Source organism: Bos mutus, chromosome 1, assembly GCF_027580195.1.
Source record: "Bos mutus isolate GX-2022 chromosome 1, NWIPB_WYAK_1.1, whole genome shotgun sequence".
Lineage (NCBI taxonomy): Eukaryota > Metazoa > Chordata > Mammalia > Artiodactyla > Bovidae > Bos > Bos mutus.
Window position 1 is genome coordinate 51,180,271 of NC_091617.1, and position 555,832 is coordinate 51,736,102.

At 39.8% G+C, this 555,832-nt stretch overlaps 1 protein-coding gene and 1 non-coding gene across 8 annotated transcripts; both read left to right on the forward strand.

The window, feature by feature from the left end:
* Nucleotides 1–35,697: 35,697 nt before the first annotated feature.
* LOC138989509 (small nucleolar RNA SNORA48) lies at nucleotides 35,698–35,840 on the forward strand. The gene has a single exon (XR_011465804.1). It is a non-coding gene; the product is annotated as a small nucleolar RNA SNORA48 (small nucleolar RNA).
* Nucleotides 35,841–55,979: 20,139 nt separating this feature from the next.
* BBX (BBX high mobility group box domain containing) lies at nucleotides 55,980–353,508 on the forward strand. 7 transcript variants are annotated; one of them, XM_070368807.1, is made up of 19 exons: nucleotides 55,980–56,114; nucleotides 59,298–59,369; nucleotides 188,222–188,295; nucleotides 206,038–206,155; nucleotides 255,875–256,045; nucleotides 261,431–261,673; nucleotides 271,398–271,596; nucleotides 275,246–275,313; nucleotides 290,369–290,449; nucleotides 293,504–293,578; nucleotides 302,523–302,603; nucleotides 316,884–317,892; nucleotides 318,890–319,028; nucleotides 322,432–322,580; nucleotides 331,313–331,402; nucleotides 332,756–332,815; nucleotides 340,877–341,074; nucleotides 343,056–343,242; nucleotides 347,693–353,508. In XM_070368807.1, the coding sequence occupies exons 5-19, from the start codon at nucleotides 255,884–255,886 to the stop codon at nucleotides 347,778–347,780; spliced, it is 2,829 nt and encodes a 942-aa protein (XP_070224908.1). In that variant the 5' UTR covers nucleotides 55,980–56,114; nucleotides 59,298–59,369; nucleotides 188,222–188,295; nucleotides 206,038–206,155; nucleotides 255,875–255,883; the 3' UTR covers nucleotides 347,781–353,508. The 7 variants fall into 7 exon arrangements, with proteins under 7 accessions (XP_070224908.1, XP_005910243.1, XP_070224919.1 ...); XM_005910181.3 differs by lacking the exon at nucleotides 206,038–206,155; XM_070368806.1 differs by lacking the exons at nucleotides 55,980–56,114; nucleotides 206,038–206,155 and adding an exon at nucleotides 56,590–56,639.
* The last annotated feature ends 202,324 nt before the right edge of the window (nucleotides 353,509–555,832 follow it).

Here is a 555,832-nt window from a genome sequence, read left to right on the forward strand (position 1 = left end):
GAATGGACTGGTTGGATCTCCTTGCAGTCCAAGAGGCTCTCAAGAGTCTTCTCCAACACCACACTTCAAAAGCATCAATTCTTTGGTGCTCAGCTTTCTTCACAGTCCAACTCTCACATCCATACATGACCACGGGAAAAACCATAGCCTTGAGTAGACGGACCTTTGTTGGCAAAGTATGTCTCTGCTTTTGAATATGCTATCTAGGTTGGTCATAACTGTCCTTCCAAGGAGTAAGTGTCTTTTAATTTCATGGCTGCAGTCACCATCTGCAGTGATTTTGGAGCCCCCCAAAAATAAAGTGAGACAATTCCAAGTAGATCTCCCTCCAAATACTCAGGATTAGTGATATTTTCCCATATATATAATTTGGAACAATCATTTCAGGATACTCACTAATTAGGATACAGAATTTCCCTTTCCAGTTTGTCTTTTAAATATGAGAGTAAAATGCTTATGAGCTATAAAATATAAAACAATTTCTTCTCTTGTGCTTAGTTGCTTAGTTGTGTCCAACTCTTTGCAACCCCATGGACTGTAGCCCACCAGGCTTCTCTGTTCATGGGGATTCTCCAGGCAAGAATACTGGAGTGGGTTGCCATGCCCTCCTCCAGGGGATCTTCCCAACCCAGGGGTTGAATCCAGGTCTCCTGCATTGCAGGCAGATTCTTTACTGTCTGAGCCACAAGGGAAGTCCTTCCTTCTCTTACCGAATATAATTTATTTCTATGAAACAGAATATAGGAATTAAAAGTGTAAATTGAGGATAAACTACAAATGCATTGTTCATATCTTTGGGTAATGGCTAAAAGTACCTGAACCACTTGTATCCTGACAATAGTGATTGACTGACTCAGAAATACTTCCATTCTGTTCTGGGAGAGGAGCCACTAATGTTAAAGTATAAAAGAGAGCAGTCACTCAATTCACATTTGCTAAGCTCCTCTAATATTCTAAACTGGCCACTTGAGTTCCTTTTCCAAAGTCTGTGTACCTGGTAATCTTCACCTCCAAAGGCTTTGCAAAATATTTCTTGAGCAACTTCAGGCCATCTGTCTGCTGTTTTCTTTACTAAATCTCATCAGATAATTAGTGATAAGGACATGGGTTGAAACTTGTAAAGGTCTGATAAATAGCACTGTTTTTCTAGTTTGAGGGTTTTTTTTTTTAAGGTGGGCCATTTTAAAGTATTTATTGAATTTGTCACAACAGTGCTTCTGTCTCATATCTAGTTTTTTGGCCCCGAGGCATGTGGGATCTCGCCTCCCTGACCAGAGATCAAACCTGCATCCCCAGCACTGGAAGACAACGTCTCAACCACTGGACCACCAGAGAAGTCCCCTCCTTTGAGTTTTGAATCAAAAGATTTCAGGTCAATGAAGAACAACATATCACCTGTATTATTATTACAATCATCATCATTACCACCACAATCGTCATACCTGGTAAAGACTAGGTGAGGAACAATGGACATCCTAATGCTGAACCCCTGAAATAGACAGATTTATCCATCAAGTCAAATGCAAAAGTGGAGAACTACAGGCCTCCCTATGTGGGAAACTACCTTGTGAAACAAATTTCAGACATTGAAAAGCCAACCGGAAATGATGCTTCCAGCATCAAAAGTAAAAGAGGAGAAAAGGGATAGAGCCAAGCATGCCCAGTTCCTTATCCCATATCACCAACAAGTCAAGTCATTTATTCTTCAGTCACTTATTTATTTGGATGACCCATATCCTGAAAACACTAAGGCATCTGAAAAAGACTTTCTTGTTCCCTCCCTTGCTTCTCCACCACTCACAAACTCATAGTTCAAGGACTTAAGAAAAATTGGAAAACAGAATCTAGAGTTGGAAAAGTCCTCTGAGATCACATAGCCTGACCTGTCAGTACAGGGAAGTGAAGTGACTTTCCCAATGTCACACAGCTCCTTAGTGGAAGATCTCAAGCTAGTATCTTAAATTTGAAGAAGAAATCTTAAAAACAAAAAAAAACAGTTACTTGATTCCACAATTTTGTGCATCACTTAAAGGTCCCTTTGAGCAGAAACATCAGCCAGATGCTATAATATTTTTTAAAATTCTTAACCCAGAGAGGGAACTTAATGAAGCAGCAGACTATCGCATGGCTTTGGTTTGTCCTGATCTGAGCAATATCTTTTGAGGCCACCAGCAGTGTTTCTTCCTCTAGTCTGGAAAGAGTCAGTCTTTTCTATTCAGTAAATTGCAAAAGACTTATCCTGTCCATTTGTTTCTGTGGAATCACTTTTCAGCTAGCACAGAACATACCAGATAGTAAGGACTCCATAAATGGAAAATGATGAATGAATGTATGAAGACATAAATGAATAAAGTTTCTCTCATCCAAAAAGAGTAAAAGATGGGGAATTCCCTGATGGTCCAGTGGCTAAGACTCTGTGTTCCCAATGCAGGGGGACTGGGTTTGACCTTGGTCAGGGAACTAGATTCCATATGCCAAAACGAAGAGTTTGCATGCTAGAAAATTCTGCATGCCACAGTGAAGATCAAAGATCCCCTGTGCTGCAATCAAGATTTAGTGCAGCCAAATAAATAAATCACACCTCACTTATTAAAAAAAAAAAGTGCAAGATTAAAAAAAAATCGATGCTGTTCCAGCTAAGGCAATAAAAAACTCTATAATAGAGAAATGCATCAACTTAGTTCTAAAAGCTTTTGTGTGAAATATTAACAATTATTAACAAATATTAACAATTACCATTCAAATTGACAAGTGGAGAGAATGGAAAGGAAGACTGAGAATAAAGAAGCAGCAGGAGAAAGATCCAACTGAGAAAAAAAAGCAGTTAGGAGAGCCTCAGTATTTATAAGGGACAGCCCTGACAACCCCAGTGAATCCCCAGATTGACAAAAAACATAAGCACTAAACCAACTTCACTTCTGAGCACAACATTTCCCTTCTGAATACCAGCCCTTGAGCATTTGAAGTCTGTAGGTATGCCAAGAACTTTACATATGCTATTTACCTATTTCAACCTTTACTACCACTGCATGAAGTAGATATTATAGACTCTGCCATAAACCATATACATTATGGACCTTCACAAATGTTAAATTGAAATATCAAGTTTATGTTGTATAAATATATCTTTAAGCTTACATCGTTCTCTTAGGCTAAAAATTTTCCTTTTGCTCATTCACATGTCAATCCATTAATTTAAAAAGTATTTATTAGGCAGTAGGTGGGATAATACATTTCCACATGTGGAAATGAACAACTAAGTAATAAAATTAATACAATCCTATTCAAAATAGCATCACAAGAAAAAAATACTTAGGAATAAATTTAACAAGAGAAATATAAGACTTGTACACCGAAATTTTTTTAAACTTTGCTGAAGAAAATAAAAATAAATGGAGAGATAGTCCAGGTCCATGGAAAGAAAGGTTCAGTATTGCTAAAGTGATTTTTCTCTCTAAATTGATCCATAGATTCACTGTAATTCTTAAAGTTTCAGCAGTTTTTTTTTTTTTTTTTTTTGCAGAAATTGACATTTGGTTGCAGAAATTTATATGAAAATACAAAACATCTAGAATAACCAAAATGATTTTGAAAAAGAATAATTTGTAGGACTTTGACTTCCCAATTTAAAAACTTACCATAAAACTAGTTATTAAGACAGTATGGTACTGGCATAAATGCAGACGTAGATCAGTGGAACAGAACTGATAGTCTAGAAATAAATCATTGTATTTACTGTCAACTGAGTTTTGACAAAAGCTCCAAGGCAATTCACTGGGGAAAAGATTCTGTTCAACAAGTGGTGTTTGGACAACTGAATGCAAAATTTAACTTAGGGCCTCATATCACATCATATACAAAAAGTAACTCAAAATGTGTCAAAGATTTAAATGCAAAAGTGAAAACAGTAACTAGATGAAAATTTAGGAGAAAATCTTTAAGATTTTGGGTTAGGCAAAGATTTCTTAGCTATGACAGCAAAAGCATAGTACACAATACAAGAAAAAATAACAAACTAGACCTCATAAAAATCAAAAACTTGTGGTACTTCAAAACACATCATTACAAAAATGAAAAGATAAGCAACAGACTAGGAGAAACATTTGCAAACTTCATATCAGATTAAGGACTTGAGCTATATAGAGAGCTCGTATAGCTCAATAAGACAAAAAAACTCAATCAACAAATGGGCAAAGACATGAACAGAGAGTTCACCAAAGAAGATATATAAATAGATAGTAGGTACATGAAGAGATGGTCAACATCATTATTCCTCAGAGAAATGCAAATTAAAACCACAGTGAGATACCATTTTATACCCACTAGAATGGTTAGAAGACAGACAATAACAAATGTTGGCCAGGATGTGAAGAAATGAGAACCCTCATCCAGGGTAGATAAGAATGTAAATGATATAGCCACTTTGGAAAACAATTTGTCAGTTTCTTAAAAAGTTAAATATAAAATTCCCACACAACCCAACAATTCTACTGTTAGGTATCTATCCAAGAGAAATGAGCACCTGTCCACACAAAGACCTGCACCAGAATGTTCATACCAACACATACTGGAAGCAACCCAAATGTCTATCAACTACTGAATGGGTACACAAAAGTGCTCTATCCATGCAGTGGAATGACATTCAGCAATAAATAGGAACCAGGTAATTGATGAGCTTCAAAAACATCACACAAAATTAAATAAGCCAGATGGGGACCACATATTGTGAAACTCCATTTTTATAAAATTTCCCCAAAAAGGGCAAATTTATAGAGAAAGAAAGTAGAATTTGGCTGGAGGTACTAGCTAGGATTGGGCTTCCCTGGTGGCTCAGCAGTAAAGACTCTCCCTACAATGCAGGAGAGCTGGGTTCCATCCCTGGGTTGGGAAGATCCCCTAGAGGAGGGCATGGCAACCCACTCTAGTACTCTTGCCTACAGAATCCCATGGACAGAGGAGCCTGGCGGGCTATAGTCCATAGGATAGGAAAGAGTTGGACACCACTAAAGCGATTAAGCAGGAGCAGCAGCAGCAGCACAAGCTAGGATTAACTATAAATGAGAATGAGGGATCTTACTAGGGGGATGAAAATGTTCTAAAACTGATTTATTGTGATGTTTGCACCACTTGGTGAATTTATTAAAAAATCACTGGATTCAAAAATCACTTGAAATAGGTAAATTTTATATGTAAAATATACCTCAATGAAGTTGCTAATAAAAAAATTTAAATAACTTAGTAAAAGTCAGTGTATCATTTGATTCTAGATGGAATATACATCATTTACTCAAATTCAAATCTTAAAAGTCATTTTTGAAACATTCCTCTTCTTCATTGCCGTACAGATCAGGTATCAAGGCCTTCCTTGTTCTTCAGTGAACTTTACTCTATGAACTATTTCTTTAGTTTTCTTTCCGAAAGCCATTTTACTAATCCAGATCTTTCTTACTTCCTTACTTAATTTTATTATAATTGTAAGTGCTTTCCCTAACTGTATTTACTCCCTGTAGGTTAAACTGCACTAATTACTAAATTAATTCTCTAATAACATTGTTTTTTATCAGGTTGCACTTTCTTACCCCAGACCTCTAATTGTTCTCATTGCAGGCAGTATACTGTGCAAACAATGGCTTTCCTGTTTGGAACCACCCTATATTTCCAATTTTATTTTCCACTCTTACTACAATTCCTTTACTCTATCAGATTGGTTTCCTCATTGTCCCCTGTATTAGCTTCCTAGGGCTGCCGTGACAAATTGCTACAAACCAGGTGTCTGAAAACAACAAAAATATGTTCTTTTTCATTTCTGGAGGCAAGAAGTTTCAAATCAAGGTTTCAGCAGAGCTGTGTTTCCTACTAAGAGTTTACTGGAGAATCCTTCATTGTTTCTTCCAGCTTTCAATGTTGCCGGCAAAATCCCTCATGTTCCTTGGCTTGTAAACATGTTCCTTTCCAACTTCTTCCTGTGTCTTTTCATGGCCTTGTCTGAGTGCACTTCTCTTCTGCTGCTGCTGCTAAGTCGCTTCAGTCGTATCCGGCTCTGTGTGACCCCATAGACGGCAGCCCACCAGCTTCCCCCGTCCCTGGGATTCTCCAGGCAAGAACACTAGAGTGGGTTGCCATTTCCTTCTCCAATGCATGAAAGTGAAAGTGAAGTCACTCAGTCGTGTCTGACTCTTAGCGACCCCATGGACTGCAGCCTACCAGGCTCCTCTGTCCATGGGATTTTTCAGGAAAGAGTACTGAAGTGGGGTGCCATTGCCTTCTCCGGCTTCTCTTCTAAGTCCACTCTAATCCTGCATCATCTCATCTCGAGATTCTAAACTCAGTTATATTTATAAACACACTTTATGCAAATAAAATCACATTCAAAAGTTCCAGGAGAATATATCTTTTGGGATGCCACCATTAAATCCACGATATCACCTGAACACCCTATGTCCTTTTTATACCTTTGACCACGTTTTCTCCACATTTGAAATTTCCCTTCCATTGCTTTTTCCAGATCCTGATCTCATTCTAAGTATAGGTCACCCAGCTTCTCCTATTCAGAACACCCTGTATTAGCTTCTCCTTTTCTGAACTTCTGAGCACTCACTGGTCCCTTCATGGCTGCATTGCTTATGTTCATGTTAGTAGGTCCTTTTTGCCAACCAGGGGCTTCCCTGGTGACTCAGCTGGCAAAGAATTCTCCTATAATGCGGGAGACCTGGGTTCAATCCCTGGGTTGGGAAGATCCCTTGGAGAAGGAAATGGCTACCCACTCCAGTATTCTGGCCTAGAGAACTCCATGGACTGTACAGTCCATGGGGTTGCAAAGAGTCAGACACAACTGAGTGACTTTCACTTTGCCAACCAGATTTTAATCTCCTGTAAGGAGATCTCAAACTCTAAAGCAGTGGGTCTCAGTCCTGGCTGCATATTGGAATTACCCAGGGATCTTTAAAAAGACAAACTTATTCGTGTCCCATCCCCAAAGGTTCTAATTTAACTTGAGGTGTGTCATAGGCATGGATATTTTTTAAAACCTTCTTTACTTCATTCTAACATCCAGCCAAGATTGAGAAGTCACAATTTTAAAGCACATGTTCTCAATCAGGAGGGCTAAAATTGGTCCTTAGGGTAAGGTTGGGGTAGAAAAATCTTAGATATTACAATGGTTTGTCATTTTCAAAAGGCCCAATATATAAACAGATAAATAGTATACATCTATGGTACTAAAATTTCATGGGGAGGGAGCAGTTAGGGGGAAAATGTCTAAAATGGTTTTTTATGGGACAATAATGAAAAATATGGAGAAGGCAATGGCACCCCACTTCAGTACTCTTGCCTGGAAAATCCTATGGACGGAAGGGCTTGGTGGGCTACAGTCCATGGGGTCGCTAGGAGTCAGACACGACTGAGCGACTTCACCTTATTTTTTCACTTTCATGCATTGGAGAAGGAAATGGCAACCCACTCCAGTGTTCTTGCCTGGAGAATCCCAGGGACGGGGGAAGCTGGTGGGCTGCCGTCTATGGGGTCACACAGAGCCGGATACGACTGAAGCGACTCAGCAGCAGCAGCAGCAATGAAAAATATGTTGAGAAATACTGCTCTAAGGTATATCAAAATCACCCATGGACCCTGGTAAACTGAATGTGGCCAAGACTCCAGAGATTCTAATTCAGGAGTTTGGACTGTGACCCCAAGTTCAGTATTTTGGATAACAACTACAAAATTTGCATGCTTACAATATACGAAGTACTCTCCTGAATGCACCCAACCATTATCTTCATTTGACAGATGAAGAAACAGAAGCACACAGAACCATTTTCCCAAAGTCACTCAGCAAGTAAAAGAAAAGATTTGAACCCAGGTATTCGTGCTCACATACTTAACCCCTAATTACATAGTCTCAAGTACCAGAGCTTGTGCTAGGGGCAGGAAACGTGCCTCGTAATTCTCTTCTATTCCTTCCACAAGGAATAGAATGCATCATATATGGACGAGGCCAAAGAACACTTGTTGAATTAATGTGTTTGTCTCTCAATCATGTCCAACTCTTTGTGACCCCGTGGATTATAGCCAATCAGGCTCCTCTGTCCATGGGATTTTCCAGGCAAGAATACTGGAGTGGGTTGCCATTCCTTTCTCCAGGGATATTCCTGACCCAGGGATTGAATCCAGGTCTCCTGCAATGCACAGAATCTTTACCATCTGAGCCATCAGGGAAGCCCATGATATAAATAAAGAACCAAAGAACAGCCAGTCAGACAACAGTAGGACTACAGGGCACCCCTGTATCAAGATCATCATTCAGGGCCACAAGGGTTAGATTCCATTGGTTAACTGGGTTAGTTATGAACCTGGTTAAATGGACAAGGATAAGACTTTGTGCTTAGGGGATCACCCTGGTGATTCAGCGGCTAAGACTCCACACTCCCAGTGCAGGGGGCTTGGGTTCCATCCCTGGTCTGAGAATTAGATCCCACATGCCACAATTAAAAAGATCCCACGTGCAACTAAGACCCAGTGCAGCCAAATAAGTAAATAATTAAAAAAAGAAAAAAAAGACTTTGTGCTTAGTCTGAAAGGTATAGGTAGTACTTGGGAAATCTCCAGTATATTACAACTATTAACACAAAGTAAAACCAACAAAAACCTCAAAATGTTCATTCTCACTGTTTCAAAGCCTCTTGATGGTTTTGGGTTCCTTGAGACCAGGGGTTCGTAACTTTACTTAAATTCCAAGGACTCCTTTGGCAATCGTATGTGAAGTCATATGTCATGTGTTCAGAAAATTACTCTGGAAAGGTTGAAGCCTATAGACCACTTCTCAGGATAATGTTTCTAAAGTGTAAAGGTATGAGATGACAAAGGCAACCAACCATATTGAACTACATTTCTCAAAATACTTTTTTAATGTGTGATATTTGTGTTTCCTTATTAATATCTTTAAAAAGGTCTATGACAAGTCTGAAAACAACTGTAATTTGAAGTTGTGATGAGTGTAAATAATATTTCAAGCTATCCATAACAACTAAAATGTGATACAGGAACATCTGTGCTTTCTGTTGGTGACAAAGAATCATGGATACTTCGAACACTAATGTGGTTTGTTGCCAAATTCACAGTAGAAAGAAACGCTCATTCTCAGTTAAAAGTTAGTGAAAATAAAAATGTAAATGTTTTGGGCTTCCCTGATAGCTCAGTTGGTAAAGAATCTGCCTGCAATGCAGGAGACCTGGGTTCGATCCCTAGGTTGGGAAGATCCCCTGGAGAAGGGAAAGGCTACCCACTCCAGCATCCTGGCCTAGAGAATTCCACGGATTGTATAGTCCATGGGGTCGCAAAGAGTAGGACACAACTGAGCAACTTTCACTTTCACTTTCCCATCCATGGACCCTTTGGGTGGAGCTGTGGATCCCAAGTTAAAATATTTGCTATTTAGGGACTTCCGTAGGGCTTCCCTGGTGGCTCAGAGGTTAAAGCGTCTGCCTGCAATGTGGGAGATCTGGATTCAATGCCTGGGTTGGGAAGATCCCCTGCAGAAGGAAATGGCAACCCACTCCAGTATTCTTGCCTGGAGAATCCCATGGATGGAGGAGCCTGGTGGGCTACAGTCCATGGGGTCGCAAAGAGTTGGACACGACTGAGTGACTTCACTCACTCACCTGGCATTCCAGTAGTTAAGACTCCATGTTTCCAATGCAGTGGGGTGTGGGTTCAATCTCTGGTTGGAGAAATAAGATCCCACATGATGTGTGTGCAGCCAAAAAATTAAAAACAAACAAACAACCCTGCTTTTTAACTCCAATAGCCTAGCCCTATCTCCTTTATCCTGCCCAGCGTGGCCTGTCTTGATTTAGAGAAATTCCACAGAACAGCTCCATCATTGTCAAAACTTCTGGCCAGGAAAGTTTCTCCAGAAGTACAAGACACAGTCTCTGAACACATCAGCAACTTTGGACAGAGTGACCCTTATACTGACAGGAACTGAGAAGTGTTGTGGGGAGGATTAGTTAGAAAAGAATTTGGAGGAAATTTCCCGGTGGTCCACCGCTTAGGACTCCATGCCTTTACTGCCAAGGGCCCAGGGTTCAATCCCTGGTCAGGGAACTAAGATCTTACAAGCCACACTGTGTGGCCAAAATAAAAGAAAAAAGAAAAGCATTCCTGAAGCTTTTTTCTTCACTTTGCTTAACAACTAACTGTGGAATCTAGAGAAAAAATGCAGAATCCTAGTCACTCTCACAAATCCCCCAACCCCCAACACACCTTTCTCTACACACACGCACACATACATACACACATGCTCACACCTCAGAGTTCCTAATTCAGTGAGTCGGGTGGGGCCTTGGAATCTGCATTTAAATGATCCTACCAGGTAATTAAGCTGCTGCTGACCAGATGCATTAGCCCAGCTTACCAGAAACCTCTTTTGAGAGCAATTTATGTTTCCAAATGGAAGAGAAAGAAGCAAGCATCAAAGCCTTTCAGAGCATTTCCCAATAGCTGCCTGGCCGGCCCCTTAGGTGACTGATTTAGAGCAGACAGCAGCCTAACTCAAAAGGTTCGCTATCAGGGCAGAGCAGTTTACATTCCCATCAGAAATGAAATCTCTGACTAAATTTTCCTCTTTTGCGAAATGGAAATATTCTCCCTTTTTTCTCTCTCATCTCCCCTGTTTTCCCCTCAGGATTCTGCAGAGACTAAAAGGAATACATGATTCACTGAGACGCTTGAACTCTTAACAAAGGTGCCAAATAAATACACTGATGTTTCAAGAACCCCATAACTTGGGAGCACAAAGTGTAAGGATTTCTTGGATTCTGGAGGCTTGTTGTTCCACAGTGCCTGGGATAACTCCTTTATCTTATCTGCAATAACTTCATCTGTAATCTGGAAGATAACTTCAGTCTGTGCTAAGAGAACAATGATATAAGCCTCTCTTTCATTTGACCCTTGACCTTTATCTGCAAGAAACACAGGAGGGAGGCTTGTGGCTTCCTGATCCTTTTATATCTTTAGTCTCACCAGTCAAGACTTTATTAGAAACTTAACTAAAGCCATCTAGACTCTATCTAGCACACAAGTGGTAAGATTCTTTATTCTGAACAGAATCAATCTAAATTGACAGGTTGGAATTGTATTTTTTTAACAAAGAAGCAATATACATTTTACTAACATATTAAAAACATTTTTTATATAAAACATGATACTAAATGGTATTTATTAGCAGTTAGAATATGATTTTTTCCCCTCCTCTTGTTATAGGGCTATTTATAGCTCCTGGAAGTTAATTTATCAGTGTTTTAAATTTTTAAAAGTTTCTTACTTAATGGATGATTGGTCAGTGAAATGTATAGAGTTTATGAACTTCTCTCCAGTGTTCCATCCACTTCCTATAATGATGCCATTTATTACTACTTTTTCTCCCCTGATATCTCTCCAGTGCTTAAACAAAGTCTGACACAGACAATATTTGTTGAATAAATTTTGAACAAGGCACTGTATTTACTACTTTATTATAGTTAATCTCATTTGATCTGATTAATTAAATGTTACTCATTAAATTCTATGAGGTCAATTAGTATTATTATCACAATCTCATTTTATAAACTAAAAAACATGAGTCTGAAAAACACTGAATGAATTTATAAGACTTCAGAGAATCACTGGAAAACCTAACACTAAGACTTGAAGTTGGTTAGGCATATGGGTTTATAATTGTTTAATCCAGGGGTCAGCAAATTATGACCAGAGGTCAAATCTGGCCCACTGCCTGTTTTATTAAACACAACTCACTGATTTATGACTCTGAAAAGTGAAAGTTGCTCACTCGTGTTTGATTCTTTGCGACCCTATGGACTATACAGTCCATGGAATTTTCCAGACCAGAATACTGGAGAGGGTATCCTTTCCCTTCTCCAGGGGATCTTCCCAATCCAGGGATCAAACCCAGGTGTCCCACATTGCAGGTGGATTCATTACCAGCTGAGCCACAAGGGAAACCCATGACTCTGAAAGATGAGCTGAAATTAGGAATATTACAAACTTCAAATCCTTCTTTTCTAAGCCTCAATAAAGAATAAATATGCTGAAAATGTTTGGCAATCTTCTTATGTTGACAGTATTTTGATAGATAAATTGTGTTTATAGTTGTCATATCAATCAGATCTTAACACATTAAAATATATCGACACTTACTAATATATTTTTTAATCCTCTGTCCTGATATATAAGAAACAGGCACAATGGAGAAAGCGTAAGTGAAGACAGAATCCAAGGAGGATGCAGAATCCAAGAAGGATGCAGAATCCAAGGGCAAGAGAAATCACTGAGTTTCATAGCTGGGATGGACTAAAAACTAGCAAGCTCTCAGAGCCCACGGCCACTTATTTCTCTAGTCCTCCGTCTTTCCAAAGCCACACGATCTCTCTCTCAGTGCTCCCTGCTGTTTATCAAACACACGTGGCCTAAAATGAATACCCCAAAGTAGTGGCATCTACGGCTATACAACTTTATTCATCTAGCTCCTGCGGCCATTCACAGTCTCTGGGTCAATTCCTTGTTCATGCATCTAATGCACAGTTTCTGCAGGAACATGTGATATAAAGGTCTGTCTCTTCCCATGTTATGGAGGGTCAAATCTCCAGGAAGCGTGCATGGAGGAGAACAAATGATTGTCATCACAAAAATGCCCGATTAAAATGATTCTTAGTGTGATGGGGGATGGGTACTTATTCCTCAGATTGCACGGTAACACTGTAATGAACCACTATTACTCATAGGAGTAGATCATGTCCTTTGGTTTTGCTTGTCTGGATAAAATGTAGAAAACTATGCTTTAGTGTGATTCATAATAATGTACTATATTTAGGGGAAAAGGTTTTGTTGTTTGCAGAAATTTGTGTTTGGAACTAATGCAAAGCTTCCCTGGTGGCTCAGTGGTAAAGAATATGCTTGCCAATGCAGGAGGCCCAGGAGATGTGGGTTTGATCCTTGGGTCAGGAAGATCCCCTGGAGAAGGAAATGGCAACCACTTCAGTATTCTTGCCTGGAAAATTCCATGGACAGAGATGCCTGGTGGGCTACAGTCCATGGGGTCACAAAGAGTTGGACAAGACTTAGTGACTGAGGGCAATGCAAACACATGCAGTTCCTTGATAAATGCAGTTTATGCAGATAAATGCAGTTCCTTGAAATATCTAACTTGATCTATGTCCTTAAATGACTGATAATTAAATGGAGTCATTGAGATGATGATTTCATTATTTTGACGTAATGTAAACATCAATTTTCTTTTGGTTTCTTAATCTCGCCTACATATTTGCTTCCCTTCTGTGTGTTTCTTATAATATTTATGCTTAGCAAAATGGGAATACCAATAACCACTACAATTTTATAGGCCTATCAAACAGCAGAATGACTAGTCTATTGGTAGACCTTAATGATTACCATGTCTCTGTCCCAGTACACCTTGTAGCAATTTTCCAACACATTCACAGAGTTACATTTATAGTGCAGTATTAATCCATTTGCAAACTCACATCTGAGGTCATAACGTTGACCTGCAGAATTAACAGTATACTCGTGCTGTTCATTCAGCAGCTAAGTATAACCTCCAATTATTTTATAATTGTTTTGATGAGTGTAGTTTCTTTTGTACATGAAAATGATAATCCTTTCCCAGCTGAACTTACACTTGGATTTTTTTCCCTTGTGAAAAAAAGACTTATATTTGTAAATTAGTTGATCCAGACTGGTGGTGTTTTCCCAGACTAAAGTACAGTGTTTTCCTCTGTAAAATTCTACTTTATTCTTTGAATGAGACTAATTTTGAACTATGGAATTATCATGTGTCTTTGCATCAGGTAACATTTGCTGAGCGCCTACAATACTCAAAGCATTGCTAGAAATTTGGAGTAAGAAAGTGAATAAGATAATCACTGTCCTCAAAGAGCTTCTATTTGTTAGGGAGCAGCCACTAAGCCATGTAAACCTGATTAATTGTGACACATGTTATAACAGACTAGAGGGATGGACAAATGCCATGGAAGAACTGAAAAAAAGACTATAAATTATTCTGGGAGTGAGACAAGAAAAAAATGCATATGACATGACCTTTGAGTTTGGCTTTGAAGGAAGAAAGAAAAATTCAGGTCAAAGAGAACAACATGAGTATGGTGACCTGAGGCAAAATAAATTAGTGAAAGGAATGTGTCTAGGATCAGTTCAGTTCAGTCACTCAGTCATGTCCGACTCTTTGAGACCCATGGACTGCAGCACGCCAGGCTTCCCTGTCCATCACCAATTCCTGGAGCTTGCTCAAATTCATGTCCATCGAGTTGTTGATGCCATCCAACCATCTCATCCTCTGTCGTCCCCTTTTCCTGCCTTTAATTTTTCCCAGCATCAGGGTCAGTTCTTCACATCAGGTGGCCAAAGTATTGGAGCTTCAGCTTCAGCATCAGTCCTTCCTTCCAATGAATATTCAGGACTGATTTCTTTTAGGATTGACTGGTTTGATCTCTTTGCTGTCCAAGGGACTCTCAGGAGTCTTCTCCAACACCACAGTTCAAAAGCATCATTCTTCAGCATTCAACTTTCTTCACAGTGCAACTCTCACATCCATACATGACTACTGGAAAAACCACAGCTTTAACTATACGGACCTTTGTTGGTAAAGTAATGTCTTTGCTTTTTAATATGCTATCTAGGATAGATGAAACATATCAGAGAAAGAGGTAAGAAGTAAGGCTGAATAAATGTGACCATGGTAAAAGAAGCTTTATATGCCACTGTATATCATTCAAATAGATCATTAAGACAATGGAAAACTGCTGCAAGTTTTTAATTTAGGAATTTACAAAAGCATATCTGTATTTTAGAAAAATAATACATGTGGCAATGTGGAAGACTGATCAAATTGCAGTGAATTCCATGAATATTCATCTAGTATTAATCTAGTTTTCCTCATTCTGTAATAAAGATGTTTATCTACTTATTAATTCAACAACTACCATGGGCCAAGAATCCTGTACTGAGTTATCATGACCAAGTATTTATCACTACTGTTGATTAATGTTTAATTCCTTTCATCCTCAAGAAACCCTAATATTCTTATAATTTCCTTGGTACTAAATCTACAAGTGTGACTTTCCATAGTAGTTAAGCCTTATTACATCAAGTTTGCTTCTTAGCATTTATAATTATGCAGTATGGAGGTGAATATCATTATTCAAATTATTTTAAAATTTTCAAAAAGAGAGAAAACAGAAATTACCGTATCAAAAATGAAAGAGAAAATATTATTACAGATCTTATGGATATTAGGAAGACATAAGGAAAAATTATTAATGACTTAATGCTAACAATTCCAACAACTTATATAAAATGAACAAATTTCTTGAGAGGTACAAAACAGACTAAAACTAACAAAAGAAGAAACAGAAAACCTGAATCATCCTATAGCCATACAACTAGAATTCCATAGGTTAAAAATATTCTCAGGACTCCCCTTGTGGCCCAGTGGCTAAGACTCTGTGCTCCCAATGCAGAGGGCCTGGATTTGATCCCTGGTGGGGAAACCAGTTCCCACAAGCCACAACTAAGAGTTTGTATGCCACAACTAAAGAACTCTGATGCTGCAGCGAAGACTGAAGATCCCCCATGCCACGACTAAGACCTAGTGCAGCCAAATATATATACATATATTTAATTAATAGACAGTACTTTAAAAATTTAAAAAGTAAAAGTATTCTCACGGGGACTTCCCTAGCAGTCCAGTGGTTAAGTAAGACTGTGTACTTCCACTGCAGAGACACGGGTTCCATTTGTGATCAGGGAACTAAGATCCCACAAGGTACACATGGCATGAACAAAAAAAAATTAGTATTTTCATAAAGACAACTCCAGGTCCAGATGGCTTCACTGAATTCTACCGAATACTTTAAAAAAAAAAAAAAGCAAATTCATACAAACTCTTTAAGAAAATAAAGGAAGAGGAAGGGATACTTAATCAATTCATCTCACAACAACAGCATTACTATGATACCAAAACCAGCCAGAAGCATGACAAGAAAACTATAAATAAACTTGCCAACAGATTCAAAAGCTCTCAACAAAATATTACCAAGCCGGATCCAGCCATGAACAAAAAGAATACTACATCAATACTACATCAAGACAAAGTGGGATTTATCCCAGAAACATGAGTTAGGTTTAATGTTAAAATTACTTTTAAAGTTTAAAGCTTGAGCTTTAGAATTAACATAGAGCTTCAATAAGCATACATGGGGTAAATAATTGATAGAAGAATACTAATCCTGAAAACTATTGTCTTATTTTCTTTTGGCTTAATGGGCTGGTACCTAGTCAGATGCATGTTGAGGACTGTGCAACTCAGGTCTAGAAAGTCTGTGCATGACATACCCCCCACCCCCATCACAATGATTGGTTCCTGTGTGGGTCCTGTCATAGCAAAGTTGAGCAAAGGAAATTTTTCCCTTACTTTGGTGTCTGACTCATACATATGTTATCTCTTGAATTGCTGCAACTGTTTTGCTGTGAGTGAAGCTTACATATTAAAAAGGCCAGTGAGAGGATCATAAAAAGAAAATATAGAGATGAAGTCCATATCAAACCTTCACAAAGGCCTTTATGCATCTGAACTTGTTGATAGAATTAATTTCAATCTTGGACAGATTATTTTTTATTAACTAAGTATTAAATAACCAAAGAAGAAAAAATCTGAAAGCACAGATAAGCCCACTTTATTTCCATTGCTGTTATATTTACCACAGAAATTTGTTCATAATATTTAACTTACAAAATCTGAAATTAATATCTGCATCATCCTCCTGAACAATATAGTCTCTGCTGCTGCTGCTAAGTCACTTCAGTTGTGTCCGACTCTGTGTGACCCCATAGACAGCAGCCCACCAGGCTCCTCCGTTCCTGGGATTCTCCAGGCAAGAACACTGGAGTGGGTTGCCATTTCCTTCTCCAATGCATGAAAGTGAAAAGTGAAAGTGAAGTCGCTCAGTCTTAGCGATTGTTAGCGACCCCATGGACTGCAGCCTACCAGGCTCCTCCGCCCATGGGATTTTCCAGGCAAGAGTACTGGAGTGGGGTGCCATTGCCTTCTAGAACACTTTAATTCTGATAATCCCTGATAATTTATAGCTGCATATTTTAGGTGTATCTTTTTTTAAGCCCCTCAAAATTTTTTTTACAATGCTTACTTAGATTTATCCATATTTTACATTTTGTTTTTTCACCTCTTCCTGAATCACAGACCATCAATTTGGGATCATGTTCTTCCATCTGAAGCACATATTTTAGAGCTTAGGTTCAGTTCAGTTCAGTTCAGTTCAGTCGCTCAGTCACGTCCGACTCTGCAACTTCATGAATTACAGCACACCAGGCCTCCTTGTCCATCACCAACTCTCGGAGTCCACTCAAACTCATGTCCATCGAGTCGGTGATGCCATCCAGCCATCTCATCCTCTGTCGTCCCCTTCTCCTCCTGCCCCCAATCCCTCCCAGCATCAGGGTCTTTTCCAATGAGTCAACTCTTTGCATGAGGTGGCCAAAATATTGGAGTTTCAGCTTCAGCATCAGTCCTTCCAATGAACACCCAGGACTGATCTCCTTTAGGATGGACTGGTTGGATCTCCTTGCAGTCCAAGGGACTCTCAAGAGTCTTCTCCAACACCATAGTTTAAAAGCATCAATTCTTCGGCACTCAGCTTTCTTCACAGTCCAACTTTCACATCCATATGTGACCACTGGAAAAACCATAGCCTTGACTAGACAGACCTTTGTTGGTAAAGTAATGTCTCTGCTTTTGAATATGCTGTTTAGGTTGGTCATAACTTTCCTTCCAAGGAGTAAGCGTCTTTTCATTTCATGGCTGCAATCACCATCTGCAGTGATTTTGGAGCCCCAAAAAATAAAGTCTGTCACCGTTTCCACTCTTTCCCCATCTATCTGCCATGAAGTGATGGGACAAGATGCCATGATCTTCGTTTTCTGAATGTTGAGCTTTAAGCCAACTTTTTCACTTTCCTCTTTCACTTTCATCAAGAGGCTTTTTAGTTCCTCTTCAGTTTCTGCCATAAGGGTGGTGTCATCTGCATATCTGAGGTTATTGATATTTCTCCCAGCAATCCTGATTGCAGCTTGTTGCTTCTTCCAGCCCAGCATTTCTCATGATGTACTCTGCATATAAGTTAAATAAGCAGGGTGACAATATATAGCCTTGACGTATTCCTTTTCCTATTTGGAACCAGTCTGTTGTTCCATGTCCAGTTCTAACTGTTGCTTCCTGACCTGCATATAGGTTTCTCAAGAGGCAGGTCAGGTGGTCTGGTATTCCCATCTCTTTCAGAATTTTCCACATTTATTGTGGTCCACACAGTCAAAGGCTTTGGCATAGTCAATAAGGCAGAAATAGATGTTTTTCTGAAACTCTTATTGCTTTTTTGATGATCCAGAGGATGTTGGCAATTTGATCTCTGGTTCCTCTGTCTTTTCTAAAAGCAGCTTGAACATCTGGAAGTTCATGGTTCACGTATTGCTGAAGCCTGGCTTGCAGAATTTTGAGCATTACTTTACTAGCGTGTAGAATGGGTGCAATTGTGCAGTAGTTTGAGCATTCTTTGGCATTGCCTTTCTTTGGGATTGGAATGAAAACTGACTTTTTCCAGTCCTGTGGCCACTGCTGAGTTTTCCAAATTTGCTGGCATATGGAGTGCAGCACTTTCACAGCATCATGTTTCAGGATTATTAATTGCAAACTTGCAGTTTTTATTTGCCTGAAATGTCTTAATTTTGCCTTGGTTTTGAAATATATTTTTGATACGCATACAATTCCAGTGTGAGAGTTATTTTCTTTTTAGCACTTAAGATTATTCTTCCTATTGCTTTCCATGGTTGTTCTCAGTCTGTCTTTTCTTAGTAATCTTTTAAGTTTCCTTGTCACTGATGTTCTACATTTATCTACAATGTGGCTGGTTATGTGTTTTCTCTTAATTTATCCTATTTGAGAATTAATGCACATTTTGAATATCTGGATATATGTTCATTAGTTCTGGAAAGTTCACTACTATTAACTCTTTTAATGTTTCCTCTGCCCGATTCTCTCTCATTTCTTCTTGGAATTCCAGTTTGATGTATGTGAAATCTTTTCACTCTCATTTTGCCTCAGTGTCTCTTTATATTTTCTGTCTCTTTATATTTCTGTACTACATCCTGCCTAATTTTCAGTACTATCTTCCAGTTCACTAATTCTGACTTCAACAGTGTCTAATCTGCTTCTAAACCAACCTATTGATTTTTTTTCAAGTATTACATTTTTTTTTATCTCCAGAGGTTATATGTGATTGATTTTCAAATTAGCTTGGTCATCTTTTAGTCTATTATTTTTTTAAACATAGCAAACATTGAATAATTATTGAATATTCAAATTCAATAATTTGAATCATTAACTATTTGCTAATAATTCAAATAGTTAAAGCTTTTGTGGGTCACTGATTCTGCCATTTCTTTCTCATCGTGGCTATGCTTCCTTGGGTATTTTGTGATTTTTGATGGTGAGTCTAGGAATTCTAGGAATTTATCTGTAGGACTTTTTTGATGCCTGAATTGAAAGTACCATCCTTCTGTGAGGATTTGTGTTTAGTTTCTCCAAACCCTAGGATGCTACTAATTTGGCATCATTTTATTTTTTTAATTTATTTATTTTAATTGGAGGTTAATTACTTTACAATATTGTATTGGTTTTGCCATACATCAACATAAATCCGCCACAGGTGTACACGTGCTCCCCATCCTGAACCCCCCTCCCTCCTCCCTTCCTGTACCATCCCTCTGGGTCATCCCAGTGCACCAGCCCCAAGCATCCTGTATCCTGCATTGAACCTGGACTGGTGATTCATTTCTTATATGATATTATACATGTTTCAATGCCATTCTCCCAAATCATCCCACCCTCTCCTTCTCTCACAGAGTCCAAAAGACTGTTCTATTCATCTGTGTTGGCATCATTTTAAACTTAATAATTGCCTTAAAGTTTTTCAGACCATGTTGCTGCTGCTGCTGCTAAGTCGCTTCAGTCGAATCCGACTCTGTGCGACCCCAGAGACGGCAGCCCACCAGGCTCCCCCGTCCCTGGGATTCTCCAAGGCAAGAACACTGGAGTGGGTTGCCATTTCCTTCTCCAATGCATGAAAGGGAAAAGTGAAAGTGAAGTCACTCCGTCGTGTCTGACTCCCAGAGACCCCACAGACTGCAGCCTACCAGGCTCCTCCGTCCATGGGATTTTCCAGGCAAGAGTACTGGAGTGGGGTGCCACTGCCTTCTCCGTCAGACCATGTAGGTAGCAAATATTCAGGCTGTAATCCTTAGGAGTTGACATGTGGCTATGAAATCAGAGGAAAGAATTTTTCTCCTTAAACCAGTGCTAAAGTTTAAACAGTACAATTTTCCTTGAGGTTCCCTTACAAAATGGAGAGGAAGGAGGGTTTATTTCACTGTCACACTGATGAAGTGTACAGATTCACTATCAGTTTTTATTTTTACGTTGAGTGTTCTGCATCCTAGTGAAACATAACAGTCTCATAATTAGACCCCCCAGTTTGAGAGGACCTTGGAGTTAATCATTTGTCTCTTGTACTCCTCAAGATCTGAAAAGTAAAATTCAAATTCAAAAGATTTGGCAATTGCCCCCAGAGTCAAAGAGATTTTCAGTGTCCAGGTTCATGCCTTCTCTTAGTTTTAACATCTTTGTATTTCATACTTTCTTGCCATCTCACCTGATGTATTAAAACACAAACTTCTTATTTTTAAATCCAGCATATTAGGGTTGTTTTTTTTTTTTTTGGTTTGTTTTATAATGGGAGTGTCACTCTGGGTATCTAGTTTATCATGCTGTCAGATATGGAAGTCCTTTTTACAAGTCTTCTATGGTATTCTATTAGCTGGAAGACTCTCTTTCCATAACATGCCAGTTACAAATATCTCACCTTGGTTCCAAATTCACTTTTCATTGCCTGCTGTGCAAAAATGCAGATGGGCCTTTAAAATAGCTTTTATTTGCCAGCTGACATAATGCTAAACTTTATCAATAGAGACTCTATCAATAGAGGCTCCATTGCAGGATGGAGGCCTTTTTCTTCCAGGTCCAAACTGCTCCTCTGGCAGGCACATGCAGCTTCTTCAGTTCAGGCTTTGGAAGTGCTCACAATTTCCCCAATGTCTGGCTCCTGTGCTGCACACCATTTCCAAGGCACCCACCTCCTTAAGGGTTGGTGACTTAGGCTTTGCCAACACCAGGTTCCTCCAGTTCAGGCAGCATCTTCAGTGAAGGCCTTCAGCAGCAAGGAGCAGCCAGCAGCTGTCCCCAGGACCCAGTCAGGCTGTTTCCTAGCAGGATCCCTTCAGTGAGACACTTCCTTGGGAACAATTTCCTCCTGCATCCCAGAGACTTCTGTCACAGCAACTTCTCTGCCATTTCTGGCTCAGACCTGGAGTACAAGCGCAAAGGAGACCTTCCTTGGGTATATTGTGGGGTTGGGTAGTGATTGGTCCTTACATTGGCTATATTCTTCAGAGTTCTCTTTACTTCTTTCAAGCCAATCCCTCCTTAATCATAAGCCCTGCTTCTTTATATAACACTTTCCCTGTTTACTTCACTGGTTTTTATCTCCTGGTTCAATCCTGGTTGATGAATATACCTTCATCCAGTAATTTCCTCTCTCCTCCTCAAGATTCAGTTCAGGCATCATCATTATACTCGTTCAGGTATATTGCAATGAATCATACAAAATTTCTATTTTTTGTAGGTCAAAAATAGTTGAATATTGGCAGTTTCAGTGGTTCAAACTAATATTTTCTCTGTAGTTCTCATCACATACCTGTCAGCACTTACCCCACTAATTGAAAATAACAGTTTTTTAAAATATGTCACCTACTATAAGACACACTCTTGGGAATAATTTTTAGTCTTTTATTCCTAATGCCTAAATGCCTAATCCAATTCACAGTAATTACTATATGTTCAGAAAAAATACTGTTGAACTAACTGAATACTCGCAAATCATTTAGCCTCTCAAATCTTCAATTTCTTCCTCTTCTAACTGGTATCATTAACACCTGCTCCATTTAACTCAAAAGTTCTTAAGACAGACTAAATGAGTATTTCTTTCTACTTCCTTAACACAACTAAAAGCAGATCATGCTACTAAATGAGTTATTTCATGTGGGAAAAAAATGGAAGAATTACTCTTTTAGTATGATTTTATTTTTCAAATATTATAATTAATTGTAGAATTAAAGAACACAAAAAGCATTAAAAAATATTCAAAATATTACTAACCAGAGATAGAACTGTTAATATTTTCATGTAGTTATTTCTAGTACTTTTCCATGAATATTTTAAAAACAAAAATTATGAAAAAACTATATGTATATAGCTTTTTACCCTGTTTTTTCCATTCAATGTAATGTAAGAATATTTCTAGATCATTAAACACCCTTTTAAAAACATGTTTTTATTGGCTATTATTCCATCACATGAATAAACCAGTAAACATTTATCAAGTTATTTGGACACATTATGTTTAATTTTTTGCAATTAAAATTATTAAGATAAACATTCTTACAAATACTTATGTACATCTCCATTGTTTTCTTAAAAGAAGTTAGTGGGAGGATATACTGAATCAAAGCATACAAATATTTCTATGGGTTTCTGAAACTATTGCCAATTTCCTTCTAAAAACTATGCATTAATTTGCACTCCAGCATGAGAATAGCCTTTCAAAGCATATTCAATGAACAAAATGGTTTGAAAAAAAGTTGCCAATTTAGTTGTTGAAAATACTTTTTACTTTCACTTGTATTTCTTTTAGTAATGTGCATGTTTTCATGTTTATTTCTTTTGATGTTAAATATCTATATATACCCTATTTTCTAAAAATTGTGTTCAACATATTTTTACTTTTTATTTTTAAAAGTTCTTTATATATTATGGCTACTAACCAATTTTTCATATATTTTGAAATTTCTCCCATATGATTTTCATTTTTATTATGATAGGTGTGTGAAATTAAAAATTTTTATAGTCAGTATCTTGTTTATATATTGAATAATCAATCTTTTTCCTGCATTGATTTATATTAAGAAGGTTCCTCCCCATCCTGACATCAGAGTCACCTCTATTCTACCCTCTCCTATTTTATTATTTCAGTTTTTAGTATCACATGAGGCAGAGTATGACATTTTTTTTCTAAAAATATAATAACATATACTTATTACTTGATAATTTGAAAGTCAAGGCTAATATATTTGCAAAATCTGTAAATATTACCAGGCATTTGGTAAGCAGAGTGGCTGGGATTTGGAGCGACTGAGCTGCCATGTGCTTTAAAAAAAACCCTAATACTGTAATAAATATGGATTTGCTTTGTTTTATGATTGTCTGATAAAGTGTACAGTCTCCATAATGGTCAAGTCCTTTATTATTCACAAGTCTTTTATTATTTATTATTTTCATTAAAGAGATCACTGTTTTCAACATGTGAGTGAATCCTATCTGCTAATGTGAATATTCTTAGCTTATAGACGGTAGGCATGTTAAGAGTCAGTTGTCTTTTGAATTTGAAATACATTTGACCCTAAAAGGAAGGTTTAGGGCACCAACCATCTGCACAGTCAAAAATCTGCATATAACTTACAGTTGGCTCTCTGTATCTACAGTTCCTCTGGATGTGTGGTTCTCCATTTGCAGATTCAAACAACAGGGGATTATGCAGTACTGTAGTATTTACTATCAAAAAAAGCAGCATACAAGTGGACTCACATAGATCAAACCCATACTGTCCAAGGGTCACCTGTATTGTCTTTGCTCAAAGCATTATGTTTGTGAAATGTTATTGTTGCTTAGTTACTATAATGTGTCCGACTCTTTTGCGACCCCATGGACTATAGCCTGTCAGGTTCCTCTGTCCATGAGATTTCCCAGGCAAGAACACTGGAGTGGGTTGCCATTTCCTTCTCCAGGGTATCTTTTCGATTCAGGGATTGAACCCACGTCTCCTGGACTGGCAGGTGGATTCTTTACCACTGAGCCACCAGGGAAGCCCATCTGTTTGTGAAATATCTGGCAACAATTTCAGTGGTGCAGATGGAAGTAAATTGTAGCTTTATAAGATATTCTCCTTACCTCATTCTTCTAGTTTTTAATTCATTCTACTTTTCTTGCTTGCCACAATTTGGGTTGGCTTATATGAGGACTAAGGATGTTTCTGGGGTGTTCTACTTAGGTATGACATATATTTTTGTGGAATGTATTAAAATTACCCAGGAGATTTTGGAAACTCCCCTACACTGGAGTTGGATATTCATTTCCCACCAGCAACCCAAAATATCCTCAAGGCTTCATGGAAACACAGAATGGATCAAAGGTCTTATTGAAAACCACAAACTGCCATGTTGGGTGATTTACTCAGAAAAAAGAACTTTAAAAATATTCAATAGTGCATGGACTCTCTTAGAGGCCTGGGGACCAGTATTAGAGGCTCTCCCCACCCCAAGGCAAAGTGCCCCAAAACATGCTGAAGAACCAGCTTCATGATGTGGCTGCCACTGCAACTGCCACTACCCCATTACCAGGATGCATTCTGAGTGGCTCCTGCTTCTTCACATGCTGACTTTGACTCAAGAGTCCAGAGTAGATGAATCTGATTGGTTGGAATTTATGATTTAGCAGCAAGGGAGGCTTAGAAAGTGATTTGCTATTATTTTCAGTGCCTAAGGTGAGAGCTTCCCATCTTCTGAGGAAGGGATATGGATACTCACTAGACACAAAGAATGTAAAATGTCCATCCTCTAGACTGATGCAGATGAACAGCTAGTGTTTGTACAAGAATTTGGACATTGGGTGACCAGAAGTTCTCAAAGGGATTGATAATACGCTATATACCCATTTTAAACTACTTATAGAAACCTATCGTGTACAAGGCATGATACAATGTGTAACAAACTCTTGCTGTCCTTAGGATACTACACTATAGTTGTGGAAGCAAGACTTACATCAATAAGATCTTTAAAGGTTGAAGTATTCAAAACACAATAGCAATGCATACTGCATAACTGCTATTCCAAGCAGAACCTGAAGGGAGGACTTGGGTCAGGAAGTCTATTTTGGAAGTGATCGCAGGAAGCAAAAGTGACAGGGTCAGAAAAATGCATGGGAAAAAGAGGAAAAGTCAATATAATAGTACCATTTATAAGTCACTGCTATGGACAAAGGGGGCTAATTTCTGCCAGGATTTCTAAGAAATACGTTGTCGTTGTTCAGTTGTTAAGTCATATCTGACTCTTTGCGACCCCATGGACTGCAGCACACCAGGTTTCCCTGTCCTCCACTATCTCCCAGAGTTTGCTCAGATTCATGTCCATTGAGTCCGTGATGCTATCTAACCATCTCATCCTCTGCTGCCCTCTTCTTTTGCCTTCAATCTTGCCCAGCATCAGGGTCTTTTCCAATGAGTTGGCTCTTTACATCAGGTGGCCAAAGTATTGGAGCTTCAGCCTCAGCATCAGTCCTTTCAATAAATATTCAGGGTTGATTTTCTTTAGGACTGACTGGTTTGATCACCTTTAAATCCAAGGCACTCTCAAGAGTCTTCTCCAGCACCACAATTTGAAGGCATCAATTTTTCAGCACTCAGCTTTCTTTATTGTACAACTCTCACATCCATACATGACTACTGGAAAAACCATAGCTTTGACTATACGGACCTTTGTTGGTAAAATGATGTCTTTGCTTTTTAATACACTGTCTAGGTTTGTCTAAGAAGTATACAGAATAGAAATGTCCATAGCAGGTAAAAATATTTATCCACTAGCTCCCACATCCTATTGATGAAAGCTTTCCCCCAAGAACGATAACTCTCTCACACTTTCAGGCTGGGCTTGTTCACAGCACAAGTTCCCTTGTATCAGAGAAAGCTTCGTGAGGAAGGGAACTTGAAGCAGATGAGTTGCAATGAGGTAAGTCTGAGCTTGAACGAGCCCTTCTACAACAACTGCAGCTGAAATCAGAGGTGAGACAATGGAAGGTGATAAGGGCACTAGAGGTGCTTGTTAACAACTGTCAACCTACAGAAATACTTGATAGAGGTGATGCATTCAAATGAGCACAAGGTTGCCCCAGGCCTGAGTGTTTGTGGAGGCTTCCTTAGGAGGTTGGACTCCAACTGAGCCTGGAAAGAATTGATGGAATTTCTTATGCCAGAAATTTTGCAACACAGTAATATTGGAGTTTTCCGAAGTCTGGCTGTGCTAAAGGCAGCTATTATATATTCCTGTGCATTTTACCCCCATGATTCAGTCTATATACTGTTTCTAGGAGTAACATGACACTGAGGTGATGGCATTTAGGCATCTTTCAAATATCTGCCTGGGCTATGACACCAAAAAATATTCCCTCCATTCAAGTGATTTTAGAGTACTAGAAACTACAATAAAGTTAACAGTGCTTATTTAGTCCCTGTGAACAAAAAGCACAGCCGATGATAATTTAACTTAAAGATAATTTTGACAAACTAAGATACTGCCACTGAGTAAAACAGGTCACACATTTCCCTTTGAATTTTCATAGCCTACCTTATATGGAATCCATAAAACAAAAATAAATTTCTCATATTTAGCCATCATGTCAAAGTGTTTACAATCTTAATGTAAAATGCAAATCTTTCAATAAATAATTTTTTCATTTACCTCATCTTTGTTATTGTTGTCAGTGTAGTCAACTCATAACGGAATAAATAAAACTCCATTTCTCTTAAAATGTACATGATATTGACTTGATCTAAACCCATCTTGCATACTCCCTAATGTATTTTCAGACATACAAATAACAGATTTACAAATACATAAGGTTATTTGTTCATCTCCTTCCTCCTTTGACACGTACTCACTGCCACTGAAGTGGGATTCCTTACTCCTTACTCCTCTTTTCCCGCTGTGAATAATTTCTTTATAAACAACTGCTAACCTAAGTTGATAACACTATATAGAAAGGCATAGAAATATATACAAGAATCCCATGGCTGCAAATCCTATCCATTCCGCTTTTCCCTCGGGTCAGTGATGGCCCCATGTGAGTGTTCTGTGCTCTGTCCACCCCTAACCTCTTCCTCTTTCATCATCTCAGATGAAGGGAATTCCCACCAGAGACAACTGCGTACACTTTGAAGTCCTTTAAAAATGTCCTTCTTCTTTCCTTCCCTTCTCCAACTTTTGACAGTTTCCTCAGTGAAATGCCTAACTCTTTGCTCAGTAAAATGAGATAATATTCCTGAATACAATCTGTGAATTATAAAGCAAAAAACAGTTTATTGTTATCACTTACGATCTCCCCAAATAACCCAAGTTAGGACTGAGTAGAGCCCATGATATGTGTTTCAAAAAAAGAGAAAACTCAGAAGTTTCATAAACAAAGTTTCCTTTATCATTCCAAAAGTATACATAGTAGTTGAGAAATGTACTAATCTATAGAAATAGAAAATAAAATCTGTGACCTAAATCTGAGCACCCAAAATTAGCCCATTTTTTGGCTCTGTCTTTTTATCTATGCATATTTTCTTATAGGTATGGCCTTGTCTGGGCTTCCCTGACAGGTCAGCTGGTAAATAATCCTCCTGCAATGCAGGAGACCCCAATTTGATTTCTGGTTTGGGAAGTTAACTTGGAGAAGGAATAGGCTACCCACTCCAGTATTCTTGGGCTTCCCTGGTGGCTCAGCTGGTAAAGAATCCCCCTGCAATGCCGGAGATGTGGGTTTGATCCCTGGGTTGGGAAGATCCCCTGGAGGAGGGCATGGCAACCCATTCCAGTATTCTTGTCTACAGAATCCCCATGGACAGAGGAGCCTTGTGGGCTACAGTCTACGGAGTCCACAGAGTCAGACAAGACTGACTGACTAAGCACACAACACATAGTCATGTCTATAATTTTGCAGCCTGCCTTTCAGTTAACATCACAGTATAAAAACTCTTAATATTATTATATACTCCCATTACTTCCTACAGAAATAATATTGCATTGAAATTTTACACAATAAAAACACCAGCACAATTAATCTCTTAAATCTTTGAAGGTATTCAGACATCCATAATTTAAAACATCCATAAATTTTTCCAACTATCCCTTCTAATTAAACATACCCTCACTCAAACTATTAAAAATAAATACATGCATATTACATAGTTTAATTTTATGGTATATAATTATATCTCAGTAAGTCCCTTGGACTGCAAGGAGATCAAACCTAAAGGAAATCAGTCCTGAATATTCATTGGAAGGACTGATGCTGAAGCTGAAGCTCCAATACTTTGGCCACCTGATGTGAAGAACTGACTCACTGGAAAAAACCCTGATGCTGGGAAAGATTGAAGGCAGGAGAAAAAGAGGATGAGATGGCTGGATGCATCACTGATTTGATAGACATGAGTTTGAGCAAGCTCTGGGAGTTGGTAATGAACAGGGAAGCCTGGTGTGCTGCAGTCCATGGGGTCACAAAGAGTTGGACAGGACTGAGTGACTGAACTAAACTGAAAGCAGATACTAAAAAATAACAGCAAATACAAACCATGTCCCCCAAATGTGATTATATTTTAATTAATTGATTGTATGACAGGATAATTTATTGAAATATTAATTTGTGTTTTGGCCTGTGCATTTTTCTTTACCTTCAATCCAGATGTTAGTCTCAAGATTTTGAATTTTCTTTCTTCAGAGGTATTTGCATGACCAAGTAAAAGCTGCATGAACAAACTTTGACTTCCAACTTGCATAAAAATCTAAACTCACTGAAAAGCTTATGCAAGGTTTCTTAGAGATGGACAGGAGAGAGGGAGTATCCTTTGAAAGTAACTAGAGGGGAAAAGGAGGGCTGTTCTCAAGTCTGGGAAAAGTTAACAGAACTCTGAGGCAAGTGGCATTGGATTGGGTATGTGGCAGGGCCAGATTCCCAGCACTAGCATAATCTGTCTCACCCAAACTTGCCATGCCTCACCAGTGTCATCAAATTATCCAACTGAACCCATAAGACAAAAGGCCCTCATGGGCTGGCACAGGTTCCAGTGGAAACTAGGGTTGACTGTGGGGTCAACAGAACGCTTCCCAGGAACTTTGTGATCTTAAGAGAACCAGGCAATTTTGCATGAACCCTTGCAGTAAGCACAGATTAAAGCTATCAACAGCCTGGAAGCCCATGATGTGGATTCAGGTTCAAACTGGCTTATAAGACAAAAAGAAATGCAATTGTTTTTATGAAGAGCATTTATGTTCACTATGAGAAGGCAATGGCACCCCACTCCAGTACTCTTGCCTGGAAAATCCCATGGATGGAGGAGCCTGGTAGGCTGCAGTCCATGGGATCGTGAAGAGTCAGACACGACTGGGCGACTTCACTTTCACTTTTCACTTTCATGCTTTGGAGAAGGAAATGGCAACCCACTCCAATGTTCTTGCCTGGAGAATCCAGGGAACAGGGGAGCCTGGTGGGCTGCCATCTATGGGGTCGCACAGAGTGGGACACGACTGAAGCGACTTAGCAGCAGCAGCAGCAGCAGCATGTTCACTATGGGCTTCCTTGGTGGCTCAGATGGTACAGAATCTGCTTGCAACACAGGAGACACAGGTTCAATCCCTGGGTCAGGAAGATCCCCTGAAGAAGGGAATGGCTACCCACTCCAGTATTTTTGCCTGGAGAATTCCACGGACTGAGAAACCTGGTGGGCATGAGTCCATGGGGTCACAAAGAGTCAGACACAACTGAGGTACTAACAAAACGTGTTCACTGTACTAGTACTGCAACCATATAGACTGCAGTTGTTTTCTAAGTATCACCTCATATATGATATTACTACCCAATTTTTTAAAGTCTTTTTTCTCCCACAGTGGAGTCAGTTCAGTTCAGTCGCTCAGTCGTGTGTGACTCTTTGCAACCCCGTGGACCGCAGCACGCCAGGCCTCCCTGTCTATCACCAACTCCCAGAGTTTACCCAATCTCATGTCCATCAAGTTGGTGATGCCATCCAATCATCTCATCCTCTGTTGTCCCCTTCTCCTTCTTCCCTCAATCCTTCTCAACATCAGGGTCTTTTCCAATGAGTCAGCTCTTCGCATCAGGTGACCAAAGTATTGGAGTTTCAGCTTCAGATGGACTGGTTGGATCTCCTTGCAGTCCAAGGGACTCTCAAGAGTCTTCTCCAACACTACAGTTCAAAAGCATCAATTTTTTGGTGCTCAGCTTTCTTTATATTCCAACTCTCACATCCATACATGACTACTGGAAAAACCATAGCTGTATTACTCTATTTTAAACCTTGAAGGGATCTTGTAGAACTAGGACATCTCATCATTTTACAGACTAAAAACTTGAACCTGAAGGTTAAGTGAATCCTTCAGAGTCACAGTTTGAACCTGAGGTAGAATCGAGTATCCTCACTCTTAGCCAGGGCTGTCTCAAAGCAGGATCTGTAGTCATGACATTAGAGTGCTAGTAGATTGATGAGTTTAAGAATTTTCTATAGTTTGTTGTGATCCACACAGTCAAAGGCTTTGGTGTATTCAATAAAGTAGAAGTAGATGTTCTTCTGGAACTCTCTTGCTTTTTTGATGATCCAACGGATGCTGGCAATTTGATCTCTGGTTCCTCTGCCTTTTCTAAATCCAGCTTGAACATCTGGAAGTTCTCAGTTCACGTACTGTTGAAACCTCACTTGAGAATTTTGAGCATTAATTTGCTAGCATAAGAGATGAATGCAACTGTGCAGTAGTGTGAACATTCATTGGCGTTGCCTTTCTTTGAGATTGGGATGAAAACTGACCTTTTCCAGTCCTGTGGCCACTGCTGAGTTTTCCAAATTTGCTGGCATATTCAGTGCCGCACTTTAACAGCATCATCTTTTAGGATTTGAAATAGCTCAGCTGGAATTCCATCACCTCCAATAGCTTTGTTTGCAGTGATGCTTACTGCTAAGTCACTTCAGTCGTGTCTGACTCTGTGTGACTCCATAGATGGCAGCCCACCAGGCTCCCCCATTCCCTGGATTCTCCAGCCAAGAACACTGGAGTGGGTTGCCATTTCCTTCTCCAATGCATGAAAGTGAAAAGTGAAAGTGAAGTCGCTCAGTCATCTCCAACTCTTAGTGACCCCATGGACTGCAGCCTACCAGGCTCCTCCGACCATGGGATTTTCCAGGCAAGAGTACTGGAGTGGGGTGCCATTGCCTTCTCCAGTGATGCTTAAGGCCCACCTAATTTCGCACTCCAGGATGTCTGGCTCTAGGTGAGTGATCACACCATCAAAGTTATCTGGTTAAGTTATCTATTAAGATCTTTTTTGTACAGTTCTTCTCTGCATTCTTGCCACCTCTTCTTAATATCTTCTGCTTCTGTTAGATCCGTACCATTTCTGCCCTTTATTGTGCCTATCTTTGCATGAAATGTTCCCCTTGTATCTCTAATTTTCTTGAACCGAACTCTAGCCTATCTCATTCTATTGTTTTCCTCTATTTGTTTGCATTGATCACTTAGGAAGGTTTTGTTATCTTTCCTTGCAATTCTTTGGAACTCTGCATTCAGATGAATATTCAAGAAGCAACAGTTAGAACCGGACATGGAACAACGGACTGGTTCCAAACTGGGAAAGGAGTATGTCAAGGCTATATACTGTCACCCTGCTTATTTCACTCATATGCAGAGGACCTCATGCAAAATGCTGGGCTGGATGAAGTACAAGCTGGAGTCACAATCGCCAGGAGAAATATCAATAACCTCAGATATGCAGATGATATGCCACTCTTATGGCAGCAAGTGAAGAGGAGCTAAAAAGCCTCTTAATGACAGTGAAAAAGAAGAGTGAAAAGCTGGCTTAAAACTCAACATTCGAAAAACTAAGATTATGGCATCCGGTCCCATCATTTCATGGCAAATAGATGGGGAAACAATGGAAACAATGACAGACTTTATTTTCTTGGGCTCCAATATCACTGCAAATGATGACTGCAGCCATGAAATTAAAAGATGCTTGCTGCTTGGAAGAAAAACTACGACCAACCTAGATGGCATATTAAAAAGCAGAGACATTACTTTGCCGATAAAGGTCTATCTAGTCAAAGCTATGCTTTTTCCAGTAGTCATGTATGGCTGTTAGAGTTGGACTATATAGAAAGCTGAGTGCCAAAGAATTGATGTATTTGAACTGTAGTGTTGGAGAAGATTCTTGAAAGTCCCTTGGTCAGCAAGGAGATCAAACCAGTCAATCCGAAAGGAAAACAGTCCTGAATATTCATTGGAAGGACTGATGCTGAAGCTGAAGCTCCAATACTCTGGCCACCTGATGCAAAGAACTGACGCCTTAGAAGACTCTGATGCTGAGAAAGACTGAAGGCAGGAGAAGAAGGGGATGAAGAGGTTGAGATGGGGATGTCATCATTGACTCGATGGACATGAATTTGAGCAAATTTCAGGAGTTTGTGATGGTCAAGGAAACCTGGTATGCTGCAGTCCATGGGGTTGCAAAGAGCTGGACAAGACTCAGTGACTGAACTGAGATTGATGAGTTATCAAATCCCACAAGGCAGCCTTGTAGCTGTCTTCTCTTTAGACAGAGATGTTGAGCTGGATCATCACCACAGGTTTAGCTGTGGTAAAGCCTGGCTTTAATGCAACTCACTTGAGGAAAGTGGGCTTTAAAATTTGTACAAATCACCAAAAATGTAATTGCAACCCAAGTCACACATTTAGCGTGGCCATTCTCCCAAGAACAACTGTAAGCAACTGTCATCATTAACGGATATTGTATAAGAAAACCACATTCTTCCCTCATTTGTTTCTTTTTTCCTATAATGATCTTAGAAAGATATATTTGACCTACATTTCTACTACTTCTATAACATAAGGATAATGTAATTCAGAAGTGAAGGACCAATGGAAACAACAACAAAAGATGCGAAAGTCAGAAATATCGTGAAATAAAAGACATATGTGCAAGGGTTAGTGGTACATAAGGGCTTCCCTTGTAGCTCAGTTGGTAAAGAATCTGCCTGCAATGCAGGAGACCCCAGGTTCAACTGCTGGGTTGGGAAGATCCCCTGGAGAAGGAAATGGCAACCCACTCCAGTATTATTGCCTGGAGAATCCCATCGATTGAGCCTGGGCTACATTCCATAGGGTTGCAAGAGTCGCACACAATTCAGTGACTAAACCACCACCAATGGTACATAAAGATATGCATGTGATAATGCATCTGATTATAATGAAGTAGATGCTTTTCACTAGTTGTATGTGGGTTAGAAAAATCAGTATGGAGTCACATAACTGTTCATGGTTTATCTTGACACGTGCAGAACTGTTCTTTTCATTGTCATCTTTTGCATGCTGGTTAAACACTTGTTATGCATTTTGTCACCATTGAAGCGCTTTTCCTACTCACTAACTTAGAAGCAATTTAAGCAATTTTAAATTCCTACTCTGGGAAAATAAAAATGCCATTAGGAGAAAACACATTTACTTTGATTTATTCCTACCAATACATTGTAATTCAAAATATATTTTTCTGATTACATCTTTGTGCAATAATTGCAACTACACAGTAAACTTTTAGTTGAAGGAATCAAATGTAATGTTTATCTTGTAACTTCAGTAAATTTGGCATCTTTTTGGGCTTTATTTATGAGAATATTTTTTCTCATTATAAAAATATAAATATGTTAACAGTTCTCTCTGACAGATTATTTTGTGATATTACCAGGTCACAAATGTTGAAGTTAAAAGTTCAGAAATAGGGATTTCAGGGACAAATTAGAGGTATGATCATAATAGATTAAAAATACTATATGTAAAATAGATAAGCAGCAAGAAATGACTGTATAGCACAAGGAATTATACCCATTAAAAGTGAAGTTGCTCAGTTGTGTCCGGCTCTTTGCTACCCCTTGTACTGTAGCCCACCAGGCTCCTCTGTCCATGGGATTTTGCAGGCAAGAATACTGGAGTGGGTTGCCATTTCCTTCTCCAGGGGATCTTCCCAACCCAGGGATGGAACCCAGGTCTCCTGCATTGCAGGCAGATACTTTGACCTCTGAGACACCAGGGAAGTCCACATCTTATAATAGCTTATAATGGAATATAATCTGCAAAAGTAGTAAATCACTATGCTGTACACCTAAAAAATCAAAGTGTTAGTCACTTAGTTGTATCCTACTCCTTGAGACCCCACCAGGACTGTACCCCACTGGGCCAGGGTCTTTTGTCCATGGAATTCCAGGCAAGAATACTGAAGTGGGTTGCCATTCCATTCTCCAAGGGATCTTCCTAACACAGGGATCAAACCTAGGTCTGCTGCACAGCAGGCAGATTCTTTATCATTATAAGTCAACTATATTTCATTTAAAATAAATGACTTTTTACCTTTAAAAAAGTAAGAGAGGTCAATGCTCAACCAGCAGCCCTGGCAAGACCTCATAGGGTTGAGGACCTCTGAGGAGTTTTCTCATCTCAGTATCAGGTCCTGAGTATTGTGGGATCAAAAACCTGATTTTGTCAAAGTACCCAGACTTGATCAATTCAACTAATCTATTTAATAAATTCTCAAGGGATTGATCTATAAACCCAGGTGCAGATTTATTTCTTTATAATAGTAGTAAGAACTTGGGCTATGAAGTCATCAGTAGTGGTTTCTGATCCAGGCTCACCACTAGTAAATCTGAGGGCAAACTGCCCTCTAAATTTCTCTGAGACTCAGTATTTGTATCTATCAAATGCAACTGTCATGAGAATTAGAAGAAATGTATAAAGTACCTAACACAATGCCCAGTTCTCAGTGAGTGCTGGTTATTATCATGAGCATGACTGTGGAGACGACAACAAAAGAGGAGAAGGAAGAAGATGAGGGAGAGGAGGAGACAAGGATGCAGGAACCATAAGGATTAGACTTATATTAGTCAATCAAAGACAGTCTAGAGATAATTAGAAGGCATTTGCTTGGTAGAGAATCAGATTTAAGTGAATTGAGTAGAATATTATAAAAGCTTGGGCCTTGAAGCCATGAGGATGTAGTAGATCCACCACTACTCTAGGGATATGGCTATTTGGCAGACAGGATAAGTCGTTTCTATTCCGGTACCTAGAACAGTGCCTAGCAGATAGTACTTAATAAAGAGTTCATGGATAAACAGGTCGAGTATCCCAACCCCGAGGACAGCAATAATTTCTTTGTCTTCGGTTCACCTATTTCGGGACTCAATACAGGCATTACTCTCTCCCATTTCTCTTCAGTTCCCACACTATATGACCACAGAATTTCTTCAGTAATGTAATCAAATGTTTCACAGATTTCCCCATTACATCAATCACATTTAGACATTGTCTAATTAAACTCAAATCACTTTGTCATTCACTGTAATCATATTTCAAAATTCTGTGAGTTCCTCATTATAACCGAACAAGTGCTTAAGGTAGAAACTAGCTAAACATTCCTGAAAGTCATGTTTTCCTTTTCCTGGGCACACAGCTAGATTGTGTCTCATGCCCATGATTGAGTTTTAACCATTGGTAAGTGTGCACAAGTGATGTACATTTCTTCTTTTCCTGGTCCATAAAATCTTCCTATTTAAAATCCAGCTCCCTTGTCCCTGGCCTGGGTAGAGTGGCACCTGGTTGGTTGGTTGATGGTGCCTGTCTCATATCAGTGAGGGACAAAACAACTCCTTGTTTATCCCAGCTTGGCTTTTGCTCTGTGCCCATGCCTGGTTCACGCCCTGGACACGTGGGAAAAAAAAAGTCAGCTCCCTATCTCCCTTTGTCCAGATGAATGTAGAGAATCCTGTGGCCCCAGGAGATGGTAGAATCAATGAAAGGAAAAATCTGGGTCTCTAAATAATCACACGGGCCAAAGTCTGCCTCTCTCCTCACCATCACATGCACACATATCAACCTTCATTGGGTTGTGATGTGAATGAGAAACATACCTTTATTGTATCAAGTTACTGGTACTTGGGGGTTATGCTTATAGCAGTTATCATATTCTGACTAATTTAGAACAGTAATCATGTCACTTTACTGATTTTTCTTTTAAATATGTATAAATGTTTCTTGAGAATATTATAAAGTATATCTTGAGAACTTGGAACAATTCATTTTTTTCTCCTGTGTTTCATATTTACACAGTTACCCAAGCATGTTCTCTTTCTTTTGTCCTCTTAGTCACCCATATCACACCAAATCAATCAATCAGCAATCAATTCTGCTGCTAAATATTCATTACTCTTCATCCCCACTATCTTTACCTTGTTTATTAGACCCCTGAGTTTCCCACCTGGATCACTGAAATAACCTTCTATATCTTCTACTTGTCTTCAGTCTTTTATTCCTTCATCAGCCAGACTTTGCCAGACTGGTCTTTCTGACATGAAAATCTGATTCCATCATTTCTTTGCTTAAAATTCAGTAATTCCCCATCACCTTCCAATTAATATCTAAAGAAACTAGCCTTCTTTTAGATCCTCTTTGCTTACATCTTCCTTATCACACACCCTAAGCTATTAAAGCTCAATGATTTCCAAATGTGAGCTTAAAATATCTGGTTTCCCAGGCATTACTGAAGAGTTTTGGAATTTAGAAGTGGTCCAGGCATCATCTGCTGACTAAACAAATTATATAGCTTAAACACATATGCATTGCCACTGAATTAACATGCATGCAGTATATGTGAGCTACTTTTATCACCATCATTGTCCAAATGTATTTATTTGCTATTATGATTAATAAAATAAAATTCCTTTTGAATGAAAGTATTTGTAATATATTTCTCAGTTAGAGGATATTAAATAAAACTACTGTCATGTGCATTGGAGGCCCAATATTTTCGTGTTAAAAAGGGATCCGCTCGACTATTTGGAAACTACTGCTGTAGGCAATCCAAACTATTTGCAATTCTTTGAATGGGCAGTCACATTGATTCTGTACATGTGGTGGATTCTGTGGTTTGGCTTGATCAACCTCCATCCCACCTTACTTAGAAGTAAGCAAGCATGCCTTCCTGTGTTGCAGAAACTAGAAAGCTAATGGCTTTCTTTCTTAAAATTTTTTGCAGCAAGAGCTCTGAATGCACAAAATAGATGTGCTCCTGTGAGATTCAGAAATTTAAAACAGAGCTGAGGCCATGTTCCTGCTCTCCTGGCTGTCTTTCTATTGGCAAGCAATTTTGCAGAGATCCTTTGCTCTTAACAGTCCAGTGGCAGCAGCATCAGGACTGCCTTCCTGATCCTTATCAGAGAATGACAATGTATTCTTGGTCTGAAGCAGTCCAGTGATGGCCTCAGTGGGACAGTACTACAGTTTTTGGGAATCACTCTTGGTAGGCCAGCCTACAGCCTATTCTGGTCCTTCCATGATTTTGTCCTAATTCCCCGTGAATCTTTACTCTCTTAAAATGACCATATTGCTTTCTGTTTCCTGTCCTGAACCCTGATGAACACAAGTCTTGGAAAATATTGCTGTAACATGGAATCGTGTCCCCTCTCAACCCCTCATACTCTTGCTCTCAGTTCAAGTGCGTTCTTTTCTAAGAAGCATTTACCAACTCCTGTAGCTGAGTCAAACACCTTCTTTTCTGTCCCAGTCATAATCCTAGGATGGTGCTTCTCACTACTGTACAACAATGGTCTACATTTGTCCATTGTTGTTATTGTCTAGTTGCTGAGTTGTGTCTGACTCTTTTGGGACCCCATGGACTATAGTCCACCAGGCTCCTTCTGGCTATGGGATTTCCCAGGCAAGAACACTGGAGTGGGTTGCCATTTCCTTCTCCAGGGGATCTTCCTGACCCAGGGATCGAACTCACGTCTCCTGTATTGGCAGACGGATTCTTTACTGCTGAGCCACCAGGGAAGCCCTCACATTTGTCCATTACTTTTCTATAGAAGTTAACTAATAAAGCTTCTTTGTGTTACTCATTTGTTCCCAGGCTAGTACACTATAAGGGCTCATGAAGTGAATGAATGAAGAAATAGGAATGTCCATGAATAACAACTAACAACCCATAAACAAGGAAACACAGTAGTATGTGAAAGGACGTGTAGTTTTTCTTGCAAAATGGTACCATGTGTAAGTATATTTAAAATAAAGATGGCCTTAAATGTCATAAATTTATATATATTCTCCTTAGACCCTTAACAAAGGGTCTTAGACCCTAAACAAAAAAAAACCATATGGGCTAGACCAAAGATTGGCGATTTTTCTCTGTAAAGCTCCAGACAGTAAATATTTTAGGCTTTGTGGGCTATATGATCTTTGTCACAACTACTCAACACAGCCATTTTCAAAAGAAAGCAGCCATGTTGCTAGTTTGGAGACACAGGAGGCACAGAGACTGAAGACAGACACAGGCCGCTCCAGACGGAGAGCTGACAGGTTTAATAAGCCACGGTGAGGTGTGGTGAGGAAAGTCACGTGAGGTGTGGTGAGGAAAGTCACGTGAGGTGAGGTGAGGAAAGTCACGTGAGGTGAGGTGAGGTGAGGTGAGGTGAGGCGAGGCAAGGCGGTGGCCATAGGTCTCCACACCCCCCGTCAGAATCTTGAAAGTTTATACAGAGACCTTACCTGGTTCAGTCAGTCATATATTCAGTCCTTACAGTCTCAACATCTTAGTCTCCCAAGGCTTAGACTTAGAACACCTCTCACTGACGGAACGGTGGGCGGAAGGACATTCCAAGACAGGGGAGTGTGTGCGGCACCTCCAAATGTGCCGGACCCACGTACCGGTCAACCCGCGGTCACGCCGTTTCTGTGACCTTCCTCAGCACATGCACACACTCACATAAAACACGTAATTTATAAGTAGTGGGAATGGTTGTGTGTGGTCCTGTAAATCTTTTTCTTTTTTTTTTTGGTCCTGTAAATCTTTATCTGCTGCTGCTGCTAAGTCGCTTCAGTCATGTCCTTCAATGCATGAAAGTGAAAAGTGAAAGTGAAGTCGCTCAGTCGTGTCCGACTCTTAGCGACCCCATGGACTACAGCCCACCAGGCCCTCCGTCCATGGGATTTTCCAGGCAAGAGTACTGGAGTGGGGTGCCATTGCCTTCTCCGAAATCTTTATCTATGAACACTAAAATGTGAATTTCATATAATGTTCATGTCAAAAAACATTCTTTGGGGATTTTTTTTCAAGCATCACAAAAATGTAAAAAATATATAAAAATAGGTCAGGGTGGGAGTGAGTAATAAGAGTAAGCATATTTGGCCTGCAGGCAGTGGTTTGCAAGTCACTGGTTTAGGAGATTAAGGAAAGGTCTTGGTTTATAGTTTGGAGTGACTTTATTATTATTGTTTTTTGGTATATCTTTGTATGTCTTTCAATTTCTTCTCATGTAAAATGAAGATTATATTATATAATAACATATTACTAATATAATTAATTCTGATATTATAATAGAACTGGACATGGAACAACAGACTGGTTCCAAATAGGAAAAGAAGTATGTCAAGGCTGTATATTGTCACCCTACTTATTTAACTTATATGCAGAGTACATCATGAGAAACGCTGGGCTGGAGGAAGCACAAGCTGGAATCAAGATTGCCGGGAGAAATATCAGTAACCTCAGTTATGCAGATGACACCACCCTTATGGCAGAAAGTGAAGCAGAACTAAAGAGCCTCTTGATGAAAGTGAAAGAGGAGAGTGAAAAAATTGGCTTAAAGCTCAACATTCAGAAAACTAAGATCATGGCATCCAGTCCCATCACTTCATGGGAAATAGATGGGGTAACAGTGGAAACAGTGGCTGACTTTATTTTTGGGGGCTCCAAGATCACTGCAGATGGTGATTGCAGCCATGAAATTAAAAGACGCTTACTCCTTGGAAGGAAAGTTATGACCAACCTAGACTCTGGTAGTTGGTGATGGACAGGGAGGCCCGGCGTGCTGCAGTTCAGGGGGTCGCAAAGAGTTGGACATGACTGAGCGACTGAACTGAAAATGTTTTGAGACCTTGAGGACAGGGCTTGTCACTTGTAGATCTCTTGAAGTTTCTAAGTACTGGATTAATTTAAGTGTTTGACAGATAACATCTAATAGTAAGGCCTTGAAGTTCTATGTGTTTGGCAAAACTGTCAGTGAGCAGTATGTGTTTGGCAAAACTGTCGGTGAGCAGGTAAGAGTATTCTCCCCTTCATTTATTGCATGAAAGGGAAGGAGGCAAAAATAATATGTAGAAGATTACCACCCCACTTTTGTTCCCATCCCAAAATGGACAAATCACCTTAATTGCAGTTTTCAATAAAGGAGATGTCAAGAGATTATAAGCCCACACATTATACCTGTTTTAGTTTCTAGGAGAAATTTTTTCTTGGAGTTTTTGAAAGACTCAAATTAGAGAGGTGGAAGGGACACCTCCCTCTACTCCCAGTTCACAGGTGAGAATGTCCTGGACGGAGACTGTTAAAGGGTAGTTAGTGGCAGGACACCACAGTGCTCTTTTTACTTTATCAGGCTTTAAAAATAAATTATGCTGCTTTTTTTTAATAAAAATTTTCTACGGTTAGGTCTAATCATGGGTTTATAACTAAATCATGTTTTTTCCTGAGTTGCAAAGGATTTGTGTTATATAAAACACAGAGATATAGTATAAGAAACCCAATTTCTTATTTTTTATTGATGACACTAACCATCACCCAAGACCATAAACCAAGGATTGTGAGGGATGAAGATTCTATGACCTTAGAGACTGAGTCCAAAAGAGATAAGCAGAAAAACCGTTCTTGCCACCTAATGGGCAAGCATTACTAAGCTGCTTTCTACTGCTCTCCTGTTGTATTTGAGAAATTAAGGAATAACATCCTACTTCTTTTAGGCACTCTAGCCTCTCATTTTTGCCTAAAACTGCTCAAGTATAGTGAGCTCTGCACAACTTCACAAAAACAGGGAGTTCCCACCCACTCTGTGTTTGAACAACTCAGAGAGACCTATCTTGATCATCTTATTTAAAACTCGAACAACTCTATTCTACCTCCAATCTCCATTCCTTGGTTCTTTTTCCATAACACTGACCCCACTTGGCATACAACATGATTAACTCATTTACTAGGTTTATTGGCTATTACATTTGTCCCCTCAACTAGAATGTAAGCTCCCTGATGGAAAGGATTTCTGTTTAGTTCTCTTGATTGTTTACCTCAAATTGTGCCTTGCACATAACAGGCACTCAGGAAATATTTGCTGAATTAATAAACAAAATTGAGAAAGTGAAGACTAGGGAATCAAGGCACATCTTGATATATCACATGGTTACACTTGAAAAAGATTTGGACAGGATGTAAAGAAATGATGGGGACAGCAGAATCATAAGAGGGCAAAGGAAAAGAACATTCACTGAGTGTTATGACATGCACGGGACAATAAGATATGCCCATTATCTTCTTATCACAGCTGCTATTATCCTCATCCTTACAGTTGATGAAATGAGGCTAGATAACTTGTTCAGGTTCATACAGCTGGTGAAGGGTAGAGCCAGGACTCAATACTCACACCTGACTGCAAAGTCCATGGGTGTCACCACTGCTCTGTAACAGACTATGTGATGCCACCCCTATGAACCACAGTGCTGGTGCAGCCAGCTCAGCACACAGACCTGATTTTATTAAAGTGGTAAATAGACAGGTTTCTGGTGTAAGATACTAGCAGATTCATGCTGAAGAGGTTTTGCTTTTCAAATTTACCACATAAAGGATGTCTATTTCCAGTAAGGACTTCCCCCATGGCACAGTGGTAAAGAATCCACTTGCAATGCAAGAAGGATGCAGGAGATGCAGTTTTGATCCCAGGGTTGGGGAAGATCCCCTGGAGAAGGAAATGGCAACCCACTCCAGGATTCTTGTCTGGAAAACCCCATGGACAGAGGAGCCTTGTGGGCTACAGTCCATAGGGTTGCAAAGAGTCAAACATGACTGAGCGACTGCACACACTGAACACACACACACACACACATTTCCAATAAAGCCAGAAGCATCTCCTGGCAGTCCACTGGTTAAGACTACACTGCCAATGCAGGAGGCATAGGTTCAGTCCCTGGTCAGGGAGCTAAGATTCCACATGCTGATGGCACGCCCCTCCCTCCAAAAGTAAACTGGAATTGTTTCATCCATGAATTAATCCCCTAAACCAGGGAACTAAAATATCAAAACTTGTCGTGTTGCCTGGGCAATAGACAATGGCTTAGTGAGTTAACTATTCGCAGGTTCAACATATTGGGGCAGCCAGCATCAGAACCTCTGGGGCTTACCTGCCTCTTTACGGGCAATCACTTAGGCAATATAAAAGTAGAGATTTCCTCCTCTTCTTCATAGGCATCTTTCCTTTCCTATTCCTCACACCAGAACTTGAGTTGACACTTTCGTACATATATATTTTTTCAGTTTACAAATTGGAACATAGAAATATAAATTTTACTGACTTCATGGCTAATAAATTTCTAGAAGCAGAATGAGACAGTAATCACAGGTATCTGGCTGATGTGATCAAATGGGTCTGGAGTAGTGATCAAAACGGAAGTGTTAGGGCTAGATAGGTTAGAGATGTCATGGGGATATATGCCAAGGATACCTGAGACTTTAAGGACAGAGGGAAGTGGGGGAGAGAAAGGTCAGCTTTAACCAGTTCGATCATGAAAAGGTTTGCATAAACCAGGAGATCTCTATGGATCCTAATCACACACTTATTCACATTTGGTCCGTCCTCAGCTCTTCAGTAACAGGGATAAAGTAAAAGTTTAGCTGTAACCACAGCAAGCAGAGGAAGACAATTGTTTCTGAAGACTAGAAGAGACAGTAAATCATTTTTAATTAAGTGATTTGGAAAGGTTGTTAAGGCATAAAGAACAAATAGTTTTGTGTCCTGTGAGTATTAGGGTGTGTCCCATAAATGTTTCATATAAGGTACTATTTAAATAATAGGCACATCCTGATGGAGTCTGTGGAGCAGAGCTGATTTGTGAAGCACCATCATTTATGTGGTCATGTCATTCTTCAGCTTAGATGCTGATAAAAATAAGCTGGGTTGGGATATTTATTTAAAATTTGGAGACTTCCTCACATGTCAGGGCCAGGAATCTGAATTTGTAACAAGTCACTTGGGTGATTCTGATGAACCACACTTTGAAAGATGTCATCAAGACTGCAAAGTGCTAAGGATGCAAGGGTGCTGCTGCTGCTAAGTTGCTTCAGTCGTGTCTGACTCTGTGCGACCCCATAGACGGCAGCCCACCAGGCTCCCCCGTCCCTGGGATTCTCCAGGCAAGAAGACTGGAGTGGGTTGCCATTTCCTTCTCCAATGCATGAAAGTGAAAAGTGAAAGTGAAGTCACTCAGTTGTGTCCAACTCTTCGCGACCCCATAGACTGCAGCCTACCAGGCTCCTCTGTCTATGGGATTTTCCAGGCAAGAGTACCGGAGTGGGTCACCATTGCCTTCTCCTAAGGATGCAAGGGTGACTTGGAGCTAAAAGTGAGTTCTTGTTCGACTATAGACATATTAAGAAAGCTAAATGAGTCAAGTCAGAAGAGCATAAATACTTTGAAATTCTCCAAGGTCATCTAAATAACTGTGAACATCACTAGCTTTTGTAAAGAAAACAGAGGGAAATATTCAGTCCATTCTATCCATTGTAATTACTGTGCTACTGTATTAAATTTTAGCAATCTTCCAAGAATGGTCCTCTCAAATCTCTCAAGTATTTTAACTATCATCCTCAGAATATAAAACTTCTATTTATCTTCCAGGGCTCTATATCACTGGACACAAAACATTATATGACAAGCCACACTTAAAATAAGAGCCACTATTATTTAAAAAAAAGAGACTGTTTTAATATGCAACATCTTGTTTGATTCTCACAATAAGCCTAACAGGTAGGAACCATTATAAACCTCATCTTACAGTTTATGAAATGGAGGACTAAGGCTTAGTAGGTTTAAAAAGTTTGCCCAATGGATGGAAACAAAATTTTTGGTGGTGAGTGTGCTGTAGTAGCTACAGAAGTATAAATACAATGTTGTACACATAAAATTTATGTAACATTACAAACCAAAGTTTCCTCAAAAAAGAAAAAAATTTTTTTTAAGTTTATCCAAAGTCACATAACTAGTAAATAGCAGAACCAATGTTTGAATTCAGATCTTTCTGACTCCAGAAGCAGCAGCTCTTAAGCTCTAAGCAACTCTGTCTCCACTGGAAATCTGTGTCCATGAACATGCACAGATAAAGCAAATATCAATACAAATTGCATAGCTTACCAAAGATACACCACCCCTGTAGAGTAACAGGTCTATTTCATAAGAAATGACATAAAATCAAGCTTTAATTACACCTCTCCAACATATAGACACAAACTAAAATCTACATCAATATCCAGTGACTGCCATTCTTACCAGACATGCTTTAATTATGGAAATGGTCATTCTTGTTGCCAGCATGTAAACTTTTTTGTTCAGTATAGCCACCACCTGAAACTTCCATTGTGTCATATTTTCTGAAATATCTTTTTATAGCCACTAATACTTAAACTTCTTTTTTTCTGAATACTAGTAGTACATTTAGCCTCTTATTGAAATTTTTGAAACAAACAAAATAATCTCTCCCTATCACTCACTACTACACACAAACTCTAGAGTTTTAAAAGAATAATAGTGACCACAAAAATCATAAAAGGACATGTCCCAAAGTGGTAGTCTTTTCTACATAGAACACAAAGCCAATCTAAGAATCTAAAGATCCCATAATCCAGCCTTTTTCCTTAGCTAAGGAAAGCCTCTTTACTCTTTAAAACAGTTAAACCTTCAGTACCTTCAGACCCTGCATTGCTCCTCTACTTTTAGATTCCTCCATCACTGGAAACTGGCTTGCTCTGCCTCCGTCCCTAATTCCAAGGAACATTTTGTATTATGTTGTATTTCACTTCCATCTCTGCTGCTGGACCATAAGCTCCATTGGTGCATGTGTGTTGGCTCAGTTTCTCAGTTGTGCTCAACTCCTTAAAACATAATAGGTTCCTCAGTCCATGGAGTTTTCCAGGCAAGAATATAGAGCAGGTTGCCATTGTCTACTCCAGGGGATCTTCCCAACCCAGGGATCAAACCCATGTCTCTTGTGTCTCCTGCATTGCCAGGCAGAATCTTTACCACTGTGCCACTTTAGCGCATTTTAATGGGAAGCCCCCATTAGCACGGACCACATCTACTGGGTATCTCTTACAATAACCACAGTACCTGGCACAGAGAAAGCACTTAATAAATGTTGTTGAATGAATTAATGAATGCGTGACCCATGATACTTAGTGGTTCCTAGAGCTTGTTTCTTTCTTCCAACCTCACTAGGAGAATAGTGTGAACTTTAGTAGATGTCTCATTCTTCTTTACTTCACTTAGGATTGAAAAGCCACTAGTCTTGCAGATGATCACCAAGAATCTGGACCAGCTCCTCTCTACTCATCACTTTGTGACACCTGTTAAATTGCTGGCTCTTCCTCTTTTGGAGTGCCAGAGACAATTCCAGTTGTTGAAGGCAGATACAGCCTTTAAGTTGGGAAGCGAAGACTGGACAGAGTGATGGGGGGATGAAAAAGTGAGTGCTTTCTGGTGCCTGCTTTTCTCTTGTGAACAGAACAAGTAAGACTGGGGAGGAGAAACAGGATTCTACTGAGAAGTTACGGTGTAGAGAGTCGGACACGACTGAAGTGACTTAGCAGCAGCAGCAGCAGCAGGAAGATACAGATCATCAAAGGCGTACAGCAAAGGAGGCCTTGTCTTGCTACAGCCACTGACTTTGTTACCTCTGGAGCAGCTGAGGACTTAGAGGGCAGAGAGACCCTTATCCCTCAGTCTGATACTGGGGACCCAGATGTTGCTGAAATCTACTTAAGGAAAGATTTCTTTTATGTTTATTTCTTCCCCCGTTCCAGCTCCTACTCAGATCACATCTAAATGCAGAGTCAGAGTCAAGGCTGGGTAACTTTTGAAGTAATCCCAGCAAAACTTCTCTTAGAATATATTTTTCTTCCTTCCCTTCCTATTTCCTTCCATCTTTCTTTCTTTAACTATGTCTCTCCTTCTACACTCTGACAAGCAAAGTTACTCATTTCATTTCCCCTTCTCTCAAATAGCACTGGCCAAAGGTCAGTACTTTAAGACTTGTAACAGTCAATCTGATATTCGGAAAGAGCACTTTAGCAATCCAACAGGTTAGAAAGTTTTGTTTTTGAGTGAAGAAGATGGTATTGTAAGAGAAAGTGTCAAATGATGGTAAAGGAAAACATTCCTTTCCAAATAGCTAAATCCTAGTCCTAAAACCTGGAGTTGACTCCTCCACTGTAAAGACTTCAGCTGGATTTCAGGTAACAACATATTTAATGTACTTTCCTGGGCATTGTCACATTGTTCTTTTAAAACCATTCTTTCTGGTCAGCCATCCTCAATAGATTTGTTTTTTTATCAATAACTCCATATGGTGAGGGTGAGCCCCAAAATAAATTCACATGAAAGCCATCATTGAATGCAAGCTCCCCCTCCTCCTTAGGTTTTATCTCCATTACTTCAAAACGTCATTGTTTTAGTTAGCTCCTCAATTGTGTGCCTCTCTTGTCTGTCCCATCCCACTTCAAGGAAAAGCAACCTTTCTCACAAGCTGTACTTCCCACGTTGTAACTGTAATTTCAGAAAATGTCCTTGGCCTATTGCCTATCTTTGAGCCGTGATAATCTCACTTAGTTTGGGGTTTAGGGTTGTTGTTCTGTTCTGTTGGTTGTTCTTTGCCGTAACTTTACATGTGTAGTGATTCTAATAAATCTTCCCTTTCTTTAGCTGGGCTTCCTTGGTGGCTCAGATGGTAAAGCATCTGCCTGCAATGCAGGAGACCTGGGTTTGATCCCTGGGTCAGGAAGATCCCCTGGAGAAGGGAGTGGCAACCCACTTCAGTATTCTTGCCTGGAGAATTCCATGGATAGAGGAGCCTGGTGGGGTACAGTTCATGGAATTGCAAAGTGTTGGACATGACCGAGCGACTGAGACTTTATTTAGCTAGTTTGAGTAGATTGATGTAGAATCTAGGAAGTAAAAAATAAGTTTAACAAAATTTGAGAGATCACCTAGGCACTCTAAATGTGTTCATATTTCCAAGCTCTATTGAATAATACTTGAGAGTCTTGAGAAAATGTGCAGCTAAGTTTGCACTGTTGTGGGACTAACAGAAATCTTTCTGGAATGAGTCAAGGGATAAAACAAATAAATAAACAAAATTGAAAGAAATACTTTATTTCTAAATATATGTGGGTATAAAATCAGCCCATAAACGCCCTCTAGTTAAATTTCTTGGGATTAGTGGGAAAAAGATGGATTCTGCAAATTACAGGGTAGTAAATGAGACATTGAGCCTAGATAATATTCTAGAAAGTGCTATGTAGTAGAATGCCCCTTATATCCTCCCATCCCTGTCCTCCCTTTAGAGAATGATTTCTGCCTACAAACACCGAAAGAACAGCCCTCCATTCTAGGCAGGTCCTCGCCCCTCTCCCGGTGGCACAGACAGCAATGGAGGCCACATGCTTTTGTTTCCACCGGATTATACTCACTGCAGGAGAAGGAAATGGCAACCCACTCCAGTGTTCTTGCCTGGAGAATCCCAGGGACGGCAGAGTCTGGTGGGCTGCCGTCTATGGGGTCGCACAGAGTCGGACACGACTGAAGTGACTCAGCAGCAGCATACTTACTGCCCTTGAGTTCTGTGACAGACCCCAATATTTGCACAATTAAGTTCCATTTTTATAAAGCTTATCTCAGTGGCTTTATGGTCCTTGGAACAAAATGAAATCTAAGATAGGCAAAAAGAAGGAAAGATCTGTGTATACTCAAAAAAAAAAAAAAAAGGACCAAGTAATCCCTAGAAGCCAGCATGGAGTCCCTAAGACTAGCCTAAGCCTATTTTTCTTTTGTAACAAAAGAAATATATCAGTTAATAAACTGATAGCTCAGTTGCACTGTGGCAGTTGGAGATGTTATAAATCTCTTATTTTCATCTGACTAGTATCTATTTGCCTTCTTTTCTCAGTAGTACTCCAGTTTTACTTTGGAGAAGGCTAATAGCCTTTTTTGTATGAATCTTTTTTTTTTCCTATCATTGTTTTTAAAGTTTTCTTTTCAAAATATATTTGATACAAAATAAAGAATAATGTAACATCTATGTAAGTTATAAATGAGCACCCCTGAGTCCACCAAGAAGCAGAATGTTACCAACACATTTGTTGTTGTTCAGTCACTCAGTCTTGTCTGACTCTTTGCGACCCCATGGACTGCAGCACGCTAGGCCAGGCTTCCCTGTCCTTCACTATCTCCCAGAGTTTGCTCAAACTCATGTCCATTGAGTAGGTGATGCCATTCAACACACTGCTTAGTCACGTCAGTCGTGTCCGACTCTGTGTGACCCCATAGATGGCAGCCCACCAGGCTCCCCCATCCCTGGGATTCTCCAGGCAAGAACACTGGAGTGGGTTGCCATTTCCTTCTCCAATGATTAAAGTGAAAAGTGAAAGTGAAGTCGCTCAGTCGGACATGACTCTTTGCGACTCCATGGACTGCAGCCTACCAGGCTCCTCTGTCCGTGGGATTCTCCAGGCAAGAGTACTGGAGTGGGTTGCCATCACCTATTCAACACACTGCATCCATCTAAATAATTCTGTTCTAACTTAGCCCCCTGCTGCCTCCTCCACTGCCCCCTCCTCCATGCAATCTTGATGAGAGGGTTAAGCAAAGCATCCACTTCTACTCTGAACAAAGAATAAGCATATAATTTGGGTATAGACAAGTGGATCCTTCCATTTCACTCTCTTTTGTGGCATAAAGAAAAGAGGATGGAAAAAAGTTTGAGCAAATTTATCATAATGACAATATTGTCACTAAAAGTGATCTCAGTCCCTGGAGTTGACAGTGCCCCTGGCTTCTGAGATCTGGTTCTGCAGCTTTTTTTTTACTTTCACAGTACAGTTAAAAAGAAAACTTTACCGTTTACTGAATAGTTATATGAAAGCACTGTTTTAAGTATTTAAGATACATTATTTCTAAGAGCCTTCTCATATCATTCCATAATTTTCTCTTTTTGTTTTGATTAACCAGAATTAGGAAATGGCAACCCACTCCAGTATTCTTGCCTGGAGAATCCCATGGACTATAGCCTGCCAGTCTCCTCTGTCCTTGGGGTCGCAAGAATGGGACACGATTCAGCAACTAAACCACCACCACCACAGTATATTCTACCCATCAAAGAACTCCTCTCTGATAACATTAGTGAATGAAAATTTTATAAAGCCTTTTGACAAAGCCACATTAGATATTTTCATGAGTGGGATGCAAAAAATATGGATAGGATGAGAGTGAAATTACAAAATAATGGTCACCTCTGGGAGAGCTGGAGAGTCACTGGACCAGGGAAGGGGGCTTCAGTGTTTTATTGTTTAAAAAGAAATCTGAGGCAATATAATAATATGTTAAGTTGTAATAAAGCTCCTACATGATTGCTATTTTATATTATTCTTTATAAATTTCTTTAGGTTTAAATTTTCTGAAGAGGCTGAGAAGGATCTCAGTTCCCCAGCCAGGGACTGAACCCAGGCCATGGCAATGAAAGTGCCAAATCCTAACCACTAGACCACCAGAGAATCCGCGGGTTTAAATTTTTAAAATTTAGGTGAAATTAGGTGACTCTACATCACAGGTTCAACAGCCATGGCCATAGCAGTGCTAATTAAGATCAATGTTTACCTGCAGAAGGAAATGGCAACCCACTCCAGTATTCTTGCCTAGAAAATCCCATGGACAGAGGAGCCTGGTAGGCTACAGTCCATGGGGTCACAGAGAGTCAGACACAACTGAGCGACTTCACTTTCCTTTACCTAGGTAGGTAAAGTGCTCTGGTATCTGTCTTAGAAAATACTTTTAAAAACGACTTGGAACATGTAAAGAAGGCATGAAATTTGTGAAAGAACAAAGGATGGTGAGACAATAGCAAATATGTTGAATAAAACAATCAGCATACAAAAAGATATTGGCAAAATGGAATTCTGGGCTGAATGTCATCAGCTAGAGAAAAAAAGAAAACTTTAGCATTTATTGAATAGTTATAAGAAACGCTGTTTTAAGGATTTTACATACATTATTTTTATCATATCCTTTCAATAACTTTATGAGTAACATATTACCTTTCCCTATACACATAAAGAACTGAAGACAAATTATAAAATTTGTCCACATGAATTAGTAACTGCTGGAGCCAAGCCCTGAACTCACGTTGTTTCAACTTCAAAGCCTTGAATCTTAACCACTATATAACAATGGGGTTATAAAGGCTTATGCCTCAGTTTCCCCCAAATACATTATATAATAGAATGGAGGAGACATGGCTTATCAGCCCACATTTCAACAAAAGTTTGTTTTTTGAGAAGAAGCACAGTAACAGTCAGCAGAGAGATGTGACTGCCAAAGAAGAGAGTTCCCTGTTAGGCTGCAGTAATAGAAATTTTGTTTCAAAGAGAAGGGAGCCATGGTCATGCTGTACTGCACACTGCCTCAGCCCCTACCTGCTCTGGATAGCCCACTTGAAGGAGTAAACTGACAAAGACAATAGGCAGGGTTTGAGAGAAGACCAGGAATCAGGAACAGGAAGAATGATTTAAAGAACTGAGACTGCCTGGAAAAGGCACGACTCAAGGCAGGAAGCGGTCATGAGTGCTGTTTCACATAATTCAAATGGTACATGAAAAAGGGGTTAGATTGTTCTATGTAGTAACAAGGGAACTGAAAAAGGAACAGTGGATAACACTTAGAGGAGAAAAGGTACGTTAAAGATCCAGAAGAATTCTGTAGTGCTCAAAACCAACAGAAGATGAAATCGATTGTCTTGGGAAGAAAGGAGTTCCAAAGAGTTGGATGTATCATAGAATACCTTCCCTGTTGGGGATGTTGCTGAAGCTTCTGATGAGATGGTGGCTAGAAGGGCTGGCTGATGCTAATGCTAGTGCTTACTGACTTTATTATCAAAACCATTAGTGTAAAATCATTGTCTACTTAGAGATCTATTTTTATGGTATGGTCCTTAAGTGACTCCTTGGTGACTCCCCTTTCCCCTCTCTCCTACCTAGGGCAGAAAGCTTGCAGAACTAGGTATCTAGAACCTTAGTACTACCCCAGTGCTACTACTAGCTATATAATATTGAAAGCATCATTTAACCTTTCCCTGCTTCATTTTTTTCATCTTTAAAAGAAATTCCCTCTATTTGTCTCACCTACCTCACATGGATTTTAGTGAGTATGACAAGCTAGTTCAAATATAAAGGTGCTTTAGAAAATTTAAACACTACGCAGGAATAACCATGATGACTATAACATACATTCTGGTCACCATATGCCTGGGACACCCAACATTCTCTAGCACCCGTCTCATCCCTATTCTCTCTGATCCTTTTTAAAATTCACAGTCCTTTTATTTGTTTGTTCATTTGTTTTACAAATCTTTGTTGAGTTACTGTTACATTTTAGACAATGTACAGGGTATTGTGCTAACCACCTGGAAAACAAAATGATGAATGAGACATCATTATTTTCTTCAAGGTGTTTGTCATCAAACTAAGATCTCTATTGATATACAAATAACATAATACAAGGTAAGGTATTTGAACGCCTTAATAGTAATATAGATGAAATGATACAGAACATCACAGGAGAGAGGGAATTTCAGGATACTTTGGCTAGCACTGCTCTAGGAAAGCAGGGTGTTTTCCTCTCTTTCTATCTCCAACTCTGCTGGGATCCAGTAGAAGCTGGTTCTCTTCAAGATTATGAGCATTTGCATCAGTGCTCCCAACTATCCGAGTTCTAGTTTTTAGTCCCCTTGCATTGGCCTTGGGGAAAGATATGCGATTTTCTCTATTTTTCTCTTATAAGAGGAAAAAAAAGTGAAGCTCAGCAAGGTCAAGAACAAGTCAAAAATTGTTATGTAAGGCAGACCCTCACTTCTGCAACTAGCTAGAGTTTCAGTGTACAAAACAAGGCTTGTTTCAAAGAGTGATTTATTACAAATTTGCCTTTTTAGGTGCTTAATAATGGCTACCCAATAGGATGTTTTGCTTTATCCTGGTATCAGGCTGACATCCCTTTTATGTGCAGAGATGCTGGAATTAGTAGAACGCAGGCTAAAAGGAAACTGCAAACCCTGGGCAAGTAAGTTGTAATAGGTTCTATAAACTCCGTTTGATGTCAGGGTTAAGTCTTAGCAAAGTTTCTGTAAAGCAGCTGTAATTGGCTTATATGTGTGAAAGACAAAGAAAAACAATAGTTATTAAATATTTAGTATCTTTCAGGTTTAAGCATTTTATATGGATTGTTTCACTTATGGTTACTCTTATTATCCCTAATTTACAAACAAGGAAACTGAGTCTTGGAGTGACCAAGGAATTTTTCCAAGATTTTGAATAGGGATTGAATAAAGAAATAATGTAAAGTAAGGAAAGAAAAGGTTGTTTATAGATGTATCACATGTACACATAAACACTTGTATGTGTACATTTACACACACATTTAAATTTACTCCCCCCAAATTATTTTATGTGGCTTACAACAAAGGATTCATACTAAATAAAATTAAGAATATGGATAGTAAAGGCCATGAGAAGGATGAATATACTAACCATGAGCTCAACCTAGGATTGCTCATCAAAATGTGAAAGCAAGAAAGGAAAAACCCTTTCTTACAGACCCTTTTTAATGCCATTTTACTCGGGAAATCAACAGTTGTTTTTATATTTGCAATTTTATATTATAAAAATTAAAGTCCCTGAAAGTTATGGTTTTCCATATTTTTAAGTTTGGGGCACTACTGACATTTAAAATTTCTTGATATTTATTTTTAAACAAAATAATTAAAGTTCTAAAAAGTGTTTCCTAAATGGTAAAATACTATATAACATTTAGTTTAAGCCTTCTTGGCAAGGCTTTACCTATCTTACAGAAGACTGGAATTCTATTTCGTCATTTCTAGGAACAGGCAATTTTCCTTTTCCAAAATTCTGGTGTGCTTGGGACCTACCTAGTACATGAATCCTTCTCAATAAATGATCTGCAAGAGAATACTGAATGATGACTTTTACTTACACATAACGCCTAAATACACCACCAATACATCAGATGTTAAAAAATGTACCAATATCTGAACCTAAAGGTTCTGTGGACCCGTTAGTTTTCCAGTAGTCATTTCCAATAATGACTTGCAACCAGTCATTTCTATCTACTTCTTTCGCATCCGTCCTGATCAGTTAGCACGTTGTACTGTCAGAGGTCTCCAAACTTGAATACAAAAACCCTGGGGCATGTTGCTAAGACTATATGATAGGAGTGTGGAGAGAAAATGTTAAAACTCTTGTTTATTTTTCGCCATGCCATGCGGCTTGCGGGATCTTAGTTCCCCGACCAGAGACTGAACAGGCTGGGCAGTAAAAGCACCAAGTCCTAAACACGGGACTGCCAGAGAATTCCCTTAACTTTCATTTTTATCTCATGCTTTTTCATTCAGTTTTTATGAATGTATGCTTCATAAAAATAAATAATATATCCATGCAGTGGTACATTTTTAAAATGTATACAGAAATATACATATATCGAGGGTACTCACTCATTTTACTGTTAACATGTGAGCTAAAAGTTTGAAAATGTAGCTTTAAATAATTCTGCTAAGCTAATTATACTTCAACCAAAAAAAAAAAAAAAAACACCAACTTTGCAACCATAAAGAAATGAAGAATGTTTTCCTATACTTGGGGTTGAGGGTAGGGGTGGGGAGTGGGCTGGTCTTTCATATTTTTCATAACTTAAATATACTAGCAAGTAATTCACAACACTTCACTCAGCAATTAAATATAGCAACTTGTGTTGATTTTTTTTTTTTTTCTCTCTTTTTCTCTTCAAAAAACAGGACAGTGAAATCCTGAGAAAGTTTTTCTGGGTTTTCCTCTATCACTTCTATCTGCCTCTTGTCCCTGAAGCTTGTCATTTGGAAGGAAGGACTATCAAGTTATTCAAAATCGGTGTTGGGTATTAAGAGTCCTGGGTTTAAGTTCCTTTGTCACTGGTATTCTGTGCTATCTTGAACAGTCCCATTTCTCTTATGATAAAATAGAGATAATCATACTTAGCACCCATCTCAAAGCAGTGTGCAGTGTGGATAAAGCACAATTTGTTCCTTCCATCAACCAAATGCAGAGCATCATTAATATAATCTTTAACATCATTGGTTTAAATTGCTATTTTATATACTTTCCCCTTTTAAAAATTATTTTCCTTTAAAAAAGAAGCAAAACAACACATTTCCAAATACCACTGCTTGTTTTCTAAACTTTACAAATTTAAATTTTCTCTGTATCTATTTCTGGTTCCCATTCTTTCACACACGCGTACACACACACTCATTCGTACACACACACTCATTCGATAACTTTATGGATGTGAGAGAAAAATCTCAAGATAACATAAAGAAATAAAGAGGGATTTGAAATAAGTTCTTTTATCCAGCTTTCCTTTAAGTTTTAAAGCTACACATCTAGGCCATAAAATCGTGGTGTTTATTTAATCTTCAAAATGTTTGTGTTAAGAATAATTCACAGACTCTTAAATCAGAAAGAACCTTAAGGAAACATCTAGAGCTATGATAATGCCTGGTACACAGTAAATGCTGAATAAACATTTAGTGAAGGAACATTTAGGGAGAAGGTTCTTACTGTAACTTAAAAAAGAAAAAAAATGAAAACAAAATCCCAAACTAAATCTGAGCATTAGAGGAGCTAAATTAATTGCTCAAGATTGTTTAGTGAGTTTAAGAGTTGGGTCTAGAATTTATTTCTCATAGTTTCCAGCTATGGTGTTTTCCCAGCAACCTGTTGACTTGCTTATATAGGACTGTCAAATATATATTTGTCAAAGACACATCATAGGAAAAAATAAAAATCAGAAGGCAAAGTCCTTGGGTTCACCATCTCCCAAAGTCATCCAAAATGCTCATATATGATGTGAAACATGTAGTGTAAATATCATATGTCTATAATATGCAAAATATAAATCTTGCATATATTGACTCAAAAGGTCTATTTTTAAGGGAAAGGGTCAATAGTCAACCTTCCATGACTTACTCTACTTTACAGCACTGTTTGTAGGTACACACAGGTGATCTGCAGTCCTCTGACCAGCTAGAATTAGAGTGGCTGTTTCAGCAAAATGATTATCTTTGTTTCTGTGTATTGTTGTGTTGATTTTTCTCAATTTACCTACGAATGAAGCTTTAACAACCTCAATCCATTACCGTCCTAATAAACTTATCTTGGACTATTTTGGCCTATGTGATAGCCAACCCATTGACAAAAGAAATCCAAGCTGATAAAGGTTTTCCTGGCCACTTGTTAGCCAGGTCATGCTGTAAAATCATAACACAATGCACGCCTCTTCCATGGGGCACCACAAGGCAACGATTAAAAAAAAAAAAAAAAAACCCTCACTTCCATATCCAGTGGAGTTGTAGTTTATTACTATAACCCTCCCAAGTCAAAAGGACACCAATTTCAAGCCTTGCAACTTGGTGCAGACAGGGTTTTTCCCTCTCAACCCACTCTGCTGGGCCTCTCTACCTGTCCTCTCCTACTGTCTACAGGTCCCGAACATTAGAAAATAGAAAATGTGATGATCTTTGTGTGTCTCTGTAAAATGTGTGTATGTGTGCGTGTGTTTGGGTGTAACGGGCCTTCTGTTTGGTCGCGTGGCCTGTCCGTCACGGAGCGGGCCAATGGCAGGCTGCCTTATATAAAATGAGTGTTTTCAGTCTCTCCGGGTTGCATGTACTGTATGTGGAGCAGTGTACAGTGAAGCGGAGGCAGAGCGGCTCCGCGAGCTCCTCTCCACTTTCCCATAGAGAACCCCTGACTGGCCACTGAGGGCGAGCCACACACACGCCCTCGCGCCCGGCGAGCCCGCGAGGTAAGAGCCCCCCATCTCCAGCCCTTCTCGGGCGCTCTCCCCGCACTTTCTGTTTTCCTACTCACTTGAGAGCCGCCGGGCTGCAGCCCCAAGGACTCCTCGGCAGGAGCAGCGGCGGCGGCGGCGGCAGCCGGTAGGCTGGACTTGAGGAAGACGGAGGGAACCCCGCGCGTCCGGAGCCGCCGCCAGCCGGCCCGCTCCCTGGGCACTTTCCCCCTCCGCCAAAACTTTGGGTCGGGAGAGGTCGGGGGCGAGGGTCGCGGCGGCCGCGCCGGCGGCGGGTGGGGGGCGCGGAGGCAGTGCCCTGCGGGCGGGAGGCTGGGGGCCGGGCTGGGGAGTAGTAGGCCAGCCGGTGCCAGGCTGCGTTTGCAACCAGCACCTCTCGGCACACAGGCAGCGCCGCCCGAGAGGGGCACGGGAGCCGGGGCGCGGGCAGGAGCAGCCCGAGGAAAACAACAACAGAGCCCTCACGCCGGCGGGCGGCTCGTGGCCGCCCGGGGAGCCCCAAACTTCATCTCGGCTAAAGTACGTGGAGCCCAGCTTGGGCTCGGCTGCCGGGGAGGTGGGGCCTGGGGAGTCGGGGCAAGGGAGGAAGGTACGAGCAGCCAGCCCTCAGTGGATTGATTGAACGTTTCGAGTGCGTCGGTGACCGGGAACAGTTCATCTGGAGAGTTGGGATCTGGGTGTTCCGGCCCCGGAGATCGGTGCCCTCTCACCCCCCCACCCCTAACCAAATGCGCGGCGAGTAGAGAAAGTGCTGTTTTAGTGCCAGAGTGGCTAGGAGGAAGAATAGGGGGAGAGGGGGAAGAGGGTGAGGGAGTAGGGGAGAGAGAAGAGGGAGGGAAAGCCGGCGAGGGGGAGGGAGGGCAAGAGAGAGAGAGAGAGAGAGAGAGAGAGAGAACCGGAGAGAACGGGAGAGAGAGAGAACGAGAGAACGCGAGGGAAGAGAGGAGGGGGAAGAGGAGGAGGGAGGCTGTGTCAGGATTTTGCTTGAATGTGGGATTATGTTGTGTCAATAAGTTTAAGGTGGAGGGAGCGAAGCTGGGGGTGGTGGTGGAGGGGAGGAGGAAGGCCTTGGCTGTTAAAAGTCTTATTTCTGAAGGTAAGTTATGGCATTGCATGGTCGCGATGACAGAAAACTTGCAGATCCTTTATCCGGGGATGGGGTCGATGGCTCTAGAAAGAGCTCCCGAGCCCCTTAAGCCACACTCGTGTTACACTGTTATTTGCTGCGATCCGGGTCGCTAGTAAATTACCGAAATCAGACTCGAGGTTTCTTTTCCTCCTCCACCTCGTCTCGCTCGCTCACCCTCAGAGATGTATTATTATTATTATTTTTTATTTTTTGGTATTGTATGAAACTTAACGTGAGTCCTGTAATTTACAAGGACCCTGAATCCAAGAATCTGGAACACGTTTATGTGTGAAATATCCACGATCATTTCAGCTAAATGAGGAAGGTAAAACGAAACGATGCAAAAAGCTAAGACACAACATGTACGACAGAGGAGGGGGGGGGGAGAGGGAGAGACGGAGAGAGAAGCTATTTTTTGCTTTCCTTTCTGTAGAAAGGAAAATAAAACGTGCATTCCCCTTCTCTCCCGGTGTGTAGGGTCTAGTCAGTATTTTAACTGTCTGAGGACAAATTAGTCCAGGTGGATCTCGTTGAAAAGTTTCGTGAGGTGGGGTGGAGGTGGGGGGGGGGTACGAAGGGGAAGGTGGGTGGAGGTGGTGGGGGATGGGGACGGAGCGAGCTCTGCCTCTGCTAATGGTCATTGGCCTGGGGCTTTGAAACCATTGCCTGTCCTGCTAATGACACGTCCAGTTCTAGTCTCCCGGCCGCGGACGCCGGGCTGCCGGGGACTGGGGTACTTTCCCCGCGCGGGGAGGGGCGTTCTTCGCCATCCCTTGGGGTTGCCCACTCGCGGCGTGGGAGGCCCCCCCACGCGCGCCCCCTCTTATGCGCGCCGCCGCCACCTCTGCTCGCATGACTTTTGTAGCCAGCCCGCGGCGAGGGGGCGCAGGGGGTCCCCGGTGCGGATGTCCCCGCGCGGCCACCCAGCTCCCGCCCCACGCGCGCCGCGCGGTCCAAGCCCGGGAATGGCAGCGCCGGGCCGGGCGGCCGTGCCTCCCCGGGGGGCAGCGGAGGCAGCAGCGGAGGCAGCAGCGGTGGCGGCGGGATCTTCGCCGGGGCCCGCGGGAGGAGGAGGAGAGGGAGGAGGAGGAGGGGAAGGAGGAGGAAGACGAGGAGAGGGAGGTGTTTTCTGCCCAGACCGCCGCCAGTTCGAGCGGGCACGGCGACGGGGCCACCCCACTCGTTGCTTCTCCGTTATGGAAAGGTGTTTAGCAGACTTTTACGCCCGGAGTGTGGGATTTACACTTCATTTTTTTTTCTCCCCCCTCTTCCCCAAAGCAAGATGGACTCTATTCCCTTTCTCTTTCTCCCTCTGCCTCTGTCTTGTCAGCCTTTAAGATCGACATTTTGTACTAAGATGCAAACTTGATGGTGACCAGCAACAAAGCCGGGGTGGGATCCCTCGCTCCCTTCCTCCCTCTCCGTTTCCCATCTCCCCCCACCCCGACCTGGTGGCCCTGCACTAGACACCGGGGGCTCTGGCGAATGTGTTCCCCGCTCGGTTCCGATCTCTAATCTCGGGATTGTGACCGGGGCCGGGCGTTTGGGCGACATATGTGGCCGCCCAGGTCTGCAGGGCTGAGGGCTGCGCTACCTGGACCCGCTGCCGTCGCCTTGCCACCTCCGGCCGGCTTCTGAGCACTGGGAGATTCGGACTGCCTGTCGATTGCCATGATTTGGTTCCTGGTGCATTTCTCCTGGGGACGGCGATCACTTGTGCAAGTTGATAAATGAGCACGGCGTGGGTTTGGGGTGTGCCGAATTGATCAACTTTCTGCCTTGTACATTACCGGGAGTAGGGTGAAAGTGTGCTGGAGACACCCTAGAATGCCAACTGGGCTACCCTCAGCCTCTGCCCTTGGAAAACTGGGAGCTCTTTCCCTTAATTGCCCCACAGCACGTAGGGGTGGGGATGGCGAGAAGGAGTGGTTGGTGGGGAGCGGGCCTCCTGGGTTTCGGGGTCCTTCCTTCGTAGATGTTGCAGGAGTTCGCCCTCAACTGTAAAGCTATATCATACTGATGATGTACCTTTATTTGATACTTTATAGGTCACTATCATATGACAGAGGTTTTGCCGCAGTTCATCTTCCTCTCTGTGTACTTTCCACTTGCCTTCCTGAGTAAGTATGCAAACTCTTCATATAGGGAAGCTAGCTGATATTAGTAATGACCTAAGGGTCCTTACTGTACACGTCAGAAGATGCCTTTTTGGGCTTGTAGCACCCCAGAAATCTTGTCCCATTGAGTTTCCCATAGCAGATTTTTAGTATTTAGAATTCGGCTATGGGTATTATTATTTTAACATAGTTTAAATGTCCGTTTAATATTTTTCTGCAAGTGTCATTTGAATACTTATTTTCTCTTTTTATTTCATAATGAAATTTTGCATAGAGTTGAAGGCCTAGGGAATTTGATGCTAGATAATATTGTAGAAAGATTGTAGCTTGTGAGTGGAGAGAATTATTAAAAAACCCAAGGAAGCATTGCCCAGAAGACCTCTCTAAATTACAGTATCTGACATTTGTTTACTTTTTTCTGGGCACTCTTTTCTTGGGAACTTGTGCTGTTTATGACAGTTACCCTTGTAGTAGGGAAGGTGGACTGGGCAGTGTGGTAAATCTAGCATTTAGTGTATCAGCTTGATTCAGAAGCAAGTAACTGTCCTAATGCATTGAGTTTGCTTCAGAACTTCTAAATTTGGAGAAATTGGGTATATTTTGACAGTCTGTGTATGTGAAAAATAGCAACTTTGAAATCTGTTGCTAAGTACTCTTTTCAGATCTGTGCCCCTAATTGGAAAAGTTGGTGAAATAATGTGGGACAGTAAGTGCCTAAAAAGTTTGTTTTTGAGAAGTAGCCCTCTAGGTGAAAACTGAGGGTTTAACATTTGAAAGCAGCGTGGTAAGCCCAAACTTCAGAAAACCAACGTGTAATTTTGCTCCTCCACTGCAAGAAACACCTCAGGTATTCTTAAATTGCTGATAATTTAAGAAAACTGGTCATACAAATTATGTAAATCAGTTTTGGTGCTTTGTAATAGTATCATAATGAAGACAGACTGTATTTTGTGAATGAAAATGAACTTGAATTCAGTTTTCCATAAAAGAAAAAGAAAAGGGACCTTCTTTTGTTTTGTTCCATGACTTGCTGTAATACTGTGTGTCACCAAAAGATTGTCTTAATATTGAGAGAAATTGAATTTGAAGACCAAGCTTTTCTGGTAGTTTTTCTGTTTTCTGTATGGTAGCAAAGTATACTTTGACATTGCTGAGAACTTTAGATGATATATAACAGAAGCTCTGTATCCAGCTTTCTTTAATGGAATGTAAAATATCTTGTTATTTCAGATAGTTAGGAGAGCCTCCTAATACGTCACATGCATAACAGTCAGAATGAGATGGGTCTGTAAGATGAATTTAGTGCACACTGAAATATGGGATTTCAGCTTCTTTGATTTTTTTTTTTTAAGCTTGTTTGCAAGAGAAGTTTTTCATTTTTGAACATATGGCAAGAGTATTCAAAATGCATTCCTGATTACTAAAGAACACCACATTTATACATGTGAGGCACATTATTTTGTTCACTGTCGCAAACTTTTAATGTTAGTTCTTTCCCCATGGAAATGTGTTTTACCAATTCAGAATTTAAAATGGGAATCAGCAATTTCCAGAATAAAAGCGATCTGATGAGTTCTTGCATTTGTTTGAGATATCAAATAACTGCTTCATTAAAACAATATTTTCAAGCAAAGTCTTGGTCTTTGAAGTCAGAGTAGTTTTTATAGTGTAAAACTTGAAGTAGTGATTTGAAAAAGTCACACTGACAATGAAATACAAGTTATTTGGCTTGGTTTATAAGGCTTAATTTTTCAAGATAAGATTTTAGATACGAGTTTTGCTTCTATATGGCCAAGAGTTTTCAAACCTCCTATTTTATTATTCTGCATACCTCTATTAAATTCTGAAACGGAAATCTTAATTTGCATTTCACATTTATTGAAAGAGGGGTTCATCTATGTTATTTCTTAGTGGTACATCTTTGTATGTATTATGGCAGTTTTAGGAAGAATCTTCCCCTAGGGTCTTAGATACTAATAGAACTTTGCAATTTTGATACTTTCTTTTTTTTAATATCCATCTTGATTTTTATATCCAAATTTAAAAAAAAGTTCCAGGTTTATGAGTTTGTGAAGTAGCTCTGCTTTTAATGTATATCTAGCTCTGCTGTACAACTTGAAAAGTATGTAGGACCTTTGACCTTATAGATTTGTTCTTTATACTTCATCCATTGAGACAGATTTGTTTAGACATTGAATTTAAAACATAGCTCTGAGTGAAAGTGAGGATGAATATATAATTATGGCTGGCTTGTGCTGTAAGTAACTATGTAATTGATAATGTTTTTTGTGTATAGTTAAAGGACCAACGACCTTAAAATAATGTGGCACAGCTCATGAAAGTCTAATTCATCAGCTAAAGTTTTTTAAAGCCATATTTTTCAGTAAAATTACAGATGTAATTTCTAATTATTAATCATCAGTCAATATACTTACGGTTTATGTTTTCCAACATTTCATAAAGAATGTGGTTAAAGCAAGGGCCATATTTTTACTGGGATCCTACCATGAATATCAATTACTTTAATATTAGAAGTCTTTAATAGAAGTGGTAAAGACTTCACAGTTCAACCCTATTAAAAGAAGTTTTTGAAAATAGCCTCACTATAGATATGGCTGTTTTTGCTATACTAAAAGAAATCCCTGGAATTACTAGTCCATTGCAAGAGTGCAGAAGTGTTTAAAATTGTATTTTTAAATGTTCTGAATTACTAAATATAGGCAATTAATTTGGCATGTTGCATCACCACCAGTGTGGAATATATTTTAAAATTTAAGCTTAAGCAGGTATTTAGCTTAAGAAGAAGACACTTTTCTTGAACTTGTAGTTTGAGGTCCACCTTGTTTTTAACATTTCCTTACCAAAGGCACCTTTTAAAATAGGTCTGACTGATATCTTCTGTATTTTTAATCAGCCTTCCTCTCAATATGAAATGAAAACAGACCCAAATTATAAAAACATTGTAGTTTCACCCCTTCATTTTTATTACATGCCCCAAGTAAATTGGATGCAAGCGGTCCTCAGGCCATACTTTGAGAAACACTGCTCTGAAGGTAGTAAAAACTAAGGCTAAATATTGAATGGATGTTCTTCCATCTTGAAGATTCTGTGACTATAATTCCATCCATGAGCTTGTACTACCTCAAGGGCAGTCGCAACACACTGTGTCGAACTGTAGAGATTTCTATGTTTTAAGTCATACCTGAGGAGAGCATCTTTTGCATTTAGCCTCTCAACATTCGTATGTGTTCATATTATCCCTTAGAAGGCAATTACAGTTTCTTGAAATGCCAGGACATCATTGTAAAACTGTAAAGATATATCCAGAAAATCCTCATGTGTTAATAGGGATTGTTTTTTTTTTTTTCTTTCAAAGGAAAAGATAAGGTGAGAATTGAAATAAGTACCAATTACACAACAGAAATGCAAGAGAAGACAAGCCAATAAAGAATTCTGTCTAAAAAGTGTATATAAACAGAGAATGAAAGAGTAAGGGAATGAAAGATTTAAAGGATTAAGTATAGACCATGAAACACTGACACACCTTCCAAATATAAGTTTAATAAGTTAAAAATATATCAGTTCAAGGATCTAGATAGAGTAAAATAACTTCAGATCGTGAGGAGGCTGTATAAAATTTAAAGTAAAATTAAGAATGAATTGGAGTTTAGGAAATCTTAGAAAAGTGAAAAGTATTGTAAAATATTGATTAAATAATTAAACCAGTAGTTAAATATAGCCCTTGGGTGAAAAGATCAGGGAATAAAACAGAAACTCCTGGATTGAAATAACTGAGATCCTGAAAAAGACACAAGTTTGGATATTTTGTAAAGGGAATAATTAAATAAATGATCAATAACTTATTTGAAAGAACAAATAAGAATGGGGATAAAAGTTGCTTAAAACAACTGAATTTCTCAAATGTTTTTGAGATTTGTGGTAAGAAATACTTTTTCTATTCCAATACACATATAAAACCTGGAACAAAAGTTTCCTGAAATAGTACTAAGAGCAGTGCTCTGATAATTTCCTATTCCTGTCTAACCTTTATAAACCTAATCTGTTTCAAACTATTTTATTAAAAGACAGAGTGTCATTCATGAAATTTATTTTATGACTTAAATTAAAAAAACACCGGTATGCTTGCAAAATATAGAAATCCCCAGCCCTCATCTTCATATTCTGATTCAGTGTATCTAGGGTAGGGCCTTGGAATCTGCATTTTAACTAATACTGCTGGTGATTCTGAAGCAGCTGTGAGGTCCCCTGATACTCTTGGAGGAATTCTCATTTAAGGGACTTATGGATAAAGATTGAATGGGCGTTACGTACTTGAATGTGGAGTTAGAGTTTATTGACTACAGAGGTCTCTCTTCCGGAGCTTCAAGATTGTATGGCTGTATTTCAGTCAGCATGTTTACAATACTCAGAGGACCCTTATCCCCCTCCATAGATGTTCCACTGTAGCAGGTATAGAATAGGAAGCAGAGGCTTTGCAGCTGAAGAGCCCTGGGTTTCACTCTTGATGGCTCTCTAGTTTATAAGCTGAGGGACTTTGGGCTTATATGGACACAGAATAAACTTCCATTATCATATGTGCAAAAGGGCATCTTAATATTTACCATACAGCAGAATGAGAATTACATAAGACAGTAAGGTCTATAATGACCCTTATCCACAGACAGTACTCAATAGGATATGTTTTTATAGTTATATCTCATCTCACTCCAACTCCCACCAAGTTTGAAGTTTTTCAAGGCCGTGCATTTCAGTTTTTTGTTTCAACTCTAGTATCATGAAGCAGTGGTGCATTTTTAACTGAATGTGGGGTGCTGGACAAGCAAGTTATTACTGAAGGAAATAAGAATAACCAGAAGGGAAGAAAAGAAAAAAACAGCTGAAGCATGCCACATATAAGTACAGTGCTTCTTGAAGTTTGGGGAATGATTCTTGTACCTCTTTAAAAAAAAGATATCTCGCAGGACAGGACACCATTCAGAATGGTTAGGTGACAGCATTAGACTTTCTCTCAAGTGACTTTGATGCATCCTGGAATGTCTTAGAGCATCATTCCTCAAACTTTCTACCCACACGCATGCGACTGATGTTTTCATATGGGACTCTATGATTCTTTGGTGATAGACATAGATAAATTATGCAGTTGACTATATAGGTAGTTCACAGTGTGATAAAGCCATTTCTTTCCCTTTCAGTAAAGTCTGTCAGAAAATAAGCAAGAGTGATGTTATTATGATGAAAATCTTGAATACACCCATATATATACTTGTAAAATCCTTTAAACTGTGGTACATTAATTTTTCATAACTAATTACTTGGGGGGACTCTTCACAACCAGTTACAACATGTTTGTGTCAAGGCATGAAGATTGAGGAGCATTATATCCAAAGTTCATAACAAATTATATCATACAAAATGGCACTTCAATCGAAAAGAGGGACAAACTAGAGAGAGGATGCATGGGAAATACCCTAAATCCCTGAAATCTTGAACAGTATGAAAATCAAAAGCCTGGGGATATGCACCCTGTGGTTAAATGCAAGGGAAGTACCAAAGACTATTAGTACTATGGTTCTCAAACTTGAATACTCATTGCCTCTAACACAGACATTTATTTTTAAGTAGTCTCAATGTTCATTTAATTTATTTGAATAAATTAAAATGAAATAACCTTTGTATTTCCTAACTTTCTAGGGTTTTTTTTTTTCTTTTGGGCTGCACCCTGCAGCTTCTGGGATCTTACTTTCCTGACCAGCGATTGAACTCGGGTCTTCAGTAGTGAGAAGGCAGAGTCCTGACAACTGAACCACCCAGCTGTTCCCTGGCTTTTAAGGATGTATTTGCCAGGAACATCTTACTTTGCTGAATTTTAATTTGCCATACTTTTTCATCTCTAGTAAATTAGTGAACTGTATCTTGATCTGGAGTGGTATTGGGTATATATTTGCAATCTTGTATCTAAAAATACCTCTGAAAAAGTAATGTTTTTGTTTTTCCAAAAGTTTGACATTGAAACTCACTTGATGTCAAAACCTGACCCAGATTGTCATGGGCCTTTTTAAAATAGTTTTTAAAGCCCACTTAGAATATTCACATATTTTGCTATAAGTAGTAGTATGGTACGTTATGAAGTACTAACCTAAATTGAGCTACGAATGTTACATAAAGCATGCAGTATGCTCAATCTGATCTTTTTAAAGCCCACAAAAAATCTGATGTGTACTTGGACCTAAGGGTTTCATATAAGGGATTGTGATCTTATTGTATTAACTTTCTTAGTTCACAAAGTGAAAATATAGGGTATTCCTACTCGTTTAGCTCAATGAAAATCCTTTTGCTAATTTTGATCATAGATCATCTGAACATTTTGAGTTCATTGCAAGGGGATAGATCATGGAAGCCGTGTTAACATCATATATTAACTCAGACTATCTGTCTGTTGAAACCCTTGGCTTCAAATATAAATGTGGAAGGCATCAGAGGTTATCAAGACAAGGAAACAAAATGGCAGTGCATAAAATCATTTGTGCCTCCTGCACTGAGCAGAGTGAAAGGCTTGTGGGTAAGGAAAGCTTAGACACACACACACGCACAATCACATGCACACTAGCTGAACCTCATCCATCCATTTTGACATTGTTGATTCTTTTTTGGTTGTTGTAGTTTTTATTTTATTAAACAAACACACACTTATAGCTGTAACTTTTGAAACTTGTGCCTTGTTGAACATTGCTTATAACAGTGAACAAAACTTAGGTTACTTTCATTACGGTTTACTCTTAGGAGAAGTTTCATGAAGGAATTATATTTCCTTTATTACTCTGCTACTTGAATGTTTCTTTCCTTCAGTCAGAAAGGTAAAAGTGAAAGTGTTTTCTGCAAATTTGGTTTCCTCTCAGGTGAGAATGTTCCTGGGTTGTATTTTATAGAGGTCCTAGGTATCTTTATTTTTAATAATTAACTGTGAAATGCTGAATCTTTTATCTGTACTTCTAATTTCCTATAAAAAAGCACTATAAAATTGAAAAGTATGAAGTGAGAGTCTATATGGCTCTCTAGGAATAAAGTAGTAGCTGTGTCTGAACTACTGTTAGGCCAAGACTTAATCTTCATTTGTTAGATTAAAACTATTAATGGCTAAAGAAAGTCTTCTTATTTGTTGATTCGACTACATCCTTTGATGTGGGAAAGCTACAGATTGAGTCATTCAGAGGGAGTCTTATTAGCAGTCCTGAATCTTTTAATATTAAAAATTGCTGAGTTATTTTTCAGCTTTTGGTGAGCCTCTCAAAACTCACCCAAGTGTAGAGTTCTCATTGACTGCAAAGAGAATGTTGTGGAGCATGGAACAAAATGAGAAAATAATTCTCTACATCCAACTGTCAAACTTGGATTATATTTTGTGTTACTGAAGTTATTATTTTTTTCTCTCTCTCCCTTCTGTTCTTCCTTTTCTCTCCTCCTTCTCTCCCCCTTTATCTCTGTCCTGTTTCTCTCAGCCAATTATATTCACTAATGTGCATCTGTGATACTGCCTAGAAACATCTGAGGATGGGAATGTGGGATTGAACGTTTTTTTTTTTTTTACCATTATTTGATTTTAAAGATTTATTTGTAGCTTTTGAGTCCTTTTAGTATTCATCACTACATATAATGAAGTTGTCAATTATGAATTTGATACTTACACAGTCCCTTATAAAGTCTTTTAGGAACAGTTATTAGACGCCGTTAGGACGGCTACGTGAAATAAAGGCACCTGTTGTTTTTATGAAGTAAATTCCTTATCCAGTCATTTTTGTTTTTTAGAGTGGTAGCATGATTACATGGTTTCACGTATATTTAAGGGAAAATTAAATGCAGTTTTTAGGAGGGTAGCCCAAATAGTATTTCACTTTGGGAGGAAGGGAGGAAGATAATTTGCAGTCAAACTCTACCACTGAGCTGGACCCTTTGGGAGAAAGATATTTGGACTGAGAGCCTCCTTATGAAGTGTAAGTTTTATTTTTATTTTATTTTATTTTTTTATTTTTTTATTTTTACTACTTTATTTTTCATAACAGCTTTCTGATGAGAGGTAACCCTGTTTTAATGACGAGGAAACCAAGTCTCAGGTTAAGTCATTTGTTGGAAGTCACACAGCTAGCAAGTGACTGTGCCAGGCTTAGAATGCCTGTCTGCAGTGCCACCGTCTCCTGGGCTTGTTCTCTGCATACCTGCTTTTAGGACCACATTCCAAAAGGTTACAAATGAACGGTTTGAGGCTACTTATAGCTAAGAATTACCTCTAATTTTTCTTTCTCCTGAAAGAGAAATCATCTTCTTTTTGAAGTGATGGGGCTTGGAACACTGTCCTCTATCAATCTTAGGAAAGGTGGATGAGAAAGTCTCTGAGCTGGGGCTGGTTGTCAGTTTTCGTCTGTGAGGTCACAATCAAAGACAAAACTGGCCTCAAACTTAGTTTAGAAATTAATAGTTAGAGAACTTCCTTTCTGTTTGGTGTATCCAGGATAGAAATGTCTAATAACAACAGTTACTGATTTCACTATTTGTTAATTCCTTTGGTACAGCAGTAGTAGCAATCATCATTCATTCTTCATAAGAAGTTGTTTTTCTTGCTGAACAGTCTATATGTTTTTAGTCTGGTACTCTTAAATACTTAATCAGTGAATATATTTTACAAAAGGAATTTAACATAGTGTTATAAAATAGTTTTCTGGAATTTGGTTTGAAAAGAAATCAGTATTCATGGAAAAAAATTATTAAGCAGATTTCATAGACACATTGCAGTGTTGTTCTAATGAGCAAACATGAATTAGAAGGTCAGTCAAAAGTTAATCAGTTTTCAAAGTGATTTCTGGGTACTTTTGATTTATTTTATGTAAGAAATTTGTTTCTGCTATGATAAGTAGAGATTTTATAAATTACACATTTACATACATGTAGCAAATGATTTAAAAAAGACAAAGTAACATGTTGCTTTTTTGGTACTGAGAGCCCTATTCACCTGAAATTAAATTCTTTTATCTTTGCAAATTCAGCAAAGTTAGAGCCGAATTCAGATATAGGAAAATAAAAAGTTTGTTGTTCTTTTTAAGTGACTTCTCTTTTCCCCTGAACCCTGAAACATAGAAATAGGATATTTTTCTGTTTTGGCAAAGTAGTTTCTGTGGATGATAATCTTATGAAGCGTGCTCTTGCTGGGTTCTGCTCAGTGATGCGTTAGGGTGTGTCAGGCTTCCATTTCTTGTCTTTCATCCCCCCTACAATAAAGTACTTCCATATTTCTCATTCAGGTAGGCTGGTAAACTGAGTAAGTTTTGTGGCATCTGATACCTTTTTTTTGACTTGTTTTCTTGAGTCATGTTCAAAGATCACTTTGCATGTTATATAATTTGGTCAAGTATAGGTGAGATTCAGGTAGCAAAAGCTTACTGATTTAATTCACTGGTCATATATTGGGTGCCTACAGTGTATTGATGCTGATTTAAACTTTGAGGATTTAAAGATGAATGTGGAACAGCCCTTATCCTCAAAGCAAGCATCTTCTACTGACTGGAAAAGTCCAGTAGATATGAATGTATATGTTATTCTGTGCTAATTGTTCTGACAGATATGGCATAAAATAGTACTAAGTAAAAACCACTTAAAAATTGGCCAGTTCCAACATAGGAGCTGACATTGAAATATGAAAAGGATTTCTTCCTGTCCCACTATATATGTCCTAACTACCATCAGGGTTATAAACTCATTTGGTCCAAGCACCAGAGTGGATTTTAAAAATTAGACTTTTGACCGTAATTTGGCTGGCATTTCTTTATTATTTTGGCATTTAGTCTAGTTATTTTTGCATTTAGTACATTATTTTGGCTTTTAGTCTATTTTAAAAACCAGTGACTTTTTGATAAAGTTTTCAACCTATATTAAGTTACATTACAGTCAAGTGTTTTGGGGCTTCCCTGGTGGCTCAGATGTAAAGAATCTGCCTGCAGTGCGGGAGACCTGGGTTCGATCCCTGGGTGGGAAAGATTCCCTGGAGAAGGGAATGGCTACCCACTCCAGTATTCTTGCCTGGAGAATTCTGTGGACAGAGGAGCGTGGCAGGCTACAGTCCATGGGGTCGCAAAGAGTAGGACCCGACTGAGCAACTAAAACACACACAAGTGTTTTGGACTTTCTTTATTTTTACTTTTTTATTTATTACTATTAATGTCACAGTCTGAAAGGACAACACTTTTGAAGTAAAGGAACGGTTCGAGGACTCCACGCACTTATACCAAATCATGTTAAAAGTATAGTGAATAGAAAAAGTTTGAGCTGTGTGTTCAAACACATTCTAATAAAAATGGTGTAAACTACTATTTCTAACACTGCTTCTTACTTACATAAATATACTAGTTAAAGTATATTTATTAATAAGATTTCAAGCCCAGACTCTAACCAGGTAAAAATGTACTTTTCTATGAGAAATTATAGATTAAAATTATATTATTTAATATAAAATTTATTAAAATTAAAATAGATTAAAAATTATGCTTAGTGCTTCCCTCAACCTTTGTTACAACTGTGGTGTCTCTCATGTTTTAGTAAGCCATGACCTGTAAGGGACACATGAGTTTCTCTTTTATGCTTAGTAATCTAGGTTCTGGTCTTTGGATTTCCCTTTGACTTGATCAGATCTTCAACATCACATTTTAAAATCATAACTTTTGTATTTATTACACCTCAGGGTGTATTCATTTTTACCCAGTTTTATTTGTGGCCCCCTTTTGACTGGTCATTTCTGGACATCATCAGAGTTTAGATTAAAACTTTGTTTCGAAAATACTGTGTGCTCAGTGTTCCAGATGCCAACCCTGGGTGCTTTAATAAAAAATACATTCATAAGCAAAATCATAAGGAAGAAACTGATCTGGGAAAATATTTCTTGGTAAGCTCACACCGTTGATAATGACCCTAATGTTTACATTAAAGAAGCAAAGAGGAATGGAGAAACACAGAAAAATATCTTGTGAGTCTTCTTTCCGTTCTATCATGGGGCTCTTTGGCATCATGGAAGTACAGTTACTCAGATCTCATTTAACTGTCCTCATGGTAATAATGAATTTCTCTTTTAAGTTTTGTGTATGGATATGCATTCTTGTCTCATTTGGTGCTATACATTCTTAGTTGTCCCAGACAACATGTTCAGATTTGTTGTAAGGTCCAGGGTTTTAAAAAGTTTTAATAATTTTCTACCTATAGCCTGTGCATAAATTTAAATCCATACAGAAGTCTTCTGTAGCTTGAAAGGTCTTGGGAATGGGTCTTGAGGAATGGACACAGAGTTATAGATCTGAGGATCTGGTCTCACTCACATAGTGATGAGTTTACTGTATCATAAATCAGTGGTGGATTTTATTTCTTGAATTCTTTTTAGGTAACCATATGTATCATTCCTGACTTACTTCAGGTATAGCTATCTCATCATAAAGTCTGATATATAGATCTCAATAGTTAGGGTGATTGGCGCTTTTCTTCATTAAAGATGTTTTCTTGGAAAGTTTTGACTTCCTTAGTTTTTCAGAACTAACTATATATCCTTATTGACAGATTATAATTTCAGAGCGTTTCATATGTGTTTCTAATTGATCTTTAGTTAGCAGTGGGTACTTGAAGTTTTACCATTCCCAGGTCCTAGTCGTAATCAGTGGTCTGTGAAGTACACAGAGGGGTGCTGCATAAAGGAATCCAGTGCTGATCATTATAAAGAAGAGCAATCTTTGGTAAAGCAAATACTTGGTGCCTCTATCATATCTGTTTGGTAATTCTGGGTTCCGTATATTGATTTGTCTTTATTTTATACAGCATGTATTTATTGAGTACTCAGTATATATAATGCCAGACTAGGAATTCTGGGGCTTGCAGAATAAAATGGTAGCGGCTCTGGCTTCAGGATGTTTCTGGTATAGTAATGACACACATATACCAGATGTGGAATAGAAAGTAGCAATGCTGTGATATCCGTGGGACACGGGGATGGTGAATATATGGTTGTTAGGAGACAGTTAGGGAGGAAGATTGAGATGGATGTGAACTTCGGTTGTTTAGTTTAATGTTTAGGCATCCTTGCCAAAACGCTTCCCAGGCTAGTGGGAAGTCCAGGCTAACCCCATCGTGGCAGACAGTTCCTTCTAGTTGTGTCATCATTCAAGCCAGTGGTCTCTGGAAGTTTTAGGTGCTATCCCCTTCAGTAAATGAATTTGAGCATGTATCCTCAGTGTCTATACGTTTATTTATAACATACATATATTGAGCTATTAATATATAATGTGATAAACTATAAATGCTTAGAAATAAAAAATAAACTTAATATAAAAATATTTTCTTTTGAATATAAAGGAAAATTATACTATTTCCTTCTTACCTACTCCAGTGGGCTAAGTCTTATTCATGTTTTGGGTCTCAAGGACCCAATTTTGGACACCACTGGTCAAAATTGGGCAGTGTCACACCAAGTTTTGCCAAGTTCCATGAGCCCAAGGACTGTGTTTTGCTTCCTACTGTATCATCAGCACCTAGAACTTGTTAGGAGTGCAATGGATACTGTGAAACAAATCAGTGGAATTAGTCTAGTTAGTAGGGACGAGGACTGAGTCTAGCTCATCGTGAAGGATCTGATAAGAATAGAGTCAATTGTTGTCTGTTGCTGTATCTCCTGTACCTATAAAAGTGTAGGAACTCAAAAAATACTAGTTCACTGAGCTAAGGGTGTGGACAGTGTGTAGCTCATAATGAGGGATCTGCCAGAGTCTGTAGAAGGACACGAAAAGGTAAATTTCAGGAGGTCCCCTAGAGCAGAACAGTCTATGGAGATCAGTAGGCAAAAAAATACAGCCAGTGTGGCGAAGGGGTTACAGTGTTAGTAAGAACATTATGGAGGAATGGCTTCAGTAACCTCACATCTTAAAAACTGTGACCCTCATAAGCAATAAGATCTGGGTTTTACTTATCTTTGTACCCACACTGCATAGAACAGTATAGTAGGTGTCTGATTCACTTTTGTTGAATTGCTCTGTTTTATACTATGTCCTGAATATAGGAGGTTCTGCATGTTCAGAAATGGCTCAGTGGAAAGATCAGAGGCCTGTAAATGAATCCTGCCCTGATTGAAGCAAAGCCAGCGGTTCTGGGATTACCTCATCTGCAGACATGGTTTTAAGCCTTCACAGTGTTGCCTGCACAGAGGTGCTCTGGTGACCACAACTGCCAAATCATATTTAGCTGTTTGTTATTAACAGTGTCGTTATTAACATACTGCCATCGACACGTTATCAATGAAGAAAATGGAGTTTGTGACAGAATTATTTCTTATATGCTGTCATCCTATACTGTCTTCCATCATCAGTAACGCTGGCATAATGTCATGGAGCACCCTCCTGTGTACTATTTCAGTTAGGACTGAATGTATTTACAGATAAATAAAGCAAGGTAGTTTGTATTTCCCCTCTTATTTTTGGAATTTTCTTATTCAATAGACTTCCTCTTTAAAAGGTAGTAAAAATTCTAGTTTTGTGGTCATAAAATAAACCTGTCATGCATTTTATTGAGCGCTGTTAGGGTTGGGGAGAACAGATTTCCCCTGAGAAACAACTCTGGCATTAGCTCTCTCCTTTAGAGGCTGGCCAGACGAAGGCATCCTTCTTCAGCTGTGACACAGTCAAGACAGGTACCCCCTTACTCCCTCTGCAGTTCAGTCTCATTTAGGGCATGTTTATTTAAAGCAGTTTCACATCTGCACAATTAATAAATTACTGTGCTCTAATTTGCATTTCTGATGTCTCGTAGTAAGCACAGCAAGTTCCCCTTTGCCCTTACAAAAACAGTTTAGTCTGCCCAGGCTTCCTAGAGCTGAATAAAAATTTTCTCTGAGGGACTTCCCTGGTGGTCCAGTGGTTAAGATTTCACCTTCCAGGGCAGGGGGTGTGGGTTCGATTCCTGGTTGGGAAGCTAAGATCCCACATGCTTTGTGGTCAGTAAGCCAAAGCATTAAAAAAAACAAGCGGTGTTGTAACAAATTCAATAAAGACTTCAAAAAATGGTCCACATTAAAAAAAAATCTTAAAATTTCCTCTGCATCTGTATCATAGTCTCCATATAAAGACTTAAACTAGTAAAATTTCTTTGCTTTCATCCTTTTGGTCATTAAGTCGTCAAATCTTTCTTCACTGTAAGTTTGTCACTCTTAAAGGCACAGTAGTAATAAATGTCAAACTTGTTATTGCAATCTAGAGTTTACACTGTGATTTCACAGACGTCTTGCTTGCTCTTCAGGCTGTGAAGTAGGGTATCATTATTCCCATTTTTGCAGATGAGGAAACAGGTTCAAAGTTGTCAAGTGGCTGAACCTGAGTCAGAGTTTGCAGTGGCTCCCCTGAGGCAAAAACCCTGTCTTTTGTTCATTCCTCTAGAAAACTGCCCACTGTGAAGAGCAGAAGTTATCTTACTTAAACTGAGGTTTCGTTTTCTTACTTTCAACCTGATAAGTGATTGTAAATACCTGGAATGGCAGTGCCCTAGACATTATGGTTGTTTTGATTTTGAATGCCTTGTGGGCTATAAAATATCAGTGGAATGGACCTTAAATTTCTGGTGTATTTAAATTTATTTGTATATTTAAGTAAGTGTTTTAGATCATGTGGAACAACTGTCCATTTGACTTAACTTTTTACAATTTGTAAAAAAGTTTGTAAGGGTTTACAGTTAGTGAAAAAGATGGAAAATTGAATGCATAGGAACCACACACTGACAAAGAATGTGCTTTCAAGTGTATATTGCGATTCTTAAGTGAGATTTGGATTATGTATTGGGGCCATTTTTTCCCCTGTGAGACATATTTCTGAAATTATCATGAAAAATCATTGGAAAGTATCAATTGATATCTAAATACCTAAGCTACACCCATTTCTAGAACACATCTGTATTATAATGTGATATCAACTGGTGTTTTCAGAGAAGTGGTGGCAAGTGTTTTTAAGTTTAAAAGGCATTTTAACTTGGCACAATTATTCAATTAATATTTTACATAGTAGGAGAGTTTTATTTGTTAGAATCTTATCTCAAAGTTCCCAAAGAGTAGAGAGGCCTACTTATTATTGAACTGTGGGAAAATAATGAAAGATTGATTGCATTAGGTCTCCCAGACCTTTTTTTATTTAAAGATTTAAGGCCTGACACGAAATTTATCAATTTAATTTTCATAATTTGATTTTGAAGATTTATACTAACTGCGGGATATGGTATAGTATTTGTGGATAAGGAAGTTTGTTGAAGAAGCGTAATTTGAAGAAAAACTAGAGTATGTATTTATTGAAGAAGACTTCTAAAGATGGAAAGAGGTAGAAACTGTGAACTTTTCTTAACTATAGCTTTTTATTTAAAATAAAGTATGAAAATAAAAGTCATGAGGATAATTAGGTAAAGTTCCTCCCCATCCTCAGTTTTTAAGCAGTTGAATCCTGTGGTCCCTCTCTTTCCACTTTGAAACAGCCTGGGAGAGAGGAATTATCATCTCCATTTTAGATGAGGGAATTGAGTCTTAGAGGCTCGGCAAGTTGCCCAAGGTCATTCTTCCGGTAAGCGGTGGAGCTGGCATTCCATTCCAGCTCATTCTGAGGAGGCCACGCTCCTACTCACTCTCCCCTGCAAGGCCCCTCGCTGCTGGTGCAGCCTTTGTACCGCTACTCGACGTGACTTCCAGCCCAGGATAAAAGTACCTCTGCTGTCTTTGTGGAGCACATAACTGTATTCACATTTGCTTGTTTCTTATTTCTTAAGTCATTCTAAGTATATGGTAAACTTCTAAAGTTAAAAAGGTAGTATTAATATAGTATTCTGAGGTGAAATATCTGATTTTTAAAAAAAAATAGCATTGTGGTGCAAATATAAAAAAGAAAATAGTTTTGAAATTAAGATAATTTTTAAAAAATATTATACGTATGTATTTTTTCTTGGCTGGGCCGCACAACCTGTGGCGTCTTAGTTCCCTGACCAGGGATTGAACCTGTGCCCCCTGCAGTGGAAGCTCAGATTGTTAACCACTATACTGCCAGGAAGTCCCTGAATTCAGGTAATTTGCATTCAAAGTGAATAACAGAATTTGGGCTCTAGAAGGGACATTGCAGATGATCTTGGAGTCTTATATATGTCATCATTTTAAATTTGAAGAAAGAAAGACCCAGATTAAGGACTGGGACCCAGGCCATGTGAGTGGCAGAGCTGGAACTAAGATGTAAGACTTCTGATTTGGTGTTTTGCTAGAAAAATCTGCTTAGCTCCAAAATGATGTAGAAAATATTTTTAGTCCATTGATGGCACCATTTTCACAGCCGGAATATGTGGCTTTTTTTTTTATATGTTGTTTATAAATGGTTAAAAATATTAAAGAATGAAAATATTATGTGTTATTAGAGCTCTATGTAATACATTATACATACTAACTTTGAAAGCATTTTTTATCTTACTAGTTGATTTCTAATTTATTTAGTAGTATAACAAAATTTTGGTAGCTAACAGATACATGGCTTTGGTGTAGTTCTGTGTCCTGTGAAAACAGAGGAAGAATTTCCAAAACAATAACACATTGTTAAATGGCATGCCAGTTTATCAAATACCATAAGTTTATTATAGTCTGGTCTTAGGAAAAACCATCCTAGCCTTATAGCAGCTCATCCTAATCTTAAGCAAAAGAGCCATTGAAGTTATTCAAGGACTGTTAGATTTTGTTCTGTCCAAGAAAGTGTAAAGTTGTTGATCAGGAGAAAGAAGTTTTTTAAACCCTAACAGTGTTCATTGTGGAAGAGTGATTTAACTGATTTGTGTACTGTGACGGCTCATGGTGGCCTTATTAAGAAACTACCGTAGTGACCACATACCTTGTAACTCGGACTGCTGCTGCTGCTGCTAAGTCGCTTCAGTCATGTCCAACTCTGTGACCCCATAGACGGCAGCCCACCAGGCTCCCCCATCCCTGGGATTCTCCAGGCAAGAACACTGGACTGAGTCCTCTCAAATGTAAATGTACTAAACATTGGTGAGTTAAGACCCTCCATCATGTTTTCAAGGTTTGTATGTCTGTGTTTCCTTTGGGAGAAATTAACCCCTGGTTGCTCAGACGGTAAAGAAGCTGCCTATAATGCAGGAGACCTACGTTCAATCCTTGGGTCGGAAAGATCCCTGGAAAAGGAAATGGCAATCCACTCCAGTTTTCTTGCCTGGAGAATTCCATGGATGGAGGAACCTGGTGGACTACAGTCCATAGGATTGCAAACAGTTGGACACGACTGAAGCAACTTAGCACCCACTGCAGTTCAGGGAGGGAGCCTGGTATGTCTTGTGAGGGCATTGCTTCTGCGAGTTCACCTGCCATCCTCCAGATGGGAATTTTCAGAGAATAAGAGCCACGTAGTCCCAAAAGCTGCTGGAAAACACCCCTTTCTTGATATATTCTAGTTTCAATTGTTGGAAGATTGTCATAATAGATTGATTTTGTTAGAACAAGACACTTGATTGCCTTTAGGCCGGGAATTGTCATAATAACTATATAGAGCTCTGCTCTCTGACGTGAATGGCGCCCCCTAGGATTGTGCACAGCACAACTTGAGCAGCCATACGTGAACCCTGCAGGCAGTTGTATCCAAGGAGATTGTCTTTAGACGTCAGATATTAAAACATCACGTCTAGAAAACTATAAATACAGTTCTCAGATACAAAATGCTAGTTATTTATGAAATCATTATTTTTTTAAGTTATAAACATAATAGAAATTGTTTCTTTTGGAATGGAGTGGAGGCATTGCTTTGCTTCTGCAGTATACTGACAAAAGGCTATATATTCTGTTACGCAGCTCTTGGCCCAACCAATTTAATATATTTTCAAAGTTAGTCTGTCTTTTAGAGTTCTGACTAAAGAAGGAAATTTTTGACCTTTATGAAGGACCTTTCCTTTATTAGATGGGTGCAGTAATAGAATGCAGAGTGACTTTAAGCATCCACCTCTTTTATCCATCATTAAAAGTTAATTGTCACCTCATACAAGTGCAACTTGATGGGATTTTTAACGTACCAAAAACTGGCAACCTGTGATGAGGAAAAGTATGTTCTGTGAGGACTTGAGTTAAAAGAAGGAAACGAAAAATGAACTTTTATAAATATTAAATAGCAGCTTAATGGAAATAAAAGCTTTTAATTTTTGTGGGAGGATGGTGATAGCAGATCAGTACCTTATGTTTAGTTGGAAGCAGAAGGTTTCAGAATGCAGGTTTACTGACGTAAGAGTAAACGTTTGGGTGACTTGGGATTGTCGAGGTTTCATCCCCTACACATTTGGAAAGATAATATTGCATTCACTGTCTTTGTGCTGGTCTGTGGAATTATTTTCTTAACAGGAGCAATAATTACTTTTCTCATTCTTATTTAAGGAACAGCAATCGGTGGGATGTTCAGCAGGAAATCCATTACCCTGTTTGTAGTCTTTGGTGCTTCCCTGGTTGAATTTGAGTCTTGCCCAGGAGGTAGTGATGATGCATTAAGTAGCTGAAACCATCTTTGTGCTGGGTCTTTCATTCAGCTTGGTGATGTGACTGTAAATTACTACACTCTAAACAGATTTTGAACTGTGCTCAAGTGCCAGTCCTCTTTAGAATTTGGGAGAAAGGACAGTAAAGTGTTGCTTGTTTGCATGAAACCTCCAGGTAATCCTTAACCTTTTACTTTTATTTTAGGTCCCACTCACCCATCCAGAGCCTCCCTGCCGGCTTCCTAGTTTACAGTAGATTGATTTGATAACGTGAAGTTTATTTAAATTAGCACCCCTTTCTCTGCCATCTGAAGATTGGCTCTAAGACCTGGGAGCCACTAACCACCCATATTTTGACTCCTCAACTCTTTTAGACTTGCCTGAGATGACATTCATTCTCTAATCATTCCTGGCCATAAATTGCTGGTTTCTAAATTTCATTTTTTGTTGTTGCTATAATTTTGGGAAATGTTAGTGTGCATAGCTTAAGGACCATGTTTTTTAAAGCCCTTTGTCAGAACACTCGTCATTTGCTTATTGTTTACTGACTAAATAAAACCCAGATTTTTTAAGATTTCATGATACACAGGACTACATGATTAAGTAAATCATTATCAAGTGGTTTAGTGACAAATCATTTTAGGAAATATGATAAACTCATTTTATCTCACATGAGACAGATAATTTTTGCAAGAAACTCATATCCTCTTTTAGATTTCTTTTTAGGTTATGATTATGAGAAAGATTTGGACTTTTGAGCTAAATAACAAAAATTTACCTTCATAAAACTTGTAGTAATAATAATGCAAGATTTCTTTTGTTAAATATGTCTTATTAATTTAAAATGTATGAATTGTTGATCAGATTTGGAAAACTGGTTGTCTTGCTGGGCCTTTCATTAAGTATACCTGTAAAACTATCCTATTTCATTATAAAACGTGATACAGTTATTATACTTGAAAATAATGTATGGTTCCTTAATCTCCCCAACCCCTGCTGTATATTCAGAAGGAAAAGTGGTTATATTGATTTGTTTGTTGAATAATTTTACCCAACCAGTTTATGTTATGGTCTATTAACATAACTGCACTGCTGGTTTATTTGTTCTGACTTGTGAATAAAGAGTGTTTTAAGTAAACTTCATAATGTTCAAGATAGTTTGAAAGATTAATCAATTCTTACTTCCTTGCTATAAAGTGTATAAGTGCTATTCAAGTAACAATTGCCTGAACAAGCTGTTTTGTATTATAATGAGATAGTGCTAGAAAAGTATTTGGCAACATGAAATAAAACTCAAACATTCTCAACATTTTTAGATGTATACTACAGATATACTATACATAAATAATATATAAATTTCCTTAGCTAAATTTAGGATGAAGGCATGAATTATAGTTTCCTGTGGAAACTTAAGATAAGTTTAAAATAATTTACGACAGTTTTAAAACTTAGTAAATTAATGGTATTGGTGACTGTTCACTAAATACCAGTTCAATGAATGAAATTACTGAACTTTGTCTTATTTTTTGGTGATGATTGTACCTTACATGACCCAACAGTACCTACTTCAATATTTATCAAGTAAAGAGGCATTTGGCAGTTAGTGGATGAATGACATATAAGGCTAAATGCAGAGTCTTGTGGCTAAGATCTGACATGAAAACTATCCCAGTTGGTTTTTGTTTTATATTTGTCCTGCCCTTCATGAAATGAGGGAAATCTGACATAAATGTTACATATATTTACTACCTACTTATATCAGGCACTCTAATGTGCGCTTTCAGATATCTCGTCTCATAATGGGTTTTTGCAGGTAGATATAGTTTATCTAACCACCCACTTCTCCCCTCCTCCACTTCCTTCACAAGTTTTGCAGCTGAGCCTCCAAGAGGAGGAGTAACTTGCTGGGATGACGCAGGAGGGACCAGCATCTAAGTCCAGAGCCAGTTCCTTTTCCAGTGTCCGGCCTGGACTCTCTACTTTCTGATTCTTGGAAAGATTGCCTGATTTCTTTGTCATGATTTAAATGATATTCTGGATCCAGCCACACTCTCAGAAACCTAGTTAAGTTGGTCTTTTAATATCTACCTGGGAGGCAGCATGGTTTAAAAGTATCATTGTGTGAAGACAAGCCTTGTTTAATATCATCTCTGCCACCTCTTATTTGTGTGAGTTTGGGCTATGCACTTAACCCCTTGATACTTTGATTTTCTCACCTTTAAAAAAGGAAACTAATAGTTACTTTTTAAAGTTATTTTGAACATTAAAAGGTAATAACCTATGTAGAGCAGTCAGGTACTTTGCGTATAGATGCTTAGCAGCTATAAATTATATCCCTTTTTAAAAAGGACACTCTTGGCTCTGTTAGATGTATTCAGTACATTGTGTTTAGTGTGTGTTCATTTTTCTGTTAATGTGTATAACATGATCTTATATTTACATACATTTCTGTATGAAAACAAAAAGTGGAAGACAGATAGCTTTCTCAGGGGTGGGGGGAACCATATAATGGGCAGTATTATATATTTAAAGATAAATGATAAAAGAACTAGCACTTATTCAACAAACGTTTGTTAAGCTGCTGCTGTGGGCTAGGATCTCTTCTAGTCTCTGGGACTATGGTAATAATAATAAGATAGCTAAAAAATTGTTGCCTGAATGGAAGGTACCTTCTCATGAGGGAAAACAGACAATAAAACAAGGAAGCTGTATATGTTAGATGGTAAAATGTTACAGGAAAAAGAAAGCGCAGGAAGGAGGAGTGTGGCGTTGCAGTTTAATCAGGTGGTTTGTGATAGAGAGAGGTCAGGAATTGTGCAGGTCCAGGAGGAGCTCGTACAGAGATGGAGAGCAGAGCGCGGTGCTGACCTCAGGAATGCCCGGCTTCTTCCAAGAGCTGAGTGTCTTTTTCTGCACCATTTGTAGAGTGCCTCTGGCAGTCTTGGAGACATTCCTGCTCAACATGAAAGGTGGTACAGAAGTTTGTACCTGGTGGCAGGCTTTGGGGAATCTACTATTATGCTTGGAAGAGGAGGCCTGGTACTCTGGATGGCTTTCTCTGTAGTTGGCAGAATTAGGGGCAAATCATGTGCATTCCTTGCAGCTAAAGTGCTCACTCATTCTTCTCAAGATTTTCTTTGAAATTCCCTGATGGCAGTCGAGTGAGCTAGTAAGACAACCTTTCAGACTGAGAAGAGTGTCCTGAACAAGTGTGCTGTTCTTTTTTTTTTTTTTTAGTATTTATATATTTATTTATTCATATGGCTGTACCGGGTCTTAGTTGTGGCATGCGGAATCTTTAGTTTTGGCATGCGAACTGTTTAGTTGTGGCATGTGGTATCTAGTTCCCTGACTAGGGATTGAACCTGGATCCCCTGCATTAAAAGTGTGTAGTCTTAGCCACGGGACCACCAGGGTAGTCCAAGTATGCAGTTCTTAACTGCCTTCTTTTCCCACAAATACTGAAAGTGAAGAAGGGTGCGTTTAAATTTTAAGGTAATCGTAATCTATGAATCAAGATTGGGGAAGGCAATGGCACCCCACTCCAGTACTCTTGCCTGGAAAATCCCACGGACAGAGGAGCCTGGTAGGCTGCAGTCCATGGGGTTGCTGGGAGTCGGACACAACTGAGCGACTTCACTTTCACTTTTCACTTTCTTGCGTTGGAGAAGGAAATGGCAACCCACTCCAGTGTTCTTGCCTGGAGAATCCCAGGGACGGGGCAGCCTGGTGGGCTGCCGTCTGTGGGGTCGCACAGAGTCGCATACGACTGAAGCGACTTAGCAGCAGCAGCAGCATGAAGAAGCTGACAGCAGCATGAGAAGTTGACACTCAGTTCAGTTCAGTTCAATCGCTCATTTGTGTCCGACTCTTTGCAACCCCATGAATCGCAGCACGCAAGGCCTCCCTGTCCATCACCAACTCCCGGAGTTCACTCAGACTCATGTCCATCGAGTCAGTGATGCCATCCAGCCATCTCATCCTCTGTCGTCCCCTTCTCCTCCTGCCCCCAATCCCTCCCAGTATCAGAGTCTTTTCCAATGAGTCTTTTCCACCTTCGCATGAGGTGGCCAAAGTACTGGAGTTTCAGCTTTAGCATCATTCCTTCCAAAGAAATCCCAGGGCTGATCTCCTTCAGAATGGACTGGTTGGATCTCCTTGCAGTCCAAGGGACTCTCAAGAGTCTTCTCCAACACCACAGTTGAAAATATACCCCCCCCCCGCCCCCGCCACCACATTCATTTATAGACCTTTTAATTCTTTCCTCATGTGTTAATTGAGCAATTGCTACGTTCTGTGAATGTTACCAAGAAGACAAGGATGAGTTGTGTGTGTACAATAGGAAGGGAGAGGAAGTATAGAAATAACCTCCTCATGAGCTATTAATGCAGTCACACAAGTTGAATAGAGTACAGTGGATACTCAACACCTGTGTATTGACCTTTGGTTAAAGTGATTAGTAAGTTGAGACATAAAGACAATAGTATGCTGGGTCCCTGGTGGTCTAGAGGTTAGAACTCTGTGCTTTCACCACCATGGGCCCAGGTTCTATCCCTGGTCAGGAAGCTAAGAACTTGCAAGCTGTGTGGTGTGGCCAAAAAAAAAAAAAAAAATGATGAAGTCAGATGAGGGAGCCAAAGCCTCTGACTCCATTATTGGTCCTTGGACACTGGGATTTGGACATAGCCCCTGGGTGGTGGGGACATAATTTGTTTTTGTATTTTTAGCAAGTGGTAGAGAATAGGCTGTCAATAAATATTTGTCATATGAATAAATTAAGAGGAAAGGACTATCCTGCTGAAGGGAAAACCTAGAGTAAGGGCATGGTAGAGATTGCAGAGCGCAATTTCCCTTTAAGAAAGGGAGATACACTGCAGGGTAATCAGGGTCAGATTTTAGGAGTGCATAATTGCCAGGCCAGGCTCAGTGGTGGGTCGTTGAAGCAGGTTGTTAGAGTGCACCCTGCACTGGTAGCATTCCAGGGGAAGGGATGGGTGGCAGGAGCATCAGGTGAGGAAATTATCACAGCATCAGAGGCTGGAAGTTAACTGGGAGCTCATCTTGGTTGGCCACAGGGAGGGAAGAGGCACAGATGGAGACAAGTAATATGTTAAAGGCTGAATTGACAGCACACTAAAGTATTCTGTACAGAAAAACTGAAACAAACTTTTTAGCCAATCCAGTACTTAATTTTTAGCTCAGTAGAGTAAGTTTGAATGCCTCCTTTTGCTGTAGGAGCTCTTTTTGAGAAAATGAAAGCATCAAATCAAATTTACTGGGACAAGAGTTGAGCACTATCTAAAGTCATGCTCTCAGGAACCTTATGAAAGCAAAAAAAAATGTTAAAAGTTATTATATCAACCTTTAGGTAATTTACAGCAGAGTTCAATTTTTATATACTATATATATAGTTTGTAGCTCTTTTGAGCCCTTTGTATATTCTGTTCTAAATACATGCACACACCAGGGAAGAAGAGGGAAAATACAGAAATATCCACGTAATAGTTACTTATTTGATGCTGCATCTTGAATCAGTAATGTAGTCTAATGATAACACAGTTGATTTTTTTGTGTGTAAAAATTCTTTATGATCATCAGTTTTATAAAGTGGTTTCCAAGAAAGCATTTCAGGAGGTCTTGTGTTTTCCATTTAAAGAAAAAAGATTTTTGAATAGTAACTTTTTGAATAGTAATGCTATTTGGGTTTTATTTAGTATAATACATTTTTGTTAGGAAAAGCATTGTCAGAAGAATCATAGCAGCTTTTGCCTTCACATCTAGCATAAGTATATAAGACTGCAATGAGAGACAATATAAAAATGGAATAAGTATGATCCTTTCCCTCTAGTCACTGACCTCATTAATATACTTGTATGTTAGGGTATAAGTCCTGAAAATTGAGAAAACCTAGATTCCAGCCCTGGTTTTTGTGGCGCTGTGTGTAACCTATACCAGACACTTATTTCAATAGGCCTCCGTTTTGTTTTTCATTAAGGGTTTGGCCTGGCCTGGAATGATCAGGAAGATCCTTTCCTGGGTAACTCCTAGTGACTCTATGACCTGTTAGAGCCACGAGGGGAAGAATTTCCCAGAAACATTGACAGATTGTAATATTTCAAAATTCACATTATTTAGCATTCTTCCTGAGTCCCCGACTTGTATCTTTTTTCATGTAGATGGCTAAAAGGCCCATGTTTACTTTCATTGCAGAACATTGCCCTTTTCTGAGCAGAGTGCAAGGCACAGGGAAGATGCCCCCGATACATAATTGCTGGGTTTGTTTCAGCTGTGAGAGACATTAGTGTGTTAAGGGATTACTCTGGGACTTGGTCTGATCCTCTGCTGATGTCAGAGAAACAGTTGAAATAACTCTTACTGTATCAGAAGTAAACTCTTGAATGGATGATCATAGAAACTGTTATATTCACTCAGGGAACATTTATTGAGGTCCTGACATTTGCTTGGCAGGCATAGTATTAAGCCTGGGAATATAAAGTAAGTAAAAACAGGAATCCCCCAATACCAGCTTCCACAGTAGTAGAAAAAATGGGCATAACGACTTAGTAAGATAGGTGTTACACCAATATTAGATGGAAAAGTGTGGAACCAGATGACTGTTCTCTCAATCTTTGTTAAAAGTAAAATTGTGTTTAAAAAAAATGTCCAAATCCGTAAAACCTGAAAAAACTGACAGATAATAGGACTTCCCCCAACTTCCCCTCCTCCAATTTAAAGTTCTTTTTTTTTTTTAAGGAAGGTGACAGATTGTCTTCTAGTTTCTTCATACTTCTCTTGTTCAGGTCTGAAGAACAGGGACATTTCAGGTAGTCTCAGCAACCATGACAGGAGGCAGGGACATATACAGTCTCTAAGGACACTGCAACTCCAATTATTTAGGGATTTATAGATCAAAGCCATTTTTAGTCATTTTTGCTGAGGTAGCAACGATCTCATTTCACCCCATCTTTTTAATGCCATATTGGCTTCATGAGGATAAAACTTCATTTCAGGAGTTTTATTTTGGAGTAACAGAGTGAGCTCTGGTTAGTATGGATCGGCTCAATCTGAGTTGGAACCAATGGTGGGTAGTGAAGAGTTTGATTTATTTGGTATTTAGATGTTGCATTAAAATGAATAATGGGGCTTCCCTGGTGGTCCAGTGGTTAAGAATCCGCCTGCCAGTGCAGGGGACACGGCTCAGTCTCTGGTCTGGGAAGATCCCCATGCAGAACAACTAAGCCCATGATGCCCTAGGGCCTGTGCACCGCAACAAGAGAAGCCACTGCAGTGAGAAGCCCTCACACTGCAAAGTAGAGTAGTCCCTGCTCATTGCAACTGTAGAAACCCACACGCGGCAGCGAAGACCCAGTACAGCCATTAAAAAATAAATCTTTTTAAAATAAAATAATAATAATGAATAATAATTCTCACTGCATTCTGCTGATGGGTTTAACCACTGTTCCCAGTTCTTCTCTGTAATAATAATTGTTCCTGTTTATTGAGGCTAACATTCCAGACAGTGCCATAGGTATTTAAAATCATCTTATTTAACCTTTGCAATAATACCATGAGAGATATATTATTATTTCCCATTTTACCTATGAAGAACCTAAGACTGCAGATGGTTAAATATCATACCCATATTTGCTTTCTGTGTTTCAGGATTTGAATTCTGGTCATTCTGACTCTAGAGCTTAAGTCCGATTTGCCATTTCTCCCCCTGCTCTCATGCACTTAGAGCCGATGTCTAGTCCTGTGCTTTTTAATGCATGGGCTACAGGGCAGATGCAGTGGATGAGGGTTGTGCCTGTGAGGGCACATGAGAGAGGAGAAACTTTGGAGCTTAAACAGGAGGGAGGTGTGTGTTAGAAGTTACAGTGAAGAGACTTCTCTGGTGGCCCAGTGGCTAAGGCTCCTCGCTCCCAATGAGGGGAGTCTGGGTTCGATCCCTGGTCAGGGAGCTAGATCCCCTACATGGCAACTAAGACACAGGCAAATATATAAATAAATAAGTATTTTAAAAAAAGTTAAGATGAAGACAAGGAAATAGTAGCCATCAGGAGAACCCGAGATAGTAACTGAAAGATACTGAATCAGATAGTGTGAAGTGACAGGCCAGGGAAGGGGTAAATAAATCAGGCCTTAAGATGTAGCTGCTACTACCACAACTCTTGCCTGCCTGGTCTCCTCCTGAACAAATCAGAATCTTCGGAGTAGGATCTAAGGATTTGTATTGTTCACAAATCCTGCAGATGATTCCGATAGGCTCAAATGCTGGTAGGACGCCTGTATGTACATGGAGAGAGTAAAGTGGATGAAACCAGGAGTGCTGAGTTTGCAGAGGGCTATTCCTTTTCTGAAGCACAGAGCTGAACATCACTGAACAGAACACACTGGTGAGGGACTAGTGATTACAGATTCGGAGTGTTATTCATTCTTAATTTTTAAACCCTTTCTGGCTATTTGTGGAAAATAAATTGATCTTTTTCTCTCACATTTTCTCTGGATAAAGTGGATCTAGCTTAAAGGGCCTGGTACCCAGAGGTTTTGCTGTAAATAGACTGATATTATTTCACTTAAAAGAAAAAAAAAAGATTTATTTATGTTTGGCTCTGCTGGGTCTTCCTTTTTTGTGCTCATCTTTGCGTGTAATCTTCCCTTGGTACCTCTTAATTTTCTTGAAAAGATCTCTAGTCTTTCCCATTCTATTGTTTTCCTCTGTTTCTTTGCATTGATCACTGAGGAAGGCTTTCTTATCTCTCCTGGCTATTCTTTGGAACTCTGCATTCAAATGGGTATATCTTTCCTTTTCTCCTTTGACTTTAGCTTCTCTTCTTTGTTCAGCCATTTGTAAGACCTCTTCAGACAACCATTTTGCCTTTTTACATTTCTTTGTCTTGGGGATGGTCTTGATCCCTGCCTCCTGTACAATGTCACAAACTCCCGTCCATAGTTCTTCAGGCACTCTGCCTATCAGATCTAATCCCTTGAATCTATTTGTCACTTCCACTGTATAATCGTAAGGGATTTGATTTAGGTCATACCTGAATGGTCTAGTGGTTTTCCCTACTGTCTTCAATTTAAGTCTGAATTTGGCAATAAGCAGTTCATAATCTGAGCCACAGTCAGCTCGCAGGCTTGTTTTTGCTGACTATATAGAGCTTCTTCATCTTTGGCTGCAAAGAATATAATCAATCTGATTTTGGTGTTGGCCATCTGGTGATGTCCATGTGTAGAGTCTTCTCTTGTGTTGTTGGAAGAGGGTGTTTGCTATGACCAGTGCATTCTCTTGGCAAAACTCTGTTAGCCTTCGCCCTGCTTCATGCTGTACTCCAAGGCCAAATGTGCCTGTTAGTCCAGTATTTCTTGACTTCCTACTTTTGCATTCCAGTCCCCTATAGTGAAGAGGACTTCTTTTTTGGGTGTTAGTTCTAGAAGATCTTGTAGGTCTTCATAGAATCATTCAACTTCAGCTTCTTCAGCATTACTCATTGGGGCCTAGAGTTGGATTACTGTGGTATTAAATGGTTTGCCTTGAAAATGAACAGAGATTGTTCATTGTTGTTTTTGAGATTGCATCCAAGTACTGCATTTCAGACTCTTGTTGACCATGATGGCTCCTTCATTTCTTCTAAGGGATTTCTGCCCACAGTAGTAGATATAATGGTCATCTGAGTTAAATTCACCCATTCCAGTCCGTAATAGTTCACTGATTCCTAAAATGTCGATGTTCACTTTTGCCATCTCCTGTTTGACCACTTCCAATTTGCCTGGATTCATGGACCTAACATTCCAGGTTCCTATTGCAATATTTTTCTTACAGCATCTGACTTTACTTCCATAACCAGTCACATCCACAACTGGGTGTTGTTTTTGCTTTGGTTCCGTCTCTTTATTCTTTCTGGAGTTATTTCTCCACTGATCTCCAGTAGCATATTGGGCATCTACTGACCTGGGGAGTTTATCTTTCAGTGTCATACCTTTTTGCCTTTTCATACTGTTCATGGGGTTCTCAAGGCAAGAATACTGAAATGGTTTGCCATTCCCTTCTCCAGTGGACCACGTTTTGTCAGAACTCTCTGCCATGACCCATCTGTCTTGGGTGACCCTAAACGGCATGGCTCATAGTTTCTTTGAGCTAGACAAGGCATGTGATCAGTTTGGTTAGTTTGCTGTGATTGTGGTTTTCATTCTGTCTGCCCTCTGATGGATAAGGATAAGAGGCTTTTGGAAGCTTCTTGATGGGAGAGACTGACTGAAGGGGAAACTGGGTGGTGTTTTGATGGATGGGGCATGTTCAGTAAATCTTTAATCCAGTTTTCTGTTGATGGGCGGGGCCATGTTCCTTCCCTGTTGCTTGACCTGAGGCCAGGCTATGATGAAGGTAATTAAAGAAGAGTTCATGCAAAGTTGAGCACAATAAAGGACAAAAATGATATCGACCTAACAGAAACAGAAGATGTTAAGAAGAGGTGGCAAGAATACACAGAAGAACTGTACAAAAAAAGATCTTCACAAACCAGATAATCACGATGGTATGATCAGTCACCTAGAGCCAGACATCCTGGAATGTGAAATCAAGTGGGCCTTAGGAAGCATCACTATGAACAAAGCTAGTGGAGGTGATAGAATTCCAAATCTTATTTCAAATCCTAAAAGATGATGCTGTGAAAGTGCTGCACTCAATATGCCACCAAATTTGGAAAATTCAGCAGTGGCCACAGGACTGGGAAAGGTCAGTTTTCATTCCAATCCCAAAGAAAGGCAATGCCAAAGAATGCTCAAGCTACCACACAGTTGTACTCATCTCACACGTTAGCAAAATAATGCTCAAAGTTCTCCAAGCCAGGCTTCAACAGTACATGAATCATGAACTTCCAGATGTTCCAGTTGGATTTAGAAAAGGCAGAGGAACCAGAGATCAAATTGCCAACATCCGCTGGATCATCGAAAAAGCCAGAGAGTTCCAGAAAAACATTGCTTTATTGATTATGCCAAAGCCTTTGACTGTTTGGATCACAACAAACTGTGGAAAATTCTGAAGGAGATGGGAATACTGGACCATCTGACCTGCCTCCTGAGAAATCTGTGTGCAGGTCAAGAAGCCACAGTTAGTATTAGACATGGAACAACAGACTGGTTCCAAATCGGGAAAGGAGTACGTCAAAGCTGTATATCGTCACCCTGCTTATTTAACTTATATGCAGAATACATCATGAAAAGTGCTGGGCTTGATGAAGCACAAACTGGAATCAAGATTGCTGGGAGAAATATCAATAATCTCAGATACAGATATGATAGCACCCTTATGGCATAAAGGAAAAAAGAACTAAAGAGCCTCTTGATGAAAGTAAAAGAGGAGAGCAAAAAAGTTGGCTTAAAACTCACCATTCAGAAAACTAAAATTATGACATCTTGTCCCATCACTTCATGGCAAATAGATGGGGAAACAATGTAAACAGTGAGAAACTTTATTTTGGGGGGCTCCAAAATCACTGCAGGTGGTGACTGCAGCCATGAAATTAAAAAGACACTTGCTTCTTGGAAGAAAAGCTATGACCCACCTAGAGACCGCATATTAAAAAGCAGAGACATTACTTTACCAACAAAGGTCCGTCTAGTCAAAGCTATGGTTTTTCCAGTTAGTCATGTATGGATGTGAGAGTTGGACTATAAAGAAAGATGAGCGCTGAAGAATTGATGCTTTTGAACCGTGGTGTTGGAGAAGACTCTTGAGAGTCCCTTGGACTGCAAGGAGATCCAACCAGTCAGTCCTACAGGAGATCAGTCCTAAATATTTACTGGAAGGACTGGTGTTGAAGCTGAAACTCGTAATACTTTGGCCACCTGATGTGAAGAAGTGACTCACTGGAAAAGACCTTGATGCTGGGAAAGATTGAAGGCAGGAGGAGAAGGGGTTGACAGAGGATGAGATGGTTGGATGACATCACTGATGCAATGAACATGAGTTTGAGTAGGCTCCGGGAGTTGGTGATGGACAGGGAATCCTGGCATGCTGCAGTCCAAAGAGTCACAAAGAGTCGGACATGACTTAGCAACTGAACTGAACTGAGGGTCTTCCTTACTGCATGTGAGCTTTTCTCTAGCTGCGGTAAGTGGAAGCTTCTTTTCATTGTAGTGTGTGGCCTTCTCATTGCAGTGGCTTGTCTTGTAGACCATGGGCTCTCGGGACATGGGCTTCAGTAGCTGTGGTGCACGGGCTTAATTGCTCCATGACATGTGGAATCTTCCCAGACTAGAGTTGGAACCCAAGTCTCTTTGGTCTCCTGCATTGGTAGGTGGATTCTTAACCCCTAGTGCCACCTGGGAAGCCAAAGATGTGATTATTCACTCAGCTTAATATATAAAAAATATATTTATTTATTCTTTTAATTATTTATTCTGTTGTTTCATTAAATCTTTAATTCCACAACAGCTATTTTTTAGATTTCTAACAATTGTGGAATATGTTATTTGCTTTGTGTATGTGTGTTTAATGCTGTAGATTAGCAGTGATCATGAGTGACTCTGGAGTTGTGGTTGTATCTTATGATTTGTAAATGCTTTAAACTTGCTAGCAGTAATTTTTTTTCTCTCTAAAAACTTAAGTGATAAGAAAAGAGATATGGAGGTGGATCTGTGGGAAAACAATCCAGAAGTAATACTGAGTCTGATGATGGGGTTTTCTTGAGGTGTTTTTATCTACAGCAATTCTTATAGGGTCATTTTTTGCCTTTCCATATTGTCTGATCTCTGCTACATAAAAAATATTTTTTGGCAGGACGTAAATCCATGCAGATGATTGAGAATGGTTTTATCTTACCAAAGCAATTCATCCTTTAAAAAAAAAAAAAATTGTTTGTTTCTACTTTTTCCCCAGAGTATTTGTTTCTGCTTGACCAACACCTCCTGTTTGAGGATTACATACTCAATTCCCACCCTTTCTTATCCTCTCTATTTACCTGTAGGCTCACAGTTTGAGTAGGAGGGGATGATATTGGTTAAATCACAGGATGATTTAACTAAACAAAACAGCACATTTGGGGTAACTTTTCTTGTGCTGGCCTCTTGGTTTAAGGTTTTTGATATACCTTGTTTCCAAAGGAATTTGTAGATTTCCAAGAGCAGTCTAGAAAGGAAAAGTGATGTGCAAATGTCAGAATAATTCATGCAAGTTAGGTTTTTCCTTAAAGACCCTGGAAAAAACGTGATTGCTTGTTAACTTTTCCAAGAAGAGATTGGCTAAGATCACATCACCCATATGAACATGAAAGTCCAACAAAAAATTATTTATCAAAAAGCAGAAACAGAACCAAAAATAATGTGCCACTCATGTTTGAGACACAGCACTCATCTTCCAGAAATACTGTATGCATCTCTAGGTGGGAAAGATGTGAATTAAGGAAGCTGCCAGAAAGGGCATCTGAAATACCGCTGGGATGGAGTGCTATCATTGGAGGGGACTCTCTTTTTAAATGCTGAAGAATCTCTAGTTTAAGCTCGTGGATTCTTGGATAAAGCCAGCGAAGCATTATTCACCCAGATTCTTGTGAATTTGAATGACTGATAATGCCTTATAGTCCCACAAATTTCTGGACAAATACTGCCTTTCGCCCCCACCCTCCATCCCTCATTATAGCAAGTAGTAAGTTTTGGAGTTTATCCATCATCTTGTGAGGCTGATGTCTGGGGAGAAAGCATTATCCTTCCACTGCAAGCTCTTGTCTCTACCGGCAGACAGAGTAAGGGCCCGGGTGGCTCAGGGCCTGCTCAGCTCTGTTGTTCGGTGCTCTGATATTGTATCCCTCTTTCTTGCTATCCTGCCAAGTTCTTCTAAGATGTAGGACTTTACTTTCCATTTTAGAAAATTATTGCTTAACAGAATCTACTCTGTGATTCAGCAGACATTTATTGAACAGGTTTATATGCTTTACTGTTATATATGAGAGCTCACATTAGAATCATGATTTTTAAGTGTTGTGTATATTTTGTTTATTTTATTTTTTGGATTAGATTCTGTTTTAGATGTTGGCCTTGTGCCAGATCATTTTGCTGAGCAAACTTTAAGGGCCCTTCTGCCTGTAGGGGAATGTTACATGTAAGTTCTCTGTGTTGAACAGCTTTACAGGTATCTGGTAACTTTCTGTAGTTATTCCTTTAATGAACAGGGCCAGTGGGCTGCCTGTCCCACTGGGGCTACTGTGGTTGTGGTGACTTTTCTGGTACTTCTTTTGAAGAAGTTGCTTTAGGAATGTGTTTTAAGGCACAGACCTGTCTTAGGTGGTAATCCTACCAGGTCACCCATATTTCCAGAAAAGGCTCAATTTATATAAAATAACCAATGAAAAACCAATAATTTGTTTTCCTAGCTTTCTGTTTCTCAAATTTTCTACTAAAGTACCTGAAGAGCAGAAGAAAGTAGACTCGTTTTCCTGCAAAGTCATGGGTCATAACATAGGCCAAATTGTGCTTCCAGAAAGCTCAAATTCGTTGAAGTTTCCAGAATGCTTGATCTTAAAAATCTATTTGAGTATTATATATCCTGTTCTATAATATAGGCCTCTTTTTTAAAAAATCGAGATAAAAAAATGACACACAGTGGAATGTGTAGACCTTAAATATAGAGTTTGGTGAGTTTTGACATAAGCAGACAGTAGTATAATCTACATGCCTGTCATATCAAGAATATATGTACATGTTCTAACATAGAAGTACTGTTTGAAGTTATTTGCCATCAAGAAATTCATGCCCACCCCCACCCCCTCCCCTGCACCGCGAAAAAGAAAAAGGTTTCATTCCCTACGACTATCTGCCTTTCAATTTTTAATTTCTACTTGTTATACTACTCTATATTTTTGGAATGATGGCAGTAGACATGGCATGATTATTTGGTTTTGAGAAGTATAGCCTTCATCAAGATGGCTCTGCAAAATGGATAAGTGTCTTAATGGATTTTCTTCAGTTAACATGTAGCTAGAGAAGTTGTTTGATGTCCATTGTTTGCCTAAACACCAAAAAATTTTAACTGCTCTAATTGCATATAGTTTACTAAGTCAAGCAATAGGTCTGTGATCAGGAAATTAAAGATTGGTTCACTTTCATTGTTTTTTCTGGTAATCTGTTTTATAATAAGGCCTTATTCACGTGCACAGTATGTTAGTTCCTTTAACATTCTTTCCAGATAACATTTGACACTCTGTGCTTTGTAGTAGTCACCTTGTAGGAATCCCACTGATGATCCACTCCCAGCCTTTTATTCTCATTTCTTGAATTCTTTCTTGAACATAGCCTGCAACTATAACTGAGTGCTTGTACTTTGTTTTTCCTCCAGATTCTTTCAAAAAAGCAGATGTTAAGGCTCCCTTTCAGTAGAGACTAAGTTCTAATTATTGTAGCTAATGCAGTGGACAATACATTAAGCCCACTAGATTGATTTCAATTGTAGGTATTGGTGTTAGGTAATATAGGAAATGCAATGTTGGGTAAGGGATAGATCCTATGCTCAGTAATGTTTAGTAATAATAGGGGAGCTGATGATGGTAACTAATACTTATAAAGACTTTTTTATGTGCTTGGTACTATTCTAAGCATAGTGGATATATTTCCTGATTTTATCTGCACAGTCATCATTTAGGCTAATTAATAATGTACCTATTTGCTACATTAAGAAATTGCATGTCAGGTTTCTTAGAAGCAGAGCCTGAGGTGCAGAGTCTTGTGTGGGTGATTTATTGAGGGAGCACTCAGGAGGAACCTGAACATGAGCAACGGAGGGAAGCCGGATTGGGTATGTGGTCAGTGGCCTCAGCGATACTTGGAAATATACATTCTCAGGTTGTGTATTCTCAGGAGCCCTGAACCGGGAACTTGGGGAGCTGGGGAGCCAACCTGTGGTTTAACTAGTCTTCCAAGTGAACCTGATTGATCCTAAAGTTTGAGAACTACTTGGGTAGAGGATGCTGAAGCTGAAACTCCAATACTTTGGCCACCCGATGCGAAGACCTGACTCATTTGAAAGCACCCTGATGCTGGGAAAGATTGAAGGCAGGAGGAGAAGGGGACAACAGAGGATGAGATGGTTGGATGGCATCACTGACTCAACGGACATAAGTTTGAGTGAACTCTGGGAGCTGGCGATGGACAGGGAGGCCTGGCGTGCTGCAGTCCATGGGGTTGCAAAGAGTCAGGTACAACTGAGCAACTGAACTGAACTGGGTAGGGGAAAAAGCCAGGTAAAGATGTGGATTTTGCTAAAAATGTAGCTTCCTTGAAATCCTTTGCGAAGTTTGGAGTGGGAATGGCACATAGATTTGCCATTGGGAAGAGGACCACTCAGTCAGGCATTGGCTGAGGGGGACTGTCTGGGGAACAGACCCTGAGGGAGGGGCATAATCCCCCAGAATTGGTGGGAAAGGTAGCTCTTATGCAGCTCTGAGCCCTTAGCATTCGACACTCTCAGCAGCTGGGCAGTGGGTCTGCTGGCCTAGAGGGGATCTAGGTAGGGCATCCCAGTGTCCACTACACTGAGGTATAGGGAAGTAACTAGCTTAAATTCCCACAGCTAGTAATGGGAGTTGAACTCAGGCTGTCTGTATCCAGAGTCCATCTTCCTAACCATCAGTTATACTGCCCTCTGTGATCAGAACAATAATAGAAATAACAACAATATGAACAAAAGACAATTTAGAGGAGGGTAGTACTTCTGGCTGAGGACAATGGAAGCCCTTATAAAAGGAGTGTTATTTGATTTCACCTTGAAGTACAAAAGATCTGGACACAAGAGGCTTTCTAGATAGAAGGAATAGCCTGAGAAAAGGCATGCATGCCTGCGTGCTAAGTCCCTTCAGTTGTGTCTGATTCTTTGACCCTATGGACTATAGACCACCAAGCTCCTCTGTTCATGGGATTCTCCAGGCAAGCATACTGGAGTGGGTTGCCATGCCCTCCTCCAGGGGATCTTCCTGACCCAAGGATCGAACCCACCTCTCTTACATCTCCTGCATTGGCAGGTGGATTCTTTATCACTAGCACCATCTGGGAAGCTCTGAGAAAAGGCATGCTACTGCTACTGCTGCTGAGTCGCTTCAGTTGTGTCCGACTCTGTGCGACCCCATAGACAGAAGCCCACCAGGCTCCCCTGCCCCTGGGATTCTCCAGGCAAGAACACTGGAGTGGGTTGCCATTTCCTTCTCCAATGCATGAAAGTGAAAAGTGAAAGGGAAGTTGCTCAGTTGTGTCCAACTCTTAGCAACCCCTTGGACTGCAGCCCACCAGGCTCCTCCATCCATGGGATTTTCCAGGCAAGAGTACTGGAGTAGGGTGCCATTGCCTTCTCCAGAGATAGCACTACTCACCTACAAAAATGGCTAAAATTAAAAAGACTGATTATATCCAGTATAGAGAAACTAGAACTCACATAAACCACAGGTGGGAATGTAAAATGGTATAACCACTCTGAAAATAGTTTGGCAGTTTCTTAAAAAGTTAAACCTACATTTACCATTGATCTAGTCATTTTCCTTTTACAGTATTTATCCAAGTTAGAGAAAGATAAGTCCATACAAGGATGTGTACCTGAATGTTCATAGTAGATTTATCTGTAATACCCAAAATATCCACCAACAAGTGAATGGTTAAACAAATGATGGTCTGTGCATACAAAGAACTATTATTCAGCAATAAAAAGGAAAGCACCATTGATTTACCCATCAGCATTGGTGAATCTCAAAATAATTATGCTTATTGAAAAACCTAGACCAAAAAGAGTACATACTCTGTGATTCTGCTTACATGAAATTCTAAAAAATACAAACTAATCTAGAGTCATAAAAGAGATAAGTGGTTCCTTCACAAGGGAGAGAGAAGGAGAGAGAGGGTTTACAAAGGCACAAGAAAAAATTGGTGGTGGATCATGGATGTGTTCATTATCTTGCAAGTGATGGTATCATAGGCGTACCAAATGTATCACATTGTCCAGTTCAAATATGTGCAATTGATTGTGTGTCGATCACACCCAAATAAAAAAGGACATACAAAAGAAAAGAGAGAAAGATTATATGACCACATATATGTAGGGTGAATTTCAGGAGGAGAAGCTGGAAATAAGCAGCAGTGAGTCAAGTCTGGAAGCAGTGAGTATACACAATGAAGTGGGACCTGCTCTTGGCTATGGCAGTTAAACTGGAAGAGAAATGGTAGACAAGATGCTATAGAAGAAGCAGTCCAGGAGTTAGAGGAGTAAGAGAGAGGAAGCCATGGAAGAAGCTGGCCAAGAGAATGCTGTCCCCACCCCCCCCCCGCCCCCCCACCCATCAAATGAATGGAGCTTCCGTGATGGAAGGTGTTGATGGAGGGCGTGCAGCGAGATCACAGTTCAGGTTCAGGAACATGGAATATGGTAAGGGACAACCATTGTGGAGATGTCAGGTAGGTAGCTGGAAATGTTGAACTAAAATGCATGAATAGAGGTATAGAGTTAGACTTCATTGTAGAGGCAGTTATTGAGAGTCTGATAATAAAATCGCCAGTGATGATCACATTGGTAAGAGAGGGCCAAAGTCAGTTAGGATTAAAGTTCTTGGTCTCTTAGCTTCTTGTTCAGTTTTTTAAATCCATTGACTTACATGGCCTCCAAGTGAATAATGAAGTTACATTTTGCATATTAAATTGAGAGAAAGTTAAACGTTTTGCTACTTTCTAACTTAGACTGCTGCTGCTGCTAAGTTGCTTTGTGTCCGACTCTGCGACCCCATAGACGGCAGCCCACTAGGCTCCCCCGTCCCTGGGATTCTCCAGGCAAGAACACTGGAGTGGGTTGCCATTTCCTTCTCCAATGCATGAAAGTGAAAAGTGAAAGTGAAGTCGCTCAGTCGTGCCCGACTCTTAGCGACCCCATGGACTGCAGCCCACCAAGCTCCTCCATCTATGGGATTTTCCAGGCAAGAGTACTGGAGTGGGGTGCCATTGCCTTCTCCACTAACTTAGACTAGGGAATATAAAAGGGAAAATGGAGGAAAAAACCCCTCTCAGGTTGGCAAAAGCAAACATACAACTTTTCAGCTCTTCCTAAGTAGTATTTTCACCTTGTATCATCTGTCTTCTTTTTTTTTCCAAAATAGGCATTTAAATAGTTTAGCTTAAAAATCTTTTTTTCTTATTTCTGCTATGACTTAGATATGGAAATAAATGGCAAAAATGTCAGCCAAGATACTATTAATAAATAAAGTCACCTAGGAAGTAAGATTAAGATTTTATTCTTATAAACCATGAGACACAGATTTAGTTGCATTTCCATTGTTTAATTTAGATATGTGTGTGGTCAGTTACTTCAGAGGTTGAAGTGAAGTCACTCAGTCCTGTCCGACTCTTTTCGACCCCATGGCCTGTAGCCTACCAGGCTCCTCCGTCCATGGGATTTTCCAGGCAAGAATACTGGAGTGGGTTGCCATTTCCTTCTCCAGGAGATCTTCCTGACCCAGGAATTGAACCTGGGTCTCCTGCATTGTAGGCAGACGCTTTACCATCTGAGCCACCAGAGAATACAATTACTTCAGAGAGATGTTGTAAAAAGTCTGATTAGTGGGGCTGTAGAATGGCGTTATATGCTGTAGCTTGTTTGGACTCCTTATTCTGAGTCCAACCGTTTGTGATGTCAGAAAGCATTTCAACTTAAGGTCACTGCTTACTGTTATTTAAAGGATGATTTCATAAGGCCAAAGTTCCTGGAACTTATTCTTGACCTAGGAGGGAAGAAGAATTTATACCAGAACAAGCCAATTGGACATTCTGTTTTTCCAAAGGTAAAACTGGGCAGTGAGGTATCCCCCATCTCCAGCCACTGGATGCTAGTAGTGCCATTCTCCTAAAGTGAAGTCGCTCAGTCGTGTCCGACTCTTAGCGGCCCCATGGACTGCAGCCTACCACGCTCCTCCATCCATGGGATTTTCCAGGCAAGAGTACTGGAGTGGGGTGACATTGCCTTCTCCAGAGGATATTCCTGACTCAGGGATCGAACCCAGTTGTCCCACATTGTAGGCAGACGCTTTACCATCTGAGCCACCAGAGAATACAATTACTTCAGAGAGATGTTGTAAAAATTCTGAGCCACCAGGGAAGTCCTGGTCACGACCATAATTGTCTCCTGCGGTCAGTCACCTCTGGCTGAGAAACACTGTACTGATAACCTAAGCAGATCAAGCAAGAACATGAAAGTCTGCACATCCATTTAAGAGACCAGTTTCTTGAACACTCTGCTTGGAACAGATCCTAATTATATAGAATCCATTCCAAATCAGTGTACACTTTGATACAACTACTTAGGGAAACAGTTTGTCAATGTCTAGCAAAATTTGAGAAACAGCAGTTATGTATCTAGTTACATCCTAGAGAAAGTCTCAGACATCTGCACTGGGATGTGTACAAGGATGTTCATGGCAGAGTTGTTTTGTAATGGTGACAATTGGAAGTAACATCGTTGGATCAATCTCAGAAACAAAGTTGATAGACAAAAAACAAAACATAGAATAATTTTTACTTTATATCTTATGTGTCTATTTTACAAAACACCCAAAACAATACTATATACATTGTTTAGCTCAGATTCGTGACAGTGTTCACTTCTGACGAGGAAGGGATGAAGAGTAACGGGACCAAGGAGAGAAAAATGGAGAATGTCAATTTTATTTTTTTTAAAAAGGGTCAAGTATATACTACACAATGTTTTCAGTCGGTAGATTCATGCATATTTATTATCATTCTTTGCATTTTTCTTTTTTTTTTTCAAATGAAACCTTTATAAAAGAAATGTTTTATACTTGACCCTGTAAATTTATATTTTTGTTCATTATGAGATATATTGAATTGTACCTTTTCCTGAAATACCTTTTAGCTGTAGATTTAATTTTCAGTGTTATATTTGAAGAAAGTGATTGTGCTTTGTGCTATTTCCTAGTCACATTTTCATGCATTAAGCCATGGTTTCATGATTCACTCTTGCACAAACATGTGTAGATCTCGATTCTCACACGTTGAAATAAACGCAGCTGTGTTTATTTCAATAAGATTACATTCAAATAAACACACATGTGATCCCTCATGAGTGTGAACCCATAAAACACTTGTTGATTTGGTTCTGAAATTTTGTGTTCAAATAAACACACTTGTTTTAAGGGAAGTTTCGCTTTACTAAAATGTTCATGCTTCGAACATGTGTTTTTAGTAGGCAGATGTGGACATGAGTGTCTAAAAAGAATAATAGTTCTTTGGAGTTTATCATTGCTTTAGACAAATGCAGGGCTTATTTAATAGGCTACTTTTTAATATGCTGGTAGTTGTCCTAGGTAAGTAATTAATTAAAAATAATCTTTGAATATCACATTTTGAGTAATCTATTCATTTTATTTTTAATTATTTATTTTTGGTCATGCTGCATGGCTCTCACGATCCTAGTTCCCAGATCAGGGATTGAACCAGGCCCTCAGCAGTAAACTCTGAGTCCTCATCACTGGACCACCAGGGAACTTCTGTTATTCATGTATTCTTGACAGGTTAACTGAATGTAATAGAATTTTAAGTAAAGTATATCTCATGTTAAAAATATTTGTGAGTATATGTTTTAAAATGTAAATGATAAATTAAAAAGGGAAAGAGCTGTTTATATTTTGGAAACTGCTTATTGACTAGTTAAGGCCGTTTGTGACTGTAGGGGCCCATCCCTGACTTCTTCTCAACACCCAGGGAACTTGCTCACGACCTTTGTGAAGCACAGTGTATCTTTTAGCTCCTTCTCAGGATCAGACAGTCAGACAGGACTGAGTGACTTCACTTTCACTTTTCACTTTCATGCATTGGAGAAGGAAATTGCAACCCACTCCAGTGTTCTTGTCTGGAGAATCCCAAGGACGGGGGAGCCTAGTGGGCTGCCGTCTATGGGGTCGCACAGAGTCGGACACGACTGAAGCGACTTAGCAGCAGCAGCAGGATCAGACACAAGGTGCTCTCCTCCATTTGGTGCCACAATGGATAACTATCTCAAAGCCTGCAATTCTTTCATTAAACCCTCATTTTCTGGTCAGTCATTGCTGGATTTGGTCTTTTAGGTATTTCTATCCAGGTATTTCAGAAGGGTAAATAATCATTATGTGCATAAATTCCTTAAATATAAATTATTATAGAGAAAATAAAATTTTATAAAGTTTCAAAGGTTAATGTTTCTATTTCAGAGGTAATGTATGAGTACATTTTTTCTTTTCATTTTCTTTTTCCTACTGTTTACTAACTTCTGAAGTTATTTTTAATTTAAAATGAGAGGTGTTTTATTAGTAGTTACTTGCTGGCATACATGTTTAGAGCCTAGTCTCTTTCTTTCCAGAAAGGAAGCTTCATGAGAACAGATGTCTTTATTTTGTTTGCTCCATATACCTCATGCTTGAAACAGGATTTATTAAACACTCAATAAATGTTTGTGAGTGAATGACTGCTGAATGAATAAAAGATAAGAACAGATTTCCTTTGGACTTTCATTCTTAGTTTTAATATTTTGTCATCCACCCCACCAAGTTCCCAAGCTAGGTACTTTATCAATTTGGTGTATTTTCTTTCAACTTTGCTTATAATGTAATTTCCCAGGGGACACTGAGTTTTTATCTATGTATTAACTTTGTCCATCTTTTCCCTCTTGTCTTTTCTTTCCTTCTTTAAGAGGGTCTTTCCTACCCCCGTGTCATTGATATACTCCCTTGTATATTCTCTTATCCTTGTATCTGTTTGATTCTATTGTTTAAGCCTTTGAAAAAAATCTGTCTGCAATTTATTGTTAATGTTGTGAGGTAGTGATGGATCTTTTTACTCCTCTTCTCCCGGCCCAAACACACACACACACATATCTACACAGAGGTAATCTGTGGAATACTGTGTGCTTTAATTCATTTGGCTTTAATCGTGTACAAATATTTTAGAACTTAAATTTTGTGTTCTATTTCTATGGCTTTATATATATATATATATATATATATATATATAGCTTTATAATACCTCTCTTACTAGTTGATTAGTTTGTCAGTTTATTCTCTTGGATATTTTGACTAATGAATGATAGTTGTGTCACTTTGTCCAGTGTTTTCTTTTTGCCCATTTTTCTTTCTTTCGTTTTTGCTTTTGGTTAATACATGGGCTAGTACCTCTGATAATGCTGATTACACATGGTGATAGTGTACATCCTTTTTAAAAAAAAAAAAAATTATTATTTGGCTGTGCCGGGTCTTAGTTGCAGCCTGTGGGATCTAGCTTCCTGACCCGGGATTGAACTGGGCCCCTTGCATTGAGAGCTTGGAGTCTTAGCCACTGGACCACCAGGAAAGTCCCTGTACATCCTTTTTTGATATATATTTACATATTTTAATGCATCTAATATTGACTACCGTGAATACTATTTTCTGTGTCCTTCTTCCTTGATCTCTGATTCTGCTGGCTTCTCTTCTTAGCTTTTTTTTTAAATCAGATTAAGGAAATTCTCTCCTATTTTTGGCTGAGAAATTATATCATGAGTGTATGGTAAAGTAACTTGTTGACCTGCTCATCTCATTTTCTTCTTTTACTCTCTTAATGTAATGAATTGCATTAATATATTTTCTGAGGCCAGTCATCCTTACATTTCTGGGCTAACCTCTATTTGATGTTATTTTTTCATACCCTGTTTTATTCTATTTTTAAATTTTACTAAAGAATTTTACATCTACTTTGAAGTATGATGGAACACTAATTTTTCTTTTCTTTGCTTTTCTTACCTGGTTCTTGAATGGGGTTAAGTTAGCCTCAGCTCCTATAAAACCACCTTGGGCTAGTGCCTTTCTTGAGGATGCAGACCTTTAGCCAATTGCTTTAATTTTTTTACTTTGGTTACTGTGTTGGTTTTTCTGCTTGTTCTTTGGTAAATTTTGATAGTTTATATTTTGTAATAAAGCCATCTTTTCATATAAAATTTTCTGTTATTTGCTTATAATGTTTAATTTTTTGTTATTTTTTATAATGTTTAATGTTTTTCATGTGTGTTTATTAACTTTTGTTCAAATTAAAATTTTTTTGTTCTGTTTTCTAGTGCTTGTTTTGAAATAATTCATTTATTTTCAAATTTAATGGTTCTGTAAAATATTGTTTGTTGCCCTGTTTTCAATGATTACCATTTTGATGGCATCTCACAGGTTATCTTACATAGGGTGGTCATTGTCCATTTGAAATATGAAAAAAATGCATTTTAATTTGCTGTTTAACTAATACACTACTTTTAGAAACAGAGTTTAAAATTCTTGATTAAATTTTTTTGGCTGTCATTTTATTACCAATTTCTTTTTCTGCATATTCTTTTTTTAGTCTTCTTAAAATTGATCTGTAGTTAATTTACAATGTTGTGTTAGTTTCAGATGTATAAGAAAGTGATTCAATTATATACACACACAAATACTCTTTTTTAGATTTTTTTCCATTATAGGTTATTACAAGATACTGAGTATAGTTACCTGTGCTAGAGTAGGTCCTTGTTTATTTTGTATATGCTGCTGCTCAGTCGCTTCAGTCGTGTCCAACTCTGTGCGACCCCATAGACAGCACCCCACTAGGCTCCTCTGTCCCTGGGATTCTCCAGGCAAGAATACTGGAGTGGGTTGCCATTTCCTTCTCCAATGCATGAAAGTGAAAAGTGAAAGTGAAGTCACTCAGTTGTACTCTTAGCGACCGCACGGTCTGCAGCCTACCAGGCTCCTCCGTCCATGGGATTTTCCAAGCAAGAGTACTGGAGTGGGTTGCCATTGCCTTCTCCTATTTTTGTATATAGTAGTGTATATATGTTTATCTTAAACTCCTGATTTATCTATTTATTTTATTGATTGATTGATTTCACATCTTAACTGTATTTAGGTTAGTGAATGTGGCCTGCAGGATAACACTGTTTAAGAATTGTTAATTTACCTTTTGATGTCCACTACATGATCAGTCTCTGACTATTTCACATCTTCAGAAAGAATGTGATTTCTTTTTATGTGGAGTCCATAATGTTACCCATAAAATACCTGTTTAAGTTAATATTATATCTGTTAGGTTAATTTGAATGTATCGTTCCTATCCTTTATAGCATTATTTATTTTTCTTTTACTTTATCAGTTATTTTCTGAGAGGAGTATTTTAAAGACTCTGAGTGTGATTGTGATTTGCTAATTTCTGCTATTTAAAAATTTTTTCTTTTTATATTTCAAACACTATGTTGTTAAATGTATAAGAACTAGTGACTATTATTCTCTTGGAAGGTTATTCTTTGTAGCAATGTAGATATTTTCTTTTCCCCTTTTAATGATTTTTCTTTAATTTCTTTTGTCTAGTGTCACTGTTTCTATACGTGCTTTCTCTTTTCCTTTGCCTGCTATGTGGTTTCATATCCCTGACTTTTAACACTTCATGTGTCATTGTGTCTTAGGTGTGTCTGTTATGGACGTGTACATAGTTTTTTATTTTCTAATTTAGTCTGAACATATCTCTGATGGTGTGTTTATATTTATTGTAACTTGTAACTGGTAATTTCTTTATATTACCCTCTCTTTGTTTCCGTTTTCTAGACTCATTGGAATGATCACATTTGTTTTATTCTTTATTTGCTCTGCTGGTTTGAATAGCATACATTTCTTTCCTACGTTGTGATCATTTTTGTTTATTTCCTTTCAGTTTTATTTATATATATTTGGTATGTAGCTCTGTGTAAGTTTAAGGTGTACAGCATTAATGATTTGATTTATATGTACTGTGAAATGTTTACTACAGTAAGTTTGCATGCTAAGTCACTTTAGTCATGTCCAACTCTTTGTGACCCCATAAACTGTAGCCTGCCAAGATCCTCTGTCCATGGGATTTCCCAGGCAAGAATACTAGAGTGGGTTGCCATTTCCTCTCTAGGGCATCTTTCTGACCCAGGGGTTAAACCCGCATCTCTTATGTATACCTGCATTGGCAGGTGGGTTCTTTAACACTAGCACTACCTGTAAGTTTAGTTAACTGCATGTCAGTCATCTCATGTAGGTTCCCCCCACATCACCCCTCCCCTTGCCCAAAGGGAAAACAAACGTTATTTCCTTGTGATGAGAACTTTAGGATTTACTCTCTTAGCATCTTTCAAATATACCATATAGCAGTGTTAACTAGACATCATGCTGTACTTTATATCACCAGTACTTATAACTGGAAGTCTATCTTTTGATTCTCTTCATTCAGTTCCCCCACTTTCGAGGTAAATGTTTTAACACGTGTATTTAAGCATGTTTTTCTTAGAGTGTCTGAAATTAAAAGTATCTGTTTAATACCTTTTCTCTGAACAAAAGAAGAATTTAAGCTTGCTCTTATTTCCCCCCAATTCTCTGTTTTCAGCCTTTTAGGTTGATAAAGACAAGTTTCCTCCTAAATTATTATTAAAAGAGGAAGGTTGGTGTCTCTTCTGTGGATAAGTCTTTTCTCTTTTTTCTGTTAATTTTAGAGATTTTTGCTTTATCCTTGTTAGTAAGAATTTCTCTTTCATGTGTTTCATAAGTTTTTGTTTTTAATTTATCCAGATTGGCACTCAGTGAGTGACTCTATTCAATGTGAAACTATGCGTTTGGACTCAATGTTCATAATCTTCAATTATGTAAAATTCTCTAATACTCTGTTTTCAGATATTGCCTCTCCTTCACTCTTTAGTCTCTCCTCTTGGAATTGCTAATAGGTAGTGAAAATCAGGTCTGTCCTCTGTCTGAAAACTTTTTCTTTTTTTAACCTTTTATTTCTTTATCCTTTTGCATTCTGAAGAAATCTTTGGCCCAGGTTTGAGCTTACTAACTCATTTTTCAGTGGTATTCTTCTAGTGATGTCCTGCTTTTCATATTCAGCCTTCTATTTCGCTAAATACATTTTTCATTTCCAAGTTTTCCAGAGTTTCACTTCCAGGATTCAAAGTTTTTTTTGTATACATCCAGATGATTTTGAAGTACCAGTAAAGTATATGTCTGATACCAGCATATGGCTTCCAGCAAATACACAGACCTGTTTTCAGATCTTGTTTTTCTACCAGTTAACTATGTCATGGCTGGTTACTTGATGCCTCTATTTAAGCTTCGATTTTCTGGCAAAATTGTGATTAAAGTATCACTGTGTTATCTTGATGTGGAGATGAAACATAATTGTAATTTATAATTTATAAATTTATACAAATTTATAATTGTATTTATAACTTGTGTAGACGCTACATGCCAGGAACTATACTAGGTTATTTTACTCCCAACTGTTATTTTCAACAAACCTAAGAAAATATCCTAAATATGATAGTTTCATATATCTTATTCCCCTGAAAGCAGCTGATGATGTTGTTCTACTTGTTGAAATCCATTGCCCTAAGCAAATCTTTGATGTCTGGTTCTGCTAGCTTCTCAAACTTAACCAAGTAAACAGTATTTTTAAGAAAGGAATGTTTGGCCTACCTTTGATTGTTTTTTTGTTCAGAGTAATTTCTTTTTCATCTCCCATTCAGTGTTTCATCCAACCCTGTTCAGTGTTTCGTCCCTGTGTGTGTGCGCGCATGCATCATTTAATCCCATTGCTAGGATTTGTTAGTTGAGCTACCTACCACTGGTGCAGTTTCTTTCTTGTTTGCCATTGACTCTGCCGGGCGTTTGCTCTTTCTGAAAGGATAAGGTATTTATTTTGTGAAGAAATCATTTAGCAACATAATATGAAAGGGTAAATAAAGGTTATGGGAAATTACATCATGCTAGACTGAGAGACTGAAAGCACACTGCCCTCTGTAAGGTATTTAGAATGGTACAGTTATTGCTGAACCAGAACCGCTGTATGCAGGTGATGGCCTCTGAAACTTACTGTTGCCTGAACTTTATGAAATTGCAATATTCAGCTGGTCCTTTCTTCTCAGCCATTCCTACTGAAAGGATTTTTGACACTTGTTTATTTTTTTTAAATAAGAGCAAATAAATTAAAACTCACTTAATACATTGTCTTGAGACAATTGGTACCCATCAACGGGCTAGTTTACTGAGATTGTTACTCTTCAGAAAAGCCAAACATGCCTGAAATGGATTGGAGATTTTCATATGTTGACAAGTAAACTCTCAATGTCTTAACATCCTTTCTTTGTAATCTTCTGATCATTAATATGTTTACAAATACTTTTTTAAAAGAAAGTTAAAATTACCATCAATATGTATAATCATTTCAGTGTTTTAATGACTGAGCTCTGAATGAATAAATGAACAAATGTGTAAACAGCGATTTTTCAAAGTAACATTTAAATGATCAACCATTGAGATAAACGATTATATTTACTGAAGTGTGACTAGGAAAGCTAAATTTGGGGGGAAATATAATGATTTATATTAAGAGGCCCATTGTATAGAATATAAAACAACAAAAATTTCTTAAGTGAGGTTATTAAATGAGTCACACTGTTAATTCTGAATTAGAAAGAAGTCAGTGCCTTTAATTTACTCTCAACATACCAATTCATATGGTTTTTTTTGGTTTATTTTAAAATTTTGAGGAAATATGCAGCTCATATGTATGCGCCGTCTCTCTGTAGTGTTTGACTCTTTGTAACCCTATGGACAGGTTGTAGCCCTCCAAGCTCTATCCGTGGGATTTCCTAGGGAAGAATACTTGAGTGGGTTGCCATTTCCTCCTCCAGGGAATCTTTCCAAGCCAGGGATTGAACCCACATTTCCTGCATTGTAGGCAGATTCTTTACCCCTGAGCCACTGGGAAAGCCTATACAACTCCTATTCTAATTTTTAATATTATCCCAATTTAGTTATTGAAAGATTGATCAAATAAAAACAATTAAAAGATTCTATTCAATCTTATACCCTTATTATAGGAATAAGGTCATATTCACAATAACTAGCTACGTTTACAGCTGTTTTCAGTGTTTCACAATTTTGTTTCTTTAATAGTGTTCAGTTCAGTTCAGTTCAGTCGCTCAGTCATGTCTGACTCCTTGCGACCCCATGAACCACAGCATGCCAGGCCTCCCTGTCCATCACCAACTCCCGAAGTCCACCCAAACCCATGTCCATTGAGTCGATGATGCCATCCAGCCATCTCATCCTCTGTCGTCCCCTTTTCCTCCTGCCCTCAATCTTTCTCAGCATCAGGGTCTTTTCAGATGAGTCAGCTCTTTGCATCAGGTGGCCCAAAGTATTGGAGTTTCAGCTTCAACATCAGTCCTTCCAATGAACACCTAGGACTGATGTTCTTTAGGATGGACTGGTTGGATCTCCTTGCAGTCCAAGGGACTCTCAAGAGTCTTCTCCAACACCACAGTTCAAAAGCATCAATTCTTTAGCGCTCAGCCTTCTTCACAGTCCAACTCTCACATCCATACATGACCACTGGAAAAACCATAACCTTGACTAGACGGACCTTTGTTGGCAAAGTAATGTCTCTGCTTTTTAATATGCTGTCTAGGTTGGTCATAACTTTCCTTCCAAGGGGTAAGTGTCTTTTAATTTCATTGCCACAGTCACCATCTGCAGTGAATTTGGAGCCCAGAAAAATAAAGACAGCCACTGTTTCTACTGTTTCCCATCTATCTGCCATGAAGTGATGGGACTGGATGCCATGATCTTAGTTTTCTGAATATTGAGCTTTAAGCCAACGTTTTCACTCTCCTTTTTCACTTTCATCAAGAGGCTCTTTAGTTCTTCTTCACTTTCTGCCATAAGGGTGGTGTCATCTGCATATCTGAGGTTATTGATATTTCTCCCGGCAATCTTGATTCCAGTTTGTGCTTCCTCCAGCCCAGCGTTTCTCATGATGTGCTCTGCATGTAAGTTAAATAAGCAGGGTGACAATATACAGCCTTGACATACTTAATAGTGTACATAGATCAAATCTAAACAACAACAGAAAAGACTCAGATATGTTATTTCTTATAGAGATTAAGAAGCATTCTTCTTGAAGATTTATTAGATCATGTGATATCTTTGTATAAACTCAAAATTTCTTGAGCTACAAATAATAAATATATTCATGAAATATTATATAGGCTTTAAAAATGAAGTTATAGATTTAACATAGTTACAGTGTTATTAACTTTTCAGTAGATTAAAGAGGAAATACACAGTTTTGGTTTTCTGGGACAGTCCTAATTTAAAATCTTTCATTTTCTTCATAAATACACTAGCAGTTTTTCAGCTTATCTGTCCCCACTTTTGGTTTGGAAAATACATGTGGGTAATAAAAAGAACTTAATAGGTATCATTGATTGAACACTCATTATGATAAGGCAGTATGGTTTCAAGGATATGTCACTTAATCTTGCCAAAAACTGGTGGTAGGAATTACAAACATCTCTGTTTTATAAATGAGAAAATTGAGATCTGGAGAGTTAAGTAACTTATCCATGATCACATAGTCCTAATAGAGGACTCCAGATTCAAACCCACCATTCTTTTACTCCCAAGATAACATTATATTAAATTGTAATTGAGTATAGGTTATTTCACTCTTCTTTGTAATATAGCATCTTTAGATTGATCTTTTAAGAAATGTCATTTCAAATACATATGTATCTTTAATAATCATCTGTTAAAACTTAGGCTGCTCTTTGGAAATTTTGAAGAATAAAGGATCACACCATAAATATTTTGGTTATTCTAACACTTAGCACAATATCATACATGATAATAAGCCCGCAGTAATTATTTGTTGAAATAAAGACAATTCCTCATTGGGAGCTTAATGAGTAAAAATGGGTAAAAAGATGGTTGACAGTGTTTAAAAATTCAGTTCTCAAGTCAACATTATTAATGTGATTCAGAGATGAAAACTGAGTGCTTAAGAATATCTCTTCAGAACATTGTAAAGCAACTATACCCTAATTTAAAAAAAAAAAAAAGAATATCTCTTGGCCCCTTGTTCTGTTGTCCTTCTGTATTTCAAAAATACAGTTATTTTTCAGAAAGAATGACTCAAGGCTGTAGAGGGCAGTGTAAACCAACTCAAGTGGACTTCTGGTTAGAGAGGTGCTGTAATAGTTGCTGTGGTTCATATATCCAAATAGGTTTTAACATCCCAAGTATCTGACCACTATTAGAATTATCTCAGACGTAAAAATAGAGAAGGATAAATGAAAAGTGTATTATAACCAAAGATTTACATAAATCCACAGAGATGCTGGCAGTTAGACATACAGTTTCTATCCTTGTAAACTCTAGTGGAAAAACCAGGACCATTAGCTGTATAATCTAGGCCTAAAAACATTTTTGTCTCAGTGAATTTGATAAAAGTTTCTTGTAAAGAATTTTCTCTCCTCTTATAGTTGTCTAAATAAACAACGAATAAAAAATATTAACACCCTCAGTTGCCCTCCCTCTTCCTCCCCCCACCACTTTATAAAGACATAGACTATTTAGTTGTGTACCAAATTATGCACTATACTAAATTTTAAAAATATTTAATATCAATTCAGATTTATTTGGCATTCTCTCATTCTGTTGCCAGTATTCCTGAACAGTTTGGTTTTCCAGGGTTTCCTTGATTTTATCACTCTCCTGGTGAATAAGATGTTTGGGATTATATTTTGTAATGAGTGACACAGGGTTTCATTTAGGAAAAGAAACACCCCAAACCTATTGACTCACAAGTATTTCAGTTTTTGGCAAAGTTGCTGCCAGTGTTGCCTACAATTGACCATCTGATGGATATAGATATCTGTGTTCTGAACAAATACCATACCGGTTTATGTTAGTTATAATGCTCATTTTTATAGAAATTCTGTATCATTTGCCCATTTTTCTTAACTTTCTGGTTTTGTCTTTAGGTAAATACAATTTCCATGGATGAAAATTTCATAAGTAACAATCATATCTTTAATAACTGCAGACACAGTACTTGGTCATTGTACTGATCTCACTGGGTAATTCTGTCTAATTTAAGTAATTTTAATAGGCATGTAGTCCTTGAGTAACATAGTATCTCCAAAGTTAATATAAATGAAAAAGCAAGTTTTCTAAATGTAGAATAATGAAGCTTGTACACCAGAAATTAGAGAAGTTCTGACTTCAAATTTGTCTATTGTACGTTTGACCGTTTAAAATGTGATGAAAGCTATAGATGTATAGTTCAGAAAAACTAACTTTATATTTTTAGATCTCATTCATATTTTCATTTGATTTTCAGAACAGCCTATAGTAGACTCAGGGTTGCCATTGTTATCTTTGTAGATGTGGGGAAACTGAGCCTCAGACAATTTGAGGGATGTGCTGAAGTTGAGGTAGCTGGCAAATCATAATGCTTCAGTTGGAATCCAGTCCTGCCTGTGGTGTTTGCTTAGAATTAAACGGCTATTTTATGGTTTTGTTGGCTTATACTTATGTGATTTCTTCAGTACATTTAAGAATCAAGTAGTAGTATTAGTCTGTTAGTCACTCAGCTGTGTCTGACTCTCTGTGACCCCATGAACTGGAGCCCACCAGGCTCCTCTGTCCATGGGATTCTCCAGGCAGGAATACTGGAGTGGGTTGCCATTTCCTCCTCCAGGGGATCTTCCTGACCCAGGGATCGAACCCAGGTCTCCTGCATTGCAGGCAGATTCTTTACCATCTGAGCTTCAGGGAAGCCCCAAAGTTATGAATCAAACACTAGCCATATTTTGTTGAACTGACTTTTAAAAAAAAAATCAAAGGGTATGTTATGTGGAAATTCTCAATAGCAGTTTATAATTTCAACTTTATTGGCCTCATTAATTCACTAACTTAAGAGGCAGTTTCTAGTTTTCGGTTTTGCTTTAGTTACAGGTCAACATTCTGAGGTTTGATGTACCTACTTACCTATTTATGCATCTAGTTCTTTTTACCCTCTGAATTTTGTTTTATTATTAGGGTATTACCTTATGACTTATTTATTCTCTTAAAGCTCTTTATGGGCTTCCCTTGTGGCTCAGCTGGTAAAGAATTTGCCCACAATGCGGGAGATCTGGGTTCGATCCCTGGGTTGGGAAGATCCCCTGGCAAAGGGAAAGGCTACCCACTCCAGTATTCTGGCCTGGAGAATTCCATGGATTCTATAGTCCTTGGGATCCCAAAGAGTTGGACAAGACTGAGGGACTTTCACTTTTCAAGGCTCTTTATGAACATTAAATCATAAGAAGATATTGATTATTTTACTTGAGCTCTGAAAGGCACGTAAAATTTGTTGACATAAATCCCATTAATTAAAATACTAAAAAGGATCTCTCTCACACCTGTAGGGAGGAAGTAAAGCATTGTGTGGTACTGTTGGTGTGTGTGAAGCACAACGTGATTTCACCTAGCAAAAAAGTAAATGAACGTTTTAAGTTTTTAAAACTTATCAAAACAATATTTTCCAACAAAAACTAGTAGAACAGAGGAAGGGTTGGTAGATAAAGACGTCCTACTTCTGTCTTCCTAGGAGAGGAATTTGAGGCTTACTTTAAGAGTGTATGACTCTAGACAAGTTACTTAAACTCTGTAAATCTCAGTTTCCTCATCTTTAAAGTGGGATAATAATAGTACATGTCGCATTGACTTTTGAGAGAAATAGTGAGGTAAAACGTATTTTCTTGGCATATGGTATTCTCTAAGTAATTGATAGTAATAGCAGTAGCACTTATTGGCTGCAATAATCTTCAGTGAAAATCAGTTCTTGGTGAAAGTTCAGTGGTAGCAAAAGGAGTGGAAAGGAAAGATCAAATGAGTGAAGAATAGATAAGGAAACTCCCTGAGGGCTTAGCCTCTGGTATGATGTGGGTGTTGAAGTTTTGGGGGTGCCAGGGTGACTGATCGGTCAAGCATAGGGGCTGTTAAAAGAGATGGTGTTGTCCCTTACCCCAGGAACATAGGATTTCAAAGAAACATCATTAAGACAAAGTGGTAGGTAAAAAAAAGCTCAGGGTAACTTTTGTTTTTATTGAACAAGACTTTTAAATAAATTTGTATTTAATATTCACCATTTTAAAATGCTACTAAATGAAGTGACTTTTGTTATTCTCCTGTCTGAGTAATTCAAGTGTTCAGTACTTATTTGTTGGGCTAGTGAATGGCAAGATTTCTGTCATTGCCTCAGTTTGAAAGACTCGGCTCTTCTTTAAGATAAACAGTATCTAGAAGCATGGCCAGGTACGTTCACTGCACTGTGAGAGGAGGGGGAGAGGAGTCAGGAAGCATGTAGGTGGGAAGGTTTCCTGTTTCCAGGCAACAGCGAGGAGCTCCAGAGGGAAAGCAACTTGAATATAAATTCATTCAGGAGAGGACATTTTACCACACTGCTTTCTAGCCGGTGGGAACTCAGACTTGATTCTGGAAGAGACGGTGGGGTTTAAACTTCATTTGTCAACGGGTAAACTTACTGGAAACCGATTTCTCTTCAGGTTTTGTGTGTACCAAAAATATCACGTACAGGTTAGAATTTTAGAGTATTTTGAAAACAGTGGCCAGCCCCTGCGTGTTCGCCTCCTTTCTCCTTCTCCAGGAGCACAGGGACGTTGGGCGGCTTCATCGCCCCGTCCGTGGGCTGTTGAGAGCAGAGAGGCTCTTGGCCTTAGAGCGGCGCTTTCCCCGCCTGCCTCCATCTGCAGGAAGGAGGGAGAAGCACAGCACCCTCGCTCGCGGGGAGGTGCTTCCTCCTCGGGGCTCCTCCAGAGCAGACGGCGAGAGCCCCTCCTGCGCCTCGGGCTTCGGGCCTCGGGCCTCAGGGAGTGCTGGCTGGTCGCGGCTCCTGGCGTCGTCCCGGCCCCTGAAATGCAGGAGAGGGGAGTGGCTTTGCAAGAGTGGAAGACGCGCCTGCAGGAGGAAGCTACCTGATGGGGTGGGTTAATCTCTAGGCTTTTGAGATACTAAAAAGGGGGGTTTAAATACTGCCGCCCCCCCCCTCCCCCCCCGCCAAAGCTCTCCAGTCTGATGCGGTAACTCTCTGGGCCCTGAAGGACCTTCTTCTAGAGTGTGTGGGTGCGCGTCGGTGTAGGAACCCGTGAGAAACCCGGGGAGGGTTACACACGCGGAAAGAGTTGCCTGTGCAGAATGCATTCTTTTCTCACTTTCACATTGGGTTCCCTCTAGAGCTCTGAGGCGGGCCACTTTCCTTTTAAAATCTGCTTTTCGTTGTTTCGTTAGACTACTGAATGTTTAAGAGTTATATTCAAAACTCTCAGGCAGACGATAGGTGTGATGAAGGGGGCAAGCACCCTGCAGATCTTGCGCTGGCAATTGCCCTCCGCTCCGGCAAGAGGAAGAGAGAGTAGATGCGGTTGGTCGGGGGGCCTGGAAGAGCCCGGCATTTTACCCCTCAGTCTAATCCGGAGTCTCCCCGAGTACCTCCAGGGACTGTTAGGTGCCTTAGTACACCCTAGTTTAATTTCGGGGCCATAGACAGAGCTGCCCAGATGCTTAAGCAAACATGCAGGATCCAAGCTTTATATTGGCTCCCCTCTCACCATGTGTCCGAGGATGAATCACCCCTTGAAGGGGCTAATCTGTCTCCTTATTGTCCTGTCTAGAAGGGTCACATTATTTAAGTGTAACTCCTGAGAGCCTGGCAGGTCTTTTCAAACAAATGTTGATGGATGCCTTGCAGTCCCTCCCACCCCAACAGATTTCTTTACGCTTCTTTTTACATAGACACTTAACCTATGTTGAGGGTGCCTCTTTTATGACCAGAGAGAAGAAATTAAAGGAGTTTGGTCCTCGTGGTTTATAGTTTGTTCTTGCCCAGCTTGTGCAGCGTCTTTTAGTCAGAAGTCAAGCTGTATTCCCTTTTTTCTGTACTTGTGTTCTCAGTATCCTGTGGGGACATTCAGAAAGGGCTTACAGTAAATGATCATTTTACTATCATTTTCTGTAGAATTTTTTTTTAAGTCTCGTTTTAAGAACATGATTTGACATGTTCTGGGGTATTTTTGTTAATTATGTAATTATATATTTATAACAATGGATTTTTCTTAACCCTAAGTAACTTTGGATTTGTATGGGAGAAGCTCATTGTAAATCAAAGCTGGAGATTTTAAAAAGCCAATAATCTTTATGTAAAGTTTGAGTTACATATGGCATCATATAGGTATTTAATTAGGTCTAGTTCATTTTAATCACTTGATATTAAAGAGTTTAATTTCAGATAGAGGGAATTATGAAAGATTAATAAAAATAGGTGCTACACATCATACTTTTTAAAAAATAGTTTGGCTTACCAGGCATTTATGTTAGCTGTTTATCTGATTTTTAAAGACATAGCTTCTGTTGTGCTAGCCTTTTAGACAGAAGATAAGTCTTAAATCCAAAAGTTTTTTTCCTGTTAATTTTTTCTTTATTATTCTCACTGTTTCCTCCAACGTTATCATCCTTGCTATTTCTTTGAATGTTCAGTATTGTTATCTTGTATCATCATGTTCATAGGGTAATGTGTATTAACAATCTCTTTTATTTTACTGAAGCGTCAAAAGTAAGATTTCCATGTGGGATTCAGTTAATAAAGGAACATTATCTTTTGACATCAGTCTCTCTAAATGTTAATTGAATAGTTAAGCATTTACCAAGAATATGACTGATATATAGATATCCTATCAGGAAAAAAATATTCTATGGTCTAAAAATATTAAAGTGGAGAAAGAAATGGCAACCCACTCCAGTATTCTTGCCTGGAATGGACAGAGGACTTTGACTGGCTATAGTCCATGGGGTCGAAAAAGAGTTGAACAGGACTTAGTAACTTAACAACAACAACAACAAAATACTAAACAGTATTTTTAATAAGAGATGCTAAATTTCATGATTTTAGTCTTCTGTAATTATGCCAATAAATGTTTGAATATGGAAAACCTAAAGTCTACCTGATACCTCCTCTGTTCCTAACCTTTTAAATTGTTATTCATAAGTGAATTCTTGAATGAATTTTGCTTAAAGAACAATCTATATTTAACAAGGAGCAAATTTAAACGAAGCTAATTTTTTATAGAAGCTGCTAGTTTTGCCTTAAAATACCTTTAATCATATTTTCACTTATTGAACATTTAGAGAGTGATCACACTTATGTTCTGAAGTGTTGGATGGATAAAAGAGAAACTTGGACCTTTCCCCCACATTTAGGAAAGGAATAGTTGTTGCAGCATTTATGCTGAATCTTTTTTGAAGGTATAGGCCAGTCTCCGGATTCCTAAATTTGGAAATTCCCCTTCTGTAATCCTGTATTTGTGTCCTGCTCCTACCAAGTGTAAAGGGACCATATTTTTTTCACTATTCTATCTTGTATGGCCTATTAGTTCTTTGTACATACTAGACAGGTAATAATTGTGGAATTAAGCAGAGATTTTTAAAAAGTAGAGTTGAGGATGGAATGATAGGCCAAATTATAATTCAGTTCAGTTCAGTTCAGTTGCTCAGTCATGTCCAACTCTTTGCAACTCCATGATTCGCAGCATGCCAGGCCTCCCTGTCCATCACCAACTCCCGGAGTTCACTCAGACTCACGTCCAACGAGTCAGTGATGCCATCCAGCCATCTCACCCTCTGTCGTCCCCTTCTCTTCCTGCCCCCAATCCCTCCCAGCATCAGAGTCTTTTCCAATGAGTCAACTCTTCCCATGAGGTGGCCAAAGTACTGGAGTTTCTTGGTTTGCTAATGAGTCTTCTCTGTTGTGGTCATGGGCTGATGTTGTTCAGTTTTTATACATTGTATGCTTCCTCGGGAACTAATATCCTTGATTTGGCTGTTTCTTTTACTTTGCAAACAGGGATTTAAGATAAGAAAACTTGAATTTGAGTTTTACATAAAGAATACAATGGATCAGCCACAGAGCCAAAGTTACAAAATTTATGAATTCTAGTTCTTAATTGGGGCTTCCCTGATGCCTCAGACGATAAAGATTTTGTACTATGGCCTCTTAACCAGTAGTCTGATATTTTTAGAAAAGAATGATGGTTTATAGTTGTCATCACTATCATTAAAATAATTTTAAACAGTTTAGTTTTTTTTAATTTGTATACAGTGTTACCACATCTATAGTCACATTTATAAAACATATTTATTTTATAATGTTAATTTTAGTATAATATATGCATATATATGAGCATTTTATCAGTTCAGTTCAGTCGCTCAGTCGTGTCTGACTTTTTGTGACCCCACGGACTTTAGCACGCCAGGCTTCCCTATCCATCACCAACTCCCTAAGCTTACTCACACTCATGTCCATCTAGTCAGTGATGCCATCCAACCATCTCATCCTCTGTCAACCCCTTCTCCTCCTGCCTTCAATCATTTCTAGCATCAGGGTCTTTTCCAAAGTGTCAGTTCTTCATATCAGGTAATCAAAGTATTGAAGTTTCAGCTTCAGCATCAGTCATTCCAATGAATATTCAAGACTGATTTCCTTTAGGATTGACTGGTTGGATCACCTTGCAGTCCACTGGATTCTCAAGAGTCTTCTCTAACACCACAGTTCAAAAACATCAGTTCTTTGACCCTCTGCTTGCTTTATGGTCCAACTCTCACATCCATATATGATTACTGGAAAAACCATGGCTTTGACTAGATGGACCTTTGTTGGCAAAGTAATGTCTCTGCTTTTTAATGCTGTCTAGGTTAGTCATAACTTTTCTTCCAAGGAGCAAGCGTCTTTTAATTTCATGGCTGCAGTACCATATACAGTGATTTTGGAGCCCCCCAAAATAAAGTCTCTCACTGTTTCCATTGTTTCCCCATCTATTTCCCATGAAGTGATGGGACGGGATGCCATGATCTTAGTTTTCTGAATGGTGAGTTTTAAGCCAGCTTTTCAGTCTCCTCTTTCACTTTCATCAAGAGGCTCTTTAGTTCTCTGCTTTCTGCCATAAGGGTGGTGTCATCTATATATCTGAGGTTATCAATATTTCTCCCAGCAATCTTGATTCCAGCTTGTGCTTCATCCAGCCCAGCATTTTTCATGATGTACTCTGCATATAAGTTAAATAAGCAGGGTGACAATATACAGCCTTGACATACTCATTTTCCTATTTGGAACCAGTCTGTTGTTCCATGTCCGGTTCTAACTGTGGCTTCTTGACCTGCATACAGATTTCTCAGAGGGCAGGTCAGATGGTCTGGTATTCCCATCTCTTGAAGAATTTTCCACAGTTTGTGGTGATCCAACAAACAAAGTCAAAAGCTTTGGCATAGTCAATAAAGCAGAAGTAGTTGTTTTTCTGGCACTCTCTTGCTTTTTCTATGATCCAGCAGATGTTGGCAATTTGATATCTGGTTTCTCTGCTTTTCCTAAATCCAACTTGAACATCTGGAAGTTCACGGTTCATGTACTTGTTGAAGCCTGGCTTGGAGAATTTTGAGCATTACTTTGCTAGTGTATGCTGCTAAGTCGCTTCAGTCATGTCCGACTCTGTGCGACCCCAGAGACGGCAGCCCACCAGGCTCCCCTGTCCCTGGGATACTCCAGGCAAGAACACTGGAGTGGGTTGCCGTATGAGATGAGTGCAAATGTTGTGGTAGTTTGAGCATTCTTTGGCATTGTCTTTCTTAGGGATTGGAATGAAAACTGACCCTTTCCAGTCCTGTGGCCACTGCTGAGTTTTCCAGATTTGCTGGTGTATTGAGTGCAGCACTTTCACAGCATCATCTTTTAGGATTTGAAATATTTGAAATGAACATTCTATAAGTTAATGAAGGTGTATTCTGCTCTTTGCTTCATTAAAAGCACTGTATGTATGTACATTGCTGATCTTTAGAGGATAATCTGTGCTTTAATATTTTTTTTCTGTACCATTTTTTGTATCTCATTCCCTTTCTGACTCTTCTCAAGTCTGTTAGTAGCCTTGTTATATGGTTTGCTGGTAGATAATGAAGCATATTGCAACAATGATCAAAATAAAAATCAAGGTGTTGTGAAGTTCTAAAGGCCTGCCTTAAATATATGTGACTTGTTGGCTAATAATAAAAACAAATCTTGCTATTCAGAGGGGTTTTAATTTTTTTTTTTAAGACTTTTAATCTTTTGTATTTTGAATAGTTAAAAGAGACTCTGAAGCAGACTTTCAGATTAACCATGATGTTGCTCTGGGGGCAAATGGATGTCATGAAGCAGTATAGAGGCTGAGGAAACCCGGAGAATGTCAAGTCCGTACCTCAGTTACAGGAAACAATAATGTGTGGAGTAAGCCACTCCTGCATTTAGCAGGTTCAGGCTATTGCTGATCTTAAGGAGAGTCAGTTTTGAGAATTTGAGAGGTCAATAGCCATATAGCAGTGGATTGAAAAACAAGTAGGAAGGGAGAAAAAGGTGATAGTTGCTGTTGACAAGTGTTTTGATAAGTGTTACTTGGAAAGGAGGAAGAGAGAGTAGTAATACCTAGAGATGGAATTGGAAACTGATTGGTTCTTTATGCTAAAAGGAGATACCTTTATTTCCAAGTAGGAAAAAATAGCTTCTTGAAAGACTGATAGTATATAAATGAAAGCAAGTACAATTTAAATATTATTTAGTTTTTCATAATTATGATGTTTATAAGAAGCCTTTCTTTTTCAACTGGGTGGCTTTTAGCTAACTCACTACCACAAAAATACAATCCTATTTATTTTTCTATAGTTCTTTTAATTCCTTTGGATAATATTTTATCAAGGTTTATAATTTTTAGTGAAGCTAAATTGGCATGAGGCACTGGAAATAATAAGAGAAATAATTCCTGAATAGGAAACCTGTGTTTTATATATTTAAGCCTCTCTGGATAACTAAAAAGTAGATCTATTTTAATTGTTACTAAAACATAATAGGGAGATGCAAGAAAAAAGATATTTATGGTTATATTATGTTTTTGTCACTGAAGAGGTCAGTAACCCCTAAACTAAGAGGTTCCAGAATCTTCAGATTTCAGTCCACATTAACTCTTGTTGGTTAGGGTTACACTTTATTAATAATTTTTGGACATTGTTATTAATTAACAATAAAAATCAACTTTCAGATATATTTTCGGATGGTCTTTCATATAGCTTTAATTAAGTGTTCTCATTTTAAGAAACCACAATGCAAAATCAAAGTTAATATCAAATAAATAGAGGATAATTATTTGGCCAAGATAATTTATAATTTGGATAAATTAAATATCTAAGTAAACTTCTGTTTTAAAGAGTTTATTTATGTATATTAACTCTTTGTTCATCAGAGAACTATGGCTGATGGGCAGAGAAATATAAAATTTTAATGTTTTAAAAATCACTAGCATTTGAATATTAATCAGAAATGAACTTCAATTAAAGTATTCAGTTTGTTGTGCTTATATATGCCCATACCATAAATAAACGTGAATTCATTTTTGAAGAGATACCCTTGTGTCTTTTTTAGATCACTTAAGTCAAGTAATGGACATATCATTAGAGGTTAGCTATTTCTTAATGGGGAAAAAAAATTTTTAATGTTTCATTTAGCTGATAAATACAAAAGAAATAATACATTTCGGGTGCCCTGATTAGATAACTTATTTATAACTGAGCTTTACTGTTGGATTTTTGTCTTTAGTCACAATGTTTGACAAAAATGTTCACCTAGAGTGAATGTTGAACCATTAAGACCATGTTCTTTAAACAGGGGTCCACAGAGTTGTCTGTAGATTTATTTTTTTTTTGGTCAAGACTAAGTAAGTTTGAGAAACAGTATCCTTGATTGTGATCTGTGCTTATTGTGTCCAGTGATGTAATAAGCAAGTGATTCCACACTGTTGAGGGCTTTGCCGTTTTATCTTGCTTTATTCCACCACTTCAGAATATTTTGAAAACTTAACATTTTTAAAGAGAAAAGAGGGACTTTTGTGCTAAAATTCTGTGCCCCCATTGCAGGGGGCTTTGGCTTGATTTCCCATGTTGGGAAACTAAATTCCACATGCCACAACTGAGGAGTTTGCATGCCGCAGCTAAAAAAAGAGTTCTTGGGCCACAATTAAGAGCCAGGGCAGCAAAATAAGTAAGTATTTTTTTTAAGAAGAGGAATGAAATTAGTTTTGGTAAGCTTTTGAGGATTTAATCCCATATTAAAGTGATAGACAGAACTTCTTGCAGTTCTAGATAATCTAAGCTAGAAATTTCTGTTTTCACAATTCCTAAAGAATTGGTTAAGATTATGTTATGGAGTTTTTCAGTCTTTAATCTACTGTTATTTATTAAAGCCTGCATGGGGACAGTTGCTTGCTTGAGTCAAGGAGGGAGCATGACTGCAGGAAATGGGCATTGGATAAGAGGATAGAACTAGTGGGGATCAAGCCTTAACTGGTGGTGCCTGCCCTGTTTTGATTCCTTTTCACCTTCACTGGGCAGGCCAGACAGGTACAGATTTGCAGACTCTAGACTCTTGTCTCTCAGTCTGGTTGGGGGAAGCAAAACCTAGAGACTAAGTGGTTTGGTCACAGTTTGAGGCAGTTGCTGTTTCATCTCTCTGTCCATTCATCTATCATTCCATCTAGTCATCCATGCTCTTCATTTGCACGTGGTAAGTCACTGATCACTCAAGTACCTTTTGTATTCCAGGCTTTAGGCGAAAGATGGAGTCCATTCCTTCAATAACTCACAATTTTATAGCAAGTTGGCAGAAAGCCAAGCAGAAATAGTACAGAAATTGCCTTGTTTTCATAATGTATTATCACTGACAAATTAGTTTTTCATTTTTTAATTTGTTTATCTTCTGTTCTTCCTCTGAGAGTAGAAGCCTTGTCTGTTTCATTCCCCTTTCTATCGCAGTGCTCAAGGCAGTACCTGATGCACCCTAGGTGTTAAGTAATTATTGAATAAATTGAATGAATGAATGAATGTTTTAGTCCAGTGAATTGTCCAGTAAGACTGTATGGAGGGGAGGAGACAGGAGCTAGATATTAAAAGGTGGTCAGGCTTTGAGGAGGTGTAAAAGGAGGAAGCAACTGACAGAAGGAACAACATGGTCACAAAATAAGAAAAAGGACCTGGAGCAAGGAGATGGGAATGGAAAGGTAGAGGACAGGAAGATCATCAGTAAAGAAGCTAGCCTGGATTGACTAGCCCTTTCGTGTAGAAGAGAAGCCAGGTAACTTTGTTCAGGTTGCTTAACTCCTCCGTTCCTTAGTTTTCCAATTCCCAAAAATAAAAAATTTCAGCCATTAAGAAGATTATGTTCACTTATATTTTTAATAACATGAAGGAATACTTAATGTTATTTTTCCTGGAATATAAGTGAGTAAAAAAGATCAATTAATTTTGGTATACTCACTCAACATATGACCGTATACTCTTGAGTTAAACACAAGCACCCAGATGAATATCAGACGTAAGATCCTGAGAGAAGGGAGCAAGCCATAGAAGAATATTCCACTTACATAAAATTCAGAAGCTGGCAAATTTAAACTGTATTGTTTAGCAATACATGTGTAAGTGCAACCTGTATAAAGTAATGCGTTTGTTTACAATTATTAAAACGTGTCATAAAAAAATACTCCTCAGGAAGGATTTATGGTAAAACCCCCCCCTTTCCCCGTCTTCCCATTTGCTACCTTCATATCAAGTTTAGTTGATTTCACTTACCATTGCATCTCTGAAATCAGTCCACAGCTCCTATTTTTACTAGCTCCATCCTAATTCAGACCACCACAGTACCTGCCTGCATAATTTAACCAGTTTCCCTGCCTTTAGTTTTGCCTCTTTTCTGTCCACTCCTCACTCCATTGCTGCCAGAGTTGATGTTGTTCAGTTGCTAAGTAGTGTCTGACTCTGTGACCCCATGGACTGCAGAATGCAGGCTCCTCTGTCCTTCACTATCTCCTGGAGTTTGCTCAGATCCATGTCTGTTAAGTCAGTGATACTATCTAACCATCTCATCCTCTGCCACCCCCCTTCTCCTGTTGCCTTCTATATCTTTGCCACCAGGAACTTTTCCAATGAATTGGCTCTTTGCATCAGGTGGCCAAAATATTAGAGCTTCAACTTCAGCATCAGTCCTTTAAATAAATATTCAGGGTTGATTTCCTTTAGGATTGACTGGTTTGATCTCCTTGCTGTTCAAGGGACTCTCAAGAATCTTCTCCAGCACTACAGTTTGAAAGCATCAGTTCTTTGACTTTTTGCCTTTTTTATGGTCCAACTCTCACATCCATCCATGACTGCTGGAAAAACCATAGTTTTGACTATATCAACCTTTGTCAGCAAAGTGATGTCTTTGCTTTTTAATACACTATCTAGGTTTAATACACTAGCTAGGTTTGTCATAGCTTTTCCAAGGAGCAAGTGTCTTTTAATTTTATGGCTGCAGTCACTGTCTGCAGTGATTTGGAGCCCAAGAAAATAAAATCTGTCACTGTATCCACATTTTTTTCCTTTCTACTTGCCATGACGTGATGGGACCAGATGCCATGATCTTCGTTTTTTTGAATATTCAGTTTTAAGCCAGACTTTTCAGTCTTTCACCCTCATCAAGATTCTCTTCAGTTCCTCTTCACTTTCTGCCATTAGAGTGATATCATCTGCTTATATCTGAGGTTGTTATTTCTCCCAGCAGTCTTGGTTCCAGCTTGTGACTCAATTAGCCCTGCATTTCAGATAATGCAGTCTGCGTATAAGTTAAATAAGCAGGGTGACAATATATAGCCTTGTTGTATTCCTTTCCCAATTTTGAACCAGTCAGTTGTTCCATGTCCAGTTTTCTAACTGTTGCTTCTGTCCTGCATACAAGTTTCTCAGGAGGCAGGTAAGGTGGTCTGGTATTCTCATCTCTAAGAATTTTCCATAGTTTGCTGTGATCCACATAGTCAGAGGCTTTATCGTAGTCAGTGAAGCAGAAGTTCCAAAATGCAGATCTCTTATTACTCCTACACTGAATTCTTACCATACTTAGAATAAATACACACTCCTTACCATGGCTAAGAAATTCCTGAATGATTTGGCTATTTATCTTTTGTTCTTTTTTCTCCATACCCACTTTCTTTTCCTCTCAACACTTGCTTTTCTCATGTCTTAGGCTCTGATTGAAATGTAAGAATGGGGTAAAAATTGAACATATAGCATGATATAAAGGCAAAGTCCTTGTTCATATGACAGGCTTTGGGATTATAAAGAAAAACGTCTGGGATCAAAAATCAACACTGAGTGATGTGATTATAGGAAATATTTATTTCCTTGAAATCATACATAGTATACTAGTGAACACTAATGAATGTGAGAATTAAATTAGGTAAAAAATAAGAAATGATGTTTACAAAGAATGTGTGTGACGTCAGAGTTAGGACTAATGTGTTACACATACTTATTTCCACTTCTGCCAATTACTTTACCCCATGAAACTTCTCTTTAGCCTTTTTGACACATTGCATTTGAATTTCTAGAAATCATTTTATGCTCTTTCTATGATTTCTAGTGCAAACCTGATTATGTGGGAGAAAAAAGTAAACATTTTACTATTTGAGTTTATAATTACACTCAATGAATAAATATATTTCAAACAACTGCTATTTGAGCATTCTCCTGTTATGTTCTTAGGGAGATAGACAAAAAGTGTGCTTGGTTCCTTACTCTCCAAAATCTCTTAAGAGGACTGAGAAAACAAAGCTATTAGAAGAAGCTAGAGAACAATTGAAGTTAAAACAGTTTAATCCTAATTCAGAACTCTGGGTTTTCTGCCTCCTAATTTTATTTCCAGAATGCCTTTTTGATCAAGTTACTTGGTTCTCTAGGTAGTTATCTGTTTAAAAAAAAAGTAACAGAGAAATGACCACTGATTCATATACTCCAGCTGCTTCTAACTCATCAGCTCTGGTTTAAGTGATCAAACGATTCTTGGCACTGTTTCAGGAAGTTCCACCAGAGGAAGCATGAAAGCCTAAGAGGCTTGGTTTTCGAGCTGTGCCACATAGCAGCTCTTTTTTAAAGTTTCAGAAGTGAAATTGTGCTCTTCATTTTCTCTGGGAAGGTTATCAAAGAAGACAGTTAAGCTGACTGTTGTTCAAGTACAGAAATATGCCTGTTTTGAGAATTTTGGCTTTTTTAATCACACACACAAAAGGTATACAGATGAATTGAGAGAAAGGGCAAGATCTAGCAAAGCAAAATTTGTTCAAAAGTGTGATTTTTGCAGTTGTCTTGAAATTTTGCATCGTGCTCTGTGGATTTTGATTTGTTCCTTTAGTGCTTTCCAGCATTTCAGGGTGTAATCTGGTCCCTTCATCTTTTCTACAGGTCTTAATCCTTCCTCCCCACCACCCCAGGAATATGACTTAACAGGTACAATATGATGTACAAATACTTCGAATAGGAAGTATTTCCTTAAAGTGCATCTTTGTAAAACACCTCTGAAAATATTTTCATAAATAACCATTCCATGGGACTGGAAAGGTTGTATCAGCTTTAAACTTGAAAATTTTATAATTTGAATAATAAGATATAGGTTCTATATTACAGTTAAACAGGAAGTTATTTATGTATGTTCATATACGTGAATCTGTTTTATTTCAGTTTTCTCAATCTTCATGTCTCTTATTTTACCAGTTCCCCACGTATTTCTTTAAATCATTTTAGAGTTTAATCTTCATCCAGAGCACTTCCTATCTACACTGATGAATCCCTATTGCAGGGAACGCGTTGGGCTTTCTTTCCTATCTGAGAGCTTACTTATCTATTACTTAGTCTATTAGCAAAAGCCAAGCCAGTGGGCATATGACCAGCACTTGGGGTATGGGACAGATAGTAGGAATTAAGCTATTTCAGAGTGCGAGCTCAGGAATCTCATTCATCAGTAACAGCACAGGTTGTGTGTGGTCCACAGCTTTGCACGCCCCAGTATTGCCTGAAACTTATTGACCTTTTATGACTTTGCCTCCTTAACACAACCCTCAATACCTTCAGCTTCCAGGCATTATCCACTCTTGGGAATCTGCCAATTTCCTAAAGGTTAATGCCATTCCGGATGGTTTTTTTTTTTCCCGATAGTCATAGGAGAGAATCATAGATTGAGTATAGAATCACATCATTAGCTTTCAAGGTATATTTCCCTTCTCCTTGGTGCTTGTAAGTTCTAAAAGAAGTTTTTTTAAAAACTATAATGCCTATCTAAAAAGAAAGGGAAAAAAGCACCAAACTTAGATAACATTCTTCATTTTTCATAGGACAGTGAAAAAAGTTATAAAAAGAATGAAAGAGATCAAAATCTGGGTGGTAGTGCAAGTCCAATAAAAGAGGCTTATTAGAAAAACTTGCGTTACGAGGCAGAAACAGCAGCTTAAACGTGAGTGGGGCGAGCAGGAGGCCTTTGAGAAGCATTTGGAATTCCCTGCTCCTCCAAATTTTATTCTGCATTGATGAACAAATGTATTTGCAAACTTTCCACTATATGCTAAAACCACCTGATTTCAAGAAAGAAAACCCAATTCAAATCTTTCCTTTTTAAGCTTACTTAGCAGACAAGATGCTTGGCCTCTATGGAGCTTAGTGCCTTTATATAATGTTTACCTCAGTGGTTTTTCTCTTAAATAGAAATATATTGTAAAATATGCGTGCTAAATTTCCATCAGTAGAATTGTGTATATTATAGACCCATCGTGGGTGTCTGTGTAATTCTAAGGGACCTGCTAAATCTTTGACAAATTTTGACTTTCAGATCTCAGAGCTCTTAGAGCTAGAGAGTTGGTACAGGATAATAGAAATATACCTATTCTCTGGGAAAGTTATCAGACTAAGAAGAACATGAAAGTAAATGATATATGTAATCTGATTTGAGAGGATATATTTCTACAAAATAGAACCCTTCAGCTTCAGCTTCTTCAGTGTTACGGTCAGGGCATAGATTTGGATTACCATGATATTGAATGGTTTGCCTTGGAAACGAACAGAGATCATTCTGTCGTTTTTGAGATCACATCCAAGTACTGCATTTCGGAATCATATGTTGACTATGATGGCTACTCCATTTCTTCTAAGGGATTCCTGCCCACAGTAGTAGATATAATGGTCATCTGAGTGAAATTCACCCATTCCAGTCCATTTTAGTTCACTGATTGCTAAAATGTGGATGTTCACTCTTGCCATCTCCTGTTTGACCACTTCAATTTGCTTTGATTTATGGACCTAACACTTCAGGTTCCTATGCAATATTGCTCTTTACAGCATCGGGCCATGCTTCCATCACCAGTCACATCGACAGCTGGGCACTGTTTTTGCTTTGGCTCCATCTCTTCGTTATTTCTGAAGTTATTTCTCCACTGATCTCCAGTAGCATATTGGGCACCTACCAGCCTGGGGAGTTCCTCTTTCAGTGTCCTATCTTTTTGCCTTTTCATACTGTTCATGGGGATCTCAAGGCAAGAATACTGAAGTGGTTTGCCATTCCCTTCTCCAGTGGATCACATTTTGTCAGAACTCTGCACCATGACCTGTTTGTGCTGGGTGGCCCCACACGGCATGGCTTAGTTTTGTTGAGTTAGACAAGGCTGTGGTCCGTATGATCAGATTGGCTAGTTGTCCGTGATTGTGGTTTCAGTCTGTCTGCCCTCTCAGTGCCTACCATCTTTCTGGGGTTTCTCTTACCTTGGACGTGGGGTATCTCCTCATGGCCACTGCTCCTGACCTTGGATGTGGGGTATCTCCTCTCGGCCACTCGCCACTCCAGCACTGCATAGTTAAAAGATGATGCTGTGAAAGTGCTGCAATCAATATGCCAGCAAATCTGGAAAACCCAGCAGTGGCCACAGGACTGGAAAAGGTCAGTTTTCACTCCAGTACCAAAGAAAGGCAATGCCAAAGAATGCTCAAACTACCTCACAATTGCAATTATCTCACATGCTAGTAAAGTAATGCTCAAAATCCTCCAAGCCAGGCTTCAGTAATACGTGAACCGTGAACTTCCAGATGTTCAAGCTGGTTTTAGAAAAGTCAGAGGAACCAGAGATCAAATTGCCAACATCCACTGGATCATCAAAAAAGCAAGAGAGTTCCAGAAAAACATCTATTTCTGCTTTATTGACTGTGCCAAAGCCTTTGACTGTGTGGATCACAATAAACTGTGGAAAATTCTGAAAGAGATGGGAATACCACACCACCTGACCTGCCTCTTGAGAAATCTGTATGCAGGTCAGGAAGCAACAGTTAGAACTGGACATGGAGCAACAGACTGGTTCCAAATAGGAAAAGGAGTACGTCAAGGCTGTATATTGTCGCCCTGCTTATTTAACTTATATGCAGAGTACATCATGAGAAACGCTGGGCTGGAAGAAGCACAAGCTGGAATCAAGATTACCAGGAGAAATATCAATAACCTCAGATATGCAGATGACACCACCCTTATGGCAGCAAGTGAAGAGGAACTAAAAAGCCTCTTGATGAAAGTGAAAGAGGATAGTGAAAAAGTTGGCTTAAAGTTCAACATTCAGAAAACTAAGATCATGGCATCCGGTCCATCACTTCATGGCAAATATATGGAGAAACAGTGGAAACAGCGGCTGACTTTATTTTTTTGAGCTCCAAAGTCACTGCAGTTGGTGATTGCAGCCATGAAATTAAAAGACACTTAGTACTTGAAAGGAAAGTTATGACCAACCTAGACAGCATATTAAAAAGCAGAGACACTACTTTGCCAACAAAGTTCCATCTAGTCAAGGCTATGGTTTCCCCAGTAGTCATGTATGGACGTGACAGTTGGACTACAAAGCAAGCTGAGAGCCAAGGAATTGATGCTTTTGAACTGTGGTGTTGGAGAAGACTCTTGAGAGTCCCTTGGAATGTAGGAACATCCAACCAGTCCATCCTAAAGGAGATTGGTTCTGAGTGTTCATTGGAAGGACTGATATTGAAGCTGAAACTCTAATACTTTGGCCACCTGATATGAAAAGCTGACTCATTTGAAAAGACCCTGATGCTGGGGAAGAATGGAGGCAGGAGGAGAAGGGGACGACAGAGGATGAGATGATTGGATGGCATCACCAACTCAATTGACATGAATTTGCGTAATGATGGACAGGGAGGCCTGACATACTGAGGTCCATTGGGTCACAAAGAGTTGGACATGATTGGGCGACTGAACTGAATTGATTTCTACAAAATATGATTTACTTACTTTATAAGGAACTAAAAATCAGTCAATGTTTTACTTGTTAGTAATTGTTCACAGTTAAAAGTAGGACACAAATCCCATAGGTTAATAACATTCTATTTATTTTAAAGGGTGTTAATACTAATCGAATATTTCCTTGAGGCCAGAGTACTTTACTATAGGTAATTGAAATATTGTAATAAGATTTCAAGTAGATAAAAGGAGAATATTTGAATGTATGTGGTGAGGAGAATCTTTGGCCTTAATAATCATTATGTTACAGAAAAATGTTTCTTCGAATTTTTTTGTCATTGTATATATAATTTAGTTTTGATTATATGGTAGCTATGACTGTGGCTTTATATTAAAGAGATTAACTCCATCACAAAGTTAATACTCAGCTCAGTATGACTTTGATATTTGGGAAGACTTAAAAACCCATGGACCTGCAAAATGTAATCTACTTACTGTACTTTTTTTTTTCTTAGTGTTGTGCATTTAAAAACTGTTAAGATCACCAGGTGTTTTCTGAGAGAGTACTGATATTTTAAAATATCTTAAAATGATTTTTAGTGTAATAGCTGCCTTAGCGTTGAATAGAATGTTCAGTTTTATTGTTTCTTGAAGTCTAATAATGCTAGGAAACCTTAGGGGAGTTTGACACATTTAAAGGTACATTTTTGCATACAACCTAAAGTTTTACTTTAAAGTTTATTTACTTTGCTGTATTACCAGTATGCACAATCTCAGGTTTTATTGACAAGAGGGGCATATGGAATTTTCAGGAGGCCTCCCTCCCCCAAGTAACTTCTCCAAATAGATATGTTTAGATTTATTAAAATAATAATCTGATTTAGGGAATTGTAGGAGTATTATTTGATCATTGATCCTGAGTTCCTTCCTATGCAAGTACCTTAAAGGACTAACAATTTCTGTTAATCTGTGCCATACAGTTATGAGAGTGTTCGTGTTTTTTTTCAGATTAATGTTAGAAAGTTCTCTCAGCATTGTACTTTTCAAAGGCCTCTATATGGAAAAAATAGAAGCATGATATTTGGGGGAATATTTATTATGGGACTATGTTTAATCATAGTTTCACATTTCTTAAAAGCTAATTATTTGAAATTAGAGACTTTGGTATTTTGCTAAATCTTTTAACACCCTTTTGGTAGTTCAAGGCATTTGGTCTGTGGCAGTTTTAATAGTTGTTGTCAATTAATCAACCAATATTTTATCTGACACTGACCTTGTGCTAGGCACTTAGCTGGATATTATGAGATTAACAAAGCCCCTTGAGCTCGTCAATAAATTTTAAGTGATGATGACCCTAAGGCATGCATATCTTTTGTCTTAAAAACTGAATATTGGGCATATTCAGGAAAGTGGATACTGAAGCATCAACCCCTGGGTGTTTGCTTTTTATTTCTCCAGCCAGTTGTCAGGGAAGTAATCAATACTCCACTAAATCCAAATCACTTTTGGTGACTCACGATTATCATTATCTAAAGAGAGAGGTTTTTAGAGTAAGCTTAGTGGCAAAGAAAACCTTGAAGGAGGAGACCAAAAAACTTGTTTGAAAACTTTCAGCTAATCTTTCAACATTTATTGAGTGCAACACAATGTAACTACGAGATGGTTGGGCTGTAAGGATGAGCAAAACGTGGAATTTCTTGTGTGGAATCTTATAGGGTAATGAGGTCCGTGTCACAGCTGAGAGTCATCAGCACACAGTATTCTAACAGTGGCACGTGCAGGAAACACACTCATTGCAGCTTGACTCTGCTTGAGGCAAATAGGTAAACTGAGATGTCCAGCAATCCCTTTGGGTGAAAAAAAGAGGTTTTTAGATTTAGACGGATGGTATAGAGAAAATAATCTAGATGAAAAGCTCAAAATGTTTACCCAAAGGAACTCAGAAATAATATGGCATGAGCATGAAAGCATGATTTGCCACAGGAACAGGATTGTAGTTAGTAGTTGAAAGCAACATTTTGTTGGGCTCTGATACTTTCAGAGGTAAATGGTTTTCATTGTGCCTGTTTCAGGTCACCAATGAGAGCTGATTAAATTGATCACATTCCCCCACCCCCGCACCCCCTGGATCAGTTCGCTTCAGTCACTCAGTCGTGTCCAACTCTTTGCGACCCTATGGATCTCACAGCATGCCAAGCCTCCCTGTCCACGACCAACTCCCGGAGTACACCCAAATCCATGTCCATTGAGTTGGTGATGCCATCCAACCATCTCATCCTCTGTCGTCCCCTTCTCCTGCCCTCAATCTTTCCCAGCATCAGGGTCTTTTCCAATGAGTCAGCTCTTCACATCAGGTGACCAAAGTATTGGAGTTTTAGCTTCAACATTAGTCCTTCCAGTGAACACTCAGGACTGATCTCCTTTAGGATGGACTGGTTGGCTCTCCTTGCAGTCCAAGGGACTCTCAAGAGTCTTCTCCAACACCACAGTTCAAAAGCATCAATTCTTTGGCACTCAGCTTTCTGTATAGTCCAACTCTCACATCCATATCTGGCTACTGGAAAAACCATAGCCTTGACAAGATGGAACTTTGTTGGTAAAGTAATGTCTCTGCTTTTTAATATGCTGTCTAGGTTGGTCATAACTTTCCTTCCAGATAATAAGCATCTTTTGATTTCATGGCTGCAGTCACAATATGCAGTGATTTTGGAGCCCCCCAAAATAAAGTCAGCCACTGTTTCCACTTTTTCCCCATCTATTTGCCATGAAGTGATGGGACTGGATGCCATGATCTTAGTTTTTTGAATGTTGAGCCAAGAAAAAGAAATGCAAAAAATCAAAATGGCTGTCTGAGGAGGCCTTGCAGATAGCTGTGAAAAGAGAAGCAAAAAGCAAAGGAGAAAAGGAAAGATATAAGCATTTGAATGCAGAGTTCCAAAGAATAGCAAGGAGAAATAAGAAAGCCTTTCTCAGTGATCAGTACAAAAAATAGAGGAAAACAATAGAATGGGAAAGACTAGAGATCTCTTCAAGAAAATTAGAGATACCAACAGAACATTTCATGCGAAGATGGGCTCAATAAAGGACAGAAATGGTATGGACTTAACAGAAGCAGAAGATATTAAGAAGAGGTGGCAAGAATACACAGAAGAACTGTACAAAAAAGATCTTCACGACCCAGATAATCACGATGGTGTGATCACTCAACTAGAGCCAGACATCCTGAAATGTGAAGTCAAAGTGGGCCTTAGGAAGCATTATTACGAACAAAGCTAGTGGAGGTGATGGAATTCCAGTTGAGCTATTTCAAATCCTGAAAGATGACGCTGTGAAAGTGCTGCACTCAATATGCCAGCAAATTTGGAAAACTCAACATTGGCCACAGGATGGGAAAAGATGAGTTTTCATTCCAATCCCAAAGAAAGGCAATGCCAAAGAATGCTCAAACTACCACACAGTTGCACTCATCTCACATGCTAGTAAAGTAATGCTTAAAATCCTCCAAGCCAGGCTTCAGTAATACGTGAACCGTGAACTTCCAGAAACTCAAGCTGGTTTTAGAAAAGGCAGAGGAACCAGACATCAAATTGCCAACATCTGCTGGATCAGCAAAAAAGCAAGAGAGTTCCAGAAAAACATCTGTTTCTGCTTTATTGACTATGCCAAAGCCTTTGACTGTGTGGATCACAATAAACTGTGGAAAATTCTGAAAGAGATGGGAATACCAGACCACCTGACCTGCCTCTTGAGAAACTTGCATGCAGGTCAGGAAGCAACAGTTGGAACTGAACATGGAACAACAGACTGGTTCCAAATAGGAAAAGGAGTACGTCAAGGTTGTATATTGTCACCCTGCTTATTTAATTTATATGCAGAGTACATCATGAGAAACGCTGGGCTGGATGAAGCACAAGCTGGAATCAAGACTGTCGGGAGAAAGACCAATAACCTCAGATATGCAGATTACACCACCCTTATGGCAGAAAGTGAAGAAGAGCTAAAGAGCCTCTTGATGAAAGTGAAAGAGGAGAGTAAAAAAGTTGGCTTAAAGCTCAACATTCAGAAAACTAAAATCATGGCATCCCTGGATGGATCAGATAGCAATTATTAAATAGATACAGAGTGGACCCCAAATTATATTACAGGCCAGGTTTTTGCAGTTCTTCTTGGTATTCCTTTAGGCACCTGATTAAATTTTAAAATGTTTGTTTTTCTTGGGCTAAATCCACTGCCCCCCATCTCCATCCCTCATCTAGTAGCTGAAGATTTTTCATATTATTTCAGACCTTCATTTTGCTTCTTTGTTCTATTGCACGGTATTCTCTTCCAGCAACCAGCTTCTGTCTTCTTCCCTGAAGGCGCTGACTTCTGTCAGTCTCACTATGTCAAATTCTCAGCTCTTTACGTCTCATCATTGGGGTGCTTCATAGACCTGAGGCCCTGCAGGCTAACTAAAGAGAATGTGGGTGATGCGGGTGTTGATGACTATGGTGAGGCTAGAGATGGTTCTAATGTTACACTCATTTGTAGAGAGGCAGCGAACAGTTAACAGTATAGTTCACAGTGTGAGCCCCCAGTCAGGCTCCTGAGCCTCATTGCAAGCTGTTTCACTTCCTAGATCTGTGACTCTAGGCAGATTGTCTTACCTCCCTAGGATGGTCTTTCCTGATTGATAAAACAGGAGTGATAATAACAGTATCCACTGTGCCATAGAATCGTTAGGAAAATTAAATGAATTAAGATGCATCACGTAATGGACTCAAAATATGTTAGTTGTTATTATTTAGTAAACTCAAGTTTGTTACTGGTGGGGTGCTAAAGATTGCTAAGGTGCTGTCCCTCTTAATCCCCGCAACAGCCTTATTGGTGCTTGTTAATACCTTTTACAGATGAGGAAATTGAGCTTTAGAAAAGTTAAATAACTTGCCCAGGGTCTGGATTCAACCTCTAATCTGTGCTATTCCAGGACACCTGCTCTTCGGATTAGAACCATGATGTCCATGGGAAACACAGAACAGAGCAGGACTGCCTGCCACTACAGCTTCTCACTGCAGTTTTTATCGATTTTACCAGCAGTTTCAGAGGGGCAAGTACACGTACCAGGGAACTTTGTGGGACTGTCCGTCTGCAGAATTGAAGTCTGGCTTTCATTTGTGATCTTGAGCAAATCACTTAAATACCTTTGAAGGTCAGTTTTTATAATCTGTAGGAAATAATAGTAAAATTGCTTAAAGGGTCAAGTGAAACTATGATAATACTAACCACATAATAACTCATGCAACAGAATAAGTTTATCCTATGGATGTTTTAAATAGAGCAGGTACTATCAGTTAACTTTTTAAAACCTTATCTCCCCTTTGATGCTGTTTGAATTTTATTTGCTACTTTTCAAAGTGTAAGGTTTATTTTGTTCTTCTGGGACTGAACCTATGGTTCTAGGGCACTCAATGGACCAGTAGCTTAGGAACTGAAGTTCTGGTCTACCAAGCACCATAATAATAAAAACATTTAGGGAGCATATAATTAATAAAAGCAACATATTTCTGTGTAGTGGTAGTTGGGAGGGTGATGGGTTTGGTAATAAAATGAATGAGGATCATATCTGAAAGATATGTTAGAAAGGAGACTGAGGTTTGTTATAATAGCAGATTGAGGTTTTGGATGGAACACATAGAGTTATGTCTTTCTATGTATTACTCAGCCATCCAGCAGTATCGGTGATCCAGAACTCACATGGCCCCTGGAAATAAATGTCAGAGACATTACTTTGCCAACAAAGGTCCGTCTAGTCAAGGCTATGGTTTTTCCTGTGGTCATGTATGGATGTGAGGGTTGGACTGTGAAGAAGGCTGAGCACCGAAGAATTGATGCTTTTGATCTGTGGTGTTGGAGAAGACTCTTGAGAGTCCCTTGGACTGCAAGGAGATTCAACCAGTCCATTCTGAAGGAGATCAGCCCTGGAATTTCTTTGGAAGGAATGATACTAAAGCTGAAACTCCAATACTTTGGCCACCTCATGCGAAGAGTTGACTCATTGGAAAAGACTCTGATGCTGGGAGGGATTGGGGGCAGGAGGAGAAGGGGACGACAGAGGATGAGATGGCTGGATGGCATCACTGACTCGATGGACATGAGTCTGAGTGAACTCCGAAAGTGGTGATGGACAAGGAGGCCTGGTGTGCTGCGATTCATGGGGTCGCAAAGAGTTGGACACGACTGAGCAACTGAACTGAACTGAACTGAACTTAATGTATGAATTTTATAGAAGACATCTATCTCTTACTTAAACCGTTTTTATCAGAATTAAAAAAAAAAAAAAAACAGATCTAGTTAGCTTCTTTGGCTGATTTCCACAATTAGAATGAAGAGAGGAGCTTCATGCAAGCACTCATAATGAGAACATATGTTTTCTTGGTGTGAAATTTTCAAATAAAGCATGTTCACTTCTGTGAACTCATCTCTGTTTTGTGAGATAGTTTAAGAAAGTGAGATTAACTTATTTTTATAGGGGAGAAAGTTGGAGCTCACCGTGTTTTAGAACCTTGACTTAGGGACTGGCAGCTTATGATTCCTGGACCAGGAATTGAATCCACATCCTCCACTTGCTGGCAGAAATGCAAAATGCCAAACGGGAAGAGCAGAAAAAGCCTAGGTTAAGGGCATTATATGAATTCTCTGCAGAATTTGTGTTAATAATTATCTGGGAAACACTAATAAGTGGTTAAATCATGATGGTGTAGTCTAAGAAGAGGTCCCCTATTTTGAGAAGATTTTCATTTATAGTAGCTTTAAATTAGGAGACAGAACTGTTGTGGTACTCAACGAACATAACCACAGATAACTGGAAAATTAAGTTGTTCCAGGTGGCTTGTTTCCTGAGGTTCTAGATTGCTGTTCTTTCTGTTTTATTTATTTTTAAACTCTGTAGTAATAATTGGAAGGTGCTATGAGATGGAAGAAAGGTGCATAATTGTCATTGGTTGTAAATATTAACATTCCTTCATAAAATTCATAAAAAATCTATGCACTTGAATCAAATACTGTAGCTGTTTAGGGCTTCCCTAGTAGCTCAGACAGTAAAGAATCTGCCTGCAATTCAGGAGACCCAGGTTCAATCCCTGAGTTGGGAAGATCCCCTGGAGAAGAGAATGGCTATGCACTACAGTATTCTTGCCTGGGAAATCCCATGGACAGAGGAACCTGGTGGACTATAGTCCATGAGGTCACAAAGAGCTGGATATGACTGAGTGTCTAACACTTAAAACCTACCACTATCCATCCATTTGAAACTGCTCTTTAACAGTCAGATTTTAAAGTGTTTTTTGTTTTTTTTTTTATCCTTGAGGTCTTTATTACTATACTTCCCCACTAAATTTTCTCCTTATGTATTATTACATTAAAAAAAATATTTTTGATCACCCTGTCGTACTTCTGGTGACAGAATTTAACTTACTGTGATAATAAGACTTTAGGTAATTTTTAAACTTACTAGTTGTTATTAGTACATAGTTAATCGAAATAACTTGTGAATTACAAATTTTGATAAATAATATTAGAGATAAACGTTATTTACTGGAAATTTATCACTACACTGTTGGTGCTTTTCTTCTGGTTAGTTCATTTATCAGCATATGAATATTACTAATTGCAGAAAGAGTTCAGCATACTATCCATTCTATTTAGTATATACACTGTGAAATGTTGTTTACATAGATATGTTGATGAGGATGAGAGTATTAATATAGCAGTGTCAGTCAGTTCTTTGAACTCTTCCTCAGTTATATTCAAAACCACTGTGCTCTATCATTTGAAATTGTCTAATGATTTACCAGCTGACAACCAAATTAGGCCCTCCTCCAATTTTCTTTCAAGCAAAAAATTGGCACAACCCACCTGAGTTGCAAGAGAAGAGTGATTAGGGCTACACACTTTTTCACTACCAGTATTTCTAATTGTCTCCTTAGGTCCTGCTCAGAGGTTTTTTCTTACCACAAGCAGGGCCACATCGTGACACTGGCGATGAGCAACCGTGTGCCTTGATTTTGTGAAGTGGGAGAAGTGGGATAGGAAAGGAGTGGGAGGGACAGGTGACCCTACTTTCCAGGGGCATTCTCAGGCAGATCAAGGGCACTTACTTAGAAGGGTTGATCTGGAAATTGATTTATCATCTATGTGTCTGCATACCTTTCATACCCTTTAGAACGATGGGCACTTCTAGGAGTTGCCTATCCTAATTTGAAGACTGTTGTCCTAGTAACCAGTTATATTATGAGCTCTTAATTAAAGAAAAATCTCCCCCTTGGTGTTTGTGTGTGTGTGCAAGCACCCATTGCATGAGCATCCTTTCAACTTAGAACACTGCTGACCGAGGTAAATAGTTTATGCTGTCTAAGATAATGTTAAAAGTCTTAATTGCTTCGAAGCATCTGTTTATGAATGAAGTTTATAAATTGTCCTTTACCGAACATGAATTTTCACAGTCCTCATTCTCTACAAATTCTCCAGGTCGGAATTAACAGTCAAATTTCCTGTAACTTTTCCCCCTATACATCTTTTTGCTAATCCTATTCATATTTACTCACATGTTGGCAAAGCATATTTTAAGTAGCTCAGTATAAGAAATTATGTGCAGTTTTGAGTAAACAAGAAACAATTGGCGACAGATTACTTTTTACCCCCATTTGTTTCTTTTGCTTCTCAATTCATAAAATTACTACATGAGACTTCAGATGTAATTTATATTAGCTCTTTCCCTTTACAGAAAATGAAACCAGAGAGATTAAACCAATTGTTCAAGGTCATTGAGGTGGTATTAGAAGAGGAGAATCTGTGTCTCCTACTTCCCATTACTATACCCTTTGCTACATCATACCTTCTGCTGCCTTTTGCAAAATTGCATTCCTTACCACCATCCTATTTAATATTATTTCTCCTGGGGACTGATTAACTTTTATCGACCCAGAATTATTATTATTTTTTTTTAGACAGAGAGGCATTTACTTTTTCATTGAAGACTTTTCTCAAAACTAAAATACCCCTTATCCCCTGGCAAATACTTTCTGCTGCACAGTAGGACACAACTTCCGAGCCTGGGGCCCCACTGGCCCAGGGCAGGGTCACGGGGCTGTGGGGGGAGGGAGGGGATGCTAACAGGTCAGAGTAGAGGTGGATTGGCAGAGCAGGGCTGGTGGGAGGTGGGAAGCTTACATCATTTCCCTGCAACTGGGCTCTGGCGAGGTTGTAAGGCCTCACTTTCCCCTGTGTAATAGTTTACCAGATTGCCAGAGATTCGTAGAGGAAAGAAAAGGTATGGCAGGGCCGATGCTCACCCTGTTCATAAATCTGTGCTATGAGATGAGAAACTGTCAATAAGTAACTAGAAGCAGCCAGGACTGTCTGTGCTTTGCTCTCCCCCAGCTCAGTTCCTTTCTGCTCCGCCCCATCCCTGCTCTCTGCTGCTCAGATCAGCTTCCTGCTTCTCATGAAGGCTGTTCTCCTGTAAAACTGGTCAGCTTTCACTGAAAGCATTATATTCATAAGTCTGAGTCAGGTTTTGTGGAAGTATTGTGGGTTTGGTTTTCTTTGGGGGATGGAAGGGGAGGGAAGAATTTTTTTAAAAAAAAGGAAGGGGCAGGCTGAAAAAGCAAAATCATCATGAATTTTGTTGTCACATCGTGCCGGTGTTATAACCAGCTCTGTAGACTGCTGCACTGAAAACATTTCTGTGAGAGGTATGTGCTTGAAAAATGGAAAGGTGACTCTTGGCTGTGGAGCAGACTGTCTGCCCAGCAGCTGCTCAGATGGCTGTAAGGTTGTAATTCTTTCTAGTGTTTTGATGCAGAAAGGGCAATCGTTACTTGAAACGTGGTACAGTTAGCCAGCTATTGGTAAAATGTTAACTGTATGCTTGGTCCCCACACCAAGACTCCTGAAATTGTCCTTTAGCTTGAATCCGTCTAGCCAAATCCACAGCATTATTCCAGGCTCTTTTGGTGGTGGTTGTAAACAAAGTGATGATCTTTAATATTCTCTCATTATTTAGAAATCTCATGATAAAGATTAATGAAAGAGACTTGGAGTAGCCTAGACGAAGCTTCAGATTCACTTGGAGCTTTTTGCATTGACAGATGGCAAAAGTAAAAGGAAACGGTTGGTGATTTACTGTCGTAATCTAAAGTGAAAGTTTTAAAGTTTAGAGGGTATGGTATATCTAAGTGGAAAAGCCTGGAGGGGTCACTAAAATTTAGACACGTAATCCCACCCACTACAAGTGATTGCCTGACCAGTATTCAGACCAGATGGCTCTGGATGTATCTTTTTCAAAGGAGATTAGGAAATGTGTATAAATGCCTCTATTCAGTGGTCAAAAGAATAGGATTAAGAATAAAAATATAACCAACACTGAAGGAAATGTGGAGGACTGTATATTGGTTACCAAAAATCCAGGCTATTATGTTATAAAATATTTTAGAAAAATATTTAAGGTAGGAAAATAGAATATTTTATCATGTACATCGGATAAGCTACTAGTGACAGAATCCATTCAAACTACAAAGGAGATCCTGCTTGATTTTAAGAATTATTTTGTCATGGAAGAAACTTGAAAACTCTTGAATGTTAGCTAATTTTAAATTTATTTTACAAAGTTTTGGAATTAAATTGCTTGAATTTATCAACATATAAACGTGCCAGTACTATTGTTCTTCTCCACAAAGATGGTAATGCTTAAATTACTGAAGGCAGTTATTCATGAATAGAAAAGACCAGCTATTATAATGCAACCTAAATTCTTCTCTTTAAGAGACTGTGCCATTTAAACTTGATTTCTTCTCAAATATTTGCAAAGAGAGCTAATCTTCATGATCATATGGGATGATGTTAATAAGTTAAACCTAATACAGGCTTCTGAGAAGGAATTCCCTCTGCACTATACCACACACAGACAGGTGGCCACCCTGACTGTATTTACCTTGGTCATTCTCAAGTGTAGCTTCACGTTAGAAACCCCTGGAGAGCTTTCAATAGCTCCCATTGCCCAGGCCCAACCCCGGGGACTCTGCTTTAATTGGTTGGGGGTGGGGCCTGGGCATTGATAGATTTGAAACTGGTCCCAGGTGTTTTCTAATGTGTAGCCAGAGTTGACAACCGTTGTATTACCTGACTGTCCCCAATGCTAGAGCAGCCCATTCTGTTTTGGGTACTGTTTGTATGACACTAGGTCTGCTTTGCTGTGTGTTCTGTTAGGTCTGAACTTTGTCTGTAGCAGCTCATCAGATATTTAATATCTCTCCCCCAAGGCTTAGCTTTTCCAAGAGAAATAGTCTTAGTTTTTTCAGTCTCTGGGGCTTTTTTTTCTAGGCCCTTTCCCATTCTGGCTACTCCCTGTCATGGAATTGTGTTTGTTTTGTATCACTCCTGAATAGGGTGTCCTGGGGACAGAGCCCACCATTCTAGAAGTGTGGTGCCCAGCTCAGGATGCAGAGAACATAGTAAAGCTGTAGCTCTCTTGTTCTGGACATTACACTTCTGTTGTTGGTGGCTAAGCTTATGTTAGTGTTTTTGGCAGTCACAAAGCACTGTTGACTCATGTTGAGCTTGAAGTCAGCTCAAGCTTCTTTTTCATGTGAACTCTACTTAAGTCATGCCTCTTCTCCTCCATGTGTAATACATTTTTTTTTTCCACTGTAGTACCAGGGTTTACATTTATACTTTGGAAACATAAGAAGAAAACCCAATGAATCAGTTCTTCCATACAAGGAAAGGGATATATTTGAACTTGATGCCAGAAGTATATTATATGCATATAGCAGCAATTTTAAAGAGTGATTTAGACCATTCATTTGAATCCACAGTTAAATTTAATCTTCTTAATTCAGTCCATCTTTCCATCATTTCTTCTGATTCACTACTCAGTGTTTGCTGTTCAAAGTTAGGATCCCGTTTGACTGTGCAGCCTGTCTTAATGTTTGTATTCAACACTTGGTCAAATGCGTTTCCCAAATCAAAATACATGGGGGCATTCTCCTGAACTGTTTGTGTATATCTTTATTTTAAAAGGAAATGTGTTGAATTTGTCATGGTTTTCTTGTTTAATGACAGAAATGGAAGAAAATATTTTGCAGATGAGCAGGTGACTTGTCCCAGATCCCCGTTTGCCACATTCAAGGCTAGAACCCAGATCCGGCTCTCGTGGTGTTTCCTCCAGTGCTCTGTGGATCACACCACAAGTGCTGATGCCACTTGTCATTTAGAATAAGAATTCAAAGAAAATGGAAAGGAAATAAAGCCTCCATGGACACTTCACTGTCTCTTTTGGGATATTTAATATTTAATCCCATAACCTATAGCCCAGTCAACTCTTGCGTTGTTATTCATTTAGTGTTCTGCCCAAAGCAATAAAAGAGGAATAAAATGACTAGCCAGCATTCTAAATGAACTGCAGAGAATAGGATTCTCAGGAGTTTGGGCACCCTAACTCCCCTTGGAAAGTTTTTTCAACACCCATATTTATACACAGTGGATCGTGGTGGAATAGTGTCACTTTGTTCATACTGAATCACAGTGTGGGGAATATTAAATGAAAGGCGTATGTAGCTTGACTTTTAATTTTGCAGATGAAGAAACTGAGACCCAGACACCAAACACTGTAGCCAGAGTGCTTAGCAGCGTACTTAGTACATAGTGTGTACTTAGTAAATACCCGGATGTGGCTCAGCTTTCTTCAGTGTTGTTTTCTTCACCACATAGGAATTGGATTTTTCCCTTTCGTCTCCCCAGCTTTGCCCTCGGCATTTATTTCCTTAAAACTGTTGAAATGGAACAGATTTTTCAAGAATACCTATTACTTTAGAAAAGCTCCAGTGATAGAGTAAAAGCTCGGATAACCAGGTTTATTTTTCCTGGTTTTTGACTTTTAGGAAAATAAGCTCCTTTCCTCCCCTTGAAAAATTGATTTTAAAAATTTGAGTTTTTTAAAAAAAGAGGAGCTCTCAAGGAATGAATAGCCTAGGACCAGTCTGTATACATTTAGCCCGAATTGCACATCTTTATTAGGATCCAGTAAAAACTGATGCTCACAACAAGGCTGACCCTACTGTATGATAAGACCTGCAGTCACCGGTGATTTAATTATGTTCACTATATTGTACTTCCTAAAGCAAGAAAGTATTCCTTAATACATTTTAGGAAGGTTTGCGATAGCAGTAGTTGAAACAAAAAGGCCTTATAAATAAATTTAGTCAATCAGACCAAGCTACTCCTCTAGCCTTTTGATTATTATAGATTTGATTGTATGTCCTCCTATGCAGTTTGGAAACACCCAGCTTTATTCACGTGAGGCTGGCAAAAGATGAGAAGTAAAAACCTTGATGGAGAAGGAAATGGCAACCCACTCCAATATTCTTGCCTGGAGAATCCCACGGACAGAGGAGCCTGCAGGCTGCAGTCCATAGGGTCGCAAGAGTCGGACACGACTTAGCAACTAAACCACCACCACTGAAACCCTTGGGAAGCTGCACTTTTAGAGTACCCCTGGCTTCTTTTGCAAACCCACTCAGTAGTCCCAAGTTCCTATTTTGTAAGTATATTTTACATCAATTAATACTGGTTGTATTTTTACATGGCTATTCTTATCTCATAGTCTGAAATCCATTCTTATGACCCATACTTTATTTTTATGCTTCATAATGCTGCTTGTAACTAGGTGTTTTAAGAGGAAATGAGGATGTAAATGTGTAAAGAACTATGAACCAGTCAGTATATATGAACTATACAGAAGCACAGTTGAAAGCTGTAATATGACAAATAGATGAAGGTATGATTACTAGTGGAATTAGTTAATTCTTGAGTAGTGCTCAGTGCAAAGTGTCCATGTGTAGTTTTATATTAACACGGGATATTGGAGGGAAAAAAAAACAACATGAAATTGGGAAATACAGATTCAATACTTCATATTGTAGAATTTTAAAATGTAAAGATCTAAACCCTAACCTTTCTAAATTACTATTCAGAAAATGTTTATAGACATAATTTCTAAAGCTTCATACAAATTTCTTTTTACATGGCATATCCCAATGGTTATGGTTTACATGGTTTTGCTATGTTTTTTCCTTTGTTGTTGATTTTATCATTATTAAGAGACCAAAGTCAAGCTTAGCAAATTTTAGAAAGAAATTTAAACTTTAGGTTCAAATTGTAGGTATTTATTTACAAAGCATATGTGGCTTTTTACACAGCAAACTTAACTGCTAAGTGTGTGTGTGTGTGAAGTCCTTAAAGCCCATAAAAAGGCAAAGAAGAATTGCAAGAAAATAGTGCATTGGTTGCTGAATTATTCATAATGATTAAGTCTGTCTTAGTCTATTCAGGTTGTTGTAACAAAATACCACAGACCAGGTGGCTTATAAATGAAAAGCATTTATTTCTCATAGTCCTGGAGTTTGGAAGTCCAAAATCAGGGTGCCAGCATGGCCAGATGAAGGCCCTGTTCTGGATTGCAGACTTCTTGTATCCTCACATGACAGCATGGCCAATTGTGCATGCATGCATGCTCAGTTGCTTCAGTCGTATCTGACTCTTTGCAACCCTATGGACTGTAGCCTGCCAGGCTCCTCTGTCCATGGGATTCTCCAGGCAAGAATACTGGAGTGTGTTGCCATGCCCTCTTCCAGGGGACCTTCCTGACCCAGGGATTGAACCTGCATCTATGTCTCCTGCACTGCGGGTAGATTCTTACCCACTGAGCCACCTAGGAAGCCCCAAATGGCCAATGAAAGGGCACTAATTCCATTCATGAGGACTCAACCCTCATGACTTGTTACCTTCCAAAGGCCCCACCTCCTAATACTATCACTCTGGGTACTAGGATTTCAGCACATCTATTTGGGGTGGGGGAAAACACAAACATTTAGATCACAGCATTCAACTGCTGCATCCCCAAAATTCATCAACTTCTTAGGTGCAGAATGCATTCATACCATCCCAGTAGTCCCAGCATCTTCACCAGTCCCAGCATTGACTAAACAGTCTAAATTCCAAAGTCTCATCTAAATATGATCTCCATCAAGTATGAGTAAGATTCAAGGAGTGAGTCTTCTGGGGCAAATTCACCTTTAGTTGTGAGCCTGTGAAATCAAACAAATTATGTGCTTCACCAGCAATGGTGGGATGGGCATAGGGTTAAACACTCCCATTCTAAGAAGGAGCAATAGGAAAGAAAACCGTAAGCAAGAAAGAAAACCATCAGAACCCAACAGGGCAAACAGCCTCAAATCTTAAGTCTCAAGAATAATCTTCTTAAACTTGATGCTCTGCTTGCCAGGCCCACTTACTATGGGCCCTCTTACTGGACACACAAAAGAATGTCCCTGCCTCCATGGCTTTGCTGAGCGCATCCCCGCAGCATCTCTCTCAGGCAGGAATAGTACACCTGTGGCTCTGCTGATTGAGAGTTGAGGGAACTTGCAGCCCTTCCCCCACCGCTTTGCTGAGTGTTGCTCCAGTGGAGGTCTCTGTGTTGGCCTTGTCTTTGCCGTGCCCTTTGCTTGGGTCTTGTGCCTGTAGCACCAAATGGCTCCGTTCTTGGAAATCTTGATGAAGATAGCTGCTTCCCAACAGCTCCGCTGGAGAGGGGTCTGGCTCCCATGGCTTTGGCTGGGAGTCTTCTGGCTTGCTGAAACCTAGGTAATGCCTTTCCCACTTTTGAAACTGATGATCTGTGAATCACCTTGTCTGTTTAAAAAAAAATTAATTTCTTTTTGGCGGGCTGGGTCTTTGTTCCTGCACACAAGCTTTCTCTAGTTTCAGAGAGTTGGGGGCTCCTGTCTAGTTGTGGTGCATGGGCTTCTCAGTGTGGTGAGGGAGCAGAGGCTCTAGCTGCACGGGCTTCAGTAGTTGCGGCCCAGGGTAATTAGTTTTAGTTCAGGGGTCCTAGAGCCTGGAAGGCTGCAGTCCTTGGGGTCGCTGAGGGTCGGACATGACTGAGCGACTTCGCTTTCACTTTTCACTTTCATGCATTGGAGAAGGAAATGGCAACCCACTCCAGTGTTCTTGCCTGGAGAATCCCAGGGACGGGGGAGCCTGGTGGGCTGCCGTCTATGGGGTCACACAGAGTCAGACACGACTGAAGCGACTTAGCAGCAGCAGCAGCAGCAGCAGCAGCAGCAACACTCAGACTCAGTAGTTGTGGCATACGGGCTTAATTGCTCTCCATTATGTAGAATCTTCCTGGACCAGGGATTGAACCTGTGTCTCCTGCATTGGCAGTTGGAGACACTGCCGATGTCTGCACCCACTGCTCCACTAGGGAAGTCCTTATCTTGTCTTGACTATCACACGTTTGAAGCAGAATGGTGCTATGGTTCCCTCCTATGAATTTCAAGAAGTCTGACAACCAGTCTTTATTTGTTCCTATCTCTTTCCCCTTGGATTCAAATAGCAGTTGCTGAGTGGCTGATTAAATCTCTGGTTCATATACATACTCATCTTCTTATCAGAAAGTTTCTTGGCCCCACCCTTAGTGGTCTCTCAAACATGCTTAGTCATGTTTTATAAAATGAATAAGCTGCGAGTTTTCCAAATTTTAAATTTCTGCTTCTTTTTTGATTACAAATTCTGTCTTTGTCATTCTTTCTTCTTCATGTTTTACTGTAATATTCCAGGGAGCCAATGGTACCTTCAGTATTTTGCTTAGAAAGAAATTTCAGCCAAATAGCCAGCTTTGTTGGATATGTCTGTCTTCCACAGGATAGAACCATGAGTTCTATCTCCATAAAATACTCAGACATGAACACAATTTAGCCACGTTCTTTCCTACTTTTTAACAAGGATTGCCTTGCCTTCAGTTTCCAATAACAGGTTCCTCATTTCCGTTCTCATCAGAGTGGCCTTTACTGTCCATCTTTCCACCAGCATTCTGTTCAAGACCACTTCGGAGTTCTCTAGGAAGATTGAGGCTTTCTCTGCGGCTCTTCTCTTCTCCTTATGAGCCCTCACCTGAATAGCTTTTAGTGGTCTGTTCACTGTCATGTAGGCTTTTTCTAGCCTGCACTTCAAAACTCTTCCAGCCTCTACCTATTACTCTCCGTTCCAAAGCCACTTCACATTTTTAGGTATTTGTTATAGCAGTACCACACTGTCAGTACCAATTTTCCATCTTAGTCAAGGTACTGTGACAGAATATCACAGACTGAGTGGCCTATAAACAACAAACATTTATTTCTCACAGTTCCGCAGACCAGAAACCTGAGATCACAGTCATAGTTTGACTATGAATGACAAAGCTTCTTACTAAGAGCATTATTACTACTGTATTTCATATTTAGAAAGTTCCAAAGAAAATGAATGTAAAAGTGTTTCTGTGTCTAGGTCTAAATTAAATAATCCACCAAAGCAAATATATATGACTTGTGTATTGAACTATGTTATTTATACCTTAGATATTATCTTTGCATGAATCTTAGAATTATTTGATTTTTTGATATTAGAACACTTTAATTAGATTTATTTCAAGTTGTATAGGTATCTCTTTAATTATTCAATAAGGGACCTATCCTTATCTGAAGATTCAGGAAAACCCGTCTTGTAAGAAGTAATGGATAAGACCCGATGGGCTGAGGTGAGAAAGAGCAGGATGTCTAGGAGAAACTAGAAGAACATTATAACTGGATTTTAGAAAAGAGCAAAAAAGGTAGAATCATTTGGATAGAAATTAGAATATGTGAGATTTTTGTGTGCTTTGAGATTATATCCCAAGCCCAGTGGGTAAAATTGAAAGGTTTTAAGCTAGAGAGTGAGCTGTTCATTCATACTTACTTTTTGTCCAGATCAGTGTGGTTGCTGCAGAAGGGGTGCTTTTGAGAGGGGCACAAACAGAGATTCAAAAGTCAGTCAAGGGATCAGTGGCTTAGTAGTTTAGATCAGGTGGAGCAGTGAAGATGAGAAGTGGACTGATTTTGCGTTGTGTTTGGGAACTTGAATTAACAGTGTTTTATGATTGACTAGATGTGTGAGAGTGAGACAGAGGAAACCACACATTAACAGTAGCATCCGGTACATTCATTGCATGATACAGTGACAACTACTGAGACAGGGACAGCCCCAAGGGAAGCAGATCTCTTGGCTGGACTTCAGAAGAGACGAATTGGCTTGAAATACACATTTGGTAGTCATTGGCATAAGGTAATTGCCTCCAGAATGAATGATGTTGGCCGAGGAGGAGTGTAGTGTGAGAGTAGAAGTTGGCTTGGTAACCCTAGTCCAAGGCCTTGCAAGGAGACTCATCACCCAAGGACTGAGAACACGAGGAAGTTCATACTGCTCACCTGCTTTGTGTTTGTTATTGCTATACAGTTTTTTAGGTAAACTTTTTATTTCAAGATAATTGTCAATTCATGTGCAGTTACTGGAAATTATATGAGGAGATCCCATGTACCTTTTATTCATGTTCCCCTAGTGATAACATTTTGCAAAACTGATAAAATATCACAGCCAGAGTATCAAGATATATACAGCCAACATTTAGAACATTTCCATCTCCTCAAGGATCTCTATGTTGCTTTTTGTATTGTCACATCTACTTTCCTGTTGCTCTCTCCACCTTTATAATTGATTGCAATTGCTAATCTGCTCCCCATTTGTGTAACTTTGTTACTTTAGCATGTTCATAGAAATAAGGTCATATAGTAAGTAGTTTTTTTCATGCAGCGTAATTCTCTGGAGATAAATGCAAGTTGTGAGTGCATCAGTATAGTTAACAATATGGGTTTGAACTGCACAGGTCCACTGAAACATGGATTTTTTTTCCAGTAAACATTTTTTGCAGTACTACATAATAATCTATGGTTGGTTGAAACCACGAAGGGTTGACTGTAAAGTTACACACAATTTTTAATTGTTCTGGGGGGAAGAGGGGTGAGCACCCCCTAACACCTGCATTGTTTAAGGGTAAACTGTATATACACTTTGGTAAACATGTCTTTTCATGAATTTCATCCGTTTTCTAATTGGATTTTTTGCCTTTTTCCTGCTGTGTTCTGGGAGTTCTTTATATATTCCAGTTAATAGTTGTCAAATATGTGGTTGGCGTGTATTTCGTCCCAGTCTGTACCTTATATTTTCATCTTCTTTATAGGGTTTTTGGCAAAGCAAAAGTTTTGAAGTTTGTTGGAGTTCAGTTTATCAGTTTTTCCTTTTATGGACTGTGTTTTTGTTGCCAAGTCCAAGAACTGTTTACCTAGTCCCTATATTCTGAAGCCTTTCTAATTTTCTTCTCTAAGAGCTTTATGGTTTTGTGTTTTACATTTAAGTTCATGATTCATTGTGAGTTAATTTTTGTATAAAGTATGTTTCTTAGGTTGAGGTCCTTTCTTTGCTATGGATGTCCAGTTGCTCCAGCAACATTGGTTTAGAAAGGCTAACCTTCATCTGTTGAATTGCTTTTTTTGTGCCTTGGTCAAAAAAAGATAGGTGTATTTAAGTGGATCTGTTTCTGGTTCTCCATTCTGTTTCACTGATCTATTGTGTCTGCTTCTCCAGCAATATCATACGTTCTTGATAATTACTGTAGCTACACATAAAGTCTTAAAATCAGGTAGACTGATTTTTCACACTTCATTCTTCTTTTTCGAAATTATTTTAACTAATCTAAAACAATTTATTCTGAGTCTGAAAGAACTAGAATAGACTTTATACAGAAAGTTCTAGACTTTCTGTATAAAGTCTAGACTAATTTTGTCTCTACTGCATTTTCAAAAGTCTTGCTGAGAATTTATTTTTAAGGGATTGTGTTAAATCTGCATATCAGTTTGGGTAGAATTTACATTTTGTATTATGTTTAATATTCTGTTTCTTGAACACAGTGTATCTCTTCATTTATTTAGATCTTTTTTTTTTTTTATCAGCATTTTGTACTTTTCAGCATACCTGCATTGGATATGGTTTTATTAGGTTTATAATTAATTACTTCATTTTAAAAACGATTTGGTGGCTCAGGTGGTAAGAAATCTGCCTGCGATACAGGAGACCTGGGTTCGATCCCTGGTCAGGAAGACCTGGGTCAGGAAGATCCCCTGGAGAAGGGCTCAGCAACCCACTCCAGTATTCTTACCTGGAGAATTCTGTGGGCAGAGCCTGTTGGGCAGAGCCATGGGGTCTCAAAGAGTCATGCGTGACTGAGTGACTAACACTTTCACTTGTCTCATTTTAAAAACTATTGTAAATGGTATAATATTTTTAATTATGTTGTCTGTATATTTATTTCTAGTATCTAAAAATGTTAATTTTGATGTCCATATGTTCATTGTTCATAAATAAAAATATAATTGATTTTTGTACGTTGAACTTGTATCTTTTGACCTTATAAATTCATGTATTCACTTTAGGAATTGTTTTTGTAGATTCCTTGGGATTTTCCATATAGACAATTATATCGTCTGCAGATAGGGATAGTTTTATTTCTTTTTTCAGAACTATATTATTTTTAAGAGCTTCCTGGGTAGCTCATCTGGTAAAGAATCGACCTGCAATGCAGGAGACCTGAGTCCTATCCCTGGGTTGAAAAGCTCCCTTGGAGGAGGGCAGAGTGACGCATTCCAGTATTCTTGCTGGGAGAATCCCTATGGACAGAGGAGCCTGGTGGGCTATAGCCCATGGGGTCACAAAGAGTCAGGCATGACTGAGTGACTAAACACAGCATATACCTTTTATTTCCTTTCCTTGATTTACTGTGCTGGCAGAACTTAGAGCTCTATATAATAAGAGTAATGGTGAAAGTGGATATTTTTGCCTTGTTGCTGATCTTAGGGAAAAAGGGATTTAATACATTGGTGTTGTAATGTTAGCTGTAGGTTCTTTTTAGATTCTCTTCATCAAACGAAGAAATTCTCCTTGATTCTTTTTACTGAAGGTTTATTTTTTTTAATCATGAATGGATGTTGAATTTTGTTGAATATTTTTTCTGAATCAATGGATATGATGATATGATTTTTCTTTTTTTACTTGTTAATATAGTGGATTGTATTAATTGATTTTTGAATATTGAACTATCCTTGCATTCCTTAAATAACTCTCTGGTTATGTTATAGAATTCTTTTTATATATTGTTGAATTCTGTTTGCTAGTATTTTGTTGAGGATTCTTGCATCTGTGCTAATGAGGGATATTGATGTGTAGTTTTAGTTTTTGGTACTATCTTTGTCTGATGCACCCCACTCCAGTACTCTTGCCTGGAAAATCCCATGGATAGAGGAGCCTGGAAGGCTGCAGTCCATGGGGTTTCGAAGAGGCAGACACGACTGAAGCGACTTCACTTTCACTTTTCACTTTCATGCATTGGAGAAGGAAATGGCAACCCACTCCAGTGTTCTTGCCTGGAGAATCCCGGGGACGGGGGAGCCTGATTGGCTGCCGTCTATAGGGTCGCACAGAGTCGGACACGACTGAAGCGACTTAGCAGCAGCAGCAGCAGTATCAAGGTAATACCAAAATCATTTTTCTATTTTTAATTTCACTGATTTCTTCTCTTTATTGTTTCCTTAATTTCTGCTTATGTGGATTTATTTGGATCTTTCTCAAGATTCTTGAGGTAGGAGCTTAAATTACTGATTTGAAAGATTTCCTTTTCCAAAAATAAAAGCATTTAGTTCTACTGATTCCCCTCTCAGCACTGCTTTTGCTAGTTCCCACAAATCTTGATAGATTATACTTTCATCTTCATTCAGTTCAGTGTGTTTTTCAAGAAATTTTCCTTGAGACTTTTGATTCATGGATTATTTATATTGTTAGTTTTCAAGTGTTAAGGAGTATTCCTGTTAATCTTTCTGCTAATGATTTCTAATTTGATTCTGTTGTGATCAGAGAACATACCCTTAAGATTTTAATCTCTTTTTAAAAAAATTTTATTTATGTATGTATGTATATATGTATTTTTGCCTGTGTTGGATCTTCGTTGCTACGTGGGCTTTCTCTAGTTTCAGAGAGTGGGGACTACTCTCTGGTTGCAGTGTGCGGACTTCTCATGGCAGTGGCTTCTCTTATTGTGGAATACGGGCTCTAGGTCCGCGGACTTGAGTAGTTGTGGCACATGAGCTCAAGAGCTGGGGTTCCTGGGCTCTAGAGCACAGGCTCAGTAGTTGTGGTGAACTGGCTTAGTTGCTCCACGGCATGTGGGATTTTCCTGGACCAGGGATCAAACCTGTGTCTTCTGCATTGGCAGGTGGATTCTTTACCACTGAGCCACCAGGGAAGCCGAAGATTTTACTTTAAGTTTGTTGATGAGCTGTTTTATAGTCTAGCATATCATCTTTCTTGGTATGTATTCCCTGGGCACTTGAAAAAGAATGTCATTTACTGTTGTTGGGTTGGGTGTTCTATAAATGTTGGTTAGATCCTGTTGTTTGATGTTGTTGAGATCTTGTATATTCTTATTTTTTCTCCAGTCATTCTGAGAGAGGTTTGTCGATGTCTCACACTCTGAATTTATCTGTGTCTCATATCAGTTCTATAGGTTTTGATTTTTACATATTCTATAGATCCATGGACTTCCCTGGTGGCTCAGACAGTAAAGTGTCTGTCTACAATGCAGGAGACCCAGGTTCTATCCCTGGGTTGGGAAGATCCCCTGGAGAAGGAAATGGCAATCCACTCCAGGACTATTGCCTGGAAAATCCCATGGACAGAGGAGCCTGGTAGGCTACAGTCCTTGGGGTCGCAAAGAGTCAGACATGACTGAGCGACTTCACTTTCACTTTCACTTTTCATAGATCCATTATTAGTATATACACATTTAGGATTGCTCTATTATCTTGGTGGTATGGCCCTTTTATCATGAGGCACTCAATGTCCCTGTCTGTGTCTGGTGATTTTGCTCTGAAGTCTTCTTTTCTGATTAATATAGCACTCTTTCTTCATTTTGATTAATGTTTGCAGGATATACCATTTCCATTCTTTTACTTTCAACCTACCTATGCTATTGTATTTGAAGTGAGTTTTTTGTAGTATATAGTTAGATCGTGTTTTTTAACTGACTGCTAATCTGGTTTTTAGTTAGTGCATTTACTTCTACTTTTCTTTATGTCCCTTTACTTCCTGCATTTAGAATACAGTTTTCTTAAATACTTGACGTACATTTAGAACTGTATTAGATACTGTTAGGATTTGTTAAAACCATCAAAATTAATTTAGAAAAGTCAAGAAGGAAAGCATATTGTATTTACCCATATTTTTGCTTAGCATGTTCTTTTTTCTTCCTTATATTTTGAGGTTCCTTCTTTTATTTTTTTCCTTTATGCTCATTAGCATTCTCTAGCTGCTCTTTTTGGTAAGGTCTGTTGGTGAAAGTTCTCTCATTTTTTCTTCCTCTGATCATGTCTTTATTTTCATTTCCTTCTTGAAGGATATTTTCACAGGGTATAGGATCCTAGGCTGACAGTTCTTTTATTTTTTAGCTCTTGAAAAATTGCCTCTGCCTTCTCATCTCCATGGTTTCTAATTTGACTACCATGTGTCTTGGTATATGTTGCTTGCCAGATTTGACAAGTTTTTAGCCATTATTTGTTTGAGTACCTTCCCAAACTTGCCCTTTTTTTCTCCTTCCTCCCTGGATTATAGTCACATGGATTTTAAACATTTATCCTGAGGCTCTGTTGAGAATTTTCAGACTTTTTTCTTTCTTTTGTTCCACTTGCATAATATCTATTACTTTCTTTTCTAATTCACTGATTTCTTTCCTCTGTCCCATCCACTCTGCCTTTGACCCCATTCATTTTTATTTTGGTTATTGTTTCTCTCAGTTCCAAAGTTTCCAGTTGGTTCTTTTTGATATTTTTCTATTTATTTTCTGAGACATTTTATGTTTTCTTCTGTTTCAAGTATGTTTGCAGCTGTTCATTGAAACTTTTTTTAAAAATAATAATTGCTTTAAAATGTTTGTTGCATAATTTTAACATCTCATCTTTAATTTGTCATGTGTTTATTTTTATTCAAGTTGAGGCAGTCTTAGTTTTGGTATGTGAAATGACTTTCAGTTGAAACCTGGATATTTTGGGCATTAAGTTGTGAATCTTTGGATCTTACATAAATTTCCTGGTTTAGCTAACTTCCTCTGACACTGTTCTATCAGAGGTGAGGGATGATACCTTCTTATTACTGCCAGAAAGGAAGAGAAATCTAGTGTTCCCCACTCGGCTGCCATTGACATCCAAGGTAGAGAAGGAATCTTAATACTTCCCAGGCTGAGCTGGGGGGTCCCATCCCTCACTCAGCTCTGAAGGTGCCACTGCCACTAGAAGGGTTAGGAGAGTTTCATTACTGCTTTACACATGGCCTCCTCCGGACCAAGGAGCAGGGTTGGGATGGGCTCTTTGCTACTGGGTGGTAGTCAAAGTCCTGATGTGTCTTCACTGGGCCTCTTCTGAAACCACCCAAGTGGGGAGAAAGAGATAAACCCTGTTACCACTAGGGGGATAATGGAAGTTATCTGTCTGCACATGATCGTCATTGACTCTGTATTTGTAGGAGGAGAGGGAGGACTTGAACTTGTTACTGTCTGACTGAGTGAAAATCCCAGCACCCTCCTTGCACTCCTCTGACACCGCTCCATTGTGGTGGTCAGGGGCCATAGTTTTTTCTGTCATGTTTATCTCATGCAGTGCAGTTACTTTGTAAAAATTTGCTCTCTGTAGGCTTTCCTGGTCCTTTAGACCTGGCTTTTGTTGGGACTTTTTTGTCTGCACCTCATTGGCATTTCTTTGTTGCTGGCTTCATCAGTTTCAAGTCTAGGATGTATAGGGTGAAAAGAAGATCCAGGGAACTCAACACTGTGCTGTTCCTTAGGTCTTGAAGTCCCAAACTAGCTTGCCTTTATTTCTTCCTTTCAGAATTTTCTTATATAATGTCCAGTGTTTTTAGTTGGGCTTCCCCAGTAGCTCAGCAGTAAAGAATCTTTCTGCAATGAAGGAGACATGGGTTCCATCCCTGGGTAGGGAAGATCCCCTGGAGGGGAGGGAATGGCAACCCTCTTCAGTGTTCTTGCTGGGAAAATACCATAGATAGAGGAGCCTGACGAGCTACAGTCCATGGAGTAGCAAAGACAGGACTGAAGCAACTGAGCACACAGTGAGAGCAGTAGGGATAAGTATGTTTGTACCACCTTTCTGGAAATAAAATTCCCTCACCTTTTTTTTAATGGTGACAGAGAAGATGAAAACACTGCATAGATAGTATTACAGAGAGCATAGCTTGAAATTTCCAGATGGAATTATTAACATTGGAATGGGACTTTCAGAGACAGATTGTTAGCTGAGGTAATTTAGATAATCCTTCAGCTTCCTATGTATCCTCAGAAGACCTGAGTTGCTGGCTGGTGACTGACAGTGACACAGTGTTTGAATTTTCTTTTCATATGCTATTTTGGTCTTGATTTTGTATGTATAGTAGAACAAGAAGCATTTTGGGTAAGATTATACCTTTGTAAGTCATTTTCAGCTCTTATGCTGTTTAGTTGATTCCCCTGGATTTTAGTATAATGGGCCAAATGTCCTTTCAGTCAGTAAATTGATACTACCATCTCTTCACTTCAGTTCAGTCACTCAGTCATGTCCGACTCTTTGCGACCCCATGAATTGCAGCACGCTAGGCCTCCCTGTCCATCACCATCTCCCGGAGTTCACCCAAACTCATGTGCATCGAGTCAGTGATGCCATCCAGCCGTCTCATCCTCTGTCGTCCCCTTTTCCTCCTGCCCCTAATCCCTCCCAGCATCAGAGTCTTTTCCAATGAGTCAACTCTTCACATGAGGTGGCCAAAGTACTGGAGTTTTAGCTTCAGCATCATTCCCTCCAAAGAAATCCCAGGGCTGATCTCCTTTAGAATGGACTGGTTGGATCTCCTTGCAGTCCAAGGGACTATCAAGAGTCTTCTCCAACACTGCAGTTCAAAAGCGTCAATTCTTTGGCGCTCAGCTTTCTTCACAGTCCAACTCTCACATCCATACATGACCACTGGAAAAACCGTAGCCTTGACTAGACGGACTTTGTTGGCAAAGTAATGTCTCTGCTTTTCAATATGCTATCTAGGTTGATCAAAACTTTTCTTCCAAGGAGTAAGTGTCTTTTAATTTGATGGCTGCAGTCACCATCTACAGTGATTTTGGATCCCCAAAAAATAAAGTCTGACACTGTTTTCACTGTTTCCCCATCTACTTCCCATCAAGTGATGGGACCAGGTGCCATGATCTTCGTTTTCTGAATGTTGAACTTTAAGCCAACTTTTTCACTATCCTCTTTCACTTTCATCAAGAGGCTTTTTAGTTCCTCTTCACTTTCTGCCATAAAGGTGGTGTCATCTGCATATCTGAAGTTATTGATATTTCTTCCAGCAGTCTTGATTCTAGTTTGTGCTTCTTCCACCATCTCTTACAGATGTTCTAATAAATATTCCAACAATTTATTTTTTTGCTTTTTAAAATTTTGGTCTTAAACTTTTTTTTTTTTAAGTTTTTAGATTAACTGACAATAAAATTGGCTTTTGATGTATATAGTTCTGTTTATTTTAAAACACAAATAGATTTTATATAGTGCTCAGTGTTCACATTTATAAAGTTATATTCCCTGCCCTGCCTCGCCATTCCAACTTTTCTTATGTTGCATGTAGTCTTAACTTTCTCCCAACCCCAACTCCTGGCAACACTGTTTTTATCTACATTACAATAGTTTTGTCTTTTGGAGCATGCAGTATAAATTGAATCATATAGTATATAATCTTTTGAGATTGGCTTTTTTCACTTGCTGTAATGCCTGAGGTTCACCCAAGTTGTTGCATCAGGAGCCTGTTATCATTTTCTGCTGTTATTCCTTCAGTTATCAGGTTGTTTTCAGTGTATGGCAATTACGAATAAAGCTACTGTAAATGTTGATGTAGAGATTTTTGTGTGAACATAAGCATTGATTTCTCCTGGGTTAATACCTAGGAATAAGACTGCACATATTTATATGAGGAATATCCAAACTTTTCCAGAGTATTGAACCACTTTTTTTTTTTTTTTTTTTTTGCATAATCTTCAGGAGTAGCAGCCTTTACTTGCTGGAGCATTTAAAAATCACTGTCAAATAATTTTGACCCCTGCATTGTTTCATAATTGTGGGCTGTTGATTATCATTTCCTATGCAAGCTGAGATTTTTCTTATTTCTTCATATGCTGACTAATTTGGAGTTTTGTCCTGGACATTCTGATTATTATGAGACTCTGAGGCTTTTACAAAGTCTGTGGGAAATAGTGATATTTTAGTTTTAGTAGGACATTGATTCAGATAAGTTCAGGATTCAGGTTCCAACCAGACATCTGTAAATTTTTTCTGTTTTAATTTTATTTATTTTTCATTGGAGGATAATTGCTTTACAGTGTGTTAATTTCTGCTGTACAACAACATGGAACAGCTGTAAGTGGCAAGTATGAATTGCTTCCTAGGTCAGTTCTGTTTAAAGCCTTTTCAGTGTTATTTAGATTTGTCCTCTTATTTGCCACCCAGTGGCCAATCTGAGAATGAGCAGTGCTCTATCAAACAATTGTCACTGTCCATGTGTACTGCTGAGGATCAGTTCCCTGCATGTGTAGCTTGGGATGAGACCAGGAGTTCATAAAGAGTTCCTCTTTACCATTTCGACTTTGATTTTGATTCTGTGATTGGAAAGCTGGGGCTTTAGTTACTATGCTCTACTGTGCACGCCCCATGATTGTACCTGTGTCTGGGAATAAGCCATGAAAGGATAAAGAGATGGGTTTGCCCTACCTTCTTGGAACCTGTGTTTCTCTAATTAGAGATGAAGGTTCCCCTTACTCAGATTTTTGGTTCCTGTGGATTCCTGTTTTTGCTGCCTGCTTTTGCTACCACAGAAATCCCTGAAGTCCAAGCACATGAGAGAAAGAAGAAAATGGTACTTCAAAATTTGTTGTTCTTCATTTTCCTGCTACCTTAATAGCTGTGACATATATTATTTCCAGGTTTTGTAGCTACATTTGGTGGAACAGAAAAGGTGGAGTATATTTACTCCCTCTTATCCAGACTGGAGCCCACTGGGCTTGCTTTAATGTTGAAATAATTAATGAAAAGGCAGAAGGATTCCGGTTTTGTGAAGTCCGAAGGTTGTACAATTCGGAGGCCATCTAAGCAAAGGAAGACAAGTTATGAATATGACACATAGGCACATTGTTCTTGAGTAGGGCTGTGAAAGTGGAGAATGCAGGAGCTTAGGCTTCATTGGCTTTAGTAAAAACCTACCTGTAGGGAAAAGACAAAACATGAATAAATATTGATTATGGGTCAGACATTATACAGGGTGTTTCTTATTCATGTTTTTATCTAATATTCATAAAAATAAAAAACACAACCTATTTTATGCCCATCAGACACATGAAAAAAACAGATTTAGAGTGGTTAAATCATACAGATATAAGAGGCTTAATAACTCTATTCCAAAGCACATGGTCTTTCTCCTACCCATAATACTTTGTGAAATAAGTAAGAGATTAAGAGAACTAGTATAGGCTCATGGTTAAGAGCATAGGATCAGAAGCCAGACTGCTGCCAGGATTCAGCTGTGGCTCTGACATTGTCCTTACCTCTATATGTCTGTAAAATGGGGATAATAGTACCTACCTCATAGATTGATGTGAGAATTAAATGGTAAATATTTAGTAGCATTCAGAATAGCTTCTGGCCAATAATAAGTGCATTTTTATCTACCATATACAACTGTACATTTAGATAAATTTATTCAAATTATATGTGCTGTGTTAGCAGCCTTACTTCTTGACCTACAAAGGCAAATTATAAGAAAAGGGAATTTTTTTATTTATACATAGGTTGTATTACAGATTTAGAATAAAAGCTGAGATATAATAATTAGTGAATTAGGCTACATATTATATAGTCAATAATATCTTTATTTTCTGTACAGAATTTAAAATTTCTTTTTTTAAATTTTGGATGTCAACCTATTTAACAAACAAAGCTAGAAGAAAAGTTCAATATGAGTGATTTGAAAATCCAGGCAATTACCAGTTAAATGTCTTGGGGAAATGGCAAATAATAACACAGAGGTAGACAAGTTCAACAGAAAGAAAAATATTTATTTTCTTAGATATATTTAAAGTTTTAAACACTCCCAGGCTCCTCTGTAAAATGGGGACAGTAGAAGCATCAGTCTGTATTAGTTAACTATTAAAGTGTAACTGGAATGCAAAAATAGGAAGTCAAGAAATACCTGGAGTAACAGGCAAATTTGGCCTTGGAGTACAGAATGAAGCGGGGCAAAGGCTTATAGAATTTTGCCAAGAGAATGCACTGGTCATAGCAAACACCCTCTCCCTACAACACAAGAAAAGACTCTACCCGTGGACATCACCAGATGGTCAATACTGAAATCAGATTGATTATATTCTTTGCAGCTAAAGATGGAAAAGCTCTATACAGTCAGCAGTAACAAGACCAGGAGCTGACTGTGGCTCAGATCATGAACTCCTTATTGCCAAATTCAGACTTAAATTCAAGAAAGTAGGGAAAACCACTAGACCATTCAGGTATGACCTAAATCAAATCCCTTACGATTTTACAGTGGAAGTGACAAATAGATTCAGGGAATTAGATCTGATAGACAGAGTGACTGAAGAACTGTGGACGGAGTTTGTGACATTGTACGGGAGGCATGGATCAAGACCATCCCCAAGAAAAAGAAATGCAAAAAGGCAAAATGGTTGTCTGAGGAAATCTTACAAATGGCTGAGAAAAGAAGAGAAGCTAAAGGCAAAGGAGAAAAGGAAAGATATACCCATTTGAATGCAGAGTTCCAAAGAATAGCAAGGAGAGATAAGAAATCGTTCCTCAGTGATCAGTGCAAAGAAAGAGAGGAAAAACAACTCAATGGGAAGGACTAGAGATCTCTTCAAGAAAATTAGAGATACCAAGGGAACATTTCATTCAAAGATGGGCAAAATAAAGGACAGAAATAGTATGGATCACTTTAAGGTGGTTTCATTCACATGCCTGGCTAGCTTGTGACTGACTGGTGGAAGAGTTCATGAGCTTCCCAGCCACATGGACCTTTCCTTAGGCCTTCTTGAGTGTTCTCATGATTTTGCATTCCCTAGAGCAAGGAGTTATAGAGCAATCAAGGCAGAAGTCATAATGTCTTCTGTGTGAGCTAGCCTCAAAATTCTCTTTGATTTCTGCAGTAACCCTGTTGGTTACAAGGTTAAGGTTAAGTCGCTTCAGTCGTGTCCAACTCTGTGCGACCCCATAGATGGCAGCCCACCAGGCTCCCCCGTCCCTGGGATTCTCCAGGCAAGAACATTGAAGTGGGTTGCCGTTTCCTCCTTCAATGCATAAAACTGAAAAGTGAAAGTGAAGTTGCTCAGTCGTGTCCGACTCCTAGTGACTCCATAGACTGCAGCCCACCAGGCTCCTCCATCCATGGGATTTTCCAGGCAAGAGTACTGGAGTGGGGTGCCATTGAAGGTGGTCCCTATTCAGTGTGAAAAGGAACTCTGGTCGGGGTGGTGGGCAGCATCTCAGAGACTGTTTAACACTTAACCTTACAGAAAAGAAAGTGAAACTGTTCACTCAGTTGTGTCTGACTCTTTGTGACCCCATTGTACTGTAGCCTTCCATTAGGCTCCTCTGTCCATGGGATTTCCCAGGCAAGAATACTGGAGTGGGTAGCCATCCCCTTCTCCAGGGGATCTTCCCAACCCAAAGATCCGATCCCAGGTCTCTTGCATTACAGGCAGATTCTTTACCATCTGCGCCACCAGGGAAGCTTATCTTACAGGGTTATTTTAACTATTAAATGAGGTTACTCTAGTGAAGCTTCTGAAAGCTACTAGAAGCCCTGTACAATACCTGTTTGATTGGTGTTTTTCATTGATGATCTTGATCAATAGAAGTCAGTTTCTAGTTGTTTCCCAAAAGTAAAGGAAGCTTAAAGTGACTTTATGGAAGAGCTGAATACTGATGAGGAAAGTCTTCAAATTGTTCTTTCAGTTGTTAATTTGTTTAGAAGCTAGGTTGGTTAGAGTTTAAAGCAAGAACATTGATAAATACTTAAATAAGAATTTTGACACACAATGAAATAAGAATTTTGACACACAATGAACTCATTTAATTTTCTTATCACCTAGTACATGATCACTGAGGAAGAATTGTATATTTTAATATTGATAAATATTTAAATAAGAATTTTGACACACAATGAACTCATTTAATTTTCTTATCACCTAGTACATGATCACTGAGGAAGAATAGTATATTTTAAATCTAAGGTATGCATTTTTGTATGTGATTGAATATTACTGAAATTCTTCTACTTTCTCTAAGGTTTAAACAGATTAAAAATGTTTTTCTTTTTTAGTATACTATATCATACTCTTGATAATGATATAAGTAATACTTATTTTGAAGAGGACAGTTATTAAATTATTTAGAAAATTATAGAATTTACAATAGTTACTTCTGTTTGTTGCAAAAAAGAAAGCATGAAGAGAACTCTTATTTAATGGTTTTCTTTCAGTGGTAACATAAATGTTGCAATATTTGGCCACTGGAGGGCTCCATATTTTAAGAAATTATATTAAAGATAAAACTGCTCACTGCAACAAGTTTAAGCAGTACAGTACAGTACATTTAAAGGGCTCCTTATTTTTTAGTAAAGATACTGAATTAAACACTTTCTGGTTATAAATGAAAATTGTGCATGTGCAAATAAAGTATATTTAAAAGATGTTTGTTTCTTATATTGGAATGAAAATAAATCATATTACACAATTTCTTTATAAATAACATATCTCTCAACTCTCATATCAAAATATAAAACTAGTCACTTGAGAGCCCCTCAGTAGTAAAGAGATTGAAATACATTAAATAATTTTTTTCTCCTCTGTCTTTCCTGTGTGTACTATTTTTATATGAGGAAGCATCTTATTTTAGGGTTCATTGAGGTTATTTCTTTTTGGTTTAATGAACTTGCAATTACCTCAGTGAATGGTGTGACATAATTAACGAAGTTCACAGAACATTAGGAGACATTGTGTAATTGAACCAAAAACAGAAGTAGATGTGGCATCAAATAATTGGCAATCAACGATTTTTAGTCTTTTTGTACGTGATATTAGCATTTCTTTGATCCAGATGTGTAATTTACTTTGTTATACACTGAAATCTGAGCTTCGGGGCTTACTTACCAGTATAAAAGTAAAAGGGGAACTTAAAAAAATTAAGAAATTAGAAATTCTTTTTTTTTTTTTGAGAAATTAGACATTCTTTTAACAGGTATCAGATTCTACGTGAAGAAAGAATCTTTTGGTCTAGAAAAATTCTAGATGGGAAACTACTGTGTTCCGCAAAAACAGCATTTTTGCTTCCTTAATCTTTCCAACTTGAAAGAAGTCTTTTGATTTCTTTATAATTGTGAAATATTTATTTTTTAAATGTTTGATCAGAACTTAGGGAAGTCTTCAAAATCTAGGGAGTTAAGCAATTTTTTCCCCCTAATAGGATGTGAGTCTCTTTGTACTGAGCTTGGAGAGCTGAGGTTGTATGTTTTGAGTGATCTAAGTAGCTAAGCTACCCAGTTATTCAGTAGCTTTGTCCCTTAGCACCTCCTCTTCATAAAGGAAGCTGTAATGCAGATTAATTGCTAATGAGGGTGAAACAAACCCAAACCAAAGTGAAACAAAGTAAAAAACAAACAACTTCTAAACCTGTTCATTTGAAGACTATCCAGGGTCTATGAATGGATAGTTCATTTCAGTTCAGTTCAGTTGCTCAGTCGTGTCTGACTTTGTGACCCCATGAACCACAGCACGCCAGGCCTCCCTGTCCATCACCAACTCCCGGAGTTTACCCAAACTCATGTCCATTGAGTCGGTGATGCCAGCCAACCATCTCATCCTCTGTCGTCCCCTTCTCCTCCTGCCTCCAATCTTTCCCAACATCAGGGTCTTTTCCAATGAGTCAACTCTTCTCATCACATGGACAGAGTATTGGAGTTTCAGCTTCAACATCAGTCCTTCCAATGAACACCCAGGACTGATTTCCTTTAGGATGGACTGACTGGATCTCCTTGCAGTCCAAGGGACTCTCAAGAGTCTTCTCCAACATCACAGTTCAAAAGCATCAATTCTTCGGCGCTCAGCTTTCTTTATAGTCGAACTCTCATATCCATACATGACTACTGGAAAAACCATAGCCTTGACTAGATGGACTTTGTTGACAAAGTACTGTCTCTGCTTTTTAATATGCTGTTTAGGTTGGTCATAACTTCCTTCCAAGGAGTAAGCATCTTTTAATTTCATTGCCGCAGTCACCATCTGCAGCGATTTTGGAGCCCAGAAAAATAAAGTCAGCCACTGTTTCTGTTGTTTCTCCATTCATTATAGGGGAATGGAATGCAAAAACAGGAAGTCAAGAAATACCTGGAGTAACAGGCAAATTTGGCCTTGGAATACGAATGAAGCAGGACAGGGGCTTACAGAGTTTTGTCAAGAGAACGCACTGGTCATAGTCAACACCCTCTTCCAACAACACAAGAGAAGACTCTGCACGTGGACATGACCAGATGGTCAACACTGAAATCAGATTGATTATATTCTTTGCAGCCAAAAATGGAGAAGCTCTATACAGTCAGCAAAAACAAGACCGGGAGCTGACTGTGGCTCAGATTATGAACTCTTTATTGTCAAATTCAGACTTAAATTGAAGAAAGTAGGGAAAACCACTAGACCATTCAGGTATGACCTAAATCAAATCCCTTACGATTATACAGTGGAAGTGAGAAATAGATTTAAGGGACTAGATCTGCTAGACAGAGTGCCTGATGAACTGTGGACAGAGGTTCGTGACATTGTACAGGAGACAGGGATCAAGATAATCCCCCAAGAAAAAGAAATGCAAGAAAGCAAAATGGCTGTCTGAGGTATCCTTACAAATAGCTGTGAAAAGAGCAGTGAAAAGCAAAGGAGAAAAGGAAAGATATACCCATTTAAATGCAGAGTTCCAAAGAGTAGCAAGGAGAGATAAGAAAGCCTTCCTCAGTGATCAATGCAAAGAAAGAGAAGAAAAACAACCCAATGGGAAGGACTAGAGATCTCTTCAAGAAAATTAGAGATACCAAGGGAGTATTTCATGCAAAGATGGGCTCAATAAAGGACAGAAATGGTATGGACCTAACAGAAGCAGAAGATATTAAGAAGAGGCGGCAAGAAGAACTATACAACTATACAGAAAAACTATACAAGAAAGATCTTCACAACCCAGATAAGCACGATGATGTGATCACTCACCTAGAGCCAGCATCCTGGAATGTGAGGTCAGGTGGGCCTTAGGAAGTATCACTACGAACAAAGCTAGTGGAGGTGATGGAATTCCAGTTGAGCTATTTCACATCCTAAAAGATGCTGTGAAACTGCTGCACTCAATATGTCAGCAAATTTGGAAAACTCAGCAGTGGCCACAGGACTGGAAAAGGTCAGTTTTCATTCCAATCCCAGAGAAAGGCAATGCCAAAGAATGCTCAAACTACCGCACAATTGCACTCATCTCATATGCTAGTAAAGTAATGCTCAAAATTTTCCAAGACAGGCTTCAGCAATACGTGAACCGTGAACTTCCAGGTGTTCCAGCTGGATTTAGAAAAGGCAGAGGAACCAGAGATCAAATTGCCAACATCCATTGGATCATGGAAAAAGCAAGAGAGTTCCAGAAAAACATCTATTTCTGCTTTTTTGACTATGCCAAAGCCTTTGACTGTGTGGATCACAATAAAGAGTAGAAAATTCTGAAAGAGATGGAAATACCTGACTACCTGACCTGCCTCTTGAGAAACCTGTATGCAGATCAGGAAGCAACAGTTAGAACTGGACATGGAACAACAGACTGGTTCCAAATAGGAAAAGGGATATGTCAAGGCTGTATATTGTCACCCTGCTTATTTAACTTGTATGCAGAGTACATCATGAGAAACCCTGGGCTTGATGAAGCACAAGCTGAAATCAGGATTGCCGGGAGAAATATCAATAACCTCAGATATGCAGATGGCACCACCCTTATGGCAGAAAGTGAAGAACTAAAGAGCCTCTTGATGAAAGTGAAAGAGAAGAGTGAAAACATAGGCTTAAAGCTCAACATTCAGAAAACTAAGATCATGGCATCTGGTCCTATTTCTTCATGAATGTATAAGTCCCTACTTATTTCAACATATAAGGACTAACTATTAATATAGGGATAAAGACACCAAAAAATCATGCAAGGTAGTATTCCTGAAGTAAGTACTAGTTTTGCACAAGTGATGTTGAGTCACTGTATAGAATGATTTTTTTTTTTAAACTCCCTCAGGCATCCTCACAGATCATTCTCATTTAAGTGGTTTTATTATCTTTTTAGTGGTTTCAGGGTAGGATGTGCCTTGGCCTCTGGATCTTTAAAAGCCAGTCATGTGATTGTGTTTGGTTGTCTGGGTTGAGAGTGGTAGACTCAAAAGGAAGCTGCATCTTTGAACCTTTTTGAGGGCCCTCTGAGTTCTGATTAGTTACACAATGTCTCAGTAAATACAGCTACTCTTTATATTTAAATATGTTCTCTCCTCACCCTCAACTTACTGCCAAAGAAAAAAAGGAAACTTAATATTATTTTGGTTGCCAGTATGGCCTCCATTAATTTGAATTGAACCACTGAAATTTCTGGGATGAGGACTGGGGAAAGTGATACTAGATTCCCAGATAGGATTTGCCCCATCATGATGAGTTTGCCATATCTGTTATGCATTAAAGCAGTTGGTTCATATTTTCACTTTTAAACCAGTTCTAACAGAAAGTGCAATATGGTCTGGCCAGTATATGTGTGTTAGTTGCTCAGTTGTGTCCAACTCTTTCCAAGTCCGTGAACTTTAGCCTTCCAGGCTCTTCCATGGAATTCTCCAGGTAAGAATACTGAATTGGGTTGCCATTCCCTTTTCCACGGGATTTTCCCAACCCAGGGATTGAACTCTGGTCTCCCACATTGCAGGCAGATTCTTTACTGTCTGAGCCACCAGAGAATCCTGGCCAGGAGAGCAGGTAATTCTGTGAGTGAAATGTGCTTCAGTGTGTAGGGGTTTTTTGCAATATTTAGAGATTGTACACATAAGGAAAGTGTGGAAGAACAATATATGCTACAGGCAGGCTGTAGGGTGCTATAAGGAGCGGGTACTTCAGGATCAGCAGATCCCATCAACAGGTCACACCAACTTTTGAAAATATTCAGTGATGTCAGTCATGGTAATGATCCCCTTTGCTTCTTTCCTAACTCTTCTCACAGTGAAGGAGCTGTCAAAAGGCGGGCTGTGAAGGTTCCCTGAAAATTCGGTCGTAAGGCCCTTGTTCTCCCTGTGCTTCCTACATGAGGACACTGGCTGACGTCGCTCAACCATAGGTTTATCCTGTGTGTGTTGGGATGACTCACACATCCTGTGGCCTGCTCAACATTTTTATGGTTCATGCCATGTAACACTCCATGTAAAAGCGATCACAGACTGTATCTCTATCAACTAGAGCAGACATTTTTGGTACTGCCTCAGTCTGAACCGCACAAACATCTGCTTTTCCAGGACAATAGGGTAGTATCACCTTGTCACTCTGCCAGGCCTCTAAGCCCTTGGGCTCTTCCCCCATTTCTCTCAGCACCTCTGGCTGTTGCCTGATCACATCTACCTCCTAATGTGCCCCCTGCAGGCAGTCATGATAATAAACTACTTGGATGAAAGGGTGAAAATGTAGTTTCACCTAAACTGCATTTAGGTGAAGAGGAAGAAGAAAATCACCATAAAATATCAGTGCAGTGGGAAAAAGTAAAATGTTAGGAGAAAGGTCAAAATCTCAATAAGTCTCTTGGTTTAGGATATCTAGAAGATTTTAATTAAGCATTGTGTTTGACGTATAGTTTAAGTTTTATCCTTGCTTGTTTGGGCTGGAACTTATCTTTTTGCTTAGAAGTAATTGGCTTAACAAAAGAAAAAGGAAAAACTAACCATTTAAGATAAGTTTGGAGGTTCTGGTTTGTTTTTAAAGACATTGTCTTTTTTAGTAGGAGGTCTCTTGCATATAAATATTCCCAGTGCATGTATTCTTCTTGCTATTTGTGGATTATCCATAGCAACCTGGTGACATTTCAGTCACATCAGTTTTCCTTAGCTACCAAAGATTGCTTAACTCCTAATTGCTCTTTCTGACCTGTATTTAAGAAACGTAAAATTGATTTTAATTTTAGCTGCCAAAAATAGCACTAGTACTTATTTAAAATTTTATATATTCGAAAAATTCAAATTACTTGTGTATATATTTTAATACTTAAAGAAAATTCATTTATGGGAAGACAGAGTATTCCAAAGTGAATTTAAAATGGTTTTCAGAATACTTAAATCTAGTTCCCTTCCACAAGCCTTGGCAATCAAGAGCTTCCTAGAGTGTCCCAATTACAGATCCTAGTGATAACCTTCTGTGGGTCTTAGAAATGCTTGTTTGTTAGTGCTTTTCACTTTTTGGAAGTGTTAATACATTTTTCTGGGCTTCCCTGGTGGCTCAGTGTTAAAGAATCTACCTGCCAATGCAGGAGGCTCTGGTTGGATCCCTGGGTTGGGTTGAATCCCTGATCAGGAAGGTCCCCTGGAGGAGGAAATCCTCCAGGGAAATCCCATGGGCAGAGGAGCAAGTTGGACACGACTAAGCAACTAAACAACAACAAACATGTGTATCTACTAGTAATTTAAAGTTCATTTTTATTGAGGAAATATGATTTCTAAAGTTGAGGTTGTGGAAGTTTGTTTTTGACTTTGATGTTTGGTATAACCTTCACAAAAGGGTTCCCACAATAAAAATGAATGATTACAAAAAAACTATCAAAGTAGTTATTTGTCCAGGAGAATTTTATGAAAGGGTTTGTCTTCTGTCAGGGAAACAATGGCACAGTCCCTTAGAAAGTCACTTATATTTAAAAATAAAATAAAATTAAAAAAAAAGAAAGTCACTTATAAGATATGGTAATCCTACCAAAATATTAACCTCATGATCTTCAATTCCAAGGTGCATTCCCTGCCCTGCAAGTTCAGCTAAAAGTATGCTGAAAGGCAAATTTCATAAGATAATGAAATAAAAATATGGACCTAAGTCTGTAAAATGCAAATTAAGAAATAAAACCCCTAGCAGAATATAAATGTCTGACAGATTCTTTACTCTCTTAAAATTAGTAGCCTGGTCTTTTGGTATATTTGTAAAATAATGATTTTTATAAAAGGCATTGAGAAGGTATATTGTTAAATGATGTACCCATCTGATAATTTTTAGTCTGAAAATTATTTTCATATTTGTGAAGTTGATGAGTATAACTGTACTGTTGGTGGCTGTGTCTTCTTAGTATATAAAATGAAAAAAAATCACTATAATTTTTTTATAGATTTTGAATGTCTAAAAAGTATTTTGGATTCCAAAGAACAGTTTTATGAAACTAATAACACTTCATATTTATTTTTAATTACTTTTATTAAACCAGTTTAAATTCAGTGTAACAATATGGACATAAACTTAGTAGGTGATAATTGTATTAATATTAAACCTTTTGATTATATGAAAAGATATGTATAGACTTTTAATTAGAAACTAGTATCTGATCAATTCCAGTTCCTTAAACAGTTTGACTCATAACTGACATTTGGTGTGATTTAAAGTGCATACAGCCTAAACTTTTCTTTGATATGTTACTGGACATTTGGCATTTAGATCAGGGGTGTAGAGCTGTGGTTGCTGGGTGCCATGACTGCTGGGTATGATGGATTTCAAGCCTCATGGCTTCCAGCTTTTATCTGCTTTGATTTCAGAAAGCTAAAGAATCCTGAAATGTTTGGACCTTAGACTCTATGGCTTAGTGATCAGCCCTCAGTGCCCATACAGTAACTCCTGAAGTTTCTGTTTGAACATCTCAATTGATAGATAAATATCCCAGAGAAACTCACTGATTTTGGATAGATCTCATGGTTAGAAGAATGTGCTCTTTCTGAATGTCTCAAACAGCCTCAAAGAAACATCTGTTAATTGATTCCAATTTTAAACTCTGAAACCACTATATAAAATTATGTCTTTGATGCCTCTTCTTTATAAGACACCCCCTACCCCGCCCCTCCCCGCCCCAAAGATATGAAAACAGCACTTCTTTTCCAGAGTAACATTTTCATTGCCTTCAACCATTTTGCCCCTAACACAGTTGCTTAGCTTCTGGCTATAATCTCTCAGTGATCTTGTCTAGAGGCACTTTAACTCTTCCTGTCCTCACATTATTTAGACAGACAGCACCAGATAGAGTGAGCTCTCATTCCCTCTTGCTGGACTGTATAGTTCTACTAAACTTGATTTCCTTTTGAGTGCTTCTGTTGACTCATACTGCAATATGTCATTTTACATGCTTTTCATGTAAGATAGGAATCCCCTGTTGAGTTCTTTCAGACTTTTATTATTTGTTCCATTGATGCTACTCAGCTCAGACTGTGTTCCATTTCAGTGATATAAAAGCAGATAAAGAGAAGATGATGATGGTTACTTATAAATCTGTGGGTGTGCTTTCATGTTACCTACTCTTATTACTCCACAGTTGGAGATTTTATTACTGGGACATAATCTGTGTACCTAGCACATCCCAGTGAGAAGGTTTAAAGACCCCTGGGGGGTTACTTGTCTGCCTTTGGGTCTTTTTAAAAAATTTTTGGAGGGCTTCCCCAATGACTTAAGGGGTAGAGAATTCACCAGCAATGCAAGAGACGTGGGTTTGATCCCTGGGTCAGGAAGATCCCCTGGAGGAGGAAATGGCACTCGGCTCCAGTATTCTTGCCTGGAGAATCCCATGGACAGAGAAGCCTGCGGGGCTACAGTCCATAGAGTCATAAAGAGTCAGACATATCGGAGTATGCACATGCATTGATGTTAACGTTGAATGCTTGTTACCCTGCAAATTTTACTACTTGGTACATATACTTAGTCACTGATGTAAAAGTAGGTTTTGATGTAGAGGATGATGGAGTGAAGCTTGTTGCTACCTGTGGTGGCATGAGAAGTCTTTGGGGGAGGTGGGAATATTTGTGAAGAAAGTTTGAGGGCAGCAAACCTCAGCTTTAATTTTCCTTAGGACCAGTTTTATAGTACTTTTCTTCTGTTAATCTTAAATCTTTATGTCACACATAAACAGACAATTCTGTGTGTTTGTTAGATTCTTTGCTGTGTAGTTGAATCTGCAGACAGAAACTGTGCTAGTTTTTGGAACCTTATACCTTGAGATTTAGATAGCTTGCAGCTGCTTTGTAGTCTCTGAAAAATATATCTTACGGTATGTTGGGAATTGCCAGGTTTACATTAGCCATATTAACCCTTTCTCTCTTCCTGCTCAACTTCTCACCATCCTCTTTACCAAATGTTGGGTGACCCAAGTTTAAGGTAGTGGTGAGGATGAAGTGAGCAGAGAGTTGGATCTTCAACTGTGTTTTGCTCTGAGAACAGCAAAACAAAAACATAGCTCAGGAAATAAATATATTATTTGACTTCTCATATTAGAAACTCAAAAGAGATTTTTTTGCATCTGTGCATTCCTGTACCTCTGTTTATCTGGTGTACCATTCTCAGTTCTGTGCAAAATTAACATGTATTCAAAATAGTAAGTGCATTAAAGTGATGGCTTTGGAGGAGTGGCATATGACAGACGAGGAAGACCATGAGCTTACCTTCTCCTATGGGCACACTAAGATTACAGCTATCTGCAGAGCAACTGTTGATGAGAAAGATTGGAAGACTAGAAGAGAAGATCTTCTACAACTAGAGATATAAAGAAGGAACCATAATGAGACAGGATGGGCTAAGATGCAATATTCAAGACCCATGTCCCTGGGGTAGGAGGTAGGGGTGACTTGCAAACAGAAAGATAATTCCGATTGCAGAGCTTCTTCCCGAGGAACCAGGGGTTCAAGCCCCACATCAGGATCCCCAGCCAGGAAGACAACACTCCCAGAACACTGGCTTTGAAGGCCAAGTAGGGCTTACTTTCGGCAGACCCAGTGGGCTGTAGAAACACAGATTCCACTCTTAAAGCGTGCACATAAAATCTCACATACTCCAAAATCCCAGGGCAGAAGTGGTAATTCAAAAGGAGTCTGGGTCATTCTCACTTGCTGATCACAGACTGCATCCCAGAGAGGCAGGAGGGAACTAGAACTTACCCTGGGACATAGACACTGGCAGCAGCCATTTTGGGGACCTCCTTGTACTACAAGGATATTGGATCTGGGAAGCACTATTTTGGAATTTTTTTCTCTGGTTTATTAGCACTGGCACCAGCCCTCTCACCAGCCTGCACCAGGCTCCAGTTCTCAGACATCTCAGGGCAAGGTACTAGTTAAACAGGAACATATTGCTCCTTGGAAGAAAAGCTATGACAAACCTAAATAACATATTGAACAGCAGAGGCATCACTTTGCCAATAAAGATCGGGATAGTCAAAGCTATGGTTTTTCCAGTAGCCATGTACAGATATGAGAGTTGAACCATAAAGAAGTTTGAGCACTGAAGAATTGATGCTTTTGAACTGTGATGCTGGAGAAGATTCTTGAGAGTCCCTTGGACAGCAAGGCGATCAAACCAGTCAATCCTAAAAGAAATCAATCTTGAATATTCATTGGAAGGACTGAGGCTGAAGCTCCAATATTTTGGTCACCTGATGGGAAGAGCCAACTCGTTGAAAAAGATCCTGACACTGGGAAAGATTCAGGGCAGGAGGAGAAGGAGGTGCCAGAGGTTGAGATGGTTGGACCGTATCATTGACTCAATGGACATGAGTTTGAGCAAACTCTGGGAGATAGTGAAGGACAGGGAAGCCTGGTGTGCTGCAGTCTGTGGAGTCTTAAGAGTCGAACATGACTGAGCAACTGAACACCAGCATAGCTACCTTAAAACCCTTGAGCCCATGGCAGGGCTAGCACTAATGCAGGGACCAACCTCACCCACCAATGGGCAGGCAGTAACCCCTGGGATCCCTGAATTTCAGCCCTACCTATCAGTGGGCCAGTACTAGCTCCGCAACCTCCAGGGCCTTGCAGCCAGAGACCCACAGGCCTGCCTCTTCCCACGAGTGGGCCAGCAGTAGCTCAGGACCAGTCTCCCCCACCAGTGGATGGGCACCAACCCCATGACCACCACAGCCCCAAAGACTGCCTTGTCAATAGGCAGCCCATCCGCCAGTAAGTTAGCACCAGCCATGGACCTCCCAGTCCCAGTCCTGTACACAAGCAAGCTATTAGCTCTGAGATACCCTGGACCCCTCAGTCAGCCTCACTGGGATCTAGCCTCGGTTACTGGTGGGCTTGCACCAGCTTTGGGAAACCCTGGACCCCATAGCCAAAAGTGTCAGGAACCAGCCTTGCCCACCAGCAAGCAACACTACATCTGTGTCTCCTGACCCTCCAGTCACCCACCCTGGAACCTGGCTCTGCCCACCAGTGGACCAGCAGTAACCCTGGGAACTCCCTGAGACCTGGCCCTGCCCACCAATGACTGGCATCCTCTAAATAAGGCAAATCTTGGCAGCCAAGTTAGCTGGGGCCAGCCACACCTACCAGACTGCCCACATAGTCACACAATCAGAAGGGAAGGACCCTGCAGCCCACTTAGGGGGTACCCCTAGAGCATATAGCTCTGGTGACCAGAGGGGAATGTGCTGCTGCAACACATAGGGTGTCTACTATAAAAAACTGCTTCTCCGAGATCAGGAAATATAAATCAGCTTACTAAATACATAGAAATGAAAATAGCATATTAGGCCAAAATGAGGTGACAGAGGAATATGTTCAAAACAAAGGAAAAAGCTAAAGCCCCAGAAGAAGGACCAGGTGAAGTACAGACAGGCAGTCTATTCAAGAAAGAGTTCAGGGTAGTGATCATAGGGATGATCAAAGAACTAGGGAGAAGAATGGCTGTGTAGAGAGAGAAGTTAGAGGTGTTTAACAAAGAGAATATATAAAGAACCACCAAACAGGAAGAATCTAGAAATGAAAAATAAACTAGATGGTATCAACAGTAGACTAAATGATAGAAACAGATGAGTGAGTTGGAAGATACAGTAGTGGAAATCACTGAAGCTGATCAGAAAAAGAATGAAAAGAAATGAGGATAGTTTAAAGAGACCACTGGGACAAGGAGCATACTAACATTCACGTTATAGGGGTCCCTGAAGGAGGAGAGAGAACGGGGTGTATTTGTAGATATAATAACTGAAAACTTCCGTAACCTGGGAAAGGAACAGGTATCCAGGTCCAGAAAGCACAGAGAGTCCCAAACAAGACCAGCCAAAGAGGATCACACCAAGATACACTGCAATTAAGATAGCAAAAATTAAAGAGAATATTAAAAGCTGCAAGAGAAAAGCAACAGGTTCATACAAAGGAGCTTCCATAAGACTGTCACCTGATTTTTCAGCAGAAACTCTGCCGGCCATAAGGGAGTGAAACAATATATTTAAGTAAAGTAATGAAAGGGAAAAACCTCCAACCAAGGATACTTTACCCGGCAAGGCTTTTATTTAGATTTGATCAAGAGATCAAGTTTTACAGATAAGCAAGAGCCAACGGAGTTCAGCACCACCAAACCAGCTATACAAGAAATGTTAAAGGGACTTCTGTTATCATAAAAGAAATGGCCGCAACCAGAAACATGCAGATTACAAGGAAAAATCTCATTGGTAAAGCAAATATAGGGTAAAGGTAGTAAATCAACCATGTACAAAGCTAGTTTAGAAGATTAAACAGCAAAAGGAGTAAACTCAGCTGTATCTACAGTACTTAGTTAAGGCATACAAAAACAGGAAATGTGAAGTGTGTAAGAAACAGTAAACATTGTGGGGGGGGGCAGTGAAAATGCAATGAAAACATATATGAACTTAAGAAATCAGCAACTTAATCACAAATATAGATAGAATGCTATACATAAATCTCATGGTAATCACAAACCAAAAATCCAGATACACATACCAAAAAAAAAAGTCCAAACATGATCCTAAAGTTAGTCACATCACAAGAGAAAAGAGCAAAAGAAGAAAGGAACAAAAACAACTACAAAAACAATCCCAAAACAGTTAATGAAATGACAGTAAGTACACTTATTAATAACTACATTAAACACAAATGGACTGTATACTCCAGTCTAAAAACATAAGAGTAGCTGAGTGGAGTATTAGTCATAAAAAGGAATGAAATCCTGACATTTGCAGTAACATGGATGGACCAAGAGGGTATTATGCTAAGTGAAATATGTCAGACAGAAAGACAAATATCATGTGATTTTACTTATATGTGGAATCTAAAAAATAAATAAATGAACATAACAAAACAGAAACAGAGTTACAGGTACAGAGAACAAGGAAGTGGTTGCCAGAGGGAAGGGGGTTGAGGAGAGGCATGAAATCGGTGAGGGAGATGAGGAGTACAAACTTTCAGTTGCAAAATAAATGAGTCATGCGTTATGAAATGTACAGAATGGGGAGTATAGTCAGTAACTAATATCCCTGCATGGGGATATTTAGTAACTTGACTTGGCATAGTGATTATTTTGAAATGAGTAGACATAACGTAGTATAGGTCAATTATGTACTTCAAAACGAAGAAACAAACTCATAGGAAACAAAATCAGATTTGTGGTTACCACAGGTGGGAGGAGGAGGGATTGGAGGAAAGTAGTCAAAAGGTACAAGTTCCCCACTGTAAAGTAAGTTAGTGCTAGGGATATAGTGTACAATATACTAAATATAATTAACACTGCTTTATGTTACATATGGAAGTTAACAGAACAAATATTAAGAATTCTCAAGAAAAAGTTTTTTTCTACTTCTTCTATTTCGTATCTGTGTGAGATGATGGATGTTCCTTAAACTGATTGTGGTAATCATTTCATGATGTATGTAAGGCAAACCATTGTGCTGTACACCTTAAACTTATACAGTGCCATATCTCGATTATATTTCAGTAAAACTGGAAGAAAAAAATGTCAGTAAAATGAAGGGAGAAAGGAGAATGGGAGTGGAGTATGGGACAGAGGGAAACTATTGATTATTTAAGACTATCTTGTTAGCTACAGTGTTGAATTGTATTGCAGATTTCATTATAGATAAATAGACTTCTATTCAAGTCTGTATCTTAGACTATATTTTGAGGATTCTCAGAAATTCCTTATATGAAGCCCTTGATGGTGACTAGATTCATTGAAGACTGTGAACCACATTCCAGAAGATGTAATTACTCTTCTTCCAGGCACTGTTACCCCAAGTAGAGTAATTGAAGTTCAGTTTTAATTGTGTTGTTGAAGCAGAGTTTGACATTTACAGAATACTATAAAAGCCTCCTTGGTATAGCATGTTTGGAAGTATATCCTAGATCTTAATTTACATTTAAATGATATTTCTTTCTTTGTTTCCATCTTACTCCAAAGTAGGAAACAAGTGCTTGTGTTATTGCTTTTAAATTATAGCAAGTACCTTCTGGAATGTGACTTGCAGTAGAATTCAGCACTTGGGAGTTGAGATTTGGTCATATGTATATATTTGCTCGTATGTGAACACATTGCATATATTTATGAATGGTATGAGTCAAGTAAAAATTATATGAAGGATTTACGAAGAAGATAATTTCTAATATACTGTGTGATACCCAACTCTCTGTTTTTTGTGACTATTTCTATCTATAAAGAAAGAAAGTGGAGTCGCTCAGTTGTGTCTGACTCTTTGCGATCCCACCGACTGTAGCCTACCAGGCTCCTCTATCCATGGGATTTTCCAGGCAATAGTACTGGAGTGGGCTGCCATTTCATAAAAGTAACTTATTTCGCAGAGAAGATTCTTTTTAAATTTTGTATTTAGGTTATTATCAAAAAAATAAGCAATAATAAGTGTTGGAGAGAATGTGAAGAAAAGGAACCCTTACATGCTGTTGGTAGGAATATAAATTGGTGCAACCACTTGGAAAACCATATAGGGATTTCCTTTAAAAATTAAGAACAGAACCGTCATATGATCCAGTTATTCTACTTCTAGATATTTATCTGGATACAAAAACACTAATTCAAAGAGATATATGCACCTCTGCATTCATTGCAGCATTGTGTATAGTAGCCAAGGTATGAAACAACTTATATGTCCATCAGTGGATGAATATATGAAGAAGAGATCTCAACACCCTCCCCCCACCACCATGCGTGCATACACTGGAATGCTACGTATCCCTAAAAACCAATGTGAAATTCATTCATTTAATTTGTCATTCATTACAACATGGATACCTATAGGGTATTATGCTAAGTGAAATAGGTCAGAGACAAATACTGTATGATTTTGCTTATATGTAGAATCTAAAAAATAAAATAATAAAGCAGAATCATAGAACAGATTTAAAAATTATATTCAGAATAGCTTTCGTGTCATTATATTTTACTTTTGTTCTTTAAAAATTGGTTATTTTTTCCAGAAAAAAGTATGGTAACTCACTAAAGCAAATCACTCTATTCCTAACTATTCCATGTTTTTTTTCTTTTTCCTAAATATGAGGATAAAAATAATTTCAGGTATGGAGAATGAATTGTGTGCCAATATCCACTTAAGTATAATGGCATACATAATCGAAATGCCCTTAGAATTGGTTTTAGAAGTCACATCATCTAGTTTTTCAGTGTTTTTGTTGAAACTTGAAACTTCTCTTTATAGGAAATATAAACTGAAGGAAAATTGGTGCTATAGAAGTACAGATTGAAAATTTAAACATCTTGACTTACTGAATGTTATGATGTGCCAGATTTTTAAAATAAATTGATTGAAATTAGGATTTCAAATAAAGTAAAGTATATCATTACTCCCTTTCATTTTCTTTTTCAGGAGGTTTATGTGTGGTCCACTACTTCTATGTTCTTTTCCTCTTATGAAAACAGAAGTGCAAGCCATCGTACTTTCTTTTCTCCTCTCATTTCAGACAGTAGTAATAATGTACCTGCACATACCTGTTATTTTGCGTGCTGTGCCCTGATCTAGGTTTCACACCCGTTTCTCATTCCAGAAAATGAAACAAGCTGATGGGCCAAGCCTGGGTTATACGTCTATCCCTGTAGCTTGAGAAGAATTAGGTCAGTCCCACTCCAGGCATGGACCTTGAGAAAGTGGAGTATTTTCCTAAAAGTCAATGTTCTGTTTCCAGAAAATGGGAGATACACTTATACCTTGCAGGCAAAAACATGTATGTCTGTAATTTCTGCTTAAGAAGAGCCAGTATAGAAAAACACACTTCTGTGGCTGATTATTCTCCCGTTTAAGTAAGGCGTCTACAGGGAATTTGCTTTTTAACTTGAAATGACAAAATCTGACTTTATTAATTATAAAAAAAAAAAAGTTAAAATTTCAAAATACTTACTAGTAGGGTTCAGAGCCATGACTAGTACAGATGTTTGCAAGGCATATATACATGTCACCATTCACCTTGAGACCTGTGTGATTAGTGGCCTCTGTGGTTGTATAACACTGAGTTCTGAGGGTCACTATTATGCTGGAATTAGCCACAAAGGATAAATCTTTTTTCTGTCAAATCAATGGGAGTACTAGGAGAATATTTCCTTTGAATTTTTTTTGATTTTTGAATTGGCTTAGTTTGAGCCCAAATATTGCACATTACTTGAAATGACTGCTGTAGGAGCAGAGACATTTAATGAGGATTAGTGATCAGTGAAGCACGTATACTGTACAGAGGTTGATGTTGTAGGGCATGGGGTTAGGTTTAATGGAGGACATAAATTTAATTGTTAGTAGGTGTTTCTGGTGGATGTGAGCATTTAAAGGGAGAATTACTGTTTATAAATTCTTAACTGCTATTGGCCTGTCGTTCACTGCTAAGCTGCTAAGTCACTTCAGTCGTGTCCAGGTCTGTGCCACCCCCTAGACGGCAGCCCACCAGGCTGCCCCGTCCCTGGGACTCTCCAGGCAAGATCACTGGAGTGGGTTGCCATTTCCTTCTCCAATACATGAAAGGGAAAAGGGAAAGTGAAGTCGCTCAGTCGTGTCCGACTCTTAGCGACCCCATGGACTGCAGCCTACCAGGCTCCTCCATCCATGGGAGTTTCCAGGCAAGAGTACTGGAGTGGGGTGCCAGGGCCTTCTGCTTGTCGTTCACTAGTGTGCATATAATTTTAAAATTGTTAGAATGAAGTAAATTGACAGCTTTAAAAAAATAATAAACTTTACTTTTTAGGGAAGTTTTGGGTTCACAGCAAAACTGCTTGGAGAGTACAGAGTTTCTATATGCTCCCCCTCCCCCCACATAAACAAACATTAACTTTTTACTCCAAGGTATATATTTTTTTAATTAAAAATTTGTTTTAAGATTTATTTATTTTTGTGCAGGGTCTGCGTTGCTGCGTGGACTTTTCTCTAATTGCTGGGAGCATGGGCTTCTTATCGTGGTGGCTTCTCTTGTTACAGAGCACAGGCTCTATGTACGCGGGCTTCAGTAGCTGTGACTCTGGGGCTCTAGAGCACAGGCTCAATAGTTGTGGAACACATGTGGCCTGTGGCACCTTCCCAGGGCAGAGATTGAACCTGTGTTGCTGCATTGGCGGTTGGATTCTTAACCACTTTACCACCAGGGAAGCCCACTCCTAGGTATTTATAAGAGTATTTAGAAACACAAATTTTTTGTGTGCTTACTTTTGCAACTAGAAGATGTGTTCAGACTAGAAAGGGGAAAGTGTTCTGGAGCCAAGAAGCCTTCTCTGACAGCCCTGAAATGTTGCTACAGTGGAAGAACAGAGGAAGAGTAGGGATCTAACATCATCTGACCTGGAGCCACCTGCCTTCAGGTCAAACTGACTGACGACAGCTCAGAAGGGAGCATTGTGCCCAGGGACAGTGCACGGACCAATAGTAGGAGCCTTGGTTCTGGCTAGCTCTGCGTCTAGCTTGCTGTGTGGTTGAACTGAGTGAAGACCGACTCCCTTCAGCTTTCTGGGATTCCACGATGGAATGGGGTCTCGAGTCAGGGCTAACATCATTTCCTACAGGGGCAGCAAGCAGTGTGGAATCACAGAGTCTTGTCCAGCTTGGCCACACACTAGTTGAATGCCTTCTGTCCAGTCACTTAACCTCTTGGTTTCAGCTGTGGAAAGGTTGTAATTGACTTCTCTGTTTTCCTCTAAGGGCAGTTTCTTGGCTCTTTCTGGTTTAACGTAGCTAATTATTATATAGTATTATTTGTTCATGGCACCCCACTCCAGTACTTTTGCCTGGAAAATCCCATGGACAGAGGAGCCTGGCAGGCTGAAGTCCATGGAGTTGCTAGAGTCGGACACGACTGAGCGACTTCACTTTCACTTTTCACTTTCATGCATTGGAGAAGGAACTGGCAACCCACTCCAGTGTTCTTGCCTGGAGAATCCCAGGGACGGGGAAGCCTGGTGGGCTGCTGTCTATGGGGTCGCACAGACTTGGACACGACTGAAGCGACTTAGCAGCAGTAGCAGCAGCAGTTCTAGGAGTAACTGCTTTGTGAATAAATAACTTCGAAAGGGAGTGTAGTAACACTTCACTGTTTTTGAACAGATTCCTTTGTGTCATCATATCAGGATGACCTAAATCAAATCCCTTATGATTATACAGTGGAAGTGACAAATAGATTCAAGGGATTAGATCTGTTAGAGTGCCTGAACAACTATGGACAGAGGTCCATGACGTTGGACAGGAGGCAGTGATCAAGACCATCCCCAAGAAAAAGAAAGGCAAAATGGTTATCTGAGGAACCTTACAAATAGCTCTGAAAAGAAGAGATGCAAAAGGCAAAGGAGAAAAGGAAAGATACACCCATTTGAATGCATAGTTCCAAAGAATAGCAAGAAGAGATGAGAAAGCCTTCCTCAGTGATCAATGCAAAGGAATAGAGGAATACAGTAGAATGGAAGAGAGTAGAGATCTCTTCAAGAAAATTAGAGATACCAAGGGAACATTTCATGCAAAGATGGGCACAATAAAGGACAGAAATGGCATGGACCTGACAGAAGTAGAAAATACTAAGCAGAGGTGGCAAGAATACACAGAAGAACTGTACAAAAAGGATCTTTACGACCCAGATAATCACGATGGTGTGATCACTCACCTAGAGCCAGACATCCTGGAATGTGAAGTCAGGTGGGTCTTAGGAACCATCATTATGAACAAAGCTAGTGGAGGTGATGGAATTCCAGTTGAGCTCTTTCAAATCCTGAAAGATGATGCTGTGAAAGTGCTGCACTCAGTATGCCAGCAAATTTGGAAGACTCAGCAGTGGCCACAGGACTGGAAAAGGTCCATTTTCATTCCAATCCCAAAGAAAGGCAATGCCAAAGAATGCTCAAACTGCCGCACAATTTGCATTCATCTCACATGCTAATAAAGTAATGCTCAAAATTCTCCAGGCCAGGCTTCAACAGAACATAAACTGTGAACTTCCGATGTTCCAGCTGGTTTTAGAAAAGGCAGAGGAACCAGAGATCAAATTGCCAACATCTGTTGGATCATGAAAAAGTGAGAGAGTTCCAGAAAAACATCTATTTCTGCCTTGTGACTACACCAAAGCCTTTGACTATGTGTATCACAATAAACTGTGGAAAATTCTGAAAGAGATGGGAATACCAGACCACCTGACCTGCCTCCTGAGAAATCTGTACTCAGGTCAAGAAGCAACAGTGAGAATTGCACATGGAACAACAGACTAGTTCCAAATTGGGAAAGGAGTATGTCAAGGCTGTATATTGTCACCCTGCTTATTTAACTTACATGCAGAGTACATCATGAGAAATGTTGGAATGGATGAAGCAAAAACTGGAATCAAGATTGCCAGGAGAAATATCAGTAACCTCAGATGTGCAGATGACACCACCCTTTTATGGCAGAAAGTGAAGAAGAACTAAAGAGCCTCTTGAAGGTGAAAGAGGAGAGTGAAAAAGTTGGCTTGAAACTCAACATTCAGAAAATGAAGATCATGGCATCTGGCCCCATCACTTCATGGCAAATCGATGGGGAAACAGTGGAAACAGTGACAGACTTTATGTTTTTGGGCTCCAAAATCACTACATTTGGTGACTGCAGCTATGAAATTAAAAGACACTTGCTCCTTGGAAGAAAAGTTATGACGAACATAGACAGCATATTAAAAAGCAGAGACATCACTTTGCCAATAGAGGTCCATCTAGTCAAAGCTATTGTTTTTCCAGTGGTCATGTATGGGTATGAGAGCTGGACTACAAAGAAAGCTGAAGGCCGAAGAATTGATGCTTTTGAAGTGTGGTGGTGTAAAGACTCTTGAGAGTCCCTTGGGCAGCAAGGAGATTCAACCAGTCCAACAGTAAGGAGATCCAACCAGTCCATCCTAAAGGAAATAAGTCCTGCATATATTCATTGAAAGGACTGATGCTGAAGCTGAAACTCCAATACTTTGTCCACCTGAGGCGAAGAACTGACTCATTGGAAAAGACGCTAATGCTGGGAAAAATGGAAGGTGGGAGGAGAAGGGGATGACAGAGGATGAGATGGTTGGATGGCATCACCGGCTCAATGGACGTGAGTGAGTAAACTCCGGGAGTTGATGGTGGACAGGGAGGCCTGGCATCCTGCAGTCCATGGGGTCACAGAGTCAAACATAACTGAGCCAACTGAACTGACTGACTGACTGATCAGAAATGTTCTTGGAATCAACATATCTGGAACTAGAGTCTTTCTGCTTCAAAACTACTTGCTAGATATCCTTTAGGCACACCTGAAAGGGACAAGAACTCTTTTTGGATAGTATGGTTTTTTAATAACATAATGTTATTAATAGAGATGTGATTTTTAGATGACAGAATTGTACGTTAGTTTTCTTTAAATTGTCTTTGTGCAATTTAAGTAATACAGGCAAAAAGGGAAAGATCAGGGTCCTTTACTTCTTGGAACAGAATGTTTTTTGATTGTTTCCATTTAAAATGATATAAATTGCTCACAACTCACTTCCTTTTTTTATCAACTGACTTTGGACTAAGTTAAGAGTATGATTTTCTGTCTATTGTGAATGCTGATTAAAGGAATCCTTTCTTACCTCAAAGGACAAGGTAGTCCTGAGATTCCTCCAGGGAGTTTAATTCACAGAACCCCTCCTTGAAGATACAGGCTACTTCCTCAGGTGTGTAGGCCAAGGTTTACTTGGACCAAGCCACAGTAATGTGGATATGCGATATCCCACAGGGCTGGGATTATCTTAACCTTTTATTTTCCAGCTTAGTGACTTGATAGAGCTAATGAATCTTCCCAAAGTACCTGGGGTTTCCCTGTCAGTGTGCCTCATATAGCTGCTGGCAAGCACGTTTTTATACTCTTCCTGGAAGTGAAACTCTTTCTGCCTTAAATGTGCAATTTCCCCTGCCTGAGAAGGTCAAAGGCACATTTACATAGTTCACAAGAGTATAAAAGAGGCATTCAGGGCCTCCTTGCCAAGCCATCTGACTAGACTAATACCAGCTCATTTTCCACCTCTACTTATGGAAACTGCAGAAATTCATAGGTGCACCATGGTCCCTGAAACAAGTCTTAATGGCAAAGGAACATTAAAATAAAATGTCCACATTATCAAATCAGTTAATGTAGCTTGAAATTGGTAGGAGTAAAAAGTGGTTGTTCAGACTGTCAAAATTAAACATGTTAAAACTACCTAAATAAAAACAAAATCTACCTTTTTGAAACACTGTTCTTGCCTAGAGAATCCCAGGGATGGTGTAGCCTGGTGGGCTGCCATCTATGGGGTCACACAGAGTCGGACACAATGAAGCGACTTAGTAGCAGCAGCAGCAGCAGCAGCAATTTACTTAGTATTCAAATACTGAGAATATTCAAAGCAAACTTCAGCATATTCACAATGTTACTTTTTTTATTGCTTTTCTCCCACCTAGTTTTTAACTCTAGTGTGCTCACTAACATTTATTGAGCACTTCCTATGTACCAAACCCTTTGTATTTATAACATCTTCTAATAATTTAAGGCAACCTGTTGAGGTGTAGGAATTGTTATCCTTCTGTCCTTGAGGAGTAGAGGCTCAGAATCTCAGGAATTGGCTCACAGTGGCAGGGGAGTAAGTGAATGAGGGATACAGGTTTGGCCCTAAGGTCAGTATGCTTTGCAGAACGGCATGCTGCTAACTGTGCTCTGCTGTTTATGAGACTATGGAGAGAGAAAAAAAGAAGAGCAAGTTGCATTACTCTCATTTGCCTACATTTCATGTTCCACTGTCTGATGTGAGCCCAGATCTGCCTCCTTCCCCTTCCTGCATAATGAACTTGGGCCCCGTCTGGGCCTGTGCCCATGACACCCTTCTCCATCCTCTTCATTTCCTATGTAAAGATTTCCTTTATAAAGATTTCCATGTGCAATCTAACTTTGGGGAAATTCTCTGCTTAACATTTTGACAGTACACATTTCTTTCTGTTACTGTGTAACTCTGTGTGTGTGTGTGTGTGTGTGTGTGTGTGTGTGTGAGTGAGTGTGATTACCTGTCTGGATCATTAGCTTCCAGAAAACAGCAATCTCATTGGCATCTTTGTACTCTTGGCATGTAGATAGGTGGAAGGCAGTTTTTAAAGCATAGTTTTATAACTGGTCAATAGTGACTACTGAAGGGGAGAGGATTTCCAGATCTTTCATCGTGTTATTTTAGGAGGTCTAACAATGAATGCTAGAGTTTTCTATCTCTGCCTGCTGGTGTTTTTCTACACTTTTTTGGGAATTTCAAGCAGATGGACAGATGATAATGACTTGTATTAATAGTTACTTTGCTTTACTGTTACTATCTAGTGAACTCTTAAGGCTTGTTTTGCTTTTTTTTTTTTTAACTATGTTTAAGATTTGTTAACTGTGAAAGACTCTGGGTCATGAGGAAATGCAAGAGTGGGGATGGGAAGGTGATAACAAAGATACTTCAGATTTGCATTTTCTTTTTAGAAATTTCCATTTTCAGTGTAGCTGACACTTGTAATTTCTGTTAAGGATTGGTGCCTGAGCAGGAATGCCTATGAAATAAGCTTCAGCTGTAAAGACAGGCAAGGTGGGTGATTTTAACAAAAGTGTTGTCTTTTTTCATACCTTAATGAAATAAAATAATAAAATGAAGACAGTGACAATAAGAATTGTGAAAAAAGACAACTCATTTTTAAAACAAGCATATGTATTATATATTTCCAAGCATTTATCTTTGTCTGCATAAAGGTAATTTATTTCAGCAAATGATTTAACCGGAGCTTATCATTTTTAGAAAAAAACATCCTTTGTCCTCTGCTATATCACAGTGACCTGAGGTGTGGAATTGATTGACCAAAATTGCATAACAGCCGGTATGCATTTCAGTACTATATTATTTTGCAGTGTGCCTGGTACTACTACTGAGGAGATGAAAAGAACATTAAATACTTTGGGGGTGAGTAGGGGGCTTATGTACACACAAGGCTGGGAAAGCTTTAGTTAATGAGTTTTTTTTGGACTACAAATATGATACATTTACATAGAAGTAAGAGCTTGGCATTTGTATTTAGCTTTTATTTATAAACAACATTTACATTTTACTTGTAAACATATAGTTTATAAAACGGTGAATTGAGGAAGTAGCTTCAAGATAGAAAAATCTTGCAGAGAACACCTACTTTGTAAAGTGGAGATTGGAGTACATATTATTGGGCAAATGGAGAAAGCCGGTAGAAGACTGAGTGAAAGAGCGGATGTTAAGACTGTTATTTGTGACCTGGACTAGTTCTGACTTTCAGAGGTCATACTGAGTCTTAGATTAGACATGCAGCCTCTTTCAGAACACAAACATAATTGAAAATAATAATTTAAAAATCTGCTTTCTTGGGTCTCCATTTTGCTTTTCTTCCAGTGTAAAAGCATGAATATTCTATTTTCAGGAAGATGAGGAAAAATATTATTTCCTTCTCTAACCGTTTGGCTAATTTTGTTGTTGTTTCTGGCTCCATAAATTGAGAGGCAGTCTGTACCATGCATTGTATCATGCCCAGCAAGTTTTTGTTTTGCTTTGTTTTTTTTTTCATTTGAAATTGTTCCTTAGCAAATAATTGCAGTTCAGAATGACTTTTATTGAGCTTGATTGAATTAAGGTTATGTATGAAAATGAGTTAGTTAAAGCTTAATCTATTACCCAGAGAATTGATGAAAACATCAGAAAAGCAGTCATTCATGGGGATTAAATATTCTTCCATGTAAGTGGGCAGCATGGTTGCCTGGATTCTCTTCTGCACTGACTAGGTTGTAGTGACATCAGGGTGCAAAACATACAATGTTGGCCTAGAACGGGATTTTGCCATGATATGCCTTGAATATTACATTGGACATTAACACTAATGAGGGAGCCTATCACATTGTAAAAAGTGGCATCTCATTTTTTTTAGTATAATAAGCTTTCAAAACATAGTACCCCAAGGGGCAATGTGTAAACCATCAAGAAGCCAGTTGCTTTGGGATATTTCAATGGTTGCTTAGGCCAGGTCTTTATGAAGGGTTTTGCAGATGCCAAGTTAGATGTCCTATTTGTGGCTAAGAGGTGAACAATAGATAATTTAAAGTTAGCACTCCCACCTGCCATGATAGTTTCTCAGGGAATTCTGAGCTGTGGCAGTTCAGGCCTGGCTTCGTGTTCATCCTGTGGGAGGCAGTTTCATGGGTGGGAAATGGGCCTTGGGAAAGGAGCAGGTTCTTAATGAGCTAGTGGGACTGAAGTCCTTGGGAGTTGGGAATCCAAGGCCCTGTTTGGGTGGAAGGGAGGGCTGAGAGGAAGCACCGTGTGACCCAGAGAACATAGACAGGCATGGGGTGGCTCAGTTGAAAACCTCCCCTGCCTTTGGTCTAAGGGCATACACACACAAGTCACCATTCTGCGGGATTGTATTCACCCCCTTAGACATTTCCCCTTCCTGCCCACCTGTCCTTCTGACACCTCACACAGCTGCCCATTTCCATCAAATCAGAACATTTTATGAAGTCGCCTTGTAACTTAAATGCAGACAGAACAGCTTGTGCTGAAACTGCTTTTCTGAAGTTACCGTGTGGGCATTTGTAATAGCCAGATAAAATCTGGAGTCTCTCAGTGTGGCTCAGAACTCAAAGAGAGTCTGTCTCAGGCAGGATCTTCAGCTTTGGAATTGACCTCTGTTCTGTGGCTTATTCCCTGGCTGATTCTTTGGCTGCCCTGTCCTAAGTTAGTTAAGTCCAGCATGATTTCTTTTTTATCCTGAGTTTTAAAATCCTTATTGGTTACAGCATAATCAACCTCCTTCCTCTCCCTGCCTACTTTATCCATAGATATTTACATCCCATGTGATAAATTATTGAACAATAATCAAAGCAAAGTATAGATTTGTTCTATTTGGGGGGTATATATTTGATTATAGAAACAAATCAGTAAATGTACCTTAAGATTAGTGATAGTTTGTTTTTGAGCTCCTAACAGAACATCTTTCTGTACATAGGATAGAACATACTTTATTTCTCAGATAGCCTGCACTCACTTCTTAAACTAAAAGGTAAGCAAATCTCCAAACTAAAATAAAAATTTGTTGTTGTTCAGTTGCTGAGTCGTGTCCCAGTCTTTGGGACCCCATGAACTGTAGCACGCCAAGAATTAAACCCACACTATCAAAGTTAATTTTGGACCCTTCTCTCCCAGTTGTGGCAGTATCAGTTCAGTTGCTCAGTCATGTCCGACTCTGCAACTCCAGGACTGCTGCACGCCAGGTTTCCCTGTCCATCACTAACTCCCGGAGCTCACTCAAACACATGTCCATTGAGTCGGTGATGCCATCCAACCATTCATCCTCTGTCGTCCCCTTCTTCTTTTAGCTTCAATCTTTCCCAGCATCAGGGTATTTTCTAAGGAGTCAGTTCTTCGCATCAGGTGGCTAAAGTATTGGAGCTTCAGCTTAAGCCTCAGTCCTTCCAATGAATATTCAGGATTGATTTTCCTTTAGGATTGACTGGTTTGATCTCTGTGCAGTCCAAGGGACTCACTCTCAAGAATCTTCTCCAATGCCACAGTTCAAAAGCATCAATTCTTCAGCGCTCAGCTTTCTTTATGGTCCAACTCTCACATCCGTTCATGACTACTAGAAAAACCATAGCTTTGACTATATGAACCTTTGTCAGCAAAGTGATGTCTCTGCTTTTTAATGTGCTGCCTAAGTCTGTCATAGGTTTTTTTCTAAGGAGCAAGCGTCTTTTAATTACCAACTGCAGTGATTTTGGAGCCCAAGAAAATAAAGTCTGTCACTGTTTCCATTGTTTGCCCATCTATTTGCCATGAAGTGATGGGGCTGGATGCCATGATCTTAGTTTTTTTGAATGTTGAGTTTTAAGTCAGCTTTTTCACTCTCCTCTTTCACTTTCATCAGGAGGCTCTTTAGTTCTTCGCTTTCTGCCATAAGAGTGGTGTCATCTCTCCCAACTGTGGCAGTATAAATTAAATTCATTTTTTAAAAGTTTATAGCAGTTTATTTACTTGATAGTTATTTATATTCATGATTTTTACCTATTTCATAATTTTTCTTTTAATGGTTCTTGATAGTTGCTTTTATAAATTTATATGAAGAAAAAGCATGGACATAAATATATGAGATAGTGTATGTCATTTTCTTAAAACAGCAGTTTTAATGTTAGCTGTCTCAGTTCAGTTCAGTCACTCAGTTGTGTCTGACTCTCTGTGACCCCATGAATCTCAGCACACCAGGCCTCCCTGTCCATCACCAACTCCCGGAGTTCACCCAGACTCACATCCATCGAGTCAGTGATGCCATCCAGCCATCTCATCCTCTGTCGTCCCCTTCTCCTCCTGCCCGCAATCCCTCCCACCATCAGAGTCTTTTCCAATGAGTCAACTCTTTGCATGAGGTAGCCAAAATACTGGAGTTTCAGCTTCAACATCATTCCTTCCAAAGAAATCCCAGGGCTGATCTCCTTCAGAATGGACTGGTTGGATCTCCTTGTAGTCCAAGGGACTCTCAAGAGTCTTCTTCAACACCACAGTTCAAAAGCATCAGTTCTTCAGTGCTCAGCCTTCACAGTCCAACTCTCACATCCATACATGACCACAGGAAAAACCATAGCCTTGACTAGACGAACCTTTGTTGGCAAAGTAATGTCTCTGCTTTTGAGTATGCTATCTAGGTTGGTCATAACTTCCCTTCCAAGGAGTAAGCGTCTTTTAATTTCATGGCTGCAGTCACTATCTGCAGTGATTTTGGAGCCCCAAAAAATAAAGTCGGACACTGTTTCCACTGTTTCCCCATCTATTTCCCATGAAGTGATGGAACCAGGTGCCATGATCTTTGTTTTCTGAATGTTGAGCTTTAAGCCAACTTTTTCACTCTCCACTTTCACTTTCATCAAGAGGCTTTTTTAGTTCCTCTTCACTTTCTGCCATAAGGGTGGTGTCATCTGCATATCTGAGGTTATTGATATTTCTCCCGGCAATCTTGATTCCAGCTTGTGTTTCTAAGGAGAGACTTTTATACCATTTATTTAATCAGTTTTTGGAATTGTATGCTTCTTTTGTAGCAACATAAGCATTTAATTTGAAAGTATTCACGTGTCCCATTAATTTTCTTCAGAGATCTTTCTTCTTTCATCCATACCCTTGTTCTAAAAAATGTGGATAAATGAGTAGTATCTTGTGAGAAGCCTTGTAAGACCATTTAATATTTTATTCTTTCTGGTTATTGTTTTCTTCTGTAGCATTGGGTGACAACTGAATTATCTACATCTAGTTAGGATTACTCAAATGAATCATTATACATTTTTGATATTTAATGTATAAGAGCGAGTTCTTCCATATTGTAGTAGCTGAAAAAACACTTTAGCTAACACATAAAATGACTAACAATATTGATCAAGCAGTAAGCTAGTAAGTGATACCCAGTTTCTGAAATATGTTGTAGCCTGCTGATTGTAAAGAAATATATTGTCATAATACACAAGAGAGTAGGAAATTATCTCTTAGTTGAGTGTGATTTAGTATTACCATATGAAGCACTTGAGAAACTAAATGAATGTGTCTCACATAGAAACTGAAATAGCTTAATTTAAAAAAATTATAATTTAGATATATGTCTGTATTAATGATGACCCTATATGCGAGACAGCAAAAGAGACACAGGCTTTTGGACTCTGTGGGAGAAGGTGAGGGTGGGAGGATTTGAGAGAATAGCACTGAAACATTGCTATTGTATAGTACTATATGTGAAATAGATCGCCAGCCCAAGTTTGATGGATGAGACAGGGCACTCAGGGCCATAGCACTGGGATGACCCTGAGAGATGGGATGGGGAGAGAGGTGGGAGGGGGTTTCAGGATGGGGAACACATGTATTCCCATGGCTGATTCATGTCAATGTATGGCAGAAACCACTACAATATTGTAAAGTAATTAGCCTCCAATTAAAATAAATAAACTAATTAAAAAATAAATAAATTGGAAACATTAAAAATAAAAAAAATTCACAAGCAATTATAATTTAGGTATATGTCTATATTTGCAGTCTTAATATAAAGTTTTGTTTAATTTGTACACTTGATTTCAATCCTCTTTTATTTCATCATGTGTAGCTAGAAAGTAATTTATAACAGCTTTTCTCTATTTGTATGTGTTCCCCCACCCTTTAATAGAAGAACTATCTGGGCTTCACTCATCTTTAAAAGATAAAATATAAGCATCTGAACCATAGCTTAATTGTGGTTAAGCTTTAACTGGTTTGGTTGAACCAGTCATTTCAAATAACTTGACTTTAGTCAGGATGTCATTTTAATTCCATGTTTTTCCAGAGGATTTACCTGTAACTCTATACCTGAATTTAGTCAGCAAACTAAGAAGTAATGGCCTGTAATTCTTTGTCTCTGTAACTTTGGCCTCAGAATTCCCATTGAGTAATTTTAGTAATCATCTTTTTGTTAAATTAAAGTTGACAGTAAATACTTTCGGTCTTTTTTTCCTCAGTAGTGTTAGTCCAGGGATGTTTAATCATTTTCCTGATTTTGATTGGTTGGCTGTTAATACATCTTATTTAGGGATGATTTTGCTAAAGGAGACTTAAGTGTCAATATAGTTGGAAAGGGCTTCCTGACTCACCATTTTAATCACTTTGCTATGGGTCCTCCACAGAATCCTGCTGCATCACAGAAGTTGGAAGTTCTGATGTTCCATTGACATCACAATGGAAAGTCTTGACTTGACCGGTAAGAGCAGCCCCATGGTGCATCTTACTTACTTACCTGGAAGCAATGAAGCAGTCAAGAGCTATGTGGTATCAGAGCTGGTCTCAACTTTTTCGCATCTGATAGATTCACCTTCCGTATTGATCAGGGAAGTGTGATAATTGTGTATTTTACTTGTCAATTTTATTAGTATTTTAAAAGTGACATGTAGTCTCTATTATCAAGAATGTTAAATTTTCCTTTAAAGTAATTAATTTTTAAAAATTAACTATTTCAGAATCCCTGGCTTGTTTCTCCAATGTAATGGGCTACTGGTAAAAAGTCAATTTATTGAAGTCCCCAGTTATCTAGAGAATACATGTCTTAGTAAATATTACATTGGTTTGTTCCCTCAAAGCTTTTTGTATTTCCTTTGGCATTAAATGAAAAGTGAATCAGTATCAAAAAGCATTATGGGAGCTTAAAAAAGACTATTAAAAATAATAGAAGCAGGTGTAGCAATACCATAAAACTATTTTGAATATGAAAAACCACACAGTGAAGAAAAAGTTGAGATTTTAAAATATGTACATGTGGCAAATTATATCAAACTTTGAAACTCACATACTATAATTCTGTCCTTTTGTTCATAAGTTGTATTCAAAACTGCTTCCTTTGGAATATTTTAGGATTAATTTTAATAATGATTACTTAAATGCATAGAGTTTTCTCAGTCTGGGAATAAAAACGTGTGATTGATTTACTGGTGTTTGAATACTTTATGGTGAACTGATGATTTATAAGACCAAGGAATGTGACATAAAATGAACAAAAATAGTAAATATTGCTTAGTTGCAATTTTCAGGACATGCACTTATTCTTCAAATTTTCGATTCATGGTAAACTTAAATCTTTTTTCTCTTAAGTATTTTTGATAGCCTGTTAGATCTGTCTAGAAAATTTGTGTGTGTGTTTTTGTTTTAGTAAATATATGACTGAATGTTGCTTTTATGATTTTATGATGTGATAAGGCCTCTGAACCATTCTTCTGAGTGTTACAGTCTAGGATTGTTTGCATTGTAAAAATAAATGCCATTAACTTGTAAGTGTGTTTACTTGGATATTGAAACACCAACAAAATCTTATTGCCAGTGAGAAGACTGAGATTTAGTTATTTCTCCTCCTTTCTGTATTATCCTTTACTGCATAATAAGTCAGAAATACAAATTCTGGATTTATGAATGGCAGGATACCATTGACTGTGGTTTTACTGGGTCAGCAGAATAGACTACAGAAAATTTGAATATCTATACTGTAATTTCAAATATGTTCTCAATTACTAATTCTAATAGTGAGATTTAAAGAAAATTAAATTTGTGGCAATATTCTGAGTTTTCTAAATATGAATATATATATAGAAAATAAAGCAGGACCTTTTATATTACCTATTCAGAGAACTAAATCATTAATATGCCATTGTATGGCAGTCTTGACTTAAGTAGCCATCTGATCTTTGATCACTGAATGTTAATTAGATTACATCAGTAAAGCATTTTTATTGACTGTAAACAGATACTGACAGAAAATGCTGATAAAATTTAAGAAAACTGACACTTTATACTTCTAGTATACATTTATGTTCATCATAAGTACAGTATTAACTAGTAGAAAATATGCCATTCAAAATCAAGAGTAATTTAGGAAATAAATCTTGGAAAATGTTACCTAGCAAAATGGTTCCCAGGGTTCAGTAAATCTGGGAAATAATGCTGTTTTAGTCAGCTTAGGCAAAGCTTTGTTTAATTAAACAGAGTCCCTAAATCTTAGTGTTTTATACCAATAAGAGTTTCTTTATCACTCATGTTCGTATTCCTGATGAATCTGTTGCCACTCTGCTCCATGTCCTCTTCATTCCTGGCCCAGAGCTGAAGGACAGCCTCTCTGGGATGCACAAGTCTTGTGGCAGAAGGAGTCAGGCATTCTGGGTTCTTTAAGAGGCCATGTATGTCACTACCTCTTAACATTTCATTGGCTAAAGCATGTCACATGGCCAGCTCATGTCATGGGATAGGAGTGGCTTCTTAAGAGGAGTGGTGTAGGGGCTGATAGGGAAGCACAATGCCTATTTTAAGGGTAATATTTGGATAATCCTATCTCGGGCTTTTCTAGACAGACAGAATGCACCTTGTATGTTAAGCTTCCAGAAGTCCTGTAAAAATTAATCTGTTTAACGTGGAAAATTATTTGTGAAACTTCTGTGTGATACATGGAACATATTGAACTTTGAAACCTATCTGTGAACAAGTTTTAGGGAATGAGGAGTTCATTCATTCCAAGAGTTTCCCTAAGTTTTGAACATTATCACTTTTACACTATGCAATAAGTGGAAATACACCCTATATTAAGCTTACATTCTTGTTTTATAAGTTGGCTTTAAAATGAAAGAAAATTACTTCAGACTGGACCCTCGGTGGTTTGAATACAGAGTTTGAGAAGGGAAATAATGATCCTCATAATAAATTCTTCCCTATATTTACTGGATTTCAGGAATTTTGACAGATATCCAATTGGGTATAGAGGAAGAGCATAAGAGAATGGGTAGGTTTTTTTTTTTTTTACCCGTAGTAGCATAATTATTTTACCATGTAATGGTAATCAAGTGCTTCTACTTAAAGTCAATTTCAGGAATGATTCTGGAGAGAAAGAATACACATACTATAAGGTTTTCTAATGTACACGAGTTTTCTAATGTACCCCGAGGTCGTATTCACTATACAGTGATTGCATTATTCTGTCCTATACTTTGTAGAAAATTGATAGTCATAATGAACTCCTCAGCTAGTGTTATGATTAATCCCACAAGTTTTATAAAATGTTGTGACCACATGTGTGTGGATTAAGATGATTTAAATATTGAGGATTATACTATAAGCAGTGCTTTGTTTGTAAGTTTCTAGTTCCTTAAGATTGGGGAAAAGGAACATTTAGAAATCTGTGAATTCAGAGAAACTTAGGCATAAATCCTAGTTCTGGAACTTTTAAGTTGAAAGAATTTGGGTGATTATTTAACCTCTGTCAAATTTTGTTTTCTCATCTTAATATTGGATAATGATCTCTACCTCATGGAGTGCTGATAATGAAATGAGGGAATTAAGTTGAGTGCCTGGCACATGGGATGCTCTCAAGAAATGGTAGTTAAGAAATGTGATCACAGTTCAATAATCTTGGATGCACTGTAATATACTGTTATTACAGTATATGTATGTATAAACTATGTTTGCATATTTATATTTAAACACACACTTCCAAGAGTTTTAAAAAATTGTCCTTAAGGTATAAGTATCCTACAGATTTACTGAAAAATAAAAGTGGCTTTATCCTCATCTGAAAAGGTGAATCCTATGGAAGTACCAGTCACCCTGTGAACTAATAAATCAGTTCTTGCCACTGAGAACATAGAAGTCCTAACAGAGTGATTGCCAATTGTGGATGTATGGCCTCGCCTCTGAATTTTAAGGTTGGCATCAAAGAAAAACAATTTTTTATAATCTCACAGGGTACAAGAACAAAAGAGAGTGCCACAGAAATTTTCTTCAGCATGTAGAGCAAATGCTGTTTGGTTTCAAAAGAGTCAGCATTTCTACTTCAAGATTTCTATGCTGCTGTTTCCCAGTGAAGCTGAGATTATTTAAATTCCTTCAATGACTTCTCTGTTGGCATTGTCCCCTCACACTCAGAATCAGGACAGCAGAGGATATCTCTTAGGGTTCAAAGCTTTATGTTATTTCTAAATGATAATTTAATTTGGAATAACACAGAGATACATATAAGTAATTTGGGGTAAATTATTTTTCAAATTGTCCCAAGTCTTTCTCTTTATAAATGAATCATCATTGTAACAACTACCAGCTGGATCATTGATAGAGTGAAACTATTTCAAAAATAGAATATTTTCATTTTTAGAGATTATATAGTCTGGGCAGCCATAACAAAATACCACAGACTGGGCAACTTAAACAATAGATTTCTTTTTACAGTTCCGAAGGCTTATGGTCCATGGTCAAGGTGTTGACAAATTCTGTTTCTGGTGTGGTTTCTCTTCCTGGCTTTTGGACAGTTGCCTTCTTGCTGTGCTCTCACGTGACCTTTTCTCTGTGTCTGTGGAGAAAGTGTGCTCTGGCCTCTTCCCCCTTCTTATAAGGACACCAGTTCTATCAGATAATGGCCCCACCCTAGTGACCTTACTTAATTTTTACCTTCTTCTAGGGTCTGTCTCCAAGTACAATTGCACTGGGTTTTGAGGTTTCATTATACAAATTTGAGGGCAGCCAATTCAGTTCATACCAGAGGTATTTGTTTTTTCTGTGCCAAAGAGAGAAGAGAATGTTAAAAAAAAAAAAAATTCTATGTTATTTAATCTATAAACAAGAAGATCCGGTTTACTGTATCATCTAAGATTCTAAAAATTATCTTTGAATCTTTGGAATGGGAGACATTTGAAATTACTGAATTCATATTTCTTCCACTTTGAAGTCACAGTGCATTAAAAAAGAATGTCTTTCAAGGGAAGGAATCAAATCAAAGAACTTGAAAATCAGAGTGTTTTGTATGATGGAGGAATAGCATCATTGTAAAAATTGATTTCCATGTGTATTCATTGTTGACTTGATATGGAATGTATTTGAAAATTAGGTCAAAGAAGAAGACATTTAACTTTTTGAGATACATGTTTCTGCTGACTATAATCAAGCCAATTCATATTTTTCATGGCTATATTCTTTTACTTTATTTAGCAGGAAAATAGCATAGTCTTAAAGGTTCTGGAAAACAGAAAGAAAATATTATGCATTTGAAATAAAGCCAGCAAAAGCCACAACAGAGTCCTAAATCTCCTATTCTCCCTGTTAATTATCCTGCCTCCCTCTCTTTCTTTTTTTTAATCTCCTTTTTTCATCCTCTTCCTTTTCCTCCTTTCCTCTGATATTACTCTTAGGTTAGGTAATCATTGAATTTCTCAAGTAATAGTCTAAATGCAATTCTTTGAACATCTCTGTAGTACCTTTTTCTAGTACATAGGAGGAACTTTCAGTTGATGAGTGTTTGGGATTAGTAATCGTATTGATGAAGGCTCAATTTAACTCTTAGTTCTACTTTTGAACTTAAAAAAAAAAAGAGTGCTCTATGTCACTAGAATAATTTGAGTGTCTTATGATTTGATGCCTATCTGAAAAGAGAAAATATACCATAAGGAAACAAACCTTTGAGACTCTCTTTGTATAATAACAACTTTAAATTGATTCACCTTGTGTGTTTACAGACTAGAAGATAAGCTCTTCAGGACTGATCTACTTTTGTGGATTGCAGTTAATTGGTTGAAAGTTATTATTTTACCTTTTATTTACTTTTGATTTTGATTTCCCTCTAAAGCTATTTACAGATGACTCAAACTTAAGCCTTATATGTAATAAATTTTAGCACTGTATTTCTTTTGCATAGGCTCAGTCTACTGATTATTAAATTTACTAGTTAAGGACAATACAAATAAATTGAGACATGACCACTTCATCCATTTTACTACTCTGAAAGGTAGATAAATTATTTTTATACTGAAGTCTATATTGCCTTTGATCTCTATTACAGAGAATTGTGTTTCTCCAGGAAAATAAATGAATCTTGTTGTTGTTGTTCAGTTGCTCAGTCACGTCCTACTCATTGCATCCTCTGTGGTCCCCTTCTCCTGCCTTCAGTCTTTCCCAGCATCAGGGTCTTTTCCTGGGAGTTGGCGCTTCACATCAGATGGCCAAAGTATTGGAGCTTCAGCTTCAGCAACACTCCTTCTAATAAATATTCAGGGTTGATTTCCTTTAGGATTGACTGGTTTGATCTCCTTGCTGTCCAAGGGACTCTCACGAGTCTTCTCCAGCACTTCAGTTCAAAAGCATCATCTCTTTGGCGCTCAGCCTTCTTAATGGTCCAGCTCTTACATCCTGTGTGACTACTGGAAAAACCATAGCTTTGACTAGACAGACCTTTGTTGGCAAAGTAATGTCTCTACTTTTTAATACACTGTCTAGTTTATCATAGCTTTTCTTCCAAGGAGAAAGCATCTTTTAATTTCATGGCTGCAGTCACCATCTGCAGTGATTTTGGAGCCCAAGAAAATAAAGTCTATCACTGTTTCCACTTTTTCCCCATCTATTTGCCATGAAGTGATGGGGCCAGATGCCATGATCTTAGTTTTTTGAATGTTGAGTTTTAAGCCAGCTTTTTCACTCTCTGTCACCTTCATCAAGAGACTCTTTCGTTCTCTTGGCTTTCTGCCATTAGAATGATGTCATCTGCATGTCTAAGGTTATTGATATTTCTCCTGGCAATCTTGATTCCAGCTTGTGATTCATCCAGACTAGAATTTTGCATGATGTACTCTGCATATAAGTTAAGTAAGCAGGGTGACAATATGTAGCCTGATGAACTCCTTTCTGAATTTTGAACCAGTCTGTTGGTCCAGGTCCAGTTCTAACTGTTGCTTCTTGACCTGCATACAGGTTTCTCAGACAGCAAGTCAGGTAGTCTGGTATTCCTGTCTCTTTTAAGAATTTTCCACAGTTTGTTGTAATGCATACTGTCTAAAGGTTTTAGTGTAGTCATGTTTTTCTGGATCTAAATGGATCTAATGGGGTGAAATTTCTCATAACATTGCTCTCAGAATTTCCATGCATATTAATGTAGAATACATACTATATTTACTGAGTATTCTGCACGTACACAGATAAGTGTAAATATACATGAGTGAATACATGTAATTTTTTCAGGCAACTTCTTCAGGAAACCTAAAGCCTTAAGTTTACATTAGAGGGTCTGTTTTGTTTGGGCTGTATCCCCCAAACCTACGAATGGTTTCCAGCACATGGAACTTGCTTAGGGAATATTTGGTGAATTAGTAATACAAGAGTTCACATTTTATTAATTGTATATTCCATTGATATTGATATTAATAAGCATCCCCAGGTCTACTTGGAGATAGTTATTCTTCCAAGTGTTAGTTCAGGGGGAGGAGTGTTCCTCATAAATAAGTCTTTAAGTTGCAGTTAGTCCTATAATCAATAAATGTTAGTGAGCTTAAGAACTTAAAATGAGCAGCAAAATAATTTCTGGGTACCTGTTGTATTGTTCATAGGGTACATTGAGTCAGCAAGAGTTTATTAAGACTTGTAAGCCTTCTGCCAAGTACTTTCCTAACACTTTACCAGTGACCTTCTGAGTGGAGTGCATGTGAAGGTTCTGAGATACAAGAAAGGCAAATTGGTTCAGGTGGGGTCACGAGAGATGCTGTATGGTACTTGTGTTTAGTTAATACGTAATAGAAAGGTTGACTTAAGTCCACATTTAGATGTTTTATTCTTGGGGGGGTACTATTTTTAGGATATTCCTATATTCAAATTTATAAAGATGTTAGAGAAGAACATTGTGTTTTGGTTTGTGTGTGTATGTGTTTTGATTTTATAAACTTTTGTAATCTGCTTGATTTTCAGTTCTGCCTCTGACATTGTTATATTGCTGTTCTTAAAAAGCAGATGAGTTATGTAGTTATTTTAATGTTTCCTTAACATTTATTGTAAGGCCATTTATTATCAAGTGTCTCTTTGAGGCAAAAGTATTCCACTTCAGGAATGTAATGTTTTAAGCTGTTGAGTTACCACAGGCATAAACAGTGTACAGGTTTCTGGAAAGGTCAATTAGATGGGGAGGAACTGGCTTCTGAACAAGGCTTAAATAATAAGATACCATTTAACTGGTGAACACAGTCCCAAGCATTTTCAGTTATGCCATACTGCTACTGCTGCTAAGTCGCTTCAGTCGTGTCCGACTCTGTGCGACCCCATAGACAACAGCCCACCAGGCTCTCCTGTCCCTGGGATTCTCCAGGCAAGAACACTGGAGCGGGTTGCCATTTCCTTCTCCAATGCATGAAAGTGAAAAGTGAAAGTGAAGTTGCTCAGTCGTGTCAGACTCTTAGCAACCCCATGGACTGCAGCCTACCAGGTTTCTCCGTTCATGGGATTTTCCAGGCAAGAATACTGGAGTGGGATGCCATTGCTTTCTCCAGTTATGCCATACTAATTACTAAATTAGAGAGAATGAAACCCACAAAACGTGAGATGTATCCATGTGCAGAGAAGGGTAAGCCCTCAGGCACCACCCAGATGGCCCGAACTGATTCTCTGAATCATGCGCTTAATATAGTTTGTGAATACCTGCTGTGCTTTCAGTATTGTTAGAGATGCCTGTTCATCAAATAGGTGTATTATATAAAGAGACAATAGAGGAAAGTGTGAGATTAGCAGCCAGTGTCCATCCCCTGTTTAAATACAAACTTCTTCCTCTGTCAGTCATTTTGTTCTGCCATTTGCTGACACTTACAGCTCATCTCTTGGGCTTCCCTGGTGTCTCCGCAGTACAGAATCAGCCTGCAGTGCGGCTTCTATCCCTGGGCTGGGAAGATCCCCTGGAGGAGGGAATGGCAACCCAGTACCCACTCCAGTATTCTTGCCTGGAGAATCCCGTGGACAGAGGAGCCTGGCCTACTACAGTCCATGGGGTTGCAAAGAGCCAGACATAACTAAAGCGACTTAGCACTCATACACGCACAGCTCATCTTTCAGTCCATTTAGTAACATAAATACTTAAAGGGATGATAGTTTTCAGGTTTGAAAGTTTTTCCTGTTAAGATAATGGGTATTGGTTTTCTTTATTGCTGACATAACAAATCTATCTTGTTGATGGTAAAGGTGTGCCAGTTATGTTTCTCTTTATTAATTTTGAACTAATCATCAGTTATAGAATTTTTTAACCCATTATTCCTTTTATAATAAAATATTTCATGCATTAGAATTTATAATGTGCCTGTGGAAAAAAAATATTTTAGAACTTTTACTTCCCAATTTACTTCCCATTCTTGCTACTAGGTTGTCAACTGCCTAATACTCATCCTTGCTTCGGTAGATAGGTAGAAACTTAAAGATTTCCTTATAGAAGACAAATTTCAATGGATCACTTTTTTCAGCTGTAATTTGATCTCAGAAGCATGGGCTCTGGATCTGGAGTCAGATGGACTGTACACAAGACTAAATTCAACTCAGTTGATTACTGATTGTACTGTGGGAAAGTTACTTTTCTTCATCTGTGAAACGGGGTGAATATGGTCCGTGTAAGGTTCTTACGAAGATTAAAAGTGCTGGAGGTTACACTGCCAACCCCAGAACAGGGCAGGGCTGCTAAGAAAATGTGTTTGTTCTCACAATGGACAGTAGGTCAAAGTGGTATTTAACTTTTTTTTACTGCTCTAACTGTTCTTTGAAATGGAATTTCAAGCATGTTATTATCTCTATTCACAGCGAGAGAAATGTCTTCACTGTGTTGCACTTTATTATATGAAGTCTTTATTGAGTACAGGATTGGTTTTAAGTCATTAAAGAGTAACATTTACTCTTTATATTGTTAAATACCTTAAAATATTTCCTATACCATCATAATAGATGTTTATTTATACTTTGCCCAATTTAATTTTGCAGTTTTATTAAAGTGTAATCAAAGCTCAAATATATGAAAGTATTAGGAGATAAGTCATCTATCATTCAGTGAGGTATAGTTATTTTAAGAATATTATCGCCTCATGCAGTGTTGATTTTAACAAAATTATCACCTTAAACAAAAAGTAAATTATTTAAGTGTAAAAGTACATTTTTATAATCTACACAATTTTCTTCAAAGATTATAATTATTTTAATAAAACAAAGAGCTGTATTATGAATTCTTAATGAAATTTAAAGTATGAGAGCTATTTTTGTAAATTGATTATTGCAACCTAGCTAAAAAATTAAAAAAATTCTAAACAGCTGTGACCTTATTATGACCTTATTCTACTAGTTTATCCATAAACTAGAGAAGCAAGATTCTCCTTCATTTTAGGTCATTGGCTTAGCATTTCACAATTAATTGATCCAAGACAAGAAAGTATTTTTATTTCTAGTAATTTTCATGAGCGTGAAGCATTACAGTTTTGTTCTTTGTCCCTAGTAACTTTTATTTATTTATTTTTATTATCTCTATAATTAGTATATCTCAACTGATTTTGAAGATAATTTAGGACTATCTATGAAAATACCTTGGTTCCTTCAAAAAGCTTCTCTGTAAGTTAACATGTTTGTATTAGGATATTTGTGGGGTCTTTTTTTATAGCAATTTTACCCTTTCCTAGTCAAATAGGTGCATTTTCTAAACATAACTATGGATTTTATAGACTTGAATTATGTACTTTTTCAACTATTAGTATACTATATATCATTCTAAACTTTTCTGGCTCCCATATGAGTGAAGAGTGTTTGCACTCTTTTTCTAGCTCTTGTATTCCTTTTTTAGAACCTGAACTGCCTATAGTAATCTCACTGGAAAAATTGTTTTACTTAAAAGGTAAAAGTAGCATACTTTCTGTTCCTCTTATTTATCTGATAAATACTTACTGGAACTACTGTGTTCCAAGTGTTAGACATTGTCAAGGTCACATTATGATAATAGAAGGCAAACTAATTAGGTACAATATAGATAGATAAATAAACCTCACTGAGAGTTCTGAGTGGAGAAGGCAATGGCACCCCACTCCAGTACTCTTGCCTGGAAAATCCCATGGACAGAGGAGCTTGGTGGGCTGCAGTCCATGGGGTCACTAAGAGTCGGACACGACTGAGTGACTTCCTTTCACTTTTCACTTTCATGCATTGGAGAAGGAAATGGCAACCCGCTCCAGTGTTCTTGCCTGGAGAATCCCAGGGACGGTGGAGCCTGGTGGGCTGTTTATGGGGTCGCACAGAGTCAGACACGACTGAAGCGACTTAGCAGCAGCAGCAAGAGTTCTGAGGAAGATCTTAAATTCCAGGTAGGATATCAGGGAAGACTACTCAGAGGAATAAATATAGAATCTGGAGAAGGGGAATGCAGGCATACCTCAGTTTATTGTAGTTTTCAGATACTGCATTTTTTGCAAATTGAAGGTGAGACAGCCTTGTGGTGAGTAACGTTATCACCATCTTTTTTTTTCCAACAGCTGTCACTTTATGTCTGTCTGTCACATTTTGGTAATTCTTGCAATGTTTTAAACTTTTCCATTATTATTGTATTCATAATGATCAGTGATCTTTAATGTTACTATTACAGAAAATTATGTCTTGCTGAAGGCTCAGAGATTGGTTAGCATTTTTAAGCAATAAAGTATTTTTTAATTACGGCATGTACCTTTTTTAGGGATAATGCTGTTGCACACTTACTAGACTATACTATAGTGTAAATGTACTTTTATATGCACTGGGAAACCAAATAATTTGTGCAACTTGCTTTATTATGACATTTTCTGTATTCAGGTAGACTGGATCCAAATCCACAGTATCTTCAAGGTATGCCTAGATACCTTTTGCTATTTGAATGGAATGTTTGTAAGGGTAAAATGGGAAATTTTCATCCAGAGCTAGATGTAAGAGGGTCTTGAATGTCAGGGTGAATTTACTTTTTTTCTTTTCTTTTTCTTAAGGCAGATAAACCACTGAAAAATTTTGAGCAGACAATATAAATGAGATGGATTGAAAGGGAAAAGAAATAGGCATTGGAAAGTTTGGTTTGAGGGGCTTTAGCATATCCCAGGCAAAAAGAAATTTGTTTTTCTAATAGAGTTTGAGAGTTGTAAATAGCATCATTGTAGGAGACATGAAGGTTTATACCCTGTCTTGATGTGTCTTAAAATATTTTGGATTGAGGTATCCAACTCACCAAATCAAATAAGTCTTTTCCCATTTTGCAAGCAAAAATTAATAGATACTCACTTTTAATGATTGCTTTAATGAAGATTTTCTCAAATGTCTGATGCCTGCCACTACTGATGTGTGTGTGTGTTTCTGTCTGTTTTTAGTGACTGTAAATTTAGTTTTCACTCTAACAATTTCTCAAAGAATACAAACCCTGTCTTGTCACTTGAACCAAACTACTAATGTGCAGAATTTAGCACCAGATGGAACTTGGGGTGTAGAGGAGTCATAAGAGGGAAGGAAAGCAGTGGGGCTTGTTGAAAAGGAAGTCAGAGATAGGGAGGGGCTGGGATGGAATGGATTTGAAACACAAAGAGAATATCTGTGATTATGTATAGGATGTGTTTATGAGTTTGTTATGAGTTTGGAAGAGATTCCAGCTGAAGATAGGTATAACTTAAGAGAAAGGTCGTAAAGCTGAAACTTTGAAAACTGGTGAAAGTAGAAAATAAGGCTAAGACAGATCCTTTGAAAACACCTACTTACTTGTTAAGAAAAGTATAAAGGAAAGAAAAACAATCAGGCCTGTGGTGGGAAAAGCAATAGAGTGTAGTGCTAAAGAAGATGGGAGTTTTCAAGAAAGAAATGCTGCTGCTGCTGCTGCTGCTAAGTCGCTTCAGTCGTGTCCGACTTTGTGCGACCCCATAGACGGCAGCCCACCAGGCTCCCCCGTCCCTGGGATTCTCCAGGCAAGAACACTGGAGCGGGTTGCCGTTTCCTTCTCCAATGCATGAAAGTGAAAAATGAAAGTAAAGTTGCTCAGTCGTGTCCGACTCCTAGCGACCCCATGGGCTGCAGCCCATCAGGCTCATTTTTGATGCATTTATTGCCTTCTCCACAATAAATGCTATTTCCTGTCAAAAAAAAAAAAAGGTGTTTGGGTTAGGTGTTCCATGGGTCCTTTGGGGAAAGTTTTAAAATTAATTTTATTATTAAAGTATAGTTGATTCACAGCGTTTATTATACAGTGAATGATTTAATATTTTTTTACATTGGGCTTCCCCAGTGGTTCAGCTGGTAAAGAACCCACTTGCCAGTCCAGGAGACTCAAGAGACTTGAGTTTGATCCCTGTGTCTGGGTAGATCCACTAAAGAAGGAAGTGGCAACCTTATCCAGTATTCTTGCCTGGAAAATTCCATGGACAGAAGAGCCTGGCAGTCCATGGGATTGCGAAGAGGCAGACACGACTGAGAGCACATGCACACATTTTATAGATTATGCTCCATTTGAATTTTTCTTAAAATATTGGCTATGTCCTCGGTGCTTTTAAATATTGGCTATGTCCTCGGTGCTGTACAATATATTACTGTAGCTTATTTATTTTATGCATGATATTTGTACCTACCTTTCTCGCCATTTCCCGTTTCCCTCTCCCTGTTGGTAACCGCTGCTGCTGGTAAGTCGCTTCAGTCGTGTCCGACTCTGTGCTACTCCGTAGACAGCAGCCCACCAGGCTCCCCCGTCCCTGGGATTCTCCAGGCAAGAACACTAGAGCGGGTTGCCATTTCCTTCTCCAATGCATGAAAGTGAAAAGGTAAAGTGAAGTTGCTTAGTCGTGTCCGACTCTTAGCGACCCCATGGACTGCAGCCCACCAGGCTCCTCGGTCCATGGGATTTTCCAGGCAAGAGTACTGGAGTAGGGTGCCATTGCCTTCTCCGTGGTAACCGCTAGTTTTCTACATCTATGTTTCTGTTTTATTACATTCATTCGTTTGCTTTATTTTTTAGATTCCACATAAATGATAATAATATTTATCTTTCTCTGATTTATTTCACTAAGCATTCTACTGTCTAGGTCCATCTATATTATTATTATTGGCAGAATTTCATTCTTTTTTTTATGGCTGAATAATATTCCGTGTGTGTGTATCTGTGTTTGCACACATACTATATATACCTCATCTTCATTCATTTCATCTGTTCATGGATACTTGGGTTGCTTTGTTATCTTAGCTCTTGTAAATAATGCTGCTATGAATATTGGGTGCAAGTATCTTTTCAAAGTAGTGTTTTTATTTGGGGGAGATGTATACTCAGAAGAGGAATTGCTGGGGCATACAGTCATTCTATTTTTAGTTTTTTGAGGAACCTTCATGCTGTTCCCTGTAGTGGCTGCACCAATTTACACTCCCACTAACAGTGTACCAGGGTTCCCTTTTCTCTATATCCTCGCCAACATTTGTTATTTGTGGACTTTTTTGGTGATAGCCATTCTCACATGGTTTTGATTTAAATTTGGGGAAGCAGTTTTTGCAGAGTAGTCAAGGCAGAAAGTATTTATATATGTTTCAAATATTCCCCCTCTTATTTCCACTTTCTTGCTTTGATTTTTAGATGAAACTCTATGTTGAGCCAGTCTTCATGGAAGGATCTAAACTGACTTACAGAGCCACTCCCTGGGAACATAGAGCTCATCTTCTATAAATATAGTTTTAATATTCTTTTCTTTAAATGTGTTACCTAAAATACTTCAGATCAGATGCTAATATCATTTCTCAGATACACTAAGTGTTACTTTCTTTATCATCATCAAACATACTTCCTAAATGCCTCACCGTTAGGGGCTTACATTTATTATGTAATTGGAATTATAGAAGGATGATAAATGAATTCCTTGTTATTGCCAGTTCTTCTTTTACAAGAAGTACACTTTTACTTTTAAAAAAGCTTTCTGTTTTTATAAAGATCTCATAGAAAGCTTTTTGGATTAGTAGGGCCACCTGCATATGGGATTTCTAGGTGAGAATCAAATACATAGTTAACTTTTGTTTCCATCTGCAGAGAATAGTTGTAAGGATATAAAAGACTCAACCTAAGAGCAGTAACAATGATTATAATTTTAAAGAACTGTAGTAGTTATTCTTTGCATTTTATGCACTAATTTCTCTTTTTATGTAGAAGTGTGTGTGTTTAATCATCACAGTGGCCCCATAGATGCAGATATCTTTACTCTCTTACCATTTATGAGAGAACTGATGCTCAGAACATTTAAATAAATTGTGTGAGCTTTTTGACCAATTGAAAATAGAGCCAGGATTCAGGTCAGCTCTTTCTGACTTTCAAAGACCATGTTCTCTACATGGCCCGTGCAGTTTACAAATGTATTTGAAATTTGAGTTTTAACACCCTTGGTGGCAACAACTCACTCCAATTTGGGTGCCCAGTGCCTCATTACTTTCTTCCTTTTTTCTTCCAACTTGGGATGACTAGATAATTTTCATTTGCTTAAACGTATTATCATTCTATACTGCTGATTGTCAGGCAATCTTCTGCATATTTAATTCCCTTATTTATTCTTCACATCAGTTATATTTCTCCTTCAACATTTTATTTTGAAACTTGAGACAAATAGCATATGTTTGTATTCACCACCTAGATTCTGCCATTAACATTTTACTTATTACTTATTTTATTACATTAGCTATAATCTGTGTATCTATAAGTTCATTTTTGATGCATTTAAAAAGTAAAGACATCACTGCAAATATCCTAAATACTTCAGTATGTATATTATTGACTATAGTTCAGCATTTATGTACAACTTTTTTCTTTTGATGTAAAATTTACATTCACTGAAATGCATAAATCTTAAATATACATTTTCTGGATTTGATAAACTCATATACTTAACTGTGTAACTCATATACCTTTGAAGACATAAAATATTACTACTGATAGGTGTCTCTCTTTATTCCCATTTTGTGCCTGAGGAAACTGAAACACAGTGAAATTAAATAATCTGCCTGAGGTCACACTGCTAATTGAAATAGAGCTGGAATTCAGGCTCTGGGAATCTGCTTTTAGGGTTTGCGCTCCTGACAGCACCCTCAGTCTGCACATGTCCAGGTATCCTTTTACATTCCCATGTACAAATGTCGTATTAATTTATAACATAAGAGTGTAAACACAGAAGTAGTATGTTTGGGATTAGTGAGAGTAGAAATGCTGTTCTGGAAATGCCTTACATCCTTGCAAGAGTATATATGGCAAGAGAAACTAAGAAGGAAAGAAGAACCTTCGTCAAAATACCATGGTGAATCTCTGTGTAATGATTGTGTCTCAGCCGGCATCCTTGACTGATGTTTCCAGGTATAAAGTGACAGTCTGTTAATGACGACACTGAGGTTCAGGAAAATCCTAAACTGCCACTTGGACAGTTAAAGGTAAATAATGTTCAGTGCATTTTTGTATTAAGCATATTTTTGCTCTACTATGATAATTAGAAAATTGTTCATCCGTGTATGGTGTATGTAGTGCCACTTGCCTTGATGTCTCAGGCTCAAATAATAGAATTAACCAATTTGGGATTTATAGTTATGAAATTTGTAAAGCCTTTAGCAAAGAAACTGAATGGAATTCTTTGGCCTTTCCAAATTTCATAAAAATATGCATAAATTTTGAAATAAATGATACTTATTTTTTGTAGTTCTTAGGTGTACTATTCCTATGAGAAGAAATTATATTTTTCCTGAATTGTGTTCATATCAGAAGCCATATATTAAAATTGACCAGTTTCTTTTGTTCCTTTATTCAATTATGAAAAAGTACTGTCATATATATTTTTAAAAATCCTAAGTATTGTTCATAAAGCAAAGTCAAAAAACCAGAAAACATGTAGTTAACAAAACCTAGCCTGTCACTAGAGGGCAGAACAGTACTATACTTGATTTGACAATTTAAAAAATTGCTGAACATGGGAAAATGTTGATGTACGATTGAATAGAAGTCTCTTTTATTTTTATGTCTTGCTGTGAAATCCATTAACATACTTATTTCACTTGTATCAAAGGAGCTTTGCTGATAATTACAGAAAATTGATTACAATTGATTGCTTGCAAAAAGGCATCATTATTTAGGAGAGCGTCAGTATATCTCAAGAGAAAATGCAATGCTTACCAAGAGGTGCATTAAATTATTTCTATTATATGTAGTACTCTGAAGTAGAGTTGCCATATAGACTTTTAGGTGTGGCATCATGAGAGAACATGTTTGAGACATTTACTAGTATTTAGGTTTAAGAACTCATTGAAATATAGGACTTTTGATCTTTCAGCTGAAATGTGTTGAATAATTAAGATTTTGAAATTATAGTTGTAAAAGCAATGAACTAATTCTAGCCCCTTTTTTAAAATGTTAAAATTTTGTCAGTGCCTGTTCACATAGTTTTATTTCTGTTTGACAATTTCTGTTGTTCTGATATAGTTGCATTTTGCTTTATTTTTTCTGATAGACTTTTTAAATAATTCAAGCTCTAAAATTATTCTAGTGAGCAACCTCAGCGGTTCATTGTCTGAACGCATAGTTTTATCTTAAAAGTGTGTAGTTTGAATTTTATTCTGTAAAAGCAGTTTGGATTTATAAATGATTCATTTGTAGTAGAGAATATAGGATGTCAGTAAAAGTCCTAGCGTTTGGCATTAGAAGATTTGTGGCCCCAGTTATCATGTTCTTGCCTTTGGCCTTGGGCAAGTCACATTACCTCTCTGAAGTAACCATTGTCTAAGTTGAAGAATTGGAAAAATATTTCCATATTTACTGCTAGGTTAATTTGAGAATTGTGTTTTTATCTGTGTAGATGTGTCTCCAAAGATGCTTCTGTGTAAGGATGAATTTTAATAAATAAAGATAAATAAGCTCAGAAAAAGCTTAGAAATAACTTTGAAGTGGTCAGTTATATCACAAATTTAGTAACATAAAGGCGCTTACTACAGGAGTAAATGAAACAAAAAATGTGGTTTCCAACTTGAAACCCAAGTTCAAATTACTGACCTCCGCCCTGTCTCTGAGTATGTCTGACTGCTTAATCTTTCCATAACTGCTGACTATGTGGCTCCTCTCACTCTGTTCTATCCTCTTGTTTATTTCCATGTTCCCTCTCTCTGTGTTTCTCCTGACTGTCTTTGGTCTCTCTCTGTGTTTTTCTTATCCCAGGCACCCTCAGGAAGACCCCAAGCCTCTAACAGTACCTGGTATCATCTCCAGCATGTTTGTAGATGTGGAGGATTCACTGGCTTTTTGAGACATACCAGAGGCGAATTGTTCCACTGTAGTAAGTCAATCAGCATTTATTAAGTGACTACTGTTTACAGAGCACAGTTGATGGTGCTTTGGGCAAAGAAGAATGAGTTAGGGCATAGCTCTGAGGACATAATCTTGTAAACACTTCTCAGTGGCTCTTACAAGCTAGATACATGCAAATAAAAACAACAATGAAGTAAAAAGCTGACAAATAATTATATAAGTGAGTTGTGTTGTTAGAAAACCAGGTGGTATCAATCAGGTTTCCTGCATGAGTTTAAAATTAGGTTTTGAAATATTATTGTAAAAAAGATTGAGGAAAAAGAGGGTAGAAGTGAGTAATTTCTGTGGGACTTGGCAAGCCTATTTCCTTGCCTGTTGAGTGAGTCCCAAGGGTAGTGAAAGGAGTTTCAGCCTACTGACAGCTAACTTTCCTTAAACTTCCAGTCTTAGAGAAGTCAGGGTATGAAAAGAAGTACAGCTAAATTGGGACTTTCCATAAACATATGTGGTATCTGTTACCAGCTTTAGAATTTAGAGAGTTTAATGGTAAATTGTGATTATGAAGTAATAATGAGGTACTATGACATAAAGTTAATACAAACTATTAGAATATGGTCTAGGGATGCATTATAAATGCTAAATTGTATAAAAATAGTAAACTACAGTGTAACAAGACAGTTTCGTGTTTGTGTTCGAAATTTATTTGTGCTGTTGTATTTTAGATAGTCCTACGTGCAGACACCCTGGCTTTCACAGTTTACGGTTTGAATCTCGCCTCTGCTCGCTGTTTAATGTTGGGCAATCTATGAAACAGAAATCTCAGTTTCCTTCTATGTTAACTAAGGGTAAAATATTTACCTGAGAGTTGTTGTGTGAGTTAAAAGAGGTCATTTTTTAAAGTCCTGAATATGTGCTAGGTACTTGCAGCTTCTTAAAAAGTACCTTTTAAGATAGTTTGTTAAATATAGTATTAATTTTCTGAGCGCTTTTTAAAAATAGGACTAACTCCATAGTATTTAGAAAGTGCTATACATGCAAGGGTTATTTATTACATGTGAATAAGATACAAATAACATTACCTTGAATAACTGAGTACTTACCACTAACTTAGGAAACAGAGCTATGCCTGGCGCAGATTCCGTCAACTCTCTTTAACCACCACCACAGTGCTGAGTGTTGAGTTTCTTACTTCCTTATTTTTCTGTATAGTTTTTTTCATAATTTATATATCCCCTATATTGTTTTGCTTCTTTTTTTGAATTTATATTAAATAATATATGTTTTCTTTTGCAATACCTATCTTGCCACTCAACATGTTTGAGAGAATCACCCTTCTTATACTTGTAATTCATTTATGATCACAGTTGTATTTTGTTGTATGAAAGTTCCACATTTTTATTACTTATCTAGTATTTATTCCATAATAATAATTCCATTATTTATCCACTTTCTTTTGATGGCTACTTAGATTGTTTCCAGTTTATGTTATGAGAGAAAAAATTGCAAATGAAAAAGTCTTGAGAGTCTTGTTTTTGCTTCTTAACACATATATTTCTCTAGGATATATGTTCATAGCTATAAATGCAGAATCAACCTACCCTGAAACTCTATAGGATTGTGGCAAATGGATTTCTACAGAACTTATTACATTTTATCCTCCCTGTAGCTGAGTTTAAGTGTTTTCATTGTGTATTTCCTATATTGCTGTTGTTTAGTCACTGAGTCCTATCTGACTTTGCAACCCATGGACTGTAGCCTATCAGGCTCCTCTGTCCATGGAATTTCCCAGGCAAGAGTACTGGAGTGGATTGCCGTTTCCTTCTACAGGGTATTGTCCCAGCCCAAAGATCCATCTCACGGCCCAAAGATCGATTTCACTTCTGCATTGCAGGCAGATTCTTTACCACTGAGCCACCAGGGAAGTCCGTATCTCCTATATAGTTCTTTAAAATCACTAAATTTTTGTTTAAAGAATTTTGTAACTTGTCCAGAACACCATTTTAACAGTAATCCTGATGACATTTTAAAAAATTAGTTTTATCCTCTGCATCAGCTGCTTTTATTTCTCTTAGTTTTCCAATTGTCACTTACACCTTTTCTCAAACCCAGTTAAGTCCTGACATCCTGAAATAGCTGGATGTGTTTACCAGCTAAGTTCTTTCTCCCAGGAAAGCTATGTCAAAATAATGTAATGTTCTTTTATATTAGATGAAAATTACCAGCTATTCCTGACCAAAATTTTTAAAAATAGCTTCGGCAGGGAAATGTACACATCTTTTACTGATTATTTTTTCCTTAATTTGAGTTGAGATAGAAAAAGAATGACCCATGGAGGACTGTTCACAACCTGTGATTTGTTCTGTGTTGCAAAAGTCCCAAAAGCTTGAGTAAGTGACAACTTGCATTTGCTAATCTTTCCCTCTTTCTCTCCTTTACCTACTTCTGTAGTTCTCAGCCATTGGATCTTTTGGTATCTGATTATACTTGCACAGTCCATTCCAATTTTCATATCATAGTTCCTCCTAGTTTTGTGCTTGGTGGTCCATGATTTTAGTTTGACTGACTTCACTGTTTTGCCTATTGTCAAGCTTGGTACTGTGATCTGCTACATTTATTTCCCAAGGTTTTCCAGGGGACATTCCCAGGTTCCAGTCTAGTGCCTAGTTCTTGTTATTCAACAGATGTTTATTGAATGAAGAAAGGAGAAATGTAAATGGAGTAAGGACTGAAATGCCTTTTCTCTGCTCAGCAGTAATAATTACCCTAAAAGCAATGGGCAAAAATCATGCATACAGTTAGCAGATCTGCATATGGATAGCTTTGTAAACCATAGGTAGTCATTTCTTCTTGAGCTTCACTCTGTTTTTCTGTTTTTGCAAAATGAGAGTGGTAGAACAGTGATCTGTAAGAATCCTTTTGACTCTAAACTTTTTGTATTCTGTCTCCAACTGAAATGAAATACATTGATAGTTTCTCTTGGGATTTCTGGACACCACTACCAAAGCCTGAATCTACCTACCTTACCAGGCATTAGACTCACCTGTGTATAGCAACCTGCCAGTTACTGTCTCTGGTAACCATAGCAAGTGGGGCATACATCAAACTTCCCTTCTTGTTTGGTTTGATTTGTCCCAGAGAAAGATTACATTTATCTTTCTTTGAGAAAGTGTAATGAATGCCTTTGGCTTCCCACTTTCTTTTACCAGACAGCCCAGGTGTTCAGTGCAAAGTTTTGAGTCCTGGCCTCTTGCTTCTCCTCCTCTTCCCCTAGCCCCATAGCTGTGACTGAGCAGAGTGTCCTCTCGTATCTTCTGTTACTTGATATTACAATTTAACCTCACGTGTTTTCTCATAACGCCAGCTGCCATCTTTGAGTCAGTGTTGGTTTTAACTGTCGGATCCTTCCTTGATGTCGATGGACCTGTATTCACCTGATGTTGGCGGCTAGTTGCCTGTTCCTTTCTCCCGTGATTTCTTTGCTAGGAACTTCTCAACCCAAAGTTAATGGGAGTGAGACCTGGAGTCCCTCCCTCGTTGCCTTTGGTCCATCTTCCCATAGTTGTTGAAGGGACTCTCACTCTAAGATGCATTTGTGCTCAGACCCCTTTTAAGGAATTATCTGACTCTTCAGATTTTCACATGATTGCTGTTTCCTGCATCTGTTAGTTGTCCAGAGTTCCGTTTTGTGAGTACCACTGAACTGTGTGGATCAGAGGCAGAGAGCAGACTACATGGGGCAACGGGCACAAACTGTCTTAACTTTCTGTGAATTGTAAATGCTGCCCAGTCACTCCAGAGGATCTTGGCCAGAGAGCTATTTGACTATTAGTCAAGGTTAAGGAGACTTTAATCTTGTAAAAAATCTAATTTTGTCATGGTTTTACAGATCTGCTTTGTGAAAAATCTCATGTGAATCAGGCAGATTTTAGGATAAAAAGAGAGTTAGGCAAGAGAAAAGTTTTCTAACTAAAAAAATGAAGAGGGAAAAGATTTTTAAATGAGGATTTATTTTTAATAACTAACTTAATTCTAAATCGAATAAATAAATAGTCTTTTTTTTTTATGTTAAAAACTCATTGAAAGACATTGATCGAAGTTGTTAACTTTCAGTCTTACTTCCAGCCTCAACACATATACAACACTTTAGATTTCCCAGGTAGCACTAGTGGTAAAGAACCTGTCTGCCAATGCAGAAGACCTAAAAGACATGGATTCAATCCCTAGGTTGGGAAGATCCCCTGGAGGAGGAAATGGCAACCCACTCCAGTATTCTTGCCTGGAGAATCCCGTGGACAGAGGAGCCTGGGGGGCTACAGCCCATAGGGTCGCAAAGAGTTGGGCATGACTTTGCATGGGCATACATCCCTGCCATGAGGAACCAGAAACCATGCTACCTGTGATAAGTCACCCCTCCTAACTGCTTACTTAACAAAACTCTACAAAAACATATTATGCCAAATACTGTATTCTGGAAGGAAGGGTGACTACCATCCTATCTCTGGAAGAACAGATTATTTTTGTTCCTCAGAAATACAAGGAGAGAAACATCCTTTTGTGCTTTTATAAGAGGAAAATGAGAGAAAATACCTGACATGAAAACTTCACTGATAGGAGAATGCTTACTCTAACCACTCTTATATTGTCTCAGATTAATGTAAAAGGCTTGACCTAATAAGTATTCACATTAATATTTTAACTTAGTGGTAAGTTTCTTTTGTAATACTAATTCACTTAGGATATCTTATTAATATAGACGGGCTTGAAAGTGCTTCTGAAAACCTACAGCACTCATTTAGTATTTTAATGTCTTTTGAGAAAGAACTATACATTCTATAATGATTACATTGCAGCAAATATTAAAAATATATACTGTTGTGTTAATAAGTTGGAAAGGTGGATCATATTTAAATACTGTAGAAAATTTATAAATGTATATAAACAAATGATACAGAATTTTCCTTTGGTGGAAACTAGGAAATGTATTTAGTACAGATTTCAGACTGAATGGTCTTGGAAGAAGAATTTTTAAATGCTTAATTAAATAAATTTTAAACTGTATTTTTACTCATTTTATATCTATCATACAGCAAATTTAGTAATACATATCAAAGTAAGCTCAACTTAGAGCTTTATGTAATTACTCATATAATTATACAAAATACAGATTTATCTATATTACTAAAAAGCATCTTATTAAAATAGTTTTAAATTCAATGACTACATTTAAATTTAGGTGTTGCTGGAATAGCAATATTTTGTGTGGGAGTTTATATCCAGGTAAAAAAACAGTGAAATGTTCAATGGGTCTGTAATTTGGGGGGACAAAGTGAGAAATGAATCTGTTTTCCTGAAGTTAATTTCCATTCATTATCTTAGTTGCAGAATCCACATTTCTAGAACACTGGGTGTTACTAAATTCGAAAAATAAATCACTGAGTCTTTTTTTGTTTAATCAATAGAACATAAAGTAGAGCAGCAGCACCTTAATATTGATAATTGTTTTGAGGGCTCGGGACTCCCAGGAAGCTCCCCTAGGCATCATCATATTGTTAAAGATCACTAAGTATAATATTCTTCTGTCTTGGTGCCAAACTGTTTCTCCCACAAAAATCTTTCTTAGATTCTGTACATCGCTATTGTGATTCCCCAGTGGGCCCACTCCAGTATTCTTGCCTGGAGAATCCCAGGGATGGAGGAGCCTGGTGGGCTGCCATCTATGGGGTTGCACAGACGTGACTTAGCAGCTTAGCAGTGGATACCTTACTCCCTTTCCCTGTGCTAGCCAAGCACCGTGTCTCATTTGAATGATGGCATCATTGCCCTTAGGTTATAAGGTTTATTGTGTGTGTGTGATTTTTTGTTTTTTGGAGTATATTAGCTTTAAAGTGTTGTTTATAGTTTCTGCTGTACAGCAAAATGTAAGGTCTGTTTTGAGCTTAGAGGAATCTTGGCTGCTGTTTTCATCCATTTATAGTTATTTGCTGTTACTTAGCCCATACCCTGGGTGGTGTTTAGTTTCTTAACTTGTGTCTGACTCTTTTGCAGTCCTATGGACTGTAGCCTGCCAGGCTCCTCTGTCCATGGGATTCACCAGTTAGTAATACTAGAGTGAATTGCCCTTTCCGTCTCCAGAAGATCTTCCCAACCCAGGGATCGAACCTGCATCTCCTGAATTGCAGGCAGATTCTTTACCATTGAGCCACCAGGGAAGCCCTACACTGGGTAGATGGCAGTATTACTTTCTGTGAGTTTCAAGCTGCCCTGTAAACACAGGATTTGTATATTCATCAGTTAATATCTTTCAACTGTGCAGAACCACTCTGGACCTTGGGAAATGGGTGCTCTGGAACACGTGAGTCAGAGAACATCTAGATCTCAGTGCCAGCTCAAGAGTGAGCCAGTGTGATTTTCACTGAATGGAATCATCCAGTCAGCTGTTCTGTCGGGATTAAAGCTCATCAACACAGCTTTTCTTCAGCTCTTACTGGAATTTATTCAAGGATTGTTTCTTTTTCCTTCAAACTTTAAAAAACATACCAGAGATTTTTCTTTTTTTTGGTCATCTGTTTAAAATTATTTGCATTTAAATAATTTCCAAGACAGTTTTCATTGAGAGGTTCTGGCTCTTTTACTCTTTGTACTTATTATAGTAAGGATGAGTGAAATTGTGATGGGACTGTGTTCTCCTGTTTATTCCTTTGCATTTTTCTGGTGACTTAACAGTTATGGAGAGGATGAACCTGAGGAAGTTTAACTTACAGGATTTAAGCCTATCATTTTCAGCGAGGGACTTTCTGTGTAAGACTCACCATCGGTGGTTAACAGGCTGATGATGGTGTCGTGGATGTCTGTAGTGAAGGTAAAAACAGTAAGAGGCTGAGTGGCAGATTTAAATAATCATTCAAGACAGTAACAGAAGGTCACAAGGAAATTGGCTCATGTTGTAGGGAATTAAGAAATTTGGAGGAAGAGAATGTTATTTTCACCTGCATAGAGAGGAAGAGAAAAGGAGCAGTTTAAAATAAGGGATCCCTGAGCAAATGAAAGAAGGAAAGGAAGTACTCAAATGCAGGAAGCTGGGGCTTGAGTGTATCTTCTGGGATATTGGATATAGAGAAAGTCAGTGGAAGTTTAGGGCCAGGTTTTATGTGTTTTGTGGGAAGAATTAGGGAGCATTAGGAATGAGGCAGGGAGGGCACACAAAAGGTGTGGAATGCCTGTCTGAGGAATTCAATTCTGAAATGAGACTGAAAAGTGCCACTGAGGAGTTTGAATTCACAGAATGAAAGGCTTCAAGTTCCACTCTGAATAAATCACTGATAGAGATTAGTTTGGAAATGGAGATATCATTTAGAAGTTACTGTAAGCATCTCTTGGGATGAGGTGGTGCCAAAGAACTTGTAGAAAAAATACATTCATTCATGCTTTTTTTTTTTAAATATATAAGTCAACATATGTGAGACATTCTAGAAGGGATTTTACATATCATCTGTTTCCATTCTTACCATCCTATGAAGAAAAACCAGCCTACTTTTATAGATGAGTGAACAGAGAAGACCTTGAATTTGATAACTAATAGTGGTAAAGTTTCATAGCCTATGAAATTGGCTTGGCGTATCTGAATGCCAAGTCCAGCCTTTCCTACTTTGCTCTGACTCATGAAGCATGAAATTGAGAACAGATGAACTTTTTATTCCTGATTTGATTTGTCATAGACTCTTTTCTTAGGAATTATTAAATGGATCCAAATTAGGATGATATTCGTGCATATTCTTATTAATCATATGTATGTCAGTACACCTGAGTTTGAGTTTGATAAAGATGTTATATGTTAGATTTAGCTATTTCTCAATCACAGCATTTGGGAAAATGGCTCCTTTCTGATAATTTAGAGGATAATAATAATTGACAGAATTTGGGTCAATGATATTTTATATTACTTTAGAATAAATATGAAGAGATATTTCCTATCAAGTAGTAATTTTGGTATATAGCAAATGAAATGAGTGTCCCAGTTTCCTAGAATACAATTATAGCATAAACCGGAACAGTTGTTTAGGAAAGAATGTTTTGGTTAATTTTTCTTACTGATTGAAAGTAGCTAGAAAAGTTTGTAAATCAGTCTAGAAATGTTAGTATACAACTGAATTTCTTAGCAATAATTAGTGAAACTTTTTTTTTTTTTTTAAGGAAAATGATCTTGGAGTCATCACTCTAATGATTAACACTTATTTTACTGTTTAAAAAACACAGTATATAGAAGAGGTGGGAAATTTGAAGAAGATACAGACATCCAATGAATTGCCCACAAATGGTACCCCACTCCAGTACTGTTGCCTGGAAAATCCCATAGACGGAGGAGCCTGGTGGGCTGCAGTCCATGGGGTCACTAGGAGTCGGACACGACTGAGCGACTTCACTTTCACTTTTCACTTTCATGCATTGGAGAAGGAAATGGCAACCCACTCCAGTGTTCTTGCCTGGAGAATCCCAGGGACAGAGGAGCCTGGTAGGAGGCCGTCTATGGGGTTGCACAGAGTCAGACACGACTGAAGCAATTTAGCAGCAGCAGCAGTAGCAGCAACACTAACAAACTCTTCACCTCCTGCCTAAAATGTTCTGGAAAGTTGTTGTGGGTTTTTTTGTTTTTGTTTTTTGAAGTCATTTAAACAAAGTAGCTTGTTTTTATAATTTGTGATTTTTTCTAAAACAAGTTCCTCCTGACACCCCCTCTCCCCCCAACACACACACACATGGTTAATGGAGGAATTTTGGTTAGTTGCTTCCTGGTTAAATGAGATTTACATATGTATTTACATATGTATAAATGAGATTTTTCTGTTTCATCCTCCAACTGTGCCAAGTGGAGGCCTTTCTTTTTAATCTTAATTTTTATTTCTCTTTGTATAACCTGCATTTCCTTCAGCAAAAACATTTTCAATTTCACAAACAAGAAGCAGCTGTCTGAAATATGTTCATTGACTCAGCTGACTGTCTGCAGTTGCCCAACAAAAGTTATTTGATTTGAGTAGTGTAAGGAAATAAAAATAAGCTTTCAGATTAGGTTTTGGCTGCTGTAGTAAGAACTTCTGTCTGTAACTTGAAGTCTTGAGTTCATATATAGTGCAATCTTATGTTGAAATTTAGACAGATTTGAGCCTAAACACCAATGCGGCTGTTAATAACTAATCTTAAGTGATAATTTGCTTCCTGTTTTTCTCCTGAATCCTCAAAGGAAAACACTGAATCATCACCTCAAGATTGACGTGACAAGGGATGTATCTCAATACTCTTCACAAGATGGAAAAAAAAAATTGTAATTTTATGTGTGTGCTATTTGGTAAGAAGTGATGAATGCTTTAGTTCACTAAAGAAAATCAGTCCAGAGAATGAAATGGACAAAGCCAGAAGCATGTTGAGAATGATGTCCCAAAAGACTTTTAGGAACTGTAAAGTTGAGTACAGTGATATAAAACTATTCACACATTTTATTAGATCCATGTAGGACTGCAAACTGATTGTCTCCTTGAGAGACTGTTGCTGTAAATATTTAGGAAGAAAGAAAGTGTTGATAAGTCTCTGGCATGACTAAATATATTCACCGTGGACAAGTATATTAAAAGAATAAATTGTATCTCAGTTAGAAATCCAGGTTACTTTTAGTATTCTGTTTTGTTGTTTTTGTTGTTGTTGTTTTTGAGACTGTTTTCATGAAAATCATATACCTTCAGAAGTTTTCACATGTGACTCTTTATCCCTGATGGGTACTGAAAAATTAATAATGGTTGAGAAAAGTCCTAAACACCAAATTATGACCGTTGACAAAACTCATAATTAAAACTTGGCAAATTGGAAATACAGCCTCCTGCCTGATTACTTTTAGATGAAATTAATTTTATGTCTGGAATGTTGAATTGAGAAGTAGAGCAGATATTTTAGAGTCACTTACGTGAAACCTTAAGGATCTCTTCACCTTAGCTCCCCAAGTGTAGAATAAGTGCACTAAGTATTTTATGTTTTCTTACATAATTCTTCGCTCAGGTTCTTTGAGAAAGATTGTTCTTATTCTGGGGCTACAATTTGAAAAGTAAGTATTGGGAAGATTTGACCTATTCAGTTCAGTTCAGTTCAGTCACTCAGTCATGTCCGACTCTTTGTGACCCCATGAATTGCAGCACGCCAGGCCTCCCTGTCCGTCACCAACTCCCAGACTTCACCCAAACCCATGTCCATCGAGTCGGTGATATCAGCCTGCCATCTCATCCTCTGTCATCCCCTTCTCTTCCTGCCGCCAATCCCTCCCAGCATCAGAGTTTTCTAATGAGTCAACTCTTCACATGAGGTGGCCAAAGTATTAAGTTTCAGCTTTAGCATCAGTCCTTCCAATGAACACCAGGACTGATCTCCTTCAGAATGGACTGGTTGGATCTCCTTGCAAGGTACTCTCAAGAGTCTTCTCCAATATCACAGTTCAAAAGCATCAATTCTTTGGCGCTCAGCCTTCTTCACAGTCCAACTTTCACATCCATACATGATTACTGGGAAAACCATATCCTTGACTAGACGGACCTTTGTTGGCAAAGTAATGTCTCTGCTTTTGAATATGCTATCTAGGTTGGTCATAACTTTCCTTCCAAGGAGTAAGCGTCTTTTAATTTCATGGATGCAATCACCATCTGCAGTGATCTTGGAGCCCAAAAAAATAAAGTCTGACACTGTTTCCACTGTTTTCCCATCTATTTCCCATGAAGTGATGGGACCAGATGCCGTGATCTTTGTTTTCTGAATGTTGAGCTTTAAGCCAACTTTTTCACTCTCCACTTTCACTTTCATCAAGAGGCTTTTTAGTTCCTCTTCACTTTCTGCCATAAGGGTGGTGTCATCTGCATATCTGAGGTTATTGATATTTCTCCCGGCAACCTTGATTCCAGCTTGTGTTTCTTCCAGTCCAGCGTTTCTCATGATGTACTCTGCATAGAAGTTAAATAAGCCGGGTGACAGTATACAGCCTTGACGTACTCCTTTTCCTATTTGGAACCAGTCTGTTGTTCCATGTCCAGTTCTAACTGTTGCTTCCTGACCTGCATATAGGTTTCTCAAGAGGCAGGTCAGGTGGTCTGATATTCCTATCTCTTTCAGAATTTTCCACAGTTTATTGTGATCCACACAGTCAAAGGCTTTGGCATAGTCAATAAAGCAGAAATAGATGTTTTTCTGGAACTCTCTTGCTTTTTCCATGATCCAGCGGATGTTGGCAATTTGATCTCTGGTTCCTCTGCCTTTTCTAAAACCAGCTTGAACATCTGGAAGTTCACGGTTCACGTATTGCTGAAGCCTGGCTTGGAGAATTTTGAGCATTACTTTACCAGTGTATGAGATGAGTGCAATTTTGCGGTAGTTTGAGCATTCTTCGGCATTGCCTTTCTCTGGGATTGGAATGAAAACTGACCTTTTCCAGTCCTGTGGCCACTGCTGAGTTTTCCAAATTTGCTGGCATATTGAGTGTAGCACTTTCACAGCATCATCTTTCAGGATTTGAAAGAGCTCAACTGGAATTCCGTCACCTTCACTAGCTTTGTTCATAGTGATGCTTTCTAAGGCCCACTTGACTTCACATTCCAGGAAGTCTGGCTCTAGTTGAGTGATCACACCATCGTGATTATCTGGGTTCTGAAGATCTTTTTTGTACAGTTCTTCTGTGTATTCTTGCCACCTCTTCTTAGTATCTTCTGCTTCTTTTAGGTCCATACCATTTCTGTCCTTTATCGAGCCCATCTTTGCATGAAATGTTCCCTTGGTATCTCTAAGTTTCTTGAAGAGATCTCTAGTCTTTCCCATTCTGTTGTTTTCCTCTATTTCTTTGCATTGTTCTCTGAGGAAGGCTTTCTTATCTCTCCTTGCTATTCTTTGGAACTCTGCTTTCAGATGCTTATATCTTTCCTTTTCTCCTTTGCTTTTCGCTTCTCTTCTTTTCACAGCTATTTGTAAGGCCTCCCCAGATAGCCATTTTGACCTATTAGTTAGTAGACAAGTGCTAGCTACTTTATAGAGACATGTGATGCAAAATGATATTTTAAGTTAAAGAAGATCTAGGATTACATGACTGAAGTTTTCAAGCTTTGTTGAATGTGGCATTTTGTAGAAAGAACCTAGGTTGAAAATGTTTTGTAGTTCAGGTAGAAACTTTATGGAACGCTTGCTGTGTTTTTGTATTTGTGATATGCTGTACTGTTACTAGTTTCTTGAGATACAGGATATACCCTCAGTGTAAGGTGTAAATTATTTAGAAGTTGAAGTAGGAGCCAGTATAAAAAAGTACCTGCAACAGATGAGGAATATAGACTATTGTTTTCTTTTTTTTAAACTTGTTTCTGTAGTCTATTGGAATATGATATGTTGAGTTGATTAAACCTTTCTAGGATAGTATAATGATCTTATAATGAATTTTCTCATAGGTCTGAATTCCTTCTTAGTTCTTACATATTGATTTGTCTTTTTCACCAAGGTGCTTGGCAAAGCAATGTATGCTCAGTATATTTGTTTTGAATGTTGAGTGACTACTGGTCTTTTTGATGAAGCAAATTTAATGACATGAATTTTAATGAAACTTTTACACTTTGAAAGTGTCAGTGATTTGCTTTCTTGTTTTAAAAAATATTAAATGAATAAACTTTAGTTATTATTAAATGTTAACTTTTAGACTTTCTCAATCTAGAATGAAAAATTAACCCCAGGAATGACTTTGTTACACCTTGTGCAAGTTCCTGAGCAGATTTCTTCATTTGGACCTGAATTTCCTATTCTTTCAATGAGACGTTTAAACTGGATCTTTAAAGTTTGTTCTAACTCTGTAAATCTGTGATTTTGAATGAGAATAAAGTGGAAGTTCAAAATAAATATGAGTATTACTAAATCAAGTTATTGAGGTTAATAAGAGGAGGACTTCCACATTTATGATGTTTTAGCAGAATTTTGATGAGAAAGAAAAGAGAATAAGTTGGTAGAGAAAACATTCTCTCTAGAAGTGATGCAAGGAGTTGCATAGTAACACAGCTTTGTGTGGGATGCAGTGACAGTGAGATTTGTTTGATTCCAACAAATAAGTAAGCTAGATAATTTTTATGTTCTGTGTCAAAAAGTTCAATTTCTGATAAAATGGTCATTTAAAATCTGTTTATACTAAACTTTTATTCTATATTTCTTTTCAATCCCTGGGGTATTAGCTTCGTTAACCACCCACACCACACCCCACCCCTCCAAAGCATAAGAGGTGTATTATTCATTTACTCTTTGACTGGGTAATATAATCTCCACACAAAGCTACAAGCATAGCCAAAAGTTTAAAAATTGTCAGGCTGTTGGAGAATAAAAATAATGCCATTTTAGATCAAAATGTGTCTTCACAATAAAATTTTCCTTTTTACAAATTGCTCTTGATAAGAGAATAAATTATTAGTAAGACCTAAAAAAAAAAATTCAAATTTTTTTCTTAGAAATACTGAAATGTTAGTCTGCTATGAACTGTTTCAAAAATTAGTGTTACATATTATATGCAGAATTATTTTCAAAATCAAGAAGCCTATGTGATAAAATACATTTCCTGATACCCAAATATGTACCTTTTTTTAATCTGATAGTTTCTTTTCATCTAAAAGAGTAACAGAACAGTGTCTGTGAAGGAGCACCTGTCTTCAGTGACAGTTCTCAAGTATTTCATTTATGCTAGAGGCAGAAATAAACTGCTTTTTACAGAGGGGTGTGACCACAAAAGTAAATTCTTCTCCTTTTTGAAAAATAAAATGCATTCAAGCTTACATGTGATGTATTTTGAACAAAACCATTAATAATACTTATGAAGATACATTTTTCAAGGGAAAAAAGCCTGTAAGTAAATCATATGTAATTGCCTTAAAAGTTGGAAACAAGTGTTACAGGAGCCCGAAAATGAGGCATTCAGATGTAAATATCTTTGCGAATTCTCAGACTGTGTAAGTGGCCTTAAAAATAGTTCCTGTTGATTCTATTTGATTCTTTTAATAAGTACCAGTAATGCCTTTGATCCAGAAAAGGTGCATGTGAATGTTTTTCTAAACAGTTACATTGTGTAATTCCCGAGTCATGGTCTCATTACCCTTTTAATTTTTCACAAATTAGTCCACATTTACAATGTTAACATAAAAAGATCTCCTTTGTAATGATTTGAAAGTTATATCATTTTGAAAGTTTCAGACTGGAACCGGTTGCACCAGTAATGACTTTGGGACACTTGACATTTAGCTGGATGACTGATCCCAGTGTATAGCTGCCAAGTAAAGGGAAGACCTTGAGGCCTGCACTGTGTAGAATTGCTTTGACTCACTCCGGTCCCCTGGCAGCCGTGGCAGCCTGGCGGCAGCAACACCAAATCTATGCACTTGCACATTTGAAAGCTGCTTTTCTTAGGCTCCCACAGCAGTTTGTATAGAGGAGGAGCCAAAGTAAGATGTCCACAGAGACTTTCTCAAAAGCAATTCACTTGTAAACTACAAAGAACCTCTTTTAAAAAGATCTGGTCCTATCACTACACTCCACAGACTTCTGTTGAACGCCTTTGCTGAAGATGCAATGTGAAAGACAGGCCGGATAGGTTTTGTTGTGTTGAAGTCTATTGTAGAATGTTTTCAAGAAATAGAGCCTTAGAAAAATTTTAGAGCTAGACAGGCCTCTTCGGAACCAGATGGAGACGATGGAGATTCAGAGGTTAGGTGACTTAGCCGAGGCATGCTCCAGCTTAGACTCAGTATTTGTGTCCACGATTTCAGACTTTAACTTACTGTGTGTTTACTGCGTCAGAAATATGGCCCTATGCATAGTAAGGTAAATAGCAAAGTAGTAAAAAAAAAAAAAAAGGACATTCTTAACCGTAGATTAAAAGTCAGAAGCATCAATTGCTCCAAATATGACAGAAAGACCGCAGATAAAAGTTTCATTCAGATTCTGGAAATTGCAACTGATTCAGAGCTGAAAGATTGTGTGGTGTGTATATGCTTACTCTTTGAGATATGAGAGGTAAAAATAACAGTTTTGAGAGGAATTGGAACTTTATTCTTAAGTAAGTTAGTCCCTGTACTTCTGTTTATCCCGGGAACTCCCGGATCTCACTTTGGAGCACCTGTTGAAGAGATGGTGTCTCCCTAGCTATCAAAAGCTTAGGGACCATGCTGGTAGGAGCAAGAAACAGCTCCTCTACCTTCTCAATAAACAGTAATGGCTCCCACTTCAGTAATTGCTGGGTCTGTTCCCTCTTCTCTTGATCCCCTTCTCGAAATTGCTGATGTAAATCTCTCCATAGAAACTGCATTGCACCGACCCCACTGTATTTTCTTTGATGATACTGAAGAAACTCACAGTTTCAACACTCCTCTTTGCCCTACATGCACATCTCAGCAGCAGTTACCGTGTGGACCTTTTAGACTGAAAATGAAACTGTAGTACTTAAGAATTTAATGGAAACACTCCATTTCTGTTTGAAGAAAAATAAAAAGGCAGTGTAATATAGTGGAAGAAGCAGTGAAGAAGTATTAGTCGCTCAGTCGTGTCCAACTCTTTATGACCTCATGGACTGTAGCCCGCCAGGCTCCTCTGTCCATGGAATTTCCTAGGCAAGAATACTGGAGTAACTTGCCGTTTCTTCTCCAGGGGATCTTCTCCACCCTGGGATCAAACCAGGGTCTCCTGCATTGTAGGCAGATGCTTTACCGTCTGAGCGTTATAGTGGAAAGGGTTCTAATTTTCTGATTAAGAGGGCTGGATCCTCACTCTACCATTAATTCATTTAGTGAACTTGAGCTAGCCTTTGACCTTTGTGGATCTTGGTTTTCCTCATCTGTAGATTGGAGGATGCAGTGATCTCCCAGGTTTGATTCTGAATTTGAAGTCCCTATCATTGTATAAAATAAAGCATCTAATTTTTAGAAGAGTAACTCCTTAGACAGAAATTATCCTGTAAATTATCCCATAAATATGATACCCAGGAACAATAGTAAAACATGCAAAATTTTCCTGAAGATGTTAGTTATAACTGGTTGTGAATAACTCTTTTTTGAGTCAGAGCTTTCCATTTCATCAGTGAGTATAATGGTCTCCAAATAAATTGATCATTTCTGTTTTACAGTATGGGAATCTGAAAATATTTAGACAATTAGAAGCTTTTAAAAATATTTATAGACTGCTTCCGAAGGCAAAATATTGAGTCTATAGGAAAATTTAGATAGATTATTTTCATGGATATTTTAAATAAGTGGATTTCATCTGTGTAAGTCTAGCCCTAAACTTTCATCTGAATTATCACATACTAAAACTGTAAACACTTAGATACCTCAGCCTTTTACTTTACTTCTATTGTGTATCTGTTTCACTTTAATTCTTTTCATTAATTTCATTTTAATTGGTGATAACTTGTGTTGCTGCCATCGCTGATGGCAAACAAGGGTCTCTGCAGCTTGTACAAATGCTTTGCTGGAAACGCTGCTGATTTCTAAATACCAGATATAGCTTATTTAGACCAAGTGAATTTGTTTTCATATAGTGTAGAGCAGAAGTTATAGTAATACTAGTAATGCTAATATTTTATTTTTATCAACTGAAATATTAGTAATGCTAATATTTTATTATTATCAACTGAAATGAATGATAAAATAATATTAAGTTGGATCTCCTTTCTAGCTTTATGTATGGTATCCTTAATAGATTCTGGAACACTTAGAAGATAATTGGACTTTTTTTTCTCTGGGCAATGGCAGAGGTTCATCTTAAGATATATAATCAATATTATCAGTCAAGAGTTGTGTTTTTTAAAAAATGATACGTTATAAACCAGCTCAGTTCAGTAACTGGTGAGGAAGGACTGTAAGGGATAGCAATTTCCTCATACAGTGTAGCTATTTTTCTTGAGATGATACATTATATTAGTTTCAGGTGTACAACATAATGATTCAGTATATGTGTGTGTGTATATATGTATAGTAAAATTCTTACCGCAGTAAGTCTAGTTAACATTCATTGCCACACATAGTATTCTTGTGATGAGAACTTTTAAGACCTACTCTCTTAGAAACTTAAATATGTAATTTAGTATTATTAACTATAGTTACCAGGCTGTACATTATATCCCCAGGACTTACTTATTTTATAACTGGAAGTTTGTACCTTCCGACCACCCAAGTAGCTTTTCTGAAGATTACTTCACAGCATGTAAGTGTAAGCAGAGACTCTTGATAAAAGCATCCACTAGATGGCACTTTCTGTTTGTGTTAAGAATCAGCCCTGCGGCTCTCTTGACTAGAGGGTATAATTGAAACAGAAAATATCTTTCTCTGAAGGCTGGATATGAATATCTGGACTCAGAAGAACTTTAAAATAATTCTAAAGTGAAAAGCTTTATCAGTGATTTTGTCTTGTTGCCAACTCATTGTAAGTAAAGTTTCTGCATCATCCCTGACATGTTTTCAAACACATGACTTTGGTATCCTGTGCTAGTAAAAGGGGGAAGACTGCTTTCCTAACCATATTAAGTTCTTAATTTTATTAAAAAAAAATAGAAAAAAGTGGTCCTCTGTTAGAATAGCCATCAGTTAGAAAATATTGTATGTTTTTTGCCAGATGTAGGACATTGTGCTTAAAACAGATTCAAATTATATATCTGGTGTGGTTCCAAAGTTCTTTTTAAGATAAGGTTTTAAGAAGCACTGGACTGATCCTGTGGAAAATATATAATATTTGAGTTTAGTTTTCAAATAGTTAATTATAAATATACTAATAATCCTATTCTGCGTTTTGCATACAAATTTATGAATGATCTGATTAATCTCTGTTTAGCCACAGGATACCCCATCTTTTCTTACTTTTGGTTTTTGAATTATTTTTACGTGGCAAAAACTTAACAAAGGAAGAAAAACTCAGTCCTGTTATATAGAGATAATATTGTGAACAATTTAGTGTTTATTTTTCCAGGATTCTTTTTTTTTTTTTGGTCTATACATATATAACCATATATATTAAGTCATATTTTTATAAAATAAATTACAATCTTCTTATGAACCTGTTCCTTCTTTTTTCATTTAACAGTTTATCTCTTAGCTCATGTCAATAAAAGAATTTTCATATTACTCCTTTTAAACTAATTTCCCACTGCTTATATTTTTGTTTTCCCCCGGATTTTTCTACCCATGGAATTTTGAAATGCAGAGGGATTCCTTTACTGAAAATATTTACTAATAAGAGCACGAGATTAAAGCAGCATGAGTCAGCCTAGCACAGCATCTATTGATAAGTTCTCAATATTGAATAAATTGGTTCAGTCTGTTCAGTTGCTCAGTCGTGCGACTCTTTGCAACCCCATGGACTGCAGCACACCAGGCTTCCCTGTCCATCACCAACTCCTGGAGCTTATTCAAACTCATGTCCATCGAGTCAGTGATGCCATCCAAGCATTTCATCCTTTGTCGGCCCCTTCTTCTCCCGCCTTCCATCTTTCCCAGCTGCTGCTGCTAAGTCGCTTCAGTGTCCAACTCTGTGCGACTCCATAGATGGCAGCCCACCAGGCTCCCCCGTCCCTGGGATTCTCCAGGCAAGAGTACTGGAGTGGGTTGCCATTTCCTTCTCCAGTGCATGAAAGTGAAAAGTGAAAGTGAAGTCGCTCAGTCGTGTCTGACTCTTTGTGACCCCATGGACTGTAGCCTACCAGGCTCCTCCATCCATGGGATTCTCCAGGCAAGAGTACTGGAGTGGGTTGCCATTTCCTTCTCCAGTGCATGAAAGTGAAAAGTGAAAGTGAAGGCGCTCAGTCGTGTCCGACTCTTCGTGACCCCATGGACTGTAGCCTACCAGGCTCCTCCATCCATGGGATTTTCCAGGCAAGAGTACTGGAGTGGGTTGCCATTGACTTCTCTGAATCTTTCCCAGCATCAGGGTCTTTTCAAATGAGTCAGTTCTTCGGATCAGGTGGCCAAAGTACTGGAGTTTCAGCTTCAACATCAATCCTTCCAATGAATATTCAGGACCTGTTTCCTTTAGGATTGACTGGTTGGATCTCCTTGCAGTCCAAGGGACTCTCAAGGGTCTTCTCCAACACCACAGTTCAAAAGCATGAATTCTTCGGTGCTCAGCTTTCTTTCTGGTCCCTCTTTCACATCCATATATGACTACTGGAAAAACCATAGCTTTGATTAGATGGACCTTTGTTGGCAAAGTAATGTCTCTGCTTTTCAATATGCTGTCTAGGTTGATCATAACTTTCCTTCCAAGGAGTAAACATCTTTTAATTTCATGGCTGCAGTCAGCATCTGCAGTGATTTTGGAGCCAAAAAAAATAGTCTCTCACTGTTTCCATTGTTTCCTCATCTATTTGCCATGAAGTGATGAGACCAGATGCCATGATCTTACTTTTCTGAATGTTGAGTTTTAAGCCAACTTTTTCACTTTCATTAAGAGCCTCTTTAGTTCTTTTCTGTTCTTTGCCGTAAGGGTGGTGTAATCTGCATATCTGAGGTTATTGATATTTCTCCCAGCAATCTTGATACCAGCTTGTGCTTCATTCAGCCTGGCATTCCACATGATGTACTCTGCATATAAGTTAAATAGTCAAGGTGTTATGACTATATGAGGTTAATGAAATAAAGATGATTTGAATGTTTATATTCTGTGATTAATTATAATGATGATGATATAATAATAATAGCAAATCCTCATATATACTTACTCTATGCAAGGTTCATACATATACACTTATTTAAGGCAATACTCTTAAGTAGTTTATACACGAACACATACAAACATATTTGTTTAATCCTCACAGTGTGGTAGGACTGTTGTTCCCCTTTTTGTAGATGAGGATGCCAAGGCATAGAGAGGTTACTTGAACCAGGTAACAGAGTTAATTATTTGTTGATCCAGGTTTATGAATCCAGGAAAAAATAAGCATCCACACTGTTAACTTTCTGCCAAGTCACATGATGCACTAGATGAAGGCAAAACGGAATTAGGCAGGGTGGTCTGGGTTTTCTTTCAAAGTTGGTTACAGGGTTTTATTAAAAAAAAAAAAAAAGACTAGAAATATATGTGGTTCCTTTAATATTGATATCAATATCATCAGATTTTCTTGACTGAATTCATTATTGGACATTGTGCATGCTAAGTCGCTTCAGTCAACTCCAACTCTTTGCAACCCTATGGGCTGTAGCCCTCCAGGCTCCTCTCTTCATGGGATTCTCTAGCTAAGAATACTGGTGTGGTTGCTGTGCCTTCTTCCAGAGGATCTTCTTGACCCAGGGATCAAACCCACATCTCCTGCACTGGCAGGCAGTTTCTTTACCACTAGCAGAACCTCGGAAGCCCAGAACTTTTATTATTCTAAAATGGAGACAAGAAATATGCTAATAGCAAATATTTTGTGATGATGACACAAAGATACATAATTTTTAACTTGTTTCAAATGTATAGGCCATGGTAATAATTTGATGTGTATTACCCAGAATTTAGGCTCATAAAAATTTCTGGGCTTTGATGCAGGGCAGGCATTTAAAGTGGATAGCCTGGTAGCAATGAACAGCATCAGTAAGAGAGTCGGACCTGAGTTCCAGGAATCAAGAAAGGCTGGGAGAACAAGTGTAAAGCAGAGTGTAGCTTAAGATTTCAGGTACTTCCTGCCCCTCAGTGTTACTGTTTCCAGAAGGCGGTCAGTCACTGACAAGGGAGCCCTATTTTTGGATAATGTACAGCCAAAAAGGCCAGACTTGATTGTTGGCCACGTGGGACTGTTTGGTTCTGAGAAAAGTTGTTTGCAGAGCAGAGTTGAGCATGACATAAATGGGCTGGCTTTCCATTAACTAGAGCTTCCCCTAAGCAGGGGCTTCCCAGGTGGTGCAGCAGTAAACAATTCACCTGCCAGTGCTTAGGAGATGCAAGAGATGTGGGTTTGATCCCTGTATCCAGAGGATTCCCCTGAAGGAGGAAATAGCAGCCCACTTAAGTATTCTTGCCTGGAAAAGGCCATGGACAGAGGAACCTGGCAGACTGCAGTCCATGGGGTTGGATCACAGAGTCGGACACACACACCACACCATGCCAGGGCAGATTCATTTACCAAGTTTTAGGACTTGCATTGGAGAAGGCAATGGCACCCCACTCCAGTACTTTTGCCTGGAAAATCCCATGGACAGTGGAGCCTGGTGGGCTGCAGTCCATGGGATCGCTAAGAGTCGGACACGACTGAGCAACTTCAGTTTCACGCATTGGAGAAGGAAATGGCAACCCACTCCAGTGTTCTTGCCTGGAGAATCCCAGGGACGGGAGAGCCTGGTGGGCTGCCGTCTATGGGGTCACACAGAGTCGGACACGATTGAAGTGACTTAGCAGCAGCAGGACTTGCATACATGAAGGAGACTGGGTTTTCAAATGGAAGTCACAAAAACAACTATTTAATGAAATATTTATAGGAGGCCATTGTAATATTTATAGGAAACCTGTTCTGACAAGGGTAAATCAATTTAGATAGCTCATATGTAATCAGCACAATAGACATAGAAATATTAACTCACACAGAAGTTTTATGACATAAGAATTAATGATCAGAGGTCACATAGAAAATATTCAAGCTGATAAATGATGCCTTAAGAGTATAGTGTAGGTTTGCTATATTTAAAATGGATGACCAACAAGGACCTACTCTATAGCAGATAGAATTCTGCTCAGTGTTATGTGGCGTCCTGGATGGGAGGGGAGTTTGGAGGATAATGGATACATGTATATGTAAGGCTGAGTCCCTTCGCTGTTCACCTGAACATTGTTAATCGGCCCAATACAAAGTTTTGTTTTTGTTGCTTTTAAGTGTGGTGTATGTGAGCCTTGCATATTCCTGAAAATGTGAGGAGTGGGCTTGATATGATGCAGGTGTTAATGAATAGTCACTGTGGGGAAAGCCCTCTGAGGCTTGTTTTTTAGGGTGTTTTTTGATGCTTTCAAATTGTGGTGCTGGAGAAGACTTTTGAGATTCCCTTGGATTGCAAGGAGATCAAATCAGTCAGTCCCAAAGGAAATCAACCCTGAATATTCATTGGAAGGACTCATGCTGAGGCTGAAACTCCAATACTTGGGTCACCTGATAAAAATAACTGACTCACTGGGAAAGGCCCTGATGCTGGGAAACATCGAGGGCAGGAGGAGAAGGAGAAGGGCAACAGATGGTTGGGTGGCATCACTGACTCAATGGACATGAGTTTCAACAAACTCTGGAGACAGTGAAGGACGGAGGCCTGACGTGCTGCAGTCCATGGGGTCTCACAGAGTCAGCTGTGACTTAGCAACTAAACAGCATCAACAATTATTTTTAAAATGTGGATTTTTTTAAATTTTATTTTTATTGCTTTTTGATTGCGCTGTGTCTTCATTGCTGTGTGCAGGCTTTCTCTAATCGTGACTAGTGGGGGCGACTCTTCGTTGCAGTGCATGGGCTTCTCATTGTGGTGGTTTCTCTTGTTGCAGAGCACAGGCTGTGAGTGCGAAGGCTTCAGTAGTCGCAGCAACGGGCTCAGTAGTTGTGGCACAGGAACTTAGTTCCTGCACAGCATGTGGAATCTTCCCAGACCAGGCATCGGACCCGCGTCCCTTGCATTGGCAGGCGGATTTGTATCCACTGTGAATTTTTATGTATTGGGTTTATTTAGAGCAATGATTCTTAATTGAGGGGGGCGTGGTTCATACTACTCCCCTCCACCCCTCACCTTGGGACTGTTTGGAAAGCTGTGGGACATTGTTTGTCTCTGTGATTAGGGAATTCTACTACTGAGATTGAGGGTGGGGATGAACCAATAGGAAGGGAGCTATGATGTATGTTGACTCAGCAAACAGTGGAATAGTTTTGCCTAGTAGAGAACTTTCCCACCCAAAATACCAAAAGCATCCTCACTAAGAAATGCTGATTTGTAGTAAAGGATATTCCTGTAAGTTGAGCAGAACCAGGTAAGTAATTGGACATTTCTGCTCTTCAGATTCTGAGGCCGCACACCACATGCATAAAGAATAAGGATGGTACTAGAAATCCCATAGAAATTCTGGAGATTTCTACAGTTCCTATTTCATTAAATTATCTTGTGGATAGTTTTACTCAGTGACTTAACTGAGGGTAAACTTTTATCTCTTAGTCTCAGGGTAAAGCTAGCAACAGGAGTGCTGTAGATATAAATTACCCAAATCTAACATCTACTGCTATACAGGTCAATCTAGATCATGGAGGAGGCTGCACTGAAAACATGTTCTTAGCCACTACTGATAATGTAATCAAATGCAAAATAAAATGACATGCATTCAACATTCTTCATAACAGTGCAGTGTAATGGTACCTAAAAGATAATTTATAGTTAGTGAGGAAAAAACTCAGGTTTTATAAGCAATACTACAGATAAAAATAATTCATCCCTTTCTTTTTAGAAGCAGATGTTGAATACATTCATTCTTGACGATGTTAGGAACATGGATGAGGTGAGCAGGGACTGAAGGAAAGAAAGAAGCTTTAAGTTGCTAGTAACTTTCCATAAGAAAGGAACATGTGCCGGCTTTCTTTCAGTGTTTTATGTTGTTGAGTTTACAGATGGTTCACTATGATTTCTTGAGCCAGTTCTGACATTTGTCTCCAAGTTTAGTTATTTGTATAGGACAGCTCATTCATTCATTTATCATTTACTGGATGCATTCTTGGTAGTCTGTATACGTCAGTCAAGTGTGGAAGATGCGAAGATTACTCTCCAAGCTGATAATGTCACAGAGCTATGAATAAAATACTGTGGGGCTTAGGGAATGCATTCTAGCAAACCAGTTCTGGCCTTTGATCATAGTATGGAAATCCCTTACGTTACCTGGAAATGAGACAGAACACTGCCCTCCCAGCTAGACCCAGAGCAATGGCTAATAAGCTAGGATGCCTCTGGGATAAATAAATAGATAGCATATGGTATGTTGAGGATCTGCTTTATTTCTCTGTATATAGTCAAATGTATGCTTCACTTCTTAATATTCAAACTGTAAAATCTTCTACAGTAATTGAATTACCTACAAAAAGGTCCATTGCTGTAGTTGCAGTCATTATGTAGTGAAGCAGTTAATTTTGAGCAAGTGTGAAAAGATGTCACATGGTCACAGGCAGGATCAGAAAGAAAATGACTTTCCACTGCAGTATATTGATTTTGTACCTCAGAAGCCTGCTACTTTGTTCTCTGTTAAATTACATTTAAAATATTTGATTTTAAAATACTTTATTGACTTTCTTTTTTGCTTTTAATACATGTCAAAAACACTGAAAAGCATGAAGACAAAAATGGAAATCACCCTCAGTACATATCCTACTCCATATCCATTTGAACAAAGCAATTTGATATTTCTCCTTCCAGTGTTTTTTGTAGGTATAGATACATCTTTACAGTTTGTTTTCTTCTAAACTGAAATCACGGAGTGTGTCACTATAAATGCATTTAAGTGAAGGTGGGTTTTTTTTTTTTAATTCTTGATTTAATTATCTAATTCCTATGCCCTTTATTGTTAAGGGTTTTCTTTCTGCTTAGTGTTTTACTTTATATTTCAGAAAGATGGTGGGATTCACAATTTGATGGGCTGTGGAGCTGTACAGTGTAGAAATCTATGTTTTTCTGTATGTGTTCCCTGTGTATCTGTAAAATCACTGCCGTTTGATACAGATGGGAGTCACAGTTTGCTTTTTCAGGCAAAAGAAAGTAGCTATTTTGCTAGGATATTGTAAGGATTTATTAACGACAACATTTGCCTGATGCTGACGGCAGAGTGACACTTGATTATCATTGCTTAATTCTGTTTCCTGGGATGTTATTGCAGGGACTGTGAGTTACACCATGCTTAGGTGATTAATGTTACTTTCAAAGCTTAGCTATCAGCTTTACTGTTGTTGTTCAGTTACTAAGTCAAGTCTGACTCTTTATGACCACATAGTCCACAGCACACCAGGCTGTCCTGTCCCTCACTATCTCCCAGAGTTTGCTCAAATCCATGTCCACTGAGTCAATGGTGCTATCTAACTGTCTCATCCTCTGCCACCCTCTTCTCCTCCTGCCCCCAATCTTTCCCAGCTTCTGGGTCTTTTCCAGTGAGTCAGCTCTTCGCATCAGGTGGCCAAAGTATTGGAGCTTCAGCTTCAGCATCAGCCCTTCCAGTCAGTATTCAGGACTGATTTCCTTTAGGATTGACTGGTTTGATCTCCTTGCAGTCCAAGGGACTCTCAAGAGTCTTCTGCAGCACCACAATTCAAAAGCATCAGTTCTTCAGTGCTCAGCCTACCAGTCAGCAATATACTGAATGCTGACTTTATAGATGAGTCTCAAAAGTTAGAGACTTTTGGCCTTTGGGATCGTGTTCAAAGAAAACATTTTATGAAAGTATGGGATACTTTACTATCCAAGTTCAGATAGCAGTCTCTAGTATCTATCAGTATTATCAGTTCTACACTTTCAGAGTATATGTATATGTGTGTGCGTGTGTGTGTGCATGTACTCATCACATGTATGTGTGAACTTTAAAAGCATAATTCTTCTCCATGAAAGATGTTCACCATTGCCTCCAAAGTCCTATTGTTGTAAAGGGTTCTTTTAATCTAGGAATACGTATCTTCCCTAGGGTTCAGTTAGATACTACTGTTTTTCTCTACTAACTGAACTTTAAGGGCTATTAATTACTAAAGATAAGAGCTTAACCCCATAATTTTAGCATCTTACTGTCTGTTTCCTTCTTGTATTAAAAGATCCACAACCAGTAGCTGTTAAAGAAAATATTTTTGAATAAATTATACCATAGTATGGTATTTATGTCCCCTAATTGTTTAAAATGGACTGTAGGGACGCTAGGAATATTTTTATTGTTTTAAAATACACTTGTTGCATTACTGGAGCCATATATGACCATTAGACTCTTGCCAAAATAGAAAATGTAGAAGGTTGAGAATAGATTTCATTTGAAAATCTGAAACCTAGACTCTGTTTAGGTTTAAGGTCCTCAGACTTTTTCTCTTAGTTGCAACATATGTTTCACTGATAATGGTCCTTGTCCAAGGAGATGCTGAATGACTCTGTACAACAGTCCAGCATCACACAGAGGGAATTGAGGGTCTGCCAGGTGGTCAGATGGATGCTGTTACTATGACAGCTTGTCACATCATCAGAACAGGCAGAACTGTCACAGGCAGTAGCAGTGGCAGAGCATAAAAGCAGCTACTTCTAGGCTGACAACTAGAAGCTAATAACTCACATGATTGAATTTCAGGGAACATTTTTCCCATAGTTGGGAGTTGGGGTGCCTAACTGAACTATCAGCTGTGTCAGCTGTGAACAGTGAGAAAAATACTTTTCCAAGATCAAAGGCAGATATTGTACTTGGAATTTGTTTAAGAAGAGTAACTTTGCAATTACAAATATACTTTTAACTCCAGTATTTTGTTATCTTTCTTCAAAGGAGAACCACTTGTTGATAGTTAGGCTACTTCCTGCCTTTCATCTTTTTTTCTGACTCTGGACAAAGGGTTGGGGAAAGAGTAGCACCATGGTAGTGGTGATCCTTTTTTATGAGTTGTTTTAAAACATGTGCAACTGATTTAGGTATTTTAGAAATTGGCTCTCATAGAAGTGCAGTTCTAATTCTGTGCTAGGGTCACAGCAGGTGGCTTCCAGATAACTTCCTTCAAGATCAGTAGCAGAGGTCAACGGTGTAATCTGTAGAGAAATAGGAGAATGGAAAATAGAATTTACAAGCTTTAGGAGCCAGACCCTTAAATAGATTGTTAGAAGGCTGCCAAAGTGGAGAAGCAAGTTTAAAGAAATAAGAAACCCTCCTGACAGGAGATGGTATCCAACAGGGTAAAGATACCAATTTGTCAGCTTGACAGCTTCTTGTTCTTGGAATAGGCATAAAGCCACCTTGATCTGCTTTACCAGAGGGTATTTAATCAAGTGCTTCCTCCAAGGAATGTTGAAGGTGATAATTTGGGACCACATTAGGCTAGTTACAAAGTCACACTTGAAGAACCTAACCTAGATGATTTTTCTAAATGAAATTGAAAGAAGGAGAGGGAGGAAAACTCATTCAGGATTGCAACTCATCAGAGTTTGCTGGAAATTACATGTAAAAGAAACACCATTCCCTTTCTTTCTCAGCCTTCATTTTTCTTCTCTTGCCTGGAAAATCCCATGGACAGAGGAGCCTGGTAGGCTGCAGTCCATGGGGTCGCTAAGAGTCTGACACGACTGAGCGACTTCTCTTTCACTTTTCACTTTCATGCATTGGAAAAGGAAATGGCAACCCACTCCAGTGTTTTTGCCTGGAGAATCCCAGGGACAAGGGGGCCTGGTGGGCTGCCATCTATGGGGTCACACAGAGTCGGACACGACTGAAGTGACTTAGCAGCAGCAGCAGCAGCTCTTGTTAGTGATGCCTCTGTAAGAGGATAATGCAGGTTATCCTGCCATGAGTAATGGACCCTGATTTCCACTTTTTTGGTTGCTTGCTATCTGCTGTAAGTAATGCCTTACAGAAATACTCCCTGTGTCTTAGAGCATTTTGACTAATACTGTTTTGAGCACAAGTCCCCTTAAACCATGGAATCCTTCATTCAGCTTTCCTCATTTTTCTCTGTATTGATTGATTTTCGGTTAAAACTCTCAGTGTAGGATTTTGCTCTCCTACATTTTGTGCTTACTAGGTTTTTTGTTGGTGTGTAGTTTTTCTTTGAGCTATTTTATTCTTTCAGATAGCAAGGACCTGGAGAATTGTAAGTTGCCCTAAAAACGGATCATTTCTTGGCTGGTTCCATTCTGCAGCAACTTCTTTTATTGATAATAGAATAAGATTGCCCTTTAGAAGCTTTTCCTATATTGATCCAGTTCATTTCATAGGCTGAAAGTGGAACAAGAGAAAGAAACCAAGAGCTCTTTCTGTTATTTTATTGTAAATAAACCTGGCAATTTCTGAATTTTTTAAATGGCAGTTTACTCATTAGTCTTACTAATAATACAACCATAAAGCAATCTCAGGTTTATAATTCAGTAAAAGAAAAAACAAACAAACAAACAAAAACCCCTAATAGTAATGATAATAATTTTCTCAAAAGAAACCCGAATTTTATAGCAAATCAGAGAATAAGACTATTTAATTTCAAACCTAACCTCTATGAACTTACTTTTCAAGATCTTTAAAATTTTGGGGGGTTGATCTGTGATTTCTAAGGTCCCTTTTGATTCTAATGTTGCGCAGTTTTATTAGCAAATCCAAATTTGTATCTCATAGAAACCAGTATCTAGAAACAACCATGATAAATCTGGTTTGCCTCTCTCTATTTTAGCAGTAGTAGAATCCAACTTTTGTATGAGAATGTCCTTTCTTTCCCCACCCCTGTCCCTTTTTCAATGTGCTTAGAAGAATTTCATCTTTTTTGGTGATAGATACCTGACCTTTTATTTCTGACCACCGTATTTTTAGGGAGCATTCCAGATAGGACTTGGGATTTACAGTTACAGAATTCGAGAAACTCATTAGTGGTTGTGCTTCAAATCCTGTTGTCTTTATGAATGAAGTAGTTACAGCTCCTGCACCTGTTGCCCACCGCCCTCCACATACTTTGCTTTATCCTACCCTGTATTTGAAATTTGTAGTAATAGAGGAGAAATTAAGATTTAGCATTCCACAAACTCCTCTTAGATGACTCTCAAGAGATTTTGAAGGTTGGCATAATATATGGGCTCAAGTATATTTGGGAAATACTAAGTAAAGCAAGTTTTTCTTAGGAAATACACAACTAACAGTTGGGGTGGGGGGGAATCACCCAACAAAGTATTTGTCTGGATTCTGTTTTAAATGAACTCAAGGACATTTAATAATACAACCCTTATAAACTACCCAGGTAAGGCAATGATTTAATTTTAATGCAGACACATAGTGCTAATTACAGCAAGGTTAAACTATACTAAGTCACTTTAGTAGTACATGATGCTTGTCACTTGAAAAAGAAAATTACAGGTTAAAAGGTGACAAAGATAATCATCATGTTTTACTTCTGAGCCTCTGTTGACCTTCAGAGGACTCAAAAGGAGACTTTTTAGTTTAATCCCACTTTTAAAAATGTTTTACCACGGCAGTATTTATCATTTTCCCAAATTCTAATGGATAAGACATTTTGAATAGCAATGTAGCTTGGCAGCTGGACCGCTTGAGTCTGAATCCTGGTGTCCAGTGCACCACTTTTCTATCTGTTACCCTGGGAAGGTTTCCCTGCAAGCTCAGTTGCTTTCTCTGTAAAATGTGGATAATTATGCTTCCTTTTTCATAGAGTTGTTTTGAGGACTAGGTGAACTAACGATTGTAGTTAGAATAGTATCCTGGTCTATGATTAAATTCAGAAAGGAAAAAAAGCACACTGTATGCATGAAAATTCTGTTTTCAGTTTTAAACTACAAGTCTTCTTTTATTTACAATAAAAATGTACTTTATGAAGTTGAAAGTAAATTTCTGAATTGAAAGTGTCATTATTGTTTTTGGACTTGGCAGGTAGTGGGTTTAGTGGTTTAGTTGCTAAGTTGTGTCTGACTCTTCGAGTCCCCATGGACTATATAGCCTGCCAGGCCACTCTGTCCATGGGATTTCCCAGGCAACAATACTGGAGTGGCTCACCATTTCCTTCCTCAAGGAATCTTCCTGACTCGGGTCAAACCTGGGTCTCTTGCATCACAGGCTGAGTCTTTGCTGACTGAGCCACCAATGAAGCCCTCCCAGGTGGCGCTAGTTGTAACGAATCCACCTGTAAATGCAGGAGACCTGAGAGATGCAGGTTCCATGCCTGGGTTGGGAAGATCCCCTGGAGGCGGGCATGGCAACCCACTCCAGGATTCCTGCCTGGAGAATCCCATGGACAGAGGAGCCTGGTGGGCTAGAGTCCACAGGAGTGCAAAGAGAGTTGGACACGACTGAAGCGACTGAGCAGGCACACAGGCACATTGTTTCTGTTACACAGCATTCTCTTTGACTTTGTAAATTCTAAATATTAGGTACAAATATTTAAGTGAATATATGATGACTGGATTTCTATGGCTATAAACCTGTGGTAAGTTTTAGGTAGAAGGTAAATGTTGTAAACGGTCTGGAAGAGAGGTGTTGGACGACTAGTGGCAGTAATTGCCTGCGCTTGGCACAGTTAACAATTTAATACTTTCAGGTGTCAAGGACAGCCCTGTTTGTCTACTGTTAAGGTTTCAGGCACCTCTAATTCCCATTAATCTTTCCATCACCAGGGAGCTCTTCAGTGTTGCAGATAGTTCCCCTCTTGGCCCATGAATGGTTTGGATTTATGTGAAGAGACCCAGGATTTAAAGTCCCAGATTTGGCCACATTTATTACCTGTCTGAGCTGTATATTGTGGTCTTCAGGTTTTCCAGAGTCATAGCGTTTTACTTCACATTCTCCAGGATTCTGTTACTCTTAATAAATGTGAAAGTAGATCAGAGGTGGTTTAATCCTAACCCTTGTTAGCGATCTGAGTCTCCTGGTATCTGAGAGTTGAACATCTCCATAAGAAGGTTACGTGTGTGTGTGTGTGTGCACACCCGTTTCCCTCTCTTTGTGACCCCATGGTTTGGAGCCCACCAGGTCCTCTGTTCATGGAATTTTCCAGGCAAGAATACTTGAATGGGTTGCCATTTCCTACTCCACAGGATCTTCCCGACCCAGGGATCAAACCCAAGTCTCTTGCATCTCCTGACTGGCAGTTGGGTTCTTTACCTCTGTGCCACCTGGGAAGTATAAAAAAACATACATTCAATTATTTATAAAGTAAAAAAAAAAAATACTAAGGGTTTCCATGGCCTGGATTTGAAGCTATTAGAAATTGACTTTTAAGGGAAAAAAAAAAAAAAATTCCTTACGCATTCCCTAAAAAGATGTTGGTAAGTCTTATGTAAGTGTTGGAAAAGTTATTTTTCCTTAATATGGAATTCTAACAAAGCACATGGAAAGTGTTTAAAATGTCAGTAATTAAAAACAATGAAGATACACAAAATTCAAAATTGGGTTCAATTTTCAAATTATAGAGTGCAGTGTTAATTAATGGTAAGAGGGGTGGGCATAGACTATAAGAAAAGCAATGTGGGAAGAATTATACAAAATCACTGTTGGCAGTTTTGAAAAGACTGAGCTCGACAGGTAAGAAATTGTCACCAGTGTAAAGGCTATGTTAGGGGTTGTGAAAGCTGCTTTATTATGTCTTTATCTTCCTGGTAGGAGGTGAGAGAGGGGAATGAAGGCCTTTGTATAGGAGAGGGGAAACTCTGCAGTACGGTCTGGTCTCCACTGGAGACATCAAGGTCAAAATTATAGCAGAGAGAGGTACTGATGTGCCTGCAGGGTCATCTAGACCAAGCTTTTGATGCAGGAAGAACTTCTACAGTTTTCCTACTTAATCAGTTGCTAGTTTTGTCCTTAAACAGGTCTGGTATTGAATCTTTCTCTTTTGGTGAGGTGAAAACCAGGGCTAGATGTTCGGCATCCTTATTCTTAATCCTGTACTATTATTGGTCCCATATCTTCTCTATACAAAAACTCTACAAACAAGAAAAAAATGGATGTGAGAAACATAAAATGTTACTGCACTTTACACGTGTCTGAGGTTGTCATTGACCAGTTTCTGTGTGAATGCCAACAAAGTTCCATCCAGTTCTGTGTTCCCTTAAGCACTGCGTGCGTGTGTGCATGCTAAGTCACTGTGTCCAGCTCTTTGCGACCCTAAGGACGGTACCCCGCCAGTCTCCTCTGTCTATGGAATTCTCCAGGTAAGAATTCTGGAGTGTGTTGCCATTTCCTTCTCCAGGGGATCTTCCCAACTCAGGGATCAAACCCACATCTCTTATATTCCCTGCATTGGCAAATGTTGACTTGGAATCAGGAGATCTCCCAAGAGGAGCTTCATACAAGCTGTAGGAGGAATTTGCCTATCTCTCAAAAACAGATTAGTGGTGGCGGTGGTTTAGTTGCTAAGTTGTGTCCAACTCTTGCGACCCCATGGACTGTAGCCCGCCAGGCTCCTCTATCCATGGGATTCTTCAGGCAAGAATACTGGAGTGGGTTGCCATTTCCTTTTCCAGGGGACCTTTTCAACCCAGGCATCGAATATGAGTCTCCTGCATTGCAGGCAGATTCTTTACCGACTGAGCTACGAGGGAAGCCCCAAGAACAGATTGGTAGTCCACAAATCCGGAGAGCTGGGAGAGTGCTGCAAGCAAAATTCTGTGACTGCTTGATGAGGTTTACTTTCCAGTTTGAGAAATGCTTAATAGAATATAAATAATGTGATATTTACATTGAGAGATGGTGAAGGACAGGGAAGTCTGCCATGCTGCAGTCCATGGGGTCGCAAAGAGTAGAACAGGACTAAGCGACTGAGCAACAGTAACAAATGAGATGTTAACTCTTAGATGGTGGTTTTGGGTACACAACGGACAGTGACAGGTTTATTTATTTTTCCCCTAAAATCAGGGTGATCAAGCATATTTTATTTACTCTGGTTGGTTCTTTTTCAAACACTCACCCAACTTACTTTTATTCCCAAACTGCACATTATCACATATTTTAAAATCCAGTAAATATTTGGACATTATGTAAAGGCCTTTTTTTTTGTATTAAATATGCAGTGAATTTTCATTTACTCTTAAAAATATTTGCAAGAACCATAGGAAGAGGTACTCTGCTCTAGGATTACATGGTAGATCTGTTACGTTGCCCATGGAAATGACAAGTTTTCATGGTATGTGTTGGAGAAGGCAGTGGCACCCCACTCCAGTACTCTTGCCTGGAAAATCCTATGCACGGAGGAGCCTGGTGGGCTGCAGTCCATGGGGTTGCTAAGAGTCGGACACGACTGAGCGACTTCACTTTCACTTTCATGCATTGGAGAAGGAAATGGCAACCCACTCCAATGTTCTTGCTTGGAGAATCCCAGGGACGGGGGAGCCTGGTAGGCTGCCGTCCATGGGGTCGCATAGAGTTGGACATGACTGAAGCGACTTAGCAGCAGCAGCAGCAGCATAGTATGTGTTAAACTGTTACCTGCCTATCGTGTTCAGTGGAGAATGCCAAACTGAGCTGAGGAATTATGTTGTTTGTTCCACCCTGCCTCTCAGAATAATTAGATGGAGGTACACGTGCTCTCTGTCAGTAAAGCATATTTGTTTTGAGAGACACAGCACTCATGGACTGTCAGTCATAACTACTTATGAGAGCACTCTGGGAGCTGCAACATCAATATTTACAAAATGCAAAGTGAAGAAAAGTATACTGAGTATTCACAGATACATATGCTTTCTTACTCCGAGTCCCTCCCTTCCCCCAGTGTATAGAGTATGTCTAAATCCATACAAAGAACTGTTTTGAAATATAAATGGAAATTTAGGAATTCTCTAGCTAAGTAAATGCTAAGACACTAAACAAATGCTCAAAAAGGCTTATAAAGTGGCATTACTTTTCCTCTCAAAATAAATGTATTGATTTAAAACTAAAATCAGTGATGCAGTCATGTGGAAGAAAGAACTTATGCTTAGAGATTAAAGCCCAAGCCTTTAGGCTGTGCCCCTCTTTTGCCCCTCCGTGACTTTAGGGAGATTATGTAAATCTCTGCAAGGCTCCTCTTCCTCAGCTGTGAAATGGGCTTACTTGTACCCACTTCACAGGACTGTGTCATATCAGATAAACAGATACAATCTGTAAGTCACAATGTCTTTCATGATTGCGAAGTAGCAGTTAAAGTAACCTGGAAGTTTTTAGAGCAGTACTGAATTTTCTTATTAGAAAATGTATTTACAACTTATTAGTGAAATGTACCTCCAATTTCTTATTATAAAGAGCTTTATTATCAAAATCAAAACAATGTTTTTAGATATGTCAGCAAAATAGCTTTCATCTTTGAAAAAAAGAAGGTGAAAGGAAAAAACAGTGCAGGCATATGAGTAGCCCTGTAGCCCCGTGTTGATTATGTGTTCGGCCAATAACTCTTGCTGCCGTGACAAATCACTATATGTGTGAGTGAGAGTGCTCCTTCCTGCCTGCCCTCTCTCCATAATGCTGTCTGTGTAAACATGGAAAGATTTGGTTAGACACTTATTGCAAAGTACTGTGGAGAAATTGTCTTGGTAGAAGTAAGGATCTTGCTTCGATTATAACTAAATTGGAAAATCCCTGCCCTTAATTCAATACTGGAAAGACTGCTTCTCCCTAAAGTCAGCTAATGCCATGCCTTGATATAGAAGAGCTTCTTAAGAGACTTTCCAGGTTTATTTGGAATTTTATTTATAATTTTTTATAGAGGAGTTTTTAATTTCTTTATAGTATAAAACATTGACTTTTGTATTTAAATAGGATGCTAGAGGATAAAACTTTGACCAGCAGAGGGAGCAAACTTATATGAAAATTAGGTTGTAAAACACCAATACAGTATACTAACGCATATATATGGAATTTAGAAAGATGGTAACAATAACCCTGTGTACGAGACTGCAAAAGAGACACCGATGTATAGATCAGTCTTATGGACTCTGTGGGAGAGGGAGAGGGTGGGGAGATTTGGGAGAATAGCATTGAAACATATATAATAACATGTATGAAACAAGTCACCAGTCCAGGTTCGATGCACGGTAACTGGATGCTTGGGGCTGGTGCACCGGGATGACCCAGAGGGAGGGTAGGGGAGGGAGGAGGGTTCAGGATGGGGAACTCGGGTATACCTGTGGCGGATTCATTTCGATATTTGGCAAAATTAATACAATATTGTAAAGTTTAAAAATAAAATAAAATTTAAAAAAAGAAAGAAAAATATTCCAGGACGCCTTAGTAAACCACGTATCTTGTGGGTAATCAGTTCAGTTCAGTTGCTCAGTCGTGTCCAACTCTGAGACCCCATGAACCGCAGCATGGAGTCACCAACTCCCGGAGGCTACCCAAACCCACGTCCATAGAGTTGGTGATGCCATCCAACCATCTCATCCTCTGTCGTCCCCTTCTTCTCCTGCCCTCTATCTTTCCCAGCATCAGGGTCTTTTCAGATGAGTCAGCTCTTTGCATCAGGTGGCCAAAGTATTGGAATTTCAGCTTCAACATCAGTCCGTCCAATGAACACCCCGGACTGTTCTCCTTTAGGATGGACTGGTTGGATCTCCTTGCAGTCCAAGGGACTCTCAAGAGTCTTCTCCAACACCACAGTTCAAAAGCATCAGTTCTTCAGTGCTCAGCATTCTTTACAGTCCAACTCTCACATCAATACATGACCACTGGAAAAACCATAGCTTTGACTAGACGGATCTTTGTTGGCAAAGTAATGTCTCTGCTTTTTAATATGCTGTCTAGGTTGGTCATAACTTTTCTTCCAAGGAGTAAGTGTCTTTTAATTTCATGGATGCAGTCACCATCTGCAGTGATTTTGGAGCCCAGAAAAATAAAGTCAGCCACCTCCAGGGTCCAGCCCCGGTGGATCAAGGGAAATTCGAAGGAGAGACGGTGTCGGCGAATACACTGGCTTTAATTAGATATTAATTAGAGATATAAAGAGTAATAGAATAAGGATAGCTCAGTAGGAAAATTCAGTGGAGAAAATAGGCTGAGTAGCTTGGTTTACGTGGGAAACCAATAAAACTTCAAGACAAGAAGCTTGCACCACTTACGTAGGCCGCAGGCATCCTTCTGTTCTCCTGAAGGAGAGGAGACACTGAGGCCTCCCCGGTCGGATCTTCGAAGCCTAGGCAAAATTAATAAGCTTGGCGGGCTCTGCGCTCCAGATGGAAACTCAGTCAGAGTTTGAGAGAGAGACATGGGGAGACCAGTCTTTCGAGGAACTGATCCCATTCTTTATTTTCCAGGGTCTGTTTTTATACACTGAGATGTTATACAAAAGTCATGCGGGGACAGCTGTCCTGACTTTTATTAAAGTCAGGTGCTTCATACAAATGTATACAGAGGTCTTAGGGGTGTTACATCATCTTCTGGCCAGGGGGGCCTGCTGACAATTTATGACCCTCTCCTTGTGACGGCGGTCAGTCAACCAGAACGCTTATTTCTCCAGGGGTGATTATTTTTGAAACAGACGCCACCTTCTGAAGGTACCAGATAAAGTTACATTCCTATAGGGTGAGGGTGTAGTGGGTTTTAATTAAGGAAAGAATTTGCTTAGCCTAAGGTCTAACGTGATTAATATCAAAGGTTAATACTTAATTCTTCTATATATTCATTAATGTGTATAAGGGCAGGGGATGTGGAAACTTAGCAGCAAACATTGGCTCAACAAATGAAAAACCCTTCACCAATACAGTTTCTAATCAGCCCACTATACTTATACTAATAGTTTTCTAACTTCTCTAAGGAACCTGTTTTTTAGAAGAGTTAAAGCATCTCGTGCCTCTCACGGTTGGGAGGCTGTGAGCAATCACATGTGGCTGAACAAGCCTGTCAGGCAGGCTAGAGAACCTTCAGAGGAGTTTGTAGATTGAAACACTCCTATCACTCCCAGGAATTATTATTAACTGGAGCTCTAAGTTAACTCCTTCTCTGAAAGAGGTGGTGGGGGACAGCCCCCCATAAAGTCAGAGGTGTAGGTGAGAGCACAAAGTAGTGAAGTAGGCAGGCTCTGGTTTTGAGGGTAGATGCTCGAGAATTTCCAGGGGACTCCTGAGGCTTGATCCCGCCTTTGCGTATGTTGAGCCTCCTTCCTCATGACCTTTGCCACGGGTGGAGGTCCTCACGCCGGCTCCCGGCAAGCCACTGTTTCCACTGTTTCCCCATCTCTCTGCCGTGAAGTGATGGGACCGGATGCCATGATCTTAGTTTTTTGAATGTTGAGCTTTAAGCCAACTTTTTCACTCTCCTCTTTCACTTTCATCAAGAGGCTTTTTAGTTCCTCTTCACTTGCTGCCATAAGGGTGGTGTCATCTGCATATCTGAGGTTATTGATATTTCTCCTGGTAATCTTGATTCCAGCTTGTGCTTCTTCCAGCCCAGCGTTTCTCATGATGTACTCTGCATATAAGTTAAATAAGCAGGGTGACAATATACAGCCTTGACACACTCCTTTTCCTATTTGCAACCAGTCTGTTGTTCCATGTCCAGTTCTGACTATTGCTTCCTGACCTGTATACAGGTTTCTCAAGAGGCAGGTCAGGTGGTCTGGTATTCCCATCTCTTTCAGAATTTTCCACAGTTTATTATGATCCACACAGTCAAAGGCTTTGGCATAGTCAATAAAGCAGAAATAGATGTTTTTCTGGAACTCTCTTGTGGGTAATGCCCATTTGCATACTGTGCATTGAAAGAAAAATGGAAGGAAGAATGAATTTCGGGTCATCCTAAAATGTCTAGCTATTTATATTCTCTCTTTGGTAGTTTTCCAAAGAGGGGGAATAAATAGGCAAATGGTATAGAAATAGAAACTTATGTTGTTAATTCTATGATCTGAAGAACTTTTTAAAACAAATACCATGGATTTAATACATTTCATAAATAAAGGAAAAGAGCGTTCAGTACTTGGCACTGAAGTCAAAGCAATCAGACCGAGCACACAGAAGGACTGTAGCACCCAATAAAAATATAGATGGAATGTTTAATGTTTTGAATAGGGCACTATTATGACTCCGAAGCTGCAATTAAGCACTTTGATATCATGTGTATTAAGTCAGAAAATATTTAAAGAAAATAATCTCACCAAGTGTGAACCAGGTATAAAACAAATGGTTTTTCTGCTTAATTCTAGTTAAACAGAAACTATAAATGTATCATAACTCCCTGTGTATTCTAATTAATTTCCTTGGCAAATGCACAATCTGATACAAAATCATTTAGTTAATGCATTTTCAAGCACTTTTTATTAATTGCATAATATAGTCAAGGCAGTATTCCAAGCATTTGGGAATATAAAGATAAACAACATCCTACCTTCTTACAGTATGTAATCTGGAAAATGACAAATTAACTCAGTTCTAGTGTGCCAAAGTGTAAAGCAGATGGGTGTTGCAGAAGCTAGGATAAGCTGCTTCAGTAAACACTACAACTACTAAAATAAGAGCGATTTCTTTCTTTTTAATGTTATGGGAAAATAGTTTTGTTTTGTAACCATTAAGATGGAGAAATTTTGCTTTATTGAGTGAACTAAATTTAAATGTAACTTAAAATTATTTGCCATCACTTAAGAGTAAAGAATAATAGCTTAGGAAAAAGAGATTTCCGTCTAGAGGTATCGTAGATTGTTGATTCTTAACAGGAACCATTGTTTCTGGTTTTGTTTTTTAAGTTGTAAGTAGAGATCAGGATGGTGAAAGACATCCAGACTAATAAAAAGGTTTGGATTAGTTTAGAATTTTTTTAAGTTAATATAACTGAAAAAAATTTTTTTAACTTTGGTTATTGTGAAAGCGAAAGTCGCTCAGTCGTGTCGACTAGTTTCGGCCCCATGGACTATACGGTTCATGGAATTCATGGAATTCTCCAAGCCAGAATACTGGAGTGGGTAGTCTTTCCCTTCTCCAGGGGATCTTCCCAACCCAGGGATGGAACCCAGGTCTCCTGCATTGCAGGCGGATTCTTTACCATCTGAGCCACAGGTAAGCCCAAAAATACTGGAGTGAGTAGCCGCCTATCCCTTCTTCTGCATTGCAGGCAGATTCTTTACCAACTGAGCTATCAGGGAAGTCCTGATAGAATTTTAATATAAATATTTAAAAGTATTTGTAAAAATATGCATGATCATTCTTACTATTTAAAGAGCTGTATTTAAACTGGTTCATGTAAGATTAGTGTTCAGTGATGGGTACAAGAGAAAAGGGAATAGTAATTATTTCTCTTATGAGGTCAGAATTGTTCATTGAGTCATTTTAACATTTGCTGCCTAGAAGCTAGTATTTCCAAACAAGTAAAATTGTCAGCTGTTCTGATTTGGGAGTTTGAGAATGCTATTTGAACTTGGTGTAAGGAATCTCTTGAGATGGAGGGTCACAAGGCAGGAAGGAAGAGCCAGGTATGGTGGGGAAGGAGCGGAAAAGAAGCAGGGGCAAATGAGAAGCAATAAAGGTGACAGGAAGAGACTTCAGGGAGCAAACCTGAGACTGCACTGAACGAGTGGGCTCAAGTTCATACCATGACTGTCAAAGCCAGGAGGGATATAACAAGGGAAATACGCCGTTTCACTGGGGGATATTGAGTGTAGGGTGTTGTGGGACAACTAAGAAGCACCTCTCTCTCAGACTGGTAAGGGCCAATTGGAGCTGATGTGAGATCCAGGCTCTGGCCTGAAGCAGGCCTACTAGCCTCACGGCAGGGAGCAGTCGTGCAGATGCTAAGAGGTGAGTTCCAGGTGATAGCATGTTGCTCAGTGTAGGTAGAAATTTAAGAGTGAGAATGGAGCAAAGAAACATGAGCCTTAAAACTAAGTAGGGGTGAAGTCAGGAAGAATCTTATGTGCTGTATGAAGGCAGAGGTTTGCATGTCTTCCTTAGTACATTGCTGCTGCTGCTGCTGCTAAGTCGCTTCAGTCGTGTCCGACTCTGTGCGACCCCATAGACAGCAGCCCACCAGGCTTCCCTGTCCCTGGGATTCTCCAGGCAAGAACACTGGAGTGGGTTGCCATTTCCTTCTCCAATGCGTGAAAGTGAGAAGTGAAAGTGAAGTCACTCAGTTGTATCCAACTCTAGCGACCCCATGGACTGCAGCCCACCAGGCTCCTCCATCCATGGGATTTTCCAGGCAAGAGTACTGGAGTGGGGTGCCATTGCCTTCTCCGTGAGTACATTGAGGGACTGCTGAAGAGATTTCATATGCAGGAGAAGGGCATGAGCACGTATTTGTAGTGTGGAGAATTCAAGTCAGCACAACCATAAATAGGAAGACCAGACTGCTGAGCCAGCGTGGGGAATGGAGAGGAGCAGACTATATATTAGGCGGTAGAAGGGACAGAACATGGTGAGAGATTAGGTATTGGCGCTAGAAGCCAGTTGCAGTGATTGGAATTGGTGAGGAAGTAGAAAAGATGTGCATATTTTCCAGATGTTTCTGTGAAAAGAAGGAATGTCCAGTTTCTGTGCACCATGCGGGCTCTGGCAAGTCCCCCATGGATATAATGGAGACAATGTGTTTTCTCTGAGAGTCTAGAAATTAAATATGCAAGCGTGAATCATAGTGAGGTGGAGAAGGAAGCCAGAGCCTGTGGCACAGTTGGAATCAGCTGTGAGTGCTTTCTAGGAAATTAATCCTGGATTTTAGAACCGAGAAGATTAGGAAACAAGTCAGTAAATGAAGTGCAAGGTGGAGCCTGTGAACAACGTTAGTACCTAGGGCCAGTTCTTCTTGGCTGCTAGTTCCGTGGCTTGTGGTTAGGCAGTCTCCTGGCCTGACGGCTGGAGGGCAGTTTGTACCATAATAGAGGACTAGCTAAAGGAGGAGGATTCAGAGAGGGCTTTAGACTTGAAATTGTGTCCAGGCCAAAAGAGAAGGTTTTTACTGGGAGCAACTGGTGATAGTTCATCAGTACTTCATCAAACTGAACATCTAATGGTCCAGGGGAGCAGGAAAGATGAGAAGCACAGGCTGGGAGGGAGAGAAGGAGCCGGCCTTGAAATTCTGCCTTTGAGAAAAAGTAGAAGAAAAGAAGTTTTGAAATTGGTAGGCAGGGTGGAACTTTGGGAGGGTCCACATATGCCTTCCTGTTAACCAGGAGGCAAAGGCATTTCTTAGAATGACTAGGATTTTGCTGGGAAGGACCGTATGGAGAAGCTTGGGCTCTGAGGACAGAAGCCCTATGCTTAAATCCTGGCTCTGCCACATGCTGGCAGAATGGCCTTGGACATGTTGTTTAAGCTTTGTCATTCCCAGTTGCTCCCTATATAAAATGTGACCATTATAGTTCTTTCTCCAAGAGGTATATGGAATGTTACAGAAATTAATTCATATAAAGTGTTTAGCGGTTGTTTAGTTGCTCAGTCATGTCCAGCTCCTTGCAGCCCCATGGACTGCAGCATGCCAGGCTTCCCTGTCCATTACTAACTCCCAGAGCTTTCTCAAATTCATGTCTATCGAGTCAGTGATGCCAGCCAACCATCTCATCCTCTGTCATGCCCTTCTCCTCCTGCCTTCAACCTTTTTCAACATCAGGGTCTTTTCTAAGGAGTCAATTCTTCGCATCAGGTAGCCAAAGTATTGGAGTTTCAGCTTCAGCATCAGTCCTTCCAATGAATATTCAGGACTGATTTCCTTTAGGATTGACTGGTTTGATCTCCTTGCAGTCCAAGGGACTCTCAAGAGTCTTCTCCAACACTGTAGTTCAAAAGCATCAATTCTTCAGCACTCAGCTTTCTTTATGGTCCAACTCTCACATCCATACATGACCACTGGAGAAACCGTAGCTTTGATTGTGTGGGCCTTTTTCAGCAAAATGCTCTCTCTGCTTTTCAATACACTATCTAGGTTTGTCATAGCTTTCCTTCCAAGGAGCAGGCATCTTTAAATTTCATGGCTGTAGTCACCATCCACAGTTATTTTGGAGCCCAAGAAAATAAAAGTCTGTCACTGTTTCCACTTTTTCCCCTTCTGTTTGCCATAAAGTGGTGGGACTGGATGCCATGATCTTAGTTTTCTGAATGTTGAGTTTTAAGCTTTCACTGTTATCAAGAAGGTCTTTTAGTTCCTCTTTACTTTATGCCAATTAGAGTGCTATCATCTGCGTATCTGAGGTTGTTGATGTTTCTCCCAGCAATCTTGATTCCTACTTGTGGTTCATCCAGCCTGGCATTTCACATGATGTTCTGGCACATAGGAAGCAAAATATATACAAGCATTTTATATATATGTAAATGTTTTATGCGTGTATATATATATATAAATAACTATTCTCCTCATTATCAATGTAGTTTGGGAAGGAACCAATAATTTATTAATCTGTGGGCCCTGTGGGATTGGATAAGACTAAGACAAGTAAAGATTATGAATGAGCACTGAGGATCAACCTGAGACTGGAAACTTTTTGTAGTAGTGTCAGACCCTGGGAATAGCCAGCAACCTGGGGATAGATTGGGAAAGAAAAATGATTGGATCAGTTCAGAATTGAGGTTAATTAGCAGACCAGGTATGAAAGGAAAAGAGTACTAGTGAGGGGAAGGTGCTATGATATTGTTTTGAGAGCATAATGATAGTCATTGACCAGAGAATGGGATAAAGCTACGAAAAAAATGTCTTCAGTGTTGACAGCTGTTTGGAAGTGACTTGGATTTCATTTTATTACATCTCCTTGTCAGTTTTCTGTTTCTCTTCTCTCTTCCCTCTCCTCCTGAGCAACCCTCTGGGTTCTTATTTTTCCTTCTCTGCATGTTTTCCTTTCAAGCCTTGTGTCTCTTATGCCTCTTAGCAAAACAATGCAAAGAAAAAGCATAATGTGAAAGCAGAAGGGTATTGTTTCTGTGTTCACTTCCTCAGGTACTCCTGTCTAGCACAGGGACGTTTGCTCTGACAGATCCTGAAAAAAGGCATCTGGCATGTTTTTTACCCTCCAGGGTCTCTGGGAGGAATTCATATGGAGTCATTATACATGTATTATATGGGAAAATGATGGTTGTTTTACAGTCAAGTTTCAAAAAATATGGCACAGACATTAAATGTGAGTGGTCAAAAATGGTGCTCAGGAAGGAGAGAGACAGGAGCTGAGCAAATAACAATAGCTCCTTAGAAATGAGAGTTCAGAGGGACTTGCATAGGAAGTGAGAATGGGTGTGTGGGGTACAGTGTGCAGGCCTGGGAGAGCTGAGGAAGCACAGGGCAGGTGTGGGGAGACAGGACGACACCTGCCTGCCAGCGGAATGGAGGCAGCAGAGATGGTGATGAAATGAGAGGTAAGGCTGGGCACCTAACTGCCACAGTGCATAGCTCAGCATGTGATCAATAAATACATGTTTAGCTGTGTGGAGAATAAATGAGGAAGAGGCTCCCATCGGCTTTGTTTTGTACATCAGATTCTTGTCAATGTGATAATTATGCCCTGACCATGTAATAAATGGATTAAAAAAAACACCCATGTTCATTTAGAAACTAAAAAGGGCAAATGTGTTATGCTAGACCTGTTGAAGACTAGGAATTTAGTGATTTTATGGTGAAGAACGTAAATGCCACAGGAAAGCAGAAAGTTGGGCTTTGGCAGAGAGGGCAGTGTGATGGGAAACACGTTCAAGCCTGTTACTGAATTCTCTGTGTAAATCACTTTTCTTCCCTCAGCTGCTTCTTTTGGTGCCTTATCTCTTTCAAGGTAGCTGTTGTCTCTATCTGTAGCCTAGAGCAGCATGCATTTTGAGAACCATGTTAAGCTCTGCTAAGGCTATAAATGTCACGAAGTGTAAGTATTAAAGATCTTAGAACACATATTCCTTCACGAAGGGGGGGGTCAGGGACCAGAACTGCCGTGTAGCTAAGCCATTATTTGAATAGTTGGTGTCTTATTAGTATTCATGAAGAGCATGTAGATAACATCTTGACAGAGTTAAAGTTTCAACTTGAAGAGCTACTGCTTTTCAATAAGGAGTGCATTGAAAGACACTCTTTGCATGAATAGAGTGACTGAATTGCTTCTACAATGAGAGTATTACTTTATTGAATGAGTTAGTTTTCATTTAATCTGTCTACAGTTTAGAATTGCCGTTAGAATTACAATAAATAATGATTAGCACTTGTAGAACTTTAATCTTCAAAGAGTTTTAAAGTTAGTCTAATGTAACTGTCACTTGTAGTTATCAGAGATGTAAGCTTGCTCTTCTGCTCTGAACCTTGAAAGTATGTACCTTCCACCCCCTAGAGTGCCCTTTAGGTAGTTCCATGGCTCATAAGCTATTTGTCCTATAGAAAATGCCCAGTGAGTCAACAGATGGAAGGCTTTATATTGGAGCTTTGTCCTAGGTAAGTGTTTGGGCTCTTGAGTTGAGCTTCCTCGTTCTCGAGCCAGCTCCTCTGCTGCCAACTGTGTGACCCTAGACAAATGGCTTAACCCTCAGCTTTTTCAACTGGATTGCATAGTGGTTAGTACTTGCCTGAATGGTTCTTACAAAGATTAAATGAGATAGTGAATATCAAGTATGAAGCAAATAGTATTAATAAATATTAGTTGTATATTAGTATTATTTTAAAAATTATCCTTAGGAACACTTCATTTTGGGAAATTGTTTTATGTGGTTGTCAGGTGAGGAAATTACAAGCCATTAATACCCTTTTCAGAAACTGCTAATACCAGCCTCAGTTTGAGGCCCAGGGACAAAAAAGGAAGAAACCAAGACACCTTCCCATTAGAAATTCACAACCAACTGGGGGGAGGGTGGAGATAACTGAAATACCATGATAAGTGCTTGACCAAAAAAGTCAAGTACAATCACAGCTCAAGAGCAAAGAGCAATGAATTTTGACTTAAGGTTTTCACAGAAAGCTTTAGAAGGGAAGTGAATGTGACCTGGGCCTTGGTAGAAGCACAAGTCAGAAAATGGAAGAATTTTAGGAAGTGAGCATGGCTTCCAAGTTGGGGTGTCTGCCAGTGTCTGTGTCAGGTGGATCCCTGAAAGAATGGAGGCAAGGAGCATTTTGAAAGGAGCAACACTCTCGGAAGAGTTGTTTAAGCAGGTCACCCTAACTCATGGGGAAGTGCTAGAACTACTGCTTTATCACTATTTCTTGGGGCTGATTTTCTCTGTAGGCCCGAGATGGCTCTGAAGCTTTGCAGGCTCAGCTAGACCCAGGAGAGTGTTTACTTATAAATAGAATGTGTGGCTGTCCAACAATGAGATTTCTTATAGGCCTCCCTCACCTTCCCCTATCTCATTTGGTCTGAATTTCCATTAATATGATTTGAATGGAGTTTTATTGGACATTCAGGAAACAGTTTAAACTCTAAAATACCCCTGTGACACAGTTACATTTACACAGTGTTTTGAAAGCCAAAATTTACTGATTGCCCAAGTAGAGAGACAAAAGGATAGAAAGACTAGAGGATCTTATAGAATTTATGACTGTGCCAAGGGTCTGTTTCTGACTGTATATCACTCATACAAAAGAACAGAAACTTACCATCTTTCTTTTTCAGTTTCTGAGGCTGGAGATGAAAGAACATGGACCACTGTTGAATGGGAGTCCTCTGTGTTCTCTCTCCAACAGCATCTTAGGCTGCGTTACAGCGAGCCCTTACTGTCTGTTGAACCCATACTCTAAAAAGCCTGTGGATGTCAGGAGGGTTTACCACTGTGGAGTGGGAACTGTCTTGGTGCCAGGCTGTGTGCTGGGTGTTACATGAAAAGTGTTCTCACAGTAGAGCTGTTAACATAGTTTTAATGTGAGGAGAGACTAGCAAGATAAACAGCTTTACAGTGAGCAGTTAGTGGTATAGGCAGGATTCTGAATGAGGCCTTTAGGCGTCAGTGTCCATGGTTTTCTCTTGTTAAATGTGGTGTTCACTCTATACTGTTTCTTTTATGATATTTATTCCTTAAATTTCTCATGAAGTTTGATCTCAGTAAAGGTCTTCTATGAATGGCCTTGCTGCATTTGAAAAACATAGTTCAATGAAGTTTTTCCTAATGTATCACCAAGTTGATTTACATTTGGTTTAGTCTTATTAGTATCTAGGGCAACTCTTCCTGGCAAAGAAAAGGGTACACATGGGTTGGTTTATATTTATAAGATAAATATTATTCAGTACAGTCCACTTTTGAATGCTGGGGTTATATAACTATACAGTCACCTACCTGTATCCATGGCTCTCTGATCAGTAGATTCAACCAGCAATTGATCATGTAGTAATATAGTCTGTTTTTACTGAAAAAGTTTCGTGTGTAAGTGGACATTCTCAGTTCAAACCTGAGTTGTTCAAAACCCAACTGTATTTTGGATAGGGACCTTCAGCCTCCATCATTTGATCTCAGCAGCCTAATTTTATGATATTGATTCTTTCAAGTACAGAGTCCACTGATAGTAAAAATAACCTGACTTCAGTTATTCTAGAATTGCCATGTAGAAAGGAAGAAGGACCCCTTTTGAATAAAGTCCCCCAGTTGCTTCATTCATTACCTGTAGATTGCTAGCTTAATTTGCTCTTTTACCAGAACAAGAAACCAAACTTTATAATGTGTGGGGTTTTTAGTGGCAAAATAGTTACGAAGGTAGATGTCTGTTACTGTCAAAAAGTAACGATTTTCCCTCCTCCTGTCTGTTGAAATAAGATAAGTAATATGCTTAAGTCTCCAAATTATGCCTTCTTTGCCCTTATTTTTTCTCAGATGTTTTTCTTCACCTTTTCTTTCTTCTCTTTCTCATTACTTCTGAATGATAATCAGGAGCACCCCCACCCCTACCCATTGTGGACACGTTTGCCTTCTTTCAACAGTTTGAAAATAGATCCATGGTGATTTAAAAAGTAATAGATAACTATAAGTTATTAAAGTGTCCAATTTATAGTTGGGGTATTTCATGGTCATTAGATCAGACATACTTTTCTTGACTATTTTGTCCCAAGTTTGCTGTCTTCAGTTCACTTATTTTATTCATGCTAAAAATATCTGTCTTCCTCCTGTTTTGTTCTAGACTTTGTGCTAGTTGTCACTCTTTTTTCCCCCACAGCCCAGGTAGTCAGTCGATGGTTCTCCTAACAGAACATGGCCACCTAGGCCTGCATTTACTGTTATATGTAGTTATCAGACCTCCTTTTTTTTCACTCAAGAAAGAATATCTGAATTCACAGGAATGAAAGAGAAGGTACTAATTTTGAAGCCATTCTAGTGTATAAATAGTGAATTATCACCATAATTTAGCATGGAGTTTCATATGGTTGCTTACAGCAGCCCTCACAACTAACCGATCTTGATGTTCTGATAAGCCAGATGCTTCTGGGTGTATAAAGTCAACTAGTCTTGAATCATCAAGGAGAAGGCTTAGTGATGAAGGTAGGATGTACCCACATAATTGTAATTCAAGAGAAAATGTGGTTGGTGTTATTAGCAATATAGGATCTTTTTATTGTTTTCATGGGGGTGGAGAGATTAATGTGGGGAGCATCAGAGAGGAGATACGGTATCATAGTGGCCTGGCAGCCTTGTGGAAAGAAGCGGAGCAGTGGTGGGAGGAGGTTAATGTGGTTATTTTGAACCCCAAAGCCACGTATACCTTCCATTCATTTGATTCTTGACATTTTGTATTCTGTTTGAAATTGAAATTACACATAAATATATACAAAGGCACATACTCTAAAACACATTCATGCATAATTAAATAGCATAATCAAAATCATTGAATCTAAATGATATATTTTTCTCTAGTCACTGGCAATCACTTTGACCTCTCCAGTTGATAACAGCTTGCCTGACTTAAAATTTCCTGCTGAGTTCTTTTACTTATTTAAAAAACGTGTTATATCATAAAATATTGGGTATTAAAACCCAGTATGGGTTTAATTACTACTCAAGCATCTCATCCTGAAGTGATTAGTAAGCCACAAAAATAACTGTTTCCTCTTCTCTCTGTACAGCACTGATATTTTTGGAAATTGGGTTGCCTATGCCAAGTTTTTTTTGTAGATTGACTGGGAATTGTTAACTGGTCTATCAATTCAAAGAAATTGTTGTTCCTTTATTAAAAACATAGCAGATAACTAATTCCATTTAGAGTTCTCAATCACTTCTACTCTTGAGGCAGCCACATGAATCATGTAATTGCTTCAGATGCTCAGCAGAAGTTTCTTGCTAAGGAAACCACAGGAACATGTTCTTCTCCCCTCCTCACCCCTCCCCCCCCCCTTTTTTTTTTGACTAGACACAGCTTTTAATAATAAGATTTTGTCTGAATGAAGATTAAAAAACTATTAAAATGAAGATTTTATTGATACGTAATCTTAATGCCTATCAATCATGAAATAATTGAGAAAATTTCAATACATTCTTATTTTGAAATAGTATATGGTTATTAAAAATGAGGATGATCAAACTTAAAGCAAGAAATTTTCAGCGTAGACGCTTTAAGTGGCTGTGTTTACTATTATATTTGTATTTAGAGGAAGGTACAGAATGATACTATCCATTAAGATATTAGAATTGGTCAAAGGATGGGAAAACAAAGGGGAAGATTATTAACAGAAGACAGACCAGAAATGGACTTATATACATGGAATGGGGGAAAGCAGGAGGATTTAATAAATGGTTTGAAATAGTTGGTTAGGTATTTTGGGGAGAAAAAATAAGCTCAATCCCCACCTCACTCCTTTGTCAGAATGAATTCCAGATTGATTAGCTATTTACATTTTTTAAAATAATGAAGTCTTGTAAGTTCTAGAAGGAAACATTAGTGAATGTTTTTTGATTTGGAAGTGAAGACCTAAATATGACCCTCAAACCCAAAAACAATTAAGGAAGGAAGATAAAAAATTGCCTATATCGTATTGTTTTGAAGACTTGAGAACTAGATGAATCTTGAAACTGTATGTTCATGGATCCTAATGTTAGCAACTTAGCATTAAAAGTTTATTGATAACACTCTGCAAGCATTTGGATCAATGCAAATTTAAACTGACCAGAAAGGCCACCACTGTGTGATTTTTGGCAACTACATTTAAGTTTGTAGTCATCAGCATGAACCATTTAAACTGATGGTATTTAACTGTATTATGTGAATTTTCACATCAGTATGTATAAAGAGTAATTTATTTATCAATATTATTTCAAATGAATGAATGAGAAATATTAAATAATTATGGGAAAGCATGTAAGAAACTGTGTAGTTTAACTTTGGGCTGGGCATAATGGAGAAGGTACTTTTTTTTTTTTTTTCTATTTTCACCTTTACAATATGAATATGTAGTTGTTTCACTCAGAAAAAAAAATTTTTTAAGTCATTGAAAAATATTTTAGAATTTAGGTTTCTGAAAGATTTTGTCAGATTCATAGTTATTTCAGACAATCATCTATTAGGGGAAAGAAGTCTAGAGAGTGAAACTTACTACAGGTTTGCAGTGCATATGTAATAGGGAGAGGCACGGAGATTGGTGACTTGTATCACAAGTGAGTGCTCATCCCACTGAGTGACTTCATATATGGACGGGATCCTTGGAGGCTGCATGCAGTTAGTTTTTGAAAAGTGTATGTCATCTTATGAAATAGTTTTATTTTAAATCTAAAACATTTGATTCTTACAAAGCATTCGTTTTACTTAATAATTCTAAGATTTATCATAGTATAGAATGTGAAATTCATATAAATTATTATGAAAAAATAGGAGCTATCAGAGAATGTAGAGAGACCTACATCTGGGAGGATCTCTACTCTCCTGGGAGGAATCTTTCACATTACTCTAGTGGAAGACTCTGAGAAACACTGTCCTGGTAAATATGAACAGGTGACAATAACTTATCATCATCTTAACACTTTATTTGGGTTTTGAGTTCTGAAATTATAAAGTGGAAGGAAGAAAATTTCAGAAAAGGAAAAGGCAAATTTTATTAGCAATTTAGCCCACTAAAATGAATGTTTGATTATGTTAACTTAGAGTTCTTACTGAATCCAGTAAATGCCTGAGCTGGTAGATATTTTAATCATTAAAACTATAATCCAGTTAAAGTTAAGGAAGCTAAATAAACTAGCTTTAATCAAATTTACTTTGATTTCTCTTTCTCTTTTTCTTTTGACTACCACAGGTCACAGTAATGAAAGGCAGTAATAGAAATAAAGATCATTCAGCAGAAGGAGAAGGGACTGGAAAACGACCAAAGCGAAAGTGTCTTCAGTGGCATCCATTGCTAGCAAAGAAACTCCTTGACTTTTCAGAAGAGGAAGAAGAGGAAGACGAAGAGGAGGATATTGATAAGGTAATTTCTCTGTTTATTGTAGTAGTTTTAAGTTTGAACATTCATTCAGAAACTGCAGTGAACACGTGTGGTACAGTGAATGTGTTTCTAGGAGTCTGTATAACTTGAATTCTACTTAACTACTTTATCTACAGTTTCATCCCAAATGTTGATGACTCTTAAAGTATCTATACTTCCTAATAATTTAGACTGAAGCAGATCCTTCTTAATTAGTATTTCTTTCAATTAGCTAATGATTTGCAGGCAATAGTAAAATGAAGTGAGTTCATAAAATTTGATATGTTCACCTTGCACCCACCTGTTGCTCCTCTGGCCTCTCTTTCCTCCTGCCCAGCCCAGCTGTGCCACTACAGGCAGGTTCAGAGCTGTTCAGGCCCTCATCCTTGAGGCCCTCAGAGCATCTGGGTGCTGCCACCCCTCTCAGTCCCCCTCCTCTGGTCTCACACTGGAGCAGCCAGCTCTTGCTTAGAAAGTTACACAATGATGCAGGTGACTAGAAAGCCACACATTCCTTCAGATCTTGGCATGACTGCTTCCTCATCTTTTACCTCCCCAGGGATGTCCCTCACACCCAAGTCTTCCCCGTCTGAGGAATTTGTCCCCTTGAACTTCTTTCTGTTTGCTATGTATACTTGTTTATGTCTGTCTTCCCAGACTAGTGTATAACTTTGGTAGAGCAGGGGTCTTCCCCTTCCTGTTGTCTTCTCCTTCCTTAAAGCCCAGAATGGTGATTGGTGCAGAGTAGATTTTGAACAGCTCATTGGGCTTCCCTCGTGGCTCAGATGTTTAAGAATCTGCCTGCATGAAGGAGACCTGGGTTCGATCCCTGGGTTGGGAAGATCCCCTGGGGGAGGGCATGGCAACCTACTCCAGTTTTCTTGCCTGGAGAATCCCCATGGACAGAGGAGCCTGGTGGGCTACAGTCCATGGGGTCGTAAAGAGTTGGACATGATTGAGCGACCTTCACTTTCACCTTTCATGGTCAGTGGAAGAATAAATGAGTACATATTTTGTGTCACTACAAATATTATAAACATTCTTCAATATCCACTCAGTCTTTTGTCCTAGGCTTGGGTCAACTCCCTTTTTTGCTCTGTTTATCAGGAATTACAAACATTTTTCCTGTTGTGCAGACATCTTCTCTGGATACTGTTTATGGTCTCCTCACTGCTGCACTTTTCTTGTCTTTCACAGAGAAAATAGAGGCCACCAAAAATGCCTCCTTCAGCTTTCTCCACTCAGCTTACTCTTATCTCGGTCCTTATCCATCTTTTCCTTTCCTTTTTCAGAGAAATGGTGTCACTCTTCCTATTTGAGGAAATTGCCAAGTGTATGCTCATGCCTAATTTGATCTTTCTCATGCATTTGCACCTATTGATGACTTGGTTCTTGAAGCTGTCTCCTATGTCCACGACAGCACTCACTGTTATTTCTGTTCCTACCTTCCCAACTATACCTTTCTGGTTTCTTCCATTTGTTGTCCATCCATTATTTAACCCTCAAATATTGATGTTCTCTGAGCCTCGTATCTTAATTTCTGTCTGCATCCTGGACCTTTCTCCTAAATTCTGGACTTGTATTTCTGACTATTTACTTGACATATCCACTTTAAATATCGAGTCAGAATCTCAGATTGAATGTGTTCAAAATGAAGCTTTCACTGTTCTACTCCAAACCCCATCTTCCGGCATCTTTCTTTCCTTTCTCAGTAAATGGCAATTCCAGCTGTGTCAGATTGGTCAGACCTGACACCTTGTTTGTTTTCTTTTGCTCAAGTCTCTGGTCTGTCCATCAGCAGCTTTTCAACTGTGCTTTCAAAAGGTCTTCACTAGTTGACCCTTCTTTAGCAGTGTCACTGCTACCACCTTGCTCCAAGCTACCACCAGCGCTGGTGCAGATTGCTATATTCTGCCTCTCTCTCCCTAGTTCTTGCCCTTCTAAAGTCTGTTCTCAATAAAGCAGCCAGAGAGATCCTTCCAGAGTGACAGGTTGATTGTGCTACTTTTCAGCTTCATGAGGATGGGGATTCTGTATGGTCACTGCTCTGTCGGTATCACCTGAAACGGTGGCTGCTCCGTATCACATGCCCAGTAAACAGTTATTTAGTAAAAGAATGAAGTCATTGAGTCCTCTTCTCTTTTTAGTCTACAATCAAGAGATCTCACCCATACTGTTGGTCTTACTTCTTTTTGTTGGTATATTAGTTCATTATCCCAACTCGGCCTTCTCTGCCAAGAGCCTCTTCACATTCTGTCTCCCCAGTACTAATCTTTCTACTCCCCACTGGATATAACTTCCCTTCATTTGAGAAAAAGTGTTCTCAGTTGTGTATGAAGGAATCTGGCTGCCAAAGTTGGAAACATTCTTCCTTTTTCAACCTTTACATTCAGTTAAGACACCAGTCGCTCTTGTTTCTACCTCATTAGTGAGTGTTGTCTCTGTTCCCAATTCTCCGTTCGCATGAATACTGCCTTGATTTAGCCCTGTCCTGGTTCTTGCGTGGACTGCTGGCATAAACTTTTAATTCATTCCTCTAGTCTTGTTTGCTGCTAGTTTGGCTACTGTAATTCGTGCTCTACACTAATGACGGGAGTTATCCTGCAGTACAGATCTGACAGTGTCTTTCCCCTGCTAAAACCACTCATGGCTCTCCATTGCTCCTAGCAGCGGTCTCCAGATTCTGGTCTGGTGCTAGTGTTGTCTTGTTGCAGAGTGTTACTTGCTTGGCCTCTGGTGAAAGAAAAAAAGGTCCAGATAATTTTTTATTTCAATTTAATTTATATACCATGCACTTGTTTGTTTACTCACTTTTCAGTTAGTTAATTTAATGAAATAATTATATTAGAAGTTAAAAAAAAATGTTTTTAGTGTTCATACTTGACAGAACAAAAAGTTTCAGTCTGTGTTGGTCCCCTTCAAGGGGTTTTTTTGAGTCATACAATCTGAAACCACTCATTTACAGGATTAAATGCCCTTATTTTTCTTTCGCATTTTTCAAAAAAATGACAAAGCACATTGTTCATGAAGCGGCCCATACCTTCTTCTACAACAACTCTAGTTCTCCATTCTAATCTTTTGTATACTGATTCTATTGAACTGCATATAAGTGAATAAACCATTGAGCCTTAATCTTTGTTAGTTCCCCACGACCTCCCACTGACTACCTTATATACTCTGATTTGTCTTTCAAAGTTTAGCCCAGACGACGCTTTTCTAGGGAGACTTTTCTGTTGTTCTACCAATCCACTAGTGTTTCATTATCACACTGATTTCTTGTAGTCATCATCCTGCTTTTTAATTTATTCGCTTATATGTCTTTCTCCTCTACCAAAACAGTGAGCTCCTGGGGCCAGGATCTTGTCTTATTTATCTCTTTTTCCAACTCTTGTCTTGAGTTCTATAATTTAGTCACTGGATCAAAGTTATTTTTTCTGAAGGGAAAATAAAATTACTTCCTCAACTTACGTAATACATATTTTTACGCCTCATTTCTCTGTAACTTCTTAGTCAGTTTCAGAATGATAGATAAATATTCCTTGAAAACGCAAGTCATTGTTAATGATTATACCCATAACGAGGAAGATAAATCTGTAGCCTTCATTCCCAGTAATAATCCCTAATGTACTTCCAAATCAGGTAGCTCTGACTTTGAGATTGTTCTGTACTATTTGTGTCTGAAGACAATTGATGGTTAATTAAATGCATATACAATGCTTAATTTAAATTTAAAAGACTTTAAAAAACATTTAGTTGGATTAAATTAGTGATTTGTCTTAGAGTGTCTGTAACAGTTGCCCAATAAACATGATATAAAAGAAGCTGGTTGCCTTATTATAGTAATGGCCTCAGAGCGTGATCCTTAGACCAGCAGCGTAACTGCACAACTTGTTAGAAATACAAATCCTCAAAGCCTACTCCAGACATACAGAATACAAAATTCTGGCAATGGGACTTAACAATCTGTGTTTTAACAAGACCTCCAGGGATTCCTATGCCCACTTACATTTGAGAACTACTGCCCTATTGTATCGGAGATGGCAATGGCACCCCACTCCAGTACTCTTGCCTGGAAAATCCCATGGACAGAGGAACCTGGTGGGCTGCAATCCTTGGGGTTGCTAAGAGTCAGACATGACTGAACGACTTCACTTTCACTTTTCACTTTCATGCATTGGAGAAGGAAATGGCAACCCACTCCAGTGTTCTTGCCTGGAGAATCCCAGGGACAGGGAAGCCTGGTGGGCTGCCATCTGTGCGGTCGCACAGAGTCGGACACGACTAAAGTGACTTAGCAGCAGCAGTATAATGCAGTCTGACAGCATCTTTGATCCTTCTTGATTTTAGCTATAAAACAGCATTAAAGGAATGGTTTTAGTAAGCATTCTGGACTTCTGTTCTTGGTTGCAGTGTTTCCAAGAGATACCATGGAATCATATTTTAGCCTCAGAAGATACTTAACAGTGCTATTCTAAGATTCTGTGGTCAGAGATGTGCTTTAAGAAATTAAACCTGCAGCCATGTATAGGAAGTATTATAAGGGAGTAAAAGCAGGAAGATGAAGCCATAGGCCAGAGTGCTACTAGGACAGCAGCAGTGAGGATTACACAGATGGACAGGATCAGAGCCTTGCAGAAGTCCTTGAAGATCTTGAATGAGATGCTTAGGGAAATGAAGGATTCAAAAGCAGTTTTGAAAGTGTAAGCCCTATCACCATAGAATTTCAGTAGACAAGAATGTGTGATTATCTGTAGACTTGAAAATTTACTTTTGTAGTTCTTCCTTCAAATAACGTCAAATGTCTGTTTTGATTTTTACGGTTGGAGGCTTCACTTTGATGTACACAGAAACATTAAATAGTCTGTATTAGATTTTTATTCATTTTCACATTATTAGTTGTACAAAAGCACTTTCTAAAAAGGAGAAAGACAGAACCAATATTCATGTATCTTTATGAGGATATTGTTAACTTTGAGACCCATATACTATGGAATGGGTTTAATCCTTTATCCAGCAGTTAGTTAGGTACTAATATTGTACAAGACATTAAACTAAGCACTGTGTATGAGGGAAATAAGAGAAGTTTTGTCCTCAAAGAGTTTACTGTTAGTGAGAGAAAAAAATGCAAGCAATTATAACAACAATGTAATATATGCTGTAATAGAGACATGCACAGGTTGCTACAGAAACTCAGCAAAAGAAAACATTTTAAGTTGGTTACCAGCCACAAATAGTGGTTGATAATTTTTAAAAACCCTTCCTCCCCCCATTTGTAAATTGTTTAAACAGAGCTAAGGAAAAATACAATTTAAAAACCAACACTAATTGTTAAAAACAGAGTTATCCAGGATGTGTTAAACATTTTGGCTCTTGTTTTGTTGCTAATAGGTTCAACTTCTTGGGGCCGATGGCCTAGAGCAAGATGTTGGTGAAACTGAAGATGATGAATCACCAGAACAGCGAGCCCGGAGACCAATGAATGCATTTCTTTTATTTTGCAAACGTCATCGCTCTCTTGTCCGTCAGGAACACCCCAGGCTTGATAACCGAGGTGCTACCAAGATACTAGCTGATTGGTGGGCTGTTCTCGATCCAAAGGAAAAGCAGAAATACACAGACATGGCCAAGGAGGTGAGTTACAGTGAGGAGGCTTTGTGGTAACTGTGAACAACCAATCCTGCAACCCCCAGTTAGTAGAGTCCATGCAAAAGGTCTAGCAGCAGCACGAAGGTGAATCCCGAATCAAGTGTTAAACGAAGACATTGAAGCTTTGTTCCTATTCCTGAGTTCCAAGTCCACCTTGCAAATACTGGTGAGGTGCCAAAAGAAACCTATTGCCAAGAAGTTTTTTCTCACTTGTTTGTATTGCACTGATGACATGAGGGATGGATTTTTATGAATGGTGATTTATTTATTATGAATGACTTTTGTTTTTAGTTTTTCTAGGAGCCCAGCTTCTGCTGTCAGAGAATGCCCATGGTGAAGATGACACTCTTGATCTAGTTCTAAAGCTAAACAGCTTTGTAACCATATCTGAGTTAATTTCTGGGTCTCAGTTTTTTGTGGGTTTTTTTTTTTCCTTTTTTAAAAACGATGTTATGAGAAAGAGAAAGTTGGAACAAAATTTGCATCCCTTCCAGCACTAATTTTTAAAAAAATTTTGTAATATACACAGTTGTCAAAAGATATGCTTTGACTTCTTTCTGTAGGTAGTAAGTACGACATGAGTATTCAAAGCCAGTAGAGGAACGAATGGCAGTGGAACAGGATGTACTGTGATGTGTGCGTGCGTGTAAACACTGTGAGCAGCAGTTGGTGAGAAGTATTTCCATACAGGAATGCTTTCCAGAGGACTGGAGTGTATGTTCCAAAATGTGACTTAATTTATTCAAAAATTGTATACTGATCTGTTTCTAAAGTAACCTTAAATTAGTGTGAGTTCATTGTACATTTAAAATGTATTGTGTAATGGATTTAGCAAGTAAGGGGAAAGCAAAGCAATATCATTGTGGTTAACTTGAAAGGAATAATTCTAACTATATTTCTTTAGAGTTACAGCTTGCAAATAATATTGATTCATGAAAAACCCCAGCCACCCAAACATTTGGTTAAGTTCTATGATAAGATGGACCAGCAGGTGACAAATACAGAGTTTCAAGTGAGATATTTTATTAGACATCTCAGTATGTAGAAAAATAATTCTTTCAATTGCTGTGGTTTTATTGAGTTGCTTAACAGGCTAACATGGAACATAAAAATTTCTTAGTCTTCAGGGAAATTTGAATCCAGAATAAATGATTAGCATAGTTATTGTGTAATTAATGATCACGTAAGGCTTCAGGAATTAACTGTATTGTTAAAGACAGAATTTTAGCTATGTAGAGCATCTTATCTTGCAAATTTAAAATCAATTCCAGTAATCTACATGACTTTAAATGCTACTGGAGATTTTCATTCTCATAACAGTAATTAATAGTAAAAGATTCCCATTAAGTAGCTTTAGATCCTTTCATAGTCATGCTTCTAAGATAAAACAATTAATCTGAAACCTCATAGGGAGTTGCATAAGCCTCCTATAATTAAACTCTTGAGTTTATTTTTGGATTACTGTTTTGGGGTAACATACAGCCTGTCCCATAATTGTTTACTTTCTCAAATACTGCTAATTGATAAACCCAACAGGTGGCCACTTTTAAGAGGAAGGAAGTCTTATTTTCATATAGGAATTCCTTTACTAGTTACTTAATTAGCTTCACAATATTTGCCGTTGTGGTAAGTAATGAAATCTAAATCTCATAAGGTGTGCCGCCGCCCCCCCCCCCAACCCCCAAGCTACTCCAATGGCGACAGTAACTGGCTCTTCCACCCAACAACTTGTCTTGTTTATAGTTGCTCTTATGAAATGTCTCACTTCCAGTGCCATGCGTGGAAGGTTCAGCTACTTTCAAAATCCTTATATAATTGGTTTCTAGTCGTAAGTGATACTTGTTTCTACCTACTTACCAAATGGTTTTGAAATTACAAAAGAGTGCAGGTAATTGTGCTGGTGTTTTTTTGTGTGCATATTACAGCCTTAGTTGAAATGTCACTTTTTCCCTTACTCATTACTTGCTGTCTGATTATTTTCTGTTAGTGCATCTGGTGAGGCGAAGTACCTGTTTGGAAATTTTTCAGTTTTTTAAATTGTTTCCCAGCGCTGATTTATATTGTTGAAAAAAAAAAGTTTAATGAGGGTTTCCTGTTTTCCGAGGGTTTTAAACTGTCCTAACGATATAACCTAGATTCCTTTCTTAAATTCAGCAGCATGCCTTATGGTGCAGTGTTGTGGGCATTCATAGCCTCTAGCTTCTGCAGCTGCCTGTTAGTAGTCTCACACCATATTATTGTTCTTTTAACATCTTTATGTATACATTGTACAAATGTACAAATATATGTCTGCATTTTTGACTAGGACATTTCTGGAAACTTCTACTTGTCACTTAAACTAATAATCATAATTAATTAATGGACAGTCAATATAGAGGATCACACATGTTATTCAGATAGAGTCAGTGCCAAAGAGAGGGGAGAATCTGGTAAGTTAAGACAATTTTGAATGACCTTTTTCATACCCCCTTTGGTTTTTGTAGCCTAGGCATGGGACAGAATACATGCATTTATTGACTAGTTAGTTCATTCCAGAGTGGATGTCTTGCATATGCATAAATATTTAAAGTCAGTTATGATTGTTCCGTGGGGCTTCCCTGGTGGCTCAGAGGTAAAGAATCCACCTGCCAATGCAAGAGATCCTTTGGTCGGGATCCCTGGGTTCGATCCCTGGGTTGGGAAGATCACCCGGAGAAGGAAATGGCAACCCACTCCACTATTCTTGCCTGGGAAATCCCATGGACAGAGGAGCCTGACAGGCTACAGTCTGTGGGGTTGCAAAGAGTTAGACGCAACTAAACGACAGCCTTGAGTATTCCTGTTCTTCAGAGCAGGGACTGAAGGCTCTTTGGAGTTAGTATCTTGACCAGTCATACAATTGTGGACCCTGGAATAGTCTTTCCTATGTGCTTCTAGCATCCTTGTAGTATATGTTGCTCACTTTAGATGACTGAGAGACAAGAGATTTGAGTAAGAAGTGGAAAATGGTAACTATAAAATATCATGGTCTCATGGGAATAGTCTGCTTGTGCTGGGGTTAGGGTATTTCAGAAAAGGCTTAATGAAGTTGTTAGTAGAATTTGGTATGTCCCTTGGCACAGGATTCAGAAGAAAGGCAAGGATACGAGCAGACAGGGAAAAATAAGAACAACTTCAGGAATGAGAAAGTTTTACTTGAAGCCTGAGCTGTTTGTAGGTGAGTAACAGGAAATGATGATATAAAGGTGAACATCTTGAGAAATTGGCCTGAAAAGTTGGAAGCTCAGTTGTACGTTAATAAAAGAGCAATGGAATCAAATGCAGTAAAATACAGTTTAAAAGTAAACTGTAATAGCCTCTTGTAAATGTTGGGGTCTATTGTGGTCTGGAGTCTAGGAAAGATTATCACTGTAAATCTCCATGGGGTTTCGTGACCAGTTCTTCCTCGATATTTCTTCAAGAGAAAATTAATGTATTCATGCCCTTTCTTTGGTTTTATCAGAAATGGATTCTTCTCCATAGAAAATTTGATGTCATTTTCTTAGGTATTATCACTCTGTACAACTTCTGTTAACAGTCATGTGTCACACTCGACAGAATTTGTCTTTGTACTAGCTTGATGTGGCATCTTGCATACTACTGAGCTAGAGCAGCACCTCACTGATCCCCACATTCTTGAGAAACAAGTGTTACATTTGTTATTTCCGTACAAGAATTATTTTATAATCTGTAATTTGGTGAGAGTTTTGTGAACAATTAAGTTGTAGTCACATTTTCATCTGTTTATTAAATGATTCTTAACCCTTCTGTTCTTTGGAACTTCTGCTTTGGTTTTCCAAGAACCTTTCTTTTGAGTGAAGCCATAGCTGTCAATTGACATTTCTTTCCTCTATCAGACACTTTCTGCTACCACTAATGAAATAACTTACTATGTGTGGGTTTTTCTGAGTATGAGTATGGAGCCCCAGCACTTTAAGGAGAGGTGGGTAGTAAAACCAAAGATTTGGGCTTCATGGTTCTCAAATTTCTTGTTTCCGAGGCCTTTCCCATTCCTGTGTTCTGGATGTTGGGACTTTCTTATTATAAAAAAAAAATACTTGTGTTTATTTTTTTGAAATAATACCAATTTTTGAATATTGCTTTATTCTCTCTAGGGTTCTGACCCATTTAATCCTAAAAATAATCCTATGAAGTAGATACCATTTTCTGAAAGCTAAAGATGAGGACACTGCAGCCCAGAGGAGTTAAGTGACTTATCCAAGGCAGCAAATTACTAGCAGTAGAGTTTGGGTAGCCTTCTCCCTTTTCAGACCTTCTGAGTTTACACATTTGTAATTGTCAGTGAAGATACCTGTCCTCACAGGGTTGAGGTTAAGATGCAAGTAAGGCACTGTGCGCACAGGCATGAAGTTTAAAATGCCATGAAATGTTAGTTGTTCCTGATAAGCTTATGTTTGTGTTTCATACTTCTTTACCTAATAATTTTTTTACTGTTTTTATTAGAACCTGTTAACACACTGAAGTGCTACTAAAATACACAATTAATCTTTGAAACATAAGAATCAACAAAACTAAAAGTATCATTTGCCTATCTTGGCAGACACTGTCCAATGTGATTAATGATTCCTAACAAAATAGATGTTCCACTAAGTGAGCTAACTACTTGATTTCAGAAATATCAGTCCATTTACTAATTGTTAGTTTTTTTTCTAATTTGCTGATTGTTTTTCTGTGATTCTCTTGCTTTTTCTATGATCCAGTGGATGTTGGCAGTTTGATCTCTGGTTCCTCTGCCTTTTCTAAATCCAGCTAGCTTGTACATGAATTATCTGTTAATGCATTTCCAGAAATGCAGATAATGTTTACTTACCCAGACCCCTACCATCCTTTTATAAAGTGCCAAAATTACATCTTAAAAGAAATTCTGAAATTTTTATTTTTAATTAGTGCTAACTGATTAAATAGACTTTCTCCTTCTTAACCCAAATTAGGGAGGAATATTGTCCTTTAAAAAAGGTTATATGTGGAAATGAACTACTGTCTCCACAGTAATCCTTACAGGGAATTTAGGCAACCATATCTATAGCCAACTCAGTTTTTCCTTTATGACTTTTCTGCAAGAGAACCAAATAACTCCCTGGTCACTTATTCAAGTCACTTTTTGAAATGTGTGGTTTTTACTGGAGTGGCTTTATCACGAAAGTTTCATAGGTTAGTGTATAATTTAAAATACATCTTTTCTATCAGATACATAAACTTAATTCATCATCCTGTCATATAAAAGTCTGATTCATTTTCTTCCTGTTAAAATGTCTAGTAAGAATAATTCAGACCTATAAGTTTTAACATTTTTATGAGGAAAGGTTCCTAGAACTAAGAAAGTACTAATTAGTACCACTTCTCAAATATCTTACTCTCGTCTTCCACCCTGTATAATGTGATTTCTGCCTGCCAATATGAGGAGGTACAGTTGTCTCCAAATTCATTAGCCATTTCAAAATTTATTATGCTAAAGATTCACTTAGCCCCTGCAAAGTTACAGAATTTAAATTGTATTATGCCTTTTTTTGAAAACAAGATAATTACTGAATAATCTCATAGTTGTGGTAGATTTTTTTTTATCATGGTGATATTTCACATTTTTGCACCTGTATCAGCTCTCTTTATTTATATAGATATTCCCAGGGTCCCTTATTAGTTTACCTCAACAGGGTTATTATTCTCTCTCACTCTGCTGAGAAGAGCTAGACTGCAATAATAGCTAGAAATACTGCCGGACTTTTTGAGCCAACCCTCCCGCCCCACCTCCAATTAAGAACAAACACTTGGAGAACAATTAATAAGGACATCTCTCCTTAAGGTGCTTTTTAAGATCAAATTTCCCATTCTTATAAGTGATCTGTGAAAGTAATTTTGAGAACCAGTTTTTTAAAGATTAATGTAATACTGTCTTTTGGTTTATAATAATGCCATTGTCATATATAAAGTAGACCAAATACTGTGTCAAGGGTATGTATTTAATACCATTACCGAAAAGCAGTGGTGTATTATCATTGCTAATGAAGTCTGGTGGTGATTGAGATTGGAGAGAGGAGGGCCAACATTTACTAATAAGCACCTTCTGTAAGTCAGGAACTGTGGCTATAAAGTAGATTCACTTAGGTTATCTAATCAGTTAGAAATTTGCAAAACAAAAAAGAATTTAGTAAGGGAATTTTTACTTTAATGGGAGATTTTTGAAAATAAGTATTTTAGCAAGAGGTTAGTTACCTCGAGGATAGGACCAATAGCCTGTGATTGATGTTTGTGAAGGATAACTGAGCCTCGCCCTCTACCCCCAGCAGGAAAGCCCTCCCCTGGGGATCCAGATGAGTGGGCCTGTCTCTTTGGTCCCTTCAATCTGTGCTGATGGATTTTTGCCCACATGGTTGGCCAGCGTGCTAATAGTTTCACTCAGCTATTTGCTTCAGACTATATATAGCCGCTTCTGATTTCTCCCTTACTCAGCTTTCTCTGTGATCCCTTTCCTAATAACCTCATCACAACAAATGATTAAGCCTTTCTGTTGTCTCTTATAGCTGAATCAGAGCCAGTGACTGATGGTGTGTGTGCTCGGTTCCAAGGACAGACATCCTCATGCCCTGAGGCTCCTCCTGCCTTCTCCCTCACTGGATGTTCATACACTGCCTGTGTTGACCTGTCTGTCTTTTCATGAATTTATGACATCTCCATCTAAGCTTTAAACTCCTTAAGGACAAGGGCTGTTTGTTATTCTTTTCTCTTATATCCTTCATTCTTAACCCTTTGCTCTGCTGTTTTACATTGAGTTTAAGAATATGAAAGATTAATATTGTGGTTAATTTACATAGTATTGATCCTCATAGTGAACTCTCAGTTTCTGTTTTCCATGAAACCCCACATACTCCAGGCCTGTCTTCTGCCATTTGTCCTACACACAGGTAGCTTCAGTAGTTGTTGTTCAGTTGCTAAGTCGTGTCTGACTCTTTGCAACCCCATACACTACAGCACACCAGGCTTCCTTGTCCTTCACTATCTCCAGGAGTTTGCTCAAACTCACGTCCATTAGGTCTGTGATGCCATCCAACCATCTCACCCTCAGTCTTTCCCAGCATTAGGAAATTTTCCAGTGAGTTGGCTCTGCACATCAGGTGGCCAAAGTACTGGAACTTCAGCTTCACTATCAGTCCTTTCAATGAATATTCAGGGTTGATTTCCTTTAGAATTGACTGGTTTGATCTCCTTGCAGTCCAAGGTACTCTCAAGAGTCTTCTCTAACACCACAATTCAAACGCATCAATTCATTGGCACTCAGCCTTCTTTATGGACCACTTCTCACAGACCCACTAAAAAACAGTTACCATGCTGGAGCCAGGGAAAGGTGTGTGGACTGTGTATTAAAAGAAGTAATATGTTTGAGTGGCTAATTGTGGATTGTAATCAATTTAAAAACAGACTAATTCATGCTCTTCTCATGCCCCGTGTTTAACCAGTATCGGTCATCTAGTCAGTGACTGAGTGGGTAGAATAAGTACAAGAGAAAGAGATGTTTATGGTCAGTGATTGTCACTGCTTTACGTTGTCTTCAGCACAGCTGCATATCATAAGTTAGTTTAAACTAGCCCTTATTAATACCATCAGTGCTTTTAAGAATAGTCAACGCTGGTAATAAATCATTCATAAGAATGACAGTATTATTGTTTTCATCACACATGCAGATTTTCATCAAAGCAAATTGCTAAGTGATTCTTAGAAAAGGATGTAATATTTACTGAGAAAGAACTATATTATCTAGCAGATTGACAACATAGGAAGGCAAGAAGGTGACACCTAGAAACAGAGGAAATCTGAAATCTAGTGACATCCATCCATCTAGGATCTTTCACAGTTGGGACTTTTTCTTAAAAAAACAAAAAAAAACACCACCAAAAGTATCAAAAACTTTCTTTTAAATGTCTTGTGACAGATATGTTACTCTGATAGTCCTTTGTTACTTTATAGAGTGGTGACTTTTATTCAGATGACTGTTCATCCTACTGTTGCAGCTCGTGTTCCTTTTGCTGGGACAAAATGATGATGCATGGTGCCTGCTACTTTGATTTTCATCTCACCCTTTCATTTGTCACTTTCCACCTCCAGACAGCAAGTAAAGCTGTTTGTCTGCCTCAGCTTAACAAACCTGTAAATCCCCCTCATGCATGTGAATGTGACATTGATACCCTCAAATTTATTCTGCTATGTGATGATAAATTCTAGTCTGGATCTGGCCTTTGTATCCTGTTTTAATTATTTTTGTAAGAGTAGAACTTATCTTACTGTATCTTCCTTCTGCATGTACCTATATATCAATATGCAGATGTACAGCTTTTAGTTTAACAGCAAAAAGATTATTCAGAAAATTTGAATTAAGGGTAATTCTGGGGGGTAATACTAAACAATTGACTACTAAGTTTGCATTATATTGTCTACAGTACAATTTTCATTTATATGATTTAAAGTGAAGTGGTGTTTATTAGTTTGATCAGATATACTGTTTTTACACTAAGGGTAAAGGAACTTCTTTTTCAAATGGGTTAGTTTAAAAAGCTGTTTCAATCTTATACTAAATTAATTTTACACACAGTGTTCATTTTGAAAAGAAAGCTTTATAGGATTGAACAAATCATATTAATTAAATAAGGTATCTAGCAGTAATAAAATCATTGAAGAATACATAAAAATATATTTTATCAAATGACATAATTTTGGTAATAGAACATGAATAGCATACATATATTTTATTTAATTTTATTGTCGGGAAAGGGAATGGCAGAGTTGGGAAAGAGGGAGAAAACCATAGAAAAATAAAGGAGAAAAGAAAATATTGATACCAAAGGCTGAAAACCTCCATGTTGTGATGGATTAATTGCAACCTCACACATCACAGCTCTCTGTATGTTCACTTTAGTGATCACATGTGTTCATTGCAAACCCCTAGGATGTGATCAGGTGAAGTTACACTGTGTAGTTTTGAGGAGGAATTGAGGCTGAGAAAGATTGTACAACTTGCTTAATGTCCACCACTGACTAACAGCAGAGGTGGGTTTTGAACCCAGATAATTAGACTCTGTATCCAGTACTGTTTCTTCTACATGCCCCTGCAAATAACTGGAAAGTTCATCAGTTTGCCCTGCGCCATTCTCTTGCCATTCTTGATCTTGGTTCATTTATCCTACAATTGATTACATTGCTCTGTAAGATTTGCCTGTATTTGCCTGTGCAGTAAAGCATGTTTTAATTTTTAACTTACCAAATTAAGCAGTGAGCAGAATCTAGTTACTGACTCTGGTGTTCGCTCACATTTGTAATGTGCATCTGATACCTACTTAGAAATATATACACATGACAAATAACATGGCAGATAACTCCCTTTCTCCACCAAGACCAGGCGGAGATCTGAATTTGGATACTGGAAAGGAAAAAGAATAATGAGAGTTGAAAGATACAAAATTTGTTGCCTCTGAACCCTCATCCCACAAATGAACTTTCTAGTAGATAAATTCATGTCCTAGCTCTAAAGCCCCATACTGAGGCTGTCATTCTTCTACAACGGAAGACACAGAAGTGTTGTTTTTTTTAATTCAGTATCTTAATAGAGGAGTAAGGTGAAGGCTATTAGAACCTTTTCAATCTATGTGTTAATTAAAATATGTTGTCTGTTCTTTATTTATAGTATAAAGATGCGTTTATGAAGGCAAATCCTGGCTACAAATGGTGTCCTACCACAAACAAGCCTGTGAAATCCCCAGCACCCACCACTGTCAATCCACGAAAGAAACTATGGGCCTTCCCATCTGACTCTTCAAGAGACTTGCCAAGCCCCAAGAAAACAAAGACTGAAGAAATGCCTCAGCTTAACTTTGGAATGGCCGGTGAGTTTAAACACTAATTTTCCCTGTTCTTTAAGACTGGGGCAGTTCATGTAGGCAGTATTTTTAACAGATAATAGAGAGGGAGAGAAAAGCAAAATTTATGACCAATAGGAAGTAATGGCAAATATGTACCTTAGCTTAAAGCTTTGGAGTATGACATGCTTTAGAATGTATATATAATTAAAGAAAGGAGGGTTAGACCAAGTGGTGGAGCCATTGTAAATATCTGTGGATTCCTGACATTGATATGGAAAAGCAGACAACAATGTGGAGACTGTCAGGAACTCAGGGATTTTGTAATGTAACAAAACAGCTTACACACTCGTGCCCACTATTAAGTTGTTCCCCGTAAGCACCTTCTCTGGAGAAGGGAATGGCAATCCACTCCAGTTTTCTTGCCTGGAGAATCCCATGGACAGAGTATCCTGGCGGGCTACAGTTCATGGGGTCGCAAAGAGTCGGACATGACCGAGCAACTAGCACACACTGTAAGCACCTTAGTTGTGTTGCACACCTAACAAGCCACAGTTATGTAGATCATTTGAGGATATGAAACATCGAGAGCAGGGGGATGAACAACTCCATCACAAATCTAGGATGGATCTGACAACTGTTTTTTAGAGGGAATTGCCATCCCAATCCTTTTACAGGCCCGGCAAATTGAACATTCCAGATGGTCCCATTTGTTCTGAGCCTTTAATATTCTTTGGGTGGTAAGGAACGTTACAGCATTTATTACCACAAAATAAAGTATTTATATTCACCTTGCAAATGGTTCTGTCTTCCTAGCTGTTATAATACCATAATCAAGAGAAGTTTCCAGGATGAATTAGGGAGACTGGGCAAGATGGAAGCATTGAAACTGATGTGGAGCTAGAGGGTTCCCATGTCATTAGTACAAACAAATTTTCTTCAAAATGGGAGCTCTGAACAGTTTGCAAAATAGAAAGCTTGGGAATGGAAGTTTAGCAGTATTGTGATGAGGCTTCACTTTTTAATTGCCAGGAGGCCTAGTGAGATTTAACAGTTCAATGTGTGACTTGTGGCATCTAACAATGTGGTGGTGTCACGTGTAAATCTAAGAAATGCCATCTGGCCATTCTTGGGGAACAAAGTCTTCAGGTGATTGTTATGTAAATATCTGTGGTATAGTTCTAGGTGAGCTTACAAAGTGATACTTTGCATATCTCCGAGGAATCAGAATAGAGATCTGTCTTTGTTTCAGCTGTTACTTTGTACAATTTCAGCTTCAACCTGCTTGCTGCTTCTAGAATCCACAGATTGTGTCAGTAAGAGTTTTTATAAAATACTTAATCATCTGAACTTATCATCAGGACCAACTCAGAGTATATCTTTGACTGGCTTCTGAATGAATTCCTTCGATTAGCATGTGTCTTCCATTGCTTTTTCTACCACTTCTAAGTCTAGATCAGTCTTTCTAGGTTGTGTTGTGTTTTGTTTTGTTTTGCATACAGTGGCTATTCACAAACCAGAAATACTGCAGAAAGCTATAAAAGATGTCTATCTATAGCATTATTTCTGTCAGTTTATTAGTCTCCTTGTTATACCTACAAATTCAAATTGGGACCTAGGTTTCAACCAAGATATTTACAGGTCAGTTTTTAAGAACAGCGTTCTTTTTAAAAAAATACAGAAAAGAAGGAAAAGAACTTTCTCACATTATATAAGGGCCTGTGATGGATGTTGGAAATCCATGATCACAGCCCTTGTTAAGCTATATACAGCTGATAACATTGGTCTGATGTTCCTTTTTAGCACAACGATAGCAAACTAATTTGCTGTTAATTAAAACATGGTTCTTAGTGTTTAAATCTAGAGGAAGAAGCTGTAGGGCTTTTAGAGGCCAGTTTAAGCTTACATGGAATTTCATTTTATTTTGTTTTCCCTGTAGTCCTTGTCACATGACATTTTGCATTTTTTAATAACCCCAAAGCAGTCAAGTGTGTGATATCCAAGAAGGAAAAGCTGTGTAGAATTTAACTTAGTGCAGGTCCTCTGAGTGAAGGGAATGCATGCTATTTATATAAGTATAGTTTTGATATATCCAAATAACATTATATAAGTATAAATTAACATAAAGGATGATGGTAATTTCTTGTCTGTGTTTTAGTGTCTATACAGCAAAGTCATATTTGTGTATAACGTAAATAGATCATCATGGAAGTATGTTCGTATTTTACTTAGTAATTTGAACTAACGCATTTTTATCTTTATTAGAAAGCAATTATTCAATCCTTCTTATCTCTAGAATGGCAGTTCCAAAAGTATTTGGCTGCCCTGAGAACTGAAGTTCACTTTTACTTTCCACCCAGTTCATTTCTCCTAATTTTTATTGGCCAATAGATTTGTGTCAGTTTTAGCAGCCACAATAGTTCATAAACTTAATGTTTAATTAAGGATTGAATCTCAACAATGAAGAGCCTTGTTTTAGCAAATTGGTCTGTGTTCCTACATCTCTTCCTACAAGGCGGTCTTCCAACATGGAGCTGTTTTGTGACCACCTGATCATTTGGTGACGTATTTTACCTCTACTAAGCTCTTTCTTTTTTTAAAAAAGCTCCCGCAGATTCTTTTCTTTTTTTAAAGTTGGACCATTTGTAAGATGTGGTCAGAGTTGCTTCATGAGTTCTTGAGACAGATTTGTATTGAAAGATGGATTTAAGGACATATCTTTAAACAAAATCAAAAAAGAAGAAAAGAAGCACCTGAATGTCTTCAGGCAACACTATGCCTGATCCTCATTTTTAATTGTAGAGAGATTACTAAAATAAAAAAATTGTGTTTATTGAGGACCAGGAAGCACTAGGTTAAGCATTGACTTAGGCATTTTCACATATGTTATTTTATTGAAGTTCTGAAATGTAACTTATTTAAGACAACCTTAAAGGATATAGGTTTCTTATTGTCTGTATTTTCTTTGTTTGGATATAATCCTGGGTCATAGATCAACCAGTTTCTGTTTCTACTTCTGTTGATTATTGAAGGAATGAAAACAAAGACCTTCAGTAGTATAAAAAGGGTTCATTTTGAGTGCTAAAAGATATTTTGAGGAAGGCCCTAACCTTATCCCTAAGATTTAAGATGTCAGAAATACTTAACTGTTGAACTTAGATTTGTTTTTGAAAGTTTTAAAGAAAGAATATTTGAACAAAGCCCACTAAATTTTTGGTGGCTCATTTGTAAAATGTCTTTCTGTTCTCATGTTCCTCCAATGACCTGTTTCTTTTTATCAGCCCTGGTTTCATGTGGGAAAAATAACAATTTGGGAATAACAGTCTCAAATTTCTTAGAAAAAAGCATAAGCACTCTATTGTTTTTTTCATCCAAACTCCCCATGCAGTAAGGAAAGAAGCATTGCACTAGGAGATAATTCATGTTCTAAACAGCTGTGGTACTGAATAAACTATTTTGTTGGAATGGTGGACAACAGTGGTATTCTTAAAGCTCACAGAAGTATGAGTACTAAGCATATATATGCCAGGTTACTGCTTCATAAAGTTCAAACGTTTTCTGTAATAAGTTATGTGTGGTTCTGTTGGATTTCTGATTGTTAGTCTTTGTGAGTATTTTGGATTATATGTTCTCCATTGTTGTGAATTGATAATTTACTTACTTTTGGCTTATTTAGATCCTACTCAAATGGGAGGCCTGAGCATGCTGCTTTTAGCTGGAGAACATGCTCTTGGGACGCCAGAGGTAAGTAGTCCCTATCCCTCTCTGTTCCACTCCTGCTAGAAGTTGATAACATGGACACTTGTGTTCTGTTCACAGTGTTTATTCTACAGTTTCACTGTTAACAGCTCATGAACAAACTATGCTTTTAATTTTCATGCTTTCAATTTTAAACCTTAATTTTCATTAAGGTTTCTGTGTGCATGGTATTATGCCTTGAAAGTAACAGACTGGGTTACATGAACCCAAAAGGACACAAACAGAGATTGGGTGCAGATTTTGAGATTCTCTGAGCACAGGCGTAAGACTTAGGACATACAGATAATTAGCATTTGCCATGGCTTTGTAATGGAGTTCAGATGGTGGATCCTGTGAGTCATTCATTCTGTTTATAACAGTGTCTGCTTTTGTGATGTTCTCATTTAGACTTGTTAGTGAAAAGGTGAGAGTTTAAAAAAAAAGCATGAGACTGTTGGTCTCTCTGGTACCTGAATAAATCCAAACTCCTGCTTTTGAAAATCAGAAAACGTGGCATTTTAGGATTGCTTATTCTTTAAAATGGAAAATGAAAAAGGACCCAGACCCTCCTAATGACCTTGGTCTTGTTTTATTCCCTTGTATAGTTATTGGGTTGTGTTTGCTAAATAACTCTTAGATATAGTCTTGACAGGCAGGTAGTAGTCAATAGCCATGCATAGTTTGCATTTGTGGAATTTCTCTATTTTTCAAACCCATTTAGCAGAGGCCAGATGCATTGACCTGCTACTGGTCACATTATTTTATACACTGAAGTCCTTGAGGTGGAAATTTTTCAATCCCCAACCAGCATTACTACTTAGGACCCAAAATGGCAATTTTATTGCATATACATACATACATAACGTATGTATGTACATACATATATATGTATGGGCCTCCCTGGTGCCTCAGATGGTAAAGAATCTGCCTGCAACGCTTGAGACCAGGGTTCGATCCCTGGGTCGGGAAAAATCCCCCGGAGAAGGGAATGTCAACCCTCTCCAGTATTCTTGCCTGGAGAATTCCATGGACAGGGGAGCCTGGCAGCCTACAGTCCATGGGATCGCAGAGAGTCTGACACGACTGAGCAACTAACACACACATACACATATATATATTCCTTCCTTCCTTTCTTAAGTTGTATGCATGCCTTATGAATTACAGTTAAAGCATATTCAAATAGTTGTTTTAGAAGATACCACATATTTACATCACAACACACTTTTATTATTTATAGTTTATGTTTGGGATCCATAGTAGTTGACCAGATATTCAATTTGATTTAACTTGTTGCTGCTGCTGCTGCTAAGTCACTTCAGTCATGCCCGACTCTGTGCGACCCCATAGACGGCAGCCCACCAGGCTTCCCTGTCCCTGGGATTCTCCAGGCAAGAACACTGGAGTGGGTTGCCATTTCCTTCTCCAATGCATGAAAGTGAAAAGTGAAAGTGAAGTCGCTCAGTCGTGTCCAACTCTTAGCGATCCCATGGACTGCAGCCTACCAGGCTCCTCCATCCGTGGCATTTTCCAGGCAAGAATACTGGAGTGGGGTGCCATCGCCTTCGGATTTAACTTGTTAGTTCTGTTCAATTTAGAATCACAATAAATGTGTCAATTTGGTGGACCCGTACTTATTTACATTGTACTTATCTTTAGCTGAAAAAGGAAACTTTGTACTTTTGCATACTCATCATTCAGCAGGTTTGTATTTCCTCACATGATAGCCTTCACTGGCATCATTTGACTTTATGACACATTAAAAGCAATCAGATTAACTCTGACTAGAGCGTAGAGCATCCCAAGCATGTTCCCAAAGGTGAAGGTTGGAATAATAATGCGCATTTGACCTTTCAGCACAGTCTGACTCATGATTCCCAAGAATGCACTGTATTGTGAAAGTCAGTATCATCTTCTCTGATAGATTAGATAATAATGAAATTTTCTTCCAAACATCTATTAGCATTCCTTCTAATTTTCAGGAAAAAATGTAAACAAATAAACATGTATAGAACTTACAGATGGATGAAAATGCTAGTCAGAAAAAGGAATACTTTTTTTTTTCTTTGAATTAAAATTTGTCTTTTGGGCTCTTTTTAGTGAATAGCTCTTCTCCCCACTTATGAGGATAGCAGAGTTTGACACAAGCAGTTTAAATCATGCAGTGGTCAACCTTCCATTTCTGATGAAGGGGGAACCATTTTGAAAATTCTCAAGCTAAAGAAACAGAGAAAATTAAATGGCCGAAAGAAATGAACCACACAGGAGACAGAATTTCATACTAAGGAAGTTGCCAGCACTTAGGTTTTTAAGGACCACTTCTAAGAATACAAGTCTTTCTTCATAATTCCTCCTTCTTGTCCCAGATATATTTAGGCATTATTGAAAATGGTCTTGAGCTATTGAAACAATAAAGGGGCAAAGTTTGTATAACATAATGCCATCTCTAAATATAATTAGTTTGAGAGTTTTTTTCATAGCTGTCAGTAGATTTCATTTAATACCTAATTTCTATGCAAAGTCGCATTCCAAATATGTAGACATTTTTATAGAACTTTAGGGGCTTATGTACATTGGCAGATGACAAATACAATGAATACATACTTATATTTTTAAAAGAAAATTGTAAAGATAATGAGATAAGGAAAGAAGTACAGAAATTTGATACTTCTTAGATTTGGAACAATTACCATGAAGTCTGTTTAAACTGTTGGGTAGGACCAGTCGAATAAAGTGACATTTTACAAAAATTCTTCCACAGAGGAGGTCTAATTGTAATGAATTTTTAAAATGCCATGAGAAAATTCTTACTCTGAAATGGCTTATTGAAAAGGAGATTTTCCTTTATTTGTCAGCCTGAAACCTAATCACATAGAAAAAGTCCTCAAAAGCCTATTTTTTTTTTAAATATGAAAAATTTAATATAGGTAATAGTTTTATTTTTAAAAGCAATTCTATTAACAGAAGGTAGACAGGCTTACTGTTACAGGAACAATAAAACTCTAGGTTAAAGTTTCTTTGGTTTATACATTTCGTAGATCTACATATGATGTGCTCTTAGGGTTTTTAGAGAGAAATTATAGGTTCTTGATATAGCAGTGAGCAAATAATAACAAGCAGGATGTCTGAGTTTTTGCTTTCTCCTTAGTCTTCTGATTAACTCTAAATTTGCCACAATATGTTTGGCATTATTAGGGCAGCATTTTTATATGCTACTATTTGTGTCTCTGATGAGTGAAATGGGGTAAGAATTGCATTTACAGTTTGTTTGACTCTTTTTCACATAAATGGTTAGTCCTGTATTTTCTTTATACCCAGAATACACTGAAATATATTTCATATTTGAGACAAATTTTTAAAAGCAGTGTTTGTTGTTAAGAGTATATGAATTAAAGAAGCAAAATAAATGTATAGGCATCCCTCATTTTATTGTGCTTTGCAGATACTGCAATTTTTACAAATTGAGGGCTTTTAGCAACCCTGCGTCCAGCAGGTCAGTTGGCACCATTTTTCCAACCATATTTACTCACTTTGTATCTCTCTGTCACATTTTGTCAATTCTTGCAGAATTTCAAACTTTTCATTATTATTATATTTGTTATGGCAGTCTATGATCAGTGACCTTTAATGTTACTATTGTAATCTGAGCTGGTGAGTAGGGGGTGCTACAAATCATATCCATATAAAACAGTGAACTTAGTTGATAAATGTGTGTATTCTGACTGCTCCACCTGGGTGACAGCATGTCTGTTTATAACATAGTTAACTGAATATTTCAAACCCACTGTTGAGACCTACTACTCAGAAATGAAGAGTCCTATAAATATTATATTTATTTATAATACTGCTGCTCATTGACGATGCACCTGGCCATTCAAGAGCTCTGACGTAGGTGCCCAGCAAGACTAATGTTTTCATACTATTCCACACATCTGTTCTGCGGCCCATGGATTAAGGGGTCATCTTGACTTTTAAGTCTTCTTATTTAAGAAATGCATTTTGTAAGGCTGTAGCTGCCATAGAGGGTGATTCCTCTAATGGATCTGGGCAAAGTCATTTAGTTGAAAACCTTCTGGAAAGGATTCACCATTCTCGATGCCACTAAGAATGTTTGCATTTCATGGGAAGAAATCAAAATATCAACATTAAGAAAATTCCCTGGCAGTTCAGTGGTTGGGACCCGAGGCTATCCTGCAAGCCATGCGGCATGACCAGAAAGAAAAAAATAATAATCAGGATTAATAGGATATGGGGAAAAGTTGATTCCAACCCTCCTGGATGACTTTGAGGGGTTCCAGACTTCACTGGAAGAAGTAACTGCAGATGTGCTGAAAATAGCAAGAGAACTAGAATTAGGAGCTAAAGATATAACTTGAATTGCTTCAATCTCATGATAAAACTTGAATGGATGAGGAGTTGCTTCTAATGGAGCAAAGGAAGTAGCTTCTTGAGGTGGGATATCCTCTTGGTGAAAATGCTATGAAGATTGTTGAAATGCCAAGAAAGGATTTACAATGTGACATAAATTTAGTTGATAAAGCAGTGGCAGGGTTTGAAAGGATTGGCTACAGTTTTTGAAAGAACTTCTACTTTGGGTAAAATGCTATCAAAGAACATTGCAGGCTGCAGAGAAGTCATTCGTGGAAGGTAGTGTCCATCAATATGACAAACTTTATTGCTGTCTTAAGTTAAGAAATTGCCACAGCCCCTCGGACCTTCAGCAGCCACCACACTGATCAGTCATCCATCAATGTCAATGCAAGCCCCTCCATCAGAAAAAAGATTACAACCCACTGAAGGCTCATGATAGTTAGCGTTTTTGAGCAATAAGGCATTTAAGTTAAGGTGTGTATATTTTTTAGGTATAAAGTTATTGTACACTTGCATGGGTGTGTGCACTAAGTCACTTTAGTCATGTCCAACTGTGTGCAACCCTGTGAACTATAGCCCCCAGGCTCCTCTGTCCATGGGCTTCTCCAGGCCAGAATACCGGAGTGGGTTGTCATACTCTCCTCCAGGGGATCTTCCCGAACCAGGGATTGAACCTGTGATTTTTACCTCTCTTACATTGGTAGGTGGGTTCTTTACTACTAGTGCCACCTGGGAAGCCCTTGTACACTTAATAGACTATTTATAGTATAAACATAACTTTTATGTACTCTGGAAAACCAAAACTTTGTGTGACTAGCTTTATTGCAGTATTCGCTTTTGATGGTAGTGGCCTGCAGCTGTACCCGTGATATCTCTTAAGGTGTGTCTGTATTGAGCAAGACAGCCATTAGGGAGTGACTACCGCCCCCCACCCCCACCACACACACACACTCAAAATGGCATGTTAAGCTTGTCTCTACTGAGACCCAGTGAAATGTAAGTATAGAAGTCTTGTTAGGAAATAACCCCATAATAGTGAAGGAAATGGAATGTTTCCAGAGAATATGAGATTTTAGTAAACTTACATAAATCAAAAAGCAAATGACACTTTTTAATTGAGAAAATATGATATAAGCTTAAAGTATACTAATCAGGGAACATCAGAGACCCGGTCTGTTGAACAGTGTCCAGCAGCTTTAGTGAACATATCTCCTCTTTTTTACTTTTAAGGAACAAGAAAGAAAAAGTAGAATTAAAAGTAATATTATTAAAAATTTAAGCAAAGTAATAATGTTCACAAACTCTGGGAAGAGCTAAGGAGAAGGAAGTTATTACATTGAGTTAAGCCGTTATGTTTCATATCAGTGAGTTATATTCTGAAGATGGAAATGCAATAAATAAAGTATAAGTATTATGATCTAGAATTTCTGTAAGTAATCTCCAGGACTGAAAATCTGTAGTCTTATATTTTTAACTTTAAAAAATAAAACATAAAAATCTAAAGCTAAATTAAAATTTAAAAATAAAGGCAGGAAGAAATAAATTTCAGAGATGAAAAGGGAGATTATTCAACACATAATGTATAGAACAGCTTGGAATAATATTGGAAAGGTCAGTATTAGATCTAGGTGAGCACAGAAGTCATCTTGCCTAGAAACGGAAGAGATGATTTGAGGAATAATAGAAAATAAGAAAAATTAGGCAGAGTAATCATAACTGATAAAAAGGTTTGATGGTATCAATATCTATTTAGTTGAATAAATGAAGACAAACCTTTAGACATTTGGAAAGTGTATTAGACCTGAATTTGTGATTTTCGGATGCCTCGTTGTTTTGTTGGCATTAAGAAATATGGTGGTAAAGTTAAGATCAAGTCACATTTTTGTTTTCCTTCCATCGTGTAAAATGGAGCTAATAATACTCGCTTGCCTCTAACTCCCAAGACTTCTATGAAGATTAATTTAAAAAAAGACATTTTTACCTCTCCTGAAAAGCATTCTAGTATTGGTACTTAGTATTATTACTATAATTTATTCTAGCCATTTCGTACTTGAAATGTCAGGCTATTACTCCTACAGGCTATAGTATGCTTTACCAGCAGCATACTCACGTTGAGCAAATAACCTGCTCAAGATTGTGTGGCTATGACGTGACAGAACTAGGATTTGAGCCCAGAGGGACTAACTTCAGTCTTCCAGTAGCCCACTTGTGATTCAGTCCCTGCCCACCTCACCTCAGCCCCTGCCACTTCTCCAGCGGTGTTCTGAGCTGCAGCTTTATGCACAGGCATTTCATGAGTACTTTCTGGGGACCAAGCCCTATACTAAGCACTTACACTGGTTATCTCATTTCATCTTTCCATGAGCCTTAAGAGATTGGTTTATTATTTCCCATTTCATAAATGAGGAAACTAGGCTAGAGAGGTTAAATAACTTCTCTAACGTCTTAGAGCAAGAAAGTCATTATACTAGCATTTAAACCTGTATATGTTCCGTTAAGTAATGAGATGGGTGAAATGAGATAAAGAAAAGGTGGTAATACCAGTATTTGTTAAATTAATGAATATGTCCATATTTAAAACACTGTGAGTTTTATTTTTATTTTTTTAAATTTTATTTTATTTTTAAACTTTACAATATTGTATTAGTTTTGCCAAATGTCGAAATGAATCTGCCACAGGTATACCTGTGTTCCCCATCCTGAACCCTCCTCCCTCCTCTCTCCCCATACCCTCCCTCTGGGTCGTCCCAGTGCACCAGCCCCAAGCATCCCACTGTGAGTTTTAAATTTAAAACAAATACAGATTTTGGTAAAATTGAAAAATTTCCCCTTTCTTACAATTTCTCATATCAGTGAAGTGGGACAGTTATTTTTACTACCTGTTGGTAACATTGAGCTACTGTGACTTCTGCCTCTCTTAGGCTGCTATATTTGACCACTTCAGGATGCTAAAATCTACTGAATTCCAACCTCACCCCCAACTCTTGCCCCCTTCACAACTTTTGTCCCCCACCAAAGCTTTTAATATATGGGCTTCCCTGGTGGCTCAGATGGTAAAAACATCTGCCTACAATGAAGGAGACCCAGGTTTGATTCCTGGGTTGGGAAGATCCGCTGGAGAAGCAAATGGCAACCCACTCCAGTACTCTTGCCTGGAAAATCCCATGGACAGAAGAGCCTGGTAGGCTACAGTCCGTGGGGTCGCAAAGAGTTGGACACGACTGAGTGACTTCACTTTCACTTTTCAAAGCTTTTAATTCCCTTCTCATAGTTTTATAGCTTTTAAACATAGTGAGGAAATACTATATTTATATTTAAATTCACATTAAGTGGGCTCCTTGAACTTTCTCAGTTCTGGGTAGAGACCCTTCCTTTTTATAATATGCCACTGCTCACTGCCCATCCAGCCCAGCATCTTCCATCTCTTAACAGTGGGGCTCAAAGCCAGACAGGCACCTGTCCTCATGAGTCCCCGGGCCTCATTGCTCAAGATGCTGACGAGCTCAGAGGAGCCCCTCCGTTCCCAGAGGTGGTGGAAAGGGGGAATGGGAAAGGTGGGCAGCAAGTGAGTGGGGAAAGAGGGGAATGAACAAGTGGGTGAACGAGAAGGGTGGGATGTGCTGCTGCATTGTTGTCGACAGTGTATTTATATGCACAACTGCATTCTGTCCACTGTGTCCGGTGAAGAAGTCGGTAGCGTTGTTACCTGTTTTATCAAATGAGGAAACTGAGGCGGGAAGATGCTCTGGTTTTTCTCAGTGTCTGTTGCACTTTACAGAAGTGGCCTGGAGTCTGACCTGAACTTCCATCCTAGCGCTCTGCCACATGGCTTAGAATGACAGGGAACTTGACTCTGGTGGCCCTGGTGCCCCAAGGGAAACCACGGACTTATCCTTCTTCTCAGCCCATGATGAGTTGACTTGATTTGCATTCTAGTTTCAAGGAATTCTCAATTCTGTGTGGTACTATTTGGTGTGATCCCCAGGGTGGCCCAGTTCTCTTTCGGCTGCACCCCAGCCCTGGCGTCTGTCAGTCAAGTGCACTTCTTTAGTCCTCAGGTACTCCTTAACCTCATTTAGGTTTAATTAAGAGTGGCTCCATTTTAGTCCTTAAGTAGATTTTGAAGGACTTACTTGGATATAATATACTTATATTGAGTTCACCTGTGTTTGAAAGCTCAAGTCCATTTAACATCTCATATTAAATGCAAATTAAGTGATCACCCAGATGCTGGTATAGAAGGATCCTTGGTAAAAAGTGCCAACTGTGGGAAAGCCTGGGCCAGGTTGAGCGAGGGTAAGAGTCAGTGCATGGGCCTCAGAGTCACCCAGATCTTTACACTTGAACTCTGAAAGGGACTCCTCTACTCACAACCCCTCTCCTCCCGAAGAAGACAAACTTACCTTAGAAACACTGGCACTTACTGGCCCCTCTCCCTCAGCCTTGATACCCTTCCCAGTAGTTACTGAGGCCTGGCAAATGCCATCTCTGATTGAATTGGGGCCCCACATCTTAGCTGGTTTATTTCCTTAACCTTCTAATTAGTCTCCTGCCTCCAGTCACTCTCCAGCCAGGGTCATCCTGCACTCCACTGAAAGCACTCTCTGACTACACATCTCTCATCATGCCGCTCCTCTGACTATAAACCTTGGGTGACTCCCCATTGCCTTCAGCCTAATCATCACACTTACTAAAGTAGCGTTCAAGTTCCTCTCGGTTCAGTTCATCTCGTACTGCATTCCCAGACATCTCAGTCTTCAGCCATACTGGGAAGATCGCTGATGCTCACGTACACAGGGCACGTAAGCCGTACTTTGCCCCCTATTGTTACCACATCATTTCCACAATTCTGATGTTCCTTCTAGGGGTATCTCAGATGCTACTTGCCTTACTTCTTCTGTCCACCCCCAGATAGAATGAAGGCTGCTTCTCTGTCCTCCCATAGACCTTATAATATTCCACCAGGAGGCACATCTATTCTTAATGTGTAGCTGTCTCCTGCACTTGAACCACAAGCACCTTAAGGGCCAGACTCATCCTCTTAGGGTTATTTTATTCCCTGACATGTAAGGCACACAGGTGGGATGTAGGCTTCTTAAAAGAGAGCAGCGGTCTTTGTTCTGGCACATATTAGGTGTTTATTGAATATTTGTTGAAGGAATGAGTAATCAATAAATGTTTGAATTAGCAAGGGCAGGGATGTGGAGCTCAGATATGACCAGTGCACTTCATAGCTTTGGTTGACTGTGTATTCATCACAGTCCAGCTCTGTGACTGGTTTTGTGCCTTGAGAAGTAGGAATGGACTTAATAAAACCTAGCTTTCCAGACCACTTACAGTGCATCTGACTGGCTTGATTTTGTTTTATATAAAGGGACCAGGTCATGTTTCTATGTCTCTCATTATTACGATGTACATTTTGCCTGTGGGAAAAATACTACCTCGTCATAATTCTTAATTATACTAATCATTCCCCTTCCTTGGTTATTGAGAATTATAGCTAATTTAAAGGGAAGATTGGATTTAAGGGAAGTTGAACACGTATGTGGCTAACAAAGCCGCGTTTAAAAGCCCTTTAGCAGTTCTCTTTATTGGGTGTATAGCAACACCTAGTGGCTTTAGGGATTACTTCAGAAACTACTTCTAGAAACAGCTCCTTGAGTTTCTTTCTCCCTTTACTGAGTGTCTGCTCATTTGGGATTTTTCTTCCTTCTTAATTAATGGACAAATACCTTTAATCTCTATATTTTGTTATATTTAGCCATATCCCACTTAATAAGTAATTAAGAATACTGTAAATACAAACAGCAAAGTGATACCCCAAGGTCTGCTGCTGCTGCTAAGTCGCTTCAGTCGTGTCCGACTCTGTGCGACCCCATAGACTGCAGCCCACCAGGCTCCCCCTGGATTCTCCAGGCAAGAACACTGGAGTGGGTTGCCATTTCCTTCTCCAATGCATGAAAGGAAAAGTGAAAGTGAAGTCGCTCAGTCGTGTCTGACACCTAGCGACCCCATGGACTGCAGCCCACCAGGCTCCTCCATCAATGGGATTTTCTAGGTGAGAGTACTGGAGTGGGGTGCCATTGCCTTCTCCTACCCCAAGGTCTAGGCCCCTCTAATAACATTTCTTAAATAGGAGCCTTTTGTCGGAAATAACCTCTTCCTTCCATGTGGGTATAATGCCAGATTTCTTTGTCAAACATTCACATGTATGCACAAATATGTACAGTTGCACTGGATGCCTCATTTATCAGACACGCAAGAATGAATTCTACCTCAGTACATTTTCCATGTCATTGAGCCGTTTTTACATTTTGAGTTTTTAGGTGGAAGTAGGTCTAGCATGTCGGAGAAGGCAATGGCACCCCACTCCAGTACTCTTGCCTGGAAAATCCCATGGACAGGAGCCTGGTGGGCTGCAGTCCATGGGATCGCTAAGAGTCGGACACGACTGAGCGATTTCACTTTCACTTTTCATTTTCACGCATTGGAGAAGGAAATGGCAACCCACTCCAGTATTCTTGCCTGGAGAATTCCAGGGACGGGGGAGCCTGGTGGGCTGCTGTCTATGGGGTCGCACAGAGTCGGACACAACTGAGCGACTTAGCAGCAGCAGCAGCAGCAGGTCTAGCATGTATCACACACATTTATTTCTGCCTTTTTAAAATAAAGAATACATTTTATAATTATCCTTATCTTGACAACTTAGAATCATAGTTATAAATACTAATTTACTACACTCAGGAGAAACTTTAGGACCACTTGATCTACTTTGTGTTGTTTTGTGTGTGTGTGTGTGTGTGTGTGATAGCCCACTTTTCTAAGTAACTGAGATTTTTTTAAATTGTAATACAATTTTGGAAGGTTACTTTCCATTTAGAGTTATTTCAAAGTATTGGCTATATTCCCTGTATTATACAGTATACCCTTAAGTCTATCATAAACCCAATATTTTGGTTAAGTAAAGTAAGTCAACTATACTTCAGTAAAATTTAAAACATATTGTGTCTACAGTTTTTCTGCCTTTTCCTTCTGTGTCTTGTTGCTGGTAACATTGTTTCTTTTTCAACACTCTTCCTTTTTCTTATCCCAACTCTTGGCCCCTTCTGATTTGCTCCTTCTGTTCTTCTATGAACTAGAAAGTTAAGTAACCACGTAGTTTAGTAGTAAGCCAGTTCTTCTGGCTCCTAACTTTGTGCTGTTTCCATTATACTACACTGAAGATAAAGGCTAAATCTACAGTGCTTTAAAGTAAGAGTGACTAGATTTTAAAAGAAGAAGTTATCCACTGCAGTAAAATGCATAGCCTCAGTGGCTGTAATAGCTGTTCTAACCATTGAGCAGTCTTTGTTGTGTGATTCCTGGCCAGGTCATTGAGATTCTTCATTTTTATAAACATGGAGAATCAAGTCAGTCAACAGGTATTCCCTGTGCATTTAGTATGCATCTAGTCCATGGGGAGCACAAACTCGCTCATATAAACTTCTCTGATTGCGTAGTACAATTGACATGTGTAGGGCTATAGGGGCTTCCCTCATGGCTTAGATGGTAAAGAATCCACCTGCAATGCAGGAGACCCAGACTCATCCCTGGGTCAGGAAGATCCTCTGAAGAAGATAATGGCTACCCATTCCAGTGTTCTTGCCTGGAGAATTCCATCGACAGAGGAGCCTGGGGTCACAAAGAGTCAGACAAAACTGAGTGGGGGAGGGAAATAGGGTTATAAACATCTTGATAATTACTCACATTTGAATTCTTCATATAAGCAGAAAGTTTTACTTAAGACCACCTATCATAATGATTTGCAGGGGGTCTTAATTTAACTTTAAACTTTTATGGCTGTATATGCTGCTGCTACTGCGTTGCTATAGGCATGGCCAAATTATCTACAATGGCACTTAAAAGAAAGTTGACTTTTCTTCTTATGGTTAATATGAACTCTAACTGAGCCATGAGGAAACTAATCCCATAAATGATAACTGTCTTATGCATCACTGGATCAGAAATAAAAATATGTGTGTGTGTATTGTGTAGACTTTATATAGGGTAGCTCCCATATATGATAATATACTTAATTCTAAATATTTCTATAGATTTTTCGTGTGTGCCATCTACATATCAAGTCACCTTATTTTCATTTAGTCCTGGGCTCAATTTTTTTTTAATTAATTTATATTTTTGGTCATGCAGCTTGTGGGATCATAGTTCCCGGGCCAGGGATTGAAAGCAGGCCACAGCAGTGAAAGTGCCAAATCCTTAACCATTGGACTGCCTGGGAATTCCCAGGGAAATCAAAATAAAATAAAATTTTGATTATTTACCAAGGTATCTAGGGGCTAAACACCCCTAGATTCCTTATAAACCAGAACAGTATTGATTTTTTTCATTGTTCAGAAACTATATGGAGTTTTATTTCAAAAAAAAGGAATTTTTTGTGGCTAGTAATGTCAGGATTTGCTGGCCTTTTTAAAGTACATTTTGTGTCTCCTTGGATCATACATTTAGAAAGCAAATAAAAACTACTGGACTTTTTGGCACACTGGTTGTCAAATAGTTACGGACAGCAAGGGAATCAGGCTTTGGCAGCCAAACCACAGGTGGCAAATTAATTAAAGTTTCTGCACCTTTTCTGTGGAGCTTATCACTGGAAGAAGGTGGCCAATACTCTTTCAAATCCAAAGGTGACAATTAAAATTTTAAATACTTGCTTCCGTCCAATGGTCTGTGATGTTGTTAGAAAATATATCTTCAGTGTGAAACTGTGGTTTTAGGAATATAACCTGGGTCACTGCTAGCTCTTCCCATAGATTCAACCATCTAATCACATGCAGTTATTAAAATTACATAGGGAAAGGTTTAGTAACACAAGAAAATCAATGTACTGTTAAAAGCAAACATTTTGTAACTAGGACAACATCCCATTTCTGTTGAAAACATTATCTCTACACACAACTTCAAGAATATACATGGAATTCTAACAGTGCTTATCTTTGGGAGATAACATTGTAGATGTAGAGTTTTCTTCTGTATTTTTTTTTCCAGATTTTAAACAGTGATCTTGGATTATTTTGTTTTCAGAAACAGGTTTCTAAAAAGTATTTTTAACTTTCATTTTTCTCCTAGAGTAAAAAATAACTTGTTCCCTCAGATTCTCTTAACTTTGCCATTCAGGGAAGAAAAGAGAGGGGGCACACTGATTTGGTATTTAAAAGACAGGGTTCAGGATGGGGAACGCATGTATACCTGTGGCGGATTCATTTTGATATTTGGCAAAACTAATACAATTAAGTAAAGTTTAAAAATAAAATAAAATTTAAAAATAAATAAATAAATAAAAATAAAAATAAAAAAAAAAAAAAAGATGCACAACCTGAAAAAAAAATAAATAAAAGACATGTTATCAATTTTAATTTAGTTAATTCAACAAGTACTTGAGTATCTACATTGCACCCAGACAATGTTGAGGATTCTGCGTTAAACGAAACCTCTGGGAGAAGCTGGAGCATAAACACATTCTTATGTCTTGTGGTGGTCAGTGATCGTTGATTGTCGGGGAGTAGAGGTGTTGTTTACCTCTCTCGTCCTATGTCCTTTATCTGTAAAAGGGGGCAGATCAGAGGGATACTGAAATTCTTCCCCAATGGCACCCCACTCCAGTACTCCTGCCTGAAAAATCCCATGGATAGAGGAGCCTGGTAGGCTGCAGTCCATGGGGTCGCTGAGGGTCGGACACGACTGAGTGACTTCACTTTCCCTTTTCACTTTCATGCATTGGAGAAGGAAATGGCAACCCACTCCAGTGTTCTTGCCTTGGAGAATCCCAGGGACGGGGGAGCCTGGTGGGCTGCCATCTATGGGGTCACACAGATTCGGACACGACTGAAGTGACTTAGCAGCAGCAGCAGCAACATGCTATGACTCCTATGACTTTTGAATTACGGGCTACCAAGGTGATTATTTCACCCAAATGTAGTCAATTTTAACATTCTGTAAAAAATGGAAATATGTATCCTGAGAATAGTACTTGATTAATAGCAAGAATTTTTTTTTAAAAAGTCAGTAGTGTTTCTGTAACTTTTGTTAATAATGAAAATCACAAGTAAAGATTTTAGAGTGTTAAATGTTTACCCAATATAGTGAATAATATACAAGAATATATTATAAAAGAAATTTTTCTTAGAAAAATAATACTAACTTTTCTAAGATTGAGACTTGTATGTAAATTCAGGAAAACCCTGGAACACAAAAATTTGACCTGAGGTTTATTTTCCCAAAAGGTTTATAATGATCAAAACTCATTTGTGTTTTCATATAGTCAAGTGATATGAAATATTGGGGAAATGCAGAATGTGGAAAAAGTAGATATTCGTTGGTTTTGGTTGTAGAAAGCCAAGAGATCAAACGAGTGTCACTGTAGAAATTTCACTGTGGTTAATCATCATGAAATGCAGAGCCTTGTCTATGTCCTACTATTTATGGCATTATATTTAGCAAATGAATGAATATATAAAACTTTATAAAACCATGTATAAGACTTTGCAGAATATAACTATCTTTTTTTCACAGTACTGCCTCAAATTTGGGAATGAAAACTGTTCCTTCCTTAAATGGGAATGTTTTAGGTGACATCTGTCCTCTGTTGTCGTCCAGGAGCTATTTGTGTGATGCCTCACGCCACCTTTCTTTGTTCTAGATCTCCTCTGGCACTTGCAGGCCTGATGTTCCAGAATCCTCTGAATTGCGTCAGAAGTCACCATTATTTCAGTTTGCTGAGGTAATATACATGATGCAGTCTATACTTAATGAAATTGTAAAGTGAGCTTCAATTTTGGCTGATGACAGTAACTTAAAGCAATGACGAACTCTTCGTTCTTAGATCTATTTGATCATAAATGGGAAAATAAACTAAATTTTGAAACTCTAGAGTCTCTTAATTAAGGAATAAATATATTTATAGAAACATGTTATTAACTCATACTAAATGTTATTTCCCTTAAACCTCATCACTAATTTTTATTCAGGGGTAGGAAAGTTAAGAATATAATTGAATTATTGTTAGAACTTATTTATCAGGTGTTAATTTGACAGGTATTGAATTAGAAGATAGAATTGTTTCATGGTTATTGGCTGTGCATTCCTTTTTATTTATTTTCAATATACTTTTCTCCTAATTGAAACTTTAGCATGCAGTTGGTAGTTTTCAAAGTCTTATGTCTTAATGTTAGACCTGTTTGGCTCAGTATGTCACTAACATACAGATGATGTAGAAAGCACATTATCCTTGATATCAAGTCTAAAGGTTAAGACTGCTTCCCCAAATGTCTGCATTTACCCCGGAACTCAATATGGAGCCATCATTGATTAATTTTTTTCTCAACGTTAAACCACATGGTCCTCCCTTGATCATGTGAATTGTCTTTCACTAGACCTTCTCTCAAACTGTCATCCCTCCTAATGTTTGCCCCTTGTGGTACAGTTTTGTACAAGGAGAAAATATTTTTAGTTTCAGACTTTTTTCTCCTCTAGTGTCCTTTCCTGGTGGTTCTCGACATTTCATTGACAGAATTACTTTTCACACTGGCATATTAGGTCATTCCTTTTATGACATTGTTGGTAATATGCCTAAATGTCCTGCTGATATCACCAGAATATTATGTTATATATTTGCTCACATAATGCTCCTTATCTATCATTTTCCTGTCTGCTCTCTGTGAGGTGTGCCATGAATTCTAATTTTCTTGTATATTGTTTCCTCAAGAATTTAATATAGTAGAGTGTTCAGTCTGCACTCCCTTTTAAACATAGTTTTATACATATTAAATAATGTTAGTGCCGGCTTTGAAAGCAGAGATTCTTAACTAGTGATCCCTGAGCCCCTGAAGATCTAGTGAAATCTCTCAGATTTCATATGAAATTTTTGGTATTTTGACACATGTGCACTTTTTTTGGTTAGTATAGCAAACTAAAGAGTCCAGAGATATCCTTGGACCCTAATCTGCCATTTCTTCAGGAGCTCGCTATTCATGTCAGAATCTCCTCTACTCAGTATTAATTTGTAGACACTTCCTTTTATTTAAAAACTTGTGAAGTGCTTTTCGGAAATCTAGATGGTTTATGCGACTGGTTCTATTTGGTTTACTCTCTGACTTAAGCTTTGAAAGGCATGTATTTCCCCTTACACAAACTATTTGTTTTCTTTAACTTTTATGGAGGGTTGGTAGGAGTGAGAAGTCATGTCTGAAATAAGACATGACTTTTATAAGTTTAAATGATAGACTGTAGGTCTGTAATTCCCAGGACATCTTTATGGATTCATATCTGCAGTCTGTCACAGCTGTCACATGGAGGTCTTTTGAAATGATAGGTTTCATGATTGGACCAAGAAGAGTTCTACAAATTTATCCTCAAGTGTCTTCAGAGTACTTGGTTTTATCTTAGCCATTTATGACCATTTGTGTATATCTAGTTTGTTAAATAGGATATGGGATATCTTTTTTCTTTCTTTCTCTTTTTTCTTTTTTACTTAGATTTATTCTAAAAATGCTTGATTAAAAAAATACAGTGAAATGAAAATTTTCCTGGTGCCTTCAGCTGTAAATAGAGTCAGTAATTCAATCAGTTCTCTCTTCTAATTATTCCTTATCTCTAAAAGTGGCTTCAATGTTGTGTCACGAACTGGCTCCATTGTCTTTCTAACCAGCTTAATTTGATTAATATGAAGAAATGATTCCTATGAATTCTTATGAAGAGTTATGGTCCAGGTTCATGTATTGCTTAGTAAGTTGCCTTTGATGGAGTCAGTGAGCACAGTTAATTGAAGAAACTTTTGGGGGACTGGGAATGGGCTGAATTTATAGTGCCTACACTTTCTGCTCTTGTGACTCATTTTCACCCAATTTTGTAGCTGGATAGAAGGTTTGTTCACTTTGAAACCAAAATTAGTAACTGACTTGGCTTCAAAACATCCTTGAGAAGTATTTCCTTTAGAAATACTTGGCCCTCAGAGAAAACCTTTAATGAAGTTTGAATAAGCACTATTAGGTAGGAACAAAAGTTCTCTGAGTTGAATCAAGGATGGTATGACAGAATCCCCTATCTACTGTCAGAGATCTGAGGGTTGTGTGTGGGTGGGTGCAGGGGGCGGTGGTGGATGGGAAGATGCATGGTGTTATAAAGGAAAAAACCGCTATTCATATTCAGTGAACAGTTTATTGAACTCTGGTTCCATACTAGGCAGTGTTTTCTGTGACTTATTTTCTTCTCACCATAATCCTATAAAATGGGGATTATCATCACCATCAATTTACAATTGGGTAAAATAAGTCTCAAGAGATTAGTTGAGCTGCCCAAGGTCTTGTAGCTGATGAGTAGCAGAGCTGAGATTCAATCCCAGATACTCTGACCCACATGGTTTGTGTCCCCAACACAGTCTCAGAGCTGCCTCTAATCAGAGAACAGCTTAAAGGGCGTGCTGTAAGAGAGAAATTTTACTTTCAGCTTCCAACATTTAATATTATATTTTTAAAAATCACTGAAATAAGTCTGTCTCTGTAGGTCTTCTCAGCTGCTGTTTGGTACACATCTGATACCCGTACAAGAGACATAGCAAATGAGCCAAACTCAGTCTTTTTTCTTCTTTCCATGTCTGTTTTTAGAAACATGGCCTTTGTCTTCATTTATCATTGATACTGTTTTTCTAAAAGGGATTGAGGGTGATGACTCATGTCTTAGTCTTTATCAGTGTCTACAGGGGAAATATATGGCAGATCTATTAGTCTGTTATGGGAAAAATGTGCTTGTGCTTTAAAAATTACATGTTTCCTTTCAGATATCTTCAAGTACATCCCACCCTGATGCTCCTTCAAAACAGTGTCAAGCATCAGCCTTGTTTCAATTTGCAGAGGTATGGCTTTTTTTTAATATATATATTGGGTTCAGAAAATGTACTGAGTGCAGAAAGTATTGGAATAGAATTTTGTCACCTATAGAGAACTTCAGGCATGCCTCTTGCCATTACTGACAGAATATACATGGCAGACTGTTTATTGCTTTCTGCTACTTTTCTGTAATCATAGATCACCTCCAGATTTTATAAACATTGACTAAAGAGTTCATCCAGAATAACAGTTTTTCATTTATTTCATTTTGCCTTGTTTTTAACTTGCTTTAAAAGCTTAGGAAAATTGTCAACATGGAGGCCATAGTATTCCAATTTATTTATTAAATTTTTCCAGTAGTGAAATTAGATGCTATTGTTGATGAATGCGTCTCACAGTGAATGCAGGGTGAATACGACCTGTTAGATTGCACTGTGATGTAGCTTCAGCCAGTATTTATATTAGCATTTAATCCCAGGCTTAGGTTGGGTCAGCTCTTGCAGGATCTCAGATTTCTCTGGATTGTCAGCCAGAGAGAGAGAGCACACCCTGGAGAGCATTTTCTTGGTTGGTATGATGAGAAGGCAATCTGATATTCTTTATTTTGCCACAAAAGCCCTGGCCTCAATCATATGCTCATTTCTAATAAGCACTATAAGACAAATAATAAAATATATCCCTTTTGCAAAAGTAAGATACCATCTCCTTTAGGTTTTTCCCCATTTTCCTTTTTATTAATTTCAACCAAAAATGCATATCATAAACTAAACAATTTTTTATAGGGTTGAGAGAAAATGACAAGCAGGACTGTTCTGTTTAATATTGATGTATTGAATCACTTTGATTCATTTGCATAAAGAGTGCTTCATAAATGAAATGTAAAATGATATCCTTTTGGCAGGAGAAAACCCAGCATCTTACTTTGAAAATGAGAAAAAATTACTTTTAGCTCTAGCAGTTTTTTTTTAAATGCTGCTTCTTCTTGGGACACTTGCGTCAACCAGCACAACTTGAGCCTACCAGTTGGCTTGCTTATCTGTAAGATTTCTTTGCCATAGTGCTGCTGCTATAGTTGTTGGGGGCTATTCTATAAAAGTGGTAATCAGAATATCATATAATGGTATCATTTCACTAAGAACAATTTGCTTGATGAATCTGAATAAATTAAGATTTTATCATAATTTTTCATTATGATAAACAGGCTGGTATTTTCACTGTCGGAAATAGTTTTGTTTTATATTTCCTTGCTCTCCTCTAGTCATTGATATCCATTTACTTGATACTAATAATTTTTTCAAAGATAAAAAAGAATTTTGACATGACTATAAATGTTTTTAGTGTTGGCACCTGATTGGTCCCATTAGACTTTTTAGAAACATTTCCTTCCAAACACAATTTTTTTGCCATATATTTAAATTCTATACTCATGAATATTAGAAAGGTTATGGCTTGTCTTTGACACATCTGATATTTACGTATGCGTTATTTACCAGGAGTTTTCAATTTAATTAAAAATGCTTGTATAGCATATCTCAGCTGATGCATTTCTAACAGGTCCTGTCACTCAGAGTGCGGTTCTTATTTAAGTGGTAGCAACATCAGATTTATCAGGTGTCCCAAAGCCCTGGGCAGCCCTAGGGTGCAGCGTGAAGGTGAAGCAGCCACTGTCTCATGACTCTGGAGAATGAGATCGCGTGCCTCTTTTGAATTAATTTGTTCTGTACACTCACTCCTCAAAAAGAAAGTTGTTTTTTTTTCCCTAGTAAAGAACCTCTCTTTCCTTAGGAATTGTGCAGGAAGACATTTCCAGATGTCAATTCTCTATACTCAATGGCATTTGTCTTCTGAGGATTTCTGACCATGCATGTATAAGATTTAGGAAGCTTTAAAAAAATTAATTTGAAAACTCCTTAGGACTTGTTTCAAGGCCTTAACAGAGGAAGGCATGCATGATGGAAAACCAAAATAAAATGTTCTGCTTTGGAATCAAATACAGTTCCCATCTAAATTCTGTGTATTATTTTTCCTGGTTTTATTTTGTGTAGGTTGATAATTAAGAGCCCTTACAATTCCTAAGCAGATTAAATTATTACATACTTAGCTATTTAACTGTAAATGCTATATATGATTATATAAGAGCAGTATACTAAAATACAGGGTTCTCTAAGGATATATATAACTTCCAGTCACTTTCCCCAGCTGACCCAAGAGAACTCTTAAGTTTCAGTCTCTCTCATGTTATGATCTGACCATATTGTCAGCCGAGTATTACACTGGTTTATTCAAATCTAAACTATACTAACTAGATGGACTGATTAAATTATCTACTAAGATCTGCTATGAGTATATTTATTACGGTAGAAATAGAATAGCCTATAATTACTGTGATCGTATCCCTAAAACTTTTATAATTATTTCATAAAACGCCCATCACCTTTGAGAAAACACAAAGGCTCTTGAAATTCTTGTTCTAATTAGTCTTTACCAGAGGCTCTCCAACTTTGAAACACATCAGAGTTCCCTCAAAGACTTGTTCAAACACAGATTGCTGAACCCCACCCCCAAAGTTTCTTATTTAATAAGTCTGCAGTGGGACTGATAATTTGCATTTTCAACAGGTTTCCTCTTAGGGAACTGCAGTTTGAGATCACTGCTCTATAGGTGGTAATTTTTACCACAAGTTATTAAATCAGCATTGTTAAGGCACTTCTGGTATCTCTGGGAACTTACAGGGAAAGGATTAAGTGAGGAGGAAATGGGCAGATAATAGAAATTTGCCCAAGGGGCCACATTATAACCCTCATCCCTTTTCTGAGAGATTCTTGGTCCTATTACATACACTTAGAGAAAAATGTTTATATCATTTAGGCAACAGTTTTCTCTTGAAGAATGTTTAGCTTTGTAAATGCCCTTAAGATCAGGCTTGCAAAATTCTTGAGACCCTTAGTGTTAATTTCAAGTGTTCATAACTCCAGGAAGAGGTTGGTCATTTATTGTGTAATACAATTATCCTAGAAACACACTTTTTAAAAAACAGTAAACTCAGGGCATTTCTTTAAATGAATATATTTTTCTTGTATGTCAAGTCTTGGGTCTCTGTCTCACAAGCTGAGAAGGATATCTTTTCCTTCTGAACCAAATCTGATCATTTTAAAACCCATTAAAGTAACCTGCATGGAACCATGAAACTAAATAAAGAACATTTTGCTTGTAGGTTCTTCATAAATGTGTACATTTGAAGGGAGAAAGATATATCTGCTTTACAAGATCTAGAAAGAAGTACAGAGTATAGAACCTGTTTTCCTCACATTTCAGCCTGTCTCCCATTCCATACTGATGGTTGTAATTCATCAAGATTCCACTTGGCCCATCTGAAGAGCCATCACTGTTTCCAGACTCTGATCCATTAAGTTGGTCAAAATGAGTTTCCTATCTGCATTTTTTTGTTGTTTACACGTAGACTGACACATCTGTCTCTGTTTAGATCTCATTTACTGAAGACTAATGACCAAACGTAATGCCAGAAGGGAATTGTTGTCATCCATTATTTAACAATTCTGAAAGCCATGACCAGTCCACGTATCCTCTTCTCTGCTGAGTGGCTGACTCTTACACCTGGAGTATACCTTTATGTTGAAAAATTGCATGTTCACTTTGAAGACAGGGAGCTAGTCTGGACCATTTAGACAGATACATTTGAACACTAAAACTTCCCTTAGAAGATTTTTACTTTGCTAATGTAAATATAACTGTAATCTCTCCAAGGTATTGTCACTGTTAGATATAAGCAATTAGTGCGGTTTTAAAGCATTCATTTTTATGATGGCGTGCCCAATATGTTACGGAATGTTATACTTGACACAGATTCCGTATGCTCACACTGCAGCTCATCGGTGTGAACGTTTTCCATGTTTTATTGGAAGAATTAATATTTCTTTTAAGATAAGGAAGACCAATTATCTCATATTGTTTGTTTGTTCTTTGATTCATTTATTCACTCAACAATTGTTGGTCATTTCCTCCCAGACTACAGTGTTCATGATACCTGTTACAACTCCAGAAGGCTTCTGCCTAATTTGCTTTTTATCTTTGCCACCTCTTTCCTTGATGTGCTCCCCTACCTCAGGCAGCTATAAAATTAGCAGTTTAACAACGAGGGTGATCATTTTTCTTGGCAGTTTTGCTGTACGTTACATACTTTTAATACCCACCCTGTTTATCAGAACATTATTTAATAGACAGAGGAGAGACTACAGTGGAATTAACAGATTGGCAAGCTCCATCCAATGTGAAGAAAATAAAAAAACATAGCCACCAACTTACTGTGCAGTATGGCCCACTACTGCCCCCTACCCAGGAGGGGAACATAACATGCACTTCCCTCCACTGGCAGACCTGTCACTGAAAGACAGGTTTTAGCTTATTCTTACTTGAAAGGATGTGTATGTCCTGTAAATAGGGGGGGGAAAAATACAAGGAAATGAACAATAGTATGACAAATCAGCATTATACAAGCTATGTTTATGTTAGAAGCAGGTGAGATTACTGAGAGAAAAAGTGTGAAGAAAGAGAGGGCTCTAAGAGAGAGCCCTGAGGGAGAACATTTAAGGGCTCACTGTAGAAGGGGGGAACCAAGAAAGAGCAGCAAGGAGAGACCTTAGAGAGAGTCTGCAGTATTGGAAATCCAGAGAAAGACTCTCAAGACAAAGGTCAGCCATGCCCAGTGCTGCAGACAGTAACGTAAGTTCCAACCCTTTCCCCCAGTTAAGCCAAAAGGCATTTTTATAGAAAGTATATCTTACTGTTGAGTCATTCCATGAAAATTTAATTGTTAGGTGATTCTAGAAACGTTGGGCTGCTAAAATATATTGATACACCCCCTACCAGCATGATCCTTTGGAAATCAGGCTTACAGCAACATTGAGCATTTAAAATACTCCCCTGTACCTATAGATAGGTAAAAAATACTTTTAGATAATGAGGAAAAATAGTTCTTACTAAACATTAGGTGGTGGTTTCTTCTGCAAGGCAAGGAATCATTCTCAAGCCTCCATGCAGAACATTGCATGTTAACTCAGCTGACAGGCAATGCATCTGTGAGGTCAGAAGTTCTTCACTGAGCCTCTGGGTGTGCCATGCAGGCATTTGGCACAGGCTTTGTGGTAGTGAACCTACACACACACACAGGCTTTGTGGTATTGAACACACACCCACACACACAGCGTCAGGGAATATAAACCTACAGCAACAAAAGCAACAGCAGAGGGAGCCAGTGAAGACCTAGAAGACTGTCAAGCTGTGTATTGCAGCATCACCGAGCTTGTTGTGCTCTTGAGGGTATTATATGATTATGTGACAAATTTAATATTCTACAGATTATTAAATTTAATAATTAACCTCTGAGGTTGCAATTTTTCACTTTACTCCAGTTTCAATCTGTAGCTAATTTGGGGGGATTGTATTAACAGAGTTTATTAGTGTTAATAATGATAAATCCTTATAACTAATAATTGTACCGTTGATTGAGGGCATAATATGGGCTGAGCACCAGGCCAGACTCTTTACTAACATAACATGTCATCTTCACAAAAGGAATACGGGGCAGATAGTGTTTCTGTTTTGAAGGTGAAGATGTGGTCTTAATTATTTCCTTCAGTCCACACCACAAAAAGTAATGAAGGCATGTTTGTCTGACACAAAAGCTATGTCCTTTCTATTAATACAGTGTGGGTTCACGTGACTGGTCAAGTTACTCCAAGTTAGTAATTGTATTAAATGTGTTTGTTTTCTTAGTCTAATGATAAGGTTAGTAATTGAATTCACCTTGTCTAGAAAAAGTAGAAGTGACATATATCAGAGAAAATTCAGCCAGAGGAAAATCTTTAGAAAGCTTCAGCCCCTAAATTGGTCTTCTAAAGAAAAAGGAAGTGATTGGGATGAATAGGGAAGGACTGTCAAAAATGATGGCACCAGGAGGAGAAATCTCCCCTAAAACTTAAATTAATAGCCTTTTCTAAATGATCCGGGTGGCTTATTAGATATTGCCTCAACAAAAGCCTCTTATTCAGCAGGTGTTCTAGGGAGAATTTTCTCTAGCAGTAATGAAGCCCCCAGTCTCTCCTGGAGGGACAGCTCCATGATATTCTCTGTTGGGCCTGGGGTCACCTGTAAGGATATCATCACAAGGCAGGTTTGCCTCCTAAACTGAACTGAGAAATACCTGTCTTAAACTGAGAAAGAATTCCTAATCAAACTATTGCTAGCTGCTCTAATGATGACAGAACTTCTCTAGGAGAAGACTTCTTTGTAAAGATCCTTAAGAATATATGTCCTCAACTCTTTACTGAGTTAAGCTCAAAATTGGAAATTAAGTCTTCCTATAAAAATGAGATAGGACAGTGCTGTTCACTGTTGTAACTGTGCCCAGTTGCAGCTTTACAAAATTTGAAGAAGAGCATGCAGTCACCATGTAATGGTGTGTGTATATTGATGTGCTTACTGAGATTTGTGGTCTTCACAGTTAATCTTTGTACACACTCTTAAGTGCCACTGCCAGTGTTTTATATAAGACTTAGCTTCACCAGCTCTTGTTATATTCGGTTCAGTTCAGTTCAGTCACTCAGTCGTGTCCGACTCTTTGCAACCCCATGAATCGTAGCACGCCGGGCCTCCCTGTCCATCACCATCTCCTGGAGTTCACTCAAACTCAGGTCCATCGAGTCGGTGATGCCATCCATCATCTCATCCTCTGTTGTCCCCTTTTCCTCCTGCCCCCAATCCCTCCCAGCGTCAGAGTCTTTTCCAAAGAGTCAACTCTTCACATGAGGTGGCCAAAGTACTGGAGTTTCAGCTTTAGCATCATTCCTTCCAAAGAAATCCCAGGGCTGATCTCCTTCAGAATGGACTGGATGGATCTCCTTGCAGTCCAAGGGACTCTCAAGAGTCTTCTCCAACACCACAGTTCAAAAGCATCAATTCTTAGGTGCTTAGCCTTCTTCACAGTCCAACTCTCACATCCATACATGACCACAGGAAAAACCATAGCCTTGACTAGACGGACCTTTGTTGGCAAAGTAATGTCTCTGCTTTTGAATGTGGTATCTAGGTTGGTCATAACTTTCCTTCCAAGGAGTAAGCGTCTTTTAATTTCATAGCTGCAGTCACCATCTGCAGTGATTTTGGAGCCCCCAAAAAGAAAGTCTGACACTGTTTCCACTGTTTCCCCATCTATTTCCCATGAAGTGATGGGACCAGATGCCATGATCTTCGTTTTCTGAGTGTTGAGCTTTAAGCCAACTTTTTCACTCTCCTTTCACTTTCATCAAGAGGCTTTTTAGTTCCTCTTCACTTTCTGCCATAAGGGTGGTGTCATCTGCATATCTGAAGTTATTGATATTTCTCCTGGCAATCTTGATTCCAGCTTGTGCTTCTTCCAGCCCAGCATTTCTCATGATGTACTCTGCATAGAAGTTAAATAAGCAGGGTGACAATATATAGCCTTGACATACTCCTTTTCCTATTTGGAACCAGTCTGTTGTTCCATGTCCAGTTCTAACTGTTGCTTCCTCACCTGCATATAGGTTTCTCAAGAGGCAGGTCAGACGGTCTGGTATTCCCATCTCTTGAAGAATTTTCCACAGTTTATTGTGGTCCACACAGTCAAAGGCTTTGGCATAGTCAATAAAGCAGAAATAGATGTTTTTCTGGAACTCTCTTGCTTTTTCCATGATCCAATGGATGTTGGCAATTTGATCTCTGGTTCCTCTGCCTTTTCTAAAACCAGCTTGAACGTCTGGAAGTTCACAGTTTACATATTGCTGAAGCCTGGCCTGGAGAATTTTGAGCATTACTTTACTAGCGTGGGAGATGAGTGCAATTGTGCGGTAGTTTGAGCATTCTTTGGCATTGCCTTTCTTTGGGATTGGAATGAAAACTGACCTTTTCCAGTCCTGTGGCCACTGCTGAGTTTTCCAAATTTGCTGGCATATTGAGTGTAGCACTTTCACAGCATCATCTTTCAGGATTTGAAATAGCTCAACTGGAATTCCATCACCTCCACTAGCTTTGTTCGTAGTGATGCTTTCTAAGGCCCACTTGACTTCACATTCCAGGATGTCTGGCTCTAGGTGAGTGATCATACCATCGTGATTATCTGGGTCGTGAAGATCTTTTTTGTACAGTTCTTCTGTGTATTCTTGCCACCTCTTCTTAATATCTTCTGCTTCTGTTAGGTCCATACCATTTCTGTCCTTTATCGATCCCATCTTTGGATGAAATGTTCCCCTGGTATCTCTGATTTTCTTGAAGAGATCTCTAGTCTTTCCCATTCTGTTGTTTTCCTCTACTTCTTTGCATTGATCACTGAGGAAGGCTTTCTTATCTCTTCTTGCTATTCTTTGGAACTCTGCATTCAGATGCTTATATCTTTCCTTTTCTCCTTTGCTTTTCATCTCTTCTTTTCACAGCTATTTGTAATATTGGCTAACACTTGTCATATTGCCTAACACATTTCTGTTCAATTCTCAAAAAAATATTTGTTGACTGCCTTGTTGCTATCTTTTCACAGGGATCCCAAATAATATTTCAACAAAAAATTAGCTAATTGCTTTTTGTTAAATGATACTAAATCTCTTTTCTATATGACCAGTTGCTGAGTTGGTGTTTATATGGAAGTGGAAATGTATAACTTGTTTTAAGGTTATAGAGTTAAATTTAAAGCCTGGAATACTCATACTTGGTATAGTTCAACAGCCACCCAAGTCACACTGGTTTTTTTGTTGCTATTTTTGAGGTTATTTACTAATACTGATTTCGAAATTATAATCCCAAACCTAATGCATTTAAGTTATTTGACACTTGAAAGCAATGATATTCTTATAAACTAAGGAAAGTTCCTGAATGGGTGTGAATGGAGAGCAAAAATTCTGATATCACAATTAATATTCTTTATATGAATTGTTTTCCATATAGATTTCTTCAAACACTTCACACTTGGGTGGTGCTGAACCTGTAAAACGCTGTGGAAAGTCTGCACTCTTTCAACTGGCTGAGGCAAGTTTCTAAGAATACATTATGATAGATCTGCAGTGGTTGAAGTCACAAAAAAGTTAATCATAACAGTGTTGCCTAAACTGAGCTATCTCACCTGTGACCATAATGTGTGTTGTATATAATTTTCAACAATGAGGGGGGTTCATCTTTAATTTAAGGAAAGTGGACTTTTGCTACTAAAAGTCATCAAGCATTGAAAAAGGTTATCCAGGGAAATAGCAAAATCCTTTCACAGATAGTATTTTAAAATAAGGTCAGTTTTTGTCTCTCTCGAATTGATAAAGTAAGTCCATCCTAAACCCAGAAAAATTGTCTAGGTAATTTTCCCCTTCTCTGATTCTCTTATATTAATAACATCTATAAATCTCTGGAAAGCACTACTTTTAAATCAGGTAGTTGATGTTTTAATTTGGGGGGCTTTTTTAGTGAAGAACTCAAATGACATGTTCTGAAGTCTGGTTTAATAGCATCTCTCAGCTGTGCATTTGATGTGACATGGATATAAAATGCTACTATTCCTTTGGTTGAGTAAAAAAGATGTTTTTGTAAAGCCTGTGAAGGACAGAACTCTCACTTGATGGGAACAGGCAGGGAGGAAGATGCCGGAAGTGATTGTTACTGGGGCGGGCAGGAAGGGGACTTCCTTTGCCAAATTGTGACCACTCTGCCTTAAAGGGAACGTGTAGGACAAATGTCTTTAGCACCAGACACTGTTGTAGCGGTTTTCTCTTTCAGTGAAACAAATTAGGAGGTACAAAATGGGTAACCAAATATCTCCATTAAACTTTCTCTCTTGTTTTCTGTCTTCCTTCCAGTCAGTTTCAGTTTCTTCTGAGTGTGTGTGTGTGTGTGATAAATTATTTTGAGTTTATTGAACTTAATGGGACAGCCAGTCATTTTCTAAATTTTATGGTAGCTTGTGTCATTAAAATTTAGGAATTTTAACTATCTAAGTCCAGCCAGATCCAAATTAGAAGCATAAACAGTAAAGTACGTAAACAGTGGGACAAACTAACCCAGTTGTATCTGACATGAAGCTGACATGCTTCTTGTATAAGACAAACTCAGACTCAAAATAGAGGGCTGGGAATAACTAGAAAACTTAGGGAGACCACAGGGAGTAGTTTTTGAAAGAACTGGGTAAGTCAGTAGCAAGGTACTATTTCTGGTAGAACTAAAGTGGTAAAGATCTGGCAATGAGTGTGCCTTTAGAGTTGTAACCATGTCTTCGTAAGCAGGGAGACTATAGGTCATACATTTGTCAAGTATCTAAGACTATATATAGTTGGTCAAAATAATTTATTTGAAAGAAATAACTATTTTTCTTAAATTATATGAATGTATAGCCATTTTGGCTCTTCCTGGAGGGGAGGATTGTGTTTATATATATATATATATATATATATATATACACAAACTTACACGTATGATCTTTTAAATATTAAACAACACTAATCTGTCCTTGGTGGCTCAGATAGTAAAGAATCTGTCTGCAATGCCGGAGACTTGGGTTCCATCCCTGGGTTGGGAAGATCCCGTGGAGAAAGAATGATGTCCCATTCCCTAGAGAATTCCATGGACAGAGGGGCCTGGTGGGCTACAGTCCCTGGGGTCAAAGAGTCGGACACAACTGAACGACTAACACTTTCAACTTTCAATCTATAAAACAAACTAACTTTCAACGTAAATATATATTTATTAGATAGTTTTGTATTGGAAATGTATGGGCCTTAGAGGTGCCTTGCTGTGGGGGGTGCTAGAGCAATGAAAATTCGTCTTTTCATTTTCTTTCTTTGGCACAACAGTCATTAAAAAAAAAAAAAGGATTCCCCATTAAATCAGAGCTCATTAAAAAGAACACTGTTCTAATTTGTAGGGATGCATCCCAAATATGAAACAGATGCTATGGTCTAACAGATGTTTCAGTGCTGGTGTCGTAATTTAAAGGGGTAAAATGACTGCAATAAGCCTATTCCAATTATATAGCAAATCAGCTTATACTCAGACTTAGCTTCATATAACATCTGAGTAAAAATATATGCTTTTGATAAAACAGGGTCGGTGAAAAATTATTTACTGAGAAAATCTCACATTATTATTTGCACCACATGAATATGATGCCATAATGCTAATAGAGTGTGTTTTAGAGTAATATCCTAAAGCCTTCCCAGTTTGTAATTAAACATAAATATATGCACAATGGATTAATCAGCATCTCCAAATAATCACCAGTGGAAATATGCTTCCTCAGTTATTTTTTCTTCCTTGTGTAGTTGATGTTCATCTTTTCTTGAACAGAATATAATATTTAATTATTTCAGGTACCTCTTTAGATAAGCATGACAGGGTATTGAAGAGAATTTTTCCTGTGGCCCAAATTGTTGCTGTTGTCAGAAATCCTAAAGAATAGCTTTAAATTCACACATTCCAAAGGGAAAGCCCCCAACAAGCCACCTTCAGTTTGGGCCAGATCTTCTCTCAGGATTTATAAAGAGACAGCCTAACGGAGCTGCCATCCGATCGACCACTAAGGGTTTCCCTTCTTGTCCCCACCCTAACCCCAGGGGTGGGGTGTCACAGGCTGGGCAGTCACTGGAGTATCATGGCTTTTCTCCTTGTCGTGTGGAGGAAAGCAGAGAAGTACTTCCTCTTCTTCACCTCTGGCCTCTCTCAAACACACTGAAGACAGCTTTGAGAGAAGCCGTGTTAAGGACTGAGTGAAGAAGTGTCTTCTCATGGTTTGGCAAGAAGCAAGCAGCGTTTTAGATATTGATTTATTGCTGCTGCCTTCTCCTCTCTGACCAAGCAAAAAGAACCAGAGGAAATCAACAGCAGGCAGAGACTTAGAACAGCTTGCTGCGCTCTCTCTCCTGGCATTGCAAAAACGCATTTGTTTTCCAGGGGCAAATGAACAAGTAGAAGGTAGTTCGACTTAATCAGGCAAGAGGCCGTGGGCCAGTCATGGGGAGAGGGCTGGCCTGGGACTGTCTGATCTCTCATTTGACAGTCTGAGGAACTCCCACTGCAGGAGTGTTGTTCAGCTGGTTTGCACCAGAACAGCTGTCCCAGTACTAAAATACCAAAACACCTCTTACTGTTGGTTAAAAGACTGGGACCCTGCTCCCTGAGGACCTTTGCAGCGACTCTCCGAGCAACTAGAGGGCGCAGCAGGGGGCCTGCAACACCCTGTTCCAGCCCTGACACCACATCCCTTCTGGTTGCTTAGCACTCTGCCTGTTCAATATTTTGTATATCATCTTTGTCCTTGACATCCCTACCAAGGTCGTTCAGTCTTACATGGAGTTAGTAGGAACAAAAACATAACCAGGGCTAGTTGATTTTACCTCCACCATCCCTTCTTCTGTCCTTTCAACCAGTGGCTTTATGTCTTGTGAAGGAAGGGCCAGGAACCAACCCAAGATGTAACCACTCACCCTTCCCAGCTTCATTCCTGCAGCTGGGCACAGGGGGAGTGGTTGAGCAGCCCTCCCAAAGACAGGCTGTTTCTTACAAGAAAACTCTTCTCTTGGAGAAAAGCAAGAAATATGGTAGGCATATATTTGTTGCTGTGCTTACACCCACTTTAACAGGCAAAAAGAAAATTGGAAGAGGCTGGCAGCAGATAGAGAGGGACTTAGATTGGCCTGCACTCTCATTGTGAGGACCCCTCCCCATTTCCCAGCACCCAAGCCGGGAGATCCTCCAGCAGAAGGCTCTTTAGGCATTTGATTGGCATTTTAAATTGGGTGGATTTTTAATAGCTGAAAGAGACCTGAAAATTCTGGGATCTATTCCAGTTATTTTTCAGGAATCTACTCCAGCTAGGAAGGGAGATTTGGCACTGTTCTGCTAAGGTCAGGGAATTGTGAAAAATACAGTCCTTTATATTTGAACCTCCATGAGGTTCATACTGTTCAGTTAATCAGTTAATTGGTGCAGGTACTATAATGTATTGTGTTTCCTTTCCTTTTGCAATTAATTAGGTCAGGTCACATAAAGAACAGCAGAGGAGACTCACAGAGACATCTTTATCTGTGCATTTTCTCAAAGAAAATGCTACACTTAAAGATATCTGTTACTAAAATTGCTCAGTACAGCAAGTGGAGCAGTTTATTCATTTATTCTGGAAAACAGTTGTTTCTGAGAGCCTATTCCATGCTGTTAACAGTGAGGCAGCTGACGCCACCTGCATAGGGATGTACAGTGAGATAACCTGTGAGCTTTCTTTTGACGTCAGTGGTATTGGAAGACCTTAACTCCAGATCCAGGTTTGGTGTTTGGAATGCATTAAGGGGCTGGAGCATAAGCCTAAAAGTATTACTATTTTACTTCTAATTTTTTTATCTGCAAGTAATTTTTATTATCTATCATAAGATAAAAATGACCAATATCTGTTATCTACAGTGTGTTAGGTACTCTTTCATGTACTTTATAATGTAGTCATTGAATTCTTACACCTGTCCTTTGAGGCCAGTATTATCATCATTCCTCTTTTACACAGTAAAAAAAGGACAGAGAAGTTTCGTGATTCACCTAAGGTCACATGGACAGGAAGTGTTAGAGCATTGCTAGAAATCTAGGCAGTCTCTCCACAGCCTGGGATCTTCAACACTGTGCTATTCTGTCACTTGTTTTAGATAAATATAAAAGACTGTGCAAGTTAGTTGTTATAGGAGTTTGCACGTTATTGAAGGCTCTATGGAAGACAGCTTACTCCTACACATATGTGTATGGCTGAATAGGATGACAGATTGTTCAAGACTGCTGTCAAAGAAATGGAGCTGATATTTCCTGTTTAAAAAGTGATTCTACTTTTGCAACTGCCGAGATACATCTTACACCCTTAAATAAGTGCCTGTTTGCGAAAATACTTTGGGAGATACTGTGAGGACTTTAGAAAATTATAGTGTACACCTCCTGTCCTCTAGGAACCTGTTCTCCGGTTGTAAGGAGATAAAATGTAAAAAGTTAAGGGATAAGAAATAAATTAATGGTGCAAGTGGTTTCACAGGAAATCATGCAATGAGATGAGGAAGCTCAATTTGAGTGATACCCAAAGTGAATGTGTAAAATCAGTAAACGGAGCAGTGGATTCAGCTGGAGTGCTCTGGGGACTCAGCACCGAGGAGGAAGCATGAAGATAGATGGTTCTTTGAAGGAGTTCTTGGAGAACAGAGGTTGAAACTAGCAGCCTTTGGGCCACACCCACCTTTAAGAGATGCTCTGTTTGGCCCACAATTTGTTGACCTGTGTTATATCTTACATTTGAATTAGTGGCTAATACTTTCAAATTATAGATTTCAAGTAAATGCATACTTTTGACTTCTCTTGAAAGCATAGAGGGCCTGGAGACACTGGACCAGCCTCTGCATGAGAACAGGGTGGTCAGAGCTGATAAGTGGCTGCCCCCTTGGAGAGGTGTTTGTGGTACAAATGTCACTGTCCTCTCCTTTCCCTACTGAGTCCAGACTCTGAGTCCAGCAGTCATTGCCAGTATCCATTTGCACTTGTTTGCATTTGCATTCCTCCCCTCCCCGCCCCCTGCCTTTTCTACCTAACCAGCCATACACACTGGAGATGGTGATTTATGCATAATTAAACGGAGAGATGGGGGAGATACAGCAAAGAGGTAAAGGCAGGCAGACATGAAATAGGTAGATGACAACAAGTAAATCAGCTGAGCGTGAGTGCAGGGCTGTGCTGGGAGATTTATGCAAGGTGAAGGTAGAGTGTCGCTGCAAGTCAGAATTGGGAGGGTGTTTAGTGTGAAGCAGAGATACTTGTACTTGAAAATAATGAAGGGTGATCGAAGATTTGGAGCAGGGGAGTGCAGTGGTGAGAGCAGCCTTTGAAGAGATTCGCTTACTGGCTGTGGGGGTGGCAGACTGCAAGGGATCCAGTTGGTTGTGACAACTGAGTCTGTATCAGAGGGAAAGGAAGGGAGTCAGCAACCACTCCAGCCCTGAACTTGAGTGTGTAGGAGAAGGGCTTCCAGAAGTTTGCCCTGATTGATCTTGGAGCCTGACTTCAAGAAAGCTGGATGTTTGTAAACCTGGTGGGGAGCCCCAAAGTAGAAAAGCATGCTGAGGGAGAAGAGATAACTGAGGACATCCAGTACTCAGAGTCTATATGAGGAGATGGCTAGCTAGGTAAATGGTTGAGTTTGGAAAGCAGAAACCCATGTTCCAGTCACCATAGGATTGCTGGCTTCATCTGTGTTGTACTTTTCTTCTCTATCACAATTCGTGAAGCAAATCACCTGCTATGGTGCAGCTGAAGAAAGAGAATGCTGGACCTCTCCAGATACACTCTTCATAGATGTAATAAGCAAGATTTGGGGTATGGTGGGTCCCAGAGAATTGCAAAAGTTTTCGTTAACCCTACTTATTGAAAAAAAGGAGATGTTTTCAGAGGCCTCAACACCCTAGTTTTTCTTACATTCTAACTTGCAAAAACCACATATGATGAAAATCAAATGGATGGGTAACAATGAATTTACTACAGTAACTATAAAAATTAAATCTTATGGAAAATTATGGCTCACTTTAAGAAAAGCTGAATTATGTTAAAATTACAGAAATTATATAATATATTGATAAAAGTAGGAAGTCTCATCCCTCATGTTAGCATTCCGGCCCCACCACCGGCAGTCATCAGTGGTATTTAGATGTGACTCTGTTTCTGTGTTCTGCTGTGTCCTTGTTCTCCCTTCATCCTGCCACAGCCCCCTGAAGCCCAGAACCTCAACATGTCGTTCCCGGCTTCACCTACACCCTTATCACAAAACAGAAGTCTATATATAATTACTATGTATTTGAAGGGGCCTTTTATTTGAAGTGGTGCATTTCTTTCCTTTTTGTGCAGTTACAAGTCATTTTTAGAAAACCCTTATGCTAAAACTTTTCATTGTATTTCTAATTACACCAATTTACTTTTGTAGGGACTGAAATATAGCAACACACCTAATGACTTCCTTTAATACCATTGAAGGAGACTTCAGTAGACGGCCTCTTGAAACAAAGGCCATCCCAACCCCATCTAATGTCTTTAAAAATGGTATAGTTCCTGAAGAAATAGCATATAAACATTTAAACCACCATTCCACCTGGCCCAGTTGTTACAGCAAAGCAAATAGTAAGCTATTTAAGATGCACAGATTTTAGTGTTGAGAGACACTTAGACCACTGTTGTGTGACCAGTTATCTTTTATAATAAAGAAAATTGAATTTTCTTAGCAGTGATGCTATTCTTTATTCTGTGAAACCATCAGCCAGTATATTTTTATGGCAAAAACATCCTGATTCTATGTAATTATGGGAGAGATGCACATCTTGGAAGAACACTGCTGAACGTCATCCTGGGGTTATGTCTACACTGTTTTGGCAAATAATAAGCCAGTACAAAATCACTGTAAACATACCTTGGCTGCAAAACATTTGTTTTGTACTAAAAAGCGGAAATTTTGAAATTGAAACTTCTTGATTAGTGTCAGTGGGTCTGTTTTCACACTGCCTTGTTTTTAATTGAGCTGGCTCCTTGATAACAGACAATGAAAGACAAAATATAATTAAGACTGAAATAATATGGTATATTTTGGAACTACATACCCATTTCTTTGTACTAGTTCAGGGCATCTTCTTCTATGGTATTACTTCTTATCTAGTGCACATGATTAATTATTTTTCACTGGTTATTTCACTCAGTCTTTTAAAGCAGGACACTTTAATAAATGAATCTATCTTAACATTTGTTGAAAGGAATGCATTTTGAAACGTCTTTGATTTGAGGAGATAAACGTTTGTTGTAGCACAGATTTGTTATGCCTTTAAAGCAACTCCCCAATAACAAACCCCGAGCCTAAGGTGGTCTTACGTGAATTGAAAATGACAGCCTCTCTGAACTCAGGAATACAAAAAAAAAAAAAACCCTCCATTTTATCTTTATAAAGATTTCAATATCTTTATTTTTTTCTCTGCAATCATTTTTGAAAAGGATAGTTTTTTATGTGTCTGTCCAGCATGTACATTCAAAGGATCTAGGTTTCAGCATGATGATTTTTGTTTGTTGGGGGGAGTGAGTTCCATTTCTTCTAGCACATCACTATCAGGCCACTCTGACTACACGAAATAGTAATAAATCTCAGTGTGTTTCCAATTGTCAGAGGTAAAATTAAAATATTGGTGAGGGATTTTCACGGGTGCTCCTGGGAACCATAACTAAGGACAGTATGATTGTGGTCTGGGCCAAGCCACAGCATGGTCATAATTAGCATTGTTTTTTATAGACTCGTAACTCTTTCCTGGTATTAATCAGAATACATTTTAGATTCATCATTTACCTCGGAACTAATGAACCATTCAATCCAACACAATTATCTTTTGAATGCCTTCATTTTGAAAGCTACTAGGATATTCTTGGAGGAGAATACAAAGGTGAACAGGATATATTTTGTGCCCCCCACTCCGAGTTACAGTTATTAAAAATAGAATAATACCTGAGGGAATAGACAGTAGATATCAAATATTTATGCCCAGCATTTGATTTAAAACATTAACATTTTAACTTCTTTGAGTACAGCTGTGGGAGTGCCATCCAGCAGGTGTCCTACAGATGATTTTCCATTCTCACTTTTAAAGAAGGTTATTGTTCTATTTAAAATAATAATAGAAGAATAAATCGTCATTTACTAAGGCATGTTCTGTTTCAAGTCCTGATTAACAACCAACCCTCTACTAAGGGCAGATGAGCTAATTAATAACAGACATTAATCCTGTGCAGTTTTATTCACTTGAGTTCACATTGATTTATGTTCTTCTGTGTCCACTATGTGTGCATCCTTGCATACGTGTATATAATGTCGTTGGTTTGCACTTTCCTGAGTCCCACTGAAGTGTTATATATACACCCAAAAGTAGATGTCACTAAACGATGCTTGTACCCAAAAGGGGAACTGAGCTTGATTATATCTTTAGTAAGAGATGCTTCTTGAAAGATAATTGATTTAAGATCTTCCTGAATCTAATGTTGTTGGATATGGTTTTCCCCATGGTATAGAGTCGTTCAGCCCTAGAATGAAAAATTGGAGCAGTTGATCTGCGAGGGCCATGATGTTCTATTAATGATACCAGTACGAATATTACTACTAAATAATAGCCAGCATTTATCCTACATGGCATTAGCCCCCAAAGGGGTGGTTGTCACAGTGCATTATTCTTGCTCAGTGCTGGATACCAACTTAAGTGCTATACATGTGCAATTTGCTGAACCCCTCAATATTCCTAAGGCAAGCACTGTATTAATATCCACATTCTAGAGATTGGGAAATTGAGGCACAAAAAGGTTTAGAAAAAAGGAACTAATTGGTGGCAGAGCCAATCCTTGGTCATGGACAGTCTGGCTCTAGAATCCCTGCCTTTTGAAACTGCCTCTCAGTAACAGAATTTGCTCACATCTAGGAGTGATGGCCGGAGAAGGCAATGGCACCCCACTCCAGTACTCTTGCCTGGAAAATCCCATGGATGGAGGAGCCTGGAAGGCTGCAGTCCATGGGGTCACTGAGGGTCGGACACGACTGAGCGACTTCACTTTCACTTTTCATTTGCATGCATTGGAGAAGGAAATGGCAACCCACTCCAGTGTTCTTGCCTGGAGAATCCCAGGGACGGGGGAGCCTGGTGGGCTGTCGTCTATGGGGTCACACAGAGTCGAACATGACTGAAGTGACTCAGCAGCAGTAGCAGCAGGAGTGATGGCATGTTCTTTGGTTTTTTGTTTGTTGTTGAGTCACTAAGCCATGTCCAACTCTTTTACATCTTCTAAGAGGTACTAAATCCATAGCTGTTCCCGGGTTCTGTTGATGTCATGTGAAAATATAGACTGCTATTTCCTAGAAACTTTTGAAAATCACTTCTAATCATATTTGAACTCATAAAAAAGAAGATGAAAACTGGGAATTATTGGAAGTCTCCCCGCTCCACCCCCACAGTTACTGTCTAATGTGTGTCCCCAGGATCTCTGTGTCCTGTATGCTGGCTTATATCTCAAGTGGCCCCAGACTCCCTTTCCTGGTTACCCGTGTCCCCTGATTTCCACCTGGATTCAGCCAGTGGGAGACTCTGGCAGAAAAATTGCGGGATGGGAGGAAGAAAGAATCTGGGATTGTGCAGGAAGGGGTGAGAAGGGATAGGGGTAAGCAAAGACAACATCTCTTTCATGTATCCAGCGCCCAGGAGCTTGGCCCACCATGGGTCCATCTTCCACCAAGGACCTAGCTCCTGGCTTCATAGCACTCCTTCCCCCATTTGTCCTGCCATGGCTCCCTGCTGTGGCTGATCCCTGGGTTACCTCACCACCTCCTGTTTGGGTTTTCCAGTTCTTCATAACCTGTGTAATCAATTCATTCCAAGCCATAAATTCCCTTAGCTAGATATGCCTTCCGTTGTTTCTGTTTGTGTACTTAGTCCCTGACTACTGCACAAGCCACCCTCATTTTCTATTTCCTAAGCTTAAAAATAGGCTGAGAGAATGCTGTTGGCATACTGAGTCCAGATTTCAGCAAAACTTCTGACAGGTCATCTTAAACGATGTTCTTGTAAGCAGAATGGGAGGAATTTAGAGTGGATTATTAAACATTCTTAGGTTGCTAAAGTTTACTAATGTTCAAAATCAATCTGATTGGAAGGGCTCTAAAGGTTTGTCAGAAGGCTGTGTCTTTGGCCATGTCCTACTCAACATTATTACCAAAGATTTGGACCAAAACACAAAAAGCAACTTTATCAAATATGTGTATAAGACCAAACTGGAAGGTAATTTAATTCAGATTTTGAAAGGATGTACTTTGTAAGGAAAAGTGAAAAATCTTACATCTAGGTACAAAAAATATAAACATATTGAATGGCAGAGACCAAGCTCCCCAGCATAGCATGTGGGTAGTCCAGAATTTTAATTGACTACAAACCTAATCCAAGCCAGAAATTTGACCTGTTTTTTAAAATTTAAAAAAAAAAAAAAAAAAAACAGTGGGGCAAGTTCATCTTTGGTCCCCATTAGAAGATTAAGGTTGATATCAACTGACAAATAGTTTCACTTTTCACCTGGAGTATTACAGGATAGCTAGGAACTTAATCTAAGAAAAATGAGTGTTTTCCAGACTTACCGTCATTTGCGAGTTTTATTTGCACACATTCATTTATTTTTGCCTCATAACAACTCACTGGAGGATGTACTGTTGCCATTTCTCAGCCTTTATATCCTCATATGGATTTAAGTATAAGCTCCGAGGCTCACTGTGTGGCCTTGGGCAAGTACAGTGCTCGCACAGGAACCCACTTTATTTCAATCAAGTCCATTCTCAGTTCAGGATGACCATACTGCATCTAGATAAAAGGGACCCAACTTTTAAAAGGCCAGGAAGCCTTTACATATTATGAGCAGTTTGCCCGGGGGAGAGACTCATAGGAGCATAAAGTCTGTCTTCTAGAATTTGGAAGTCTGTCACATAAGAGAATGAGTGAATTGATTTAAGTGGCTTCAGGGAACAACCAGGACTAATAGGGTTACCTTAGATTTTTGGCCTCCCTGTCCATCACCAACTCCCGGAGTTCACTGAGACTCACGTCCATCGAGTCAGTGATGCCATCCAGCCATCTCATCCTCTGTCATCCCCTTCTACTCCTGCCCCCAATCCCTCCCAGCATCAGAGTCTTTTCCAATGAGTCAACTCTTCGCATGAGGTGGCCAAAGTATTTTAGTATTTTATTAAAATGAATTTCTATACTAGGAAGAATGTTAAATTAGATAACATTAGATAATTAGATAAGTCTAGAGCAACACTCAACTCTGAGAGTCTGATTTCTGTGTGTTTTGGGTTTTGGTTAGTGAGATTTGTGATTTGTAGTTATTTGTTTTATTGTTATAATTTAACTTCCAGCCATATAATTGTTTTCCTTGTAATTTAAAATTAGCATGCTCTATTTATGAAAGAACTTTTAAGAGCCTGAAACAAGGAAGGAAAGCTTGACTACGCTCAGTGTAATTACCTTCCCAAGAAATATTATGCTGTTTCCTGGAATATGTCCCCAGAGTGAATGTCTGCATTTGTTCCATTTCATTCCTAGCTATAGAATCCTATCAGGGGTGATGAGGAGCATCATTCTGAAATATATTGAAGCTGAGAATAGAGTTTGCAAAGTGTTATTGGGTTTGCTAAGATGAACCTGTGCAAATGCAAACCATTGGTTCACCACTGTGAAAATCAAGGCCTGTGTGGCAAAGGTCCCTGAAATGACTTATTAAAGGCCACCAGAGTGATAGTGCTTGGAAACTATAAAATTTACCTTGATGATGCCTTTCTAGCCTTCTTGCCAGAACTAGCATAGTGTCTCTCCCCATTTGGGACAGTTAGATTCATGAAGGACTAGTATATTTGAGAAAGGAAAATAAAAATTATTTCAAAATTAAGACAAAAACAGCAGATCTCCCCTGAGAGTAAAGCACACAGGGAAGATGAATGTATCAGTATTTCAGAATTACATTTTGCTTTGATTTTTTTTTTTTTTACCTCTGGTTGGGTTTAATAAAGGGAGCTTCTCAGTCTTCATAACTGTTTGCTGAGGCCTAAAAGTTAACTGATCTCCTGAAAAAGACAGCTCTGTTGTAAATTTGTAGTATTTCAGATGTTTCCTGTGAATGATCCTAAAGGACTGGGTACTCTCGTCACCTTCATTTCTTTAAAGAAACCTCACACTGCCTGCCTTCCCCCAGCCTTTCACCAGTTTCTTCCCAGATTAATTAATCATACTATAATTCTTATGGAAGGATTTGAGATGCCCTGAAATTACTAAGGGAAATAATGAGGTGAAATAGTATCTGATGTTTAATTCAATGTATTATCCATTTTAAAATGGATACTTTAAAAAATGAAATCTTTATAGCTGTTAACAATCTCTGGCAACTTGCCATTCCATAAAATGGTGATTTTTCTTTTAAAACAGTTCAGTTTCCTACTCATGTACTTAATGTTGGGGGCTCAGCATGCCCTAATAGTCTTTTTCCTCTAAATTGACAGTCAGTGCAAAGTAGATAAAATGAGTAATGGCTAAGAATTCCTGTGCTGCCATTGGTCTCATCAGCCTTGTCACTGTGATGAATTCCTGAGAGGTGCTGGGGGGCTGGGGTGGAGGCTATCAGGACAGCGTGGGATGGGCATTACTGATCCTTATACCTTTAGTGGGTCTGGCACCTGGGCACCTTACAGGGAGTGTTTCTGAGTGAAAACCTAGGTATTGAAGATGAATTTTACAATGAACTATAATTTCCTTTTTTGAAAATAGCTTCAGATTGCAGTTTCAAAGTACCTAGAGCTGCTGCAGAGGAAGATGGCAACAGTCTCCTTTAATGTCCTATATGTGAAATTTGGGGAGTTTAAAAACTAACCAAATTGCTGCCAGATCTGTTTTGATACTCAAAAATTTTCATATTTTAGGGAAAGTGATATAGTATATGTATCTTACAGTATGCCATTCATTCCTCCAGTATATATTCAAATTCATGGAGATTTGATAGCCAAAATATGTATAGTCACGCTGAGATAAATTAGCAATGCAAAGCATTTTCATTATAGTTCTGGTCAGAATTTACAGTCATGTAAGTTCGGATCAGATCAAGTTTGCTAACAAGTTTTTTAAAGAAAGCAACCTACTACTTATGTTTCAGAGCTTTCATCTTATAATTTCTAATTTCAAGTGATTAGGTAGAAATTGTTGCTATTTCCCTCATGTTTCCCCAAGAAAAAAAGAAAAGGTAAATATCTGAATAGAGTTTGGGGATGATTTACTAAGCACTGCCATGCACGCATCATCTCACTTACACCTCACAGGATCCTCTGAGATAACTATCATCATCGTTTTTATCTCACAAAGACAGCAGAGGACTGAGGGCTGAAATGACTCATTGTAGATACAGAGTTAGCAAGGAGCAAAATTGGGACTCAAGCCCAGGTCTTACAAACTGGCTTCCCCCCTCCTTTTACCAAATCTCATTTTCATATGAAGAGCTTCATCAGAAACTGGAAGATGACAATTTGAGTGTGTGTTCCTCCAGAGCTGAATGAATATATTATGAAACTTTTATTAATCTGAATGTTAGTTTTTCAGAAGTGGACTTGTTATTGTAAAGTTTGAAGTTTGTTTTGAATTTTTTTTTAAGGATGCAATTTAAAAGTTTAAGGTAATTTCAGGTATGCAATAATGTGTTTTGTTCTCATTGTGTTTAACTGTTTAGATGTGCCTGGCATCAGAGGGGGTGAAAATGGAAGAATCAAAGCTAATAAGAGCAAAAGAATTAGATGGTGGAAGAATTAAAGAATTGGAGAAGGGAAAGGAAGAAAGAGACACAAAAATGGAGAAAACGGATGAAGCCAGGTTACAGAAAGAAGCAGAATTTGAAAAATCAGCTAAGGAAAATGTAAGAGATTCTAAGGAAATAAGAAATTTTGAGGAGCTGCGAATGGATGATATAATAGGTATAAAAATGGAAGCTCCCAAAGAAATTAAAAAGGAAGAATTAGAGGAAGATCAAAAATGTGGTCACTTCCCTGATTTTTCCTACTCGGCCAGTAGCAAGATAATAATAAGCGATGTTCCCAGTAGAAAGGACCACATATGCCATCCTCATGGAATCATGATCATCGAGGATCCCACAGCACTAAGCAAACCAGAGAAGCTAAAAAAGAAAAAGAAGAAAAACAAAATGGATCGACACGGAAATGATAAATCCACACCCAAGAAGGCCTGCAAGAAGAGGCAGTCCTCGGAGTCAGATATCGAGAGTGTCATGTACACCATTGAGGCTGTGGCCAAGGGAGACTGGGGCATCGAGAAGCTTGGAGATACCCCTCGCAAGAAGGTCCGCCCATCCTCCAGTGGAAAGGGGAGTATTTTGGATGCCAAGCCACCAAAGAAAAAAGTGAAATCTAGAGAGAAGAAAATGTCAAAGGAGAAATCCTCAGACCCCACCAAAGAGTCAAGACCTCCAGATTTTATCAGCATTTCTGCCAGCAAGAACATTTCTGGTGAGGTGCCAGAGGGTATAAAAGCAGAACCATTGACCCCCACGGAGGATGCGCTACCACCCACCCTGTCAGGACAGGCCAAGCCTGAGGACAGTGACTGTCACAGAAAGATAGAGACTTGTGGCTCCCGGAAATCGGAGAGGTCTTGCAAAGGTGCTCTTTATAAAACCCTGGTGTCTGAGGGCATGCTCACCTCTCTGCGAGCTAATGTTGACAGAGGTAAGCGACTTCTCAAAATCTGGAAAGAACATGAAAACCTAGCAGAATTCCTCCTTTAGAGGTATTGAGAAGCAATTAAGACTACAGTAAAGAACATTAGTATCAAAATAGTATCTTAGACTTGTATGAGTCTTTGTGGTTTATAGAATATATACATTTGTCATTTTACCATATGTTTTAGCACCACAGAGGAACGTTTCTATTCATTTTAGACATAATTCTCAGAATGTAAGTGTTCTAAGTTACTCCAGTCTTTTTCCTTTTCACTGGTGTCAGCTGACTTTTTGTTTTGAAGGATCAGTATTGCATGTGTAGAGCTCTTAGTCTGGTTTTTAACTGATGGAAATACTTTTCAGAATCACGCAGGTATGGTTGACAGACTCTTGACCTGTAGACTCTAGAAACAAGAAATGTATCTAGCCCTCCCTGCTAGATAATCAGAACTGTAATTAAAGTGAATAGCTCTTTAATACATAACAGTTCCAGAAACTAGTTAATGTGTATACCTTTATTTCATAGAGGGTTTCATGTACATTTATCTATTTTAAAATATAGTATCTGACTGGGGGACTACCTCTTGCCAAACTAAATTCCAACCATAGATGTGTATGAAAATAAGTCTCACAAATCCTGAATGGAGATCCTTAAGGGTACATATTGCTCCAGGGAGGTCATTCCACTAAGTGTTGGGGAAATTAGAATTAATAATGTGCAGCAGTAAAGGGCTCCCACACCTCAGGCTGATTCTGTAATGGAAAAGTAAATAGTAGTTTTTCTCATGCATCAAGTAGCACCTGTTGAGTTATGAGACTGTGGATCTCAGTCTGTAAGTTACTTTTTACACATTCTGTTATTGAAGGTGGTCCTGAGTTCTCTGAAATAGTTAAATAGCATCATGCAAATAGTGCCTAAGGGGTCAAGAGGTCACTTATGAAGCAATTAAGATGATTTCCTTTCCACCCCAATATGCCAACCACACTCTTTTGAATTTCCTTAGGGAAACGAAGCTCAGGAAAAGGAAACTCGTCTGATCACGAGGGGTGTTGGAATGAAGAAAGCTGGACATTCAGCCAGAGTGGGACCAGTGGAAGCAAGAAGTTCAAGAAGACAAAGCCAAAGGAAGACTCTGTCCTTGGGTAAGTGCCTGTGGGCACAGTCAGCCGTGCAGCACAGACCACACGTGCAGTAGTATTAAGTTTTCAAGGTAAACAAATCACTGACAGCTTATTCTTTGAGTATTCAGTCAGTACTTACTGTGGTCTTAGTAAACTCATGAAGAAATACAGATCATCTTGTGATTCCTGCTGTTAGCATGGTGTGTGAGTAATAGTGTCTTTCATGTTTTAATTATGGTACAAAATGTGTAGATTGTAGACTTAGGCCTGAGTTTCAGTTGAAGTCCACCTTGTATTATTAGTGGTGTGACATTGTAAATCCTTTCATATCACCAAGATATAGTTCTAATCTGAAGTTTATGATGAATATCACATGTTTATACTTTGCTAATTTTATATACTCTATGTACTTCATATAATATTTATAAAGGTTATGTACATATTTATAAAATAATGGCAGCTGAGAATGTGCATAAAATTATGTTCCCACCTCTAATCTTGTTTTGTTTAAACCATGTTCTAATGCTCTAAGGTAAAAATATTAGATTGCATATTCTTTCAATACAGAGAAATTTCAGCAATTAATTATGTATTAAAATGCAGTATCAAGAAGGAGCATACACTGAGGTAAAATAATTAAGAATTCTTTTCTTTTTTATTATATGAGACAGACTCCTAATACTAAGCTTAACATAAAGCATTTTGATAGGCAATGCAATACTTTATATTGGTGAAAAAAGAAAGCATCTGTATATTCAGTCGTACTATCCTTTGGCTTTCTCATTAGCCGAATTTGAAAAGAATACAGTGAATAGAAATGAGTACATTTTAATGTATTTTCCATAAGTATATTAAAGGTATGCAGATTTTATGCATTAGGAGTATTACATTTGTTTTATCCATAAATATTTGCATTTCTTTTTGTGGGATAATGTACTTTGTCAACTGGACATTGCAATGCTTTCAGGTCTGGTTAATCTTAAGGCCCTCATTACACAGTGGGAGGGTGGAAAGTATTTCTCATGAGGATGATTCCTCAGTATTATTTATATTGAGATGATATATTTATAACTATATATTTTGTTCTAATATTTTTTAAAGTCCAAAGTTCAGATTATTTTGCCGACATTATGCTTAAACAGTGACATGAAAAGCCTCACATTTGTCATTGTCAAGCACAGAAGTATTTGCAGGATTTTCTTAAAAAGTGACAATTGAGCATTAGAGCCAGTGCTCTCCATCTTCTGGAATTACCACTGTCCTGTAGGTCTACACACTGAGAGAGGTATAGGTCTTATGGCAGCCAGTGTGAAAGCCCAAGGGAATAAATAATGCAGGCCTGAAGGCTCCCCAGCAGAAAGTTCTCTGGTGCTTCTATTAGAAACTCCTGAATGTTTTTACCAGTCTTCTCTGAGGAACAAGAAAAGTGAAACAGTCTTTTGCAAATCTGTTCCTGAAAAGAGATTGGGGTGTTTTTGTTTTAATCGTTTCTTAGGAAGCCACATGTGTTTAACTGGGGGTGTGATTTTCTGCAGGCTAAATCAGTGGTACAACTCTGGTCTTTCCCCCTCTCCCTTCTTTAAATATTGGCCTGTCAGAATCAGATTGTCTGGGCTTGCTTTATTTGGAACATGCCAACATAGTTCATGAGCAGTGAAAAATGCCACATCTGTCAATCTTCTCTGAGATTTCTAAATGAGTATTTTAAACCTTTTTATCACAGAAAATGTGCTGTTTAGTTACCTGTGGCCAAGGAAAATTCACTCTGTATTGGCAGTTCTACTTTTATAGACTTCTTTAAGAAAAACATAGGTAATTATTCTAGGTGAAAAAAGGCAGGGGAAAGTCCCAAGGGACCTAAGGAGTTACAGCTTACATTTTCATATTTCTCTTTTGGTTATCCAGAGTATCTAAAAAATTCACGTCTTATAGATAGCTTTCTGACAGCAACTGATTAGTATCAGATATTATCTGATTTTCCAGTACTATAATTTATTAACTCAAATGAGAAAAGAAAATTTTACTAAGGGAGGAACATCACCCACAAGCCATCACCTTTAACTGCTTTGTTAGAACTTAGTAATGGCCTTTTTCAGGGGGGCCTTTCTGATGATCATCTGACTGTCCTATTTGTGCTCCCCATTCTTGTACATTCCTCCAAGACTGAGAAAAGAGTCTTAGGTGAACACACCTCAAGTACATCTCTCAGGTAGCAGCCTAACGTGTTAACTTCTGCCAAGTGAGTACTCCAAGCTGCCCTCTTCCCAGTATGCCTTCCATTTTCCATCTCCCAAGCACAACAGTTCCCCTGCAGCTTCTCCCATCTGTTTGGGTTGCATCTTAGCTAATAAATCTCACTATAAACGAAAGCCAGCAACCAGCCTCACTTCCAGCAGGCACACTGCCATTGCTGTGAGGCTACGTAGAGACAGTCAGCAGCAGTCCAAGGATTTCCCAACTTTGCTGGTGGCATTTCTGGAGTCATTTGTGGTTTGCGTTAAAGTCATGTTGCTTCTCTGCTGGTGTGTACTTGGAAAACTGGCTTTACTTTTCTCTTTGAACGTTTTGTCTTCATCCTGGTCAACTGTCCAGAATTTTTTTCTAATCTTCAGAATATTTGTTTATATCTTCTTTGTGTGTTAGTTGCTCAGTTGTGTTCAACTCTTTGTGACCCCATGGACTGTAGCCCACCAGGCTCCTCAGTCCACAGGACTCTCCAGATAAATGTGTGTTTTAATCAAGTCCTAAACTAGTCACTGGGCTTCCTGCATGGCACTAGTGATAAAGACCTCACTTGCCAATGCAGATGACAATAAGAGATGAGGGTTCTATCCCTGGTTCAGAAAGATTCCCTGGAGGAGGGCACGGCAACCCACTCTAATATTCTTGCCTGGAGAATCCCATGGACAGAAGAGCCTAACAGGCTATGGTCTATAGGGTCAGACACGACTGAGCAACTTAGCATGCACACAAACTAGTCAGTAATTTTTTTTTAATTAAGTTTACGAAGTTATCAATATAAATTACTAATTTCTATAAATAAACTTGCCTATACATGAGAATCTTTAGAATGAAAAACTTGGATGGAATATGCTTTGTATTGAACTTAATAAAAAATTCCTGTGCCAATGGAAAAAACAGCAAATTCTCTACTTTAATAATACCCTGCTCTTTTATATAATGTTTCTACTTTCTAAGGTAATAACATAACGTGTCATGTGAGTTTATTAAGAAAACTGTGTTGGTATAATCTCAAGCATTTCTAAAAAGATATTGTATGTCCTTGCACAGAATTTAGCGATGTCCTAATTCTTAAGGAACCCCATTTTCAAATGGAATATCTTAAAATATATCTTAGACTGTTTTCTTTTTAAATATTTACATCATGTGCTGATTGAGTCTCTCCCCTCCCCTCTTTCATTAGCTCAACAAAGCTGGATGAAGAATTTGAAAAGAAATTCAACAGCCTCCCTCAGTATAGTCCTGTTACATTTGACCGGAAATGTGTACCTGTCCCAAGGAAAAAGAAAAAGACTGGAAATATGTCCGCAGAACCGACTAAAACCAGCAAAGGTTAGATGTGTGCTGTGCCTTCCTGCATCATCGTCAGACTCTAACTGAAGCTTCTTCTGACCGTCTGCGGCTCCCTTTGCAGTTGAAGCAGTAGCGAGTTGGAATTTCAGTTGCTTTCCAGGGTTATCTTGGTTCCTGCCTTACTCTTTTCTCTCTCGTCTTCTTCCTAAGTCTCTTCAACCTTTGTCCTTGGGCATCTCAACCTATACATTTGCCCATATTCAGGTCTTAATTATACACGGTCTTCGACCTTCTTGTGTCCAGAATTCAGACTGAGAATGTTGAGCTTTTCTTGAGCAGGAACAGTTGGCTGAACCCAGTTCATCTGTTTCTCTGTGTGTCTGCAACAGGTTGGACTCTGGGGCAGTGAAATCCTTCCATTCACCTAGTCAGGAGATTCCATTCTTAACTGTCAATTGAACCAAATGAAGAGAAAACTCCCCGTAATACTTTGGCAATATAATTTTTATTGGTTTTATTAAATTTAGAGAAGTGCTATGTACATATTCTTTTTCAAGAATATCAGATTCTCCTCTGTGTATATCAAGGAAGTTTTTTAAATTGTCAGCGTGGCCTGGGGATTTGGGGAGTCTCAGCACTCATGAGGGGCAACACTACGGTTCACTAGAGGGGTTTTAAAGAGTGGGGTGTGCATTTTCAGTGGTCACAACCCCTGGCACATTAGTATGGCAGAGGCTAGAGTTCTAAACATCCTAACCAGCGCAGGACATTCAAGTACAATGAAGAACTGTCCTACACAAAGCCACAGTATTGCTCCCCATGCAGAACTTCTCTTCTGAGTTTACTTTAGGTCTGGAAGTTGGTAGGCAAGTAAGTATACCTTTATTTTTCCACACAGAGGTGGAAAACTTCATTTGGTAGCTCTCCTCTAGAGGTAGTGAATGAGAGATGAAGAACTAGTGTGGGGGTTTGTTGTTCCCAGGATCAAATTCTGAGCAGGATTTGATGGCAGAGTTCTCATAATTACCCTGTAAAAGAGGCAACCTGTTGCTTGCTCTATGGCAAATCAAAATACTTCCCTTTTTGTGTGTATTTAGCTGAATGCATAGATGAATGGGTAGATAGAAAATGATATATATCTTTGCAAAAATCTTGCCAAAATCTAGCAATCATGGATAATGATCAAAGATAAATAGTAATGACTGTATATAATTTCACAGATTTGGGGGAGTCCATAATGTATATATCTAGGGAAAAATTATATCTATGAAGAAACCTAAACCTTTCTCTGTCTAGATCTAAAACACCCACTTTACACTGAAACTGAAACAACAAGGAGACCTGTATCTCAGGGTGAATCTGAAAAGGTGAGGAAAATCCCCCCTTTGTGATAAAAGGTGGGAAGGAATGTAAAAGTGATTTTAGAATTAGCTCAGTTTTCTGCTGTGGTTAATAAAAACAAGTCTGGTGAATAAAGAACTGAAAAAGAAATATTGCATCACCAAGTTTGCTCATCTGAGAAAATAAAATAAGGTTGTTCTGAGATTTTCCAAGATAGGTAGGAAAGAAATAAAGCAGCCTGTTGACAGGTAGGTAGCTGAGCACCATAATGGATTACCGAGTGAAATGACAGTCCTTGTGCCCTGGAGATACTTAGGAATAGGCAAAGCAGTCCATGAGCCCAAAGATGCCAGGTATCATGAGCCCCCATAATTCTTGGATTTTTGAAGTTGCTGATAAATACATGACAAACTAATAAAATGGAACTTAATTGATTGATGTGCAGGACATATGCTCCTCCTCCACTCCTTGCAGTTGGAGACATCATTTTAGAGCTCTGAAGTTGGCTGAATTATCTATCAGGGACTGTAACAATAGATTTATTTTTGTAAAGCTATAAAACCCTGAAGTTAGGATCTATTTTCATGAGACCTTCTCTTGGGTCTTGGTTGTCTGTTATATGTTTTTCCTCTCCCAGCTGAGATTAACAGTATTTCTTTCGATGTGAAATAGCTTTTTTGGAGCTTTGGATTATACTTCATACAATATCATCTTAACTCTTCTGTTATGCCTCTCAAGCCACAAAGTCCCTGGTTCTTACACAGTGTACCAGTAATTGCATAAATAGGAAGGCTGTCAAGACCTTAGATTTTGCTCATTCCAACTTGTGGAGCAAAATGCAATTAAAATAAAACAGAAATTAAATAATATATTCTCTATTTAGCAAACTAAAGAAGTAGTATTTGTATTTGATTATAATTTGGCATTAGCAGTGCCCGTGTACTATCCTACAAGTTATTAATGAAATTATCATACCAGCTGTGCTGTAATTGCCTGATCTTTAGAGGATAGAGGAGATTGTTTTCTTAGAGTCTAGACCCTTTGCATTTTTGCATAATGAATTGTTCAAAGCAAACATTGTGAGTGAGATCAGTAATTCTTTAGTAAAGGAGCATGTTTTCATAGGAAACCTCATTTTTTCTCCAACAACATTTGTCTGTATTTTATTTTCTCCTGTATTTGTTATTCAACATTTATTATTGTATTTTTCCCTGCCTTATACTAGGTATTTCTTTTTTTTTTTAAGCTACTCCAGTTTATATAAAATGTATAGAATTTTTATGAAATGTAATTTCTAGAAGAAATATTTATGTATGCATTTATATAGTTATATACCTCAAGATCATAGGACCTAGTTGGGTTTATACTTGTATTTTTCCAGTGGTCATCTTATTTGTATCTGTATTTCCAAGTAATCTTTCCCTTTTCCATCATCCCCTCTACTGTCTCTGCCCTGTTCCTTAAGTGTATATAATGGGTCTACCTTCCTCTAACAAGGTCCAGGCTACATTATAGTAGGCTTAGTATATAGATGATTTAGGCATAGACTCTCCCTTTGCTTCTAAGATTATCCAGGAAGTTATCTCTCATTCATAATGCAGGTCAGCTGCAGTAGCCCATTTCTATCGTGTTTTCTGGTTTATCTCACACAGTTACTTGTATATATTCAAATGAAAGCTTTGAATTATAAATCTAAATTTAATTGTAACTTAAGAGATTTGTTTTGACAAATTATTTTAAGTATACTGTTAATGTGTGAAGCACTTTTTAAAAAAGTATCAGAAGTCAGAGTGCTCTGTAAAATAGTAATTTTCAAGCAAGTAGGGTCATGAAGAAAAAGTTAATTGAGCTCAATTTGGAGTGTTTAAATTATGCCCAAGCTTGACCCTTGACTCAATTTCTCCTTCCTTATCTCTTTTATCTTTTCACATTGTTTTTTAGCCTATTAACAAACATACTGTTCATCTTTCTCATGTTTTTCCAATTTACGCTTACTCTGCAAGATTCAAATTTCCACGGTTAAAGAATTTGAAATTTTTGAAAATCACAATGGAAATAAAAGAAGCAGGTTTACAATGTTAAAGACTGAGGACAGAATCCCCTGTTTGGGATTGAGCTTACCTGACTATATTAATAATGTTTAAGAGCTGAGATGTGATGAAAATCAGGCCATCCCTTTCCAGTCAGGAAGTGATTGCTTCCAGGTTGGGCAGAACTCTGTTTCTTGCCCTGTAGCTATTTGAGAGTCTTCACTGTCCCTAGACATTTTCTTAAGCATGGTGACAACACATTTACAGGTATAAAAGGTATGCCTAATATAATCCTGAGTTTTTTAACAAGACATGCATGTCTAGCCCAATAAGGTGGCTCCTCCTCAATGAATCCTAACTTGATTGTGGTTCATTTACTTAAACTTATTCCAGCCCACAGATTCATATGTTCAGCAGCCACTTTGCTATAAATTATTACAAAGGAATTTACTGTTTCATTGGCCCTTCATTACTTACGTGTTCATTACCGAAATGACAGCCTAGTCTTAGGATAAAACCTCTGCTCTTCTTATAGCTTAAAAACATGAAACTATAGAAGCTGGACATTGGCACCACCATTCAAGTTACGCCTAACACTTGTTTCCTACTGCAGTTCTCCAAACCAAGCTTCTCTTAATTCACCTCACCTGCTGACCTTGAAAAATTTTCATACCATACTAATACTAAAAGGGCTCTGTGTCACTATACTTCTTAGCTAAAACGTGTCCATTTTTCAGCAAACCATGAACAACATTAATGTTTTGAAAAAGTTGTTATCCGTGTCTCTGCGGCACGCCTCCGACCGTCCCAGATTACAGTTTGTCTTTGCTATTTTTTACCCAGCTGTGAAGTTGGGATGCAAAAAAAATTAATATCTTCAAAATACAGGCATCCTGCCCAAAAATGTTGGTGAAGTCCTAAGCTAGTTTATATGCCAGCAATGGTGATTTCTGTCATAAGGAAGTGGAAACTGGTACCAACAGTCTTTCAAGAGGTTTGGTAGGAAGATGGGAGAATGAGATGGCATGGAAACTTGAGATGGTGGTTCATGGAAAGACAATTGCCATCTGTTTGCTTTCTGGAAGATTCCTTCTCAACTTCTTTTCTCTGTTTTTGACTTCCTACCTTCTTTTCCCTCCTTGGACATTTCTATGTTAATTATAATTAAGGAAAAATAGTAGTATATGTGCTATTTATTACAAATTTTGACTTTATTTTCCTTGAACAAAATATCAAACATGTATACCATACTGGTGGACAGGAGTCAAATCGTTCACTTCTTGACTAAAGTTACTGCTTTTCAGTGAATATCCTTGTATCTTATCCTCATATCAAACTCCTTCAAGTTATTTGAACTTGTCGTTTGCTTAGATTTGTTTTATAGTTCGGGATGGCTAGCAGCAAGGCTGTTTAAAAATATAACTTTACGGAAGCTCTTCTGGGTACTAAACCTCCCTGGATGTTCTCTTTTTATGTTAAAATTGACAAGCTCTATATTAAGTTTTGTCCTTAAATTATACTTTTTAGGTTTCTCCGAGTATGGTTGGGTCTGAAAATACGTATTCTTTTCTTCTTTCTTAACCCATTCCATACATCAAACCAGTTTGTTTCTGTGAGCCATTTCCTGATCCCATTGTCCTCGTTCACAGTGATGAACAAAAGCGTTCTCCCTGTGAGCCAGTGCCTTGTTATCATTAGATTATCTTCCCTTGGTAAATCACTAGGATCCTTATGATCCAGAGAAGTCTCAGAATTGTTTCTCTGCTTTCTGCTTTCTTCTGCTTCTGTTTTCCATGATTGCCCATGCATCTGTCATTCATGTGCACCAGCCTTACAGCTTCCTGGATTGTATAAAATACATATGAATGATGGCAAATGGGCTATAAGGAACCTCTATAGTATTAGTGTATATCATCCACATGATATACTGTCTTTGTATCTGTTAAATTTGTTTTCTTTCCCTTTTCATTCACTTCCCTCCAACCCCAAAAAACAAATAAGAAGTGTTTTCTGTTTCCATTTCAAACCACTACCACCCAATTCAGAATATTTGTTATTGGTTATTTAGAAGGATGACTTGGTATAGTCCTCAAAAATCACTTGTAAACCTTTATGTTATCAGTAATAATAGCAACAACTGTCATTTCTTGAACTCTTTATTTATGCCATCCAGTGTTTTAAGAGCTTTATTCATGCAACAATATTGTTGAAAATCATTCATGTGTTAAGCACCATTCTAGGCATGTAGAATGTATCTGAATGAAAACAAAGAACCCTGCTGCCATGGAGGTTACATATACTGTCTGGGAGTACCAGACAGTAAATAAGCCTAAACAACAATGTTTCAGAAGGTGAGCAGTAATATGGAAAAAGAATAGGTTTGATAGAACTAGGTCAAAGATTAACAAAGGAGAAGACTTGAACACTGTATAACAGCTAGACCTAACAGACATATATAGAATGCTCCACGCAACAACAGCATCATATACACTCTTCTCAGGTACACATGGGACAGTCTCCAGAACACACAGTATGCTGGAACATTTAACAAAAAGGACTGAAATGATTAAAATTATGTTTTCTGACCACAGTGGAATGAAAGTAAAAATTAACCGCAGGAGAAAATTCAGAAAACTCAAAAGTAAGTGGAAATTAAACAACACACTCTAAATAACCAGTGAGTCAAAGAAGAAATCAGTAGGGAAATATGAAAATACTTTGAGATGAGCAAAATGAAAGTATAGCATGCTGAAATTTATAGGTACAGCTAAAGCATAACTTATAAGGAAGTTTATAGGTATAAATTCATATATTAAAATAGAAGAAAGATACCAAATCAATAACCTAACCTTTCTTGAGACACTGTTAGCAGAACAAACTAAACCTAAAAAAGTAAAAGAAAGGAAATAATAAAGATTAGAGAGGGGATTAATGAAATGAAATTAATTAAATAAAGAATAGAAAAATAGTCATGTATGGATGTGAGAGTTGGACTGTGAAGAAAGCTGAGCACCGAAGAATTGATGCTTTTGAACTATGGTGTTGGAGAAGACTCTTGAGAGTCCCTTGGACTGCAAGGAGATCCAACCAGTCCATTCTGAAGGAGATCAGTCCTGGGATTTCTTTGGAAGGTATGATGCTAAAGCTGAAACTCCGGTACTTTGGCCACCTCATGCAAAGAGTTGACTCATTGGAAAAGACTCTGATGCTGGGAAGGATTGGGGGCGGGAGGAGAAGGGGACGACAGAGGATGAGATGGCTGGATGGCATCACTGATTCGATGGACTTGAGTCTGAGTGAACTCCGGGAGTTGGTGATGGACAGGGAGGCCTGGCGTGCTGTGATTCATGGGGTTGCAAAGAGTTGGACACGACTGAGCGACTGAACTGAACTGAACTGAGGAAAATAATGGAGAAAAGTCATTAAAACCAAAAGCTAATTCTTTGAAAAGAAAAACAAACTTGATAAACATTTAACTAGACTGACCAAGAAAGAAAGAAAACAAATTCAGAAGTGAAATAGGAATCATTATTACCAACCTCACAAAAATGGAAAGGATTGAAAAGGAATACTATGAATAATTGTATGCTGATAAGTTAGACCACCTCCATGAAATGGGCAGTTACTGGAAAAACACAAACTACTGAAACTGACTTAAGAAATAGACAATGTAAATAGACCTATAACTAGTATGAAGATTGAACTTAGTAAGCAAAAAATACCAGACCCAGATGGCTTTACTACTGAATTCTTCCAAATGTTTAAATAATTAATACCAGTTTTTCATAAGCTTGCTCATAACATTAAAAGAGGAGGAAACACTTCACAAGTCATTCTAAGAAGCCAGTATTACCTTCATGTCAAAACTCAACAAACATATCACACAGACAAGAAAATCCAAAACTGCAGACCACTCTCTCTAACACATGTAGGCACAGAAATCCTTAACAAAATGCTAACAGACTGAATCCATGTAAGAATTATATACTGTAATCAACTGGTGTTTTACCCCAGGAATGCAAGGTTGGTTTAACATCCAAAAATCCAGTTGCTGTAATATACCATAGCAGTAGGACAAGGACAAAGAAAAATCCACAGGATCATCTCAGTAGATGTCGAAAGAACATTTGACAAAATTCAGCATCTTTTTCATGATAACAGCCAACAAACTCAGAAGGGAACTTAAAAATCTGATAAAAGACATAAAAAAAACAACTTTGCAACCAGCATTATGCTTAATGGTGAAAGATTGAGTGCTTTCCCCGTAAGATAGGGAATAAGACAAGGATGTCCACTCTCACCATTTCTATTCAACATTGTAGTGGAGGTTCTAGACAGGGCAGTTTGGGATACAGAGACTATAGATGTAGGGAGGAGTATAGTAGCTAAAAGGATATGAGGTTTATTTTTGAGGTGGTGAAAATGTCCTCAAATTGATGACGGCTGCAAATATTTGGGAACATGAAAACCATTTGATGGTATACTTTAGACAGGAGCACAGATAGTTGCCTCTGGCAGGAAGACAGGGCACGTGGGTGCAGATCCTGGTAGGTGGGTAGATGCAGCAGGAGCAGCTTAGAGAGCTTCTAATTTTTAAAATCCTCACTTCAACCCTGTGAGTTAGGCACTATTATTATCCCCATTTACACATGAGGAAACAGAAGTTATGTAAGATGATTGTCAGTTTCACATAGGAATATCCTCAAAGTGTAGAAAGCAACCTGCTTTGGGGAGGTCAGTGCAGTTGCTGTTGTTTCTGATGGTGACTGAAAAATCCCAAGTCTTTTCTTTATCTGAGCAAACTAAGATGCAGCTTGAGATTTCTGCCCATTCCCTACTCCCGTCCCCCTGCCACCCTCCACAAAAAGGTCTTGACAAGTATTTTTCTATTTTTAAATCAATCTTTTCTTCCTAGAATATCCTCAGAATAGGATGGAAAGCTATCTAATGCTATCAGGCCAACCTGAAAGTCATCCTCAAAGTTCTGTCCTTGTGAAGAGCAGTTACTTAGGAGAAACAAAATGTCCATGTCATCCTTGCCTTCGTGATATTTGGGAATCTAAAGTAAAATCTTCTGTTGATTACAGACTACCTCTGTACTGCCGTTACTGGCTGTGGTCTGCTGTAGCCACTACATCTGCAGTTTCTGCTGAGGGCGTCCCAGCCCTAATGGAGACTTCTGTCAGATATATTTCTAAGGAAAATCTCACTGGTTTTTCAGTAAATCTAGGGAAGGGAGCTAAGCACGAGTTGGATGAGAAAAGATGCAAGATGACATTTCCTGTGAATCAGTTTGCTTATTCTACAAGTTGGGGGAGGGTGTAATTGTTTAGAAACACGGAGTTTTTTTTTATGAAGCATTGTAAATTTTAAATATATTTATATTAATATTGTCTGTAGGTCCTTTCCAGTCTCAGAAAAAGAACTTATTCCACAAAATTGTCAGCAAATATAAGCACAAAAAGGAGAAGCCTAATGTTCCGGAAAAAGGTATTGGTGCCTTCCATGCTCCATTAAGACTTCCCAGCCACCTCCATTGTGGATTCATCTTTGAGTGACGCTTCACTGCACCGTCTTCGCCTTTACCTCCCCTCTGCTTGCTTCAATGTCATCAGCTCTGACGCAGGCACATTCATTATTTCTAGACTCTGCAGCTAATTGCAAAGAGGGATCTTTTCCACTTCTGTACTCAAATCCCTTATTTGTCTCTAGTTTCAGAGTTCCATATGAATCCTAAAACTGCTTTTTTTTATTTGTATTTGGTACATTTTTAAATTTAGTCTTCATGAGCTCTTCTCCACTTATTTTCATTTGACTGTTCTCGTTTTTCTCATGTTTGGCAGCCGTCAAAGCAGGACCACATTTCCTGCTTCCTGAAATCTTCCCAGTTTCATATTCATATGAAAGTCCCACAATTTCTATACTTTCTCTGACACTTGAGGATCCTTGTCAAGGGGGATTCCACTCCTACGTCGTAACCTGTCTTTCTCTCTCTTTTTCTGTCTATATACTTAGCTTGTCAGGCTCTTCCCACCTCCTTCAGTCACATAACCATTATTTCCAGAGGGCATGAGAGACATACGCACTCTACCCTCCCTTTACTCTGAGCATCGGTGTCATTGTCATGATCTGGATGGCCCTTGAACCTCTTCAGGGCTCATCTAAAGATTTCCCTCTCTACAGTTCAGGCCTCTGTTCTCTCACACAGAAGATAAATTTCCCCGTCTGGTTCAGTACAGCCACGTGTCCTGGAAGTCAGTCTTTCTCGAGCATCTCCTGCATGTCAGTGTCGTGACTGCCATGAGCCTGCTCATCCGATGCCCATTTGCATCCTACTTGCATGGCCAGATGTGGAGTCCTTCGTGTTTATGGAATGAGGCTTTAAATGCAGCTGTCTTCCGTGTGTAGACATACATGCCTGAGTGTTCCTGTGTGTGACCTTTTACTTATTGGGTTTTATTTTCACCTGCATTTCAGCCTCTTAGTTTTGTTTTATATGTTGGTATTTATTCTCTGCTTTCAGTGGAGAACTCTCTCTAGGTAAAATGTCAGCTTTTATCTTATCTTTTAACCAATCTCGAGGTTAATCTCGATTAAAGTCATAGAAATTATCCAACAATGTTTTTATAAAATGCAAATTTGTTTACTTTTAATGCATTTCTGATACGGCCTAATTAGTTGGCAAATATGGTTTTGAGAGTTAAATAGTTGAAGTAAAATTCTGTTTCATTTGTGTTATAACGCTTTTTTATTGAGGTGGTTTTGTGGATTGTCTTATTTTTATAGTGTATGTGTCTGTACTAGGAGTAGAGGTTCATTTTCCTTTTCTGTTACTGCTTTTAGGAAGTGGGGATAAATGGTCAAGCAAGCAACTCTTCTTGGATGCCATTCACCCTACAGAAGGTAAAAGAAGCAACATTGATTGTATCGTTTCAGGTAGACTATGCTGGAAATGGCATAGTTTTTGTAGATTTAAAAAGACACCAATTTATACAGAATTAAGCAACAGCATTAGACCTGTTATTTTTTAATTTTGAGTTATTTTTAATTTTCAAATCAAAATTGATAGTTTTTTTGCTTTTTTAAGTTTTTTAAATTATTAAAATATGATAACACTTTTACCAGAGACTTGGAAAAAACAAAACAAAATTACATACAGTTCCATTAGGTATTAACAATTATTTTTTAAGTAGATAAATTAAGACTCAGTTGGAGTTTCAATATCAAACTCTTAAAAATTAATTGAATGAATAGATAGAAAAGTAGGATATATTAGATCTGAAAAGCACTATGAACCAATTCAAAAGTGACAAAATTTTTATCTTACTAATGGTCAGGCTGTGGAGTTTAATTTGTGAAAGGGGGATTTTTAACCACAATAACCAGAAATTAGAGGGGTTTTTTTGTTTTTAACTTTGCTGCCTTGGGTTTTTAGTTGTGGCATGTGGTGCTGTGCGGGTTTAGTTGCTCCGTGGCATGTGGGATCTTAGTTCCCCAACCAGGGATTGAACCTGTGTCCCTTGTATTGCAAGGCAGATTCTTAACCACTGAGCCACCAGGGAAGTCCCAAATTAGAGGTTTCAAAACTGGAAATATTCAGTATTGCAGCTCACATTGCAAGAGGATGCTCTTGGGAAGTCCAATGGAGCAGCTCAGAGCTCTTCTGGAGGTGGGAGCCCTGCAGAAGTGATTCCTGACCTGGCCTTCCTCCCCAACCCACTGCCCAGTTCCTCTTGACTGTGATCAAAGGGAATGTCCCTGAGGCTTTTGGTAGCCAAAGAAAAGCCCCATATTGACTGGTAAATGTTAGAAGTGCAGATTTTATTTCAAATTTCCCACAGTCATATTTGTGACTTTATATAATTCCTCCTAAGTATTGAACTACAGGTAAATGAAGATTTTGCGGTGGGTAAAAAGCCATACGTCCATTCTTCCCACTGATACTCTTTTCCATTTAGATATTTTTAAAAAGCTGAACATTTTTCCAACGTGTCATGAGGAGTCACTTCATTTGAAAATTAGGAGAGATTTTCATGATGATCTTTGTGATTTACCCCTTTGGTTTATTTACTTATGGCTACAAAGGGGAACTTGATGAACAAGTCCATGTCTCTTGATTCCCAAAGGAATCAAGTAATATACTCTCATTCCTTTGTTGAAAGAGAAAAAATTAAAATACACACGTGGCCTAAACGTGTGTATTTTGTACACGTTTTATAAAAAAAACACTCATTTTTAAATATATTTGTCAAAAATATTCAAATTTGAGTTCATCATTAACGTGAACTTTCGTTGTTTGGTTGGTACAGTTCACATGAACTGCATGTCTGCTTTTATGTCATTTTGCTTTTAGAGAAAATGCCAGCAATATGTCTCCTTTCTGACTTATTATTTCACATTCACAGCCTCTATAGAGTATCATTTCTGCACTTTGCTGGCAAACAACATGTGAATTGTTGTGCCACTCTCAGTATTAAATCCTACATCCCTAAATTGATATACATTCACACTTGTGTATTTTAAAAATATGTTCTGCACAGATTTGATAAACGTAAGGCACTGATGCACTATCAGAGGAATCTGAAAGAGGCATTTAAGACAATATTACTCTTTTCTTGAAATGATGCTGTTCTAAATATTTTAATTTTAAAACAGTGAAAACCCTACCTCATCTAAAAGGAGGTATCACAACATGTGCAGGGTGGTAAAAGAGCGAGTAAGTAAGAATTAGGGGATCTGATTCCTAATCCCAGACCTGCCACTAATGCGTGGTTTCTGGTAGGACAGACCCTTTAACCTCATAGGATTCACTCTCCACATTTGTTCTCTATTGTAGAATATGTTTGTTTAGGGGTGAAATAAATGAGAAGGCACAGTAATACATGAACTGTACATTTCATTTCCCCTCTAACACTTTGATGATTTTATTACTGTGATAACTTTAGTGAGTGGTATAATGCTGAAAATACCATATTCTGAACCCCTAAATTTCTGCCATTTGGAGGGCAGAAATGTAAATTAATTTTTAATCTTCTAGGCATCAAAAGGGTTTAGTTGGAAATATTTATTATCTTTGATATTTAATTATATTTATTATTAATGTGTATGGAATGAAACTTTGGCGAATAGGCACTGAAAATGGCATATCTTTTAGCATAGAGTGCAAATTCATTTTACATAGCCAGACAAAAAGGAATCAGATTGAGCCCTGGGAATTAACCAGTAATTTAAAGTGACTTTTTGTTGTTTATTTTTATAACATCCCCTCCATTTTATTGTTCAGGTGGTGACTATGTGATATGTGTCCACGTCATTCCTTGTTAAAACTTCATCTTGGAGATTATTATGAGGACAGAAAAAGGAAACCGTAATCAGGACAGTGTAGCATGTGTAGGCTATCCTGGGCAAAGGTTAGACAGACGTTAGAAGTTTGTAACAGATGCCTATAAATGAAGTATTGATTCCACTGAGGCTACATATGCAGCTGTTAGCTGCTTCTGACTCTGTTAGATGACTTAAAGTTCACTGTCCTTTACTTACACTATCCTGAGTATAATTGACTGTGAATTTTCTCCCCTAAAATATTAGAAATTTTCAGGGGTTTAGTAGTCACATCTGAGGTTTAAATACTAAGCTTATAATTTATAAGCATTTCCCCCATGCTTTTAAAATTCCAAATTGCTGAACCACTTCTTAAACTTGGAAATCATTAAAAAAAAAAAAAAAAAAAGATTGTCTATAGGCTAGAATTCAAGATAAAATTTTCAGAAAAACCAAGGTGACCTCCCTCTGCCACTGTGTTTTCTTTCCACCAAGTTACAGTGTCATAAGTTCATGCTTAAGCTAGAGGTTTCTAATTGTAATAATATTGATGGGGATGATTACTACTTAATATTGTTTTATGTTTCCAGGGGGTTTTCACGTTTACTTTTTGCATAAATGAATCTTAACAGCAGCTCCAGTCAATTTAAGGAGACCTTATCAGCTTCAAATACCTGATAAGGAATTGAAGCCTGGCCAATGTAAACAGGAAGGGAAGAAACCGGCACCAAAGCACAGTGACCGCTACATTTTACATTTTTCAGGCATATCTGGGTAGCCCTCATTTGCTGGAATTATAAGTACTATCTTTTATAAGAAAAAAAAAGAAATCTCAGACTATGTATCTCCATAAAATTAGTTTCTTTGCACTATATAAATGTAATTACAGGGAAGAAAAGTCTAGTTTACAGTTAGATTTTTGAAATATCCACACAGTCAGGCTAACTTGATCTGTCTTCGTAAGTTCAGAGTAGTTGCTTTCTAACTTCAGCAGAGTCCCCTAGGGTCTTAGATAAGGCTCATTCATTTGACTCCTGTGTTCCATTTAGCTTTTGACTGCATTTTCAGCTCATGGGAGATTAACCCATGGCCGTGAGAGTCCAGATTTGGCTATAATAATTTCAGTGCAAGTGTGACTCCTGTAATTGGCATGTGAATTAATGACTCTGGAGCATTTTAATGGCCTCCTGGGGTAACAGTACAAGTGCGATGCTCCTTCACCAAAAAACTGACTCTACATTTTGGGAGCAGAGTTTGGAAAACAAGACAGTCTCTTATTGCCACATTCCTAATGTTACTCCAGGAATCAGCTCACATTATCACTCTCACATGATATGCTCAAAGTGTATTATGATTATTATGGAGTATAAAAAGCAGCTCTGTGGACTTGTTTTGCAGTGCTTGGGTAGGTTTGTGTGTTCAGTTACAAGCCCAAAGAGAAAATGACTAATTTGTTTTTAGAGGACAAAACCTTCCTTTTCTCACATTTCCATTAGTTTACGCAGGGGGAGGGGGAGGGGCAGGGGAAAGGAGCAATCTTGCTGTCTTGGTACAGGTCTTTGGGCTGTTCCCCTAAGCTTTTTTCATTTCTGTTTCTCACCACTGTTGACCTGAAACTAACAGACTGCCAGTTATTTCTCCAGCAAAGATGAGTATATTCTGGATCAGCAGAGAATTTAACTTTGGGGTGTGCAACCATGGTGTGCAAGCCCCCATATGTCAAAGGAAGGAGAGTTTTATAGAGGGGGAAAGAAACTGGGATTGGGAGGGCTATGGTAAATCAAGTGTGTGGCTTTTCATTGTATGAGTCCCAGCCAGGAAAGAAGAAAGGGCTTTCTTCCTGTTGGGCTCTACTATCATCACAAGGCTTGAGAGCTCCCCCTTCTGGTCTCGTGACTGTTTAATTGAGGTTTCTGTTGATTAATTTTCTTGCACCACTAAGCCTTTGTTTTGAATCTTGCAGGTTGGTGGGGAGGACAGTGTCTGTAAATCTAGATAAATTGTGTCCCAGTAGACCACAGTTTCTACATGTGTTCAGGGTTCCTGCCTGAGATCCTTTAACCAGCTAGTTGGAGAGGATGATAAAAATAGTTTCTCTTTGTTAATGTTGCTGGACTCAGATCTACTGTTCTGTCTCAAACAGCTGTAGTTGACTCTTGAACAGTCATTTCACCCCCCACTTCACCCCTTCAGTCAGAAATTCATGTGTAGCTTTACAGCTAGCCCTCTAGGCCCTGCGTATAAGCAGTTTTGCATCTGCAGATTAAACCAGCCGTGGGCTACATAGTACTGTAGTATGTATTAATGTAAAAATATCCACTTACAAGAGGACCTGTGTATTTCAAACTTGTGTTGTTCAAAGTTCAGCTGTACGTCTTTGACTTAGCTTTACCTGCTTTCCCCAATTCTTCTGTGTTAGGAAAGGGTTCTCCCTGAGCACTGACCCTGAAGACTGTCATCGGTCTAGGCCACCAGATAAGACAAGATGTTCTAGGGGTCACCCATGGGTCAGAGCATGGGACAGACTCACTCTGCCCTTTTCCTCTTAGCTACAGGAAGATCACATTACATGCCTTTTTTTTTTATATTGAAGTTTTTTCTTTTTTAAAAAAATTTTCTAATTTGCCTGTGTTGGGTCTTAACTGGCCTGTGAGCTCTTCATTGCAGCCCTTGGGCCTCTCAAGTTGCAGCACATGGACTTAGTTGCCCCGTGGCCTGTAGGATCTAGTTCCCGACCGGGGATAGAACCCACATCCCTTGCATTAGAGGGCAGATTCTTAACCACTGGACCACCAGGGAAGTCCCAGATGCCTTTTTCCAGTGTGGATGGTCTGCAGGCCCTGTGATTACTTTTCGATCTGACAGTGGTTTAGAGAAGACAGCGTCCAGAGAGGTGGCATTGCCTCCTTTGCAGTGATTTATGAGAACTTCTAGGGCATTCTCCTTTTTTTCATCGTTCACTTGCCTACAGCCTGATTCATTCCTTTACTATTTCCCAGCCTCCCAATCCCTGTGACCCCATGGTCTACTGGAATCTTGTTGGCCACCTGCCTTTGACCCTGTGGCTCCTTGGCTGCTGGTGTCTGAGCGTCCCCTGGTCCCATTGCCTTTAAGGCCTGATTCACCTCCCATTTGCAAACCCTTTGCACCCATACCCTTGGCTTCTTCTGGAAACATATAGGAAAATGAGTAACCACTGAAAAGAAGTTAAAATATCTGAAGTCTCACTGAAAACAAAAAGCTGACAGTCAAGGGAGTCCCATAGTCAAGGCTCTCCCACAGCCTTGAGACACCGGAGCTGACTGGAGAAAACACCGCCAGGACCTTGATTCTAGGCTGTGTGGCAAAATGAAAAGAAGTTTCAGGCTGGATGAGAGGTAGTCTCATCCAGCTTCCATCTTTACATGAGGAAACTGAGACCCCTGGTCCCACAGTTAGTAAATTAAAAAGTCAAGAATAGAATCTTCAGGGACTGATATTTCCATTAGCCCCCTGTTGTTGCCATAGAAACCAGGTCATCTTTCCCAACCCTCTTAGCCCTTTTCTGGTGTCCATGCCTTTTCTCTGACCTTTTTGATTCTTTTCTTATACAAGCAGTAATTTGGATTTAATGCACCCTTCATCTTTGGAATCCTGCTACACCCTTATCTCCACAAGTTCTAGATTTTTCTGGGAAGAGGAAGAAAAAGAGAGCAGAGGTTAATGCTTTGTCTGGAAGGTCTATCTGTAATCCAGTGATCATACCAGAGATCACAAGTTTCCCCTTGTAGTCAGAAGGGACAACTGATTGGCCTAGATAAGAAACTAGACTTTGAAGCTTATGAATATCCAATGACGTTATTGTAAACTCAGATTTTGGCTTCTTTATATAGGAGGCTTGAATTTCAGGGCTAATGCAGAGTCATGAAACACTTTTGGAGTGTTTCTAACCAAATTATCTTTTTGTTTTGCTGGTAGCTTTCATTGAAGTTTAAACTAAAAAAAAATTTTTTTTTAATGCATATATACCACCACTGGCCTATGTGAAGCTAACTGCAAAGTATCAATATTCCACAACTGACCTGATCAGATCTATAATTTAAAAGGAGCCTTCTTCCTAATTTTTAATTACTTGCTTGAAAAGATGTTTGGGAGCATTGCCAAATAGTTTTTGTTTGTTTGTTTGTTTTTAAGTAACTGTTATCTTAAGCCTGTCCACACACAGATGTCTATTATGCAATAATATAGCAAGACCAAGCCACAAATCATGATATGATTTCTGCTTTTTACATTGTTTCTCTTGATGTGATTGAAATGATATCCCACTTGTTTGGAATAGGAAGCCTGGTTTCAAATGCTTAAGGGCAAAATTGTTACTGATTTGTAGCCTCCTTTCTCAAGGCTGCACCTAAACCCATTAAGGGGCTACATTAAAATTTTTAAATGAAGCCTATATAAGTATTTATATCAATAAGTGCATTTTTTCACACCTTGAGTTATTTCTTGTGCTGTGTTCCTTTTATTTTAGCTTGTCTTTCTACATTACATATACTGTGTTATTTCCAATGTCTGCCTTCTTATCCACCTTTTAATAAGCACCTGCAGATGCCCTCCAAGTTGATTTCCTGACCCACACTCCCCTTCTTTTTGTCAAAAACAGTTTCTAGAACTGTCTTAAGAGATTGGACAGTTAAAAATGGAAAGATGCCTCTTTCTCCCAGTCAGGAAACTTGACTACAAAGAAATACTCCTAAATGCTTTTTGTACTCATATCTGCATCTTCCTGTCTTAATTTAAATTAAAGGGGGAGGGAGAGGGATAGACTCCTAAGGAAATAAATAACGAAGAGACACAGCATTCCTGACCCATTTGAACTGGGAGCAAGGTCTTTGGTGGCAAATGTGTTCCTTACTCTTGACACAGTGACTAATAAGATACAAGTGCATGCTGTTAAGTGATTCGCTGATGTTACAATTAGAAAACCTGAAACTAACATTTCAGGGAATTCCGCTGACATGTACTTTATTAAATTATCTCCCTAAAGCACATTATCTTGTCCTTGAATTCTGCCAATGGGAGAGTTTCATTACGAGCTAGCTTCATCAGTGTTTGCCAGGTCCTTCTATTATGCACTCAGTATGCATAAAAGAAGATCAGGTCTCACAGACAATTTCTTTTCTCATCAGTCCAACCTGGAGGTTGAAAACAAATATAAGTGTAAATTTAAGAAGCACGTACTTAACCTCAGTATCCGCAGAAGGAAAGAAACTTCTTTTATCTGGTAGACTAGTCTCCAGACTAGCTGGTCAAAAGGATCTCAAATAGGGATCGTGGTCATGTGTGCGACTTGTCTGTTGGGACACAGTTTATTCATATTTACACACACTTATCCACCCCACAACCTGCAAGATCCAAACACTTAGAAAATGTTACTCCACTAGCCTCTTAGTACAGTATTCTGTTGGGGGTACAGAGGGTATCCTATTCTGTACTTAATATTTAAAGAAATATTTGTTTAAAATTATGGTCAATATTTCTTTTTTCCCTCAGTACTTTGAAAACTTTAAGTTCTCGTTCAAATAGGTCGGACATTTAGAAATGTTTCCTTCTACAAGTAACACTTGTGTTTTTGTGTGTAACTGTATATGGTTTGTCCTGTTGCAGCCATATTTTCAGAAGACAAAAACACCACAGAGCCTGCTTATAAGGTTAAAAATGCCCTATCCATTCCCAACACTCCAGAGCCAACAACAACTCAAGAACCCTTGGTGGGCAGCCAAAAGAGAAAAGCAAGGAAAACCAAGATCACACACCTTGTCAGGACAGCAGATGGCCGGGTGTCACCAGCAGGAGGCACTTTGGGTAAGAAAAGGAAGTGCTTAGACAGAAAGGACCGGAGCAAGCAAGGGGCCACCATGGCCTCAGTGGCCAGAAAGTGACTCTAAGCCAACTGTGGGTCCTCCCCGAAAAGTAGGTCTGCTCTGTGGGTTCTCTCTCCGGGTCTCCTTGAGAACTGGTTTCCTGCAGACTTCTAAACATACATGTTCTGGTCTCTGTGTTAAAATCATAGGTCTTTTCCCAAGAGCACATCCAGAATTCCTAGGAAGAAAAGGTAGCTTTTAGTACTGTTAGCTGCCCTGTCTTTCTCAGCTTGCACAACCACAGATTCTTATGTAAATTCCCAAAGATCTGAGACTTTTAAAAGTACTGGATGAATCTTAGTCCCTGGTTCACTATTTAAGTCATTACAAGCCGGATCATGAGGTATGTAAACCCCCGAATTAAGAAAGCAAGTATCCCACACATCCTATACAGCTGATTCAGACCACGAAAGGAGCCTGAGAATGCTTCTCGATTTCTTGGTTCTCTAGGCTACTCGGTAACCAGATATTAACTTACAGTGAGTTTCTCCATTTTCATTTGTGGCCTGTGGTCTGTTTGCCGTGTGGCGGCCTCTGTGGGAATTGCCTCGAGGGACCCAGGTTAAGGAATGGTGTCGAGAGTGACACTGTGCTTCCCCCTCACGTCTTGGGGTGCTCCACCAGCAGAGCATTAGTGGTGTTAGCCGTTGCCTTTCTGCCTTTCAGTGCCTCCAGCATCTCATTCTATCAGTGCTGAAGGAGGTGTTCCCTCCTCTCCCCAGATCCAGTTTCCAGAAAAAGGTCAAAGGCCCATAGGAATGGACCTTAAAAAAAAATTCACTTAAAAAAAAATTTTAAGTGAATGATCTTTGAGGGTGATATTTATAAATATCTGATTTAGGTTAATCCAGTTGGTGGACTCATTGTATGGTAAGATAGAAATTAGAAGTCACTTAGTGGATTTTGTGCACCTGTGTTTTACATATGTGGATTGTTAAACCTTAAAGCATGTTAAAGACCCCTAGTTCTACTGTTATATAGGAAGTGAAGCTCACAGAGGTTGAATTTTGTTTCAGAATATATTGAACTACTAAGTGTAGAGTAAGGACTAGAATCTAGTTTTCCTGATAATTAGCCTAGAAGCTCTGCTCTCCTTCCTTATCCATTCTGGATTCTGTTCTGTCATTTTCATATTGTTTAAGTTGTTATAGCTTCTGCTTTGCTTGTAGGAGGAGTGAAAGGTTTTTAGAAAACATTCCCTTTTATGTGGAAAAGCATATAGCACTGTCATGTTCTAATATATGACATTTACAGCCTTTATCAGTTACTTTCTGTAGGTAAGCTGTTTTTTGAAAAATGATGAGGATTCCTCCCCCTCCTCCTCATCTGTAAGGGCTGCATAATGAAGTGCAATCATTTCCAGCCCGTGTATTGGTATAGCATTTCGGCCACCTCTTCACAAATACCAGAAGGCCCTTTGTCTCCCTTGCAGAAGGTCTTCAAAACAAACAAACAGTGTAGGATCTCACTGGGATTAGTTAGGCCATTCTAAGTATTGGTAACTCAGCATGCGTAGTAGGTGTGCTGTGGCGTCATCAGAGTATTTAGTCAGTTGAGTTTTGCAGGGCCATTTTACAGCATTCCTTGGCCCCTGTGCAGAAGTCCCTTGGGTTTTACTCTGACCAAGGCCCATTTTTCCCCTCTCTGTCCAAGACTGACCTATTCTTTGACCTTGGATAAAACACAGCTCCTCTGCTCGGCTTCAGGGCATAATGCTGCTTGTGGTTGCAGCTGAGCTCAATAAAAGTTTTATTCCCATGGAAGAAGAGATTCTGTAACAGCCTTAATATTCCATGGATGACAGAAGTGAGCAGGAAAGCATATTAGCTCATTTCACATTGTCTGGCACTGAGTTTTCTGTGTCCCTTCTCCGAAGAAAACAGAGCGATCCTCTCTCATGATGAATTTCCCTTCCGATGCAGATGACAAACCAAGGGAACAACTGCAGAGGAGTCTCCCTAAGGTGACTGAGACAGGCTGCAGTGATGAATGCTCACACAATAGGGAGGCCGCAGAGACGCGGAGCAGCACCCCAGAGATGCCGGCCGTGTCCGCCTTCTTCAGCCTTGCCGCACTGGCCGAAGTGGCCGCCATGGAGAACGTGCACAGGTTAGCGGTGGGAAGCCTCGCTGCCCTGAGGCCTGGGGGTCCCGTTCAGCTTTACCCCTTTCACAGAACATGGGTGGAGACCGTAACATGCAAACCCAGCTCATCCCTTCTGATGTGATTGGTGATACTTTCCACAATGACTGGGGTTCGGGAGACTATTGTTTACCACGTGTTTCTATTTAGCCGTGCGGGAAAATATAAGGGAGTACGCCAGCCAAGAATTTTACTTTGAATATAGTTTATTCTGTGACTAAGCTTCATTTCTGAAGAGTCCTGAGAGAGCAGAGAGCAGCAGTATTATCTAATCATTGGAGTTTTAGAGGCAAGTCTCAGACCTGGGTTTGAGTGCAGCGTCTGTCAGCTGAAAACTGTAAGGAAGACCTTGAGCAAGAGCATTCACTTCTCTGTCCTCTGTTTTTTCTTCTGTGCAATGGCTGTAAGTGGTTCTCCTTTCATAGAGATGTACTATAGAATAAATCTAGTGTCCCAGGCCTAGCATATGGCAACACCCCCACTGAGGATGGCGTCAGTGGTTCCAGCGGAAGAGAAATGTGTGGTTTGGGAAAAAGAGCATCTCACCTCTGACTCATGGCAGGCACAAGGCCTGGATTTATCTTAAGCAACCTGTGTTTATTAGTCATTCATTTCTCTGGGCCTCAGTTTTCTCATCCTCCATTTAGCATAATGATATCCCCAAAGAATCACACAGTTGTAAGGAATCAGACGAGATCAGATGTGAAAGCCTTCTGAACTCAGTAAAGCCCCACAGAAAGTTATCAAGTTCTAAGTATATAATTGAGTGTTCTGCTATTTAAAGGAACATTTGGGAAGGTAAGAAAGTCTTTTGTAAATTCAGGTATTTCATATTTTTATTCAAAATGGATTACCCACAGATGAGTTCCTTTCTTAGGTTTTCAGTCTTCATCCCAGAAGTGCTTGAAATCCAGCCCAACTTCTTTACCCACCCACAATGGTCAGGCACCATTCTCTTTCATCTTTCATATCCAGGTTTAGGAAAGTTGCTCAGTCATGTCCAACTCTTTGCGACCCCATATAGTCCATGCAATTCTCCAGGCCAGAATACTGGAGTGGGTAACCTTTCCCTTCTCCAGTGGATCTTCCCAACCCAGGAATCAATCTCCTGCATTGCAGGTGGATTCTGCAGGTTTAGGAGGCCCTGATGAAAGTTTTCTTTGTGTCTTGCTCTTACCTATCATATTACAGTTCTAGTACTTCCTCACAAATAGCCTCTAGACATTTCCAAGAAGTCAAATTCCTTTTCATGTGTACACTGCAAGTGCCTAATAGCAAGTGAATGGTGACAGGCATTGTTAAAATCTGCTCAGGTCTCTGAGGGGGATAACACACAGACATTTCTCTGCTTGTGGCATTTCACAGTCGAGCACAGAGGACAAACTCATAATGCATGCACAAAGAATTAAATATGTGCCTGCGTGTTATTAAGTGCCCTCATAAATTGTGGAAATAAGAGGTCATATAAGAATTCAGTGGCGAGGGGGTCATAATTCAGAGCTCAGGAAGAGCGACCACACAGTCACCCTTGCTGGGCCATGACAGGTCACACCTCTGCACTGTTAACCTACACACCCCCACCCCTGCCCCCGTGGCTTGCGGTGCAGCAGAAAGCGGCAGCCTTTCCACTCCCACCTCTACCTCCCTTGCTGCCCTGTGTTCATGTGCAATTGCTTACTCCCATCCACATAAGCCCACTTCTTGCCTTTGCACATCCTCCTTCCCAGTGAACTTCTGCTCCTCCTTCAGTCTGTCTGTCCTTTGTCCTCATCTCAGTCTTCCTCTGAAGTCCTGCACAATCTCTGTACACACCCCTCTTAGATCAGTTGCCACTCAGGGCTGTAGTTATTGTTTGATGTCTGCTTCCTTCCATTGCACTTTGAAAGCAAAGCACCAGTTTTATTCTCCATGTATATAACTTCCTTAGTTCCTGTTACATCAGGAATGACTGGACATATGGTCAAATGAATGAGTGACTACCCAAGTTATCTAAGAGGCACAGGAAAAAATGATTTGAGTAGAAGTTCTTCTTTTTTGTTTAACACATCCCATTGGAAAGAATAATATTGCTTATTAGAGTTTTCACTATCAACATAACAAATGGTTAGTGTTCTTAACATCCAGAAAGACAGCTAGCTCCTCCTGGGGAATGTTAGTTGTAACTCTAGCCCTTACCTGTTAAAGCAGAGTTACCAGCCTTCCCTCCATGGACAGGCTTAACGTAATTGTACCTGGGTTGCACATTAATTAATTATTGCTTCAGGATCACCTAGTTCATAATTTAAAAGGTGGTCCACAGAGTTAGGGGTAAATATATATTACTTGCATTCTTGTCACAAGAAATCTTAATATTGGGTTCAGAAACCCAACATAGACAAACAGTTTTATAAACCACAGGAAGTAGGAAATTGAAATTAACCTTTGTTGAGAGCCTATTTATTTACTAGAAATTTTATAAGAACAGAAGCTCATTAAATTTATTCTTAAAATTAGCTCTGCCAGGTGCATCTTTTTTAGTTACATTTGAATGATGGTACAGGCAGTTAATTAACTCGCCAACAGCACACAGCTAAACCAAGTCAGGATCTGAATCCAAGTCTTTGAACCCCTGTGTCTTAGCATTTGCTCAAGAATGCTGCTTATGCAAGCATCCGTCCTGTCCTAGAGAGTCCTGAGGAATGTCATTTGACCTGCCCCTGGGAACTGGAGCCACCTCTTGGTGGCAGCCACATCATACCTCTACTTGGGCTCAGTAGTCAAGAATCTGCTTGCCCATGCAGGAGATGGGGGAGATGTGGGTTTGATCCCTGGGTCAGGAAGATGCCCTGGAGTAGGAAATGGCAACCCACTCCAGTATTCTTGCCTGGAATATTCCATGGACAGAGGAGCCTGGGAATCTACAGTCCATGGGGTCACAAAGAATCGGACATGACTGAGCGACTGAGCGTGCACGTGCACACACAAGCTGGGCTATCAACCCAATTTCTCTCTCCCCCTTGATGTCTTTTTTTTTTTACTGTACTCTTCATCTTTCACTTTTTTTCTTTGTATGTTGCCTTTTCCAATACTTATTAAAATATTTTTGGCTTTTGTAGTATTGTTACATATTCAATCTTAAAAGTAAATACCATTTTAATTTCATCTTTCTTGAACAAAGAGTTGGACATATTGAACAGTTGGTTCTTAAGCATCCCCACATGAATAAACAGATTAATCCAGAGGTTTGATTATAACACGTTTTGTTTTTCTAAAAAATTCCTGTATCTTAAGATAACTGATCATTAGATTCTGAAATCCCAAAATGTTGCATTTATAGATATCTATATTAATTTTCTTTTTTGTGCACCAAGAGAAAGAAACTTGGATATAGTTATGGAGAGACACAGTTTGAATTTTAAAATTGCTCTCTTATTTCGCATAAGCTAAAGATACTGTATTAAAGTGGTCAATCCAGTGAAGACATTGCTGCATGCCCCCGTATTTTCAGCGGTGCATCTGCCTTACTGAGGCTCGAGAAGCCTGTTAGGAAATGTCACAGATGTGCCCCATCCTGTCTTTTTAGAATGAGAGGCTCTGTAGACTCTACCAAGAAATGTTCTTGTAACCATGAAGCAAGTGGCATTTTTCTTCCTACTCATTAAAAAAAATAAAAATAAACTATTTGATGTAGATCCAATCCAAATGATAAGCATTTCCATGAATTTTTAACGTCTTGTCTAGAGTTCTTTCTCCATATGTGTAGATTTTGGCTCAAGATGACTGAATTTTCTCACACACTGAAATTCAGAGTTGGTCCTCCCCTTCTTCCCTGTACACTCTCCCTCCATATGCCTTTGAGACTTCTCTTTCATGAGGAGAGCATCACTGTTTTCTTTTCATTCATTTTTCAGTCACAGTTCACCTCTCTTTGCAGAGGCCGACCCTTTTATTGGCCTTAAATTTTGAAATTGGGCCTATTATTGTATACCAAGAAATGAGTCTGAAGGTTATCAGTTAGTATAGGATAGCCTCCCCCTTGGTCAAGTCAAGGAAAGGAATGTGTTCTTTTTTAGTATAAGAAGATCCAAAGGAACATTGCCATCCTGAAACCATCACCCTTGACTGAAAGTTTTCTACTTCTTAGGTAATTTCCCCAAATTTGTTGGTGCCTCGGGTTTTATCTCTACATAGCGGAGGTGCTTATTTGAGGGCAGAGAGTGTTGTTGAGTTGTGTGAGAGGAATTGAGATAAGAAACCCTTAAAAAAGAAACATAAAGATGCTTTAAAGCAGTTTTAATTAAAAGGCATAAGTAGTATAGCAGTAGCATCTGTTAAACAAGATATATTGGAAAGCGTTTGTTGGTCATTCATCATCCTCTCTTATTTCTAATAACATACTCTCAATAAGTGATTTCTCTCTTTTCCTCTTGTTTTACAGAGGTCAGAGGTCAACTCCACTCACCCATGATGGACAGCCAAAAGAAATGCCACAGGCTCCTGTACTTATTTCCTGCGCTGACCAGTGAAGCGCCCTTTAATTGTAAAACATTGTGCTTTACCTACTACCCTAGCCTTGTCTTTACCGAGGGATGCTAGTGAGTCCATGTGGTGGAAAATAGACTGCAAACAAGTGCTTGTTGCCCTCCATGGCCCAGATTCACTTGAAGCAGAAGTTGGCACCCTGGGCCAGTTTTGTTCTCTCAGAACCCAGAATCTTTGAGGGTGATGTGATCTGTCTGATGCTGAGCAGAAACAGGATGATCTAGAGCTTTGCTTTCTATTGAAGGCTTTTGATGGTAACAGGTGGTAACTTGGTAAAAGGCTGCCTTTACTGTAGCTCATCCAGCATCTCTTTTACCAACCAGAGAGTGTGAAACTAGTTTCATATATTACCTAGTTATTCTTTCAAAACAAAAACAAAAAAACAACAAAAAAAGCAAAAACTGACGCACTGCACTAGTTATTATTAGATATTCCTAGTCTTTTTTGTACATGGAGATTTAAGTTCTAAGATGGTTTATATAATAGGTTATACCTACATTTATATTGTAGAATAATATTAAAATGCCTGTTCAAAGACTCCCAAGCAGCAGGGGCAGGCAGATGTACCATTGTTAGCGGTGTATGCTCGGCCTCGTGGTCCCTATATCCTGCACTTTTATATTTGCCACCAGAGTGGTAGTTTGCTGGCAAAAAGAGAAAGAGAGGAAAAAAAAAATTACAATTCTTGCAAGCTGAATTTTTTTTTTTTTTCTTAGCCTTGAGTGACCAAGAAGAATTTGCTTGGGGCAAATTGTGGCAAATATTTTCCCAGACAGGGGAAAAGTCCTGCAGATTACAAATGTTTTCATGCCTTGAGGATTCTTTTTATTTTCTACACAGGGGTCTGAGTAACCAATGGATTGTTCATACAGACAAACAAAAAAAAAAACTATTATTCAGAAGTGACCTTAGTATTAACTTCACTATTCTGAACACATTGAAGACACTCACCTCATGTGGACTTTGAGCTACAGACCTTTTACATCCATCCCAGACAGACTGGACGGGTAGCAATTGCTATGCACAGCCTAATTGGCACAGCAGGTTTTTAGAGCCATTTTGAGTTTTTGTGATTACGGAGGTATTGAGTTAAATGGTGAGGGAGGTGTGCCTGACCACAGTGGGACTCGCAGTCATAGATCCACCTGCAAGTTTCCTGCTTCTTTTTTGTGTTTTGTTGCTTTTGAACAGAAAACCAACCATACATATGCCAGTGCCAAGTGGATTAACTGGCTTAGAACATCCAGCATATTGACTCCACCGCCTGACGTTCACAGTGTCTTGTTTCTTAGCAACAGATGCAAAGTGATAAATCAGAATTAGTCGGCGGCTACACATTTTACAGGGTATTTGTTCCATAGCACAAAGTATTTCCCCACTCTTGCATCACAGCACAAACTACCAAATTTTAATTATTGGATTCCAGCAATAATTTTTATTGGTTTTCAAACTGGCGGAATTTTGATAGTGTTAGTTCGAGTTTGAAGCTTTTGAATTAGCTCTCTAAATGGTGACCGTTTACAAGGTTTTATCTAGCTTTCTTATTTATACTTGACTGAATTGTAATGAAGACTTTTTTTTCTAATCGTAATTTGACCTAATAGCCATACAAAAAATGACTCTATTAGTACTGACTAGGTTTAGCTTTTCACGGTTGTAGATACTACTTCAGTTTCGGTGCTGGAAAATATGTACACCATACTAACAGAATTGAAAAAGGATAGAGAGAATGGGGGTTTTTCTTTAAAGCAGTTAAAGAGGGCAGCAGAACTTTGGAATGGTGTCCTCAAAAATACATATTCTTTGTGAACATGGAGGGAGATGGAAGTAGTAAGTAAGGTTAATCAGAGATTAAAAACTTAACCCCATTCACATAGACATAAATCAGGTGAGCAGCCCCAGATTTTAGCATAATGTTTTTACTATGATGCTGTTTTATTAATATTTTCTAAATTTCAAAACACAAAGTAAATGTTTAAAAATTGCTGGGTCCTAGTGTTGGTGGCTGTTGGAGTCTTTGGCCCACTTGCTAGCAGTGATGTAAAAATTATTAGCTAAAATCCAAAAACAATTAAAAATCAAAAAATTTTTGGTGCAGAACATGCACCTTGACAATGGTACTAACTTATTATTCTCTAGAACACGTTAGAATTGATCTATTTTTGCCAGAGCCCCCTCCTTCCTTCCAGTCCTCCGATTACATTTCACTAGAGTTCCTTAAGAGATTGCTGTATATTCATGGGACCTTTTTTTAAAAAGAAGCGAAACAAATGATTACTTTTTTCTATGTGATTAATATATCTTACTTGATCTGCTTTTCCTAAACCTCAGTGGCTTTTCCCTTAGGCAGGGGTGGGGGTGGAGGGCAACCTACTGGATATGACTGTTTTCAGATACTTTAAAAAAAAAACTTTTTGTAGAAATGCTTAATTTTTAAGCGGTTAGGCACTGAGAGTAGCAGAAATCCTGCAAAGCTTTATAGTCCTCTAGACACTCGCCTTGTTGTTTCTCTGAGCAAAGTCTTGATTTCAATAATAGTGCTTTTCTCATGCCCTGAATCCACTGGAGAAGGGTGTTGGTGTTTTCAGGTAATAACATTTGTTAGCACAAGTATTTGAGACCAACATGTAGTAACCCTCCCCCCATTTATCATTTTCATTTCACTTCTTGCATTCTTTTTTATTTTGGAAAATCATATTGCTATGGTGTGTACCTTAATCTGCCAGCAAACACCATCTACACTAACATTTGTCCCACAAGCATCCTCGAGAAAAAGTTGTTGCACCTTATGTATATCTCAAGCAAACCAAAATATGATGCTCTTCTGCTTTGTTTTATTCTAAATTGTTGTATCATATCTTTCTGAAACCATTCTGAATCTAGTTGAAATTATCAATATTTATGCTTTTAACCTTAATTTCTGGATTCAAACCTGTATATAAATCTTTTGAAAAACAAAAAAAAATTGTCCTAGCCCTTCTCTGTAATGCTGGAAGTGGATGATCAGTCTCAGATGGAGACGCAGTACTGATCCAGTTTTCTTTAGCCTTTTATTTATTTAGTTATTCTGGGTATTTTCCTATGTAATTTTGAAGTGTGTAGAGTATATAATAGTAACTGAAGCTACAGCTCCAAGAAGCTGGGTGGAAAGAAAGAAAATACTGTAAGACATCCTTTTTAAGTTTTTATTTGTTTGGATAACTATACTGAGATAAGGAAAAAGAAAAATGTCCTACAGCTACATTGAAGATACAGGTTCTTAACCCCAAATTAAGTTAGTTCCCAGATTTTAGATCAAAGTTGCTAATTAATTAAAGCCCCCTTTTTTATAAAGGATATGTCATACTCTCATAATCCTGACAGTCTTTTCCCCTCAAGTATTGGAAATATATTTATTTAATTCCATCAGATGAGCTTTCTACCAATGCCCCCTCAAACCCATGTTGAACTCATCCCCATGTTATCACTGTTATTCTAGTTCCTGCCATTAAAACTGCTGCAGAGGAAAAAAGTGATGGAACACTATGAACAAAAAGGAGCATTTGAACTAGTCTGTTTATTCAGAATCCAACTTGTTTAATCCCCGTCGTTCTCTTATCAAGTCAGATGCTACCCTGACTGAGTCCTAGAAAATTTTGTTTGCACTCTGTAGTCTTTGGCTCATCATATGGAAATGTTTGCACCTATGTAAAATCTCAAGCAAATTGTAAATCGATAACAGCACTAGGAGTAAGCTGAAAACCGAATGACATGTTTTGTTTATGCAGCACGGGGTGAGGGCTGGGGGTTATCAAGGAAGTCTGTTCCAAGTTTGGCGTTTGGCATTAATGTGAAGCAGTGGGACCATGCTGCCTGCTAACTACTGTACGAATCCTCTGTGTCCTGAAGACCAGCAGCTGGAGGCCAGCATCCATACAGCAAAGGGGAAACAGCGCCACTTCACCGGGGAAAAGGAATTCATGCAAGGCCTGTAGTCATCATTTGTAAAGGGAGAGTCGGGGTGTGCGCAATGCTGTGAGGAGGCTCACCTTTGATTGCAGTGCTCCACAGAGCCCTCAGATAAGGCCAACCCTAATGGGCTACCTCGGCTTTAACAGTTAATTTCAGTAAGTCCTGTTTCCAAAGTTTGTCTTTTTTTTGCTTCCACTTTCAGTGCCACTATTTTCCACTGCAGTGTTTAGACTCGCAAACCACCTTCTCCAGAGAGAACAATGTGTTGCTGAAAATGGGCAGCAGAAGCCAATGCTTTTACATTTGACCTGCAAAGTATTCAGAGTGACTGCTAGGTGGGAATTAAAATTTAGCCTTCCCCACATAGGACCTTGTTTTTGCACCTTGTAAAGAGTGTACTAATTGTTAATTAGGTGTTGCTTTTATTTATACAAGTATTCCCAAAGAATTAGATTTGGATTTTGTTTTTATTGGAGTTTGGGGATTTTTTTTTTAAAAGTATCTTATTTAGATCGACTAACATCATACTTAAAATATAAAAAAAAGAAACAGTTTTCAGTTCATCTTAACAGATCTGTCTGGTGAAGTAGTCAGGATTTGATGGACTGCTTTACTTTCATTTTGGAAACGATAGTGAAGTTTAGTACACCCCATATTACATAATCCTGTCCTTTTCACTGGTGACATCATCTTCCTCACATGATAGAAAAAGAAGCAACAAAAGAGTAAACAAGGCAGATCCGCTTGATTCCCCTCACACACCTTCATCCATGCGTTCCTTAAAAATGCATAAATACACATTTTCTTCACACATACAAAAAAGCTTCCTCTCATGGCCAAATTGTATTTGTGGTGGTATGATTTATACTAATAATTGAAAAGAAACCTTGTGCTTAGAACTTTGCTGGCCACTGTTTTCTTGTTGCAGCCAGTGGTCAAAATTGATCCTGCCCTTAAATTGATTTTTATGCACAGAACCTAGTTATTGTGAACATTACTACTCTTTCCAAAGATTTTCTAATAACTTGGGCCAGAAGTGGTTACCGAGTAACACAGACCTAATTCAATGCCTCCATGCCCTCCCTCCGCACAGCAAATCTTACCTCACAAGCTCTAACCTAAATCACAGAGGCGCATGTTTCACAGACGAACAGTGACCTTCCTTTGCCGCCCCGAAGGGGTGGTCACGTCCCCTGCCACCTCACGTTAGTGCCTCAGCTCCTAGCAGCAGAACTGGGGGAGGGGAGGTTTGTGATCTGGAGCTCAGCATATGCTTGGCAACATTTTTCTCATTTCATTAGCACTAAACAAGTCTTGCTCTCAGGAATTTGTCAGAAAGGAATAAAAACCACCTGAGATTCCACATACCAGATTATGAACTTTTCTTACAGGTTTGAATTGCTTACTTACCTGTCAAAAATTAACCACAGCTTCATTTGACCACCGGATCTTAAGTCTGTTGACAGTTTTCAGCATGACCGAATCGCTCATTTTTTTGCTTTCAGAAATTGGCTTGGTTCTCTTTAGAGTTGGTGTAAACATGCCATGTAATAAATGATTTCCACTTAATGGTACAACAGAATTATTGCTTTCTTAGATGTATGTGTAGTAAGAGTCAATATACACATTTATATAATTTCTTTCTTCAAAATCTTATACTTAATTTGATATTTCTAAAAATTGCACATGTAAGTCATGTGTATAACATGCTAAAGTACTTTAACTGTGATCTTAAAACTGAATAAAAATATTTAATAAAAATTTGAAATATTTTAAAGATATTATTTAAATATATATATATATATTTTTTTTTTTTTTTGGTTCAAACTACTGACCATCATGTATATGCCTTCAGTATACCATTTCCACTAAAAACTAGTAAGGAAAATACTTTAATACAAGTTAAGACCTCTCAGCTATTTTAGAATGTCATATGACGGTCTCCTCGAAACTCTACCTGAGATCCACCACTGTCTGAGCAGCCTTGGTTGCTTTCCCTAACATGCAGAGCAGAGGTCATCCCTACAGAAGGAAGAACGCTTCAGTCCACGTGCAGAGGAGCCGCCTTGGAAAGTGTGACCTAAGCACACTGTCTTTCCCCGAACCAGTATAATGATTGGAATAGTATCATTAAGACAGTAGTATAAACACAGACCTCAACTTTGCTGAATAGGATGTTCCTGAGACCTAAAACCTTGGCTATCCTGGGTTGTGTTTTTTTTAACCCTTTGGAATGGCACATGAGTCCACATGAGCACAAACGGTATAAATACTGGGTTGGCCAAATGGTTCATTTCTGTTTTTCTATAACATGGAAAAACCCAAATAGACTTTTTGGCCAACCCAAATCCATATATAGTATGATTATGTCACAGCTGTTTGCATTCAGACAGATTGGGCTCCAAAGTGTGGGTCCACCCATTTACCACTAGGTTTCTTAACCTCCCTGAATCACACTTCACTTACCTAAATGATGGTAATAATACCTTCTTAACACCACTACTGGGATAAAAAGGCAATATATATGAATATGTTGGTGTGGGGCATTGTAACAGAAATGCCCATTAAGTGGTAATTGTTACCTATATTTATTCCAGCTTGAACGTTGATATGTTGGTGTATTCAAAGGAGATGCTAAGTATAACTTAATCTTCAAAATGAACTTCTAAGGCCCTGATAACCTTGGGGTAAGGTGTTTCAGGAGATTTCACATAATAATAGGTTAATTTCACATAGCTAATTCATACTTGTGTATGTAGTACTGTTAAGATTTTTCTATAAGATCAGTCTGCCTAATGAATTATATTTTCTAATACTCAGTGCACTTCCTTTGCATTATCGGGAATAAAGTATATTAGGGGGAATACCATGCCAAAGAATATAAGTTGAGTTAGAAAAAAGGATGACAATATACCCATGTGTGTGGTTTTATGATCCTACATATATAATTACATCTGTCCTTTTGCGTAGAACGTGAAATTTGTTGAAAGGAACAGTAACATGGTTCTTACCAGTAAAAGCTAAAACTAATACTACATTGCATGCAAACTGAATGAAGGTAAAATTGTTAATCACAATGTATCAGAAACCTCACCTTTTTGAAATACGGAAATTTTCAAATAGATGCAAAGGCAGAGAAGTTAGCATATTGAATTCCATGTGCCCATCACCCTGCATCAAGTACCGGTATGTCCTCAGTTCCTGTTTCATCTGTATTTCACCCATTTTCCACCATTTCATTCCCCAACTGAGATATGCATATCCCAGAAGTGTGATTTCATGTATAAATACTTCAGATACAGTCTTTAAAAGCAAATATTTTGATATACACAAATATTCATTCTATGTATCACCTCACAATTCAAAAAGTATGTTTTTTGTCCAAAGCAAAAGAAATCCATGACCCACGCGGTGCTGAAGTGAAGGTCATTTGAAATTTAAAAAACACTGGGTACCTCTGTACTTGACCTTTGTAAATTTACACTCTCTAAGCAGATTTTAGTAATCAAAGATGGCTTTTCATAACATGTTATTTATTTAGGTCATGCTTTCTATGATTTTTTTTCTAGTTAATGTCAAAAAAGGCCCAAATGCTAAAACTTACAACCATATAAAACTTTTATTAACTTCTATGTCCTTTACATTTCCCTGAAACCCTATCCCCACTACATTTTCTCTCCCAGACTTGTAAGGGAAAAGTAGAGACAAAATTTTCGATCAACTTTAGAAGGCAGGTTCCCAAAGACTTAAAAAATCTGCAATCCTAGGTCAACAGGCCAGAAATTAAAGCATAAAGTGAAATCCTTTGCTGGAAGACATAAAATTATAATTCCTACTTTAAGGCTCAGCTACTTGGAGATTCCTTACCCTAGAGAATTTCACAAAAGGTCATTTTGTCTCTGGATTGTGTATTGCAGAGTCAGACGAAAAAATGGGGATTGAAAGTTTCTTGAGAACGATGGAGAATGAAAGGGAGAGAGGGAAAGCTCATACAAACAGGTCTTTAAACGTTCAGTGTCTAAAAGTGGTTTTAAAGCCAAAATCAAAATGGTTTTAATGCCAGAGTGGAAATACTCCCAAGAAATATACTTGAGTATGTCTTGATTTTTTTCTACTATTGGACATCATATCTGTTGTGCTTATGAAAGACATATTAAACATAAAAATTCTTATCTTCCAGAAATAAAATATGAAGGCACTGAAAATACATTAAAAGCAGTATACTTAGTAGATGCAAAAATAGCTAATAATTTGCTATCTAATATGAAGCATTTGTTTGAAATATATTGAATAGAAAAGCAATACTGATATAATTAAAAATTTTTTCCCTCCAAGATACAATCTTTGAGATGAATACTGGAGAAATTTAGATGACCTTTTATAAAATAACTTAAAATTTTTACTTCTCCCATTGCTGTATCTTGGCTTAGGTATTTATAGCTGTGTATTAAAAATAAAAGATATTTTTGACAAGTTCTCAAAAACTGAACCCTTCTTGTAAGTAGAATATGAAGTATTTAACACATGGAAGCCCAGCCTCACCTACATTAAAACTGTATTGCATGTCAGTCAAAATCAAAACTGTGTTGTTAGAATAAATACAATAGAATTACAAACAGTATACAGTATACATACAAAAATTACATACAATGTGCACATACAATGTGCAATTTTTATTTATAAAAATAAATATAATAAAAGCAGTGCTTCATCTACTTCTCTGTTTCAAAACCCATAAAAATTAGTTCACCTGACTTGTTTTAGCTCCAAAAGAGTTTTCTACCCATATGGTATGTCCATTAAATTGCTGTCATGCTCTCCAACAATCCAGTCATTCCTCAGTTCTGTGATGGATGCCTGCTGTTGGAGCTGCTAAGCACCAACAAGGCTTGAGGGTGTGTGGTCTACTGGGGTTAGAATTGGTCCACTGAAATGCAATACAAATGAACTTGGGCATGGACAACAAACAGCAAGAAGTTACATACAAATTCATGCGAAACTTGATTATCTGCATTTTGAAGAATAAGAAAGAAAATGGGTGTTTGATGCTGTTCTACTTTTTTTTTTTTAATGGCATGTGGGATCTTAGTTCCCCACCAGGGATTGAAACTGTGCCCCCTGCAATGGAATCACAGTCTTAACCACTGGAGAGTGAGTGTTAGTCACTCAGTTGTGTCTGACTCTGCGAACTCATGCCCATTGCCCGCCAGGCTCCTCTGTCCTTGGGATTCTCCAGGCAGGAATACTGGAGTGAGTAGCCATTCCCTTCTCCAGGGGATCTTCCCAACCCAGGGATTTTGCAAATCTGGGTCTCCTACGTTGCAGACAGATTCTTTACAATCTGAGCCACCTGGGAACGTCATAATCTGCATTCTGAAGACTAAGAAAATGGGTGTGTGGTACTGTTGTGTTTTTTTTTTTTTTAATGGCATGTGGGATCTTAGTTTCCCCACCAAGGTTTGAAACTGCCCCTGCAGTGGAAGCACAGATTCAACCACTGGACCAGCAGGGAATTCCCTGTTCTACTTTGAAAGAATAAAATTCTTTTAATTTATCAGATCTCTGAGGAAGATTCATGTTACAGCATATAATGTATGTCCCAGGGTATGGAACCTCCCAGCTACACTGATTCCAGAACTGATGTGCAGTTAGAAAGCACATAAACAGCCTTGGCACAATGACCTAAGGATATCAGAAATCGTAGGGTCGAGAAGCACAGTTTAAGCAGTCAGCCTTCAGTTCAGTTCAGTTCAGTTGCTCAGTTGTGTCCAACTCTGCGACCCCATGAATCGCAGTACGGCAGGCCTCCCTGTCCATCACCAACTCCCAGAGTTCACCCAAACTCATGTCCATCGAGTCGGTGATGCCATCCAGCCATCTCATCCTCTGTCGTCCCCTTCTCCTCCTGCCCCCAATCCCTCCCAGCATCAGGGTCTTTTCCAATCAGTCGACTCTTCACATGAGGTGGCCAAAGTATTGGAGTTTCAGCTTCAGCATCAGTGCTTCCAGTGAACACCCAGGACTGGTCTCCTCTAGGATGGAGTGGTTGGATCTCCTTGCAGTCCTTAGGGTTGGAGAACTGATTGCTTTAGGGTTAGAGGAGTGATCCTGGAGCCAGATAGTAGGGTTCCCTCACTTTCTTTTCCTTCTTGCTGGGCTGTGTATCTTTTTCCCACCTGAGTCCCTGCTCTTGCATCTTGCTAAAACAGCACATCTTCCCACTTCCACACTGTCCACTCACAAAAGCTGTTTTCTCTTTTCCCCTTCTTTCTTCCCCACTGAGAATATCTTTAAGGTTTTTATGGCTGGGTGAGTGACTGAACAAATGCCTTTCTCCATGGGTCTATTGGGAAAAAATTCTCATTTTTAATATGTTCTGCCACCATTTCAATTTGGATCTCAATTGGGCAAGTGAATCTTTTGCTGGTCCTCAGCCATTCAAGAGAACTTTACTACAGGAAGAACCTATTCTTACCTAGGATTCTTCAGGATTACTTCCTCTGTACTGAAAGCTGTGCCTTTCCTTTGCAAACTAAACATTTACCTCAGCACACCCAAATCAATATTCCCATTTTAGGGATTAATAGTTAAAAGAATCCTTTAACTCCAAATCATCTACTTTAGGAATTAAATTGTCTCTTAGATATGGAAACTGCCCTGTAATTAGTGTCTGAATTCGGAAGTTTAAAGAGTTTAATTAAAGTTCATCAGCTGTCTCTCTGTGACCCCCAAATACTCAAGTCAGTGGGATCTGTGTTGCTAAAAGTCCTCATTGGTCTTCCTCTCCCCACATCCCAAAGTATCGTGTACATGTTTTAGTCGCTCAGTCATGTCCGACTCTGCAACCCTGTGGATTGTAACCTGCCAGGCTCCTCTGTTCATGGAACTTTCCAGGCACGATTGCTGGAGTGGGTAGCCATTCCCTTCTCCAGGGGATCTTCCTTACCCAGGGATCAAGCCTGGGTCTCCTGCACCCCAGGCAGGTTCTTTACTATCTAAGCCACCAGGGAAGCCCTACATCCCAAAGATCTGACTTCAAAGGAATGGGTCACATATGAAGCAACATTTCCTGAGCAGCACTTGTGTGCTGAGGACTGTGATTGAAGCAACAACAGACAAGGGTCTTGAAACACCTGCACCAGCCCACCAGATGGGCACTGAAGTTTCAAAGAGAATGCAGAGGGGTTGTCTCTAAAGCATGCCACAGTCCTCCCTAGAAACACCACTCAAACTGGAATCAGACCAAGATCTTTTTCTTCTGTGTTTGGGCATTTATCCATGTGAATTACTATTTTAGGGTTCCTCTTTCACTCCTACCCACACATCCAATATTCCATATGCCTTCTTTTAAAAAACAAATGGTTGTCTGGTCCGGGTGTGCACTTCTCCCTTCCGAGTTGCCTTTGTGTGACATTCTTGCCTGCCACGACCACCACCACCTGCTCCTCAGCCAACTATCTATTTTAGACAGAGTCTGTCCCAGCTTTTGAGCCAACTGCAGAGAGCAACGTCAGTAATTGGTGGTGGCAAGATGAATGGAGTCATGAATTAGCTGATGAATAGTATTCCTGGGGAAGAGCAGGCCCTGTCCTACAGTCACAGACAAGGTAGAGCCAACCAAGTGGCAAGATCGCACAGCGGGCCGGGCCTTGGAAGATGCCCGCCTCACGGAGCAGGGAGCAGATTTTCCCCAAGGGCTCACCTTTCCCTGCCAAGGAGCAATGGCTGCCACCACAGTCCTCCACGTATTGGAGCAGAGCCAAGGTTTCTGAAATGAAACTGCTACCGATGAGCAATGCCGTTTACATTCTTGGTCCCTTTTCTTTGCTTCCCAGTCAACTCTACAGTAAGGTTAAAACTTTTAAACTTGAATGTTAACCTCGTATTAACTTAAACCATTACAGGTATACCTCGGAGATATTGTGGATTCAGTTCCAGACCACTGCAATGAAGTGAGTCCACATGAGTTTTCCAGCTTCTCAGTGCATGTAAAAGTTACATTTACACTATACTGTAGTTTATTAAATGTGCAATGGCATTATGTCTAAAAAATATACATATCTTAATTTTAAAATACTTCATTGCTAAAAAATGCTAATTATCAACTGAGCTGTCAGGGAATTGTAGTAACATCAAAGGTCACTGATCACAGATCATGGTAACAAATGTAACAATAAAGAAAATGTTTAAACTATTTCAAGAACTTTCAAAACCTGAGACAGGGACACAAAGTGAGCAAATGCTATTGGAGAAAAATCACTTGTTTGACCCAGGGTTGCCATAAACCTTCAATTTGTTAAAAAAAATAAAAAATTGCATTATATGTGGCATGCAATAAAGTGAGGTATGCCTGTACCTTCAAAACTTACAATATACACATAGTTCTCAGATTGAAAATCAGGCAAAAGTGTGATCCATCTTCATGTAAATTTTTACTTCTGTTTTTTTTAAATAAAGCTAATATAGCACTTATATCACAGTTACTACCCCATATATTTGAATATAATTATATATGTGCTTCAGATTTATTTCACAGCCTGATCCACCATTTTCCCCCTAGATTTTAAAGACGACTTTTTTTCCCCAACTGCCCCATGAGCTGTCAGTTGAACTGAACAATCTCTGCTACAAACCTAATTGTGTTCGTTTCTACAGAGCCCTCTCTTCTTTGTCATCCATACCAAGTGTGACTCAGTTTATAAATCATTTGCAGTGTCTCCTCTCCATCCTTGCACTTCTCACACTCGAGCTGGGGGCCTATTTCTCAAATAACGTCAGAGTTCTGAAAGTTGGGCTCCATCCCAGATCAACAGGCTCGCCATCACCTGCTGCAGGGCCTCCAGGGAACCAGAGAGAGAGAGGACCAGACAGCCCGAGTTCATTTGTACTTTCCACTTGGCTATGATGATCAGCCAGAGAATATTCTCCTGAGAGATGGCTGAGACCGAGTCTATTTCAAATGACTTCAAAAGGACAATGCTGTCATCGTGTACTTGAGGAAATTGCCAGCTATACAGAGGAAGAGAAGCCACTTTCTGAAATGTGATAGCAAAGCATAACTGTAAAATGAAAAGCAATTTAAATGTATTACTGGACAAAAACCATTAGCCCAATGAACATAAATAACCCTAGTGAGGAAGGGCACTGTTTCCGGACAACTGCTCCCTTAGTTTGGAGGAAATTTCTCTCTTACTGGAAGGCCTCTGAGTGTCATTAAAGGGGTTGCGACTGAAACATGTTATCAAGGAGTCAGATTTTTTTCCACTTGTGTAAACAACCCCATTGGTATTACTGTGACATTTTTGCAGGCAGGGAAGCCAATAACTACTGGTATAACCAGAACCAGGCAATTTTGCTTTCTGAAAGAAGGGTTGTCAACTCTTGATTATTTCTCTCAGATTATCCTCACAGATGCTGCCAAATTCCTGTTGACATCACCCACACCATTAACCACTTCATTAAATTCTTTGTGCTGCTAATGCTGTCTTTATTTAATCTGATTCAGCAAGAGCAAGAAAAAAGGGAACTTAAAATCTCTAGACTTGGGAAAGATGCAAGCCTGGAGACCCTGACGCTGCCTTAGGCTGGACCTGAGCATCCTGGTGGGCAGAAGTTGGCATGGGGTCCCTGTACATGGGTGTTGTTCATTGGGATTCTCTATAGTACAGAGGTATCGTCTGTATATTATGGTTCCTTTACTATGCTAGTGATACACTGAGTTTAGGCAGCTTCCTAATGTGCCATGGAACTTCCCAGCTGGTGCAGGGTTAAAGAATTCGCCTGCCGGTGCAGGAGACACAAGAGACACTGGTTCGATCCCAGGGTCGGAAAGATCCCCTGGAGTAGAAAATAGCAACCCACTACAGTATTCTTGCCCGGGAAATTCCACGGACAGAGGAGCCTGGCGGGCTATAGTCAGCAAAGAGTTGGACAGGACTGAGCACACACACACACACCCCCCACGTGCCATGACTCTCAAAGTGTGGTTCCCATCTCCGGAAGGACTGAGACTGGAGTGAGATGGAGATCAACACCCCCTAGAAGATGTGCTCACTCACACATGAGCCAAAATGCAGTAATGTCAGCTCCCAGGGAGAGGGCTCACCGTTTCGCTTTGGTATTGTTTGCTGTGGTTTGCTTGTTTGTTCATTTTGCCAAAGGAGGAGAGGGTGTTTCAAGGGGAATCACCTTGGACTCTGGAAAAAAAATTTGAACCCTTTTGTCTCAAAGTAGCTTCACACCAATGGGATCCAGACCACAGACACCCCGGGCTGTCTTGGTGGAGAGAGTTACCCCATGGATGGGGGGAAAATTCCCTCCTTCCGTCTATGTTCTCTGACTGACCTACTAATTAAATTGACATAGGACAGATTAACAGGGGAAAACCAAATTTAATTCAGTACATATGAGAGCTCATTAAAAAATATGAAACTCAAAGAAGTGACCAAAGCAGGCAGCTTTTATACATTTTAGACAGGCATAAAATGTATAAACAATACATTTGTGAAGAATTGGCAAGATAAAGAAGTGTGGACTTGGGGTAGTGAATTGGTGAAGAAGTTACAAGTCTTGTTTACACAGCCTTCTGGGTCTCAAGTTTTGTTTACATAGCCTTCTGGGTCTCAAATTCCTGTCTCTGGTGGGAAGGACGTCTCTTCCTCCTGTGCAGGGAGGCTGCCTTTCACATGCGAGATTTATTTCCTGCTTTCAGGAGAACAAAGGAGGGTCAGAGTGTCCTTCTTGTACTGGCTGTCCTAACTTTAATTTGAAACAATCAATATGCCAAGGTGGCATGATTTGGGCTGCCTTGTCCTGAATCCCATCACTCATTGAGAGATGTGGGATGAGGATGCTAGATGTGAGATCTCTGAAAACCAGAATCACCGCAAGCAGAGAGCTGACATCCCCAGGAGTCAGACAGCCAAGCTGGGAGTAGAGGAAGTTACTTTGTACAGCCGTGTAGCCCCTAGCGAGCACAGGGCCGGCACACCACAGGCAGCCCCCAAATCCCAGTGATCGAAGCAAATCTTTCCCCTCTTCTCTACTCTCTACCCTGAACTCCTATGTGACCAGAATCAAATCACCTCACCTCTTTGTGTCTATATCTTTAATGAGGGCATTGTAACATCTACATCCAAGAATAATTTTGTGGATGCAATGAGATACAACATTTGAACAAGTTTTGTAAATTCTAAAATTCTATTATACTTTAAAAATTAGAGAGTTTGGTTGAACTCCGAGAGTTGGTGATGGACAGGGAGGCCTGGTGTGCTGCGATTCATGGGGTCACAAAGAGTCGGACACGACTGAGTGACTGAACTGAACTGAACTGACACAATATCCTTTCCGTGTTGGTGCTTGTATTTAAGACTGTATATCTCATCAGCTTTTGCACAGTTAATGTCTCTATTAGACTCATTAAAAAAGTATCTTCTATGGTTAATAAAATGTAAAGACTGCAGCTGCAAAAACAAAAAATTAGAAAAGTTTAAGTGTGTTAAAAGACTAGCCATAGAACGTGAGAAAATATTTGTAAACATATCTGATAAAGGATTTGTATTCAAACTATACAAAAAAAACTCTTAAAACTCAATAATAAGAAAACAGCCCAGTTAAAAAGTGGGTAAGAGATCTGAACAGATAACACATAGAGGTGGCAGAGAATATACACACATGGCAAATTAGCACAGGAAAAGACGCTTAGTATCTGATGTCATTAGGGACTTGCAGATTAACACGAGATACCACCATATTCCTATCAGAATAACCAAAATCCAAAAGACGACAACACCAATGCTAACAAGAGTGTGGAGCAACTCGAACTCTCTTTCATTGCTGGTGGGGATGCAAAATTGGTACAGATACTTTGAAACAGTTTGCAGTCACTTACACGGTGAAACATAGGCTTACTACATGATCCAACGATTGTTCCCCAAAGGATTTGAAAACATATAGTCCTGCAAAAACCTGCACATGAATGTTTATAGAAGCTAAACAAACAAACAAATTATTGCCCAAAACTGAAAGCAACAAACAAATTATTGCCCAAAACTGTCCTTTGATTGGAAATAGATAAATTGTGGTACACTTATATAATGGAATATTATTCAAGAGTAAGAGATGAGTCATCAAGGCACGAAAAGATATGGATGAACTTAAACGTGTATTGTTAAGTGAAAGAAGCCAATCTGAAAAGGTTACATACATACTGTATGATTCCAACTATGTGACATTATAGAAAAGGCAAATCTATGGAGACGGTGAAAGATCAGTGGTTGAGGAAGGGTATATAGGTGAAGCCCAGGGATTATTTAGGTCATGAAATTCTTCTGTAAAATCCTGTAATGATGGGTACATGACACTGTGAATTCGTTAAAACCCATGGAATGTGCATCACAGAAAGGGAACTCTTATGTAAACAATGAATTTTAGTGGACCATGTCACAAATCATAAAGTCACCATACCAACGCAAGAAGTTAATGATGGGGGAACTGAGGCCGGGGAATGCAGAAGGGCTGGAAGAGTGAGAGGATTTATAGGTTTCTCTGTACTTTCTGAGGAGAAGGCAATGGCACCCCACTCCAGTACTCTTGCCTGGAAAATCCCATGGATGGAGGAGCCTGGTAGGCTGCAGTCCATGGGGTCGCTAAGAGTCAAGACACGACTGAACGACTTCACTTTCCCTTTTCACTTTCATGCATTGGAGAAGGAAATGGCAACCCACTCCAGTATTCTTGCCTGGAGACTCCCAGGGACAGGGGAGCCTAGTGGGCTGCCGTCTATGGGGTCGCACAGAGTTGGACACGACTGAAGCGACTTAGCAGCAGCAGCAGCTGTACTTTCTGCTCTGTTTTTCTGTAAACCTAAGACCAGTACAGATAATAAAGTCTATTAATTAAATAAAAATTAGAACATCCCCTTTGTGTGTCTACTTCTCAAATGTCTCCAAAATGGAACAGGTTAGTGGCTAAAAAGTCATGTTAATTTTTTCATTGGCTTTTTTCTGTTTAATAAAGTAAGTAACTGTGTGGAAGAAAAATCCCATGATTTCCCTTCTTTGGGGACATTTTTTTTTTTTCCTATTTTGAATGGAAAAAGTAAGTCTTTGGTACATTTTTCCTTTTCCTGAATGGGCCCAGATACAAAACGATTGGCAAACACTGCATGTAAATAAAAATAAACAGAGTTCTCCTCTGAGGAGGATACCTACCTCATTTTACATGCATTCTCCTGCTTGCTATCAAATATAAAAGAGTGCTTTAAAATGTATAATCACCAGAGAATCCTGATGCTCCTCAAAGGAGAGGTGGTGGGGTCTTGTCCTGTTTGACTAGACCACTTCAGTATTTTAGATTTGGAAAAAATTACTTCCAAACTGCACCACTGTTGTATATCAGGTTTGGGAATGTGACATTTATTAGGATCTGGAAAAAAAAATCGGAGAATGAATCTATCTTGCTAAATGATAGACCTTCTCTCTCACACAAGTTCATTTATCCATCCTCTCAGCAAATAACTGAGGAGGGGGACTTGAGGTGTATGAGGGAGATAATAGGGGGATAGACCTCATTTCTTCTGTCAGCAAAATCACAACCTGCAGGGAAGCCAGAAAGACAGAAATCTGAGAATTATGATATAAAATTACTAATCCTTTTAAAGCCTGAGGAGCACAGTGGAAGGAGCCAGGATGGCTTCCCAGGGGAGATAACTAAACTAAGCCTGGAATCAGGATGAATCATCTGATCTCTATCCCTGACCCAGGAAATCAAAGGTAATAAATAGCAGGCTGGCACATCCTGGACTGTGGAGTGAGGGCTCGCTTCTGTTTCATTTCTGTGGGAAGCAAACCGTGGCATCAGGAGAGAGAGAAGGCATGGAGGATTTCCTAGTGAGCACAAATGTTACAAAATTTGATAATTTACTCCTATTTTCTTCCCCAGGTTTTAGGCTTTTTACAGTGTTTCAGCTGACAATAACTGAAGTCCAAATCATTTTTATTTAAGTAGATGTTTGCAATTAAATTATTTATGATCTTTAGCAATACTAAATTAGAAATCATAATCACTCCAGATTTTTGTAAGAAAAGTACTGATTCTTTTGCCTTTGACTATTCCATCCTGTTCTTCAACACTGGTTGCCCATGGCTGGCTGCACTTTAGTGCATCTGCCCTGGTGTAATGGTTTAGGGGTAGACCCAATACAGGGGCGAGTTGTATACATTAAAAACTGGCCCTCGTTTGAGGTGCTGGGTTACCCAAGAAAAAACTCAGGATATTCTTAAGGCATTAACAAAGATGGGGCACCAAAGGAAATGGTTTTGAAATAATTTGACATTTGATGCTATAGATGTAAGAGATGTGGGTTCAGTCCCTGGGTTAGGAAGATTCCCTGGAGGAGGAAATGGCAATCCACTCCAGTATTCTTGCCTGGAAAATCCCAAGGACAGAAGAGCTGGCGTGCTATAGTCCATGAAGTTGCAGAGTGTCAAACATGACTGAGTGACTAAACATGCACACGTGCTCACACACACACACACACACACACACACCATACATAAGCTGGAAATAAATGACACAATTGCATCAGGCAAATTTGAGTTTTGTAAGAAAATTATTGAACAAGGAATAGGGAAACCACAAAAAATGTATCATGGTCCTCAAGCTAGTAACAGTGGCCCTGTAACCCCCGTCTCTTCCAGGCATGAAGAGTCTAGTCCTGGAAGGGTGACCTGTACCTGGAGATACACAGAGCTGGGTGGGGAGGGCAGGTGATGGAGCCACAGTCAGCTCACAGTGACACGACTTCCCTCTCCTCCCACCCTCTCATCTCCTGCCCTGTTTCCCAATGGTCAAACCCCACTGGAAGCCAAGAGCAAGAGAACCTGTTGGAACAGTCCATCTGCGTAGACTCCCAGGACACAGAGCCAGACAGAGAGAGGTGGACAGTGGAATGGGGCGGCAAAGGGGAGATACCTGGCAGAGGATATTTATGTGTCGTTGATGGCACCTGAAATGTCTCGACTTCTCTTGTATCTTAGTATATTATTTTGAAACATATGGTAAAAAGAGCAGCCACAATTTTTTTCAAGCTCCAGGCCTCTCTAAAATTCTCAGTTGACCCTTCCCCTTGGGAACATCTGACCTGGAAAGTCAGGGTGTTATATCTTGGTAGTTTTCAGTGAGCTCCGGCCAAGAACATCAAAGACTCTGGAGGCAGGACCATATGTTTTGCTCAGCTGAGTTCCCTGGGCTCTGACCTTGAGAGGCGCTGGGCTGTCAGTCTGAAGGGCAGGGCAGGGCCTAACCTGCTCATGAGGCCAGCCCACGTGCGCAACGCCAGCGGCTCTCTGTGTCTGTCTGGTGGGCACACTTCAGGGCCAGTAGGAGTGGAGAGACACGTCATTCAGGAGGCAAGTTGTCCCCCACAACCAATGTGGGGAAAAAAAAAAATCAGCGTCAGTACATGACAGCCCAGTGGATTTTTCCAGGCAAACGTTTGTGGTTATTTAATAGCATTGATGTCTCTCACTGGATCGCCTCAGTTAGATGCAGCAGAGCATTTTCATCTGTGCGCAGTACCAAAACAGAGCATTTATATTTAAATATTTGAGTTAAACATATCTTGTGTTTGTTGAGCATTAATGCTGTTGACATTGTCCGGTAGCCACACTCTTTAGGGAGTTGGAATCTGTCTTCGATATTAGTCAACAAGCCTTAGAAAACATTTGAATAGGAATCAGGACTGTGTCAGCTCCTCAAAAGGGCCCTTGAATTAGCAAATGGGGAAGATGAACTCCAGCGCTAGAGGTGGGAAGGAAGGCCCCAGTCTCAGGGATATTCAGGCTGCTGTTCTTGCTCATTTCATCGCAGAGGGCCATGTCCTTGGACAGAGGCTGCACCTCGAGAGAGAGACGTGGTTCTGCTTCAGAGGGAAGCGTTCTCCTTCCCGTCCAGTCAAGTATCTCCCTGGAATTCCTAGAAAACATGTCTCCAGCCTGTTGACACTGGCCTCACGCATTGACTCCACTTCTCTCTCTCCTGGCCTCTAAATTCAGAAACTATGTCCCTGTGCCCTGAAAGGGAATATAATTCACCAGTGGGGCTTCCCAGTTGGCTCTGCAGTAAAGAATCCACCTACCAATTCAGGAGACACAGGTTTGATCCCTGAGTTTGGAAGATCCCCTGGAGAAGAAAATGGCAACCCACTCCAGTATTCCTGGCCGGAGAATTCCATGGACAGAGGAGCCTGGGAGCTGCAGTCCATGGGGTTGCAAAGAGTTGGACACGACTAAGTGACTAAACAACAATTCACTAGGGGGAGCCGAGCCATTGAGCAGGTGCTGGAGATGATCGAGGTGCCTCAGCTGGTACCATCATCTTATCCATAATACATCTGTAAGATACTTATCATTTTATCTGTAGTGTCCCCATGTCCTCCCCCTTGTTTAAGCTGCAGGGACTCCACGGGCTAGCTGAGGTCTAGGTGAGAGAGCTCCAGCCCCCAGAAGCAGGGAAGGGGTTGGACAAACACCCAACCATCTTTCCTACGCTGACCATGCAGCCCTCCAAGCCATTTCTCTTTTGAGAGCCTGGGTGTCACGAGTGCTTAATCTAATGGGCCTCATGCAGGTTAAGAGGAAATTAGAGCGCCAACCAACCGAGACTGTACGTTTTCATCAGCAACGTGGGCCCGGCCTGGGGCAGCTGGCTTCAAGAAGGGGACAGGGGAGATGTGATGTGTGTTATCCAGAGGCTGGGGGTGGCACAGCACGACTGAATGGAAGGTAGGGAGGATGTGTGGTGGGGGCAGATCAAGCCAGGGACAGAGATGAGAGTAGAAATATTAAACCCCCTTCTGCCCTTTCCTGCCTTTCCTGAAGATTCTCTCCCTTTGCCTTCCCCACTGTCCCCCAGGCATCTTCCAGCACCTGAGAGTGGATCGCACTCTTCTGTGCAAGGGAGGGGACAGAAGAGAGGAAAATCTACCTGTCATTGCAGTCAGAGACCTGGGACCGGCAAGAAGGTCTCTTTAGGATTCTGTACATGTATTGCATAGAGAACAGACTTATGGACACAGCGGACTGAGGGGTAGGAAGGAGAGGGTGGGATCCACGGAGAGAGTAACATGGAAATATACACACTACCATATGTAAGATAGAGAGCCAGTGGGAATTTGCTGTATGACTCAGGGAACTCAAACCGGGGCTCTGTGACAACCTAGAGGGGTGGGGTGGCGTGGGAGGGAGGCTCAAAAGGGAGGGGACATATGTATACTTATGGCTGATCCATATTGATGTATGACAGAAACCAACACAATATTGTAATTATCTCTGAATTAAAAGTAAATAAATTAAGGAAAAAAGACTCTGTGCATGGTAGCAGTAGCCCTCCTGCCCAGCGCAGACAGGAGGACGAATCCCTCTGTGATGCTAGGCCTTGGAGGGTTCTTGGGGAGGGTTCTGTCACTGCCACTTCCTGGGTCGCAGAGACAAGACCTACAGAGAGACGCAGGCTGGAGAATCAGCCTAGCCCCCAGCACCCCTTTCCTTAATACTCCCTGAGGGTCCCTGGCCTCGCTCTCCCAACCTTGGAAGCTCACAGGGACTAAGTAGCCCATACTCCCCTCCCCTGAGAACATCACCTCCACAAACACAGCTGCTGTTCCCAAAGCTGACCTGGGTCTCCCCATCAGGGGGTGTGACCTTGAGGTTCATGGCCCTTGACCTTCAGTGTGGTTCTGTCCTCTGAGCCCTCTGCCTTCTCCCCTTCCACATAGAGGCCTCCAGCCATCCATTTCTCCTACCTGCCTGGCGGAGCTGGCTCCATCACCTTCACCGGCTCCTCTAGGTTATTCGGGTCTTTTGGTCACGAGTGCCTACCGCCAAATCAGCACCCGAGGCTGCAGCATAACAATCTCCTTCCTTGATTAGAGCTTCTTAATTATGCTCCAGGAATTTGCTTAAACAGATTAATCATTCTTGAGGACAAATTTAGAAGCTGTGCCTGCTGTGGGATCTGCTCTGAATATCCCCCAAGAAATTCTGATTACACCTGCGTGTTGGGCCCTCACCAGGTCAGGGGTGCAGCAGGGACTCGGACCCTGGCTGAGAGCTCTCGGCCATCCCTGCGTGTATCTCTTCCCTCCTCTGGGCCAGCAAGTGGGCTCTGGTGTGGAGTTAACCCCAAGTGTTAAATGTGCCTGGAGATTGAGAATGGCGGTCCCAGAGGGCTTGGTCCCTTCCGGAGGACTGTCGGCACGGGGAGGAGTGAAGCTGGGCTCCTCTTCAATGAAGTTAAAGTCTTCGTTCATTTATTTGTGACAACCTGGACCCACATTGGTTCTCATTAGAATCTCCAGCTTTTAAAAACTATGGGCATGGCTGCCTCATTGCAGATTAACTTAGGATCTCTGGGAAGGGGATCTGGGGTCTGAAAGGGCCCATGAGGTGGTTCCCATGGACAGACAGGTGAAACCACAGTGACATCTGAGCACCTGCTTCACTTCTGTGCACATCAATGTGGGGAGTCATCCCAGAATCCCAGGGACCCGAGGGCAGATCTGATACAGAAAATAAAGCATGAGCCCACCTACCCAAAGTGGGTGCTCACAGACCCTTGAAGCTGGGAAGACAGTGCTTCATGGTGGCTACAAGCCAGAGCTCTGTATCAGGCTATGTGGATTTAGGTGCAGTTCTGTCCCCTCTAGCTCTGTGACTCTGGGTAAGCTACGTCACCTCTCTGAGCCTGTCTTCTTGTAAAGCCGGCACCAACCTCACAAGTAAGAGCTTAGACTCATGGCATATAGTAGCAAAGAGTAAGCCCTCAGTAAGAGTTAACTATCACTATTTTCCTCATTCTCTTCAATATCACCACTTGGTGGAAGGATAGAACAGAATATTCATAAGAAGCCTTTTCAGTAGACTTTTCCTAGTACATTTTCAGGATTCTCCAGAAAACCAGAACCAATGTGTGTGTGTGTGTATGTGTATGAAAAATGTTCATTGCTCAGTCGTGTCCGACTCTTTGCGACCCTACGGACTGTAGCCCAGCAGGCTGCTCTGTCCATGGAATTCTCCAGGCAAGAATACTGGAATGGGTAGCCATGCCCTTCTCCAGGGGATCTTCTGGATTGAACTCAGGTCTCCTGAATTGCAGGCAGATTCTTTACTGTCTGAACCACCAGGGAAGCCTGTATGTGTGTGTATATATATAGATATAGCCTGGCATGCTGCAGTCCACAGGGTCCAAAGAGTCACATACAACTTAGCAACTGAACAACCCCCCAAATTGGTTTATGTGATTATAGGGGCTGAGAGTTCCCACGATCTGAAAGCTGGAGATCCAGGAAGGCTGGAGGTGTAATTCAGTCTGAGTCTGAAGGCCCGAGAACCAGAGCACAGATGTCCAAGGGCAAGAGAAGATAGATGACCCAGCTCAAGAGAAAACAGCTAGCTTTTCTCTTCCTCTGTCTTTTTGTTCTATTCAAGCTGTCAAGGCATTCCTGAGGGCTATCTACTTTCCTCAGTCTACTGAGTCAAACGCTAATCTCTTGCAGAATCACCCTCACAGACATGTCTAGAAATAATGTTTTACCAGCTATCTGGGCATCCCTTTGCCAAGTCAGGTTGACACATAATATTAACCATCACACCTGGCCAATAAGGCTCAGCCTAAAACAATTCGATGACAGACAGTTCCATTGTCAGCACTCTCCCTATGGAAGGAATAACCAGGAATTGAAATATGTTCTTTTTAGTGTTCATAGTCGTATTAAGAAATGGATTAATCTATGGTTTGAAGGTTTTCTTTTCGAAAATTTTTAATAGTTTGGAATAGAACAGAAAGTAAAGAAACTGCTCCTATTCCAGAGTTTTACAGGAAAGCAGAAAAAATACAGCCAGATCAGGGCAGGAGAACTTGTCATGGACCTGGAGAAGGGCACCTGGATCTGTGTGGCGGGGAGCTCACGGTCCTTGCAAGAGGAGCAGAGAGAGATAAATGAGCAGGATTGTGCAGCCCTGAACTGTGCCGAGGAGTATGTAACTGACTCTGGAGGCCAGGAGACTCGTGTTATTACAGAGAAAGTGTATGGAAGGAATTTATATACAGATCTGGAGGAAAGAAAGACTGGAAGAGAGAAACATGCTTAAGATCAGCAGTGTGTTTAATCAAATAAATGAAAAACTGCAAAATATTTAGGCATTTGTTAGTGTTGTACTTAAGCATTCGTTTCTTTAGGGGAAAAAATGTACCAAGTTTTTAACCAAGACATATCTTTGGCATCAGTAACTACATGTAATGTAAGACAACAGTTTAAAAAAAAAAAAGAAAAGAAAAAACCAATTTACATTTCTAGGTTGGGATAATTTTCTTTTTCCTTCTGTTGCTTCACAGAGACTAAATTGTCAAAATAAAGATTTGGTTTTTCATTGACTATCAATAAATACATTTTGCACATGTCAGTGTGGGTGATTGTGGCTGCTGTTGTTTAGTCACTAAGTCGTATCCGACTCTTTTACGACCCCTTATATTGTAGCCCACCAGGCTCCTCTGTCCATGGGATTCTCCAGGCAAGAATACTGGAGTGGGTTGCCATTTCCTTCTCCAGGGGATCTTTCTGACCTAGGGATCGAACCCAAGTTTCCTGCATTGTAGGCAGATTCTTTACCGATTGAGCTACCAGGGAAGCCTAATGTGGAAGATACTATGGGAATATTAGACTAAATTAAAGACATGATGTCTGTCATTAAAAACTATATCATTCTCTAACAGGAGAGGCTTTGAGAAGCCAAGTAAACAGTTCACCATACCGAGAGTGCAGGCGTGGGGAGATAATAAACTGGATTAAATTGGAAATTCAAAAAGACTGTGAAAGAGTAGAGTGTGGCATCATGGAGAGGTGGGAAGAGGACAGAAGTTCACATACGACTGTCTGGGCTCAAGTCTCAGTCCCTCCAGTGACTAGCACTTGAGCTGCAAGCTCATTCACGGTTTTCAGCCTCAACTTCCTTCTCCGTACATTGGAGCTGAAATATGTGGGCTGTTGACTCACGCTATTCCAATCTTGTATTTTTACAGCTTATTCCTTAGGTCTCTGTAGAAACCTTTACTTTTATCTCAGTCAAATTTTTCTTGGTAGCAATTTTGCAATATGTGAAGGTTTAGTATACTTGTGGAGGAATTAGACAGGGTTTGTGAGACCAGAGGCCAGAAGCAGGACAGATGTGGATGAGAGAAAGACAGATAAAGGGAGGGTCAGCATGGAAAAGTAATCTTCTACCTTCAAAACAAAAATAGGATACTTCCTCTATATCAGGAGGGGTGGATTTCATGTCACTAGAGGTGTCTAGAGAGGGACACAGCAGAGATGATTCAGACATCAGGTGGTATCTTTTCCAGATACAAAGTCGAATTTAAAGTGGCCCTAAATAAAATCTCATCAACATGCAACCAGAGTAGAAGGAGGAGGTGGCCTTCTGGTTGAAGACTAATGAGAAGGTTTCAGTTTAGGTTTTTACCACAGTGAGCTGACTTTGAATCTAATACCTATTTTCTTCCTCTTTTCTAAGGTAATTCTATTTTAAATAATTCTTAAAATGTATTTTACATTTTAAAATACAGGGTCTAAATACAAGGCTTCCTTTCTTTTTGAAAGAAGTGATTTCAATGAAAAATTACTTAACCCTAAAGTGCCTGACAAAGGTAAGCTTAAAAATTCTGGCAACGATAAGCTTAAAAATCCTAAGTAAAAGTAGAATTTCTATTGATATCTAGTAAATATGTATACACTATCAGTTCAGTTCAGTTAAGTCGCTCAGTCCTGTCTGACTCCTTGCGACCCCATGAATCACAGCACACCAGGCCTCCCTGTCCATCACCAACTCCTAGAGTTCACTCAGACTCATGTCCATCGAGTCAGTGATGCCATCCAGCCATCTCATCCTCTGTCGTCCCCTTCTCCTCCTGCCCCCAATCCCTCCCACCATCAGAGTCTTTTCCAATGAGTCAACTCTTCGCATGAGGTGGCCAAAGTACTGGAGTTTCAGCTTTAGCATCATTCCTTCCAAAGAAATCCCAGGGCTGATCTCCTTCAGAATGGACTGGTTGGATCTCCTTGCAGTCCAAGTGACTCTCAAGGGTCTTTTCCAACACCACAGTTCAAAAGCATCAATTCTTCGGTGCTCAGCTTTCTTCACAGTCCAACTCTCACATCCATATATGCCCACAGGAAAAACCATAGCCTTGACTAGATGGACCTTTGTTGGCAAAGTAATGTCTCTGCTTTTGAATATGCTATCTAGGTTGGTCATAACTTTCCTTCCAAGGAGTAAGCATCTTTTAATTTCATGGCTGCAGTCACCATCTGCAGTGATTTTGGAGCCCCAAAATAAAGTCTGTTTCCACTGTTTCCCCATCTATTTCCCATGAAGTGATGGGACCAGATGCCATGATCTTCATTTTCTGAATGTTGAGCTTTAAGCCAACTTTTTCACTCTCCATTTTCACTTTCATCAAGAGGCTTTTTAGTTCCTCTTCACTTTCTGCTATAAAGGTGGTGTCATCTGCATATCTGAGGTTATTGATATTTCTACAGCAATCTTGATTCCAGCTTGTGTTTCTTCCAGCCCAGCGTTTCTCATGATGTACTCTGCATAGAAGTTAAATAAGCAGGGTGACAATATACGGCTTTGACGTACTCCAGAAATTAAATAGATATTTTATTTTTAATATATTTCATTACCAATAATTTAGTAAGAGGAATTAATTGCAGACAACTTAAGGTATAAATTGATTCTGTCTGTATTTTTCCACATGCCTGTTATCAGTCTCTTAAAGAGCTGCTCCTAGAAAAGTTTCAAAAGAATTGTTGAAAATGATTTATTGTATTCAATCTGAATGCTTGATCAAGTGGAAACATTTGCTGGCTTGTCATAATTATGTATTTATCTGAATGTTCTTTGAGACAATCACTTGGAATATTTACTTCAATCAAACTTACTAGGAATAAGTTCAAATAAAATATTATGTAGTTGAATTCCCAGATTTAACCATCTGGTCTGAAATACTCTCTCCAGGCGGCGCTGTATGCTGTCTGATGCCGTAGGTGAGTCCTGAGTCCCTTGGCCAGTTGTGCTCATTGCTCTCTCTGTATCCTGACCGGGAGGAGCTGGTCTGGATGGGGGCGGTGGTGGGGGAGGCGTGGGTAGTATCCCATCCCAGGCCATGGACCCTCTCTTCCAGTCACTGAGCATGACCTCAGCAAGCTACACTGACTGCTTTTCTCCTCAGCACTGCATTTGGGGTGTAGGAGGCAGCTCCCCTATAAATAGAAGTTTGATGTGTTTTTCTGTTCCAGCAATTTCTTCCTTTTTTTATGCCTCTGAAGTCCTACAGCACTACCATCCTGGTAATTCTCAACCCTGGATGTCTATTCTAATCTCTGGAAGCTTTTTGAAAAAGGTAACTTGGTACCTAAAGCAGTGGTTCTTGAACTTGAGCATCTGAGTAACCTGGGGAGCTTGCAAAGCACAGATGGCTGGACCCCAGGCCTGCCCTTCGCCCCAGTGTAATGATTCAGTACGTCCGGGGTGGGCCTGAAAAATCTGCATTCCTCACAAGTTCCCAGGTGATGCTGAAGTTCTTGTCTGGGAACCACACTTTGAGAATCAAGACCTAGAGATCTGGAATTAACTGGTCTTAGATGGGGTCTGGTCCTGTTGTTGTTTAGTTGCTCAGTTGTGTCCAACTCTTCAGCGACCCCATGAGCTGTAGCCCGCCAGGTTCCTCTGTCCATGGGATTTCCCAGGCAACGATAGCAGATTCTTTTACCGCTTGGCCACCAGGGAAGCTCAGGGTGAAGAACCTGCCTGCCAATCAGGAGATGCAAGAGATACGGGTTAGCTCCCTGAATTGGAAAGATCCCCTGGAGGAGGAAATGGCTATCCACTCTAGTATTCTTGCCTGGAGAATTCCATGGACAGAGGTGCCCGGCGGGCTATAGTCCTTGGGGTCGCAAAGAGTTGGACACGACTGAGTGACCAAGCGCACAGACATACACACACACAGATGGGACCTGGGCGTGCATAATTCCAAAAATTCCCCAGGTGATTCTAATGGGCAATTAGGCTTAAGAACTACTTATTAAATCTGATGGACTTCTTTCATGGAAACATATACTTTAAAAATTTTATTAAGTTCATTAATTTTATCAAGTTACATGTGATGTGAAAACGAGATGCAAAATACCAAGGTAGCATAATATCAACTGCTGAAAGTTGAGTGTGACCCAATTTAAATGCCCTTATTGACTTAACTATTACACCATAAAGGCTCTAGCTGTTAGCACATACAGTACGTGTAACGCTATGAATATCTTCTTAAAATAATTCTCACTGCATACTTAAGAAAAACAACAACAGGCTCACTAAATTACAGTCCCAAACATGTTTCAGTGTGTTCTACTCAGACCTCATAAGGCCGTAGAAGGAGCCAACAGAGTGTTAAACAAACATGGAGAATCTAAACAAACAAATGTGTTATTGACAATGACGTGGGAGCAATAGAAATCATTTTAGATGGAATAGGCTCATTTCAATTAATGCCAACAGTAAAGAGATTATAAAACCTTGGTTTAGAATTAAATCTTGTGCTGTTATCATGTATCATTCTGGATCAATAAAAACGGAATGAGCAAAAGTAATTTGGGAAAAATTTTTAATTGGCAAATCATTGAAACAGAGTACTGAGCGGTTATCTTAAAAGGTCCATGGGTGTATTTCTTTACATACACGTCCTGGGAACCCTACATCAGAGCTTACTTTAGTTATAACAAAGATTGCGGTGGAAATTATCCTAGGGAGGTTTTTACCAGAAAGCTGAAACACTCTATTTGGCCTGTAGCCTGCCTGTCTGGGATCATGCAGACTCTGATGTAACCAGTTTGTAATCTCGTACAATAGGCATATGTGCGGAAAGGAATTCCTTAAGATCAAGATGGTTAAAAATATGGATAAGGGGAACTTTCAAATATTAAATGGTGTTTGAAATCTGATGAATGTTTTTAGAAAACTAAAACAAAAAGCTAAAGTGAGTAGATATGTCTCTTGTGAGGGCTTTATTTCTACTTGCCATTACAGAGATATTCTTTCAGATGAAACATAATAACTGATGTTTACACAGCACTTTACAGTTTTCAGAGCACTTGTGTATATATTACTCACAGGATCTGGGCTTAATAAAAAAATATTACTTTTTGGGAAAACTATCCCAAGAAAGAGAAGTAGAAAATAATTTGCCTGCTCTTGTTCAATGATATTTATCCATGAACTATGTATATATGGTTCTTCCCTGGTCGCTCAGCAGTAAAGAATCCACATGCAATGAAGGAGATGCAGTTCGATTCCCTGGGTCAGGAAGATCCCCTGGAGATAGAAATGGCAACCCACTCCAGTATTCTTGCCTGGGAGATCCCATGGACAGATGAGTCTAGCGGGCTACAGTCCATGGGGTCACAAAGAGTTGGACATGACTTCTGGACTAAACAGCAACAAGACACAAATATTTGGTACAAGCTGAGCTGGAGGTGGAGGGGAAAGCCGCAAGCTTGGCTCAGGGCCAGGAGAGAGGGTGCGGGGTAAGAGATGGCGCTGTTTGGAAGGCAAGGGATAGGTGGGAGTCCCCTGCCCTAGGTGAAGCATCCAAGAATGCTCAGCTCCACACCTGGGTGGGTCTGGAGGTTGCAGACGACCTGGGCCAAGAGCCATTCACCAGAAAGGAGTCTAAAGCCAGACAGATGAAAGCGGACACTTGAGTGGGTTTCAAGATCAAGGTGCTTAGCTCGGTGCCCTGTGATGACCTAGAGGGGTGGAATAGGCGAATGGGAGAAGAAGCTCAAGAGGCAGGGGATACATGTATACATATGGCCGACTCATGATGTTGTACAGCAGAAACTAACACAACATTGTAAAGCAATTATACTCCAATAAAAAATAAACAAAACAAAAAGATCAAGGACAGTATAGCCGGAAATGGGTCAAGATAAAGCGAAACAGGAGGATTGAGAGAAGGGGAGAACATAGTGTAAAGGCATGGCGGGCATGTGGGCACAGGGAACTCTCAGGCACTGGGGGTCAGACCAGGTGTGGCCACTTCCCCGCTGGGCCTTTCCTCCTCCGGCCTTCATCCTGACATCGTGCCCAGCATCTTCCTCGGCTTGGAGAGAGAGTCAAAGTCGTAGTTTCAAGTTTGCACTTTTCCACAGGTCTTTGTCTCCATTTTAGGAATGAAATCGTGCCTTGGATAAATTCCTTTTCAGCAGGAATCAATTGCAGGCTTTAATATATGTATATTTTTTGCCAAAATAATAGGCCATTATCTCAGATTATCTGAATATGCTTAAGTCATATCAACTCATAAAATTAAGACATCTTTTTTTTTTTTCATAGGTATTCTGTGGTGGGAAGATGGAACCAGGTTAATCTATATGCCTTGCTATTGCTATAGAATATAAAAAAGAGCTCACAGAGTTCTGAAAGCACATTTTTAATCCTCTTTATTACTAAACTAGAAAGGGTATCAGTTCCCTTCTTCCTACCTGTACAATAGTGAGTCCCTGGCAGGAGCCCTTATCATCCTTCTTCCTATATACTAAAGAAGCTTACCCGGCCCGATCCTCCCCACGTGACTCAGCTGCAAGTTCCTTGCCAGTAAAAAAGGATGCTGCTGCTGCTTCCTGAAAGGTCTGTTCCTTTCACTTTCTGACTCACATTTGTTATCTCTCTTGTCACAGAAGCTGATTCAACAAACATACTCAGTTATACCCTCCCCTTCATCTCACCAGTAGCAGGAGCAGAGAAGGGATGAACATGACATTGAAACCTGGGTGCTGAAATGCCTTTAAAGAGCCCAGTGAATATTCCCACAGCAGCATCTTCAGGACAGTGTTTCTCAAGTGGACAGGCTGGCTGGTTCCTTACAGCCGTATTTTCAATGTGGGCGACCCCCTGAACTCTTGCCTTCGGGGGTGCTGGGAGGATTATGCCCAGAGGTCCTGAAAGCAAAGCCAAATACTAACATCAGTGGTGTCCACTGACCCAATCCTGTTGCCAGCTGCAAGACTGAGGAGCAGCAGGTGCGAAGGAGTGGAGAATGGGAAATGAGAAGAGCCTAGGGGAGGGAGGAAGGATAATCCGAAATAACCTGGAAATGGACCGGCTTCTATGGCACAGCTCAGGCTGGGCAGGTTCCCGGAGGCCAGGGTGGGGGCTGGCGGGCAGTGTGGGAGTATAGGATCTGGGCTCGAGGGGTCTGGCAACCCTCAGCCACATAGAGGCAAACAGGCAATGCCTCTCATGGCAATAGAAGCAGAGGGACATTCTGATGGCTGAACTGAGCCCAACAGGAATGGGGCGGGGTCCCTCCGAGGCGCGGAGGTGTGGTGGTTGGTGGCCTGTGTAGATGTGCAGGGCGCTGAGCTTGGTTTAATTCTCTGCTCTCATGATCTTGAAACTCAATACTTTTTAAACAAGGTGCTGGCATTTTCATTTTTCCCTGAGCTGTGACATGGGGCCCTGTCAAGATAGGGGAGTGTGATGTTTCTTTCAGTTGACGGGGCCCCAGGCAGCAGATTGGGGCTTGGGGCAAAACTGCATTCCATTCCACAGTCTCCATCACTATTACCTCTTCACCCTGCTTGACACTTTAGAGCAGTCTTCTTGTCCTGAAATTTCAATACTTATTTTTTGTTTGCTGCTCATCTCCTTTTGCTCGTAAGAGGCCAGGGCTTAGTCTATCTCGCTCTGGCACCATCCCCAGTTCCCGTAGCCCATCAGTCCATGCTACAAGCCTGGAGAAAACCAGGGCGTGGGAAGGTAAGAGTTCCAGGGCCTCAGAGGAATCACTGGGCTCACAGGAATCCAGGCAGAGCTGGGGAGGAACTCAGTCCTTTACATGAGGTTTGGGAGTCTGACTCAGAAAAAAAGCAGTTCTGTGTCAGAGAATGAGGAAGCTGGTGTTGAGGAAGAGATTTGTGGTGAGGCCAGATCAGTGTTTATGCTCCTCACCTTCATCTGTTACCTGCCTCCAGCTGACTGGATACTGGGAGACTGGACGGAACATGTTGGTGGGAGAATCACTGGTGAATCTGAAGCAGGCAGAGGCAGCTTTAGTAAGATATGCCATTGCCGACTCTCAGGTATTTTTGATTGTCTGAGTCGTTCAGTCGCTAGGTCGTGTCCAACTCTTTGTGACCCCATGAATGCAGCCCACCAGGGTACTCTGTCCATGGGATTTTCCAGACAAGAATACTGGAGTGGGTTGCCATTTCCTCCTCTACGGGATCTTTCCCACCCAAGAGTCAAACCTGTCTCCTGCATTGCAGGTGGATTCTTTACCAGCTGAGCCACTAGCAATGTCCAAATTGGCAAGTGATATGCCAGTTTATAGAGGCTTGAAGATGAAAAGGAAATGGAAACCAGTTTTTCCCAATTGTTCTCATCCAAGCAGATTAGTGGCAACCTCAAAAAAAGCAACTATGGAAGGAAATTGCCTATGAGGCCTGATTTAAGACCTTGCTGATGATGTCCAAGGCTTTAGAATTGTCATAAAACTAGCTTTTATCGATGCACTTCTCATTATTGTAAATGCTTTGTGCTTATGAGACCCTGTACCCATGGCCACAAATGTTCATAGAGGCTACTTGACCCTGGGGTGTGTCTTGGACCCATGGTGACAATTCTGGTTTTTTGGAACTAGTGCAAAATATTCCAAAATGAAACAGCCTTCGCTTTCCTATCTGAGCACCTCCAAAATCTTTCCTCTCTCTGGATTCCCCACCCCACCTTCCCCGATTTGCACAAGGACAAACGAAGGTGCTGTAGCTGACATCACAATAAATGATGAGCTGGTGCCCCTGGAGCAAACCATGATAAATGTGGAGGTGCGGGGCATAGAATAATTATGTTGATTTCCGATTAGCCTGAGTGACAAGTTCGGAAAACTAGTTAAACCAAGAAAGGCCTTCGATACTGGCAAACTTGCTGCTCTGCCTATTACTGTCACCCCTTCTGAGCTCAGGTTAGAAAGATAAAACTTTCTCCTCGCTGGTCACACCCTCCCCCCACTAGTTAGAGGAGGTGAAGTTCCCTCAGACGTGTGGCCGCTGGGTTTATCCTTTAGGCAGGACATGAGTTTCGTTTAATCAGGAGAAAATTATCTTTGAACTGTTTGATCTCTGCTGTCACTAAGCATGGTAGTTCCTCTGAGGTCTCTGAGGGCAGCGTGCCTGGGTTCAGATCCCAGCGCTGACACCTGCTAGCACTGTAACCTTTCACAAATTATTTTATTTCTCTGTGCCTCAGTTTTCTTATCTGAAAAGTAGCCCCTGCCTTGTTGTTGAGGATTAAATGCATTGGTTATCTGAGTCCGTTTAGACTGCTATCACAAACTACCACAGATTGGGTGACTTGACCAACATTTCTTTCTCACATTTCCCAAGACTGGGAAGTCCAAAATCAAGTTGATGGAAGATTTGACATATGGTAAAGACCTGCAGCCTGCTTCATAGACATCCGTCTTCTGTGACCTCACATGCGAGGGGCAAGGGAGCAAACTGGGGCATCCTTTATCAGGGCACTCACCCCAATCACCTCCCAGAGTCCCCACCTCCTGATACTGTCACACTGGGGATTAGGTTCCCACGTATGAATTTGGGAGGTAGCGGGGCACAAACACTGAGCCCATAGCACCGATACATATACAGTGCTTGGTGTGCCTTAAGAATTCAGTGCATGTTGACAGTTATTTCATTTTGTTACTCTTAGCACCACCTTTGTGAGCCCAGCTCCTCTGATGGGGAAATCAATTCCTGCCCTCACAGATTCCCTTCCTGTTTGGACTGACTGCTCCCGAGGCAAAGGTGTGGGCTGAGTTATACGGCATTTCTCAATTATTAATCCATTATTTAATCAGTCAGTAAAGATCTCGCAGTTCACACAAAAGGATAGCATGAACGTCTTTCATGCGGGGAATGGACTGAGTTGACTGATCTCTAGAGGCTGAATGTCTTGCCGGTAGGGCACAGCTGTCCAACACAGTCACCAAACAAAGCATGTGACAAGCACAGAGAGATGGAATACATTTATGGTGTTCATGTAGGGTTCCCTAGAGTCACATCAAGTCTCAGTCTCCCTAAAAAGATTGGGAACCAAATCAAACCTGGTATCAGAGTGGAACATCTCTTTCCAAGGCACCTTATAATCAGGCATGACTCCAAGTCACGTAATCTGCAAAACAGAGATAATTACACCTGCCTGCTCTATGTCGCACAGAGACAGGGTAAGGATTAATTAAATAATGACTGCCAAGAACACCGAGCTCCTTGGAGATAAATATTCTACAAATGCAATCTTAGATTATTATTCAGAATTCCATTCTGTAAATATCAGGACAGAACTTCAGCTTATGAGACCCAGACCACATGAGCATGGCTAGAAGTCACTCAGAGGATAGAAAGCCTGTCTGGAAAATTCCTGACCACCAGACTAACACAATATTAAGCTTTGCTTTGTATGGTCACACACAACTCAACAGATGCTTTCTTAACTGTTATCAGAGTCTCACACCAGGCACTCAGATTTGGAGTTACAGCTTCAGTGGTGATGTTGCTCCCTTCCAAAAGAAAATCTCTCCAATGGTTAGGACCTTCTTCAGCTGATCCCTCTCCAGGCGACTTTCTCCTCATCACAGCAGAGTGACCAAATATCCAACTTTGCTCAGAATACAGGACTTTTAATGCTAAAATCAAGATAGTCCTGGGAAAGTTGGGTGGGTGGTCACCCTAACATGCTGCTGATAGTAATGACACTAAATTGCTTTAGTGACCTCTGGGATTTATTTCTGGCAACTTGTTCCATAAAATACTAGTTTTGACAATAATATTAAGAATGAATTTTGTCGATGGTGTAGTTTTGAATACTTAACGCTTAACACTCACTGTGACTCCTGAAGGAAGGCATTAGCATCATATCCACGTGACAGATGAGGCACATGGAGATAAAGGAATTAGCTTCATGTTACACAGCTAGTGAATCGGCAGGGCTGGGGTTCCAACCCAGGGGACTTGGTGCAGGCCCAGGCTCTGAAGTACCACATTGTACTGCCCCTCTGGAACTTTCAGAGTCAGAGTTGATGACTGGCCTTAAAAAAGCCATTTTTTCCCTTTATTTCTATTATTTCAAAATATTTTTATTATTTCTAAACATTTCCTTTATTTATATTATAACAGCTCAATAAACAAAGGGTACCAATATAGAATGTGTGCGTGGGTGCATGCCGTCGCTTCAGTCGAGTCTGACTTCATGACCCCTTTATACCGTAACCCTCCAGGCTCCTCTGTTCACAGACTTCTCCAGGCAAGAACACTGGAGTGGGTTGCCATGCCCTTCTCCAGGGGACCTTCCTGACCCAGGGATTGAACCTGTGTCTCTTTATGTCTCCTGCATTGGCTAGTGTTCTTTACCACTAGCACCACATGTATATATACATGCACATACACAAGCCTCTATTTCTCCCATTAAAAATACAAACAAGCTTAGGTTTCCCTATGCCAGATGGTCAACAAATCTGTTATCTCCCTTTTGAGTGTTCCTCTTCCACTGAGGCTACAGGCTGCACATGACATATGAGGAGTTAGCTACATGGACTCATGGAGGAGGGAGTAAAGTTCTCTGCCACCATTCCCGCCACTGTATTCTGTTATTGCCCATTGGCTCTCCTGGAAACTGGCCCCAGGCCGAGCTATCACAGCATCACAACAGACTGAGCCAGCACTGGCGTGGTCTCTGCTCTCTGGGATGGCCCAGACAATCTCTGTGTCAGAGATGAACACAGACAACACTCCTTGCTTGCTTGCTGGCATCACAGCTCTCTAGGTCAGAACTGTGTCAGAATCCTGCCAGACATCTGTCCCTGATGGATACAGACCCTTCTTCCCTCTCTTCCCCAAAGACTCAGGTATCTTGGGATTAGGTTGCTTTTACTTTTTCAAATCTCAGTCAAAAGTGCTGATTACTTCTTTCCACTGCAGTTGACTTATCTCCTCACAGTTCTAAGGACAGCACTTAGCTCTGCTGCCTACAAAATGCTATAGGCTGGGTGACTTAACAGAGATTTATTTTCTCATGGTTCTGGAGGTCTGATCAGGGCACCATGCTGGGTTGTGGTGAGACCTCTCTTTCTGGTTTGCAAAAAGTCACGTTCTTGCTGTGTCTTCACATAGTGAAGAGAATGCTTTTGTGTTTCCTTCTTCAGTTCAGTTCAGTTCAGTCACTCAGTCGTGTCTGACTTTTTGTGACCCCATGAATCACAGCACACCAGGCCTCCCTGTCCATCACTAACTCCCAGAGTTCACTCAGACTCACGTCCATCGAGTCAGTGATGCCATCCAGCCATCTCATCCTCTGTTGTCCCCTTCTCCTCCTGCCCCCAATCCCTCCCACCATCAGAGTCTTTTCCAATGAGTCAACTCTTCACGTGAGGTGGCCAAAGTACTAGAGTTTCAGCTTTAGCATCATTCCTTCCAAAGAAATCCCAGGGCTGATCTCCTTCAGAATGGACTGGATGGATCTCCTTGCAGTCCAAGGGACTCTCAAGAGTCTTCTCCAACACCACAGTTCAAAAGCATCAATTCTTCAGCATTCAGCTTTCTTCACAGTCCAACTCTCACATCCATATGTGACCACTGGAAAAACCATAGCCTTGACTAGACAGACTTTTGTTGGCAAAGTAATGTCTCTGCTTTTGAATATGCTATCTAGGTTGGTCATAACTTTTCTTCCAAGGAGTAAGTGTCTTTTAATTTCTTGGCTGCAGTCACCATCTGCAGTGATTTTGGATAAAATAAACTCTGAGAGTGTTTCCACTGTTTCTCCATCTATTTCCCATGAAATGATGGGACCAGATGCCATGATCTTCGTTTTCTGAATGTTGAGTTTTAGGCCAACTTTTTCACTCTCCTCTTTCACTTTCAGCAAGAGGCTTTTGAGTTCCTCTTCACTTTCTGCATATCTGAGGGGATTGATATTTCTCCCTGCAATCTTTATTCCAGCTTGTGTGTCTTCCAGCCCAGCGTTTCTCTTGATGTACTCTGCATAAAAGTTAAATAAGCAGGGTGACAATATACAGCCTTGATGTACTCCTTTTCCTATTTGGAACCAGTCTGTTGTTCCATGTCCAGTTCTAACTGGTGCTTCCTGACCTGCATACACATTTCTCAAGAGGCGGGTCAGGTGGTCTGGTATTCCCATCTCTTTCAGAATTTTCCATAGTTTATTGTGATCCACACAGTCAAAGGCTTTGGCATAGTAAATAAAGCAGAAATAGATGTTTTTCTGGAACTCTCTTGCTTTTTCCATGATCCAGTGGATGTTGGCTGTTTGTTCTCTGGTTCCTCTGCCTTTTCTAAAACCAGCTTGAACATCTGGAAGTTCACGGTTCATGTATTGCTGAAGCCTCGCTTGGAAAATTTTGAGCATTACTTTACTAGTGTGTGAGATGAGTGCAATTGTGCGGTAGTTTGAGCATTCTTTGGCATTGCCTTTCTTTGGGATTGGAATGAAAACTGACCTTTTCCAGTCCTGTGGCCACTGCTGAGTTTTTCAAATTTGCTGGCATATTGAGTGTAGCACTTTCACAGCATCATCTTTCAGGATTTGAAATAGCTCAACTGGAATTCCATCACCTCCACTAGCTTTGTTTGTAGTGATGCTTCCTAAGGCCCACTTGACTTCACATTCCAGGATGTCTGGCTCTAGGTGAGTGATCACACCATTGTGATTATCTTGGTTGTGAAGATCTTTTTTGTACAGTTTTTGTATGTATTCTTGCCACCTCTTCTTAATATCTTCTGCTTTATTAGGTCCATACCATTTCTGTTCTTTATCGAGCCCATCTTTGCATGAAATGTTCCCTTGGTATCTCTAATTTTCTTGAAGAGATCTCTAGTCTTTCCCATTCTGTTGTTTTCCTCTATTTCTTTGCGTTGATCACTGAGGAAGGCTTTCTTATATCTTCTTGCTATTCTTTGGAACTCTGCATTCAGATGCTTATATCTTTCCTTTTTTCCTTTGCTTTTTGCTTCTCTTCTTTTCACAGCTATTTGTAAGCCCTCCTCAGACAGCCATTTTGCTTTTTTGATTTCTTTTCCAAGGGGATGGTCTTGATCCCTGTCTCCTGTACAATGTCACAAACCTCATTCCATAGCTCATCAGGCACTCTATCTATCAGATCTAGCCCCTTAAATCCATTTCTCACTTCCACTGTATAATCATAAGGGATTTGATTTAGGTCATACCTGAATGGTCTAGTGGTTTTCCCTACTTTCTTCAATTTATGTCTGAATTTGGCAAAAAGGGGTTCATGATCTGAGCCACAGTCAGCTCCTGGTCTTGTTTTTGTTGACTGTATAGAGCTTCTCCATCTTTGGTTGCAAAGAATATAATCAATCTGATTTTGGTGTTGACCATCTGGTGATGTCCATGTGTAGAGTCTTCTCTTGTGTTGTTGGGAGAGGGTGTTTACTATGACCAGTGCATTTCCTTGGCAAAACTCTATTAGTCTTTGCCCTACTTCGTTCCGTATTCCAAGGCCAAATTTGCCTGTTATTCCAGGTGTTTCTTGACTTCCTACTTTTGCTTTCCAGTCCCCTATAATGAAAAGGACATTTTGGGGGGTGTTAGTTCTAAAAGGTCTTGTAGGTCTTCATAGAACCATTCAACTTCAGCTTCTTCAGCATTACTGGTTGGGGCATAGACTTGGATTCCTGTGATATTGAATGGTTTGCCTTGGAAAAGAACAGAGATCATTCTGTCGTTTTTGAGATTGCATCCAAGTACTGCATTTTGGACTCTTTTGTTGACCATGATGGCTACTCCATTTCTTCTGAGGGATTCCTGCCCACAGTAGTAGATATAATGGTCATCTGAGTTAAATTCACCCATTCCAGTCCATTTGAGTTCCCTGATTCCTAGAATGTTGACATTCACTCTTGCCTTCTCTTGTTTGACCACTTCCAATTTGCCTTGATTCATGGACCTGACATTACAGGTTCCTATGCAATATTGCTCTTTACAGCATCGGACCTTGCTTCTATCACCAGTCACATCCACAGCTGGGTATTGTTTTTGCTTTGGCTCCATCCCTTCATTCTTTCTGGAGTTATTTCTCCACTGATCTCCAGTAGCATATTGGGCACCTACTGACCTGGGGAGTTCCTCTTTCAGTATCCTATCATTTTGCCTTTTCATACTGTTCATGGGGTTCTCAAGGCAAGAATACTGAAGTGGTTTGCCATTCTCTCCTCCAGCAGGCCACATTCTGTCAGCCCTCTCCACCATGACCCGCCCGTCTTGGGTGACCCCATGGGCATGGCTTAGTTTCATTGAGTTAGACAAGGCTGTGGTCCTAGTGTGATTAGATTGACTAGTTTTCTGTGAGTATGGTTTCAGTGTGTCTGCCCTCTTGCAACACCTACCATCTTACTTGGGTTTCTCTTAATCCCACCACATGGGCCCCACTCTCATGAACTCATCTAAATCTGATTACTTCCCAAAGTCTATACCTCCAAATATTGTCACACTGGGGTTTAGAGCTCCAGTACATGATTTTCAGGTGAGAGAGACACAATACTACCTGTCGATAGTAACAGCTACCTGATCATCTTCTAGGGGTCATAGACCCTACCTATGGCATCTCACTCTACATATGAAAAGTAGCGTGAAAATGATGACTTAACCCATCCAATTTAGGGCTTTGTGACTTATGGATTGGGTGTATTAGCAGTTTCAAATGGCTTTGGCATATACCTGCCTTCCTGTTCTTGATCTTGAATTTGGAATTAATGTTAAAGTGGCTTGATCAAAAGAAAATTACTATTTTTCTGTTCTATAATTGATCTTCACAATGAGCTAGATGCCAATTCCTGTTCATATCTCGTTTAGTGCTTTGGCATATGCAGAAGTGCTCACATGAATCTAGGAGATGAAAGCAGATGCCACATGAAGCTGAGATTGGAAGATCAGGCCTTCTGGACACATGGTCTCTGATTACTGAAAACTGACTGATTGAAAGGGTTCCCTACATCAAAGCATTCTACTAATTTTTATAATATCCACCCTTTTCTTTTGTTTTTACCTACCTCACTGCTCAAGCTTTGGTTTCATAAAAAGCAATATATTTAAAACTTTCCAGTGTTTCTCTGGTAACATGATACCTTCTTGCAAGTACCATTAATAGTTTCTTTTCTTAGGAGGATAAGAACAAAAACAGGTCAGCTATGGGATCCTTTGCCAGAGGTGACTGGTGCTAATCCCACTTCCACTGCTTTTGTTTGAGTGTCTTTGTCTGCAGAATATTGCAAAAATTAAATAAAATAATATACCTAGAGCACTTATCATGGTGTCATGTACAATGAGTGTTAGTTGATTTTATTATTTTCATTCTCCTAGGACAAAGTTATTATTTTTCCTTTGTATGACATAAGAGCATGCAGATAAAGGAACATTTGTTGAATGAAGATTATCTAGATCAGTGGTTAGCAGAATTTTGGATTTCAAGGCCCATTAAAACATTTAAAAGGAAATTGGAATTGATATGGAGCTGATTACTTTTTATTTTTCTAAGCTAAGGCATGGGAAAATTAATTTCCAGCTACCAGCAACAATGTGATGTTACAAACAAAGTGAGTTCTATTACAGATAAAATCTATAATTAAAAAGGAACAAATTTAACTTATGGAAAAACATGATATATTATTCATTTTCCTCATTTTGCTGAGGAATGGTGTTCTCATAGTGGTCCGGCATGGGGACAGGGACCAGCATTTAGAAATAATCCAGCTCAAATCTTGTCTTCATAAACCGTCTGAGGCAAGTGATTGTCACTCCTGATTTTAGGGATAAAGATTTCACAATCCTCTTGGCATCTTGTCCTAAAGTTTAATCATGCTTAAGTTGTATCTGAGCCACCAGAGGATTGAGTCAAACCAGTGTGGGGGGAAAAAAAAACAGCCTGACCTGCCTACCTTCTGGGCAGGCTGTGCCTTCTGGAGTGTTTAAATTTGTAATCAAATCTCCTCATGGTCATTCAAATTTGAAGATGAGCCCTACACAGAGCAAGCACTCCTCAAATTGAAAACAAATGTGAGCACCAAGTGACTCTCAAGAAAGGCCCTTTTTCTTCCTCTTTTCTCTAGGGACATACAAATATTCTGGAAGCATTAGAATCAATATAATACATCCTTCTTTTAAGTCATGTGATCCTCACTCAGAGCAAATATGAAATAAAAACCAACTCATTGCCTTGGCCTGGGGACCCAAGCAGCCACTGGAGTCATTGGATATATTCTACTCTACTTTTCATCCAAATTTCTGAGCTTCATCAAAAGCCTTTTCATAGTTATAGTAGGACTAAGAAAAAGGCAAATCAGAATCTCTCTACCTGACATTTGTAGAAATTAATGCAAGAATCTGAAGTCTGTGGCTATTTAGAAAATGTTCAGTCATGTTGCCAGAGGGCCTCGATTCTGCTTGGGGAACTGTCAGGTAAGGCAGGAAGATTGATTTTATTTGTTAAGATGATAAATTTATGCTACAAATAAGCTAGGACTTATTTGTGAGCACTAAGAACAATGGGATTGGCTTCCTTTCAAAATAGAATTACAGACTGAAAATCTACCACTTTTTGTTTAAGTTGGGTCCGCATATGACAGCTAGTTGTCAATATACTTCAGTATTTGCATCTATTTGGGGTCTACATATACCTGTTTAGAAGTTTAGGCAGAATATAAATTTAATTTGAAATAAACTTAGGAGACAAAAGATTTATTTGCTTCAAAACTCTTTCAAGTAGAACAAACGTAATTTGAAAGAAAGGTTGGGATAAGAGTTCCTACAGTCTGTATATTTTTTATCATGTTTTACAATTATCTTGTCTTCAGTTCTTACCTAAGGTGGCATCTTTTCTGTACCTTCAAATCAGGACAAATGATCTAATAACAGGACAGAATATTTGGAATTTTTATTATCCTTGAAAACTTCTAGATATAAGGCCACTGAATCCAAATATGAGCAGAAAATGACCTCATAAAATATCAAACTGTAGCCTTGATTACCAGCATACTAATTTATATAGTTCTGTTTTTTTTAACTCGCCTTAAGATGAATCAAAGGAGTTTTTATATACACAGACTCATACACATTCACGCCATGAACTAGAGAATTTCCAAAAACATACTTTGTTTGTTAATAAATGTTACTGCTGCATTATACATTTTTATAGTTCTGAATCAATAAAGATTTATGTTAAAAAAAAAGTGCCCTGAAGAACTAGGTAGACAGCTGAAAACAGGAAATTTGTCAGCTTTATTCGGTACACACCATTTTAAATGAAAGCATCATTCCTCAGAGACGAGTACGCTTCAGGAAAGCTGGAAACACATCATTCCACAGGAGAATTCTCTTCGCCCAGGTGACCCTTTGCAAAGACTCTGAAAACTGAAATTGTATAGTAAATGCAGAGTCTCTCTGCAACACGTGGGTATTTTGAGTAAAAGTCTAATTGTACCCTTTGCCTTCCTCCCTCAAACAAAAACCAAATGAACCTCACAACAGAAAAGGGTCTAATGCTACAAGAATTCACTCAATAAACCTCTTGCCAAAAGGAAGATACGTCACTGTTAAAAACAGAAATAGAGCTGGGTCTAGTGTGCTTTCACAACCCACTGCCCTTGCTTTTAGCAAATGCAGGAAACCAAGACATTACTAGGCCCATATACTATCAAGGGATTACCTTTTGAATACAAAGCACAGCCCAGACTGCATGAAGGACGTTGGAGAAGGCCAGAGACACTGAGCCGGAGAAGGCAATGACACCCCACTCCAGTACTCTCACCTGGAAAATCCCATGGACAGAGGAGCCTGGTAGGCTGCAGTCCATGGGGTCGCTAAGAGTCGGACAATAATGAGCGACTTCACTTTCACTTTTCACTTTCATGCATTGGAGAAGGAAATGGCAACCCACTCCAGTGTTCTTGCCTGGAGAATCCCAGGGACGGGGGAGCCTGGTGGGCTGCCGTCTATGGGGTCGCACAGAGTCAGACACGACTGAAGTGACTTAGCAGCAGCAGCAGAGACACTGAGCAGGGAGCAGGGTAGTAACGTTGAAAGGAAGCGTTTATTGGAGCCATTGGAAAGAAAGGCCATGTGGGGATAACGCTTTCTGGGAAATGTTTCAATTATAATCCTCCAAGGTCCAACTATCCATGTGCGTATGGACCACGTCTCCACAATGCTGCCAGTCTTTGCTGATGTATTACAGCATTAGTGCTATTTATAATCAACAGAATTACTAGCGCTGTAATCATGGAAGTTTCGTGATAGTAATTATGACAGAATAAATAGCAGTCAGAATGCCTTGCCTCGGTTATTGATGTTGATGGCAAACATGGCCAAGGGAAGCTTTTTATTTTTTTCTTTTTCTTTTTAAGGAAACCATTCAAGAGGGCGGAACCTGCAAGTGTTTGCCAAGAGAAAGATTTTACATACCCTTTTAAAATAGACTTCATGAGGAGCTGAGATTTCACAATGCAGATGGGGAAAAAAGAAGGCAGGGAGTGTACATTAGATCTGGTATGCTGGGTACTACTTGCCTTCAAAAGTCAAATAGAACTTCTCTCTGTCCAAAAAATACAAAAGTAAAATAAAATAGACTTCCTGAAAGATGTCAGAAAGGTGCATTGCCTCTTTAAATGATGTATGAATAGTTCATTTATTTTTAAAAATAGTCACATATGTGTTTATATAAATTATACATGCAAACATATGCTCAGCAGTTCTCCTCATGGAAAGGCTGTTGCTTATCCAATTTGGCGCTGACACTGTCTTTCCATGGTCCTCTCTCTAGCGACAGGATTCTGCTGTCCCCCCCCATGTAAGTGCCTGCATATAGAGCTCCTTCTGCACAACGCCAAGCAGTTACTTTTATACTTTTCTTACCACTGATGCTGGGTAAGAAATAAAATCCAGAGACTTCACTACCTATAATTAAGACTTTTGCTGCCACCATGATATAAAGATTGGGAAACAGATATTTTATCTTGTGGTTGGTTTTACTTCCTTGTGGCTTAAATTATGAGTGAATGTTTTTCTTATTTCTTACTTTCCCCATAAGTAGTCTTTTCAGCAGCAAAATTACTACTCATTCTTAATAACTACCAAGCAATAAAGTGAGATGTCTGTTTGGGAGACAGTGGGTGTGCATTCCAATTACTCCATTCATCATGATTTTAGGGTAGCATGCAGGGCCTCCAGGGAGGGTGGCTTGAAAGACTTCAGGAAGTTAGTATCAGTGCTTCACTTCTTGATGGAAGAGTCGGCTTCATGATAGCTCTGGGATTGAATAGGCACAGGCAAATAAAATCAATTCCCTCACACTTAGGAGCCCCATTACACAGAGCACTAGTTTGAACTTGGGTTTAAAAGTTCTTGCCATTTGATTCAGTAGTATACATTTCTAGGAATTTATTCTAAGGATAAGTCAATGGCCAAGATGTACATTTAAGGACATTTTATGTGTCACTACTTATCATAGTCTCTATTTGGATTCTGAGCCCGAGAGCAGGACTTACCTGGATACAGGTAGTTTATTTCCAAGATGATCCTAAAAGCAGGAGAGACAGAGTAGGAAAGGAGGAAAAACAAATATAATGCTTTTGGGTTCCTGGGGCTAGACTCCACTCTACCCTCTTGAAGCTGAAAATGTTAGTCTCTCAGTGGTGCCCAGCTCTGCGACCCATGGACTGTATCCTGCCATGGGTCTGTATCCTGCCATGGACTGCATCCTGCCTGTCCATGGAATTCTCCCTGCAAGAATCCTGGAGTGAGTTCCCGTTTCCTTCTCCAGGGGCTCTTCCTAACCGAAGGATTGAGTTCTGGTCTCCTGCATTGTACCCTCATGGGCCTCTGGAATTTTCCTCTTGAAGGACAGGCAGTTGGAGCATTTATTCACCAGCTCAGTTCTCCACTGGCTGAAGGGTGCCTGGGGGCAGGGGCACAGTGCCCTCTCCTCTGCTTCTGGGCTCCTTCACCACTGGAAAGCCCATGCTGCCTTGGGCTTGGCTATCAGCTCCCGGCGAGTCTGCGCTCCCCTGACACTTTACCACTGCAGTTGTGGCTGCAACCAGAGGTAGGTCCATCGAGGAACACGACCCTGGGAACCAGAGACATCACTACAGCCCAAAGTGTAAACACCCAAACGCCCAAGTAATTAGAGGCTGTTTAAACAAATTGTCGTAGATTCATACAATGGAATATTTTTTAATGATGTCTGTGCTTATTTATGGATGTAAAGAGATGTTTGGCAACAAAAAAGTGAGTTACCAAGTGGTATATATACTATGCATTTCTTTTTTTTTTTAAAGAAAACTGTTAAGTATACACATGTTAAACCAGGTTGTGGGACATGGAATGGACACAAAATTGTTTCATGCAAATTACTCCAAAAGAGATGAAATTTAATGTTAGAGACTGGACACTCTCACACCCAGCGTGCAACACGAAGTAGCCCAGCACACAGACAAACTGTGGGGAGTGCCAGTGAGCCCACAGCAGCCGCCGAGCCTGGTCCTGCTGCCGTGGGATCCTAGGAGTCGACCGCTTGGCCCCTGTTGTTTGTGCCATTTGCCTTTCCTGCATTCTAATTGCAGCTGCACAGCGGTGATAAGGCAGAGGCCAGCAGTCTATTTGAAGGCATAAAAGGAAAAAAAATACTTCGTCCTTCGTACAAAGTTTGTGGCTAGTCACAGGTGGTTCAATAGTTCTAAAGATCTTGTCTTTTTCTGTAAAAAAAAATCATTTTAAAAGGGAATGGTAACACTGCTGGTGCTGATACAAAAGTAGTGGAAGCAAATCTCAAGCATTTCAATGTTTACAAAATGTGATTTACTCCAGACCTTTGAAAACTAGATGATTGCATAAATTGAAAGCGGTCTATATTTCCTAGGAAAAGTGGTTTTCTCTGCACGGTGGAATTTCAAATTACATTCCTTTGTTGGCTTTTTCCCCTTAATATTATCTCCAAAAACTGTGTTAGTTGATAACAAAGCATGGTGATGAAGGGGACAGGGAGGAAAGACATAGCGTCCTCTTCATCACTTGCGGTTTTTGTGGGAAATGGCCATTAAGAAACACACACAGGCAATTTCAGAACATCTTTATAGGTATCTGCTGGGAGGAGCAGGCTGAAGCTGTCAGAGCCTTCCAAATAAGACAGGGACGGTATCAATTCCAACTCTCTCTGGGTCAAAAACTGAGGAGGGTAATTATAGAGATTATGGCCAAAGTTTCCCCTTCCCCACAGCCCCCAATCTTTGCAGTGTGGCCACCTGAAAAGGTGATCCTCCTAAGGATGAGATCTCATCTGCCTCCACAAGAGCACAAAACCAGCTTTCTAAATTCACAGAAGGGCACAACCAGATAGCCTGGAATGTGGCTACAAGCAAACTTTCTGGAGAGACTTTCTCGGCTCCCTCTGACAGTGGATCAGTCAAAGCGGGCCAGCCAGCACTTCCTCAAATGCCACCAACTCTGGTTGTCTACGATGCCAGCTGTATCCAGCTGATTCAAGGAACAGAAACCTGTTGACTAGGGGTCAGCCAGCAAGAACCACTTTTTTTTTCTGTTATTTCATTGAGCTAAGTATCTTGTATCTTTAAAATAAAACACAATTATTTCCTAATTACTTATAAATGATGCTAATTTTAAAGTGCCATGTATTTTTAAAACACATACATGCCCTGGCTGAAGACAGCCATAATAAATTCTATAAATTGAAGTTAATAAATATTTAGACTTCTCAGTGCATAAAAAATGGAAGGTTGATGGGCACCCAGAAGAAAGGGGACATTATTTAAATTTCATGCATTTTAATAGAAAAAAAATGGCTCAGTTATCCTTCCTTCCTTCAAAGCAATGATTTTCAGGCTTAGATTTTTAACACCCCTGGTATCACCAATTATCCCAAGGAAGGCCACAGAATTGCTATTCTCTTGTGTTGAGCTCATTGCATTCATTGATTTAATGGGTCCACCTGGACATTTTTCAAAGATAGTAATTGAAAACGCAGCCTGACAGGTTCGCAGGAGTGACAGGCTGGAGTGGGTGTGTGAGGATGGAGTGGGGAGGAGGGTGAAGCTTGTTCCTTACGCCTGTGGGGTACAGTGAATGCTAGCTTTCAGGTCACAGACCTGGGGCCGCCTGAACACCTGAGGACATAAAACAGGTGTGTCCTTCTGACTACAGACTGGCCTCAGGGAAGGGCTTGGACTCAGGAGAGAGGCAGGAGAGTCACGTGACAAAACGATGCTGCTCACCATGAATCCAGTAAGTTCAAAAGCAATCATGGGGGACTTCTCTGGTGATCCAATGGTTAAGAATCCTCACGTCCAATGCAGGGGCTGTGGGTTTGATCCCTGGTCTGGAAACTAAGATCCCACACACAGCACTGACCTGCTTAAAAAAAAAAAGGAACCATGTTACAAAGACCTTATGTTATTTTCTCTTTTCTTCATTATCTGAAACCTCTACCCCATTTTTTTTTTTTTGGCTGGGTGGACTGTCTCAAACTCAACTTACTTGGTTCTATTTACGCACACCCATGGGCTTCCCTGGTGGCTCAGGGGTTAAAGCGTCTGCCTGGAATGCGGGAGACCTGGGTTTGATCCCTGGGTCGGGAAGATCCCCTGGAGAAGGAAATGGCAACCCACTCCAGTACTCTTGCCTGGAGAATCCCATGGAGGGAGGAGCCTGGTAGGCTACAGTCCATGGGGTCGCAAAGAGTCGGACACGACTGAGCGACTTCACTCACTCACTCATGATTATGTTGGTAGCAGTAGTGGGATATAAACTTGTATAAGATATTTTGTTGTATAAAATGTTAACTGAACATTCTATGTTCATGTCGGTATTTTCCACCCCTGTCTCCATCGCTTCATGTCAATTGGCAATTCTGTGCTCATTATCTTGAAGGAGGAAGAGAGGGAAGGAATCATGGGCAAAATAAACCCAAGGCCTCCAGGAATGATGGCGCCTTTGGGAAAAAGCTGAGTCTGGGAAGGAGACTGTCACAAGGAATTATAAGGGAAGTAGACTCCTCCGGGCCTGGAAGGCATTTCCCCAGCACCAGTAAGGAGACCAGCAAGTATGGACAGATGTTTCCTTCTTGTTAGTAAATAGGAACCTGAGAGACAGTCTTAGAACTGGGCAACAGATGGGCTCCCATTATTATCTGAAGACCCCAGAGAGAGAAGTTGATAAATTGAGGAAGAGGGTCCTTATATAGTCTCTCAGGAAACCCCCATATCTCCAAGGATGTGTGGACACAGCGGCAAGGTGTATAGGGTCTAAGGTGCCAGTCAGACAGAAAGAAAGGATAGGTCACTGGCAACTGATGGGGCAACATCGAGGATGCCCAGAGGCCCCCACAGGCATCTGTGGGGCATTGGAAGCCTGGCACCCCCACCCCCATACTCACCTGTGCTCCTCCAGACCCCAGGGTTCACACTCCACTCTGAGTGTAAGAGTGACCAGGGTTTTGTCACAAGGCCAAGGTATTTAGGCTTGAAACAAACATTGAATTTAGTGGGAGAACATCAGCTATGTTTTTGTACATTTGAATTATGCAGAAGGTTCATGTCCTACAGTGTTACTTATCCCTAGCCTCCTCTGTCGGTGTTAGAATGATTAAATGTACATTGTAGATTTTACCATGTCAAAGCGTTTCCATGAACTTGTGGGAAATGGAATCTTCCCCAGAAGTGTGGGAGGTAGGCAGGAAGGGTGTTATTGCATGTCATAGATGAGGCTGCTGGAAACTGGGGTGAGAGACAAGGAATGTGTCCAACACCTCATAGCTGATACCTATATCCTGTTCACTGGACCAGTGCTTATCAGTCCTTTCAATCCATCCCTCCACCATCCTCTCCCTTGACCCACCCACCACTTTTTCTATCCATTCCCTAGTTCAGTTCAGTTCAGTAGCTCAGTCATGTCCGACTCTTTGTGACCCCATGAATTGCAGCACGCCAGGCTTCCCTGTCCATCACCAACTCCCGGAGTTCACTCAAACTCACGTCCATCGAGTCTGTGATGCCATCCAGCCATCTCATCCTCTGTCGTCCCCTTCTCCTCCTGCCCCCAATCCCTCCCAGCATCAGGGTCTTTTCCAATGAGTTGACTCTTCGAATGAGGTGGCCAAAGTATTGGAGTTTCAGCTTCAGCATCAGTCCTTCCAAAGAACACCCAGGACTGATCTCCTTTAGAATGGACTGGTTGGATCTCCTTGCAGTCCAAGAGACTCTCAAGAATCTTCTCCAACACCACAGTTCAAAAGCATCAATTCTTTGGTGCTCAGCCTTCTTCACAGTCCAACTCTCACATCCATGCATGACCACTGGGAAAACCATAGCCTTGACTAGATGGACCTTTGTTGGCATAGTAATGTCTCTGCTTTTCAATATGCTATCTAGGTTGGTCATAACTTTCCTTCCAAGGAGTAAGTGTCTTTTAATTTCATGGCTACAATCACCATCTGCAGTGATTTTAGAGCCCCCCAAAATAAAGTCTGACACTGTTTCCACTGTTTCCCCATCTATTTCCCATGAAGTAATGGAACAAGATGCCATAATCTTAGTTTTCTGAATGTTGAGCTTTAAGCCAATTTTTTCACTCTCCTCTTTCACTTTCGTCAAGAGGCTTTTTAGTTCCTCTTCACTTTCCCTATGATAACCACAAAAAAATTTCACGACTTCTTTAGCATGGTTTTTTTAAAAATAATATTTTAAAACAAATTAATGTATGTATTTAAAAGAAAAGCAAAGCAATGGGACAGAGAATTGCTTTGCTTTCAACGTCTGTCCCACCTGTCCCATTGTTCTTAAATATTATTGATTTGGTAAGCTTTCAGAGACTTATACATTCTTTCCTATGTTTTTGCACAGAGTCAAAGCAGGGAGTCATTCCACGATTGTTTCATCCGATGTAGAGCTGTTAGGACTATGTCAGCTGAAGACACCCAGGAGGATAGGACTAGGAGGATTTTGGAGATCACCTGTTCAACTCTCCTGCATGTACAGTAAGAAATAGAGTGATTATTCAAGATGACACAGGCACATATGTGCACATTGAGTAGCCTGGTCTATAGTAAATAAAGACTGGTTTCTTTACTCACTGTAGACTGCATTGCCAGCTAGCTTGAACAAAAAAAGTATAAATTTTGATGAATTTAATTCTGTCTCCCAAACTCTATTTATAAAAAATAGCCCTCAGCCTCCCCAAAGTTTTTATTTATGATTCTCTCCTTACTTTCAGATGCTTAAAAAATTTCTTCTACAGAGAAAAGGGAGTCACAAATACATTTCTTATACTGAAAATGTCGAGTTCCTGTTTGTTAAATGGTGATGTCAGTGACTACAAAATATGAACTTCTGGTTAACGATATAAACTCTACAAAGACTTGGATTCCAATATCTGTAGAGATACGAGTGATAACAAGGAAGTTGCTCTTCCTGAGTTGTTTTGAAACAGTTGTAATGACTTGTCGTTATTATCAGCAAGGGCACGTATGTGCACGTCTGAAAGAGAGATTGCGATTGCTGATATCTGTACTTATATTTGTCACTGTCACCAAACTCCACGCAGATATTGCCAAAAGGTCTCATTCTCACGTAAGAAATTGTGGCTGGCAACATGAAGGACAAGGCCCGGATATTTGTTGAGCAGCTAATATGTCCAGGGATCATGCTAGGAGGAAAGTGAATGGCCTGCAAGCTTAAACATACCATGACTAACTCACACGTCATTCATCAATACATCCATTCAACACATAGTCTATAATTATACACTGGGCTCCTGGGGATTGTTCTTGGTGCTGAGAATATAGCAGTGAACAAACCAGATAAGCTCCTTGTGTTCCTGGAGTTTGCATTCCAGAGAGGAAAGAAAAAACAATGAAAAGTAAACAAATAAATGAACAAGCTAATGACTCTCTTTCTACACTGTGCTAAGCACTTAATTACACCATATCATTTAATTATCAGAACAACCCATGTGGGTACTACTATTCATTTAATGTTACAAATGAGGAAAATGAAGGGCAGAGAGGGTAAATCACTCTACACAACCTCTCAAAGCCCCACGAGTGGCAGAGATGAAGTACAAACTCAGGAAATCTTGTTCCTGGGCTATAAAACTTTATAAATAAGCCCCTGTTAAATGTAGGACTGACCTCCCAGTTGGTAGGGGAAACAGAATGAGGATATGGTGTGATGGGTGGTGTTATTATTAGAAAAGCAAACTTTCAGCAGGTACACATAGGAAGGGCAACAAATCCAGAATAAGGATGTCTGGAAAGGTTTTCTGGAGAAGTTGAAGTCAGATCTGCTTCTTGAAAAACAAACGTGAATTAACTAGGAAGGGGCGTGGAAGGGCATTGGAAGCCAAGAGTACACCTTGAACTTTAAGCATGGCCAGACCCAGGAGAAGGCAATGGCACCCCACTCCAGCACTCTTGCCTGGAAAATCCCATGGATGGAGGAGCCTGGTAGGCTGCAGTCCATGGGGTCGCTAAGAGTCGGACAAGAATGAAAGACTTCACTTTCACTTCTCACTTTCATGCATTGGAGAAGGAAATGGCAACCCACTCCAGTGATCTTGCCTGGAGAATCCCAGGGACAGGGGAGCCTCGTGGGCTGCCGTCTATGGGGTCGCACAGAGTGGGACATGACTGAAGTGACTTAGCAGCAGAGAGATGTGTGTCAGGACACAGGAGGCCCGAAAGAAATCAAGGGCCTTGGGTACTATGACTAGAACCAGTTTAGACTTTTCATCCAAAGATAATGGGAGCCGTTGATTGATTTTAAGACGGAGTGATAGGATACAATTTGCATTTTATTCTTTACTTTTTTTCAACAAGAAAGAAATTGTTTCTTTTATTTTTATTGAAATATAGTTTATTTACAATGCTGTGTTAGTTTCAGTTATACAGCAAAGTGATTGTTGGAAATATATAAAAATTTATATTATTTTTTCACATTCTTCTTTCATTATAGGGTATTAAAAGATATTGAGTATATTTCCCTCTGCTATACAGTAGGTTCTTATTGGTTATCTATTTTATATACAGTAGTGTGTATAATTTAATCCCAAACTCCTAAAATATCCCTTCTCCCTCCCACTCCTTCAGTAACCATAAGCTTGTTTTCTATGTCTGTGACTCTATTTCTATTTTGTAAATGTTCATTTGTATCATTTTTTAAGATTCCACTTATAAGCAATATCAAATGATATTTGTCTTTTTCTGGCTTATTTCACTTAATATGCTAATCTCTAGTTCCATCCATGTTGCTGCAACCATTTGCATTTTAAAATGATTCCCTTTGGGCTCCTTGTCCACAGGGAGTTTCAGTTCAGCTCAGTTCAGTCACTTAGTTGTGTCTGACTCTCTGTGACCCCATGAACTGCAGCACGCCAGGCCTCCCTGTCCATTACCAACTCCCGCAGTTCACCCAAATTCATGTCTATCGAGTTGGTGATGCAATCCAGCCATCATATCCTCTGTTGTCCCCTTCTCTTCCTGCCCCCAAACCCTCCCAGCATCAGAGTCTTTTCCAATGAGTCAGCTCTTCGCATGAGGTGGCCAAAGTATTGGAGTTTCAGCTTCAGCATCAGTCCTTCCAATGAACACCCAGGACTGATCTCCTTTAGGATGGACTGGTTGGGTCTCCTTGCAGTCCAAGGGACTCTCAAGAGTCTTCTCCAACACCACAGTTCAAAACCATCAATTCTTCGGCGCTCAGCCTTCTTCACAGTCCAACTCTCACATCCATACATGACCACTGGAAAAACCATAGCTTTGACTAGATGGACCTTTGTTGGCAAAGTAATGTCTCTGCTTTTGAATATGCTATCTAGGTTGGTCATAACTTTCCTTCCAAGGAGTAAGCGTCTTTTAATTTCATGGCTGCAATCACCATCTGCAGTGATTTTGGAGCCCAGAAAAATGAAGTCTGACACTGTTTCCACTGTTTCCCCATCTATTTCCCATGAAGTGATGGGACCGGATGCCATAATCTTATTTTTCTGAATGTTGAGCTTTAAGCCAACTTTTTCACTCTCCTCTTTCACTTTCATCAAGAGGCTCTTTAGTTCTTCTTCACTTTCTGCCATAAGGGTGGTGTCATCTGCATATCTGAGGTTATTTATATTTCTCCCGGCAATCTTGATTCCAGATTTAGTAAGAGTTAAATTCCCTTTCTCTCCTACTCCCTCATCCTGGCTTCCATGACCAACCTGGGTTGGTTCTGTATTACTCACCCTAGACATCCTACCACCAGTAAAACGCGCTACTTTTGATATGAAAAGACAGATCTTGAATTGGAGTGCAAGCTGAATAGAAGTATCATGGCCAGAAAATATTCTGGATCATTGATCATTTCTTTTTCTTCTCCTGCCTTCACCATGCCATATGCAAACCTTGAAACCAGCAAAGCTAAAAGTTTTGTTAATTTCATATGATCCTCTCAGCACTTCTCAGCTCATCATCAGTCCTAGAGAGAGTTGAAGACTTCAAATAGCTGAGACGGGGAGGCTGTCCGGGTAGGAATGTGGACCAAGATCCAAAATGTTTTTCCAGCTTCTCTGTACTTAAGAAAAGCAGTTTCTCAGTGTATAGAAACTTTGAGCTTTGAAGCCCAGTAGGATTGGATTAAAATTTCTACTATGAGGGCACAAGCTATATGGTAGCATACCAACATTTCTTTTTAGTAAACAAAGGAGATAAGATTATATGTTCACTTTTTACTTTTTATGCATCAATGAACTCTGGAAGGATTCGCGGAAACCAACAACAAGCAGGGTATGGGCTGGGAGAAAGAGAACTGAGTAGGTGGGAGATGAGGCAAGCAAAATTATTCATCTTCATGTTTACATATTTTAAAATCTTTGAATCTAGGTATTACATTTCCAATTCAAAAGATATTTCATCTCTAAAAGTGATATAAGCATGACTACCAGTTGGACTGTGGTGATAACTGAGAGAAAGCACCTGAAATAATATTGCCCTGAAACACCAGGGTGAAAGAGACATCATCCTTGCCTTTAAGAAGGGCCACGTTGCCTGGTGTATTTGGGGTTTAATGTGTGGCTTCCCTGGTAGCTCAGCTGGTAAAGAATCTGCCTGCAATGCACGAGACCCTGGTTCGATTCTGGGTTGGGAAGATCCCCTGGAGAAGGGAATGGCAACCCACCTCTTGCCTGGAGAATCCCCATAGACAGAGGAGCCTGGTGGGCTACAGTCCATGAGGTTGCAGAGCTGGACACAACTGAGCAACTAAGCACATGATGATGGTAAACCTCGAGGGTACTTTCTCTTGGTCACAGTACAGAAGGCACAAGATGGCACCAGGAGAAGGCTATTGATTTGACCAGGAAACTGCCACTATACAAGACAGCAAAATGGCAGTTTTCTCTTCCAGGACGATCAGTCAGCAGGCACCCATTTTACTGTATGGTCACAAATGAATTTGTGAGCTGGAGAATATCTCATTGCTTTCAAATAGGGAAAATTTGGACATTTTCATTGAAAAGAATTTCCTGCTGCTGAACATGCCTAGAAGTATAATCTAAGATTTCCTTCCAAGTCCAGACTTTTAGGTTTGGGTAAAAATCTATTTGAGAAATATGTGGTTGAGTGGCAAAGGGAAAAGTCAGAAAAATGATTTCTCAGTGATTTAAGGCAATAGCTGAGAAATTATTCAAATTCTTCCTAAAAGATGATTAATAGCCACAGTGATTCATGGATTTGAGCTTGACTTAACATTTGTTTCTAGTTTCATTTTAGCAAATATTTATGGAGGGTCCTATATGTACCAAGGATTGTCTTAGATTCTGAATGGGCTTCTAAAGAAATACTGCATATAATCCAGTCCCTGTCCTCAACAATTTTTTTTTCCTTTTGGCAAAAATATACCAAGCAGCACGTAAAGGAGTCTTCACTTACACGTAGTAAATAAAACACCGGGGCAGGAAGAAAGCCGTGCTGGATGGGTTGTCATGGAGAAGAGGAACCTTAGAAGGATTAGGCAACCAGGATGTGAAAAGACACCAAAAGGAATTATTTTCAGTAAAAACAGTAATCACTGTTTTTTCATGGTTAGGCAGACTCAAATGTTAATTGTGCTTTCACCAGAAAATTTAAACAGGGAGTATAAAACTGCAAACATGAGGACAACTAAATCTTCCTGCTTAACCATTTGTTCCTTAAGTCGGCTTTTTATAATGAATTGTTAGAGAAAACTGGGGGTGGGAGCTGGCTTCTGAAAGTAAACTCTGTCAGGAAAAATAAACTCTCTGAGGTATGAAAATGAAGTCCCCTTCTATTCATAGCCCCGGAATTGGGATGGACTGGATACAATAGAAAAGTTCCCCAGGTGTAGGCAGATGCCTATCATGAGAGCTTAAAAGAGCTTGAAAAATTAAAATGTGTTTGGGGAGTCAGTTCAGTTCAGTTGCTCAGTCGTGTCTGACTCTTTGTGACCCCATGGACTGCAGCACACCAGGCTCATCTGTCCATCATCAGCTCCTGGAACTTGCTCAAACTCATATCCATCAAGTTGGTGATGCCATCCAACCATCTCATCCTCTGTCATCCCCTTCTCCTTCTGGCCTCAATCTTGGCCAGCATCAGGGTCTTTTCAAATGAGTCAGTTCTTCGCATCAGGTGGCCAAAGTATTGGAGTTTCAGCTTCAACCTCAGTCCTTCCAACGAATATTCAGGACTGATTTCCTTTAGGATGGACTGGGACTCCAAGGGACTCTCAAGGGTCTTCTCCAACACCACAATACAAAAGCATCAATTCTTCAGTGCTCATTTTATTTATGGTCCACGCATGACTACTGGAAAAAACCATAGCCTTGACTAGATGGATCTTTGTTGGCAAAGTAATGTGTCTGCTTTTTAATATGCTGTCTAGGTTGGTCATAACTTTCCTTCCAAGGAGCAAGAGTCTTTTAATTTCATGGCTGCAGTCACCATCTGTAGTGATTTTTGAGTCCCCCAAAATAAAGTCAGCCACTGTTCCCATTGTTTCCCCATCTATTTGCCATGAAGGGATGGGACCAGATGGCATGATCTTAGTTTTCTGAATGTTGAGTTTTAAGCCAACTTTTTCACTTTCCTCTTTTACTTTCATCAAGAGGCTCTTTAGTTCTTCTGCACTTTCTACTGTAAGGGTGGTGTCTCTGCATATCTGAGGTTATTGATATTTCTCCCAGCAATCTTGATTCCAGCTTGTGCTTTATTCAGTCCAGCATTTTGCATGATGTACTCTGCCTATAAGTTAAATAAGCAGGGTGATGCACTCCTTTCCCTATTTGGAACCAGTCTGTTGTTCCACGTCTGGTTCTACCTGTTCCATGTTGCTTCTTGACCTGCATATAGATTTCTCAAGAGGCAGGTCAGGTGGTCTGCTATTCCATCTCTTGAAGAATGTTCCACAGTTTGTTGTGATCCACCCAATCAAAGGCTTTAGTGTAGTCAATAAAGCAGAAGTTTTTCTGGAACTTTCTTGTTTTTTTGATGATCCAGTGGATGCTGGCAATTTGATCTCTGGTTTCTCTGCCTTTTCTAAATCCAGCTTGAGCATCTGAAAGTTCACGGTTCATGTATTATTGAAGCCTGGCTTGGAGAATTTTGAGCATTACTTTGCTAGCGTGTGAGAAGGCAATGGCACCCCACTCCAGTACTCTTGCCTGGAAAATCCCATGGACGGAGGAGCCTGGTAGGCTGCAGTCCATGAGGTTGAGAAGAGTTGGACACGACTGAGCAGCTTCACTTTCACTTTTCACTTTCACGCATTGGAGAAGGAAATGGCAACCCACTCCAGTGTTCTTGCTTGGAGAATCCCAGGCACGGCGGAGCCTGGTGGGCTGCTGTCTATGGGGTCGCACAGAGTCGGACACGACTGAAGCGCCTTAGCAGCAGCAGTAGCAGCAGTGCAGTAGTTCGAGCATTCTTAGGCATTGCCTTTCTTTGGGACTGGAATGAAAACTGACCTTTTCCAGTCCTGTGGCCACTGCTGAGTTTTCCAAATTTGCTGACATATTGAGTGCAGCAGTTTCACAGCATCGTCTTTTAGGATTTGAAATAGCTCAACTGGAATTCTATCACCTCCACTAGCTTTGTTCGTAGTGATGCTTCCTAAGGCGCACTTGACTTCACATTCCAGGATATCTGGCTCTAGGTGGATGATCACAGCATCATGATTATCTGGGTCGTGAAGGTCTTTTTTATATAGTTCTTCTGTGTATTCTTGCCACCTCTTCTTAATATCTTCTGCTTCTGTTAGTTAAGTAGTTTGAATATTCACCATTATGTAGATTATAAATCTGGTAAAAGTTCTTAAGCAGTTGTGATCCTTTTTAAGAGTAATGTCTTTTAAATAAAATATATATAGTTACACACAGACACATATATGTATAATGTACAGTTATACATACACAATACATATATTCAAATTATAATTTTAAAATGTGTACATTTAACTTAAAAGCAATAATTCATTAATAAAGCTCTCACCCAATACCCAGCAACCACAAATCACAGCATAGTGGAACCCAGGTCCCCTCCCGCTCCTGTGAGGGGTTGTGAGCACCCCGCTTGCCAACACTTCTCAGGCAGGGCCTCGGCAGACAGAGACTGAAGGAAATGAGAAATGCAAAGCAAAGACAGCAGTGACGGCAGTGCACAATTATTTTTATTTTTATTTGTTTGTCAAGTGCATCTTCTCCCTCTCCACTACAAGGGCTTCTCTTTAAGCCTAGAAGCCAAGGGTGATTCTTTCGAATTAGCCTGGTGGTCAACATCATGGCTCCAATAAAATCAATGAAATGACTAATTAGATGCAGAAAATCATGCTATCGTTACAGTCCACTAATGAGCAAAAATGTGAATGTCTCAGCTTAGGAAACTTATGGCCTAAAGGAAATACAAACAGACTTCAATTTCCTTTTTTTCTCACTTGAGTGAGCATATCTTACACAGTTCTGTCAAATCAGAAAGGCTCTGTCAGGGAGAATAAGCTCTTTTTAATATGTATGCAGAAAAACCTGAGGATTTCATGTGGTGAACACAATAGAGTCACCTTTCCCAAAGGCTCAGTGAGGCCCTGTTACAAGAAACAGCCTTGGAATAGAGACTGCTCGCTCTTCTCAGCCCTGGTGTTGAATCCAAAGAATGTGCCATCTGCCTAAAAGACTGAGGAAAGTCATCTTCAAGAGACAGAAGATGTATGGTTGTGAGCTCCCTAAAAAGATGTTTTATTTTACTTAGCCAAATTACTATTATTTTCATTGGAAATCATGGTACTTCACATCTGCTAACTTAATGCTGTGATGCTGTGTCCCTCAAGGGAGAGGCTCTGGGTACCTGAAGAGCCATCTCTAATGGATAGAAATACAAATTGTAATGCCTTTCAATGCTTTTCCCAGAGGGCAGCCCTCTCATTCCAATGAAAGCTGAGCAACATGGTGATTTTACATGAAGAGCCCAGAGTAAAGGCAAACTGATTGTGAATGAAAGAGTTAACACATCTCCGAGAATAAACATTGACAAGGGTGGTTTTCCCTGACTTGCTTTTGAGTGAAAATTTGGAGGTATTTGGTTGTTTTCTGTGGATTCCCGCCTTCTTTCCATGTCACCTAGCTCCTGTGTTTGCCTTTACTCTCCCACTTCTGCCGCCGGATTTGAGGTGTTCCCCCCCCCCCACACTGACCAATACTCTGACACCAGCAGGATGTCCTATAATTCATTTCTGACTTTGTTTACCTGAAGTTCATGTGGATCTTACAGGTTAAAGGGTGAGACTCAAGAGTGCCCCCACTTGAGACAACAACTGCAAATCCCAGATTGGCGCCTGTACTTCTGACCAACTGGCTATAAACTGGCTTCCCATGACCCTCTTCTTGGATTGGATAGTTTGCTAGAAAGGCTCTCAGAACTGAAGGAAATACATTTACTGGTCTATTATAAAGAATATAATAACAGATACAGATTAACAGTCAGATAACTAAAAGATACCTAAAGCCAGGTCTGGAAGGGTCTTAAGTGCCGGAGTTCTGTCCCTGAGGAGTTACAGTACACCTCTCTTCCAGGATGTGTTTGTGTTCAGCAACATATCCTGTACTAGAGGTACTCTATAGATTTTTCTGGAGGCTGCATCATGGGGGCATGACAGATCATCACCTCAGCCTCCAGCCCCTCTCTCCTCTCTGGAGGATGGAGGATGGAGCTGAAAGTTTCGAGCTTCTGTTGTTCTTCAGTCACTAAGTCATGTCCAACTCTCTGTGACACCATGGACTGCAGCATGCCAGGCTTCCCTGTCCATCACTATCTCCCAGAGTTGTTCAAATTCAAGTCCTTTGACTTGATGATGATGCCATCTAACCATCTCATCTGCATATCTGAGGTTGCTGATATTTCTTCCAGCAATCTTGATTCCAAGCTTCTAATCATGGCTTGATTTTTCTGGTGACCAGGCCCCATCCAGCAGCCCAGCCAGAGCCACCTCATTTGAACAAAAGACACTCCAGTCATCTGGGAAATTCCAAGGGATTTACAAGCTCTGTGTCAAGAAATGAGGTCAAAGACCAAATATTAGCAGGAACCAGGAGTAAAGACCAGTGTATATTTCTTATTATTTCACATCTACCTAAAGTTAAAGGCCAACAGGATATAGCCCATCTAGGGATCTGCACTACACTTGTGTGCAAGAGAGAAAGGCTGCATTCAGTTCAGTTCAGTTCAGTCGCTCAGTTGTGTCCAACTCTTTGCGACCCCATGAATCGCAGCACGCCAGACCTCCCTGTCCATCACCAACTCCCAGAGTTCACTCAGACTCACATCCATTGAGTCAGTGATGCCATCCAACCATCTTATCCTCTGTCGTCCCCTTCTTCTCTTGCCCCCAATCCCTCCCAGCATCAGAGTCTTTTCTAATGAGTCAACTCTTCGCATGAGGTGGCCAAAGTACTGGAGTTTCAGCTTTAGCATCATTCCTTTCAAAGAAATCCCAGGGCTGATCTCCTTCAGAATGGACTGGTTGGATCTCCTTGCAGTCCAAGGGACTCTCAAGAGTCTTTTCCACCATCACAGTTCAAAAGCATCAATTCTTCGGCACTCAGCCTTCTTCACAGTCCAACTCTCACATCCATACATGACCACAGGAAAAACCATAGCCTTGACTAAACGCACCTTTGTTGGCAAAGTAATGTCTCTGCTTTTGAATATGCTGTCTAGGTTGGTCATAACTTTCCTTTCAAGGAGTAAGTGTCTTTTAATTTCATGGCTGCAGTCACCATCTACAGTGATTTTGGAGCCCAGAAAAATAAAGTCTGACACTATTTCCACTGTTTCCCTATCTATTTGCCATGAAGTGATGGGACCGGATGCCATGATCTTCGTTTTCTGAATGTTGAGTTTTAAGCCAACTTTTTCACTCTCCACTTTCACTTTCATCAAGAGGCATTTTAGTTCCTCTTCACTTTCTGCCATAAGGGTGGTGTCATCTACATATCTGAGGTTATTAATATTTCTCCCAGCAATCTTGATTCCAGCTTGTGTTTCTTCCAGTCCAGCATTTCTCATGATGTACTCTTGGTATCTCTAATTTTCTTGAAGAGATCTCTAGTCTTTCCCATTCTGTTGTTTTCCTCTATTTCTTTGCATTGATCGCTGAGGAAGGCTTTCTTATCTCTTCTTGCTATTCTTTGGAACTCTGTGTTCAGATGTTTATATCTTTCCTTTTCTCCTTTGCTTTTTGTTTCTCTTCTTTTCACAGCTATTTGTAAGGCCTCCTCAGACAGCCATTTTGCTTTTTTGCATTTCTTTTCCAAGGGGATGGTCTTGATCCCTGTCTCCTGTACAATGTCATGAACCTCCGTCCATAGTTCATCAGGCACTCTATCTATCAGATCTAGTCCCTTAAATCTATTTCTCATTTCCACTGTATAATCATAAGGGATTTGATTTGGTCATACCTGAATGGTCTAGTGATTTTCCCTACTCTCTTCAATTTAAGTCTGAATTTAGCAATAAGGAGTTCATGATCTGAGCCACAGTCAGCTCCTGGTCTTGTTTTTGTTGACTGTATAGAGCTCCTCCATCTTTGGTTGCAAAGAATATAATCAATCTGATTTTGGTGTTGAGCATCTGATGATGTCCATGTGTAGAGTCTTCTCTTGTGTTGTTGGAAGAGGGTGTTTGCTATGACCAGTGCATTTTCTTGGCAAAACTCTATTAGTCTTTGCCCTGCTTCATTCCGTATTCCAAGGCCAAATTTGCCTGTTACTCTAGGTGTTTCTTGACTTCCTACTTTTGCTTTCCAGTCCCCTATAATGAAAAGGACATCTTTTTTGGGTGTTAGTTCTAAAAGGTCTTGTAGGTCTTTATAGAACCATTCAACTTCAGCTTCTTCAGCATCACTGGTTGGGGCATAGACTTGGATTACTGTGATATTGAATGGTTTGCCTTGGAAAAGAACAGAGATCATTCTGTCATTTTTGAGATTGCATCCAAATACTGCATTTTGAACTCTTTTGTTGACCATGATGGCTACTCCATTTCTTTTGAGGGATTCCTGCCCGCAGTAGTAGATATAATGGTCATCTGAGTTAAATTCACCCATTCCAGTCCATTTCAGTTTGCTGATTCCTAGAATGTCCACGTTCACTCTTGCCATCTCCTGTTTGACCACTTCCAATTTGCCTTGATTCATGGACCTGACATTCCAGGTTCCTATGCAATATTGCTCTTTACAGCATCAGACCTTGCTTCTATCACCAGTCACATCCACAGCTGGGTATTGTTTTTGCTTTGGCTCCATCCCTTCATTCTTTCTGGAGTTATTTCTCCACTGATCTCCAGTAGCATATTGGGCACCTACTGACCTAGGTAGTTCCTCTTTCAGTATCCTATCATTTTGCCTTTTCATACTGTCCATGGGGTTCTCAAGGCAAGAATACTGAAGTGGTTTTCCATTCCCTTCTCCAGTGGACCACATTCTGTCAGCCCTCTCCACCGTGACCCGCCCGTCTTGGGTGGCCCCACGGGCATGGCTTAGTTTCATTGAGTTAGACAAGGGTGTGGTCCTAGTGTGATTAGATTGACTAGTTTTCTGTTAGTACGGTTTCAGTGTGTCTGCCCTCTGATGCCCTCTTGCAACACCTACCGTCTTACGGGTTTCTCTTACCTTGGATGTGGGGTATCTCTTCACGGCTGTTCCAGCAAAGAGCAGCCGCTGCTCCTTACCTTGGATGAGGGGTATCTCCTCACTGCCACCCCTCCTGACCTTGAATGTAGAATAGCTCCTCTAGGCCCTCCTGCGCCCTCACAGCTGCATTCAGATCAGATCAGATCAGTTGCTCAGTCGTGTCTGACTCTTTGAGACCCCATGAATCGCAGCACGCCAGGCCTCCCTGTCCATCACCAACTCCCAGAGTTCACTGAGACTCACGTCCATTGAGTCAGTGATGCCATCCAGCCATCTCATCCTCTGTCGTCCCCTTCCTCCTCCTGCCCCAATCCCTCCCAGCATCAGAGTCTTTTCCAATGAGTCAGCTCTTTGCATGAGGTGGCCAAAGTACTGGAGTTTCAGCTAGAGCATCATTCCTTCCAAAGAAATCCCAGGGCTGATCTCCTTCAGAATGGACTGGTTGCATCTCCTTGCAGTCCAAGGGACTCTCAAGAGTCTTCTCCAACACCACAGTTCAAAAGCATCAATTCTTCGGTGCTCAGCTTTCTTCACAGTCCAACTCTCACATCCATACATGACCACAGGAAAAACCATAGCCTTGACTAGACAGCTGCATTAGGGCAAGACAATTCCTCACACAACCTCCTGTCAGGCTGCTTTAAGACTAGGTAAGACCAGGTGACCACCTGGTTGTCACATGGAAAACCAGGAAAGCTAAGGCACTCTCAGATCCATGGACCTTGAAGAACTTGCATTGTTTTCTAGGCTCCACTGAGCCTGGTCCCTCTCACCTGGGGAATGATTTAGAGTTGTCTTACTTGGTCCTTGGATTTCAGCTTCCACTTTGATCCCTGATCTACAGTCCTCCAGCCCTCTGCATCATTTTTTTTTCCCCAAAGCCCCTTGATTGGATGAGGTAAGCTTCTATTGTCTGCTGGTGTTTCTGCTATACACTTTGCTCCTCCTCAATTTTGTATTCTGAAAGCCTTCAATTTTGTAACTCTGAAAGCTTTCAATTTTGTAACTCTGGTGGTGGGGAGGGGTGTGAATATGGTATCTCTGGAATGGAGAGTCACTTGTCACCTCCTTAGCACCTCCTAGACACCTGTTCCAAGTGTGGGACAGGTTGAGGCTGCTGCCTTTGGGCTCCTGGCAGCAATATTTTTCATGAAATTGGGTTCACCAGTTGGTGTTATGTTTCTGGGCTCTGAAATAGAAAGAAATCAGAAAACAGAATAAAATCTTCACTGGGAAGAGTACTTTGGAAATGTTTGAAAACATCTGAGCTCTGTATTCCTTGGAAGGAAAGTTATGACCAACCTAGATAGCATATTAAAAAGCAGAGACATTACTTTGCCAACAAAGGTCCGTCTAGTCAAGGCTATGGTTTTTCCAGTGGTCATGTATGGATGTGAAAGTTGGACTGTAAAGAAAGCTGAGTGCTGAAGAATTGATGCTTTTGAACTGTGGTGTTGGAGAAGACTCTTGAGAGTCCCTTGGACTGCAAGGAGATCCAATTAGTACATCCTAAAGGAGATCAGTCCTGGGTGTTCTTTGGAAGGACTGATGCTAAAGCTGAAACTCCAGTACTTTGGCCACCTCATGCGAAGAGCTGACTCATTGGAAAAGACTCTGATGCTGGGAGGGATTGGGGGCAGGAGGAGAAGGGGAGGACAGAGGATGAGATGGCTGGATGGCATCACCGACTCGATGGACATGAGTTTGCATGAACTCCGGGAGTTGGTGACGGACAGGGAGGCCTGGCGTGCTGCAATTCATGGGGTCACAAAGAGTCGGACACGACTGAGTGACTGAACTGAACTGAAATGAGCTCTGTATTGAGATATGTGATACAAATTGCTTGATTATTGTAAAAGGTGAATGTGACAAAAAATATTGTGCAGCACCAGCATCTGGCTGTCCACATTATAGGATTAATGAGATTCAAAGATCTTTGTGATAAAAAAAATATTCCCAGGTGTCTTATCATAGCATCTGAAAATTTGCATTTTTATGTCCATAATACCCTTGTTCAAATGCAACATTTTTTTCTGGGAGATACACATGCAAATTAATTACCATCAATGTACTAAATGCAGTGATACTGTGTCCTAGCTGAACAGGCTTTGGAAAATCAAACATGGGGAAATATTTTAAATAAAAGTGAGTTGAGAATGTTTTAGAGCTGTGTTGTCCAATTCAATGGACACTAGCCAAGTGTGGATTCTTAAACTTAAATTCAAATTTAAATCAATTAAAATGAAATAAATAATTCAGTCATTTAGTCATGTTACGCACTCCAGTGTTCTTGCCTGGAGAATCCCAGGGACGGGGGAGCCTGGTGGGCGGCCGTCTATGGGGTCACACAGAGTCGGACACGACTGAAGTGACTTAGCAGTAGCAGCAGCTACATTTCAAGTGCTAAAAAACCACATGTGGCTACCATATCGGATAGTGCAGATATAGAATACTTCTATTATTGCTAAAAGTTTTATTGGGCATCTCTGGTCTTTCATTGGACAGTAAAGAGGACTTAATGGAGAGAGGATATTTCAGTGGACTGTTTCTATGTTGTGCTTAGAATACAAAGAGCAACAAAGAAAGTACTAGAAAAGGCATGGAAGAGTGCATGGACTCCAATTGAAAAATGAGATCACACAAAATTGGGAGTGGCAGGAAGACCAAAGGCAAGCATTGGCTACTTCAACATTTTGGCTGGAGTCTCCTGATTATGAGTTCTACTAGGAAAATGCAGATTTTCCAGCAAGTCATTCTTGGGTTCAAATGCTGGCTCTACCACTACTAGCTGTGTGGCTGTGAGTATGTCATTTAACTCTTTACCTTTCATTATCAGAATAGAGACTATATATCCTACCCTGCACCGATGGTGTGATCACTCACCTAGAGCCAGACATCCTAGAATGTGAAGTCAAGTGGGCCTTAGGAAGCATCACTACGAACAAAGCTAGTGGAGGTGATAGAATTCCACTTGAGTTATTTCAAATCCTGAAAGATGATGCTGTGAAAGTGCTGCACTCAATATGCCAGCAAATTTGGAAAACCCAGCAGTGGCCATAGGACTGGAAAAGGTCAGTTTTCATTCCAATCCCAAAGAAAGGCAATGCCTAAGAATGCTCAAACTGCGACACAAATGCACTCATCTCACACGCTAGTAAAGTAATGCTTAAAATTCTCCAAGCCAGACTTCAGCAATACATGAACTGTGAACTTCCAGATGTTCAAGCTGGTTTTAGAAAAGGCAGAGGAAACAGAGACCAAATTGCCAACATCCACTGGATCATCGAAAAAGCAAGGGAATTCCAGAAAAACATTTATTTCTGCTTTACTGACTATGCTAAAGCCTTTGACTGTGTGGATGATCACAAACTGTCGAAAATTCTTCAAGAGATGAGAATACCAGACCACATGACCTGCCTCTTGAGAAATCTGTATTCAGGTCAGGAAGCAACAATTAGAACTGGACATGAAACAACAGACTGGTTCCAAATAGGAAAAGGAGTACGTCAAGGCTGTATATTGTCACCCTGCTTATTTAACTTCTATGCAGAGTACATCATGAGAAATGTACTGGATGAAGCACAAGCTGGATTAAGATTGCCAGGGGAAATATCAATAACCTCAGCTATGCAGATGACACCACCCTTATGGCAGAAAGTGAAGAAGAACTAAAGAGCCTCTTGATGAAAGTGAAAGAGGAGAGTGAAAAAGTTGGCTTAAAACTCAACATTCAGAAAATGAAAATCATGGCATCCGGTCCCATCACTTCATGGGAAATAGATGGGGAAACAGTGGAAACAGTGGCTGACTTTATTTTTGGCGGCTCCAAAATCACTGCAGATGGTGATTGCAGCCATGAAATTAAAAGACGCTTACTCCTTAGAAGGAAAGTTATGACCAACCTAAACAGCATATTGAAAAGCAGAGACATTACTTTGCCAACAAAGGTCTGTCTAGTCAAGGCTATGGTTTTTCCAGTGGTCATGTATGAATGTAAGGGTTGGACTGTGAAGAAGGCTGAGCGCCGAAGAATTGATGGTTTTGAACTGTGGTGTTGGAGAAGACTCTTGAGAGTCCCTTGGACTGCAAGATCCAACCAATCCAACCTAAAGGAGATCAGTCCTGGGTGTTCTTTGGAGGGACTGATGTTGAAGCTGAAACGCCAATACTTTGGCTACCTCATGCAAAGAGCTGACTCATTGGAAAAGACCCTGGGAAAGATTGAGGGCAGGAGAAGAAGGGGACGACAGATGATGAGATGGTTGGATGGCATCACTGATGCCATGTTTTTGGGTGGACTCTGGGAGTTGGTGATGGACAGGGAGGCCTGGCATGCTGTGGTTCATGGAGTCGCAGAGTCAGACACGACTGAGTGAACTGAACTGAACTGAACTGCACTGTTGTCAGGGAGATAAAAACAGACCATAACTCACCTATCTTTGTAGCTGTCTCAGAGTCCAGCACATAGTAGGCATTCTATAAATAGTTGTTGCATTTAATTGAATTGGAGTATTCAGTATCTCTCTTTTTTACACTCTTGCTATCACTATGAATAAAGATCCCATGAAAGAAAGATGCTGTGCAAATGTTATTGGTATTGCAAGAGTAATTAACATGAAATAGGATCAGAGGACAACAATACCTTGGAAGCTAATCCTTTTAACTTAATGGAATTGAAATATTATAATTCATGAAATAACGCTTAAATGATACTGCTTGGACAGTTACTGCTTGTTATTTACATTTGTTGAATTTTTAAACTTGCCTCCTGCACAGAATTGCTTGAGGGTACAAGTACAAAACATTAATACATTAATTATCATAAATGAATCATTAAACAGCAACAGTAATTAACAGCTTAAGCTAATATATTAAGAGAAGAATTTTTTTCTCAACAGTAACCTTAGTGCTCCTCTGATGGAAAAAAGTTGGCTAAACAGCTGATGGGTAGAACAGCAGATCTGAAAATGGAATCATGTGAGTTCATCTCCATTTTACTGACTTTGTATTTAAATCACTGTGGACAAATGACCTCTCATTATAAAGCTCTTTACAAGAGATTTTGTAAACATTTTCAGGCCTGCACTCTGTTGGTGATATTTTTTTCTCTCTAGACATCTGAAAAGGCTATTAATCTATTCATAGGCACTAATGAGCAGCATCTGGGTCTTCACTTCTGAATCTGCCAAATAAAACATTTGAAACTTTCAGATGAGAAGTTTTTAAACTTGGCTCCAAGGAGTCCAGAACCACTTGGGATCTGGGAGGGCAGAGAGCAGGACAGGGTGTGTGAGCAGGCAGGACTGTGGACACCATCTTCCCAGCCCCAACATTGTCCTCCCCACCTTCACTAAGCCAGCACGGTCCACATTGTATATACTTAAGTTTGCTTTAACTGGACTTTGAAAAAAGGCTCCAACAACTTAAAAATAATTATTTTTAAAATTACCAAATTAGGTATTTCTAAATTTTCTCTTCACTTGAATCCTGTAGTTCCCCACTAGATGCCAGATTCCACCCCCATGGAGTCTCTGACTCAATGAATTTGCCGGGTACATTAACATTTAGAAAAATTTCCCTAGAGGATTTTAACTTGCAGCCAGGGCCGAAGCTAATTTGTTGCTGATACATAAGAAGAAAATCAATTTTAGTGGTTGACTTTGTGTCCAACAACCTTGCCAAATTTTCTTGTTAGCTCTAAGAGAGCTTGTGTAGATTCGTTTAGATTTAATTTTGACAGTACTTGTAAATAGTGACAGTATTTTATTTTCTTTCTGATATTTATGTTTTGCAACCTTTTTTTTTTTTTGTCTTACTGCATTGTTTAGGACCTCCAGTATAATGTTTAATAAAATCCAGGGTAATGGAAGTTCTTGGCTTCTTTCTGACAATAAAGGGGATGCTTCTAATGCTTTAAGAATTATGCCAACTGTTCATTTTTGTGAGTTCTTGTCATAGATACCTTCTGTGAGATTTAGAAAGTTTTCTTATTTTGCCAAGTTTTTACAATAAAAATACACTAAATTTTATCATGTGCTTTTATTCACGTCTACTGACAGATTGTATGGTTTTCTTTTTTAATCTGGGAAGAGGATAAATTATATGAATATACTTTATTTTAAAATTACTGTATGAAAATTTATTGTATGGTAGTTTTAAGTTAGTTCTTTTTTAATTTTTTGATTGGAGGATAATTGCTTTACAATGTTGTGTTTGTTTCTGCAACAATGCAAATCAGTCACAACTATCTCCTCCTTCTTGAGCCTCCCTCCCACTTTGCACCAGGCTGGGCTCCCTGTGTTCTATAGCAGCTTCCCACTGGCTATTTTACACGTGATAGTTCTTGTGTGTTGTCTACTCTTTCCATTAGAGCCTTAAATATTAGCCATAGCTATGTTCTTTCTTTTCTTGGATGCACAGTGAGACATGCGGGATCTTAGTTCCCTGATCAGGGATCAAATCCTGCAGCAGAAGTGTGGAGTCTTAACCACTGGACCACCAGGGAAGTCCCAGTGATAGTTATTTTAAGTTTCCTATTTTATAATTCCAACATTGTTTCATATTTAAGTATGGTTCTGATGATTATGTCATCTCTTTCAATTGTGTTTTTATGTCTTTTGATATTCCTTATAATCTTTTGTTGAAAGCTAGACATGTTATATTGGATGATAGAAATTATTCATACAGAAAATGAATCTATATGAAGATTTCTGTTTATGTGGCTAAGAGTTGTGTTGTGTTAAATCTTTTTTGTAGCTTCAGGTGCCAGAGGCTCCAAATTCCTTGTTTTCGTCTCCTCTCTTGACTTCTTTGTATTCCTCCTCAGAGAGAGTATACGTTTGGCAAATCTTTCTGCAGTATCCACTGTTTTACTTGAGCCCTCTAATGTGGTGCTAAGGTATGCGAGACAGAAAACATTCTATAATCTTCCAATCAAATCTCAGTCCCCTAGTGAGCTTGTGACTTGAGTCACCTTCAGAAATATTTCTCCAGTGGCATAGCTTTTCCCCCATCCCAAAATCTTCTCCCTGGATGTTGTGTTCCCAATCTATTTTCTTAAGACCTTGACCTCTGTTGACTACACTGTCCCCCCAGTTATGTGAGACAGAAAGAGGAGAATGCACTTTTCCAAGTTGGGATAAGGCTCTGGCCAAGTCTCTTCCCCAGGAAAGGAGGTCTAGAGATATATTTCACAATAATTACTCTTTCTCTCCCCCTGCCAGAATAAAGGGGATCTCTCTTGACTCTTCACCATTAGAGTCTGGTAGAGTTCCTGGAGGTAAAGACCATGAAACTGTGCCCCTCCCTCCCAAAAATGTGTCTTCCAGGAGTTTCTTATCCTCATGTTATTTCACACTCAGCCTCCAATAATTCATCACAGCTACCATTTTCCACAGAATATTTTCCAACTTACTGATCTAGGAGGCTTTTGTTCAGTGATCCACGAATGGAGCAGCATCCAACCTAGTAGACAGAGAGGAGCTCAGAAGAATTCAACAAGGTCAGAGAACTTTGTGATGAGGAACGAGGAAGTCGTACATGGCGTTTGCTGATTGGTTGAGGCAGGGTTACTTTCTTTGTTTGGAGCAAACAAATGTGTTGTGTACTGATTTGATATGATTTCAAATCCAGGTTTTTGCTTTTTCTTTTTTAATCTAAGAATGAAGCTGTTTTGTCCTAAGGGTGATGTTGTTTACACTGAGGAAGCTGCACCAGGATGTTGTCATCAACATCTGAGGTTGTCTATCAGCGCTCAGTAGCATAGCTATTGATGAGTACTGCTGGGGACTTATCAGTAAGAATATGCAGAAGAGACTATGACTAAGGGATGTTTCAGCTTTAAATACCAAGAGGTTTGACCTGCAGCTTGGGAATGTTGAGTCTGGGCAGGGCTAACCTTTGCTCATGTCCAACTTGAGGGACATGAGTTTGAGTAAGCTCCTGGAGTTGGTGATGGACCGGGAAGCCTGGCATGCTGCAGTCCATGGGATCGCAAAGAGTCAGACAAGACTGAGCGACTGAGGTGAACTGAACCTTTGCTCAGGTAAATAGCTCTCGAAGATCTTGATACATTAGCTCCTCCTTGGGCAAAGTGACACTTTGTTCGCAGTGGTGTCAGCAGTGGTGAAAACTGTGGAGTGGCCCTGAGAAGATGATCTTGCCCTTCAAAACAAGCATCTCCAGTCCCTAGCAATGAGCTATAGCGATAAGGGACTTTTCTTTTGTGCTGGCAGCTGGACTTCAGCTCTTTGTTGACCAAACAGACTTTTCCCAGAACTAACTTGTAGAAAGGTACACTTCAATGAAATTAGGACTTTATTCCTTTCATCTCCCCCTTGCCTAGAGTGACTTTCACTTTCTTTGGGGCTTCCTTGGTGGCTCAGCTGGTAAAGAATCCGCTTGCAATGTGGGAGACCTGGGTTCAATCACTGGGTTAGGAAGATCCCCTGCAGAAGGGAAAGGCTACCCACTCCAGTATTCTGACCTGGAGAATTCCACGGACAGAGGAGCCTGGTGGACTATAGTCCATGGGGTCACGAAGAGTTGGACTTGACTGAGAGACTAAGACTTTTACCGAATCAGGCCTAACCTGGTTACTTTAACAGTAGGACAAGGAGAAGAACTTTTAAATATTGTGTTTTAAATATCTCAAAATTATTAATTTTAATATTAATTAAAAATTAAAAAATATTAATTTAAAATGTAATAATTAATTAAAAGTTTTAAAAAGCTCTATCCCATATGGACTTTCCCAGGTCCAGTTCTGTTCAGTTCAGTTCAGTCCCTCAGTCGGGTCCGACTCTTTGTGACCCCATGGACTGCAGCATGCCAGGACTCCCTGTCCATTGCCAGCTCCCAGAGTTTAATCAAACTCATGTCCATTGAGTTGGTGATGCCATCCAGCCATCTCATCCTCTATCATCCCCTTCTCCTCCTGCCTTCAATCTTTCCCAGCATCAGGGTCTTTTCCAAGGAGTCAGCTCTTTGCATCAGATGGCCAAAGTATTGGAGTTTCAGCTTCAGCATCAGTCCTTCCAATGAATATTCAGGAGTGATTTCCTTTAGGATTGACAGATTGACTGGCTGGATCTCCTTGCAGTCCAAGGGACCCTCAAGAGTCTTCTCCAACACCACAGTTCAAAAGCATCAATTCTTCGGTGCTCAGCTCTCTTTATAGTCCAATTGTCCAGGTGGCTCAGTGGTAAAGAATCTTCCGCAATGCAGGAGATGCACAGGGGATGCAATCTATCCCTGGGACGGGAAGATCCCCTGGAGAAGGAAATGGCAACTCACTCCATTATTCTTGCTTGGGAAATCCCATGGACAGAGGAGCCCGGTGGGCTACAGTCCGTGGGGTTGCAAAAGAATCAGACACAACTTACCAACTAAGCAACAACAACCTATCCCATATAACCTTGAAGCTGTGGAATATGCCACCCCAAAATACTCCTCTTTGGTTTAAGGATTATTTTGAAAAACAACAGACACAAAGAAGCTCTGAAAATAGGGAAGTTAGCCTTTTGTAAAGGAAATTTACTTTTGTTAAGGAAATCTCTATCTGTAAGGGTATCTCCTACTCTGTACAGAAGAGAAAGATGACTCATGAGAAACTGTTGTCAATGGAGAAGGCAAGACCTAAATCCACATAAAATATCCTTGTTCATCATGCTTTTCCTGATAATTTCTCATAAATGCCCCCCACGCCCCGCTTCTTTTGTCTTTAGCTGAAGATGGTAGTCGATGTGGTAGTTTGCACCGTCTTGGAAAGTAACTCGTTTTTCCTGGGTATCTCTCGCATATACATGAAGTATACATATAAATTAACTTTTTTTTTTCCTGTTGTGACCATGTCTTTTATTACAAGGGGTCTCGGTCAAGAACACAGAAGGGTAGAGGGAAAATCATTTTTCCTCCTGTACAGAAGATTCTTCCAAGTATTGTTATATGTACAGCTCTAGTTAACTTATTTTCCTAGCTTGATAATATTCCATTGTGTAAGGATACCATAATTTATTTATTTGGTCCACTCCTGGGCATTTAAGTCTCCAGTTTGGGGCTGTTAAGAACAGTGCTGATGTGAACATTCTCATACGTGTGTTTTGGTGCATGTGTATTTGCACTTCTAAGAGAAAAAGCGATGAATCATAAGTTTTGCATATTTTCACCTTTCTTGGTGTTGACCTGAAACAAATAGACCACCAAATATTCCTCCAGCAAAGATACGTTTATTTGGGACCAGCAGAGAATTTTCAGTTTGGCGTCTATAACCACGGTGAATCACAAGCAAGTCCCCACACAAGGGAAAGAGGACACTTCTATAGAAGGGAAAGGAAGCCGGGAGGATTGTAGTAAACCAAGAATCCATGACTTTCCGTTGGCTGAGTCCTTGCCTGGAAAGAAGTCTTCCTTCTCCCTGTTGGGCTCTGCTATCATTATAGGGCATGAAACCTCCCCCTTCTGGTTTCCTGACTTCTTAACTGAGGTTTCTGTTTATTAATTTTTTTACAATAAAAATCACCAGTTTTCCAAAATGGTTGTACCACATTTTACTCCCAGTAGTGTGTGAGAGTTTAACAAATGTGTTTTGAATAAATTAATATATAAGTAAAGGAAATAAGAGCATTTTCTCTGTAAATTTGGCTTCTAGAAGTGACAGTCTCTCTAATTTTTATGGAAAAAAAAATTTTCTGTTCTTTCCTTTTTAATTTTCTTCTTAAATATTTAATGAGCCATAAAGTAGGGTTAAATGAGAATGTATATAAATGTTACCTGTGAGAAAATTTCTAAGTCATTGAAGCAAAGCTATAATGTGGATGTTTCCTTTCCTGTCTTTGTAATGTAATTGCTGATTACCATTCTGGGGACAATTAGCTTTGTTGGTTGTGAATAATTCTGAGGGTATATTTAATTTTTCAGACCCATGTGAATAATATATATCATCCTTGGTGGAATTGCTTAGACTCTCTTCTTGCTGTAAACATACCCTAATCAAAAGTAATTGTGGAGTTAGACAATGGAGACCAATTAAAGTGCAGTTACTGCTTGTTGTATGAGTTCACCAGTGACTCCACTCTCTGCCATGAGACTCTGCTCTTTGATCGAGTTGGCCACATTACAGTATCTGGTCTGGGCATCCCTGGTTCAGAGCGGGTGAGGAGAAGTGAGCTAAGAGGAAAAAACTAAGTGTTGCTAAGAGGTAAGGTAATATATTCAGGAACCAGCTTTGTTCTTGAAGAACTGCTACAAAGAAAACCAAAAAAGAGGGGATATATGTATGCTTCTGCTGCTGCTGCTGCTGCTAAGTCACTTCAGTCGCACAGTGTCCAACTCTGTGCGACCGCATAGACGGCGGCCCATCAGGCTCCCCCGTCCCTGGGATTCTCCAGGCAAGAACACTGGAGTGGGTTGCCATTTCCTTCTCCAATGCGTGAAAGTGGAAAGTGAAAGTGAAGTCACTCAGCCGTGTCCGACTCTTAGCAACCCCATGGACTGCAGCCTACCAGGCTCCTCCATCCATGGGATTCTCCAGGCAAGAGTACTGGAGTGGGGTGCCATTGCCTTCTCCGGATATATGTATACACAGAGCTGATTCACTTTGCTGTACAGTAGAAACTAACACAACATTGTAAAGCAACTATAATTAAAAAATAAATAAAATTTCAAAGAAACAAAAAACAGTCTTTCCTGACTGCAAGTCCGTGTAATTTCCTGGAGGGCAGCTTACATTTTAGCACAGCATCAACAGAGGACGGGCCTTGTCAGTTTAGCAAATTTTCACTTACTCCTGTGGTCTCCTCTGTGATGTATAATCAAGGGAATTCACTGAACATCCCATGCAGGCTCTGTTTTAGGACTTATCAAGCAGTGGTTGTTGCTACAGCCCTACTAATAGTTATCTTGGACACTAGGAGACGTAGTTACATTAGATTAGAGGAGGAGAATGTGGGTCAGGTCACCACATGTCTGCAGCTCATATTCACAGCCTGTGTGAAAACTCTTTCTAGAGTGAGGCTGACAAGTGTTCCATGGTTTAGTTTCAAAGATTAAAGAAAATTTAGTGACCATATGTAAAGATTTTAAATCTGTTGGTTTCCTACCAAGCCTCAAATGTAGGCCTGAAGGGGGTGGGTGTGTGTGTGGGGGTGCGCAGTGCAAATGATGTGATTTTGCTCACTGACATCAATGTGGTAAAACTCTCCATTTCTGAACCATGATTTCTAGTACAAAGTGAAAAAGTAAAGTGAAAGTGTTAGTCACTCAGTTGTATCCAACTCTTTGTGATCCCATGGACTGTAGCCCACCAGGCTCCTCTGCCCACGATATTCTCCTTGAAAGAACACTTCGGTTAGTTGCCATTCCCTTCTCCAGGGGATCTTCCTTATCCAGAGATTGAACCTGGGTCTCTCACTGCAGGTGGATTCTTTACTGTCTGAGACACTAGGAAAGCCTTTTCTAGTACAAATAGAACAAATAGTTCCCATAAATGATAAGATGTAGATTGAATCATGCAGCCTGGGGAATTTCACTGTCTTCAACTTGAATCTTTGTGGATTAATGGAATTGTATGGAAGCAAAACTTGCCACCCCAAAATGTGTCTCTTTAGCATGGGGATTATTTTGAGCTAAAAACAATCATTTCCAGCTAAAAAGACACAGAAGAAGCTTTGTCCTTGCCCATTATTCTGCCTAAAAGAATTTACATATAACTTGTTCTAGAACGGGAGCTATCATCATGGATAACCACAATATAATGTAAACTAGAATGTGAATTGGTTTGGTAGCCAGGGAGGAACTGAGAAAGTCTGTTTGTGAAAATTTCTCTCAGCATCCCATGATATCTATATGGCCCAGCAAATGTTTGTTTACTAAATTTTGCTTGTTTTTCATCTTCTTTTGTGAGGGTCTTCCTTCCCTTTGAAGACCTAAACCGTTACCACCTTCCCCTTTTCTCAGATAACATATAAACCTCAATTTCCTAACTTCTCCTTGGGCTTCATATCTTACCAGTTCAGTCGTTCAGTCGTTCAGTCGTGTCCGACTCTTTGCAACACCATGGACTGCAGCACTCAGGGTCTCCCTGGCTGTCACCAACTCCTGGAGTTTTCTCAAACATGTCCATTGAATTGGTGGTGCCATACAACCATCTCATCCTCTGTCAGCCCCTTCCATTCCTGCCTTCAATCTTTCCCAGCATCAGGGTCTTTTCCAAGGAGTCAGCTCTTCCCATCAGGTGGCCAAAGTATTGGAGTTTCAGCTTCAGCATCAGTCCTTCGAATGAACACTCAGGACTGATCTCCTTTAGGATGGACTGGCTGGATCTCCTTGCAGTCCAAGGGACTCGCAAGAATCTTTACCAATACCACAATTCAAAAGCATCAATTCTTTGGTGCTCAGCTTTCTTTATAGCCCAACTCTCACATCCATACATGACCACTGGAAAAACCATAGCCTTGACTAGATGGACCTTTGTTGGCAAAATAATGTCTCTGCTTTTTAATATGCTGTCTAGGTTGGTCATAACTTTCCTTCCAAGGAGTAAGTGTCTTTTAATTTCATGGCTGCAGTCACCATCTGCAGTGATTTTGGAGCCGCCAAAAATAAAGTCTGTCACTGTTTCCACTGTTTCCCCATCTATTTGCCATGAAGTGATGGGGATGCCATGATCTTAGTTTTCTGAATGTTGAGTTTTCAAGCCCACTTTTCACTCTTCTCTTTCACTTTCATTAAGAGGCTCTTTAGTTCTTCTTCACTTTCTGCCATAAGAGTGGTGTCATCTGCATAGCTGAGGTGATTCATATTTCTCCCAGCAATCTAATTCCAACTTGTGCTTCATCCAGCCCAGCGTTTCTCATGATGTGCTCTGCATATAAGTTAAATAAGCAGGGTGACGATATACAGTCTTGATGTACTCCTTTTCCTATTTGGAATCAGTCTGTTGTTCCATGTCCAGTTTTAACTGTTGCTTCTGACCTGCATACAGATTTCTCAAGAGGCAGGTCATGTGGTCTGGTATTCCCATCTCTTTCAGAATTTTCCACAGTTTGTGATCATCCACACAGTCAAAGGCTTTGGCATAGTCAATAAAGCAGAAATAGATGTTTTTCTGGAATCTCTTGCTTTTTCAATGATCCAGCAGATGTTGGCAAGTTTTTTGTTTATTGTTTCTTGTTTCTTGTTCCTTTGCCTTTTTTAAAACCAGCTTGAGTATCTGGAAGTTCACAGTTCACGTATTGCTGAAGCCTGGCTTGGAGAATTTTGAGCATTACTTTACTAGCGTGTGAGATGACTGCAATTGTGCAATTGTGTTTGTCATTGCCTTTATTTGGGTTTGGAATGAAAACGGACCTTTTCCAGTCCTGCGGCCATTGCTGTGTTTTCCAAATTTGCTGGCATGTTGAGTGCAACACTTTCACAGCATCATCTTTCAGGATTTGAAATAGCTCAACTGGAATTCTATCACCTCTACTAGCTTTGTTTGTAGTGATGCTTTCTAAGGCCCACTTGACTTCACATTCCACGATGTCTGGCTCTAGGTCAGTGATCACACCATCATGATTATCTGGGTCGTGAAGATCTTTTTTGTACAGTTCTTCTGTGTATCTTGCCACCTTTTCTTAATATCTTCTGCTTCTGTTAGGTTCATACTATTTCTGTCCTTTATTGAGTCCATCTTTGCATGAAATGTTCCCTTGGTATCTCTGATTTTCTTGACCAGATCTCTAGTCTTTCCCATTTGGTTGTTTTCCTCTATTTCTTTGCATTGATCACCGAGGAAGGCTTTCTTATCTCTCCTTGTTATTCTTTGGAACTCTGCATTTAAATGGATATATCTTTCCTTTTCTCCTTTGCTTTTTGCTTCTCTTCTTTTCACAGCTATTTGTAAGGCCTCCTCAGACAGCCATTTTGCTTTTTTGATTTCTTTTTCTTGGGGATGCTCTTGATCCCTGTCTCCTGTACAATGTCATGAACCTCCATCCATAGTTCATCAGGCACTCTGTCTATCAGATCTAGTTTTTAAAATCTATTTCTCACTTCCACTGTATAATCGTAAGGGATTTGATTTAGGTCATACCTGAATGTTCGAGTGGTTTTCCCTACTTTTGTCAATTTAAGTCTGAATTTGGCAATAAGGAGTTCATGATCTGAGCCACAGTCAGCTCCCGGTCTTATTTTTGCTGACTGTATAGAGCTTCTCCATCTTTGGCTGCAAAGAATATAATCAATCTGATTTCGGTGTTGACCATCTGGTGATGTCCATGTGTAGAGTCTTCTCTTGTGTTGTTGGAAGAGGGTGTTTGCTATGACCAATGCGTTCTGTTGGCAAAATTCTATTAGCTTTTGTCCTGCTTCATTCCGTACTCCAAGGCCAAATTTGCCTGTTACTCCAGGTGTTTCTTGATTTCCTACTTTTGCATTCTAGTCCCGTATAATGAAAAGGACATCTTTTGGGGGTATTAGTTCTAAAAGAACTTACCATATCTTATAGAGTCCCAATATACATATGTTAAATAAAAATTTTTTTTCCTATTAATCTCTCATGTCATTCAGAGTACTCCAGCACTGTCCATTGGCTGACTGTAACTACAGGAGACACCCTGAGGGAAACCACCTGACTGAGCCCACTCAACACCCCAAACCAGGAGAGTTAATACAAAGATGATTGCCATTGTTCTACACCACTAATCCTTGGGTTGGTTTGTTATGGAGCAATAGATAACCAAAGTTTTAATTGTGCTTTCATTGTGAAACTAGCAAAAGCAATCCCTCAAAGGACGGCATTAACTACTTGCTGAGGGTATATTAGATACTAGCTCTCATGAGGTGAAGGCAACCTGGGAACACCAAATTTAATAAGCATAACATCTCAGAGGAAAGAGCAGCTGAAAGTTGCTTCTGTCAAGGGTGATGTACCAGACCTGAAGACTGAGTAGCAGGAGCACGGAGAGCTGCCAACAAGATGACATGGGTTTTTATCCCACACTATTCAACAAAGATATGGATTCTGGTGAATGATGAAAACAGGAATTATTGACAGAGCTCTTCTTATGACCTGGTTCGTATGACATTTTGAACTAACTTCTCTCCCTGTGCTGACCCCCTGCCCACCCAGGAAGCTGATATGTATAAGGCTGCCCTGATATGTATCTCCTGCCCACAAGGAGAAATTGTGATGGCAGGACCAGGGCACAGGATCGTGCTGACCCTACGAATTCTGTTGACAGGTTCTATTGCCTTTATACTTCAATGGGTTACGAGACTAGTTAAAGTAAATCAGTCTCCTGTAACCTGTTATCTCATAGTAAACTGATAAATATTGATTTCCTCAATGTGCAATTCTAACCAATGGAAAGGACCCTAATAACTCCTCAAAGGCCTCCCTCAGAGCTGGCACTGCCCACAACACTTTACGTATCCAATTCACATCTGATCAACAACATTGCTATTTGTAACGGTCATCCTGTATAGGTTTGGGGTGGCATGTGTCTTTATTTTTTTTCAGTAAATATCTAGGATCGGGATTACTGGGTGATATGACTAAGAGTTTTAAATACAGTGTGTTATTTAATTCTCACCAGCAGCCATTTGTGAAAGCATTGTTTTCAGTTCCTCTTTAGACATGAAAACTAAGATAGACAGAGGTTATATAATTGCCTAAAAGTATGTGGTCTGTGAGGCTTCCCTGGTGGCTCAGATGGTAAAGAATCTGCCTGTAATGCAGGAGACCCGGGTTCGATCCTGGGTTTAGGAAGATCCCCTGAAGAAGGGAATGGCAACCCACTCCAGTATTCTTGCCTGGAGAATTCCATGGACAGAGGAGCTGGGTGGGCTATAGCCCATGTTGTCATGAAGAGTTGGACTCGACAGAGAGACTAACACTTGCACTTTTCATGTGGTCTGTGGGGAGAAACTCAGGCTTGTTTGATTGCAGAAACTGAAGGAGTGGATCATAAAGCAACAGAAATATGAAGGTGACAATGAGGCTCAATTCAAAACTCAATTCAGAGATGAGTCGTGACCTTTACCTTTTTATCCAGTTCAAATACTATAGGATTGTGCCAACCTCCATCACTGAAACAGAACTCTGATCAATGTCTTCTCATAAGGCTCCTCTGCTGATAACACCTACTAAATATGTTAGCACACAAGCAAGTGTAAACAATATGTCTCCTCAAACACACACTCACATTTGTGAATTTCTAATGTTCTTTTTGCACAATAATGATAGGAATAACTTAAGTATATGAATAATAACATCTTTATCAATTGCATTTTATCTTCAAATATATATTGCTTGGATTTCAAAATTGTATTCATAATATGAACAAGAGATAAATTGTAATGAAGATTAACCTCTAAAAATGTATTGTGGAGATTTTTGAACTCTTCTATAGAATTGGAAATAATAGAAAGTTGACAGTAAAATATAAAAGTAGATCATGAATGGTTAATACTCAATTTTTATATGATGAAGGAATTAAAATAAGTAGTCACCACAGTGACAGTTTAAGGCAAATTTGTCATCCCCCAGTCCCTAGCACAAAGTCTTGCATTTATTATGAGCTGAATAAACATCTGCCGAGTTGAATTTAATCTTTCCAAGATGAATGTTTATAGGAATGGTGAGATAATAGTGACAAGTACTCTTTGTAAAGTCTATGGGTTTAGCATTAATAAAGGCAATATATTCTCATCTTACTAACAAAACAAAAATGGAATACAAATGTATTTTGAATGCTGTAACCAGCTTCCCCAGGAAGTCCAAGCTTAATGGGGTTGTTGACAATTATGACTGACACTTGGCTCATAAGACATTTGAATACCAGTGTATTCTTTTCTCATAGGCTTTAACTACTAAGGAAAACTTATAAAATCCTTTTGAGGATTACTCACTGGAGACTTTAGAAGAACAAAAGTAAATGCAAGGAATCCAGCATATGGAATCTTCTACCTTGGGAGGCAGAGCTCATCTCCCATTCTAGAAGTTGAAATTGGTAGAAACTGTCCACCTGCTGTTCCCTTACAGCCAAGGCTCAGGATGTGGGCTCTACTCATCAGGTGTTCTGGCCCCTGTTTGAAGGGGAACCCAGTGATCTGGAGAAGGAAGAACTCCATAGAATTCACTCTGGCAAGTCTGTGGGCAGAGGCACCAGGACATCCAGCTTCCAGAAACTGCAGTGGTCAGAGTTCCAGTGGCAGCATCTGGCTTGTGTGCCTGCATTATTAGCAGTGTATACTCTAGAGCTTATGCTCATGGCTAGTAGCAGCAGTGCTCTCACGGGAATAATTCTGTGGTATGATATTGGGTAGTGTTCAAGAATGCTTATCCTTTGATTCCGGAACTGAAAAACTTAACTGATACAGCACCATTGGAAAAAAAAAAATAAAACAAGCTGCAAATAGCTGAATCACAAAAGGAATCTTGCACAATAAAATTGGGGCATACTGCTTACTCCAGAGGAAAATAGGAGAACTATGATGACCTGAGGCTCAGTGTCTGTGAAACAAAAGCAGAGACTGTTAATAGTGCAAGAGTGTCATTCCCCCAGTAATAGTAAAATAAGTGTTCTGCCTAACACCTGCACAGATGTTTACAGGAGTATTTTGTGCAGCCACCTTTGATGGTGGTCTAACATTAGGTTAATTGCAATGGATCTGTGGATGACAGTAAGAATCAGTTTCAGAATTTTACTTTCCTGGGTGATATGAATTGCTTCATTGTCCTAGAAGAAATTACATTAAAACAAACCTCTCAAGGAAATGCATTGTTGCCTCCCCAGCATTCATTCTTTCTGTCTCCTTTCTAATGGGACCTAGAGCTTCCCAGCTTTGCAGATTGGTTGGAATTGATCTCACAGGAGCTGAAGAAGTGGACCACAGTCTCAGTGGTCAGATAGGATGATTCAAGCTGTGTCAAAGGGCCATAAAGGAGATGTTTGATGAAGAACATCTGGAGAATAAAATTATTCTCTCTCATGTGAATGTTACCAAAAGATGCTCCCTTCTCCCACTGGCTGTGAAAGGGAAGCAGTTAGCTCCAGCTGGTTCTTGTGGCATGGTACTGTCATGAAGACTGACAGCTTTAGGGCAGTTCTGCACTCAGCAAGGCAGAGTAGAGAGTCAGATACACAGTGGGCCCTGTGGCATCACTAAACTACTGGCCTAAGAGGCCATTCATGCCCTTCAGTAAGCAGCTTGGAGATGGCTGCCTAGTGACTACGATTTATTAGGGGTAATGCCAGTGGAAGAAAAAAGTGAAGAAGCGTGCTGGACAGTGACACCTGTGAAAGCAAAGGGGAGGAACTCAGGATTGGGCAAGGGGAGCCCAGACTGTGATGCAGATTTTATAAACTACTGGCCAGCCCAACAGGGAGATTTAGAGTAAGACATGTTTATTAGAGGATTCTCACACTGGCAGAAATGCCCAGGCCCTGGTACTCCACCTGTGCTTACTGACCAGGGCTGCCCAGAAAGAGTGTGGTCCCAGATCAAGACTGTGGGAACCCCAATGCCCAGTGGCTGGTGGCTGAGTTACCTCCACTCGTCACAGTTGACAGTCCATCCTTTTTGGAAAGAAGATCCACATGGTGTAACTTCTCTACCTTTGGACTTCTTAAGTTACTTGACCCACCAAATCCCTGTCTTCTTATTGCTGTTACTGCTGTTATCATTATTATTATTAAAACAATTTGACTTCAGTTCTTTTCTGTTACTTGTGACCAAAGGAATTCCAACTAGTATGTGAAATTATATTTTTAGACTTTAAAAGATTGTGAGCTCATTAAAAGATTGTCAGCACACTTAAAGAGCAAAAACAAAACAAAAAATAAATGAATAAACTTGATGTATATCACAGAACTGATATGTAGTTGGAGGTAATAAATGGTAACTACTGTGATTGATATCCCCTACAGTTATATTACTCATCAATGTTTAATAATGGTAATTGAGTTTGTAGTACCCAAAGCTGCTTTTTTTTGGTGCAGAAGATCATAGTTATAGTTCCCTATATGCTTGTGCAAATATTCAATTTATAAAAAGTATAAATTTTATAGCCTAGTTTATATAAGCCTTCACTTTTAACTCACAAATCTTGTTAATATATTTACAAATGTTATTGTGTTATAATTTTAAACACAATTTGTTATTTAATTAATGCTCAATTACCTTATAGATTTGAGGGATTAAATGCTTTAAATGTTAACATCACTTAGAACATTTATGAACTAGATTTTCTTAGATATTTCACTCTTTTATTGCCAATTTGATGAACTGATTCTCTCAAATATTTCACCTGATAAGGCAAACTTACAAATCTAACATGTAAGATACCTGTAATCTTTATAAACTCTTCTAAATTTAGTAAATCAGATTTATAAGTTCAATAAATTAGATGCTCATATCCACTTGAAACATCTTACAACAGATAAAGCACTTATAAAGCAGCATAATAACTACAGAACAGCTTACACAAAGAGGTGAACTCTATTGAATTTATCCTTTTCTGCAGTAGAGCACTCAATCACCCAACTAAAAGGTACAGATCACCATCAAGAGCCTGCTGTGTGTGACAGAGAAAGACAAATACTGTATGATCTCATGCATATGTGGAATCTTAAAAAATGTTCACAAAGCCAAACTTTCAGAAACAGAATAGAAGGGTGGTTGCCAGGGTCTGGGGGTGGGAATAACAGGGGAGGCATGCTGGTCAGTGGGTAGAAGCCTTCAGTTATAACATGAATAAATTTGAGGATCTAATGTACAGTTTAGTGGCCAAGGTTTATAGTGCTGTATTGTATACTTGAAGTTGGCTAAAAGAATAGATTTTAAGTGTACACACACACACAAAGGTAACTATGTGAGCTTATGGATGTGTTTGTTAATCTGACTGTGGTAGTCATTCCACAAAGCACATGCATATCAAATCATTACACTGTACACTCTATTGCTTAGCTGCTAAGCTGTGGCCGACTCTTTGTGACCCCACGGACAGTAGCCTGCCAGGCTCCTCTGTTCATGGGATTTCTCAGGCAAGAATACTGGAGAGGGCTGACACTTTCTTTTCCAGGGACAGTTTCGTTCAGTTCAGTTGCTCAGTCGTGTCCGACTCTTTGCGACCCCCATGGACTGCAGCACGCCAGGCCTCCCTGTCCAGCATCAACTCCTGGAGTTTACTCAAACTCATGACCATTGAGTCAGTGATGCCATCCAACCATATTATCCTTTGTCAGCCCCTTCTCCTCCTGCCTTCAATCTTTCCCAGCATCAGGGTCTTTTCAAGTGAGTCAGCTCTTTGTATCAGGTGGCCAAAGTATTGGAGTTTCAGCTTCCACATCAGTTCTTCCAATGAATATTCAGGACTGATCTCCTTTAGGATGGACTGGTTGGATCTCCTTGCAGTCCAAGGGACTCTCAAGAGTCTTCTCTAACACCACAGTTCAAAAGCATCAATTCTTCGGCGCTCAGCTTTCTTTATAGTCTAACTCTCATATCCATACATGACTACAGGGAAAACCATAGCCTTGACAAGACAGACCTTTGTTGGCAAAGTAATGTCTCTGCTTTTGAATATGCTGTATAGGTGGTCATAGCTTTTCTTCCAAGGAGTAACTGTCTTTTAATTTCATGGCTCAGTCACCATCTGCAGGGATTTTGGAGCCCCCCAAAATAAAGTCAGCCACTGTTTCCACTGTTTTTCCATCTATTTCGCATGAAGTGATGGGACCGGATGCCACGATCTTATTTTTCTGAATGCTGAGCTTTAAACCAATTTCTTCACTCTCTTCTTTCACTTTCATCAAGAGGCTCTTTAGTTCTTCTTCACTTTCTGCCATAAGGGTGGTGTCATCTGCATATCTGAGGTTATTGATACTTCTCCCAGCAATCTTAATTCCAGCTTGTGCTTCCTCCAGCCCAGCATTTCTCATGATGTATTCTGCATATAAGTTAAATAAGCAGGGTGACAATATACAGCTTTGACATCCTCCTTTTCCTGTTTGGAACCAGTCTGTTGCTCCACGTCCAGTTCTAATTTCTGACCCACAAGCAGGTTTCTCAAGAGGCAGGTCAGGTGGTCTGGTATTCCCATCTTTTTCAGAATTTTCCACAGTTTATTGTGATCCACACAGTTAAAGGCTTTGGCATAGTCAATGAAGTAGAAATAGATGTTTTTCTGGAACTCTCTTGCTTTATCGATGATCCAACAGATGTTGGCAATTTGATCTCTGGTTCCTCTGCCTTTTCTAAAACCAGCTGGAACATCTGGAAGTTCACTGTTCACATACTGTTGAAGCCTGGCTTGGAGAATTTTGAGCATTACTTTACTAGCATGTGAGATGAACTCACTTGTGCAGTAGTTTGAGCATTCTTTGGCATTGCCTTTCTTTGGGATTGGAATGAAAACTGACTTTTTCCAGTCCAGGGACACTGTACACTCTAAACAGATACAATTTTGTCTGTCAATTGTAAAACTGGGAAAAAAGAGAGAGAGAAAGCATGTTGTGTTTGCTGGGTAACAACTTAGAACCACAGGAAGGGTACTGATCCAGGTTCAGGTAAGGAACGTGGACTGGGCACAGCACCCAGGCACCTCTTCAAGGGTGCTGCTACCTGAGCCACATCCTCTGAGTCCCTTCTTACAATCTGGTTTTAGCAGCTTTAACCCTGGAAGACTCCCAGCTTGTAATTTTCAGCTGGGATAAAATTTAGTTTCATAATCCAGTGTATCACATATGTCTTTTTGTGCCTTTTGAGTTTCATCCTGACCCAAATTTACAAATTTTTATTATTTGATTTCCATATACATAATTCTGAATCCCTTACCTAAACTGCAGCTTATCTCCTTATAGTCTGATTAGACATAACAAATATGGCACCCTTTTATATTTTACTTTTTCTTTGCCTCAATTGTCTCTCTTTCACAGTAATTTACTGAGAAAGAAAACATCTCTGCTCTAAAGAGTTATTTTTCTGTTGGAGACAGCTAAAGCATCTACAGAAGTCACCCATAAAATGGGCAAAAATAAAGACTGCTATAAAAACTTTATAAGCAAATATCTATGAGATCCCTGTAGCTGACAGAATTCTAAAATGGCCCCTATGAATATTGCTCTCAGCATTACTCCTGCTGTTGTGTTACCTAAAGAAGGCTGAGCACTGAAGAATTGATGCTTTCAAACTGTAGTGCTGAAGAAGACTCTTGAGAGTCCTTTGGACATCAAGGAGATTAAACCAGTCAATCCTAAAGGAAATCAACCCTGACTATTCAATGGAAGGACTGATGCTGAAGCTCCAATACTTTGGCCACCTGATGCAAAGAGCCAACTCTTTGAAAAAGACCCTGATGTTGGGAAAGATTGAAGGCAGGAGGGGAAGGGGACGACAGGATGAGATAGTGGGATGGCCTCACTGACTTAATCAACATGAGTTTGAGAAAACTCTGGGAGATAGTGAAGGGCAGGAAACCTGGCATGCTGCAGTTTATTGGGTCATAAAGAGTCAGACACGACTTGGCGATTGAACAACAACATGATAAAAGAAAGTTTTCCACTTGTAAATAAGGTTATCAATCAATTGACCATAGATAGGTTATCCATATGGACTAACCTCATCACAAGAGCCCTTTAAAAGTAGAGAGTTTTCTCTAGCTGGTGGCAGAAGGAGAGACAGGAAGATCAAAAGCCTGAGTAGGGATGAATGAGAAGGAAGCTGTTGTTTGGACAGGAGTTTCAGAGCCAGGACCTGAGAGTGGACTCTAGGAACTGATCATAGTCCTAAGTGACCACCACGAAGGAAGTGGGTACCTCAGCCCTGCAAGTAACTGAATTCTCCAAGAATCTGAATGCTTGAGAAGAGGCTCCAATTAAGAACTCAGTTGGACTGATGCCTGGGTTTCAGCCTTGTGAGAACCCAAGCAGAGTACTGAGGTGAGCCTACCCAGACTCTGATCCACAGAACTGGGAGCTAATAAATGGATGATGCTTTACTCTCTTCCTGCTATTTGTTATGCAGCCATGAAAGCTAACACAATTGCATAGATAAAAGTTCTACTCATGCTCAAAGACTCAATTTATTAAATTCTTGTGTGTGTGTGTGTGTGTGTGTGTGTGTGTAGGCATCTTTAACATAAGGAGGTCTTAGGATATAAGAGGGTATTTGGGGGACTTTCCTGATGAAAGTAGGCAGTGAGACTGGAAGGCTGCAACTTGGCTGACTGCAGGGAGATCTTAAAAATGTGGTGAAATGCTTTATCTGGGAGAAAAGTCAAAGGCCCAGAGTTTTTCTCTATTGACGTTAGCAGAAATGTCTACGCTGTTTTCCTCCTGGCAGGAGGCATTAAAATGAAATGTGTTTCAGTCTGGATAACATACTCTACCATTTATCAGCGAGAAAGATTTTAGCTTATATTGTTTATCTAGTTGGCAACACCTAGCAAAGCTCTGGAGAATGGCGTTCAGGGCGGATAACTGCTGGTCGAGGTGGGGTCCACGGAGGGCAGCTCTGGAGCGGCCCTGAAGCACGCATAGGGAGGGGCGCACAGCGCGGGGAAGAAGCGCAGGAGTGTGACGGAGGGGGCGGGCGTGTGGCTGCACCCGTATTTTATCCAGAGCTTTTCTGGGTGGGAAGAAACATGGCAGCAAACTGTCTGCCTTTTATTTCCCTCATGTACAAAGAAAAGGAAAGAAAGTTCTAAAACAACCACTTTTACGTCATGTGTACGTTCTCCCCCTTATCCTTCCTGGGAACTAGTGGCGACCCGGCCCTACAGGTCCTACAATGTCTTTAACTCCAGAGTACTTTAACTTTTTCAAAACACGGCCTGTTACAAAGATCTTTCATTTCCTGACTGGACACGAGGATGAAGTTTATAGTCTTTTTATTGCTACTATTTTGACATTTTTATATACTTTTTCCCGCATAGCATAGAACATGTCACTCCTCATAATTGCTTTTATATACTACTTGACTTAAAGATTATTTCAAACCTTCTTGCCCCTAAATCATTTTTATTTTTTGGCAGTCAGAACAAAGGATAGGTGGTTTTTTATGAAGTACCAGAGTGTTCAAGCTGAAGGTTTTATTTTTCACTCTTGTGTTCATCCACCTAAAATGATACCAATGGTTTCTAAAGAAATGAGAGTTTGAATTTTTATCTTTTTTAGCTCAATTGTTATTATATGTATAAATATATTTAAATATACATTAAGCCTTCTAATTACCTTAGCAAATGACATAATTTTGAGGTACATTTTACATTAATTAATTTTCTTTTTAACTAGGATTTAGATTGGACAGTATGTCTAATTACCTCATCACTGGTATTTTTAATGCGATATAACAATAAACATCTGTGAAATGTCCTCAGTACACCAAGAGTTTTATAGAATCTCTAACATGGCAAATTTCCACTCATAGAACATATTGATGTTATTCAATATGCTTTATTCAAGAACATATTGGATATTCTATATCCCATCATTCTTAATGGTGAGAAAAAAAACTCAATTTCGCAAAATATCTCATTCCCAACTGTTTACCTTAGTCTTCCACTAAGGTTTTATTTCATAATTTTTAAAATGAAAAGTTCTATAATTTTTATTTTAATGTAGTCTTTGTTATAAAAAAGCTTAACTCAGAGTAATGATTATAAACTTAAGCTTTTCAAAGCAGAAATTAAGTCCCTCATCAAGCAACAAATATTCAAACTGTTGGTACTCTGTATAGAGACATAATTTCTCAGGTCTGCAGTTAATGGCCTCAAGGTCTCAACTTGTAAAAAAAATGAAAGGTATGTAAAAAATAATATTTTGACCATATATTTATTATATTCAATGACTATATATATATATATATACTTTTCTTACAAATACCTGTATTGAAAGACAATATATAAAGAGTTTCATGAATGGAACAGACCAAGTTCTCTTAGAATACAGGAGAAAGAGGATTTGGATGAGAAGGAAAGAGCATAGTCATTCCCAGAAGACAAGTCATGGGGTTTATCCTGACTGATTCTTATTTAAGTGATCTTGGACCTATTATTACTTAACATTTCTAGACTTCAGCTTCTTCATTTGTAATAATAATATTATTGATAATAATAATAACAATTATTGTTATTTCAGCTCCTGATATATACAAATTGATCAATAAGTATTTTATTTTTTTCTTCATTTGTTATTTGTAATGTCTTCAAAATAAAAATTAATACTTGGGAATTCCCTGGTGGTCCAGTGGTTAGGGCTCTGCACTTTCACTGCCAAGGGCTCAGCTTCAATCCCTGGTTGGGGAATTAACAATCTGCAAGATGCACAGCAAAGCCAAAAAATACATTAATACTAAATTTTCTAATAAAAAGATTCTTAGGCCAAAGCATGTATATTAACACAACACCATAGACTAGGTGGCTTAAACAAAAATTTATTTCTTACAGTTCTGGAGGCTAGAAGTCTGAGATGAAGGTGCCAGGCTGGTTGGTTTCTGGTGAGGGCTCTCTTCTTGGCTTACAAAAGACTGCCTTCTCACTGTGCCCTTACATGGTGAAAGGAGAGAAACTAAGTTCCCTGGCATCTCTTCTTATGAGGACACTTATCTCATGGGACCAAGGCTCTACTCTCACAACCTCACCTAATCCTGATTACTCCCAAAAGGCCCCAACTTCAAATACTCACATATTGGAGGTTGGGACTTTAGCATATAAGCTTGGTGGGGGGGACACAAACATTCAGTCCCTAACAACAGGTTTTTATCTGCATATCAAGCAAGGTAAAAACATGACTGGTGAGAGAGTAACATACGAGGAGGCTTTTCCAAAGGAAACTTTGATGTGACTTATTGATTAGCCATGGTAAATTGATGTTTTACAAGCCAAGAATTTTTATGATGCTTTATAAGCCAAGAATTTTTATGATGCTTTATAAGCCAAGATACCAGACCATCTTACCTGTCTCCTGAGAAACCTGTATGTGGGTCAAGAAGCAACAGTTAAAACCCTGTATGGAACAACTGATTGGTTTAAGATCGAGAAAGGAGTACGACAGGGCCGTCTGCTGTCACCCTGTTTGCTTAATCCATATACTGAGCACATCATTAGAAATGCCAGGGTTGTAGTTACAAGCTGAAATCAAGATAGGTAGGAGAGACATCAACAACCTCAGATATGCGGATGATACCACTCTAAGGGCAGAAAGTGAAGAGGAACTAAAGAGCCTCTTGATGAGGGAGAAGGAGGAGAGTGAAAGAGCTAGCTTAAGAATAAATATGAAAAAAAACCAAGATCATGGCACCCAGCCCCATTACTGCATGGCAAACAGAAGGCTAAAATGTGGAAGTAGTGACAGATTTCCTCTTCTTGGGCTCCAAAATCATTGCAGATGGTGACTGCAGCCATGAAATCAGAAGACAGTTGCTTCCTGGCAGGAAAGTGATGGCAAACTTAGACAGTGTGTTGAAAAGCAGAGACATTACTCAGCTGACAAAGGTCCACACAGTCAAGTCTGTGGTCTTCCCAGTGATCACGTAAGGTTGTGAGAGCTGGACCATAAAGAAGGCAGAACACCAAAGAACTGATGCCTTTGAACTGTGGTGCTGGAGAAGACTCCTGGAAAGTCCCTTGGACAGCAAGGAAATCAAGCTAGTCAATATTAAGGGAGATCAACCCTGAATATTCACTGGAAGGACTGATGCTAAAGCTGAAACTCCAGTATTTGGGTCATCTGATACAGTCCCATAAGACTGTCCCCACCCTACCTCAGAGCTAATTGCACATAGCGGGTCACTAGTCAGACTTCTGTCTGACTTTTCTTACAAAGGAGCGTTCCACCACCCTTTCCTTGGCTTTGATTAATTTAGCTCAAAGAGCTCACAGAACTCAAGGAAGAACTTACATCTGCTTACCAGTTTACCAAATGATGCAGTGAAAGGTAACAGATGAACAGCCAGATGAGAAGACACATATGGTGAGGAATATGGGAGGGGATGCAGAGCATCCATGACCTTTCTGGGCATGCCTCTCTCCTAGAAGTTCCACCTGTTCACCAACCTGAAAACTCTCCAGCGCTCCTTCCTTTTAGAATTTTATGGAGGCTTCATCATGTAGGCATGACCAATCATAAACTCCATTTTCAGCCCTTCTCCCTTCTCAAGAGAATGAGGGGCAGGGCTGAAGATTTCAAGTTCCTAATCATGTCTTGGCCTTTCCAGTGACCCATCCACATCCACGAGCCCAACCAGAGTCATCTCATCAGAGCAAAACCCTCTCCTATCATCCAGGTTGTTACAAGGGTTTCAGAAACTCTATGCCAGGAACCAGGGGCAGAGGCCAACATACATGTTTTCTATGATCTCATGGGCTTCCCAGGTGGCACTAGTGGTAAAGAACACACCTGCCAATGCAGGAGACACGAGAGATGAGGGTTTGATCTCTGGGTTGTAAAGATCCCCTGGAGGAGGGCAAGGCAACCCACTCCAGTACTTTTGCCTAGAGAATCCCATGGACAGAGAAGCCTGGCGGGCTATGGTTGTGAAGAGTTGGACACAATTGAAACGAGTCAGCACGCACGCATGATCTTGTACCCTCTACATGAGAACAGGACAGAGATTGAAATGCTTTGGGAAGCTATTTGACACATGATCTACCACATCAGACATAGGGGCTTAAGTAGAGGATTTATTGATGCCTAAAGTTTGGGAAATTATAGTGCAGCATTTACAGAAATCAAATGTTGCTGGGAGAGTCAGATCAGAATTTTAAATTCTGTTTTGTCTTCCAGGCCTGTTCTAGGGATAGTGAGATGGTAATATCTTTCATGAGGTCGAGAACTAGGGCTGAAAATTTCCCCGGGAGTTTATTCTATTATAGTCTACAGCTCTCTCCCACTTCCTCACCTTTACAGAGCTGCTCAACAGATACCCTGTATGCTCATAATTACCCCCTACAAGAAATTCTGGAATCTTCTCTTGGAAAAATAACCCAATGAAAAACATGATGACAGTTATGTATTAAATTATATGGCATCTCAAAATACCTCAGAACAGCATTTTATCATTTTCTGACTGCCATGCATAAGAAACATGGTTGTAAAAATCTCTTTCACTAAACTTTAGGAGAAAAACATCTCACTCTTGGAGCTCTAATACTGGATGGTTATGATTAGAGAAATTGCAGGTCAGCTTCCTGGGACTAATGACATCTGTGGAACAGAGGAAGCCTGTCAAGGAGAGAACAATGAGATATTTGATTTGTGGCTCCTGCATGCCCTGACACTTGCTTCCAGTTGCTGATAATCATAGTACACATGCAGTTATTTAGCTTCTTACACTGGTGAGTCCAGAAGTACTGTACTAACATTAGTTTAATAACTATGAGAGCCTTAAATAGAGGGGCTATTTTATTTAAGTGGAAGTTATGGATCCTCCCCCCTTTTAATTCTGAAGGAGGCCTACGTTTTCTAAATGAAGTTTGAGTGACAGAAGAGAATGTTGTCATAACGTCTCCATCTTCTGCCTGCCCCTGCCCTGAATCCAGCGTGATTCTGTGATGTTCAGCAGTAGTTGTTCATTGCTAGCCAAACTTTTTCTCTATGTGGGCCTTTGTGTACTTTCACAGCCCAAACACAGTTACCTGATATCAACGTACACAGCATTTGTCTGCTTTTTTAGGAAAACATTACTGCAATATGAAACAGGATAAACTAGACTTGGTTGTAATGCAACTTGAGAAAGTGTAAGACCCGCTGATGTAGCTCTCCCAAACTGCACAGCAGCGATCAGCCTAACACGTGGAAGGAAGTATCCTTGGATTTTTCACCGTGGCTCCTGAGACAAGTCAGGAAAGACAAGAAGCCAGAAATTCTCACCCGAATGCAACCCAATCCATTCTCCTCTACCATTTGTATGATTCTATAAATAAACAGAATGAGATCACGACTTACCCCTCTGAGACAGTGGTTTTCAAACTTTCGTGTCACCAAGACCCCTGGAAGCTGTGTTAGCACACACATGGTTAGGCTCCCTTCCTGGAGTCTCACTTCAGGAAGTCTGGATGGGGCCTGAGAACTTTCATTTCTAACCAGTTCCAGGTGATAGCAATGCTGCTATTCCAGCGACCACACCTGAGCGTCATTTCCTAAAGAAAAGACTTCCTGGTTTCACCTGGTTCTACCCACACCACAGTTTTTCTGGTTGGGTCTCATTACTGAAGTTAAATAGCCTGGACTGTTTCGTTTTGTTTTGTTTTTTGTTTTTCAGATGGCAGTGGGTCTAAATTATTCAAACACTTTAACTGTGAGTCAGCCCTGAGAAAAGAGCACCGGTGATGGCATTGGCCGCGCTAAAATGTCAGGTTCCATCTGTGCCCTTTATGGAACCCGGCTGAGCAGAAGCAGGACGGCTCGATTCCAGACGCTGCAGGTGTGAGGCCCGCGTGCCTACCTGGTTAGGAGCCGGCAGGACAGTCTCACAAATGCCCTGCCTGGCTCTGGAGAAGAAAGCACATCTCCCCCACCCCTCATTCCCCTCCTGCCCCACCTCTAGGGGCAGAGTCTTCCATACACCCTGGTTTGAGGTTTGTAGGAGAAGTGGCAGGCTCCCAGGGAGGCGCTGCTGTCTTCTAGCTCTTGGTGGTACATCAAATGGTATCTTCCCACAGGTTAGACTGACTCGTCTCCAGGCGCTGTGCCTGCCCGGGGCACGGAAACCGCTCCGCACACCTACCACTGTTCTTTTATGAGAGGGGATTGATTTCCCTGCGAGGGTATGTGTGCGTGTGTGTTTAAGAAAAACCTCCAACACCTTAATTGCAGGTTTCTTAATAGCACTGTATGAAAACACTCATAGCTTACAAGCATTTATATAATCTGGGTCCTCAGAGTATCTCTTACACAGCTTTTTGATCTTTGAAGCTCCCCCCCTCCCATTTACTCTGCTTAACAGATGCAATTTATTTTCCATCTGTGCCACAAGTTTCCTGTTGAAGTGTCTAAAAATTTCTGGCTGGGAAAAGCATGACTGTAGGTCTGGGGCTCTGCTGATGTTCTATGCTGGGCAGCCTTTCCATTTCATGTCCGTAGCACTGTGTGCAGAGGGGCGCTCAGGCTCTGAAAATGAGAACTTCACTGGATGCTGTGGAGATGAAAACCATGGGTTTGTCACGTAGAAGTCAGTGAGTGATCAACTCGGAAACTACGAGGGCGTAAATAATCCTCTTCTTGGTCTGTGCTTCATGGCTCACTTCCTCTCCCTCAGGGTGACTCTGGTGCCCTTTGAAGGAGGGTGTGGATGTCTCCCTTAACCTCAGAGGGCCAAACACCTCCCCCCAACATAAATCATTTTCCTTGATAACCAAGTAGGATCCTACCATCATCAGGCCCAGTGACTAACACGGAACAGGTGCTTTTAAGTGACTTATGAATGAATGAGTAAATGAATATCATTCATAAGTGTAGCTAAGCCCTTCTTGAACCTAGAAATACATCCAAGCTATTACAACTCATGGGTTAGTGGGTTCCATAAATTTACTTTGGGCCTTGGCAGACACTAGTTCCTTTTTTTTTTTTTTCCCTTACAGTTATTTTTTCCAGAGGATTGCAGAGAGGTAGGAGAGCCTACGGAGAAGGCAATGGCACCCCACTCCAGTACTCTTGCCTGGAAAATCCCATGGACGGAGGAGCCTGGTGGGCTGCAGTCCATGGGGTCGCTAGGAGTCCGGCACGACTGAGTGATTTTACTTTCACTTTTCACTTTCATGCATTGGAAAAGGAAATGGCAACCCACTCCAGTATTCTTGCCCGGAGACTCCCAGGGACAGAGGAGCCTAGTGGGCTGCTGTCTATGGGGTTGCACAGAGTTGGACACGACTAAAGCGACTTAGCAGCAGCAGCAGGAGAGCCTATTTCTAATATTCTGGGAATTGTTCAAAACAAAGATAGTCTATGCATGTATTAGTTAACTTTGGCTGTCTAATAAATTATCTCAGTTTAACAGTTTAACAAAACAAGCATTCATTGTCACACAAGGTTTCTGAGGTGTGGTTTTGGCTCAGGGTCTCTCAAGGTGCAGTTGAGAAGTTCCAGGGTTGCTGTCATCCGAGGGCTTGACTGGAGAGTTTGCTTCCAAGATGGCTCCTCACATGACTGGTGGCAGCATTCTGGGGTTCCACACCACAGGGTGTTCTCTGCATGGAACCTGAATGTCCTCACATGTCTGCTGGCTCCCCCAGAGTAAGCAGTCCAACAGACTGCAAGCGAGGGAGTGGAAAGCTGAAGTGCCTTTTGTGATCTAAAATTCTAAACTCTGATGTCTCACACCACCATCCCACCCCCTCTTGATTTTATTTCTTGGAAAGGGACCTGAAAGTCCAGCCCACATTCAAGGAGAGGAGGATTAGGCTCACCTTTTAAGAAAAGAGTAGCAAAAATCTGTGTACATGTTGTAAAATCACTACAATGAACAATAGAATTAGGAGACAGAAATATGTTTTAGCACATTTAGTGCCTGGTGAAAATAAATGCAGATTTACAGAATCTCAATTCTTTCTGCAGACACTGAAGGTGTCCTGCTGAGGAGGAGGGGTGTGTAACATGACATTTTGAAGTTAGAAGGGGCTTGCTGTCACACACATTTTTTTTCTTTTTAATCTATTTTTTTATTGAAGGATAATTGCTTTACAGAATTGTGTTGTTTTCTGTCAAACCTCAGCATGAATCAGCAATAGGTAGACATATATCCCTTCCTTTTTGAACCTCCTTTCCATCACCCACCCCATCCCACCCCTCTAGATTGATACAGAGCCCCTGTTTGAGTTTGAAGTGAGTCACAAGGAGAAAGTTAAATGTTGTATTCTAACGTATATATACAAACCTAGAAAAATGGTACTGAAGAATTTATTTACAGGGCAGCAATGGAGAAACAGACATAGAGAATAGACTTACAGACATGGGAGAGGGGAGGAGAGGGTGAGATGTATGGAAAGAGTAACATGGAGACTTATATTACCATATGTAAAATAGATAGCCAACGGAACTTGCTGTATGGCTCAGGAAACTCACATGTTGTTTACGTGTGTTAAAGTTTATCTTGACTATGCAACTAGTCAATATTTAAATTCCTTCTACCAGCCTCTGCTTGGACACAGGGTAAGGGAACTTCAATTTAAAATATTCATCCATTTTGTTTATTCAGTCATTCAACCTTCACAAAGCACCTACAATATGTCAAACAATCCTAAGCCTTTAGTATATAAAATGAATAAGACATGATTTCTACTTCAGAGAGAGTAAAATCTAATGGTGGAGAAAGTCATATAAAAAAAAACCAACTAGCACGAGAGGGTTGCAGTACATAATTCATGTAGAAGGAGCTATGGTGTCACTGCAGGGGGAGGTGATAACTCTTCCTTACATGGCAGAAAGACAGCGGAAGCAAGCTTTCTCATGACTCTTATAAGTGCACCAATCCCATTCATTAGGGCTCCACCTTCATGACCTCTTCTAATCCTAATTGCTTCCCTAAGACCTCACCTCCTAGTACTACTGTACTTGGGGTAGAGTTTTAACATATGAATGTTGGAGTGGGAGAGGGTGGAATAAGGATTGGAGGAAGTTTGATGGAAAAAGTAACCTTTGAGTTAAAATTTGAAAGATGAGGAAGAGTACATTCGGAAAAGAAGAGGTGAGGCAATTCCAGAAAGAACCAGGGAATGTATAAATGTACAGAGGCAGGAAGCCATGTGGATTCATTCAAGAAATACCAAGTACTTCTATCTGAGTGGAGCAAGAATGGAGGAATAAAACACAGGGCTGAAAACACATTTTGTGGCTGGTTGTTAAAGGTTTTGTACATTACTATTGATATTATGTATAAAATAGATAACTAATGAGAACCTATTGTATAGCACAGGGAACTCTACTCAATGCTCTGTGGTGACATAAATGGGAAGGAAACCTAAAAAAGAATCAATCATATAGCTGATTGACTTTGCTGTACAGCAGAAACTAACACAGTGCGAAGCAACTATACTCCAATAAAAATTAATATTAAAAAAGATCTTGTACGTATGCTATGCAGTTTAATCTTTACAAACATAATCTCCAAAGTGGGATAAATCTACCCTAGTGAGTTATCGACTGCACTGAGAAAAGAAAGATGTTACAGGGACTACCCTGGTAGTCCAGTGGTTAAGAATCTGCTTTTCAACGCAGGGAATGTGGGTTTGATGCCTGGTTGGAAAACTAAGATCCCACATGCTACAGGGCAACAACAGAGTTCATGTGCCTCAACAAAGACCCAGTGCAGCCAAAAATAAATAAGTAAATTCTTAAAAAAAAAACAACAACAAAGAAAGATGTTATGGACTGAATGTTTGTGTTCCCCCAGATTCATATGTTGAAGCTCTACCCCCAACAGAGTAGTAGTAGGAGGTGAGGTCTTAGGAAAGTAATTAGGATTAGAAGAGGTCATGAGGGTAGAGCCCTAATGAATGGGATTGGTGCACTTATAAGAGTCATGAGAAAACTTGCTTCTGCTGTCTTTCTGCCATGTAAGGATACAGTGAGAAATTGGCAATTAGCAACCCAGAAGAGGGCCCTTACCAAGAACCTGTCCATGTTGATACCTTGATTTCAGATCTCCAACCTCCAGAGCTGGAAGAAATAAATGTTTGTTTTTTAAGCCACCCTGTCTGTGGTATTCTGTTATAGCAATCTAGATAGACTAAAACAAAATGTTAGAATTTCTGTTGATGTTTATTTATTAATATTTTAATAAATAAGAAATTAAGCCTTGCTAATATACACTATATGAACTGAGAGCAAATGTTGGTTGCTCAGTCATGTCCAACTCTTTGCAACCCTGTAGACTGTAGCCCACCAGACTCCTCTGTCCATGGGATTTCCCAGGCAAGAATACTGGAGTGGGTTGCCATTCCCTTCTCCAGTGGATCTTCCCAACCCAGAGATCAAACCTAGGTCCCCTGCACTGCAGGCAGATTCTTTACCATCTGAGGTACCAGGGAAGCCCTGGTGACAGCAAGTATATTAGATAAAAATATTTCTTATATAGTAGAGCTATTTCTAAGATGAAATGGACAGAATTTGATGCCTGAATAGTTATAAAAATGATAACTCTGAAATTCTAACTTTGAGTGATAAGAAGATGGAAGGTGATGGGGTTCAGGGCAGGCTGCTCCCAATTATATCACTTTGACATATTGATTATTTTGAATTAAAGTTACATAGGAAACAGCCAGTATAAAAAGGACACTCTGACCCTCCTTTGTCCCTCTGAAAGCAGGAAATAAATCTCTCATAGGAAAGGAACCCTCCCTGTACCAGGAGGTAGAGAGACATCCTTACCACGAAAGACAGGGAAATTAGGGCTGAGAAGGCTGTATAAACAAACCTTGTTACTTCTTCACTAGTTACTACCTCAAGCCCAAACTGTGCTGTCTATCAATTCTTCATGAATGTATCATTTTTTTTTTGTCTAAAACATATAAAACTGCCTGCTTTGATGATTTCTTTGAGTCCTATATTTATAAGACCTCCATGCATACAAAATCAATTTTTTCCCCTCCTGTTACTCTGTTTTGTGTCAACTTAAAATCACTGCAGATGGTGACTGCAGCCATGAAATTAAAAGACACTTACTCCTTGGAAGGAAAGTTATGACCAACCTAGACAGTATATTAAAAAACAGAGACATTATTTTGTCAACAAAGGTCCATCTAGTCAAGCCTATGGTTTTTCCAGTGGTCGTGTATGGATGTGAGAGTTGGACTATAAAGAAAGCTGAGCGGTGAAGAATTGATGTTTCTGAACTGTGGTGTTGGAGAAGACTCTTGAGAGTCCCTTGGACCGCAAGGAGATCCAACCAGTCCATCCTAAAGGAGATCAGTCCTGGGTGTTCATTGGAAGGACTGATGTTGAAGCTGAAACTCCAATACTTTGGCCACCTGATGTGAAGAGCTGACTCATTGGAAAAGACCCTGATGCTGGGAAAGATTGAGGGTAGGAGGAGATGGGGCCGACAGAAGATAAGATGGTTGGATGGCATCACCGACTCAATGGACATGGGTTTGGGTGGACTCCGGGAGTTGGTGCTGGACAGGGAGGCCTGGTGTGCTGCAGTCCATGGGTCGCAAAGAGTCGGACATGACTGAGTGACTGAACTGAACTATAAGACATGTCAAAAGAATCAGGAGAGGTAGAGGGAAAATTTCCCTCCCTGACACAGACTACCTACTTCAAACAGTCGTGCAGGCTGTACTTTCCACCAAGAACTGTCTGCAGAGGAGGTGTAAGTGCTCAAGTCTCCCCTGAGTGCCAGGGTCCAGTCTGGCATAGGGCTGAATTAGCCTAGGGAAGGATGCCTTTTGTAATCTCCCCAAGACCCAATGTAAGGACTCTGCCTGTGGGACTGAGATTGAGGAGGAGTGGGTTAGAAGTGCAGGGAGAACTCTTGAGTTTGATGTTAGGCATGTTATCTTTGTATTTGTGAAGGACATTCATCTGGGTTGTCCAGTGGACAATTGAAAATATGGATCAAGAATTCAGGGGGAGAGACAATGGGGACAGAGGAGAATTTGGGAAATAACTCAAGAATAGGTTGTAATTGAAATCTGGGCACGGTGAAGATCATGGGTGTGCATGCAGCTTGAGAAGAGGCAAGGACAACCTAATTGAAGGTACAGATAGAGAGAATGAAGCTGGTAGAGTGACGAGAAATAGAGAGGCAGAAAGGAAACCAGGGAGGCGGCATTATAGGAGCAGTGGGAGGAGAGAGTTTCAATAAAGATATGACCAGGGAAGAAAGATCAAGTCAATGAGAAGAAATTCTCTATTAGATCTGGAATTATGGAATTTTTAATTCCTTTAGAAGGAGTTGTTTATCTGGAGTAATGAGTACAGATGTTTGATTAAATGATTGAAGACTGAAATAGAGGTGAGAAAATAAAAATCTGAAATATAAAATATATATATATATATAATTAAGAAGTTTGAACCAGAAAGGAAGGATAGGGATTAAGCCCACATGGAGCGTTTCAATATCTCTCAGAATTTCGTTGAATGAGTATCCAGTTCCTTTTATCCAAATATTCAAGATGTATGTCTCTCCTTATACATGAATCAGGTCTTTTGTCCCCGCAGTAGATTTTCTCTCCTCAGTGGCTTCACTGCGTTTCTTCATGTCCAATATTGAAGCAATTTTCAGGTTCAAGTTCAACAGGACTTCCACAAAGGTTGAAGAGTACTTTTTATTTTGTTTCTAATTCTCATTCTAATGACACCTAGAGCTTATTTTCCAGCCATGCATTGGTCCCACATCCATGGAAAACTTTACCATGCAGCTGTCTTATTCTCTAGAATTACCATACATGTACTATGCACAAAAAAGACATTGAATATTCCCTATTTGGACAGGTCATAATTTTACAAGTAATTTTTGTTCTCTTTTATCTTGAAGATATTTCCTCTTGATTTACCTATTCTGATGCCCAAACATCATATCCTGTCCCATACAGAATCAATCGTGTCCTTTAGTCTACCACTAAACTATCAAGAAAAAAAAAAGTGTTTAGTCGCTAAGTTGCGTCCGACTCTTGCGACCCCATGGACTGTAGCCTGCCAGGCTCCTCTGGCCATGGGATTTTCCAGGCAAGAATACTGGAGTGGATTGTTATCTCCTTCTCCAGGGGATCTTACCAACCCAGGAATCAAACCCAGGTCTCCTGCATAGCAGGCAGATTCTTTACTGACTGAGCTATGAGGGAACTCTGTAATGTCTTTATGTCCCTGAAAGTACTTGCTTTTGTATTCCCACTTCTTGAGCATTTATAAAATAGGTTAAATGGCACTCTCTCCTAGAGACTCTGCTACTTATGTTTCTTTAACCAGAGAAGCACTTGTTTGCCTCTAAATTTTGATTTCTGTCTCAAAATTGGTATTTCTTAAAAAAATTCCCCTTGGTGTGTCCCCACCCAACACAGGGTGTGCTGTTTTACATTATCTTTGAAATAAAACCTTGCTGAAGGTTTTAAAAATATGGAAATAAAGCAAGTTGCCTAGCATCTCATATTTTCATGCCCAGTACCCCAAAACAGGCTGGCAGCTCTATCAGGAATAATTTCCTCTGATAGAAACTGTATTGCTTTATTTGTGGTACATGCTGAAATGTTCAGTGATTCTACAGTTTATGGTATTATAATTTTGCTCAGTTTTCTGAGGTCTGTCTGCCAAGGTCCTTATCAACAATGGCAGGATGCCCATTTTGATCCATATGTACACACTCCAGCTATAAATTCCCTCAAAATGCTTGGGTGTGTGCCTGTGATTCATTTATTTCTGTTTGCCAATTAGGTCTAGAGAGTCATGCTAATAGACTCACTGGAGAAAGACAGAAAGAAACTTCGAAAGAAAAGAGTTGAACCAAAAAAGAGAAACCTTTCTGCTTTCTAAATTTAGAAAAAAATCCATCACTATTTTTGCTTTACCTCAATTAACTTTCTCCTTCTGAATTCATGTTGTCTCCAAAGAAATTTTATAGCCTGGAGAATTCCTCCCTTAGTCTGGACTTTAAGAGATTCTTGTGAAATGTATAGTCCATGTGATCTGGAGTCCTAGTGTGCTGGTAGTTCATTGTGGTGATGGTGCTCATGGGCGTCAGGAACGGTAATGTCTGTATTTAATGGTATTTGTGGCTTGCCCCTGGCTTGCAATTACCTGCAAAGTGTGCTGGCCGGATTGAAAGCGTGATTGCAGCAGCGCATTTGAAGAGGTATCCTACTGGCTTCTTGATGATAATTTGACCTAAAGCGCACGTGTGTGTGTGTGTGTGTGTGACACTGCCATTTCCTCATTCTTCCTGAACAGTAAGAGGAAAATTCTCAGGGAATTGAACAATTCAAATAATAAATTTCTTCAATATTGGTCTGGCTCAGCCAGCTGAATATTTTCAATAAAACAGCAGTTGGTTGTCCTGAACCCACCCCTCGGGCAAGAGACGCCCTGAATGTGGAGATCGTGCTGAGTTTGCATGTGACCCTAACAAAAGGAGGCTGTGACCGAGGTGTCTGGCCTCTGGAGAGCTTTGCTGTCCACAGGGCTTAGAGTCTGTCGGGAGCTGCTGATGAGTCCGCCATTTTGTATGCGTTTGTCTCCGGTAAGTGAGACAGCTGCTGTTGCCTTTTCATTTAAAAAAGAAACAGCTATGCACAGCTTGGACAACTAAGCAAGGTTACCCCCACCACTGATGGGGAAATACTGATGTTGCATATACATAGAGTTGGCTGTGAACAAAGCAGTACACAATACAGGACTTGAGGTGCGCGCTGCTGTGCAAAGGGCAAGATAAAGAAAACAGTGGCAAAAACTCACGCAAATATATAAACCTCGCTCCTAAGAGGCTTTACTTCCTGGAATGGAGCAGTAAAAAGCTTATGGCCCTGGTTCTCTGTTTGATATATCACTTGAGTAGTGTTCATTATTTTAGTTTCATTTAGAATACAAATTAATTAAAATGTCTGTCAGTAACAGTTCATATTCAATATATCACAAAGAACCTTTCTTTTAGGCTTTATACATTTTTCATATTGTAAAAACAATATTTAATCACTGTAGAAAAATTAGAAAACAGGAATAAACCAAATAAAACAATATAAATAGCTAACAGTTTTATTACCCTTATAGCATACTAGGCACTGTTTGAGATGATTTCATAGGTTAGGTCAATTAATTCTCAAAGAAACCTTCTGAGGTAGGTTTTTATTTAGCCCCATTCTAGTGATAGGGAAACTGAGGCACAAGGAGGTTAAACAGCTTTCCTCAAGTCCCAAAGTAGCCTGACTCCAAGGTCTGTGCTCTTTGCAACCAGTTATGCTTCTCTGTATGACAACGGCCCTCACCCATCACTTACAGGTAGCCTTAGAGGACAGCATTCCAGAATTTTTTCTATTAATATAAAAAAAGAATATGTGATTCACTAGTATATCATATGTAAATATATTCTATGTATATCATATTTATTTTCTACTAGGACTCAGAATCGGCATTTAAATTTTTTCCCAGTCTTATGAATGGAGAAACAAGCTTGGGAAGGCTGAGTGATTTGCCCCAAGTCTCACAACTTGGGTGGAAGGCAAACTTTTGTCTGAGTGTGCCGCCTCCATCAAAGGGATTCTCTGCATTGAGCTGCCTCACTGTCTCTCAGTTTTGATTTTGATGAAAGTGTACATTTGTTGCTATCTGATGGGTCTCTGGGTGGAAGGTGATTAGGTGGTGTCTTGGGGGGTCTCAATGCCCCTCAAGACCTGCCCTCCCAGCTGGCACACTTTTCCCCAGGGGCTGCAGTGTTGGCCGGCGACCATGGCAATCCTCTTCTCTAGAGAAGTGCATTCAGTGGCATCACTCATTTCAGGAGCTGCACCAAGGAGATCTGCCTAGGGACAGGGAGGAACCTCTGGTGCTGATCACATGGACTCCCTCCATAGAGTAAAAATCAGCATCCACCCTGGGAAAAGAGCTGGCTTTTGGAGCTCTGCAACAATTTTCATAGATTTTAGCCATACAATTTACCTTGAATCAATGGGGACATATTCTTCCAAAAAGTCCACTATTTTTTCAAAGTGCTTTATTAAAATGTTTTGTTAAGGTGACTTATATGGACCAAAGAAAGCCCTAAAAACCATTTTAAACACATTTAATTTGAGGTCATTTCTCATGTTTTCATATTTCCAAGCTTTAATGCTTTTCTATTTCAAATCAAATTACTTTCTATTCACTCTTGAAGCACACATATTTAAGAGGTATAACAGAAGAATAGCTATGAATAACTACCCTGCCTCCTTCTTTAATTTCACAGTACCCCCATCTGCCTTCCATCTCCTTTGCTGAAAATTCCCTTTTCCCCATCACCATAATTTCACGGTTAGCTTTCTCTTACCAATGTGTATACCCAGCTGGTAAGGCACTCTTTATTGCAGCTGTCACACTGGGTTCTCTCCTGATTCAACACTTTCACTTCTGCCCAACTTCCCTCCTTTGAAGCCATAAGTAGGTACAGAATTCAACATTTAAATTTTGATTCTTGAATATAGTTACTAGCATCATCTCATGACCTGGGAATGTTTGAGCAATACTGTAATTTTTCAGAAGTGGAGATTCTGTCAGCATGCAATGTAATGGTGCCTGAATTTTTTCTCATATTTCTCATTCCATCCCATCCTGACTGACATATCGCTTTAAAAAAAAAAAAATTTATTTGGCTGTACCGGGTCTTAGCGGCATGCGGAGTCTTCAATCTTGGTTGTGGCATATGGCATCTTTAGTTGTTGTGGGTGAACTCCTAGCTGTGGCATGTGGGACCCAGTTCCCTGAACAGGGATGGACCCCAAGCCCCCTGCATCGGGAGCACAGGGTCTTAGCCACTGGGCCACGAGGGAAGTTCCACACATCTTTTTTGTTTATGTTATTGCAGGAGCCTCTCAACTGAGCTGCTTGCTTCCCTTCTCACCCCTAGCAATCCATCCTCTTTAGGGCGGTTACTTGCTAATATTTGTAGCACTGGAATAAGAGTACAGATAAAATCTCTGGTTCACCTGCTTTCTCTACTCAATATATCCCACCACAAAGGGCCAAGGAGGTATAGGGTACAATCAAGTTATGTCCATAACCCTCCAGCCTCCACCTGTAAGTGGTCACCCCTTGACCACTCTTGGATCTAGGGGTGTCCCATTAAAGATATTTATTAGGTTAAAGTTACAGAATACATGCATGTCTTTAAGTCTCTTTTCATTCTATCTCCTTTTTATTCCTTCTTTTTTTTTTCCCCAAGAAACTGGAATTTTTATCATGTAGGTTTTCTCAATCTGGCTTTAGCTGAGTGAATCCCATGAAGTCATTTAACGTGTGGCTCTGTCCTGTGTGTGTCCTGTCATTGCTGAGGATGGTAACTTGCTTTGATGCTTTTGGCAAAATAACTCCACTAGCAAACTCCTCACATCTCAGCGGCTTGCTCGAGCTGATACTATGTCTTGCTCACAGATTTTGCAGGTCAGCGCTTCTTCTCTCTGTGAATTCTCATTCTGGCACTCAGAGTGAGGAAGCAGGCACCCCCTTGTGCTGGCCATTTCCATGACTGAGGACAGAAACTCAGGGGTAGAAGAGCCGAACCATGTAGTTGCACTTGCTTCTGTGTGGAGGTGGCCTGTGTCAGGTTTGCTCACATTCTCTTATTCAAAGCCAGTCTCATGACCAAGGTCAATGTCACTGGGGCGTGCTATGTGCCGGAGTCCAGCTCCAGCAGCCAGGGGATCAGCCTGAAGGGATGAGCGGTGTCGGCGGGAAATGATGTAGCCTCTGACTCGAGGTGAGGTAGGGGACTACATGTTTATTTCAAGCATCAGGTTCTCTTTTATACTTTTCAAAAGCATTAGGTTCAGACCAGATCAGATCAGTCGCTCAGTCATGTCCGACTCTTTGCGACCCCATGAATTGCAGCACGCCAGGCCTCCCTGTCCATTACCAACTCCCGGAGTTCACTGAGACTAGGTTAGGTTTGACATTTTCAGTTCCCCTTCACCCAAATTATTGTCTCATTGTTGCCCTTCAAACAGAGTTCCTGCTTCAGCAATTGTCTCAGAATCCTGTTTACTTATGATTACATTGTAGCTTATGCTTATGTCTGGGCTGCATACCACATTCCTCAGTTTATTTCTTATCTTGCTAAATCCTGCTTGCCCCTAGTATCTTAAGCTCACTATCTCCTAAAAAGGCTTCTAACAATTCTTAATTATTCCTAAATCCTAAACTCAGCAAATTTCTTTTGCCATAAACATTTCCCTCACAAACAGGTCTCAGATAACAATCTTTCCCATGGCCTCAAGCTGCGGCCTATGTGCTCATCCTGGGACATTCTTTTTAAAAATCCTTGAACAAATGTCAATGGTTACTTTATAGATTATTTTCTGGGCACAACTGCAGAAGGCTTTGTGCTTTCTCAGGCTTCTCTCAAGAACAATAAGCACCTTAACATTCTTTCCAGCCAACTCAATGGAAGAAAGGAAGAAACAAGTCAGAATCATAAGAGCTAACTCCATCCCGGGTCCGTGCCTGCAGAATGAGGAGAGCAGGCTGGGGCCATGCCTCCATTTTTTCAGTGATGCCTAACGTGGCTCCCAACAGCTATAAAATCAGCACAAGCTTGGAGAGATGAATGATTACAAACAAATAGAAGTTAAGTAGTTTGTTTTGCTTGTTTTTTTATTGGTGATGTTAGAAACCTTAAATAAAAAGTCTACAAAATGGTGCTATTCTAATCCTACATTTTTTAAAATCTGGAGTTGGAATTTAATATAAAAAGAAACTTCTCATTAACCATTTATCTTAAGGTATCATTTGTAAAGAAAGGTGAAAGTCAGTCAGTCGTGTCCGACTTTTTGTGACCTCAGGCTACTCTATCCATGGCAAGAGAACTTGAGTGGGTAGCCATTGCCTTCTCCAGGGGGATCTTCCAGACCCAGGAATTGAACCTGGATCTCCTGCATTGCAGGCAGATTTTTACTATCTGAGTCACCGAGAAGGAAAGTGAATATTTGATGCTTTCTCTTGAATTTGCATAGTACCAAAATACAGTTTGTTTCCTACTATCTTTCAAAGTGACCTGTGAGTACTTTTAATGTTATCCTTATTAAATGATCACATCATTGATTCATGGGGGGCGGTGCTGTTCTAGTTCCTGAGTCCTTTGGACATGACTCTGGGCTGTGTGCACACTTTCTTTGCTTTTTGGGGTAAGATCTTGTTCGTTTTCTGCCCCAGACTTGGAATCTGACATTTCTCCAAGAAACTAGTTTTTCTTAGTGGAAAATGGTATTTAGAGCCTGTTCTTTGCTACTGGATTAGTCATTGTTTCTAGGCCTTTTTGATGTACAGAATTTTTAAAAATGTGTTTTGATTTTAAATAAAAATACATGTGAGTTCATATCAATACTTCAAATTTAAACTCAGAGTTCTTACAGTATCTCACATACCCAAGTCTGATTGTGATTCAGTTAAAACATGACAACCAGGAAATAGTAAACATTGAATATAATTTGATGATATTAAGGAATTATTACTATTTTTAGATGTGATAATATTATCACAATTATATTTCTAAAAGAATACCTCTGTCTTCTAGAGAGACATACATACTAAAATATTTATATATGAAATTCCATGTTACATGGAATTTGCCTCAGGAAAATCAAAGGGTTGGATGGAAGAAGTGGACAGTATATGGATAAAAGAAAACTGGTTATGAGTTGTTAATTGTTGTATCAGAGTGAGGAATAGATGTAGGTCATTATTCTGAACTCTGTATTTTCATATGTCAAATTATTCTTTGCTTGGTAATTGAGTATTCATGCTTTGATTGGAGCCAGTAAATATATTAGGTTTGTTTTGTTTATTGGTTGGCTTAGGCTTCTAATATCTAACATAAATCTGCTTTTGTGCTATTTTTGTAAGCAATAAACATAAAATACATATTTAAAAATTTTAATAGTACATTTTTCAAAAATGCACTAGAAAATTATTTAATGACATGAGACAATGTTCACATTATATCATTAACTGAAAAGTTAGATATGCTACTTTTATAAAATAAGCCTGAATTTGTAGAAGGAAGAAACATGTATATTAAAGACTGCAAGGACTGACCCTAAGTGATGGATAGTCTTCTCTCTGTTACAGATTAGTTTCATTTTTGTCTTTGTGTTTTTCTCTTTATTCTAATTTTTCAATACGCACATACACTATTCTCAAAATCAGACAAAAAAATAAATGTTATTGACTAAGTGACTTTAAAACAATGAGTACTTCTCCACTTCCTTGTTTGTGTGCTTTTATGATAGTGGCATCTCGCATTTTCAAGCTATTACCAAATGCTGTGAGACCGTAGCTGCCTGAAAGCCTGTGTGTTCCCTTCCTCTCCTGTCGTCCTCCTTCGGGTTGCGTCTTCCCTCCTCCAGCGGCCCTCATCTTTCTTCTGCTGTTGGATTTACAGAGCTTAAAAGTCAGGGCCTTAACTCAGAGGGAAAGAATGCAACCTTATGTCTCACTGCTCAATGTTTCTTCTCTCTTCCTAGTCTGGCTAAATTTTTTAGACTTTATTTTTTAGAGCAGTTTTAGAGCAATTCACAGCAAAATTGAGATAGAAGTACAGAGGTTTCCCATATACCTCCTGACCCATTCATGCGTAGCCTCCCTCTTATCAACATCCCCATCAGAGTGGTCCATTTGTTACAGTGGATGAACCTACACTGACACATCATTATCATCCAAAGTCCATGGTTCATCCTAAGGTTCATTCTTGGTATTATACATTCTACGTGCTTGGATAAAGGTATAGTGACATATATCCATCATTATGGTATTATACAGAGTACTGTCACTGCCTTAAAACCCTTTGTGTTTTCCTATTTTCCCTCCACTGCCCTCACACCAAACCCTTAGCAACCATTGGTCTTTTTACTGTCTCCATGACTTTGCCTTTTCCAGAATGTAGTTGGGATATATTAATTAGCCTTTTTACTTCTTTCACTTAGTAATTTGCATTTAGGTTTCCTCCATGTCTTTTCATGGCTTGATAAAATGTATTTCTCTATAGTACTGAATAATATTCCATTGTCTGACTTGATTTGTCATCTCTAGTTTTCTTACGTATATCTTATTTTTTTAATAACTTAGTAAGACTACATGGCATTTATAGAGTTTTTGCTAAGTGCCAATTACTTGGCATACATTAACTTATTTAGTCCTCGAAACAGCCTTTAGGATATAAGAATTACTTCTAATCCTTACAGCTCTACAGCATAGCAATTTCTATCCATGCTTAATGGGTACAGCTCAGAGAGGACTTATAAAAAACTTGTCTGACCACACTTTACAAAAGGCAGAGTTGGTTCAAATTCTTGTCTGTCTAGGTCCAAAGTTCATGGATTTCCCAGTCTTGCCCTGCTTTATTCTTTTACACAGAAAAGAAAAGAACTTCTCAACTTATCCTGAAGCAGAGATCTGCAAAAACTTAAAGACAATTTTAAAAGGGACTGTATTGTGTTTGTTTCATTATTCTATGCTCTATGTGCATTTCATATTAGCCCTATGAAGTAGCTATTTTGTCATTAGCTTCATTCTTTTAAAAAAGTAGAATTTAAAATGCACAGTAAAATTTCAAGTTAAACAGTCTTATTTAGAAAAGATATAGGGAACCAAGTGTTTAGGGGTGCTCTGCGCAGAAGGGAGAAGAGCCCCAGGGCTGGGGGTGCATCAACAAGGAGGAAAGAATCACACCTGGAAAGAAAGGAAACCCAGGAGACCTGCAGTACCCATCTCAGGGCTTCATTTGTTGTCATTGTTGCTGTTGTTTATTTTTTGACTACGCCATGGGACATGTGGAATCTTACTTTCCTGACCGGGGTTCAAATAAGCACCCCCTGCAGTAGAAGCACAGTCTTAACCACTGAGCCACCAGGGAAGTCCCAGGCTTCTTAAAGTAAGCAAAGGAACTGAAGTATATTCTTTTCAAGTACAATGTCTGCACATCAACTTTAACAGCCTGAGCAATGTCGTCTTTGGTATAGTGTTGCTTAAGGAAAACATGTTCTTCCATATTGTAAAAAATTAGAAAGTACCTAAAACACAAAGTATGCCTTTAGAAATTCAAACCAAACAGTATTTCTCATGAAGGGCCCTGTGCCATTAAATTGATTGTGTCTTTGGTGTTTCCCAAGACCACCCTTTGGGATGGTCTGCCACCGGCCCTCATCTGATGGCCCCCCACTGCCAGGGTCCCAGCACTGTAGAGACACCCATGGCCAGCCTCTCTGCAGCTCGCATGCCTGCACGGATGGAGCCTGCTGGGGAGAAGGACTTTTCTCCTTATCACATCATACCTCTCTCACTTTTACAGACTAATTTAGTGCTCTTGCGACCTTGCTACTGAACTGTATTGATGGGAATCTGACGAACTATGGAATGTTGCCAGTGAGTTACCTTTCTTTGGAAGATATTTGCATTTTACAGGAGTCTTGAGAAGAACATGTCTTAAATGGGAGGAAGCAGTTTGAGGATGGAGATTTGACTTTGGAGGAAACTAAAACAAGGCTTCCCTGGTGGCTCAGATGGTAAAGAATCCACCTGCACTGCCGGAGACCTGGGTTTGATCCCTGGGTTGGAAAGACCCTCTGGAGCCGGGCATGGCAACCCACTCCAGTATTCTTGCCTGGAGAATCCCCATGGACAGAGGAGCCTGGGAGTCTACAGTCTACAGGGTTGCAAAGAGTCAGACACAACTGAGAGACTAAGCACAAAACAGGTGATGTTTGGAGGTAGATAGAGCCTCATGTCCCCAGCAAATCACAGTGTATATGAAGTACAGATGAACACAAACTCTTTAAAACAGTAACAATTTGGGGCACTGACATCTGTGGACACTTTTTTTTACAATGAAAGAGCACTTCCAACTGAAGAAATCCCACCACCATTGGCTGGCTTAAAGACAAAGGGAGCCCAGAGTTTCATAACTCCCTTTGCTCAAGTTCAGCTTTGTTCAAGTATATCAAGTATCAATTTGTCAACTGTGGAAAACAGAGCCATATCCCAGTGTTCTAGGCCTAAAACATAGAAACATAAAAGTTGTTTCTCTTCCTCCCTAAAAGTCTCCTTCCCTGATGGACACAGACAAATTTACTCCTAGTCCAACCCCTCCTGTGAGTGGTCCTGGAATTCTTTTCCACATTTCCTTTGTTCATTTGTACAGAACGTGACTATTACTGTTCCTCCTGGGAATGTAAAATCTATTGGTCCTGTTTTAAATGTCCCTTCCTGGGACATCTTTTCTCTACTTTGCTCAAGACCAATGATTCATTTCCTGAATACATTCCTATACATTTCTCCTCTAGCCTAGAGCCGCTAGCCTTCCAGGAAGCTAAATTCCTATGAAGGCTGAAGAAGAGGGACGTGGGGTCTCCTTCAAATATTTGGGAGGCCAGGACCTTTCTAACAGGGAGCATCAGAGGTATACTAAGGATATAACTCTGTGTTATTTATAGCATGTTGCACATTTAGTGAATGGTTAATAATCCATTTCATTATTCTGGTTCAGTAACTCTCGTTTTCCCTTTTTATTGCTTTCATCAAGTTCCAGGGAAAACAGTATCTTCAGACATTACAAAGGAGAGGTGTTGAGCTGGTTTGACCACACTCCCCAGCCCCCCCACTGCCTCCCACCTCCTGTTGTTTGAATGACAATTCTGGTGCCCACAGAGGGCAGAGGACAAGCTGCAGCAACTCTTCTCTTGGAGGGGTTTCTAAATAAGGCTCATTCCCAATTGAATGCCCCCCATCTGTGCTAGGACTGGAACCCTCCTCTCAAGGGTTGAAGAGGACTCTCCTGAAAAAAAGAAATAAGCAGGGTCTATTCAGGTGGTGGTATTCTGACTGAGGATCAATTTGTGCCCCGTGAGTCTGGGAGGAATGGGGAACCCGGGCCCTGGCCTGAAGGACCAACCACCCCCAACAGGCAAGGGGATAGAAGCAACAATGCAGACGTGATTGAAATTACATGGCTCAATGATGATTCTCTTGGCTTTTGCATGTAAAGGCTGGTGTCCAGGACCAAGTGTTACCAAAACAGAGTAGAGGGAAGTTTTTTCCTCCTAAGATACCCAGCATTCTTCTTTCAATCTTCTTTTCTCTTTACCAAGTTCCTCAAACCTCTTTTTCCTTTGCTTTATCCAAAGAATCTGAAATCTCTTCACCATATAGTGAAAGTAGCTGGTAATAGAGCAAACCTCCTGGTTTTAGTTTTTGCTTTGTTTTTTTTACTGAGGGCTGTGATTCTCAGGTTGGCTAAAAAAATGTCAGTTCTAAGGTTGCAGATCTTCTGACTGTACATCACTACGCCAAGAATCTCTACTGTGAGCAAGAGCCCACAGGGGTTTGCAGTGCTGCTTGCCACAGTTGGAAAAATCTGGCTGGAGGTCAAAGGTATGAAGCTCTACAGGTCTTCCCGCTGGGAGAAGTAATTGGTTTGGAAGGAACTGGTCTGCTTCTTCCCTCACACCCCACTGTTGCAAACTTATCCCCCAAAGATAAGTTAAAGCCCTAACCCCCTAAACCTGTGAATGTGACCTTATTGAGGAACTGGATCTTTGCACATGTAATCAAGGGCATCCCTGTTAGGTCAGACAGTAAAAAATCTGCCTGCAATGCAGGCAATCCAGGTTTGATTCCTGGGTCAGGAAGATCCCTTGGAGAAAGGAATGGCAATGTACTCCAGTATTCTTGCCTGGAGAATTCTATGGATTAGGAGACTGGGGGTGGGCTACAGTCCATGGCGTCACAAAGAGTCAGACATGACTGAGCGACTAACACTTTCACTTTTTTTGCAGATGTAATCAAAGACCCAAACCCCAAGGTGAGATCATGGTGGAGCAGAGTGAGCCCTGGTGCTGCAAGGCTTGTCCTTAAGAGATGCAGGGACAGACACAGAGGGAATGACAACGAAGCTTGGCCTCTGTGCACTGGTGCCGAATTGAATCTTGGAGACAGAGTTTTGGGTGAAGTATGAAAGTATAACTTTATTGCTTTGCCAAGCAAAGGGGGACACAGCAGCTCATGTCCTCAAAACTGTGTGTCCCAACCTGGGGGGATTTGGTGAGGAGTTTTATAGCAGTGGTTCAAGGTGGGGTTTCTGATAAGGATCAGATTGTGCACACCCCTTCCTTGCTCTGATTAGCAACTATTTGAACCTACCCTTTGGAACTCAGGGAAGATCATGGAGGCTGAAGCCTATTCCCTGAAAATAAGAAAGAGGGGATACAGAAAGTCTTCTGGGCCCAGGAGCCTCGCAGTGTCCTTGGTTTCAGGGAGATGATGAAGGTGAACAGGGAGAGTAGTGGCAGGTAACCACGGGGGCAGGGAATGGAACATGGCTATACAGGAATACCAAGTGTGGTGCGTGCTTACGCAGTCGCTCAGTCGTGTCCGACTCTTTATGACCCCCTGGACTGTAGCCCACCAGGCTCCTCTGTCCATGGAATTTTCCAGGTAAGAATACTGGAGCGGGTTACCATTTCCTCCTCCAGGGGATTGTCCTAACCCAAGAAAGGAACATGAGTCTCTTGCTTTGTCAGGCAGATTCTTTACCACTGTGCCACCTGGAAAGCCCAAAGAAATACCAAGGACCACTGACAAATGCCAGAAGCTAGAAGAGACAGACCTGGGTTTGATCCCTGGGTTGGGAAGATCCCCTGGAGGAAAGCATGGCAACCCACTCCAGTATTCTTGCCTAGAGAATCCCCATGGACAGAGGAGCCTGGCTGGCTACAGTCCATAGGGTCACAAAGGGTTGGACGTGACTCAGCACAGCACAGAAGAGACAGGGAAGGATGCTCCTCTTCAGGCTGCAGAGGGAACAGGATCATGCCAACACCTTGATTTGGAACTTCTAGTCTCCAGAACTGTGATGCAATAAGAGTCTGCTGTTTGAAGCCGCCCCGTTTGTAATGGCAGCCCTAGCAAGTGAACATAGGCTCCTTGACCATCCTCACCCCAATCACAAGGTGCAGGCAGCCACCTCCTCCACCCCTGCCTGACTCCAGCCCCGCTGGTGACTCAACTCTGCCGCACATCTTTGTTGCTGCCTCATTCCCTGGTCTGGCCTCTTGTGGAACCTGGAGTTCATGACCTCAGGGGCCTCCTGACCATTCAGAGACAGATAAACACAATGTGGACCTGCCTGGGCATCTTCAGGATTAAACCAAGGGCCCATCTGTTATGAAGAAAATCAGAAGAGAAGTCAAAGAAAACTCTGAGTTTGATCCTAGATCGTTTCCCTGGAGCTAGAGAAAATGGACTTTGGGATGAGAGGCCGGGCGCAGCCAGGGTATCACATGCTTGCAGACTCCCTGTGCTCTGAGTCTCTGTTATGATGGAGTCTGCTTTTCCTCCAAGGATGTCTGCAGCTTGTCATGATTGTCCCTGAATTTCTGTGCAGGCAGAAGGAGGAATGAAAAGGGAGTAGGATTGAGATTATAGCAGGGCTCTCCTTAACCTTCTCCAGGTCCAAGAAAACTGTAAACATGAAAGGGGTTCTTGGAGCCAAGATGATCACTGTGATTATTCCAGAATGCCTGTGGTCTGTCTCATCTCACTTTACTCTCTGACACCCTTACTCTTGGTGTATGTAGCAGTACAGTGTCCTGGAAATAATAAGTCATTAAAACTATTATTTATCAAGTACCATACACCAATGGACATGAGCTTGAGCAAGCTCTCGGGGCTGGTGATGAACAGGGAGGCCTGGCGTGCTGCAGTCCATGGAGTCGCAAAGAGTCAGACATGACTGAGCGACTGAACTGAGCTGAACTGATACACTGTACATACATCTATTATTCCATATCCTCATAATAACTCTGTGAGGCACACGCAATCCCTGTTTTACAGATTAGGCTCAGAGAGACTACGGAATTTGTTCAAGTCACAAAACCAAGGGTGGCTGAACCAGAAGCCAAGGCCAGACAGGGTATCTTCCCACGAGACAACACCACCTGTTTACAAACACACTTTCAGCCAAGCTTGAGCAACAGAGTTCTCAGGCAGCCACTTTGTCCTTAAGTTAGAACAGCTACCCAGCTGCTTAGCCCTTTTGTTTAAGAAAAATTAATTTTTATTGGTGTGTAGTTGCTTTACAAAGTTGTATTAGTTCTACTGTTAAGCAAAGTGAATCAGTTATACGTCGTATACATGAAAGTGAAAGTGAGTCACTCAGTCATGTCCGACTCGGGGATATCGTGGACTCTAGCCTGCTGGGCTCCTCTGTCCATGAAATTCTCTAGGCAAGAATACTGAAGTGGGTTGCTATTTTCTTATCGAGGGGATCTTCCCAACCCAAGGATCGAACCTGGGTCTCCTGCATTGCAGGCAGATTCTTTACCGTTTGAGCCACCAGGGAAGTCCTGTGTGTGTGTGTGTGTGTGTGTGTGTGTGTATATCCCTTCTTCTTTTGGTTTTCCTTCCCATTTAGGTCACCACAGAGTACGAGCTCTATGCTATATAGTAGGTTCTCATTCGTTATCTGTTTTATACATAGTAATGTATATATGTCAATCGCAGTCTCCCAGTTCATCTTCCTTCAGAGCTCTCATAACCATTCTCAGTAGTCTCTGCATTTCTTAAAAAAGAACTGTGTACATAGAAGAAAATCAAGTAAATAAGATAAAACTCTCCCAGGTCAAGCAGGTAGAGCAAAACATTTCCTGATCTCTTCATGGTTTTGCAATAGTTGCACTCTATTAAAACACAATTTGCATCTTATTTTGCAAGCCTTTGTTACACCTGTGTTGCCCTGTGTTCCACCTCTCCACACCCATTGCCCAAAGCCTTTCTGTAGATCAATACAAAGGCCTGAATTTAGAAAAGCAGAAAAGTGGAAAAGATCCAAGTCCCACAAGATACCTAGGTGCTCTTCCCTTTTTTAAATGCCTGACAGCTTCTGGTTAAGCAGAAAGTTTTCTCCCTTGTAAATTTCTGAAAGGTATTTGATCAACATTTTAGGCTTCTGCATATGTATTCCTAACCCGTGAGCCTGTTTAGCAATTAAGCATAATTGTGAATTTTGGTTTTAGATGAGATAGAGAAGGTCAAAGCAAGGGGATTAGACAAGCAGAGTTTTCATTTTACAAGTGAGTACTTCAGACTTCTCATATGAAGGTTACTTGAAGAGATGGCACTGACAGATGGTTCTCTGTCCCCCTGTAGGCTGTAATGCACAAACATGACCCTTTATTCTTGTGTAAAACTTAGGCTAGTCATGAAATAGAGCAGTGGTCAGGAAACCTTTTCTGTAAAGGGTCAGAGAAGTATTTCTTTAAGCTTTGCACCTACTCACCTCTGCCATTTGAATATGAGAGTAGACATAAACAATGCGCAAATGAGTGAATGGCTGTGTGCCAATAAAACTTTATTTACAAAAGTAGTCAGTGGGTTGAGTTTGGCCCGTGGGCTATAGTTTTTTGACCACTGATACATTGCAACCAGAGGAAGAAGTTATTTAAACATTGGAATGGTTGACTGAGGTGTTCCATTGCAGGTTTTTAAACACAGAATGGACAGTCACTTGTTGTGTTGACCTACATACATTCCTCCACTTGGTACCACTGTTCAAACTTTGCTTTAGAGGGTATTTCATACCACACACACTGTGTAGTTCCTACAGGACACATTGGTGCCTGCACCTGCAGAATCTTATACTCAGTGTTGTCACGGGGCTACCAATTACCGTAACCTCTTTCCCTATATACACCACTCAAGCACCCTTCAGGCATGTAAAGAAATGTTTCTCTACACATCTTGCCCTATGTTCTCCAAACAAAAGATGGCATCTTGTGAGGAGGGGGGAACACACATAAAGGATCCAACAGTGACCAAGTGTGGGAAGATCTGAGTCTTGCCAGCACTTGGGTAGGAGAAAAGGCAAAGTAACTAATACACCAAATCTTTTCTTCAGATATACCTTGTCATTTCAGAAAAGAAGTGCTTGAAAAAAACACAGTGATGGTGGTATACCAGATGGACACAGGAGCTAACTGGAAGACTACTGATAAAATAGTTTGGGCAACAAAATGAATAATGTAGTATTGGAATATAATCCAAAGTTGAAAATACATGCCTGTGAGTTTATACTGATATAAATAAATGCTTGAATGAGTAAATAAATGGCAAGTCTCCCATACAGAAGTATTCCAAATGATTTATTCAGATAGTTTACCTCAGGGAGGTGCAGTATTATTCCCCATCCCTTAACTGTGGTTTGTGCATAGTGACTTCTTCCCACAAAATGTCTTATGGGAGGCAGAGAAAAAAAATAACTGTACAATGGAAAAGGCTGACATATCCTTGGCCATGTGTTCAAGGTTGACATCAAGAGAGATCAGTTATGTTGGTAGCATGTACCCTTGATATGGGGGCTTCCCTGGTGGCTCAGCAGTAAAGAATGCACCTGCAATGCAGGAGACCTGGGTTTGATCCCTGGGTGGGGAAGATCCCCTGGAGAAGGGCATGCAACCCACTCTAGTACTCCTGTCTGGAGAATTCCATGGAAAGAGGAGCCTGGCAGGCTACAGTCCTTAGGGCCACAAAGAGTCAAACATGACTGAAGCAACTGACCATGAGCACACACGCACCCCTGACATGATTGACAAGATGAGAATGGTGCTTCCACTCTGTGGTCTTTTCCCAAAAAACTCACAACCCCAGTCTAATCATGTGAAAGATACCAGCTAAACTCTAGTCAAGGACCTCCTGTAAAAAAGCTAGCCAATATTCCCCCAAACTGTTAAGATCTTCAAAAGCAAGGAAAGCCTGAGGAATGAACAGTCTAGAGGAGCCCAAGTAAACATGACAACTACGCTTAATGTAGTATCATAGGTGGGATCCTGGGAGGATAAAGGACATTAAGTGAAAAGAAAGGGAATAGGAATGTAATATGAACTTTAGTAAACAATAATATACCAATATTGGCTTAGTTGTAGCAAATGAAACATTGATTGATAAGTTGTTAGCAGTAGAGGAAACTAGGTGTGTGGAATATAGGAACTCTTTTACTCTATCTTTTTAACTTTTCTATAGATAAAAAAGCTATTATAAAATAAAAATTCTATTAAAAAAATAGGCAACAGATTTGAACAGGTACTTCACCAAAGAAGACACACAAATGGCTAATAAACACACAAAATGATGTTCAACATCACTAGTCATCAGAAAATGAAAATTAAACCACAATGGGATACCACTATACATTTGCTAGAAAGGCTGAAATTATAAAGACTGGCAAAAAGAAGTACTGAAAATGATGTAGAGAAATTGGAATTTTTATGCACTTCTAATAAGAATGAAAAAAATGGTACAACTACTTTGGAAAACAGTTGGGCAGTTTTAGAAATTTATACATACACTATCCTTTGACCAAATCATTCCACTCCTAGGTATTTACCCAAGAGAGATGAGTACAGATATCCACACAAAGACTTGTACATGAATGTTTATTGCAGCTTTATTTGAAATAGCCCCAAACTGGAAACAACCCAAATATACATCAACAAGTGAATAGAGGAGCAAATTATGATATATCCACATAACGAAATATTGCCAATGAAAAGAAACAAATTACAACAAAAATGTGATGAGTCTCAGAAACACTTTGCTTAGCCAAAGAAGTACATGTTGTATTATAGCACTTACATGAAATTCTAGCAAATCTCAAGGGATAGAAAGCAGATCCACAGTTTCCTAAGACAAGGGAGCAGCAATTGACTTTGAAGAGGGAAGAGAGGACTTTTTGGATCTATGAAATATTCTGTAGCTTGACTGTGGTTATTACATGGGTGTTTGCATTTGGTAATACTCATCAAACTCTACATTTACAGTGGAGCATTTTATCTTATGTAAATATACCTGAAACTTTTTTTTTAATTGAGAACGCTTGACTGGAGTTCTGAGGATGATTCTCTGAGATCCTTCAGGGATGAGAAATTGTCTTCCTGGCTCCATGGCCCTTCCACCATCCCATCCCATCCCATCCCCAGGGAGCAAGGTAGCTATTTGACATGTGACCCTTAAAGATGGGGGCTCCTACTCAGGAAATCAGGTGATGAGATGATCAATGCTAGTAGAACTCAGACAGATCTTGGAGTGTTCCCGGAAGAGAGAGGACAAAGGAGATATACCTTTCCCAGTTCTCCATGAGGAGAACATGGAAGAAGATCCCACGGTCTTATGGGAGCACAGAGATTAACGGACAGGTAGGAAGTGTAGAGCTTCCGGAGTGTGGAGCAAAAGGACTCACAGCTGTCCCTACACGGTGAAGGAGTGTTCTGTGAAGGGGCTATTGTGGAACGCAATATGGTCTCAGGAAAACATGCATCTGGCTCATACTGAAACTCCAGAGCAGCAGGAGCTGTGAAAATACTTTAAGGTGGCCCCAGGTCCGAACCAAGTCTCCCACTATTGTGCTCTCAGGCAAAAACAAAAAGAGGATTTCTCTCCTCTGCTCTGCTTGGAGTTGGTGAAGATGGAGTAGACAGTGTTGGTTCAGAGAGAGAAAGCTTGAAATTATGAATAGTGACAGCTAATAATATTGTACTTTGAAAAAAAAGTCAACAAGAGAGCCTAGGACTCTAATAACCAGATTGGATTATAAAGATCAGGGGACCAGACTAAGATTTAACAAAGAATAGGCCAAAAATATGTATACCCTGCATAATGGTATACACATTGGATTGGTAGATTGGAAAATTAAAGTTTTGAGAATATAGCAACAAGCTTCATTTAAAAAAATTTGCATTGGTACACCTCAGTCTGTTATATTTATATGCGAATAGTATTTTTATAATATACTGTGTTGCAATTTGCTCTTTTCACTGGGCTACATCGGAAACATTTGTCCATGTCACTATACAGTCTTCCATGACATAATTTTTAATGTATGCACAGCTTTCTATCATTTAAATGTACATATTTTACTTAACTAGTAGCTCATTGTTGGACATTAAGGCTCTTCCAGGTTTTCAGTACTATAAATAAATTTGATAAAGCATCTTAGATGTACATCTTTTCACACATCTCTAATTCTTTTCATAAGATAAATTCACAGTTAAGAGATGGCTGAGATATAGAGTATTCAAATTTTAAGTTTTTTAATGCTCTTCAGAAGGTTTGTGCCAATGTATGTTTCCCACTAGAAATGAACAATTTTTAAAGGTTAATTTTCTATTCAACTAAACCTCTATTCAGGCTCAGCAATTATCTGAACTGGTTAAAAGGATGGCCTTAAATCCACCTCCCTTTCAGTATTATGTCATAGTTAGGGTGAATTTGGACTTCCCTGGTGGCTCAGATGGTAAAGCATTTGCCTACAATGCAGGAGACGTGGGTTCTGATACCTGGGTCGGGAAGATCCCTTGGAGAAGAAAATGGAAACCCACTCCAGTACTCTTGACTGGAAAATCCCATGGACAGAGGAGCCTGGTAGGCCCCAGTTCATGGGGTCTTGAAGAGTCGGACACGACTGAGCGACTTCACTTTCAGGGTGAATTTGAGCTTCCCTAATGGTGAGATAGCTAATGCTTACATAGGTTGATAAGGAGTCTGGGGCCCTCAAGGAGGAAGGGGTCCAGAACCATCGAGGAGGAGAGAGGGGTCTGGTACTCTCAAGGAGGAGAAAAGGACAAACTTTTTTTTCCCCTACATTGCTTTCTCTTAGTCACGTATTTTCTTTAAGCCCAGAGCTAATGATCACACAAAAAAACAACTCATCTTAAACTCTGTACTAAGGATTATACAACAACAATGTATCTTGCTCAGGACATGTTTCTCTTTTTTAACAAGAACCTTCTGACTAATCTTGTTATCTTAAAACATATGTTGTGGGAGTGAGTCTGGTAAGACCTTTCAATTGTTAGTTCTAATCTTGCTAATTTAAGATGTGTGTCGTGGGAGTGGGTCTGGTAAAAGTATGTAAGGCCTTGATAAAACTGGTGAGGGTGAGGCACTCTCCATCCCCCTTCTGATGTCTATGTCAGGAGGTTTCTCTGTCCTTTTTTACTGTAATAAAACTCTGCTACACAAAAGCTCTCGAGTGTTCAAGCCTGGTCCCTTGTTCTGAAGCTAAGTCTTCTTTTTTGGTGATCATGAATCCAACATCATCATCAGTGGCTCAGATGGTAAAGAATCTGCCTGCAATGCAGGAGATGCAGGTTCGATTCCTGGATTGGGAAGGTCCCCTGGAGAAGGGAATGGCAACCCACTCCAGTATGCTTGCCCAGAGAATTCAATGAACGGAGGCAGATTACAGTCCATGATGTACTAGTGCTGGTAAAATTAGCAGTACTAGCAATGTTAGAGTTTATCCTCAGTTTAATTTCAAAAATGGCTGTGTCCAAGTCATGATAATATTAATGATGGAATGAACCTTTACTGAGAGATTATTATATGATAGGCAGCATTTGCACTGCTTCACAGGTATTAACTGTCCTATGAGGTAAGTACTATTATTGCCTTCACTGTAAAGAGGAAACCACATCATTAAAAGATAAGATGCTGGATTGATGCTGTTTCTCTGTGTGAATGCATGCGTGCTAAGTTGCTCCAACCTGTCCAACTCTTTGAGACTCCATAGACTGTGGCCTGCCAGGCTCCTCTGTCCATGGGATTCTCTAGGCAAGAATACTGCAGTGGGTTGCCATGCCCTCCTCCAAGGATCTTCCTGACCCAGGGATTGAACCAGTGTCTCCCGTGGCTCCTGCATTGCAGGTGGATTCTTTACCGCTGAAGCACCAGGGAAGCCCCCCTGTATGAATATGTGCTATCATAAGCCGGATTGTTTCAGTATGTCTGCACATTGTATTTATTTTCTTTTGTATCAGATCGGAGTTAATTTTCTCTCTTACAGATTGAACACTACCTCATGGAGAAACATCTGCTCTAAATAGGAGATACTATGCTTGATGAGGCCTGCCTCTGTGGCAAGATCCTACAGACTCTGTCCCTGTCTTCATCTTAAAAATGGCAATATATTCCTGCTCTAATTCCCAAGTGCAGTGTTGGGACAGGCTGCCCAGTCAGCCGTGGAGTTTGCCACAGGCAATTTGTTATATGTAATAAAGTTATGACGTTTGCAAATAGGGTGCTTTTCATGAAAATTGCAGTGGCTGTAAGATGATCTTTGTGGTAAGGTCACTCTCATTCCCACACATTCCCACAGGCTTTCAGTGTGGGGACAGAGCAGGTGAGGAGGAGGACAGCAAATATCCTGCTGCCCATCTTATCTCTATTCTCCTAGAGAAAGTGGTATATGCCTATGTGATTTCTGCAGAAAAAGCTCTGGGAACCACAGCTCCAAACAAAAAGAATATAAGGCAGAGAGGGGAGAGTTAAAATGATTGAAAAGTAGAAAAGACTTTTTTAAAAAAACTTTTTATTTTACATTGGAGTATAGCCGATTGTGCATGTGTGTGTGTGTGTGTGTGTGTGCGTGTGCTCAGTCGCTCAGTCGAGTCTGACTCATGAACTGTAGCCCACCAGGGTCCTCTGTCCATGGGATTTCCCAGGCAAGAATACTGGAGTACACACAGGGACCTTCTCGCCCCAGGGATTGAATCTGCCAATTAGCAATGTTGTGACAACTTCAAGTGGAAAGCAAAGGGACTCAGTTATACATATATATGTATGAAAACGTGTTTTTGCCTGGACACAATAATAAAACAGGAAGGAATTTTAAAGCATTTTCACTCTCAATCTTCTTCCTTAATTAGCATCAAGAAGTCAAATTCAGTTCCCCAACAACAACAGAAAAAGGGACAAGACACAGGTGCATAGCAGGCAGAGAAGTTTCAAGCGCTGTTCTTGTGCTTGAACACGTTAAAGGCTATCAAGATGGCCATGAAAATAATGGGACCTCCCAAAACTTTGTTGCGAAAAAATATTTTCTCATCAGTGAGCAGATTGCCAACACTAGATAAGCAGCATGAAAAGCAGAGAAAAGAAGCTTCTATTTGTTTGTTCAGTTGTTCTTAATAATTCATTTGCTTATAATATCCAGAAGGAGACTGCCATTGCTCACCCACTGTCTGTCTGGGAAAGGTCTGCTCCCACAGAGCAGTGAGTCCTTTTCCTTCATTAATCTGTGCAGCTTAGGTTATCAATGTTTTGGCTTGCTGGTAAGCAGTTAGGGTCACTGTCTGTTAATGAGGCCAAGGGCATGGACTATAATTCTAATTAGGATAGTTAGCTTGTTGTATTGCATAGTCACAAACTGGACGCCTAATCCCAGGTAGACTAATCCTTCTTTTAAATGGGTATGTTCAGGGCCAGCACAGGCCTAGCCTCCACTGGAGAAAGAATTCAAAGCAATGTCATTTCAGTGTATATCTTGTATGAATCACAAATCACTGTCATTATGTTCTGATGTGCCATGGTGCTCGGTCATGTCTGACTCCTTGTGACCCCATGGACTGTAGCCTGCCAGGCCCTTCTGTCTGTGGGATTTCCCAGGGAAGAATAGTAGAATGGCTTGCCATTTTTGCTCCAGGTGATCTTCCCAACCCAGAGATCGAACCCACGTCTCCTGTGTCTCCTGCATAGAAGGTAGATTCTTTACCTGCTGAGCCATTGGGGAAGCCCCTATGCTCTGATATTAAAGAATAAACACTTTTCTATTGAAGGGCAGAATTTTCAGCTCCAAAGCTCTTCCTGTTGCTCATATGATCTCTCTGCTCTGACAGGTACTTTTTCCCTTGAATCACTTTTGCTGGAGATTAATACCAAAGAAGCATCCTCCCACTATGCAACAATCCTCTGATTTTGAGATTTTATATAATCTATTTATCTATATGTGGGATAAATTATCTTTAATGCTTTTGTTTTTTCTCTTAGTAAAAGTCACATATATGCATTTTAGAAATAATAAAATGCAGAAAAGTACAAATTAAAAAATTAAGCCTCCTTTAGTCAATGTGGAAAAGATTTTAAAAAAGAAACTAAGGCTAAATGATGAAGCATCCTTCAGCATTTAGATGACTTGATTAAATGATGAACAGTCTTCTGATTAAAGTCTATGCTATAGGAATGGTTCCTAAGTCTCTCCTCATGCCATTGTTTTCACCTAGTTGTTTAGTTAAAGCATCATTATGACTGTTTCCTGTTTCATAAATGTACATCTCTGCTGAGAAATACCCTCAGTTGCTTTCCTATAAATCATACTTTAGAATGTATCTTTCTTTAAAAAACTACTGCCATTAAATTTTACAGCAGAGACTGATAATTCTGGAGATTAAATATTTCAGAAGAAACTTGTATAAATAAGGATAATAACATTTACCAATTGAAATCATTATGCTACACTCCTTAAAGGTATATAGGGCTATGTATTAATTAGATCTCAACAAAAGTGGAAAAAAATTATATGTACACACAAACATTTACCACTTGAACAGACTGAAAGAAACGAGTGCATTTTAGCAAACAGGACTGTTTATGTCTAACACCTAAAATCAATAGTTATTAAATATCACCACTAATCATAGTTGAGAAAAACTTTATTTCAAAATTATGTGATAGATAAATGGATTTAAACCACTTTCACCTTTCTTGCTTCACCTTGAAAGCAGCAAATTTTGATCATGTTTCTACTCTTAAACAAGTCAAATTTGTCAGACAATTGATCACATCTCAGGTATTCACATAACTTAGGAAAAAGAAAGAGACATTTCCATGACTCTAAAGCAGAATAGGATAGGAAAGCATAGGAAAATGATTTCCAGTTTCAGTCCTGTTCTAAAATTTCCAAAGGAAAAAAGGCACGGAAGTAGAGTGGGAATTAAGGAGAGGAGCAGCTCGTGTTTAACTCAGAAGAGCACCGCAGGCAAAGATTCTGGTGCATAGCAGGTGATCAACTCTTCCTTCATAATTGGGAGCCTCCCACAAGGGCAAGAATGCATCCTACAATCTCTGAGGGAAGGAAATAATCCATCCTCTCTTCTGACTCAGGAAAGAACAATCTGTTGCCAGGAGCTGGGTACTTCAAGCAGCTTGATCAAGTGCCAAGAAATGGTAAGGGAAGTTTTGGTTCTTGTCTGGAAGAATTGCAGGATGCTGGGGAGATTCCAGAGGCTTGCATTTCTCACAGAATTTGGATCAAAGTGTATGCCCAGTATTTTAGCAGCCCAGCAACCTCCCTTGATGAACCAGAAGATTTGTGTGCCCAGAAAAAAAAACCTTAACCTCTGAGAGGCAGAGCGGCATGGGAAAGAAGCAGAAGCCCTGTTTGTTTGTTTGTTCTCTTCCTCTGTTCACTTACAGATTTGCTGCAAGATCTTGGACAGGATCATTCATCTCTGTAGGTATTTAGTTTCCTACTGGGGGTAATGTGACCCTTTCCAACTCTGATACTGGTGATGCTCCTCCCATGCGGGGCTGTAAACTGCAGTGCCATTGCCTGGTCTCGAGAATCCTATAAGTCAAGAGTTGCTGCTGGTTGTTTTCCTCAGTTTCTTTTGAAGCTCACAGATTCCAAGTTTCATAATAGAAGCAAATACATATACCACCACCTCATTGCTTTCTTATACCATCTTACTCACAACAGTTTTAAAGCTTACCTGTCAAGTGTGAAGGCCACAACAACAAGGTCATTTCCATAAAGAAATGACTTCACTCAAAGCTTCCCTTTGAAGTCTTCTTTCTGTCTGGTGGTCAGCAGCCTTTGTTCTTCAAATAAGAAAGGCCCAAACCAATTGTTGCCCCGGTTTGCTCCTTTTTGCATGTCTACTGGATTTATACACGATGCCTCATTCAATCCTGTGCCTCAAGCCAGAAACTGGGAGAGATCTATGACCTCTCTCTCTCCCTCAACTCTCCTATCCATCACCAAACCCCCAACTAGTCGATCCACTTCCCTCCTCTTCCATCATGCCAGACCTTGTGAAAGCTCCATCATCTCCCACCTGAGCTACCGCACTGAGTTCCTAATGATCTCCCCACGCCCAATACCTTATCCTATCTGCCTTCCATTCTCCCATCACAAAGTAATCATTCTATAGTAAATCACTTCACCCTCATGCTTAAAACTCTTCAAGGGGTCTTCCCATTGCACTTAAGATGGTGTTCAAAATCCTCACTCTGGAGCAAAAGACCTTATGTGAGCGCTCCAGGCTCTTCTCACAGTCCCCCCCCTCTTGATCACTGTGTTCCCAACACCATATCCTCCTTAAAGCCTCCCCATGTCTGTCCACAATACACTCATACCTGTCATTCACTCGGCTAATTCCTACTCATGTTGTAGCTGGAATGTCATTTCCCCTGACAGGCCTGCCTCATCTCCCTCTCCCCAAATAACTCATGTTCTTTTCACAGTCATCACCAATTATAATTATGTATTTCCTTGTTTTCCTATTTATAAACCTCTCCCTCAAGAATTTCCAGGAAAGGATGGACCGTGTCTGTCGTCTTCACCATGATATACCAGTGCTCACCACAAAGACCAGTCCACCATGAGCAAATATTTGTTGAATGACTGACCAAATGAACATCCCTTCTTGTTGTCACTCTATTTCCCTCTTATAAGCTTTGTCATGAGTGATGCTGAAGATGATAACCTCTCTGTACATTTCTCACTTTCTCAAGAGCCCTACCTATGAAGAATCTTTTGGTTTTGGCCTTGGCAGGTCTTATCTGAAGGTTGTCACCCTCTTGTTACATGTATCCTCCTTTGCTTAGGGATGCAGAAACTTTTCGAGTTTGCCAAGGGTAGGCAGGCTTTCAAGAGCTGTAACATGGTGATCAAGAGCTCAAGCTCTTGACTTGTCACTCAGTACTGAACCTTGAACCTTGTCTCTGCCCCTTCCTAGCTAATCTGACTCTGGGGAAGTAATTTAGCCTCAATCTCTTCAATCCTAAAATGGGGATAATGACAGAACTTAACTGGTAGGTTGTCTTTAGAATTTAAGGACGTAGCAAAGGTGAAATGGCTGGTACAGTGCCAGACACATAGCAAGTGTCTGATAAATACAATTGGTTTGCCATCTACCTTCACAAGGATTAAAGTATGTGCTGCTGCAGCTGCTGAACAACACTCCATGAAAGGAGTTCAGGTTGGCGAGGTGGAAATGAGGCACTCTGTGCTCCAGGAAACTAGCAGGATAGGTCCCAGATAGATATTCCCAGGAGCTGATTTTATGAGCCTGATTCTTATGTCTTCTCATATTTAGAAAAACACTAAAATCCTTGATGGTGCAACTGTTTCTCGTGACTATCTAAAGTTTCATGAGGTCAGCAGAAACTTTTCTACAAAAAAATATGCGCTTGATTGCAAGTACTCCCATTACCAAAATCACATATATACTGTCCTTCCCTCCTACCTCTTTGGAACAGTTTCTCAGCGCTATCTGAGGTGCTGGGCTGCAGTCCTCATATTGCCCAAAGTAAAAAATTCTCATCTCTCACCTTGAGCATTTTTTTTAAGTCAACAAATACTAGCTCCTATTGTTATGTTTCACTTAACCTCAGGAGGAGAGTTCACATACCAAGGTCCAGGACTGGGGGATTTCTGAGGAGGCTTTTTTCTTTTTCTATCTCCCTTCCCATTACATTATAGTCTACCTACCCTATACTTTGTGGTCCCCAAAGGTGGCAACAAAAATGTGATAGATTTTAATTGTCGATCCTGTTCAACTGAAGCTGTAAGCAGATCTGAAATGTACAAGGTAGCAGTATAAAATTGCGGATGACCATTATTTAAACTGGCAAGATGAATCGAGTTTAGGAATAACTAAAAATTTTAAAGTCAAGTCACTCTTTCCTAGAGAGTGTTGATGCACTGGCATTTGGTGACAGCTCCATAGAGAACCCTAGTAGGCAGAGAGGAGGTGATACTAACCTTTTAAACAAAACACACAATGTCTGGTTACTTAACATTCCACTCCTACCGCCCTCCCCCACTTCCCGGCCTCAGCAACGTGGTTTTAAAATGAGAAGCACACCGGATTACTCTGTGTAGGTGGTGGAGTGGGAGGAGGTGAAATGCAAGCTTTATTTTCCCGACTGCTTGTCATCCAATTCCCCACTTCCCTCCGACTTTCATGAGTGATGAGGTCATCCCGGCGCAGGAAAATCAAACTCCTATTTTTCAAACCCAATAAAGGCCGGCATTGTATCCTGCGTAAACAGAGGCCAGACGGGTAGGGTGGCAGGAACACGAGCGGCCCGCCCCCTGGCGGTCGCCTGAGGCAGTCGAGCCCTGCACTCCACCAAACTGCGACAGGGAGGCGGAGAGGCTGTGAGCTAAAACGTAAGTTAAAATTAGATCAATAGTCAGCTTGGCTCTCTCAATCAATGCATTGCAGGGAGAGCGTACAACCATCTATTTATAAGCTAAACCCAGTATTATCTTCCTCTTTTAGGACGCAGAGATCCATTACAGCCGCGGCAGGGGAGAGGATGCTGCAAGGAGATGATGCACGCCACAGTACAGCCTCGCTGGCTGGTCCCGGCTTCATCCGGCCTCAGATCCGCGTGGGGTGGGCAGTGGGAGGATACACTCCTGCAGTTGGTGGCAGCACTGAGCTCTGCAGAACTCATTCCCCTGGCGGACCCCCCAAGGACTCACTCCGCCCACTCCTTAACCTCTATGGAATCCTACGTCTGTTTAAATCGACAGGACCCGAAAGGCAGAACCATCATGGGGACGGGGGGGCCTCCTGTAGATGCAGAGAGGCACTGGCCGCTTCTAACCATCCAGAGCTTGACTGCCTGTGGACTAAGGTTTCTAACCTAGCTTCCCTAAGTGACTGTGTTACTCAGGCCTCGCTCAGACAGTTGCTGTAAATAGCTACAAACTCCCTTCTCCCGCATTTACAGCAATCTGTGTGATTGCATGCATAATATTTAAGGCCTTGGTGAAATGTCCAGGTGCTCCATCCAGTCCCTGACATACTGGGATACTGGACATTCCCACTTTCCCCAATCGGTGGAAGTCATCTCCAATATATAAAGAAATGCTATGCTATGCTAAGTCGCTTCAGTCGTGTCCGACTCTGTGCGACCCCATAGACGGCAGCCCACCAGGCTCCCCCACCCCTGGGATTCTCCAGGCAAGAACACTGGAGTGGGTTGCCATTTCCTTCTCCAATGCATGAAAGTGAAAAGGGAAAGTAAAATCACTCAGTCGTGCCCGACTCTTAGCGACCCCATGGACTGCAGCCTACCAGGCTCCTCCGTCCATGGGATTTTCCAAGCAAGAGTACTGGAGTGGTGTGCCATTGCCTTCTCCGATATAAAGAAATGCTCACACCTAGCTCTTGTGTTTAAGTTGTCGAACTATTTTCGGTTGTTGACAGATGCTATAGACAGAGGCAAAATCTGATACAGCACTGCCTCCTCAGAAGCACAAGATCAAGTCATAGTTCTGGGGGTAAAAATTTAAGCATTCTAGTCTTAGATGTGTGCACAGCATGTTTTATATGATGTATTTATGTATTTTTCTTAATTTTTTCTATTATTTTTAACAACTTTCTTGAATAACCATATTTATCATAGAGAAACTTTAAACAGCCAGAGTATTTTAATATTAGCTTCAATATACATTAGACATATTTGTTGTTTGACATTAAAGGATTTTGAAGTAAAGATAGAAGCTGAAGCATTCTTCATTTAGAAACAACCTTTTTCTTCCTCACATTCTTGTTGGCTCCACTCCAAAACATATTCTACATCTGTCCCTTCCTCCCCATCTAGACTGCTTCTAGTTTAGTTACAAGTTGCCATTCGTTATCCTTCACCTGGATAAAATAGCATCTTGTCTAGGCTTCCTGGATTTTCTTTCTCCCCACTGCAGTCGACTTGCTCCACTTAGCAACAAGAGTGCTCTTTTAAAGCATAAATCAGATCTCAGATTGTATCTCTGCTCTTTGTAAAACCTTCCCTGGCTACCCATTGTAATGGATTAGACCCCAAAGTCTTCACCACAGCCAAAATGCAGTGTGTGAGCTGGCCGCTGCACCCCCACTGGCCCCTTGTCATCTCACCAGAGCTTCTCACTTTCTGTCAGAGCCTTAAACCCACGAGCTCCTAGCACTTGCTTTTCTCTCTGTGCAGAACTCCCTTTCAGAAGATCTTCTCAAAGCTGCCCTGTTGGCACAGCTCCAGTTTCAGCTCAGATATCAGAGATATCAGAGACCTTAACTGACCGCCCTCTGCTCCTCCAGAACTCAGGATCACATCACCTTGTTTTCTGTTCAACACAGCAGTTAACTGGAATTGGACTGTTTATCCTTTTTCATGTATCAGAAGTTGGCCCCAGGAAAACAGGCTCCCTATCTTTCTTGTTCACTCCTGTCTCTTTGGGTTGTAGAACAGTACCTGGTCCACAGCTGGTATTCAGGATACAGTTATTGTATAAATTATTTGATGTGATTTCCTGATATCTACATGCATAGCATTGTGCGTATTCTCCCTTGAACTGTATAGTTATTTTTATACACATATGCTTCCTCTTCTGAAGTGTGAACTCCTGGAAGCAGGATCGTGTTTCATCCCTTTTATTCTCCGTGGCCTTATGGAGTCTGGCACATAACAGATATTTAAAATATTTATTAGATTGAAATGCAATAAATGAATAGGTAATGGCCTGATATAATATGACTTTACCCCAGGTCTAGTTTTCATCAGGGAAAATGCAAAAACATCATGCTATCCAAAGGAGTAGATTGTTGCTTTGATCCTTGTAACACCCTACGCCCCCACCCCAACACTTATTTTCAAAGAACATTCATATTCATTATTTTATTTGATCTTAATACCAGCTCTGTGAGATGGGTCTTTTGATCCACACTTTACAAATGTAGGAACTGAAGCTCAGGGGCATTAACTGACTTGCTTAAGCTTGCACAACAAATATGAAGCAAAGACAGGGCTAGAGACTGCTTATTTCAAACACCCACATATATGTACACATAAAAGTTTACACAGATATGTCCGCATTTGCCAACATCTTCCCTTCTCAACCACATATCCATTGGATATGGATCCAATGGGATCATAAATGCAAAGTATCTTGAATGGAGTTTGGCATATGACAGGCTCCAAATAAATGACCATTCTTTCTTACCTGCGCTATGGTTGCCATAATTCCTCCATCCCAATAAAGAAGAATGTGTCTATCTTCACTTGTTCTTTTTATTACTAGACTGATTTCCAAGTTCCTCCTTATTGTGAAATATTAATGCATCATATTAATTGGATACTTTCACAGATCTGAGCAGGAGCAAATGGATTTTTGCTAACTGGCAACCTACTGCTCTTTCATCTTCTACTCTGCATACAAACCAAGGAAAAACATTTGTGAATATCTGTCAGAACACAGGTTGGCTTAAGTTATGCAGTTCAACATCAGTGAGGAAATGGCATAGTAAATGCCAAGGCTTATCAATCATGAACATACCCTAAACAAAGCACAGCCAGAATGGTCAAGTAATGTGCAAAATTAGTTTTACAGTAGGCAAAATAAATCAAGAGCCTATTCTGACTATTCATTCATTATTTATTGAGTTTATTTTACATGCCAAGCTCTGTACTCAGTACTGGGAATACAGAGGTGAGCAAAATTGATGAGGTCCCTAGCGATACAACTCTAGTAGAAAAGATAGGCTCAAACTGAAGAATCACACAACAGAGATCAGTGTTGTAAGAAGGCAGAACATGAGAAATGACAGGGAATTCAAGAGAATTCCTTGAGGAAGTAGTGACTAAGCTGAGCTATGTCTTGAGTTCAGGGATGGCTCCATGCCTCCAATAGTTACTAAAGAAGGAAAAAGAGGAAGAAATAATCAAATAAGTAAATATTGGATTGGCCAAAAAGTTTGTTTGTGTTTTCTGTAAGATGGTGCAGAAAACCTGAATGAACTTTTTGGCCAATCCAATAATACTAGTAATAAGAATATAATAAGTAACTTTTAAAACTCTCTTATTTAATAAATATTCTTGAGTGCCTACTATGTGTCAGGTGGCTGTCTAGGTGTTGGGGTTACAGCATTGGTCAAAGACAAAAATCCCTGCCCTCATGGACCTATGTTGTAATGAGGGAAGGCATATGATAAATTAATAAAGAATTATAATAGAAAGGAATGTAACATGGTGATTTCTGCAAAAAAGAAAAGCAAACTAAGGCAGTAAGCTAGGGAGGGGGGGTGAAGTGGGTAGCAAAGTGCTCTTTTACATAGTATTGTTCCATCTGCCTTCCCTGACTAATATATTTGAAGAAGACCCAGCAGCGGTGAAGGAGCAAGTGGCGCGGGGGAGAGCAGTCTGAGAAGTCGGTGGGTGACTGCAGAAGGAAGAGCTCTCCAAGAGGAAGACTCTGAGAGTGCAAGGACCATCAGACAACAGTGTTACTGACTTGTTTGAGGAAGTACAAGGAGGCCAGTGTGTCTGAAGTGAGCAGAGTAAGCAAGGGGTAACTAGTAGATGAGTTCAGAGGAGGAATGGATTTTAAGGGACCTCGGAAGTGACTGTAAAGATTTTAGCTTTTATTCTAAGTGCAATGAGAAGACATTGGAAGCTTTTGAGCAAATGATTGACATTATCACACATTTTAATAGTCACTTTGGTTGCTGGGTAGAGAGCACCTACCTTTCACACACAACGGCAATGTGTGATAGCTTAATAGGTGAGTTCATTTTAACTTCACAAATCTCAAAGTACCCATTTTACAGGTGAGGAAATCAAGATGTATGGAGTTTAGGTTTAAGTACTTACTCGAGATCACATGCTAAATAACAGGCAGAGCAGAAATTAAAAGCTAAGAATTGTAATTTTAGCACCTAAGTCGTTAACCACAGTATTAGAGACTGGGCTGGTAGGTGATGGTGATTATAAAACAGTACCACCTATCATTCACTGAGGGTCTTCTGTCCTAGCTTTTATTGTTAATTTTATTTCATTCTCACACAAATGCTAGCAGATAGGCCCTATTGCCCCTTTAATATAGGTAAGGAGAGAGAGATTCAGTTAGTCAGTGAACATAACTAATCTATGTTCAAACAGTTTATAATTAGAAGTTAGAATTCAAACCCAGGGCACTTCATCTCCTAGGCCTTGTTGACTACGAGATAAGTACATCAAGGTTTTAAATATTTTTGTTACAGAGAACCTTTAGAGATTCCCTGGTGGTTTGGTGGTTAGGAATCTGCCTGCCAATGCAGAGAACGTGGGTTCGATCCTTGATCCAGGAACTAGGATCTCACATGCCACAGGATAGCTGGTCCCATGTGCCACAACTACCGAGCTCACGTGCTGCCGACTCTCGAAACCCAAGTGCCCAGAGCCAGTGCTCCACACACAGGAAGCCACTGCAGTGAGAAACCCTCACACTGCAACCAGAGAAGGCCCTCACATGCCAGTGAAGACCCAGCAGAGCCAGAAAAAAGAACCTATAATTGAATCATGTACTCTAAAAAATTCATTCTTTTTTTTGATTGGAATGTTTATCCCATTTTTTATGTAATTATTGAAATAGTTGGTTTACACTATTTTCTGTTTCCCCTTTCCTACCTGCAATTGAATTAAGTATGTACATTCCATTTTCTCTTTTATTAGCTTTTTATTATAATTTTTGATTTTCTTATAGCTTTCCACCTAGAGAATCAGTATGTCTTTCTAGCTTCTCAATATATATCCTAAGTTAGTATTTTTGCCACTTCACAAGTAATTTAAGAACTTCGTAACAGTTTAACTTCATTTAGGTCCTCAAGTTCTCTGTGATATTATTTATAATTTTACTCCTTTGTTATGCTGTCATAAGTATTTCTTTACTTTTGTTTCATAAAGTCAATATTTTCAAATATTTATACATATACTTACCTGCTATAGTGTTCTTTGGTCTTCCCTGGTGGCTCAGATGGTAAAGAATCTGCCTGTAATGCGGGAGACCTGGGTTTGATCCCTGGGTCAGGAAGATCCCCTGGAGAAGAGAACGGCAACCCACTTCAGTATTCTTGCCTGGAGAATCTGCATGGACAGAGGATCTTGGTGGGCTACAGTTTCCATGGGTCTCAAAGAATCGGACACAACTGGGCGACTTTCACTCACTCACTCACAGTGTTCTTTATTCCTTCCCAAAGTCCAATATTTCTCTGTGGGATTATTTTCCTTTGGTCTGAAAATTTTCTTTTAGTAAATCTTATAGTTGCATTCTCTGGAGACAAAGTCATCAAGGTTTATTTGTTGGAAAATATTTTTATTTTGGCTTAATTTTTGAAGTATCTTTTCACTTGATATAATATTTTTCTTTCAGCTCTTAAAAGATGTTAAAACACTATCTTCCTGCTTCCATAGTTTCTACTGAAAAGTTGGCTCTCAGTCTTGATGTTGTCACTTGGAAAGCATTGTATTTTGTTTTGTTTTCCCTTGGATCTTTTTCTCTGTGTATTTACCTTTCATCATTTTGAATATAATACTCCTAGATGTAGTTTTCATTGTTTTTATTCTTCTTAGTTTTCTTGTTCTTGAATCTGTGGGTTGATATCTTTGACCAATCTTGGGAACTGAACTGACTGATCACTACAATGATTGCTCTTTTCTACTCCCCTTCTCTTCTCCCTCTTAGTCAATTCAGTCACTCAGTTGTGTCTGACTCTTAGTGACCCTATGGGCTGCGGGACACCAGTCTTCCCTGTCCATCACCAACTCCCAGAGCTTACTCAAACTCATGCCCATTGAGTTGGTAATGCAATCCAACCATCTCATCCTCTGTCAACCCCTTCTCCTCCTGTCTTCAATCTTTCCCAGCATCAGGGTCTTTTCCAATGAGTTAGTACTTCACATCAGGTGGCCAGAGTATTGGAGCTTCAGCTTCAGCATCAGTCCTTCCAGTGAATATTCAGGGCTGATCTCCTTCAGAATGGACTGGTTGGATCTCCTTGAAGTCCCAGGGACTCTCAAGAGTCTTCTCCAACACCACAGTTCAAAAGCATCAATTCTTTGGTGCTCAGCTTTCTTTATAGTCCAACTCTCATCCATACATAACTACTGGAAAAACCATGGCTTTGACTAGATGGACCTTTGTTGGCAAAGTAATGTCTCTACTTTTTAATATGCTGTCTAGGTTGGTCATAGCTTTTCTTCCAAGGAGTAAGTGTCTTTTAATTTCATGGTTGCAGAGACCATCTGCAGTGATTTTGGAGCCCCCCAAAATAAAGTCTGTCACTGTTTCCCCTGTTTCCCCATCTATTTGCCATGAGTGATGGGATCAGATGCCATGATCTTAGTTTTCTGAATGTGGAGCTTCAAGCCAACTTTTTCACTCTCCTCTTTCACTTTCATCAAGAGGCTCTTTAGTTCTTCTCCACTTTCTGCCATAATGGTGGTGTCATCTGCATATTTGAGGTTAATTGATATTTCTCCCAGCAATCTTTATTCCAGCTTGTGCTTATCCAGCCTGTATGTTGTACTCTGCATATAAGTTAAATAAGCAGGATGACGATATACAGGCTAGACATACTCCTTTCCTGATTTGGAACCAGTCTGTTGTTCCATGTCTAGTTCTAACTGTTTCTTCTTGACCTGCATACAGATCTCTCAGGAGGCAGGTCAGGTGGTCTGGTATTTCCATCTCTTTAAGAATTTTCCACAATTTGTTGTGATCCACACAGACAAAAACTTTGACATAGTCAGTAAAGCAGAAGTAGATGGTTTTCTGGAACTCTCTTGCTTTTTTGATGATCCGATGAAAGTGGGCAATTTGATCCAACAAATGTTGGCAAAATGATCTCTGGTTCCTCTGCCTTTTCTAAATCCAGCTTGAACATCTAGAATGTCATAGTTCATGTACTGTTGAAGCCTGGTTGGAAGGATTTTGAACATTACTTTGCTAGTGTGTAAGATGAATGCAATTATATGGTAGTTTGAATATTCTTTGGAGAAGGCAATGGCAACCCACTCCAGTACTCTTGCCTGGAAAATCCCATGGACAGAGGAGCCTGGTAGGCTGCAGTCTATGGGATCTCGAAGAGTTGGACCCGACTGAGCAACTTCACTTTCACTTTTCACTTTCATGCATTGGAGAAGGAAATGGCAACCCACTCCAGAGTTCTTGCCTGGAGAATCCCAGGGATGGTGGAGCCTGGTGGGCTGCCGTGTCTGGGGTCTCACAGAGTCGGACACAACTGAAGCGACTTAGTAGTCAGATCAGATCAGATCAGATCAGTCCCTCAGTCGTGTCTGACTCTTTGCGACCCCATGAATCGCAGCACGCCAGGCCTCCCTGTCCATCACCAACACCCAGAGTTAACCCAGATTCATGTCCATCTAGTCAATGATGCCATCCAGCCATCTCATCCTCTGTCCTCCCCTTCTCCTCCTGCCCCCAATCCCTCCCAGCATCAGAGTCTTTTCCAATGAGTCAACTCTTCCCATGAGGTGGCCAAAGTACTGGAGTTCAGCTTTAGCATCATTCCTTCCAAAGAAATCCCAGGGCTGATCTCCTTCAGAATGGACCGGTTGGATCTCCTTGCAGTCCAAGGGACTCTCAAGAGTCTTGAGAGTCCCAACACCACAGTTCAAAAGCATCAATTCTTCGGCGCTCAGCCTTCTTCACAGTCCAACTCTCACATCCATACATGACCACAGGAAAAACCATAGCCTTGACTGGACAAACCTTTGTTGGCAAAGTAATGTCTCTGCTTTTCAATATGCTGTTTAGGTTGGTCATAACTTTCCTTCCAAGGAGTAAGTGTCTTTTAATTTCATGGCTGCAGTCACCATCTGCAGTGATTTTGGAGCCCAGAAAAATAAAGTTTGACACTGTTTCCACTGTTTCCCCATCTATTTCCCATGAAGTGGTGGAACCGGATGCCATGATCTTCGTTTTCTGAATGTTGAGCTTTAAGCCAACTTTTTCACTCTCCACTTTCACTTTCATCAAGAGGCTTTTTAGTTCCTCTTCACTTTCTGCCATAAGGGTGGTGTCATCTGCATATCTGAGGTTATTGATATGTCTCCTGGCAATCTTGATTCCAGCTTGTGTTTCTTCCAGTCCAGCGTTTCTCATGATGTACTCTGCATATAAGTTTAATAAACAGGGTGACAATATACAGCCTTGACAAACTCCTTTTCCTATTTGGAACCAGTCTGTTGTTCCATGTCCAGTTCTAACTGTTGCTTCCTGACCTGCATACAAATTTCTCAAGAGGCAGGTCAGGTGTTCTGGTATTCCCATCTCTTAGTAGTAGTAGTTGAATATTCTTTGGCATTGCCTTTCTTTGGAACTGGAATGAAAATGGACTCAGTCCTGTGGCCACTGCTGAGTTTTCCAGATTTGCTGGCATATTCAGTGCAGCACTTTCACAGCATCATCTTTTAGGATTTGAAATAGCTCAACTGGAATTCCGTAACCTCTACCAGCTTTGTTTGTAGTGATGATTCCTAAGGCCCACTTTGCTTTGCATACCAAGATGTCTGGCTCTAGGTGAGTGATCACACCATCATGGTTACCTGGGTTGTGAAGATCTTTTTTGTATAGTTCTTCTGTGTATTCTTGCCACCTCTTCTTAATATGTTCTGCTTCTGTTAGGGACATACCATTTCTGTCCTTTATTGAGCCCATCTTTGCATGAAATATTCCCTTGGTATCTCTAATTTTCTTGAAGAGATCTCTAGTCTCTTCTCCCTCTAGGATTTCAATTATACATGCATTGGATCTTTTGACTATGTTCCACATGTCTTTTATGTTTCATTCTGTTTTTCTCACTCTTTCCCCACACTTTGGTGTTTCAGTTTGGGTTTTCTTCCTTTTCTTTCTTTCTTTTTTTTTAAACTAATCTTGTCTTTGAATAAAATATACAGTGTTCCACATGCTATTAAACTCATCTAGTGAATTCTATGGTTTAGATAATGTATTATTGTATTTTTCAACTTCAGAATGCTCATTTGATTTTTTTAGCATGTCAGTTTTGTTGAAATGTTTAATCTTTTAATCAGTTTCTCCTTTATTTTCTTTAGTATAATAATCTTAATTATTTAAAATTCTTTTCTGCTAATTACCATATTTGAATTATCTGTGGATATGGTTCTATTGTTTAATTTTTTTCCTCTTGATTATCAATCACATCTTCCATTCTCTTCTCATGTTAGTAATTTTAACTTGTAGCATAAACTTTGAGTATTAAAAACAACACAAAACAAAAAAATCGGAGAATGCTTGGCTGAAATCTTTTACCAGCAAGGGTTCTTCCTTTTCTCTGATAGGCAGATAGGTAAAAATTGAGTTGGATATGAGTTTGAATTGCAGTATTTTGTGTCCAGTTCACCTCTGGTTTGTCCCTGTTCTTTGCAGAGAGTTCTTTTGGATTTTCAATTGGAAACCTAACAGCTCCCTGTCTCTTCAGCTCTAAAAGTCCTGGTCATCAGAGGTCTCAGGTTTATAGCTTAGATTTCTGCTTCACACAGGTTCAAAGTCTGGCAAATGATTTGAGAGGAAGAGCTGTTGTGCATTCATTTCAAACCCATTATTTCTAGTGGGACTGTGTCTCCTACGCACTGCAGACTGTAAGAGTTTTTAATTTCTCTTTCTGGTTCAGCTCACATAAATTTTCCCTACCACCTCTGAGCAGACGGGAGTGAGTCTTACAGTTCTCTAATTCATTATTTCAGTCTCATACCTTCACCAAGTGTTTTGCTGTATGCTCTTTTTCCCAATAGAGTCCTTCTTCTTGGCCTAAATCCAGTCTTAAGTTTGTACCCAAAATGGACAAATGCTCCTTGGGAAGCAAACAGTTGGTAATGTAAGCTCACTTAGAAATTTTAGTTTATTTAATTCTCTTTGCATCCATAGCTCTTCAGTATCTTTAATGATATTTGAAATGTACTTTTTCTTTTTTTTTTTTCTTTTGCTATGGTGTAGATGTTAGGCTGCTGTGACCTTTTACAGTTTATCCACAGGTAAAAGTCCCTCTCAGATGCATAAAGGGTGAGAAATTTTGGAGTTGGAAAGGACTTTGGCATTTACCTAATACAGATACTTCACTGGATATATAGAAAAATAGATACCAAGAATGGTAAAGTGTTTTATCCTAGACTCCAAACTAATCATGCTAGAAATTAGACCTGAGAAAAGCTTTGAGGTGGGCCTCCTGATGCTAAGTTCTGCATTCAGGGGGACAAGAAGGAGAAAAAGAGACAGAGATAAAAAGAATATACCATGGAAAGGTCTCCACCTGAAAAAGAGAGCAATATTGGAGTCTTTGCTATAGTCATTCAAATGATCAGCCTTCAAAAATTCATGTTGGAAAACCTAACTAATGCCTTCTAAGTCAATCATAAAATCTAACATTTGCTTATTTCTGCTTTTCCTACCTTGTTTGAAAACAGGATTTAAAATGGCATGCCAATAAGAGCTCCTCCAGGGAAGGTTACAGATGGGGCAAATAGGAAGGATATGTGAAGAGTGGGAAAGGCTGTTATCAGAAAGCTGAGAACATTATCCTTGGCAGAAGGATATTGGTAGCAGATGAAATTTCAGGGTGTTGTGGATGTTGGAGGCTCATGAATTACTCTGCTCAATAGAATAACTGAGACAAAGACTGGATTCATGTCCTCAAAAACATAATAAGTAAATCTTTCTATTTCTTTCTGAAGGGAGAGTTTATCACTGTCATCTTTCTCCCCTCTATCATTGTTGAGTTAATCAAAGTTTGAAAGGAAGGAAAGAGAGTGTAGGATTAATGAGACCAGATTCTGGAACCTGGAGCAGAGCAATTCATTCCTTCCTAGGATGTATACACACAGACACACACACACCCCAGCTGCAAGATTCAGGGGGAGACAGATTCCCTTGGACCCAATCCTAACTAAAGAGCTTCTGGGAAGACTTCTTGGGCAGAGCATCTAGAAAAATTGGACTTGTAAGCCATTTTGGCCTTTCATTTCCTTCCTTTTTCCTGGAGCAATGCCTACAGGTGCCAGGGACACAAAATCTTCTCAATAAGGATGACAGAGCTGGCAGACAAGTTTAGCTGCCCATTCCAGACCTGAATTGGCCTCCCCAGGCTTCTAACTTGTTGTATGAGACAATTAAATTCCTTACTTGGGACTTCAGTGGTTCAGACTCTGTGCTTCCACTACAGGGGTCATAGGTTTGATCTCTGGTGGGGAAACTAAGATACCACAAGCAGAGAAATGCCCCCTCAATATATATATATATATATATATATATATATATATATATATATATAAATCCCTTACGTAAAAAAGGAGCAAAACACCCTTCCTGAGATGCTCCCCACATTTCTACCAATACATCAAGCCCTCACCTCACACGTAACATAGGAAAAACCATTTGAATTTACAGAGAGTCAAATCCTGGGAAGATACTTTAAAATAAATGTGATTTTTATGTTTGACATTTAATATGATAGTTGCATGTTTATTTAACATTTGTGGTATTTTGTCCTATTCTTGATTGAAATTTTATGTCTCTACTCAAGCCTAGAATGGCAGTTGCTAAGCAATTTAGCAATATAAATAAGTAACACGGTGGGGTTCAGGATCAGTGGGAAGTAATATGTTCAGACTTCTTAGAGAAACACACTGTATTTAAGGATATTATCTCATTACTGTCTACATGCAAATGTGTACTATTTATAAATGATTCACATCTCTTCATTCAGTTCAGTTCACTTCAGTCACTCAGTCGTGTCCGACTCATTGTGACCCCAGGAACCGCAGCACGCCAGGCCTCCCTGTCCAACACCAACTCCCGGAGTTCACTCAGACTCACGTCCATTGAGTCAGTGATGCCATCCAACCATCTCATCCTCTGTCGTCCCCTTCTCCTCCCGCCCTCATTCTTTCCCAGCATCAGGATCTTTTCAAATGAATCTGTTGTTCCCATCAGGTGGCCAAAGTATTGGAATTTCAGCTTCAACATCAGTCCTTCCAATGAACACCCAGGACTGATCTCCTTTAGGATGGACTGGTTGGATCTCCTTGCAGTCCAAGAGACTCTCAAGAGTCTTCTCCATCACCACAGTTCAAAAGCATCAATTCTTTGATGCTCGGCTTTCTTTATAGTCCAACTCTCACATCCATACATGACTACTGGAAAAACCATAGCCTTGATTAGATGGGCCTTTGTTGGCAAAGTAATGTCTCTGCTTTTTAATATGCTGTCTAGGTTGGTCATAACTTTCCTTCCAAGGAGTAAGCGTCTTTTAATTTCATGGCTGCAATCACCATCTGCAGTGATTTTGGAGCCCCCAAAAATAAAGTCTGACACTGTTTCCACTATTTCCCCATCTATTTGCCGTGGAGTGGTGGGACCGGATGCCATAACCTTAGTTTTCTGAATGTTGAGCTTTAAGCCAACTTTTTCACTCTCCACTTTCACTTTCATCAAGAGGCTCTTTAGTTTTTCACTTTCTGCCATAAGGGTGGTATCATCTGCATATCTGAGGTTGTTGATATGTCTCCTGGCAATCTTGACTCCAGCTTGTGCTTCCTCCAGCCCAGCGTTTCTCATGATGTACTCTGCATATAAGTTAAATAAGCAGGGTGATAATATACAGCCTTGACGTACTCCTTTTCCTATTTGGAACCAGACTGTTGTTCCATGTCCAATTCTAACTGTTGCTTCCTGACCTGCATACAGGTTTCTCAAGAGGCAGGTCAGGTGGTCTGGTATTCCCATCTCTTTCAGAATATTATTGTTCAGAAGTTTATTGTGATCCACACAGTCAAAGGCTTGGGCATAGTCAATAAAGCAGAAATAGATGTCTTGTAACAATTTCTGTGACCAATCCCCATTTCTTTAAAATTATCCACTGTTAATGATAGCTAGCATTTCTTGAGTACTTGCTATGCACAAGGCATTTTCCTAAGCAAGGAACACTTTCTGTAAGTCTATTGCATTTCATCTTTACAGTACGTCTATGAGGTAGGTATGGAGAAGGCAATGGCACCCCACTCCAGTACTCTTGCCTGGAAAATCCCGTGGACAGAGGAGCCTGGTGGGCTGCAGTCCGTGGGGTCGCTAAGAGTCGGACACGACTGAGCGACTTCCCTTTCACTTTTCACTTTCATGCACTGGAGAAGGAAATGGCAACCCGCTCCAGTGTTCTTACCTGGAGAATCCTAGGGATGGGGGAGCCTGGTAGGAGGCTGTCTATGGGGTTGCACAGAGTCAGACACATCTGAAGTGACTTAGCAGCAGCATTAGGTAGGTATAACTATTATTCTCCTTTAAAACTAAGGAATTTGAGACTTAGCAAGGTTGAGTAACTTGCTCAAGGACACATAGTAGAGGGGCAGGTCAGTTCAGTCCGACCCAAAAGCCCATGTGCTAATAATTTTATACTTAACAGAACGATCTTTCAATAGCTCCTTAAAACTTAGTGGTGCAAATCTTTCTTTATGAGTGTTTGTCAATTGTGGCTGGTTCCTAAACAACAACTCCATTCTTTCTTCTACTCTATGTTGGTCCTGTTAGGGACCAGTTTTCTCTCTCAGATAGTGGTAGTCAAGCTGAGTTGCCTGAAACACAAAAAAGAGAAATGAGCAATTTGGGGAAGCAAGACTGACCTGGTATCTTGTCTGCAGCAGCCCCCTGGCTGGGCTCCAGCACATCCTTTACTTATTGCATAGCCTGAGGGTATTACCTTTGGTTTTCCTTACCTGTAATACTGGAACATCATTGATGTTGCAAGGTTGGGAAGGGACAATAATGAAGTACTATAAGGGCATAGGTCAGTGCAGACACATGATAGTATTTGTCAAATAGAAGTTCCCTTCCCCTAGCTCGTCTTATCATTAATGCATCCTTGTGGAATATCTCTCTTCAATGTGAACACCTTGTCTAGGAGATTTTTTAGGGCTTACCTGGTGGCTCAGATGGTAAAGAGTCTATCTGCAATGCCTGGGTTGGGAAGATCCTCTGGAAAAGGAAATGGCAACCCACTCCAGTGTTCTTGCCTGGAAAATCCCATGGACTGGCAGGCTACAGTCCATGGAGTCACAAAGAGTCCAACATGACTAACACTTTCACTTTCACTCTCATAAGAGATTTTTGGAACACACTGCTGGTATTCACTTTGCAAATAACTGGAGGAGGATTGTGAGGTCACCCTTAGGCAAGCAATTCTTCACTTCTTATTTTGTCTTCATAATTCTAATATGGTTGACTCTTGAACACAGGGGAAGGTCAGCGATCCTCACATAATGGAAAATCCATGTATAACTTTTGACTCCCCCAAAATTTGACTATTAATAACCTACTCTTGACCAAAAACCTTACTGATAATGTAGCTGATTAACCTATATTTTGTATGTTATGTGTATGTCTCTCTATATTTTATGCATTCATGTCATACCTTACTTTTTCTTACTTTTTTTTCAATTTTTTTTAGGTTATGTGGTTTGTCTGTGAGTTTGTTCAAATTGCTGCAGATCTCCAAATTTTTTTCCAATAAATTTATTGAAAAAGAAATGTGTATATAAGTGGATCTGCACAGTTCGAATGCATGCTGTTCAAGGGTTAACTGGACTTGCTTTTCATGTAGTCCTTTACTTTAAATGTTACCCCAAATCCCCACTTGACATAAAGATTTCCCGCCCTCCCTCCCCCTTCACCCCAACAAAGAAATGCCCTAATAATATTCCCAGCAAGTAGAATCCAGGATTTCTTTTCTTTGTCTGTAGTCATGTGAAGTTGAACAGCCCTGCTTTACTGGGGGACATTTTTCTCTTGTGATAAATTTGACTTCATGACAAACTCAGGCCGTTGGCCTCCAGGTGGAGCTGCGTGAAAGACAGAAAGACGGGAAAAGAGAAAAACACCAGGCTGGTACCCCAGAGATGCCAAGGGCAATGAAACAGTGGTGGCGTGGCGTCTTTAGGGGATTGTGGGACTAGAGTGACTTGTGAAATGATTCAGCCGGTTTAATTCTACAAGAATTTGAAGGGACTGCCAATGTGCTTAGCCAGCCCAGGGTGTGATGCGAGAGGAATGAGACACTGCCTCCATGGAGCTGGAAGTCAGAGTGGCAACACAGACACTTGAAGGAAGAACCCGTACCACGGGTACATGTGTGCTCAGCTGTAGCTGACTCTTTGTGACTCCATGGACCCGTAGCCTGACTGGCTCCTCTGATCATGGGATTTTCCTGGAAAGAATGCTGGAGTGTGTAGCCATGCTCTTCTCCAAAGGATCTTTCTGATCTAAGGATCAAACATGTGTCTTTGGCATTGCAGGCAGATTCTTTACTGCTGAGCCACTGAGGAAGCCCAGAACCCATCACACTCAGTGGTAAACTGTGGTGCAGCCTAGGTCATGGGTTCCATAGATGATGGAAAGGCTAGTATCTTTTTTTTTTTTGCCTGCTCTTCTATTCCAGGTACTAAATTATATGGGTTACATCAATTATACTCATTTAATTTAATCCTAAAAATGAGCCTTTGACATAAGCCCATTTTGATAGTGAGGAAATTGAAATGCAAAGAGATTAAGTAACCTGTTTAGGACCCAACAGCAAGCAAACTATAGGATTTCAATTTAGGTCTGTCTGAATACAACACCCAAGCCCTCAGATAGCTGAGAGCCACTTGCTTGCTATAGGACTGAGCCCTCCTAACTTTCATGTACCTCATTTTCCCTATGTGATGAAAGGAGCTAATAGTGGTGCACTAGAATCACTTGGGGGTAACGCTTTGCCTATGCCTTCTGGTCTGGCAATCTGCCTCTCACCTTGTTGTTCTTTAGCCTCATGTCTGACTCTGTAACCCCATGGACTGTAGCCCTCCAGGCTTCTCTGTCCATGGGATTTCTCAGGTAAGAATACTGGTGTGGGTTGCTGTTTCCTTCTTCAGGGGCTCTTCCCCACCAAGGCATTGAACCTGTGTCTCCTGCATTGCAGGCAGGAAGCCTGCCTGTCACCTTAGCCCCTGATAATCAGGCTTTGTGGCGCTCTCAGCACATGATCCTACTCCAGAAGAAGTCTACAGACCAGGGGGTCACTGGATGCAAGGGGTGGAAGTAGAGAGTGACAATTTACAAAGCCACCTCAATTTTGCAAGTCCCAAGGCCTGATTGTTCAATGTTTCCTAGATTCCTGTGAGACTGCACTACTGCACCACAGCCTTGCAACAATCCCCCCAACCTCCATTCCTTCCTGTTGTCTTGGGTTGAATTGAGCTTTTGTTACCTGTGACCAACAGATCCCTGACTAGAACAAATGCTTTCCTCATAGGGTTATTGTGAAGAGTCCACCAGATAAGGTAAATTACAAAGGGCAAGATTGATGAGACTAGAGCTATTTATCTTAGTGAGTAAAATAGCAATTTGGCCTTTATAATTGAGTCCTGGGATGCTCAGTTTATGGAATGCTTCATTATATTGAAAGGAAGATATGCACAAATTTGAAGGCTGATATTCATGTCAGACTGAAGACATGCAACCCCCCCACCGCCCCCTTGCCCCCGCAACCCCATACCTCAGGGTTCTCTGCATTCAGGAGAGGATGGCTCCAGGCTGGTCATCTGGGAATCACTTTAAATTAGGTTTCCACTAAAGCCAGACTGTGCCCTGTGGAATCTTCTAGAGGGATTTGTAGATTGCCTGAGTGAACAGGCTGACAGGCTGGCTGGCCATGTGCTGTCTCTGCAGTGTGAAGGTTCTGAGAGCCGTGTGCATCCCAACTCCAAGGGAAGTTTCACCAAGGTGATCTCTTCACTGATCTGCTTCAGTTGCATCTGCTGGTCATGTCTCTTGCCATGGCCAGAGCAATGGCATAGACATAAACACAGCCTGAGAGTACAGAGCTGCTTCTTTTAAAATAAAATATACTCCACACTGCACTGGACATTTTATGTCTGGCTTATTTAGTATCGCAAGTGCTTTGCTTTTCAGTAGGTTTAAAGAGCTGGTCAGAAACAACACTCTTTCTGCTGCCATCTTATTATTCATGGGGTTGCATATTGCTTTATTTATCATGGATCTCAGCGTGCCAAGCCTTCCTTTGTTTCTTCATAACTTTAAGACCTCTCAGATTAAGACAAAACCATTTTTGCCTGATTTTACTCTCTGACCCCTTCAACCTGCACCCCACATTTGCCTTCTTTCTCTGGGGGTCACATAACTTCACTCTCCACTACCCAGTAAAGCAGCAGAGGAAGAAATTTTCTTTTCAGTGAGTTTCCCAGTGACAGCTCTATTATTTAACTCAGACCATGTGAATCACCAGTTGGAGGGTTGTTTTTGGGTGAACCTTGTTCTGAATCTCAGTTGACTGATGCAAAGACACTCGGTATATTTTCCTGCTACTTTAATGAATCTCACTTTTTACAGCTTTTACCCGTTAGGATCAGTTATGACCCTTTAAAATAAAGTGCTGTTCATTGGTATTATGAAGAGTTCCCCTCTCTCTCCAATAAAACAGCAGGTCAATGCTCTCTGGCTTGGGGAGAATTTTGAAAGATGTTTAAGGAAGAGGATCTGTGATAGCTTTTAATCCAGATGATCCCTTGGCTGAGAATTCTGAAGGCTGCTTTATGGTTGGTGTCCTTTAGTTACTAACATCATCAGGAAAAGAAACCACACCATAATCTCCCATCAGTGGATCACGTTGTAGGCATTCAGATAGAAATCTCTGTTTAAACATCTTCTCCATGGTGCGTGGCAGAGGGCAGTGGTACTTTCCCAGTTGCCTTCTCTGTGTATTAAGATCTTGGTGGTAGGGTTTACCCAGGACAGATATCTATCTACAACTCAACCAAATGGGTCAGCCTGGGACCTTATGAATTCAACAGTAAACATTCACTAGGCCTGTGAACGATAAATAATATATCAGAGAAGGCAATGGCACCCCACTCCAGTACTCTTGCCTGGAAAATCCCATGGATGGAGGAGCCTGGTAGGCTGCAGTCCATGGGGTCGCTAAAAGTCGGACACGACTGAGCGACTTCACTTTCACTTTTCACTTTCATGCACTGGAGAAGGAAATGGCAACCCACTCCAGTGTTCTTGCCTGGAGAATCCCAGGGACGGGGGAGCCTGGTGGGCTGCCAGACGTCTATGGGGTCGCACAGAGTCGGACATGACTGAAGCGACTTATACAAATACATAATAAAGGTGAACACTGATTATTTACCACATGCCAGGCAAGAAGCCTACCTCATCCTCTGAGCAACCCTATGAGGTAAAAATAAAAGCTAGGATTTACTGAGCTCTCATTATGTGCCAGGAATAGTTCCAAGTGTCATCTGTGTACTAACTTATTTAATCCTCCTAATAGCCTCAGGACATGGGGGCAGTTTGGGGCCCATTTTATAAATGAGGAAGCTGGGTACACAGAAAGGTTAGATAACGTGTCCAAGGTCATGCAGCTGGCAGGTGATGAAGTTGGGATTCAAACACAGCAGTCTGATTTCAAATCCCATGTGATAAGCATCTCTGCAAAAGATGCATGAGGGACCAGTGAAACTTCCAGTCCCTTCTGTGATGAAGGGAATAGTGGCTGCTTACATATGGTCAGGACTTCTTTGCTCTCAAATTCCACTGATCCTTCCTGCGGCCCCCGCACCGTTTTTGCTATAGGCAGCCTGTGTGGGAATGGTGTTGGCTCCTCGCGGGGGCTCAGCTACTGCCTAGAGATGGTTCTCCATCTCTGCTCATGTAATTTCTCATCTTTCCCTTTAAGTACAGTCTTTGTCTGTTGGTATCTATGGAGATTGGCTCCCTCAATACTTTCTCGGACATATCTACCTCTAATTGTCAAGGAATGCCTCTCTCTGGGTTTGTTTACATGGCACTGTGGCTCTGTCTGCTCCCACCGTGCCCTCCATGCCCTGTCTGTGTTCCTCGCCTCTATTAGCATTCTCGGCCACATTAAGCTGTGAAAAGAGCCATGTTTCTCTACCTTTGCTAGGCAGAAGCATTTTGGTATTGGGATTTTCAGCTAAAAAGTGAATGTCCCATTGAGCACCTGTAGGATAGCTAGACAGCATATTAAAAAGCAGAGACATTACTTTACCAACAAAGCCCATCTAGTCAAAGCCATGGTTTTTCCAGTAGTCATGTATAAATGTGAGAGTTGGACTATAAATAAAGCTGAGCACCGAAGAATTGATGCTTTTGAACTGTGGTGTTGGAGGAGACTCTTGAGAGTCCTTTGGACTGCAAGGAGATCAAACCTGTCAGTCCTAAAGGAAATCAATACTGAATAATCATTGGAAGGACTGATTCTGAAGCTGAAGCTACAATACTTGGCCACCTGATGTGAAGAACCGACTCATTTGAAAAGATCCTGATGCCAGGAAAGATTGAAGGCAGGAGGAGAAGGGGATGACAGAGGATGAGATGGTTGGATGGCATCACCGACTCCATGGGCATGAGTTTGAGTAAGCTTCAGGAGTTGGTGATGGACAGGGAAGCCTGGCTTGCAGCAGTCCATGGGGTCGCAGGGAGTCAGACATGACTGAGCAACTGAACTGAACTGGACTGAACTGAGGATACAATTAAATCCACCCCAGTCTTATAACAGCTCAGGAGTGTTCTGATTTGTTTCAAGCAGGTTACCGAAAAAACAGGAATCCTACCTCCTATGTTGAGCCAGAGTAAAGAGGAATGGACATGGACTTTGAAGTCAAGCACAGCTGAATTTGTATTGCAGTTCTAGTACACACTGTGTGGCCTTTGACCACTTACCGAACCTCTCTGAGCTTTCTTCTTCAATGAAGCAGATATAAAAATACCTCATACAACTTTCTGAGGATCAAAAATGATAGTAGATGTGATGTTCCCGGTATAGACTAGGTATGCAATTGTTTTTCTTTTCTTCCATCAAGTTTCCTGTTCTGCCAGTATCTAGCTGTTGAACTTAACCTCTTTGGAACTTGTTTTCCTCATTTTTAAAATGAGATATGATGATAAGTCGACTGCCAGGGTCTCTTCCAGCTCTAAGTGTCTCCTATATCAGTCTTGATAAAGGTGCTAAGGAGTTTCCTTATGTTGCCTCATATGATCCTCTTCATAACCCTTTGAGTCAGGTCTAAATATACAGATGAGAAAACTGAAACTCAGGAAGAATGAGTAACTGGTCAGAGATATTTAACTATCAGTTGGCTAGGAAATGAAGATTTGAACCCAGAGTCTACACATAATATGAGTACCCTGAATGGCAGGGCTCAGAGATACACACGATAGATCCTTTTATAATGGCTGCGCAGCAGTAACCCTCTATGCCCTCAACCATGCACTGCCCATACTATGATGGGTGGAATGTGTCCTTCCCAGTAGGCTTACTTTTGTTGTTATTCAGTTGCTAAGTAGTGTCTGACTCTGAGACCCCATGGACTGCAGTACACCAGGCTCCTCTGTCCTCCATTGTCTCCCAGAATTTGCTCAAATTCATATCCATCAAGTCAGTGATGCTATCTAACCATCTCATCCTCTGACAAACCCTTCTCCTTTTGCCTTCATCCCTCCCCAGAATCAGGATCTTTTCCAGTGAGTTGGCTCTTCACATAAGTGGCCAAAGTATTGGTGCTTCAGCTTCAGCATCAGTTCTTCCAATGAGTATTCAGAGTTGATTTCCTTTAGAATTGACTGTTTGATCTCCTTTCAGTCCAAGGGACTCTCAAGAGTCTTCTCCAGCACCACAATTCAAAACTATCAATTCTTTGGTGCTTAGCCTTCTTTATGGTTCAACTCTCACACCCATACATGACTATTGGAAAACCATAGGTTTGACTACCTGGACTTTACATGGATGTCTGTGCTTTTTAATACATTGTCTAGGTTTGTCATAGCTTTCCTTCCAAGGAGCAAGTATCTTTAAATTTCATGGCTGCAGTCACCATGTACAGTGATTTTGGAGCCCAAGAAAATAAAGTCTATCACCATTTCCACTTTCCCCCATTCTATTTGCCATGAAGTAATGGGAACAGATGCTTTAATGTTAGGGTTTTTTTTTTTTGAGTTTCAAGTCAGCTTTTTCACTCTTCTCTTTCATCCTCATCAACAGGCTGTTTAGTTTCTCTTCACTTTTTGCCATTAGGATGGTGTCATCTGCATACCTGAGGTTATTGATACTTTTCCTGGCAATCTTGATTCCAGCTTGTGATTCATCCAAGCTGTACATTCATCCATGTACACATTTCACATGATACTCTGCATATGAGTTAAATAAACAGAGTGATAATATATAGCCTTGACATACCCCTTTGCCAAATTTTGAACCAATCTGTCATTCCATGTCCAGTTAGAACTGGACAGTTCTTGCTTCTTGACCTGCACACAAGTTTCTCAGGAGACAGGTAAAGTGGCCTCATAGTCCCATCTCTTTAAGAATTTTCCATAGTTTGTTGTGATCCACACAGTCAAAGGCTTTAGTAGTCAATGAAGTAGCAGTAGATGTTTTTCTCAAATTCCCTTGCTTCTTCCAGGATCCAATGGATGTTGGCAATTTGAGCCCTAGTTCCTGTGCTTCTTTGAAACCCAGTTTGTACATCTAGAAGTTCTCAGTTCATATATTGTTGAAGCCTAGCTTGAAGAATTTTGAGCAGTACTTTGCTAGCATATGAACTGGAAGAAATTGTATGGTAGTTTGGCATTGCCCTTCTATGGATTGGAATGAAAACTGACCTTTTCTAATCCTGTGACCATTACTGAGTTTTCCAAATTTACTGACATATTGAGTGCAGCACTTTAACAGCATCATCTTTTAGGATTTTAAATAACTTAGTTGGAATTCCATTACATCCACTAGCTTTGTTTGTAGTAATGCTTCTTAAGGCCACTTGACTTCTTCACACTCAGGATGTCTGGCCTTAGGTGAGTGAGCACACCATCGTCATTATCTGGATCATTAAGACTTCTTTTTGCATATTCTTCTGTGTATTCTTGCCACCTCTTCTTAATAGATTCTGCTTCTGTTAGGTCCTTACCATTTCTGTCTTTTATTGTGAACCTTCTTGTATGAAATGTTCCCTTAATATCTCCAATTTTCTTGAAGAGATCTCTAGTCTTTCCCATTCTATTGTTTTCCTCTATTCCTTTACATGTTCATTTAAGAAGGCTTTCGTAATCTCCCTTTGCTATTCTCTGGAACTCTGTATTCAGTTGGGTATATCTTTCTCTTCCTCCCTCACCTTTCACCTCTCTTCTTTCCTGAGCTATTTGTAAAGCCTCCTTAGACAACTATTTTGCCTTCTTGCATTTCTTTTTCTTTGGGATGGTTTTGGTCACTGCCTCCTGTACAATGTTATGAACCTCCATCCATAGTTCTTCTGATATTCTATTAGATACAATCTCTTGAATCTATTTGTCATCTCCACTGTATAATCATAATGGATTTTATTTAGGTCATACCTGAATGTCCTAGTCATTTTCTCTACTTTCTTAAATTTAAGGCTGATTTGCAATAAGGAGCTCATGATCTGAGCCACAGTCAGCTTCAGGTCTTGTTTCTACTGACTGTATAGAACTTCTCCTTCTTTGGCTGCAAAGAATATAATCAATCTGATTTCAGTATTGACCATCTGGTGATGTCCACGTGTAGAGTCATCTCTTGGGTTGTTGGAAAGGAGTGTTTGCTATGACCAATGTGTTCTCCTGACAAAATTCTGTTAGCCTTTACCGTCCTTCATTTTGTACTCCAAGGCCAAACTTGCCTGTTATTCCAGATATCTCTTGACTTCCTACTTTTGCATTCCAACCCCCTATGATGAAAATGACATCTTTTATTTGTTATTAGTTGTAGAAGGTCTTGTAGGTCTTCACAAAACTGGTCAACTTCAGCTTCTTTGGTATCAGTGGTTGGGGGATAGGCTTGGATTACTGTGATGTTGAATGATTTTCCTTGGAAGTGAACCAAGATCATTCTGTCATTTTTGAGGTTGCACCCAAGCACTACATTTCAAACTCTTTTGTTGACTATGAGGGCTACTCCATTTCTTCTAAGGGATTCTTGTCTGCAGTAATAGATATAATAGTCATCTGGATTACATCCACCCATTCCTGTCCATTTTAGTTCACTGATTCCTAAGATGTCAATGTTTACTCTTGCCGTCTCCTACTTGACCACTTTGAATTTACCTTGAATTATGGACCTAACTTTCCAGGTTCCTATGTGATATTGTTCTTTACAGCATTGGACTTTACTTCCACCACCAGACACATCCACAACTGAGCTTCATTTCTTCTTTTGCTCAGCCACTTCATTCTTTCTGGAGCTATTAGTACTTGCCTTCCACTCTTCCCCAGTAGCATACTGCACACCTTCCAACCTGGAGGGCTCATCTTCCAGCTTCATATATTTTTGCCTTCTCATATGGTCCATGGGGTTCTTGTGGCAAGAATACTGGAGTGTGTTGTCACTTCCTCCTCCAGTGGACCATGTTTTGTCAGAACTCTTCACTCTGACCTGACCATCTTGGGTGAGCCCATGTGCTATGGCTCATAGTTTTATTGAGTTATGCAAACCCCTTCATCCTGACAAGCCTGTGATCCATGAAGGGGAATAGGTTTACTAACAGGGCACAAATCCAGACAGCTAGAAATTTCACTGGAATGACAGGACAGCACCTCACACAGGACATGAGTGGATGACCGGGAACTGCTGACTCATTGGGTAGATTGCTCCCCAGCTACCTGACCAACCTGGGCAGATATTGTATACAAGTGAGCATTGCACAGCCTAAAATGACTGCTGGATGAAATACTGGCAAGAGTGTCTGGGTCACTATTTGGTGATATCAGAGCATTCTTCTTAGCAGCCCTCTTCTCTTACCTTATTTCTTGCCTCTAATATGCCATGGGTCCAGAAATCAGCTAACCAAACCTGTTATTAATAGAGTTGTGCTTCAAATAAGAGTAAGCATAAATACGGAAGTCGCTGAGCTGCACTCAAAGAAGTGTTGATGCTTGGAGATGGTGACATTTCAGTGTCATCACAGAGAAGGAAAAGCCGTTGAAAATAATTTGAAGCCTATCAAATGTTTATACTAATTTGCATACATAAATACATAGATGTTTATGTCTGCTGCACCCACATTTGGCTCTGCTTAAATGTTCTGTTCCTTGCTGAGCTCAAATAATAGCCATGCTCAACTTTTCCCTGTAAATTGCCTAAAACACCAGGGTCTGATGCCTGGTAATTTTATTGGTGTTTCCTCTAGCAACCCACACTAGCATTACAATTATCTGTTGGTAGGAATCTAATACTGACTTTCCTGGGCTTTGCTACCTTTTTTTTTTCCTGCTGCAGATACATTTGGTTATAGCTTAGCAACATTACAGACATTCATGTGCATAGGTGATTGTAATGTGCTATTTTCTTTTAGCTTATTAAATAAAACCTCACCCATCAGCAGTGTTTTAGATCCAGTGGAATTTTTTTCGCTGTAAAATCTTAACAACCAGCAGGAATATTGTGCCATTAGTCTCTGAGTGGCAGCCGACATGGTTCATCGAAGAAACTCAAAATACTTCCCAAACGTTAATTAAACCCCGTTACATCATTGCCTAGTTGTATGCTGCATTTTATTCTGAAAAAAAAAAAAAATTAATGCAAGCAAGTAGATGACAGAGGTACATAGCAGAGGAAAATGAAAACTTCTTGAGGAAACAAATTTGAGTTTTCACGTACCAAGGACATCTACTCTCTCTTAATAAAATATTCTAGCCCCTGATCACATTCGGCTGCTCATCTTCTTATATATAGAACTGTTGATCCAATTTTCCTTTCTTTCAACATTATTCTCTTGACACAGGCAGAAATATTTGGTTCTTGCTTTTATTGCCATTAGACAAGGTAAGGCAGTAGCCCGCAGGGGAACTTGAACAGTTTCTAAAGTAACAAGGAAGTTGTACGCTTTCTTAGTGTCACACCCTGGTCCATTGGGAGCAGAAGGATTCTAAGCCAGTTTGAGTCCCTTGCAAGCAGCAGGACCTATAAAATGAGAGTTAGAGCCTAGATCTGGCTTGGAGGTTTGAACTGCTCTTTTGAGGTCATGCAGGGATCCTAGAGGGACTGTGTGCTGGGAGGGGCTGGAATGCAGACAAACCTGTACCCTGCTCGCTCTCCACTCCAAACACCATGAAAGAGAGTGCTGAATTGCCAGGCTTGAAACTGCAGAGTCCTCTTCCCAGAAATCCTCTGACTCACCCTTAAAGCAGAAGTTGGCTGCCAGTTTGCTAGAATTTTTGGCTGACCCTGAGTCTGGTTTAATTGCTCCAATCTTCATCTCCCTCGTGACACATCAGATCACACTTCCTGGTGTCTTATAGTTTCCATGCCTACTGGATTCAATATCTGGAATATGTCTTCTTCATCAATTATGATTATCTTTTGCATTTAGTCTGATATTATCACGATGAATATTAATTAGTTCTTGATGCTGTTGTTTTCATGATCATCTGTGTCCTTGAAACTCTTGTGTTTAATCAACAGTTTTGAAGAACTAGGTACCATATACAACAGTCATAAAAATATCTTTCTTTTTAATACTTATTTTTATTTATTTGGCTGCACCAGATCTTGCTGTGGCATGTGGGATCTTTAGTTCCCCGACCAGGGATTAAACTCAGGCCCCCTGCCCAGGGAGCCTGGCGTCTTAGCCACTGGGTCACCAGGGCAGCTCCTCTTTCATTTTTAAAATGCTTTCACAACCAGGATATTATGTCTTGGATTCATTTCTTTATTTGCTCATTTATGCACTCATACAACCAAGAGACTTCGAGGGTCTCACTGGGGATAAAATGATAATTAAAATATGGTTCCTGGTTTCAGGAGCTGACAGTGCAGAGCGGAGACATGTACACAGAATTGAGAAGACAAGTGCTGTGCTTGAGCTGATCCTCAGATCACTGTGTTTACCAGTGAGGAAAAGAGCCGTAGAGAGCGCAAAGGCCCTCTCAAGGTCACACGGCTAGCTACTTGAGGAATAAAAGCAAATATGCAAAGCTTCTGGTTATTAAGCCACTGAATTTTTGCCAATTCTGCCACTTTGTTTTCTTTAGAGCAGTGGTTTTCCTAAGTGTGGTCCGAAGACCAGCCAAATCAGCACCATCTGAGAACTTGTTAGGAAAGCAAGTTCTCAGCACTCCCAGACCTACTGAATCTGAAATACTGGAAGTGGGGCTCAGAAATCTGTATTTTATTAAGCCCCACAGGTGATTCTGATATACACTAAGTCAGAAAACTGTTGTTTTAGATCAGTGCTTCTTAAACATCAATGTGCATAGGAATTACCTGGGAGTCTTCTTAAAGATGTAGATTTTGCTAGCAAAGTAATGCTCAAAATTCTCCGAGACAGGTTCCGAGAGTACATGAACTGAGAACTTCCAGATGTTCAAGCTAGATTTAGAAAAGGCAGAGGAACCAGAAATCAAATTGCCAACATCTGTTGGATCATAGAAAAAGCAAGAGAATTCCAAAAGAATATCTACTTCTGCTTCATTGATTACAAAAAGTTAAAGCCTTTGACTATGTGGATCACAACAAACTATGGAATATTCTTAAAGAGACGGGAATATCAGACCACCTTACTTGCCTCCTGACAAATCTGTATGCAGGTCAAGAAGAAATAGTTAGAATCTGACATGGAACAATGGACTGACTCCAAATTGGGAAAGGAATACGTCAAGGCTGTATATTGTCACTCTGCGTATTTAACTTATATGTTGAATACATCATGAGAAATACCAGGCTGGATGAAGCACAAACTGGAATCAAGATTGCTGGGAGAAATAACAATAACCTCAGATACACAGATGACTCCACCCTTATGGCAGAAAGCGAAGAGGAACTGAAGAGCCTCTTGATGAATGTGAACGAGGAGAGTGAAAAAGTTGACTTAAAACTCAACATTCAGAAAACTAAGATCATGCCATCCGGTCCCATCACTTCATGGGAAATAGATGGGGAAACAATAGAAACAGTGACAGACTTTATTTTGGGGGGCTCCAAAATCACTGCAGATGGTCTCTGCAACCATGAAATGAAAAGACGCTTGCTCCTTGGAAGAAAAGCTATGACCAACCTAGATAGCATATTAAAAAACAGAGACATTACTTTACCAACAAAGGTCCATCTAGTCAAAGCTATGATTTTTCCAGTAGTCATGTATGGATATTAGTGTTGGAGCAAAAAGAAACCTGAGCACTGAAGTATTGATGCTTCTGAACTGTGGTGTTGCAAAAGACTCTTGAGAGTCCCTTGGACTGCAAGGAGATCCAATCAATCCATCCTAAAGGAAATCACCCTGAATATTCATTGGAAGGACTGATGTTGAAGCTGAAACTCCAATACTTTGGCCACCTGATGCGAAGAACTGACTCATTGTAAAAACCCTGATGCTGGGAAGGATTGAGGGCAGGAGGAGAAGGGGAGGGACAACAGAGGATGAGATGACTGGATGGCATCACCAACTTGATGGACATGAGTTTGAGCAAGCTCCAGGAGTTGGTGATGGACAGAAAAGCCTGGAGTGCTGCAGTCCATGGGGTTGCAAAGAGTCGGAAAGGACTGAGTGACTGAAATGAACTGAATTGAGATCAAAATGCTATAGACAGCTTTCTGACAGTAACGCAGAGCCAGTTGACAAGAAGGGAAAAATGTGTGTGTGTGTATACACATCTATAAAACTTCGCAGATTGGAAGCACTTAATATAGGGTAAACACATGGGTAAACATCAATAAAGAGCATTGTATAGAAACCACAACGTAGTAATCACAGAACATGTAGAAAGTAATAAAGTTACAAAACGTTCAAGATGTTTTGGAAAGCCTATAAAACATTTGACACAGTTCCCCCTGCCAAAAAAGGGTAAAATTCCTAGATTTAACAAATGAAAATATTTTATCTGGAAATTCTAAAAACAGTTAAAAATAAGAGGGCTTGATGACCTCTGGGGATTCCACTGGTGTAGATTGCCAGTTTCTCTGAAATTCCTGTTAAGCATTATTGTAAAAGGAGATTGTAGGGTAGTGACTTTCCCTGTCCCAGGCAGATTCACTCTAGGCCTCTCAACTGGTTCAGAAGAGTGTATCTATCGGGATTGTTTCCCAGCTGCAGGTAACAAAACCCAATAAAAGATAGCTGAGACAGGAAAGGAGTTTACTGGTCTCATGCCACGGAAAGTCGGAGTTAGGTAGTCCAAGGCTAGCATGAGTCAGCGATGTCACCAAGAGTCCAGATTCCATTCATCTCACTGTTTCACCACTCTTAACATTATAAAATGGCTGCTGTTCTTTCAGACACTAAGTGCAGGTGGCAGGTGAGAAGGAGAGAAAGGGCAAGATAAAGGTTAAAGAACCCAGGAGCATGCCAACTGAAGTTGTCTCCAAGAAAAGTGCCTGTGAGTTGCACCCAATGAATTCCTTTTTCATCTCCTTGGTCAGAACTTGGTCATATGGGTTTCCTGATCACTGAGAATCTGGAAAACTGGATGCATACACCTTGGATAAATTCAAGGTTCAGTTGTTAAGGAAAATTGTTAAAAATGAATGAATACTGGGTGGGCAATAAGCAGTGTGTGTCTTAAGTCAATTATGGACGTGAAATGAACTGAAGTCGCTCAGTCGTGTCCAAATCTTTGCAACCCCATGGACTGTAGGCTACCAGGCTCCTCTGTCCATGGAATTTTCCAGGCAAGAGTACTGGAGTGGGTTGCCATTTCCTTCTCCAGGATATCTTCCCAACCCAGGGATTGAACCCGGGTCTCCCGCATTGCAGGCAGACGTTTTACCATCTGAGCCACCAAAGAAGTCAATTATGGAGAAGGTGGTATTTCAGCAGTGGATGAAAGGAAGACAGAAAGTCTGAGTGAGTGGTGGAGGAATCCCAAAGAGATTTGGAAGCATGAGTGACGAGGTTGTATGAGGTTGGCTGTTTACACAAACTAATATATGACCTCAAGTGGGGTCAGATCACCCAATTCAAAGTAAACCTCCATATTTTAGATCTGGAACATGCCTGATTCTCTGTTCCCCAGAGTCTTTTGGAGAACAAGCTTAGTGCTGAATGACAGGTGTTACATATTTATTAATATTTGACATTTATTTATTAGTAGGCAGTGTTGTTTCTCAGTCTAATTTAACTTGAAAGACATAGCACATAGAGTCTCTGGGCAATTGATAATCTCTTACAGGTGAACCTTATGATATGATATTAATTTTGCCACCATTCAAGCAAATGGGGCTTCCCTGATGGCTCAGATGGTAAAGAATCTGCCTGCAATGCAGGAGACCCAAGTTTGATCCCTGGGTTGGGAAGATTCCCCTGGAGAAGGGAATAGCTACCCACTTCAGTATTCCTGCCTGGAGAATCCCATGGACAGGGGAGGAACAAAATGGGCTACAATCCACAGAGTCACAGAGTCAGACACGACTGACTGACTAACTCTTTCACTTTCATAAACCAAATGGAAGCACCTTAGCAGATTTCATAGACTCTTCTGCTTGGACTAGTGGAATTTTTAATACTATATAAAACGAATGACTTTATTACATTAGGACAATAGTGAAACGCTGGTGGAATCTCTACAGAATAACATTTGAACCAGACCTTAAAGGATGAGTAAGATTTCACTAACTCATGCAGACACAGACACTTCAAGCCTCTGCTTTGTTAGAGAATTGTTAAATTACCTTGAAAAGACATCTTGCTATATCAGAAATATCAACTCACCTGTTTTATAAAGAAAAAAAATTGTAAGAAAAAGTAGATGAAATAAGTCTTCTCAAATGTTGCATTGATTTTCTACTTTAATTCTCATTCAATTATCCAGAAAACGTCATTCTCCCAAAGTCCTTTGAAATAATTGACCTTTTATCTGAATCCTAAAGCCTCCTTTTTGTGGTGCATTTTGTGAACATTTCCTTCCTTTCTCTTCTGCAGGCAAAAAGGTGACAGTTTCTTATTTCACTTCCACCTAATCAACAACATCAGCAATTGTTCATTCTGGCTTGATATTTGTATGTTGGGGAGGGGGTGGTGTTAGGGAACAAAAGGAATGAAGAATAAAATCGGAAAACGAGGGAAAGAACATGTCGCTCCAGACTCTGGGAGCAGTCAAATCAGGCTGCCAGCTGCAACAAGAATCTCTCTAATAAGGAAATTAGAGCATGATCATTTCTGGCTATGTGACTCTGATTCTAAATAGGTTTTACAAATAGATTGTGATTGAACTTGGAAACATAAACAAATTGGCTTAGTGGAATAAAGGCTGAACTACATTTTAGTTGGGGAATTAAAATGCTTTTACAGGAGGCTCTCTGAGAGAAGGGACAGCTATTTTAACGAGAGCATATGCATTTGTGAAACCCACTGGCTTTGTTGCTTTCTCTTTGGAGAGTCAGGTCTGATAAACTCAAAAGAAAGTTTCCCAATAGAGTTCCTAAGAGGACAAGTGATAAAGGCTCGGAATGGGCAGTGTGTATTTGAAATTCCCCATTCAGATGCTGGGAAGAGAGGTGCCATTTAAAAATAATAGATTTTAAAATATCAGTAGCTTAAAAAATTCTAGTCAGTGATCTCCCTTGGATGTTTCTTTTGTCTCTTGGAGGTTTGGGGATAGAGGTTCTCTAAGCTCTATTAATACATTTCACTTATAAATATTCATGCAGTGTTCCCGGTGCCTCCCTGACTGACTCAGTGAAGGCTCTCTACCCTGGTGAGAGAGTGGTGCCAGAGGAGATGCTAAATTCTAATAAGGCCCTGGGTCAGCCTCAGACAACCTAGAGTCATTTGAAAACACTAGACTTTCCAGTCAAGATAAAGGGTTATAAATGTCTGTGTGTCCAAGCTTATATTCCACACGAGAGGATTAACTTCCTCTCTCTGCAAAGTCTCCCGGTTGTTAAAAATAGTCACGGTTCTGTGTGTTTTGAGCTTCACATGGTGAGGAAAGAGATCTGCCTGACTGGAAGATGCTCTTTTTTATTTCCCTTTTTCTAAATCCACTGATTACTCGCTAAGGCCTAATCCACCATGGAGTGCAAGTCAGCAAAATCTCTCTGATAGTGATCAGTTCATACATTCAGAAACAAAGTGTAGGCCCTGGGGACCCACAGGGTCATCGACTTGCTGGGTGGGAGTTCAGATCAGCTCCTGGAGAGTACATCCCACAGTGACAAAATGCTTACACTGTGGACATTTTTCTGACTGTCTAGGGACCAAAAACTAGATCCTTCTGTGTTAACTCTTCTGCCCACATCTAGGGATGTTCCTAGGAAGTGGATGAAGCCTGGTGTTGCATTTACTCTTTCTCCCTTATTAGGCTCTCACATTCCTGGAGCCTGAGTGAGTAATTTCTCCCACTAAACGCTTTCTAGGCCCAAGTGGATGAGCACACCGAACTTAAGTCCACACTTTGTCTACGGCTCTATTGACACATACACATTGCGTAGGGAAATAAAATATTTTTGCTAAAAGAAGCTTATATTGTCTCATGTTTTCATTTCAGAGATACTTTATTTTCATTTATGATTCAGCTTTAAATGGGTATTTAGCCCTAATATTTCAGCCCCCTGCTGCTGCTTTTTCTGTCAAGCTTATAGAAATTTATAAATGAATTACCAGGTGAACTTCTTATTTAAATGGAAGTCAAATTAATTCATTGTGGAAATAAAATTTCTACTCTTTTACCCACCCACTCAACATAAACAGTTTATTTTCCTTATAGGGGATTTTCCCTAACAAGCAGAGCACAGCAGAAAACACATCAAACTGGGTGTCTTATGACCTAGATTCTAGCCATAGCTCTTCCACAAATGCATGAATCTGGACAAGTCATACATAAAAAATGGAGCTGTGCCAGGTGCATTGGAAGATGAGCTTCTCAAACTTTACTGTGTGTATTAGTCTGGGTTTTCCGAGAAACAGAACCAATAAGAGGAGAGTATATAAAATTTGTAAATATAGTGTGTGTGTATATACATATAGATAGGTAGATTTTTTTTTTTTTAAGAAATTCACTCATGTGATTACAGAGGCTTGGCGGGTTCAAAATCTACAGCATAAGCCAATAGATTGGACACCCAGGAAGAGCTGCCGTTTGAGTCCAGAGGTGGTCTGATGTTATAATTCTCTCTTCCCAGGAGGGTAGGTCAGTCCGTTTTCTATTAAAGCCATCAACTGATTGGGTGGGACTCACTCATTTACTCATTATGCTGGGTAATCTGCTTTATTCAAATTTCATTGATTTAAATGTAATCTCATCTAAAAAATTTTCTCTGAAGAAACATCTAGAACACTGCTTGATCGGATACCATAGACTAGTCATGTTGACACAAAATTAGCATTCATGCCATAAGTATGAATCACCTGAAATGCTTGTCAAACATAGATTCCTGGACTCTGCCTTCAGATTTCTGATTCTAATTTGCTATCCTTTTGCCAGGGGATGCTGATGCTGCTCTTTTAGGGCTTACTTTTTGAGGAGTACTGTTTTAGGTTCTATGAGCATGGTCCAGCCTCTTCTACAGATGAAGAAACTGAAGCCTATAGTTATGAATAGGTTTGTCCCAAAGAGTTCATACCCAAATCTTCAAATCTTCATCCAGGGCTTTTTTCACATAATGTGCTGCCAACGTGTAGTACAAATGAACTTTCTTAGGATGAAATCTACTCTTGTAATTGAACCTTCTTCAAAACCAAATTGAACTAGTTGGATTTTTCGTAGAATTTGACAACCTGACTCTAAAATTCATGTGGAAGGGCAAAAAGTCAGTAAGAGTCAAGACAATTTTGAAAAAGAATAAGGAGGGAAGACCCATACTAACTTTTTTGCAGGTGTTTTATAAAACTATAGTCATTGAAACAGCATAGAATTGAAACAAATTAAGAACCCATTGTCTGGCCATAAATATTTGAGATATACATGACAGAGGTAGCATTATGAGAAAAAGATAAGCTATCCATAAATACTGCTTGAAAATGGCTATTTTTGTGAGAAAAAATACATTGCCTACCCATCCCATGCTTTAAAAAAAATTCCAGATATATCAGCATAGAAGCAACATTTAAAAACTTTGAATGAAAAATTTAAGATATTTTTTCTATCAGGGCAGAAAAATATTTCTTAAATGAGACATAAAAATGCACACCATAAAGTAATATAATAACAATAAGCCAATATTTATTTTGTTATTCTATTTGTATACAATATTTTGAGTACCTTATATATGCTAATTTGTGTAAACCTCATGAAAACCCTAGGTTACACTTCTGCCACTTACCACAAAGGTTAAGGAAGTGAACAGTCTCTCCAGCCCTCAGTCTTTTATGAAGATCAAGGGCCATTATTATTATGATCTTCATAAAAGACCAAGGCCTGAAGAGACTGTTCACTTCCTTAACCTGTGTGGTAAGCGGCAGAGGTGTGAGATGATCCTAGATATTCAAGATCTATGCTAGAGTCACTGCTCTATACACTACCTCTTAAGAGTGGAAAATGGACTACATTCAAGTGAAAAGAATATATATTACATAAATTAATTGAAAATACAAACCAGTACTAGGAGGAAATATTTTTAATGCATATAACCTCAAAGGATTATAAAACTTGCAAACACACACGTACACATACAGAGCACACTTACAAAATCAGTATGGAAAAAGAAGCACTCTATTAGAAAATGGGCACAGATTATGAACAGGCACCTTACTGGAAAGGAAAAGCAAATGACCGTAATCATATGAAAATTTCATGCTAGATCAGATCAGTCACTCAGTCGTGTCCGACTCTTTGCGACCCCATGAATCGCAGCATGCCAGGCCTCCCTGTCCATCACCAACTCCCGGAGTTCACTCAGACTCACGTCCATCGAGTCAGTGATGCCATCCAGCCATCTCATCCTCTGTCATCCCCTTCATGCTAGCCAACATATAAATCAGTATTATTCCTTCAGAGGGCAATTTGGCCATACTTACCACAGTAAAAGGTGCACCTTTCCTATAGGGCATTCTTTGTGTATACAAAGACAGCTTTGCAGAGTTGTTCTAGCAAAAAATTGGAGATAATAACTCAGTAAAAAAGTGGTTCAACAAATTACAGAATAATTACATTTTGGAATTCAAAGTAAAATAGGCTAGATATATCTGCACAGATAAAGAACCTAATGGTGAGTGGACAAAAGATGTTGAAAATCGTCATATAGCATATGATATCATTTGAGTAAAGCCTAAAATTTCACAAAATAATGCCATCAAGTGTTTTCAATGCATAACATTACCATATGGATATAGATCAACTTTAGTCTAACAGTGTCATTTGGGGGATGGAAGATGGGGGAAGGGAGAAAGGTGAGGATGAAAGAGAAATCTAGTTATAGCTTACTTTTTTCAGTCTCAAGGAGACATGGATAAATATTAAGATGTGTTAAATATTGACTATTATTAATATGTGTTATATATTGTGTTAAATATTGACCTGAGCATTTTGTTATTTTCTCTTTATTCGAAATTGCCTATAATTACATGTTTTAAAAGAAATAAAAATACATCCCTGCAGTCATTATTTTTAGGATACAATTGTGTTCTTTTTTCCTAAGAACTAAAATATACAAACTTTCTCCTTCTGTGTGTTTTTTCTCAAATATACTTTTCAACTTAATATAAAATCTCAGAGTTGGAAGAAAATTTAGAAGGTGTTTGTTCAAAGCTACCACTTAACACAGGCACCTCTGGATTCAAATTATTATTCCAAGTAAAAATAATTGGTAAAATTTTTCTTTATGCTTAATAATCTGGAAAATATAGCTTTGGTTAACTGGTTATTTTGTTTTAATGGAGTTGGATTCTATGGATAATGACTTTATAAAGTGAAACATAATAAATTGCAGTTAACATTAATACTATGCTGAGCACATAATTTTATCTGTAATGGTATAGAAGGCTGCAAAGAGTCTCAAGATCATCATTATAACCATCAATTACCAATATTTTGGTAATACAGATCAGATCAGATCAGATCAGTCACTCAGTCGTGTCCGACTCTTTGTGATCCCATGAATCGCAGCACGCCAGGCCTCCCTGTCCATCACCAACTCCCGGAGTTCACTTAGACTCACGTCCATTGAGTAAGTGATGCCATCCAGCCATCTCATCCTCTGTCGTCCCCTTCTCCTCCTGCCCCCAATCCCTCCCAGCATCAGAGTCTTTTCCAATGAGTCAACTCTTCGCATGAGGTGGCCAAAGTACTGGAGTTTCAGCTTTAGCATCATTCCTTCCAAAGAAATCCCAGGGCTGATCTCCTTCAGAATGGACTGGTTCCATCTCCTTGCAGTCCAAGGGACTCTCAAGAGTCTTCTCCAACACCACAGTTCAAAAGCATCAATTCTTCGGCACTCAGTCTTCTTCACAGTCCAACTCTCACATCCATACATGACCACAGGAAAAACCATAGCCTTGACTAGATGGACCTTTGTTGGCAAAGTAATGTCTCTGCTTTTGAATATGCTATCTAGGTTGGTCATAACTTTCCTTCCAAGGAGTAAGTGTCTTTTAATTTCATGGCTGCAGTCACCATCTGCAGTGATTTTGGAGCCCAGAAAAATAAAGTCTGACACTCTTTCCACTGTTTCCCCATCTGTTTCCCCATCTATTTCCCATGAAGTGATGGGACCAGATGCCATGATCTTCGTTTTCTGAATGTTGAGCTCTAAGCCAACTTTTTCACTCTCCACTTTAACTTTCATCAAGAGGCTTTTTAGTTCCTCTTCACTTTCGCCATAAGGGTGGTGTCATCTGCATATCTGAGGTTATTGATATTTCTCCCGGCAATCTTCATTCCAGCTTGTGTTTCTTCCAGTCCAGTGTTTCTCATGATGTACTCTGCATATAGGTTAAATAAACAGGGTGATGATATACAGCCTTGACGTACTCCTTTCCCTATTTGGAAGCAGTCTGTTGTTCCATGTCCAGTTCTAACTACTGCTTCCTGACCTGCATACAAATTTCTCAAGAGGCAGATCAGGTGGTCTGGTATTCCCATCTCTTTGAGAATTTCCCACAGTTTATTGTGATCCACACAGTCAAAGGCTTTGGCATAGTCAATAAAGCAGAAATAGATGTTTTTCTGGAACTCTCTTGCTTTTTCCATGAGCCAGCAGATGTTGGCAATTTGATCTCTGGTTCCTCTGCCTTTTCTGAAACCAGCTTGAACATCAGGAAGTTCACGGTTCACGTATTGCTGAAGCCTGCCTTGGAGAATTTTGAGCATTACTTTACTAGCGTGTGAGATGAGTGCAATTGTGCGGTAGTTTGAGCATTCTTTGGCATTGCCTTTCTTTGGGATTGGAATGAAAACTGATCTTTTCCAGTCCTGTGGCCACTGCTGAGTTTTCCAGATTTGCTGGCGTATTGAGTGCAGCACTTTCACAGCATCATCTTTCAGGATTTGGAATAGCTCAACTGGAATTCTGTCACCTCCACTAGCTTTGTTTGTAGTGATGCTTTCTAAGGCCCACTTGACTTCACATTCCAGGATGTCTGGCTCTAGGTCAGTGATCACACCATCATGATTATCTGGGTCGTGAAGATCTTTTTTGTACAGTTCTTCTGTGTATTCTTGCCATCTCTTCTTAATATCTTCTGCTTCTGTTAGGTCCATACCATTTCTGTCCTTTATCGAGCCCATCTTTGCATGAAATGTTCCTTTGATATCTCTGATTTTCTTGAAGAGATCTCTAGTCTTTCCCATTCTGTTGTTTGCCTCTATTTCTTTGCATTGATTGCTGAAGAAGGCTTTCTTATCTCTTCTTGTTATTCTTTGGAACTCTGCATTCAGATGTTTATATCTTTTCTTTTCTCCTTTGCTTTTCACTTCTCTTCTTTTCACAGCTATTTGTAAGGCCTCCCCAGACAGCCATTTTGCTTTTTTGTATTTCTTTTCCATGGGGATGGTCTTGATCCCTGGTAATACAAGGAGGTGCCAATTTAAAGAGATCTGGACGGCATGATGTCAGATAATATGAATTAAAGGACTACTTGGAGGGAAGGTAATTACCTTGTATGACGTGTTGTGGGAGGTGCCTTATATATACAATTTCATTTAAATCCTACAACAACCCCATAAGGTAGATATTGTTAGTCCCACTTTTCAAATAAAAGCATTGAAGTTCAGAGAGATTTGAGGTAATATGCCCTACATCTTGTTAAGAAAAATTATCCTAAATGTGAAAATAAGGCAAAAAGAATCTTATATATCCTTTCAACATTATACTAGAGCTTTACCTAATTCGAGCCTACAGATTGTTAATTCTCTTACAGAATGTACCTTTGTTTGACTTACTACTTACTATTGATTAGTCCTAAACTCTGTGAAACTCTAGGTTAACTTGTAGATTTTTGTCTGATAACAATGCAAATGATTTTTGTCCAGTAGAGAATATAATTCCATGGAGACACATTTCTTCCTCCCCTCCTTCTATCCTTCCTTCCTTCCCATCTATCTATCTATAGGTATGCATTCAATCTTTCCAATTTTTGAACCAGTATTATAATCCTAATGCTTCCCTCATTAACAAATTAAATGAATTTTGACATGTGCTCTTTGTATGTTTGCACAAGAGTCAAGTTTTTACCTTATACTGTCATACTTTGACAGTTTCACAGCTAAAGCCAAGGCTTTGGTTTCAGAGCATGTGTTCTTGCTCTCACAAACTCTTTTTGGATGTATGTAGTGAATGTCAATGGCACCCCACTCCAGTACTCTTGCCTGGAAAATCCCATGGAAGGAGGAGCCTGGTAGGCTGCAGTCCATGGGGTCGCTAAGAGTAGGACCCGACTGAGCGATTTCACTTTCATTTTTCACTTTCATGCATTGGAGAAGGAAATGGCAACCCGGTCCAGTGTTCTTGCCTGGAGAATCCCAGGGACGGGGGAGCCTGGTGGGCTGCCGTCTATGGGGTTGCACAGAGTCGGACACCACTGAAGCGACTTAGTAGTAGTAGTAGTGAACGTCATTACTGAACACTTGAACTTAATTAAGGTACTAGTCCTCTGATGTGGGGGCAGGGAAAAGGACACTGTGAGAAAAACAGTCTCAGTTTTCCTTCCTCTGGGAAGTGGAAACAATATGGAGGATACCCGTTTCTGGACGTGCATCTCCTAAGACATAGAGGTCTTGTCACTTAGATCCCTACATTTGATACTTCCTCCTGCCCAATAAATAGATAGACTGGCTTATTCAGAGTTTCATTCCATACTATGCATTTTATACATGTGTGTTATATGTATACATCCACATGTAGGTATGTGTATGCATATTTGTACTATGTATTTTGCATTTCATAGTCTGAGTGATATAGAATATGTATCATAATGAGTAGAGTCCATGTTTCCATTTGTAATTTCTATCCCAATCTCTCCTCAACCAATTTCTAGCTCTAAAATGAATCTCTATAACCCAAGGTATTTTACAAAGACAGTTCTAGTCTATAAACTTTAAGGATATACATTCACACACATATAACATGAAACCCACTCATTCATGTTAGTGAGAATAAGGAATTAGTGAGAATATGGAATTGTGGACGATTTTTAAGAAACTGAAGTGGCATTATTCTCAAGTACCTATATGTTCTTATTTCAGTTATGAAACTCTACCCTGTAATTGTTCTTGGGGACTAATTAATGGGAAGATTAAAATGGTATGCAATCAACTTATCAACAAAAGGAAGAAATGGGCATTTCTTAAGTGATTGCGAAGTTTGTTCTCTTAAGCAAGTAAAACAACTCTTACTTTCTTTATAGCCTTTTCCAGGTTATCAATCAACATAGAATAACCTTTCTTGATAGGAGAAACCAAGAGAATTCTTTCAAATCTAAAGCAGGAATATGTGAGGTAAGGAGATTTCGATGCTTCTACATTTTTTCCCCATAGGTTACTTCACTAAGCAAGCTAATTGGGTTTAGTCCACATCCCTGGTAACAACATCTTGAAGCAAAATGTTGGAAAAGGTCTCCTGGCAAATGCAACTAGTGGCCACTGCCCTTTTGCCTGGAAACAGAGGCCTGCTATTGTACCAGGCAGAGCCCAGAGGACAACAGGCAGGCGGTCTGGCAGGGTTGCCTGCTGATGCTAATTGCCCTAGTCCAGCAGAGGAGAGAAATTGATGCCAAGTTCTTGCACAAGGTCAAATGTTTCTGGAGGAAGGGAGCCAGGGTTAAATTAGCAGTCAGAATGAGGTAGGAAGCTGGGTGGAGAAACGCAGGCTGGGAGAGGGGCAGAAGTCTGGAAATTCAAACGGAGACAGCAGTAAAAAGTAATTACTAACACATTTTCCAACTTGGAAAGCCAGCCACATCCCACACCAGGGCCAGACTCGGAGCTCTTCTGTTCCAAGGAGGTTGGAACAGACTCAGGGGACAGGAAGGGACTGTGCAAGCCAGCTGCCTGTGGCTGACTTTGGAGCTGCACTCCCCAAAAAGGGAAATTCATCTTGAAAGAGAAAGCAAAGGACATTGCTCCTGAAATTCTCCATTCAGAGTAACATTTGCCATACATTTTATGTATCCATCCTTTTAGGACCTTTTAGGATAATTTAGCCAAAAATTATCAAACATCAAAACAAAGTAAAGGGAAACCTTTTAGGAAAATGTAAGCCTTTGTGAACCTAAAATATCTCCCTTCTCTGCTGTTCATCAGCTTCACTAGAGGAAAGAAACTGTGGGAGGCACAGATCTCAGGAGAAGAGGAGGAGGCGAAGGAGGAGAAAAATAAGGGAAAGGGGAAACAATGGTCTCTGGTGTCAGGGAGAAATTCATGATTGGATTGATTGTTTTGGATTGACTGTTTTGACAGTTGATTTTTATTTTTATTTTCCCTCCAGCTTCAGAACCATGACAGACGATTGCTGAACATCAAATTGATGAGTGAATACTTCATCAGATCTGGTTGCCTTAACAACTAAAATAGCCAAAATGTTAAGACAGTCAAATAAGATTGATTATTTTTGATACAATCCGTGGGTGGCTGACCCAGAAAGCCTCAGCCTAATCACACATATAAACACAGGGGCTGTATCAACAGATGCAAAAGCAGCCAGAGGACAAGCGAGATGTCTGTCAATCACCTGGATGCCTCCTGTCTACTATGCACTGAATGGCATGTAGAGAAAACACCAGAAAGAGGCTCTGGATTGCTCCTGGGTGCTAGATGTCACAGGAGGTAGTCAGCCTTAAAAGCTGAGAATTTTGATCCTTTCAATTTCCAGCAAAAGGGCAGAGCCTGGCTTGTAATGGAGAAGCAGATTTCCTCCAAATTGTTGTCTAGAGGTGCTGAATCATGCATGAACGTCAACAGATGACGCCAACCATGGCATCATTTCATAGGGGCTTTATCTGGTGTGAACTAAGCTCATTCTGCTTTATGAATTTTCTTTAAACATCCACAGATAATTGTGCTGTGTCATAGACCAAAAGGGAAATTAAATCTCTCTCATAGTGGATTTGGTATTTGCAGGCTTTCCTGAAGACAAGGAAAAGGAAATTCATTTTGGATTTTTAAAAAACTCTTAAGTTAGAAAAAAAAATCACCATCTCAGGTGCCCATTTGAATTCAACCCACCGTGTGCAGAGGGCTAGCTGGATGCCTTAGCATAATTGTTCAGGTACAAAGGTTCCTGAAGCTTTACTTTGTTTATTTGTTTGATTAGGTTTTTCTTTTCATTTTGAGCTCTAGAAAATTATTAGTTGATAGCTCGATGGCAAGGCAGTCTGTTTTGAGAAAAGAGGAATTGATTAAGAAGTGAGAGACGGTGAGAGACTGAAATGACTGAAAAAGAAAAAGCCTACAAAACATTTACAGTGTAATTTTTCAATACAGATTTAAGTACATACAACATGCAGTTAGAAACAGATGCCTTTCAAGACTTTATTATTGATCTAAGAATAATTTGAGTTTCCCCCTTTTTAAACAGAATCCAAGAAAATATAATGCTATAATCTATATATTAGTTAGCATGGCATGATTTGAACATCTAATTGCTTGACATTTGAGTCAGTCTCAATGCTTAGAGGACCTAACAAAGCTAGCATGTAGCTGGATGTCAGGGAAGAGCAGTCACAATAATCGTTCATGGAAACAAAACATTAATCAGCAAATACCAGTTTGCTAGATTAATTAGCAAGGATGTGAACTTGATACGCATGCATGCATGCTAAGTTGCTTCAGTCACGTCCAACTTTTTGTGACCCTATGGACTATTGTCTGCCAGGTTCATCTGTCCATGGGATTCTCCAGGCAAGAATACTGGAGTGGGTTGCTATGCCCTCCTCCAAGGGATCTTCCCGAGGCGGGAATTGAATGTCTCTTACACTGGCAGGCAGGTTCTTTACCACTAGCACCATCTGAGAAACCCTAACTTGATATATTGGTATTTAGAAAGTGAATATATGGGTACTCTGTATGTTTAAAACATAATATCACATCTTCTTAGATAACTTAATATTTTACAATACTTTTGACTTTTCCTGTTTTAATTGATCCACACCACGGTTCTTTGGAGGTCGACATCTACATTGGACTCTACTGGTGAAGATATAGCTGTGCCAATCATGGCTGCCTTTTCCTTCCAGTGTCAGTTGCTAAGAGCTGAGCCTTTCCTCATACAAGTGGTCAATCAGTGAACAAGAACATGATGTTACCCAAACAGAGACAATCCATTTTGACCCCTGAAAATTTCCTGGGAATTTGAACTGGGAAATTCCTAAAGAATACGACAGTGGTGAGAACTGATGTAGAAATACCTTGATGTGGGAAGAAGCTGGAGAGGCCATGATACTAACTGAGGTTCTAAGAGAGCAAAATCAATTCATTATCAGAAGTGAAAGGGAAAGAAAAGACACAGAGACAGCAGAAGGTGAGCAGGGAATAGGAGGGGGAAACTGAAAGGTAGAGAAGAGCCAAATGAGATAAATGAAAGAAGCATGACCTCCTGCTGCTGAGGTCACCTGCTGCTGAATCTTCACCTCCTGTTCCAGGGCAGCTGCTTTTGCTACTCTTGGTTTGTTTTCCCAGAAACCTTTACTAGCATGAGTGAGTCTTTGTTCCTTGCATCCAAAGGAATTTGACTGAAAAGCATTGTTATCTTCCATGATGCTATTGAGCACACTAAAGCACAAAGAGAAAGCAAAAGTCCTTTCCTGAGAAGATGGATTGTATTACAGCTCACAGACCTGCAAGTAGGAAGTGGTTGAGTCAACATCCTGCCCAGACTTTTCTAAAATCGGTGCTGAAGTCAGTTTATCACACTTTAGCATTTAAAAAACATACTCCCAAATCCTTTGACACTCCTTCCGTAAAGAGGTGGTGTCTGTCCCCTGCTATTGAAGCTGAGTGGGAACTTCTGACAGTTCCAACCAAAGAAGAGTAGCAGAAGTAATGCTGCATGATTTTTGAGACTGGTTTAGGAAAGACTGTACAACTTCTATTTAGTTTTCTGAAAATGCTCTTGGAACCCATCTGCCATGCTATGAGGAAATCCAAGCTGGTCAACATGGAGGGAGTCTCTGGAAAGATCCTGAGATGAGAGAGAGAGAAATAGGCATTGTCAACTTCAAGCTGTTTCAGATTTGCTCTGTCTCACTGCTTTTTAACAACCCTCCCTTCTACTCCCCTGCCCCCAGCTATTCTATAATAATTTCAACCACTGTTTGACTGCAGCACATGAGACACCCAAATGAGACCCACCCAGCTGAGCACTTTCTGGATTCCTGCCCCACAAAACTATGAATAAAATAATTACTGTTTGTATAAATAAATTCCCTGGTAACTCAGACAGTAAAGCATTGCCTGCAAGGTGGGAGACCTGGGTTCAGTCCCTGGGTTGGGAAGGTCCCCTGGAGAAGGGAGTGGCAACCCACTCCATATTCTTGCCTGGAGAATCCCATGGACCGAGGAGCCTGGTGGGCTACAGTCCATGGGATCGCAGAGTCAGACACAACTTAGCGGCTGAACACACAACAGCTTATAAATAATTAAGTTTTGAACATAACAATGAACATTTGGTTACAGCATTATTGCCAAATGTGTAAGAGGCTACATCCAGAACCTGAGAGACCTACCAGCCATCATACTTCCTCCGTAGTGGAAGGGGCAACTTATGATTCTTTGTTCTTTACCTTGAAGGGGGTGTCCTGGCAGGCCCCAAACCACTGGACTCCGGAAAACTTCATTGATATGTAGGTCCTTGAATCTCCATTAGAGATATTTCCCACTTTCTGGAGTTCATGTCTTTTACCAAAGCCTCCAAAAATTCTTGGCATTTCTTGCTGATCTGACCTGATTAACATGATGCCATCAGTCAAGTAAAGGAATGTGTGGCTCTCTGGAATGCCCAGTCATGTCACTGTATTATCAGAGGGAGAGAGTTAACATGGCCATGGGGCAAGATCATAAGTCTGTACTGTTATTTATCCCACATTGAGATCCAGGACTGCATACAGTGTGTTATATACCATGTTAATCTGCTCCAGGAAAGAAACCACTTTTGGTACCACAACTACAATTAGGACCACTACTTGACTGCATTTGTAGTAAACCACTATCATACCACAGGGTCCATCTGGCTTCTGTAGGTGCCACACTGGCGAATTAAATGTGGGTAGGGCAGAAACTGCCGACTCTGCCAATCTTTTAGGTCCTCCAGCCTGACAGTAGTCTATTTCCCAAGGACGCAATGTTGGTTTCAATTTAATACCTTGTCCATGGTAGGAGGGACAGTATCAGAGGCTTCCACTTGGCCTTTCTCATTATGAGAATTCTTAACTCACAGGCCAAGGAACCAATTTAGAGATTCTGTCAACTTCATAATCCAAATACACAGTCAGAGACTGGAGAAATAACCACTGATTGGGTCCATACACTTAGCTGACCATGAGCCAGGTACTTATCTCAACACACAGTTTTTGAACATTTGAGTAGTCTCCTTTCCCCAGTACATGGTTCCTCAAGTAGGTGACTGTAGATCCCTCCAGAGAAGGACAAGGAGAATCATTATGATAGCATTTGCTGTGATCTTGCATTGTCCTTCACTCACGAAAACCAGCCTTGATTTCAGTCAGTGGTTTTGGGGTTAAAAACTGAATCAGGTCCAGAAACTTAGCAAGGGATTGTATCATTTTATTGTAGCAGTAGTTCTGAACCTTTGTTTCCTTTTGTTACACAGATTGAGAAATAACTTTGTTGCCTGCTCAGTCTTGACCCTGGAGATGCTGTGTTCCATTAACTACCATCATGGCACTACATGAGTCATGCCACTCCCCGCCCGCCAACCTTGCCACTCTTTACAATAATTGAGCTCACTTTGCTTTTGACAGTTAAGCGTTACCACCTGGACTCTATTTTTTTCAGAAGTCTACCAGCACTGTGCTATTCGAGAGTCAGTTTTGCAACAGCATCCTCCAAAATCAGTCCTATTCTACAGAGGTCAACCACCGCCGAGACTCTTAACAATGCTGGCGTCCCCTGCACACCCCATGTTCCTTGGTAAATGGAATGTCCTCTGAACTCTCTCACGGATCATAATAAGTCAACAGGGTTTTTGACACTGCATAATGTAGCCACTTCAATATGCCCAATTTCCCAGCCTTTCAATTCTTTCCTTCGTCATTTCCCCCAATAATTTTGGCATGCCTCCCAAGATTCTTGCCATCATCTTTAATCCTGCATCAAGGGTTAGTGCTCCGATATCTATAAACTGTCCTTTATCCAACTTTATATTCCATTTCCTTTCATCGAGCACCTCCAAGAATCCAGTCCGTTTTCATTCTGCTGGCTCTTGACAACAAATGTTGGTTATGTCTTTCAGTTCCTTCGGAGTATAATCCCTTTTCTTGCTTTTCAATTGTTTCACTTCCCCTGCTGGGTTGTGGTGTGTCTAGACTCTAAATTATTGTTCTGGTGATTACAAGGGGAGGTGGGGTAGATTATAGGGATGGGTACACACTGCTTTGCAAGGTAGAACCCTCTGTCTCATCTTCAGGTAAGGAGGAAGAACTATCCTTAACAAGATGGGAAGGGCCTTTTTCCTTGGCCCAGAGTCTAGTAGAATATGAAGATTTAGATTCTTCATCTTAACTCTCAGGGTCCCACTCCTTCCCAAACAGGGCCACGAACTTCGTGTAGGTGAACTATAAGTGAAGCATCAACCTCCGTTTCTCATGACATACTCTGCATATAAGTTAAATAACTTGCTTTGAGTTATTTAATTTTAATAACTCCAACTCATGAGCATGGAGTTCTGCCATGGATTCTATACTTAAATCCTGGCCCCAATCCTCTGATTTTTTTGCCTTCATGCTGCAGGAGATGAGCATCCCTTTAACTACTGCTAAAGAGGCCCCCACCTGGCTTTCATAGTTTGCATATATTGATGGTTAACTGCCTTCATTGCCATTCTCTAATGCATGGATCACTATGAACAAAGCTAGTGGAAGTGATGGAATTCCAGTTGAGCTATTTCAAATCCTCAAAGATGGTGCTGTGAAAGTGCTGCACTCAATATGCCAGCAAATTTGGACAACTCAACAGGGGCCACAGGACTGGGAAAGGTCAGTTTTCATTCCAATCCCAAAGAAAGGCAATGCCAAAGAATGCTCAAACTACTGCACGATTGCACGCATCTCACAAGCTAGTAAAGTAATGCTCAACATTCTCCAAGCCAGGCTTCAACAGTATGTGAACCATGAACTTCCAGATGTTCAAGCTGGATTTAGAAATGGCAGAGGAACCAGAGATCAAATTGCCAACATCTGCTGGATCATCGAAAAAGCAAGAGAGTTCCAGCAAAACATCTACTTCTGCTTTATTGACTATGCCAAAGCCTTTGACTGTGTGGATCAAAACAAACTGTGGAACATTTTTAAAGAGATGGGAATACCAGACCTCCTGAACTGCCTCCTGAGAAATCTGTATACAGGTCAAGAAGCAAACTGGACATGTAACAACAGACTGCTGCTAAATTGGAAAGGAGTACGTCAAGGCTGTATATTGTCACCCTGCTTATTTAACTTGTATGCAGAGTACGTCATGAGAAATGCTGGGCTGGATGAAGCACAAGCTGGAATCAAGATTGCCGGGAGAAATATCAATAACCTCAGATATGCAGATGATACCACCCTTATGGCAGAAAGTGAAGAAGAACTAAAGAGCCTCTTGATGAAAGTGAAAGAGGAGAGTGAAAACAGTTGGCTTAAAGTTCAACATTCAGAAAACTAAGATCATGGCATCCTGTCCCACCACTTACTGGCAAATAGATGGAGAAACAGTGGAAACAGTGACAAACTTTGTTTTGGGGGGCTCCAAAACCGCTGCAGATGGTGACTGCAGCCAAGAAATTAAAAGACTTTTGCTCCTTGGAAGAAAAGTTATGACCAATGCAGTTCAGTTCAGTTCAGTTGCTCAGTCATGTCCGACTCTTTGTGACCCCATGGATTGCAGCACACCAGGCCTCCCTGTCCATCACCAACTCCCAGCTTTCACTCAAACTCATGTCCATCGAGTTGGTGATGCCATCCAGCCATCTCATCCTCTGTCCTCCCCTTCTCCTCCTGCCCCCAATCCCTCCCAGCATCAGAGTCTTTTCCAATGAGTCAACTCCTCACATGAGGTGGACAAAGTACTGGAGTTTCAGCTTTAGCATCATTCCTTCCAAAGAACACCTAGGGCTGATCTCCTTTAGAATGGACTTGTTGGATCTCCTTGCAGTCCAAGGGACTCTCAAGAGTCTTCTCCAACACCACAGTTCAAAAGCATCAATTCTTCGGTGCTCAGCTTTCTTCACAGTCCAACTCTCACATCCATACATGACTGCTGGAAAAACCATAGCCTTGACTAGATGGACCTTCGTTGGCAAAGTCTGCTTTGAATATGCTATCTGCTTTCAAATATGCTGTCTAGGTTGGTCATACCTTTTCTCCCAAGGAGTAAGTGTCTTTCAATTTCATGGCTGCAGTCACTATCTGCAGTGATTTTGGAGCCCAAAAAATAAAATCTGACACTGTTTCCACTGTTTCCCCATCTATTTCCCATGAAGTGGTGGGACAGGATGCCATGATCTTAGTTTTCTGAATGTTGAGCTTTAAGCCAACTTTTTCACTCTCCTCTTTCACTTTCATCAAGAGGCTTTTTAGTTTCTCTTCACTTTCTGCCATAAGGGTGGTGTCATCTGCATATCTGAGGTTATTGATATTTCTCCCGGCAATCTTCATTCCAGCTTGTGTTTCTTCCAGTCCAGTGTTTCTCATGATGTACTCTCCATATAAGTTAAATAAGCATGGTGACAATATACAGTCTTGACGTACTCCTTTCCCTATTTGGAACCAGTCTATTGTTCCATGTCCAGTTCTAACTGTTGCTTCCTGACCTGCATATAGGTTTCTCAAGAGGCAGATCAGGTGGTCTGGTATTCCCATCTCTTTCAGAATTTTCCACAGTTTATTGTGATCCACACAGTCAAAGGCTTTGGCATAGTCAATAAAGCAGAAATAGATGTTTTTCTGGAACTCTCTTGCATATTAAAAAGCAGAGACATTACTTTGCAAGAAATTTCCATCTAGTCAAAGCTATGGTTTTTCCGGTAGTCCTGTATGGATGTGAGAGTTGGACTATAAAGAAAGCTGAGTGCCGAAGAATTGATGCTTTTGAACTGTGGTATTGGAGAAGACTCTTGAGAGTCCCTTGGACTGCAAGGAGATCCAACCAGTCCATTCTAAAGGAGATCAGCCCTAGGTGTTCTTTGGAAGGAATGATGCTAAAGCTGAAACTCCAGTACTTTGTCCACCTCATGTGAGGAGTTGACTCATTGGAAAAGACTCTGATGCTGGGAGGGATTGGGGGCAGGAGGAGAAGGGGAGGACAGAGGATGAGATGGCTGGATGGCATCACCAACTCGATGGACATGAGTTTGAGTGAAAGCCGGGAATTGGTGATGGACAGGGAGGCCTGGTGTGCTGCAGTCCATGGGATCGCCAAGAGTTGGACTCGACTGAGCAACTAACTGAACTGAACTGAACTGAGGAGGGGGTCATTGGAATCTCCAAGCATGAGCATGGGTGACAACCTGGACTTTTGACTGGCCTCTGAAGTAGGGGGAGCAGGTGCAGTCTTATAGGACAACACAACTTGTGAGCTCTGATGCTATCTCCAGGTCGGTGGTGTCAGAACCTAGCTGTTTGGTGGCGCAGAACCAAAGCAACAATATTTGGACTTTTAACATCACTTGGCATCATTTGGTCTATAGTGAAAAAATAACGGCCAGGGAAAATCTGCTGCCCTAGGAACCAGAATATATAGAATCTTATATTATAAACTCTTATATAAATATAGAGTCTAGTTCTGGCTTTGCCATTTCTTAACTAAATTATTTTGGGAAAAATCACTTAGCCTCTTTGCATTTCAATTTTTTAATCTGTAAAGTAAGTGTAATATGATCAGTTTGTGTTATACTCATTTTATAGGTAGCTGTAAGAACCAGAGGGGCAATGTTTACAAATATAAAGTATTATCACTATTTTAGTTAAAACGGGGAATTTCTTTAAGGATTGTATTAAAAGCTCTAAACTGACTTTATTTTTGTACTTCACTAACTTTGCATTACTAATGGCAAATTTTTCCAAATTATACTTACTATTTTACCTGAAAATGGTTGTTTTTGCCTCTCGATTGCATTCTAAAGATAAACACAATAGAAGCTTTGCCAGGTGTGGCTTACTGGCCATCAGTCTAAGATGTTTAGAAACCTTCCCTTAATGATACAGAAAGGACAACTTTCAAACAAACCATTTAATAAGTGGCTGATAAAGTGAAAAATCCCCTTTCCACAAAAGCAACGAGAAGCAAAACCACAGTAATGTTCACCGCATCTCCCAGGACTGCAATCCTTAGGAAGAGAGAAGAGGAAGAGGGGGATGTTAATAATGCTTTATGTTCATACAGATTTCCCCCTCCATTGGTTTCCAAGCATTTGGCAAACTTTAATTGACTAATCCTCACATATCCCTCCAAGGTTAAGTAGGCAGCAGGTATTATCCTCGATTTTCAAATAGAGGAATAAAGGTACAAAGAGCTTAAATGCCTCCCTAAAGTCAGAAACAGAGGGCCCTGACTCCCATTCCACAGTCCAAACTCCCAGAACTCATTCTGCAGAGTCATTTTGGTCTTTTGATGATCTTTCTGAAGCACAATCCTCAACAATTCATTTTCCCAAAGACAAAAGATATGGTATTTTTGTTTCTCTATAGCATTTGCTTTGGCTTGAAGGCAAAGATACATATTTTCAGGCATGACAAACTTTTCTAGAGTTAAGCAAAGCTCAATGTGGGCAGAAAAGAAGCCTTTTGTGTGTGTGTGTTTAATTTCCAAGTAAGACATTGATGTTCTTTTCTGGGGCTGAACACTCTTCGAATCCAACAGTGAGGCAGAGCTTGCGAACAAAACCCTTCCTATTCATTTCCAACTGTAGTATCTTTGCTAAACATTCTTCGGAAAATTCCCAGCTTTGTTGAACAGATTACCAAGGCTTCTCTTCAAGCTATCCAGCTGACCCCCATTCATCTAGTATCCTCAACGTTGCCAGGAGAAACAGACTGTCCTCACCAGATTAAAGCTTGCTGTGGGATATAAGACAATTTTGCATAAAAAACTACTTGACGAGAATTGGAAAAACCTTTAGGTATATAAGCAGGCAGAAAATCTGAGCCAGTAAGATTAGAATTATTTCACCTTAAAGAGACTCACAAAAACATTGACCATTTGGAGCCCAGACCTGACGTGGACAAAATGAAATTTTCATCCAGATTCCATTCAGCGCTGAGACATATTCAGGGCCTCCTGCCAGAGGCGTCATTAGAGTACTGAGGCTCTTTGGTTCAAGGCCCATGGTGCTAGTACACACCCTCAAGGAAATAAAAGCCAGAGTTTTCCAGTTGGAAGTGCAGAGGAAGAAAGGAGGGGATTTCTTGGGGAAGGAAGAGAGGAAAAAAGTTAGATTATCAATGAACTTGAAATCAAATCATGCCCAGTTTCTTGTGCGGGTATAAATGCATTCTGTTAAAAGATAAACTGAGGTATATTAAACATTTTAAGAGTTTATTTGAGCATTTAGCCTTTGTAATAGGACAGTGCCAAACCTAAAGAGGTCAAGGGGAAAGACTTATATAGGGAAAGTGAGGAAGCAAATAAAGGAAATGATTGATTGGCTGCACCTTATTTTATTTGTTTATTTAAAAAATTTTAGCCAATCAGAGGGGCATGTGGGGATCTTAGTTCCCCAACCAGGGATCAAACCTGTGCCCCTTCAGTGGACAGGCAGAGTCTTAACCAGTGAACCGCAAGAAAGTCCTGACTGGTTGTAGCCTAAAGCTGACTTGCTTCTTTGTGACCAATTGTCCTTTGAGTTTTGATTTGGTAACCCAAGACATTTCCATGCTTAGAACTGGGTTTGCTTACATGGGTGGGGACATCAGTGCCCTCACAGTCTAAGGGCCTCCTTGTTAACAGCAGGGAGTTAAGAGCTTCCTGGACTTGGCCCCAAAAGTCCTGAGTTGAGGTCAAGCTCTGCTATTCACTACATCTGTGACTTGGGTAAGGTTTGGGGTATTTATGGACGCCAGTTTCCTCATGTGACAAAGGAACCAGGGGATTGTTAGGGTTATTTCCAATGGTCTCTGAATGACTAGTAGCTAAACAGCCAACCAGTCCTCCCCTTCTCTCACACTTCTTCCCTCCTGGTCAGCTCTAGGCCTGAGATAAGACTAGGAATCATTCTAGCTGAGTTGCATTTTAAGGTCCCTTCTTCTTGCCTGCATTGCCCGGTGGCTCAGACGGTAAAAGCGTCTGTTTGCAATGCGGAAGACCCAGGTTCGATCCTTGGGTCGGGAAGATCCCTTGGAGAAGGAAATGGCAACCCACTACAGTACTCTTGCCTGGAAAATTCCATGGATAGAGGAACCTCGTAGGCTACAGTCCATGGGGTCGCAAAGAGTCAGACACAACTGAACGACTTCACTTTCACTTTTCACTTTCCTCTTGCTGGAGTTGCCTGGAGCTGTCAAGATCCATGTCTGAGGAACACAGGGGAAGAACCACTGTGGGAGGGGAAGAACTTCCCGGCTGGCTGCTCACCCTCTCCAGCAGGCCCTTCACACACACACCTCATTTGCCCTTCATCCCTGAGAGGAAAATGTCTCTCAGATCACTTTACAGATCGGGAAACCTATGGCAGAAGAGATGAAAGGACTTGTAGACATCACACAGTCATAAGAATAGAGTGAGGCCTGGCTGTGCAATTTGCAGGGCTGAGTGCAAAATGAAAACATGGGGACCCTTGTTAAAAAATTAAGAACTTTGAGATGGTGGTGGCAGAGCACTGAACCAAGTGTGGGGTCCGTCTAGCCCAGGTCCCCTGACAGCACAGGCCAACAGCCTGGGAGGGCGGCCCAGCCTAGAGTCCAGTAGAAGCTCGCTCTCTCAGTGGACTGTCTGCATTGTCTCCATCTGCCCCTCCCAACCCACTCCGGACACTTGTTAATGGGCTTCGTGCTCAGGAGGCTGACTTCTAGGCTGTCCGAGGCTTCTGGTTGGTGTGGCGGGTGCGGGGGCAGGGTGGGAGGCTGGAGGGCGGCCCGAGGGTGGGAAGGTGTGCGCTTCCTCTCCGCAGCAGATCAGGTGGCAGTTCAGCCTTTGTGTTCTCCTCTCTCTCCAGTCTGGTGATGATCTCAGGGTCACAGCTCCTGTAGATTTAGCTAAAGATTCCCTCCCTGCCCCTTAAAGGCCCTCCCCGTGCCTTGTTCCAGCCTTCTCTTCCCTCCCTTGTCACTGTCCAAACCTTTGGAAATAGCCCTTTTTTAAATAAGAGAGTCGTCTGTTTCCTACCACTACCTGTTGGTTGACTTGTCCAATTCTCCCTTTTTCTTTTGGGGGCTGCAACCTGCTTTTTCCTGGAAGAACTATCCTGCCCTCCAGCACCCAAAAGCCATACGAACCTGGTCAATCAGAGCCCCTCCTCGGCTCCCAGACCTCTTAGTCCTGCACAGACCTACAGTGGCCACAGTGACTGCCTCAGGAATTCATGTGTCTCTCGGGGCCCCTTCTGCTGTAATTGGTGGAGGCCCGGAGAAACTCTTTCCCTTCAGGAGTCAGAACATTTTTTCTGAGAAGGGCCAAATAGTAAATACTCATAATATTTTAGGCTTTGCAACTCACAGAACATCCTGTCTCATAGCCTTCTTTATTTGCTGTAACTCTTTAAAAATTCAAAACCATTTCTAGTCTGCCATGTGTGGAGTTGGGGGCATGCAAAAACAGGCCACCAGGCCAATAATTTGCTGACCCTTTAGCATCATGCAAGGGAAAAACAAGTCAAAGAACACCTTGCAGCAATCATCTCTAGCGGCAAAGAGGATGCCAGCCTGAGTACATACACACACACACACACACACACACACACACACACACGACAAGGAAAGAAAAAATGCCTGGAAGCATTAGGTCTCCCAATACCCTGGTTCTCAACTCTCTCTTCTACTTTTGAGCCACTCAGCACTCTTCCCAGTTACTAAGCCAACCTGAGCTGGTGTTAGCTAGATTTCTAGTACCTGCAAGTGATCAGCTCCCAGTTGACATGTCTTTCTGCCTTCAGAGCCCAGAGCCAACCCCTGCCTTGATTCCACTGGTCTCAGGGCAAGTCCCATGATTCCAGTGATCTCAGAGCAATTCCCAAGATTCCACAGGTCTCAGAGCAATTCCTATGCTGCCCATGAACTGTCCAGCTCTTGGTCAAGGGTATGTGATGAAGGTCACTCCTGCTGCAGTTTTTACTCAGTGGACATAGACTTTTTTTTCAGATAGAAAAGGGGAAAAATTGGAAACTTAAACCAAACTTGAATGAAATCTCTATTTGCTCACAGCCTCCGAGTCACAATTCATAGTTCAGGCAGCATTGCTGATTCTAAACAGAGTCTCCATGGTGTCACTGATGGTCAGCAGAGGCCTCAGATCAGGAACTCAGGGTCTTAGGAGCTGCATCTGCCTCTGCCTCTGATTTGGTGGGTCCTGACGAAGAGTTGCTGTAAGAATGCATTGTAGTTCACCTTCAAAAACTGCCATTGCAAATGGCCCAGTGTCCTGCTTGTGCAGACGTAATAAAAGGGCACTTAATAGGCCTGTAACATTCACCAAAGGGGGAGGTACAATGGCCACATAGACCAGCTCCGTCAGTGCAGCAACTGACCTCTGGATGTTGTGTGGGAAAGGGCCATTTTCCTATCGTGTGTCTGGTAGGGACTGTTTTTTTCCTTAAAAGAAACATTTTGACAGAAAATGTTATAAAAACTACCATACAGCCTCATCCATGACTCCACTGAGGAGGTGGACTGTTTTGAAATAATGCTCTATCCTTTTCAGAAAGAAGAAAGCAAAATGGCTATGAAAAGACTTAAATATGGTGAAGGTCAATCTCAATGTCAAACACTCTGTCCCACTGCTCTCATTAAGTCAGTTCCCATTTGATTTGACCATCTGTCCAGATTTAGGTTGTAGGAAGAGTGTTCACCACAAGGAGAACGCTTGGAGAGACTGTCCTTCTGAATAAAGCAGAGTGAGTGGGTTGGCCCTTGCACGGAGGCAGGAGGTTTGACTACTAGACTGCAGGGCCTCTCAGACTGTGCATATGGGAACTTGCTGGGACCTTGGGAAAATGTAGAATCTGACTCCATTGTTCTGGACTGGGGCTTGAGAACCTGCATTTCTAATAAGCTTCCAGATGAAGATGAACCTGGTGTACGAATGCACCGTGAGTAGCAAGGGACAAGAAGAAAACCGTGCTTTAGCTATGGTGGCATTTGACCACTAACACTTGTCCATGATACCAGCTATGATGCCTTGAGTGCCAACTATGAGAAAGAAGCACAGCACTAGTAAGGGATGAGCTAGAAACTGTAAACCCGTGCTCCTCCACTGCTCGACCCCGGCTCACCTCACGGTGGACGTGAATGGGGAAGCTCCAGCTCTCACAGCCCAACAGGAGTTTCTGACTGCTCGCAGCCCAACTTGCCACAGCTCAGGTGCAGCACCTGGCTTACTTGCCAGGCAGAACCTTCTGGATGGAGGCTTGGCCTCGTTCTGTGAAAAGCAGTCCAGGATTTAAAAGAAGTACACCTGGCATTTCCAGATACTGGGATGAACCGGCTAGTCTTTCTGCTCAGCCAACCTGATGGATGGTGCAAAAAAGTTCTACCAGTAGGAATAAAAGTGGGAAAACCTCTGTCTGATTGAAAAATGGTTCGTTCTGTACAAAATACAGTAACAAGATGAACTGCTCCTCCTGGGCAAACGTGGGAAGTTTCCCCATAGCTCACTGGTGTCTCCTGAAATCCCCAGAAGATAGATCCCAGGATGTGGCGCTGACTCCTGTCTTTGCTTCTCCAACTGACAGTGAGTAAAACATGAGGCTGCGATGAACAGAGAGAAACTGTATGTTTCTCGTGACTTTTGTCTCTGAAAAGATGCCTGGGTTCCAGAAATTTCTGTGAAGGAGGTTTACCGTCTCAGTCTTTGTGCTGGCATGACTGTAGACCTGCACAACTGAGCTTTTCAGACATGTCCATGCCTGGAAAGCGTCACAAAAGAGTGTTTTTTTCCCTCTATTGGGCTTCTTTTCTGAACCGTTTTCACTGTAAAGCCCCAGGCAGACACAGCTCTGGGGGAAGCAGGGACACGAGGGAAATTTCTCTCTGACATTTTCCCATCTCTTCCATCTGGATCCTCTCCGCCTGCCCTCCACTCCCTCCAGCCTCCTCCCCTTCTAGTACTGAACTCCATCCACAGGCACAGGGTGAGCATAATGTTTGCAGGGGAGGGAGGAAGTGGGGACAACCACTTGGATGTTGTAGTGATTCATATTGATTTTCTATATTGATGAAAATTAGTCATTTTAAAAGTTGTCACCAAACAAATAGAATCATGACTTACGTTTTATAATTTATATAATGGATTTTATGTACTTCTAACATTTTTATCAGATTTCTGACAGTTATAAATCATTTCCCCTGGTAGAAAGATGAAGGGCCATGTTTCCCCCTCCTTCCCAGCTGCCACCATCTGTGAACATAGTTTCACATTGTTCTTCCTGTGTAGGGTTGAAATAAAAATAAGTTTCTTGACCCAAGATGAAGCTGCTTCTGCACAGGGTGCCATGTCAGCAAGTCAATATTTAGACAGCCTTTTTGTCCCTGGGAAATGCTCCACTTGACCAGAAAGGCAGTTTCCCAAACATGAAGCCAACTCTGGATTCTCCCCTTCCTTCCTTGTTCCTCTTTAGCCTATAAAACTTCCTGCCTCCCATCCACCCCAATTTAAAATTCTCCAAAAGGAAACTGTTCATTTCATGAAGTGTTAAATAAAGTTTGCTTGTATCACCTAAATTGTCTCCTTTGGTCATTTTTAAAAGTAGTAATCAATTACTTGTAAGTATTAACTGATGAAAACTCAGGTTATATGGATCCCAAAGACTACAAGGCCTGCAGGGGTGGAGGACAGTCTGGTAAGAGGCCTTGTAAAGAGAGTCAAGTTGGAGACTAGATGGCCAGGACATTTGCACGGGACAATGGAGCAGATCACTGAGTAAGTTGGGAGTCCAAAAGCCTTGATATTTTGGAGAGTAATTGAGACTACCTTCTATTAAGAGAGAGGGAATTATTTGTGATGAATGTAATTACTCAACAGCAAACTTTTATTGCAATAACTAGCAACTGGAAATAATCATCAATAGTGGAGAGAGCTGGTAAAAAAAAATTATGGAGCTAGTAAATAAAACATGAACTGCCATACAATGAAGCCATGAAAATAATCAGAACTACATGTGCTTTCAGGCAAAGGTCTCTAAGCATATTGCAAATGGGGAAAAATAAGAAATGCATAATTTACTCCTATTTGTTTTTGAAACTCTATAAATATATCACTAGATATCCACATAAAATTTCTGGAGTAATGCATAAAATATTAATAAATGTTGTTATTGGTAAGAGACACTGGTGTCTTCAATATATGTGTGCCGGGGTCCAGCCCCGGCTGATCCAGGGAGTTCGAAGCGGGGACGGCGTCGGCGAGGGTCAGGATACAATAGCTTCAATTAGATATTAATTAAAGATATAAAGAGTAATAGAATAAGAATAGCTCAGTAGGAAAATTCAGTGGAGAAAAGAGGCTGAGTAGCTTGGTTTACGCGGCAGACCAATAAAACTTCAAGACAAGAAGTTTGCTCCACTTACGTAGGCCGCAGGCGTCCTTCCGTTCTCCCGAAGGAGAGGAGACACTGAGGCCTCCCCGGTCGGATCTTAGAAGCCCAGGCATAATTAGTAAGCATGGTGGGTTCCGCGCTCCAGATGGAGACTCAGCCAGAGTGAAAGAGAGAGAGACATGGGGAGACCAGTATTTCGAGAAACTGATCCCAATTCTTTATTTTCCAGAGTCTGTTTTTATACACTGAGATGTTATACAAAAGTCACGTGGGGACAGCAGTCCTGACTTTTATCAAAGTCAGGTGCTTCACACAAATGTATACAGAGGTCTTAGGGGTGTTACATCATCTTCTGGCCAGGGGGGGCCTGCTGACAATTACGACCCTCTCCTTGTGACATCGGTCAGTCAACCAGGACACTTATTTCTCCAGGGGTGATTATTCTTAAAACAGACACTACCCAAATAAAGTTACATTCCTATAGGGTGAAGGCGTAGTGGGTTTTAGTTAAGGAAAGAATTTACTTAGCCTAAGGTCTAACATGATTAATATCAAAGGTTAATACTTATTTCTTCTATATATTCATTAATGTGTATAAGGGCAGGGGATGTGGAGTCTTAGCAACAAACATTGGCTCAACAAATGAAAAACCCTTCACCAACACAATTTCTAATCAGCCCACTATACTCATACTTATAGTTTTCTAACTTCTCTAAAGAACCTGTTTTTAGAAGATTTAAAGCATCTCGTGCCTCTCACGGTTGGGAGGCTGTGAGCAATCACATGTGGCCAGACAAGCCTGTCAGGCAGGCTAGAGAACCTTCAGAGGAGTTTGTAGGTTAAAACACTCTTATCACGCCCAGGAATTATTATTAACTGGAGCTCTAAGTTAACTCCTTCTCCGAAAGAGGTGGTGGGGAACAGCCCCCCGTAAAGTCAGAGGTGTAGGTGAGCACAAAGTAGTAAAGTAGGCAGGCTCTGGTTATGGGGGTAGATGCTCGAGGAGTTCCAGGGGGACTCCTGAGGCTTGATCCCGCCTTTGCGTATGTCGAGCCTCCTTCCTCATGACCTTTGTCACGGGCGGAGTACCTCACTCTGGCCCCCAACATATGTGTGCATGCTAAGTTGATTCATTCATGTCCAACTCTGCAACCCTATGGACTGTGTAGCCTGCCAGGCTCTTCTGTCCATGGGATTCTCCAGGCAAGAATATTAGAGTGGGTTGTCATGCCTCCTCCAGGGGATCTTCCTGACTCAGGGATCAAAACCGGATCTTACATCAAAACTCAGGGATCTTACATCTTCTGCATTGGCAGGCGAGTTCTTTACCACTAGTGCCACCTGGAAGTCCAACTTCAATATATACCCCTTTATAATATTTTTGCTATTATTAATAATAATATTATAATGTTATGACCAACCTAGATAGCATATTCAAAAGCAGAGACATTACTTTGCCAAAAAAGGTCCATCTAGTCAAGGCTATGGTTTTTTCTGTGGTCATGTATGGATGTGAGAGTTGGACTGTGAAGAAGGCTGAGCGCCGAAGAATTGATGCTTTTGAACTGTGGTGTTGGAGAAGACTCTTGAGAGTCCCTTGGACTGCAAGGAGATGCAACCAGTCCATTCTGAAGGAGATCAGCCCTGGGATTTCTTTGGAAGGAATGATGCTAAAGCTGAAACTCCAGTACTTTGGCCACCTCATGAGAAGAGTTGACTCATTGGAAGACTCTGATGTTGGGAGGGATGGGGGGCAGGAGGAGAAGGGGACGACAGAGGATGAGATGGCTGGATGGCATCACTGACTCAATGGACGTGAGTCTAAGTGAACTCCGGGAGTTGGTGATGGACAAGGAGGCCTGGCGTGCTGCGATTCATGAGGTCGCAAAGAGTCGGACACGACTGAGCGACTGAACTGAACTGAACTGAATGTTAATATTTATTGAGTGCTTGCCCTATGCCAGGCTGTGTTCTAAGTACTAAGAATGTATCATCTCCTTTAATTATCCGAATACCTGTAGGATAGATTTTATTATCTCTAGTTTGTGCAAGTGTGCTAAGTCACCTCAGTCATGTCTGACTGTTTGTGACCTTAGCCTTCCAGGCTCCTCTGTCTGTGGGATTCTCCAGGAAAGAACACTGGAGTGGGTTGTCACATCCTCCTCCAGGGGATCTTCCTAAACCAGGGATTGAATCCGCATCTCCTGCGTCTCCTTCATTGCAGGCAGATTCTTAACCACTGAGCCACCTGGGAAGTATAAACAGAGGCATGGAAATGTCAAGTTACTTGCCCAAGGTCACAGAGATAGTAGGTGGGCAGAGCTGGAACTTGAGATCAGTCTGCTTACCACTTGCACTTTATCATTATACAATAGTGCTGCTATTATTACCTCCACCCTCCAGATGTGGAAATGGAGAGCCAGGAAAGAACAGTGAAGCCTGGATTCAAACTCAGGTGAGCCTATCCATTATGCTACATGGTCTCCCTTCCTATACTGTTTGAATTTTTTACTAAGCAGTTGTATCAATTTTCAGATTAAAAAAAAAATTCTTGGCAGAAAGTGGAAGATATTTTGTAGTTTTACAAGTTCTTTGAGTAAAGTAGTTCTATGCTTTGCTATTTGTAAGTTCTTTGGGATACTACAGTAAATTAGTTCTATGCTAGGAATACAGAAACTGGTCCTTCAGGGCTCACAGGAGAATTGGGAGATACCTAAAAATGAAGACACACTATCAACACAGTAGTAAAGAGAGAGATGTGAGAGGCTTTGGAGTCCAGGGAGCTCCACAACTATGGAATCCCAGAATTATAACATCTGAGCTGAGTTCCAAAAGGATAAGTAGGAAGGAGTTGGCAAACTAAGAAGCTGGTGCATGGATCTGGTGGGTCAGGGAGGGAGAGATAAAGAGAGAGGCTTTAGATAACAGATACTTCCAAGAACTGGGAAATTTAAGACGATTCTAGTTCAAAGCTAAAAAGTTTGAGTAGCTGGAAATCAGACTGGAGAAGTGGGCAGGAGACAAGCAGTGTACTTCAACTCAAGAGCTGTTGGTCTTTGGATGCGACAGTTCTTCGGACAGAACTGTATCTCTCATTCAGGATATTCAGCATCACTATTCCTTGCCCACTAAATGACAGTAACATCCTGGACACTGAGAAACCCCAAATAACTCTAAATGAATGATATTTCTAGATCCCGTCTTCCTTTGAGAACCATGAGATACAAAGTCTTGTGGGCCATGAAGACTTTGTCATAAAGGCAATAGGAGACATGAAGAGGAAAAGCAATCAGATTTCCATTTCAGAACTATTTCTCTGAAGGACTCTCTGTAATTTGGAGGTGTGAGAAGACTGGATGCTGGGAAAACAATTAGGAGGTTGTTGCTAAAATACAAGTAAGAAATTCTGAAGGCTTAAAAGACGGCAGTGGGGAACTAGGATATAGATTGACCACCACTAAGCTGAAACTCCAGTACTTTGGCCACCTCATGCGAAGAGTTGACTCATTGGAAAAGACTCTGATGCTGGGAGGGATTGGGGGCAGGAGGAGAAGGGGACGACAGAGCATAAGATGGCTGGATGGCATCACTGACTCGATGGACGTGAGTCTGAGTGAACTCTGGGAGTTGGTGATGGACAGGGAGGCCTGGCGTGCCGCGACTCATGGGGTCGCAAAGAGTCGGACACGACTGAACAACTGAACTGAACTGAACTGAAGGAGATACTATTATTATATGTGTCTATCAAGTGAAGGGGAAGATTAAGGATAAGGCAGCCAAGAAGTCTCCTGGGTGAACTTTGGTGACCTTGGGTAGACACTGGAGCCATGTGCATTAAGAGTATAGAATGAGTATATCTGAGAAGAGGAAGGAAGAGTGATTCAATCTGGATATACCAGCAAATGTGTGCTCTATTTGTGACATCCAAATGGGGATGTCAGATAGTTCAGAAGAGAAGTTGGAGATACACGCTTGAGTCATCCATGTGTGGGCTGTAGTTGAAATCATGGAAATTGAATGAGTCTAGTTGACTTGGGCAGTTGAAGTATACCCTGTATCGCCTCTTGAGGAAGGAACAACCATTAGATGAATCACATGAAATTGCCAGTATTTAACTGTTTCTCTACCGTCAAGAAAAAAATTTCATATGGTTCAAACGAAAAGCAGACCCATCTTTATACCTCATGAGAATTTTTCATCCTCTGCAATATTGCAATTTGTAAGAAATATGTATTTGGCCCTTTAGATGATCAAAATGTATTTCTTATATACATGTGGCCTTTGCCCATGATTTCTAGCTCACAGATCTCCAAACCCTTGAAATATCCTGAGCAATATGAGCAATGGGAATATCTTTTGTCATATAATATTTGGTCTCTTGCTTTCAGTTCCTGAAATCCCTTCACAGCCATAAAGGTGAAATCGGTTTCTTGTTATTCATAATAAGCTCCTTTCCACTACAACTGGGTTTATGTTAATGAGGTGCCTTTAGGAAAGCACCTAAGGATGGGAGCTTGTTGCTAGGGGAACCAACCATGAATAGAGGCGCTTTCAATTCGCCCCTTGATTTCCAGGGAGGGGAGAGGGGCTGGAGATTGCGTTCAATCACCAATGGCCAATGATTCAATCAGGCATGCCTATGTGATGAAACCTCCATAAAAACCCAAAAAGAGAGGGTTTGGAGAGCTTCCAGGTTGGGGAATCAGAGTGTTTCCACCTGCCACTGTACCAGCTCCAACTTCTCGAGGACAGAGCTCCTTTGTTCCAGACCTTGCCTGTGTATCTCTTCATCTGGCTTTTGATTCGCATCCTTCAATATTCTTTGTAATAAACCGGTAATCTAGTGAGTAAATGGGTTTCCTGAGTTCTGTGAGCTGCTCTAGAAAATTGATTAAACCCAATGAGGGGGTTGTGGAGAGTCTCAGATTTATAGCCAGTCAGTCAGAAACAGAGGTAACAACTTGGACTAGAAGTCAGGGTCTTGTGGATCTAATGCTGTCTTCTGGTAGATTATGTGTTGACTTGCAGGATACTTAGCTGGTGTCCTGAGTATTGCCTGCTGGTTTGGAGGGAAACCCCCTCACCGCACATGTTGAATATTGGGTTCAGAACCCAAAATGCCACCACCATAGAGTTTGAATAATCGATCTCCTGTGTGGATACAGTGAGCTGTTGGACAGAGACTGGAAAACTCAAACTGTAGTTTGACAATCGGATGACCTCACCAGGGTAAACCAGCACTGGAGAAGTTCAGCTGACACCAAGGCCGGTGAGTGCTGATGAACTGCTTGGCTGAACTGCCAAGAAGGGATGTATTCTTGGGACGGAATTCCTACACACCTTTGGAAGAAACAAACCTTTCGTCATCCTTTTAGTGAAGCCCAGGGAGACAGTTGTTAGTGAAAGAGCCATCTGCAGATAAGTCAAAAGCTTTTTAGTCTGAAGAGGGTGAGTGAAGACCCAAGATTTTCAAGCTGGGCTTCCTCTAATTGGGGATGGTCCAGCCTCTCTCTAGGCCAAGGTAAGAAGCCAGCTCACCTTGGAGCAGATAGGGTACCCTTGTAGTTCAAGTGTAAGTCTCCATCATCCCTTGAAAAATGAGTTTATCTCATGCCTCCACTGTCATTCACTGAACAGATGTACTTTTACATTGCATGTTATTGCCATTACTGTGACCACCATTCATGTTATTGATGATCACAGTATGGAATATCCAGACTCCAGTGTTCTTTAATAGAATGTTGCTTTCCACATGTGGTCAATATAGAGGAAAAACATGGAAGTCAGTCACACTTTCCTTTACTGCCCTTACTTCTACCCTCCAAAATGCTTATATATAAAGTGGTATAGTTATATAAAATGTTCTTGAAGAGCTGTGTATAACTAAAGGGATTTTTACTGAGGAAAGAGGATTTTTACTTTACCTACATGCTTTTGTTGAAAGACAATTCTCCACAAACATTGCGCTTTTCTGAACTGTGTGGATCCCTCTAAGCAAAGACATTTATAGCTGAATTAAGAATATTTGATCCACCAATTCCATTCTGGGGTATTTATCTGAAGGAAATGGAAACACTAATTTGAAAAGATGTATGTTCCCCCATTGTAAGTAGCTCTCTGCAGAAGGCAGTTTGTCTTGTTACCTGAACAAAGCTGTATTTTAAATTTACCTTTATACCAGGTGCCCCCATGCTTCAGTAACCTCCAGCCCAAGCACACCTGTCAAATCTTTTGATCACACAATGCCTTGCCTAACATGTTGATTCTTTTCTTAAAGAAGTAGGAATGAGGAACAAGTTATTAATGGATGACTAGCTTTTTTCCCTCGGCTTCCCACGTGGCTCAGCAGTAAAGAATCCACATGTCAATGTGGCAAACGCAGGAGACGTGGGTTTGAGAAGATCCCCTGGAGGAGGAAATGGCAAAATTCTTGCCTGGACAATTCCATGGACAGAGGAGCCTGTGGGCTACAGTCCATGGAGTCACAAAGAGTTGGACACAGCTGAGCACGCACACTCTTTCCCCCTCTTCCTCTCTAGTAATCCTATGAGCAAACTGCATGAACAAGACAGCATCTAAAGAAAGATCACAAGTGTTCAGCAAGTCTGCACTCAGTGAACAACAACCAAGATTCTAACCCCGTCCCCAACTGATTAATTGTGACTCACTTCTCCTTTTTCCCTTTAAAAACTTTCATGGCTGAGCACAATCTTGGGAGTTGGTTCTGGGACACAGATCTGCATCTCTCCAGGTTGCTGAATAAAGCAACAGTTCCTTTTTCTAACCAAGACTCATCTCTCTGTGGGGTTTCAAGCAGTAAGTAGCCAAACCTGAGTTTGGTGACACCATGTTCAGCATTATTTTCAGTAGCTAGTGGGCTCCTATAAATATGCATTGCCTCCTCACTATTCCAGGTCACCAATATATAATCACTGGATCAAACATATTACACTTTCACAGGTAATAGGCCTTAGGCCAATCACTGATATCAGTGACAGAAAGCCCCAGATCTTCCTGAGGAGGATATCCTGTTTCCTGCTCACACCACTAACCCTGCAAGGCTCACACCCCACAGGAGTCTGAACATTTGCCGTCTACCTCGAGCACCTTCAGAAACTCTCTGTTCCTCTTCCAGCTTCCAGACCTGGCCTTGGGGCCTGCAGATGTTAAAAGGAGGGACTCTTCCTCAGGCAACACCTCTAATAGCCACCTTTCAGCTACACAAAGATCTGGCAGCTTTGTGTGTGTGCCCACACAGAAAAGCATTAGCAGCTTTGAAATTAGTGTGTGCTTATCCAGAAGTACTTCCTAGCTGCAACCTGCCTTCCTCTCCCCACCTAGAACATTCTACAGCTCCCAGCATCTCTCAGCTCTCCTCGAGGCCCAAGTAAATGAGGACACTTAGGCTCTAAAAACTTTACAGAAAAATCTAGATCGGTATATGACTTCCCTTTCCTGAGGCTACTTCATGGAAGTTCCCCCAATTATCAAAATTTAAAAGGAAACCAAAGGCAGGTAAAGCTTTGCAGTAGGGCTGCATGTTTATCAAGAATCCACTTTTCAAAAAAAAAAAAAAGAATCCACTTTTCCCTCACACACGTTATTTCTCCCCCGCCCCTGCCTCCCCTCCCCACCACATAGATGTTCATCTCAATCCAGTGAAGACAGTGGACTGTGCGTTGAGATGGTGGCCAGTATGGAGAATTCCAGAGCTGCCTTTATGGAGACAGCAAAACTGTTCTGATAATCACCTCTGCACATTCCTCCAAGATGAAATTCAGATGATCCTCCCAGTTGTCTGCCCTGTCATTCACTAACAGAAAAGACTTTATGCTAATCCTCTATCTTCCGCCCAGGAAGGAAAAAAGAGCTCATCCAAGCCCCGTTGTGCAGTACCACCTGCCCATTTGTCCACAGCCAAGTAATGATGGATCTGGAGCTGAGGGGGATGAATGGGAATTGGGTTTATTTTATGAGCTGCAGAAAGTTGGCTGGGGAACCCAGCGGGAGTCTTAGCTGGAGAAAAAATGATTTTATCTTATGCTGTGTGTCTTCTCTTTAGAAAAATACATGGCATTATTCTTTCTTGAGATTGCGGGAGAAAAAAGGAAGACGTATCCTCCGATTACTGGGTTGAAGGTCCGAGTTGCTTTCAGAGTTAGGCTTTTCTCTGTTTTTGGAGATGCACCACTCAAACCAAAGCCTGCCTGCTCAGACTGGTTGGTGGCAGGACCACACGGAGCCTGGAGGGACCCTGACAGAGGGTCCTTGGGACAGCGCTCAGTGGCCTGGAGAGGAGCCCACACTTTGGGCAACTTTTTGAATGGCAGAAAAGAGCAGCTGTCCTCAAAACTGAGGCTTTTCCGCATAGCAATATTCTGGCATACATTTTCATGGAAGTCACCAGTTATCTTAATGAGAATTTTGCTAAACAATTTAACACAGAACAGCTTTGCAGGATGTTATGAAGAAAAACACCATGTTGAAGTCTCCATGTTTAGTGTTGATTGATTGGTGGGAGACAGTTTCTAGGTTGCCTTCTTACTAAAGCAGTTTCCTTAAGTTTCAATTTGTACAAAGGGGAGGACAGCCTTGGTGTGGGCATTTGAAGAAACATCTCACTGGCAATTCCTGGCTGAAAAGCTACTGGGAAGGAGAGAGTTGCAGAGGAAAAGTGAGATTCATAGTACTCTTACTCACATAGTACTTATTAGTGAGAGAAATAGTGCTAACAGAGTCAGAGCCAAATGGGATTTCGTTCTTAGTGTAGCCATAACTTCTCACTTTCTCTTTTTAAATATTAATTAACTTATTAATTAATTTGTAAATTTTTTATTGACATGTAACATTATATTAGTTTTAGGTGTGCAATGTAATGATTTTATACCTGTATATCTATATAGATATCTCTATCTATCTATATGGGCTTCCCAGGTGGTGCTAGTGGTAAAGAACCCGCCTGCCAGTGCAGGAGATGTAAGAGGTGCAGATTCGATCCCTGAGTCAGGAAGATTCCCTGGAGAAGGACACGGCAACCCACTCCAGTATTCTTGCCTGCAGAATCCCAAGGACAAAGCATCCTGGCAGGCTGCAGTCCATAAAGTCACAAAGAGTCAGACACAACTGAAGTGACTAAGCAGTATATATATATATATAGTTGTCTCTCAGTATCTATGGGAACCCTCTTGGATACCAAAATCCATGGAAGATCAAGTCCCTTCTGTAAAGTGATGTAGTATTTGCATACAACCTAAACACATCCTCCTGTATACCTTAAATCATCTCTTGATTATATATGGTACCTAATACAATGTAAACTCTGTAAATAGTTGTGTGGCAAATTCAAGTTTTGCTTTTTGGAACTTCCCAGAATTTTTTTTTTATTCAAGTTTTTGATCTGCAATTGGTGAACCCAGGGATACAAAACTCATGTATGTTGCAAAATGTTCAATACAATAAGTTTAATTAACATCCATCAACACACATAGTCAAACTTTTATTTTCTTGTGATGAGAACTTTAAAGATTTGCTCTCTTAGAAGCTTTCAAATACACAATACAGTATTGTTAACTATGGTTGCCATGCTCTATGCTATTACATCTTAGCACTTGTTTATCTTATAACTGGAAGTTTGTACCTTTTGACCCCCCTCTCACATTTCCCCTACCCGTACCCCCAACACCCTACCTCTGGCAACCACCTATCTGTTCTCTGTAACTACGAGTTCATTTTTTCCTCACTGTTTTTATGCCACCTGAGAGGAGGTTGAGCGTGATAAGACAGGAGAATACAGAGGGAATTTGCTTGGGAGCACTAGAAAGCAAAGTAAAGCTGTCCCTTTATGGTGCTGTAACAGCCCAGACAGTGGGTCCTTGCCCACGCTGGGTGAGCCAAGGGCCACTACTGACCCTCATGTAAACTTTGTTCAAGATAAAGAATGGCAGTAAGACTGGGTGAGCAGAGCAAGGGCTGAACTTTATCTCTCTGCACCCCCTGGGATAGTGCACCAGACAACCCACAGGGCAAAAGAGAAGCCCCTGTGGCTGCAGAAAGGCCCCTGAACTTGACTGTCTTCCCTGAGGTCAGTCTTCCTGGGAGTCCCAGCCCTCTAGCCTGGACCACAGAGCCAGGACTTGAGACAACTCAAGTGGACGATGGCAAATGTCACAGCCACATAATTCCTTCCCCTCCACCGTCTTCTGTAAGAAGCCCTTTTCCCCTCAGAGGCCACTGTAATTAACCCAAGAGAGAATAAGCCATCCTTCTAGTCAAACAAGAAGCTGCCATCATGATTGACATATTCAAACAGAAATCCCATTTTCAGGGCTCACCCAATGTATATATCCTTCTGTGTGAACATTCTTAAAGACGATGTTTTAAAAAAAAGAAAAGGAAAGAAAAGCTATATTAGTATTCCATTCTGTCTCTACCCTGTCTTCCTGTATCCATACTAGATCTGACAATTCAGTAATCTATATGAAGGAGCTGCTCTACTCATTAAGGAATCAGACAATGACAATCCTGTTGCCTGAGCCCGAGCGGGTGCAGAGCTGTGAGCTCCTTTGTCTAAATGCCACAAATTGTTATAGTTTAGCTCTGCACTTCAGTGTTGGCGTCATCACCCTTTAATGGGCCAAAGGCTCTGCTGTAACATTCACAAGGAGTAGCAACATATCTGATCTCTGTCCAGTTTTCAGTATAATTATTTGCCAGAATCATATTAACCTGATGTATGACAAATGGATAAAATGGATTCATTTAGGTCTCCAGGAGTCCTCCTTCATTAACGCCAATATTTATAGCTATAATATCAATGCTACAATCCCTCCTCTTGTGAAACACAGAACAGTGGTGTCAGATTTCTCTGATGTTGTTGGAGGAATCATTTGTCTTTTAGTATAGCAAAGAGGGGTGGAAGAAACCTGGCCTGGAGTCCAGGCCCCTGTGAACCTTGATTGGCTCCTCTGACAATTCCTCTCATTTTAGAGAAGAGGAAAAAAAAAAACTAAAACTGAACACTTGCACAGAAACTCTACAGGTTTAATAAATTTCCTGAGGTAATGAGGCAGAACCAATGAGACTGAAGTATTCAGAGAGCTGGTTCTGTCATTAGACTTTCTGGAATCAAATCCTGGCTTTACTACTTACAACACTAGCTTGGGCAAGATGCTGAATTTCCCTGAACCTCAGCTTCCTCATCCATAAAATGTGGATTATGTGGGGGGCGGGAAATCCAGTGAATTAACACATGGAAAGTGCTTACAACAATTTTTGGCCCATAACAAGTACAAAGTAAATGTTACATAAAAGTATGATTACAATTGCTATTATTACCTTGGCCCACTGAGAAACAGAGTTTTCATTTTCCAGGTTTGCAGTCGAGCCCAGAAGCTTTCACACCATGTTCTAAGGAGCACTGGGCATAGCGGGGGTGACTCAGGGACCCCAGAGGTGGAGGTGTGTTAGCTGTGGAAACAGCATGGGCAAAGGCCCATCAGAAAGGATTCCCTATAGGGACCTTCACAAGTCCACCCATTTCATGAGTTGGAATCTTAAATGAGTTTTCAACAGTGGGTTTTGACACTGAAATGAAACAGATTGAAAACCACGGCCCCAGATTGCTGGGACCTGTACAAGTCCCCCCGCTAATATAAGGGGCCCTAAGAGCACTTGTCTCTGCTCAACCCGTTGGAAGTTTTAATTTTTCGGGAGTAACGTGGCTGGGACTTTGAATTCCTAGAATTGCCAGAGGTTAAGGTTGTTTCCAAGGGGTTGAAAATGGCTGTGTTGGAAATGTTCTCCATGATGACAACCAGACTGTGAGCTTTGCCTGCATCAGAATTAGCGGAGAGGAGCTGTTAATAGCAACAGATCCGAGTTCATTGTGTTGTTTTCTCACAGTGCTGTCTTCATGGCTGCACTTGATCCAGGAATCCAAGGCCCATTGTGTTCTCAGACTGTCCACGAGTCTCTGGGAGACCAAGCATCAGGTATCTGCAATCAGCTCACATACTGGGAGACGGCCCTCTTTGACTCCCACAAAGCCCTTTAGGATTGATTCACTAATTCTGAACAATAATGAGAATGTAATGAAGCCTTTTCTAGTCATTCCAAAAGATCCAAGTAAACATCAATTTCATCCTATCATTTGTCTCCTTGGAACTTATCCCCTGTGAGTCTGTTCGATAAAGTTCAGATTCTTCAGCCTGACTTCTGGGCTGACCTAACTCAAAACAAACTTTCTGACAGAGCAGGTAAGCTTTACCACCAGCCTTCATGCCATCTGTTCCCCACTCTCCACCTTTCCAAAACGGATTCATTTTTAAAGAGCTATCCCTGGCCCCTCTGTTCTGAGCTTTCTCTTGACTACTCAAAACACAATGATTGCTTCCTTCTTTGATCTACAACTGTGCATGTTCTGTCTGCTTTGCCTGCTGAGGCCATTATTCCATGAGGGCAGTGCTAGGAGTAAAGAGATGAAGGATAAGAGGCACCAGAGAGGAAGGTCAGTTGCAGTTACCAAGACAGGATCCTGAAGAATGGTATCTGGCTTTGGGAGATGGAGTACCGCTAACCTGACTCTCCCAGCACTTGTGTGTAAGTCAGAATTCTCACTGTAAAAAAATGCAAGCCATTCACAGCAGAATTCATGGGTCCCCTATCCTGGGCTCCTTTCTTCCTCCATCAAGATGTCAGAGAAGCTTAATTAGTCATCAGGAGGTTGACTAGACATTTCAGCAAAGAAGGAAAATATTCTTGTGAACTATTTAACATGGGTTACAGTGAGAACTGCTTCCCTGGTGGCTCAGGTGGTGAAGAATCCGCCTGCCAATGCAAGAGATGTCATCTTGATCCCTGGGTCGGGAAGATCCCCTGGAGAAGGGCATAGAAACCCACTCTGTTATTCTTGCCTAGGAAATTCCATGGTCAGAGGAGCCTGTTGGGTTACAGTCCATGGGGTCACAAAGAATCAGATATGACTTAACAACTAAACAACAACAGCGAGAACTGGCTACATTCCTTTCTGCTCGCTAGCAGGAATGAGGACTCCACTAACCAAATGCTCTGGTCTCCAATTTCAGTGTCTCTCCATTGGACATTGTCATCAACAGTGAAAACATCTGCTTTTCTCTTCCCACCCCCCTCCAACTTTTCTAAGCTCACAAGGTTTAGTTTTTCCCTCTATAACTCATTAATGTGATCCTCTTATTTGAGAAATGTTTGTTGAACATCATTTACTATGTATGAAATGCTAGGAATATAAAAGTGAACAATACCCTAGATACTTCCACACCACTGGCTTTACTACAGTCAGGTTTTGATAAAGATCTAAGAGCCATTCTTTCTTTTTTAAGGTGACTTTGGTATATTTAATCTGAATCTGTTTAGGCCTTGATACCAGAATTCTGCATAGCACCGTTACCTGACTTTCCTGAGTGAATAGCTTATTGCCTCAACAGTATTTTAAGTTTCTAGAAGGCAGAGAACAACTCAGCATTTCTTATGTGTCTCTTAGAGTAGATAGGGTGTGTTGTGCACATCGTAAGAATTAAATATTTATCTCTTTACAAGAGACACCATGTTTCTTACTAGCCATAAGGCAAGAAATGGGGGAAGCTTTATGTAGTTTTATTTCAGAAATTCCCCAACCTAAGGCCCACATATTAAATCCAGCCAGGAGACATGTTTTATTTGGTCTACAGACTGTCATTGTTTGTTTTTTAATTGAGCCAACATTTTAAAAAATGGAGAGCTCTTACACACACACGCACATACACCCCTAGAATTCCAAGCTCCTTTGGATTTTCAGCTTCCTTTGAAAAACTGGAAGACCTGCAACTCTTGGCCTCATACCCAATGAGCAAAAATGCTGGCACAAGGTATGCAGGACCACTTTGGAGAGCACCGTTCCCGGTAGGCTGCGATCCCTGTCGTTCTGTATTTCATCACACTTCATCTGCCTCACTTACATAACAGCCCAATCCTGAGGTCTGTGACCTCTGTTTAACATGAAGCTGGTATATTGGGAAAGAAGAGGGGAAATAGGCCCCTTGACCCACAGAAAGAGAACAACTCTGAGCCAACCCTGAGTTTTCTTGTGCTCCAGAGATGAGGTCGGGCTGGAAGCTGGGCCTGCACCTCGGCTCTCTGTCTTCTCTGGAATATGGGTGTTCCCCGCTGGGGAGCCTACTGGGGCTCCAAATGTCCTGTCGCATGGAATCCAAGCTCTCTGCCTCCCAGGCCCTTCTCCAGCGCAGCCTGGACCCCCATCGCAGCAGTGTTTTTGGCTCATTGCTTGAGGATGCGACTACACTGAAATCCTGCCAAGGCAATCTGCTGGGCTCACTGTCCCCTCCCTGATGCCTGCCTTTCTCATTCTCTCCTCAGGCATCATGGAGTGGAAGAGTGATGATCAGGAGGAAAATAAAAAAGGAAGGAAGGGAGAGGAAGACAGAGAGAAAATTTTTGGACAGGGAGTTTTATATACTTCATCCTGTTTGATCTCAGGTCCCTGTTCACGAAGACTTTAGTCAAGTGTGTGAATGTGTTTGTGTTCACGTGTGTCGCATACGTGGCTGTTGTTTAGTCACTAGGTTGTGTCCAGCTCTTTTGCAGCCCCTTTGAGTGTAGCCCGTCAGGCCCCTCTGTCCATGGGATTTCCCAGGCAAGAATACTGGAGTGGGTTGCTGTTTCCTTCTCTAGGGATGTCTTCCTGACCCAGGGATCTCGTCTCCTGCTTGGCAGGTGATCTTTTCCTCTGAGCCACCTGGGAAGTCTCTGCTTATATGGTGTGTGCATGTGTGCTCAGTTGCTTCTGTTGTGCCCGACTCTTGGCGACTCCATACACTGTAGCCTGCCAGGCTCCTCTGTCCATGGGGAGTCTCCAGGCAACGGTACTAGAGTGGGTAGCTGTGCCCTCCTTCAGGGCATATATTGCACATGTGTGCAATTCTGCAACTATTAGTCAAGCTAGAGAAGGAAAAGCAATAAGAATATGAGTTTGTAACACAAGTGACAACCATTGTGCAAGATGAAGCTGCTTCCTTGTCAAAGTACCAAGTGTATGTGTGCCTGCACATGAACACATAGGAATGTACGTACATTTATGTTCACACACACATATTCATTTCTTTTCTTTAGATTATAAATTAATTATTTGCTTATATGGAAACTTGGAATGTAAAATCTAAATATGGTAAAGGAGAAGAAATAAAACTTAAATGTAATCTTATCACTCAGAGATAATTTTTCATCTATTTCCTATTTCTATGCATAATGCATATTTTATATAGCTAGAGTTTATATTGCATATTAAAGTTTACTAGCTTGCTTTTTCCCTCTTAAAATTATGTCTTAGACACAGCCTATTGACATAAAACACTTTATAGCCATCATTTTAGTGTTTCCATTACATCCATAGTGAAGATCTTCATAATTTATTTAACCAATTTCTAATTTTTAAACACTTAGACTGAAAGAAGTTTTTTGACTTTTGTAAGATGATAAACATCTTCACCCAAGGATATTTGCATTAATTAAATCTCTTTTGGATGTTTCCAAAAATGGAATGAATAACTGGACAGAGTAGAAGTACCTTTAAAATTTATAAGTTGCATATTGTTAGATTGCTTTCCTAAAGATGGTGCCACTTTATCTTCCCAACACCCCGATTTGAAAGTAGGCTCTAAAAAGCTCACAGAACGTTTCAATTACACCTAGCCAAGATGTCTAACAATACACGAAGGACTCATTTTATTGTATAATTTGTGTGTCAATAGAATATATCATTTAAGAATATCAAAGCCACTGGCTGAAAATGTGTTTGCCCAGGTGACACAATTCATTTCTCTTTCTAAAGAGAAATAAAAGAGTAAATCTCTTGTTTGTCCCCTGATACAGTTCCAGGATCTTCATCCCTCTCTAACCCCCCAAGCTTCGTTGCAGAGCGGACCTGCAGCATGTCACACAGGTGACAGAAGGGACACGCCCTGCACTACTGCCGAGCGTAGTACCAGCCAGACGAGGACGTCCCTCAGCTCTGCCTCCGAAGCTCTCGCAGAGCCTGTGGTGCACCATTTTCCTCTTCCACCCGCTTCCTTACAAATTCTCTCTGGGTCTCCAATGCATCACTATCGCCTTTTATCCTTCTCATTCCAAACATCTCTTTTGAAGTGAAAGGGGAAAAATATCCCTCTAAAAGATACTTTTAGGTTTCATAACTGTGCTGTCTTGAGCTCTTAGATTTTTCATTTGTGTGCTTCCTTCTTATTACTGTTTTATTGGAGTATAGTTGCTTTATAATGTTGTGTTAGTTTTTACTGTACAGCAAAGTGAATCAGCTATACATATACATGTATCCTCTCTTTTTAGGATTTCCTTTCTATTTACATCACCTCAGAGCATTGGGTAGAGTTCCCTGTGCCATACAGTAGGTTCTCACTAGTTACCTATTTCATACCTAGTATAACATGTGCATACATGTTAATCCTAGTCTCCCAGTTTCTGCCACCCATCCCCCCTTTTCCTCTTGGTGTCCATACATTTGTTCTCTATGGCTGTGTCTCTATTTCTGTTTTTGCAAATGAGATCATCTATACTATTTTTTTGGATTTCACATATGTGTGTTAATATACAATATTTGTTTTCCTCTTTCTGACTTCACTCTGTATGACAGTCTCCAGGTCCATCCACATCTCTACAAATGACCCAATTTTGTCCTCTTTATGGCTGAATAATATTCTGTTGTCTATATGAACTGCAGTTTCTTTATTCAACCCTCTGTTGATGGACATTTAGGATCTTTCATGTCCTGGATATTATAAATAGTGCTGCGATAAGCATTGGGGTACATGTATCTTTTTGGATTATGGTTTTCTCTCAGTATATGCCCAGAAGTGTTTCCTTCTTATTATTGACATTATCATTTGCTCTTTGTTCCCTGTAACTTACATAACCGGTCTAGCCGGGGCTGGTATGTCACCAGCCACAGGAAGTTCTAACGGCCACTCTCCTGCTTCTGCTTGGAAAGAACTTTGCCCCATCCTGAAAACGGCTGGGGCTAAATGAGAGGAGTGTTCAAAGATAATCTTTGTTTTCCTCTGGCTTAGAGGTTTTAAGATCCAGAGTTCATCTTCATAATTTCCAGTCAGTTTTCCATGCTGTGAAGTTCCTTGGTCCCCCATGTCAACAACTGCTTAAAGTTTACCCACAGGCCCACTAGGCATCCTGAAAGTTTCAGCTTGTGTAGAACTTGAACCCATACTGGGGGCCTAGATAAGGACCATTCACAGTGAGGTTCTGATGTTAAAATCCAATGATTCCTCCTGAGAAATAGTGAAATATCTCTGTCCCTGTTTTTCTTTGGGATTGTCTCTCTCTTTCTGTTTTCTGCCAGTCTGCTTATGTTTTCACTCAGCAGTTTGTCTCAAATGGTCATTTCCTCAGTCCGTGGATTTTCCATGTTAATTAAAAAAAAATTCTCAGTCTCTCTGTCTCTGAGTTTCAACTCTGTCCAAAATCCCAATATATGGAAGATTTTGAAACTTCCTCCTTTTTTGGCCAGCAAAGAGCAATTGGCAAGCCTGAACACAACCTGTATTTCCCTACTGTTCAAAAATTATAGATCTATAATAAATTCTGAGTCATAACATCAATCATTTCCCTTGGCTGCAGCTCTCTGAGGATTTTGCTGTTTCACTGAACTAATTCTCAGGGAGACATGCTCTGTGTTCCAGTCTTTGAAATTCTGGGTTCAGATGAGACAACTTGATGGGATGTCCTTCTATTTGTGGGGGGAAAAAAGCACTCATCACTATAGGTGACTGGTGTAAGTTTCTTTCCTGTGAATTAAAAAGTCTGCCTAATAGACTTTAGAATTAAATTCAATATATCTATTATAAATTTTTCTCATAGTATAAATTCAGATTTATTATAGAAAATTTAGACTTATAAAAATTAATAAATAAATGAAAGTCAATAAAAACTACCTGTAATTCACCACAGATATCTATTTTTTTGCATATATACTTCCAGACATTTAAAAGATCTGTTTAAATGGAAATGGGATTTTACAATTTGGTAATCCTTTTTCTTTCGTAGCACAAGTAATGTCTGCCTTGGATTTGAACATCAGAATGGAAAGTCTTAATTTTTCCTGAAGTCAGGTGAGAGCAAACCAGGAATAAATGCAATAGCTTATAGCTCAAGTTGTGTGCTTGTCACACTAATTCTTTTTCTTGTTTTTCTAGTTTAGATAAACAAAAGTAAAGATGAGAGGGCACAGAAGAAAAGAACTTATGTCTGATCAGGTGATCATGCTGTCTCCCTCGAAACTGCATCCTGAGCCACTTATTTTTCTCAAGGAAGGAGCCTCTTCTGAGTAACATGACAAGTCTTAATGTAGCTTGGGATTCTTGGGCAGGCAACAGTTAATGGTAACATAATTCTGCCATGAGAAGTGGCCCATAAAGTTGCCTCCTGTTGGAGGGTCCTACTTTGATTTGCAAACACTTAAGTGGGTGTCTCCAATATGCTACTGGAGATCAGTGGAGAAATAACTCCAGAAAGAATGAAGGGATGGAGCCAAAGCAAAAACAATACCCAGCTGTGGATGTGACTGGTGATAGAAGCAAGGTCCGATGCTGTAAAGAGCAATATTGCATAGGAACCTGGAATGTCAGGTCCATGAATCAAGGCAAATTGGAAGTGGTCAAACAAGAGACGGCAAGAGTGAACGTTGACATTCTAGGAATCAGCAGACTAAAATGGACTGGAACGGGTGAATTTAACTCAGATGACCATTATATCTACTACTGTGGGCAGGAATCCCTCAGAAGAAATGGAGTAGCCCTCATGGTCAACAAAGGAGTCCAAAATGCAGTACTTGGATGCAATCTCAAAAATGACAGAATGATCTCTGTTCATTTCCAAGGCAAACCATTCAATATCACAGGAATCCAAGTCTATGCCCCAACCAGTGATGCTGAAGAAGCTGAAGTTCAATGGTTCTATGAAGACCTACAAGACCTTTTAGAACTAACACCCAAAAAAGATGTCCTTTTCATTATAGGGGACTGGAATGCAAAAGTAGGAAGTCAAGAAACACCTGGAGTAACAGGCAGATTTGGCCTTGGAATACGGAATGAAGCAGGGCAAAGACTGATAGAGTTTTGCCAAGAAAATGCACTGGTCATAGCAAACACCCTCTTCCAACAACACAAAAGAAGACTCTACACGTGGACATCACCAGATGGTCAATACCAAAATCAGACTGATTATATTCTTTGCAGCCAAAGATGGAGAAGCTCTATACAGTCAACAAAAACAAGACCAGGAGCTGACTGTGGCTCAGACCATGAACTCCTTAATGCCAAATTCAGACTTAAATTGAAGAAAGTAGGGAAAACTACTAGACCATTCAGGTATGACCTAAATCAAATCCCTTATGATTATACAGTGGAAGTGAGAAATAGAGTGCCTGATGAACTATGGAATGAGGTTTGTGACATTGTACAGGAGACAGGGATCAAAACCATCCTGATGGAAAAGAAATGCAAAAAAGCTAAATGGCTATCTGGAGAGGCCTTACAAATAGCTGTGAAAAGAAAAGAACAAAGGAGAAAAGGAAAGATATAAGCATCTGAATGCAGAGTTCCAAAGAATAGCAAGAAGAGATAAGAAAGCCTTCCTCAGTGATCAATGCAAAGAAATAGAGGAAAACAACAGAATGGGAAAGACTAGAGATCTCTTCAAGAAAATTAGAGATACCAAGGGAACATTTCATTCAAAGATGGGCTCGATAAAGGACAGAAATGGTATGGACCTAACAGAAGCAGAAGATATTAAGAAGAGATGGCAAGAATACACAGAAGAACTATACAAAAAAGATCTTCAAGACCAAGATAATCATGATGGTGTGATCACTCACCTAGAGCCAGACATCCTGGAATGTGAAGTCAAGTGGGCCTTAGAAAGCATCACTACAAACAAAGCTAGTGGAGGTGATGGAATTTCAGTTGAGCTATTTCAAATCCTGAAAGATGATGCTGTGAAAGTGCTGCACTCAATATGCCAGCAAATTTGGAAAACTCAGCAGTGGCCACAGGACTGGAAAAGGTCAGTTTTCATTCCAATCCCAAAGAAAGGCAATGCCAAAGAATGCTCAAACTACCTCACAATTGCACTGATCTCACACGCTAGTAAGGTAATGCTCAAAATTCTCCAAGCCAGGCTTCAGCAATATGTGAACCGTGAACTTCCTGGTGTTCAAGCTGGTTTTAGAAAAGGCAGAGGAACCAGAGATCAAATTGCCAACATCCACTGGCTCATGGAAAAAGCAAGAGAGTTCCAGAAAAACATCGATTTCTGCTTTATTGACTATGCCAAAGCCTTTGACAGTGTGGATCACAATAAACTGTGGAAAATTTTGAAAGAGATGGGCATATCAGACCACCTGATCTGCCTCTTGAGAAATCTGTATGCAGGTCAGGAAGCACCAGTTAGAACTGGACATGGAACAACAGACTGGTTCCAAATAGGGAAAGGAGTTCGTCAAAGCTGTATATTGTCACCCTGTTTATTTAATTTATATGCAGAGAAATAAGAAATGCTGGGCTGGATGAAGCACAAGCTGGAATCAAGATTGCCAGGAGAAATATCAATAACCTTAGATATGCAGATGACACCACCCTTATGGCAGAAAGTGAAGAGAATGTAAAAAGCCTCTTGATGAAAGTGAAAGTGGAGAATGAAAAAGTTGGCTTAAAGCTCAACATTCAGAAAACGAAGATCATGGCACCTGGTCCCATCACTTCATGGGAAATAGATGGGGAAACAGTGGAAATAGTGTCAGACTTTATTTTGGGGGGCTCTAAAATCACTGCAGATAGTGATTGCAGTCATGAAATTAAAAGACGCTTACTCCTTGGAAGAAAAGTTATGACCAACCCAGATAGCATATTGAAAAGTAGAGACATTATTTTGCCAACAAAAGTCCATCTAGTCAAGGCTATGGTTTTTCCTGTGGTCATGTATGGATGTGAGAGTTGGACTGTGAAGAAGGCTGAGCGCCAAAGAATTGATGCTTTTGAACTGTGGTGTTGGAGAAGACTCTTGAGAGTCCCTTGGACTGCAAGGAGATCCAACCAGTCCATTCTGAAGGAGATCAGCCCTGGGATTTCTTTGGAAGGAATGATGCTAAAGCTGAAACTCCAGTACTTTGGCCACCTCATGCTAAGAGTTGACTCATTGGAAAAGACTCTGATACTGAGAGGGATTGGGGGCAGGAGGAGAAGGGGATGACAGAGAATGAGATGGAGGGATGGCATCACTGACTCAATGGACATGAGTCTGGGTGAACTCCAGGAGTTGGTGATGGACAGGGAGGCCTGGCATGCTGTGATTCATGGGGTCGCAAAGAGTCAGACACGACTGAGCAACTAAACTGAACTGAACTGATAGTTCTTCTGTGTTATCTTGCCACCTCTTCTTAATATCTTTTACTTCTGTTAGATCCATACCATTTCTGTCCTTTATTGTGCCCATCTTTCCACGAAATGTTCCCTTGGTATCTCTAATTTTCATGAAGAGATCTCTAGTCTTTCCTATTCTTTTGTTTTCCTCTATTTCTTTGCAGTGATCACTGAGGAAGGCTTTCTTATCTCTCCTTGCTATTCTTTGGAACTCTGCATTCAAATGAGTATATGTTTCCTTTTCTTTTTGCCTTTAGCTTCTCTTCTTTTCTCAACTATTTATAAGGCCTCCTCAGACAACCATTTTGCCTTTTTGCATTTCTTTTTCTTGGGGATGGTCTTGATCACTGCTTCCTATACAATGTCACAAACCTCTGATGGTAGTTCTTTATGCACTCTATGAGACCTAATCCCTCGAATCTATTTGTCACTTCCACTGTATAATCGTAAGGGATTTGATTTAGGTCATACCTGAATGGTCTAGTGGTTTTCCCTACTTTCTTCAATTTAAGTCTGAATTTGGCAATAAGGAGTTCATGGTCTGAGCCACAGTCAGCTCCTGGTCTTGTTTTTGTTGACTGTATAGAGCTTCTCCATCTTTGGCTGCAAAGAATATAATCAGTCTGATTTTGGTATTGACCATCTGGTGATGTCCACGTGTAGAGTCTTCTTTTGTGTTGTTGGAAGAGGGTGTTTGCTATGACCAGTGCATTTTCTTGGCAAAACTCTATCAGTCTTTGCCCTGCTTCATTCCGTATTCCAAGGCCAAATCTGCCTGTTACTCCAGGTGTTTCTTGACTTCCTACTTTTGCATTCCAGTCCCCTATAATGAAAAGGACATCTTTTTTTGGTTAGTTCAAGAAAGTTTTGAAGGTCAGCACTCAAGATGGCAGAGTAGAAGGATGTGCGCTCATCCTCTTCTGCGAAAACTCTAAAAGTACAACTTGCTTCTGAACAACATTTGACAGGAGAATGTTGGATCCCACCAAAAAAATATACCCCATGTCCAAGCAGGAGAAGCCCCAGCAAGATGTTAGGAGGAGTGAAATTATGTTTAGAATCACACCCCATACCTGCCAGAGATGCTCAGAGGGCTCAAACAAAAGCTTGTGTGCATCAGGACCCTGAGATCCCACAGAGTCTGAGCCAGACCTGCCTTTGAGTGTTTGAGTGTCTCCTGTGGAGGTAGAGGTCAGCAGTGGCCTGCTGCAGGGGCAGGGGCTCAGGGTGTAGCAGACCTGGGTCATAAAGCATGTGATATAAGCCCTCCTGGAGGAGGTCATCATTAACCCCACCATAGAATCGCCAAGCAGACAACCCACAAACTAAAGAACAATTATACCAAATAAATTATCACATTGTTAAGAAAGTTCTAGGACCCACAAGAGATTTCCCAACCTGGGGATCTGACAGAGAGACTGAGAACACCCAGGGAATTTGACTTTGTAGGCCAGTGGGATTTGATTAGAGAACTTACTCAGGACTGGGGAAACAGACTCTTGGGGGGCACAAACAAAACCTTGTGTGCACCAGGACCCAGGAGAAAGGAGCAATGACCCCACAAGGGATGGACTCAGACTTGCCTGTGAGTGTCCAGAAGCCTCCAGTGGAGGCGTGGGTCAGCAGTGGCCTGCTGCAGTGTCGGGGGCACTGAGTGCAGCAGTGTGTGCGTAGGACCTTTTGAAGGAGGTGGACATTATCTTCATTACCTCCACCATAATTTGGTCTTAAGTCAAACAACAGGGAGGGAACACAGCTTCACCCATCAACAGAAAATTGGATTAAAGATTTACTGAACATGGCCCCGCCCATCAGAACAAGACCCATTTTCCCCCATGGTTAGTCTCTCCCATCAGGAAGCTTCTGTAAGGCTCTTATCCTTATCTCTCAGAGGGCAGACAGAATGAAAACAACAAAACAGAAATCAAACTGATCACATGGACCACAGCCTTGTCTAACTCAATGAAACTGTGAGCCATGCTGTGTAGGGCCACCCAAGACAGATGGGTCATGGTGGAGAGTTCTGACAAAACATGGTCCACTGGAGAAGGGAATGGCAAACCACTTCAGTGTTCTTGCCTTGAGAACCCCATGAACAGTATGAAAAGGTAAAAAGATATGATACTTAAAGATGAAACCCCAAAAAATGGAAGAGGTTAACTAACTGATGAAGCAGTCTTCATTCCAGAGAGAAGGTCACAGTTTTATAACCTCAAGAACCACAAAAGCTCATCAGGTCATGCTAAAGGGATTCAGGCCCTACACACTAACTGATCATTATCAGCAACCCTGCCTTTGAACCACTGCTATAAAACTCATTACTAAATCTCTCCCTTTTAGGACACTCAGGTTTTGAGGTCATGAGCCCCTGTGTCCCCATTTGCCTGGCAAAGCAATACAGTGTGTCCCTTACATACAAACGGGTTACATTCTGAG

What these genes read in the sequence shown, in the direction of transcription:
- BBX (XM_070368807.1), top strand. Translation starts at nt 255,884, where the DNA reads ATGAAAGGCAGTAATAGAAATAAAGATCATTCAGCAGAAGGAGAAGGG. An exon ending in CATTATTTCAGTTTGCTGAG is followed by an intron (nt 290,450 to 293,503) that starts GTAATATACATG and finishes GTTTCCTTTCAG; the next exon opens with ATATCTTCAAGTACATCCCA. An exon ending in CACTCTTTCAACTGGCTGAG is followed by an intron (nt 302,604 to 316,883) that starts GCAAGTTTCTAA and finishes TTAACTGTTTAG; the next exon opens with ATGTGCCTGGCATCAGAGGG.